Source organism: Phlebotomus papatasi, chromosome 3 (assembly GCF_024763615.1).
Source record: "Phlebotomus papatasi isolate M1 chromosome 3, Ppap_2.1, whole genome shotgun sequence".
NCBI lineage: Eukaryota > Metazoa > Arthropoda > Insecta > Diptera > Psychodidae > Phlebotomus > Phlebotomus papatasi.
The window spans coordinates 73,951,730-74,434,494 of record NC_077224.1 but is presented as its reverse complement, the minus strand read 5'-3'; the positions used below and the strand labels follow the sequence as shown (position 1 = coordinate 74,434,494).

The 482,765-nt window shown below is 33.4% G+C and overlaps 12 protein-coding genes across 24 annotated transcripts; 6 read left to right on the top strand and 6 right to left on the bottom strand.

Annotated features, from left to right (window-relative positions):
• Positions 1 to 1,275: 1,275 nt before the first annotated feature.
• LOC129807345 (probable dolichyl pyrophosphate Glc1Man9GlcNAc2 alpha-1,3-glucosyltransferase) lies at positions 1,276 to 8,518 on the bottom strand (the record flags this gene model as incomplete). The annotated part of the gene is given in 4 exon segments (XM_055856554.1): positions 1,276 to 1,649; positions 7,573 to 7,936; positions 7,996 to 8,268; positions 8,338 to 8,518. Coding segments are annotated over 4 exon segments (1,070 nt in total), but the record flags the coding sequence as incomplete, so codon positions are not given.
• Positions 8,519 to 12,591: 4,073 nt separating this feature from the next.
• Positions 12,592 to 39,131, top strand: LOC129807344 (protein son of sevenless). Its single transcript, XM_055856552.1, has 12 exons — positions 12,592 to 12,902; positions 12,965 to 13,038; positions 13,122 to 13,167; positions 13,257 to 13,397; positions 13,459 to 13,623; positions 18,901 to 19,101; positions 21,370 to 21,830; positions 21,894 to 22,021; positions 25,585 to 28,024; positions 34,840 to 35,364; positions 35,430 to 35,494; positions 38,440 to 39,131. Exons 1-12 carry the CDS (start codon positions 12,789 to 12,791, stop codon positions 38,487 to 38,489), a joined length of 4,410 nt encoding a protein of 1,469 aa, XP_055712527.1. The 5' UTR covers positions 12,592 to 12,788; the 3' UTR covers positions 38,490 to 39,131.
• Positions 39,132 to 42,804: 3,673 nt separating this feature from the next.
• LOC129807343 (epidermal growth factor-like protein) lies at positions 42,805 to 49,883 on the bottom strand. Its single transcript, XM_055856551.1, has 2 exons — positions 49,544 to 49,883; positions 42,805 to 43,500 (listed from the first exon to the last, which is right to left on the bottom strand). Exons 1-2 carry the CDS (start codon positions 49,837 to 49,839, stop codon positions 42,936 to 42,938), a joined length of 861 nt encoding a protein of 286 aa, XP_055712526.1. The 5' UTR covers positions 49,840 to 49,883; the 3' UTR covers positions 42,805 to 42,935.
• Positions 49,884 to 52,500: 2,617 nt separating this feature from the next.
• Positions 52,501 to 67,465, bottom strand: LOC129807342 (uncharacterized). Its single transcript, XM_055856550.1, has 4 exons — positions 66,916 to 67,465; positions 62,739 to 62,865; positions 55,872 to 56,092; positions 52,501 to 53,956 (listed from the first exon to the last, which is right to left on the bottom strand). The coding sequence occupies exons 1-4, from the start codon at positions 67,044 to 67,046 to the stop codon at positions 53,149 to 53,151; spliced, it is 1,287 nt and encodes a 428-aa protein (XP_055712525.1). The 5' UTR covers positions 67,047 to 67,465; the 3' UTR covers positions 52,501 to 53,148.
• Positions 67,466 to 75,250: 7,785 nt separating this feature from the next.
• LOC129806761 (angiotensin-converting enzyme) lies at positions 75,251 to 154,606 on the bottom strand. The gene is made up of 8 exons (XM_055855533.1): positions 154,301 to 154,606; positions 147,633 to 148,064; positions 147,303 to 147,461; positions 147,005 to 147,245; positions 146,357 to 146,941; positions 143,654 to 143,996; positions 78,006 to 78,146; positions 75,251 to 75,591 (listed from the first exon to the last, which is right to left on the bottom strand). The coding sequence occupies exons 1-8, from the start codon at positions 154,604 to 154,606 to the stop codon at positions 75,270 to 75,272; spliced, it is 2,529 nt and encodes an 842-aa protein (XP_055711508.1). The 3' UTR covers positions 75,251 to 75,269.
• On the top strand, positions 107,758 to 111,053 carry LOC129807341 (uncharacterized). Its single transcript, XM_055856549.1, has 3 exons — positions 107,758 to 108,044; positions 109,595 to 109,886; positions 109,950 to 111,053. Exons 1-3 carry the CDS (start codon positions 108,033 to 108,035, stop codon positions 110,747 to 110,749), a joined length of 1,104 nt encoding a protein of 367 aa, XP_055712524.1. The 5' UTR covers positions 107,758 to 108,032; the 3' UTR covers positions 110,750 to 111,053.
• On the top strand, positions 137,324 to 139,165 carry LOC129807340 (uncharacterized). Its single transcript, XM_055856547.1, has 2 exons — positions 137,324 to 137,389; positions 137,668 to 139,165. The coding sequence occupies exons 1-2, from the start codon at positions 137,378 to 137,380 to the stop codon at positions 138,886 to 138,888; spliced, it is 1,233 nt and encodes a 410-aa protein (XP_055712522.1). The 5' UTR covers positions 137,324 to 137,377; the 3' UTR covers positions 138,889 to 139,165.
• Positions 154,607 to 155,141: 535 nt separating the features above from the next.
• LOC129807338 (centaurin-gamma-1A) lies at positions 155,142 to 276,859 on the top strand. Of its 3 annotated transcripts, none has more exons than XM_055856543.1 (9): positions 155,142 to 155,981; positions 260,842 to 261,074; positions 271,922 to 272,063; positions 272,146 to 272,280; positions 272,357 to 272,811; positions 273,964 to 274,645; positions 274,713 to 274,955; positions 275,014 to 275,492; positions 275,685 to 276,859. In XM_055856543.1, the coding sequence occupies exons 1-9, from the start codon at positions 155,807 to 155,809 to the stop codon at positions 275,952 to 275,954; spliced, it is 2,814 nt and encodes a 937-aa protein (XP_055712518.1). In that variant the 5' UTR covers positions 155,142 to 155,806; the 3' UTR covers positions 275,955 to 276,859. The 3 variants fall into 3 exon arrangements, with proteins under 3 accessions (XP_055712518.1, XP_055712519.1, XP_055712520.1); XM_055856544.1 differs by lacking the exon at positions 155,142 to 155,981 and adding an exon at positions 238,381 to 239,127; XM_055856545.1 differs by lacking the exons at positions 155,142 to 155,981; positions 260,842 to 261,074 and adding an exon at positions 271,768 to 271,848.
• On the bottom strand, positions 250,725 to 251,954 carry LOC129807339 (uncharacterized). 2 transcript variants are annotated; one of them, XR_008752268.1, is made up of 3 exons: positions 251,046 to 251,521; positions 250,902 to 250,968; positions 250,725 to 250,839 (listed from the first exon to the last, which is right to left on the bottom strand). XR_008752268.1 is itself a non-coding variant. In XM_055856546.1 (2 exons), the coding sequence occupies exon 1, from the start codon at positions 251,952 to 251,954 to the stop codon at positions 251,244 to 251,246; it is 711 nt and encodes a 236-aa protein (XP_055712521.1). In that variant the 3' UTR covers positions 250,725 to 250,968; positions 251,046 to 251,243. The 2 variants fall into 2 exon arrangements, 1 of the variants encoding a protein (XP_055712521.1); XM_055856546.1 differs by having other exon boundaries at positions 250,725 to 250,968; positions 251,046 to 251,954.
• A 3,566-nt stretch (positions 276,860 to 280,425) lies between the features above and the next one.
• On the top strand, positions 280,426 to 387,920 carry LOC129807335 (disintegrin and metalloproteinase domain-containing protein 10). 10 transcript variants are annotated; one of them, XM_055856541.1, is made up of 13 exons: positions 280,426 to 280,602; positions 281,411 to 281,847; positions 318,564 to 318,584; positions 338,627 to 338,820; positions 363,524 to 363,785; positions 368,123 to 368,478; positions 368,547 to 368,717; positions 370,545 to 370,705; positions 370,775 to 371,009; positions 374,374 to 375,138; positions 381,468 to 381,749; positions 385,179 to 385,336; positions 387,310 to 387,920. In XM_055856541.1, the coding sequence occupies exons 2-13, from the start codon at positions 281,790 to 281,792 to the stop codon at positions 387,335 to 387,337; spliced, it is 2,691 nt and encodes an 896-aa protein (XP_055712516.1). In that variant the 5' UTR covers positions 280,426 to 280,602; positions 281,411 to 281,789; the 3' UTR covers positions 387,338 to 387,920. The 10 variants fall into 10 exon arrangements, with proteins under 10 accessions (XP_055712516.1, XP_055712508.1, XP_055712514.1 ...); XM_055856533.1 differs by having other exon boundaries at positions 385,179 to 385,377; XM_055856539.1 differs by having other exon boundaries at positions 281,406 to 281,847.
• LOC129807337 (uncharacterized) lies at positions 341,621 to 353,904 on the top strand. Its single transcript, XM_055856542.1, has 2 exons — positions 341,621 to 344,556; positions 352,067 to 353,904. Exons 1-2 carry the CDS (start codon positions 343,159 to 343,161, stop codon positions 352,067 to 352,069), a joined length of 1,401 nt encoding a protein of 466 aa, XP_055712517.1. The 5' UTR covers positions 341,621 to 343,158; the 3' UTR covers positions 352,070 to 353,904.
• Positions 387,921 to 418,101: 30,181 nt separating the features above from the next.
• LOC129807334 (beta-glucuronidase-like) lies at positions 418,102 to 424,768 on the bottom strand. The gene is made up of 5 exons (XM_055856530.1): positions 424,676 to 424,768; positions 422,214 to 422,618; positions 421,496 to 422,149; positions 418,439 to 419,117; positions 418,102 to 418,374 (listed from the first exon to the last, which is right to left on the bottom strand). Exons 2-5 carry the CDS (start codon positions 422,601 to 422,603, stop codon positions 418,154 to 418,156), a joined length of 1,944 nt encoding a protein of 647 aa, XP_055712505.1. The 5' UTR covers positions 422,604 to 422,618; positions 424,676 to 424,768; the 3' UTR covers positions 418,102 to 418,153.
• Between the last annotated feature and the right edge of the window lie 57,997 nt (positions 424,769 to 482,765).

Below are 482,765 nucleotides of genomic sequence, written 5' to 3'. Positions count from 1 at the left end.
AACAGTTGACTGGTAGAATTGAGCAGTAATTCATAATTTTCAGATTTAAATTATTGCATTTTCAGAGCATAAAAAATAGTGATATGAGAAATGGAATATTAGTTGTAAAAAACATTTCACAGAGATATGGTTTAAAATTATTTCTGATCAATTTCATTCGGTTTTGGCTAATCAACATTTGAAATTTTTTAACAATTTTTTTTACAATAATTGAAACACGGATATGACCTTTGGTTTCTTCTCCTTTACTTTCTCAAAAAACCGACGTTTCGGACGGGTTTTCTTCCTTCCTCAGGTATGAAAATGATTGAGAATGAACTTGTCACAAAGGATTTTGTTACACTTACTGCTTTTTGAACTTTTCTCACTGGACACTTTTCTCATTTGATTCTCACCAAAGACTCAAAAAAATCCAATGAGAAAAGTGTCCAGTGAGAAAAGTCCAAAAAGCACTAGGGTAAGTGTGCCAAATTCCGGCCAGCTTGTAATTTCGGCCACATTTTTTGTTCCTTGAATTTCAATAAATTTTTAGTTTTTGCGTACTCTAGAAATAATACAATGCGAAAAGTAACATAAAAAATGTCGATTAGTCGAACAAGATGATTTGAAAAAGACATTCGATGAATTCCGGAAGGGCAAGGAACTATGAAAATGAAAGTGGCCGAAATAGGCCACCAATGTTATGTCAACATTTTTATTACTTTTAGAATGTATTAAGAATGAATTTAGAGAGAATAAAGACGATAAACTGTCTACAAGTTTCGAAGGAACACTCCTTACAAAAAAGTAACAAATAAATTCAATTTGTATTAAAAATATTACATTTCAAACTTGAGACTTTGGCGCTTGCATGCAACTATGCAGAAATTTGGCACACTTACCCTAAGTGTAACAAAATCCTTTGTGACAAGTTCTTTCCCAGAGGAAGGAGGAAAACCTCTCCGAAACGTCGGTTTTTGAGAAAGTAAAGGAGAAGAAACCAAAGGTCATATCCGTGTTTCAATTATTGCGAAATCAACCTATTGGCCGAAAATCATCTAGCATTTTTTTTAATTAAAATTTTGTTCTCAAAAAAAGGAGGGAAAAGCCTAATTTTTGAGGTTACGTTTCATCTAACCTAACATTTCCAAAGAACTTCTTATAGAAGAGGAATTTTTTGTTCCATTAATCATGAAGGAATTAAAAACGTTCTGTTTTAAAGAGAAAAGTCGCTTTTACCACTTCATCTCAACTTCAATCGGACTCAGAAAAAAAAAAACGGGGAATATATCGCACCTGAGAGGAATTATTGCCATGAGAATTGCTTTTTCGTGCACATGCCATCCGAACATGAAGGACGTCGTTGCACATAGAACGACTCCCCTCACAAAATCCTCCCACTTAGCTGCCCCATTTCGCCCCAAGAACACCTTTATGGTGCAGGGGAGACTGAAGAGAGCCGTGAGAAGGAATGTGATCAGTGGGGAGATGGTCGGAAGTGCCACATGGCTGAATGTCTGAACAAGTCCACTGGATGTCGATGAACCTTCAGCTCTAATTCCCAAACTACTAGCCACCACTTTATCCGCTAAATTGTACATTGCCCAGAAATTTGGAGCCCAATACGCATGAGAGAGACCACGTTTGAAGGGAAATAGACGCGAGAGGACCTGATGGTACAAAAAAAGGCTCCCCAATTATTCTCAGCAGTTCAATTTTCTCCATTTTTCTGTTCATCCTGTTCAGCTGAGCAATTTCCCTCTACCATTTTCGACAGATTCCTTTTTTTTACATCCCATTCGGAAATATTTGCAATTATCTGTCTCTGGATGAATCCTTTTTTTTAAGGTCTACTGGGTCTACGAAATGTACTAAATATTGGTTTTTTTACATCAGCTTATTGGTTGGGCATTTTTTTTTTAAATTCTTTTTCACTTCAATTTATAGCAAAATTCTTTATAGTTTCATGGAAAAAAAAATTTGCATAATGCTTATCTTTCCAAGAGCTATTCATAATATTTGCAAATAGTTGTTGAACTGAATGGGCACAATGTGGTATTGATTGCATTGACGTCATCAAATCGACTCAAATTTTCTGATATTTCGAATGAATGCTTTATTAAATTACCGTTTGGAACTCGAAACATTGAAATTTAACATCGGAAAGGAGAAAAATATATCTTATTTTGATTATCAAAATGTTTCGGTTCTTTAAAAAAAATATGATTGATGTTCGAAAAGTTAAACTAAATTTCAAACTAAATTTTCACATAAAGTTGAGGAAATTAAAAGTGTTCTAAAGAAATGCCCAATTGTTCTTAACACAACATGAGGATGAAGAAATCCAAGAACGAATAATTAACAAGTCAAAGAACGCAGTTGAGGAAAGCGTGCTACCTTCGGACGACTCAAGCTTCGAAGATCTCAGCTTTGTATTTGACCCATTATAATAATCAAATTTTAATAGCTAGTCCAATGCCTCAAAATTCCCTGATAAGAACCATGAGTCAAATACATCAAGAATATTGAAAAGAAATGAGTCGTTTGAAGATTGAATCACTAACAAAGTTTTGCTTAATTCTAGCTGTCTAGCATTTGATATTTCGATGTGAAATGACTTTTGACTTCTTGATATTTCCGCAAGGCGGCTCATGTGATACACTGGTAAAAATAAAAAAATCAATTTGATCAAAGTTTGATCCTTTTGCAAAGGATGTTTCAAATTTCGAACTTTGAATGCACATTTGTCATAATAAAACATGTTAATTTGATCCATCTTTTGCAAGAGAATCAAATTTGGGTCAATTTGTTCCTTTTATTTTTATCAGTGAATCTTTGTTATAATTTCGAGTCCTTCATGACGTCTACACATTAAACAATTTTCGTCAGAAATTTTGCCTTTTTTGACGTTTCTGCCTACATCAATTCCGGTAGTTTTTTCGAAACTTTGGGAAAGCTATAGGAATATTCTGCATAATAGCGGGAAGAAGTTCATCAACCTCTCTTGGGAATAGCCCTTTGGAAAAAATCCCTAATTTTCTGGTCCACGGTAAAAACTTTTGGACACTGACCAAAATATTGAAACAAGTTTTCCTTGGAACAAATTTTTTTGGAATCGATTTGCACCTAGAAAAGATATTTTTTGTTCCAAAGAGTTTTCTTTATAGTTTTGTTATGAAATGCAGTTACAATTTTGATAGATTTTTCTTTTGGAACCGTTTTGATACAGTGGAATGTCTACAAATTTGAATAATAACAATAGCATTCCTACATCTGTAACATATTTGTTCCGAAAATCTTCGGTGTCCGTGGACGAGGTAATTTTTCGAACGAAATTGTTACTCATATGGGCTTTTTGTTCACATTGTCGGGAACAACTCCGTGTAAGTGATTTCGTCTTACAGTTAAGGCCTATACTTCGGTCGAGATAGATTTCGGTGGCGAAAGTTCATAAGGAACATCAAATAAAAATCAACTTAAGAGTGTTTTATACAGACGAGTGCATGACGAAATCATATGCGAGTGCTGGCAGCAGGAGGGGGAAGGGAATCTCGAATTAAAAAAGTGAAACCATATAGCACGAAAATTGCCACAGATTTTGCGTTCTCCTCGGTTCGTTGGTGACGGGTGACTCAGTGTGAGAGGAGGGATACGATTTTATATGTTATTAGACGAGCTATTTTTTGGAACAAATTCGTTACTAATATTGGGTATCTTTTTGAGTCTCGTAAAATGAACAAGATTGTGCCAAAAAGGCCAAAAATTATGGTGTCTGTGGACGAGCTAATTTTTGGAACAAATATGTGCCGAAATTATTTACTGTGTAGTTTTTTTGAGATTTTTCGAGGAAATGGGAAATTTCCTCGAAAAAGTGGGAAAAATTCAATGACCCTCTCGGCTATATCACTGGAAAAGATCTCACAGTTTTTCGGAAATATTACCCAAATTACTAGTAGAAATCTATGGGAAATGTTCGCCCCCAAAATGGGAACTTTATACCTAGAGATAGTACGTAACACTTCTTTGCAGTTTCGCATTGATGTCCTCCTAAAGAATTCACCAGGTACAAGAAAATAGAATAGAATATTTATTTAATATTTAATATTTATTTATTTAATGATTTTTCTCCCGGGGAGTGCGTAACATTTTTTAAATTTTCTTAGGAAATTTCGTACGCAACGATATGGATGGGAACATTTTTTTACTGCATTTTTTAAATCTCTCCTAGTTGTAGACTGTAGAGGCTTTTAGCGAAAATATAGCCAGAGTTTGATTCTTGGAATGTGTCTCAACTAAGAGATAAAATAGCTTTCTATGTGCACAAAATATCAAAGATATTCGAAAAATTGAATCTCTGATTATGAGAGGAATTATAATAAGGACAGAAATGTTATAAAGCGTTTTTGCTTTACTTTACCCAACAAGGTGAAGATAATACATTTTGAAACTCTCGAATCCCTTCAAAATACGAAAATTACATTACATATGAGCCACCTAGCGGAATAAAGAAGTCAATATATCATTCCTTTGACTTTTCAAACTGATCTTCGAATTTTCCAAACTTCCAAATATCGAAAAATTAATGAGAAAATGATAACAGTGCTAAAGCTGCGAATATATTTGAAAGATAACCTTGGATTTCTGTGTTTGAATTTGGTATTTATAGAAATATTAAAAACTTTTATAGCCATTAACATTACCCTCTCCTTGTAGGGATTAATTGTGCGGAATTTCTTTAAAAAATATAGAAAATCCTTTTAAAAGGAACTTATGATACCAGAAAGTTTATTATCTCGGAAATAAAGACAAATTTAAATTCCGAAATTTACGCCCCTTTCAAACTATTATAATCTGTAACTGCTTATGTAGATTTTACGAAACAGAAAACTTAAGGAGCTAAACTTTTAAGATGAATATTTTGGAAAATGATCAATAAAAAGGCCTTATAAATATCAGCCTTTTCCGATTTGATAAAGTCCTTGAAAGTTCGAAATTACTTAATAAAAAGAAAATAAAGGAAATAAACTTATAGACTAAAAGTTTTTGAAAATAGAAACTTAAATGCTGATTGTATTGGAAACTAGAAAATATAAAAGCCCTAAAATTTTAACATTTTCGAAAAGACGAAAACGTTTCCAATAACGCGAAAGAGCCCAGAAACACGAAAAGTGTATACAAAAAGATGAGAACGTTTATAAAAACACAAAAGAAATTTAATAAACGTGCAAAACCGTTTCACAGAAACACAAAATCACGTTTCTAAAATCACGAAAAAATCGAGAAACAAAGGAAGCGTTACAAAAAACACAACAACGTTTCTAGAACCACAAAAACGTTCTAAAATAAAGGTATTTCAAAAACGTAGAAATGATTCTAGAAATTCGATAACATTTATAAAAAAAATGCGCAAACAATTCTAAAAAGGCGGAAAGGTTGCATCGAGGGTTACAGAGAAAAACAAAAATGTTCAAAAAAAAAGGTTTCTATCTAGGAAAATATCACGAAAACGTTAAAAAAAAAACGCGAAAGAGAAAGATTATAAAAATACAGAAATATTTTTTAAAAACGTAGAAATTATTCTAGAAACGCAGAAACAGTTTTAGAAACACGAACACGTTTTTGGAAAACAAAAAAAAAATAAAAAACACAAAAACATTTCTAAAAAAAGCAGAAATACGAAAACATTTCGCAGAAACACAAAAACCATTTTAGAATCGTTGAAACATTTCTAGAACCACCGAAAGTAAAACACGAAACACAAAATCATTTTATAAAATAAATTTATAACTTATTTAGAGAATTAGAAAATTTTTGTAGAAATTCAGAAATATTTTTTAAAATGCAGAAATTATTCTATATAAATGGGTAATCATTTATAGAAACACGAACACGTTTCTAGATATACGGAAAAATTTCTAGAAATACAGAAATGTTTCCATTAAATGATTACAGAAATGCAGAAACGTTTTACCGAAACATGAACGCCTTTGCAGATGAACTTTTACAACAACCGAAACGCTTCTTAAAAATATATAAATGATTTTAAAATTGCAAAAATTTGTCTCTAATGGTATATACGTCTATAAGCAATTTTCGTAAAAAAACACCTTTTTAAAAAAATCTGACGTTTCTGCCTACAAGGAGGGGGAAATTTTCTTTATAACGACATTTTTTTAAAGAAATTTCTCCTAGTGTGTAGAGGCCTTAATGCATTGAAATATTCCTAAAAGAAAAAAACTAAAACTGTTTCAGAAAAAAAACGGAAATATTTTTAAAAATTCAGAAATGCTTCTAGAAATGTGAAATCATTACTAGAAACACGAAAATGTTTCTAGAAATATGGAAAAATTTCTAGAAATACAGGAATATTTCCGAAAATAATTCTAGAAATGCAAAAAACGTTTTACAAAAACATGAAAACGTTTTTCGAAACGCGGAATATTTTTTTAATGTCCGAAACGCTCCTAAAAATTGCAGAAATGATTCTAGAAATGTGACAAATGTCTATAGGCGCTCCTGGGCGGTCTACAATGGACTTCGCAGATTCTTCCAACACGAGATCAACAACATTATAACATAATTATGATTGCATTGTAACAAAATATCGCGATACGATTAATAATAATAACAAACGTCTATCAGAGAAATACAAAAAAGCTATTAGAAACGTGTACAAATTTCAACAGAATCACCGAAATGTATCCAATAAAACCGAGATTTTTGACAGAAACACAAAAACATTTCTAGAGAAAAGATAAAAAAGGGTTTCTAGACCTGCAGAAAAAATTCTAAACACGGAAATGTTTTGTAGAAACATGAAAAATAATTTCTAAAATCGTGAAATGTAAAATAAACTTCAGAAACAGGAATGAAAAAAAAACAAAATCTCATGTTTCGCATGATTCTAAAAACAGGAATCCACGTCATGATTTTTTCTTATGAGTCACCCCTCGAAAAGGGGTCTCAAACTAATTTATGCTAGGCCCTAATTCAGGTACCGCCTAAACTTCTTTATTGAATTCCAGAATAAATTTTCGCTCAATCAACCAGAAAAGTCTGTGAATGCCTCAAAAAACTCCACAAAAATTCTATCTCGGATTCATGAGCACACCCAAGTCGATCCGGAAGACTTCTTCCAAGCCTGAAAAGCTACTGAAATGTTTTAACCAACTAAAAGTTGCACCTTGTTCTGCTATTTCTTTCCCACCCAGAATAAAGAATTCACACGGTTCCCTCTGGATGCTTGAGGGAGTTGTTTTGTGAAATTGTCTCATTCACTTTTCACAAACAAGCCACGGAAGAAAGGTATCTCTGAGCGTATGCAAATAAGCTTTCCGCTTCAGTGAATTGAATTGAGTCGCGGAAGAGAAACAGGAAAATGCCATCAAATGCTCCAAATTTGGCTAAATTTTTCATGCATTTCTGGCCTATTTGTGTCAGAATAAATTGGAGTGGATTCAGGAGTTTTGGGTGCACGGGACTTTTGCCGTTGCAACTTAATTGGGTTTATTTGGAAATTGCTCTGCTGATATTGGTGAACGTTGGCTTCCGCGGATTACGTCACGGTTTGGGGTCAGCATGAATTGGACTCACCTGTGGAATTTGCTGGCGGAAGGGTCCAAAGGACAGCAGAGTCGTTCCCAGGACAATCATTCCGAGCTGAAAGAGATTTTTCAGAGGATTCTTACCCAGAAGACAATGGTGTTTTAATAGGAAAACAACATAAACGGGTGCCACGTAGATGAAAATGTGCTTCATGTTGAGGAGAATGGAGAAGAAGAGTGCTGACTGGAGGAATTTCTCCTGGATAATCGCTCCGATGCTGAGAAGCAGAAATCCAAAGAGAATCCCATTGTACTGAAAGTGGATGTGATCCACCATAAGCAGACCCGCATTGAAGAGCACCAAAATGGCCAGGAGATTCTTCTCTGACCACTTGGACATTCCCTGGAGGCATCTGTTAGAAATACCTAGTAAATACTCTCTAAATCATCCCCTATCAACAAAATACTCAACGATTTGACCCCCAGCAACAGCACAACGTCCGTGACAAGGACTGATAGTCTCTGGAAGAGGATCGTCCGCTCCGAGGAGTAATTGAGATTCCCAACAATCAGCATTTTCTCATCGAAAAACTTTGCCAAATGCGAGAGAATCCACTCGAAATACGCAAAAAAGGGCGGATAATCCAGTGTCCATTCACTAGTGTCCTCATAATACCATCTGCCCAGCGGAAGACTGTGAGTTATAGCCAGCCAGTTCCGGTGAACCTCAAAATCCGTCGACCGGCTGCACCAAGGCGCCCCAGAATATTCACAAATCATTGCATGCTCGGGGAAAACTCGAAAAATTACTTACTAAGCCGGAAGGAAGAGAAGCTTAATGCATGACACCAGACCGAACAGAGTCCACAGCATCTTTTTCACAATTCACTTGGAAAACTGGGACTAAATTTGAAGAGGAAAAATGAAAAATTTCAGGGAATCTTACTGCACTGAAAAAATGTAAACAAAAATGATGATGATGACGGTTGGACTGCTAGAATTCACTGACGGTCGTGTCAGCTGTTTAATTTACGCGTAATGTAATAATTTAATATTTTACTTCCTTTGCGGGACGAATAATTACAATAAATTTTTAAGAGTACAAAATTATAAATCTTGAACATATCTTTTTCAGTACGAAGCTGCACAACGTCCCAATACTTGTTTTCATGTGGTTTCTGTGTTATTAGGAAAATTCATTGTAATTCCACATGAAGACTTTAAAGATGATTCCTAACCTCACTTTTGCCTAAGAAAAAATTGCGCTTATTCTAGAATCATATTTATTGTGATAATTTGCTACTAAAATACTCTGAATTTCATTCTAAACAAGATGAATTAACTACTTCCTTGCAAATTCAATTGAGATTGTGCTTCATGTGGGTGGTTTTGGCACCTTGCGCATGATCTTGATAGGAGATTATCTAGCATTGATTAATCATCTCTTGTTCATGATTTATTTCTTATTTTATTTTATTATGAAAGACTCCAATCCAATGACGGTTGAGAAGGTGACAAACATAGGAAAATCCATGGATAGGCTTTGTCAGGTCTTTTGGCTTGTGATTCTCTGGTTAATCATCAAGTTTTGTGGTCAAAAACTTCGCTTTTGACCCTTCCTAAACGAATTCAGGCCATGCGACGTTTTCTTGAACATTTATTTAAAAAATCAAGAATTCTGATTAAAAATACTTTAGCTAAATTATATTTTGAATTGGAAGCTACTGCAATACGTTCAATACTAAGGGATTTACTTCATCTTTTTTTTTAATAAAATTCACGGGAATTTTGAAGAAATGATAACTAAAAATGGTAGAATTAGAATTAGGAACAGAATTGTGGATTCTAGATGAAGTTTACAATAAGAAACACCTTGAAAAAAAAGTAAAACATTCAGTTTTAAATCCATAAGGAATCTCTTTCGGGCCTCGCAGATACTCTAGCTTCAAACAGTTCAAATTTTTCCGAAAGAATTGTATACAGTTATGCAAATCTTTTGAGGAATAAAGGGACACGAATTTTGATTTTATGATTTGTTCTGTCCTAAAATGTATGCCGGAGGCATTTTAGAGTCAAAATTCCACTAAGTTAGAAAGATTTTTTGACCATTTTTGTGTGACAAATCATGCAAAAACGAAGGGAACTTCATACACAACAAATTTATAGAAGACAAAAAACTCATGCTATCACCGCTAATGACGCTGAACAAATAAAAAATGTGACTTCAATGCAGCTATCGATGATCCCACGAACTTTTCCATTCTACAAAGTTGTAGAGCGCTTAATTACGTTTTGACTTGCGCTGGCGGATTACCCAAATCGACCAATAAATGTCAAAGATATTGCCATTAGATAGAACTAAACACGTGTTCAGTTAACTATTCGTTAATTTTTCTCTCTCCCACTTTTTCCCATGCAACTTTACGGTGCAATTAACTGATATAAAAAAAAACAAATAATATTTAATAAATGTTCTTTTTCGAGCATTTTCCATCTGAAAACTTCCAAGGGAGCCAAGCATAGAAATCCAATGTTTGGTGATGCTGTAAGAGGAAATTGTGAGAAAAGTTTTGAGTAAAGCCAACAGTTTATTTTTTATTGTGTCAAGGAGCCCTAAGTAGGGAGATTTGGAGATTAATCGACACCAGGAAGTGATCAACAAGGAGAAGAAGTAAGAAGCTAAGAAGAGGACAACAAGAGTGAGTGAAAAGTGTAAGAGAATTTTTCTTTCCGGAATAATTTTAGTGAAGTGATTTTGCGCTCCTAAGATCATTCTCTTCCCCACAATTTGAGTAGAGCGGTAAACCCACACATTAAATTGGGTCCTGCTCACGGGAGCAGCCTTCCCAATATAACCCCCTAATAAGCCCTGCCACTGAACAACACGAAAGTTACATTTGTTTGAGCTTGCAATAGATATTCTTATTATCAACTGCTTTCTTTCTACTGTTTTATCTGAAATTAAAGGTAATTTTATGTTTTACAACTTAGCTTGACCTGATAAGTTCCTGCAACCATCGCTAGTGGTGCTTCAATGAAAATTTCTAAAGCAATACAAAGGCATGTACTACCATATTCATTGCGAGATTTTTCAAAAATCGCTATGATAGCGCTACGTGGTTTCAACTACTTTGCGAAGTCGCTAAAGTTGTAGAATAACAAGATACATTTCCAAGTCCTGTTAGTAATAGATGATGAAAATCAGTTCATAGACGCATTACTGGCAGTAATTTTGATCTAACATTTTTGAAGTGCCAGAATTATGCTTAAGATAGACAGGTTTTTATTAAAGTTTTAGATTGCTATAAAGCTTTTAATGTTCAGTTAAGAGCCTTTTTCATCAAAAGAGCAATAAAAATCAGTTCATTTTGAAACTGTGTATTTCATGGCTAAAACTAGAGTTGGTAAATTTCAAGAAATTTCATTAAGTTTCGCCTAAAGCAGGTAGCGACTGCTGTGAAATTTCTGAATTTTTACCATCTCTACTAGAAACTTGATAAATATAACTTTTCTAGCACTTTTGTTTTCTCAAATATTTATACAATTGCAAAATATTTGAATTTCTTGGAATTTTTAAATCAATTTGCTGATACTAATTAGATCGATAATTAAAGTATAGTCATTCGAGGAGAAATGGAACACCTCTTTTATATTCAATATTGCAGATACGTTTTGAATGCGAGACAAAGTCGAATCTCACTGGTTTATCATTTGAAGACTCTAAATTTAAGATATCAATATTAGAAATGACTAGATGAAAACAGTCACTTCGAAAAATAGGTTTTAAAAAAGTTTTATTTTGAGGCACTCAAAAAAAGAGAGGGTGAGATGGAACACCCCTAATTTTAGCAAAATATTTATAGTTTATTTTATTAATTTAGAATAGGAGGGAAGTGATTTTAGACATGAACATTATTTCATTGAATTTATTGGAGTTTATTTTATTTTTTCAGTATAAATGATTTATTTTGTGGAATATGTGGCTCATATACTTCGATGATAATTTCGCTGAGTGTATCAAGTCAGCCTTACCAGAAATTTAGGGAAAATAATTTCAAAGATTTACTTGAAAAGATTTTCAAGAACATTGACCAAAATTCACACCGGAAGTGTTGCCAAAACTATAAAGTTCCATCTCTCTCTGGTGGAAATCCAGTGGAATTTCGATGAAAATCCAGTGGAATTCCAGTTGAAATGCAGTGGAATTACAGTGGAAATAGAGTGGAATTCCAAAGGAAATTCAGTGGAACTCTTATGGAAATCGAGTGGAATTCCATTGGAATTATAGTGGAATTCCCTGATGGAGTTTGATGTTTAAGCAACATGTGGGCTCGATCTTACAACCTCAAGGACCTCAAGAGTGGAGCCAGAAATACTAGCCTCCAATACTTTTTGATTTAAATGAATTGAAACGTCGCGTCGTGAAAATTAAACATTAAAATTAAAGTTTAAAACTCAAGAGAGTTTTCTTTCGTTCCACAATCAGAGGGCTAATTTTTGAAATTCTCACTCGCACCCGCGAGCTCTTTAGTGGCCGAGAGAAGTTGACTCGCACACCCCGCAGATTCTTGAGTACGTGAAACGAGTAGTTGATGTTATAAAGAAGTCGTTACAGAAGGATTTGAATCTACGGGGTGTGCGAGTCAATTTCTCTCGGCTACTAAAGAGCTCGCGGGTGCGAGTGAGAGTTTCAAAAATTAGCCCTCAGGACTCTCAGTTTTTAGATTGTTTTATTTTTATACGTAATAATTTTCATAATTTTTCACTTGTAATTTCGTGTAAATAATAAATGTATCTATACGCAAGCTAGGTAAAATAAAAGCACTTGCTGATAGGCGCGCGCGCGAGGCGCGATTACAAATATTTTTCTCTTCTCTATCTTCCCATTGGCAGTTTCCAAGATTAAAGCAGGCCGCTATATAAGATAAATTTTTAATGAAAAGACAATTAGAATTAACTATATCATAAATAAACCACGAAACGGGTGTAATAAAATGATAATTTTCTAGCATTTTTTACCGCGGATAATCTTCCAACAGGGGCGCTGGCTGTTCCAACTGGAAATTGCCGCAGTGGCGCTGCAGTCGTGTGCGACGACGGTTCTGAGGAAAAATAGTGATGGAGGAAAAGTTTTTCTTTCCAATTTACGCGTGAATTTTCTCACTTTTCCACCATGTGAGCGTGGAAAAGGCTCCAAAAACCTCAAAACTCTGTCTCAAGTTGCATTGTCCAAGTGTGTGTTACGTGTTTTTTGCATTTTAGACCATGTTTTCCGCTCAACACGGCCTCCCATCCAATGACGGTAGTGATGATTACAATTTTGAAAAAGTGGAAAATGCCATGAAATGGAGAGGTGTTTTCGTGAATTCGCTCCGGAAGGTGAGTCTTTGGAATTCGTAAAAGTCCTTTGGGTAGAGATTAAGGTGAATTTGTTGCTGTAGGTGCTGGAACAGGTGCATCCAAATATGACAGCTCAGGATGATGCCTTGTTCTATGTGGAGAGTCTTTGTTTGAGGTGAGATTTGTTGCTATTTTTCACGCACTTTGACTACCAATTTCGCGCTAAATTCACACAATATACCTTGTTTATTGTCTCAGGCTGCTGGCCATGCTGTGTGCAAAGCCACCACCTCACACAATTCAGGTAAAATCAGTTTGAAAAAGTCCAAGGATTGACTTTTAAATGATGCATTTGCTAACCCCTTTCTGCCTTCCGGAAATTTTGTTTTGCAGGACATTGAGGAGCGAATTGGCAAGACATTCCCCACACCAATTGACAAATGGGCCCTCACGGAGGCCTTCGATACTCTGGACAAGTCCAAGAAGAAGAAATCTGTCCTTCCAGTGGACAAAGTTCACTCAATGCTGCAGAAAGTAAGTGCCTTCCGGAAGATTCCCGGACATTCCTTATTTCTTCCAATTTTCCTTTTCACAGGAGGTGCTTCAGTACAAGATCGACATTTCGGTCTGTGTCTTCCTGGTGGCCGTCCTTGAGTACATCTCAGCGGATATCCTGAAACTGGCCGGGAACTACGTGAAGAACATCAAACACATCGAGATATCCCGAGAGGATATTGAGGTTGCCATGTGCGCAGACAAGGTGAGTTCTCAATCCTTTCCAACCCTCAATGGGTGATCTTTTTTTTCAATCCGAGACACCAGTTAAAATTAGTAATAAATTCGCACTGGGAAGGAGCTTTCCGGAAAGGGTAAGCTACTTCCTGGTTCAACTTTCTGGGGCTCCAGAGGGGCTTTGCGGTAGTCTGACAAGTTGCTAAATCACAGATTAGTCACAATTCTAGCCACTCACAAGATGCTTCTTAACTGAAATCTCGAGGAATTCTCATTCTCTGTCTCATTTTTAGTTTTCAGCTTCATTTCACTGTTTAACAGCTACTGACCTAAAATAGTGGAGCACTTATTTTCTTTATTTTGCAAAAAAATACCATGATGCAAATACTGAAGCATAGAAAGAAATGTTTATAGATTTTAGGGCTTTTAAAATTAAATTTTAAATTCCTTATTTTTTTTACCAAGAAAAAAAATTCCGGAAACTTTAAAATTTACACTGAGAGAAATCCGAAAAAGTTAAAATAACATTCCGGAAATGTTAATTTTACCCTGCAGTGTTGATCCGAAATCGGTGTAAATATTACCCTTTTTGGATGTATTAGGGGTTAAAGTTAACCTTTTTTATGTTAATTTGACCCTTAAAAAGGTGTAAAATTAACATTAAAAAATGTTGATATATTTTTTACACCAAAAAAGTGTTAAAATTATGAGGAAAAAAAGTTAATCGCACTTCAGTTTTTTTCTCGGTGTAGAAATGATATTTTTTGAAAATTTAATTTAAAAAAAAATTGAGATGTATCTGTGTCTAAGCCTTATATTTTTTTCACGTGTTTTTTTCAAAAAGTTTTTATATTATGCTTGTTTTTTCAAAATTTTGAATTTTATGATTTTGAAAATATTAATTTATTTGGTCAATTAACTAATAATACGGGTTTCAGACCTAAAGCTCAGCCGTATGGCTTATCTGCTGTAATTTCTTTTCAATTACGATTTTTGGATAAAATTAACTTAGGATTGGATTATTAACGGTACTGTGTTATCACACTTGCCCATTAATATTTTAATATACTTCACATTAATTGTCGATAGTGAGAGTCCAAATGTGTAATTTGTGTGTTTGAATCATTTTATATTCAAAATTTGATCTATTTGTTGATAAAAAGGTAGTCTTGGCCCGTAAAATTTGATATAAATTGATTTATAGCATTAATGCGAAAAATTAATGCGATTTTTTCTTTAGTTTTTTAATGTAAAAAATATTTATGCTTTAGGTAAATTTAAACTTATTTTTGCAGGCCAAGTTCACTTCTTTATCAACAAATAGAAAAAAAACCCAAATATTAAGTGACTCAAAGACACAAATAACATTTTTGGACGCTCACAAGCGACAATTAATGTGAATCACATTAAAATTTTAATGTGCAAGTGTGATAACGCCGATAAATAGCCTATTAGGTTCAGAAACTGGGCTAACCTTTACTCAAAAGAACGCTTACGGCTAGGCATTCTAAAACCTTTTTGAAACAAGAACTATTCCGAATGTAAACTCCGGTTGATCTTTGAACTCTACAAGTTTAACGGCAAATGATCAACACAAAGAATGACACATTGCACGTCTAGGATCAACCTTTCGATTCCTGGAAACTTGCAAAGTGTAATTGCGATGCTTCCTTTTACGGAGAAGAACAACCTAACCTTCCCGCCTTTCTAATTTTCGTTTTGATTTTTTTGAAATCTCGAAAACCTAAAATTGGGAAAGCCAAAATACTAAACAGTTGAAGATCTCCATTCGGTCGAAATCCGGAAAACGAAAATTCCGAAACAAGACGAAATCCCAAATGCGCCAAAATTTCGAAGAGCTAATAAAATTCTGAATGATTCAAGATCTCGATTCGATCGATATCCTGAAAACCAAAACCCTGAATGGGCCAAAATCTTGAAGATACAAAACCCTGAATAGATCAAAATCCAGATTCGGACGAAATCGAGAAAATATGCCGATATTTCAAATGGATTAAAATGTCGAAGATCCGAAATTCTGAATGGAACAAAATCCTGAAAGGCTCAAGATCCCGGCCCGATCGAAATACCGAAAACGAAAACCCCGAATGGACCAAAATCCCAAATGGGCCAAAATCTCGTAGAGCTAAAATCCCGAAAGCCAAATTCCCAAAATCTCAAAAAACGAAAACCATGAATGGCAATAAATCCCAAAAGAGGCAGAAATGTCGAAGAACCACGATCTCGAAAGCCAAAATCCTGAATGGTTCAAAATCTATATTCGGTCAAAATCCAGAAAACCAAAATCTTGAATGGGCCGAACTGAAAACCAAAATCCTGAATGGGTCAAAATCCCGATTCAATTGAAATCTCGAAAACCAAAACCCCGAATTTCCCGAAATCCCAAATGTACCAAAATGTTGAAGAGCCACAATCTCCAAAAGCCAAAGTCTTGAATGGGTCAAGATCCTGATTCGGTCGAAATCCCCAAAACCAAAACCCTGAATGGGTGAAGATCTCGATTTTGTTCAAATTCCAAAAAACGAAAACCCTGAATGATCCGAAATCCCACATAGGCCAAAATCTTGGTTCGGTCGCAATCCTGAAAACTAAATTCCTGAATGGTCCGAAATCTTAAATGTACCAAAATTTCAAAGAGCTTAAATCCTGGATCAAGATAAAAAAAAATCGGTCGAAAGCCCAAACACCAAAATTTCGATTTGGTCGAAATGGTCCGACATCCCAAATTGGCCAAAATTTCGAAGAATCAAAATCTTGAATATGAACTCAATGGGTCAAGTAGTAGAGCACTCGCTCTATGATGCAAGTGTCCTGGGTTTGAATCCCTTTGGGACACCAGGAATTTTTATGGCGTTAAAGGTATTCGAATTTGCAGTGATCTTCACTGCACTTGATTCCATGGAGCATGGGACTGACAACTCTATCCCTGTATAAGAAAAAAATAATAATAAATAATAAACATTTATTCATGCCCCAAGCAAAGCATTTTACAATTAAGGGACTATACAAAGGGACTATAATGGATGTTCCGAACTCCCCTTGCGGGAAGGCCTAAGTTCCTCTATGGAATGTTGTGCTGCCATTATTATTAATCATAATACCTTGAATAGGTCAAAATCCAGATTCTAATCTCAGGTCAAAATCTCGAAGATCCTAAATTCTGAATGGATAAAAATCTTCAATAGTTCAAGATCCCGATTTGGTCGAAATACCGAAAACGAAAACTCCGAATAGGCCGAGATGCCAAATGGTCCAAAAATCTCAAGGATTCAAAATTCTGAATGAAACAAAGTCTTCGATGATTCAAGATCCCGATTCGGTTGAAATCCCGAAAATAAAAACTCTGTATAGGTCGTAATCCCAAATGGGCAAAAACCTCAAAGAGCTAAAATTCCAATAGCCAAAATCCTGAATGGGTCAAGATCCTCATTCGGTTGTAATCCCGAAAATGAAAATCCTGTATAGGTCACAATCCTAAATGAGCTAAAATCTCGAAAAGCCACAATCTCGAAAATTAAAATTCTGAATGGTTCAAGATCTCTATTCGGTTAAAAATCGAGAAAACCAAAATCTTGATTGAGCCGAAATACTCAAAATCAAAATCCTGAATGAGTCAAAATCCCGATTCAGGTGAAATCTCGAAATCCAAAACCCTGAATGGCTTGAAATCCCGAAAATTCCGAATCGCTCGAAATTCCGAAAACAAAAGCCTGGAATATGCCGAAATCCCAAATCCTAAAAGCCAAAATCCTGAATGTTTCAAGATCATGATTCCATCGAATTCCCGAAAATTAAAATCCGTAACGCTATAATTCCGAAAGACGAAATCGAGAACGCCAAAATCCGGAATAGGCCAAAATACCAAAAAGTCAAAACCCCAAATAGATTAAAGTCCCAAATGGTTGAAATCTCATAGGAATAATTTCCCGCTGCAATTTTTTAAACCATTCACCATTTTGGCTTTAAAGAGGTCAATGTAAATCTTAGATTTTCAGCATTCCGTTTTAGACTTACTAACTTTGAGTTTGAGTTTTCAAATTCTTTACGTTCAAATACGGTTTTACTGATAAAAATGACGGTTCTAATGGTTCCGCCGATTCCGGCACACCTTTTAGATCAGGAAAATTTTATGAAGTCGAAATTCGAATCCATGTCTTTCTCACACGTTTTGTATATGTCTATCTCATTCTTTCGTACTCTTCTTCTTTTTTGAAACGTCACAACGAATTCAATTTAGCTCAATCACAAATTTAAAGCCCTGAATTCTCTAAAAGAAAATTCTAAATTAATAATATTCCGCTCCAATATTTTTCGTCACGATCTGTATTCCTCATTTCTTGATGATTTTTGTTTTTATTTTCAAAAGAATGTAACGTAAAAAATAGTTTTAAAAAAAATCTAATTAAAAAAAAACTAGATCTGCTTATTTTAGTGCCTCACCAAACACATCTTTAAACTTTTAAAAGTTGATTTATTACTAATTTTAAGTTGGTTTATCAGATAAAAACAAAAGTAATATTATTTGTATACGATATATGTTGCAAAAATCATTATGTTTTTCATGCTGTCCTCTTATTTATCAAAAAAAAAAAAAATCAAAAAAAAAATATCACAAAAACCAAAAAATCAATCTCACAATCAAAAAACAAAGGTGGTAGGTGGAAAAACGATCTTATTTAATTAAACCAGAGAAAGAAACATTTTTTACTCCTCTTCTTGTTTTCTTAACATTTTCCTTTTGACCTAGTTTTTGTCTGAAAAATACCATTTAATCATTTAGCTGTGTGAGAAGGATACTTTTTTATCCCTTTGAGAGTCCGAGAGTGATATTAACATTTGATCTTAGAATTTGATCTTTTTATATTATTTCTTTTTTTTGTTTTCAAACAAATTAGTATTTTGACATTTGATTATTTTCTGGTCCTGAAATTTTGTGTTTCCTTATCAATTGGTTGCTGTCTGAATATTATTTTTTAAAACTAGCATGCACACGTAATTCCCTTCATTTATCGCTTCTCACATTCTTTGCTATTTATTTATTTTTTATTGCCGGAAAGAAGATGTGTCTGCTTTTGTCGTAACAATTTCTAGAACTCTCTCTTTCCAATTTTTTCCCATTGTACATACATTTTCTCTATCTGTCGATTGATTTTGTTCAAGATGCATTTGATCAATTGAGGCTATCTTGTGCAGAAATAATCACAGATTGGTGTTTTTTTATTTTAAATATTTGTGGGTGGTAAAATGAGAAATGTACGATTGATGGGCCCCTGTACCTTTGTAGGTGCTCATGGACATGTTCTATCAGGGCGATGGAACAGGCTCTGCAGCTCCTAGTCCTCTGCCGCCAACACCAAAAGTCACACGCACCTACGAAGAGGTTGTCAAGGAGTTGATTCACGACGAGAAACAATATCAGCGCGATCTGCACATGATTATTCGTGTTTTTCGCGAGGAACTAGTCAAAATCGTTAATGATTCCAAGGTAAGTCCTTTTCTGACATCAATTTAAGACTTTTAAAGCATAATTATCACAAAAAATGAATTTTATAAAGAAGGAAGAAGAAATTACGATTTTAGTACACATTAGTAATAAACGGATTTCAAATTGGTACGTTCTTATGGAAAATTTACCGTTTTACAACTTTCCCGAAGAACATTTTCGTCTATCTCGAAGCGAAATATGCCTTTCGAGCCATTTTCTAAAAATTGATTTCATGGAAGTTCTAAAAAGTGTTCTAAAACGGAAAACCTTCTGTCATTGTGATTGACTTTACTAGCGACTATTTTAAGTGAAAATAATTTTCTAAATTTCTAGCATTAAAACTTCTCATTAATCGTTTAGAAAATTCATAAAAGACGAAATTAAGACGAAGTAAGCTGAGTAAACGTCACTTTTAGTACAGAATCTTGTCATTTGTCTCCAGCCTGGTAATTTCTTATAAAAGAACTTCTGGATGGAAAATTCTTTGAAAAAAACTAAAACACTGCTTTCACTGCTTAGAATTTTTTCTCCGGAAATTCTTTTACCAAAAATGTTCAATTGGAGGAATAAACGACAAAATCCTGTACTAAAAATCACATTTATTTTGGTCACTTCATCGCCAGTTCACATTTCTTTTCTTTTTAAATCAGGGATGAGTTTTTCATGCTAAAAACTTTAAAATAGTCACTCATACACAAATTTTGGATAATAATTTGATCAAAATATTAATATTATACAGTACTAAAAATTTCAATATATATCTTTCTTTGATATTCTCGTTGGAATTCTTTAAAGTATTGGATATTTAACGATGATCTTGAAGACTAGATATTGAAAAAAATTAAACTTGGGTCTCTTTTATCTTAAAATGATATCAAATTTGAAAATTTTCAGTCTGAAATATTTTGTTTTAAGTCGCCATACTTTAATTTTGAAACACTAAAGCTTTGCTTTGAACTCAGATCTTAAATAATCTGATTTTGTACTTAACAAAGCATTTGAAAATGTTGTGGAAAATTCATAAGTTTAAAAAAAATAGATCAAACTTTTAGTACACGATCAATATTTTGGCTAAAACTCGCTCTAAACTACTAAAATTAGTACATTAAAATCTGGAAAATTAATAAGATATTAGGCTTTCAAGTGAAGAAAATTTTAAACTAAAATTGAGAAATCCGCAAATGGATTTAAACTTTTCTGACAGGACTTGCATTGTTCTAAAAAAAATTATACGGCTTTTGAAGTACTAAATTTTCTTCTGATAGTCTATTAATCAGAAAGAAAAGGTTACAATTTTTTTTTTAGATCAAGCCAAAGGGATAATCTCGGTTAAGTACTAAAAATAGGTTCTAAGTTTGTCAGGAGAAGTAAAATGCGAATAACATTCAAATTTTGAAAAAATGAAATAGAATGCTCAAGATGTTGCTTTATAATAAAGTTTTAGTACATAAATTAAAAGCCGAATCGAATCCTTTGTTTTGTTTTTCTTTCAAAATTATATGATCACGGAAACATCTAATTTGATTTTGACTCAAATGTGATTAGAACTAAAGATTTATTAATTTTTTGGTTTACACATTTTTAAATTATGCGGGGAATCAGTAAATTTTATCTGGGAAACATATGAGGTTATTTTAGTACTGAACACAAATAGATATAATTTTTTTTTAATTGCAAGTTTTTAGTACTTGCGAAGTACTAAAATAATCAGACGCATGACATTTTCGGTTTTAGATAGTTTCTTGGCGTGCCGAAAGCTCTTTCGAATTCATTGAGTGTTTTTAGTTATTGTAGGGTGATTAACAAAAAAAAAAACAAAAAATATAAATAGAGAATAAAAGTCAAGGTAATTTTAAGTAGTTAACCAAAAACTCCAAATTGTCAACGCAATTGTTTTTCAAGATATTACGTGTAATAGATCCGAAACAAGATAAAATTTTACACTAAAAGTATCTACATTTCTTTAAAACTAATGTCACTCTCTGAAAACTGAAGAGAATAACATTTTTAGTACTTACATAATTTCAACGAGACTGTGTCCCAATTAGAAATTTTAATATTAAAAATATAATTAAATTTCAACATTTGCTTTGTGTATAAATTCGTTGGAAACGCTACGCAGCGATGTGTCGTTATGGAAGCAAAGAATCCAAAAATTTTAGATTGAGTACTAAAATCAAAAATCATTGATCTAGTTGACCCGATCAATTGTTTCATTGTCAAAGTTAGATATCCTTCAACGGAGACATCTTTACTTTGAATTTCCAGGAATTAGAGGCAATATTTTCCAATATAATTGACATCTATGAAGTGACAGTGACACTTCTGGGTTCCCTTGAAGATGTCATTGAGATGTCGCAGGAGCACACGCCACCCTGTGTTGGCAGTTGCTTCGAAGAGTTAGCCGAAGCGGCTGAATTTGATGTTTATGCGAAATATGCCCGTGAAGTTACCTCTCCACAATCAAGGGAAGCTCTGGCCAATCTCCTGGCACGGCCAGAGTCCAATTCCCTGATTGCAGCTGGGCATGGATTTCGTGAAGCCGTTAAATTTTACCTGCCTAAATTGCTCTTGGGACCCATATGGCATGCATTTTTGTACCTAGACTACATAAAGATTCTGATGGAGAAGAGTCCGGCTCGTGATGACCAGGAGAGTTTTGAACAGGTTCAGGGATTGCTGAAGCCACTGCAGTGTCAACTTCAGTATATTGTTTCCACATTGCCTAAGTGAGTCTAAAGTTTAGGGAGAGAAAGTTGAAGGGGTATTTTCTTATTGGGATTTTTTAACAGGGAATCAATGGTAAGAATGCACAGCAGAGCAAGAAGACAAATTGCCATCGAGAAGACCAAGGAGCTTCAGAATACCGTTGAACACTGGGACAAGGATGTTGGACAGTGTTGCAATGAATTTATCAGAGGTAAGTCGATAAATATTTTTGTAGTAGTAGAATTGACAGAAAAGGACTTTCCTTCAAATTCACTGAAATCAAACAAAAATTATAACCCAGTAATTTATCAAAATTAATTAAAGGAGTGGAATATGGGAATTAACGTCAAAATTATGATCGCATATTAAATCAAAATGTGTGTAGTTGAAATGTAGGAATGTGACGAAATGTGCCAAATTGACAGATCAAGTATGACTGGCAACCCTAATTCTAGCAGTTAGTATTGCTTTTCGGTTACTTACTATCCCAACAACGAAAATATCGGCTTTCAAAAAACTGGCGACCTTTCACTTTTTCGAAGCATGGTGCGGGAATATCAAGGAGATGATCTTCCTCCGGATGTCCGGATGCGTCAGAGGGTGCAATCCTTTCAGGACAGGAAAACACAAAGTTCTTTACCAAAGCTTTCGGCGCTTCAACGCTCCTTCCTTAGTGGTCAAATTTGTGATTTTTCTCTGAAATTTTGTCCGCAAAGACTATCCACTACTCCAATTGAAGATTTACAGGGAAAAATGGGAAGTCGTCGCGGGTGCTCCTGCTTCTTCTTGGATATTGTTCCGATGCGAGCTTAGGAATTGTCTACCAAAAACTGCCATACCACTTGGCAAGATCCAGAAGAGATTATCCTTGATCTGTGGAAGGAAAGCTTTCCATCAGATTTTGTTAAAGTAAAGAAGACCACTCCTGTTGACTTCTCCTGTATTCTTCGGCAACGTTGGAAAGCTTGATGGCTCCTTTTTTAGATATGGAAATAGAACGGTGGATTGTCTGACCATAGTTATGTCTACTTCGTCCATTTGTATAAAATGTAACAGTCAACCATCCCGGACACTTTTCGCACTGTTCTAGTTGTATAACTAAAGTAGGAGCCATAAAGTTCCGAAATCACGAATTCGAGATCAGTGGATTCGAGCTCAAGGCAAGGGGATGTCCTCCTCGATCCTCTTCAATCTTACCCTGGAGTATGCAGTGAGGAAATCCGAGTATAATGAGAGGACATAAATTTACTATAAGTATTCGCAGACATTGGCCTATGCGGACGACATCAATATCATGGGCCGGTCCACACTCGAGGTTAAGGAGACTTTCGTCGAAGTGACCGCAGCAGCTTAGAGAATGAGACTCTACGTTAACGAAAGTTAAACGAAGTACATAGTCACTGGCGATACAACATCCAAATCCCGTCGGAATGTCTCTTTGGACGAGTGAAATTTTGAGGTTGCTAAGGACTTCAAATACCTCGGATCGGAAGTCGAGAGACTCGCGGCGGGGAGTAGAAGTTTCTTTGCACTCTCGTCGATATTTCGATCAAGGAACGTCTCGCGGTCAAGAAAAATCAAAATATACAGAACCATACTGAAGTTAGTCATAACGTATAGTCTGGAAACTACCGTTGACTCGCACAGAGAAGAGAAAACTGCTAACCTTTGAGAGACAGGTCCTACGACGAATCTACGGGCCTTTCCTTAAGGAAACTACAGGGGAATATCGAATAAGGTTGAACCACGAACTGGAGGAGCTTTATGAAGAGGTCGACATTGGCTCCGTTCAGTAATAACCTTTCCAAGAGACAAAGCCACTTCAAAGCCAAGCCAAACCTATTCGAAAATCTACCGGAAGCCTAAAGTGCAAGTTCATATACCCGCCGCTTTAGCGCTGATTGTTCTGCCATTTCGAATTTCGATATTTTTGACACTTCAATCGTCAACAATGTCAACAACAGTGTGCAAAAGTTTGCTGCAAAAAGTGAATTTTGTGTAGTTTTGTGGAATTTCAGGATGGAAGAATTTCTTAAATGCTATTTCATTCAATGAAATGTCTTTGATGAACTTGCTCACTTTTGTGTAACTCGTCGGTTTAAACGTTCGAACTTCCAACGGGTTTTTAAGTAAGTTCTCTCTGATATACCTTCGAATCGGTAAAGGAAAAACCTCAACCGGAGAGAGCTTTCAAATCGGGAAGGTTATTACTGAACGAGAGGATTGTTTGTTATTCCACGGTCGGGGCAGAGACTATGTCTCACACTCTCGTTTACTCCCCGGTGAGGATATTCCACCGGTGGTTGACCTGGGAGATAAGGCAGGATTTTCTGGTAGTGATGATGGAGGATGATTTGGGAATTGTCGGTTTGGACTTCTACCTTCTCTTTCTCCCGAGCTTCCTCAGTGCTTGCCTTAATCTTGGTGCAACTGGTGAGGCTAACTTGGCCTTGGGCTGACTAGTGAGAGATCAGATGAAGAAATGGCGGAACGATCTGCACTCGCTGACAGCCGCTGATCAAAGAGGCTGAGTTGGTATTTCTTATCATCAATTGCATTTCCTTACCCTCCAATTCCTTCTGAGGTTCCTGCACCCTTCTCGTCTCGACGCATAAACTCTTTCAGTCCATTTCGAAAACTAGTTGTACACGTAACAACCACGAAATGATAAAATGGCACAGCATAGCACCATTACAATTTTCTGAACATGATTTAATATGCGATAATACATTTGTACGTTAGTTAGTTAGTTTCTTCGTTAGTTCACGAAGAAATATGTCAAATCTGGGGTGATATGATAACTTTTTTTCGATAGTATCGACTGTCGATTCTGAAAAATTTAAATGATAGCTGTACTTTTTACAGCTAATACATATCGACGGCTCTATTCCATACTATGCTAAGTCGACTTAGTTTTATATTACTCCGAGAGATATGTTGTTCCTGAGACCGAGATCTACAACTTCTGAAAATTTGGTGGTCATCCGATGTTCGGGTAACGAGATATTTGAGACTTTTGAAAAAAAATTACACGGCAGCATAGGAAATCACCAACTTCAAATGGCTCTCATGAAAAGTTGTCATTCTGAGATAGCAGAGTATGGAATGGAATCGTCGATATATTTATTAGTAGTCACATTTTATCAAGAATGTCAAAATAAATGGCCTATCAATGCGTAAAAAATCATCATTCACTTAATATACGAGATACAGATTTATCGATACTATCGATTCGATACTATCGAAAAGTTATTATTCCACCCCTGGTATCATTTCGGTAATCTACTTTGGAAAGTTGATATCAAACGATAACCATTCTGAATAGACTGACAGATTAGATGGTTTTCCTCGTTTTCCCAATATGAGAATCTTCTAACGAACAAACAATTTGGTACAAATAATGGTCTGTCGATAAAAACATGATTTTGATAGATATCTTTAATAAATCGCTTTCCTTCACTTTGGCTCTCAGTTCCACTCTATAATCAAATTCAGCCTCAGCTCATAAATTAATGAATTAAAAGAGAGAAGAAAACTTATCGAAGATGTGGAAACGTTAAAAATAGATGAGTTTCTCTGTTAACAAGAAAACAATAAATTTCATGTAATATGGTGAGGAAATCTTCATCATTGATGTAGTATTGTTTTCGGTCAATATCAAATTAATTGGATTTTTTTGGAAATGTCCAAAGAGAAGTCCAGAGGCATTTATTGAGTAAATGCAATTGGATTTGAATTCCTGGTAGTCAGTGTGTGTTCTTTTGTCCGTTGCAGAGGACACTCTGGCGAAATTTGGGTCAGGGAAGAGGATAACAGAGAGGAAGGTGTATCTGTTTGATGGGCTTCTAGTCCTGTGCAAGGCTAATACGAGGCGTCAAACAGTGTCAGTGGGTGCTACGCAAAATTATGATTTTCGCATGAAAGAGAGGTTTTTCATGCGAAAAGTCGAAGTAATTGACAGAGCAGATACCGATGAGCTTAAGCATGCCTTTGAGATATCCCCAAGAGTTCAGCAGGCTGTTGTACTAATTGCTAAGAGTACACAGCACAAGAATGATTGGATGGCAGATCTCATAATGGTGAATACAAAACCGATGTTAGATCGGATTTTGGATAGTATTCTGCTGGATATTGAAAAGAAGCATCCACTTAAGTTACCTAGTCAGGATATTTATGAGTTTGCTGTGCCTGATAGTCCAAATAATATTGTGTTGGAGGAGAGGGAATCAACTGGGGTGCCACTGATAAAGGGGGCAACACTGTACAAGTTAATTGAGAGACTAACCTATCACATTTATGCTGATCTCAAATTTGTGAGAACTTTTCTCACCACCTATCGATCCTTTTGCTCACCACGTGAACTCCTAACCTTGCTCATTCAGAGATTCAACATTCCCGATCCCAGTATTGTGTATGAAAGTAGTTCCGGCACGAAGGAAAGTGAAGATACAGATAAATTGCACAAATGTTCCCAACGTGAAGATTGGAAGAGGTATAAGAAGGAATTTATGCAACCGGTGCAATTTCGTGTACTGAATGTTCTCAGGCACTGGGTTGATCACCATTTTTATGATTTTGAACGTGATGGTGAACTGCTAGAAAATCTTTTGGCATTCCTCACGACAGTCACTGATAAGTCAATGAGAAAATGGGTTGATCCATTCTTCAAAATTGTCCATCGGAAGAATGAACAGGAGGAAAATCACAAACAGATAACTTTTAGTCATAGTCCTCCGGCTATTGAGTACCATTTGCAGGTGCCGGAGAATGAATTTAATCTCCTAACACTGCATCCGCTTGAGCTAGCACGACAATTGACACTGCTAGAATTTGAATTGTACAAAAATGTCAAACCATCTGAACTTGTTGGATCGGTTTGGACGAAAAGAGATAAGGAACTGACAAGTCCAAATCTACTGAAAATCATCAAACACACCACAAACTTCACGCGTTGGCTGGAAAAGTCAATAATAGAATCGGAGAATTTTGAGGAGCGCGTTGCAATGGTGACACGTGCAATTGAGGTTATGATGGTGCTACTAGAATTAAATAATTTCAATGGCGTCCTTTCCGTTGTATCTGCCATGGGTAGTGCATCGGTCTATCGGCTCAAACTCACCTACCAGGCCATTCCGGAGAGGTACAAGAAGTGCCTGGAGGAATGTCGGGAGCTCAATAAAGACCATTTTCGGAAGTATCAGGAGAAATTGCGCTCAATCAATCCACCATGTGTCCCATTCTTTGGCATGTACTTGACCAATATTTTGCACATTGAAGAGGGCAATCCGGATCTATTGCCCAATACTGAACTCATAAATTTCTCCAAGAGGCGAAAAGTGGCTGAAATTACGGGAGAAATTCAGCAATATCAAAATCAGCCATATTGTTTGAAAACTGATCCAAAAATTCGACGTTTTCTCGAGACATTGGATCCGTTTGAGGGGAAAAATGACACTGACATCAGTAACTACCTCTACAATGAGAGTTTAAGAATTGAACCAAGGGGATACAAGCAAGCTCCAAAATTTCCAAGACGTTGGCCAGAATTGACACTCAAAAGTCCAGGAATTAAGCCAAGAAGGCACAATAATAGTGGAAGTTCCATTTCTCTGATCTCCCTTCCCGGATCTTTGCCATATTCCCAGAAGAGTCTAACTATGAGCAGTAGCGAGGGAGATTGGTCACCAACAAGTGGCATTTCACAAGTCTCCCAAGAATTTACAGTGTTTGCCAATGTTAACATTCAGGGTTCGCACCATAGTAGCCTAATGAATGTTTCCCATCCTTCAACATCCCTAAGTACCCTAGCTACATCATCAAGTATCGATCTAATGGATCAGGCAAGCATTGTCACAGCCTCCACGAGCCATGTGCCATCGACTCAGGGTGTACCTGAGTTGCCAAAGAGGTCTAACAGTATTATCTCAATGGCGAGTTGCAGCAATATCGTCATTGATACAGTCAAACCCGTTCTCAGTCCTCGGAGTTTCGACTCCACTGCCAATTCCAGTACTCTGCCATCGAGGAGTTCTCCGGTGGTGAGTCCAAAGGTTTTACAGGCTTTCCGGGAGGACGGGGATCTGCCGACACTGAGTCCGAGGGGAGAGAGATTGGGGACACTGCACAGGGAGCAGGAACAGAGGACACCATTCCAGGGAGCAACTACCACTACTACTGTGCGCAATTCTGTTCGAGGGAGTACTACAAACATCACGTGAGTACATTTTTAACAAATTTAATCCCAAATTGACAACTTTGCATTTTATTTGCAAAGTGCAAAGTTTATTTGCAAAGTGAAAACAAGGAGAATCCAATAGCGATTTATGATTGATTACCTTGCAAAAAAGTGGTTTGAATTGTAAAGTGTAAAGGAAAATAATTCTATGTCCTTGGAAAAAGAGATCCACTATGAAATTTTTATTCCACTTCTGATTTTTGTCGACTCGTTAATCTAGAAAATCATAAAACGAATTTTAGTGGATTAAAACCAAATTTTGAGGACCAAGTTCAGCTTTTTCACCCTGAATACGTCAAAATGAATACCCTGAATACGTCAAAATTTATATAATTGAAAACCCAAAATAACATATTTGAACGTATGATAGTTATAAAGCCTTAATCTTCAAAAGGACTGCAAAATACTTAGATTTGTACTTTTACCCTATGGAAATTAATTTTCCCATCAAAATTTCATAAACGTTGAATAAACATTGCGATCTGTCCCTCTGCCGAACGTCATTAGATTTAGAGGTGAAACAGTTCGAGATAGAGACTTAAGGTTTTCAAAAGCCATCCCAGGTATCAGTTCAATGGTTATTTATGGATTTGAAAGAATGTAGCCTGTAATATAGATACCAAAAGACATGGATATCTCCGATATCCCTAATCCCTGATATCTCTGAGCGTTTTGCTATATAAATGTACATGTAGTAAGATACTAAATGTGGTCGGGCTTTTGTCCTTAACTCTTTCGTCTCCTTTGGGACACTGGGTACCCATGGAAACAATATTTTTTTTAGACTATCTAGAATCGATAAAAATCCGATTCTTCTGAATAAGTACAAATTATAAGGATGTCCAAATCTAGGATATTTTTTGCAGGATCCTAATTAACTCAGCTTAGATATTTTTGGTCAAAAATCGTGAATTTTCGATTTTCTGCTTCCTTAAATTAGATGTAAAAAATAAGGTGGCTTAAATTAGGTGTAAAAGGTGAAAAATTTGACAAAAAAATACACAAGTGAATACACAATAACTCTATTTAAACGAGTATTTACATTTACAAATCAATAAATTCAAGATTTATAAAGAAATTCACAAGAAAATAAATTTTTAAGCGAAAAATTAAAGATGGCGAGCACTCAAAAAATTTCACAAAGTATTTTTCCTCGCGAAATAGAAGTAGGAAAGACACAACACAATAATATCAGGTTCGTAAAACACATCTAGGAACTTTTGCTAATATATTCCACTAGTTTATTTGGAAGAAAAAGGAAAACTTACTCCGAAAATTGCTGAAAACTCAAGAGCAACTGAAATGACGTGACACGGAGGAGCGCCTCTCGTGGTTTTCACTCACACTTTCTTTTTCCGTCAACAGTTCATCGAGAAAACCCGTTAAAGTTCGTCAAATTTAAATCAAAAAATCGATGCGATGACGATAAAATTTTCGATGACGGTTTGTTGGGGAATTTAAAAAAGGCAAAAAACAAACGAGCAGTAAAAAATTCTAAATGGGCAGTAAAAAATTAAAAATGAGCAGTAAAATATCTAATTATGGTCAGTAAAAAACTTAAATATTTACAAAAATGGGCCTAATTTATATAATTAACATTTAAAATAGTTCTACATAGAGGGAAAAGCCCTTTATTTTCCCTTTGCCAAAATTTGGACGATAATATCACTGTTTCAAATTTTTTTGTTACTGATCAATTTTAACTTTTTAGTGCTCATTTATTCAATGCCTTTAAAAAATAATCTCGAAATTACTTTTTCAAGTCGAAAAAATTAAAGATGGCGCGCAAAGGAATTTTTTCAATGTATTTTTTCTTGCTCAAATCGAGCAGAAAAAAGCATTTCACAACAGGAAATTCTTTGTAAAACACATTTACATAATTTCAATATTATTTTTCACTATTCTTTTTTAAAGAAAAATGAAAACTTACTGTGAAAATCGCAGAGACAAATATGATGCAAGGCACTCGATGCGAAGCACTTTTGACAAGTAACGCGGACCAGCGCCTCTCGCAGCCACTTCGCGACACTTCGTGTATTCCCGTCAACAGTCATCGAAAAAACCCGTTAACAGGCGCAAAAATAAAATCGAAAAATCAATGAGATTCCGATTACATTTTCGATGAGGATCGATGAGTTGATGGATAAATGTTATTTTGTCCCCACGCCAGCCGGATAACGAAGAGACATTTGTTTGGCATTATTTGAACTTTCCGCCATTTTGAATGAAGATTACATAACCTTATACTCTGTGAAGAAACAAATGAATTGAGAGCGTCAATCTTTTGAAACCGACTAAATCTTCTTGAATAATTAAGTCCTCGTGCCTTTTTTGTGCTTAAATCAATCACTTGACCCATTGAGTACCCTTCAGTTGAATCCCTTTGTTAAAGTTTATTTTGATGGATTTTTTAAGGTTTTCAAATTAATAAAGCTGTAGAAAATGTATTTTTAAACCGATTAATGCAAGTAAGAAATCGTTGGAAAGGCCTTGAAAATCATAATTAATTTTAATCGATTTTAATCAGTTCTCAACCGATTTTGATAAATAATTTTGATGTAAAATTCAATTGGTATTACCCTTAAACCTATTTTGGTTAATCCTTTGATTGAATTAAGTTCAAATCGGGTTTGAATCGTTCTAAATTTTTGCAGGTATAATGTTTTGTTTTTCTTTACTCAAATATCTTTCTTGAAATATTACCCTATTTGTTTTCAAATTCTTTCCTTATTACGTTCAAAAATCTCTTTGAAGCAGAAATTGTGTTGTATACTAATGTTTATTTTTTTCAATTACATTTGTGGATAAATCACACGTCTGTAAATCAACTTTATCCAATTAATAAAGTTGAATGTAATGAGCTCACGTATATAACAGCATTCATTTCAATGTCAGTGCTATATGTCTTGCAATTATTTACCGCATATTGTTTGACCTCGGAAGTTGCATTGAAAAAATTTATTGATCTCAAAAACTGATTTTTCATTCACATTTTTTAAATGTGAGACACATTCCATCGGAAATTACTTAACTAGAGAGAGAGAGAAATTGATGGTAATTTGTATGGGAAATGAATGGGTTTTATTATGTACATATTTGGAGAAAAACTAATCTCAATTTTCTTGAATCAAATATTTATTTAAAATAAGATGAAAGTGAGATAAGGAAAAATACCCAATACACAGATAGATGCTTATCAATCGAAAATAATTACTATTATTGAGAAATTGTTTCTCTGAACAAATTATGTATTATTTAAAAGGCGTTTTATAATATCGAAATGGATGATTACTTAACTAATGTGAATATTGAAAAATATTCAATTGGATGGAGATTGCAATTCATCAAAGACAAACTAGTTTTTTGAAAATATATAAAACAGTCGGAAATAATATTCGATAAAATTCAATCGTATGAATAAAGCAAGAAAATTATCTAATCAAACAATAACGTTAATGATGCACTTTCTCATATTCAACAATTGATGCTTTTCTTCTGCTTTTGCACTGTACAGGGCTTCAAAATTGTGATTATGCACTTGTATAAAATGTATTTAGGCATTTTATGCTTTGGTTCATTTGATTTTTATCTAATTAAATGAATTATTTATAAAACAACATTGGGAAAATTTGACTTGCAGAGTCAAGAAGATTCTTTTAAAATAGTTTTTGTTTTTTAAATTTTTTGATGGATTAACTAAGAATATTTCAAATATTATAATTCAAGTAAAATTGCTTAAGATTTAGCTCATTTAAAGGACATTTTCACCAAAGAAAAGCGCCTTACCTGGCTTGAATGGTCTTTTATTGAATCTTATGAGCTTTTCAGAAAGCTAAGTCATTAAATTTGATTAATTAAAAAACCTTGCACAATATCAAAAATTTCCAAAGAGATATCTGGGAAGACTTTTGATCATTTTTTTAAAGGAAAGTCAAATGGAAAGCTGTAATGTCGTCTTAGATAAACTTTCAGGGAAGCTCTCATGTTTTGCACATCTACCCAAAATAATCAAAATCGGTTTAACATTGACTTTGGCTAATTTTTGAAAAAAAAAATCTTTGGAAAAAAGAAGTTTTGAAGAAAAAAATTGTATTTTCCATTCAATTTTTGATACATTTCTTATCAGATTCTTCAAGAAAGAGATGGTAATACGCTCTAGTTTGCGGGATGCTCGAATTCACGAAATAGGGCTCTCCGTGACTTATATTTCCGCGCGATTTTTGACCATTAAAGTTTAATTTAAAATTTAATTTAATTTTTAAAATTTAAGCAAGTCGGTTAAGAAATAGGCCCCCCAAAGTAAGTTTAAATTAGATCTACGAAAATTCGATGGAGCCGTTATCGAGAAAAAAACCCGAAAACATGGTTTTGGAAGGGTTAGAGGCGATGAAAAAAAAAGAAGGAGAGACTCCCCTAGATAATATTGATTTATGGGAGGTCATCGATGACCCGAAGCCGATATCTCCTAACGTTTGGTCTCTCTAGATCGAAAAAATATGTACAACCAATAAACAAAAATTTTCGAACAAACATTATGGAATCATTGCTAATTGAGTCCGGTAAAATCGGGTTGGAAATTTCAAGACCTTTCAAAAAAAATTCAAATTTAACCAAATCGGTTAAAAAATAGGCCGTCCAAAGTTGTTAAACTTTGGATTTGAACTTAAGTAAGTTATAGTAAAAAAAGAGATGGCAAAGCGTCCCAGCTTTGCGGAATGCTCGAACTCATGTGATAAGAGCTCACCGTGAATTAGTTTTTTGCATGATCTTTTAGAATTACTGATCTACTAGAGATCAAATTGATTCATAAATCACAAAAGCATTTGAAAATCAAAAAATCGGTACTTAACCGATTCATTGCCGATGAAGACCAATGCAGCCGGGTTCGAAATTTCAATACCTTTCCAAAAAATCCAAATTTAACCAAATCGGTTGAAAAACGACCCTTCCAAAGTGGTTAAATTTTGACCTTCAATAATTCAAAATGGCGAATTTTCCGGTCATAGGTATGTTTGGGCGAAATGTTCGCCTGGACTAGCTCTAAAACATATCTGAAAATCATTGAAAAAGCTTAGGCCAATTTTGAGAAAAACCGAAAAACATGTTTTTATGGGTTGCGAGGAGAATAGGAGAAAAGGGGAAAAACGTCTAGAGATATTGTTTTTTATTGGGGGTCATCGAAGACCGAAAGTCGATATCTTTTACCGTTTGACCTATAGCTCGAGAACAAATTTAAGGTCGAGTAAAAAAAAATTCCCAAAAAAGTATTCAAAATCGGTACTTAACCGGTTCATTACCAATGGAGACCGATACATCCGGGTTCAGAATTACCTTTCCAAAAAATCTAAATTTAACCAAATCGGTTGAAAAACGAGCCTTCTAAAGTGGTTGACCTTTGACCTTCAATAATTCAAAATGGCGAATTTTCCGGTCATAGGTATGTTTGGGCGGAATATTCGCCTGAACTAGCTCTAAAACATATCTGAAAATCATTGAAAAAGCTTAGGCCAATTTTGAGAAAAACCGAAAAAACATGGTTTTGGAGGGGACAGAGGGGGGAAAAACGTCGAAAGATACAGTAGACTCTCACTCAATCGGCTCTTTTTCAATCGGGCGACAAATTTTGTTGACAATTTTCACGTTTAATTATGAAGCTAATTCGCTGTAGTTCTTCCTATTTTATCGTGATTCTTTATAATTGAGCGCTTTTTGTGGAATTTACAAAGGCTTTGACGCCCAAATCTATCGATAATCCGGATGACATTTCGGCCCATATTCCCGATTGAGAGAGAGTCTACTGTATTGTTTTTTTATTGAGGGTCATCGAAGACTGGAAGTCGATATCTCTTACCGTTTAAGCTCCAGAACAGTGAAAAGTTGAAAAAAAAACGATTATATAACTACTCTCTCTTTGAGTTCGAGCAGTAAAATAGGCCGTCAAAAGATGGTTAAACTTTGGCTTTGAATTTAACTAAGTTATAGTAAAAAATAAAATATCTTAATCATCAAAATCGTATTTGAAGATTTTTTCCAGTAAAGTCAAAGCAGCTCTTTTGATTCTAAGAATATTTCTTAAGAAAACGTTAAACCAAAATCATCAAAATCGATACAGACATTTTTGAAACAACAGAATTTTTTTCAGAAATTAGTCCCTAAAAGGATGTTTTCCAAAGGTTTTAGGGTAAGTGTGCAAAATTTCGGCATAGTTGCGTGCAAGCGCCGTAGTCTCGAGTTTAAAATGTGTTTTCATAATACAAATTTATTTTTAATTACTGCTTTTTGGCTTCTATAAGGCTTGGAACCTTATAGACAGTTTATCGTCCGTATTTTGTCTAAAATCATTCATAATACATTTTAAAATGAATAAAAATATAGACATAGCTTTGGTGGCATATTTCGGCCACATTCATTAACATAGTTCCTTGCCCTCTCGGAAGTCTTACAAAGTCTTTTTCACATTATTACGTTCGTCGAAGCGACATGTTTTGTTATTTTTTGCATTGTACAATGTCTAGAGTATGCAGAAACTAAAAATTCATAGATATTCTAGAAACAAAAAAAAGTGTCCGGAATTGCAAGCTGGCCGAAATTTGGTACACTTATCCAACTAAAAGATTATATTCGTTTTTTTCTAAGTGGATTAAATTGGATTTGTTGACTTGTTTGTTATTTTCCTATATTGAAAATGATAAAAGAAATTCCCTTTGCACTTGACAATTCAATTTTTTCAAAGTATCAAGTTAAAAAGCATTTTTGAGATGAGTTTTTGGTTATGTAAAATTTTAAAATTGCAGGACAAACCAAGAATCGGAAGGTGCCCAAAGTCAGTTACCGGGCAGCCCGAAGATTCACACGACAGAGCCCGAAGTGGGTCCTTTGCCCATTTCGCCGCACGTCAATGTCCCAAATACTCATACCTTCAATCACGTTCCGCCCCCTCTTCCTCCGCGAATCAAACGTCGCGAGCCACTCGATGGCGCCCAAAGTGCACAGCTCAAACAAGCCCCGGATGCACCTCAGTTGCCACCCAGGGATCTCAGTCCTCCGCCACTGCCGCCCAGGCACCATTTGGCCGCCAGGGCGCAGGAATCGGCGGCAGGAGTGTACAATAATTTTGAGCAGAATCAGGCCAGAGGAGGAGATTCCTCTTCTGGTGAATCCACGCCCAAGCACCATCTCATGCTGCCGCATACCAGCACCATCATGATGAGGCGCAATTCGGCGCTGGACAGGAGCCAGCGGCAAAGCACATCCTCCGGTGGTCTTCCGTCGCCGCCGGTTGTGGAGGTTGGCGGATCCATTGGGTTCAAGATTGTCAGGTGAGTTGGAAGATTCTTCATTTCAGGGTTTTAGCAATTTCGGAATGACTAACTTTTGTTTGCAGCTCCACTCTCTTACCTCAAGTGGTGATACCAAAATTACCTCCGAAGCCGAAACCACCAAATTCTGGTAAGTCTGAATTTGTTTAATTTTACAGGAATTTTGTAAAATTTGCAACAATTTTTGCGTTGAGTTAGATTTTCCTTCTGAAGAAGCCCCGCCCACAAACTTACCCCAAAAACGCCCCCTGCAGGAAATACATGATCATTTCAATTAAGTTGAATTTTATTGTCATTTTGTGTGGTTAATTTTTAAATTTCTGGATTTTTTCTTGATTAACGAGACTTTTATGAATGCAGACAAAATCATTTTCAGAGGCCACGCCCATTAACAATATTCCCCGCCTTCCGTACGATATAATGAATATTACATGGACGAATTCATTTTAACACTAAACCTACCAAGATCAGTAAAATTTACCGGTTTAAATTTGTTTTTACAATTAACACATTTTTAGAAAACGCTGCAATGTCACTATCAAACTTTATGCATTTATTAAAATAAGCATGTTATATATTTTTCAGTGTTTATATTTTCATTTTTTCTTCGCTTCCAAGAAAAATTTGTTGAACGGTCGGTAGGTTTAGTGTTAATCTACTTGATATCGCTTCCTAACTATCAAACCAAATAATCTAGTAGATTGACGAAAAGGCGTGGTAAAGGTGAGAATTTGTGACACCACGCCCATTTATGTCATTCAATCTTCGTAATCTAATGTATAATGTGAAATTGCTACACTTTTTTTTGTCTAAAAGACTGAATCTTGTGAGTTCTGTCGGTTCTATCTACAAATAAATTTAGGCCCCTCCCCTTTCTTAAGTTATGGCTAACTGAGGATAATATTTTAACATTTTCAGTATTAAATCAGTTTGTGGAGCATTTAGGGCGTGCAAATCACTTTAACTGTTTTAATTGGTTGTAAACAATAAACCAGTGGACAATAAACCACACCCCTTAAAGGAGTAACATCTACCAGAACGCCTGAAATTAACGGTTTTTGTGATTTTTGACTTTCCTAATCCATCAGTCAATATAAATTTTTTCAGGGTTTATTACAAATGATTTAAGGAGCACAAACATATTTTTTATTTCGATTTCGAAAACCGAGTGGCAGCACAGCAATGCACGGACTCAAAATCGATATTTTGAGGCGCTTCGCGGATAGCAGTGAAACTCAGTAATTTTGCAATATTTCTTAATAATCCTATGTGCTTTTATAGAGAATCTATCTAAACAGATAGGTACCCTGAAAATTTCAAGTCATTCAGATAAAAATTACTCAAGTTCTACTGCTTTCCGCGGAACGCCTAAAACCATCAAACCTCACTCCGCCATTTTGTATTCGAAATAGAAATGAAAAATATGCTTGTATTCTTCAAGATATAACGTAATAACCACTGAAAATTACATAATGAACGATACATTAGCAATGTTACAAAAAAATCACAGAGAACTTGTTAATTTTAGGCGTTCTGGTAGATGTTACCCCTTAAAGAGTTGTAATTGAAAACAAAACACAAAATATGAAAAAAAAAGGGGTGGCAAAGCGTCCCTGGCTTTGCGAAATGCTCAAACTCGTGACGTAGATGCTATACCGCAAAAGTACTTTTGAATGATTTACCTTTTATCGGTTTTTCAACCGAATTCAACCGATTCATAAATCTCTCAAAAGATCCCCCAAACTAGTTTTAAAAGTAATAGGATTGATTTTCAGATAAAATTTTTTATCGGTTATGAACCGGTTCACTACCGATTCAAAACTAATTGGAACCGATTCAGTTTTATAGGAAATTCCAAGACCTTTCCAACGACCCCAAACATGACCCCATTTGCTTAATAAATGCGCTCTCTAGTGTGTTTTTAACCTTTGACCTTGAAAAACCGTTATTAGGTATGATTCAACGGTATTTTCGTATAAGGACGAAATGTTAAACGAAATGTGTAAGAACGAAATGTGTAAGAACGAAATGTGTTACGCCATTTGATTAAACCTTAGGCCTTAAAATCATTGAATGTTCTAAGCTCTGTCTATAAATGATTTTAGGACACTCCCGTTTTTTTTTAATGAAATTATGCCTAATTGAAGTTAAAGTTTCATGATTTTCAATATTTAGTATTTGGTTATGGGACCATTGTAGCACGCTGAATATTCAATCTAATCACGTTTATTGCTTTAATCGTGGTGGTTGGGGTCTAAATAGTCACGCCTTGAAAAAGCCACGCTCAGAAAAAGGCACGCCCATTACAAACTTATAACCGGAAAAAACAATAAGTGAAAGAAAATTTTGGGTTGCCACGCCTTCTGAAATCCTAAACCAATTTGTGTACATTATCCTTAGCCAATGCAAACGAAAAAGAAAGATTCCTTATTGCGACTAAGGCTTATCGCGGCCAAATGCCCGGTAGCGACACAGATTTGTGCTCCCATCCGAACATTTCCAGGTTATGTTACCGACGGGCTGATAGTGTTTCCTGTTAGCTAATCTCCCGGGCAACAGAGCTATCCGCCAGTAGGCTTTGCTTGGAGATAGAAGCGGGAAATATAAACTCCTCGCGAACAGGGAAGAGAATGCCCTAGTCGGGCTCTATTTCGCTATTATGTGGAAAAATGGGCGTGGCTTCTAGGAACCGCCTAGCCTACAAGTAAGTTTACGGGACTTTGCTCAATAGAAGTGAAACCCTCTCTAAATTTAGACGCTCAGGACAAGAGTGGCCTCCTTTGAATTTCCCTTTTAAAATGTTCTACTCTTGCTTTGCCCGCTTTAATTGATCAAATCCACTGTAGAGGACCTAAGGAAACCAAGTTTGTGGGAGGAGCTTAAATATTTATTTTTTAATGTTTTCTTATCACATGTAAAAAACGTAAAAACTGTTTTAAAATGCATTTTAGGTGCTCTAAAGAAGCAGTTGTAAATTTTACAAATATCCTTTTTAATATTGTTTTTTTTTATTTATTTGTTTTTTTTTACAAATTATGACAATTTTCTCTTTGTATTTTCTGCAAATCCCATCAGCGGATCGTCAAACAATGTTTTCATATCCTGGAACAACAAATTTAGACTAAAATAACTCATATGTTGGTGTCCAGCATAAAAGAGAAAATTTTCACAATGTGTAATGATGTTGTTGAGTTGGAAGGGAGGGGGGGGGAAGCTGCTGAAAAACAAGTTAGAAGAAGAATCGTCCAGATTCTTGTCAATAACTTTCACAAGAAAGACCAATTCGAGGAGGATTGTTTCAGGGAAAATTCCAAAATTTTCTCACAATAATTCCTCCTTTGAAGAGTTAATTGTAGAAATTTTTAAGGGATTATTATGTGATTGATAGTGAAAAAAATAACAGTTTACAGAGAAGAGTTTGTAAAAAAAATAAGAATGATAAATAATAGAAATTCTATTATAGACAAAAGGGATGAGGATAGTAAAATGCATTTAAAAAGCGTTCAAGGAAACAAGAAAATAAAGTGTTTATCAGGGATTCATTTTTTTTGTTCGAGAGAAAAAAATCCCACGTGTTTTATGAGGTAAAAAAAGTAAAAAAAAAAAAAATAGATGAAAATTAATGATGTTGATTATAAAAAAAAGAGAGAATTTGATAATGCCAAGTATCTTTTAAAGAATACACCACAAAGTGAGATATTTGAAAGAATGTGCATTTTATTGTCAATGTATTTGTAGAGATATTAAAACAAAAGATTAAAAAAAAACATGAGTATAATTGTAAATTGTGCGAAGTGAAAATTCTTGCAGAAAAGAACATTCGCAGTAAAAAAAAGTAAATTTGTTGTAAAATGTATTATAGTTGAAAGAGACAAATATAAAGAAAAAAAAAACAATACAAACAGGAAAAAGGAAGGAGTTTTTTGCCCAAGATACAGGTTGTGAAATGGTTTGTGTCTTGGATAGCAACAGCTTGTCTGTGCTTTAATATTTAGGTTTCTCCTTTCAGCGACTATTTTTTCTCCATTTTCAATCCATTTCGTTGATTAAATTCATTTCAGGTTATGATTGAAATACTCTAAAATGTGTTCTAATTTGATGAATGGTTTGTGTCTTTGATTCGCATGTGTCCTTGCTAAAAGTCAATGAAACTTTCATCGTTCACTAATATCTTTCGTTCAATGTATCGGTGCGTATTCGTGGTAGAAAATAAATGAAATAAGGTAAAAATTTAGAATTTCGTGCAGAAATAAAAATCGGACAAAGTAATACTGAAAGTCGGTCACGTTCCTTAAAACTCGCTAAAAATCAATTAAATATTTTAATCTTCCATAAAAACGTTATTTATCCTGATATTGTAATCATTTGGAAAGTCTTAAAAGCAAGTATCATTATTTTAAATAAAAGATTGCAGGAAGATTGCAAAAAAAACAAAGTGTCTTATTTGAATTTGCGGCATAGGGTAATTTGCAAAAGAAGGACAATATCAAATGTCGGACACATCGAAAGTCGGACTGTGAAAAACCATTTTAACACACAAAGTGCTTTTAATGTTGAGCAGTTTTTATTGTTTAGCAGAAAGATCTATCTTTGAAAAACAGATAAGTAATCGTTATCAACCTTTGGGAATTAGGTATCAATCTATAATAATTTTGAAAAAGATCGACACTTACAATTGATTTGCAGAAATTGTAGATCGCCACAATCTTTCAGAAAGATCGACCGTCGCAAAAGAGGTAAGTGATCATTATGGATTTTTAGAATTTGCTTAGCCATCAATAACAATTTTTACGAAAGATCGGCACTCAGCGTTAATTTGTTGCAAGGGCCTCTCGACATTTTATTTTTGCATAGAGGCACTGAAGACTATTGACAATTTTTTTCCTAAAGAGAATTGACTTATCAGTGTGATATATTTCGAAATTGTGCATTAAAAGCTATCTAAACATATTTCATAATGTTCGCCGCAATAATACGAGAACTACGAGCAACTTTGTTTAGGTCGCTGTGCAATATCTGCAAAATTTTTGTTGTGATTTAAAATCGACACGACCTCTTAGTAAGATCTATATCAATCTCTGCTTAGAGATCAGTGATCATCATCGATTTTGGAAATTGTATTGCGATCGATATTAATTTTTATTAAAAAAAAAATGGGGTGGCAAAGCGTCCCAGGCTTTGTAAAGTGCTCGAACTCGTAACTTAGATGCTATCCCTCAAAAGTACTTCCGCATCATTTACCGTTTACCGGTTCTCAACCGATTTGTAAATCACTCGAAAGATCCCATAAAATAATTTTAAGAGTAATAAAATTGATTTTCGGACAAAAATTATTTATAGGTTCATAACCAGTTCACAACCGATTTGAACGGATTTCTAAATTACTCAAAACATTGCCTAAAATAACTTTGGACTAATACAATTGATTTTCGACTAAAAATTAGTTATCGGTTATGAACCGGTTCATTACCCGTTCAAAACCGATTGGAACCGGTTCAGTTTTGTTGGAAATTCCAAGACCTTTCCAACGATCCCAAATATTGCCTCATTCGCCTGATAAATGCGCTCTTTTTTAACCTTTGACCCTGAAAAACCGTTATTAGAGATGATTCAACGGTAAGGGAGGGGTGGGGGGAAATGAGGGGCATAATATTGATCCTTGAGTCGACTTATAAGGGGGCCCCCTAGGTCCCAAGTCGATATCTCTAACCGTTTGACCTCTAGAGCTGACGATAGACGAACAAACAGTGTGACGACATTTCTCAAGAAAAACGTCTAAAACCTAAGCATTTGTTGAGAAAGTGGTCTCCGGGGTCGAAGGTGGAAATTTTGGGATGGGGGAGGTGAAAAAATCGAGGGATTATGCCGCTGTCTCCGTGCAGTTCGAATGGTAATAGGCATTAAACGCTGATTTGTCGTACAGTAGACTCTCTCAATTGGGCATTTGGGGCAAAATGTCATCCGCATTATCGATAGATTTGGGCGTCAAAGCCTTTGTAAATTCCACAAAAAGCGCTCAATTATAAAGAATCACGATAAAATAGGAAGAACTACAGCGAATTAGCTTCATAATTAAACGTGAAAATTGTCAACAAAATTTTCGCCCGATTGAAAAAGAGCCGATTGAGCAAGAGTCTACTGTAATTGAAGATCGTCACTGTCTTATGGCCTCTACGCACTAAGAAATTTATGTCCATATTGAAGTGCTTTTCCTACACAGGCATAGGGAATTTGCTTCAATTTGGATATAAATTTCTCTAGTGTGTACAGGCCATTACACAAAAATCGCTTTTTGCAAAAAGGATCAGAGGTCGGTAGCAACTTATTTTTTAAAATTGAATAGCTATCGATAATTATTTCTACAAAAAAAATCGACGCTCAGCGTTGATTTGTAGTGATTAAAGATCAGCATAATTTTTCAGAAAGATCGATATCGATCTCTTCCTGGAGGTTATTGATGAAAAATCGGCGTTCAATGGAAATAATTTTCCAACAAGATCCATATCGTATTTTGCAAAGAAATCAGTGGTTGACATGAATTTTAGGAAAATAAATATCAATCGACATTAATATTTCCAAAGATCTGAATTTGACGTTAAGCTTTTTAGAAATATCGATCTCTGCAGATGATATCGAAGATTGGTTTCCATTTTTTGACAATTGATTAGCAATATTATATCAATTTTTTCGAAAAATAGGGAATTTGGGGTTGAAATGTGTATAGTGATTGAAGATCAGTACGATCTTTCAGAAAGTTTTGACTTTTGCAAAAAAGATCAGTGATTATTATCGATATCTAAAAATTTGAGCTCTATGAAAGATCGGCAATACAGTAGAGTCTCGCTATAGGCCATCGCTCTATAGTCCACAATTTATCGACCGTTGATTTTAAAACACTGATTTTAAGTTAGGTTATGTTTTTTAGTACGCGACATGCATAATTATTTTAATATTTTTGGCAAACTTTATTAAATAGTTGTGATAATTGTGATCCACAATGAAGAGAGCAAGGACAAGTACCACAATCGCAATGAAAGTGGAAGCCGTCGAGCAATTTCAATACTAAAAGTCGTTGATAATTTTGAAAAATGACATGGATTAGAGTGCGACCCAAGTGTCAAATCTGGAACCAAATATGGACTATAGCGAGACTCTACTGTAAATGTCTGTCTTTTTGAAAGTGATAACGATCTCCACTACATTTTAGAAATGTAGCAACGATCGACATCGATTTTTATAAAGGATCGTCAATCGAAATCAATATTTTTTAACAATCAACAGTTTGTCACCCAACTTCACCGTAAACTGCACATGTATCGATTTTTCGGTCTGAAAAATTAGGTTAGGTTGGCGTCTGTGATAGTATATTGTGTTTACCAGAAGCTAAAACATTTTTTATCCAAATGTGATTTTTTTTCCACTTGAAATTAAGAGTATCAATTTTTGAATTACGGGGAGTTTTTATTTATTTTGTTCATAGTGATTTGTGCCTTAGAAAAACAGTGTGTTTCAGAACAGTTCAATATTGGTGCATGTCGGTGCTAAATAGAATAGTTGCGTTGTGTGTTTCTCTAAACACGTCTGATGCAGGCTTGACTGCCCTTTATGCTGCGATCTTTGATGAATCCAGCATTGCAAATGCAGAAGTTCGGTCCGGAACAGACGCCATTGGGGCAGCCTGAGGGACAGTAGGGCATGCACATGTGCCCATTGGTTGGATGAGGTAGGTAGCCCGCGTGACAAGTGCATTTATTGTAGCCGGTACAGTAGCCATTCAAACAGGGCACGTCACATTGAACCCCTTCTATGCAGAACTTCCCTGTGGGATCAAGCACAAATCCCTTCTTGCACTTACAAGTGTTGTCCGGAAGGCAGTCGCCATTGCTGCATCCGATTGGACACACGGGAACGCACTTCCCATCCAGATCCACGCCATAATCGGGGTAGCAGGCACAAGTTCCTGGAGCTACGCACAATCCATTGACGCAGGGTTCGTGGCAAATGGGGTCACACAGGTTGAAGTTATGGGGATTGCGTTCGTAGCCCTGACAGCAGATTTTAATGCGACTCAGTGAGGGATTTGAGCCGTTGCCGATGGGAATATTGCCGCGTGGGTTGGCCACCAATGTGACGGTACTGTAAAAGAAAATAGGGAGTCAGATCACGTTTTTCTTGGCTCGATCACAGTTTCAGATAGCAGAAGGTGAGATGTGCGATCTTGACTTTTGACTCGCGATTTGTGCAAAATGGCTCATTTTACAAATGCTCACAGTGGAAGCATCAACCTTGATCTCTCACCGTTTAAAGAGGAAGGAATTTCTGGGGGCTCGTCAATTTAATGAATGAGGTGGTTATTACTTATTTACGACATCGTTAAATTTGTTTCAAATTTAAAACTACATATCTGTAAGAAGAGTTTGAATTTAAATATAAATTCAATTTCAATTGAATTTTGCGGGTAAATCAAAATTTTTCGAACGCATTAAGAGTTGCAAAAAGTTCAGAAACAGGAAAAATTTAATCATTATGAAGGTTGGGACCGTGTAAAGCATGAGTACTTTCCCCTATGCACTTGAGAAATTGATGTCCATGTTGAAGTAAATTCCTTTCTGGTTGCGTAGGGAAAACCGGGAAAACTGTCAAATATAGACATAAATTTCTCTAGCCTGTAGAGGCCATAAAAGTCATTCACTTTTTGTCAAGATAAAACATTTTGAAAAATGCTCGATAATGTCAAAATGCTTCGAACCGTTCGAACCTCTAAATTTTGACAAATATTTTTTACAATAATGTGGTTCCGCTTTGAGAGACTTTCTTATCATTCTCAAATAGATTCTGAAATATTCGAAGATCTATTTGAAAAGTCAAAAAGAGACATTCGTACTTCTTGATACTTTCGCAAAGTGGCTGAAGTACATCCTGTACGACTTTCGAAGTGCTCAAGTGTCAAAATGTGTTGTTCTTCACTTTGTTATGCGGAAAAACACAAAGCAACGACGTCTATTGTTTCTGTGTCATTATTTAATCAGTTCATAATCACTGGGTAACTCTTTTGCGAGCTTTTGAGTGCAATATTTCATGAATTTTCCACACCTTGTTCGAAAATTTCGTATGAAAATTCGAAATTTAATTTGAATTCTTCGAATATCAACGACTTTTCGTTCAAATAGAGTTACATTTACCTTTTATCCGAGACACTACTGGAGAATCAAAATCAAAATTTCTCGGAATTGAAAAAAATCGGAAATTCACTCCACTGTCATAGAAAAATAAAGGAAATACCTTGATAACCGGAAGTGCCGTGATATGTGCAAAACACTTTGGCGCGAATTTGTTAGCCTAAAGGCCTCTACACACTAGAGAAATTTATGTCCATATTGAAGCAAATTCCCTATGCTTGGTATAGGAAAACCTCTTCAATATGGACATAAATTTCTCTAGTGTGTAGAGGCCATAAGTGAAAACGATTCAGTAATTACAGTGGGACCTCGACAGAGTTAACTAATTATTTCCAGGCCTGTTGACTCCATTGGATTCGGTGACTCTATCGAAGTCCGAAAAAAAGAAAACAATTAATATGTGAAATTTTGATATAAAAAGGTATTATTTTATGTTTGTACTGGATAAGGATTTAAGATAAGAAAATGGTGTCTTAAAGATTTTTTTTTCACTTTTTTTTAGAAGAGCTTCGGTAGATATTAATTTGTTGAAAACTTTGATGGAATTAACGTTATTAATTAGAATTTACTGGAGATTGACTCTATCAGGGGTTGACTCTATCGAGGTCCCACTGTAATTTCAAATTTATCACGTGAAAAATATTTGCATACATTTACGAGCACGTTAAAAATTATTTTATAGACGTTTAAGGACGACTGGGTCATCTGTGACCCAAAAATGATTTTTTTCCTACTGCAATCTGAAGTTATGTTTTGATATAGAAAGTTAGGAAAAGTTACTTTTTTCTGACCCCCAATTTTTAACCCTTTCGTCCTTAAAAGGATATATTGTCTCCTAACAGTAGGCAATTCATATCAAATTCTATCAAACCATTTTCACTCAAAGCGGAACCAGGTAATTATTCTTTCGTTTAAATGGAGCATTTTGAAGTAAATCACATCAAAATGCCTCGAACATCTTAATTTTATAAGCAATTCTCAGAGAGATAATACATTTTCACTTCTAAAAAATCTAATTTGTACAATCAATATTAAATAACAGAGCCCCTTTTCAATATTAAGACCATAAAATCAATTAATAGAAAACCTATGAAGGATTTCTCATTCAGAGAATCAATAATGCATTCAGAATTCTCTCTTAAAACATCTCGATCTTAACCCCAGAAATCAAACAAAAATGATCGATAAGTCTTTACAAATCGTAACATGAGTTATGTAAAAGAAATAAATCATTGCGAAAGCTCTTAGCGTGTTCAAAAGCACAATAATACTATCTTTCAATTCGGCGCATTTTATCGTGCTTCATAATAATAATGGATATTATGGTCGAAAATGTAAGAGCTTGTTGACACCAAAGAAATTATTTCAGCGTGGTTTGTGGCCAATCGTCCGGCCAATAAAATAGATTGAAGACACGAGAGAAATCTCCGCAAAGAATCTTATCGATGATCTTCAGAGCAACAAAAATCGTATTGAGATTTTTTTTCTTTTAATTAATCGGCAGCAATTTATATCAATTAATACACAGCCTTATTAACGTACCCGATGATTATTTCTTTCGATGTTGGCAGAAAATGTTGAGCAAGATATTTTCATAAAAATATCATAAAGAAATGTCGCAATAGTTTGTCATGTGAAGAAAATTGCCTAAATCTTTCTCATTTATTCACTTTCGTTGGAAGTGTTTCATCGGAATGTACATGAAATTATTGAAAATTATGAAAACATTCAGCGAAAAATATGTCTACTAAAATTTTATGACCCAATTGTCAGTAAAATGTTCAACTTCTTGGCTTTTATCACGCAATTTCGAGGTCATAATTATGCTTTTTTCTTCACACTTCTTTTTGTCCGTTTGCATAAGGAAATATCATAAGTCTCAAGAGAGGGACTTTATCGCAATTTTTCTGTGTTTTGAGGGACTTTTGAAAGAGCTGGAGATTACTAAGAGTGACCAATTTATCGCTAACGGACGACATTGAGAAGGGAAATTTATTCAGAAGCGTGAAAATATTGCAAATGGTGAAAATTGTACGTCAATAACATGTAATTCATGTTTATGATTTACAAATGAGAAACGAATAGGGTAAGTGTGACAAATTCCGGCCAGCATGCAATTCCGGACACATTTTTTGTTCCTCAAATTTTCATGAATTTTCAGTTTTTGCATACTCTTCTAGATATTATACAATGCAAGAAATAACAAAAAATATCGCTTCGACGAGCAAGATAATCTGAAGAAGGCACTGGAAGAATTCCGGAAGGGCAAGGAACTATGAGAATGAAGGTGGCCGGAATAGGTCATTAATGCTATGTCTAAATTTTTATTCATTTTAAAATATATCAAGAATGATTTTAGAGAAAATAAAGATGATAAACTGTCTATAAGGTTCCAATCAATCAATTTATATTTAGAATATTACATTTCAAACTTGAGACATTGGCGCTTGTATGTAACTATGCCGAAATTTGGCACACTTACCCTACGTTTGCAATTCAAGTAATGTTTGATGTTTGATATCTGCATTATTTTGGCAAAGATTAAACATCTCGAGGGGTGACTGATATTGAGAAACCGTTGTTTATTTCCTGAGAAACGTTTCGCGAAACCCGACAAACCCATTAATATTTTCGCGAAACTCTGTAGAAATTGTTTCTAGAAACCTTGTAAATTGTTTCACGAAACCAAGAAGCTTAAAAATTTTTTTGCCAAAACCCACGAAAGACAAAATTACTTTCAAAAAGACCCAAAATCGTTTCTTGACTCCCGAGAAACAAAAAAAAAATGTAGTAAAACCCAAAAATTTAAAAATTGTTTCGTGTAACCGGAAAAATCCATTAGCTAAACTCGAGAAACTCATAAATGGTTTCTATAGAGCCGAAAAATATTTCAGATACAAAAGAAACTCAAAAATCATTTCAAGAAGCCGCAGAAACCTAAAAATTATTTCGTGAATCTTAAGAAACTCTAAAATAATTCCGCAAAACACGAGAAATTTAAAAGTAGTTTCGAGAAACCTGAAAATTGTTTCACGGAACTTGGAATCTCATAACTTCTTTCGCAAAACCAGAGAAACACAAAATTACTTTCGAGTGTTGGTACTAGCTTCTCCCCAATGGTTAAACCATCGTTGGCAGACCTGTGCTCGTTAAAAGTCGTGTAATACCGGAAATTTTATGTTGATAATTTAAATGGAAATTACAGATTGCTATACTGGTAACACTAATCCCGCTCATTCTTGCATAAATCTTGCATAAATACAAAGAAATTTAATGCAAATATCACTTCAAATGGAAAGTTCTTAAATTGCGCGCACAATTCAACTGTGAGAAAGAGATAGAAACACAAATAACTCACTTGACAAACATGTGGCGCCGCTGCGGTTGCGACAAAATATTTTCTTGTCTATTTTATCCTTATTAGCAAGTCGTGTCCCTTCTTGTAATATGTACTTTTGCATTCCTTATTAACCAAAATAGTGTTGTACAAAAGGGTTTTTCTCAAACCTATCTTGAATTTTGGGACAGCTCAAAAGAATATGAGTCTTCCAGCTCAAAATTTCATCCTAATGTTTTTGTTGTAATATCGACAATTATTCACAATTAACTCAAATAACTGAATTCAACTAAATTATTAAAACGATTTTCTTGTGAAAATGACTTAACTCTAAGGAATTAAACAATTTTCACATTAAAAAACCTCCAATTTTCTCTACGTGAATTTTCGCGGCATTTCGAAGAATGCCAATAGACACCATCTAATTCATTTCGGCTTTTCTTTTAGCTCAGGCCTGCTCGTTGGTATTTGAATTGATATCATAGATGTCTCTCGGAGCGGCACCGATTTCTCCTAAGAGCGTTCCTAATGTTAGGCTGTCACTTATGCTTTCGGGAGTGGTATCGTAGAGAAGATTAAGATTGAGAGTTAGTTCATGTTGGATTGTCATAGGGGATAAATTGTTAGGAGGAACGCTGGAGGATCTGGAGAGAAACCTGTAGTAGTCAAAGTCGCATGGGTGAGCATCCACGCGATTGTCTTAAGGGCTGCTTTTTACTTTTTACAGATTCCCTGACGGACCTAACACGCGAAAACCAATAATTGTTTCTTGACACCCAATAAACTCTAAAACTTCTTAATAAAACCCGAGATACTTAAAAAAATTTCGCAACAGAAAAATCTAAATATTTGTTTTGGAAAACTCGAGAAACTCATAAATGGTTCCGATAGTGCCAAAAAATTTTTCGCAATACAAAAGAAAATCAAAAACCGTTTTACAGACCCTGAGAATCTCAAAAGTTCTTTCGTGAAATATTAAAAGACTGAAAATTGTTTCGCGAAACTTGAGAAACATTTGTAAGAGGGTTGTACTCTGTAGTGGTTTTTTTTAAATAAATTGAAATTGAAATTATAGTAGAAACTGAAAAATAATAGTTTCGAGAAAGCCGAAAATTGTTACACGAAGCCCAAGGAACCTCCAAAATTATTTCCTTGCAAAAGAACAATCCCAAAAATTTGTCACGAAACCTGAGAAATCCAAAAATACTATCAAGGAAACCAAAAATTGTTTTGCGAAACACGAGAAACCAAACCATGGTTTCGCATAATTCAGGCAACCTAAACCTGAGAAACCCAAAAATACTTTTGGAAACTCCAAAAATTGTTTAGCAAGACCCTAAAAAACCTGAAATTGTGTCGAGAAACTCGAAAATCTTAAATTGTATTGCGAACTCCGATAAACCAGAAACCCTGGACAGTAAAAATTGGAATGAGTTACCCCTTAAAAGATCTGCAAACTTACTAATTTTAGCAAAAGATCCTATTGGATGCTTTTTATTAATAAAATTGTTTATTATTTTTATCCATTTCATGTTAAAATTTTAACAACTATAAATAAATTAATTTCGTTTTAATAAATCAGTAAAATCGAAATAAAGTTACGAATTTCGAATTTTTACAATATTCGATTATTTTTAAATATCATTTCTGATCAAATACTTACGGAACTTCCTCATAGCAAATCCCCCTGGACATTTCTTGGCGGGTTCTGTTGAACCATTGATTTCTGTTGGTAGTATTTTTCCAAACTTCAGTAACATTCTTCAGAGTATCCAGAGAAGGATATAAATTCATAGGATGCGTTGCATTGAAGCCCAGTGGAGGTCCTAAATAGGTTGTATTGGTAGAATTTGCCAAGAGATTGCCAGTTACTGGCCCCTGATGAGTCTTAACACCAAGTTGAGGATGGCACAAGACCATCGAAATAGCCAAAGAAATAACAAAGCAAAAGATCTTCATGTCTCTTCACTTCTTTTCGCACTGAATTCCACAAAAGAACTGACGCAGTGGAAGAAATTTGTGGCGGAAGAATAGCTAATCTCGTGCGGTTTCCTAATCTAGCCTTGAATTTTACATAATTTCGCATTTTTGTGATTTCCTCTCGGCTTTATCACAACACGATATGCCCTTTATTTGCATCAGAAGTGACACAGTTTTAGCTTCGCAGAAATTATCGAGAAAAAGATTTGTCTTGGGTTTTAAAGTTTATTTTTCATCTTAATACTAAGTATGGAGTTATTATGCCTTGTTCTTACTTAATGTTAAATGTCTTGGGGGATAGATTTATTTGTCTAAAGAGAAATGAAACGTTACATAAAAGACAACTGAGGTTAGCGGATTCACATCCTTATTAAAAACCATTAAAGAGCCAGTGGCTTTTGGCTTCGTACAAATTTTAATATATATTTTTCTGCTTTCTTTTCTCCAATTCAAGTCACTTAGAATTTAATGATCGCTGAGAAGTCCAAAAATCTTGAAATTTGTTCCACAATTTCAAATTTTGCAAAATTGTAAGAGGAAAGTACCCATGTTTTGCACGGTCCCGAGCTTTACAATGATTAAATTTTTCCTATGTTTCTGAATAAATACGACTCTGCAATATATTTTAAAAACATGAGCCTCACGTCTAGTTTTTAAAATACGGAAGAGATGAGTCACATTTATTGAAAAACATACGAAAAAGTCATTGTAAAGCTTGAAACCGTGTAAAACATGGGCACTTTCCCCTACAAGGATTTCAAATTTTATTTTTTTCAATTTTGAGCGGTATTTAAAAATGCAGGACCTTGTCAGATTATTATAACGGTCATGTTTTAAAATCTTGAATTGTACCTCTAATAGAATATCAAAATCCAGATCAAAATCAAGAAAATTTCATAATTTTGAGATCATAAAATGATGTAAAAGTAAAATTGAAATTCTCGATTTTTGAAAATTTAGAAAAAACTATGATTTTGCAAAAATTGTAATTTTAAAACAAATTTCTGTATCTGTTTTGACTTTCCAGAAAACATTAAATTTTAAGGGACGAAAATTTAAGTGAAGCGAAAACTAATGTTAAGAATTTTGCTAATAATTTGCTTGAGTTACAAGACATATCATATACATCTTAAGTGTTCAGTGAGCATTTATTAAAAATTAGATTTAGGAACCCTACTTTTTTTTAAGGCTTTTAACGAAATTGCTGCAAGTCTTAGGATGCTTGCAATATCGGACACTTCTTTTGTTTCCAAAATTCCCAAAGGAAACGCATTTTGGGTTACGAAAATTATTAAAATATTTCGAAAATTCGAAAAAAAACTGAAAAACATTCTTTTTTCAGAACAGTTTCAACTTTTTTTTTATTGGCCTTGGTGCCTGTCTTTGTCCAAAGGGGTTCCGGTCAAAATCCGAACGAAAAAATCCCGAAGGCCAAAATCCCGAACGCCAAAATCCCGAAAGCCAAAATCCCAAATTCTTAAAAGTGTCACAGCTACTCCCACGATTGTACTCGTGTTTGCTGGAGGCAAAAGGAAATCTTCTGTGTCTTAGGAAATTATTTTAAACATTTTCCTTCATATGATTTCACCCTTTTCAGGATTTTAAAAATTCGGGATTTTGGCTTTCGGGATTTTGGCTACCACCGATCCAAAGAAGTGTTTTTGGGACACTCAGCGTATAATTTCTAATTTTAAGGTTCTTAAAAAACTTTACGATCCATTACCATACCGTATACGGACGAATTTGCACTCAGGGTGTGACTTTGCACCTCTGCTTTACATAAGCTTTTCAATTCAATCACATGAGGATCATCTTTAGACCATCTTTAAGCGCTCTTACGGTATCTAGACCATCCTTAAGTCCTAGAATTAAAGAAAAGCTTACGAAAAGCAGGGTTGCAAAGTCCTCGCAGCTATGGTAGGTAGCGGAAAAATGGAAAGAGTAAGAGATACTCATCTTGACATCTTCAGGGAAATCCAAAAAGATTTTCGCGACATCTTGTAGATAGTATGGCCCATTCGACAATTGTTTATCCAGTTCACGGCCAAACTCATCAATCTTAAGCCTCCATTCCTATGACACATCTAACCCATCATCTATATGCGAATGCTCAAAGTCGTAGGGGATTTTGTTCGTGTCTATCCTCTCCGTAATTCAGTGAGTGAGCATCAGTCGCCGTGGACAGTTCACTCCGAGGAAGTTGAAAAATGGGTGGCACCCTCAGTTCCTCATTTTCCTTTTAGAAGTTATAATATTATTTAGATAAGCCCCATCAAGGCTTACAATCTTAAAAGAGGGCCAACGATTGATACAACAGTCATAGCCGAAATTCTTTCGTTTCTGAATGTTTTACTCTAATCCCCGGCGAGTGGCCTTCAAAGTTGAAGCCAATTTCTTACTTTCACATACAAATGCGTATGGGAATTTTTCTGCACTCGTGATCGTTATGCTAAATATTTAAAAAGTGAAAAGTTTTTCCGTATTATAAGATACCTTTCCGTATGGAGGGATAAATATATACTGAATTTTTGTTTAAAATTTTTTTTCCTTGGAGCACTATGAGCAGAGTCCGAGATCAATTTAAGAATTGGCTTCAAATTTCTCTATATAAAGGCCAACTTACCAGGCGCTTGGTTTTACTGATTGACCAGTTGGATTATTTTGTGTATATTCTTTAAAATGGCACAACAGCATCTAGTATATGGTTTTCCTTGTTTTAATTCAAAGGTTCAAGACTTATAAAGCATATTTAACAACCAAATTTATAAAAATTGGAATTGTTGAAATGTTCTTAGTGTCCTAGTTAAGTCGAAACCTGTACAAAACGGTTATGAACTGGGTAATTTTTTTAAAGTTAAATACATTCTATAAATTCTTTTATGCCATTATTTTGACTGGTTCTTACTTGATTAACGAATTGGTTTAATTCTATTGTGCCCTGATATGAAAACGTTTTGAGAATTTTACGATATGTTCAAACTTCTGAACATAATACGTATTGCACAGGTTCCTAATTGGACTCCCCTACTTTATACGTTTTATAATTATGTGAAACCTATTTTCAGGGCCACATTGAACGTTGATATCTCAGGCTCAAATATTTCACAATCAATGTCTTATCTCTTATCCGTTTCGTCTCTCTCTCCTTTATAATCGGTCTTTATTTCCGTTAATCTTTTCGGATAATCGTCTAACCTCAGTTTCAATCAATCATTCTCTTTCGAAATGGAAGATAGCTTTCCTATCTTCAGGGATTCTAAAAACACATTTTTGGGTTTTTTGGAAAATTTAAACATGAACAACGTCGCTTGTGAAGACTGGATACTTAATCTCATCGTAAAGATGCTCCCTTGTTGAATTAGTTGAAGATTGTGATGCTGAAGAAGGGTAACTGTAGGTCAGAGCAGCATCTTTGGGTAGTTCAGTTCGGGAGTCCTCGTAGTGAAGAATGGGGCTCTCTACAAATTGAACACTCTTCCGATGGGGTGAATTTTTGCTCTTTATGTCCACAAAAGGGATTTCTGGGAGGGGTTTGTTCACAATCTTGCCATCCAATTCGTCCTTTGCCTGAATGCTGACATTGCTGTCTGTACTGGACCTCCTTCCTGTATGTCCATCCAGTTTCCTCTTCCAATACAGTAAAACCACAAACAGAAGCAAGAGAATGACAGAGAGGAAGACACTCGTGGCCAGGAGAACAATTGTGCTGCTGTCGCTTCCATTTTCACTCGCAGGATCACTTGTATTTCTCACGAGTGTTCCATTGATATCCCAATTGCTTAGGACGACTATTTCCGACCCACTTCCCACCTCTACCAAGTGATCTCCTGTTGGGACAACATTCTGATGAGTGATGACCAATTCAGGAAGAGGTGTATGAAGTTCCAGGATGGATATGTCACTCTGGGTTGTTGTTGTTGTGTTCAGCTGCTGTTTCAGCTTCTCAATGTTATCCTCAAGATTCACCAGCGTCGTATTGAGTTCCTCAATTGATGCTGAAGTGTTCCTTGGGAAGATTTCTGTGACTGGGATGAGCTTCAGGGGAGTTGTTGGGTTTATTTTAGGAGTTGTGGTGTCCACTTGAGGAATTTCGCAACTGGAAAGGAAAGATAGTTACGTCATGGGGAGAAATTCAATAAAGCAAGATTCTGTAGTTCATTTATTTTTAAAATGCAAAGTAAAATTTATAAAGTAGGGTAAATGTCCTAATTCAAAACCATTTCCAGACACTTTAACTTTGACAGAAGATTCAACACATTAAGTTCAATTTTTTCTGAAGAAAATTACATAAATTTGCTCATTGACTCTTCTAGAATGTTACTGTTTAGTGAAAATTCTTTAAATATAATTTGAAAACTTCTTAAATACAAGAAAAACACACAAGTGCAAAATGCTTCTATTGGAAACAAATTAATCCAAATGGAGACAAGGGAAATTTTCTAATTGGAGACAAACAGCGTAAGTTAAACCGCGACGAAAGGCTTCCGAAACCTTGTTGAGTTGTTCCTGAGTGCAGGATTTGTTCTTATTCCTGGTCTTTCTCCTTTCCCATATAAAACAATAAGAAAATATCTCCAAAAAAAAATCATATTTCCTATTGAAGCATTTGCAGACACTTCAGAAAAACCCTTTTTGTTCACGAAATAGGTAATTTTTTCATTAGAAAACTTCACGTAGCATTAACAATAAACATTAGTACTTAATTTAACTAAAATTAGCCAGAAATATGACATAAATGTTAAACAGAACGAATAAACAACAGTCATTTTATTGTGTTTTTCATTGGAAAACATGGTCGATCGATGAAAAATTCAATGGTGAAAAGGTACACTTTTAATTTTTCTGAGAAATCAACAAATTAAAATTTGTGAATACGAATGGATTTTCGCTTTATTTGGAGCAAAATTAACTGAATAATGAAATTGTGGTATAGAAAATATATAAATATAGCAATTTAGTACTGTATTTATCATGAAAAGAATGACGTTTCCATTTGGAGTAGCGAAAAATTTCCGTTTGGAGCAGGTTTTGAATAAGCTTATTTACCCTACAAAGTACCCAGAGTCGTCTGGGTAGACTGGACTTAATGAAGAGTTTTCTAAGAACGAAAGAAAACATTGCGAAAATCAAACTTTGCATTTTCGACATTGCATCCAAAGAAACATTCAAAAGAAATATTCATGAGTGAAAATATTTGTTCTAGAAGAGATTACAAATTAAAAAAAAGAAAGCAAAAGCTTAATATTTAGATTTTTGTTAAATTTTATTAAAAAAAAATAATAAATTGATAAATTATTTAATAAATAAATAAAAAACTTATATAAAACAATTAAGTATTGAAAACTTGAAAAAAAACAAAAAATTCATATACTTTACTATTTTTCTTTTTATTCGTGCTTAAATTTAAACTCCTGAATTTGTTAACTTCTTTTGTTATTTTCATTTTTTTCTTTCACAATTGTAAAAGGATAGCCCTATTTTTGTTAATTAATATATTATTATTATTATTATTATTATTATTATTATTATTATTATATCAAATTTTGTTTAAAAGAAAAAACAAAGTAAATTTTGCAAACTGCAAAGTTTTGATGAAATTTCTCTTGCTCTACATTCTCTGCAGTTACATTATGCAGATGGTTTTTTGAAACGCAAAATAAAACGTATCGACAATAAAAGTTTTCGCATTAGACTTTGCAAAAAAATGCCTTCTAAATAAAAAAAAAAAACAGTGAATCTTTGTCCTTACCCAATTTCTTCTCTTTTACTGCATTTTGAAAATTAGAAATACATTTTAAAAATGTAAAACAAAATGCTCATAAAATTAAATTTTTCACTTTTGACTTTGCAAAAGCAATATTAACTTTACGATTTACATTTTATTATCATTTTCATTTTTGAATTAATATTCAATTTATTGCAATTTTTCAAAGTTTGCATACTACTTTCCAAATGCAAAGTGCAAAGTTAAAGTTAAATTTGCAAATTTGCCTTTCAACATAGATCCTTACCTATCTCCTAACCATCCATTTGGACATCGACACACCCCTTTCTTGCTGTCACAAAGGCCCCCATTCTGGCATCCAGGATTGCAGACACACATGTTGGGTTGATGGCAAAAGCCCCTCCGGCAACCCTCCGGACAGATGGGCTTGCAGATAATCTCATTGGCCTCGGTGACTTCTTCGAAGCCATCGCAGCAATGCTCCACGAGCCGCGTTTTCGTGACATTCTGCAAAATTTGGTGAGAAAATAGCCATTTCTAATTACATGAAGTCTTTCTTCGACCCACAAGACACGAAATGAGATGTTATGCAAAAGAGCCGTTTGCTTCCGTTACTATGAGAAGATTCATCGATTGCAACACATCTTCGGCAACTTCGTGACAATTTTAACTCGATTGGCCAATTGCTATCCACACATTTTATGCATCTTTCGCAGTTGGAAAATGCACGAGAGATGGTTTTTGTTCAATGATGCTAAAATACATTACAGACTGTGTTCAGTTTCATTTTAATAAAAATAACGTAATAAAATTTGAGGTTATGATCAGAAAATATACCAGATTTTTCGATTCCAGCGCCGCCATCGTTAATGATTCAAAGTTTGAATCTTCCACAAAGTTTTAGTGTTAAAATATGAAGAAAAACTGCATACATTAGGGAAAAGTATACACCCTTCGAACGTTCATGCCTTCGAATAATGTAAATTTTCTTTTATTTTTTCTAAGAGGTTTACACATTTCGACTAAATATTAGTTAGCTTTTTATCAATTGATATAATAATATCTAAGTTTTTTAGGAAAAATAAAAGAAATTCACATTATTCGAAGGCATGAACGTTCGACGGGTGAGTAGTTTCCCCTACTTTTCTATACTTCAAGCAGCTTTCAGCGTACTCGACATTTACAACAATTTTTCTCTATTATGTGTTGAAATTTGCAATTTTGGACAACGCGGAAGTCCGAACAAACCAATTTTGGACAACTCACTTAAAACTTTATAAAATCTATCAAATAATCTCCAAAGTATTCTGGAATTGAATAATTATTACATTAAAAATAATTATTAGATTTTCAAAGTCTGATCTTCCAAATTGGTTTGTCCGAAAAATCGCATTGTCCGATAGGGGAGGGTGGGGCAGTTTAACGACGGGGCAGTTTCAATTTTTGCATATTCTTCTTATCCTTTTGAAAGGAATGGGATAAAACCTTTATGTTATTGAAGAGATAAATGAGGCCCATGTTCATAAAAATAATTAATTTCGTGACGCTTCTCGTTTGAATTCTGTAATTGATTTTATAAAACTGCATCAAAATGAAACTTTTTATAATATTTTATTTTCAACAATTTCTGAATTATTGCTCTTATTTATCGAAGTAACATAATTGAATTAAATTATTAGTGGTTTAATGAATATTATAAGGCATTTAGCGTTGAATAAATTCTAAGACGGTTCTGACAATTTTCATTTGAGTTTCGAAAGTGCGTGAGGGGCAGTTTCATACAAGCACACGGAGAAGTTTCCAGTGCCTAACAATTTACTTTTTTAATCGAAATTAACTTAAAATGATCATTGAAAACGTTTTGTAACTGTTCTTGTCCATAAAGTTCGAGATTATGGGAAGTAGTATTTCCTAAAAGTTCATAAAAAAAAAATTTAAAAAAATCTTTCAGTGTTCTTTAAATGCTTAAAAATGATGAATTTAATTGTTATAATATCTTTTCAGAATGTTTTGAACAAGATATTGTAATTTTTTTTTAGTATTATAAAAATTCAAGACTTTAAAATACTATTATAAAACTGTTATACTAAAAATGACCTGTTCTAAGGCGATATAATGATCCAACAATGTATAGAATTAGCTTAGCACTACAAAAGACATTTCTTTCGTATAAACATTTAAAGAAAATTGCCAATTGTTGAGAAATAGGCTTGCAAATCTTTGGCGATATTTTATTTTCTCTGTATGATTAATTAGTGTTAAAATTCTGTTATAAAGTTCTTATTCGATTATATTTATATGTTTTAGAGTCTTAGAAGACTTCAAAATAGTAATTTTAATTAATTCTGGTATCGCAAGTTTTCTATAAACACGTTTTATCTTTCTCAAAAATTGCCTCATATTTATCTTGAAATTGCCCCGCAATGGGGGACTTTCACACATTCTGCCTTTCAAGTGAAATGAATTTCTCCACAATAGACTAATGAAATTAAAGGATTATTGTTATTATTTTTATTAACCCTAAACCCAACTGTAATTCACAGAATATACAAAGTTTTACTTCAGTTCTTTTTGCACAATGGTCTCAAAATCCATTTTGCAATTTAGGGGTGAAACTGCCCCACCCTCCCCTATTACAAACTCTACCTTATTAGATAAGAAATTAGCTAGAAAAATGAGCAAAAACTGATAGAATTGTATAAGCTAAATGTTAAAAGGAAAAATAAATCAAGCTAATAATTGTGATAATACCTATATTAAATTTAAGCCAGGTCTAAACACTCTACGTATGATCGGATGGATCAACAACTGTCCTAATTACTAATTTTGTTTGTGTCTACATTCATTTTTAAAGCATTATTCTTGGGAACAATTTTATCGTGCACACTCTTTATATGGAACAAGATTGATAAGCGCTCCTATTTTGTATTAAAATAAAGTTCATACAAATTATAACGTTGCGTTGGTTAAATTGATACTCAAGCACTTCGAAATTCTAAGAAGAAGGACTTCACGGAAATTATCAAGCAGTAACTATATCTTTCTTTTTGGCTTGAATCGGTTTTCAAATTTCACAAACTCCATTTGTAAATGGTCAGATTGGCTCTTTAATAAACAAGACATTTTTGGATAATTTACGTTCATGCAATTGATAATCGAATTGCTATTGGGAAAGGCTCTTTCTGTTCTCGTTTCGTGAATAGTTCTGCAATTTTAGCATGAATTTGCGCACGAAAATTTAGACGTCGGGTCCATTTTGATAATATTATCCTTAGTTTCTTTTCTTGATTTGAATTCTGCAGGGCAAATTCTTTTCTTAAATAGTTACACTAGGGTGGAATCACCAGTTCTCGCCAGTGCCCCAGTTCTCGCCACTTACATTGAAATCGCTATTTTTCGCAATTTATGAAATAAATAAGTCGCAATTTTTTTGTATTGTTTCTGCTTCTACGCATAGAATCGAAAAATAATAATTATTCGTTTTGGGTTCACGATTTTGATCACTTTTTAGAGCAATATTTTAAGCAAGTGTATCGAATCCAACATCTCTTACCAAATGTACTAAGTGTCGTCAAATTTTCATCAGGCCAAAAATACCTATTTGGGTAAATAATTTGTTTATTGAATATTTAATTGCACTTGTGGAATACATAAAATTTGTATTTAGTCAATTAATATTTCATTTTATATTATTTTTGTATAAAAATGAGGCATGGCGAGAAGTGGTAATATTCTGGAATTTATTTTACCACCTGTCGCCATATCTTTTCAATAGGCGACGCTAACTTCACTTCGTACATTCTCAGTTGTAAAATCTGCATTGTTTACTTTCTGCAAAAGCCCCATAATGTGATTTCTCAAATAAATGTGAAGAAAAATCATTTAAAGAGAGTAATAATAAAGTGATCACAAGGAAAGAGAAATGGTGAATGTATTCTTTTCATAGCATTGCCTAAAATAACCGAGTGTGGTTCTTTTCAAGTGGGTGGCGAGAAGTGGTTACAAATTTTACAAAACTGGCGAAAAGTGGTAAAAAGTGGCGACGAAATGGTTATTTTTGCATTATTAATAAAAATCAGTTTTTTAAGTAGTCCAGCGTTATGTTCTAGGATTATTGTTTTCACGTATCTAGAGCCAATACATCTAAGCAACTTTGTGTCAAATTTGACTTATCTTGTAACAAGGATTCAAAAGTTATGATTATATGAATTTATTTTTTTCCTAAACATGGCGATAGCCGGTTATTCCACCCTATATGGTGTTTGTAATGATTTAATGCAAAGAATTTGAATTTACTGGCTGTTACCATGATATCACACTAGGATTTTTTGTTTGAATTTGTAAATTCAATTTAATTTTCAGATGAATTGTTTCTATGCGTTATTTTGCATTAAAAATCATTTGAGTTGATAGATTATCACTTATTTATTGATATAAACTAATACTTGGCCCGCCAAAACATGTTTAAGCATGCTAAAATAGCATAAATGTGGTTGCTCAATTAAATTGGAATTCAGCAAAAAAAAATATTAAAATTGCTCATTAATTTCAATTTATATTGCAGTTAAACAAGTAGCCGTTTGTATCAAATTGTTCTTATTAAAGTTATTCACTCGTAATTAATTATTATTTGTGGCCAAAAAAAATAAGTACAGAGATTAGTGATAAACTTGTACGCGAGTGAAGCTTCAGTATCGGGAGTAATTTGCTGAGTTCCTCCAAAGCAATTCGAAGGAAATTGTTGTGTCAAGAAATCGCAGATGGGATGTTTTCATACAGATTTTCAAAAAAATTGTATGAGAATCTCTTCATGATTCCCTTGCCTGCAACCCTTTCATCTGGCTTTGGGGATTTTTTTGCATAACAGATAAGTGACTTATAAGACATTTTAAGGACTATCACACATTTTCCGTAGTCATTCACAATCAAAAATTTCGCGGCATTATTTAAAATTGAGCAAATTTCTTGCAAAATGTGTCTTGGCTGTGAGAATTTTCAAGTAAATTCTAGAAATCTTGTGATGCTCAATTGGCTCAATTGAATTTAAAATTAAATTATGAAAATCCTAGTGTGATAGCACCGTTATGATGTGTGTTTGATAGGGGCTTTCCGCAGTTTTTTAACAGATAATTTTCTTTTCTTTTTGAAAAGTTATATTAATCTAATATATTTCAAATTAAATAAAAAAATAAACAAAACAAGAACAACAATGATAAATCATACAGGGAGTTCCGACTTAAAGGAAAACGGACTGAAAGAATTTGATATTAATTGTCTACTTCAGGGCCAATTAAAAAATATTTTTGGAAAAATGCCCCTAAATGTATGTAAAATTTTGCACACGGTAGATTTGAAAGGCATTCTTGTGAACCGTTGATGTTGAAAATAGGTTGAAAAATTAGCGCAGAAACTTAATTGCATACATCACGACGTTTCTGTAACTTATTCCGAATATATCTCCTGAAGATATGCAATTTTACTGTATCACTAGAGTTATTCGCTGACTGTTTTTCGGTCCCGAGAAATTCTTTCAAAGCGGAACTCCTTGTATATATAATATTTATTGTATTTTAGTCATAAAAATTTTAGTTGGTTGATTCTGGGCTTTTTGCTCATAGGAGAAACTAGGGCACCATCAAACACGGGGTAGCACCAAACACAATTTTTTTTTTCTAAACTACTTGGACTACCTTAACCACTTCTTCAATGGACAAGCATCCCTAATGCTTATAAATTTCTATAAGTCTTGTCACCTGAAGTCGAATATACGGTTAAAAAATCGCAGTGTTTGGTGGTACCCCGTGTTTGGTGGTGCCCCAGTTTCCCCTAAATTAATCAATACTAAAGTGTTTTCATTAAAGCCCAAAATTATTTATTTGAACTATCAATTAGAACAGAAACTTTTATAGAGTAAATCTTTATTGATCGTTATTTCAGAGATCTTTTTCATAGACAACAAACCGACGACTCAGAATATAAGTCGAACAACTCCATTTTTTCCAAAAATCATTTTATTCGCTTTTTAGATGCTTATTTATACTCTCTACGTTCCCTGTGAATATTATACTTGAAAGTTAATTATTTTCAAATTTATAGAGATTTTAAATCTCAAAAATTCTATATTCTGCATGTAAAATCTCAGCTTCAAAGCGCTCTCCTATAAAATTTGCCTACTGCAAGTTATTCGTTTCTTATTTTGAGCGATCGAAACAATAAATTGCATGTCATTCTGTACAGGGATTGCTCCACCGGCCTACGCAGGAGAAGATATCTTTAAGACTCATTTGCTAAACTGTATTCAAGTTAATTAAATCCAGCTAGTTTCTCTAGGGTATTGACTATTTGAAAATATACAGCACAATTCCTATAAATTAATTTATTATCCCAAAATTTTATATCTTTGAAAGTCATACATGCGTTAAACTGCCCCACTTCTAACACAATAAAAACTCCTAAATTGTGAACAGAGTTACTTAATTTATTTACTGTTGTAACAATATGTATAATCCAGGTAATTTAATGTCAGTGGAGAAGCGTCTGATGGCCTTTCAACCAGTAGACTCTTAGTATTTAATAAGAGATATTTAAGAAGACAAGAATATAAATGTAAAGAAAAAAAAGACTATTGATCGTATTTCTAAATGGCTTTCACTTTTGTTCCGGAGACGCTGGGGCATTTAATAAATGGATTAGGCTCAGAGAGATTCCATTGAGTCTCGGCGATTGTGTAATTTACAGAGACGTCAGGAATGTTAGAGGTTGATCATTTAGCTATTGAAATCCAAAACTTTGCACAGTGATCTCAGACAATAATCCCAAGAACCCACAAAAATGACTCTCTTGTCTCGCTAAACACCCACATTTCTCGGCAAATTCTTCTCAATTGGACGCTAACTTTGCAAATTAACACCCTCATCAGTGCACGCAAACACCCAGAGAGGCTTTAAGCTGAAGAAACCACTCTGGGCTATTCAAAGAAAAGACATTAAATGTCGCGAGGGGATTCAAACGCGGGATGAAAGTAAAAGTTGCTCTGAAACGAGATCGTTACGCGAGAAATGGTGAAAAGATCCATCGAGTGTCGGATTGCAAAGGGGTTTTGAGAGCCAGAGGAGGAAGAGAAAATGTAGAACTTGATGATCACGAACAATACCTGCCACTTGATGATCTCCTTCATCTCTGTTCGGTAGTGCGCACATCTCGGTGGGAATTCCAGGCACCAGACGTGTGATCGGATTCGCACCGGCTGCGTCACTCTCCGTTCCTCAAGTTCTGTAATGCTGGGATGAAAGATAGTTAGGTTTTTAAATTAAAAAAAAATACAACAAAAAATTTAGGCGAAAGATGCTCAAGATATTTTGGTAATCAAATCTGAAACTATTAAATTTTGAAAAGTGATACTACTGGTAGGAGAAGTCTTTAAGACTTTGAACATATACACTGGCTTCGAACACTTCATATTTTTCCCATATTATTTTAATAAAATTACCTAACAATGACAGTTTAATAGGTAGTCTCAAAATATGAAGTATTCGAAGTTCGAAGCTACAGGGTGTGCGAAGCCTGGAAGCCTTCCCCTATATTTTTTCATATTACCTACCGTCGATGTTATTGATTAATCAACATTTGCACTACATAATGACCTTTCAAGGTCAATGATTAAAATATAAACCCAATTGATTTCTACCATTTGAAAAATTATAAGAAGAGAAGAAAGTTTTTGGGGTAACGATAGTCTCTTTCTTTAATCTGATTTTTAGTGTCTTGAACAATCTAAATTAATAATCGTAAAGGAAGGCTCTAATGGAGGTCTCCTATCATTTGGTTTTTCATGTGCTCCTTAATAAGCTTGACCTATGGAATGGTCCTTATTAGGTAATGTGAAGTATTGAATTGGTCACTTATCATGGATCAGATTCATTAAGCGTAGCATAGGAAGAATCTCAAATGATACGAAACTTTGGTCAGCCGGGCTTTCAAAATTCATAATTTTTCTCTTAAAGTGTTAATATATCGACCATTCTAAAATATCTGTTGAATATGGTGAAGCTTCATAGAGTTCAGCTTCTCACGCATTTCTTTTCTTTAATTAAATAAGGGGAAATTGGTGCAGTTGTAAACATGGGGTACTTGCAAGCACTGCGCTTTTTTTAATTAGATTTCAAACTTCAGAGGACGAGACCGATATGAATAGAGAGCCTTCAATATATGAATTTTTAGGAAACGTGTTTTGAAATATCTTTACTGAATTGAAAAATAATACCATATTCTATAGAGTCAATAATAATAATAATTCGTTGGCTAAATTTGTTCGTTAATAATAATAATTCGTTGGCTAATAGTCTTACGACTTAAACCGAGAGACGGCTTATTGGGAAACTTATGGAAATGTAATCAATGCAATAGGAAGATGATCTCCTTCCGATCTGAGATGCTGGTCCTTTAAGAGACCAAATAGCAATGTTTTCTTATGTTTTTAGTCTAATCATTATTTTGATTATAATTATGTTAAACCGTTCCTCATCTTTAACCGTAAGGGCCTTAACAGAACTCAGGATTAGCCGAGAGACGGCTTAGCGTTATTGTATTAGAAATAATAGTTAAACTTAAACTACATTTTCCACTAAGTAGTCTCTCGGCTTAAGTCGTAAGTGTGTCTAGGGCATAAGGGTGTCCAGCACATAAGGATAATTGATTGAAGATACCTACTTTGCATAAATTTCCTTACTTAATTCTTTACTGTCAAAAGGACCATGGGCAACAATATATGGGAGTTGGTCTGTGTGATGACTGGTGACCACAGATGGGACTAGGCGCATTTTATAGGTAATGAAATGATAAAGGATGAAAAACTGCCGAGACTCAGGACGATATTCGCTGGGAATCCTTGTGAAAACGCCTTTATCCTTTCGAAAATACTATTTTGACATCGAATTACTCAAGATCGGCTGAACCGATTACAATGAAATTCGGTACGGAGTCAGTGTACGACTTAAGCTACTTATCCATGGATACTACCCACTTCCCCCACTTGTCCTTCCAGTGGGCCCAATACAAAATGTGGACATTTTTCATTATAACTTTACTCTGAAAAGAAGTAGAAAGCTGAAACTTGGCATGAGATCAAAGTGTTTGAAAGGCTTTTTAACCATATATAGGCTCTTCCCTCCTCTATTCCTTCTTGTATCCCCCATACAAAAAAATGACTTTTTCTACTATAACTCCTCAGTGAAAAGAACTAGAAATCAGAAACTTTGTATAGGATCAAGGGTAATGGAAGGCTCTTTAACCGTGTATATATACGTTTCTCCCAGCCACTCCTTACAGTAGTCCCCATACAAAATTGGGACTTTTCCCACTAAAACTCCTCTCTGAGAAAAGGTAGAAAGCTGAACTTCGGCATGGGAAGAACGTTTATAAGAGGCTATTCAATCATATAAAATATTATTACGATTTCAAAAGAAAATAAATAAATAAATCGCAGTTACAAAAATAACTCGAAATATGTAGTGATTCTACAGAAATCGATGAATACAATGAGGTCGTATCACTCTCTATAAAGGAGAAGTAGGGCACCTTTGAATGTGAGGCACCTTTGAAATTGAGATTTTACACCTATTTTTAAATAAAATTGAACCTTATCGTGATATAACTTAGCTGCACAAACCGATTTAGAAGCTAAATTACATTTTGATATAGCTCAATTGCACTTAAACATAGGAGAAAAATCCCACTTTCAAACACTGTACTGAGAGAAATCCGAAAAAGTTAAAATAACATTCCGGAAGTATTAATTTTACCCTGCATTATTGATCCGAAATCGTTGTAAATATTATGCTTTATAGGTGTATTAGGGGTTAAAGTTACCCTTTTTCATGTTAATTTTACACTTAGAAAGGTGTAAAATTAACATTAAAAATGTTGACATGTTTTTACACCTAAAAAGTGTTGAAGTTATGAGGAAAAAAGTTAATCGCATCCCCTTTTTTCTCACTCAGTGTGAGAAAAAACGGGGGTGCGATTAACTTTTTTTCCTCATAACTTTAACAATTTTTAGGTGTAAAAATATATCAACATTTTTTAATGTTAATTTTATAATTTTTTAAGAGTAGAAATAACATGAAAAAGGGTAACTTTAACCCCTAATACACCTAAAAAGCATAATATTTACACCGATTTCGGATCAATACTGCAGGGTAAAATTAACATTTCCGGAATGTTATTTTAACTTTTTCGGATTTCTCTCAGTGAAGGTGTCCCACTTCCCCCTTATAATATAATAATAGCTTAGATTTTAAAACCTTCTGGGACTGGACTAAGCCTCTAGTCCAAAGACCGCTTAAGGGTAGTGAAACCCTTGAAATCTTGAAGTCTCAATATCACTTTAAATAAATTAGTTGTCTCTTTCAAAATTCAATGAGATTTACCCATAAACTAAAAATTGACGCTACCTTCACTGATCACTAATGTTTTTTGATAAAGGACAATGTAACATAAAGAGGCCTGAAAGAAGAACTATTTTTAAATTATCCTCTTAACCAGAAATTCTTGCAACTTTATTTCTCCTTGGCCTGGTTCTTATATTTTTGATAATTTGAAATAAATAATTGAATTTCATTTCATTTATGCGATGAAGGCGTGGTCAAAAGGCCTACACTTTTTAATTTATAATAGAATGAATTGATAGTTTATAAAGTTTTTAGAACACCGGATTATTACGTTATTCGAAAAATCGAATCTTAAAAAAAGAGTAAATTAATTAATCATTTTTTAAACTTAAATGTATTAATAAGCCGTTGAAAATAACATAAATGACGGCAATCAAATGGAATCACTTAATATTTAGAGCAAATTAATCTAAACAAGGTACATTGAATTGTTTCTTCTACCTCTGGAAATTCATTGCAAACGTAACTTGTTTGTTTAGATAATTAAGATATTTATGAATCAAGTTAAATTTCCGCTCCAAAGCGAGCATTATGGAGACTATTGTCATCTATTCAAATCTTGTTTTATTACATTCATTAAAATTTAGTATAATTAACGTTTTGAAAAGGCACATAAAGTTGTGCAAAATGCAGGATCTATCATTGAATTTTACGTAATTTCTAACTCGATTTTTTTAATTAAATTTCCCCAAAAAGAACTAAACTAAGCAATACATGAAAAAATATTTTCGTGTACGTAGACGTAGACATTTCTTCAAGTACCCTCACAATCGTGTAAAGTAAGTTTTGTCCATTTTTCCTTCTTCATTCGGGAGAATAGGTCCATTTGCGCAACTTATGTTAATCTTGAGCACCTTTTTTGGCGGGAAAATTAGCACTCACTTCTCTTCGCGATAGCACACATGATCGAGAACACTTCTGTGTGTTGTCGTGGAAATTCCCTCATCACCATTCGTCACAAAGTGTCCAAGGAGAGCGACAGCGATTGGCACAACGAGCCGATAGATCATCATTTGGAGCCACAAATGATTTGCAGAAATCAATTCACAGATGCACAAATCATGATGCTTTTTCGTTCGTCTTTCGAAACCTACTTCACACGCAGTATTTCTTCACATTGACATTATCCAATTATAGGGGATTATGGGCTGCATGAAACATAAATTTGTCAACTAGACACTTCCGGTCATCCAGAGAACGACATCACCCAGGGACTTTTTCACTGCCCCTACACTCTTGCACAAAATTTCTAAGTTGTTTTTATTTAGTTACTGCTTCGCAATAATTAAAGTTCGTTGCGTTACGACGTTATTTCAAAAGCACCTATTCCTGCTTTTCTTTTATTTATTTATTTTTATTTTTGTTTCTCAAAGAAAGTAATCCAAATATTATTACGATATGATCTTTCTTTGTTGAGATTCAGAATGCGACTGAGAAGAATTGTCTCGAGGAGATTGTTCTAAGTGGGCTGAAACATGGAGAAAAAGGGGGAAACTTTCAATTCCGTCCTTTGGAAGTGCAACACAAACGACGTGGTCATGAAATTGACGACCAGTCAAGTACCTTCCAACAAATTATACAATTTTATATAGAGTGTCGCACAACACAATCAAATTAATCCTATTGAATCATTCAGCTGAGTCTCATTCACGGCACTGAAAAATATATTCATCTTTTTTTACAACCATTTGTCTCTGGCCTCGTAGAGGTATCAGAACTTTTAAATGTGGGATGGTAAGATCTTGAAGATGCGACATCATTCAAATTTTATGTTATACCTTCAAAATTTGAGGTTAGGATAAAATTTTAACTAAAATGTAACGATTTGAGACGATTTTTGAATCTTTCTTTAAGCTTGTGCAAAATATTTGAATTCGAATGATTTTGGTGTCTCGGGATTTTGATTCATTTGACATTTTTGCTTTAGAGATATCGACCCATTCGGGTTTTTGTCTCTTCGGATATTTAGCTTTCAGGATTTTGGCTTTTAGGGATTTTGACTCATTTGGGATTTTAGTGCAATCAGGATTTTGGGGATTTTAACTTTTCGAAATTTTGGTTCATTCGAGATTTTATCCCTTTCAGGGTTTATACCCATTCGGGATTTCGGCTTTCAGGTTTTTGTCTTTTCGGAATTTTAACTTTTCGGGATTTTAGCTTTCGCGATTCTGGCTTTTAGGGATTTTGGGTTTAAAGATTTTGGTTTTTCGAGATCTTTGTTTTTCAAGACTTTAGCCCATTTGGGATTTTGTCCTTTTGGGAGTGTGGCTATTCGGGATTTTGACTTTTCTGAATTTTGGGCCATTCGGGATTTTGACTTACTCGGAGTTTTAGCTTTCGGCATTTTAGCCCATTCAGGATTTAGACCTACTCGGGATTTCGGCTTTCGGGATTCTGGCTTTTCGGAATTTTGACCTTTCAGGATTTTGGCGTTTAGGGATTTTGACCCATTCGGAATTTTGACCCATTCGGAGTTTGAGCTTTCGGGATTTTAGCCCATTCGGGATTTTGATTTTTCGAGATTTTTGTCCATTCGAGATTTTATCCCTTTCAGGGTTTATATACCCACTCGGGATTTCGTCTTTCGGGTTTTTGTCTCTTCGGAATTTTGACTTTTCGGTATTTTAGCTTGCGCGATTCTGGCTTTTCGGGATTTTGTCTTTCAATACTTTAGCTTTTCGATATCTTGACGTTTCGATATTTTGGGCCATTTGGGATTTTACCCTTTCGGGATTCTGGCTTTTCGGGATTTTAAATTTTCGGAATTTTGGCATTTAGGGATTTTGATCCATTCGGGATTTTAGACCTTAGGAATTTTGACCCACTCGGTATTTTAGCTTTCTGGATTTTAGCCCATTTGGGATTTCGACCCATTCTGGTTTTTGTCTCTTCTGGATTTGAACTTTTTGGGATCTCAAGTTTCGCGATTCTGGTTTTTCAGGATTTTTGCTTTCGAAATTTTGGATTTTCGAGATCTTGGCGTTCCGAGATTTTAGCCAACTTTGGATTTTAACCCATTAGGGATTTTGATTTTCGGTATTCCACCCATTCGGGTTTTTGTCGCTTCAGAAATTTGACTTTTCGAGATTTCGGCTTTTCGGATTTTGCCTTTTCCGGATTTTGGCTTTTCGAAATTTTGGTTTTTGCAAAATTTTGGTTTGTGGTATTTTCACCGAGATTCAAACCAGTGCCTTATTTAATAACTTCTTGTTGAAGCTGAGGCATTTCATCTTATTTTCCCTTTTTGCCACAAAGTGCCTACTTTTGTCCCTAATGTCTCATTTTCATGTATTTTTTAAGTAGCAGGATATTCTAGGGTCGAATGAACACCTGTTCGACATGGAACCCATATCGACACTTTTGTCAAAATGTTGAAATTTATTTAATGTATCTAATAAAATGTGAATATTATGACGTTATTCATTAATTTACGTTTTTCGATAAGGATAAGTGTTCAATTCCATATTCGAAATGGTACATTGTAGGGTCGATAGGTCGTGTCACGAGTTCTTAAAGTGTCAATAGGTGTTTCTTTCATCCTATATCTCTTTAAAATTGAGTCATTGAGTTAAGAATACAAAAACTTCTTATTAAGTACTTAACGTGTTTGTCAAGTGATTTTTAATCCAGAATTCGGAATTAGAGGGGACTGTCTTTAATTTTATAGGGAATATGAACGGAAAGACAAAATCACACTTGATTTTCCTAATTATATTCCCTTCACAAAAAAATTTAAAAGGTAAAAACATGAGAGTTTCGATGTTTATAAGTCCTCATCCTCAAACAAATAAAAAAAAAATCTTTTTCCAAACACATCAATGAGATAATTATTTGCAATAAATTGAATTATTTATGCTCTCTTTAACTTTTACTGTGTGTGTAGGGGAAAGTACTCTCCCTTCGACCGTTCGTGCCTTCGAATAATGTAAATTTTCTTTCATTTATTCTAAGAAACTTATACATTTCTATTGAATATTAGGTAGCTTATCATCAATTATTGGTAATTACGTGATAATTGTATGCAAGTCTCTCAAAAAAAAAAAAAATAAAAGAAAAATTACATTATTTGAAGGTATGAACGCTCAAAGAGAGAGTACTTTCCCCTACTTAAAATATGATATTGCAAAGTTATTCACCTATAAAACTTCTTACCTTATAATTGCTTCACAATTTTCTTTATCGTTGATTTTTTTTTTTAATTTTTCGGTTTTGAAATTTTCAAAATAAATTCTCCTAAATCAGAGAAATATTCTAGAGAGCTCTCATCAAGTGGACAGAATCCTCTCCAAATAAATCATCAGCAATTTGATGTGGGTGGGCAGAAGTGCTGACGATGACACCATCTCAATTGCTGCAAGCGAATATGTTTGGAAGTGCAATTCACTTCAACTGATCAATTAGGAGTCCCAGAAAAAGCAATTCGTTAATTGACATTCTAACTTGGTGATTGCATTGAAATTGATTCGGTTTCCATTTGCTTCTCGTCATTTTCACCTTCTCAAATTCACCTTCTAAATTAACAGATATTTTTTTATTTTTCTCTCTACATGTTCCTATACAATATTTTATGTTTTAAATTACATACAGAATATAAAATTAAATTAAATAGATATGGAAAAGTCACAGTGCATCGTTAGAGCTTTATATATTTGTATTTTTCTTTTTTTAACAACTGAAGCTGCGGATCGAAGGACAACAGGATTGCGACCTTACGTGACAATCAGGGGCGTCTAAAATTTTCTTCTATTTTTCATAAATGCATCGACAAGACAATAAAACCAAGCAGAATTCAATGAAGATTGGTAATTTATGCAAAAACAAAATAAAACTTTCAATGACTCAAAAGAGAGACACAGGTCATTTAAAAATCATCAGAAACTCCCACTATTGAAGTCTGATGCCATATAAATAAAAAGGAAATTTTTCTCACATTTTGCTCACTTTTTTTTGGGTAGAATTCAAGGGAATAATTCACTTTCTTATGCTAAATCTTTCACAGTTATTCACTAAATACTTCCCAAGAAAATTAGTTTGTTTTGATGATTCAGACAAAATTGCGAGAAGCTCGTGTTTTGCCGCCAAAACATGTTTTGTCTTAATTGAGGAAGAAAAAAATGGTAAATTTGGGAAATTATGCAGAGAATTTTAAACTGTAAAAGTTAAGTTAGAATTATTTATGAGTGAGAATTTTAAAAACTTGTTTAAATTTGCAAATTAGTTGTTGGAAACTTTATGAAGTTATTAATGCCTTCATTGGCATTTTTTTCGCAAGAGTTTATTTATATTTTCTTTTAACCAAATACTTATTTTGTGGAGTTTAACGGAGAATTTTGAGCAAATTCTTAGACAAATATATAAAATTAAAAAAAAAAATGAATATTAAGAAATAACAGTTTCTGCACAAATATTTCGCTAATTTTCTTTTAACTTCATTTCAATTTTAAAAAGCATCGTTATGATCTTTAAAGATCATCATGACAAGCAATAATAATTTTAAGAAAATTAAAAATATATTTATAAAATTTAGCAAATTGTTTTGTAAGTTTCACAACTCTGAAAAAAGAAAAATTTCATAAAACTTATTAAATGTTTGTAAAATTGACCGAATGTTTTTCCTGATTTTAATCATACTTCTTTCAATTATTTGTAAATGTTTTGATAAAGTTTGCAAATTCACTAAAAAATAGACAACGTTCTTAACATTAAAAAAAACAGTCCTGGACAGTTTTGTAAGCTTCATTTTAAAATATGTGTATTCGGAAAGAAAATTTTACCATGCAATTCGTCAGTTACATCTGTGTTTGTCGTAACTTCATTTTTGAGATTTTGCAATATAGGGTAAAGTGCCCATGGTTTGTACGGTCCCAAGCTTCATAATGATTAAATTTTCCCTATGTTTTTCAATAAATTTGACTCATCGTACCCATATTTTAAAAACTAGGGGAATGTATCCTGTTTTACTGCTCGCACTCATAAGAGCAGTTGTATAATCTCCTTTTTTTAACTTGTGACGCGGCTAGAGGCCAAACGGTAAGAGATATCGATTTCCGGTCTTCGACAACCCCTCATAAGTCAATATTATCTAGGACAGTCTTTTTTATTCCATTTATTTCGAACACGGTTCCTACGATTTCTTTCATTTTCGAATATGTTTTAGGGGTAATCAGGTCGTCCTTGGACACCTATGTTCGAAAACTATTTCGATATCGAATTTTCGAACAAGAAAGTTTAATCACTTAGGAGAGCCTATTTTTCAATTGATTTGTTAAAATTTGGATTTTTTGAAAGATATTGAAATTTTCAATGTGTGTGTTTCGTTCGGACTTAATCAGTTATGAATCGGTAATATAACCTAAATTATTTACCTTTCTCGGTTTTACTTTTTTATATGCTTGTTGCGATAAAATCATTCTTTATTTCTGCGAAGATACATCTCTATATTCTAGCTTTTGAATTATTTTCTAAATACTATAGATCATTTTCGGCCAGTAAACTGAGTATAAGGGACAGTAAATCACCGTATTAACCCTTGGCTCTTTTCACCTTTAAATTTCTCAAGCGAAACGTCGGCTTGACAAATTAAAAGGAGAAAAGAGCCAAAGGTCAATACCGTATTTTCTAAATATTTTTTAAGTTAATCTAAAGTTTTTTAGGGCCATTTTTATTATTTTGATGCAAAGGTGCAAAAAATTTATCTTAAAGCTTCGTAATTGCTTTGTGAAGCTAAATTATATCATGATAAGGTCCAGTTTAATTTAGAAATATGAGAAAAAATTTCAATTTCAAAACTGCCCAAATTAAAAGGTGTCCCAATTTCCCCTCTTGCATTTAGGGGTCATTAAAAAAAAATAAAACTTATCTGAAAATTCGTTTCCTAAAAGGTTTTCAAAAGGAAATTACGACAAATGCTGATTTAACTCACGAATTATAAAGAAACTTAAATCATTAGAAGCCTGCAATTTCTGCAGAAGCCTTATTTCCTCATATGCTTTTCAAATTTGTTAATTAGAAAATTTAAATTTATAATTTTTTTTAATTTCACGAAATATTTTTTAATTTAAATAAAAAGTGTTTTTTTGCAAAATGGAATTATTGTATTAAAAATGTCTATTATTGCAATGAAATCTAAAGAAAATTTAATTTATTAAACTCTCCAATTTTTTGTAAATGTAACAAATTTATTTAAATAAGTTTATTTTATTATTATGGTTCTATTTGATTTTAATTTTTTTTTGTATGAACTTTATAGCTAGTTATTGATAAGTTCCACTTCTTCTATACTTTTCAATTTTTAAAATTGATGAATTAAATAAAATTTGCAGAACTTTTTTAAATTGCAAAAATATTAATTTTTTCTGAGATGAAATTACTCTATTGCAAACTTTTACTTTTATTATTTCATTTAGTTTTTTGAAAATTGGTTTTATAGTGGTTTTAAATAGTAGAACTTCAAATTCACATTAACATTATTTAAATCAGAATTTGTAAATACAGTAGGTGTCAAAAGTTTGTTGCCTCACGTATGATTGGGAAACCAGGTGCAAAAAATGATAGAAAAAATTACTTTTTCGAATTTTTCTTTTTGCAAATTAATTGCCTGTAATCCGTAGATCTTATTTATATATTTAAAAAGAAAATAATTTTATTTCATATAAAAAATTATTGTTTTCCAAAAGTTGGTCATTTTTGAAAAATCAAAAGTTTATTATTAATTAAAACTTAAAATATTAAGTTTATAATTATTTAATTTTTTATATGAAATAAAATTAAAAAATTTTTCCGAAATACGTAAATAAGATATACGGATTACAGGCAAGTAATTTGCGAAAAGAAAAAAATTAAAAAGTAATTTTTTCTATCGTTTTTTGCACCAGTTTCTCGAACATACATGAGACAACAAACTTGTGACACCTACTGTATATTATATAAACTTGGCAATAAATTATCTACAAAAGTAGTTTTTCGAATACAAAAGTTCAAGAATTTGGAACTAAAATCACGGGAATTTAAACAATGATATTATTGCAAAATTAATTTTATGTATTAAAAACTGCATTTTCTAGGAAATAAAGAGTTATTAATGTTGAGAAGGTTCGTGAGACTTACTAACTCTTTGTTAGGCATTTATATTTTCAAGATTACGAAGCAAAACATCCTGCAACAAAAATTTATGTAAATATTCTAACAAACTTCTTAAAGTTCCTGGTTTTTTTTTAACCAATTCATGATTAATTCTTAAAATCGGAATAAATTCGTTTGATCAATCAACTATATGTCCTCAATTCTGAAATAAATCTTTAAGCTTTAAATCATTAAAAGGTCTTTAAATTGTAAAATTTCTTTTTGATTTCCTTTAAATTCAAAGTTGGTTTCTAAGATCTTTTAGAGCGCCAATACTGAAAGTTTTACGGTCAGCCGGCTATTTAGGGTAAAGTTGGACAAGTTGGACATGGCTTTTTCTTGATAAATACAGTACAAAATTTGTTTTTAAGCATAAGGAACTAAATTATAAAACTAAAGCATTAAAAATATAGAAATAAAAATGAAGTACTAAATTTATCTAGAAAAAAAAGCCCTGTCCAACTTGTACCACTTTACCCTATATATCTTTAATCTAAGAATAGAAAATCTTGAAATTTAATACTAAATATTTAACTTGATTTTTTGAACTTTCGCATTGCAGAACTAAATTGATTTATTAAGAAATATTTAATAAATTTAAAATTGGTATTATATATCGTTTTATTTTAATCTGATTTAGCTGATTGAGAAATCAATCAGATTAACCCATTTGCAAATATTAAAAGAATTTATTTTTGGAAGTTACGGTGAACACGAGCTAAAGAATTAGCATAAGATCACATCGACGAATAAATAATTTTTAATTAATTACACTTTCTGACTTCAAAAAATTATTTTCAATATCAATCGATCTTTTTTTGATGATGAAGAAGAGTTCCTTGAATTCTAAAAAAATGCAACCAAAATTTGATGAGTGTTTTTGCATGAATAATTCGCTGGTGATCTTTAGAATTATCGCTAAAATTGTGGAGATCGAAAGGTCACTGAATTAGTCGATATTTTCTGTTTCCTCCTTCTCTTGTGGATCAAACGGAGCATTTCTAATGGCGCTTTTAGTTTTGTGTCGTTGCTTCATTAATGCAGAATGTGCTAATCTCTGACTCTTCACGCGATCATGGTCACGGATGAAATGTGGAACAATCTTTGGCACAACTTCAAATGGTTAAAAGTAGCTGAATGCCAAGGATTCCCACGAGTGGCGTCAAAATGATCCCCAAGAGGGAGATTTTGAGATTAGTTGCGGAATTGTAGAAGCCTCCAATCACCTGAAGATTGGCTGTTTCGATGCTGTGTTTGCAGTAATCACCATCGTACATCCATCCCACAAATTCCTGATTTCTCAAATTCTCCTGCCTCAACCACTCTTCCAACGGCTTGAAGAATTCCCTCAGAGCCGATCCATCGAGGCGTCCTTCGCCAATTGTCTCCTGAAGGACTTCCCGCCACGGCTGAGAGGCTCCCTTGGACATCAAATCTCTATTGCGCGGCAAAATGTAATGAGATTTTAGTGAGTCTTCTTCTCACAACAATTGTGCAATGAGCACCTCAATAGTCTTTTGTTAGGCACCAGCTTCCGACATTTTTCTCATAAATTCCATCACCGACAAAAGCCTACAGAATAATTGAAATTACCCACCCAGAGATATTTAGATCTATTTACGAGGTGCTATGCTGTAACACAACACTAAATAACATCTTATTTCTGACCCAAAAAAAATACCAGCAACAACTCTAAATTACTTTATTTGCTCGACTTCTATTTAATTAGCAATTTCCTAATTTTCCCGCCTTACCACCTGTTCCCCCCAAGAGGCAGGTGTTGTGGAAAAAGGTGAGCTTTTGATTTAATTGAATAGTTCAAGACAGAGAATAATATTGTGCAAGGTACTTGACCAGAGTTGAAAGGAGTCCAGGAAGATTTTATAGATAAAGATTGCAAGACTACAGTGGAGGACAAAATTATACCAATGTTTCACATATTTCTATTAAGCACTTAATATCTCAAGATTTAATTAAGATATTGTCTGAAAACTTTCTTTCACTGAGAGCTCTATTGTAAAGCTAGATTGTGTCTTATTATGATTTTTTTTGGGAAAGGATTATTATGTTTTTAAAACCTTTAAAAAAAATATGCATTCGTACAATATTGTCACTACCCACAACTCCACAGTGACCAGGCACCAAATGAAGACCAATCTCATTGGTAAGTCAGACCGCTTTTAACATTTTCCGGTATTTGACTACCGCGAAGAGCGGGAGTTGTTTCCTGATATGGAAAGTAAGGCTGTTCTGCTGCCTGAGAATATGTTTATTTTCCTGCCAAAAACGCTAAAGTCAGTCAGGCACTAAACCCCAATTAGAATTGCTGTGACCTCAGCTTGGAATACAGTGGTATACCGGCCGAATGGCACAGACATTGATTGATTGATTTTGCTCCTTGGAAATTACAAGGGGCCAACTCACTTTTTGGCGATTTTGAGGTTTTAATGCATATGAGTCAATAAATTTCGTTATTAGAAAAGTTTTTCAAAATTTTACTCTTCATGATTGCTTGCGCGGTTTTGTTTGAAGTCAAGGGGCACAAAATAGACTTATCGTTCAAATTTTTGTGAAACAAGGGACTAACTCAAACAAGTTGATCCTGTGTCATTCTAATTTTATGAAAATTTGCGCATCATTATAATGAAAAAGAGCTAACTCATTAAAAAAACATATTTTGAAAGGTAAAAATATGTATGTTTCTATGTTTATAATAATGCTCATACAAATGCAAAAGAATTAAATTATTTTTATTAACATACTTAATTGAGATAATTATTTATACAAAGTTTAATCTTTCATACTATCTCCTGAAAAACGGCTCAGATTGAGTTGGCCCCTTGTAATTTCCAAGGAGCAATTTGTAATAAAAGAATTGATACACAGAAAAAATATTTTGAAAAACTATTCGTAAATGTTTCTAAATTTTTATGGGGGACTTACGAAATGCTTGTAAATCGTATAACCCACAAACAAGTTCGTAAAATTTTGTACATTTTTTCACAAACATTGTTCGTAACATAATCACTTGATGAGCATTTTTTGTACTTTTACAAAAATTTGTTCGTAAATGTTCGTAAAATGTTTCATAAACAAAAATTTACGAGCAAATGACAAAATTTTAAGAACATTTTTTGTCTGTTTACGAAATTTACGAACGAATGTTTGTAAAAGTACAAAAGATGTTCGTCGAGTAATCAAGTTACAAACAATATTTATTAAAAAAAATACAAATTTTTACGAACTTGTTTGTGGGTTATACGATTTACGAGCATTTCGCAAGTCTCCTATGGGAATTCACAAATATTTACGAACATTTTTACAAAACATTTTTTCTGTGTAGATGAAAATGCAGCTTAGTTCCAATTCATATGAATAATACTATACTAAATAATCTATTATTTATAATAATTTGAATATTTATTTAAATGTGTCCCTAAGTCCTTGAGTATTCAAAACCTTTTACTGCGTAAAACTGCCCCACCCTCCCTGTTGGACGGTGAAAGTAGTTTTTCAAAAAAACAAAATTCTAAATAAAATTTTCACGAAATTTCGGACAAAATTTGTGAGTTTTTTTCTATTAGAAAGAACCTGATTGCAATCTTTATCCTCAATCTACAATCTTTGCAACTCCCTTGCGAATAAGTGTTCTGCATCACTTAAAAAATTGCCACCTTCTTATGGTCCATTGTAAAGTAGCTGTAAATGTGCAAACTGTGAGAAATCCCTTGAGAAAATACTATCTTTCCCCTCAAGGTGCTCGTGCAGATAGTGTGCAAAAAACTTACGTCTAATTAGTCACCTTAAATGGATGGAGAAGAAAGACAAACAGAAAATGCTAATAAACTTACTTAAGGAGGTTTCCCGCCTCTGGATGGCGATAGATATCGCATTTGTGTAGAGGTTTCTCGGGATCACTGGGGTCAAATTGTCGCGAGGCGAGGCACATGGCCCGATGCAGCTGGAACTGCAAGATAATTCCCACGAAATATCTGTGAAGAAGAAAACCAGGGCAGGAAGACATTAACAGATGCAACAATTTGTACTGGCGATTGGATCATTTTTCGAATGCGGAAATAATGGCAAATAGTTGATCACCAGATTCAATTTTATTATATGGCTTTGCCTCAAACTAGTTCACTTTCGGTGTTACGCGGCCTTTTCCGCAATATCTTGGATGCCTTTGCCGCAACAAAGAGGCGGTTCTCTCTACTCAACTAATAGACTTCTTTAATTTCACCACAACAAGCTATTTTCAAGCAACATAGGTCTAGTATTGATAAGATTTTTGAATTAAAATCTACCAGTCCTTATTAATAGATGGCGCAATTCTTTATCTCACAGTGACAATAAATTGACAGATGTTATATTGACATAAGTGTATTTCTAATGTCATAATAGTTGTTCGTAAACACATAAAAATGCTCGTAAAATGTTGTCATTTGTTTGTAAAGTTTTGTTAAACAAACAAAAGTGTACGAACAAATGTTTGTAAAAGAACAATAAATGTTCGTCAAGTGATCGTGTAAAGATCAATATAATTTAGTGGATTATACGATTTACGAGCATTTAAATTTAAATTTTTATTAATAAATTTTTAAAATAAAAAAACTTATGTTGACATTCTTACACAAATAAAATGAATAAGGCTTAAATTATTACTCAGATTGATGTTAAAAATTTTTCTTTTTCCGATTGTTGTCAAATTTTTCAAACACTGACCAAAATATAGCAAACAATCAATTCTACCTCCAAAAAACGGATGACTAAGTAAGTATTCCTGTGAACCGTTAGTAGAAAAAGGGCAAAATCTTACAATTTATTGCATATACAAACCGCAAAATCATGCGATCCCACAAAAAAAAACCTTTTCCGCTCAGAAATAGCGAGATTTTTCCACCAAATATTGCGAAATTACCCTACTTTTTCGTAAAAATCGCAAAATAATGCGATTTTTGTACATAAATTGTAAAATCTTATGATTTTTGCATTTATTATATTACAAATCGCAAGATCCCGTGATTTGTGAACAAAAGTCACAGAATCGCGCGATTTAATACAGATATCACAAGATTATTCGATTTATCTACAAAATCAAAAAATCATCTAATTCTTACACAAAATAAAGCGATTGTTGTACAGAAATTGTAAAATCCCGCGGTTTTTGTATATATTACAGACCGTAAGATCCCACGATTTGTGCACAAAAAATATCAAATCGCGCGATTTTGTACAGAGATCGCGAAATTGTGCGATTTTCCACAAAATCGAAAAATCATCTCATTTTTATACAAAATATTGCAATTTTTGTACGAAAATTGTTGAATTGCGCGATCACAACACAAAAATTCACAGATTGTGCGCTTTTATCCAGAGACTTCAATATCGTACGACTTTTCCCATAGGAATTGAGAAAATACTAGCAAAAAATTCGCAAAAAGGCGAGATTTTTGTAGAAAAATCGTAAAATTATGCGATTTTTCGCAGAAATCGCAAAATCGCATATTTTTGTTTTGTAAACGTCGCGAAATCGACTAAAATTTAATGAGAAATCAAGACCTTGTCGATTTTGTGGAAAGATTGCAAAGACGTTCAGTATTTCGGTAAAAAAATCTCCAGATAACGCAATTAAATAATTTAAAGTTAAACTTAACCCATTCGCGCCAGTTTACGATCACAAACTAGACGATTTCTGATCATTTATTTCTCCGCAATTGCCATCTGACTTGCTGACGTAGTGGATTTTTAGTGACTTTAGTCTTCAACGACGGGGAAAAATTTGTGCGACAGAGGTGGAAAAACAGGTGTGCTTCACAGTCATGCGCAGATTTAGCTCTAAGTGATGCGTGGAAAGTATCACGTCGTACCGATTTTGATAATATTTTCCTTCATTCTCTTTTGTGATTTAAATTCCAAGTAACAAATTCTTTTCTTATGCAGTTACACTATATAAATAGGTAGAAAAAAAATTTTTTTTCACTATGTTATTCAATTACCCTGGAAGGGGCTAAGTCTAGCTGTGTTATCACACTTGCACATTAAAATTTTAATATGATTCACATTAATTGTCGCTGGTGAGAGTCCAAATGTGTAATTTGTGTGTTTGAATCATTTTATATTCAAAATTTGATCTATTTGTTGATAAAAAGGTAGACTTGGCCCGCAAAATTTGATATAAATTGATTTATAGCATTAATGCGATTTTCTCTTTAATTTTTTAATGTGAAAAATATTTATGCTTTAGGTAAATTTAATCTGACTTTTGCAGGCCAATTCCACTTCTTTATCAATAAATAGAAAAACCCCAAATATTAAGTGACTCAAAGACACAAATAACATATTTGGATGCTCACAAGCGACAATTAATGTGAATCACATTAAAATTTTAATGTGCAAGTGTGATAACGCCGTAAGATATGAACATTTTCTCTCCAGCCTTTCAGTCTTCGCACCTAATCTGGCTTCGAACAGTTCATATTTTATCCCGTATTTCTTTAATAAAATTTACCTATGCTTAAATATTATAACAACTAGTCTTAAGACACATATATCCTGTAAAAAATAAGTCAGTTTCATTACGAAAATATGGGAAAAATTTGAAGTGTTCGAAGTCAGAGTATGTGCGAACCCTGAAAGTCTTTCTCTATTGTATTTCTTCCTGCTTTCGACTACTGAATTTTAAAATAACTTTAATTTTAAACTGTCAAAACATTTTGACGTCTGTCAATTTTATCACAATGATTTTCCAATTTCGAGCATTTGGCGAAGTGCACCTTGTCACTTTCTTCATCTCATTGGATGTGCCTCCGTTCTCCTTGCACTATTTATTGCACTTGCAGTTGACTTTAGGAAAGTGATAAATGAGTGGTCGATTGGGGAATATTATTTAAAAGAGACTTGAAGTCTCTTTTAGATCACATACTGTTCCACCTTTCCCTTCCTTATTCTCATGGCTTTTATATGGCCATTGGACCCCATTGGCTCCAAATCAATATTGTCTGTCGGCTAAATCTGTTTATTTGAAATACTCTGCATACAACAAATACCTCGTGATGTAATCTCCTAGATCGCTGATTAAATGGCCGATTGTCTGATATACAATTCAAATTTTCTGCACCGTTTTTCCAAGAGAGAATTTTGACGGAAGTCGTGGGGCTAGTAAGATTACGTTTGAGCCACTTTGGAGGCTCTCTGGAGATTGCAACAACGCTAATAAAAAAAAAGACTTGGCAAGAAATTCAACAATGATATGGGAAATAAATTCCATGCCTTAGACAATTCAGACGAATTTAGAGCTGAAATGAGTGAAAGGTGTGAACTTCTTTAAAGAATTTCGGTTGAGTAAATCTTTTAAACTCTGCAATTGCAGCTGGATTTATTCGTGTTTCTCCAAGTGAAAATGTCAAGGCGCTCATTTTCTCAAAACGATCTTCTTCAATTGTACCCACCTTTGTCTTTCACGGGAAATCAAGTGGAGAATATTGTGCAAGAATGCGAGTCTTTTTTAATATTTTTTGGACATTTTCAGCATTTTATGTAAGATCAAGAGTGATCTCCTTTCTATCGCACTCACCAATCGAGATTGTGGCAATGCAAATAAGTGATCTTTCAAGAAGATTGCCTGTGAGAAATGCCACACTTTTTTTGTCTGCCAGCATTGGTTGTTATGTTATAATAATATGCTAAATTGCTTTTTTATCAGCCTCATTTAATGTAAATATTTAAAAGGAATTTTAATATCGATTGCAACATCGGGTTATTAGGTAGAATTTCGAAGAAAATTGCAGGTTTTAGTATATTAATAATTGCTATACATTCATTCAAGAAAAAATATTATTACAAAAATAAATAGGTTAATGGTTAAATGGGTAAGATTATATTTTTCTTAATTAGAATGATTTAATGTTTGATTTTTCTCATTAAAACAAACATTAAAATGTGTGAAACAAATGTGAAACATACACTATGAATAAAACGTTCAGAAACGGATTACGATATAAACGTTCATTATACCGATGTTCACAATCGGAATTTTCGAAGAGGAAATATATTCGAAGATCGGTTTCGCAATCCAAAGAAAAGACATTTTTAGTTTTCGTTAGTTTCTGATATTTTCTGTTTGAATTTCGAAGTGTGTGTCAGTACATTCTTCAAAGTAATAAGACTTTTATTGTCTTATTAGTAAATTGCTTCCACGAAAGTAAATTTCAAAAGCATTTTGCTACAGCTGGATTTTCAAAAATTCGAAGATCGGTTTCGAGTGCCAAAGACAATTTTTACTTCTCGTTTCGTCCGCGTGGTGACTTAAACACTTCTTGTTCGAATTTCGAAGAGTCTCGAGTGTCAGTCTTCTCTTTGTTGTGGATAAAAATAAAGGAATGATACTCATAATATTTTTGTTCTGAGTAATGCCCAACGCACAATAACTTTTGTTTAGTAAATATGTTTTTGACATTTCAAAGTGAGTGAGTGAGATCTAGATCTAGTCATCTCGCTCAGTCTTATGGGAAATTTTGAAAGCATGTTTACAAACAAAAGTTATTGTGCGCTGGTCATAATGGTGCTATTCCAATGAAAAAATAAACATGTTTTCTTTTAGCACTTTATTGTTCTCAAGTGCTACAGTATTATCGATATTTCTTTGTCTTAGTTCCTGTCAGGACTGTTTTCTCCGGTCCTCGACGTGTTCTAAAACCATCAAATAGTCGTGACAGGAACCAATACAAAGAAACGTCGATTATATACAATTATTTGAGAACAGTGAAGTGCTAAAAAACATGATCACTTTTCATAGGAATAGTACAATAATTTTTTAACAGCTTCTTAATATGATATTTCACATAATTTCCTATCTTAGTCCAAAAATTTATTTCGAAAATTCGAATTTGAGTTTGCATTCATCGAGCCTTAAAGCCTTGTTGTTCAAATTTACCTTTTTCCTTTATCCAAGACTTTATTGGAAAATCAAATTCCAGAGGTGATTACGAAGACTATAGTATTTTAAAATTTAATAACCTTGTCCGAATTTTAATTTTCAAAATTCGAAGTTTTGTTTGAATTTTTCGAATATAAACAACATTGTGTTGGAATAGAAACCTATTACGTTTTAGCCAAGACACTTTTTGGAGAATTATAGGGTAAAGTGATATAATTTGGAATTAGTGTTACAAGTTGGACAATTCGCCGGTACAAGTTGGACATGGCTTTTTCTTGATAAACACAGTACAAAATTTGTCTTAAGCACAAGGAACCAAATTATAAAACTAAAGCATTAAAAATATACAAATAAAAATGAAGTACTAAATTCATCAAGACAAAAAGCCCTGTGTAAATTGTACCATTGTCCAACTTGTACCACTTTACTTTACTTCGCCTGTTAGCAAATCGATTTCAGAATATTTTACGATTATCAGACTAACGTTAAACGTGTTTAGTTTTAAAAACGATTTTTTCAATTATTATTGTCTCAATATTTTAAGACCAAATCTAACAATTAAAATGATTATTTCAATGAAATGTAATTTAATACAGTAAAACATCGTAAGTTTAATACATTTCCATTTACCCCAATTATGTAAAAAAAAATAAAAATTAAAGTAAATTTCCTGATGAGAAAAAAAAAACTTCTAAATGAAACTCGGATCTCTTTAATTGTTTGCAATTTAATTGATTATCTCCTCTAAAATCGCGTTAAACACGTAATTTTATGCTTCATTTGCTCACATTTGCACCACTTAGCGCAAAATAAAAGTCAACAATTTATTCTTAAGCAGCGATGATGCCATCACGACTAAACAAAAAACATTTGAGCGAAAAAAAGATGAATGAATTACGTGACATAATTATTGTTTATACCACCTAATTTATATTGCTTTCACTGTTTTCTCACATAATCCCGGCAAGAGAGAAAAAAATGTTTACCGCCCAAGATATCATCCGGCTCAGATCATCTCATACAATGTTTCTACTATCAGCCCAGAAAAAAAAGAAGCCCTGAATCACTCTCGATCACTCGCAATCGTGAGAAAAAAATGGTCTGTGGTGGTAAATTAATCTAATATTGAAGTGTGGAGTAGCATAAAATTGCCAATTGTGCAATTTCACAGACATTTTTCACGCAGTGCTTTGTAGGGATGAGGTCTCAATTCTTGATTGATCACTCGAAGATCACGCATTTCTCTGGAGGTCCAGAAAAAGAGAAAGGTCGTCTACAGAAGGTACAACATCTCAAAGATGATTAACTTTGCTGGAAAAGATCATGTTACTTAATAATATTAAAACAGATTGTGAATAGCACCAAGTTGTATTCACAGATTTTTTTGGTGTGATCTTATTACTTAATTTGTGGTTTAATAGTATGTAGATCAGTGTACCGTCTCTCTCGTAGTGTGTCAATTTCGTGTTTTTGCTGCGATCTGTGTTGGGGGCATATTCGTATTTTTTTTTTGGAAAAATAGAGAAATTGTAGAGATTAAACCAGTGATACTTTAAAATGCATTTCTTCTATTTGTTTATGTTGTATTTTTTACACGTAAATGTGAGGAGTATGAAAGTCTTGAATGGATATTAAAATAGCATTACATATTATGGATGCATAATTTATTAACTCATTTCATTTGATTTTAAAAGTTTTTGAGTTTATGTTCAAAAAGACTTTTATGTTATGTTGTCAGAATCTGTTTTTCAATTTTTTACAGGTTTAAAGTGTTTAAGGGGGCTGTAATATTTAAGAAAAGTTTTGATATGATAAAATATATGAAAAAAAACAAGAGATAATAAAATAATATACCTTAGCGACCTTACTTTAGAGAAATAGTTTGTTATTTGTTTGTTACAATTTTGTCGAAAGAATGTTCTTCTATAGGGGGAAGTGGGGCTACTTTGAGCAGTTGTGGGGCTACATTGATATCTGATTTTTTCGCTTATTTCTAAATGAAGCTAGTCCTTACAAATATTTTATTTAGATCCACAATTGTTTTGTCCATCAAAATTATCATGGTCAAACCCAGTTTTCTTTAGATAGGGTGGAGTAAGTACTTTTGGCCACTTTAAGGCTTCATGTGCTTGTAATTTTTATAATCTTTATTTAAATAAAATGAAATTTTGTACAAAGGTACTTTAAAGCCGTTTCTTCCTAATAATCCAAGAGAATTCCCAAATTTTTTTGGATATTTTAGTGAAAAATTCATTTTATGCAACTATGCATGTTTCAATACTTTTGGCCACTTTGTAAGCATTTTTTGGCCATTATGTGTAAGCACTTTTGGTCACACTTGATTCCAATAGAATTTTAATAAACTGACAGAAGAAATAGCTCTCGAAAACTTTCACAAAGACACAGAACAAGTCCTATTCTTATTCAACACCAATTTTATGTGATTATTAGAGTATTTTAAACGACTTTTTGCACATTTTCTATTTGATATAAAATTCAGTCAAAAGTCACGATTGTTTTTACTGAAATCCGCGAGGTGTGCCACATGTAAAATGTATGGGAAAATGAGTGGCCAAAAGTACTTACACAGCCGAAAAAAGTAAGCTCTTCTAGCCACATCCGATTTTCATTTAAATTGTTAGAAAATCTTATTAGGGATGATATCACAATAAAATTTAGTTAATTGAGTAATAGACTTTCAATGAATAACAACAAATATTTCCATCAAAAATATGAAATAATGCAAAACAATTTCTCTTAACATTAACAAGTTTCTTAAGAATCCCATGTTTTTTTTAGTGATTGTTTACTTTGTCAAGAATTTCTTTCAATAACTTAGAATTAATCAAGTCGATACAAAATCAAATATGGTTTTCTGATTCGTTAGATTAGAGGTCACAAAATATGACCCATTTTTCTGTTCTAAATAAACTCACAATTGCCTTACAATGTGATTTTACTTTAGGTGGCCAAAAGTGCTTACATGGCCAAAAGGGCTGACTACCCTATATGTGAAAAAATCGTATAACAATGTAGCCCCACAGATCAAAGTAGCTCCACCTTCCCCGCCTTTATTTGGAAAAGTTTTCTCAATTAGACGGGTTATTGAATTTTGTTGAAAATTTGTCAAAAGACCTATTTTTTAAATAAAATATTTAAAAAAAAATATGTTGTCAAATTGAGAAAGAACAAATGTTTGACATACTTTTAGGAAGGTCTAGCTGGCTACCTAAATCTTTTCTTTCGGAGTACTTTGAAAGGCAAAGTTCATAATATGAAAAAGTTTTGCCAAAATCGAAATTTTGTTAGCACTAGCTTCTCTCTAACAGTTAAACCCTTCGTTGGTATTTGAATTGACATCATAGATGTCTCTCGGAGCAGTACCGATTTCTTCTAAGAGCGTTCCTAGTGTCAGCCTGTGAATGACCCCTTCAGGAGGGGTATCGTAGAAAGGATTAGCATTGAGAGTTAGTTCATGTTGGATTGTCACAAGGGATAGATAGTTAGAGGAAACGCTGAGGATTCTGGGGTAACTTCTGGCAGCCAAGTCGATTAACCACGCGATTGTGTTAAGGGCTCCTCCCTTACAGATTCCCTAACGGTCCTAACCTGATAAATGAATCTAGTTCTCTACCTAATTTTTGTGGGATCGATAGTGAAATCGGCGGACGACACAGATATAATCAGAGAAATAGTTTTTTTTTAATTTCCTTTAAAAAATATATTTTAGGGTTATTTTCAAAACATTTAAACGTTTCCTGGTCCTCTTGTGGAATTTTGACAAAACTTAGGTGTTGTTCAAATTTATAGTCTTTAATGAAAGTTACCCTTTATCTATGATATGTTCCAAATTAAGCCATTCAAGATACATATTCAAATCAATGTATCAAAACCCAGGTATATTAACATTACTGCAGTTAACTGTGTATAATGTTTTGATACGAAGAGAGTTTTAGAGACACCTGTTTCACCGCCGAGAAATACCATCTCGGCGGAAAATTGATCATCATAAGCGATTGGATAATATCAGATAATTCCATTACATAAAGATCAGCATATGCTGGAATATCGTAAAACGCATCGAATGACATCAAATTACCTTCAATCGGACGGCTGAACTAATATCATTCATTATGGCCATTCAGGTCTAAACACTCGATTGAAGCTCAATCATAATCTTGGTTTTTTCTTGTGGCTTCTCTTCTGCAATTGTTGCCGCCTTTTCTACATCACCCCCTGGTATTTTTTTTTTCTTTATGTAATTGGACACCTTGAAAATGTTCCCCTACAATCTCTCTCTACATCACTTATTAGTTTACCTTCAATTGAAAATTGCACAATCGGTCTCTTGGACTGTTTTCTACACCTCAACCGTAGAGAATTGGTCCCTCATCCGATCGTGCAAAAGAATTCTTTATCATAGCTTTTTGGTTACATATCGTCTTTCTTTCCGTGAGCTCTTTTTCCATCATCACATCACTCTTCTTAATACCATCTCTAGCTTATTAATTTGTTATGCTACCTCCCATGATGCAATATTCAATACACGTGTTTTACTTGCCTTCTTTCCTCTGTTGTTCTTTCCTTTTGACTCCAAAAAATTCTCCCATTGTACACCCTACCCCATCGAAAAAAAAAATAAAGAAGTGTAACAATATCAAAAGAGTCTGCAAAGTTTCCCACCTCTCAGATTACAGATAATTGCTCTTGCAGTATTATTTAATATTTTTGGGAAATATTGTTACATTTCGTTCCGTTTCATTACCATTCAATTGAATTTTTCTTTTGCACCAATTGAAATATGTGCACAACTCCCACAACTCTACAATTGCCATAGAATACCAAATGCATCAATCTCTTTCTTCAGCATGGCATTTTAGTGCTCCTTCAGTAACATTGTTGCAATTTTAGTCACTCTTCGGACTCACTTAGCGGCACCGTATAAATCAAGGGAGAAATTGCTGTTCATTCCCAGCGCTTTAGTTGACAGCTTGATAGCTCTAAAATGGTCTTAAACTGGTAGTTAGAAGGGCTTTTGTTTGATTTGGCGCATGTGCTTTTGAAAATATGACGCAAGCACCTCTATCGGTTGTCTAACAAACCCATCATAATCTGAAAAATTGTATTTTCGGGCATATAAAAATATTGTATCACTAATAGAATCAAATTTCGGCAACAAAAAAACCCAATTCAGAATATATAACTGTCCAGTTTAAGTAACTGACACAAAGTTAATTTCTTTCCTGACTAAAAATTGGTTCTCTTACTAACTCTTGGATTTTTTACCATTAAATGTTTTACTGGTTAAAAGTACAGTTATAGTTACATATAATACTCGATTAAGGATTTTTACTGACCAAAATTAAGTAATTTTTGAGAAAAATTTAGTTTTCAAATCAAAATTTGCGAACTGGATATTTATTACTATGCAAATTCGATTTTCTCACTGACCTAAACCACAGATATGTATATGTGCTACCTTACCTTTTATTAACTAAAATTTATTTTTACCGACCAAAATTTAGTTTTTGCTGACCAAAATTTATTTCTTTTTACTGGCTAAGTTTGTAGTTCAATAACAATTCGTCGGTTGCCTCAGCAACTGTGCTAACTGCATTTGCTTTGTGTCTGCATTCATTGCAAACGTCGCGCAGTGATGCGTTATTTACAACGAATGCTGACGCAAAGCAAATGCAGTTAGTTAGCACAGTTGCTGAGGCAACCGACGAATTGTTTTCTGACTAAAATTGATGTTTTTTACTGAGCACAATAAGTTCCATATAGAGACCAAAATTGGCTTTTTCCTAACCAAAGTTATTAACTTCACCAAACCTATTTTGTCGGCGGTCTAAATTCATTATTTATAGCTCTGGCATACATCTTAGATCAGAAAAATTTCATGTAATCGAAATTAACATTCTTTTTTTTCTCAAAAGTTTTGCATTTCACTATCTTATTCTTTCGTACTCTTCTTCTTCCTTTAAACATAATAACAAATTCAATTTAGCTCAATCGAATTTGGAGTGCGAAAGAATGAGATAGTCATACGCCAAACGTGTGAGAAAGAGAGGAATATGAATTTTGATTTCACGAAATTTTCCTGATCTAAAAGGTGTGCCAGAGCCATTGCTAACCAAATTTGTTATTTGATTTCCACTCCAATTTTTTCCTGACTAAAGATTGATTTTTGCTGACTGAAGTAAATTCTACAAAGACCAAAATTATTATTTTATATCTGATCAAATTCTATTCTTTAAGCCGCTGCCACAACTTTTAGATCGAGTGAATTTCGGTTTCTCACTAGATGAATTTAGAACGATCAAAATTCGGTGATTTGCAATTGTGCCAATTTGGATATGCGCGCCCTTTCTTGCAGAAGTGTTACTTCTTGGAGAAATTCGGGATTTCCACTCTTGAATACACATTTTCCTTCACTTCCCCTGTGTAGTTTATATCCATGTCTATAGTGTTTCTTCACTTTCTGCTTCTTCTGATCCATAACTTACAAAATGCAATGAGTTTCCGAGTTCATGCGTAAGCCCCGTAAGCCTATCAGACGTGCACTAGCAGTTTGCAGTTCCTGTCTTATTTTTCTCCCAGCTTTACGGTAAAATCCTTTTGGCCCTTTTGGTAATAGTTTTTGGTGGTTTTGCACTAAATATCTTACTTTTCTTGCACTAAAATACCGAAGAAATCTGGCCTTTCGGTAACCCACAAATATTCACACACCATTGTTTACATCCGCGGAATTGTCAGACGTGTCAAAAGCAATTCAGCGCTCGTGGTGCCATATGCGAATCTGCAGGTTTTAGTGAAAATGAACAGCCGAAATTCATTAACCTGATTTCTCACAACAAATTAAACTTGGATCTTAGTTCGAATAAGTGGGACAAAAATATATAATACATCTCAGAATGAATGGGATGGAAATTTCGATCACATGAAATTCTCTCGATCTAAAAGGTGTGGCAGCGGCATTACAGATCGAGTTAAATTTTTACTGACCACTCCAATATTTTTACCAATTTCTACAAATCAAAATTGGGTTTTTACTCGCTAAAATTAAATTCTAAATAGAGTAAAGATGAATTTTTATGCCTCCAGTACACCATTTAGATCGATAAAATTTCATGAAATCGAAATTTACATTCCTTTTCTCTCAAAAGATTTACATAAGTCTATCATACTCTTTCGGACTCAAAATTAGACTCTGAACTAAATTTAGTTGGATTTGATGTTCAAAAAAAGAAGAATATACTTTTAAGCAAGAGATGTGAATTTTGATTTTATGAAATTTTCCTGCCCTGAAAGGTGTGTTGGATACATTACTGACTAAAATAAATTTTATAGGGATCAAAATTATTTTTTTGTTTTACAAAATTCTATTTAGATCAAGTTCAATTTTTACTCATCACTCCCATATTTTTACTGATCTAAATGGATTTTTTACTGTCCAAAATTAAATTTTAAATACACTAAAATGCATTTTTCACCAACCGAATTCATTTCTTTATGGACCAAATTAATTATTTTACTAAACGAAAATGATAAAAACACAACTTTGCTCAACAAAATATATATTGTATTATATTAACTAAATTAGAATTTTTATTGACGTTCATATTTTGCTTTATATTTTGAAATCGATATAAAAAATGTTATATGTCTTAAAAAAAATTGAGTTAATAGCTCAAACGAAACAAATCGATTAAGAAACAATTAAAAATCTACTCAATAACAAAGAGTAAGTCAAATCGACGAAGGGATCCATAATCTCTAAATTTGTCATGCGTATTTCTTCATCGATGTTTCGTTAAATTTTTGATTGATCGAAAAATGCTTCTTGGGTTTTGAAATGTAATTGACGTAAGTTAGAATTAAAGTAATCTTTTTTTTACATTTCAGTATTATTGAGCAGAAAAAGAATAATTAAATTAATTAATGCATCAAATTGGGCCAGGAATCAATTTAGAAAAATAAAAGCATTGAATGAATATATAAAATGACTTATTTAAAATTTTTTTACAAGTATCTCAATTGCTATCTATCTAAATTAGACTCATTTTATTGCTCGAACTTTACAGAGAGAGAGTCATATAATGAATTCCACGATTTTGAGTTATATATGTCTCGACTTCTTACCGACTTAAAAGAAGCCATATTTCTTTTCGGTCCACATTTTTAGTTTGGCCGTTACCAGGCCTAAAGGCCGAATGGTTAGAGATAGCGTTTGGTGCTTTCAGATGACCCTCCCACAAGTCAATCCAAGGGTCATTCACTTGACCCTCAATTTTCCCCATCCTCAAAACCATGTCGTGCTATTTTTTAATTTTTAGATATGTTTTAGAGGTTAAATATTTAGATGGTCATTTTGTCCATAATTATATAAAAAACCGTTAAATATAAAAACCAAATAGAGTCGTGTTCGGTTCGTGGGAAAGGTCTTGGAATTTTTGACAATTTTGAGTGAGTTGCAATCGGTTACGAACCGGTAATACATTTATTTTGAACCGATAAGCAATTTTTGTCAGAGCCTTAATAGAGTCACTTCTATTATATTTTTACGATATTTTGAGTGATTTATAAATTAGTTCAAATCGGTTGTGACCCGATAAAAAGTAATGATCTTAAGTCCAGAGTTTGAAATTGGTGAAGATTTATAATACGATAAATTATCAACTGATATAATAATTTAAGACTTTAAAGAAGAAAGGTCGAAAAATGGGAGTTAAGAAATAATTTTTTCTCACACAAAAATTATTTTTCTTCTGAATCATATATTGGTAAAAACAGCGATTATTTAATAAAATTTAGGTGTTGAAGAACCTCTTAAGATGTTTAATAACTTCTAATCAATTTAAGACATTAGGTGATGATGAAAATAATTTGTTAATAACTTCTTAGTTAAGCTTTGATTAAGCTAATTATCGTCTGCAGATTTTGAGTAATTCAATTAACTTTGAAAATGTTCATACCACCACATTTTGACCCGGTTTTATGTCTTCCTTCTAAAACTACAACCACATGATCAATCATTAATCATTTGTTGCAATCCAACTCTTCTCTAATGCAGTTTGAATACTCTACTGACCCCTCGGAACTAAACTGCACACTGTGCATAAATGCGAGAAGATGAAAATTCTTGCAAGACCCGCATGACGGTCCAAAAGAAGAGATCTCTCACAAGATGAGACCATCATGAGAGGCATGTTAAGAGGCAATTTTCCATCTCTTTGCACATATGATGATCAATTAAATGGCGATAAATGAGAGAATTAACGTATGGAGAACCACTGGCGGTGACATCATCCAGTGGCTGCCAATTTCCTCAATGATGAATTCACAGTGCAAGTGTTACATAAAGCCGAAGAGGTTCTCCTAACCCATCTCCCCAAATGCAATCAATCACGCTTTGCAGAAGATCAAAATACCATGATTGTCGAAGGTGCATCGTGCAGCATAACAAGTAATGTCATCGTCATGTATACGAATTATATTGCAGTAACATTAACTATCCATGTTGAGTGCCATTTCCACTTTCATTTCTTTTCTATGCATCTCATAAAAACCATGCCATTTGTCGTCAAAACATCCATTTGCATAATTTTATATTCCCAATAATGCCATATTAATCGAGCAATTAGAGCGGCACGAAAGATGATGTGACCATCGGGAAATACCTATCAAGGATTTTCTTTTGCTCCAGCGCACTTGGAACGACCTTCTCTTGGGCAATATCTGCTACTAAATCATGCGACATGATCACACCTAAAAATTTTCTGAAAGTTTATGCTGAAGCACTTGCATATGGAGATTATCACACAATTTAATCCCTCAACGCTAGAGCCAATCAATGTCCATCATCTCATAAATGATCACTTAATAATCGCCTTCCGTAATTGATCTACATTTTTGATTGACTTTTTTCCCCCATGCAGATCACTCAAGCCTCAAGGGGAGAATCACTAAATGGTTTTATATGCCTTTGATCTCATTCAATTTGAAGGATTTTTTTTTACTAATTGAGGATTAGTACAAAATTATGTCTTGTTAGTCTTAACATTTTTTTCTATTTTCTTTTGTCCTCTTTAAGTCTTTCTTTAAAGATCATTTTACGAGATAGCTCTAAATGCGATCCTCTTAGGTTTGTTATGCAACTATGGGACTGATAAAATTTTCCCCAGTGGTGCGTACCCAAGCTATAATCCACTTTCGGGCTGTTGTAATCCCCCTAGTGTGTCTCGGCTAAAATATAAAATTTAGAATATTTTTTTTCATATATTTCCAAACGCTTATCCCTATCGAGGGTCATGGGCTTAGGGTACCCAGGTTAGTAGCCCATGCCTATCGATCCTCGCCCACTTCAGGCAGATGTTCACGGTGGATCCCAAGGCGTTCCCATACCAGATTCTGAATTTAATTCAGTCACCTTGTCCTAGGTCTTCCATGAGGTCTAAGTTCTTCTACAATGGTTTTCATAGCTATTCTGGAGGATCTTATTAGGGTTCTATTAAATTTCGAAACTTTATAAAATAAAAGGAAAAAATTGTGATGAAAATTTAATAGGGAAGAGAAGGTACGGTGCTCATCTTTCTCATAGAATTTATCACAGAGTGAGTTTTTGTGCTAAACTTGAAACTAATTTTTAAAAACTGCAGATTTTTCAACAATTGTATTTAAAATTCTGCGCTTTCCAATACTAATTCTGATTAGCATCACAGAGTAGATAGTCCAAAATATTTTCCGTTCTCAGTCGAACGGATTAAATTCGAAAGATTTCGAGCAAAAGTACCTTTATTTAAATAGACCTTTAATGTTAAAAAATATCCTTTTAATTCTGAGATAAATATTTAAGCGTAAATCTATAGATCATTCTTTAAAACGTATGTGATTATCTGTTAAAAATCTTTAATTTAGACATTAAATATTTAACTTAACACTTTAAAATTTCTTTACTTCATTATTAAGGAATAATTAATGAAAGTTAATGCCTTTTTTCAAAATTTTAACTAAGCACAGTGAGATGAAAATATTTTATAAAATAAAATATTTAATTCTATGTGGAAATTTATTGGTTTTCGCAGAGTTTTCTTGTATAATATTCTACGGATATCAGATTCTGGAAAATTATTGTAGTTTTTAGAACTAACCGTCCATCATTTGGATATTGTTTCTATTATAAATATATCCATTAACTGTCTTTATAATTTAAACAAAAATTATGGGTTAAATGGGGAAAAACAGATTTAAAAAAATAACATAAATTTTCAGAAAGAATTATTTTCCATACGATTATTTTTGTCAATTGATGGCTTACGTCATTGAAGGCCTAACATACCCAATAAACCTTTTTCGAAAAATTAAAAAGATATAGTAAATTAATCTTTATTAATTTTACTATATTACTTAAATTTTAATGAAAATCTTTGTCAATTTTATTCAATTACTTTTTTTATTTAAAAATATGATCGAGTTTATTACATTCACTTTAATTTTGTATTAAACAAGTATGATATATAAATTCAAAGTAAAAAGCCAATAATGTACGAAAATTGGTGTTATCTCCAAAGTTTTCAATTAAGTATCCAAAGAGAAATGTAATTCACTATCTCTTATTTTACGCGTATTAAGATTTTACTGCTTTTTAAATTTTAAGAAATGTTTTTGTTTTCTTAATTTTAAACTCTAATTATCCTAGTTTTATCTTATTGTCACTAATCGAATTTGATTTTTTTTTGACTAAATTTGAATTATCATTCTAGTTTTTTGTATTGATCATTTTATTGTGATTAATTTTCAAAAACTGAAAAATATGATTTGTATTATGATCTTTTCCGATGCCTCCGGTATATCTTTTAAATCGATAAAATTTCATGAAATCAAAATTCGAAAAAAAAATATGCCTATCTTGTTCTCTCGCGCTCAAAATCAGATTGAACTAAATTTAAATTAGTCTGATGTTTAAATGAAGAAGAAGAGTCCGATAGAGTGGGATGGACATATGCAAAATGTTTGGGAAGAAAAGACGTGTGAATTTCGATTACATGAAATTTTCCTGATCTAAAAGGTGTGCCAGAGCCATAAGTATCCCACAATTAATTTATTAGTTTAAAAATACTACTCAGATTATGTTTTAATAAAATATTTCAATGTTGTTACAAAATATTGGGTAACTTATTAAAAAACATATATAGAAAAAATTGCTTAAAACTATCAGAATTAAAAAAAAAAGTTTTTAAAAGATTTGCAAATTATCCTAAAAATCAAATGAAAAAATGTTCATTTTTGCAAAGTACGATATATGTAAATGTTTGTTTTTATTTATTAAAAAAAAAAACATAGATAGCGTCTTGCACTCATAAAACGCCTAGAGGATTAAAAGATAATGAAAAAGGATGATTAAATAGTTCAAATAAGAAGAATATAAAAATGTAATAAATAAATAAGATAAATACCAAAAAAAGCTACCGTCGTCGTTGCGGGTGACTTTGCACGTTTTTTCGCTGTTTTTCAACTTTGCCCTCTAAAAGTGGATAGTTAAAGTGAAGGGAGGGGGGTTTTTGAGTAAAATTATTTGTATTCAGTTGTTAATGAATAGATTTTGTGCCACTAGCATTAATTTTATAAAATTTTACTATGTTTAAAAAAATCAAGAAAAAAGGCTTACACTGGGGATAAGGTGCGGGTGACTTTGCACTTTTTAATAAATACTAAAAAATCAACAATTTCTGATAATAAACGACAATGAAGATCTTCACATCTAAGGGTAAGATGCACGAGATCTACAAGATGACATAATCGCCATCTTGATTTGACGTTTCTGTCCGCCATTTTGAATAACTGTCAAAATCTAAAACAGGTTCGATTGGGTTGAAATTTTAGTATGTTGTAGCTGATATCAAGACCTTTTCAGAACGTATCTATGTTCTGGTCTACGTCAAGTATTTACCTTGATACAGAAGCTCAAAGTTTAAAAATTTGAAATATTCATATTTTGGCAATCTTTATTTTCTAATCCTGAATTTTAAAACCTAAACGAAATGCCTCAGTAACCATTAGAAATGGTTGAGGCTTTTATTTTATATATTTTTTTACTCTTGCAAAATTAAAAAAAAAATAAATGAAAAGTGCATTTATTTATTTTTTCATTTTTGCAAAAGTTTTTCAGATCTTCAAATAATATGCTGTTATAAAGAAAAACAGTACTTTTCTTTTTGTTTGTTATTTAGATCTCATCGCCTAATGATAATACTGCCTTTTTTGTGATGGTTTCGATAAAAGAAGCTCTCCGTAGTTCTGTATTAATGAAATGTATTAATGAAAATGTCAAAATTTTGAACTTAGAGCCCCAGTACCCAGACAATCGCTTGACCTAGGTCGGATTTTATATATGTTCTGAAAAGGTCTTGACATCAGCCAGAACATACGAAAATTTCAGCTCAATCGGATAAGTTTTTTGTTTTGACAGTTATTCAAAATGGCGGACAGAATCGTCAAATCAAGATGGCGACCACACCATCTTGTAGATCTCGGTCATTTTATCTTAAGCTATAAAAAAATTGGATAATTTTTGGCCAAATACTTCTATAATAAAGCTTAAGAAAGTCCATTATATGCAATTTTATAATATAAATCATGCGTTCTTAGGAAGACTATAGTGAAAAAAAGGAATTTACTAAAAATAATGAATAAAATCGAAGTGGATTATTCTAGCCAGATAAATTTAGAATAGATTTGGGCAATTTACTTCTCTGAAATCGATTTTGAAATTGCATCTTCAGATAACTTTTTCGCGGAGTCGTTTTTTGACAAAATACCAATACTAGGATTTCATTGACTATTACTGAAACTACAAGAATCCTTTTGAGGATCATTGTACCTTACTTGGTGCTTAACATATCCCTATATACTTTGACATGGTAGACCGGATCGGCGAAGACTATCAATAAGTGCTAGAATTGTTCAAACTCTCACGAACAGCAGAGTGCAAAGTCACCCCCCGAGTGCAAAGTCACCCGCAACGACGGTACATATTTTTCCATTAAAAAAAAACATTGGAAAGCATTACTTTGATAAGCATGTAGCTTATTCTAAATTGTTTGATGTATTAAGGTGTTTACGAGGAAGAAATAAAAAAGTAATTAAATAATAAAAAAAAATATTAATATTAAACTTATGAACGTTTTCTACAAGAGAGCTTTTAGTTAAAGTAATAGAATTGATTTTTGGTAAATTTATATATGTTATTTTAAAAAGGTTTTGGAAAATAATTTTTAAAAAATCTAAATAATTTTGTATTTTTCTGTTTTTATGTACTATCAATAGTTATTTGTTTTTCTTTTAAAACTCACGAATTTAAAAGGGTGGACCAAACAGGTTTTGATTTAAAAAAATAATGTATAAATAATAAAATATGTATAGGAATATACAATATGTAATAAATAATAAATATATGTAATAGATATATAATATGTATAAAAAAATAATGTAATAAATGTGGCAACCCAATCAACAATAAGCATCGGATGCATGATCATCAAAGATCATAGGTTTTTTTTTCTTCTAAATTTGCCCAACATTCCTAATAAAATGCAACAGCTTTCTTGCAACTTGCCTTTTTGGATTTTCATTCAGCAGCAAAAAAAAGTGCCTCTTTCCTAACATCATGAGACTTAACCCACAGATTGTGTTATTTGCATATGGAGCAACAAGCAACTTTCTTATAAATGACTTTTCACGACACTTGTAATTATTTTTCATCGACATTAGCCAGTTTATGGAATAAAATGCGTATTTAACAATGTAATTTATGTGATGAAATGACACACATAAGAAATTCCTAATTGAAATCATCCAATTTTATGTAAGAAACACGAAATACACTAGCTTTTTGTAAACATGCAAACCTAGGCCATTATGAGCTTGTGACTCAATTTGCATTTTTGTAAAATAATCTTTAGAAAAAAAAATTATTGCCGTTTTCTTCCGATATATCACGATTTTTCTTTCATTCAATATGGAATTTCTCCAAGAGATGACAGAGGAGTGTTGAACAGGTGATAAGAATGGCCCATGATGACCCCATAAGTCCATTAGAGATGTAGGAAATTTGTTTGGTTCAGTGTAAAAAGGTGGTAATTAATGCATTTCTTGAGCGCTTTTCAATCTCCAATCAAATCAATTTTAACACTTTGACTGATCCATTATGCAATGGACCCGTTGGAGACTACTTTACATTTCTCGCGCTAAAATGGCATTTTTTCCATCATTTCACGGGGAGATTTTCTTGTGGTAGGAGAGCTACCTAAGTCTGGTGTGGACAATAAGAGACACTATCTCTGATCTTCATCACGTAACGTACAGATCACGCGCAAAGAGAAGTCAACTTGTTGCCATCGTATGGGAGGCTTTTGTTGCAAAAAGGTGTGCTTTATTGCGCGAATTACACATCCTATTATTCTCTTCCCCATAGCTCATACTAACTCTCCAGGAATTTCGGTGGCATTTTGAGATCGTGTCCAAAATCTGCCATCATCGCACCAGCTTCTATACCGAGACAGACTTAAGATTTTGACGATCATCTCGAAAAATGCTAAGTAATCACCACAAGTGGTATTACTGGCGCTTGTGAAATACTATCAGAAGTACAATGTAATATTCGTGACTGCAAAAGTTTAAAGAATGCGCGCATATCGGTAGATTTGCAAATTGTGCGATTATTCTAACAAACTTGCATTTGCTATTACTGGGAAAAGTTTCTTCAGTTTTGAAAATAATACTAATGAGATTGAGCAGATGATTCGAAAAGTCTAGGTTAATTTTCAGATTTATGATTATTTGTTTTTGAATTTAAAAGAAAATATAGTAAAGTGGGATAATTGGATCGTTTTCCGAAAAGTGCTACTTAAAATCTTGTTTTCGGACTGATAAAATTCTTTTTTACTTCTTCTAAATCCACAGAATTATTCACTGTTTCATTCAGAAACATAATATAAAAAAAATATCAAAAATATTAAAGAAAATTTATAAAATAATGTTAATACTGAAATAAATCAGCATGCACTAACTGGGTCGCCTTTTCTCTAATTCAATTTTAATTAAACCTTTGGATTTAAAATACCTTTTTCACAAGGAAAAAACAATAAATGTTCTCAATCAACCAACTGTCATTAGCAAAAATATTACTGCTAGAAATTTTTTAGTGTAGAACCCAACTGGCACAAGATTGAAATAAGTCGATTACACTCACTTTTAATGGATAAAAATATTATTTTTGTTTTCCCTCAAACTTGAATAGTTATATTATGTTACTGCAGTCACTATATTACGGAAATAAAAATAAAAATATTATTTTAAATCGATTAGTCATAAACGATCCAGATAGCGAAGACCCGGATTAGCACACTTGACTATAAATTTATTTAATTTTCTTATAAATTAGAGTCATAATTAAATGTCAGACCATAAAAGTATAAGACAAATTAATGTACAGAAAATTGTTTGTCCTCTTGTTTTTAAATAAATTAACTTGAATTATATTTAGAAAATATTTTTTAGACTTATGCAATAAATCCAAAAAAGGAATAAAACCATAAATTAAAAAAATTCACATTTTAATTATAATGACGTCTGATGCTAAGAACGAGATTCAAATATTTTGTTGGATAATGAGCTGGCGTGATAGATATTCTGTGGGGACACTTCCGGTAATCGCCAGTGGAAATTTATTCACCTCAAGAAGAAAAACAAATTTTCTGTCTTGCCCAGAGCTTTCGGTCCGGATGTGGACCTTCTTCAGTGGTCGACTAGACTATGTTTTTTGAATTCCTGAAGTTCGTTATTCTTTAAATATTGGAGGATCATCACCAGCAGTAATCACTTGGGAAGGTTTTACTAATAGATAATTAGTTTTCTTGCTACTTTTCTAAAATTTTCTTTCTGCAAATTTTAGAAAAGTAGCAAGAAAACTAATTATCTATTAGTAAAACCTTCCCAAGTGATTACTGCTGCTGATGATCCTCCAATATTTAAAGAATAACGAACTTCAGGAATTCAAAAAACATAGTCTAGTCGACCACTGAAGAAGGTCCACATCCGGACCGAAAGCTCTGGGCAAGACAGAAAATTTGTTTTTCTTCTTGAGGTGAATAAATTTCCACTGGCGATTACCGGAAGTGTCCCCACAGAATTTAAATATTTTTTTCCAGACTTAGGGGAGACTTTTTAATTATAAAAAAATAAAAGGTAGGGCACTTTTTAATTAGGACACTTTTTAAATAAACATTTTTAACTGCTCGAACTCCAAGAGAGAGCAGTTTTCACAATCGAGTTTTTCCCTATTTTTAAATTGAACTTGACTTTACCATTATTATAATTTATCCCAACGTATTTGTGAAGCTAATTTATATTTTTCAAAGTAAAGATGTCCTACTTCTCTCTTAAGACAAATATTGGTGCTGTAAAATAGAAGTCGAAAAGAACCTCTGTTGAAAGAAATTTTGAAAATAAATTAGCATCTTCCTGAAGTGTCGGAGGACCGACAGGCGTGGGCTGTTAAGCTTGATGTCATGGGTTCGCGACCCCAATAAGAATAAGCGGTTGAAAATGATGATGATGATGATAATGAATTAACACTTAACCTTTAGCAGAATTTTGACAAACATATTAAAAGGAAGTTAGGGTAAAATGATGTAATTTGGAACCATTTACAATTTGGGACATTTGAGATTTTTGTACAAATCAAATTTTTTATCATGGCATAAAAGTTGTTTAGAACAGACTCTTACTTCGTAAGCAAAAAAAAAACATAAAAAGTCACAATATGTTTCCTCAACCCTTTAAGGAACGAATAGGGCACCGATGTCCCAAAAACAAAAAAAAATTGACTATAGAAAGTTATTTTGTTCTCTAAATAGTCCGAAAAATTGCTTTTTATTTTTGGACTATATTTCCTTTATCTGGAAAAATAAAAATTAGTTTTCCTTGTGGCGGTTTTTATAAAATCTAAAATCATACGGCCTACACTCTTTTAGAAAAGTTTAGACGTGATTACTAATGAAAATTAGTTGTTCGGGCGATTATTATCAAATCTATTTAAAATAGTTCTTATATTCTTAAAATATTATACTCATAATAAATTTATTAGTAGTGAGAATATAAGACAATATTTACGTGGATAAGTTGCGGCAATTATTTCATAATGCTTTCATACAATTATATTTGCTTGTGTTAATTAAATGAAATCATTATCCCAACTAATATTGGTCACTAATTCCTTTTAGTTCTCACAACCAATGTAAATAGATGGGCCTATATTTTCATAAAGTTATGACTACTTTTCCAATAGTAAAGAGTGGTTTTTATTTTAGTAATGCGTTGAAGCTCTTTCGAATTTTAAGCAACTAATAAGAAATATGCATCACAATGAATGCTATATAGTAACCACAACTAATATGATATAGTTATTACAACCAATAAGATGGGTATCAACCTCATTTATTTAGTAATTGGAACTAATATGTTATAGTACCCATTACTATTTTGATTTAGTTGTGATAACTAAATGAAAAGGATACTTTAACTAACTGTGGTCAACTATTTCATTTAGTTACCCAAACTAAATATATAGTTGGGTCTATATTTACTATATTTTATAGTTCTAATAACTGCATATGAGCTTGTACGAACTATTTTTTTCTAAGAGTGTGGGTAGTCGTACAGCTCAAGTTAAGAAACTAAGAAACGGAATTATAATCAAAATATTGATTTGACTAAATTCCCATCAGTTTTCTACTAACTAAGCCATTTCTCAGCTTAAGCCGAGACACGGATTAGCCAGAAACTGATTGAAATATAATCTGTTCATTATTGTAATTATAATTACGTTAAGCCATCTCTCGGGTTAAATCGTAAGTCTGTCTAGGGCATTAGGGTTGGGAACATAATATGGTTTAGGGTAGTGTGTGGTAATTCGGGACACTTTTTAGCATTTTGAAATTTCAAACAGCTTAACGACTTCTCAAATAATTTTTTTCTTTGTTGATACAAGTATTTATGTTCCTTATGCTAGCCAGAATAAGATTCTTATTAAAAAATGTTGAAAAATGCATCAATTTTTATAATAAAAATAGCAAAAAATGTAAAGAAGTAAGAGTGGTATATTTCGGAACAGTTGGGTATTTCGAAACAGACAAAAATCGCTATTATGCAAATAAATTTCACCGAGCCTGATTATTTACCTTCAAGTAGAAGTTCTAAACTTCACTCTTTCATTAAAAAATTGTTTAAATTTCACTTTTAAAGTGACTTAAATAAAAAAAAAACTAAGCACTGTTTGTGTTGACGTCTGCAAAATTGACCACACCGAAGTCTTATAAAAAGTGAAATGTGACACTCAAAATTCACGCGTATTTCACGCTTTAAATTAAATAAAATTTCATAAGTTTTTTGTTTATCTGATACGTAAAGAGCTTAATATTTCATATAGAACTTAAAAATAATTAGAAAACAAATATTTATAGAATTTTTGATGTGTCGCAAAATACCCATATTATGTCTCGAAAAGCACCTTGTCCAGAAATACCACACGTTACCCTATGCACGAAAGATTGTTGTGAGAAGTCCCTCCTAACAGTCACTCTTCAGCAATTGCTTTGAAGTATATACATGAATACGGATTTTTTCATCTATAAAAATTATATCAGTTTATCAGAATTTTCGCATACATTTTGACAATTCTACAATAAAACATTTAGCTTTAATTACAGCTTTAAATAAAGCCTTATTATACTCTCCGGATTATTTTAAATATCATATGAAATATTCAGTCTGTTATGTCTTTCATGAAAACAGTAAGAATTTCTTATATTACTTCCGCTTATTAATCCGGTGTATTACGTTAACATATCTAACACATTGCTCAGTGCAGAGTGTGCAATGTGCTAGGCCTATAATCAGCCCGCCAAATGGGTACATTGTAAGAAGACCAATGGAAAATGAGTCCAGTCTTTACCTTTTGGCTGCTGCCGGTGAAAATGAAAGTGTGTGGTATAATTACAAATAAAATGTCGCACGATCATCATGAAATTCTCTCAAGTATTTTCTTGCAAAACGGACAAGAGTGTGACAAACCGGAAAACTCATGTTTGAGAAAAGATGACAAACGCACTGAGGAAATTGATAGATAGCGATCAAATATCGACTTCTATCTAAGCCATTTAATTGTGAATTATTGCATGGGAAAATTGCTTGGGAATCTAATAATGAAAAAAAGATCCAAGTCAAGTACAAATGCGGTGAAATAGTTTATGTATCCGTCCACATAAATCAAAAAGTGCGCCAAAAGCGATCTTTCAAGACTTAAGTGATCAGTGATTTAGCAAAAGACAGAGTACTTTTAATTATTTCTTGGTGTATTTTGAAATCACAAACATAAATAGCTTGGTTATTTTAGAGCACTGTGGCTTTTTTTTAAATTCTTTTTTTGAATCCAAAATTCAATGAGTTGACCTCAAAAAAATTGCCCCCAATTTGCATATTGATCAATAAGGCAAATACAGATGGAGAACTCATATATTCTCTCGTGCAGTCACGACGATTCACAGAATGGGATTTTTTTGTGGGAAAATAAGGCACATTTTTCTTAGGTTTATGGCTAACAGAAGAGGGATTAGGAGGTGGAATTAGCTAAAAAAAAAAAAACAAAGTAATACAAGCTCATTTTTCTGCAAAATGTACAAACTGTTTGACACACAAATGCACTAGATCATTGTTTCGCTAAGACTATCCCCCATTGTTGAGATTTTGAAGTACGCAGACAAAAAAAAGATCCAAAGGAATTGCAGTTAATTATTGCTCAAAGCCGAGAAGATTTTTGGTCTATTCACTGAAACTGCTGATCACTTTATGATCTTTCATGTTAGACAACACTGCGATCTTGCAAGAGATTTTCCAATTAGATTTTCTGAATATTTTGCAGAAGAATGCCATAGAAAGTGCGAGATGGCAAAAAACGAAGGCACTTCTTGATAGACATATTAATTGCCAATGAATGACAGAAGAGATGCAAGACTTTCTGCTAAAGATCGCGATCGTGTTTTTCCCCAGAAGATCACTCTTCCTATCTACAAAATGCATTTTCCACCCCAAGAAACAAGAAAACTCTCTTATGAAATTAGAAGTTTAAAACATTCTTTGTATGCTCTCTTAAAAAACTGTAGATTGGGTATTAGTTCGTCGTTGTTTATATCGACGGTTGTCGTACTTGCAGTTTTATTTATGTATTTATTTATTTATTTGTAAATTATGAATCTGACTTTTTTAAATCTTTGCTAAGACAACATATTTGAATAATTTCTAAAATAATTAAAAGCCGTAAACAGCAAAAATAGAGATACGACAGCAGTAGATTCAAACGCCAATATAAATATTAAATCTAAAGTGTCAAAAAATTCAGAGAAATACTATAAAATATTTTTAAAAAAATGCATTTTTCAAAAAGTGTTGGTTTTATGAATAAATCGAAATTGAATTGAAATTGAAAAGCTTTACCTTATTATATCTTGTTGATTGTTTAACTCTTTAAAGATGATTGAGACACCGAGCGGTGTTCCAAAAAACAAAATAAAAATTAATATAGAAGAAGGGGTAGATAACTGTGCCGCTCGCGGTTCACTAGAGTGCCGATCTGTCAATCTCGTCCATAAATAGTGTCGATTTCTAGCCAAATTGTGCCGATCTGTCGATTTTTAGTTCCAGATTGGTATTTTTTGCCGATCGCCGCTCACGATTCACTCTGCCAGCCACTTATTCACCCCTTGATATAGAAAGTAATTTTGTCCTTTAAATAGTTCAAAATAATATGAAAAATTAGTTTTTCATATTATTTACACCGCCGATGTCCCATTCATCCCTAAAGCTTTGAAGGGTTAACGTGTTTTTTAAATCATAAAATATCAAGTAAAGCAATTAAAATTTGGGAAACTACTAAAAATTAATTATAAAGCCTCTGTCATCACATTCCGTTTCCTTAAGAATTAGAATTAAACTGAATTTATTGCTTAATTTATATATATATATATATATATATATATATATATATATATATATATATATATATATATATATATATATATATATATATTAATATTTGGTCTTGTTATTTGCTCTCTTGGGTTGGACAGATCAGTATTTCATCAGCCTCTTTTGCTGAAAGAATTTGAACTGTATTTAAACTAAATGTTTTCCATTGTTAATAAAAATACCTATTCGTGCAATATAAAAAGAATTTTTAGAAGTCCTTTACATTTCTTATAAGAATAATAACTTTCTCTTTGTATAAACATAATGCAAAAAAGTTAATAATCTGTTAATAGGACTTCTTAAAGGATTACATTTATGCATAAAATACTGTTATTAAACCATTTATTTTCTTAAATGTCCATATAAGGTAAGGTACCCTCACTCGACCGGGTTCCTCGATTCCACTAGTGGCCATTATTCATAGAATAATTAACTTATTAATGTTAGATCATACGCAAAATATTATAGCAAATATAAATAAATTGAATAAATAAATCTACCGGTCGCGATGAGGAACCGGTCGAGCGAGGGCACTTTACCTAACATATTTTCGAAGATATGAATATGAACTATGAATCTATTTTATGTGCCTTTCTTTTAAACGATTTGCGCCATCAATCGAAAAAGAGAAAAATGTAGTAAAGAAATGGCTGAAAATTTATCAAATTCTTTATTTAACTACATAAAAATCTCGAGATCGCAGAAAGCTCCTTCTAATTTCCAAGGAGCGAAATAATACTACGGTATCAAAATTCAGTAACAATATCTTATTAACTCTTTGAGGGAAAGTGGGTTATCCACTAGTAAAGAAAAATTCAACTGTTTTATAAACCTAAGAAGAAACTACCAGGAAAAATATAAATTCAATTTTACAGACTAAATTTTATTTTTTTTATTACTTATATGTTTTTTGACTTTGGAAGAATACATTAAAAAATCTTTTACTGAACAAAATGTACTCGCCCTCCAAAGTTTGAAAATAAAAAAAAAATATATATGAAAAAAACATTTTTAACGTGTATACTTGGGATAGGGTCATTGAATACAAAAAGTCGATATTTCATACCGCTTGGCCTCTAGATAGACAAAAGGTAAGTGGAAAAATTAATGGATTTTCCTCAAAGCTTCAGAACTTACAACACTCTGCTAAAATATTCACATATTTGAGTATGAGCAAAAAAATCTAAATAAATAACAAGCATGATGAAGGAAATTAAAGGATGAAAGAAATTAGTAATTAATTTTTATGGTTCTTTTAGTAAGTCTGGTAATATTCTTATAGCAGTACCAAATTCATTACTGAGAAGAATTTGCTTTATTTTCAGCTTTACTGAGTGAGCGAATTTTTCTAGATGAGAAATCAAATGGTTCAGTTGCATTTTTTGTAGGGGAAGGCTTTAACCTTTTAACTGAACTGAAAATCAACAATAAAAACTAAACTGAGAAACATAATCAATGATAAATCTTACATTTACCCTTGGAAAGTCCAATAGAGTCTGACTCGGTTATTTTGTGCTTCTATGAACGATAGGGACAATAATAACCCAAAAATTTAAGTAATTTTTCTGACAATACCAATAAATAATATTTTTCGCTGTAATGAAAAATATTACGTATGAGTATTGTAATTTTTATTGCCAAAAGGGTTTTACTTAAAAAAAATAGGAAGTATAAAAAATAAATAAAATCATATGAATTTGAGAATTTAAAAATTCGCCATTTTTTAGCATAAATATTTACTACATAGCAAATTGCCAGAGACCTGCAAAAAATATTCTAGATTACATCAACCTTTTACTTTACAATTATGTACAGACATAAGAAAAAAATAACTTTAGGTAGTCGGGAAAAAGTATTTTCTTTATGGGACCCCGGTGTTCCAATCGTCCTTAAAGGGTTAAGGCTTCGCACAAACTTCTTTATAATTGTATCAAATAGTTTTTGAAAATCTTCTGTATTTTTTTATTTATTTATTTTTTCAGAGAAGCATACTGCTTCTGCATCTCTATAAGATATATTCACAGAATCCCAAGAATCCCCGATCCAGTGTTCCATTCTTGCTTAAGTAATACTGTGAAAAATTATGGAGGTTCAAAGATATAAGAAGGCATTTAAGAAAACCCGGTTTATTGCTATACTTTGACGTCTCAAAAAAGATCAAATGGAAAAGAAAATGCTTCTTGGGCTTATTGGGAGATCTCCTTAAAATCTCTGCAATTTTCTTGATTGTGAAGGTGAAGTCAAATTGACTAAAGTTCTTCCAGCAATTAAGTATGAGCACTAAAAGTCTCCCATATATAATTGAGTCATTGCCAAATAATGTTTTGACTATTTTTTAACCAACTGTCCATTCTTTTTTCTCTGCCAGGGAAAAAATGCAAGACAGAAGGTCAGACCGTGAGCAAGAGTGAAATCTCTTTTGTGGCCAAAAACAGCCACACAATGCACGAATTTCTTAGCTTGAACAAGCTTGATCAATATCCTGCTTTTTTTGGTCAATTGCGTTGAATGTCACGAGAACAAGGTCCTTCTGGATTTCCCTGCTGACTATGGGAGTGATCAAGTGAGATCTTCGAGTGATCCTCGGATCTTCGTACTCTTAACCAAATGTTATGTGGATGAAATGGAGCTCTGGAAAAGCCTCTGAAGACTTCTTTACGATAACTTCCCCCGCCGTCCAACTTCTTCTTCGGCGTCCACGGCGGGGGGACGCGATCGTGTCGAAGTCCGCGGATCCGCGAAATGAAAGTGAACTCATTGGTGGTATAAAAGCGGCTGGCACACAAATCTCAGCATCCAGTATATCGTCTGGAATCATCCAGTCGCATTTTCCATCATTGTTCTTGCACGTGAATATAGTACAATGAAAACAATAGTGAGTAGTTTTATTATCGATCACCAGTGATCCTCACCCGGAGCCCAAGGATTATAATCTCTGTGCTGTATCATAAGCCGCGTGTTATGAAAGATCACGATGTCAAGCCTTATTGATTACCATGTTAAAGACAAGTGTTACGATGTTTTCCGCATTTTGAAATATACGCATAAAATAAAATCAGACGATCTTCCTCAAATGATCAGTTTGATAGGCATATGAAGCAGTAAATCAAGAGGCTTATAGTATTAACTTAAGCAAATGAAAGTGAAATTATAACGAGTTTTGTGTCCAGAAAATGCAGAATAGACGCACGTAGAAATGGAAGAAAAATGAAAATGAGTCAAATTGGATAATATATTCAGCGCGCGCGATCATAAGAATTTTATACCACAACCGAATGAGAGTGAATTTGGCGATAGTGAATTAAAATTCATGAAGTTTGGTTCAATAGCAGCCCATCTACACTTCTATTAAATTCCGGTCATTGTTTCAATAAACATTTCTCACATATATTTTCTATAATTCACTTTTATTCCACCGTGCTCTCTTTGCCTTTCTTCCGCTCGATAACACGAAGAACATCACACGGTGCACTATACGTGACAATATTGACAACAAGTGAAATTTAACAGACTTGAGACCTGAATAAACCATTTGGATTTGGTGATAAAATCCCATGGAATGCCCATCACCCGGAATTTATTCCGAATAATCGACTTATTTTTTGCAAACCATCATAAGTTTGAAATCGTTGCAATGCTATCTAAAAGTGAACAATAATTCCGAATTTAACACATAAAATTTCTAAACTTTTATTTTTTTAAATTTTATTTTCCGACTTTTATTTATTTTTATAGAAATCTTGAAATTAAAAGTTGGAAATTATATTTTTTCTTTTAAAAAGTCTTTAAAAATATTTAGAAGCTTGTAATCAAAAGAAAATATTAAGATACCAATATTGAAAAAATAAAGATGGTATTTCAAATTAATTGCTGTTCAAATAAGAAAAAGAAATACTTTATTAATTTTGAATTTATTAAATTTTTTGGTTCATTTTTAATTTTGTTTGTAAAAGTTGTAGAGTCGAAATTCAAAAGAAAAATCGGACTATTTTTCGTTTTGCTTGGATCCAGTTAATTGCTAAATAAATCAGCTAAAATAAAACTTGGTTAACATTAAATTCAAACAAAATTATCTTTTTAAAAAATATATAATTAAAATATAAAAATTTGTCAAAAAATTTAAATTAACACACAAAAGCGGATGATTTTGGAAGAAATATACAAAAGAATTTATAAAAATGTAATAGATTTTTAAATACGAAAAATAATGGTTTAGAAGTTCTAAATTTGTTACACTAGTTCTTAATTTTTACTCTCTCCACTAATCATCCTTATTTCGATCTGATCTTATATTGAACCCTTATCTTTCGGAAGTCGTAAAAACAAGACGCAGTGTTCAATATTGGGCAATTTGATCATTTTATACACTAAAATTAAATTTTTGGAAATTCTTCTTTCTAAACTGGTACCACCCTTCCCTTGTAGTATTGTATTTGTGCCCTCCTCCTGGTGTCGACGGTTCGTGCCGGAGAGACAGAGGACAAGAAGGCGACAAAGAAAGCCGAGCCCCTTGAGAAGAAGCTCGATAAGCGTGGTCTTCTCAATCTTGGCTACGGTTATGGGATCAATGGTCTGGATCTGGGCTATCTCGGCAGTGGCCATGGATTAGGAGGTGCCTACCATGGTGGATTCTCCCATGGAGGATACTCTTCTTTCGATCACAGCGGCAGCGGCTATGGCGGATACGGCCATGGATTCCTTCTGGGAGGACACACAGGTAACCCATACCAAACTCTGCCCCTCATGGCCTAGGTTCTGAGCAAAAACCTTTGTATTTCAGATGTTACCAAGACCGTAACACTCTTGAAGGGTGTCCCAGTGCCTCATGTCGTTGAGAAGCACGTCCCAGTTGTTCATGAGAAGCATGTACCATACCCCGTTAAAGTGCCCGTGCCCCAGCCCTACGAAGTGGTCAAGCATGTGCCCGTTCATGTTAAGGAGTACGTGAAGGTGCCCGTTCATGTGCCCCAGCCCTACCCAGTTGAGAAGAAGGTTCCAGTTCCAGTTCATGTTCCCGTTGACCGTCCCTACCCCGTCAAGGTCCTGGTCCCTCAACCCTACCCCGTGGAGAAGCACGTCCCAGTTCCCGTAAAAGTTCCCGTACCCCAACCCTACGAAGTCGTCAAGCACGTCCCATACCCAGTTAAGGTAGAGGTTCCAGTGCCTCAGCCATACCCCGTTGAACGTAAGGTTGCTGTACCCGTCAAGGTTCCCGTCGACCGTCCCTACCCCGTTCACGTTCCCCAACCCTACCCAGTGCATGTGGAGAAACCCGTGCCTTATGTGGTTGAGAAACCAGCTCCCTATCCCGTCCACGTTCCCGTTGACAGGCCCGTTCCTGTTGTGCACGAAAAACCCTATCCCGTTCCCGTTAAGGTGCCCGTCAAAGTGCCCGTAGTCCACGAGAAGCACGTCCCTGTAGTCCATGAGAGACACGTTCCCGTTCCCGTCAAAGTTCCCGTCCATGTCCACACCGACGTCCACCATCATCATGATCTCCACCACGATGTCCATGACTTCCACGATGGCAGCTACACCAGCTTCAGTGGCCTTGGCGGAGAATACTCCTACCACCACTAAGGTGTCCAGGTTTCAACCAAAATTCCCCTTCTTAGTCCTTGCCTTCCCGTCAAAAATTGCCAAGAGGAAAGAGATTCTCTCACAAATTCTACTTTGCTGAAATTTAACCCCCACCTGGAAGTTCTCTTTCATCTCTGAGATCTCCCCCGTCAATCCTTAGCTACTGCATCCGATCCCAGCTTTCCCCGACTTGTGTATAATTTATATATTTGTGTACCTTTATAGTGTTTTTTACCATTAATTTGTGTATAAAAAAAAAGAGATGTATAAATAAAGAAGAATGAAAAAAAAAACAAATAACAAACATCTCGTGATCATTTCCCATTCACTTGGTATCCTGCCCCCTATACCTTTGGCTTTGGCAACCTCATTAAAATACAACGGATTGTTGCAAAATTCTAGTTCACATCCCATTTGAGACTCCAAGTGGAAGATTGCAAAAGTCTTTCGTACGCTCGTGAGATAGATTTCCTCCTCGAGAGTCTCAAGGTGCGCAATTAGTCGGTGTTTGTGCGAGAAGTCACCTCAAAAGTGGATCATTTGATGCCTTATGATCATGCATTTATAGCTTTGGCGGAGACAGGTGTATTATTTTGGTGTCTCCTATCCGCCAATGCAATTTATAAGGAGAGGAAGTGGCGTAATTTTTGAGTATGGAAAAACTTGAATATATTGGTTGTTTCACTATCGATTTGTCAATGGCTGGTTTTCCATCAGATTGAGCCAAACTGGATGATTTCCAGCGGAATCTAGAGCTACTGATCATTTTATCACACATTCCTGAGGAATGTGGCATTTTTACAAAGCACTTTCTTCCTCGCACCTCTTGGCCATGCAAGAATTTGCCAAGGGGTATAACACACGCAATTTCACTTTCGATTTTTATCGTCTTACTCAGGCAAAATAATACGAAATATTGTCGTATAATTCTAAGCCGTCACTGCCGAGGTTTAATTAAAAAGCAATCAGTGGATTTGTAAGTCCTTAAGCAGTGAAATCTGATGCAAAAGTTTTTATAGCACATTTTATGGTTACGTTTTCTTGTCGTTTTAATTATTTTTCACTGAAAGATAAACTAACTTGAACATGAGAGTGTTATTACAGACTTACAAAAATTAGGTTAAGATTACCAATCATTGCTATAAGAGATATATTATTTGAGATAAAGTATACTTTTATCACGGGAGACTCTACATGTTTTGCTATAATTTTTATAGTAAGGAATATAATTCTTAACTAAATTTTTGCAATTCTGAAATAAGACTCAAAATTAAATTCTTTTAGTATGTAATTATTTAAAAAAATATTAAAATAATTAAAATACTGATTAAAGTATAAACCATAAAATTTGCTATAACTTTAATTTTTAAGTGGAACCTTTCGTGTTTTTTTTTTGTCAAATTAAGAATTTGAACTTCTAATTAAAATAAATAAATTTTCTTTTTTGGGAATTTAAATTGATATCAATAATTATTTTCAAGAATACCTTCATTGGTAAAAATAAAAGGATCAAATTGATCCTTTTGCAAAGGATGGATCAAATTAACATGTTCTATGAAAATGTGCATTCAGAGTACGAAATTATAATAAATAATAATATAATAATAAATTTATTCAAGCTCTACATTTCCCCCTTTACCATGGGTCTGCCGCCGTCTTAGCGTTGTAGACCAGCCTCCGAAGCCAAACGGTAGAAATGCTTCTTCATTGGCAGTGTAATCTTTGAAAAAATTTCTTTTACAAATTTGACATGGCAAGTTTTATAGTTTTATGGCAGAAACCATCCTTTGAGAAATTTGATCCATCCTTTGCAAAAGGATCAAATTTGGATCAATTTAATCCAATTTGATCCTTTGATTTTTACCAGTGTTTGCTTGTTGTAATAATCTATAACAGAAGAGGATTTGGCAGTATTTTGGAAAAAAAATAGTAAAAATCACATTGAATAAGCGAATAATACTAAAAAGACAGCTCTATTTTTTATTATTAAAAATAGCGAAATATTCTTGAGAAAATAAAAGGAACTTAAGAATAAACTTTGCAACTTTAGTACGAATTGAAACGATTATTGATAATATTTTCGATTCAAATTTTGTACTTATCAATCTAATTGTTCAACTTCCTTTTCACAATTCACTTTAAAGAAAAGGTTTGCAAGTGAAATTATTTTTGCGTAACTCAATTATTTTATTGAATTCTGCTTCAAAGTATTAATGTCAACTGTGTGAAAGTTTATTTAAGAGAGTCCAAAAATTAATTAAAACTCAATAAATACTACTCAAATTTTTATCTATAATATTTCAAAAAGCCATATGGTCATTGAACTCTAAACAAATTAATAAGATTATTAATAAATAGTACAATCAGTGAAAAGAGTATGGAGAAAAGAAATAACCAGATTACATTACTGACCAAGAGAAAAATTTTAATAGCTCTGAAATGTATGTCTTTTCTGTAATTCTGTTCATTGAACTTGTTTCTCTTTGTGGATACGCATGGCTTGTGCTTGCGTAGAAAATTCTGTAACGTAGAATAATGCGTACTAAAGTATTTATACTGTTTTACATAAAATTATATCGTATAAATAAACCTAAATGAGTTTTTAAAATTGTGTTGGCTTTCAAATTGCAAAAATGTCACTATTTCGTAATATACCTTTTTTTATAATACCGAAAGTTACTTAAAATATTTCATATTCAGAAATATAGTATTTTACTTTAAGTTTTTTTTCTTTCTAATTTAAGAAAGAGATACTTTGACATCTCTAAGACAAGCCACTTTTATAGACTTATACTTATTGGAGAAATTTCTTAATAAATAAGCTACACCTGCTATCAAAGGTGGAAATAATTTAGTGAGACTTTAATAGGGGTGTATCCTACAATTTATTATTTGCTGGGAAGTCTCTTCCATTTAACAATCTGCTTTTGAATATTAGATTAGTAGCCTATTTGAGCGGTATTGCAGAGTCTTTACAAAACAGAAAATTTAAGTATTAAAAACTAAATAACTTCCTTATTAAATAAAATAACAGAATAATTATTTTAGTAATAACAATGCAATATTAATATTAATTTATCTAGCTACAACTCATATAAAAGGCGTGGTCTAGAATTATTTTTAGACTGAGTTTACTCGGGAACTCCCAAACAATATGACAATATGACATTTTAATCCGCTTTTAAAGGCTGATAAAAGCGATATAGACTTCACTATAATTTTTATAGAATTTATAGAGGAAATAAGGAAATAAAAAGATATGGTACTGAGTCCCAGCATTGCGGAGTGTTCGAACTCGTAACTTATTATATGCTATACCTCAAAAGCACTTTTGCATCATTTACCGTTTACCCATTCTTAACCGATTTGATCTGATTCATAAATCATGCGGAAGGTCCAACAAAATAGTTGCAAGATTAATAGAATTGATTTTCGGACAAAATTTACTTTCCGATTTATAAATCACTAATAGACTAAATAATTAAAGTAATATAATTGAGTTTCGGATAAAAGTTAGTTATTGGTTATGATGATTATGATGAGTTAGTTATTGGTAATTGGTTACCGATTGGTTGTCAAGAATTCCAAGACCTTTTCAACGAGCTCAAACATGATACCACTCGATTGTGAAATATGCTCTCTAAAGCCTTTTTAACCTTTAATCTCAAAAAACCGTTATTATGACGATATAACAGTATTTCGTACATGAAAAAAAATTTAAAAATGACAAAAAACGCATTGAAAAACATGATTTAGGTGACGAAAGGGAAAAATGGGAAGAAGAAGAAGAAACATCTGGGGATAATGGGGGGGGGGGCTCATCGAACACCGAAAGTCGATATCTCTGACTGTTCTTCCAGGCCGATGAAGTTAAGAAAATACAGATTATATAAATTCTCTCTCATTGAGTGCAAGCAAAATTATTTAAGTTGTTTTCTTGATATAATTTGAAAAACGTTCAATTCAGTGATTAATGTAGAAAATTGTCAAAACTACCCGATACAAAATAAATATATAAGATTTTGTTTAGGCTTAAAATATACTTCGTGGTAAAAAGTTTTATATTAAGGTTTGATAAAAAACCAAATGAGCAGTAGGGTGGAATCACCACTTTTCGCCAGTGTCCCACTTTTCGCCATTTATATTGAAATCGCAATTTTTCCATTATTTGTGAAATAAATTAGTCGTAAAAATATTTGTATCCCTTACTGCTGTTACTTGTAGAATCGAAAAACACTATTTTTTGGTTTTAAATTTAAATGTATGAGCATTTTTTAGAGGAATATTTTAAGCAAGTGCATCGAATACATTCGGCGAATACATAAAATTTGTATTTAGTCAGTTAATGTTTCATTTTATATTATTTTTATGTAAAAATTAGCCATGGCGAAAAGTGTTAATATTCTAAAATTGATTCACCACCTGTCGCCAGTGCGTTTTTAATAGACGACGCTAACTTCACTTCATAGACTCTGAGTTGTCAAATCTGCTTTGCTTATTTTATGCAAGAGTTTAATAATTTAATTTCTCAAATAAAAGTGAAGAAAAATGATTTAATGTGAGTAATTATATGGTGATCATGAGGAAAAAGAAATGCTGAATGTATTCTTTCCATGATGTTGCCCAAAATAATCGAGTTCAAACCTTTCCAAGTGGGTGGCGAGAAGTGGTTACAGAACTGGCGAAAAGTGGTAAAGAGTGACGAGGAAGTGGCAATTTTTGCATTGTTAATAAAAATCAGTTTTTTTAACTACTCCTGCATTAAATTGTAGAACTTTCGTTTTTACGAATCTAGAGCCAATATATCTAAGTAACTTTGTGTCAAATTTGAGATATCTGGTAATAAGGGGTCAAAAGTTATAACACAGTTAATTTCTCCTTTTCCTAAAAATGGCGATAAGTGGTTATTACACCCTAAAATTTTAAACTTTGGTCAGTAAGAACTTAAATATTTAAAAAAATGAGCCGAATTCAAATAATAAAGATCTGAAATACACAGAAAAAATATTTTGTAAAATAGTTTTTCAAGTATTTTGTATTTTATTGTATTTATTCAAGTATTTATTGTATTGTATTTATTGTTAGTTTTTAAAGTATTTTCAAGTAAAATGGAAAACTCCTTATTTTCCATGTTTGAAACTTGTATGAGTTTTTTTTTATTAAATTTTTATTGTTTATTTTTACTGTGACGTGACTTAAAGATTTTTGCATTGAATCAATTTAAAATGCTGCATTGGTGTTAACCCCTCAACAGTCCATCATGCAAAATCTATGCCAAAGAGAGACGTTCGCCTATTTAAGTATGAATACTTGTTGCAGCATAAATATGTGCAAATCCATTTTTTTTTCAACCATCGTCAACGCTATAATGAAATGGAGGTACAATAAAATGACTTGTTGTCTCTTAAGCTTGTCATAAGATGTTACAATATTTAACGTTATTAAGTTTTACAGCACAATCTCAGTGTCGTGAGTAAGAGTGGTTAAAGTCACACAATGTTGCACATTTTGCCCTCGTAAAAATTCCCATCTAGCAAATTTCTCATTAAACGATTTACTGTATAGGATTCTATGGGATCTGTATCGAATTTGTGGGTGGAATTTAGTGGGTGTTTTAAAGATCTGTAAAACCTCATAAAATCTCAGAATTGAGAAAATTTCAATGAACAAATAATAATTAGTGAATATTAAATGCAATATTGTACAATCTGAAAAGTCGCTCTTTTTGCATCATCCAGAGGTGAATAATTCATTATGGTATGAGTTTAGAAGCTCCTCCATAGGCGTCATCAAGGTATTTTCACGAAGAACATGACCATTAAAGCTCTGTGACTAGGTGAAGAAACAACCATCATTTTACAATTGTTATTTCCTTGCAATAATATGACTTTGATTAGCAATTTTCCCATCAAAAAATATTGTTTGAGAAAAACAGCCACCAAATGCCCAGACACAAATTGCGAAAATCAATTACAAGGTTCTTGTGCACAAAAGCAATTCAATGAGAAATCAATACGGTAATTGAGGCATCTCTCCTCCAAGACATCTTTTACTGCCCATAAGCACAGGTGGTGAGAAATACAATTGGAAGAAGTTATTCGATTGCCACAGAATTGATTTTATGGACACCTCTAAAACTTGCGCAATTTTTCTCCCATCTTCAAGATTCTGCAGAAGAAATCTCTGTGAGATGATCATTTACTTCTTATTGGTCTTTTGTGGTTTCTATTGTTATCCATTGCATTTTTATGACACGAAATTCATCTAAAATTATAAAATCCGTATTGATTACCTCTATCTAAAGATATTAATTAGACTTTTTGAAATTATTTTTTGATTTTGTAGATTCTCGACATGTTCAGATTATTTTAACCCTTTTATGGCCTCTACACACTATGAGAAATTTCTTTTTTAAAAAATGCCTTTTTAAAGAAAATTCCCCTATCCTTGAAGGCAGAAACGTCAGAATTTTTTAAAAAAGGCAATTTTTGACGAAAATTGCTCCTAGTGTGTAGGCACCATTAAGAACGCGAAGGTCAAAAATCGGAGGTCAGAAAAAATCACTTTTTCTGACTTTTTAGAACGAAGCATACCTTTAGACGGCTGGAGGAAAAATTTCATTTTTGGGTCACCGATGACCCAATCGTCTTTAAAGGGTTAAAGGATGAAATTACATGTGTTCAGAAAACTTTGTAATTTGATAATAGACTGCAATTTTATTATCAAATTAGACAAGGTACTATAAAAGATTCAAATTTTAAGTTATGAGTAGAAAATTCAATAAATATTTGAGCAATTATGCTCTACTTGCCACTCAGGAACGAGGTACATAGCGCCCTTGGTCTAATTTAATCAAAAACTAAAATTCTATTATTTTATTTGTTGAAATACTTGTGCATAATGTATGAAAGACAACGAAATGTAACAGCCCGGGTAACACAAGGTTGTATATTACGGGTATTACTAGTACAATGCAACAATTAAAGACATTTCGATTTAAAAATATACTTCAGTCGAGATGATTTACGTTTGGCAAAATTCATATGAAGCATCAAATAAAAATATGCCCAACAGTGTCTCATGAAGACATATGCAGTGCAAGTTTAATAACCGTTAGGGTAACTACTTAAAAAATGTTTTATTGAAAGACCTGTACTAAATACGTACTGAAAAATAATTTTCATTTTCTTAAACTACTTGATTAAGGACTTTCAGATAGGCCTTAATTAAGTACTTACTTAGTGCTAAAGCTAAGATATTATTATATTTTATTCGTTATACGCCAGAAAGCGCTAATGTTAACCTTATTTTTAAACATTTTATACATTTTAGGGTGAATAAAGTCTATGAATCAAGAATTTATTAAATTTTTAATAGGGGGGGGGGGCTGGGGCTGTATAGATATACAAGTTTTTAGATAGACAAAGCAATTGTGGATCTAAATTAAATTATGGTAAAGCTCAGTTTTCCTTAGAATTATGCGAAAACTCGTGCATCAATTTAGCCATACAGTTTATAATAGCCCCACCTTTCTCTAATCATTTTATGTGTTAGTTGGAATACAAGGATACACAGAAACGACTTTTAAAAGTAGATGTTAGGGTAAAGTGGTACAAATTGGACAGTCAGTGGTACAAGTTGGACAATCAATGGTACAATTTGGACAGGGCTTTTTGTCTTGATAAATTTAGTACTTCATTTTTATTTGTATATTTTTAATGCTTTAGTTTTATAATTTGGTTCCTTGTGCTTCAAAACAAATTTTGTACTGTATTTATCAAGAAAAAAGCCATGTCCAACTTGTACCGGTGAATTGTCCAACTTGTAACACTAATTCCAAATTATATCACTTTCCCCTACTGTAAATCAAAAATCAGTATTTAATTGTACGAGTTCGTCAATATATGCATCTTCTATTACGGATAGAAAGATTTTCCAATATTTCCTTTTCTGATCAAAAACAAATCAGAATAATTAATTCTCAAAAGGAATTTAATCTAAAAAAAGAACTTTAACTAAGCCAATTGGATATTGGCAGTGTCAAAGGAAGGTATGTTCTTTGCCAATTTTATCAAAATCATTTTATATCGATGATCTCACAAGCTTTATGTACAAGATCCAGCTGGAAATCGATATTAATAATTTTTTTCATATTTTGTATGTAAGAATATCTTTTAACTAATTTTTCACAAAATAAAAATGACAAACAACCAACCTTTTATCAACGATTGTCAAAATGTAATATAGTCATTCGAGGAGAGATGGACTACTTTTTTAAATTCAATGTTATCGGTATGCTTTTACTGAGAAATCAAAATGGATATCACATCACTGGTTTATCATTTGAAGACTCTAAATTCAAGATGTCAACATTAGATAAGTCTAGAACTAGATCATAACAATTACCTCGAAATCTTAGTTTGAAAAAAAGTTGAATTTTGGGGTATATACAAAAAAATTAGGGAGAGATGGACTAATTTAAATTTTAACAAAATATTTTGTTTTATCGGATCAATTAAAAGAAAAACAAATAGTTTTTATTAAGAAAAAACCCTTAAGAGAATATATAAATTTAATTTATTGTAAAAGTGTGATATTAAGGTAACTCAACATTCATTTTGCGCGAGAAGGTACAAAAATTTTGGAATCAAAACCACTCTTTGGAGCTTCCGGAAGATGTGTTAGTAATAAATTTTCACTGATATAAAAATCTACATAATCATACGTATATTTTTTATTCTCTTCAGATTTTTACAAAATAATTAACCCTCGAAAATTTGCTGAACTGCTGTTACTGAAGAAATGGTTCTAGGAATCTCAGGAATTATATCCTTCTCTATTCAATCAGTGCGTGGATTATTGTTCGATTGTGGTGCTTTAAAGTTGTCAAGGAAGGGCTGAAGCTTCGAAGAAAACTAACGAATCTGTGGTCATGTCCAACAACTCATGAATACCTGCTGGACAGATTCAACTTAATTACAATACATAAGAAATTTCTCTTATAACTTCCTGGACAGCAGTGCACCAAACATGACACCGAACATGGTAAATGTTTCCTCTGATGAGCCTTTTACGGTCGGTGCAAGGATAATTTTGTGATGGATTGAACATTATCAACATAATATAACTTTCCGCATTTGATTTGGCCTAGAATATTTCAAACAATTCCATACTTCATGGTTGGCCCAGAATGAATAAAATTTCACAATAACTATTATTTACTACTAAAAAAATTTAATAAGGAGGATTTAAGGGAATAGAAAAGGTATTTATTTACTAAAAAATGTAAAATTTTCACTAAATTTCACTTCGAAAGTACAAATCGACAGCTCCAGAGGTGTCGATAAATTAGTGGAGAGAATTATCGATACTAGCGACAAAAAATGCAAGTTATCATCTCGATTATCATTTCACCCCAGGGGATTTTCTTTAGAGTGTTGGAGGGCTTAAATAGACCAAGGGAGGTGCCGATTGCCGATCCTATGGAAAATGTGGGCTGGAGGTGAAGTGGTTCATCTTTCCCACTGTCCCATCTTTTCTCGAATGACTATATGGTTTGCAGTTCTCTACATCTAATTGGCAAATTACTATTAACCAAATATTTTGCAGAGAGTAAACAGATCTATCACTCAAGGTTCACTTGGAGACAAATCGCGCGATCACCGCGATCTTTGAGAGAGATCGCCGCGATCTGTTTCTCACGATTCACTCGCTGGCCATACTTATTCACCCCCTGACATTTTGTCAGTTCGGACAATGAAATTACAAAAATGGCGTTAAATATCAATATGATTAGCAAAAGAAGAGTATTCAACCAAACATTAAGAAAATAATAATTGATTTATGAGAAAAAGTTTCTGTAAGTCCATACCTCTTCAACTAACATTTACAACTTTTTTTAAAGAATGTAAAAATACAAACTGGTTTGTGGGAATTGATGTAATTTTGGCAAGAATTTATTGTACATTTACCAACTTTTTGATGTATTCTTATGAGGTCTATTTCATTTAAATTAATTAAATTTAGACCATTATATTTTTTAGTATCATATTGCCCATTGTAATGATTTATTCCCAAAATTATACTCAGCGAATTCGGAATTTGTAACCCTTTATATCAAATAGTGAATTTATATATTATAAAACTAAATAAATATTTACCTATGTACCCTATGTAAAATGTATAATTCGTTGCAGAATATTGGAGTTAATTTTGAACAATTTCTCTATCTCTTTCAAATACTTTTTTTTTTAAATCATATTCACCAAACACATTCCTCTACATGTCGGCGTTATTTTTTCTCCAAACACCTTCGCTGAAGGTGTCTGTAAAGAGGTTCCCACGAAAGGCAAAAAGCACAAAATCTACTCAATTCAGGTGTTTTTTTTTGTTCCAGAGAAAATTAAGAGAATTCTCTCAATTTTTGCACGAAAAAAAAGTATAACATAGAGAGACGGTTGAAAAGCTCGTGAGACAAGGTTGAGTTGCACAAAAGTTCGTTAGGTTTTTTTCCGTTTAGCTCAAATCCCAACTAATAGTCACAATAATTTTTCTGTAGCATTTTTTTACTATGTCATCTCGTGAACAACCACATAAATGAACCTCACGATTTATCGCTACAATTTCTTGTAGATCATTTTGCAATGGAAAATCCCAAATCGAGCTTTAAGACAACCTGATTAGATCTTAAGGCTTTTTTTTTCGCCTCCTGAAGCATTCAACCTCAATTGGAACGACAAAGTGCAATGGTAAAAGATAGTAGTAAAAAAGAGTAATGGATTTAATTGGAGAAGATGTGAAAAGTTTAATTGGGATTTTAGCACTTAAACCATCTCTTTGGAAGAAAAAGCTGATCATGTTGCGTAAAGGAGCAATTCCATCCGCAAATTATTGTCTCTTACCATGCATCACTTGCTCCAAATTCAACTTGGCGAATGTGTCTTCGTCAGAAGTGATTATTGAATAATCACCATAGGTCACTAGTGTACTGAAAAAAGCAAATATTGCGGTTGTCATCATCCATCAACATTTCTTCGGTGCCATAAAGTAATAATAGTTGCTCTATAGCATGCACAGAAGCAAGTTAAGAGAGCTAAATGTTATTAGAGACAAATTATGCAACTATTTTGGACTAATTTCCTAAAGTCGCTGAAACTCTATATAACATCTTGCAAGAAAGAAAAAAAATTGAGCCAATTTGACGTTACGAGATTTATAATCTTGTGTCTTGTTTCTAATTGCAAATTAACATTTATATCTCTTATCCTCCGCAAGAACAAACATTACCCCAATTTGCTTTAATTCTCTCTCTTTCTCCCAAAAATCCTTCAAAAGTGACCAAGTGATTAATTTGATATTATTTTTTACGCTATGTGAATTTCGTTGAAAAATAATACTACAGCAGTGGCAAAGGAAAATTCGCTGAGTGCTTGAGCCCTCAAAACATAATCCTTGATTGCAAAAAAAACAGCAAAACCTTGCATATGGATTCTGAAGGAGAAGGTTTCCCGCGAAATCTCAATGGCGATATCTCAGACCGTTTGGTCTCTATAACGTTAAAAGTTTCCCGATTGAACGAATATGCACGAATCTTTGAGAAAGGACCTCAATATTGACTTTGAGCATTAAGGTAAAACCTTCCTTGGTCAGTGACCATATGCAAGGAGGAGAATAAAATTTTTTAATCGTCCGATTTTATGTCATTTCCTAAGATGTTTTTGAAGTCCCAATTTATGTATGTTTGTTATACAATCGACAATAAATCATTGAGATTTCGACCTTGCCTCCAATTTGGAGTTTTTCTCTCAATTACGTTCTTACAGAGCACTGCACATGTCCATCGACTTCTTTGCGTCGTTTCACTTTTTCGCTTTTCAACTACTATGCTCATGTTACATTATGCAAGACACAATAAACATAGACAGAGTTGAAAGTTCGAAAATAGAATAGATAAAAGATTCATCATCTTAATTTTTTTTAATTAAATATTAGTTAGATTAGAAAGTTTGATGAAAAACATTCCCATTGGTTAAGAAAATTTTAAATGGTCAATAAATAGGGGAAACTGGGGCACAACCGAATATGGGATAGTACCGACCAATAATTTTTATTTCTAAACTACTTGGATTATCTCGAGCATTTCTGCAGTGGAAAAGCATCCCTATAGTACCTAAAAATTCCTAAAGATCTGTAGATCTGTTCGGCGGTACCCCAGTTTCCTCTATTTCATTTGGGTCTGTAAAATATTGCATTTTCTAAGAAATCACTTCAAATTCAACTTGTTCAAGAACTCCCTAAATTCTGAGAATACTGTATTATTAATCGCATCGAATATTAGTATTACAAAGTTCTCATTTTAAAATATCATATGTTATATCACGTGTTGGAAGAATATGCTGATCGTAGATCGCCCACGAGTGTGTTCCCTGCAATGTGGTTACTTCTTCTATGTTCCTGGAGTTTTTGGGCAGAGGCGGTGCATTTTTTATCATGTTATATCACAGTGAAAATGATTTTTTCTAGACATTCAGATCTTTGCACCGGGCGGGACTAGAACTCACAACTGTGAGTCAAGCCGAGGAATCTGTCCGCCCAAGAGTCAACGTTCTTGCCTATTGCACCACTGGTTCACCCTGTTGTATTAAAGATATTGAATTTTTATTACTCGAACACAAAGAAAAAGCAGTTAAATAATCCGCTTTCTGAAGGGTCTATGTCATTTGTCACCATATTAGAGATTAAACACCAGTTTAGTTATCATTAAAAGATATAAACTTATGTTTTCGCCTTGGGAAATTCTCCATTATGAATTATTAAACTTCAAAGGTCAATCACTTTGGAATTCTTGTTTCTAACCGATTTGGTTAAATGTGATTTTCTTAAAAAGGTCTTGAAATTTCCACTCCGGCTGCATCGGTCTTAATCGATAATGACTTTGTCAAGTAATTGTCACTGATAAAAATGAAAGGGTCGCTGTTTTGATATTTATTTAACTCCGGAATAAACGAATAAAAACAATAAAAAGTCATTTTTAGTGTTCGCTCAGATGAGAGAAATATCATATGAGTAATAAGTTTACAATAAAACGTAATCTATTATGATAATATGCATACAAAATTTCAAAATATACAAGTGAACCTTTCAAAGAATCTAATATTATCCATTTTTTTTTCTGAAAAGGATCATCAATTTGACCCTTTTATATTTACCAGTATACAAGGTCCAAAATGGACGCTAATAAAGAATTATATATTTACCAGTAGTGGTAATAGATTTATTATTCTGGATTAATCCATTTAATTTGTGCGTACACTTGTTACTAATGCCAAAAGCACTCTAACATGCACACTTCTTAACCAATTTTCTATTTCTGAATTAGATTCTAATTTTTGAATCAATTAAATCTGTGATAAACCGTTATACAGCATGCGGAAAAATAAATCACGGAGTAAATCTCGTAATTTTGAGTATTTTTCAAAGCTGTTACGCTTTGCCATCTCCTTTTTTATTAGGGGTCCATCTTTAAGATGATTGCCCGGACATCTCTTTTAAATGTTAAAGTTTTTTTTTAGGAATCTGAATTAGATATATCAATCAATATTAATATTTCACTAATTTTAAAATTGGACCGGACGAGGTTTTAGATCTTTGAATGTAGAAAAGTTTAAGACAAAATTATAATATGTGATAATTTCTACTTTATTATCTTTGAACATAGAGTACGAAATATGTATTTCATTTTGACATTAAATATTTAACTTAATTGTGTCAGAATTGCGGGAATATTTCTTCAACACTTATTCATTAAATTTTTTTAAATCTTTTGTTTTTCTATTAACCAAATTATCGCTCTCGACTGTATTGTCGGTGTTTAAGAGGTGATTTCGATGAAATTTTAAATATAATTATATCAAAGATCAAGGCATTTATAACAGTTGGTTGCCCAATCAGCAATTTTTTCTTAAAATGGTCTTGTAGAATTCCCTAAGTGAGGTACTATAGAACTAAAAATCTTTTTATTTACTTATAACGCTCTTGCTTCCATTACTGAGATTACTATAAATAAAGTGGCGCACTCTTAAGAATCTTAAGAGCTGCTATAGGAATTTCCATAGAAAATTTTCACTTCAAGTCTTTTAAAAGACCACTAAAAGACTTGTCTAATACTTGGTTCTATAAGGCAGCTGTTTTGCTTCTTGGATGCACCCGTCTCAACTCCAACTTAATGTACCACGACCCTGGCCATCTATATCCAAATGGACCAGACTGTATCTCTAGTGTTTATTAACCGATTTTAATGAACTTACTTTTTCTCTTGTTGGACTTTGTTCTCAAACTACTTAAAATAGAATAGGACCAATTATGACCGTATATGAATAACTGAGATTCTTTACAGGCGACTTCGAAATGCGTGCAAAGAACTCGAAATACTTAAAAATTTTGTTATTGAATTTTAAATTTGAGTATTGAATTTTGGAAGTAAAAAGTCGTATCGAGTTAATGTTATCTGTTTCTGCCTCCAAGAACAATTTGGTGACACGATTCTTTACCCCAAAATTCGATTCATAATCGAATTTTCAGGTATTTCGAGTTGCAAACACCCCCGAATTGCACGCATTTTGAAGTCGTCTGTAAAGAAGATCAACTACCATATGTTTATCTGGGATTATTACTTTTTTTCTTTTTTAAACACACTGATTTTTGTGGTTAGACTTTTTTTTAACATAGTTTTACCGTACACTCTTATAAATTAGAAAGATAATTAAAAACAACAACAGAATTTATGAGAAAGTAAACTGTATTTTGAATCAAATGCCTGTATTATTCTTACGAATTTTCGTGGTTACGCATTTGCTTTTCATTCTATGTGATTGTAATGTGTGCAATATTCAGAAAACAGCAGGAAAATATGCTTCTTAATCATCCACAACGCACAATTCTTTTAACATAACCTTATATTTAATATTTTGAATTCAACCGTCGCGTCATAGTTCGAATTTGAGAGATTCAGATTTGAGGTACTACTGTATTATGTCGAATTTTTAGGATTAAATTAAAAATTATCTACAACTAACTCTTTTTTCAGACTTGATTTTATCCATTTTCATTACATATTTATCTAAATCTTTAATCTATGAAAATTCTTCAGTTAAATATTTCAACTCTAACATTCCGTTTACCATTTTATCTGATCTCTCACTAAATCTATCTTGCAGATTTCTCTCTATTTTTCAAGTTTGTTTGTCCGAAAAAAAGATGACACAGGGAGGAAATGGCAATTAAAGCCACTTCCTGGGGTGGAAACTCCTTTTCTCTGTGCAGAAGCATTTCCCGAGCATCAAGTGAATAAACATAAATTGCACAACATTGAAAGCTACATTGTGGCTCTTGCAACTGACTCCATAAAATGCTAATTAACTGATATGAGTCCGAGGAAAGGGGAAAAATGGCTTTTATTGCTCAGGACGTTCTTCAGTGGAAAATGCGCGGCAAATTTTGTTGTGGTAAATTCCAACATTAAGATTTATTGGCAAGAGAAAGAGGTAACATTTCTCTTTGCACTGGATGAAAAATGTGTGACTTTTATTGCAATTGTCTTGCATCATAGTTGAAATGCATATTTTTCCAAATACAATATATCTGCAATTTATGGGGCACTTTTGGTGCCAAAAGAAAGCAAAAGTTCCCGTATATCGTACTAATACGGGATTTGATGATGTTAGAGGTGAGAAAGGTAGCTGAAAAGACGTGATGTAAATTTTCTTATAGTGATCTCTATCACAATTATTGCATGATTTCATGTTTTTTGCCAACGCATTTGGCGCCTAATACCGCTGTCACATATGTCCGATTGATGTGGTCTTAATTAAATAGAAATATTTATCACCTGTTGGCCGGCTTAGGAGCTCAAATAACACTCAGAAAAAAATATCAATATATCGTCAAATGTTTTTTAAACACTTTGTTTTGGTTGTTTTTCTCACTTAGGACAATTGAATTCAGTTAATAAATATTTTGCGTCAAAAAATGAAATGTGTGCCTGCGCAATTAAAATTTGTGCGTTTGCAATAGAAATTCCGTTGGTAAAAACACAAAAACTTAATTTAATGTGATTGTTATATTGCTACACTGCATTTCTATTTTTAACGACGAACAAACACATTAATCACTTAATTTATCATTTTCTGTTAATTTCCCAACATTAGGTGTTATTTAAAACTATTGTGAAATTAATGTGAAGCATTTGGGACATTAGAGAATTTCTGGTTTCCAACATTAAATGTGATAATATCTCGCACAGATAATGTCGATCAAAATTCCAATTTGAAGAAGCGGAAATTTATTTTAATTTTCTTCCCATAACTGCATAATTTAAATGTTTCCTAATATTTTTATGATCCTGAAGAAATAGGTGATCATTTAAATTTTATATAAGCTGCTAAAGAAGCAATTCCTACTTGATATCGTCTTTTAGAAATCTCAAAGTATGATATTATCTAATCATGTGCTAGTAAAGCCATTGTATATCATTTTTTATTACGTTCAAATTTTCTTTATAAGAGTAGGGTCCTAATACAGAGCTCAGATTTTTTTTTCAAATTTAACCAGCCCAGCCAAATCCCTAAAATAATATATTAAAATACAAATTCATCAAATTTAATAGATTGAAAAAAGAAGTTGGAAACGTTCCAGGCTTGGCGAAGTGATCGAACTCGTGGCTTAAATGCTATAGCTCAAACGTACTTTTGTATTATTTATTGTTTACCGGTTCTCAACCGATTTGAACCGATTTATAAAATAGTAGGTGAGATTATTAAGAATCTCACCTAATACTCAAATACCTTACGAATATTAAAATTGAATTTCGGAAATTTAGTTCTCGATTATAAACCGGTTGATTCCCGGTTGAGAACCGATTAAATCGGTTCAAGCTTATCAAGAATTCCAAGACCTTTCCAATGAACCTTTGGCATTGAAAAACCGTTATTAGGAATGATTCAACAGTATTTTCGTATATGGACAAGATCGCTGCCTCAGTAATCTCTAATATATATTCAAAAATAAAAAAGAGATGGCAAAGCGTCCCAGCCTTGTGAAATGCTCAAACTCACGAGATAGAGCTCACCGTGAATTAGTTTTTTTTGCATGATCTTTTGGTATTACTGATCTACTAGAGATCAAATTGATTCATAAATCACAAAAGTATTTGAAAATAAAAAATCGGTTATTAACCGGTTCATTACCGATGAAGACCGATGCAGCCGGGTTTGAAATTTCAATACCTTTCCAAAAAATCCAAATTTAACCAAATCGGTTAAAAAGTGAGCCTTCGAAAATGGTTGACCTTTGACCTTCAATAATTCAAAATGGCGAATTTTTCGGTCATCATAAGTATGCTAGGGCGAAATGTTCGCCTGGACTACCTCTAAAACATATTCGAAAATCATTGAAAAAGCTTGGGCCAATTTTGAGAATAACCGAAAAAACATGGTTTTGGAGGGGGTCATCGAAGACTGGAAGTCGATATCTCTTACCGTTTCAGCTCCAGAACAGTGAAAAGTTGAAAAAAAGACGATTATATAATTGCTCTCTCTTTGAGTTCGAGCAGTAAAAAAAATCAGACGATGAGTTTTCGAGAAATCTCATAAAAACATGATTTTGAAGGAGACGAGCTGGAGGGAGAATCTGTGGCATGTTAACGGTCCCAGGGGCGACTTATGGAGGGGGCGGCCCCCACTCGAAGACTCTATGTCAAACCTTCTGGCCTCTAGAGCTGTCGACAACCGGACGGACAGACGGAAAAACAGCGTGACGTCAGAAAAGTGTAAACTTCAGATTTTCAAAATTTTACTACAATTTGACCTCTTGGTGGGTATAAGGACTCGAAATATATATACAAAACTCACAATCAAGGAATTATATTTATTGCTTTCTCTATAGAGTTCGAACAGTAAAAATGATTTGTCACTACAATACAGATCCTTTATAGATTATACTCAGTGCTTTTCCACCATTCTATTTTGGAGGTTTGTCTGCAACGCTAAGACATTTGTACCTTCTCTACACATTCCCACGCTACCACACTATGCTTTTAAGACATTTGTACCTCAAAAGTCAATGGAATGTGGGGCAGTTTCATGCAAAGATGGGGTAATTTTAAAAACGGAAAAGTATCGTTCAATGCTAGAATGAATTGAAATGTTACTATTTTAAGACCTTGTAAGACTTCAACAAAGATTTTTAACCACATTTTAATTTTTCTACTTGTTTGTAGGATAATGCTCGCTATTTGCTCAATTTTGATATTTCTTATATGCGAATGGTAAGTCTTTTGCAATGCTAAACTCTGTCCAAACTCGAAACATTAAAATGATCATTATATACACAACGATAATCGTTGATTTGTTTTTGCCATGATTATTGTTGTACAAATTATATAAATATGTATTTTGGTGTTAATGAACCTTTTATGCAATATTCAGTAGTTGCTTTATGATTATTTTGCGTTTATTTAAGAACTAAAATTCACAATAAAAGCCTTATTTAGCAACAAATGGCAAAAATAACTCACTGCTTTAATTGATTTCATTTTATATTTTCTGCGAAGATTTAATAAAATCACGTTTGATTGTAGTGTAATACATAGTAATGTTTACAAATTACATAAAATTGTATATTATAGTAAAAGACTTTTAGATATTTTTTACTGTGTAGCTTTAGAATTCGTATTTTTAGTACTTTCTGTATTTTTATGAGTATCAAGGATATTTTAATAGAATTTCAAAATCTTTAATTCTTATAAAACTATAGAAAAAAAACAGATGATTGCGTACAAAACATTTGGAAAAGTTATTACAATTTTACAATTTCTAATCACTCGAAGAACACTGGAAAGATATTTTTATTCTTTTCTTATTTTCTTTAAATGTGCTCTAAGAATTTTTTTTTTGAAAATTAAATTTTTATCTTTACCCGCAAAATTCAACTCACAATCGAATTTTCACGCATTCCGAATTGCAAGCACCCAGAATTGCAAGCACCCTGAATTGCACGCAATTTCGAAGTCACCTGTAAAGAATCTCAGGTACCATAAGCTTATCTGAGCTTATTTTCTACTGCAAGCCAATCAGAAAAGGGAATAGGCCTAGAACATTTCCTACACACAAAAAAATATTTTGTGAAAATATTCGTAAATGTTTGTGAATTCCCATGGGGGAGTTACGAAATGCTCGTGAATCGTATAACTCACAAACAAGTTCGTAAAAGTTTGTACTTTTTCACACACATTGTTCGTAACATGATCATTTGACGAACATTTTTTGTACTTTTACAAACATTTGTTCGTAAATGTTCGGAAACACAAAAAAAATGTTCGTAAAATTTTGTCATTTGTTCGTAAATGTTCGTAAAATGTTCGACAGGAAAACAAACATTTACGAACAAATGACAAAATTGTACGAACTTTTTTTGTGTTTTGCGAACATTTACAAACAAATGTTTGTTAAAGTACAAAAAATGTTCGTCAAATGATCATGTTACGAACAGTGTTTGTGAAAAAGTACAAACTTTTACGAATATGTTTGTGGGTTATACGATTCACGAGCATTTCGTAACTCCCCCATAGGAATTCACAAATATTTACGAACATTTTTACAAAATATTTTTTTCCTGTGTAGAATTAAAATTTCATTTATATATACTTATTTTGACAACGCTTAATGTACACAGAAAAAAAAATCTTTAAATCATTCGAAAATGTTTGTGAATTTCCAATGGGGACTTACAAAATGTTCGTAAATCGTATAATCCACTAAAAAGTTTGTAACTGCTTGTACTTTTTTTGTCAAATATTGTTTGTGACATAATTACTAGATGAATATTTGTTGTTCTTTCACAAACATTTGTCCATACATTTTTGTTTGTCTGACAAAACTTTACGAACAAATGACAAAATTTTACGAAGATTTTTTGTATGTATTTACAAACAGTGGTGTATTTCGACCGTCGCGTCGACTTCAGGTGTTTACAAACATTTGCGAACCAATATATGTCAAATAACAGTAAGTGATCGTCTAGTGATTATATTACAAACAATATTTCACAAAAAAAAGTACAAACAATTACGAACTTTTAGTGGGTTATACGATTTACGAACATTTCGTAAATTCCCAGTAGTGGGAATATACAAACATTTACCAACAATTTTACGAAATATTTTTTCTCGGTAGAAAAGGGTGTGGATAAATTAAAATAACGAGCATGCACCAAATTCGCTTTAGGAGCTGTATCTTCTCAAAATTTAATCATTCCAAAATTAAAACTTTGTAAAGCAGAAGACAACGGCATGAAAGAGGTTTTTGTATACGAAATCTTACTCATGAACAATTAATAGCCGACATGGTCTGTTAATTTGTTATACACACACAGTAACACAACATTGTACAAAATTTATTACCAATTCATAATTTCACTGATTCTATTGGTTGTGTGATTCTTATGTTCATCAATCGTAATAAAGTGCCTGTGCGATAGAAAAAAATTCTGCATTTTGGTTTTATTTCGCTTATTTTTCGTGCACGTTTTTTTATGAATAACACCCATATAAAATTATGCAATTAGACCACCTCTCTTGCTCTTCCCCTTAGCAAAATATTGAATTAAAAAATACACTACTTCCGTTTCTTGGTTGGCATTCTTTCATAATTGGTGTCTTTTTTTGAAATGTATAGCCATTATTTTTGTGTGTCTCATCCACGTGAATTGTCATAAAGCTGTCATCATTTACTTCTTTTTTTTTTGGGATATTATCTCAAGATGAGCGTAACATTATGATGCGTGGCTTTTCTTTTTGTTCAAGATCATGTCATGTTATTTTGATGAAAAGCTCAGTTCTCTGAAGCTCTGGAGGCATTGGAGAAAGTGTTTTTAGGGAAGTAACATTGACGAAATGAGATTAATTCATAAATATATAAGTCCAAGCTCTTCAAGCATTCGATGCATAATAATCATCGAAAGAGAAACACATTAAATATTATTGGTAGTTTTTTTTTCCGGTGATGTTTTTGCCACGCATCAATTAATTTGCCAGCTTTTTTTTGTGCATCAAAGGGCACTGGATATAGAGGTAATTCTCTTACGCATTTCATTGAGGAAAAGATTTAAAAATTCTTTACGTATGAGCTTCATACCCGGCGCCACCATCCAAATGAACTATACATAGCACGATGGAATCGCATAAGAGATAAGTTTGGCCTCTTTTTCCGGCACCAAAGCAACTCACAAAAGTGCTGATGGATAGAAATATGATACAAAATTATAAATTCACTCATCTTGTAAGCGATTAAGAGAAACATAATTTCGTTATTCAACTGAGACGAAAGGGGATTAGGGTAAAAAAAAAACGCGAGATGTTGCATCACCAGAAATGAAACTCCTAAATTACATTATTGTTGTGTTGTTTACCATTTGGACTCCAATAACGTAAAAAATTGTTTCAATTTTTTTGCCCCTGTCCCTTAAACGTTTCTATTTCTTTTTTTCCAATATTTCCGTGAGAGCCTCACATGCTGGGTATTAGTAATAAAATGTCTTGCAGCACTTTGGAGAAGTACATGTATTGATTGATTGCTTCGAATGGGGAAAACTATAGGGTAAATTTGCCAATTTTAATTAATCGGTGTTTCCATCAGATTGTCATTGAAATATTTGTCCTTATCAGAGGATCAGAAGCAATTGTCTTTCTTCACGCTCAATCCCGCAAATTGTTGGTTGTACGGCAACAATTGTTGCACACTTTTTGTGCACCATGAAGAGGTGTACAATCTTACAAAATAATACCCTCCCCTCGCAAGGGGTTATTCATAAAATTGCAGATTTCTCTAAATCCTACTTACACTTTTATTGGCTTTGAAAAATATTTTAGATCAGGAAAAGATCGTGAAATCGAAATTCACATCCTGTAAGTGCCGGTGACTTTAACACCCTTCTTTTAGAATTTCTAGAACTTAAGAATGGTTTTTACCGATCCAATCTACCATGTCTGATTGGTGAAAACCGTTCTCAAACATTAGAATAAAAGAAAAGCTTAGAAACAAAAGGGGATCAGAGTCACAAGCACTTAGGGCCTTTAAAGACCTGAGGATTAACCGAGAGACCACTTAGCGTAATTATACTTGAAATAATGGTCAAACTACATTTCCATCATTTCCCACTAATAAGTCGTCTCTCCGCTTAAGTCGTAAGTATGTCTAGGGCGGTAATTTTTTCTATCAAAAGCTTTGCTTATGTTAAGCCTACTCTTCAGCCTTCTTCTTATATTCTTGACCACTACAACAAATTCAATTTAGGACAATCTAATTTTAAACACGAATGAATTTGATTGATCTATAATTCTATTCAGGACAGACATATTGTAAAATAATTTTTCAAAAAAGAGTATCATGGCTCCGGCACACATTTTAAGATCAGGAAAATTTCATAAAGTTGAAATTCGAATCCCTCTTTTTCTCACATGCTTTACATATATATCAATTTCATTCTTTCGTACTCTTCTTCGTCTTTCAAACGTCATTTCAAATTTAATTTAGCTCAATCGAATTTGGAATGCAAAAGAATAAGATAAATATATCCAAAGCTTGTTAGAAGGAAAGGATTGTGAATTTTGATTACATGTATTTATTCTGATCTAAAAGGTGTGGCGGAGACACTACAAATTAGGTTCAAGAATTCAGTGTATTTTCAGCATTGTATTTTTGGCTATGAATGAATAATTAGTCGCATTTATAAAATTCGATAAATATTAACTTTGGCACATAAAAAATCGTGAAATCATATAATGTAAATTTTGCAGTAAAAAAATAATTAAGAAGTAGGGAAAGGCTTTCAGGGTTTGCACATACTGTGCCTTCGAACACTTTATGTTTTTTCAATATTCTTTTAATTAATCTGATCATATACTTTAATAACTAGTCTTAAGTCACACATTTCTTAAAAAAAAATAGGTCAGATTAATTAAAGGAATTTGGGAAAGCTATGAAGTGCTCGAAGCTAGAGTGTGTGCGAAACCTGAAGTTCTTACCCTACTTCCCTTAACTATTAACATCCTCAAGGACGTATAGCCAGGATTATAGTAAGGGTTAAATTTGAAAGTATTTGAGGAGAATATTTTTAAACAAATTGTAAAAAACAAATTTTAACCGAATCTTAATAAATTTTGGCTTATTGAAGCAATAAGATCATTAATTAACCTTCAGGCTTTAGATAAACACTTAAGAACTGTTTTTTTTTAGGTATTTTTGCTCTTTGATCCATTTTTACACCGTTTTTGAGGATTTTGGATTTGAGTAGCTTTACGTGGTGAAAATTGGGTATAAATTTAATAAATTAATTATACCCTAAAGAACTATTCTTAGACCGCAAAAGATCTTTAGGCTTTAATAGAAAAAATCGGTATATAACCCTAATTTTATTTCGATTTTGATTGGTTTCAAGTGATTCGGATAGCTGATAAACTGTTTTCCCTTTTTTAAAGAATAAATATTAGCGATTTTTTTCTTAAGGAAGATAGATCAAAAGTAATTTCAATTTTCCTTCAAAACAAATTTTTCTACAAGTTTTCTCTGCTTAAAATTCACTATTAATTTTTTTTCCCAAAATAAAATCTTCAAAAACATAAAAATTGCCTTTCGTGGCGAAATAAGGTGAAAATATGAATTAACAATCGTGAAAAATGTTCTGTTTTCTCTGAGTTTGATAATCTAATTTAAATCCACCCTAGCATGATAAGCCTAACGTATTTCTTAAGGTAAAAGCTTGGTAAAGCCAACCAAGAAGAATTATATTTGAAGGAAATCCAGAGAAATTGATGAATTTCTCTGAATTGAAATCGGATAAAAAGCTTTCGGTATTCATTTTCAGGATGCTCGTTAATTTATTATCTTGATTTAAGGTAAAAGAATTAGTTTTGAATATTATTTTCAATATTTGGATCAATTGAACTCATAATTCTATAACAAAAAACCTGAATTCAGCTCATTTTCAACAAATCGAAACACTTGCTCACAGAGATGTTTCGAAAATATCGAAATACAAAATTTCGAAATACGAATTCCTTGGTTATCTGCCATATTCGTTAGATTTGATTTTAATGGACTTATTTATCCAAAGAGGTAAAGAATTTTTTTCAGTACCAACCACTTAAATCTAATAACAAGGGTGAACAATAACCGTTTGAAACCGAAAAAACGTCAAAATAAGTTTGTCCAGATAGTGTTTCAATCATTTAACGCATAATTTTCATTTGACGTTTGTTCGGTTTCAAATGGTTCTTGCTGACCTCTGCCTTAGAAGTATATTTTTAGAAATTCCGGAAACACTCTTCCGTAATGGTTTAGAACTATTGAAAGGTCATTACGTCACCACCTTTTAGGTTATTGAAGATTATTTAGTAGGAAAAAACGAATTAAATTATTTTTCAGGTCTTTTATGGCCTCTACACACTAGAGAAATGTATGTGCATATTGAAGCAAATTCGCTAGGTTCATGTAGGAAAAACTGTTCAATACAAATATAAATTAGTCTAGTGTGTAGATACCATTACGCGAATTTTTTAAACAACTTGTATAGGGTAAAGTGATATAATTTGGAATTAGTGTCATAAGTTGGACAATTCGCCGGTACAAGTGGGACATGGCTTTTTCTTGATAAATACAGTACTAAATTTGTTTTTTTAAGCACAAGGAACCAAATTATAAAACTAAAGCATTAAAAATGTACAAATAAAAATGAAGTACTAAATTTATCACGACAAAAAGCCCTATCCAAATTGTACCAATTGTCCAACTTGTATCACTTTACCCTACTGTTTTTTTTTTAATTTCATTTTTACAATTTGGTTCAAAATTTCAAGTTTTCGTTGCAAGATACTTTAGAACATGTCTGTACTAAAATGTTGTTTTCAGCCTAAAGCATTATTTTTTATCTTTTATTTAAAGGCAATTTCCAATGTAATATCTAAATATTAAATTGCAATAAATAAAATGTTTAATTTGAAATAAAACAATGTGCTTTTAGTTTTGGTTTATCTGCAAATTTAACGAGTTGCCTTGCAGCATAACATAGCTGGATATTGGGTGTAGATAAAATATGAAATTTTATTGCATTTGACGTTGTGAATTACGTAAAAAGATATTTAATAATTAAGAAAAGCACAAGCGGCAACAATAAAGTCTAATGTGGAGCTTTAATGAAGTTTTCAAGTGACGGTAACTCCATGATGGCAAATAATAGCAATTCTTGATGAGTGAATAAATCTCGAAAATTGTACCATCATGCTCCAAAAGAATTTCCCAATTCAGGAAAAAGTCTCTTTTCGACTATCGTAGCTTTTAGATTTGTTATGCAAAAAGAAGAAGAAAAAAAAACCCTCATAAGCCCAAAGGAATGCGGGGTGCATGAAAAAGGTCTTACACAGTTTTTTTCCTTCATATTCGCTTGTCTTCATTTCTTCAATACATAATTTTTCTTTTCTTTCACTTTGCCACTTTTGCTTGTCTCTCACACCATCAATTTTCTTTTGACTCCCACCCCCCGGCTTTAGGAATAAATATTTCTGCAAAATGATGTTTTCTGCACTCTTTTTTTCCCACCCATTGCAATTTTGATAAGAAAACTGCTTCTTCGATTAAATTGTTATATTATTATTTAATATGGAAAATTATGGAGCAATTGTACGATAATTTCTACATCTTTATAGTGCCGTTTAATTTTAATGGGAATATTTTTGCTTAATCAGCCGCATTATCATATAGAGAGCTATTAGACAAGAGGTGAATCATCTTCCGCTATTTTTGCACATTTATTTTTTTTATACATGAGGAAACATGGATAAATCTGTCTTCCATGCTATTGGACACATTAAATTGATAATGAGATTTTTTGGGAGGTGTTTTTCCTCCAGAAAGTCACGCAAAAAAATGCTCTCAAAAGCAGATCATGCTCAAACTTTCAAATTATAACAGTTTATTTTTTTGGAGATGGTGAGATAAAACCTAAACCGTGGCTGGAAAATTCAATATTTGAGGAAAATTCTTGCTGAAACTGAAGGAAAATTCTTGAAATTGGAAAAAAGTGTTCATCACTTTATTTGATGGTGCTTCCATCCAGCTTAAGAGGACATTCTAAAGGGGATTCTTGAAGGCCTAAATTTTTTTTTTCAATCAAGGAAAATGTATAGAATTAGTCAATCCACCAAGCTAATGGACTTTGCTACAATTGCGACAATTAAAGCCTATTGTGAAACAATGTTAAAGAAGCTTAACTCTTGCACATTTACAGCAAATCCATCTTTAGGGGAAATGTCCCAAGGAGTCTCCTGAGGAACTGAAGAATTTTCTTAGAAATAGGTCCAATTGTTCACTGAGATTATGGTCAAAGAAGTGGGAGAATGATTGATGTTGATCAGTCTAATATTTCGCGAAGAAAAGTGCTTGGTGAGAGAATTGGGGAAAGTGGTGTGTGTTGCTTGGAGTGGAACAGAGCCATATAAAAGCCGAAGACATCCACTGAAGCACCATCAGTGAACTTGCTGGTTTCACACACGGCACACAAAACGGATTAATTCTCTCTACCATGAGACTATTGGTGAGTTTCCTCCAGATCAACTCAAAAATACTAAGTTCTGTGGATTTAAACTACAAGTGTTGAGATCAAAAGTGTCTTACTTGAAATTCAACAGTGATAAACAAATTGGAAAGATTCTAGTGTTCAGTGTTTCATTTCACCTCAAATTCTGGGTTGAAAATGTATTAAATTGACCCAGGAAGTGATTTGAATTTTTAGTGATACGAGTTCGTCGCTTACGGATTATTGAAGTCTTTCGTTTTAATTGTGCATTTTTTCTTGTATTCCCCCCTCTACAGGGTATCGCCAGTCTCTGTGCCCTGATCCTCCTGGCTCATGCCGAGGATGCCAAGAAGGTGACGGAGACAGACAGCAAGCCAGCAGAGAGCGAGAAGAAGCAGGAGAAGCGCGGTCTGCATGGCTTTGGGTCTGGCTATGGAGGAGGATCCCATGATTTTGGTGGTGGATTCGAGAGTCACGGATTCGGTGATGGAGGACATGGAGGAGGACACGATTTCGGTGGCCATGATTTCGGTGGTCACGATTTCGGTGGTCACGAATCCCACCATCATCACGAGAAAACCATCACGGTGGTGAAGAAGGTTCCAGTTCCATACCCCGTCACCAAGCACGTCCCAGTACCAGTGGAGAAACATGTGCCAGTGCCAGTGAAGGTTCCTGTTCCCCATCCATACCCCGTTGAGAAGGTCGTACACTATCCCGTTAAGGAAATCGTCAAAGTGCCCTACAAGGTGCCCCAGCCCTACCCAGTGGAGAAGAAGGTCCCAGTGCCAGTTCATGTCCACGTTGAGCGTCCCGTACCCGTCAAGGTCTTCGTGCCACAGCCCTACCCTGTGGAGAAGAAGGTCCATGTTCCGGTGAAGGTGCCCGTCCCAGCCCCATACCCCGTTGAGAAGAAGGTCCCATACCCAGTGAAGGTGCCCGTTCACGTACCCAAGCCCTACCCAGTTGAGAAGATCGTCCATGTGCCCTACAAGGTGCCCGTTGACCGTCCAGTGCCCGTTCATGTGCCCAAGCCTGTGCCCGTGCACGTTGAGAAGCCTGTGCCCTACCCCGTTGTCAAGAAGGTCCCCGTGCCCGTTCATGTTCATGTCGACCGACCAGTTCCTGTGCACATTGAGAAGCCTGTGCCCGTTCATGTGAAGGTACCTGTGCCCCATCCCTACCCAGTGGAGAAGCACATCCCTGTGCCAGTTGAGAAGGTCGTGCCCTACCCTGTCAAGGTGCCCGTTGCGCATCCCGTTCCCGTGCACATTGACAAACACGTTCCTGTCTACCATGAGAAGCACGTGCCCTACCACGTAAAGGTCCATGTGCCCGTGCATCACGAGGAACATCATGAGGAACATGGCCATGGCCTTTCCTCCTCCCTGTCTGACCACTCCCTGGACTTTGGTGGTCACAGTGGAGAATCTGGCAGTGATCACGACTTCGAGGGTCTCTCCGGTGGCTATGAACACCATCAGGAGCACCATGACTTCGGGGGTCACCACCACTAGGGCTGTCAACCAATTGTGATTTTGTCTTCTCTTCCAAAAAACAAACCCTTTCTTATCTAGATCATCCCCCCCATACAACTCAGTACCTATTTAAACCATCATTGAGCCCCCATTCTTTCGAATTTCGCGTACGACTGTGCTGCAAAAGCGAAGAAAAAAGTCCTCTTTTTTTCGTGTAAAATAATTTTGTAAAACTGTTTTATTTTTGTATAGTTAATTATAAAAATAGTATTTTGTTTTTTGTAATAAAACAAGACACTGAAAATACCAAACAAAACCCTATCTCTACTAAGTGTTGCCTTTTCACTCTTTGTGAGGTCTTGACGATTAAATTGAGATTAATATTCAACGAGAGAGCTTTTAAAAGTGAGATTAGCCGGTGGTTTCGTAACCAAGCAGCGTCTGCAGGAACAAAAAGAGTGGTCTATCTCAAAAAGTGCAGCATATGTAGAGACAAACACTTCCTAGTTGCATGCGGAGGTCTTTTCGTGTCGGTGGAGTTTCTCTCTTTCTCGAAAAATTTTCACGTAATCATTTATTAAAGTGAGTGTAGTGCTTATGGCTTTTGTGATGGCAAATGGATCCATCTGCATCTTGCGCTCCAGTGATCACGATACCTAAGTTCATGTTCAGCCGATCGCAATTGCAGCAAATTGTGCAATCGTCATGCAATTAGCTGTTGAAACTGGGGTGTCGTCAATGGGACTCAATGAGAGTGAAGAATAGGGTTTGCATAACATGAAGAATAGCATTTTAAAATATTGAGTGTGAGAGTTTTTGGAAAAGTTCACTCGATCACTCTTTGATCACTTGTGATCACCGCAAAAAGTGAAAGAATGTGAGATAAATTATGGACTGAATTTACATTAAAGATCAACATAAAGTATTTTAATTCACATTTTTTGCTAGATAAAATATTTTTATAACTTTTACAACTCAGTTTATTTGCATTGTTAAAAAAAAAACTGAAGGCATTTGAGATTCTGAGAATTAGTACTGCTGATTTTTAGTACAAAGAACACTTAAATAATGTGCTTATCATAATTTTGGTTTTTATTTGTAAACCAGTACCTTACTTTCTTTACTTTTTATTTATTTACTATTTATAAAATAACATTTTGTATCTTAGAAAATTTATTTAGTACTCTTTATACTAAAAGTTTCAATTTAGAAACAGTGACTGGTATTTATTTCTATATTTACTTTTTTTGTTTTTCAATTTTGTAATCCATAGTTCAAAATTTTCTAATGAATTAATTTAGTACAGAAATGTACTAAATATGAACAACTTCTCGATGATGAAATATATGGCTGGTAGTTGATAAAAAATAGACCAGTTGTTGTGTATTATGTGATTTAGTACAAATATAATTTAGGTATTTAGTACCTGTACGAGATTTTTTCCGTTAAATTTCAAAATTGATTAATAAATTCAAAAAACGCCACCAAAAATCGCGCAGAGATTCAAAAATCAAGAAAGTTTTATTTTGAATCAATTTCCTACGTCATGTACTAAATGCTTATTTAGTACATTACGTATATGTAATATCACTATAATGCTCTTCAACATTTCCTTTCTTTTTTTTGTGAAAATCTATCACAAATTATATTTTCTTCCGCTAATAAGCACAGGCATGTACTAAAATCTCTCAATGTAATATCACTACTAACCTCTTGAATATTTCGCTTGTATTTTTACCATATTCTTTCTCTACAGATTCACATCTTTTTCACAAATTTATATAGTACAGACCTGTTCTAAATCCTTTTATGTAATATCGTCAGTTTTCATTCGGTAAATATTCTTTATTACATTCAAAATTGAATCTTCCTCCACGAATTAATTTATAGTTCACTTATTTATTATTAATATTATTTTAATGCACTGTTACCATAACTCCTCACTATATTTGCATATTATTTCCAAGCGAGTGCTTTTTTTAAAACTCATAATTTTTCATGGAATAAATTTAATTGATCATTGATCGGTGATCGTGAGACATTACAAAAAAAAACATTTCAAAATTATATCTCGCAGCTAATTAATTCTCTTCAAAGCAAATATGATTTTTTGTTAATCACTTTCATAAAATTATATTCTTTTCATTATTTCATAGCTCACAATTTTTTAACGTATAAAAAGAGATCATAGATTTCCGTCTCAAATATTGCACTTAAAAATTTCACGTAATACTTTTTCGATGGATTTACGGTGGATTTGCCACAAATTGATCATCATTAAGCTTATTTCCTCATCTATGATGGATGTTGCGAAAAAATTTCCCACTTATACCTCCTTCACAAAGTCATATTGCACAAGAAACCAATTGCTAGAGTGTTTTGCAAATTGTACAGGGCAAATGTGGACTATTTTTAGCTGATTTCTGGTCAGAAGAACAAGCCTTGACCGAAACACTGAAAAATCACATGGTGCTTTTGCAACGGCTGATCGAGGAAAAGCGACAAGATCACATTTTTGCAGACAAGTTTTTAGAAAGGTGTGTAACGATTGGAGAATATAATTATATAAAAACATGTGACAAACCCTTTTAAGTATTTTTTTTTATATAATTTGTTTTTTATTGCGGTCTCTTTATTAATTGATCTTGTAGATATTTATCGTGTTTTTAAAAGATCGCTGATAAATTCTTTGTCTTTGTAATCAAAGATCACGCACTAAAGCCCATAGAGGCCTTTCCTATGGTATTAAGGATGTTATTTAGATTATTTATTGTTCATAAATTTTTTTTTGAATTGCAGGCACAATAAAAAAGACCTTTTTCTTTAAAAGAAATGATCAATTACGATTTCGAAAATTGTCTGTCATTTGAATAAATCATTTAAAGAAAGTATAAAATATATTTTTAATTATTATCGATTTAAAGGAAAAATTTAATGCAATTTTGAAATAAAAGTAAATGACGAAATTAAAAAAAAAATAAAATAGACGTTGATTTTTGTGTACAAAATGTTTGAGAAGTGAGCCTTCGAAAATGATCTCCAAAATTTACGATTATTATAAAGAAAGCATCAAAACTTTGGAGCCCCTGAAGAAGTCATAAGGGAAAGTTTTCAAGCTTTGCACACACTCTGAATTCGAACATTTCATGTTTTTTCATATTTCTTTAATCAACCGAATTAAAAGCGGATCAAGCGAATTTCGAAGCTTCCGTGTTAAAAGATTTACGTGTCTAGAAGGACTTTAAAATCTCTTATCGACCACAAAGAGACCTGTTCAAGTTTCTTCCGAAACTTGTAAAATTTACCAAGTTTCAACATTATTTAAAATGCCTTAGACAATTTTAGTCTTCGAAAAATTTAGCTCACATGAGGAATAAAAACGTTTCCCTTAAAATTCGTAAACTAAGAAAATTAAATTAGCGCCTAAATGCATATTGTACATATTGTATTTAAATTTAAACATAATGAGTTTCATTTTAAGGCATTTTGATTTTCGTAAATCCTTCTTTAAAACACTTTTAAAGTATTTTAAAGCACATTTAATATTATTTTAAAATTATGTGCTGTTTTTTTTATTTCTTAAATAAACTAATGATAATTTCAAATTAAAAGAAATACGAATACCAGCCTGGTTTACGCCCCTGTTATACTTTTTAGATTTGCAAAATTTTATAAAATCAAAATTTCTATCACTATAATTATTTTTAACAACTTCAATCAATATGAACTAATTCTTTATTGAAAATTAGGATTAGAAATAATATTTATATTTCAAATTGTAAATTTCCTTGTGAAAATTAATAAATCTGAATAAGGTTAAGTAAAGCATGTACTGACCATGAAGGCTGGATCGTCCCCTCAAAATAAAATTAATTTTTAAAAATTATTTGTTGCTCTTTATAAACTGTTTTCTTCTAAAATGTCTTGCGTTAGTTACTGACATTGAACACATTTTGCAAAAGATAATTCCTTAAAAGTGATGAAAAAGCGGGTAACTCCCCCCCGTAACCGGTGGTTTCCGAATCGGTAATAAAGCGATTCATAACCGATAACTAATATTTATCCGAAATTCAATTATATTGCTCCTACGGTATTTTTGGCAATGTTTTAAGTTATTTATAAATCGGTTCAAATCAGTTTTTATCCGGTAATGAACCGTTAATGAACCGTTTAAACCAGTTATGAACCTATAAGTTATTTTTGTTCGAAAATCAATTATTTTACTTTTAAAACTTTTCGGTATGATCTTTTGAGTGATTTATGAACTGCTTTAAATCTGTTGAGAATCAGTAAACAGTAAACGGTGCCAAAGTATTTTTGAGGTATGGCGTTTAAGTCGCGAGTCCGAATACTTCGCAAAACCTGGAAGACTTTGCCATCCCTTTTTACCTTGCATTCAATTATTATAGTTTATAAACTCAAAATTAGTCAATTTTCAGGAAAGTCAGATTTTAAGGTAAAGGATATTGCAAATTTTTTCAAACGGGATACTTGCAAGATCTGATAAAGCTTGTTTTTCTCATCTTGTGTTTTAATCTCGTGTTATAAAGATTATTTTTTGATGAAGTACTTTGTATTAAGACTTTGCAAAATTTTCTATTTCGGATATGAAAGAGTAGAAATTTTTTTTATTCCTTTTGGTTAGTTTGGAGAGGGTATATGATTGTTTTAAGGACATTTATGCCTTTTTTAGGGAGTCACTGTCCTTGACACTAATTTTCTTAAAAAATTTTCTGAGTTAATTTTAATTTCAAAAGGGAAAAATCATTTTGAAATAAAGTTATTAGAATTAAAGATCACTTACCTGGAGTAGGGTATATTGGCTGGGACGTGGTACTTGGATCCTGGATCAAAATCAAGCTCCGATCTCAGGACTGGGGGCTTGATTCCACCGTATCTCTCTCTGAGCAGCCACCAGTGGCAGTTGTACTGCTCCTTGTTGATCTTCTTGCTGAAGATGTCGAAGCGCCAGGCCTCGAGGGCCAAGGCGAAGGGCAAGAAGACTACCTTGTCCATGGCCAGGGCAAAGAGGAAGTTGATATCATGCGCCGTATCATCGACGGATTTATGCACCAGACCCAGTGTTTGCAGGTGACGTGGTGTGGACACAGACAGTCCAATTGCATCTCCCACTGCCTCGTGGAAACCTTCAAAGAACACGCAAACAACTTTCACTCTCGGATGATGGGAAGTGCAGCGACCGGCACTGAATGCCGGCAACGCATTTTAATTGATACAAAACCCATTTCCACATTGAGCCCAATGGAATGGAGATCACTGGGAAAGTTCTTTTGTGCCATCACTCAATCAATCACTGATAGCTATTTGCAAAAGATCCAAAAAATCTTTAGAAAAAAAAATTGATTGATGTTTTATTTTCTTTCTCATATGATCGAGATCTTATTTAATTTTTGACGAGCTGCTTTTTTTAAAAAAATAAAATTAAAAATTGGTTTAATAAAAAAGTATTACACCAGCCTAAGTAGTGTTCATGTTGAAAATTACACCATTATTGCGTAATGTAACAAGTTTCAAGCATTTCCGTGGTAAATTGAATAATAATTTGGTGATGGAGAGATAACAGAAAAACTGTATTTCTCGCAAAATTGAGGCTGTAATAATTTTTTCTACAAAAGCTTGATCTCCTTGTTAAGAGTTTTTACTTTTACAGTGTTTATGTAGCAATAAAAGATTGAGGAATCCAAATTGCTTGATATCAGTGGAGATGATTTTCGTAATGCACAAAAGTTAGGTTAAAATAAGCAATATTGGGCCATCGTTTTCTTATGTGACCAAAGGGTTATTGACAATTTTACATTTGTGTCAAGAATAACCTAAAAATCTAGGGATTTATTAATAAGGGTGCAAATTTTTCAAGTGTGTGAGGTTAGAACAGGAACTTAAATTTGTTGAAATTTTATCCCAAGTCGTTTCATTTAGCTTGGTTCACAAATTTCAGTTACATTATAAAACAACGGCAATTTTAGCTGTGCTTAGATTTTTGAGGTTATGGCAGATGTAACCTCAAATTTCGAAATAACGTATTTCTCTTTGTCCAACAAGAGAATGAAGTCCATTGTTTGAAATTACTTAATCTAGATGTAAAAGGCACTTCTTCGTGACAGAAACAAACAGACAAAAAGAAAAACCGACGTGAAGTTTGGGGCTACCGAAATTAGTCTAGAAAAGAGATCTCTTAAGAATGTTAAAAAATTGATAAGTTCTCCTTGAGAGATCTCCTTTCTTAAAGTTTTTCACGTTATTTCATGCTCATTTCCTTTAATTTTGAACAGCACATTCATGTTCAGTTTTAGGTTATGCTTCTATTTTCACGTATATTTCTCATATTCGGAAACTAAATTCCCTGACAAATAAACCATTTTTTCCTTTCGAATATTGAACTAAATCTCGAAAATACCCTTAAATAAAAATATTTTTATCAGGAACAAAATGCATTTTTAGGTTATGATTTTTGCTATAATCTTCTTCTTGTTCTTCATTTCTTTGTTAAGCTGTCTAATTTGTAAAGTCTATAGGAATTTTCATTTGTGGCTATATGGACCCGAGTGAGTCCGACAGCCTTACATAAAATAGAAGAAGAAGAAGAAGAAGAATTTTCATTTGCAGAAAATTTGAAAGCTTTGTTTGATATTTTGTTTAAAAAGATAATTGAAAGATTTATGAAATCATGCCCTTCTACTTTGAATTTGTTTTATACAAAATCTAGAATATTTTTCTTATAATTTTCTTTTTAGTTGTGCAACTGACAGTGAATCATTACGTCAGTTTTTGAAAAAGTCAATTTTACAAGTATTTCTTGAATATTAATCTTGATAGTGGGCATTTTTGAGATTGTGAAGTTGCATATTTGTGCAAATGTATTGAAATATTTCATTTTTTTTCTACATAATTAAAAAATAAATAAATAAATAAATTGACAGGTGTTATACGTTCAGCCTTATTTCATTAAATTTTAGTACTTGATTTAGTACCAAAACTAGCTTTAAAGATCTCTAAATTAAATACATCTCTACCTCTGAAGTGAAGTGACGTTTCATAACCTCACTTTTCTCATAAAAAAAAACAATTTTAAATAATAAAAAAAGAAGTTTTATAAAAATTCAAAAACAGAATATAAAAGCTAGTTTTAAGGTATTAATTCTAAATTAAAAATTAAAACATTATGGTTATTCAAATTTTTTTTCGTTTTTGGAAATTTCCGGAATATTTTCCTTTATTTTTTAGAGTTTATCTTCTGCCGACGACTTTAAAACTTCATAGATTTCTTCAAGAATTGCAGATTTCCAAAATGATCATAACCTCATTTTCGTTTAAATTATTTGATGAACAATTCTCCGGTATTTTTATTGTGACATTTTTGGAGACAAATGAGAATAATTTTAAATTAGGAAACTAATTTTAAACGTTTTTCTGAAACATTTATGCAAAGTATTTGCTTATTTTTTAATTTTAAGTTCCTTAACCTAAAATTTTTAAAATCCCTCACCTGGATTTGCTCCATCCCTGAAGACTTTGGGCATGTTCCGGTAGTTATAGAAATATTGGATATGAGCCATTTCGTGATGGGCTGTGATTAGATCCTTATGTGTGACAGTAGTGCACATCTTTATCCTATAGTCCTGACCATTGCAAAAGTCCCATGCTGAAGGCTGACAAAGAACTGGCCTATCTGGCGGTTCCTCCAGCAAAGAATTAATCCAGAATTGTGGAGGAAGAGGAGTCATGTTGAGAGACACAAAGAACTCTTCAGCGAGCTGGAACATTACCAGCGGGGTATATCCTTGAGCATTCATTGCTGGGGTAACTTCTAGGAAACTCCTTCCTGGGTAGGGGATGATAATATCCAGGATATTAGACCAACTCTGTCCGTACATGTTCCCTAGAATGTGATCAGGGATTGGAGCATTTCTGTTGATCTTGTCTGGTCCGTAAAACTCCCTCAACTTCCTCCTTGTATAGGTGTGAATCATTTCGTAGAGGGGAAGAACCTCATTCCAGACCCGTTCCATCTCATCGCGGAAAGACAGAGATTCAAAGGGGAAGCTCCAGTACTCCTCACCATTCGTGAAATCTGCAGAATATTTATATATAAATAAATTATATTAAGATGGAATCTTTCTTAAGAGGAACTTACTATTGTATCTGGCAGCTTCATTTGTAAGGTCAACCATTTGCTCAAAGAGTTCTCTCATGATCCTCCCTGATTTCCGTCTCCACTCAATCCAGGTCCATGTGAGTTCATCCCAGTCTCTGCTCTTGGCCATGAGTTCTTTCAGATGCGGCTGGAGACGCAGGCCACACTGAAACGGCTGCTCATAAGCGCAAATTGATGCCCCGTTGTAAATTACCAGCATATCGTTGATCAAGCGGTTGTACTTAAAATTAAATAAACGGATTAACGATTGAAATTCAAACTTTAAAAATTATCTTACTCGGTCAAGTTGATCAGGAGGAAGAGCACTAGCTCCAATGATACTCATAAGATTAACCTGCCTCAGCAACCGATCATCAAAGACCCCAGTCCTATCCACAAACTTCATCCTATCCCAGACAACTCTTTGAAATTCTGAGTACCGCTGTTGGGCAGTCAGCTAAAGAGAAAAAAATAAAGAAAAGGAAAACATGAGAGACGCATTGTCTATTCTTGCACGCAGACACACAATGGATCACTTCCCAGCGAGCTGGGAGTGGATATGCAAACAATGAACTCTCAATTTGCAATTTTTCATGTCAATGTCATACGTGCGACAATCATTACTTACTGCCTCCAATTGCGTCGCCTCATTGACGTTCGTCTCGAAGTTCCACTGAGCAGCCACATTGAGGAAACACTCCTCTGAACTCTTCTGGTCCACTTCAGCCAGGTACCTGGCTAATTCTTCACTCCTCTGCTGATATCTCCGATCTTGATCATCGTACCTGTAGCGGTCGTCCCTGTAACGATCATCCCTGTACCGGTCATCTCGGTAGCGATCATCCCGGTAGCGATCGTCGTTGTAGGGATTGGATTTGTAGTAGCGATCATCGTCATTGCTGTAGGGATTTGATCCTGGATTTCTGCCTCGGTTGGCATAGTAACGATCATCGTCGTTGTTATAGGGGCCTGATCCAGGATACCCATCGTACTGGTTGCGATCGCGGTAGTAGCGATCATCATCATTGCTGTACTTTGTACGATCATCGTAGTTATAAGGCTAAAAACATTAAAAAAAAATAAGTTAGTTAGTTAACACTATTTTTAGTTTTAAAGATTTTGGATAAGTAAAAAAAACTAGGGAAAGGACACGTAAATAAATTAGAAAATTTGCAAAAACTACTTGGAAACAAAAATAAACACTATAATGAAAAAAGGCATTAATAAAATCTGCTGAATAGGACTTTAAATTCTTCTTTATATAAAAAAAGAATTATTAGGATATTCACCTCAATTAAAAATTATCAATTAAAAACTTAAAAGAAGAAAAATCAGGGTTTCAATTGAGTCGGTTAAAAACAAACTGATTTTTTTAATTATGTGATCGTGAAATAAATTAATATTAACCCATATCTTAAAATATAGAAGAATAAAATATTTGAAATTATTTTAGTTTCAATACCAGAATTGGTGGTAACGTGTATCAAGATTTTCTAAATGAATTGCCGTTGCTTCTCTTTATATTAGATGAGTTCATATATTCTGTCAGTAGAAGAGGTCGAAAGTTTGGAGTGGTATATCTCAGCTCCTGATGAACATAATTGGATGGGTGAACTATTGTTGGAAAGCTTGGTTCTTTAGCTTTTAGAATCTGGTATACTTAATCTGCTATGGATAAACCATGGTCATCCAGAACCATTTATGTCGAAGAAGACACTTTTTGCAACGTCTTTTTTGACCATTCACTGCTGGGACCAGGAGTGACCCATAATTCTCGCACTTGGACTGCTCGTTAGAGGAACTCAAAGGGTATAATTTGTAGAAGAAACTTTTTTTTTGGACATCTTACTTTTTTTTATTCATCGACTTTTGCAAGAATTTTGAAGTGTTAAACGCAAGGAAAAAGTTACTGAAATCCTAAAAGAGTGGTTTCTGGAGGGGAAGGATATAGACGTGGGGATGAAATTTATGTGATATTTGGATTCCTTGGATCAACTTATGGGGGAGTACTTAGAACAGTCCAAGTCGATATCTTCATTAGTTTGTCCAGAAAATGAGATAGAAGGATTTCTGTCATTTTTTTCTATGCGTGTAAAATGTTAAAATTCTTGTAAAAGTCGATGAATAAAAAAAAGTAAGATGTCAAAAAAAAAGTTTCTTCAACAAATTGTACCATTTGAGTTCCTCTAACGAACAGTCCATGTGCGAGAAAAGTGGGTCATTCCGGGTTCCAGAAGTAGATGGCCAAAAAAGACGTTGCAAAATGTGTTTTCTTCGACATAAATGGTTCTGGATGACCATGGTTTATTCATAGCAGATTAAGTATACCAGATTCTAAAAGTTTATGAACCAAGCTTTCCAACAATAGTTCACTCATCCAAATATGTTCATCAGGAGCTGAGATATACCACTCCAAACTTTCGACCTCTTCTACTGACAGAATATATGAACTCATCCAATATATTATATATTAAATTACAGTAGAGTCTCTCAAATCTGAATCTCTCAAATTCGAACGCCGTTTGGATTCAAAACGTCAATTGTGAGGTTATGTTAGAAAGTTCGTATTCTTGGTGAATGAAAATCATATTTATGTGCTTCTTCCTGAATGTTTACACACATTATAGTCGTGTAAAATGAAAAAGAAGTATGTTACCATTAAGACTTGCGAGAAAGTACGGGAATTTGATTCAAAGTACAATTTAATCTCACAAAAATTTCGTTAGTTTTAAAGAAATCGTTCGAATTTGGGAGGTGAGAAATGTCAAAAATACCCCCCGAGCGTTCGAATTTAGGAGACTCTACTGTATATGTATTAAATAAAAAAACCTACAATATAAAATGTTTTCATGATCCTTTTTTCTAGTAAATCACACCTTTAAATTTTTGAAAAATATTTTTAAGATATTTTCTTGCTTATCAGTAAACGATTATTATTATATTTTGTAATTTATTAATCAGGTTATTTATTAAACAGATTTGACAGAATATTTGTGAGGAAAGAACGAATGTGGCTAAATAACATTAGATCTTGAAAATGTTATTTAATTGATTAAAATTGTTAATTTAAAAAGTTTATGTTCTTTTATTAATAATTTAAAATCTTTCACTATAAATCTATGAATTTTAAAAAAAATGAATAGTGAATGCAGTGAATTTATTTTCAATTAAATTCCCATATCACTGAAGTCTCACTATAGTGTATTATTTGATTATAAAAAAAATAATTAAAAAGTAAGAAAACAAAAATTGTTTGTTATTGTTATTTATTTTTTAAAAGTAGAATTTTATAATTAAGCTTTCAACCATAAATGGTGATATTTCAAGTGTTTTTAGTTTTTTTTATAAATAATAATAAAATGTTTTTTATCATACTTTCATCATGAACAGATATAACGATTTTTATTAACGATTCACCATTTACCTGAACTTTGCGATATTTAATACAAACAGTAACTAGCCAAACCGTCTGGTTACGCTCTTGAATTTGATTTAGATTTAGGTTACAACATATATTTTAAGACCTTAGGAATTTTAATTGCAATAATCGTTAATAACTAATAAAGGTTAGTCGGTATTTAGAGTTTCATACAATTTCTGAGATAAAATCTCGAATTTTACAGTGAAAGATATGTAACACCCGTTACACCATTTAACGAAGATTGTAACAACAGTTTTTCTTTTTGTGAAGAGAATAATGCAAAACTTTCTTAAATTTTAATTTAATTTAAACCTTTTAGGAGGATTTTATTAGCTTATTAAATTTTGCATTTTGTAAGTTTAATAAGGGAGCAAATATAACGAGATATGACAAAACTACTTATTTTATTTAATATTTTAATTTTTTTATAAGCTTGTAGAATACTTTATGGATTCCTAGCATATACTTATAGAAAATTTACCATTCTATAGATTTTATGAGGCTTAATATCCTCTATCTTTAAGGGAATATTCTTTCAAACCATTTTTTAAAAGTTTATTCTATTCTTTTTTATGTGCTAAGGATCAGGAAAACATTTGGAAAATGCGATTTTTATTTTAAATTTTTTATGGAACTCTTTGCAAGTGAGATTCTATGCTCTGTGTATTTTAAATAGTCCTTCTCCCGAATTTATCACGAAAATTTGTCATATGACAGATTTATCACAAAAATTTGTCATATGATATTGTCATATTGTTAAAGAATTCCCCTACAAATTTGGGGTATTTTGTAGCATATTGATTCACCTTGAATCATTTTTTTTCTACCTCGAAGAGATATGTAATTCTCCAGCGATTTTCTGGCGAGGAAAGTCTCTTTACTGGTTTAGAATATGAGGAAAAGGCGAACTGGAGACAAAATATTAAAAGTAAACGATATTGCACTGCGAATTTTTCCATCTTGTAAGGGAAGAACACCAGCGATCGGCAGTGTTTCTCGGATCGTCAGGTTATTACCTTATTGTTGCACCAATTTAAATGAATTTTTAGAAATTATTAGCTACTTTTTACCATTTTAACTCTCACAAGAATGCAGTGCATTAGATCAGACTTAATTTATAAAACCAATTTTCCGTGAGGCACCTGATTAAATTTGTGACGATCCGAGGTACAGAGTACATAGTTGGGATTACATCTATTTTCTTATTAATTTATTGTATAAATTTAAAATTCAAATGCGCAGATATAATTAAATGGATCTCTAATATAACGATTAGCGTACACAAAAATACTATTTTAAGGCTTATATTTTCTACTAAATATCGAGCATGTCTCTTAACATTCCGATCTGGGGTAGTGGAAAGTCCCCATGCTTTGCACGATCCCAAGCTTTATATAATGACTGCATTTTTCCTATGTTTCTGAATCAATGCGACTCCACAATATATTTAAAAAAAAATAGGACACTTTCCCATAGTTTTTAAAATATAGGTGCTCTTAGTCACACTTATTGAAAAACATAGGGAATATTTAGTCATTATAAAGTTTGGGACCGTTCAAAGCATGGGTGCTTTCCCCTAGTCTTTCCTTACTCCGTTTATTTTCACAATAAATAGTTAAGTGATTTTCCGGCAGAAAGCCACCAGAAAATCCTAAAACGGACATCGGACTCGTATTCTGTGGCCCTATAAGGGCAAGAAATTTTGGAAAATAACTTTTCCGGAATTAATATATCACATAAGGGAAATATTTCAAAAGGAAAATTTATAATTTTATTTTATTTTGCATAAGGAATCTGTGCCAAATTTCAGACATATTCAATTCAAAGTCCTAAATTTTAAATGTAACTAAATTTTTATCACAGATATTTTGTCAAAACTACCTGGAATCTTTAAAAAAAATCGTTGTTTTGTCTGAAATTATTCTTAAAGTAATTAAGATTGAATGAAAATATTGATGCTGCATTGTTTGCTATTTCGGACACTAAGTTCCTCGAAGCCCCTATCCCTTCCGAAACTCTTTTCAGATTTTTTTTTAGAACATATCGTTAACATAAGTCATGCTTTTGTTGTTTGGTTATTTTTCAACCAATAGTAATTGAAAAACTAAACATTATGCAATTTTGAGAAACAAAAAAAGTGGCCGATATTACAAACTATCTGGAATTTGGCACTGGGGGAGGTCGGGTTATTTTGTGCAGTGAGGACACATTGATAGAGGTCAGTAAGGCACCTTTGAATTGAGACAATTTCAAATTCGACTTTTTTCTCCAATTTTTAAATTGATTGAAGACTTATCACAGTGTAATTTAGCTTCACAATTGGTTTTTGGATCTAAATTATATCATTATAAAGTTTAGGGACATTTAAAAATACACTGAGAAAAAACAGGGTTACGATTAACTTTTTTTGCTCATAACTTTAACACTTTTTAGGTGTAAAAATAGGGTGAAAGGAACGTCTATTGACACTTTAAGAACTCGTGTCAGCACCTATTGACACCCTACTCTGTACCATTTGGGATACGAAATTTGAACATTTCTGTTTATAGTAAAAGGTATATTATAGAAAAAACGTTATATTACTTAGATTTTACTAGATAAATTAATTAATTTTCAACATTTTGACAAAAGTGTGAATAGGGGTTCCCTGTCGAACAGACGTTCCTCCGACCCTATATCAACATTTTTTAATGTTAATTTTACACCTTTTTAAGGGTAAAATTAACATGCAAAAGGGTAAATTTAACCCCTAATACACCAAAAAAGCATATTATTTACACCGATTTCGGATCAATGCTGCACAGTAAAGTAAACATTTCGGGAATGTTATTTTAACTTTTTCGGATTTCTCTCAGTGTAGAAGAAAATCAGCTACAGTAGACTCTCATTCAATCGGCTCTTTTTCAATCGGGCGACAAATTTTGTTGACAATTTTCACGTTTAATTATGAAGCTAATTCACTCAAATTCGCTGTAGTTCTTCCTATTTTATCGTGATTCTTTATAATTGAGCGCTTTTTGTGGAATTTACAAAGGCTTTGACGCTGAATTCTATTGCTAAACCGGATGACATTTTGCCCCATATTCCCGATTGAGAGAGAGTCTACTGTAAAACCCAGTTTCAAAAATGCCCCAATTTAGAGTGACCTACTTCCCCCTATAGGCCCTATTTTCTCCTATGTTTAAATGGAACTGAGCCATATCATAATATAATTTAGCTTTTCAATCTGTTTGTGCACCTAAATTATGTCACGATAAGGCTCAATTTTATATAAAAATATGTGAAAAATCCTTAATTTCAGAGACGCCGTACTTTTAAAGGTACCCCACTTCCCCCTACGATGTTTTCGAATATTTATAAAGGAATCTAGGCCTTACAATTATTTTATTTTATTTCACAATTTTTTTGTAAAGTCTAGTTTTCTTTAAAAATGTACGAAAAAAATCCTATTAATGTAGCCCCATAGCTCAAGCTATGTAATACTTTCGCTATTACATGCGCCTTACTATTTGAGGTAAGAATTTCGAGCCTCGATCTCGTTTATCTTGGCAAAATAGGTTTTTTTAACTTCTTGAGTTGCCACAATATGCCCCTATAAATTTCAATCATTTAAATTTTTCAATTTTCCCAGAATTAAGGGGAACACTTCTTAATTATTTTTTTTAATATTAAAGAATTAATTCAAAGATCAGTGATTATGATCACTAGCACCTCTCGCTCATTAATGAAAATTCTTCAAGAGATCAACTCAGGTCATCAACTGCATAAATAAATTAATTAATTGCATAAAGATGGGATTGAATGAATAAAGATCAGAGTTACGGTAATTGTCCTTCGGAAAGAAACGGAGGATTGCGTGCAAAGTGATCAATTACCCGATCATTGTATCTATCGCGATCGCGGTAGTAAGCATCATCATTCTCGTAAGGTGGACCATATCTCTGACTGCGATCGCTGTCGTAGTCCCTTGAGGATCTGGGTTCCTCGTCGGGTTCCCCTGCGTAACTGTTGGGTAGCACTGTGGGCTGTTCTGGAGGAGGGACAGGAGGAGCTGTACTGGAACTAGGTGGCAAAGGAGGTAAATCCAATTGGGGTTTGGGCGTTGGTTCACCCAGAATGCTATTTAGGTCACAGATCAAAGCAAAGAAGAGCAATGTGTTAGCACTGATAAAACCACTCATTTTCACTTTCCATCCACGATCCACGGAAAACCACTAAAAAAAAAAAAACTGTCCAAGTCCAAAGAGAACACCGGGGTTCTATTCCTGTCCGTTTGTCACAAATCACCAGCAAATACTGACGACGAATTTCCCAGAAAGCTGAAGTTTTTCGCAGCATGAATGCGGGTAGCAATTGTTAATACCTTTGCCCACTGTCTCCATCTCACTCTTGCAGAATAAGTCACATTTAGAAAAGAAAAAAACTTATCATTTATTGTCTAAAAAATAATATACACAATTTTCAAACAAATACACACCCAATGCCTTGATTATTAGGGGAACCTTTTGGGAGAGAGAAACGCATGTGGTGGAAATTTCATTCTCAGATTCTCATTCATTTCATTTTCAATGTTTTCCCACAGAATTGCTGGAGTTTTTCCAACTCTTAGAATAAATATTGTGCAATTTTGTACGATGGAAGGTCACTTTTGGCACATTTGCAACTTGCACTCCTTCCACTTTTTTAAACAATTAACGAGATTATGTGACACAGGGAGTCATGAACGATCATCTTGGCTTTTGTTTAGTTTTGCTAAATTGTTTTGCAAACCAGCAGAAAATTGGGCAAATTTGTGAAATACTCATCCGAAATTTGCATAAATTTCTTGGTGAAAGTGGAACATTAATCAAAATCTGTTGAAATTGTGGTTAAAATGCTTTGATATCGTGCATAATGAATTGTTTAATTGTCGGTTAATAAAACGGTTAGTGGCACCTGTTTAAAAATTCAAATTCGCGCGGAAAAAGCGCAACTGAGCGACAAACTCATGCTTTCGTGTAGATGGCGGCGGTGCTAAAAGATTTTCATCGATGGGGAAATCAAATCCGAAGCCACCCGAAACCACCCGAAGGCATTGGGTCATTTTCCAAAAGTCCCCCGTGAGTGGCGCCACTAGTGACACGCCAAAGAAGAAGAAGATTCGCTAGTGCGAGGAGCAAATTCTACCACACAAACTAAAAAACTCCATTTGGTCTCGTTGTCTCCCGGGAAAGCGTGCCCCCGCGATGGCCTTCAGCTTCCGGTGCCTCCTAGTGTGAAGTGTTAGTTTTGGGGAAGTGTCCAGTGGCAGTGATAGCAAGTGACCCAGTTTTATCAGTGAAGTGTCCGGGAGATGGTGTGATTTCCTTGGTTGTTTTTGTGTTGTGGACTAGTGTTGAGAGATGAACTCCCGGCCGCACCTGCAGTCCTTCCTCACCAACTCCCTAGCCATTAGGCAGGAGATTCAGCGCTTCGAGAGTGTCCATCCCTCGATCTATGCCATCTATGACCTCATTGAACTCATCCAGGACCAGCAGATTGCCCAGCAGATTCGCGACCACGTCGTCTGCATCGAAGGTGAGTGCGACCTACTTTTCCAGGTAGCCCTTTGCTGCCTCTACATTCGCCTGGGCCCTCTTGGGCACGACTTTCTGGAGCACGATTCTGCCCAGAGAAAGAACATTTTGTGATGCACTTCTCTGGCGGAAGCTATTTGGGGCACGAGATTGAAGCTCAGAATAACACTAGAATCGCAATTACCGGATTAGGCGTATTTCGTTCAAGAGTTTGTTCCAATTCTTATTAGTTCTTACTAAATTAAGTGAAAAATACTCTAATAGGGTTCTAATTAAATTAGAAATTTTTAGTGATCCTATTAGAACACTTACAGTTTTATGATGTTTCTAATCAGGACGTTTTAAATTAAATTAAATATTCAAAACTCCAAAATTACCAACTCTCACAGAAAGTGTCCCAAAATATTTAGAACAATGTGAGATGAATGATAAGCTGTGTATTCAAAAATCCCCGGAGTTTTCCGTGACTATTGGAACAGGAAGAACTTTCCTCCACAAAAGTTTTGAATGGCATTTAAACTGACTTATCACTAGACTGTGATAAATCTGCATGACTTGCTGTTGGCATAAAATTCATAAAGAGAATGCCAAAAAAAACTTCTCTAGATAATGATTTTTTAGAGGGGTCACCGAAGACCGAAAGTTTATATCTCTTATGGTTTGCTCTCTAGGTCGATGATTGAAAAATCGAGTTATAAAACTTCTTTTTAAGTTCAATCTGTAAAACTTCGATGGAGTAATGCCGGCTTCAGACTGGAGGTTTAGCCCAGTTCCTGAAGGTCTCAAAAATCTAAATAATAAGCAATTTTATTGATTGTTCAAAATCTAAAGAATTATTTGCCCTTGTAATTCAATCCTAAACAACAATTTTCTAAAAAATCCTGCCTCATTAGAAATTAGAGGAGTTAAGTCAGATGGCTAAGTCTTAGGTCTGAAGCCCGTATAAGGTTATTGATATCTGGACATCTGGATATCTGGATGTCTTGGGTGCCTGTCGTGTCTTCTGGATATGGGGGAGGGGGGTCGGCCAGGTTTCGAGGACTCGTCAGATCTTCAGATCTTAAAAACCCCTTACACTATGTAGGATTAGAATGCCTTGAATTTGACAAGTTTCAAATGTCAAACTATTTACTGACAAAAAATTGTCAACAATTTGAATTTTTTTTTAATATTTTAGTATAATTTGTCAGTAAAACTATGATTTGGTGAGCAGAAAAATTACATTTCGATTTGATAAAAAAATAAATATATTCAAATGTTCTTGACAAAGAGTTACTTAAGAAATTACAGTCTCAGGTTATGATGGTTCAAAATTCTTTATGATCTCTTTTACGTTATTTTCTGACTATATTGAATAAAATTTAAAAAAAACTAATAAAAATATTACTAATATTTATTCCAAAATAGTCTAACGCTTAACTCACAATAAATTTTGATTTGTAAATATGTTTTTGACATTTCAGTGAGAGGGAATGAAATCTATATCCAGTCATCTCGCTCACTCTCATAAGATAGTTTCGAAAACATATTTACAAAACAAAAAATGTTGTGTGTTGGGCATAATAAAGCATTTTGTAGTAATTATATTATATAATATTTTATTGATCTACTTTTTGTATATTTACAAAATATTTGCATCGTAATGCCCAACGCACAATAAATTTTGTTTAGTAAACATGTTTTTGACATTTCAATGATAGTGAATGAGACCTAGATCTAGTCATATCGCTCATTCTCATAGAAAATTTTGAATACATATTTACAAACAAAAGTTTTTGTGCGTTGGGCATAAGTGTTCCAAATTATTGATTTGTTTATTTTGTAGTAAAGCAAAACACTTATTTGGACGAAAATTTATCATAATCTGTTTAGGTCATACAGCGAGTTTTGTAACCCTTTTGCCCTTGAAAATTCATCGGAAGGAATAGTTCAAAGTTATTGTTGTATAGGGAAGGTGTATGGCCAACAACAGTATTGGCAACAGATTCAGGTAGAGCTATTTTGAGCTTTAAGGCTTTTTGCATATTTCTAAGAGAAGCTACCCCTTACAATAATTTTATTTATTTCCACAATTGTCTTTACTACTGTTGTCTTTCTTGACAGAGCGCGCTAGGAAAAACGACCACAAACGGTTGGTAGGTTTTATAGCCCTACTGCCCAAAGTAACCTTACCTACCACTATAGACGTAAAGTCGTATATGATTCTATAGTACACTACAATAGAACATTTTAAAGATTTGTTCACAGATTGAAAGTAGTTCAGACTTGCCAAGGATTCTGAAACCTTTTAACAACTCCAAAATTGCGAAAATCTATTGAGAAATACGGCTTTTATAGTCTATTAAATCGGTGACCTTGACATTCTGTTATTAGGAATGGGTCAAAGATGTACATAGTTTTTAAACTCTTCGTTAACTGGTATGATTGAGAGTAGAAATGACAGATAAAAACCCATGCGTGAAGGGGAATTTATTTAAATTTCTCTAGCCTTTGACAGCTGTCATCCGAATATCAGAAGGCTGAGTGTTAACATTTCCATCTATAGTCCACCTTCACATTTAAAAAAAAAAATAAGATATCGCATGAAGCATTTTCTAAACAGGAGAAAGAGAGGGATGATTCCCAGAATTCTCCAGAATAAAAAACAAATGTCCTAAAAAACATTATACTGTAATACTTTTCGGCATCAAATGAGCTCAAAAGTTGAATACCTAATCTAATTTCATTAAAATTAATCGATAACCTAAAGTCTTTTTGTTTAATTAATTTTCTAATAAAAAATTGTTTTTTTTAAGTTTGAATCTTTGTATTTTTAAAATTTCAGAAATTAATTTCACTATAAAATCCTTAATTAAATTTATTGAACTTTTACTGAATCAAAGGCTTTTCACGAAAATAACAAGTAACACGTTATAATCTTATCAGAAAAATAATTTTGTGTTTTTGGTAGTTTAAAATGGATTATTGATAAGAGCAATCAGTTAATGCTTCCTTCTTATTAATGACTAAATAGAAAAAAAGTAATTTTCAGTTTTGAAATCGTAAACTAGATAGAACGACAGGAAGAGGTTTATGTTCTAAAGTCATTAAAGACTTGAAATTTATTGGTTCTTGTTCTTGGTTTCCGAATTGCAACTATTTTGCATATTAAACATTTAGAAATAAGTACTAATAAATCTCGAGGATAAACTCAATGCAAAATGTACAATGAGAATCGCATTAAAATGTTAGTGTGAAATCATATTTATGTTTTAATTCAATTTAAACAAATTTATGAGGAAAATTTGAAGAATGAATGCTTGAAGAAATTTACCGCTTTAAAAATAAAGTTGTCATTTGTTTTAGACAATTCGAGTCTGTTTTTTTTTTAAATTGATTTGCAAAGCTTTAAGACCTTTAAGATGTAGAGGCAGAACTAAAATTTTAGCACGTGTACTAAACTGTACTAAATGAGATCTCAAATGAGAAAAATGAATGCTACAATGCTTTAGAGCAGGGGTTTGCAAGAACCGTTTGAAACCGAATAGACGTCATAATAAGTTTGTTTAGTTAGCGGTTTGACCATTGACGTTCAAGTTTCATTTTTGACGTTTGTTCGGTTTCAAACGGTCCTTGCACACTTCTGCTTTATAGACAAAGATTCACATTTCACACTGATTTTTAGTTACTTATTTAGTTTATTGCAAGATAAGTAATTAACTGACAATTACGAAAATTCTTTCACAACCAATTGAGATCCTCGAGGCACTTTAGCATGGCATATGCAACTTTATCTAGTTTCTCGAAGGCACCAACAAGAAAAGCGAGGGAGTTCTCAGCGTGAAACGGGTGAAACGGGACAAAAAAATCTTTCTTAAACTTTAACCGAAAACCTAAACATACTCTCGGATGCCGTCTCACTTCTCTCGCACTTATGATTATCGCGTTAGCACAAAAAAATGATTGCGGCTCAACCATATTATGAGGTACAAGTAGTGGAGTGTTGAACATATTGGAGGAGTGTGATCTTGGGGAGATCTCTCTGTGAAGACATCGTGTCTGTTTGGCGATGACGCCTCTTTATGCCTCCTTAACCATCCGGCCTTAAAAATAGCAACACACGTCACTGTTGCTTGATGCAGCAATGAAACGAAAAAGGCGTCTTTAGGCCTTTCTCTCAGTTGTTTATTGTTTATGTCGGTTTTATTGGTGGACCAATTGAACAAAAAAAAAAAGAACATCAATGCATTTGTAAACAAAACACCATGGAAAAAAATTCATTGAGAAAATTGAAATTGGTTTAGTTTATTTATTTTTCACAGTCCAAATGGTTAAGAATGGGGGTGTTTAATGGGTTGTTTTTGGTCGTTGTGGAACCTTAAAAAATACGAGTTCTCGCTATCCTTCCTTTTTGTTGTGTCTTTTTTTATTGCTCGAACTTTGCAGTAACAGCAATGTAAATAATATCCTAGGGGTCAGAACTGGAGTTTCCTCAAAAGAAATTGTGTGATTTTGTAAATCTTATAACATTTGTTCGAATTTTTTTAGTGCAAATTCGAAATTCTGTTTGAATTTTTGGAACATCAACGATATTTTGTCTAAATATAAAACTATTGAGATTTTATCCGAGACACTTTTGAAGGATCTACATTCGGCTATAAGCTCGCCGAATCAATCTGGTTTTGCGTCTGTTATGAGATCTAGAAGTCAGTCGATTAGAGGTAGCAAATTAGGGTTTTCGACGAACCTCCCAATAAGAGATGACCCTGAAAAATAGGAATCAGAGTTAAACATTATTTTGAACTGAGCTTAATCATCCTTCAATCTGTTTAGATTGGCCCCGTTCAGTAATAAACTTTCGAAGAGACAAAGCCACTCTAAAGCCAAACCTATTCGAAAATCTACCGGAAACTTAAAGTGCAGGTTCATATACCCGCCGCTTTAGCGCTGATTGTTCTGCCATTTTGAATTTCGAAATTCTTGACACTTCAATCGTCAACAATGTCAACAACAGTGTGCAAAAATTTGCTGCAAAAGGTGAATTTTTGTGTTGTTTTGTGGAATTTCAGGATGGCAGAACGTTTTAATCGCAATTTTATTAAGATAAATATCTATTTCATAAATTAGCTCACTTTTGTGTAACTCGTCGGTTTAAACGTTCGAACTTCCAACGGGTTTTTAGGTAAGTTCTCTCTGACATAGCTTCGAAAGAAAGGGAAGGTTATTACTGAACGAGAGGATTACGTCTTTTCTTATAAGACGAGTGCGATCTTTTTATAGGGATGCTTCTTCAGCCCATTTTTTAAGAATAAGCCTTGGACGCGGTTAGCTTGAACCAGAGACCTCTACGACATTAATCGAATAGCCTATTCACTGATCTACCGATATTACCATTCGTATTTGTCAATGACCTTGAGTAATTCCTTTAAATATTTTTTCAAGGTTAAGTATTTGAGAAGCTCTTCTAGAGAGCGTATTTGTTCAATTTTGTACCGATTTCAACTAGTTGCAAAATATATTATCGGTGTTGATTATGGTTAATTTATTTCTTAGCCTGCATTATCAAACAATTGTGACGATGAGTTCGACCATTCTGCAAAGTCTCGATCACTTTGCCGTCCCTATTTCTCGGAAAGTTCTTTTTTTTTGTCCGTTGGACATGAGGTTATACGAATGAAAAGAGGTAGAGAAGACAAGTATAGGAGATAGTCCTTTTGTGTTAAGAAAAGCAAAAGAAATTGACAATAAATTTACAATCTAACACAGTCTCGCGCTTTTGAAGAAAAGAGACTTTTGGCTTTGAAAATGCAAAGTGTTGTATTGTTGAGGGTGTATAAAAGAGTACCATTGAGGGTGAAAACACAACATTAGTGAGAAGCATCAATTTTATTTCTGTTGTATACCTGGGGAAAATGTATTCAGGTGTATTTAATATTCCATTTGTATATAAATGGCAATGGGGATGGATTGCTCGTCGGCTGTTTTTAGAGTCAGAGCAGAGTTCCATGGAGCTTCTCCCGGAAAGGAGGGCAAGTTGAAGCTAAAAAGGACGCATTTGGGGTTGAAATACAGCATTTTATTGAGGGTGTGTCGAGTAAGTTTGATGAGGCTTCTTTCAATGGCATTCCGGTGATAAAAAAAAACTCAAAGATATAGGGAAGGGAAATATCAAAATAACAAATAAACCATTCTACAGTTTTATTCTTTACTTTCACCCATATGGAATTTAATTGTTATTCCTTGTTAAACTTTAAACAAACCTCCCTCTCACGATTTATTGTTGAAGTCTTGAAAGTGTAGATTTTATGAGATATCTTTGGTATTCTTTTTTTTTTGGTGCTGTTCGAAATGGGATTATTGATGTGATTTTCAGGGACAAGATGCAAGAATCTTGAACCAAAAAAAAATTTTAAAAATTGAATGACGACTTCTTATACGAGCTGTGTGTATTTTCGAATTTTATTCCTTTCTTCAGAACTTTAAATACACGCAGTAATTTTTGCGATAAGATAAATCGGTTGCATAAGTCTATAAATAAAATCAGTAGTTTGGGTATGTGTACAGGAAATGGAAAGTAAATTGATTTTTGAGAAGAAGTTGATATCAAAATAAGCGTTTCTTATGAACAAAGTTGTGATGAAGTCTTTAATCCAAAAGTTATCATTAGTCGTTCAAGTCGAAGCAAGGGATACATGCACAGTTAGTACATAGATGTAAAACTTGTCAAATTAATTGTGGCAGTAGTGGCAAAGCAGTATCAAAAAACGTGTCAAATTATGATGATTTAAGCGGGTTCTATATTCTTTCGGGTAAAAATTATTATTCTAAATAAGCCACGCCCACAAAATTTTCAGACCCCGCCTCCTTTTTAAATCAACTAATCATCAATTGAATCAATCAATTTAACTAATCAACCCCGTTATCGCAATCGTACTTGATGCCAAATAGGTCCTGTACACCGACAAATATACCACGCCCCCCGTAAGACTAATTATAATAAACTATTCCCAAAGTACGATTGTTGGAAGTACAGAAAATATGGAAAAGTCAGTAAGTGAGTTCCACCCACTTTCATTATTCAAACCACATAGATTTTATCTATGAGTATGATGAGTTTCGAGAACTATTGCTTGATACACTCATAATGGTTTTGGATATTTTTAAGTCAAGGGAAACTTATTGGGGGCGTGGCCTATTTTTTGGCAGGCGGAGGAACTATTGTATTTTTTCAATTGTAACACAATATTTTATGTCCGTTTCTTTTTCCATTATTATATAGAAATTTATTCAATCGACAGCAATCAGTAGTTCAGGAAAAATTTCTTTCTTTTTCATATTCATTCCGGAGACCTTTTTTGGAAGAAAAACTAGTTTGGAATATTCATCAGAGGAGTTATAAAATTTTGGAATGATATTTTATTTCAAGCCAGAAAATAATATTTTGTAAAATTGTTCGTAAATGTTTGTGAATTCCTATAGGGGATTTGCGAACCCATCGTAAATTATATAACCCACTAGAAAGTTCGTAAAAGTTTGTACATTGTCATAGTTTGCCAAGTGATCATGTTACAAACAATGTTTGTGAAAAATTACAAACTTTTACGAACTTTTCGGAATATTTTTTTTTACTGTCTATGTTTTTTTTTCTAGAAGTTGTGACAACACGTGGTCCTTTATCGGATAAAATCCCATATGTTTTAGAATTCTTATTAAATAATTTTGTATAGTTTTTTCGTAAACACAAACAACCTTGAGCAATTCTTTCTAAGAGTTTCTCAAGGTCAAAAGTAAGAGAGCTCCAGGGAGCGTATTTCTCAACTGACTGAGGCAAGTATGAATTCATTTGAAAGGTCTTGCAATTCTGGACAAGTCTATACCAATTTCAACAGTTATCATCTTTTGGAATTTAGATTTTTTTTATAAATTGAATATTTATCTAATAGCATTACTGTCATTTTAAAAAATATAAAATCAGATTTTATTCCTAATACTTCCTGTATTGATTATTATGTATTATTTTATTATCAAGAACACATCTGCCGCCTTGTTTTCAATTTACACTGAAATTATTTAACTCAGAATAAAAATTCCTTCAGCTGTCTCACGCTCAAACAATTTATACTGCTCTCTTCCACCAAGAACATTGTAAAAAGAAATGAAACATGATATTGTCACATCTGTTTGTATATAGAACATGGGGACTCTCATATAAAATAAAAATCACAAACATTAGGCATTTTCTTTTTATTGAAGAAGCTACTGTAAATCTTATAAAAAAAAAAAACATTTTAAAATTCCTTTCAATAAATGTTTTTTTCGATAGAGAAAAAAATTTGCGCGTTTTTGTTAAACAGATGAACCAAAGTTTATTTTTCTATCGCCAAACAAATTTCTCTGCAAAAAGAAAATCAATAAATTAATAGATAAAAGTGGCAAAAGAGTTGATACAAAATTCATTTAGATGTGCATAGATACACCTACACAGTTTGTGAATGTTTGTGGGTGAAAAGAGGTAGATTTCATCGTTAAAATATTAAATGTGAGTATAGATAAAATACTTTGCTATAGTCATAAAAGTGGCGAAGTTGTCACGTGTGATTTATATAGCAGCCTTTCCACCTTGCAAATTGTGCAAAAATTGATAAGACATACGTATATTCGCACTCTCTCTCCTACTTGTGTACTGATAAAGACGCATCGTCAGGTGGTGGATGACAAATTAAATTGGTGTTTAGTTTAAATATTTGCGGGTGCTTGTGAATTACTTTAAAATATTTTTCAAAAACAAACTTCCCACTGTATTATTTACTTCTTTGTGGATTTTCGAGGAGAATTTTCTGGGTGATATTGTAACAGTATCTGGGTAAATTTTTTCGCTTTCTACATGTGAGACAAGTCTGCAGAAAGTGAAATTCTATTATTCTCTGGCTAAGGGGACTATGCAGGAATAATTTTAAAATTTCACAGACTCTATCCAAAACACCATTATACAATTTCAATTTAATTTCACCTGATGTTTGTGTGGTTTTTTGTTTCTTTCCGCAGCTAATGGTATAGAGTGTCACATTGCAAAGTTGTAAGGAATGTAGATGAAAGATTATTAGTAGTTATTTGATATTCAAAAGTAGGGATGTTCCGTCTGACACAGGGTAAGGGGCTCAGCGGCAAAGCTTTAATTAACACCCAGTATCGGCATTACTTTAGGCCTTACCGCTAAGACTTGAACGAAACGATTTAATTAGGAATTCGAATTTTACAAGAACATAAATGGCGAAAGGGAACCTGTCTCTAACACTTCTTGTTTTTGATTCTAAATATTGTACAAACGGTAGAAATAACAACCACATCAGGAGAAAGTGCGCTACTTTCGAACGGTTCAAGCTTCCAACAATTCTTTTTTTGAAATATGTTTTTTTATGAATTAAACCCATTATAATATTATATTTAAATAGCTAGTCCAGTGCCTGAAATTTTCTGAAAAGAGCCATGAATCAAATCCATTAAGAACATAGAAAAAATTGAGTTGTCCGAAGCTTGAGTCGTCCGAAGATAGCACGCTTTTCGCTAATAGGTTTCGTTTAATAAGTAATAAACGATAAACATTTTAGAAAAGAAAATATTATTGTATAAATAATGCCCAAAGCACAATAATTTTTGTTTTGTAAACATGTTTTTGACTTTTCAATGAGAGCGAGTGAGATCTAGATCTAGTCATCTCGTTCACTCTCACGGAGAATTTTGAAAACATGTTTACAAACAAAAGTATAATGCCCAACGCACAATAATTTTTGTTTAGTAAACAAGTTTTTGACATTTCAATGAGAGTGAGTAAGACCTAGATCTAGTCATCTCGCTCTTTCTCACGGGAAATTTCGAAAATATATTTACAAACAAAAGTTATTGTACGCTGGTCATAATACCTCTAGAAAACATATACGAAAAAATAAATAAAAACACTTCTTTTAGGTTATGCGAATTTCACTGAAAATACAGAGAAAAAAAAACACTTTGCATCCTTTGCATCAATTTAGAAATTAAAAAAACTCTTGAAAAATATTTCAATTTATCAATGACAGCTGACAACACCATTTTCTTAGTTCCGATGCTCTTCACTACGAGCTCAAAACACTGTCCTTCACATATAATTTGGTATGGAGTATGTTCGAAGGAAACTCATTAAAAGTAAGGTGTGAAATATAGGGTTTAATTCAGGCCTTAATTAACAATTATCTGGTCAGACGGGGTGTTCGGTAAATTTCGTGTCGAATTAAAGACTATAATATGAACTATGTGAATTAATATGGCAACCTTAAAATGTTAAATTTCTCAATTTTTCTCATTAAACGCAGCTGTATTATATACCCAGTTCTCTGATGTTTGGGTTTGCGAAAACAATGACAGCTGTCAAACACTCGAAAAATTCAAAAAATCTACCTTCACGTATGGACTTTTATTTGCCATAGCATTCAATGGAAAATTGTGATTCTTTAATAAAAATAAATGTTATTTAAAAATGAATTTTTCTGAATTATAAAACGTAAGATTTCTTCATATAAACCATGTTTTAGAGACCATTTTTTCTTAGAGTCGTGTTCACAACGTACTAACAATTCAAAATTTATGAATGCCCTCGATGATTCTCTGCAAGATAAAATTTCTTATGCTATTTTTTTTTTAAATTAATGATTTACCTTTTAAATTGTCTTATCAGGCAACCCTAATATATTTTAGGGTCGTTAACCTATCTCTATTCAAGTAAGAACAGAATCACATTGACAGTAAAATGCTCACCGTATTTAGTTAATTTACGCATTTTAATTGAAATTCTTACTCAAATTTTCCATTACCGTATTACCTTATCTCATACTCGGTGGCACTAGGTGAAAATAATATAAGAAAAATGAAGAAATAAAACGAAAATGCGATAAACGGTGAGCAAAAACAACTGTACGATTAATTTCTCTTACAGTTTTTTTTACAGTGCGTCCTAATCTTTAAGTTTCAGATTTATAAACTATTTATAGTTTCAAGAGTCATAAAAGTGCAGTAATACTTCGTGTGATGTAGAGTTTTCTTATATACTACTTTTGAGGTTAGATTCACTGCTTCTATTTTTTTTTAAATATAAATATTAGCAGCGTACCTTAGAATTTATTTTTCACTGTGTAAACCAATTAAGATGGCTTTTGTTTTATATCAACACTGACTTATACACAATCCTTTTTATGCTATTTAATTTTGAGGTTAAGATTGCAACTTTCAATCTTTTTCATTTTAAGAACTTTTCATTGAATTTAGCCTATGACTTCCCGATTTTCTTCAATGTTATTTAATCTTTTTCTCCTTATGAAAACATTAAAAGAGACAATTACTCTGCGTATACTATATAAAATCCTCTTAAAAGTTATTTTAATTTTGAGGTTAGGTTTGAAAATTTGACTGATTTTTTTTAGGAAGGAATTTACATTGCGATTTTTCAATGTTGTACAAGATTGTAAGTTATTTTCTAGTTTCATTAAACATGTAAAAAACTAAATGACATTCAATTCACTTGAAAGTTCTCTTAATTTTGAGGTTATGTTTATTATATTCATTGTTGTTTTTTTTACGAATAGAAGTACCTAGTGAACTTTAACTGTCATTTTGCAACTTTGGACACAAATGCAAGCACTTTTCTGGCTTCCTAAAAGTGTTTTGCATCAGAAAGTGCTAGTGAACCTTGTTGTGTATAGCAAATTCATATTGTAGTCATGTATATTACTTTAATGAATTGTCCCGCATCCATTTGCATTTGTTGGAAAATCACGTTTATATAGAATTTTCCGACATTGTTTTCCACCAGATAATTTTATTTAGTTGGATATTTTGGGTTCGAAATGAAACCCTGGTGCTCATGAAAAAGGACATTTTGCTGACTGTGGGAGAAAGCAATAAAAAAAGACAAACGAAGCATGTGAAGTATTTCAAATTGAGCAACAGGATAAATTTATGATGTTGGTTCAACAAAAAAAAAACCAACAAGAGTAAAATGCAGAGCGACTAAGAAAGGATTCGTGCAGAAAAAAAGAGCTTTTCATGCCATTTTCATTTCATGGTGATACAAATGACGATTCACGAATGGGAATTAGACAATATTCCTGGGTGGAAAGCGCTGAAAAAGAAAGAGGATTGGGAAAAGTGGTGACAAACACTTGCTGACTTCATCGTCTTGCCAGAGGATAAAATGAGAAAGAATTTTTCATCTAAAGAGTGAAAAAGCAACTGAAGAGGCATCACTATAAAATTTTCCTCGCTTGGAAAGAGTTTTGCCGTATAACACGAGGAAAAATAAATTATTATCATTGTCTTGTGGTGCAACTTTATCGGTAGTCTTCCTGTTTTTTAGTGTCTTTGCCCAGGGATGGTAAGACGAAGTACTTTGTAAGTTGGTAGAATGACAAAAGAAATTGTGTGCAGTGAATGCATAAAATGAGGAAGTTCTTGCAAGTGTATTCTCGTCATTGAGAAATCCAATCAAGTTTGGAAATTGACTAAAGAATGAGGAATAGATGACAAAATGTAAAACTTAAAAGTGGTGTTGAAGAGAAACAAAGATTAATTTCCCATGCTTTACAAAATCTGCTTTCGTTAAATTGATTTTATACATTATGCAGAGATTATTTGTCAAAATTGAAAATTGACAGCTGTCACTTTGACGTCTTTGAAAATTTGCTGCTCTTGTCAGAAAATTATAAATTTCTTTGATCAATTTCATGATTTTCTGTATCTAATTTCTTAGTTAGTTTTGAGAGAAGAGTGTGATATTTAAATTCGACTGCTGTCACTCTGTCGCTGTTTTGCGTGTCTGCAAAAAATCTGTATTATCAGAAAATAGTAGTTATTTTATATGGAAATCTTACATCTAATTTTACATTGATCGCATCCTGTGTTAAAGGTTTCATTTACGATGAATTTGATTTGACAGTTGTCCTTCACATGTACCTTTATGGAATCCTGTGTTTATTAATTCTATTAATAGTGACACTAGAGGTTAATTTTAAAGGGTTCCAAAATGAATTTATTTCAATTTCCCTTTTTCTTTTGAAAACCGATATCGACTTCAACTTGACAGCTGTCACTTTGGCATCTGTTAAAATATGAAATGTCTAATTGCTGTTTTAGGTGGCTATATGGACCCGAGGGACCCGAGTGAGTCCGACAGCCTTACATAAAATAGAAGACGAAGAAGAATTGCTGTTTTCGAATACATTTTCCTTCTATAGATTTAATTTCTAGTTTTATATTTGCAGAACTGAGCATTAAAAAAATTTCTTTGTCAAACCAAACTGACAGCTACAGTGCTGTCTCTTTATATGCACACTCTCTATATGCACAGCTTTTGTGTCGGTTGCATTTAAAATCAATTTGTTTACATTTTGACAAAGAAATAAAGAAAATTATTTTCTTGGTAACTAATTTTTCTTGTTTTTAATTTTCTTAATTTTATTTTTTCTGTCTCATATTATATTTAAAATAACACGGGAAATTCTAGAACAATAAAAAATGATAATTTATTAAAAGAAAGAAAAAAACCGTTGGGAATTTCAAAAAAAGTTGTGCATATTCAGAGAGAGAACTGTCAAAAAAAGTACCCAAACTGTGCATATAGAGAGACAGTACTGTATCACTTTTGACTCTAAATCTCTAAAAAACCGCCTTTTGATGATCATCTCGACAAAAAAATAACATCGCTGCGAATTTTAATGCCTTCTGTTTCAATCTGTATTTAAATTTTCTTCTCTTTAATCTCTAATTAAAACAAATGTCTCAATTATCTCACAAAATTGACTTCAATGAGTTAATTGAAACTCCCCGAGGCAATATTTTGGCGGACTTTTGTGAAATTTGAGATAGAGAGAATTGTTCTAAAAATAGGTATGATTTCTTGGGCAAATATATCCAATGGGATGAGATTAATTTGATTAATAATTCCAACAAGGAAGTTGGAGTGAGATAAAATGAAAAATCTGGAAGAATTTGTTGAGAAAATTTCCAATTGGAAAATTTCAAGACTAAGTCAATTAGGTGAAAAAGGCAAGAAAGGCCAAAGGTTGTGGAGGATGGGGGTTAAGGAAAAATATAGGGGATATGCAGATTAAATGGTGGAAAATGAGATTTTCAACTTTTCCCGACGAGAGTTAAAGAGCAAAAGGAAAAGTTTGTTGGAAAATTGAAGATTATTATCGTTATATAAATAATTTCAATACGTCCAATGGGATGAGGTTGTATTGCAATGGATTTACATGCTCTCAACAACAGCAAATCATACAAGAGAGGAAAAAACAAAGAATATCTGACATTTTTCCCATACTTCAGCCATACATCACTTGAAGAGACCTACATTTTCCAGGAGGCTTGGCTGGAAAAACGAAGAGGTGCCAGTGAAGATAAATGGGGGAGAAATCAAGAAGGGATTGTGGAAAATTCAGGTCAGCAATTTTCCAATGTAATCTCCGCACCTTCCCTTTGGTGAAGCTCTTGAAATAATCTTCTTTAGCTTATGGAAAATGTGATTCTTTAATTTGAAAATCGGGTTAGTCATTTTCAATAAAATGGGCTTCAATTCCGACGAATCAGTTGCCATGTTGAGAACTAGCGGTAGAAGTTACAATGTATCTCTCAAATTCCCTCCGCTCAAAAGGTTGATCCTATAATCAGCTTTTGGATATTCAAGTGAAAGCTGACAGGTGACAGCTGTCAATCAAACGCTTTAGGAATTCGAAAAGCCTCCCTTTACATATGGATAGTACCTTTCCTTTACGGAAACTGTTCTGCTTCTAGAGCCCCAAAAATTTCATAGAAAGCCATGGAAAACCGCATTTATACTCAGGATTAAAAGTAGGGATGGACTGATCTGGTTAGTGTTCACTCGGCCGTTATATATGCTTAGAAGCTTCGTTCATTCATACAGTTGCACCTGAACTAAACCGTAAAGCAACAGATTCAACACATCTCCTTTTTCTGTTACTGAAACAATATCACGTACACCGTGTGCTCTTTAGGAAAAAGCATATGTATTGCCCTCCCGAAGTATAGACTTAAGTTTAAAACTACTTATTTAAGCTAATATCTTTGAAAAAATATGCCCCAGGCAGATGGGTAGGGATATAGCGAGACTTACGGTAAATGTCCTAATTCAAAACCATTTCCAGATGCTTTAACTTTGATAGAAGGTTCAACACATTAAGTTCAATTTTTTTCTGAAGAGAATTACATAAATTTGCTCCTTGACTCTTCTAGATGTTACTGTTTAGTGAAAATACTTTAAATATAATTTGAAAACTTCTTAAATACAAGAAAAATACGCGAGTGTAAAATGTTGCTATTGGAAACAAATTAATCCAAATGGAGACAAGGAAAATTTTCTAATTGGAGGCAAACAATGTATAAGTGAAACCGCGACAAAAGGCTTCCAAAACCTTGTTGAGTTGTTCTTGAGTGCAGGATTTATTCTTATTCCTGGTCTTTTCTCCTTTCCCGTCTAAAACAATAAGAAAATCTCTCTAAAAAAAATCATATTTTCGGGGTTTCCTAATGAAGCATTTGCAGACACTTCAGAAAAACCCTTTTTGTTCACGAAATAGGTAATTATTTCATTTGAAAACAACACGTATCGTTAACAATAAAGATTAGCACTGAATTTAACTAAAATTAGCCAGAAATATGACATAAATATTAAACAAAACGAATAAATAACAGTCACTTTTTTGTGGTTTTCATTGGAAAACATGGTCGATCGATGAAAAATTTGATGGTGAAAAGGTACACTGTTAATTTTCTGAGAAATTAACAAATTAAAATTTGTGAATATGAATGGATTTTCGCTTTATTTCGAGCAAAATTAACTAAGTAATGAAAATGTATTATAGAAAATATATAAATATAATAATTTAGTACTGTATTTATCATGAAAAGAATGACGTTTCCATTTCGAGTAGCGAAAAATTTCCATTTAGAGCAGGTTTTAAATTAGCTTAATTTACCCTATATTATTACCTGTAGATCAGTCGTATTGCAGATATGAACTCAATCGAAGATGGATAACCGAGCAATAATTTAACAATAGCTGTGATTATGAATGAATCAGAGCTAAAATTAAATGGCGAAGAATTTTCAATTTGCTATGAAAATGCTCTGTAAGATGTCTTGAGTCATATTTATGCTGGATGAAATGTAAATAAACACTCTTTTGAGAAGTTTTTTTTTCCTTCTTAATCTTACACTCTGCGCATATTAAGTCAAGTGTGAAGCCAAATTCTTTCAATTAAAGAATTTATTACTTCATTTTAGAGAGTTGAGGAGTCGTTGGAGAAAAATTCTATGACCATGAACATCAGTCGAAATATAAATATTTTCACAGAACATTCCCTTCATTCCGATTTATATTTTACACACAGCAACTAATATATTGGACGTTTGCACTGAGAAAATATTGAGACATGACAGTACAAAATTTGCTTATTTTCAAATAGCATTTACTGACATTTGCTGACTCACTAATGGAATTTTATCCCAACATATTAGGTGTTATCAAGGAGCCACCTTGTGCACTAAAATTGATGCATAATTATGGTAGTTGAGTTGTCATCAGAAATTGACACTTAATCAATCTTATTACAAATTTTAAATTAAATAGGTGTGGGAGTTGTAAGAAACTTTTTGACCACACTTTGTAAGATTGGAATGGAGGCGGAAATCTAATTTTGGTACTTGAGCAAATTGGCAGAATTATATTGGAAAAGTTTTCGCCCTTTAATTTGTCTCACCACTTTTCTCACTTTCCGCTGAAGCCTCTCAAGCATTTTCGGTTTTTTTTTTCCTACTATAAGAGACCTAAGAAAATATCAACGGTCTTATTTTCTGAGTGTCTCGTGAGAGGAAATTGAATTTTTCCCTATTTTCATGTTCGCTACACCATCACAATTTGTGAGATATATCAAGAGGCATTTTCTATATTACTCGTGCCCTATGTAACTTCTAAATAATTCAATGTGCACGTATGAAAAATAAGTTGGAGGAATCTTTTGTGATAGAATTGTAAGATACTTCTTTTAATGATCACTGTGAATTTTTCCATGTCTCTCTATGCTTTGGCACAAAATACACAAAACCAAGGAAGGGTGATTTTTTTTATTGTATTCACAAGTTGTGTTATTAATTGCATTAAATCTAAGGGGTATGTCATTTTGATAGGCTGTGTCATTTTGAAATTTTCAGAGTAACTCTAAAAAATATTGTTGATGTCCATTTACTTGACATTTGTACGTTTGACGTCTGTCTACTTGACGTTTCGTTATGTCATTTGTCTAGGGAAATGTAGGCATGATTCGCATACAGAGTGAACCTTCAAACGATGCAAATTTTCTCTTTGCTTGCAAGTAGCTGGTTTATTATTTTTTCGTGTCTGCTCATGAGGTTAATAATTATTTATATGGCTAAGACATGACGAATTAGCTTTTTCAAGACAAAGGGAAAATTTGCATTGTTTGTAGGTTCATTGTGTGCTAACCATGCCTACATTCCCGTATCTAACGTCATTAGCAGAAAACATAAACATAAAATCAAATAAGGTGAAGTGATCTCATTCGACCGGGTTCCTTGACTCGACCGGTTTGTCAATTTTTCAATATTTGATGGTTTGATGGTCAATTTCTATAAAATTGTCCTATTAATGTCATACGCTAAATATTATAGCAAATATAAATAAATTGAATAAGTAAATCTGCCGGTCGAGACGAGGAACAGGTCGAGCGAGGGCACTTTACCTTACACTGACAAGATTGATCATAGAGTAGTTAGCTGCTTTTTTAATTAATGGTGTAATAACTGTTTAACAATCCGACGCGATGTCCGGCTGACGAAATATTCATTTTTTTTCGAAAGAAATACGGCCTAAAAATTTTCATTCTGAAATTGTATAGTATGGAATGGAACCGTCGAATTCCGCATTCAATTTAATGACAAGAGTGTGTTGAAAAGGATTCTTCTTTTACAAGCTTTAGCTCGGACTTATTCAGATCAATAAAATTTAAAGCTGCGTAGAATTGACAGCTGTCAATTGCTGACAGATGTCACTTCTAATTAATGACAACAGTTTATTTTTGTAAAATCTTGACAATCAGCGAGGAATAATAGTCTAGGTACATTTACCTAGCTTTATAACGGCACCTTTACCTTTTTATGGAGCATAGTGACCACCTTAGGTATAAATACAACACTGGCAGCTTTGTCAAATTATACAGAAATATATTAAAAAATTCTCATTCTTAGTATATCTTCGATTCGATCACTAAATGGACTAACTCCATTTCATTTGTATCAACATCACATATAAATACTACGCAGCGATGCGTAGTTTGCAATTAATACATACAGATACAAAGTTGCTTATCCAATCGATGATTCTTAGCCCCTTAGTGTATGACAGTTTGGAAAAAACTCTTTACTGCCAAATTTTACAGTCTAAATACTCTTGGATCAGTCTGAGTCCTTTTGGGCCCTTAAAAGCTATAGTACTCATCAGGGATATTGTGCCAACACTATTATTTACTGGCCTTTCATACTGACTAACTTTAGGATTATAAAGGAAAGAGCATTGCTTGAAGGATTAGAACTTAAAATCCTGCATAGTTGTCAAAATTTACATATCGCGAGTTCTATTAATTGTTGTTGTATCTTAATTTCTTTTGTGGTAACATATGATGCACGATACAATGTTTGTATCATCGTTTGCACCGGATGCATTTGCAAAACAAATACATGTACAACAATAGGTGATGTAACCGGCGATATGCTAATTATGATTGAACTTGACATCTATAACAGGAAAATTTCAACTCTTTGACATCTGTCATTTACAATGACACCGACGGTGCTGCTATTTAAGTCAAACAGGGGTCCATCAAGCCTAATAAAAAGTGAAGCTATTTTTCAATTTTCCTTGTAAAAATTTTGCAAATATTGCACCGCGACTTAAACAAATTTGCTCGTAGTGCTTGTATTATTTCGGCGAACATTATTAAATATGTATTTTTAGATAGCTTTTAATGTACGATTTCGAAATATATCACACTGATAAGTCAATTCTCTTTAGGAAAAAACTTGCCAATAGTCTTCGGTGCCTCTATGAAAAAACGTATGGAAAATCGAAATGTCGAAAGGCCCCTGAAGTCAGATATGTATGTCGAAGTCAAAGTGAAAGAAAAAATGTTTTTCGTGTATTTAGACTGATTATTTTATCAAAATTTTGGAAAAATTAAGTTTCAGAAAAATCGTCACCGGCTGTATTTGATTTTCCTTTTTTGTCAAGGACCTTGAAGACAAACGGTAGGAGATATCGACTTTCAGTCTTGGATAACCCCCCCATAAGTGAATATTCTCTAGTTATTTCTTTTTTCTTTTTCATAACGATAATTTGTTTACTTGACAACTTTAGCAACTTATAATTTACTTTTAACTCAGAAATACCACATATCTGCTATGAATAGCCCATTGAATTAATCACACTCTCTATACAAAAACTCACGTTTAAATTGAAGGCAGACTTGGATTACTATAAAGTATACCTGATTCTATTTTATTGTTCACTACAACAAAAAAGAAGTGTGCGTGCAATTGAAGAAATGAGGAGATTAAGATGAAAACAAACGGCTTTTTTCACAATTGCTATTACACTCGTCAAAAGATTTTCGAGTAAGAGAGAAAGAGATATAGAGAGAGAGACATGATTTTTTTGTCTTGGGGTTTTTGAGGAGAGAATGTCAAGAACTTGATGAATTTTGCGTGCCTCATCTTCCTCATTTCTAATCACAAAATTCCTGGGGTGTGGGCGGAGGGATGTATAAAGAGTGCCGCAAAAAAAAATGAGATAAGAAAATGCGATGAGATTCCAGCACGTAGATTTTCTTTCTTGTCTCATCTCATGATGGGTTAATGAGAGGCTGACGGTGTGTTACATGGAAGAATTATAAGTGAAATATGCAAAAATTGCACTTTAAGAGAACAATAATACTGACTAATCAGTGGGAAAATTTTTGTTAAAGTATCATATATGGTGTAATTTGTATAATGGATTAATTAATTTTAAATTTACTCATCCCATTGCGTATTTATAATTTTATTATAATTAACATTCCCATTCAAAATATGCGCAGCATTGCGTTGATGACACATTTGTCATTCAACATCTCTTTTTTGGCATTGCCATGTGATTCTTGTGGGGCACCATTTATTTTGCAAATACATCACTTGCTGTATATGTAAAGCTCTTATAATGTTTATGAGCTATGTAAATGAGAAGTTGACTTATTTGTCATCATTCCATGTTTCCATTTATAACCAAGACTCACGATGCTTTCCTCTTTTGTACAACCAATGAAAGTGAAATTCCAAACACTCTTGTCTCTATTTATTTATTTTTTTTATTTTCCGTGAAGTGGTGATGGATATGGTAATACATAAATGGGAAATTTCTCCCACTTTCATCTTTCAATGACTATAATTTGCCATCATTCACCGGAATGCAGAAGGGATGAAAATTTTCAGAGAATAATTGTATGGATTTTGAAGGATTACCCAATTCCATACTCTTCACTTAACGCTCACATTAGCATATGAAATTTTCATTTAGTAGAATCATGCATTAATCCCATGCTCTATTTGGTTTTCTATGGTATGAAATATGAAAATGGCCTTTGACAGATTCTTCGGTTTTGAAGCAAGGGGCTGACAATAGCTCCTTTGGGTTTTCTTCGGAATTGAAAATGAAACTTTCACGATTTTCAACACGATTTTCAACATTCAACCTTGAAAAACTGTCTTAGGAATAATTCAAGGGCATATTTGTACATTGATGAATTATTAACCTAAATCTGATTACTCACCAAGATTAGTAAATTAGGATAGTTCAGCATCCCAGTTTTTAGAACTGCTCGAACTCGTAGCTGAACTTCGCGAGGGGACAAAAAATCGAAAGTATTACATTATGGCCTCTACACACTAGCGAAATTTATGTCCATATTGAAGCGAATTTCTTACGCTTGTGTAAAAAAGAACGTCAAAAACGGACTTATTTTTTGTGTAGAGAGGCTCCATAATTCCGGCTTCAGACTGGAGGTTTAGCCAAGTTCCCGACGGTCTCAAAAATCAAAATAACAAGCAATTTTATTGATTTTTCAAAATCTAATGGATCATTTGTCCTTAATATCCAATTCTAAACAACAATTTCTTAAAAAATCGTATCTGATATGGAATTAGAGGAGTTAAGCCAGATAGCTCAGCCTTAGGTCTGAAGCCCGTATAAGGCAAAGAACTGCGATCAGGATTTCATAAAAACGGTCAGTAAAAAAAATCACTTGAGCAGTAAATAAAATAGTTTAGTAATGGCTCCAGCACGCCTTTTAGTCCAAGATATCATGAAATCAAAATTCACTATCCCTGTCATTCCCAAATGTTTTGCGTATGTTTGTCTCGCCCTTTCGTTCTCAAAATTAGATTGAACTAAATTGAATTTGGTGTGTTGCTTTAAAGAAGAAGAATGCTAAAGAGTGCGGATAAACTTGTGCAAAAAGTTTGTGAATTAAAGGGACCTGAATTTTGATTTCATGAAATTTTCCTGGTCTAAAAGGTGTGCCGGAGCTATAAGCAAGAAAATCTTGTTTACTAGTAGAAATATTGGAATCGTAAGTCAAATTGTAATTTCAGTCAGCAAAATACTTAAATATGGATAGCGAAAAATAGATTTTGGTCAAAAATAATCTATTTTGATCAGTAGTAAAAAAAAATTAGTCAAAAAATATATCAATTTTGGTCAATAATAGCTCTGGAACTCCTTTTAAATCAGGAAAATTTCATGAAATAAACATTCACATAAATTTCATTTTTTTTAAATGTTGGGCATGTCCATTCCATTCTTACGGCGTTATCACACTTGCACATTAAAATTTTAATGTGATTCACATTAATTGTCGCTTGTGAGCGTCCAGATATGTTATTTGTGTATTTGAGTCACTTAATATTTGGGGTTTTTCTATTTATTGATAAAGAAGTGGACTTGGCCTGCAAAAATAAGTTTAAATTTACCTAAAGCATAAACATTTTTCACATTAAAAAATTAAAGAGAAAATCGCATTAATTTTTCGCATTAATGCTATAAATCAATTTATATCAAATTTTAGGGGCCAAGTCTACCTTTTTATCAACAAATAGATCAAATTTTGAATATAAAATGATTCAAACACACAAATTACACATTTGGACTCTCACCAGCGACAATTAATGTGAATCATATTAAAATTTTAATGTGCAAGTGTGATAACACAGTTATGCTCTCAAAATTGGGTTGAACTAAATTGAATTTTCTATGATAATCAAAAAAAGAATACGAGAGAGTGAGATATGAATTTGCAAAATGTTTGAGACAGAAAGATTAAAAAGCTCTAGAGATCGTATTTATCTAACGAATGGTATCATGTTTGGGCTCGTTGGAAAGGTTTTGGAATTCCTGACAAGCCTAACCTGTTTCCAATGGGTTGTGAACTGGATCGTAACCGATAACTAATTTTTATCCGATGTTCAATTATATTAGTCCTAGGGTGTATTTTAAGGAATAATTTGAGTGATTTATAAATCGGTTCAAATTTATTGTGAACCGGTAATGAACCGGTTAAGAAAATTTGTGTGAGAACTGTCAAAATTTCATTGTTTACTATTGCAATTTTTCTAAGATTTTAGACAGTTTTTGCATTTTTAACTGCCTAATTGTCTTCTGGAATCATTCATTGGATTCTTAAAATGTGCCTCAGTCGTGAAAAATGAGGAATAATTATGTAATAACAGAAAACAGAGGAAGCATCATGTAAATTAGAAAAATTGACGATGCAACTCTTGGCCATTTGCTGAAGAGAAGTAAGCAAGTCGGTAGCGCAGGCAGAAAACACGAGACCATCAACGCAAAGATTATGGGTTTATGTCTCAGACTCTCTCTTATTTTTTTTCCTTTTTTTATTCTTTTTTTTTCTTAGTTTAATACCGAGACATATCACAGATAATACAAATAAACCGAACAAAATTGCTCTACAATCAAAATTATAGACAGGAAGCCATTTTATAAAATTGACAATACACAACTTTGCCAATACACAACATTTCCAATACACAAAACTTACAACCATAGCGCTCGTGCAAAAATTACCAATCCTAGTGGTCGTAAATTTTTTTACTGTGTACATTAAATCTCTTTGTGGGGGATCTTTTGACTGTTTTATGAATCGGTTCTAAAATCGGTTGAGAAACGGTAAACAGTAAAGGATGTGAAAGTATACTTTTGAGATATAGCATCTAAGTCAAGAGTTTGAACACTTCGCAAACCCTGGTATGCTTTGACATCTTTGGCGCCGTTTTTAGTGACTATTTTCACTAAAATACTGCTCATACTCCAGCCTTAAATTAATTGAGATAAATTAAATTTAGAGCAGAATCACATTGACAGTAAAATGCTCACCGTCACCGTCAAAGCTCTCACCGTATTTCGTTGATTTACGCATTTTCATTGCAATTCTTACGCAAATTTTCCATTACGATATTACCTTGTCTCATACTCGGTGGCACTAGGTGAAAATAGTATAAGAAAATTGAATAAATAAAGAGAAAATGCGATAAACGGTAAGCAAAAAAAAAAACTGTAGGATTTTTTGCTACAGTTTTTCGTACAGTTTTTTTTGCTCACTATTTATCGCATTTTCGTTTTATTTCTTCAATTTTCTTATATTATTTTCACCTAGTGCCACCGAGTATGAGATAATGTAACACGGTAATTGAGAATTTGCGTAAGAATTGCAATGAAAATGCGTAAATTAACGAAATACGGTGAGGGCTTTGACGGTGACGGTGAGCATTTTACTGTCAATGTGATTCTGCCCTTACTCTTCCTTGCTTACTACTGTGATAATATTTGAACCATTCTAAAGCTCTTGTAATGTAAAATGACAACTGTCAAAGTGTCATAAATATTTTTTGAAGACCTTTTACTGGTTGGAGCTCAAAGAAAGAGAGCAGTATATTTTATCAAGATTTATCTTCTGTTTAAGATGATTTCCGACTTCTTGTATTTTCCTATCAGAAACCTAATAAACTTTTGTGCAAAAACTTTGAATGAAACTTTGACGGTTTTCCTCTCCCAGACCATGTGATGAAGAAGTTCTATTGTTGTATATTCAAGCCGGGTGAGTGAAGAGGCAAAGGACCGAATTAGTCATCCACGTGGAATAATAGGGAATTTATAGACTGTGTGTAATTTATATAATGGACACTAATTCACATTCATTATCGATATTTGAACTAGAAACTAATGCTTATGGCATCAGAATATATATGATAAATTGGATATGTTAAATGCGAATAAGGTCATGGAAATTCAAATTCTCATCATTCCCTCTCATCCAAATCCCAAAGTACAGGGGATACGGAGTGCATGATCACACATAATTACTTTGGGTTAAGGGGTGGAATTTACAGTGGTTGGAGAGTGAGTTGAAATTGATCTGGACAATTGCATTATAGATGATAATTTCCTATCCAACTTATCACTTGTCTACAGACATTTGAGCTTCAATATTAAATTCAAATTCGTGACGTGACATCTTGAAGAGTTGAGGTTTTTGAGGTTGAATCATCAATTGATGAGGTTTACGTCTATTTTATTATAAGAATAAATTTGTGGTCTTGCAGATTTATTTAAAGTCCATGTTGAGCATAGTAATTGTCACATATTCTAATCGTGTGAGGTCGAAGTTGAATATGTCATGCATTGAGATAGCAATAAATTTATCGACCCAATTTGATTGACACTCTCGTACTTCCCGCACAATGATTTTCAAACAACAATAAATCCTTTTGTCGACATCAACAGAATTAATTTGAACTCTTATCGCGTGAACATTAAACCCATTCGTGTCACTAACAATTTTTCCTGATTGGTGGTAAAATAGTATAGAAGAAAAAAAGGAAAATTTTCACGCAATTGAATATAATACAGTCCTGAGAGGGGTATTTTCCCAGATTGATTTTTTTTAATACAACATTTCGAGAATGATAAGGGACTAAAATGTGATTGATGTTAATTATACTTCAAAATATTCATGTTTGGGTTCACATGAAAATTTCATGAATTGTAAACGATATAGATTCCTCACTTGTCAATGAGATAATTTCAATTTGCAGGAATAATTAAAAAGTTTTCCCCATTTATAATTGAAAAAAGGAAAAGCTCAATTCAGTGTTGGACATTGAAAGGATTTACTTGTACAATTTTTCATTAAAAATTCTGCTGCCAAAACAAAAAAAAGAAATCCAAAAAAATTAAATGAATAATTTCATTATTTATATGACTATTAAGGGTGAAATTATGATGTTCATCCTGAATCTCATTTACATTTTCATGAAAGTTCAGTGCATCAAGTTGAAAACTTTCATACTTTCTTCATGCGAATTTTCATTGTGAATGGGATAATCTGAGAAATTTGTGGATGAAGACACGAAGGATCTGTCGAATAAATCCTTGAGTATAAATTTTGTGAATTAAAATAACATTTAATGTAATGATAAATTTTACTGTGACAACATAAATTGAATTAGAGGGAGCTGAGCACATGAAAGCAATTTATTGCAATGTAGAGTTGAAGACAAATTAGATTGAAAACAATTAAAAATATAGAAAGTGAAAAATCAAACGAACCTGCTTCTTGCTTTTTCAAGTATTTGGGTCCGTTTCTTAAAACATTCGTGTACCTTTTGTTTTGACAGCTGTCAACTTCATTTATGAGTTTGACAGTTTTACTGCGATTGACAGAACATGTCAATCCACACAGACTCAATATCAGATCGAGTGAAAGGCTTTCCTGACAGGAGTATTTCGAGTTTGAATTTTTGTTAGGAAATTGAACAACAATACATTTACTTAATAAAAATTTAAAAAAAATAACAAAAATGTAGTAATAACATAAGGAATTGAAACAGAGGACACTAAAAATGACAATTTTATTTAAAATTCTTTTACACGATTAAAGGTCTTCAGAATAGAAGATTGTCCCAGTTCCGGAAGATCTCAAAAGTCTAATTAGCATCTAGTAGATGATTTGCTCCTAATAATAAAATTCTAAATTAAATTTTTCCAAAAATTCTTGAATTATGAGAAATTAAAATAGTTTAGCAATACAGCTAAGTAAGCCTTAGGTCTGTAGCCCGTATTACTGTCATTTAAATTTAAAGAAACTTTTAAAGTTAGACTAGGTCCTAATGACACAAACTATTTAGAGTTGATGAAATTAGACTTATTGATATACATTTTTCTTTCGTTGACTAAAAATTAGATTGCTGAATTTGTAACACGCTTAGAGCGAAAACTGACTATCTTAAAACGGAAATACATGTACGATAGGCTTTTTTCATAGCAATTTAGTTGTCATTTCTTTTAAGTTGTAAAGTCTATTTTTAACTCACTTCAGTGAACACTGTGAGATCATAGCTTTTTAAAAGATCCGTGTCAGATCTGTGATACTTTTTCGAAATTTTTCACAAAATTGATTATTTATTTTGGTCTAAGTCGATTAAAATTTGTTTAAACAATAGAACGTTTCATTAATTTTGCGTTTTCTGAAACGCAAAATCAGTCTTCGAGTTTTCGAAAATACTTGATTCGGAATGGCTGCGATGTTATTATGTTATTTTGATTTTGAATTTGGATTTTGATCTAGACACAGTCCAAAACGGAAATATGTGATATGCAAACAACAGAAAGAGAACCACTATTTCGATTACCCCAATTTATATAATAATAATAATAATGCTGGCACAATATTCCATGAAAGAACAAGGCCTTCGCATTATTAGTTTTCTTGTACGGGATGAGGTTGTCAGTCCCATGCCCATGGAATCAAGTGCAGTGAAGCTCACTGGATGCAATCTGAACACCTTTAACGCCAGAATAATTCCTGGTGACCCAAAGGGGATTCGAACCCGGGACACTTGCATCATAGAGCGAGTGCTCTACTACTTGACCCATTGAGTGCCAGAACCCAATTTATACCAATCGAAATTTTAAAAAAAATCAGAATAAACTGAGCCACTCTCAACGAGCTGTTTTTGAATACCAAAAGGAGATCCTTATCAGGAACTCCTGTTCTTCTCATAATCTATGGGCAAATGGTTTCTGTAGTTGAGCGTGCCCGTCATCTCGGAGTTATCTTTAATTCTTGCCTTACGTGGTCTGATCGCATATCACATCAACATGAGAGAGTATTTTCTTTTTCAGCTGATTATATCAGGGAGGCCGCGTTACTTGGCTTCACTCTTGATTTCCGGAGCCTAGGCCAAGGTGCGGGGACTTCTGGTTCCATGAGCTCACTCGAACCGACAGATTCGCGGAAATATCTGAAGGGTAAACATTATAGTGATTTTATATTTTTTTTATTCATTCATTCATTTTTAACCGCTTATTATCGGGGCCGTGGGCCTAGGACACACAGGCTAGCAGCCCACGCCTGTCGATTTTTCGCCACTTCAAGAAGATATTCGAATTCCCTGTCCCGATATCGACACGGTCCACGATTAAATTGTGGATCTCTCGCTAACTAGACCAGTCCTTTGGTAATTATTCTAAGAAGACTCCATACGCTTTTTGCAGTAGCTTATGCCTGTTGATCCTCCGCTACTTCAGGAAGATGTTCACGGTCGATCCCAAGGCGTTCCCAGACAAGATCCTGAATTTGAATCAGGCATCTTGTCCTAGGTCTACCCCGAGGTCGGCGGCGCTTCTTCACAATGGCTTGCTTGGAGATCCTGGGGACTCCTTAACTCTTAGCTCCGCACGAATGGGTACGTTCCTCCCTCGATCTCGACGAGTGATTCTCTTAACCACTAGGAGGTACCTCATCTCGGCAGCTCGTACTCCTGAGCTTACTCTTTTATTTTATTTCTCGGGTAAAGTGTAGAACATTCGCTCTAGAATGCAAGGGTCTCTCCTTAGTTCGAATCTCCTTCAAGTCAAAGAATTTTTAAATTCATCCCATTAATCCAGTATATCTATCGGACTGTCAACTCTGTGGCAATATAGCGAATATTTAAGCTCACAGTGACTCGTGTTAGCTTTTGAAAAACTGATAATCGCATTACAGTATGGAAAATGTGGAATTTATACAAATATATCTCGGCTGGATGATTTTATTGGAAAATTTTGGGATAAATAATTCTAAAAATCCACTGATTATGGAAATAAGTGAATTAGTAAAATTCACGGGTATGATTTTATCAGAATAGAGAAAATTTTACTATATAAATCCCATGTTATTGGAAATGCAGAGGAGTGTGAGAAAATCGATTTGACCTTTAGTGTGGCAGTCTGAAGGTCTAAACCCGAAAAAAAAAGATATGTCTCTTAACTGAGCCTCTTTGGAGATGGGCTATAAGTTTCTTCCAGCATCGAGAATCATCTCGAGTGTTGGGTATTAAGGTCGCTTTCTGAGATAATCCAATAATTATGTGAGTTGTGGGGGCGTCGTTATGAGGCCAAGAAGGTGCTTTTGTGTAGGATTTTTGTGTGCTTTTTTTTTCTTCGTACGTCGCCTCAAAATTCACAATTTCTAGATATCATTTGCCATTCAATACGTTTTCTCTTGGGTTTGGTTATATGGGGTATAGGATCGGGAAAATTGGGGGTAATTCAAGAGTTTCTTGGGGATTACCAAGCAACTTCCAAAACACTTCAACTTAATGCGTGACTTGAAGGCGAACAATTGAGAAGCGAAGGAAAATCCAACCCATGGAGTTAGAACAAAAGCCAGGATAAATGAATTTTCCAATTTCTTTCGTCCAGTGGTTCTTACTGCAAGATTTCACTTAATCACTCCTGAATAATTGATGGATGAATATTTTGGATTTGGGGATGGTATTTTGGGGTGAGAGAATAGGCGGAATTGAGTTTTACAGGAAGAAGTTGTGTGTAAAAGTGAGTAAATCAAATATTGATGAATCTAATTAGACTTCTAGCTTTTGCTCGTAAATTTCCAAAGCACAAGTCACATGGAAGATTATTCACTTGTTCATTAATAATAAATGGTTGCTTCTGAGTTCTTGTGATTAAATTCATGTTGACAAATGCTCGGGTTTATTGTCACAAGGCAGATTTATGCCTGATGAAGTCACCGTTTTCACCTCACGCGATTTGCTATTTCATGCTATTTTGTCACTTTTTCTTTCTCATCTTGGGACTTAAAAGCTTTTACGATTTTATATAATTATAATTATGTTTTTTAATGAGCGGTAAAATCTTGCAGTGGAAATGTGTTTATGATGAAATTGTTGGAGTTTGACAGTTAAATGACACGAACATTACTACAACATTACCGTAAAAAAAAACAATGTATGTTTAGTAGATATTTCAACAGAAAATTTAATTAAAACTAAAACTATCAGTAAAATGAGTAAAGGATACTTTTTTACTGTAAACTAAGTGTTTTATTGAATACAGTAGTTTGATACAATTTAGAATCAGACCCCGGAGGCTTGGGAAGTTTATTCAATGTTCAGTTTGTCACAAAATACCCCAATAAGTAGCCAAAATCCCGAAGTGTTTCACTCACGATTGAGTTTAAATTTAAAAAGTTCGAATTCGAAGATAGGTTTCGAAGGCCAAATAAAAGGCATTTTTACTTCACGTAGGATTTTCAATACGGGATCCTGGCATCCAGATATCCCGAGATTTCGAGACTTTAGGATCACAATTAATCACGGAATCAAATACTGAGTAAAACGGGATCTCGGTATCCTGAAATTCATATATATTGTGATCCCGAAATTCTAGATCTCTCCCAAAATTTTCGGAGTTCCGGGATGACTCAGGAAACTACTATGGAATCCTATTTTGACGTGTCGTCTTTAACACAAAATGACTTTAATAACTGTCATGTTATTCCTTATTTTTGTAATTCGCTAAATGACTTCTTTTTGAATCCTGAGTATACGGACATCTGGCGGATCTGGCAGTAATCTTACTCTAAAATAATACTTGGGTACTTGAATCAGATTTGGAATTTCTAACGAACTTCGGATAATATTATATTATATAATTAACGGTATTATTGTTCGAACTCCACAGAGAAAGCGGTATATGTAATCCTTCGATTTTTGTCACCTCCCTAAACTTTCCACTCCCCGGGGACCACTTTTCTCAACAAATCTTCGCGTGTCAGACGATCTCTGAGAAATAATGTCACGCTGTTTGTTTTGTTTTTATGTCCGTCTGGCCGTTACCACGCCTAGAGCATAAACGGGACCATTAGCATGCCCCTCATTTTCGTCCAAACCCTCCCTTTTTGCGAACGAAGTTTTTTTTGGATTGCTCGAAAACACGTCGTGTGATTTTTTTTAAAAAATTTTTGGATATGTTTTAAAGCAGAGGCGTGCAAGAACCGTTGAAACTGAATATACGTCAAAAGAAACATGCACATCAGTGGTCAAAACGCTAACAGAACAAACTTATTTTGACGTTTATTCGGTTTCAACGGTTTTTGCATACCTCTGTTTTAAAGCTTGCCCTGACGGATATTTCTTCCTTATACGAAGATACCGTTGAACCATTCCTAATAACTGTTTTCAAGGTCAAAGGCTAAAAAGACTCTAGACTAGAGAGTGTATTTCTCAAATGAATGGTAGCCTGTTTGAGGTCGTTGGAAAGGTCTTAGAATTCCTGACAAGCCTGAACCGATTCCAATCGGTTCTGAATCGGTAATTTTGACCAATTTATAACAGATAACTAATTTTTATTCAAAATTCAAATACATTACTCCTAACGTATTTTGGACATTGTTTTGATTTATTTATAAATCGGCTCAAATCGGTTATGAATCGATAATGAATCGGTTATAAACCGATAAGTAATTTTTGTCTGAAAATCAATTCTATTGCTCTTAAAATTAATTTGTGAGATCTTTTGAATGATTCATAATTCGGGTTAAATCGGTTATGAACCAGTAAACCGTAAATGATGCGAAAATACTTTTGAGGTATAGCATCTATAAGTCATGAGTTCGAGCACTTCGCAAAGCTTTGAACACTTTATCACCTCTTTTAAATTTATTTTTAAATGTACGACTTTTTGAGGTAAATTTTTTTTAAATGACAGGACCGTAACCGCAAAACAGTGAATGTTTTTGAGAAAAAAGTGCCATATGCTAACAGATTCACACAACTTTTAGAATAAATTTGGCAAAGATAGGACAGTCGACAACAGTCGATGAAAATGTAAATCACAGTAAATGTCCGGTTTTTTATTGTGACAGGAAGGGTAAAAACCGCAGAATCTGAAATGGGATTTTTTGGATGAGGAGGATATTTGAGAATATGTATAGGGATCAAGAGGAGAAAGGGAAAACACTCTCACTGTCACATGTGGAATAATTCATGTTTTTTATCTCTACTACCACCTTTTTATCATTATTCACTTCCTCTTTTTATAATGTTTTTTTTTTCGTTTTCTGCCCTCGCTTTTTCTGGCGCATTTTTCCAACATTTTTCCATCTTGCATTTGTTGGGGCTTTTCAAAGTGTGTGTGCGCTCCCATTTTTTGTGATCTTGTTACAGGATGTTGTTGAACATTGGAGTAACAAATCCACTGGTTTTTGCTCAGCATTCTGCTGGATATTTTTTTTATATAAATTCTGGAGGGGTGGTTTTTTTCCTTTGCTATGGAAATGTGGCAAAAATTCTCCTTGTTATTAATTTGCATGAAGTACGTACTATCAAAGTGGCAAAAGAGAAAAGCTTTCATGCGGAAACTTGTCGTCTTTGAACGATATAATTAAACTATAGTAATTTAATAAATTGCAATAGAATCATCTCTTGGTCTTTGATGTCGCCACTGCTGTTGCAATATGGCTTTGGGAATATGCGGAAAATGATTCTTTTGACTTCACCACAAATTTTCTATCGAGAAAACTAAAGTTTTCGATGGAATCTGTTAAATTAGGTTTGCAAAATGTTTCTTAAGTCTATTGTTATGGTCTCACCCGGTATATTAAATCAATACTTCGAAATGAAATGGAAATCAATTGAAAACTGCGGCAAATTTATCCTTGGCCAGTGTAATTTTTCTGGTCAAATAGCGGAAAATGTGTGTTACACACTTCCACATACTTTTTTTTGTGATGTTGCGGAAGATTTTTCACACAGCAAATAGTCCCAAAATCACAATGAATTGTTTATGCGACGTGAATGACTATAAATTTTAAATACACCAATATATAAATCAGAAGAAGCGAATAAAAACTATTTGCAATAATTTAAATAGTGTGATTTAGTTTACGCTATTGATCTTGTAGGCGGTTTTTTTGTCTAAATTACATCATTATTGTTCTATTTTAGAAATTATTAGCGATATTAAAAATTTAAATAAACTATTCTTATTTCATAAGTAATCTTTAGCTGTAGAAGCTGTAAGTTTGTCGATTAAATTATTTTTCGACAGAATACTTTTTTCAGTAGAGGATATTGGGGCAGTGTTACACATCTCGTTCTTTTATGAATTCATTTTCAAGCATATATGAAATATATTTATTGTCCTAATATAAATATATTGAATATTCTGTTGTAAAAGTTTAATCATAATTTCTGTATATTAATTAATTATCTTAAAAATGCTTATTTTTTAAGATCATGTATGAAACTACCCCACCCTCTAATTCTAACATTACCTTGTCACTTTTGAAGTTACTCTTTGAGAGAGGTCTGAGATCTCCCGGGTGTAAATTGTTCTACTACTACTAAAACTTTGGGCATTGCATCAAAGTAAGTACTTATTAAATACTTAATAAGTACTTACTTTATTAGCCGGGTTTTTTTACTTAAGCAATTTAAACAATTTTCCATTTTGTTGACTGTCTTTCGGACAGTTCTCGAGTAGTTACTATGTCTACCGACTTCATACAGTCAAATTTAAATAATAAATACATTTTTATCTTAGTTGTGCTTAATATATAAAAACTGCATAACATTTCATAAAGGATCTAGGCCTCCCCACAAGGGCATTTCTGGACATCAAGCTCCATTTCAGTGCAATGAAGCTCACTGGATGCAATTCGAATACTTTTAACGTCACTAAAATTCCTGGTGACCTTAAGGAGATTTAAACCAGAACTAGAGACACTTGCATCATTAAGCGAGTACTCTAACACTTGACCTATATTGAGTGTCCTACTACAAACATTTGCGGTTGTTTTTTTTAACCAGTGATTAATTAAAATATAAGCACCATTTACATCGTCGGATTAAGTTAAGATTAATCTTTATTTGGCAATGCAATGTAAACGGCAAGTTGAATCTCGCTTGCTGAACTGATTTTAGGTCATTTCAAAACCTAGCCAAACCTATTCGAATATTTCCATTTAAGAATAAGTTCCATTTCGAATTTTCGCAATTCTCAACACATCAATTGGCAACAACGTCAACAACAGTATGCGAACGAAATTTCGTAAAATTATTAACTTTTGCGCAACTCTTTGGTTTCAATTTTCGAATTTCCAGTGAATTTTTTTGTAAGTTTTTTGTTATATACATTCGAATCGGTATAATATACCTCAATAATTATATAATAATAATGATAATGATGGCACAACGTTCCATAAACTCACTAAACCTCAACTAGATAGAGTTTTCAAATCGGGAACATAAGGAGTGTGTTCCAATTGTCCCAAAAATATTCGGATCGCTAGAAAAGTTATTCGAAGTAGTAGGGGAAACTGGGGCACCACCAAAAACGGGGTACCACTAAACACTGCGATTTTTTAATCGGATATTGGATATCAGAGGATAAGACCGATAGGAATTTATAGGCACTATAGGGATGCTTGTCCACTGAAAGAATGGTCGAGATAGTCCAAGTAGTTTAGAAATAAAAATTAGTGTTTGGTGGTACCCCGTGTTTGGTGGTGCCCCAGTTTCCCCTATGTGACATTTAATCTAACCTTATTTTGTTAGGTTTTTGTAGACATGTGATTTACTTTAGATTTTTCTTAATTATTTCTTATATTTTCAATACTTCTCGATTTTTTATCCCACAAACGCCTGAAGGATTATTTAAATAGGAACTTAAAGTTGAGAGAAAAATCGTAATCTGAGAAAAGTCTTATTCCTTCAAAAATATCCCAGTTAAAAGGAGGCGCTTTCAATAAGTCCAATAGACTGTCCAACATTTTCAACCGTGACAAAAATATAAAATATTGAGTTATTATTTTATGAATCAATTAGCTTAAATCCTAGGTTGTTTCAGGTTATCATTTTTCTGATAGCCTTGACCTTGCAGATTTTGTGGTTATAAATCAATTACCGCAAAAATTTCTCGTACAAAACAGATAATCACGTAAATTTATTTATAGAATTTTATAGCGACTTCCGCAAAAAGAAATGTAAACCAAAAAGAGAGATAGAATAATTGTAATGCGATTAACCCCTGAATTCGTGTGCCTGTCTCTGAATTCAGGGTAGTTCCAAAGAGGTTAGGCACATGGCAAAAAAAAATGGGTATAATTGTAATATGATGAGAATATTACCACGCGTCACGAGTTATTATAATAACATGATGTGGCTGTTGTCTCCGTTTCTTTTTTCACGTGTAGGTCTTCTTTGCGTGTTCTTTTCAGATTTGCCTACGTCCTCCCCTTTGGCACTCTTAGCGTACAATTTCTTGTCATTTTGTGATAACCTCGGAGACTTTTTTTTGCCCATTTTGCCATTTCTTCCTCTTCTTTTTTTTTATTTCTGCAAAGCCAAAACAATCTCGTGTGGCAAAACAGAATAATTTCCTGAGTCACAGAACGTATGATATCGAAGGGTATTTATATATATGCGAATAGATAGTCTGAAGTGATTTTCGATTTCCGGCACCGAAAGCTAATCTCGCACCGTCTGTTTTGAGCTGTATCAAGTGTAATTTATATGTTTAGTGCATTTCCATTCGATTTATTCACTACAAACCTCTCCCCTGAAAAAAAAAAAGTTGATTTTGAGGGGAGATGTGGAAAGTGTGAATGATTTTCCATTCTCACCGAGAGAGCCAATATTGATGGAATTTTGTCTCGAGCACCTCAATCGTGGTTGTCGAAAAAGCTTTACCACCCTCAAATACTGACGCTTGGTTACTTCCCTTTCGGATTTGATGTATTTCACCCTTTTCGTCTTGTTTTTCACATCATGGTAATGGGCACACTGAGGAGGGATTTCCCATGGGAGGGGTTTTTGTGGTTGATGAATGACGATTCAATCGAAGACGAATTACATTTGTCAGGATGGCTACAACTTTGCCAGACGGGCACGAAATTTGACTAATCTTTGACGTAGATGGCGCGAGGGGTTTTGATTTGCAGATAACGTCATCTTACTTGCAAAAGATCATTATTTTAAGGCTACTTTAACACTAAACCTACCAAAACCGGTGTAAAATTAACACATATTTAAACGGTACAATGTCGCGCTCGAACTTTATGAATTTTCTAAAATATGCATGTAATACAGTGGTGAAAAAAAGTATAATTCCACCCCTTAATCCTTAAAGAAACTCAACAAAAAAGAAATGTCAAAAAATCCATACGTAGACTGTAACGTCCTTTCATGCCAACATAAAAAATCGACATTTTGATTTTTTACTTTAAGTATTTTTAGAAATATAATAGAATTTTGTTTTTTAGGCTGGAAATAAGTCTAATTCTATTCAATAAATTGAGCGCTAGGGTATTTATTTTTGACCAAATTTACTTTAATGTCTTTTAATAATTTCTTTTTTAACTATAATTAATAAATTAATTTCCATTTTCTAAAGTTTGGCATTAATTTTTGCTGAAATATCCTAGGAAAAACGTTTAACGGACAAAAATAAAGAAAAAATTAAAGTTTTGTTGGCGATGGAACTTAAAAACTAAGAAAAATGACTAGGTTCTATCAGATAATTGGCAAATTTGTCAATATATCCAACATAAATTGCCTCTTAAAGTACCCCAAGAGTCAAAAATCTTCTGTTGTTAGAGGCCAAACGAGCTTTTTGCCTCTAACAGTGTTGCTTTTCAGTCGAAAAAATGACTTTTCCGCCTAGATTCGATTGTAAAACGATACTTTCTGTTTTGCTTGGTTATGTACTACTGCTTTTGTCCCAAAATGGCATTCGTAAGTGACATTGGGTCATCGTCGCATGAAAAATAAAAATTATTGCAAAAAAGGCTTTTAACAGTTTCAGCAACATGACATGTTTTACGCTATTTGAAAGTTTCAAATTTTTTTTTGTACAAAAATAAATGATAGATCTTGCTTTCGCTTGTTTTTAGTCTGAATAACTTCTTGAGTTTCAAAATCTCCAAAATGTATCTTCACTTTGTTGGGAGGAAAAATACAAAGCAACGACGTTTACTATCAACTACTACTACTACTACTATCACTACTACTATTATTTAATCAGTTCATAATCACTGAATAACTCTTTTGAAAGATTTGCTGTGTTACATTTCAAAATTTTTCCCACCTTGTACGAAAATTAAGTATAATGGCGCTGGCACACCTTTTCAATTGAGTGAAATTTAAACGATTGAAATTTAACTCTTACTCTTTCAAACTGAATTGAGATATAACTGTCTCTTTCTGTAAAATGAAAATTAAAATAGAAATTGAAAATGAAATTGAAATTTCAATTTTCATTTGACAGAAAGAGACAAACTTATCTTATTTCAGTTAGAAAGAGTAAGAAGTAAAATTTCAATCGATTGAATTTCACTAAACTGAAAAGGTGTGCCAGCTTCATAAAAATTCGAAATTGAATTTGAATTCTTTGTACATTAAATATTTGTGCAAATAGAGTTACATTTACCTTTTATCTAAGACGTTATTGGAGCATAAAACTCTACTTGTGTTTGCACAAAGTCGGTCTTTACTAGAGAAGCGAAGAAAATACTAAATGCTTTTATGGGGTTGTAACCAAAAAAAATGAACTAACATTATGTAAAAGGGACAGATAATCCTAACCGGCTTATGTAGGTGAGATTCTTAACGTGAGCTAACTCGGAGTGCATGCAAATTCGATTTAGAGCTGAAATTGTGAGTCGCCATTCAGTTATCTTGAATCAAATTCGTGAAATTATACAAATTTTGTATTTAAACCAAAATATCAAAGATTTGGATGGAGTGACAGAAAAGTGATATATGGGTGAAATGTAGACCAGAATGTACTCTATAATTTTCCTATAGAACATGATCTCATCGATTACTCAGAAGCCAAGATAAGCGAGGTTTTTTGTTTCTTAACTCGTTTTTTCATCCAGAGTTCCCCAAGTAGTCATTTGTTGAACTTCAACTATATCAAGGAATTGTTGTATTTTGTGGGACTTTCCATTTAAAACCCTATTTTAAGTGTCTTTGTGGAGTAGAGGCAGTCAAATTGGCATCTGAGTGATTTCAAAGCGTTATTATGGGAAAAATCAATTTTTTCACACTTAAACGGCAAAATCGAAGTGATAGCGTAGTCTGAGCGGAAAATGATGTATGGACGAAATGTAGAGACAAATGTTCTCTACAATTATGTCGAAGTAATCATCAAAATCGGTTCAGCGACAGTCGAGATAATTGAGGTTATGTGATATTGAAATTGGTTTTTCGACTGTGGCGCCCCTGGTGTTGGTCCCACGAAGTTCAAATATTCTAGAAAGTTGTAGCATTTGGTGAGATCTTTCGTTTAAGCCCTCATTTATCAAAATCGGTCACATAGAACCGGAGATATGATTTTTTGAATTTTGTGAACTTTGACCCCTCATATCTCCGGTTCTATTGAAACCACAGCGCGCATACGCACCATTTTGGAAACGTCCTAGACTGGACTACAACATACTAAAATTTCATTAACTTGCACAATGCCGTTTTTGAGAAAAGTGACTTTGAATTTCGATGAATTTTGACGCTATCATAGCGCCACCTGTGGTGACTTTTTGAACTTCCATCTGAAAGCGCTCATCGAGACGAAACCAAAAAGGTAAAATTTAGGTCGCTATGTTAATTAGAACCGGAGATAGAGGCCGGTCAATGTTCGAACTTTGACCCCTTATAGCTCGGGTCAGGGGTTATGGATCGACTTAAGGTTTTTTTGTTTGATAGGTATAATCAACGGCTACAACATACTAAAATTTCAGCCCGATGCACAATGGAATTTTTGAGTTATTTAACTTATAAGATTTAAAAATTTTCTTTTTAATAATAGCGCCCCTAGCGGTGGTTTTATGAACTTGCGATGTTAGAAGGGGAAGTGGCATTTCACGAGAGCTTTCCAAAAAGCCCTCACTTTTTAAATTCTGACAATTAGAACCGGAGTTATGGCCATTTTAAGAAATTTTTTTTGGACCCTTATAGCTCGGGTCAGGGGGGTCGGGGGACCTTAAGTTTGGTATTGATGGAAAGCTCTAAGGCCCAGCTATAACATACTAAAATTTGAGCCCGCTCGATGCCATAGGGGCGGAGCTATTGAGAAAACAAAAAAAGGGGGGTCTTCAAAATGGCGGAAGGAGGGGTGGGGGGTGGGGGGTCTATGCACCAAGTTGCAATTTTCACCCGATATATAACCTTTGCCGAAAACCGCAAGTCGATATCTTTTTTAGTTTAGGAGCTATTAAGCTCCAAAGAGCGGCCGGCCGGGAACGTAACTTAGCCACATATATATTCGTGATCAGGAAGTGCTGAAACACATTTTGGCCAAATTTGAGGTCGATCGGACGACATGAAATTTTGTTAGGATTATAGTAGGTGAGATTGTTAAGAATCTCACCTAATATGAGCATGCTGTTCCGGTACGACTTCAAAGCTACGGTGATCCAAATTTAGTTGCAGTTCAATTGGTTCACCCTTATAATTCAAAAGTAGATCTTGAAAAATTCGAAGATCTATTTGGAAAACCAAAGAAGAGATATTCTTACTTCTTGATACTTTCGCGAGGTGGCTGAATTACATCCTGTTCGAATTTCGAAATCTTGTTCGAAATGTTCAAGTGTCAAAATGTGTTGGTCTTCACTTTGTTGTGAGGAAAAACAGAAAGCAATGACGTTTGTTGTGTCTGTCTCATTATCTAATCATTCCGTAATCACTGAGAGTAATTTTTTTGCCAGATTTTTAGTGCAATATTTTATAAATTTTCCCCTCCTTTTTCGAAAACTTAGTATGAAAATTCGAAATTAAATTTGTATTCTTCGAACATCAACGACTTTTTGAGCAATTAGAGCTCAATTTACCTTTTATCCAAGACCCTATTGGAGAATCAAACTCTACTTGTGTTTGCACCCACCCCGTAATTTTGCTTCACAAACCAATTGAAAAACTAAATTAAATCATGATTAATACTCAGTTGAATTTTAAAATAGGATAAAAAAGTTCGATATTCAAAGGTGCCCCTGTCCAACTTCTCCGTATCATTCTTACAAAGAAACATTGATAAAACAAAAATAACATTTTAATTCACAATGGAGAAACAATAAACAAAATTTTGAATTTATCAATCGTCGAGTGTTTGACAGCTGTCAGCGTGTCGAAGTGGCAATTACTGGAGAGGGCTGTGGATACATTTATAAATACAGATAACTTCATTTTACTTGGATAAAATGAGGTAATTTGCTACCATTTACAATTTGAGACATTTGAAATTTTCTCATTGTTTTAGAGCAGAGGCGTGCAAGAACCGTTGAAACTGAATAAATGTCAAATGAAACATATACGTCAATGGTCAAAACGCTAATAGAATAAGCTTATTTTGACGTTTGTTCGGTTTCAACGGTTTTTGCTCACCGCTGTTTTGGAAGAAATGCTGTTCTTTTTCTTTTTACTCATCTTTTTCTTCTATTTCGCGGTCTTTGTTTTCTCTTTGCTTATTTGAAACTAAAAGAAAATCTCAAATGTCCCAAATTGTAAATGGTTCCAAATTACCTCACTTTGCCCTATACAATAGTTCGTGAAGTTTGTTGCAACTTAAATCAGAGGGTCTGCCAGAAAATCTGCCATTCGCGGTTCACTATTTCCTACTATCAGTGGATCAGTGCGATTAATCGGCGCCGATCAGCCGATTTGCTATTCACGGTTCTCTTGCTAATCGTACTTATTCACCATCTAGGTCTAAACTTATTTAAAATTTTGTATAGGGTAAAGTGATATAATTTGGAATTAGTGTTACAAGTTGGACAATTCGCCGGTACAAGTTGGATATGGCTTTTTTCTTGATAAATACAGTACAAAATTTGTTTTTAAGCACAAGGAACCAAATTATAAAACTAAAACATTAAAAATATACAAATAAAAGTGAAGTACTAAATTTATCAAGACAAAAAGCCCTATCCAAATTGTACCATTGCATTGTCCAACTTGTACCACTTTACCCTAATATTTTGTTTTGCTAAATTCTGTAGATTGTTATTTGTTTTCTTATGCTTAACGATGGGTTAACAAGATCCTCTCAATCTTACCAACTTTTCCAATTTTTCCATCTTACAACGAACTTTCAGAAAACTTTTTTGCAAATTCTATCACGGAGAAAAGTTTTCAATATAGCCACTTTTGTATTCAGTATAGTAGAATTTTTGCCAAAAAGGTCATCAAGTCAAGTGGTTGGGCATCCCTGATGGATGCCGATATGAATCTCTTTTGGGATGCATTGAAGGCTGTTTTTGTAGTGTGTGACAATAATGTACCATGAGATGAACAGAGAGAGAGAGAGAGAGAGTGAGAGGAGACAGGCAATTTCCCATGTCTTCATTTCACGTCCTTTTCGGCATTTGATATGGAAATGTCAAATAATTCTAACATTGATCTCCAGGGAGACATTCAATTTCATTTTTAATTAAAGCTTTTTCTATCATTCTGGAGATTTTTTTTTGTCGATTTTTTTCTGTGTCTGGAAATTGAAGAGAAATCAAGCTCTAAAGAGCTTTTAGTGTTAAAGCTTCACTTACAATTAAATTGGGGATAATTGAAAGTAATGACAAGATTGCTTTTAGTTGGTGAAAATATCATTTTCTCTTCTTGTCCGGGAAGGGACAATTACTTGATTGTAGGAGGTGTTATTCAATTTTTTTTTTTTAGAAGTTGATAAAAGAAAATTAATCTAATCCATCAATCTTAAACTTCAGATATTGCTACTGTACATGAGGATATTCTCGCCCCCAAAATTCGTCTTTTATTGATGAAATTTAACGAGATAAGGGGGCGTGAAACTCTCCACCCTTTTCACTCTACCAGTCTTTTATTGCCCTTTTTTTATGAATCATGCGAGAAAATTCACTTTTCCAAGTGGAAGCACATTTTATAAAGTTTTTATTTTTTTGTTGGTAGGGGGACTGGGGGAGATGACTAATTTCTTGGGGACATTTTAGATTGAACTGATCCTTGAAGTTCTTTTAGTTAATCAGTTGTCTTTTAAAATAAGAGAATTGATAAACTGGTTTATTAAAAGATTTTATGTAGCAAAGACATCTTTTTGGAGACTTTCTGTTTAATGTGTTGTCCACCAGATGTGCTACCGTCGCAATTTAAACTGAAAATAAGCGGAAAATTGGAGTATATAATAGCATTTTCTTTATTAGATTTTTCTGCTGAAGAGCAAGAAAAATTGTTGATTCAGTCTTTATTAAATTTAATAAAGGTAGTGTGATAATTTATCAAAATAAATTTCACTTGGTTTAAAAATTTAATTTCTGCACAAAATTGTCTCAATACTACCTTCCCTTAGGGCTAGAAAAAATAAATAAATAAAATGAACCACAGATGAGAAATGTTATGAGAAATTGATCAAAATATATCAATTTCTTGGTCTCACATGACATTGTCAGGAGAAATTGTAGCAAAAATAGCTCCAAGCAGGAAAAAAATCATAGAAGATTGTCATGTCATCCTCATCAATTTTGTAGAGAAAGAAAGTGGAAAAGATTTCATTGTTGCAAATCTTCATCATCCATCAGGAGTTTTGAGAAGTTTTCCCCTAAAACTCAGTTATTTTTTTTCTGTTTCATCTGGAGTAAAATAAAAAAAAGACTGAAAAGAGGAGCAAAACATGATGCACTCTGAATAAATTTTCAGTAATACGAAACGAAGTGGATGAAGAAATGAAAGAAACAATATTGAAATATTTCAAGGGAGGAAAAATAGAATTGAATTAAGTTGGAAAATATATCTCTTCAGCAAACAGAAATGATATCATAAGTAATAAGTAGGAAAATGATAAGAAGATACTCTTCTCTGGGAAAAATTGAAAAATATATTTTCCTTAAGAAGATTTTCCATTTTGTCTGCCAAACAGAAAAGTAGATGGGTATAAGCATCGACAAAAAAAAGAAAGAAAGGTTTAAAGTGTTCTACCTTCTTTCAAGCAAGTTCAAGAGTGATTTCCGGGAAAATTCGTGGTGAATTTTCAAGATGAATACACGTGGAAAATTGATTTATCGTCAAGAGATGCAATAAACATTGAAATGCACGTAACATACAGAATTCATATTGCTTAGAGATACGAAAATAATCTCTAAGATGGTGAAACATGCTTGAAGTTTTTATTTGATTTCTAATGCTATTTCATGGGTCAATTCACGAGAGAAAATCAATTTTCTCATTTTTAAGTATGCGAAAAAAAAACTTATTTTTTCGCAGCGAAATTACAAAGCCGCAAATCTGCGGTTTTTCTCTATAAATGCAAGTCACTGACTGAGAGTAATCAAAAGAATTTGGTATCGAATTGAAATAAAATTCGATCTGCGTTTAAAAATAGCAAAAACAAATTTAATTATTCAAACTCTATAATTAAAGTTGTGAAAATTGCAATTGAGAACTGTTGAAATTGGAAAGATATTGATGAGAATAGAGTGGTCCTGAATTTACTGTTCAATTAGGAAAATTATGCAAATTATAAAATTAAATTGCAAATAATATTCTAATAAAATATTGAATTTATTGTAATTGTTCCGCTATGTATTTGGTTAATTTTAATTTAAACTTATTTATATATTTTTGGAATAGAACATTTACTGTACCAAATTTCGGCATAGTTTCATGCAAGCACCAAAGTTTGCAATATTTTTAATGCAAATTGAATTCTGCTGTTACATATTTTTAATAAGTGTTGCTTGGAACCATTCTTGTCTCATTATTCTTAATATATTTTGAAATAATTAAAAATATAGACATAGCTTTGGGTAATATTTCGGTCACATTGATTCTCATAGTTCCTTGTCCTACCGCGGGATTCATCCAATGTCTTTTCCACATCATTTCGTTCGTCGAAGCGATATTTTTTGTTTTGCGTTGTGTAATCTTCAGAGGATAAAAAACATCAAAAATTCATAGAAATTTGAAAATTCATAGAAATTACCAGCTAAACGAAATTACAAGCTGGTCGAAATTGCAAGCTGTCCGAAATTTGGTACAGTCACCCTTTTTCCTATTAACTTAAAAATCTCAAAAATATTGTAAGGCATACAGAAAAAAATATTTTTTAAAATTGTTCGTAAATGTTTGTCAAATCCTATGGCAGACTTACGAATTGCTCGTGAATCGTATAACCCACAAACAAGTTCGTGAAATTTTGGACTTTTTCCTGGTCTTTCCTCCTTTCCTATCTAAAACAATAAGAAAATCTCTCCAAATCATATTTACGGGGTTTCCTATTGAAGCATTTGCAGACACTTCAGAAAAACCCTTTTTGTTCACGAAATAGGTAATTATTTCATTTGAAAACTTCACGTACAGTTAAAAATAAAGATTAGCACTTAATTTAACTAAAATTAACCAGAAATATGACATAAATGTTAAACAAAACGAATAAACAACAATTACCTCATTGTGTTTTTCATTGGAAAACATGGTCGATCGATGAAAAATTCGATGGTGAAAAGGTACATTGTTAACTTTTCTGAGAAATTAACAAATTGAAATTTGTGAATATGAATGGATTTTCGCTTTATTTGGAGCAAAATTAACTAAATAATGAATCTGTGGTATACAAAATATATAACTATAATAATTTAGCACTGTATTTATCATGAAAATAATGACGTTTCCATTTGGAATAGAGTAAAATTTCCATTTAGAGCAGGTTTTGAATTAGCTTAATTTACCCTAATCTCTCGATGCGACATCTGGACGTAGGAAGTATTTATTTTTCACCTGGGGTTACAGTTATAATCTTAAAAGCAAAAAATCTCTAAAACCTAAAATTCGGGATCGAAACCCCAAATAAGTCAAAATCCCGAAAAACCAAAATCCTGAGAACCAAACCCAAAAATCAAAATCTTAAATTCATCACGATTGTATTCACGCTTTGTTGGAGGCAAAGGGAAATTAGTCCACAGATCATCCTCCGTATAATTTCGTCATTTTCAGGATTTTGATCATTCGAGATTTTGTCTCTACGGGATTTTGGCTTTTCGGGATTTAGACAAAAAAAATAATGCAAATTAAAAATATTTAAAAACGAGAATGGTAACAGAAGCTTAAACCAAATAAATTAATGCCAATTTAAAGTGTTGTATTATTCTGAGCAAAAGCGTTTTCTGTCCTGGGTTAATTTTCTGAAAATTTTCATAAAAGAGTTTAGGATATTTTTACAACGGCTTGTCAGTCCATTAGTAAATTTGGTTTATTCATGACTATTCCTCACCAGTGCCAGTGCCTATTTTTCGATATCAGTTCCTTTGTGTTCGTGGTACAAATAAATGTTTCTAAAGCTTAATAGTGATTGATGCCTTATGAATAAGATATGCCCAATTATTCGTTGTATTAGGTGAGATTCTTAACAATCTCACCTACTATAATCCTAACAAAATTTCATGTCGTCCGATCGACCTCAAATTTGGCCAAAGTGTTTCGCCACTTCCTGATTCCGAATATATATGTGGCTAAGTTACGTTCCCGGCCAGCCGGCCGGCCGGCCGGCCGCTCTTTGGAGCTTAATAGCTCCTAAACTAAAACAGATATCGACTTGCGGTTTTCGGCAAAGGTTATATATCGGGTGAAAATTGCAACTTGGTGCATAGACCCCCCACCCCCCACCCCTCCTTCCGCCATTTTGAAGACCCCCCTTTTTTTGTTTTCTCAATAGCTCCGCCCCTATGGCATTCAGCGGACTCAAATTTTAGTATGTTATAGCTGGGCCTTAGAGCTTTCCATCAATACCAAACTTAAGGTCCCCCGACCCCCCTGACCCGAGCTATAAGGGTCCAAAAAAAATTTCTTAAAATGGTCATAACTCCGGTTCTAATTGTCAGAATTTAAAAAGTGAGGGCTTTTTGGAAAGCTCTCGTGAAATGCCACTTCCCCTTCTAACATCGCAAGTTCATAAAACCACCGCTAGGGGCGCTTTTTTTAAAAAGAAAATTTTTAAATCTTAAAAGTCAAATAACTCAAAAATTCCATTGTGCATCGGGCTGAAAATTTAGTATGTTGTAGCCGTTGATTATACCTATCAAACAAAAAAAACCTTAAGTCGATCCATAACCCCTGACCCGAGCTATAAGGGGTCAAAGTTCGAACATTGACCGGCCTCTATCTCCGGTTCTAATTAACATAGCGACCTAAATTTTACCTTTTTGGTTTCGTCTCGATGAGCACTTTCAGATGGAAGTTCAAAAAGTCACCACAGGTGGCGCTGTGATAGCGTCAAAATTCATCGAAATTCAAAGTCACTTTTCTCAAAAACGGCATTGTGCAAGTTAATGAAATTTTAGTATGTTGTAGTCCAGTCTAGGACGTTTCCAAAATGGTGCGTATGCGCGCTGTGGTTAAAACAGAACCGGAGATATGAGGGGTCAAAGTTCACGAAATTCAAAAAATCATATCTGCGGTTCTATGTGACTGATTTTGATGAGTGAGGGCTTAAACGAAAGATCTCACCAAATGCTACAACTTTCTAGAATATTTGAACTTCGTGGGACCAACACCAGGGGCGCCACAGTCGAAAAACCAATTTCAATATCACATAACCTCAATTATCTCGACTGTCGCTGAACCGATTTTGATGATTACTTCAACATAATTGTAGAGGACATTTGTCTCTACATTTCGTCCATACATCATTTTCCGCTCAGACTACGCTATCACTCCGATTTTGCCGTTTAAGTGTGAAAAAATTGATTTTTCCCATAATAACGCTTTGAAATCACTCAGATGCCAATTTGACTGCCTCTACTCCACCAAGACACTCAAAATAGGGTTTTAAATGGAAAGTCCCACAAAATACAACAATTCTTTGATATAGTTGAAGTTCAACAAATGACTACTTGGGGCACTCTGGATGAAAAAACGAGTTAAGAAACAAAAAACCTCGCTTATCTTGGCTTCTGAGTAATCGATGAGATCATGTTCTACGGCAAAATTATAGAGAACATTCTGGTCTACATTTCACCCATATAACACTTTTCTGTCAGTTCATCCAAATCCTTGACATTTTGGTTCAAATACAAAATTTGTATAATTTCACGAATTTGATTCAAGATAACTGAATGGCGACTCACAATTTCAGCTCTAAATCGAATTTGCATGCACTCCGAGTTAGCTCACGTTAAGAATCTCACCTACATAAGCCGGTTAGGATTATCTGTCCCTTTTTCAAAGTGCATGAATATCTTGTATTGCATTGGAATAGACTGTTCCAAAATTTTGGATAGCGCAAAGAAATTTTCGGATGACTTTCTATAGTTCTTTAACCTAACATTTATTAATATTTTTTTCATAGATTGTTTTAGAAAAGTAATGAAGCAGAAATAACCTGAAATTGAAATAAATGAAGCAGAAATAAATTTTAAACAAACTATCAGTTATTTTATAGTGATTACTCAATCTACAATAAGTTTAATTTGCTTAAATTTTAGGATAGCTCTAGTTTTAGCGTTTACTATTTTAATTATCTCTGAATTTACGAGCTTAAGCATTTCGCAAATTCTCTTCGACCATTGTTACTCAATTTATACTGGTTCATAAATCATCTAAAAACTATCTCAGTTACATTTTACATGTAAATTTAAATGGAATTTGCAATAAAGTGTTTAATTATCGGTACTTTACAAATATTGCTCCCTTTTAAATAAATTCACTCTTGATCAAATCGATTAAGTAACAAAAAGTCCTCTGATTCCTAGGAAATACAGTGATCTTCCAAATGTATTAGCAGTCGAATATTGCAATTTATCCTTTTTTCTTAGAGCCTAAATTCTATTTTATTAATGATATCGAAGAGAATAGAAGTATTAGATTGGAATGGAATTTTTGCTTTAACAATTACGTTATTCAAACGTTATGCCGTACGTTAAAGACATACGAACGTTGTAGGTAGACTTACGACTTAAGCCGAGAGACGGCTTAACGTAATTATAATCAAAAAGAGATGGCAAAGCGTCCCAGCTTTGCGGAATGCTGGAACTCACGAGATAGAGCTCACCGTGAAATAGTTTTTTTTTTGCATAATCTTTTGGTATCACTGATCTACTAGAGTTCAAATTCATTCATAAATCACAAGAGCATTTGAAAATCAAAAAATCGGTACTTAACCGATTCATCACCGATGAAGACTGGTGCAGCCGGGTTCTAAATTGCAATACTTTTCCAAAAAATCCAAATTTAACCAAATCGGTTGAAAAATAGACCCTCCAAAGTAGTTGACCTTTGACGTTCAATAATTCAAAATGTCAAATTTTCCGGTCATAAGTATGTTTGGGCGTAATGTTCGCTTGGACTAGCTCTAAAACATATCCGAAAATCACTGAAAAAGCTTGGGTCAATTTTGAGAAAAACAAGAAAATGTGGTTTTTGTTGGGTCTAGAGGGGGGGTAGGGGGGAAAAACCAACGTCGAGAGATTTTGTTTTTTTATTGGGGGTCATCGAAGACTGGAAGCCGATATCTCTTACCGTTTAATCTCCAGAACAGTGGCAAGTTGAAAAAAAGTCGATTATATAACTGCTCTCTCTCTTTGAGTTCGAGTAGTAATAATAATTTGACTAAATTCACATCAGTGCGTGTCCTGTTAACTAAGCCATCTTTCGGCTTAAGCCGAAAGATGAATTAGTCAGAAACTGATATAAATATAATTTGGTCAATATTTTGATCATAATTACATTATGCAGTCTCTCGACTTATGTCGTAAGTGTGCCTAGGGCATTAGAAACATTCGAATGCTGGATCATATTCGAAGGATGCGCGTTCGCAAACTTAACCACTTTTCCGGATATGATGAGCACTTGGAGTGAGAAAACATGTTTTTACATGTTGTTGTAAACACTGCGATTTTTAAAATTAGATATTAGACTTCAAAGGACGAGACCTATGAATTTATAGATATTATTGACATTGTTGTCCATTAAAGATGTATTCGACACAAGTTCAAGTGGTGTTGCCTAAAAATTAGTGTTTACAACTACCCCATGTTTCCTACTGCCCCAGTTTCCCCCATATAAAAATGGAAGAAATCATTGAAATAATTTTTGAAACAAACCAAAAAAAAATAGGTTGTAACATTGTCTTTGTAAAGAATCTCAGCCAATTTAATGTAAGGGGTCATCCAAGGAAGGAAGACGATACCTCTCACCATTTAGTCTGTTAACAGATCGACAATGCTTCAAACTTTTAATTTCTAACTTTTCTTGCATCTATGATTAATTTTTACGAAAAATATTTCCCAATGTGTAGAGGCCATTAGGAAACAGGGGATAAGTAGCCGAAGTAACTCAAAATCAATGGATTATATTTTGCTCTCTATAGTCTTCCAAGCAATAATATTCCTGGGACAGAAATTTCAAATCATCCTGTGAATTTTAAAAATTCTCTAGTTGAAAGCACTCTACTGTCTCACTTAATAGTGATGTCTATCTCTCAAAATGGATTTCTCTCGGATTTTCCAGTGAATACGGGAAAACCTGTTCATTCGGGGAAATGTGTAGCAAAGTGGCTGGAAGTTCATTTTCTAAAAATAATCCTCTCTGGTTTAGTGATATAATGGTGTTTTGATAGGGATGATCGATAATTTCAATTGGTATTCTCCTGGAGTGCAAATATTTGACCAAATGATTTAAATTCACTTTTGTAACACTATATGATGGATTTTTATCCCCCATGCTGGGTTTTATTTTTTTTTAGTCGTGTTCGGGGATTGTGGATTATCATGGATGAGATTTTCCAATGTTGTAAAGGTACAAGGGAGAGAGAGAGAAAGTGGATTTTCAGAGTCAATAGCCAGAACTCTATATATGAGGCAATTCAATTAATCGACAAAATATTTCCGAATGAATTTTTTCCTGGGGGTAATAGGAGGGACAAGGAGGGGCTCAGAAAAACAATCAGGGAATTGTGTTGTTTGTTCACGATTATTTCTGCCTCTTTCCCGCTTTTCTGAGCGGGGGAGCAGGGGGGTGTTCACATTTTCCCGGAGGAGTGGCAAATGGAATGGCATCTAAATGTCGCCAATTTTCGAAGACTTTTGGGGGATGTGGAAATTTTCCAAATGGAGTTTCTTTGGAATTTTTTTCCTTTTTTGGGGGAGTATGTTGTGATGGGTCAATAACCCCCAATTGAAGCATGTGTGTGCAATTTTTAGAAACATTCTGTGGCCATCCTTGCAAGAATTCCTGCCTCTAGGGGGTTTGAGAATGATGGTCAAATTGAGAGAAACTGGAGAAGATAAATAATGCTGCAAATTCACAAATAAATGTGGGTCATTTTCAGCTCAAACATATGGCATCAAACCACATAAAATATTTCTCAATGTCTTGCGACAGTTTCTTTTTTCTTGGTTGCAGAGCAAATGGTTTCTTTCGAGAAAAAGTTTTGTCTGGTGGTTTTGTCCAAGGAAAACCCATTGACCATCGGGAGATGTGTTTCTTTTCTGGTCAATAACAAGAGAATGTGAATAGAAGATAAATTTATTCTCTTCACACATTCTCAATAATTTATATCAATTGCTTTTCATCACGAAATGTGGTCGATTTAGTCTTCTTTTTGTCTTACAATATGAATACAGAATGTTAAGAATATACTTCTTGGGCAAAAACAGTTGGATAATAAAGCTTGTTTTTAGCAAAATTAGGACTGAAAGTTTCGGTAATAAAAAAGTTTTCATTGATGTTGAAATATACTAAGTAAATGTAGCTTTTATGCAATAATTTACGTGTAGCTTATGTAAAGTAGTAAAATATTTTCATTCTCTAATTTAAATAGAATGTGTCAAATTGACAGAAAAATTGAGAAATGCATAATTATTTAAATCTTACCAGGTTATTAAAGTCTGAACTTAGAAATTCTCTTTTTCGAAAATACGTGTTGTCCAAAATTCGAAATTCTGACCTATAGCAGATTTGTGGCTGAAATTCTTTCTGTGATACAAAGGGAAATCCTAATTTGTTTAATTGGGCTTAAACTAAGTTTAAGCAGATTTTGAGTCTTATATCACAAGTATTAAACGCTTAGAGGGTTACTGGGGCAGTTTCACACAGCTGAATTTTTTCAGGACTCATTTGATAACCGAATAATAATCATATTCAATCTGAATATGGTTCCCTAGTTTCTCTTGAGCATTTACTGTCTGAAAATATAGAGGGCAATTCCTTAAAATGATTTTTCGTCTCAAAAATCCTTATTTCCGAAAGTAATTCATGCGTGAAAATGCCCCAGCCTGTCCTCTTCATTTTTCTGCTCGTTCTTCCAACGGATTCTTTGACGTATAATCATTTAAAAAAAAGAACGGTAAGCGATATCAAATACGAGTTTTCACAAGGAGTTAATAAAAAGCACACATAGTGAACCGTTAGCGGCGATCGGAAAAATAGTGCCGATCTCAAGCTCCAAAATCAGCAGATCGGCACTATTTTACTAAGAAATCAACAGATCCGAACAATTTGGCCAGAAATCGAAACATCAGCATGAATCGGTAGATCGGCATAAGATCGGCAGATCAGAACAATTTTTGAAAGAAATTGACAGAACTCGATTAAACCGTGCGCGACACAGTTATTACGCTTTGGGTTTTCATTTAAAGTTATAACAACTTAAAACCTAAGGCTTTGCTTTATAGTTTAGCTTATCTAATTTTTCATCAAGAAAGATTTTCATCAAGCAAATAATCCATTAGATTTCGGAGAACAGTTGAAATTGCTTAAGGCCCAAAATTTCCAGATTTATGGGAACAGAGCTGAACCCCAAGTATGAAAACCGTGTTGGATATTAGGCATTAGGCAATGTCTGCGGCACGGATCAGGGTCGAAATATTAAAACTTGGAAAAAGGAAAACATGACCAATCCGTTTCGAGATACAGAAGTACAAAAAAAGATCGTAAGCTTGTCATAACTCTCTTTGTAATTATTCGATATTGATCGATAGCTTAAATGAAAGGTCTTGTGAAATAGTACTATTCCTTTGAACATTCCAATATCACACGATCATCGTTAAGAGCGCTATAATCGAAAAATCGATTTTAAATATTTCAATGTCAAATATTTTGGAAACTATGCAAAGCATTTAGCGAAGATAAAAAGAAGAAAACGTCCAACTCAGTTTCCAAAGGCCTCGAGATCTTAAATAGCAAGCAATTTTATAGATTGAAAGGAACACTTATTGAGACTTTAAGAACTCGTGTCAGGACTTACTGACACCCTATTTTGTACCATATGTAATACGAAATTCTAACACTTATCCTCCTTATCCTTATCAAAAAACGCTGATTAATAAAAAAAACGTTATATTACTTAGATTTTATTGGATGCATTCAATAAATTTCAACATTTTAACAAAAGTGTCAATAGGGGTTCCCTGTCGAAGAGGTGTTCCTTCGACCCTAGGTTTTTCAAAATCTAATGAATCATTTTCCTTTAATATTCAATCCTAAGTCAAAATTTTACCAAAAATCTTGATCGATAATTAAGTAGAGAAGTTAAGCCATATGGCTAAACCCTAGGTTTGAAGCCCGTATTAAGCGGTCTTCAGGTAAGACGAAAGGTTTAGTTTAGTTTCCCAATTTATTAAAATCCTAAACAGAAATTAATTTTATTGAGTTTTCAGAATATAATGGATGATTTACCTTTAATCTTAATTTTCCAAAAAAAATCGGGATTGATAAGAACTTAGAGAAGTTAATCCATTAAAGGTTATACTTTGAATCTGATGTTCGTATATTTTTAGTTCACAGACAAACTAAGATCGTTTATAACTGAAGTCAGAAAACATCGAGGGTTGAGCCCAAAGTTTTGTTAAAGAATTCTCAGGCTTTGGGCCTAAACAAACTTAGGTTGATCCTTGAAAAACAGTTTTAGCCTATAAAATTTAGATTAATTAAATAACTGAATTTCTCAAATTCAATTAAAAGAAATATAATTTATGTAATTTATTTTTCTTTTTCGTATCTCTAATTTATCTAAAGCTCTTTAAAGACTTAAGAATCTGTCTAGTATAATATTACAATATCGGCTGGTTGTCAAGCCTAAAGTACTTAACTTTTGCTGCTTATTATTTATCGTTTTGAGTCAAAGTTAATATATATTCCAGGTTTATATTTTTATGGATATAAAACTTGTAGGCTTTTACGTCCACATCGAGATCTTTCTCTAATACCTCTGAAAGAGATTTTCAAAATGATTCTAATCTAAGATTTATAAATAAAAATAATTTGAGACATTTACGGATATGACCGTAAATTTTACTGTAAGAAATCTAATATTTCTGAGATGTGTAAACTAAGATTTGAAACTCTTCTACAAATATTTTTGAAGTTATATTTTGATAGTGCTCTATGACTTGTCGTTCTTTTGCTAAACTTAAATTTTCTAATAGTAAACTTTGTTCTTAAATACTCAGAACATTGATGTTATCTTGTTTCACATTCTAAGAAAATTCCATTTCCTTCTAATTTCAGGTAAGAGGAAACAACTTTCAAACTTAAGAAGATGGAGTGTGTTGAGGAAAATTCGCCAGTTGGTATGTTTGAAAATTTGATTGTAGAATTTAACGTTGGAAGTGAAAGTATTTTCCAAGCAAATAAGATTTTGTTGTGAAGATTGACGAAAAGGTACACAAACCGGAAGGCATATAACTCAAAAAGTTCCATTTTATACATCTCATGAGATGATTACAAAGTGAAAAGTTCATTGCTCCTTGTTTTTCTCACCCACTGTGGATAATTTTGTGCACAAAATTTTCCCTTGTCACAAACACTCGGCAAATATTTGAGTTGTGGGTTAAGGGTTGGGTTTCTCTTGAACTTTTCCACGTTTTCTCTGTAATTTTAATCAGACTAATTTTTTTTTTCTTGAACTTCTCAAGTTTGCGACGAAAAGGGGCCAAAGAGAAAGTCAACGAATGTCTGGAGAAATGGGCAAAAGTTTTCAGGTCAGGGATGGGAGAGAGAGGAAAAAAAAAGAAATTAAAATAATAACCCTTTGGTGCATACAAAAAAACCCTTGTCAGAAAATTTAAATTTACAAGAGAAGAAAATTTGATGAAGAGAGTCAAATGCATTGAACAAAGTGTAATTTAAATTGCAGAGTAGCTTGGAAAGGAAAATTTCTCCCCCTTTTTTTCCTGCCACTTCATGTCGGAATAATTAGCCTATATCAATGTCCTGCCATCATTTTCTCCGCCAAGACATCTTTCTTACCTGTGTTTATCTTATTTGTTTTATATTGTTGTGATTCACTTTTAATTCACATTCAAACAACTCTTTCTCCAACATCAAAAAAAAATCGAGAAAGAGGAAGACAAGGGAAAGAATTATGAGGTAGAGGAAGTCGCTTGAAGGTAGAAAAACAAAGGAAATACTTATGTTTTTCTATGTAAATAAATGAGGAAATTGAAGAACCTCTAAAGACTTCTTTCTCAACTTTTTGGGTTGTTTACTGACGTCTTGTTGAATTTGCCAGAAGATCAAGATTCTGAAGACGCTCTTAAATTAATTGTTTTGGACTTTTATGGAGCATAATGGATAACAAATAATTACATTTATTTTGTAAATATATTTTTGAAACTGCCCATAAGAGTGAGCGAGATAGGTAGAACTAGTCACTCTTTCCCTTTTAACTGTCAAAAACTTTTTATAGTTATTGTATTGCCCAACAGCGAATCTATAGTTTATTATGCCCCGCGCACAATAATTTGCTTTTGTAAACATGTTTTCAATGATTTATGTAAGAGTGAGCGAGATGAATAGATCTAGATCTCACTCACTAACATTGAAATTTCAAAGACCTATGTTTACAAATAACAAAATTATGGCGTACACACAATCATTTTTGTTTTGTAAATCCGTTATCGAGAATATTTATAAGAGTAAGCGAGAAGGCTAGCACTAGATTTCACTCACTGTTATTGCGCATTGGGCATTATGCTTAACGCACAATATCATTTTTTTTTTTAAACATGTTCTGATATTTAAGTGAAAGAGAATTAGAAGATTTAGTCATCTCTCTCACTCTAGGTAATTAAAAACAAAAACATGTTTATAAACAAAAAAAGTTATTGTATATTGGACATTATGCCCAACACACAATAACTTTTGTTTAGTAAACATGTTGCTTGACGTTTCAACGAGAATGAGTGAGATCTAGATTTAGTCATCTCGCTCATTCTCATGGGAAATTTTGAAACATGTTTACAAACAAAAGTTATTGTGCGCTGGTCATTATTCTATATGCTAATCAGTTTCGTAAACATATAATACTTTACAAACAATAACTCAATTTCATAAAGAACCAAGAACTCCAAAAGTCACGATGATGACATATAGATGGCATCACTATTGACAAATGCATCTGATTATTAACCCTTTAGGAACGAAAAATTTCGGAAAATTTCTATTTTTGGGTCACCGGTAACCTTAATCCTTGAACATAATTTTAAAACAATTCCTTGTGTAGGTTTACCATTAGTAGGCTATTATGGGAAAAAAATATCGTCAGAGAAAAAGCTTGGCTTGATGAGTATTCAGATCCTTTTTCGACAAACTTTTGCGAATCCGACTATTCCTTCAAAAATAACGTGCCGGTGTATGTTAGTTTTTAGTTAACTCAAAATTTATAGTATCAGGACCATCAGGACCTTCTATAGAGTTTAATTAAAGCGTAAAAAAAGACAAAAAATTAAAATGAAGGATACTGAATGGCTTCAATCGATGTTCGTCAATGAATCCGCCGTCAATGATCCTATATTTTGGTTTTCGATGACCAAAACTTTACTTAAGGTCATTTACAGCTATCCTGTCCATTACTCATAGTCAAAACGGAAGCGAGGTATGACCATCTCACAGTTCAAAAATCAAATTGCCCAGAGTAATGTTCTGCAGATATCTACACTGAGAGAAATCCGAAAAAGTTAAAATAACATTCCGGAAATGTTAATTTTACCCTGCAGTATTGATCCGAAATCGGTGTAAATAATACCCTTTTTAGGTGTATTAGGGGTTAAAGTTATCCTTTTTTCATGTTAATTTTACCCATTTTACCCTTAAAAAGGTGTAAAATTAACATTAAAAAATGTTGATATATTTTTACACCTAAAAAGTGTTAATGTTATGAGGAAAAAATGTTAATCGCACCCTCTTTTTTTTCTCAGTGTAGGTAGTACGCTGCTGGTGACCATATACTTCGTCTTTCCTTCGGTAATGTTGAGTCCCATCTCTCAGAGGGTCAAAAGGTCCCATTTCACGTCTAAAGGGGGTGAATGCGTAACTTATAGCCTCTTGCTGTCAATTAAGATGTTCACCTCCAAGAAAGTTACGCGCCTGGTACACTTAGATGCTCGACGGAAAATTGGATAACCAACTGCAGTGGGAAGTCACAAAACTGAGGCTAAAGCGGTCTTCAGACTAGACGGTTTAGCCTAGTTCCCGAAGGTCTCAAAATCCTGAATAGCTTGCAATTGTATTGCTTTTTTTGAACCTAACGTCACTTATCTTTAATAATCCAATCCTAAATTAAATTTTTCCAAAAACTGGTGATTGATAAGAAATTAAAGCAGTTAAGCCATATGGCTAAGTCTTAGGTCTGAAGCCCGTAACAAACACGAGATCTATAGGGGTATTCTGTAACAGTATGAAAATGTCATGTGACAAATTTTTTGTAGTAAATTCAGGAGCAGGACAATATTAAAGCCCAATGAGCATCGAATGACCATTCCAAGGAAGTCCATGAAACTTATAGTAACTGATGTCTATCGGATTTAGGATTAGTTCTTCTTAATTTACCACACAAAAAATTTAAATTTGTCATATGACATTGTGATACTGTTACAGAATTCCCCTACTGGTTCCTTTAGAGAAGACCATGCGAGGGGATGGCAATCCCACCTTAGTACAATTGCTACGATTCCAACACTGAGCCTCCGATTGGACGCATTTTACCGCAGCAATCGAAGCATCGTAAAAAGAACTAAAGAAATGGAACATAGAATGTCTTGTACCTCAATTGAGTCTCGATATATGACAGTTTGGAATAAATATTTACTGCCAGATTTTACAAGCTGAATATTCTCAAGGATCAGTCTGAGTCTTTTTGCGCCAGGAAGAACGTTTAGGGTTTTAGGGAATCCCTAGGGGCCAAGGCGCCTATTCCTCGTGCTTATCTTAAGGACCTTGTCCTTATATTGTCCGATATCTAATTTAACAAATCTTTAGTTCTTTCCTGTCTCTGACCTTTTTAAAAGTTTTTTTTGGTATTTTTTTTAATGTTTTTTGAGAATCAATGATTAATCACCTTTATAAAGCGTACTTTTCAATCGATGAGGGTAAGTTTGAGTTTATTGGGAAGGCCTTGGAAGCCCCAAATAATGTATTCCAATTGCCACAGATTTTCAACCGATAAAATACCATTGATAAACCGATTCGCTTATTGACTTGTTTACCATAACAGTTCTTATACACTGGCATCGATAAAATATTTTAAATTAAACTTCAAAGCTTTTAATTATAAGTATATCTTCCATTGCAATCAGCCAATTTTCAAAGTTTTGTGGCCAAGTGGTAGATTGATTGCTTTTCTTTAACCGTATTAATAGAATGATCCATGTTCAAAGCCATTTTTCTTTCCATTCATGTTCATCAGGGAAATTTTATAGAAAAATTTTTATATTAAATTTCTCAGAGAAAAAGCCTTATAGATGAGAAAATTGAATGAGGTATACAATGCGGAAAAGCTTCTCTTGAAAGTTTTCTGAAGCGCTTTTCACATTGAATAAAATAACCCCTTAAGTGCTTTTCTTATCACAATAGCTTTAAGATGATTTTTAATTGTCTTCTGAGTGTATGTCTTCTTTTAATCAGCAATGTTATTACTCAAGCTTAGTACATACTATGGGAATTAGTGTGTAAATATTGTGGTGCAAGTGATCTTACTCGTCATCCCCCTTTCTATCATGAGAAAGATGATTTAATATTTTTCGAGGTGAACCAAATGGACAAAAAAAAGGAAGCCTAAGCTAAGAAAATCCCTGTTTTGCATCCAAGAGACATTAATTCACATTCATACATTGTGTTAAATGCTTTGGAAGGTTGACTTGAATGCGATGGAAATGCATAGGTTTTTTTTTTTAATTCTAAAGGCAACCCAATAAATACATTTATCTCATTGCGACAATTATTGCATAATATTTTATATAAATTTGACATGTCTAAGAATGGTTACGTAATTCCATCTAATCCCTAAGTCCTCGCGTGGAAATTTTCTTTTCAATGTCAGCAAAAGAGTGAGAAAGATGAGCCACTGGAAAGGCGACCAGAGAACTGAAAAAAAAGGGTGACAAAATTGTATAAACGATGTGGCAAAACATGTCACGCCTCTTTATATATTCCCTTAACACCCATTTTCATTTGACGAAGGAATTTTTATGATATTCATAGAATAAATTTTTTTCCGACATGCAATTTTTGGTCTATTTCTTAAACAGGGTGAATCAGAAAGATTTACCCAGCTAAACAAACAAAACAGAAATGTGAAAGAAATGGGAATTAATTTAATTTTCAGTATGGCATTTCAGTCGGCAAACGTGCAATTTTATGAGAAGTGAACATTGGAGAAACAACCACAAGAAAATCCCTCTAAATCCCCCACAGTTGTATTTAAAGAAAAATTCCCATAAATTCTTCAATAGAAATCAATAACATTGATTTTCATTGTAGTTGACGTGCAAAAGTCTTCCGGGAAGGTTTTTCACCCCAAAAAAAAGAAGGAAGCCCAAGTAAAATCAGACAAAAAATCGTCTCAGTCGTAATCGTAATGCCACTTGACAGTGAAAAATATTGTGAAATCAATTTTCTAATCTCTGAATTTATTGTTGATAAAATATTCTGACATATAATTTTGAAAGAGATGAGGAGGGAGAGATGTCAGTTGCAACTTCTTGCATGGCAATTAAAGAAGTTTTGAGTTTTTTTTTTTCTATTTGTTGGCGATTAGGACATTTTCACCTCGAGAGGTCAAATGAATTCAAAAAGGGGTAAACGGTAGCACAATAGATGTTCTCATAGACAAAATAGACTGTACTTCTTGGATAGGAGGTTGTGAAAGGGTTGGTATAGTGTCAACAAATCTTAAGAGAAGTGGTCATTTTCGATGGATTTTCATCATGATGTTTAATCTTTGTATGTACTGTTAAAAAATGCTCGAAAAATAGATTAACAGTGTAGTCTACACACTGTTTGCAAGCCCAGCTCAATTAAAATAGGTGCATTTCTCAGGAAAGTCTGTAATTAATTAATCAAAATTAATGAAATTTACACAGAAAGTGATTGCTTTTTTTCGGATCATGAGTTTCCCTTAGAGAAGAATAAACGGAAATGTCGACTTGCGACTTAAGATTTAGCCCAGTTTCTCATAATCTCAAAATTAAAAATAGCAACTTAAGTGATAATTTTTCGAAAAAAAATTTGATTGATAAGAAATTAGAGAAGTTAAGCCATATAGCTAAGCCTTATACGGGCTTCAGACCTAAGGCTTAGCCATATGGCTTAACTGCTCTAATTTCTTATTGTTTTCGGGCTTCTGTCCTGAAAGATTCCTCTGAAAGAACAAGGCTTATCGCGGCCAATTGCCCGGCAGCGACCCAGCTCGTTGCCCCTATCCGAACACTTCCCAGGCCATGTTACCGACTGACTGATAGTGTCGCCTGTTAGCCAATCCCCCACACGGCGGGCTATAGAACTATACCGCCAGTAAAAGGCCTTGCTTGGAGCGAGAGGCGGGAAATATAAATTTCCCGCGAACAGGGAAGGGAATCCACCAGCCGGACTCTATTTCGCTATCAGGTGGAAAATCTCGACTACATTATCAATCACGACTTTTTGGAAAAAAAATTAACTTAGGGTTAGATTATTAAAGATAAATGGTTTCTCAAAAACCAATACAATTCCCTGCAATTAAGGATTTTAAGATTTTCGGGAAGTGTGCTACACCTCAAGTCTGAAGACTACTTAGGTCTGAAGCCCGTAAAAGAGAAAACGACTGAAGACGTAAGCCTTAACTGACTTAGCGTGATAAAATATCCGAAATAATGAATAATCCTACATTTTCAAGAGCCTCCAACCTAGCTTCAACCAAGCTCTCGTTCGGCTTATTTACAAGTCTTTACAATCGCTGTGGATTTTGGAATGGAGAGTGTCCCTAGTCAATCTTGAAATCGGATAGGGTTGATACACAATGAAACACTTCTTATTCTTACTGTAATTGTAATTAAGAGCACTGTCTTAAACCATTGCATTGGCTAAGTCGTCTGAAGTCCTTATTAGACACCGCAAAAGATATTATAGAGATTCAAAGATACTTATAGGGATGCTGATCTACCGAAGGAATATTTCAAGAGTGTGCGAGATTTAAAACAAAAACTGTTTATGAAGCGTAATTCCTATGATTCTCAACTTAATAGACAAAATCGGATTTAATTGAAAAGTTTTTGAATTTTCAAAACCATTTTGGGATCGTTTTCGGTAAAAAAAAATGCTTCTTTTTAAGGCAATTGCCTGTACTATTCCAGGGTGAAATGGAAAAATTCCTTCAAAATATGATAATTCTGTGGGTGAAATTTGCTTCCAATGTGTAGGGGTCTTAAGTTTTAAGGCCGGTTTTAATTAATTTGTTTAAAACCCTAATTAAAACTGAATTTATTTGGTTTTATACATTGAGACCAAAACCAGGAATGGAATGATAACTTTTCGATACTATCGAATGCATCGAATCGATAGTATCGATAAATCTATATCTGTTAGATTAAGTGAATATCGACTTTTTACGCATTGTTGAAGCATTTAATGTGAAATTCCTAAAAGAATGTGACTGTTGGTAAATATCAATTTTAGCTGTCAGAGGTGCAATCATCGTTTAAATTTTTCAGAATCGACAGTCGATACTATCGAAAATAAGTTACCATGTCAAGAAATAATTATAAAACTAAAGAAATTACTTAGCGAAGTTTTACATTTCCATTCCGGGTTATTAATAATAAAGTCTCTAAATTTCAATTTAGAGATTTAAAGAAATTTGACACTTTTTATAATTAAATGCTAAAATAAAAGAAATCGAATTGACTTTTAAAGTTCGATTAAAAGATTTATATCACATTGAGGGGTGAATAGGATTTATGAATCCGAACATAGATCGGTTAGGCTTCTTTTTTTCAAACATATGATAAATTAATTCTCAGATTTTATTTAATGAAACACATGATATTTTATGTTTTTTTTTTACCTTTATCAGTCTATTGGAGCATGATAAAACATGCATCAAATTTATCAAATTAAACCTCTATCTCTCTATTTTAGTTTGGTTTAGCAAACACTTCAACCCATATTAAAAAAAAATCTCTATGAAAATTTAATTTCTCTGCGGCTGTTGTTCATGCGAATCATACAACATCAAAGTGAGAATTTGAAAAAAAAAGACTTGTTAAAAAAAAAGCATGTCCAATGAAAATACTGAATGAAATATCATGTAAAACATAAATGGTATTTGCTGCAAATGGTGAATAGTAATTTAAAAATGAAATTAGGTGGGTATGTCTGGGTTGAGTCGTATTTTATCGTACTTTATGAGCCATTGACTATCATATTAAATTAAGGGATGATTGTGTGGTTGGGTAGAGTCAAGAATATTCACAAGACTTGGTAAAAAGTGCAACTGCTTGTGTCTTTCTGCTCTTTGGTTTTTTTTTTGCTGAGACCCTTTTTTAGCCAGCGAGAAGGGACATTTTATAAGAAATTATGAGTTCTGGCTTGTCCTTAGTACGCTTGTTATTCCTGGTTTTGTTGTACCTTTTGAGGAGAAAGATGTGCAATATAGGAAAAAAAAAGTTTAATTTGAGGCATGTGATATGACAAAAAAAATGGAAAGGCAGAGTTTTTTTTTCCTTCGAGGTACAGATTTGACTGGAATGAAGTTGCCCCGTTTTAAATTAGTCTTCTTTCTTTTCCGGGACATTTATTGGAAGGGGTGAAGTAAAAGAGTGTGTCACGAGATTTTTCCTTCCTTAGTGAAACCATCGAAAATCTCTTTTCATCCATCGTGTGTTTTGTTGTATAAACGCAATGGAAAAATGTTACGTGTGAGTCAACAGTTTTCGGGAAGGAGAGCAAATAGTATTACATAGGAATTGTGTAAGGAAGGACAAAACAAACTAAATTGAATTTTTGCCCTTCTTCCTTTCTCACCTTACCAATGAACTTTGGATATATCAAAAAGTATGTTAGTATACGACATTTTTGGACTACAATGTTGAATATCAGAGTATACATAATGTAAGAGAGTATATGCCCCTTGTATCTCTACTCTCTGGTTGGCGAAAAATACATGATAGCGCAATGAAGATTGAATAGTTATCCCCCTTCATTTCATCTTTCAAATCTCCGTCATACCTGGCAAAGATTGTCCGACACTCCTCAAACTTCGTCGCTTCTGCATCAGAAATCCCGAAAAAAAAATTTCCTCACTCGTCTATGTTGAAAAATTTGCGCGATCCACATTGGAAATCACTGCAAAAGCATAACAAAAATACTCCGTTGAATCTTGACATGGAAGCCCTGCAAAAGATGATGGGGACGAGACACAATGGGATTGAGGAGGGAAGGATCGAGAGAAAAGATCTCAGAAAGCATGTGCCATCCAACGGATTTTCTATAGCTCTAATTCCGTTTCATTGAGGGGAATATTGCACCAAATTCACTGAGGCGAGAGCATCATTAAAATCATGTGTTCCTCCCATAAAATCCATTCTATTTCAGCAGGATTCCTGCGCTAAAAGAATTAAGGAAGTATCATTGCTAATTACAATAGACTACCTCTCAATCGGAGACATGGAGCAAAATATCATCCGAATTTTCGAGAGATTCGTGTGCCAAAGTCATTGTAAATTCCACAAAAAGCGCTAATTTACAAAGAATCACGATAAAACAAGAGGAACTACAACGAATTTGAGCAAATTTGCTTCAAAATCAAACGTGAAAATTTTTCACCCGATTGAAAAGGAGCCGATTGAGCGAGAGTCTACTATAAAATTTGTTCAAAATTAGTTCGATTAGTATAAAATTTCTTCTGATACGAGAATTTGTAAAATAGCGAAAGTCGATCGAAAGTCTCTGAGAATGTCAATCGACAGTCTCACAAAATTTCGACTGATATGTCGTCAACGACTAAAATGTAAACATTTATCTCATGACTACAAGGAGCGCTAAAAGATTTGGTACAGTTTTTAAAAACGGGTGGAGAAAAGTCGGTCAACGGTTGTGCGCACAGCTAGTAAAGATTCTATCAAACAAAGAACTCCGAAAAACTCGGTCGCCTAGCGATATCCATTTGAAACGGAACTGTCTTTCTATTGACCGATTCTGCCGTTCTGATCTGTATGGGTTCGATAATGAGGATATACCACTCAGAATTCAGTGTGCTTCCTGATGGGAGTAGCTCATAATGGATGATTACCTTTTAATCTCACCAAATGCCCCACAAAACCTTTCTTAGCCGTCAATCCAGTATTAGCCACCCCTTTAATCCGTTTTCGTGGTCCTAGTAGGTAATCCGTTTTTCGTCACTAGATATTAGTCATGTCAAAACCTACAATTCATTATAAAACCGCCTGTTAGTTAAATTGTGATAACAGTGGGCTGCCTCTACTTATCTATACATTTCTTACAGATACAAGTTTTGCATTCTCTTTTTTTGACATACGACAATTTTTCGTGGTAAATTCGGGAGAAAGGCATTATTAAAAGTCAATGAGCATTAAAAGGCCACCACAAGGACCCCTATAAACGTCTTAATATTTGATAAGAATCTCATTTGCGATTATTTTTTCGAATTTGCCACGTAGAAAATTTAAAAATTTGTCATATGACATTGCATTGTCATACTGTTGCAGAACTCCCCTACCGGTCTATTCGAACATCATCTCTGCTTTAAACTAGCCTGTGAATCCGTTTTCATTATTTTTTTTAACTAAACGTTTAGTGAGAGAGTGACTTAAAAAACCAATTTTTTAGGTAATGTTGTTTGCCTATTTATTTGTTAGCAGGCCTAGAGACAAAACGGTAAAAGATATTGATTTTAGGCTTCCGAACATCCCCATCTCTTTGACAAATTCGCTCTGGGATCTGCACTTATTTCTGCTCTTACGAGAGCTTGTCTTTAATTAGGAAAAAAAAATATAATTTTTTTCTGGAATTATTATTATTATTAATTGTGTCGAGATTACTTCGTTCGTGCATGCGTTCGTGAACTGCCCAGGAGCGCCACCTTTATAATTGGGATACTTTTTCCGTGCTCCCTTTACTTACTTTTGTTGTGGACCAGTGATAGTTTGACCAGATAATTCTAAAGCCTTGTTGCCAGTAGATTAATTGTTTTCTAAGCACTAGACGCGATTTGTCGTTTGAACCGAATATGCGGGACACATCTACGATTTACGCCGAAAGACGGCTAACGGAATCATAATCAAAATAATGATCAGACTACATTCCCATCACTTTGCCACTAAGCCGCTTCTCAGCTTAGCTGTAAGTCTGCCTAGGGCAGAAGACTTCTACTCCATAGATCCTATGCTCTATCTACTGATCCTATTAGGTCTCCTTTCTTAATTCCTCTCGTAATGGTAGAATTTGCCAGTCCATTACAATTATGCCGAAGTAATTAACAAAATCGGTTAAGCGGGAGTCAATATAATTGAGGCTATGTTTTACGAAAATTGAGTTTTCGACTTGGCGACCATAGCATTGATCCTACGAAGTGCAAATATTCTAGAAACTTGTGGGACTTTTTGAGAGCTCTCATTTGTGCTCTTACTCGTCAAATTCGGTCAAAAAGAACCGAAAATATGTCGGTTTGAATTTCGTGGATTTTTATCACTCATATAACCGGTTCCATTGCCACCAGAGCCACCTGTTATTTAGAATACTTCCTTCGAGCCCTTCTTACTAATTTTTGTTGCGAACAGTTGTAGTGCTTAACCAGATGAGCCTGGAATTATGTTACCAGTTGAACATATTTTTCAAAATACCGGGTGCGGTTAGACCAACACATTGTTTGAACTAGGGGTCTTGGCACCATAGATTGAATACCTATACTCTATCCTCTGATCTACTAATATGCGTTATTAGGGATTATCCTGGCGTATATTTCGTTTTGATATATCAATAACCTTGGATCAATCCTTACTAGTTTTCAAGGTCAACTGTTAAACAGCTCTAGATGACGTACTTCTCAATAGATTGACACAAATTTAGATTACTTTGAAATGTTTTTGAATGCTTAGAAAGCTTAGTATGTTTGTTAAAATTATATATCCAAACCAGACAATCTACATGTGGAAACCCGATGTGAACTAGTAAAATATGAAACAGAAATGGAAAAATGTTAATGACTAACCTTGGACTTTCTTGGGCTTTCCTTAGGGGTTAATAGTCAAGCCGAGTCAAGCTTTGTCGATTTGTAGTGAACTTATAAGAATTTAATATGAAGTTTCACTTAATATCACATAGACCAGATAGATTTAACTGTATGAACTTACATTTTGACTACCTAAGCTTAATTTAAATAGTAATCCGAATCTGTGACAGCTGTCAGAGTGTCGGATTACATTGAAGTGCTACTTCCGTCTACACTTTAAAGTTACTAAATCAAGCTTATTTAATTAGCTCCGTCACCAAAGTTTAGCTCACAGAACATTTGTTCTTAACTCAGTAGTAAAATTCTACATCTTATGCTCTCTCGGGATACTTCAAAGTGAAATCCTTGAGGTTTTCATAATGCTGCGTGTAAAGTTCTTCCCTTGCAGTTTCAAAATGTGGATTAGCAACACTGCTGCAAACACAAGAGATAAATATGTAAAGTTTACACCATACTCTAGCCAACAATGTTTGAATAAACAAGAAAAAGGTACACTCCATTTTACACGCGATTGCACATGGATAATGAAGAGATTTTCGTTTATATATATTGCAATGAAGATTAACAGTTGAGAATGGAACAAGAGGAAGTTTGGCGCATTAGTGAGAATTTCAAGTAAGATGAGTTACTTTAAAAGATGGCAACAATAGGGAAAGGTGATGAAGCGTCACTAAAAAAAGGAACACTCACAGATGGTTATTTATTTTATAGTCTACGGGATAAATATTGCAGGTTTTTTTTCCTTCAATGAATTATCCTTTTTGCCACCCCTTGAATTCTGGCCTTGATGGTCGATGTTCCTGGAAAGGACTGAAAGGAGAAATTGGATAAAAATGCAAAGAGAACCCAATTATCAGGGATCGTCTTTCTACAATATAAAATGTAAAAGTAAAATCTCGTGAAAATTCACTTTTAATCCGCTTTTCACCATGATTCTGCATGAATCCTCCACTCTTCTGTAATATTTTAATGTCCTCTGATCCCTCAGCCAATAATTTTTCTCAACTCCTGCTGAGCCTTTGTTGGCAATTATGACAGGCACTGTGTGTTCCTTCTTCCTCAAACTCTCCTCTCTGACTCATGATTTATAATTGTTGGTTTCAATTGAGCGACGAACAAGGGGCTGGATTTTTCTTCGAGGACTCTTACACAGATCCCTGGGCTGCAATTTTTACTATGACACCGTGAATTATGATATTAAGAAGTGGAAAAAGCAGTGACTGTGCATGGAAGCCTTATTGCAGAGGACTCGCTCGATGCAAAACTAATTAGACACCCCCTAATCTAACATGTCTCATGCCAACAACATGTGACGGGGTAGATTCATTTTAGACACTCCAATCGATAAAGTTTCACATTTTACGATCTGACGGGGGAAATTGAGGGGGAGATTGAGAGATATTGTAGATAAGAAATATGGATTTTATATGAGATTTGGTAAATCATGCTGAGAGATGATGTTCTCCATGAGAGATGTCATTTATCAACAAACAGATAGCAAAAGAAAAGAAAACAAAACATGATCTTAACAAATTTATTTTAAGATTTTAGTTTTTTACCCCTTAATGACAAATATGGGACACTGGTGTCCCAAAAATTAAAAAAAAAACCCAAATAAGCTTATGGTACTGAGATTCTTTACAGGTGACCTCAAAATGCGTGGAACTCGAGATACTTGTAACGTTACCCGGAATGCGTAAAAATTCGATTGTGAGTGGAATTTTGGGTGTAAAGAATCACATCGAGCAAATTTTTCTCCGCGGCCGAAACGAATAAAATTGGCTCGACGAAATTCTTCACTCCCAAAATTCAACTCACAATCGAATTTTCACGCATTCCGCGTTGCAAGTACCCCGAGTTGCACGCATTCCGAGGTCACCTGTAAAGAATCTCAGCACCATAAGCTTATCTGGGCTTATCACTAGTCATTTTCTATTTTAAATAGTCTGAATAGGGAAGGCCAACAAAAAATCATTGAAATCGGTTAATAAACATGTGATAGGGTCCGGTCCATTTGGATATTGTAAAGGTTGGGGTACAGTGCGTTGGAGTGGAGACGGCTGGTACCTATCATTAGAAATATCTTGATCTCAGATGCAATAAACACTAAAATTTCATCGAAATTACTTCATATACACCAAAAATCCAGCCCGGTCAAGACATTTTCGAATATAGTTCAAGTCAGAGAACATCGAGGCAGGAGTGTGGCCCACCGTTGGAAAGGTCTCGACTTTATAGCGTCCCCCAACTTCAGTTCTAAATCGAATTTGCATGCATTCCGAGTTAGCTCACGTTAAAAATATCACCTACAATAAGCTGATCTAGGTTTATTATTACCTTTTAAATAATGTAGTTGACTGAAAGTGGGCATATTAATTGAACAAGTCGCGTTAGAGACTTTTATATTCATCATCTTTATACCAAAATCAGGACAAATTAACAACCGTCTGATATTTGATTTGGCCGTCGATCGACTTCACCATCTACTTAACCATCCTCTATTTCGACCTCCCATCCCCCCCATTCATTTCCGGAGCCTCTTTTCTCAACATATCTTCGCGAATCAGACAATTTATGGGAAATGGTGTCACGTTATTTGGCCGATGCGTCTAGTCATCAGGCCTAGAGGCTAAACGGTTAGAGATAGCAACTTCGGATCTTCATTTCTCACATTGAATTTTGAAAGGTCTCATTCCAACGCCATATGGATTTTAGCTGAATCCAACCTCGTTAAATCGGGTCTAAACTCTGCATGTGCACGTTATGAGAAGTCACAGATTACGAATATCATGTTCGCTAGCAACCCCCTGGAAAGTTGGCCTTTTTATATGGAGCTATTTGAAGCCAATTCTTAAGTTGATCTCGGACTCAGCTCACAGTGCTCCAAGGAAAAAAAAATTATTTAACCAAAAATTTAGTATATTTATCACTCCATACGGAAAGGTATCTTATAATACGGAAAAACTTCTCACTTTTTAAATATTTAGCATAACGGTAGCGAGTGCAAAAAAAATCCCATATAAATTTAAATCGAAGTATGAGAAAGTGACTTCAAATTTCAGCCAACTTGCCAGGGGATTGTGCACTAGAAGCCGATTTTCGTAGCCGTCTCATATTCGTATATCGTATAATTACTTTCGGAGAGAGAACAGAGAGATATCGAAAAGTAAATTTTGCAAAAGGTTTAAGTCAATGGGTAGCTAAAAGTTGATGATATTCCAAATTTTGTTTTCTCAATAACTCAGCCCCTATGGCATGGATCAGGATCAAAATTTTGGTACGTTATAGATGGGCTTAAGAGTTTTCGATTAAACAAAACTTGATTCTAACTAACTATCGGAATTTGATCATCTTGGGTCATGTAAAAAGATCTCATTAAGTGCTACAACTCATCTGAACAACTCAACTTCATACGAATATGAAGATAAAATGAATCAACTCTGTCGCAAGGATATATCAAATCAACGTGGAAATTTATCAATTTCGAATGAAATGTAGAATTTTAGCTATCCTATAGACGAAGAGAATACTTTAAAATGCCACAGGAGATATAGTGAGAGAAAGACATCAAAATAGTAAATTGAATATTCAAGTGTATGTGATGGGAACCAAGCGAATTATCATTGATAAACCCCTCGAAGGGTTGATTTTCCACCCTCATTTTCATGTGCAGAAATTGTGAATGATGAGAGCAATAATGTGAGCCTGCACTGGCGCTGATTTCCATGATAGGGCGAGGGTTGCATCCCTGTGACTCCGTGGACCATGATAGAGTCGAGATGGGTTGTTTAGGGATTTAATTTCACGCGTGCAGCGACCATCGTCGTTAAAATTTCCAATGCAGGAAGAGAGAAAGTGAGAAGGAGGGAATTTCCCTGACGGAAAATTTCTTTAAGGGAGAGGGTGACTTTTTCATGCACCCTCAAACACGAAGGGTGATTATCTCATTGAATAACGCTATCGATTTTCCAGAGGCACTTGCAGCAGAGCACTTTTCTGGGGAGGTATTTACCAGAGAGATGACTCATTCTGCCTGTAGAAATCCATAAATATTCACTTGTATGTTTATATGCAAATCAAGTGGCTGAAATTTCATTCATAAAACTCACAATTCAACCACCCACACTTTGAACTATATTTTGAATTATTCAATGAGCAACTATTGAGGAGTTCTCACTAGAATTCCTCTGATTGGGATTTGAAAGTGATCTCACAGAGGAAGAGGAGGATCCGAATCATCTCTCAAAATATCCAATCTTATTCATGGAGACTTCTCAAGCATCTCTCTCTCTTTCTCTCTAATCTTCATTTGATACATTATAATCATGAAGCTGACAATTTGCTTGCATTGTTCATCTAATGAATGGAAAATGCATTTTATAAAGGAAAATGGGCGTATTTTTTCTTTCTGGAAATAACAGTCTTTCTAAGGATCGTTACTATCTTCAGCAAAATGCTGTCCATCGCTCATAATTTCTTCTGTATAACTGATAAACTGACTTAAAGTCGTTTTTTTTCTGCTCATTACACTGAGAAAAATGGGATGGTAAAAGAATGATTTAACACAATAGAAATTTTAATAAGAGATTAAACTTTTGGATTCACAGCCGGAATTTGATTCTCTAAAATGTCTAAAATAGTCTCAGTTAAACAATAAAAAGTTTTCCATTTACACAAAATATCGTTGATGGTCGAAAAATTCAAACTCAATTTCGAATTTTCGTACTAAAAATTCGTGGAAGGTTATAAAAATTTACGATATACTACTATGACAAGCTGTCAAAAAAGTTTCTCAATGATTATGAAGGAATTCGATAATTGAATAGAAATGAGTCTTATTTGATTTTCCCCGCAAAAAAAATTAAGATTTACACATGACACATGTCATTCTAGATATTTCGAAATTCGAACATTAAATAGCTCAGCCACCTCACGGGCAAAACGATATAAGTAAATATATAGTCGCAGCTCTTCCAGTATTCGCCAGAGAATTCGTTCTTTTTAAATCAAAAGACTTCGAATTTTTGCCAAAGCTTTCAACCCTTTGTGTAGGTCTTCATCAGTGGGTCAATTATAGATGTTTTTACAATTTGAAAAGCCGTCTTTCGTCTGCTTATACTACACTTTGCCACTTTAACGCATTTCTTGGGATTTTTGATCAATTTTAACTTTATTTTCTAAGTAATTTTAAATTGTATTCCTTATTGGTATTCTCTTCATCAAAGTATTTGTTAAACTGTAGTTTAACAAAGTGACAATTTTACTGTAATTAAATAGCAATTTATTAGGTGGTTGATAGTTCATAACTGGCTAAGATTTCATTATTCAAAACGTTATGGCAAGTATCTTATCTAATTCTTATTAAAATTTAATATCAAGATGGTAAATATGATTAAGATGTTTTAAAATTTTCCAAACATAAATGTCAGGAGTGAATAAGGGTAGTCAGTGTGTGGACTTTGCGTGGCAAAGCGCCTGACTGGTTCCAACTAATCAGCCTCTAACCTCTCTGATCAGCTGATCGACGCCCGTCACTTCCCTTGATCTGTTGATTGGAGCATGTTAGTCGTTTGTATCAGCTGATTGGCACTGAGCAGTCGTTCTAATCAGCTGATTGGCGTCGATTAGTCGTTCTGATCAGCTGAACGACGTCGATAAAGTATTCGAATCAGCTTATCGGCGCCGACCTGTCGTTCTAATCAGCTGATCGGTGTCGATCATGCGTTCTGATCATCTGATCGGCGTCGACCAATCGTTCTGATCAACAGATCGGCGTCGACCAGAGTTTCTGATCAACTGATCGGCATTGACCAGTCGTTCTGATCAACTGATCGGCGTCAATTTGACTTTCACTGAGGAAAAAAAGAGGCTACGATTAACTTTTTTTCGTCATAACTTTAACAGTTTTTAGGTGTAAAAATATATCAACATTTTTTAATGTTAATTTTACACCTTTTAAGGATAAAATCAACATGAAAAAAGGGTAACTTTAACCCATAATACACCTAAAAAGGGTAATATTTACACCGATTTCGGATCAATACTGCAGGGTAAAATTAACATTTCCGGAATGTTATTTTAACTTTTTCGGATTTCTCTCAGTGTTCTAATCAGCGTATCGGCGCCGGCATTCACCAGTCGTTCTGATCAGATAATCGGCGCTGATCGGTTCTTATCGGCTGATCGGCGTCGACCAGTCGTTGTAATTAGCCAATCAGCGTCGATCAGTCGTTTTAATCAGCTGATCGGCGTCGATCAGTCATTGTATTGAGCTGCTCGGTGTCTATCAGTAATTTTGATCAGCTCATCGACATATTCACTCTCCATGGGGAACTGATCAATGCCAATCAGACTCCATGATCGTAATCGATCCATAGTGGACTTGAGTGGTAGACTTCTTTACCCATTGACAATTGTTTGATAATTCTGCTATTTCTATATTTAAATCAAATATTTATTTTTTAAATTTAACTAAGGCAAGTTAGAAACAAATTAAATCTGTGAGACAATTTTACTATTCAGATCTTAACCTTTACTAATTGGTTTGTTTTGTACATTTAGCCAAAGTGTTTCCGCATTTACCAAAATTAACTTAGGTATACAACATATTTATTTGTAAATCTGAAAATGTTATAATAAAGTTTTTAAAATGAATTTTTCTAAGAAAACTATTACATCTTTTGTTTTCCATATTATATTTTCATTCCGAAAAATCCTTAATATATAACTTTAGGAGATACTTACAATTTATTTTTCTGTGTACTGCCCTCAATTTGTCCATAAGAAGTATTCCCCATGCAATTGCAATTATGAATAGTAATTGAATTTTTGTATTCACTTGGGCAAATTGTGAAATGTTTGCATGAGACAGACGTCACGAAAAATTGATGAAGCCCAAGTGAAAATTATTCATGCATCTGTTCTATAAATGCCCAGGGGATGATTAAATTAATTTTATGCAATTGTTTTAATGCCATATTTAACCTTCAAAATTAATTAGCCATTCAACTTTGTAACATTTAATTACTGAGAGAGCTTTTTATTAATTTTATTTTTTTTTTTACTATGGCATTCGAATTTTAGGAAAAGCTCTGCTAAAATATTGACAAATTTTTCACCACAATACCAACCACATAAAATTTATATTGTGCCTTTCGGCGGGGGTTATAGTGCATGATATGGTTGGATAGGAATTGCATGCACTCCAGTAAAATGTGCCATTTCACCCATCGAAAAAGTCACACTTTCTGCCAGACATAAAATGTCCGTTTACGAGTGAGATAAGAAGTTTAACAGTGGATGTAAAATGTCACGGAAAAAGTGAATGTAAAATTGCATCTGTCGTATTGTATTGGGACGGTGTTTAATATGTACGGGAAAATTTTTTCAATGCTATAAAGTAAAAAAGTCAGTGGAATTTTATTTCACTAATGTTTAGAATGTAGGTGATAGTATTTTGCAAAAAGAAAACTACATAAAAAGGGAAAATTTACCGCGTGACAGTTTTATAAACTATTTCTGTTGTGGTTGAATTGCAAGTGCAATTTGATTTATTTTAACAGTTTGCTTGAAAATTATAAATTGAATTTTCAATTGAAATGAAATTTTAAATAGATTTTTTCTTAAACTTTGTTTTGTATGAGTAATGTCAATGCATTTTTTCAAGTGATTCCAACTGCATAATGTCGTAGTAGATTCCCCAACGCTTATTCTCGAACGGGAGAAGGAGCCCGTGCAATCCTTCTTAGATTGTCTCAATCGGTTCGGTGGCATCCAATAATCCAAAACCAAGTATTGGATGCGTCTGTACGAAATAACTTGTTCCGCAATTCGGAACATTTAATATATGATCCTTATTCCGAATATAGATACCCATTAATTTCAACAAAAAGGTAATTTACAAAGTAGATATAATGTTTGAAAGTTGATAATCCTAAAACCCTAAACTAATAATAGTCACTATAGGGACTCTTGACGATCGAAGAAATGGTTGACGTAAGTGTAAGTAGTGTATTACATAAAATTACAACAAACCGTGTTTAGTACTGCTTCAGTCTCCCTTATATAACTATTAATATCTTGGAATTTCCGGTAAAACTGCACCGGTTTCAATCGGTTCTGAACCGGAGATAAATCTGTTCATAACCGATAACTAATTTTATCAAAAAATTACTTATAAAACTCCTAATAAGATATATTGGCACTGTTTTGAGTGATTTATAAATCGGGTCAAATCGGTTGTAAAGCAGTGATGAACTGGCTATGATCCAATAAGTAATTTTTGTCCGAAAATGAATACTCTTAGGGTAAGTGTACCAAATTCTGGCCAGCTTGCAATTTCGGCCACCTTTTTTGTTCCTCGAATTTCCATGAACTTTTAGATTTTACGTACTCTAGAGATTATACAATGCAAAAGGATAACAAAAAATGTAGCTTCGACAAACGAGATGACGTGAAAAAGGCATTGGAAGAATTCCCGAAGGGCAAGGAACTTTGAGAATGAAGGTGGCCGAAATAGGGTACTAAAGCTATGTCTATATTTTTATTGATTTTAAAATGTATTAAGAATGATTTTACAGTAAATAAAGACGGTAAACTCTTTACAAGGTTCCAAGAAACAGTCTTTAAGAAGAGAGAATTACAAAATCAATTTGTATTTAAAATATTACATTTCAAACTTGAGACTTTGACGCTTGCATGCAACTATGCCGAAATTTGGCACACTTACCCTACTCTTAAAACTATTTCTTGAGATCTTTTGAGTGATTTATGAATCGATTTAAATCGATTAAAAATCTGTAAACGATAAATGATGCAAAAGTACTTATGAGGTATAGCATCAAGATACGAGTTTGAGCAATTCGGAAAGCCTGGGACGCTTTGCCACCCCTTTTTTAAACAATGATGCGCCAAGTGAGCTTTCCTATTAAATAATGGTCCTTTTTATCTATATATGGATGAAACTCCATTATTCTGTTATTATAAGCCTTAAATCAATTATTTAAAAGTTTATTCAATACAATTGGAGTGAATAGCAATGAAATTTTAAGGAGCAAGTGTAATAACATTATTATAGGGGGCGTGGCCTATTTCATTACAGGTAGTACACTATGAACTATTCTTCATGTAAATAGTTGTTAGCTGAGTTGTTTTTTAGTAAATAAATTAGTTGGGTAAAGTGGTACAAGTTGGACAGGGCTTTTTTTTCTTAATAAATTAAGTCCTTAATTTTTATTTATATATTTTTAATGCTTTAGTTTTATAATTTGGTTCCTTGTCCTTAAAAACAAATTTTGTACTGTATTTATCAAGAAAAAAGCCATGTCCAACTTGTACCGGCGAATTGTCCAATTTGTAACACTATGTCTAACTTATATCACTTTACCCTACCAGTTGGCAAAAATACAACATTAAAAATAGGTTTTACCTTCTAATAAAATAGTTTATAAGGTTCTTTCCTAAACATAAATCACATATTTTTCTGAACTTACCTGTGATTTAGCATAAAGCGTACAAAGTATGTAATAATTTGTTCTAATTTATTTTTATAGTATTTTCCGCGGTAATATGTTACTCAATATACAAATCGAAAGTGCTTAAAAAGCTTTTTTTTATTTTTATGATATAAAAAAAATGTTTTTTTTCATTAATTAGTTTGCCTGCATCCATGTATTGCAAACATTCCATTTTTATATGATTTGCAATAGTTTTAATATTTGTAATAGCCCCATAATATAACTTTTGCGGCCAGTTGTAAATATTCTTCAAAATTTTGTTCTGCATTCTCATTTCCAAAACAAGATATATGTTATAAACCTACTAGACATTTTTATGTACTCAGGTGAAATATTTACTGAATGTTTTTCTCATAATGTAAATTCCATGAATTACGTACATTTTAACTTGAAATTCCATATTAAATAAACTTTGCACATATCTTCCATGAAGTTCCACTGAGAAAAAAAAGTACGAATACACAAGAGGTGATTGAAGAAGAATCTATTTGAACATTTTATCGTCTAAGATGTGTTTTTTATTTGGATTCTTCAGTTGAGTATTTTCTCCTTTTTCTTCACCAGTCAATGCAAATATTATTTAGCTGAATTGAAGGCCAAGCTTTGCAAAATGCAGGACTAGAGAGGGATATTTTGGGAAAGGGTTTTGCAAATTTACTTAATGAATTATCCTCTGAGCTAAAATGCCTCTCTTTAATTCAATTCGAAAATTCATTAGGGAGAGACCTTTGGGATATGGACATATTGGACTAAAGAGAGTTCATGCTGAGCTGGACATCATTAATGTTGATGGGATATTTCGAGGAGTAAATTCAGTGAGAGTTACAAATTGATTTCCCTGGATAGAAAATGAGGAATTCTGTAAAGGAGTGGGTGAACAATGAGGCTTTGCAAAAATTAACAAGGCAAAGGGACTTTTGTGCCAAATTAATCACCCTCAACACCCTTTTTTTCTAAACTCTGATTCCGAACAATCAATCATTCTCTGCAATTCTCTGCTTGACTTTATGGTGTGCAATTAATGGAAATAAAATCCCTCCTGCTGACTTTCTCCAACACGTGCTTGTCGACCAAAGTCTCCTATTTCATCGTGTTATTTGTCAAAAGTGGAAGAGGCATTTGTGAAATATGACTTAATCATTGATCTTTTTTTTTTGCACAATCGTTCCTTTGCAAATTTAAATGATAAATTCAGCAAATACTTTTTTTTTATGAATATTTGCGTCTCTTGAGGTGAACAATCTCTCTTGTTTTCTTACATGGGCAAATAATAATAAAAAAAACTGGCAAAGCATAAATATAAATTTACGCAATTTGTATGTTAAATAATTTTCACTATAAATCATACAAATAAAATATCCTATCATCCATTCAAGTGTGTCAAATTGATTAGTGATATTATCACTAGAAATTTACACTCTGCATTTTGTTCCAATTTCTTACTAGCACAATTTCCAATTCTTTTAAGAGTGTGAAAAATACCTTAAAAATTTCTCATGATTTATATGCCTCCAAAGATGCCGAAATTAGGGTGTTTTTCTTTCTTCAGATAGAATAATATTGATCACCCTTCGATTTAAATGGGAAAAAGTAAAGGGGTTTGTTGTTGCATGTGAAAGTGTGATTTTTATCTATTTGTTCACTCATGTGATACTTAATTGAATTTAAGATGCTGGTTGCGACAATAAAATTGCAATTCCTAAATAACCATTCCTTCAGTGTGAGCCTACAATTCCCCTGCATTGGCAATCGAGTATGAAATTGCAACTCTTTCTTTTGAGTTAATTTGTGATTTATGCTGTTGTTGGTGCTTTTTAGACTTGGGGTAGTTCAATTTGAGATCACATATTAAATACTTTAGGAAATAGTGTAATAGACGGGCTTCAGACCTAATATTGGCTTCAGACCGAATCCCGGCTTCAGACTGGAGGTTTAACCCAGTTCCCGAAGGTCTCAAAAATCTAAATAACGAGCAATTTTATTGATTTTTCAAAATCTAGTGAATCATTTGCCCTTATAATCCAATCCTAAACTACAATTTTCTAAAAAATCGTGCCTGATTAGGAATTAGACTAAGATATTAGATTAGACTTAGATTAAGTCTTAGGTCTGAAGCCCGTATAAGGCTTAGCTGTATGGCTTAACTTAACTCCTCTAATTCCTTATCAGGCACGATTTTTTAGAAAATTGTTGTTTAGAATTGGATATTATGGACCAATGATCCATTAGATTTTGAAAAATCAATAAAATTGCTTCTTATCTAGATTTTTAAGACCTTCGGGAACTGGGCTAAACCTCCAGTCTGAAGCTGGAATAATGCCAGCTTTAGACTGGAGGTTTAGCCCAGTTCCCGAACGTCTCAAAAATCTAAATAACAAGCCATTTTATTGATTTTTCAAAATCTAGTAATGAATCATTTGCCCTTAATATTCAATCCTGAACAACAATTTCCTAAAAAAATCATGCTTGATGATGAATTAGAGGAGTTAAGCCAGATGACTAAGTCTGAGGTCTGAAGCCCGTATAAGGCGTAACTGTATGGCTTAACTTCTTTGATCCGTTATGAGTCAATATTTGTTGGGTAAATATGACTTAGGATTGAACATTATGGGCAAATGATCCGGTTAATTCTAAAAAATCAATAAAATTGGTTGCTATTTTGAAATTTGAGACTTTCGGGGACTGGGCTAAACCTCAGGTCTGAAGACGGCATAAGATGAGGTAATTCGGAATCATGTCTATTTTGGAATTTTGCGATTTCTTTCACTGTTTCAAATGCTCAAAGAGAAAAAGAAAACCACGAAGAAGTACAAGACTTAATATTCGAGAGTACTTAAATATACTAAAATAAATACCAAATAAAGTTTTCTTTTGAAGATTGTATTTCAAAGATGTCAAAAATGATTGAAAAGTTTCTTTTAAAATTACTGGTACTAGATGGCGCCACTGCTCTACCCAGTTTCAGATCATTTACTTTGTAAAGCAAAGAAATAAAATTATCTACTATATTTCTCTATGAACGTTAGATAATCACAACGAACAGACTGGGCTTTTCTACATGATCATTGCTTTTTTACGTCTTCATTGCTTTTTTACACGTGAAAAAAATATTGAAAAAATTGCGGCACCAAATCAATTTTTGCGCCAATTTGATTTTTTTCCATTTTCTGAGACATTATTCTTTAAAAAGAAAATGATTTAGTAGTAAAATTTACCAAATCTAAACACCTCGAATTAAGAGTAAAAAGCAATTGACCGGTCAATTGCTCTTTGCTCTTTTCTAAAGGTACTTAATAATCGGAAAATTTTACTAATATAATATTTTCTTTTAAAGAATATTGTCTCATAAGGCGTAATAAATATCAAATTAGTCCAAAAATTGGTTTGGTACAGCAATTTTTTGATTATTTTTTCCACGTGTAAAAAAGCAATGAAGGTGTAAAAAAGCAATGACCATGTAGAAAAGCCCAGTCTGTTCGCTGTAAATATGGTTATTGAAACTTATATAGAAAACAGAAAATTTATGATAGAATTAACAAAGAATAAAAGTTTTTTTTAATAAATGTTTGAGTAGGGGAGACTGGGGTAAAAAGTTACAAATCGAAAATTTCAGAATTCAATATCTTCCAAGATAAATAAGACAGCGGCTTAAAACTTTTTCCACAGAGAGCCTCCATAGGCCTTTTCGATGTTGTATATTTCTTAAAATACAAACATTTCCTTACAGCAAATTTCAATTTTTACCTACTTATAATTAAAAATTTATGTACTGGTGATTATTTCCTAAATGATTTGGACTCTTTGAATACGAAGCCGCTATCTATTTTAGAATTTTACAAAAATTCTTTTCTCAAGAAATCTTTTTATCAAAAACCTGCACTTGGGGTAAAAAGTAACAAAAGGCATGGAGCAAAAAGTAAGAAAAACCGATGCAATTTCTGATGTCTCACGGCGAAAAGAAACGTTAATGCTATGTGTCGCGGCTTGTTGTTTGCATTGGTCAAACTATTTGCAGTCTATTGTGTGTTTTTTTTCTAAAATATTTATGTGTAGAAGCCATTAAGTCAGTGCAGAATATAGTAGTGTAGGTGATACCAACAGATGGCGCTAGGCTATCATAACATAACCTAAAAAATACAGGAAGGTTTTGAAAGAAAGGTGGATATCGGGAGAAAAAATATGCAAAATATGGTTCGTTTTTTTTATTTACTGTGTTTGTACAAAAACAACCGACTGGATTGAATTTCACGGCGGAGAAAAAAAAGAGAAAATATGAAATGGGATCCATTTCCTTATCTTTCATACAAGAACATGTGACTGTCAGGCGCTCGTTCTCTTGAATTACCAAAACTTGTGTTGTTCGTCATGCCATCATAAAACCACCACAATTGTACATTAAATGCGATCTCCCTTTTAATATCCATCAAGAGGCAAGAAAGATGGAATATACAGTTTCTTTTCTTGCTCCGAGGACTCCATTGATGGCTGGAGAGGAGTCAAGAAATGGGAAAAGTGATCCTTTTTTTGCCAGTTGAATGAGAATTCAAAGTCATTGTATATAAAAATTTTATATTGAATATATCCCATTTGGAAAAAAATATATATACTTCTTTGAGCACATTTTAATTTCTTTCCGCAATCAATGACGATATTGAGACGCATGACAAGATTGGAAGAAGAAAAAATATTGAATTTCTTTTATTGGTGCTTCGATGAGGGTTCCTCTTGAGAATCTTTGAGTATACGGTTAACCCTTTCTCGAGCACTCTTACTTTTTGGCTGATTGAGCATTTGGCCAAACATTTGCTTAATTTCTCTTTAATGAAAGTTCCATGAAACTATATTATTTGAACAATGTGAAGGTTGGGTTAAAAATTGTGCTACTTTAGAGGATTTACCAAATAAATCATTGATAGTCAAAAATGATAAATGCTTCAATGGAGGGTTAAGTATCTATGAAGGACCGGAAAATAAAAAAAAAGAGCTGTGACATGAATATTAATTGATTGTGTTATTTTGAGAGAAGAGAGAAGTTGATTAAACCCACTTGCACCTTGTTGCACGTCTAAAGAGCAAAGACATTGATGAAGCGTAAGAGACTGATCAAAACTTGCTTCCAGTTGCCACGCAAAGTTTTCCTCCCACGGCAATTCAATCAATGTGTCACCTCAAAATGGAACAGAAAAAAAATCACAAGAACTACAAATTAATTCTGCACTTTGGATATTTTTAAAAATAATAGTGCGAAGGTGGACAAACTTACAGCCCTTTTTCGGATTAGAAACATCCAGAAAAGCTTAAGTACTGAAGGTGGATTTGGTTGGTTTAAAAGTTATACAATGGCATAACTTTTTTTTTTCAATTCACAATTTAATAGTACAAAGTGGCTTGAAAAAGTTTTTCATTGAATTTACAAAACTTTATCCACCTGAACTGTGCTTTCGATGGAGCTTACACAATTGTGTGACTCGACACAAAATTCATGTATTAAAATTCATAAGATGTACAAATAGAAATTCATTTGAGTGTGGTGAAGTTGAACACTAAATACCCTTCAATGGATTATGCTTCTTTTTTCGGCTAATTCTATATCTTCCTGTATCATTCTATTTCAATTACATAGAATACTTCTTGGGAGTGAGGATGGAAGGTCTTAGGGTTTAGGCAGCTTTGAAAATTTCATGAAATTAACTTTTTTTAAATAAATTGTTTTAGAACCATCGTGTCATCTGATTGGTTAGAACTTGAAGACATTCAAAAGCCGTAACCAATGAGATAATACTATGGCACTCAAATAATTAAATAATTTAGAATCTTATTTTTTCACTAAATGTGGATATAATGCAAAATATTTTTTTTGCAACTAAATGTCTCCATTATGGTGTCTACACACTTTAGAAGCAATTTTTGTCAAAAATTTCCTTTTTTTTTAATCTGACGTTTTTGTCTAAAAGGACAGGGAAAATTTTTTTTAAAAGGCATTTTTTAAAGAAATTTCTTAGAAGCCATTAGAAACACAAAAAAATTGTCTTTGAAGCTATAATGTTTAAATCGAATTTACGAATTTGACGTTTGAATCATTTAACCGTTTCGAACGTTTAAACCTAGTCCCCGGCGAGTGGCCTTCAAAGTTGAAGCCAATTTCTTACTTTCACATACAAGTGCGTATGGGAATTTTTCTGCACTCGTGATCGTTATGCTAAATATTTAAAAAGTGAGAAGTTTTTCCATATTATAAGATACTTTTCCGTATGGAGGGATAAATATACTAAATTTTTGTTTAAATAATTTTTTTCCTTGGAGCACTGTGAGCTGAGTCCGAGATCAATTTAGGAATTGGCTTTAAATAGCTCCATATCAAAAGGCCAACTTGCCAGGCGCTTGGTTTAAACCGATGAGTTACACAAAAGTGAGCAAGTTCATGAAAGGAATATTTTTCTTAATAAAATTGGAATTCATACATTTAGCCATCCTGAAATTACACAAAACTACACAAAAATTCACTTTTTGCAGCAAACGTTTGCTCACTGAGGAAAAAACGGAGGTGCGATTAACTTTTCTTAATTTTACCCCTTTTTAAGGGGTATCTTTACCCTTTTTAAGGGTAAAATTAACATGAAAATAGTAATTTTAACCCCTAATGTGCCTACCTAATAATATTTAAGGGGTATTTTACCCTTTTGAAGGGTAAAATTAACATGAAAAAAGTAACTTTAACCCATAATACACCTTAATAGCATAATGTTTACACCGATTTCGGATTAATACTGCAGTAATGAATTTTTTACACGTGGAAAAAATTATCAAAAAATTGCGGCACCAAACCAATTTTTGCACTAATATAATATTTGTTACGCCTTATGAGACAATATTCTTCAAAAAGAAAATGATAATTAGTAAAATTTTCCTATTATAAGTACCTTGAGAAAAGAGCAAAGAGCAATTGACCGCGGTCGATTGCTTTTTGCTCTTGATTCGAGGTGTATAGATTTGGCAAACTTTACTAATAAATCATTTTATTTTTAAAGAATATTATCTCAGAGATTGGAAAAACATCAAATTCGTGCAAAAATTGGTTTGGTGTCGCAATTTTTTGAAAATTTTTTCCACGTGTAAAAAAGCAATGAAGGCGTAAAAAACAATGATCATGTAGAAAAGCCCAGTCTGTTTGCTATTGCTCTGTCTATAGAGTTCGACCAGTAAAACTTAACGAACATACTACAGTAGAATCCCGCTATAGGCCATCGCTCTATGGTCCACAATTTATCGACCGTTGATTTTAAAACACTGATTTTAAGTTAGGTTATGTTTTTTAGCACGTGACATGCAATGTTGTCATAATTATTTTAATATTTTTGCCAAACTTAATTGAGTAGTTGTGATAATTATGAACCATAATGAAGAGAGCGAGGACAAGTACCACAATCGCAAAGAAAGTGGAAGCCGTCGAGCAATTTCAAAATTAAAAGTCGTTGATAATTTTAAAAAATGACATGAACTAGTGCGATCCAAGTGTCACATCTGGAACCAAATATGGCCTATAGCGAGGCTCTACTGTAATAGAAAATAATGAGCATCACATTTGCTTTCACTCTTGAAACTTTCGCAAAGTTTCACGAAATTTTCCACAACATGGAATATGTTTGGCATTGGAGTGAAAAGCCGGGTTTTATGCCGCAATAGTACCTCTTGGGTGAAAATGCTGCCAAGACGACGAATATGAGTTTGGCCCTCGGTACTGAGCTTATGTGCATGCTCGCCAACATGGTATGATGAAGAGGACTAAAGGAAAGAGGCAGCAGGGAATAAAAAAAAAGAAGAATTCAAATGGAAGAGAGAGTGAGAGAGTTGTGGTGGCAACGACAATTGGCTTGGATTTTCTTGTAGCATGTTGGAAGGTTCTCTTTCCAATCGCGCGCGAAGTTTCTGAGTTGGGTTCCAACAGTCAGTCAGTGTCGAACCGCTTTCGATGGCGGTTGGTGTTGCTGATGGATTTTCTCTTTGGTACATTCTCGTGGGTGGAATTGAGACACTGTTCATTGGTGATTTATCTTTAATTAAATCGGGACTTTTAGGAAATTGGGACAGGTAAATAAACCCTCCCACGCGCAAAGTGTGTGCAAAAATCCGAAATGTGATTTAAAATCATCATCTCTGATTCACATAAAATGCGGAAAGAGCGAAAGTGTGTGCTGAAAAATTTGGTTTGAGCTCTCATGAGAAATTCCGTGGAGTGTGTGTGCAATTTCCTAAAAATACCAAATATTGTCATCATGTGCTAAAGAAAATTGTGCTAAGAACTCTGAAGCTTAGAGAGTGTCTCAAAGTCTCTTCTTTTTTTTTCCTATTATTCTTCACCAACAATCGACACTTTCTCGATGACTATCTTATCACGAAATTTATACGATGTTTGTGAGAGTTGAAAGAGTGTTAATCTCCTCGGCGACATGATAAAGTTTAACCAAAAGTGACTTGTTGAATATCTACATTATTTGTCTGTGTTTCGATACCAAGAACAGAGCTCAAGATGCTGGCTGTGAAGAATTTTTTTCTACCCGAAAGAAAAGCCCCAGAAGCTACACCGAGATTTTCCCGGATGCCAGAAACCTTTCTAAGGTCCATCCGGAGGAGATCTCTGAGGGTTAAGAGGACCAAGTCCCTGGTGGCGTCTGAACGTGAAAAACGAAAGTCTGGTATGATTTGCGTGTTTATTTTATGAATATTGCCTATTTATGTGGGAAATTTTTGAGTGGATTTATCATACAAATCTCTATGGCTGCATCTTAATTGAAATATGTTTGTATGATGATAACAATTGGCAGAGAAATCGAGAGTGAGAACGATAAATATTCCCACTGATTGTTTAGGACTTTCATAGCTTTAAAAACAGTGATGCTAATGTACATGAAGTTACGTCGCGTAAAAAAATTTAGAGTAAAAAATGTATTATCTTTTATTCATCATTTATAAGATTGAGACACTTCCTACTACTCATGCGATCATCGCCGTCTTAGTGTTGTTGACTAACCTCCAGGGCGAATTTCATAAATAGAAAATGAAGCTCTATCCATAATTGTCAAATTATTGTACAGGTTACTCTGAGTTATTCGGATTTTCAACGAAAATTTCAAGACCTTTTAAATAATTCCATATTTTATTCAATCGATTGAAAAACACGCTCACTAAAGCTGAACTTGAAATTAAAAATAATATGAAAGAATTAATGTTAATAAATGTTAAAAAAAACTACGTGCAAAATCGTACCGCTTAGCCGAGACAGAAACAAAAACCGTTTACAGTAGAGTCTCTCAAATTCAAACACTTCAAGATATGAATAGCATAAAAACGGAATTTATGTGAAATTGAATTGTACTTTATTTAAAATACATCTACCTTCTCACAAACCTTCTTTAGAACAACATTAGAAAACAGCTGAAAAAATATGATTCTCAATCATTCACAAAAAGTATTTTTTAACGTAGCCTCAAATTTTGCATTTTAAAGACAGATACCGCCTTTGCGTAGTTCGAATTGCGTAGTTCAAATTTAAGACTTTCAAATTTGAGATACTGTATTATGTTTTATATTTATTTATTTTTAATTTTATAACACTATTTTTAGTGTAGTAAGTGGTATTTACAGGCAAGCTAATTGATTGCGAAAAAGTTTGCGAATTACGATAAACAGAGGGTAAACAAATTTATCATTCACGGTTCACTTTTGGTGCCGATCAGCGTGATCCTGGATACTGATTACGCGATCAGCGCGCTTTTGGAGAGTAATCGCGCGATCGACGCGATCTTGGAGATAAATTGGCTCGATCTTCCGATCTGCCATTCACGGTTCACTGTCATACTTGTTCACCCCCTGACAATAAAAAATTATGAATAATGAGTTAATAAAAAAAGAACGCTTAATTAGAATATAGCCTCAAATATCTCAAAAGCTCTATTTACATTTAAACACAAAGTTTCTTTAAATGTATTTTTCAATTTTTAAAACTTAAAGGAAAGATTTGTTTTATTTTAACTATTATCCATTCTTTTTGTTATTTCAAGCCCTAGAGAATTGATTGGTTTCATTTATTGTGGCAAAGCATTTTCACTGAAAGATGAAAGCGAATAAACTTCCTTCATAATTATTGGTAAATTTTTCTTCCGCATGATGGCACTGTCTTCTCCCGAAAGAGGCGCTGCTACCAATTCTGTAATTCTCAAAGCTTGGGCAAAATTAAATAAAAATTCACGAATTTTATTTTACGAAAGTGTCATATTGAATTTAAAATACGCTTTTTTATAAAGAAATGCTCTTAGAATTTTTAAAATCTGTCGTAGTACCACTAGAGAAGCTGCAATCGGTGAAATTTATTAATATAACCTTAAAAAATCTACACAGCTTTCTCCGAAATCCGGCACTTTTTTTTCGGATGACAGCTGTCAAACAGTGGCTGTTAAAGTGTCATTTTCATTTTATCAAAGTTTTGTTCAGTCTGCCGAACATCGAAGAGATCTATGTGATTTCGAATTCGAAATTCGTAAAATGAGAACAGATGAACGAAAAATTGTAAAGAGATTTATTAATTTACACAAATGCATTATTTGTAAAAAAAAAAATCCGGTGTAATGTAACTCAATGGCACTCAATGGATCAAGTGGTAGAGCATTCGTTCTATGATGCAAGTGTCCCGGGTTCGAATCCCCTTTAGGTCACCAGGAATTTTTCTGACGTTAAAGATGTTCGAATTGCATCTATAGTGAGCTTCATCGCACTTGATTCCGCTGGGCATGGGACTGATAACCTTATCCCGTATAAGAAAGAATAATAATGCATGCCTAGAAATCCTCTTACGGGAAGGCCTAGTTCCTTCATGGAATGTTGTGCCAGTATTATTATTATTATTGTTTGTAAATAAATCCGGTGTAATGTAATAATTTAGTGTATTTTAGCATGACTGTTTCTTAAAGATAGGTCCCAAGCCTAAGTAAAGTCAATAAATTTAACAGAAAGGCTTCGGGTGAATAGCACAAGGTACATTGAATGAGCTTTGAGAGAAGATATTGATATTGAGATATGAAAACAATGAATGGGTTAAAATACAAGCCTAACAATGTTAAAGGTATAAAGCAATGGATTTAGTGTATGTTGTAAGTAAAGAGGAGCAATGACCCAAAATAGAGCCGCCGTGACCATTTCTGGTATTCCTATCTCTTCACTTCTCTCCTTCATACTTCCAAACCACATTGAAGATATAATACTCCCAAACACTCTGCCACAGATAACTTTTAGTACATGCTATATAAGACAAGTTGTATGCCCAAGCAATTGCCGGAAGTGTCTCATACACAAAGTTCACTCCTTAAATGTGTAACGATATATCGAATTGTAATTGACACTATTTGGGTGGATATATATTACAAAATTTACAATTCAACACAAATATTGTGTGAACTGTTAAGTAAACACCATTACCAAATATATTAAGATGCCCAAATATGCTCCAAATGGTAGCAAATTGAGCAAAAAGTCACACAATGGGGGGTTAATTGAGAAATTGTGCCACTGAAAGCACTTCCTTTCTATTCGAACAATAAATCGATTTGAAAATCTATGAGGAATAGTCCATAATCGATACAATTCAAATGTTGCATTGTGTGTTGTGAATTAATAAATTCAAATCCTGTCTAACAATTTTAAACCTGAACATTTGGGGTTTTAGAATGAGAAACACATGTGAAATATTCACATGAGGCTTTTTCGAGAACATCTCTGAAATTCGTGATATTTCCAACAGATTTTCGTGATGTTGCATCTGCATTTTGCTACAAAATCTCAGTAATTTTCTTCGGAAGCAGGGGTGAAAAAGCCTTTTGGATGCGTGCCAAAAGTTTCTGGTGCAATGAGCAGAATATAATGCAGCTTTATTGTGCATGTCCTTCGAAAATTTTTGCCATATCGAAAGAGGATATAAACAAGTGGAGTTTATGCCTCAGGAGATATTATGGGAGTTATTTGAAATGACATGGAAGTTGGGGAATATGGTTTAATTTCATGTCTGATATAAAATGCATAAGTTTTTCGATGTATTAATATTTATATGATATTTTTGATGAGTCTGGAAGAAATTTTAATTCTCAGGAGAAATTTTACAAATTTTTGTGTTGAGAAAAGTGTTTTTTCTACACGAAAGATTTCAATGTGATTTTAAAAAATCTCTGTGTCGTATTTTAAAATTTCGAACTTATCTGATGATCTGTCAAATTCAATACAATATTTCAGATTGAGTAAACGTTGAAAGAATTAGTCATAATGGAAAGCCATCTATTCAAACTTATCAATTTGTGATTTAAAAATATTTTTTTATAAATTACACATAAAAAAACCTTTGCAGACTAATCCTTCACCGGTGTCTCCTACAGGAAAATTAACGGAAGTTTTAAAGAAACTCAGAGAATATATTGCATTTTGTAAAAGAAACGTACTTTAAATTTATTCATGTCTTGCACAATGCTTTTAATTGCTTTTTTATTGAAAAATATTGTGAAAAGCTGTATAAAATACACTAGAAATTTGTTTTTGTGTCTTTTCTTATATAATTAATTTCAGTGGAATATCATTGAAAGTTTCTGTATTGTCTGAATGAACACAGTCATTGAGAAGAAAATGAATCGAAGATCGATATCAATAATCACGGTAAAATCATTTTTTTAACTTATAATTCTGAAAAGATTTCCTGTTCGAATTTCGAAATGTCACAAGTGCCAATAACGTCGAAAGTTCTAAAACATTTCGTATACAGTAGAGTCTCGCTATAGGCCACCCGTCAAATAATATCTGCAGATATCTTTAAGATTTCTGTAGAGAAAATCTACACCTCTACAGAATATCTGCAGATAATTCTGTAGATATTCTTACGAATTTTATTTGGGCTTGGGACAAAATTCGTCAGAATATTTCGGCAGATTTTCTGACGAATCTCTGACGAATTTCTGTAGATATTCTGCCAATTTTCTGTAGATTTTTTCTACATTCCAGACTTTCCAGACAAGGTCATAAGAGATGGAAAAATTTTTCACTGAAGTTTGCAAAATTCAATAGAGTTATTTTTTGTGATATCACAGTGTTTATATAAAATAAAGAATTCTGCGACGCCGTGTTACAAGTAGAGAAAAGTGAAGCGAAAACTTTAAGCAGAGTATCGACCTAAATTTCGTGTTTTTGTATCATTCCATGGGCGATTTTTAAAAAAATAGTATTTTTGCTCGCATCTTTTTACTTATTTAAAATGTTTAATTGGTAATGCTTGTTAAGCAGAGCATACCATTTTCTTTATAACTCCTACAGTTTCTACATAAATCAACAATATTTTTGTGAAGTAATGGACACTATGCCGATTTTCTCGGCAGAAATTCTACCGAAAATCTGTAGATTTTCTGCAGAAATTCTGCCGAAAATTACAAATTTTCTAGCAGAAATTCAGCAGAAAATCTACAGATTTTCTCTGAATACACTGGAATATACCGTTAAAATTCAAAAAACCTCAGAGTAAAATCGGCAGGTAGAATAATGATTTGACGGGCATATTTGGTTCCAGATTTGACACTTGGGTCGTACTATAGTTCATGTCATTTTTTATAATTATCAACGACTTTTAGTATTGAAATTGCTCGACGGCTTCCACTTTCTTCTCGATTGTGGTACTTGTCTTCGCTCTCTTCATTATGGTTCACAATTATCACAACTATTCAATTAAGTTTGCCAAAAATATTAAAATAAATTTGACAATATTGCATGTCGCATACTAAAAAACATAACCTAAATTAAAATCAGTGTTTTGAAATCAACGGTCGATAAATTGTGGACTATAGAGCGATGGCTTATAGCGGGGTTCTACTGTACAATATTTTAATACAAGGTTATATGCTAATTGATATTCTAATTTAAATTGTGGCTAAAAACAATGAATCCGTAAAATCCGAATATTTTTTTAAAAATAAAACATATGTTAAACCTATTTGTACATTTTCTCTGATCTCTATCGCAAAACCATCTACAATTGCGAGGTTAATTTTTTTTAAACATGTGGGATGATGCTTAACCAACATTATGATGAGATTTGAGTGATTCTTCTAAACATTTCCAGTTGTGTGAATGATGTTGTCAGCTTATGTCTCGGCTGTCGTGTTGTGGTTTTGATGTGAAAAAATCAGCTGACCGTCACTAATAATTTTTATGTTCCGCAACAAATGACTTCTTGCGTAACCAATGGTTATGGTTCGTAAAGAAAACCCATATGCGTGAGGGTGAGGGCTACATTTTTGGTTTTTTTCTGGAAATCTTTCTCGCAACACACTGTAATTTCTTTAACGAAGAATCACTGTCAATTAACACCCACTTTCTTAACAGTTTGAGACAAGGAAGAGGTTTTTTTTCAGATGTGTTGATGAGGAAAAAGTGAAATTTATATGATATGTTGTGGTATAAATATGTTGTTAACTTCTTTAGCACTCTCTAGTGAGACTTGTTTGGATGAAACAAAAATTGCAAATTGACTGTCTGCATCAGGAAATCGACGATGAGAAACAATATAATGGGTCTGGGAAGTTCTTTTCTTCCTCCTTTACTATTTTTCTACTTTTGCAAAATGATGATGTGAAGAGGTTATAAATTTATTGTTGCACGGTGAATTTGTGAAAAAGATTATTTTAAAGTCATATATGACGAACTTTTGTCTGGGTTTTGAGGCGAAAGTTGAAAGAGATGGCATAAGAAGCGGAAGATATGGTCGTTTAATAAATTTCTGCAAATGTACAGAGAGAGAAAAACCCTGTGCATAAATTTCAAAGAAGTTTCTTAGGGATGAAAGATTTAAGAGGCAGGCAGGACACACAAAAGGAATCCTCATGTTCAAAGTCCCATAAAAACTTGACAATCTTTCGTGTATCAATATCAAAAAATGTCAGAGAGGGATGGAGTCATGAAAGGTGACCAACGAGAGGTGGTCAACTTCTCGGAAATGTCCCATAAGAATCCCACCCTGAGTGATCCCTGTCTCAAAAATTCTCGAATCATATGAAGCCATGTTTTGCTAAAATGAGTGATATTCATGCAATTTTATGTACATAGAGAGGAGGACAAGACGCGATCCGAGAAACCAGTCTATGATGAAAGACATTGTGCGGATCTGCCTCTGGAGGAAGGCCAACAATGGACAATAACAATGTCGATATGCAAGAAGAGGGAAAAATTAGCAATATAGGCATGTTGTCGAGGGGCACATGCGGAAAAAAAAGACGATGAGACATTGGAATTGTGGAGAATGTCCAAGGGTCTCTTATGATCACCCATTGCCAAAGAATTAGGGCAAATAGCTCACATTGTCAAGAGACGGGGGTTTGATGGAAGTCCTACAGAGGTTGATGAATTCTCATTCGCGAGATTTTGAAGTTTCATTCATTTAGTGTTTGTCTACACTGTGAGAAATTTTCGTCAAAATTTAGCATTTTGAAGCTAAATCGTCAGTATTTTGAAGCAGTTTATCTCAAAATGTCAAATTTTATCGTGAAAATTAATAAAAAGTGTTTTCAAATTATACAACATCCTCAAGTGGCGGTTAGCAGAATTTGGGACTGCACTTTTCAATTAAGTTAGGGTAAGATGGGGTAATTTGTAATCATTTCTAATTTGGAACTTTGAGATTTCCTTACAGTTTTAGATGACAAAAGAAGAAAACAACGAAGTACTTTCGACTGTAAAGTCTTGTACTTCTTCGTGGCCTTCTTTTTCTCTTTGACCATCTGAAATAGTGAAAAGCTCTCAAAATTGTAAAATTGACATGATTCCAAATTACCCCATCTTACCCTACTACATTTTCGAAAACTGTATTTTGAAATAGGATCACAAGTTTCTAAGCAATTGACATTTAGAGATACTACTTTTTTACTTACTTACTTAACCGATGCTACAACCAATTACTAGACTTAGTTAGCCTGACTCAGGATTCAGCGGATTCAGGGTCCGTTTCCACTAGAACCTGCAACTCACCGCTGTTCTCCAAATCTGTACCTCTAATGATCTAGTATCCTGATCCATTTCGTCGGTCTATCGGAGATTGGATCGGTCTCAACTACCCGTAGTATAAAATCTACTACTAATGACTTCCCAGTCTAGGTTATTTTTTTTGTGAACTAGATCACCAGTCTACCGGAGCCTATTAAGCTGCACTTTTTCAATGACGGCTACTGCTCAATACGGCTCTTACACATCTTGATTGTACTGTACACGCTCCGGAAGCGTTTCTCATTAGGGGAAACTGGGGCACCACCAAACACGAGGTACTACCAAACACTGCGTTTTTTTTTAAATCAGATTTCAACTTCTAAGGACAACACCTATAGGAATTTATAGGCACTATAGGGATGCTTGTCTACTGAAGGAATGGTCGAGATAGTCCAAGTAGTTTAGAAATAAAAATTAGTGTTTGGTGGTACCCCGTGTTTGGTGGTGCCCCAGTTTCCCTTTATTTTTTTTCGACAATAAATTTTCAGGTTTTGAAAACACGATGCGATTTAGAGTTTAATTTGTCAAGAATCCACCTACGAAATTCTGAAAAACCAATGAACCTAATTGCTAGAATTTTGAGACCTTTGGAAATTGAACTAAACCTGAAGAACACCTTAAATCTTATTTGATGAGGTACGGTCCAATGTGGTATAACAAGTGGTGAACGGAAAAGACCTGTCTTGTCTCTTGCAATTTTTATTTTAAACTGAGTTAAAACTTAGTTAAACTGAGTTTTAAACTGGGTTTAAAATAAAAATTGCAAGAGACAAGAAAGGTCTTTTCCGTTCACCACTTGTTACTTTAAATCTTAGACTGTTTAGCTCGATATCGGTCTTGAATTCATCTTGTGAATCAATGAAAATAATAACAAGGCTAGGTAAAAAATGAATTTCAACTCGAACTTCAGAAGCATAGCCATTAAAAAGTCTAATTTGTTAGTTCTCCATAATGAACTACCTAAGTTTTCAATACGATTCAAGTAAACCATTTCATAAGATTAATATTAAAGAGAATTTATTGATTTCTTTTATTAACGATCATCAGCGCCTTGCCGTAAAATTCCGACCAACTTCAGGATGAAAATGATCAACAATTTGTACTCAAGTTGTATGTTTTGTGACCGTATGCATACTGGTCATTTATTAGGAAAGGGTATGCTCAAGAAGAGTGAGATTGAGGAATCCTATACTTTGTTTGACAGACAAACAGCATAACACGTGAATGAGTGTTAAATCAAAACACGGTGAGTGTTAATACAAGCTTTATGACTGTTTGAATCGAATCGTAGGTTTCAAAATGTAAACATTAAAAAGTCACTTATCAGTAGTACAGAGCAAAAACAGAGTATGAAGAGAATTGAAGGAAAGTAAATGTTTATGAATTATAAACACTTATCTTTACACTCATTTAAACATGAACCAATACTCGAGTATAGAAACAACTCCTGCCCGGTGTAACTGATATCCGGGTACGCAAAATATTACATTTTGAAAGTACATTTCTAATTTATTTGTATATTAACAAAGAAAGCTAAGGTATAGGTTTGTAAATTAATCATTATTAGCATTTTCTAAAACAATCACCATGGAATGAGAATGTCCAGAAAGATCACTTTGGCCAAGAATTAACATTGCTTATTTCACAAAGATCTGGTTAATTTGTTCTTGGGATTACACTATTTGTGATTTTCAAAAATATTCCCATTAAAATACAATATCTTTTAAAACTCATCTTTATTCATTTACCAACTAAATTTCATATACAAAACTACTAATTACCAAATTCAAATGAATTTTTTTTTGGAGAAGTTACCCTCCCCTGGGAATTCCTGCTTCTTTCCTTGTTCGATATCACACTGTGAGGCAAATATGAAACAATTTGGCACTCGAGGAATCTCATGCAAAAATGCAAATTGAGTTCACTCGTTCTTTTCTCTCTCAACATAATCCCTCAGCTCACTCCGCCCTGAGATCATCGCGAAGGAGATTTAAAGGACCCCGAAAATACAAGCTATATGTAGACAAGATATAACATAAGATATCCTTCCACGATTGCCCATTCAGTGTCCACAATAGCCGCAAATAAAATTGAAATTAATATTGTGTTGGCTTGAAAGATGTGTCCGAGAATTATGCAAGAAAATGTTTTCGAAAGGGGGCTAAACCATATCGAATTATAAAACTATAACATATTGTTCCGAAAAAAATAGATGAATGTGAACCAGATTTTCATTTATCACCTCCCAGGATTTTTTTTGCACTCACAGATCCCTTGTGGCTCTTGGGACATGAATATGGACACATTAACACGTTCTCCTGTACACAAATTTATGCAAATATTTCGCAATTTAACGCATCTTTGTGCAAAAGTGCGCCTTTTTTTCGGACAGGGAGGGTTTTATTTATTGCCCTGATTCCTCATGAATTTTTTTATGGGTGATCCCTCTAAAGGAATTTAAGAGCATTAGGATCATAAACTTTTAATTTATTGCTTTTAAAATTTTACGTCATTTTGACAGATGTCAAAATTTGAATTTGAAGTAACTGTAAGTCCAACAGATTCTATAAAACTCGTTTTCATTGCAGGAAATCGTCTGATTTGTACGAGAATAATCACTTTCTTGATATTAGTTTATGTGTTCAGTACTAAACCAATTTTGCTGTGTAATTTTCAGGGATTTTGTTTCCCAAAGTTGCCACTCTTGTTGAAATTACCTCACACACGAAAGGACAATTATGTTCACCTTCCCCAAGAGTACTTATTACTGTTCTACGGAGAAGTAAAAGAAAAAAAAAGAACAAAATTGCTTGGCGAGTGTGTGTTGCATCAATTATTGGCTTCAACCACCGTAGGAAAAGTCAAGCACGTGAAGTCCCTTAATTAATGCTCCTATGTTATACCTTTTTGCACAAACAGCACGTTCCACGGGGGAGGATGGTATTTATGGTGGTCAAACATAAATTCACTCTCAATGTCTTGAATAAAAATCACTGTGTTTTGTCCTTTCCGAAAAAAAAATATTGTCATTTGTACCATCAATTGCGAATGTTCTTTGTAACAAAATTACCAAAGGAAGGGCACAAATAGCACTGCAGAGTTCTAAGTTGTGATTGTTGTAGGTGTAAATCTCAATTAGAGGGGGTCACATTTCATGAACTTCCATGGAAGAATGAAACGTGTTTGTTGACGAGAAAATTTGTCATGAAGAATGGAAAAATACAAAGAATTGTGCGAGGGGAGAAGTCCAACTAATGCTCGATTTGAAGTTGTTATGCATTTGGTTTATTACACTTAGGGAAAATTGTTTTGAATTTATTTGAAAAGGATTGATACTTGAGAATGGATCAAATACTGTTATTGATATGTTTGGAATATCGATTTAGATTCTATAAGCACATGGGGTGTCAAGAATGCATAAACAGTTTTAAGTGTTTTATACAATGTGTTAAAGTAAGCTTGACGTAGGGGTTAATTTTAGCAGGATCAGGTGAAATTCTTTAGAAATTTCAGTTTATATTGAAATATTTTCCGACCCAGTGAACGTCGGAAGAGGAAAATTTAGGGAGATCCTGCTTCCGCGGATAAGCGAGAGTCTAATTCAGAAAATAAGGAATATTTGGGGACTTTCGTGCGTGCAGAAGTGGGATGTATAAAGAGATGATTGTTAGTTGAACAAGCAGGAAAACTGCAGCAAGCCTTTTCCTTCACTCTAACACGTATATATGATTTAAGCATATTATTATTATTATTAGAGTATTAAGGTAGTTCCAAAGCAGACCCAGGAACTGCGAATGGTCAGTTTATTGCACCCATCCTTTTTTATTTCGTATAGAGCTTTATCTTGTTATCCTTAACATAGGACAGTAAATATCCAGGTTGGGACCATTTTATAACAGAGACAGAGCAAACAGTGCCACACAGAAACATCTCCCGCTGTATCCCAAATCCTAAACAGTAGCACAGGATGTGAATATTGTCGTCTTCGTCCTCTGTCTGGATATTATCGACAAATCTCATCTGGGAGCCAAGAGCATAGGCCAACTAGCGTTCTTAACTGATCTATTGTTGACATTTAAGATCTCTTATCTCCATTTGCCATCTAGTTCCAGGATTAGCATAGCATACCGAAGACGAAGCCGTTTAACCCAGTGTACCTTGTGCTCATTGGCCGCCTTCCCTTTGAAAAAGTTTTTGATGCGTCCCCCAGAATAACCGTGAATAATAATGAAAATAGGAAGACGAACACTTCCTCCGGTTGCGTCAGGGTTGTTTATCTTCTCAGGACAAGAAAAACACGTAGATCTTTGCCAAAGCTTTCGACGCTAACAACGCGCCTTCCTCAGTGGCTAAAAGGAGGGAAATTTTATTCGAGACAATCAAACTACATTTCTTTGTTTTATCAACTCACTGAAAATCGTGAACAATGTCTCTGAAAATTGTCGTATTCTAACTCCTCCGCTCCTAATGAGGAAACACTAAACATAAAATATAATAAAATAACAATTAACATGCAAGATTTTCTACATTAAACTATAATTTTTCACTAAAATACCCAGGGAAACACAGGATTTAGCCGGGGTAGCACCTCTCCGGACATTGATCACAAGCCAACTGCTCTCTACTTGAATTGATCTTGTAACGTTTTTTCATTTCAATTGATTTTTCAATTGATGACCTTCTGTCTTGGTCAAAAACCGCCTCCCATGTTTCATGCAACCATCAAAGTGATCTCTCATTCTCAGGCATATGATCAACGCAGCAATCCTGCATATGCATTATGCACACCGGAAATTTCCGAGCGTTTGTTTACCAAGTGTGACAGATTCTGTTTTATGTGGAGGGACTCCAACATCATCCTTTTCCCATAGCATCTATGAAAGTCTACTATTTCAGTCTCCTCGAACTTAAAGGAATGCCCTGTCTCTGCCACATGAGCACAAAGTGATGTTGCATTAGTGTTTTTAATTGGAGGTTTAATGTCACTCTTGTGTCGTTGTAATCTTTTTTGCAGTTGCTGGCTGGTTGTCCCAATGTAATGCAGCCCACAATCATTGCAGGGAACAGAATACACCACATCTGACCTTTGGAGTTTTGGGATAGGGTCCTTAACCTTCGTGAAGAAATCCTTCAGTTTTTTAGCCGGTTGAAAGGCCACCCGGGCTCCAGTGGATCTCGTGATTTTCGTCCTCATCCTCTCCGAAACTCCCCTGATATATGTGAGGGTGTAAAATCTTTCCATCTGCAGGATTTGCGGGGGTGACGATCTACCTGACTGTGAAGGACGTTCCCTCAAAAGTCTCCCGATCACTCTCTCTGGGAAATCGTTCTTCCTGAGGATCCCCTTTAAAACATCATCTATATTTGTTTCCGGCCTGGTAGTGACTGATCGTGCCCTGTTGATGAGATTCCTACCTACGTTGATGATGGTGCTTTGGGGATGGGCACTGTGGTAATTGAGCATTCTTTGTGAGGCACTCGGCTTGCAGTACCACACCGTGCTCAGGGTATTCGTCTCATTCCTGTGAATCGTCATGTTAGCCACTGAGGAAGGCGCGTTGTTAGCGTCGAAAGCTTTGGCAAAGATCTACGTGTTTTTCTTGTCCTGAGAAGATAAACAACCCTGACGCAACCGGAGGAAGTGTTCGTCTTCCTATTTTCATTACCATTTCTCACGTCAGTACCTATACAATTAACCGTGAATAGGCAGACTAATGATTGTCCACGTTTCTTGATGCACTTTTCCACTCACCACTCAACTTATGTCTCACGGTGTTTTTTGATGAAGTATCGAGATTGTCTATTAAAACACTTACTTCAATCCAGAGGTTGTATTGCCCGTAGGGCTTCGTTTGTGCGTGAAGTTGTACAACCCATGGTTTACCTCATGGTCGGGGCTGTTTATTTACGAAGAATCGCTTATCCACAGCTAACCCTTGCGGGTCTTACACGACTCCTACCTGGACCGTTCAGAGATCTGCCACCTACTGACCCCCGTCCCGGTATCGTAGGCTAAGTCCCGGGATTTAACCCTAACTCTGAACCCTCTGAACTAACTCATGAGAGCACGTATAGAAATTACTCCGTTACGGGTATGCGTTGCTCGCATGAAGTATATCGGAAAATCAAAATTTCCCTTGGGCATGGCACACATTCCATTCTGAACAACGTAAAACATTCACAATGACCTTAATAGAGAATGCGAAATGGTAGGACTGAAACTCGTATAAGGGTAAAGTTTACACATGCTTTTTTTAAATTTAATACCTATCTAATTCTTATTATTAATCATATCGAGATTTATTTATTTGATATTACTTTATTTGATATTACAATGTAATCATTACAACGTACCTCGTGTTGGAAGAATCTGCTGATCGTAGATCGCCCAGGAATGCTTTCCCCGTAGTGAATGCTTCTTCCGTGCTCCTAAAGGTTTTTGGGCAGAGGCGGTGCATTTTATCACGTTTTGTCACAGTGAAAATGTCTTTTTTCTCCACATTCAGTTGCTTGCACTGGGCGGGACTCGAACTCACAGCTGCGAGAATCGAGTCAGAAATCTCACCGCCCAAGAGCTAACACCTGAGATCCCCACCTATCTAATAGGGTGTTACAAAAATCAATGCATTTTTGCAAAATTTGTGCTAAATTTTATCCCTGTTTACCACAATCTACACTTGTTAAATGTACAATTATTTCTGGCAGTACAAAAGGATAGATATATTCACATAGCCAATAAAATAGTCACAAAATTTAATATTTATTCACTTGATTTGTTTAGCAATTTAGCAATTCAAGTCACATAATATATAATTGATCATTATTGATTATTCCCAGAACTGTAGGAAGGGTGGGAAAGAAATTTGATTGTATCAATTGAATGTTATACGTGAGGTAAAACGCTAATCACTATCTATTTAAAAAAAAATGAGACACCTCGTGAAAAAACCCACTGAACAGTTCTTTTAAAACCGTTTTAACACCAAAAATAAAAATACAAAATGATGTCATTCAATTAATTGGCATTTAGAATGGGCATTTGCATAATGATCTTCTGGGTCAAGTAGAGTTAAATTGCAGAATTCTCACAAGTCTCTTGTGGACAATTTTTCTATGTTTTTGTTGTAAAGATTTCTTTCATGTCCTTTTTTCTCGCCTCATCAATCAAGTTGATGCATTTTGTGTTTGCGACACAAATTTGCATGTGATTTATCATTTTTCTGGGATGGAGAAAAGAGGCAAGAACTTGTGACACTCAAACTGGGTGACTTTTCCGTGCCGACAGGCGAGGAATTATACTCCAGAAAGGTTGATTAGCAAGAATAAGGAGTGTAGAACTCTCTCAGAGTGAAGTAATTAAGCCAGGAAACAAGCTCTATGGGCAAGTTTTTTGTCTGTCTCTCTGCGGGTTCCTTAAGTTCTTTCAGTACGCGATTTTCATTGACATGGTTTTTCAGAGGGGGTTGAGAAAAGGGTTTTTTGGGTGATTTATCATTTGACAGTGGAAACGAGATCCACAAATTGGTGGAAATTAAATATTACTCAATCTTCCAAGGGCCCTGTTAACATGGGTAATTTTTCTTTCAGTTCTTGGGACGTTCCTTCATCATTTGAATTCGTTTCTCATTAGGAAGCCTCAAACATGGAATTATTCATCTTTTCTTTTCTTTTTTTCTTTGGTGATGAGATAGATTGGGATGGAAATGTGTTGATGAAAACAGTTCTTTCTCACCTCAAGATCACGTTTTTTTTTCATCTTCATGATTAATTTGCGTCAAAATCAATTTCTTTCCAATCAAATTGAGTGTTGATTGAATCCAATTCCGCTGAAAATTTCAAAATCATTCACTTTTTTTTTAGATTGTTAGGAAATACATTCAGACATTCTTTCACGGACAAATTTGCGATGGAAATCTGCTTACATAGTACAAAATAATATATCACAGTACATGAGTTATTTCGACATAATCTAATTTTCCCTATGACATTTATTCTATAAATTGTCAGTTTTATCATTTTTCCCCTTTTCCCCTGGTTCTTTAGGATAAAATAAACCAATTGCCAAGAGGAAAATTTAATGATCTAGCACTTTTGGGGCAATTCACCGTGGTGCCACAATAAGATTAATATTAATTTTGCGAAAGAATGGAAAGAGAGGTGTATAGTTCGCTAAATTTTAATTGGAAAAATACTTGTGTTGTAAAAAGGGTTAACATTAATGGAGTAATACGATCGGCAAGATTATTGAAACATCTGAAAAGCAATTCGAGCCATTTTTCATAGGTGCCAACTGTTTTTCGAACAGATTTCGAGTAGTTTTCATGCCTGGCAACTTTGTACTCCAGCGTGAGCAGTTGGTAAGTGCGAGTGGAGACAATATCAAACACTTGCTGTCTTTTAATGGCATTCTAGCAGTTAATTTTATTCCGATAATAATGCTGGCACAACATTCCATGAAGGAAGAAGACCTTTTCGCAAGGGGATTTCTAGATATTCATTATTATTTTCTCTTGTACGGGTATCAGTCCCATGCCCGTGGAATCAAGTACAATGAAGCTCACTGGATGCAATCAGAATTCCGAACACCTTTAATGCCAGAAAAATTCCTGGTGACCTAAAGGGGATTCGAACCCGAGACACTTGCATTATAGAGCGAGTGATCTACCACTTGACCCCATTGTGTGCCCTCAGATATTAATATTTTTCTTAAATGAGACACAACAACAAACTTCTGTATTTGTATTTAAGCTGCTATTATAAACTGGAGATAGCAGATCTTTCTAGCAGTTTTCTTGTTCATAAAATAGAAACTGTAAAATTACTTGTGTTGCAGTTTCTACTTCAGAATTAAAAACAAAAGTCATGTCTTTCGCAGTTCTTCTAGCAAACATTATTGCAGTTTTTTTGGAAGTATTATAGGAAGTTTAATAGGATTTTCCTGTAAAGGAAGTGGACACCTTTCAAATACGACTATTCATCTTTTTTTTATATGGAACTGGATTTTATCATGATATAATTTAGCTTTATAAACCAATTCTAAAGCAAAATTACTTTATGATAAGCTTTAATTCTTTTTAAGCCAAACTTCATAGTTACCCCAATTCAAAGGTGCCCAGTGCTCCCCTCTCCCTAATATTTTGTTAAATATTATTAGGTTTATTGTTGATCTTAGACCCAGGGAAAACCAGACTGCTAGAACGATTAATGAATGATTTGTTACAGTTCTGTGCAGTGTTTTAACGATAAAATCCTTAATGTTTATAGAAAAAAATTTCAAGATTATTGCACTTTTTTTGCAATAAAATTAGATCAAAGTGCAATATATCGTTAGTAATGTAAACGCCAAAAATTTAAATTCCGTTTTAAAATGTAAAATTGCAAGGTTAATGTTAAATTTTTACACCAATTTATTCAATATAGAACTAGAGAAAACTTTAAATAAGTAAGCTACTTACTAAAACAACTGCTAGAAAATCGCATCAGCATAACTCTTCGACTTGTTTAAACTATTAGGGTTTCAGAATACTGATAAGGTTACTTATGCTGAAGATATTACATTTCTCAATTAAGTTTTTACGAAATTTTTAAGTAAAGCAATATTTAGGGTCGAAGGAACACCTCTTCGACAGGGTATTTCTATTGACACTTCTGTCAAAATGATGTTGTCAACATTTATTTAATGTATCTAGTAAAATGCAAGTAATATAATGTTGTTTTCTCTGTAACTTCTTATAAAAAGAGATGTTCAAATTTCATATCCTAAATCGGTACTGAAAATGTCAATAAGTATGGCATGATAAATTCTTAAAGTGTCAATAGGTGTTCCTTTCACCCTATTTTAATTTTTTTTCTAACAGTTCACATTCTTAATTGAAAGAAAATAATTGTTTTGCTGATGTTTGACAATTTATTTAGTAAAAACCTGCTATTTTACTGTTGGTTATTCACAAGTCGTCGTTTGGATCAACAACTGTCAAAACTTTCTTCACTGAGAAGAAAAAGGGGGTGCGATTAACTTTTTTTCCTCGTAACTTTAACACTTTTTAGGTGTAAAAATATATCAACATTTGTTAATGTTAATTTTGCACCTTTTTAAGTGTAAAATTAACGTAAAAAAGGGTTAATTTAATCACTAATACACCTAAAAAGGGTAATATTTACACCGATTTCGGATCAGTAATGCAGAGTAAAATTAACATTCCCGGAATGTTATTTTAACTTTTTCGGATTTCTCTCAAACCTAAATCAATAGCTAATTTAAACTGCTTACTTACGTACTAAGTTATTAGAATCGTTAATTTATAGGCCGTGTAAGCTATGAAAATTGCTAATTCAAGTGACTAAGTTTCCAGGGTATTTTCTTGATTGGTTCACATAATTTACGCTAATGTTTCTTTATTTTATTAAGATTTACTTCTATTTGCCCGTATTCTAGGCAATTTCGGTATTTGATCAATCATTGCCTCAGTTTTACTGGCCAGGTTTAAATCCTTGTAATAGCAAAAATAAAGATTTTTAAATTTCCCAGTAATTCTTTAGCACCAGCGAAGTTTATGATACTACCGGAAGAAGCGCTGTGCTCGTATATCTAATAAGAGTCTTAGTATTTTCTTGTGTATTGTTAAACATGGTATCACAAAAATTCCGTGCTGATATGTTAGCATTGTTGCGTAATTTTCACGGATGATTTCCCAAGTTTTTGGCGCCAAAATATGGAAAAAATTAATTAGACAGTCTTGAATGGTGGAAAATCCTTGGATTTGCCATCTGTGTCAATCTTGTTCTTGGGGCTTTAATCCACCAAATGGTGTTTAATGATGTTTACATTAAACTTGAAATTTGAGACAATAATCGTGCGTGATGAGGAAGAGTTACTGAACAACCCAGGAAAAAAAAGGGTGCGACAGGATGTTTGTGTCCTCGTCAGGGAATTTTTATTTGGGCGCAAGAGGAAAGAATAACGACTAGGTTGACAGACACAAACTCTGGTAGGAAAAAAAAAGAATTCTTTTCGAAGATCAAAGGTAGACAAAGAAGTTTGAAAATGGGTGACAATGAGACATGATATTGAATACAAACCTTGATTAACTGCAAGAAAATCGACAATTGCAAAACCCTAAACCCTCGGTTTTTTTTTGGGGAGGTTTTGAATATCAAATTGTGTGGTTGGGTAGCTTCACCTCGCTTGTTCACGAATTGCCATATGAACGCCTTTCAATTGACTCCGTGTATTTTGCACCTCTTCTTCTTGAGACAACTCCATATACCCTAAACCTTTTTGCCATATATAATTTACAAATTAATGGTGTCATATAATTTTTTTTTGATGTGCCAAAGATCTGCCTTGGAATGGAGGTTTGAAAAGGAGGCCACATGGAGAGATGAATAACTTTTGATTGACATGTTAAAAGACGTATAACGAGTTCGTCTTCCATGCTACAACCTTTTTGAAGCCCTTACATGGCAGAGACACAATAAATATTATGTGAAATATGAAATTGCAACTCAGTCTTGCATTGATTTATCATAAACTGAGCTGAAGGACAATGCTGATGAATGCTTCTAGATTGAGATAATGATAAGACTATTCTTTTCTTACTTACATTGGGGTCAGATTTACGGATTTGAGATGAAACCAAGATGAAACTTGGTGCAGAAATTTTCAGAATTGGATTTAATTAATAGGAAATTCATACGGAGAAATCCATGACTATATCAAGGGAAATGTTTCGGGAAACTCGCGAAACTTAAGAATTGCTCCCACAGTCTGTCATCCAAGTAACGGTAAAAACGGAGCGAAACTCAAGAAACCCAAGAAAATTCGCGAAACACCCTTTGATATTTACTACTTACTACAACAAAATGAGCCAACCTTCTCATTGAGATATGGAAGCGAATCACCCTTTCGGTTTAATCATAATTGAGTTTCACTCTCTCTTGGATAATCTGAAGACCAATAAGGGGCATCAACCTTGTTCTCAGAGGTCTCTAGATAAGCAGATTTACTGAATTTGAAGAATTCAAAGGATAAACTATAACAAGCTCTACAATGTTAAGTTATTTTTTTAATGAACTTATAGATAAGTTATGTCCTAGACATACTCACGACTTAAGCCGGGAGCCGGCACAGTGGGAAACTGATGGGAATGTAGTCTTATCATTTTTTTTAAATATATAATTGCGTTAACCTGTTTGTCGGCGTAAGCCGTAAGTCTGTCCACCACATTATACCCATACATACATCAATGTAGCCGGGAGTATTGAGATTCAGATTGGCTCCGTTCAGTAATAACCTTTGGAAAAGACAAAGCCACTCCAAAGCCAAGCCAAACCTATTCGAAAATCTACCGGAAGCCTAAAGTGCAAGGTCATATACCCGCCGCTTTAGCGCTGATTGTTCTGCCATTTCGAATTTCGATATTCTTGACACTTCAATCGTCAACAATGTCAGCAACACTGAGCAAACTTTTGCTGCAAAAAGTGAATTTTTGTGTAGTTTTGTGGAATTTAAGGATGGTAGAACGTCTTAATTACAATTTCATTCAAAGAAACGCACTTTTGATGAACTTGCTCACTTTTGTGTAAGTCGTCGGTTTAAACGTTCGAACTTCCAACGGGTTTTTAGGTAAGTTCTCTCTGATTTACCTTCGAATCGGTAGACCGGAGAGGGCTCTCAAATCGGGAAGGTTATTACTGAACGAGAGGATTATGGACCCTTAAGAACGGATAATTGGTACCACTAGATTCAGGACAACGTTTTTATCTTTTAATTTAATCTAACTAATATCTTCTTAATTTGTTTTTCGATCCTGTGTCCTAAAAATTTGTTATAATTGAAAATTTTGTGTTTCCGTCTTCGTCTATCGTAATTGAATTTTAGGGATTTTTAAGTAGATGATTTAAGATTCAGATTAAGATTTGCTTATGGGTCGGTTAGGGGAAGGTGGGGTCAGATTGTTGTACGACATTTTCGCCTATTTCACTAAACTCAGTGTGCGTTCTGATACACACTGTACCGCTTTATATCATGGTAGACTAGCCTCGATTTTATGGATCTGGGCAGTGAATGAGCATTTGTATCCAACTGAATTCTACATGTCGAAACTCCTTTTCGTAGTTATTTACTTACTTACTTAAAAGACGCTTCATCCCATTTTTAGTACCAACTTTTCTTTGTAGGCGGTTCATTATCAATGCATAGGAATTACTTTCCCATTCATTCACTGAGTTTGAGACTAATATGATAGCTGAAAAACCTGCAGCTGCCTAGGCTCGAATCTGAGACCTCACGGTTATAGAGACACTACGGTATCCACTGATTCACTGAGGCCCCTTTTTGTATATGACATGGTTGTAACTATCGTCGATGAATTTATAAAAACAAGTGATTTTTTTAAAATATTAAATACAAATATGACAAACACAGATGTTTGTTGTTTTTTAATAAAAAATTTTAGCAATTCGGTGGAGAATGCATTAGGATTACAAGAATAGACAACGTTTTAAATTGAAAAATATTACGATTTGACTTTTATTTTGAAAGTTTTTTTTTAATAGAAAATGGAGGTTTTTGTATGATTTGTTTAATTTTGACTTTATCAAAATGTTTTTATTTGGGTCAAGGTAAAAATCTCGAACGCCAAAATCCCGAAAGCCAAAATCCCGAACCCCAAAATCCCGAAAACTAAAATCCTGAATTCTTTAAGGACGATAAGATCAAAAATTGAGGGTCATAAAAAATCATTTTTCTGACTTTTTACAACAAAATACAGCTTTAGAAGGCCGTAGGAAAAATTTCATTTTTGGGTCACCGGTGATCCAATCGTTCTTAAAGGGTTAAAAGTGCCATTGCTACTCCCGCGATTGCACCCGATTACAGCAAAGGGGAATTTTCTTTGTCTTAGCAAATTATTATACCCTTCATATAATTTCATCCTATTCAGGATTTTGAACATCCGGGATTTTCGCTTTCGGGATTTTGGCGTTTGGGATTTTGGCGTTCCGGATTTTGGCTTTCGGAATTTTGGCTTTCAAGATTTTTACCGTGATCCAAATAAAAACATTTTGATAAAGTCAAAAGTAAACAGATTATACAAAAACCTCATTTTCTATAATGTTCATTTTTAACTTCTACAGGTTAGAAAAATCTTAGTAATTTGATTTTAAAGCTTTTCAAAGGCTATAACCGATAAATTTTACTATTAAAGACTGGTTTTCAATTGTCAATAATTTATTAGAAATCTGTGCATATTATCTTCAATCTATTTTTAAAATTTCTTTCTAACTCTATCTCTATCGATTGAAGAGGCTGAACAATTGCATTCAATTGGTGTTTCTCTTCATCTTTGCAGATTCCTTTGTCAATAGTCAGGAATGGACAATCTCCAGGTCCGTGCCGGACTTACGGCTGGGTATTGTGGGATCCCTGAGTTCGGGGAAATCCGCCCTGGTTCATCGTTACCTCACAGGATCCTATATGCAAGAGGAATCTCCGGAAGGTGGTCGTTTCAAGAAGGAAGTCTTCATCGACAATCAGAGCTATTTGTTGCTCATACGCGATGAAGGTGGACCCCCTGAAATGCAGGTAAGAAAAAAAAATGAAAAAAGCCCATTTTCCAGCCGACACTGCGTGACTCCCTTGCATGATTTCCTGGACGGGAAAACACGTCAGACTTTGGCGCCACGATGACGCCAACAATCGCGGCGTCGACGGGAAAAAGTGAGCTATTGCCCCCTCGGAAATTTACAACATTAGACTCCTGCCTGAATTTTATCAAGAGTTATTTATCCTCTCTCTAGATGGAATTACACTCATAATATATATAAAAAAAAGTTCCAAAAACACCTTCATATTCTATATTGCTCTTTTCAATTGTTTGAACTTTCCCGAAATGGAGCACAAACCGGGTAAATAACTCCCTCGCAGTTTTATTTATTCAACTCACAACAAAAGTCGGCAGATAGGGCAAAATATTAATTTTGAACAAGAGGGGTGAATTTGTTGATGATTTTTTAAGCAGTTTTCTGATTTATGAGGTTTTTATTTATACTTCTCTTTGGGCACATGGAATGAATTGTTGTTGAGCTACTTGCCGTTAGGGGCAGTTTATATAAATTTCTAGCAAAACTTTATTTTCGGGTTAGAAAATTCTGTTTGAGGTTTAGGGGAAGTGCTTATAATTTTGGACAGTCTGCATATAAGCATCGATATCCCAAGTTTGAAGTGCGATATTTTCAATACTAATTGACTTTTTTTGTTACTCTCTTTTCAGAAGGATTGTTTAGAAACTTGGCAAGCTATTTATCATCTCATTTTTACTAAAATTAGTTTTAATACGTTTAAAAATGAATTGATATGTAGAGGTGAATTTGACTCTTATTTTGGACAACTTGTTTATTAATTTGGCCAACTTGTCTGTAAATTTGGACAGATAATCCGCCTCAACAGGATGCCCATTGTTCTTCATTTTATGAACCAATCTTACCAAGTCCTCTTCCTGTTCATGTAAGGGAAACGTAGATTGTCACAGAAGCCCAGAAACTTCCCATATCATTCATTAAAGTGAGTTGACTTCGAAACTCCAAGTACGTGCAGATTCGCTCATTCCCTGACCTTTCCGGGAGCCTTTCAAGGCATTTCTCGCTACATTTCTTTCGTAGAGATGATGCTCCTTTGTTTCTCCAGGCATTTGTCCAACCTAATCATCACAAAAGCTAAAACTTCACGAAATTTCGTGAGAAAAACACCTGTCCAAAATAAGAATCATCACCTCACTGGTGAATGTCTTAAAAAATTTCCCATTTTTCACACGAAAAATATAATTCACAAGGCAAATCTCACTTCAGGTCAAATGTACAAATCATCAGTAACGTGAATCAACACAATATTCAATGAATATTCAATAATATCACTCAAAAACAGCGAACAAACTTTGTTAGTACTTCACCAAAACTAAATAAGACTGAAGTAAGCCACGAAGTTCTGTCATATTTCTCGTAAGCAATTGCTCACACTGAATTTTCAACAAAGCAATTTCAACTCAAATCATATTCAAAATTTAACGTATTTAGTGTCAAAATCTTCCAAAAAGAATAAATATTTAGATAGAATTCATTTTTCATCAAATATTGGAATAAAATTCCATCATTTTAATCAATTTATTTTTAGTGTCCAATTTTACCCTCAAAGTGTCCAAAATAAGAAACTGGACAAAATTATGAGCACTTACCCTACTCTCTTTTAGGTAGCTGTTAAATATAAATTCTAACCTAACTTTGCGAATTAACCGTTCAACTAATTTTAAGCAATTTAACTATTTGAAATAAAAAATCCAATATTAGTATGAGATCTTAAAGTTATGCATTTTCTGAAAGTTTTGAAGGGATTTTTAGGTTATGTACAAACAAACCTCAAGTAATTTTTTCTATAACAATTTTATTACGGAAAATTTTGTGTTTTAATGACAGGTTGTTTTACTAATGAAATTTTACTTTAACATTCTATATTAAAGTTTCATAATTTCTTTGAATGTTTGAACTAGGTAAATAATCCCAAAACCGTTATGTTTTATTAGAGCTCCAGTCGTTCTTTTTGAGGTTATGTCCGGAAATATAGATCAAGCACTTCTCTGTGAAATTTTCTTTTTAATAAGTCTTATTCCTCAATACTGATTTTCTTATTTAAGAAATTTAGTATTTAGTAATTCTTTTTATATGTTTTTTTCTGTTTTTAAGTATTCTATTTATTTTGAGGTTAGGTCCGAAAATTAAGTTTAAGTATTTCTCTGTGGAATTTATTTTTGAAAATCTCGTATCTTAATACCAAATTTTCTTATTTCAAAAAATATTTTTGATATTTCCTTATATATATAGTTCTTGCTTCTATATTTAATCTTTATTTTGAGGTTATGTCTGGAAATATAGTTTAAAAGTACTTCTCTGTTCAACTTTATTTACTGAAATTTCTAATAGTGAATTTTCTTATTCAAGTTATTTAATATTTAATATTCTTTTTAAGATTTCGTGTCTTGCACCTAATTCTATCTTTTTTAGAGGTTATATACATAAATTAAATCCAAGTTATTTTCTGTAGAATTTCTCATTAAAAAATTTGAGTTTTAATGAAATAGTTTTTTTTCCGAATTACGTATTCTACCTTTGTGCCATTTCTTCCCTTTGGCATCAAAGATAAAGGTATTCATGGGACATCATAAAAAGCTCCATAGAGCTCGTCGAAAAGCACCTTTCTTAATAAATGGAGATGTGAAAATGGTCGGAAAATAATAGGAAAAAGAAGGAACTGAGGAAAAAAATGTGCACAATAGATGGGGATTTGGCATAAATGTTCATCTGTGGACCATTTGTGAATCATGCTCATAAATATTGAATGGATTTGGTGAAGAGATGTTTAAGCAAAAAGAAAAAGACTTTCCCTCTGTTATACATTCGATATGACACAAAAAAAGCACGTGAATTCATGGATGAAAGAACAGAATTAACACACTAAGAATAATCTAAAAAAAAAAGAAAGAGAAAGTCACGTGAGAGAAGACGAAAATGAACAAAAATACCATCGATTTGTATAAAGAACGGAAAAAAGCTCAAGGAAAGTGTTAGTTTTTTATATGAAATTTTGAGAAAGGGGCAGAAAGTTGATGAGGATGAATTTATAGAAAAAAAAAGAGGGAAAGAAAAGCAGTAAATCCATCGAGTGTGAAAATGGCAATTTCCTCTGTGACTTTCATTAAAACCAAATTAAGATTTCCACTAATGGGAATTGGAATTTTCACAAGGGGAAAATATTTTTCATATCAAGTGCTAGGGGGTTAAAATAGAGTTTTTGGGGTGAAACTTTTAATGGATTTTCTGTATACAACCAGAGAAATTAATTAGTAATGATCCTATGGGATCTATGGGATAGTTCTATAAGTTTCTTTCTGTTATTATTCGATAAGTTGTAATTGATTGCCTTCAATATCAAAATTGCTATGTGAAATATTAATAGATTATTACATTTGAGGGTAAGTGTATGAAGTTTTGAGCATTCAGAGAAATTAAATTATACCTTTGGCTTTAAACAAGGTATTTATGAAAATAGAAATGAAGTAATCCATAAAAAATATTCTCTCATAATTTTTCTTAAGTCTTAAATATTATGCAATTGAGCGTGCAGCAGTTTGTTTTCGTTTTTGACAGCTATCATTATAAGTTGTATAACAGTTGTCAAAACAGTTACGTCACAACACTAAAGTTCCTTAACATTTTTAAGGACTAGAGGACCAAAAATTGGAGGTCACAAAAAACACCTTTTCTGACTTCTTAGAGCAAAACATACCTTTAGGAGGTCATAGGCAAAAAAAAATTTGGGCACCGGTGTCCCTATCGTCCTTAAAGGGTTAAACTTTGACAACTTGTGATTATTATTTTTCAGTATTTAACCTCATATTTCTGAAAAAGTAAAAGTTAACATTTAAAAGACGGAGTGAAAAATTATATATTAAACGAAAATGTCTTGAAATTTTAAAAAAATCGAAGTTCACGAAAATGAATTGGGGGGAACAATTAATGTTTAATCTAACCTCAAAGTTTGCATTTTGTTATGGCTCAGGGATCGTTATTGGGCTTACTTCGTTTTTCCTGATTTATCAATGACCTTCCGTCGGTTTTATGGCCCCTACAGACTAGAGAAATTTATGTCCATATTGATGCAAATTTACTACGCTTGTGTAGCTACAACTCTTCAATCCTGTCGTTCAGTAATAACCTTCCCGATTTGAGAACTCTCTTCGGTAGAGGTTTTTCCTTTATCGATTCGAATTTATATCAGAAAGAACTTACAAAAAAGAAAGAAAACCGTTGGAAGTTCGAACGTTTTAACAGACGAGTTATACAAAAGTGAGCAACTTCATCAAAAGGACATTTCTTTAAATAAAATTGCAATAAGACGTTCTGCCATCCTGAAATTCCACAAAACTACACAATCCTCTGGTTCAGTTATAGCCTTCTCGATTTGAGAGCTCTCTCCGGTTGAGTTTTTTCCTTTACCGATTCGAAGGTATATCAAAGAGAACACCTGAAAACCCGTTGGAAGTTCAAAAGTTCTGGAAAAGAACTTATTTTGATGAAATTGCGATTAGAACGTTTTGTCATCCTGAAATTCCATAAAACTACACAGAAATTCACTTTTTGCAGCAAACATTTGCACACTGTTGTTGACATTGTTGACAATTAAAGTGTCAAGAATATAGAAATTCGAAATGGCAGAACAATCAGCGCTAAAGCGGCGGGTATATGAACTTGCACTTTAGGCTTCCGGTAGATTTTCGAATAGGTTTGGCCTAGCTTTGGAGTGGCTTTGTCTCTTCGAAAAGGTTATTACTGAACGGAGCCATTGAGTCTTGGACAATTCAGAATGGCCTCCATTTAAACCCTAAAAAGCCACATGCCCTTATAATATCTAAAAGACCTTTTTGTAGTCCGATTGCATTACAATTTTCGGGTAATACATTCCGTTTGTTGAGAAACCACGTAATCTGGGCATCATCTTCAAATTGTCTCTCTCACTCGTAGGATTCGTAGGTATCGACTGCTATTGGTTAAAGCATTGTTTATATCCATAATAACCTATAAGGCTGTGCTGTTGTTTGCAGCGGGTAGTGAAACGCTACTGAGGCTGCCCGAGACCTTTCATGGCTGTGTCAGGTACGTTTGTGGCCTTGGCTCCAATGACATGATACCTTATTTTCGATACTATCGACTGTCGATTCTGAAAAATTTAAACGATAGCAAAACTTCCTGTAACTAATATATATATTTATAAACAGTCACATCCTTTTAAGAATGTCACAATGAATGGCCCAGCAATGCGTAAAAAGTCGACATTCACTTAATTTAACAGATATAGAATTATCGATACTATCGATTCGATATTGTCGAAAAGTTATAATTCCTCCCCAGATCTCCAAGTATCGTTACATCTCGGTGGATTGTGATCTTCAATCATTTATCCGACTGAGAGCGATCTCATTCCTTTTCCATCTTTTCATCTTTGTTTTCTTTAAATTACTTCCTAAAATATTGAAAAATTAATAAAAATATGGGCATGACTTTGGGTAGAATTTCGGCCACTTTGAGTGAAATACCGGCCACTTTTTTTCTGACCACCTTTTGTAACGCAACGGATAGAAAATTTCAAAACGTCAAACGGAACGAGTTTAATATTTAGTTTAATACGTTTATATGATCCACAAGCCCTGAGATCTTCCGTGTAATTTGTCCTGAAGACCTGAAGAGTAGCATTTCAAATTTACGCGCATATTGGCCGAAATTAGAAGCTGGCCGAAATTTGGCCCACTTCCCCTAATATATTTTCCTGCTATTTTCTTGTTTTATAACTGTTTCCCACATAATAAACTCTGCATTTTTTATTGTGTAGATAATGCTGTATATCGTATAAATTTTCCAAACTTATTTGAGGAACTACTTTCAAAATTTTCCTGTCATCTTTCTTAATTGAAAATGTCACTTTGCCTTTTTGTAAGCCTTTTTCTGAGTACGAGTTTTCTTTTAAATTTTCCTTCAGGCCTTTTTTAGAGCTTTCAACTTGAATTATCCCCTAAATGATATTCCGGAGGATAACATTTTGAATTTATGTCACTTTCTTTGATGCGGAAAAGCGGATTTTCCGTAAAATTTTCTCACAGTCAATCAGCCATTTAAAATTGTATGTCTATGACCTTAATGCCAGAAACCATAAAGATAAGCTTATCGGATGGATATTTTCAGGAAAAATCTCATACTAAAGCTTTAAAATGCCTCAAAGGAGGGTTGGCATTTTGAAAATGCATTTTAACACTCAATATTTTGGGGGATTATTGGGTGATTGACTGCTATACTGAACACCCTCAAGCATAAATCACAATAGCGTTCTTTTGAGGGTTTCGAGGGGTTGTGCCACATTAAATTCTTCCTCCCTTTTGGTATTTAAAAGGAGATTTTTGTAATGAGATTTTGTGGGGTATTTTTTTGTGCTCAAAGATTTGGTTAATATTTAAATTTTTCATTGTTTAATTACGTGCTAAAAACGTGCGAATTGCTTGTGTCTCTTCTCTGGCGTAACATTGGATAATTGTATTGCGAAAACAAAAAGATGAGCAAGTTCTTAAGGATAGGTTAAAGTGGAAAAGAAGAAGAAAAAAGTGTAAATTGTTCAAACAATCTTGAGAAGATACACCACTTTAGCAATTTTCAATCAGCAAAAGATACCGATGTTTTTTCAGAAAGAAAAAAAATCATCTTGAATTTGAAGACTTCTCATCTCAATGTTGAGTCACATTTCAGTTTGATTTTTCTCCTTGAATTTATCAATATTGGCTCTAAGTAAAAAAGAAATCTCAATCCTTTTTTGGCATACAAACTTCAATAATGCAAAATATGTAAATTTATGCTAGTGGAAGAATGTGTTGAATATACAAATTTCTTTTGAAACAATATGAAAGCAAAATCAATTCAAATTTTCATTCAAGTGCATTTCACCAGGAAGAACAGGAAGAATATTGAAGGCATGAAAATTCTCTGTTTCACAACAAGAGAATGCAATTATTTCTGAATTTTTTATGATTGAGGAGGATTGTTCTCGAAATAGGGAAACTCCTTTTGCATTTCAGAATCCTTCCGGAATATCTTCTCTGCCAGGAAGAGTAAAAAAAAAAGCAAAGTACAATTTTCCCTCATATTGAAATACCTATTTTTTCCAAAGGAACTGAAGGGAGAGAAAAACGAGAAAAGCAATTGAGAAAAAAAGAAGATAAGTCAGTTTCTCTGGCAAGGAATCTTGTGGTGACGATGTAAGGAATCAAATGCAATTTGCTACTTTTTAAATCTGTCCTACAATTGTAACATCAATACAAAAGGACGATAGAACAAGTTGGAAAAACATCGAAGAAGACGACAGTTTTTCTCTCGATATTTTCTTGATAAAATTTAAACCCTCTTTTAAGTGAATTGAATGTCGTTGTACAGGGAGAAAAAAGCCCACCACAGGCAATGTTTGAGTACACAAGAAGAAAAAAGAATACGAACAAGAGAGGAAATTTTCCATGCTTTTGCCTGCACAGTAGTGCATAAGGCTATTTAGAATTCCAATTGAGGTTGGGAAAATTTCAAAGTTTCAATGAAAATTTCGAAAAATTACGTTTGATGGGAAAAGCGAAAAGGGGTATGAAAAAGGAGAAATGAGAGACTTCTTGAACGGGATGGTAGATCCTCCCACCTCGCAACCTCAATTGAATTACTAGAGTAAAAAAATGAGATGTACACCTAAGCCAGATAGGTCACATTTCGAGACCGGGTGCAAGGAGATTATTCTACTTATACCCTTGAACAAATTGAGGTGAATCTTTAGAAACTATACTCTCCAGCTAATCAAAATGCAAAACAGTCAAATGAAATACTGCACTAACTTTAGTTCCAACTGTATATGCGTTGTTTACAAGAATTTTAAGCATTATAGCCTAAATGCGAAAATTTCTCTTCTCGTGGGAAAATTCAGAAAAACCACAAGCCCTGGTAATTTCCAAAAAATCTTTCACCATTTCTTTATTATCCCCTACAACTTCACGGAGAAATCATTCCATATGCTGATCAGGTAAAATAACTTTAGTTAGATTGTTATTACTAAAACATTGGCCTCAATTCTGAGACCAAAATCAAGATCAAACTGTCAAACTGTCAAATATTTTCAAAATCAGGATTTCGTATTCTAACGCGAAGCATTTAGGGAACTTATATCATAGCTAAGAACCAAGATTACAAGATTTTCCACACTTAACGAAATGTCACTTCTGACAAATATCTTCACTTCTCTTTTGAATTTGTTGAAATTTCGTCATATAAATCAGGAAAATTAATTATAGGACGTATTAAAGAATTAATGAGTGGCTACAAACGAAAGTACAGGAAGTGCAAACCAAACTTATGACCTGTGATAAACCAAGAAATGCTTATGCAAGATGTGATTGATTATTTTGCAGATGTTACGGTGATATACTTCGGTATGTACATCTAGAAATACGTACCATTTCGATTAAATTACAAGGTCAAATACTATATTTTTCAAAGTAATTCTCTTTTTGTTCCATCTCTTATAGAAATATTCCTCATCAATAGTAATTTCCACATGAAACTCCTCAAATTGTTATTATCTTGAAAATTCCAAGCACCTCCGAGAGGTTCTTGGAATTATTTCAAGAAAATAAGAAATTTGACGTCTTTAAATCTTGAAATATTGGTTCCAGAATTGCAAATCTTAATATTCACATGATTTGTGTCTTGGATTTCAAGATTCCAAGAAATTTGACAGATTTGACATCTTGATCTTGATTTTTTGATTTAAAAATATCAAAATCTTCAAATTTTCTTTATCTCGATCTTGTCTCAGAATTCAGGCCATTGTCTTGACCTGATCATGCTACCTCAATATGCCGCAAAGTTAATTTGCTATTCCCTAACTCTATATGACACGTAGGCTCATCTCAAGAGGGCTGCTTCTCCTCTTTTCCACCAATGGGTCTGAACCGATCTTTCTGGCGAATAGTGAGATTATCCATATCCATCGAATAACAGTAGCATTTAACAACCGCATAAAGTATATTTCCGCTCTAGGTCCCCGTGATCACATTATGTTGCCTTTCCAATGAGGATTGAAAGGAGACCATTTGTTTTTAGTACATGACTGTTCTCATGTAACTTCTGCCGACTTATCTTTGTGTTGGTCCTTGTCACGACTGTTTTCCTTAGTTCTCATCGTATTCCAAAACCACCAAACAGTCTGGACAGGAAGCAATATAAAAAAGTCGATTATACAGAAGCACATTAGAACAGTCATGTACTAAAAAAATGTTCATGAGGAAGATATCCTTTTCTTTTTTCTTTAACTGTTCTCAAGTGCCCCTGAATTATCAACTTTTCTTTGTATTGGTTCTTGCCACGACTGTTTGGTGGTTTGGCGAAGACTGAGGAAAACAGTTGAGATACCAAAACAAAGAAAAGCCGATTATGTGTAAGTACTTGAGAACAGTAAAGTGCTAAAAGAAAGACATGTTCATTTTTCACTGGAATAACACCATTACTCTGCATAGGGACGTGCTTGTACGATGTAACTTGCCATATTTTCTTCATATGCGTACCTGATATCGACAAGGTCCTTAGAGTACCCGACTTCCCTCATGATGAGGGGGATTAGGGGAAGATTCAGGGGTTCCTTGTGCCAAGAGCGGAGCAGGATGCATTTTATAAAACATTATATTTATCAAAAGAGTAACTCTATAGAACTTCCTTCCTGTTTGACCTCTAACTGAAAGGATATCTCAATAAAAAACAATTTTTCAAGAGATCTCTGAATTAAGGATTTGTGTAGAGTTAAGGCCTCTATACATTGGGAGCAATTTTCGTCAAAAATTGCATGTTTGACAAAATTTTGAAGTTTCCACGTACAGCACTGCAAGCAATTTCCTTCAAAATGTAATTTTTTTATGAAAATTGCTCCCAATGTGTAGAGGCCTTTAGGAAAAACTTTAAACGTTCTGTCACGTCAAAATCATAATTATTGTTTGTATAATATCTGTAGTTTGTTTTTCAAAGGACTATTTAATGGAAATATGAACATATCCCTCTTTAAATTTCAAAAAATTGAATTTTTCATTTCAAACGAACTCCTAACCGTAAAGAACAGAATTCTCACTTGAATTATTGAAAAGACTGCCTCCGGATTGAGTTGTACGAAGGGAAAATCCTAAGAAATAAAGGGAAAAAAAAGAGAAATATATTGAGGACAGTGTGAAGTCTCCTGTGTAGATTTTCACCCTCTCCCTTGCCCTTACCCTTGTTCATGAGGGTACGTGCATATATGGCAAAAAAGAACTTGTTGTCTTGTGGACAGAAAATCGCTTCATGTGCAATTTTCCACACTGCAAAAGTGCCGAAAGGGTTGAATTCGCGCAGGCGTTTTCTGCAATATTCGCGAGGGTTGAAAATCCGACAAAATGAGTTTCTGATGGCTTTTCCACCGGGAGAACATTTTCCTTTCTCACTTCAGTTTGCAGTGAGACACCGAAATATTGCAAGTGCACAAGAAACTGTTGCCGCCGGTTCAATGGATTTTTATCATATTCTTGTAGAATTTTGAATTTGACCTAAAACTCCAATCTTGATCGTGCTTATAAGTCTTTAATTGGGGGAGTTTCTCTGGCATCGTATAAACAATTAAGTCTCGAGGGCTATTTAAACTGCCATTTGGCTTTGATTTTTAATGCAGAAATTGCATTGTTGCGGTGAATAGAGAAATTGAGGAGAAAGAATATGTATAGTTGGAGAAAAAGTGTATATCGTGGCAAATGTCCATTAATTTTGATCTTTCTATGTTGGACCTTGCAGTTTGCAGCGTGGGTGGATGCTGTAATCTTTGTGTTTAGTTTGGAGAATGAGGCAAGTTTCAATGCTGTATACAACTACTTCACAAAGATGTCCCACTTCAGGAATAGCTCAGAAATTCCCATAATTCTCGTTGGGACACAAGGTAAGAGAAGAAAGAAAAAAAAGCTTTACTAATTATGGTTGAAGTGCAGTGATCAAGCTCAATGACCAAACCCAATTTACAGATGCAATCAGCGAGAGGAGTCCCCGTGTGATTGATGATGTTCGTGCCAGGAAGTTGGCGAGTGACTTAAAATGGTGTTCCTATTATGAAACTTGTGCAACATACGGTCTCAATGTTGAGCGTGTCTTTCACGATGGTAAATCTTTAATTCGTATATGCAATCACAATGTTCTCTTCTGACTTTTTTGATTGTAACTAACAATCGATTTCAGCTTGTCAAAAGATTGTACAGCACCGGTTGGGTGGACCTCAACCTCCACATACGATCACACCAACTAATTCAAGGCCCACGACGCCACAAGGTACTAGGCTGGGAGTGGCCAGCTACCATGGAGTTGGTAGTCCTACGAATGGCTTCACCACCTCCTCAGGCAGTCCAGCTAGCAATGCAACCCTGAGTTCTGCCTCTCCCAGTCACATTTCCGCCTCACATGGGAACCTTACCCTTCCTCATAGACATCATGCCCTCTCAGCATCAAGTCACCATATACCCATCCGCATCAGTGCGGATTTGGTGGCTCAGGGAGCTGTTCAGGACCATGCTAAGTGGGGAACCATCTCCCATGGGTCCTCACAGCAGGCCCTTGTAGCTATTGCTGCTGAGAATAACAACATCGCCAAATTTGCACCACAAGCTGTTACAAGGGATCTGGATAATTTCCATCAGGTAAGTTTAAGTCTCGGGCTTAGGACACTCGGGTTAGCAAACAACGCTTGTTGATCCTCCCCTTCTTCATCCCATCTTCGTAAAGATGTTCCAGGTTGATTTCCAGAGGATCCTAAGCAAGACTCCGAACTTGCTTCAACCACGTTGTCCTATACCTGTTTCTAGGTCGACGCCGTTCACGATTAAATTTGGGGCCACCGATCCTAATTTCAATTTTGCATTAATTCATTAATTTTCAACCGTTTATCCCTATTGGGGTCCCGGGACCAGGACACCCAGGCTAGTAGCCTACACCTGTTGATCCTTCGCCACTCAACGAAGATGTTCGCTTTCGATCCCAAAGCGTTCCAAGGCATGATCCTGAATTTGATTCAGCCACTTCGTCCTAGGTCTATCTCGACGTAGACGTCTCCTCATAATGGTTTACCATGGCTTTTCTGGGGAATCTTTCTTCATTTATGCGCAAAACATGGTAAAATCATCGAAGTTGTGATCTCTTAACTCGAAGAAGCAACTCTTCGACTGTGGTGGTTCCTTTAAGCATTCGGAGGTACCTGATCTCGGCAGCTCTCGGCTTGTACTCGCAATCTTAGTTTTTCGTTCCGGGTATTAAGCAGAACGACTAAGTTCGGTTTTCCCAACCACGCTTCTGCCAAGCTCCCTCATTACTACGAAGAAGCAACTAATCGACTCTTAACTCCTCACGAACTGATACGTTCCTCTCTTGATCTCGATGAGTGATTCCTTTAAACTTTCGGAGGTACCTGATCTCGGCAGCTCTCGGCTTGTATTCGCAATCCTACTTTTTCCTTCCGGTAATTAAGCAGAACGACTAAGTCCGGCCTTCTCCAACCACGCTTCTGCCAAGCTCCCGTATTACTACAGAAGTTTGACCGATCCGCGTGAGGAGTACATTCTATCATTACGCGTGAATAACACCCCGAGATATTTGAACTTCTGCACCTGTTTCAATGGAATTCAAATTTGGCTTCAAGCTTGCAACTTTATCATGATGGAACTGAATCTGGATCTATTGAAACGAACTCGGAAACATAGCTCGATAATTTCTAAAACTCAGTTTCTAGACCTCCTGTTCTAGGTCTAAGCCTTCAGGTCCTGTTCCTGTGTTTTTCAACTGACATTGCTTTTCAGGTTGGTGGTAATACGGTTGCCAGGGAAGTAACACCCAAAGAACTTCCAACACCTACATCAACACCTACAACCAGCAGAAAGAGCCGACGCCGCTCGAATCTCTTCATTCCGTCATCGAAGAAGAGTGACGAGAAGTTGAAGAATGGCGGTGAATTGGGTAGTGGTAGGGCTATTCCGCTGAAGCAGGGTTATTTGTACAAGCGGAGCAGCAAATCCCTCAATAAAGAATGGAAGAAGAAATATGTAACGCTATGTGACGATGGGCGATTGACCTATCATCCTTCCCTGCACGATTACATGGATGATGTGCATGGGAAAGAGATCCAGTTGCAGCTGGTCACCGTTAAGGTACCCGGACAGAAACCTCGAGGTTCCAAATCTATCATCACCAACAGTGCTCTGACGGCGATTAAAGCGCACGCCAATGGGCTGACGGAGGGTTTGGGTGGATTATCACTGGCCAAGGAGAAGAAGGAAAAGGTCCTGTTGACGGCATATGACACCCTTAAGGAGCCAGGGAAGAGCAATTCACAGACGAGTGGAGATGAGGGTATAGCGCTGAGTAATAGTAATTCGCAGACGTTTATCAATGAAACTGCCAAAGTGGAGGCTCAAACGCCAAATGTTAAGAAGAGACATCGGCGTATGAAGAGCAGCGGGGTTAAGAACAATGAATACGATGGTGAGTGAAAGTGGAGGAGGGAAGTTTGATAAGGGTTTTTTGAATGACAAGATTTCCTTTTCTGCAGATTCCGATGGCTTTGAATTCTACATTGTGTCACTGGGGAACAAGCAGTGGCACTTTGAGGCGGCCAATTCGGAGGAAAGGGATGAATGGGTGGCTGCCATTGAGCAGGAGATTTTCAAGACGCTTCAAGGGAATGAATCGACAAAGTCAAAGCAGCAGAATAGCAGTACGGACTTGGCGTCGATGCAATTGGTGAGGAGCAGAGTTCCCGGAAATAGCCACTGTGTTGATTGTGATGAGCCTAGTAAGTTTCCAAGTTGATTTTTTGTGGCAGTGTGGTCTAATTGACTTTTTCTTGACAGATCCTGAATGGGCTAGTCTCAATCTTGGTGTTGTGATGTGCATTGAATGCTCGGGAGTTCATCGGAATCTCGGTTCTCACATCAGCAAAGTGCGCTCTCTGGGACTGGATGAATGGCCACCTGGACATTTGAGTGTCATGTTGGCTATTGGCAATTCTCTGGCGAATTCGGTATGGGAGGCAAATGTACCGAGAGGAAGGGCGAAACCCGGGCCGGGATCCACGAGGGAGGAGAAGGAAGCTTGGATTCGAAGCAAGTATGAGGCTAAGGAATTCATTCAGACACCTCCACAAGCTGGCAATGTTGCTCAGCAACTCACTGAGGCTATTTTCCGGCCTGACATGAGGAGTATTATCCTTTTGTTGGCCCATGCGACTCCCGAACAGATTAACACTCCACTGAATGCCAGAGATCTCCGGACGCCGCTTCATGTGGCCTGTGGAGTTGGCAATCTGGCCATTACGCAATTGCTAATCTGGGTGAGTAGTCTGAAGATGTTTTTGGGGAATTTTGAGTAGTTTTTTCGGCTCGAAGGAACAAAAATGTATATTTGGATGTGTCAAATGTCAAACGGATGGGGAAACAATATGGCGATGTTGTGTCTATGAATTTTCGTTAAGTTGAGGGGAAAATTCGATGAATTTTAATATGGTCATCTTCTTCTTCTTCAGTACAATGCCAATATTAAGCAATTGGATCAAGATGGCAGGACTTGCTTAACTCATGCTCGGGAGGCTCTGTCTGTAGCCGCTACATCAATTAAAGCCAACAGCAGTGGTCTTCAGCATCACCATCAGTACTCCTTGGAAGCCACCTCAGCGCTGGTTGAGCTCTTGGTGGGCCTAGGTTGTCCGGATGCACAGATTCCAGTTGGAACACTGTCCCGGAGGCGTGAGACTTTTGGGCAGGCCTTCGAGAAGCTCCCATCGAGCGTCATCTAAGTCCCAATGTGGGACACTCCTTTGTGATCATCCTCCCCTCTTATTTTAAAAGATTGACATAGGGCTCCTGCTTCCGGACGGTAATGGAGATTCCTCTCGCAGAATTACTTAAAAGGTAGGATGTTCAGGCACTTTTATGAATCCTATCGTGAGTTCCGCTGAGCTTTTAATTTCTCTTAAAATTAAAAGGTTGATAAAATTCAGTTTGAAAATTCCTCAAAATAAGAGAACGTCAATAGATTTAGATTCCTTCAATTTCGATACTTAAAACCGAGGATATCCATTACTGAGCACTTTTTAGTCCCTCTTAAGAAGCATACGCCCCCAATCTCCCCCCAAAAAAAGAAATATATCGGGGAGTAACCAGTAAATATCAACCACTCTTAGATGTCTCAACGTGAAAGAAAAAGCAAGAATGTAAAATTAGCCGTAAAATTTAGAATATAGCATGCAGATATTCGATTAATCCGAGGAAGAAAAATGGTTATTTCCTCAAGAATTTCCCGGAGAAATTTAGCGTGACAACAAAGAAATTAAAAAAGAAATAATTAGAAACCATTGTGAAGAAAAGTATTGCTAGAAGTGTAACATGAAAATACTTATATCATTTTAGGACAAATTTTTTTTAGTGAAAAAAAAATAGTTGAAAGCCAATCAACAATATCGGTTTGTTTTTTGGAGAGAGCACTTGACGAGAAAATTGCAAGAATTCCGCTTAATTTCCACTTTCCACTTGTTTTTTCTCCCACGCAGAATTTATTGAAAATCACCCCCAAAAAAAAATATATGTATATAGATTGCAACTCGATAATTTATTCTATTGTGAATGTGCTGTAGTATTTATATATGACGGATGATGATAAGAAAGAAGATTCAGTGAATAAAAATGAGACAATTTAGAAGAATTTTGTTGTTTTTTTTTCATTCGTTTATATGGTAAAAGTAATCCGGATCTATTCAGGATTACGAGATTGAATTTTGACATTGACAATATAGCAAGATAGCAGCGCCACACCTTGTCAATTTGGGACAATTCGCCTACGCTATGGATTCATGTAAGTTTGACATACGGAGTCAGATGGAAGAGGAAAAAGAAGAAGGATATTTCCATCTAGAAGCATGTAAGTTAATTAAAGTAAGAACTAAGAAGGAAAACTTTCTTTCTGAACCCTTAATCCAATATACAGAGCATATAAAAACATATTTTAATATGACTGTAGCTCCCATTTTAATTGTCAGAATTTTATGATCGCTGTCTTGATTGAAACACTTCGCGAAACCCGAGAAATCAGAAACCCTTGTCAGGAAAAATGGGAACGAGTTGATTTAGATTGAATTTTAAAAACAATGAAATTTTCATGCAAATTTTAGCAAAGTGAAAAAAGAGTTATTACTATAACCTGAATCGATCTTAAATCTTATTAAGATCCCGTTTATATGAAGATTTTGGTTTTTACTGGACAAATATAATTATTTTACTGGCCAAATTATTTACTGCTCATTTGTTTTTCTTTTGTATTACTTGTTTTTCTTAGTTAATTCTTTCGCGTCATTAGGGTCATATATGACCCGGGGAAAAAACAATTTTTTTGACTATTTACATTAATTGAAATCTATTGGTTTGTGCACGACATCATAATAGAAGGATGTAAGATTCTTGGCTAATTTTCTCAAGACTCTAGATATTCAGAAAAAGAAAATATTTGAGATTAAAAATCACTAATTTCCAACTTTGTGAAATGACTTTTCTTTTTCAAAATTTTTTATATTAATTTTTTTTTCAGCCAAAAGTTCTTTAGAAACACAAAATAGAATATCCAAAGATTGCATATTGTAGAACAATGCATAACAGATTCGATGAAATTTATTAAAGTTCCCATTAGAGTAGCATAATTAATACTTGAGCCATCATCGTATCTGTGCTCGCTGGGATAGAAGCCGTCACTTAAGGTGTTGACGTCTTGAGGGGAGCTGTGCGCACGTCCTTTTCTATCAGTCAGTCTATCGTTGCCTTTTGGTGAGTGCAGTGGGTTTGCGCAGGGGTTCAGCTCTCCAATGGGTAACGATAATTCTCCCGCGAGTATCGGAATTTGCGTGGTGGCTCATCGCGATTTAATCTCTATTAATTATCCTTTCTTCAATATTGCATATTTTGATATAATAAACTACTCTCAATTTTCCAGAAAAACGCGTAGAATTTTCCGGGTCATATATGACCCTATTGTCCCCAAGGGTAACAGTGTTTTCGTCCCAAACCTATAGCGAAATGTAGTTGGGACATTGTTTTTCTTTGTGAAATGCAGGTGGGACATCTTGTTCCTGGACATTTCACCTTATATCTGATGAATTATAACATATTTTGCAATATTTTAGAGTATTCTGCAAGCGTCTTATATTGTGCAAATGTATTGTGTGTGAATAAATATGTGCATAAGTTTATTTTTGCCAAATACCACTCAAAATATTGTAACAGTGACTGTTCAAGGGAATACCAGGAAGATTCCTTGAACACCAGGAGTACAGTGTTCATCAAGACAATCCAGTTTGCCATGGTTTTGGACAAATTAATAACTTCAAGCAAAAAAAAACTCTTAAAAAGCCCGTGATATAGATTTTGGTATGTACACTTCCCTTGAGGACAACAGGGCCATATATGACCCGGCGGTTTTCCGAGTTTTCACGCAATTTGTTTTCCTCTCTGAACTATTATATTTGATCATAAAGCATTAGAAAAAACTCAATTTTACATGAATTCATCTGCTGAATAAAAGTGGGACGCGAAAGAGTTAAGAATTGCAATGAAAACGCATAAATTAACGAAATACGGTGAGGGTTTGACGGTGAGCATTTTACTGTCAATGTGATTCTGCCCTAATTCTGAATTTCTCCCCAATTATGGTGCGACTATTTTTGATATGGAGTAATATTTTTTGAAAAATTTAGTTTCTGTAATGTTTTCAATAATGTCCTGGACACACTTACGACAAAAGTCCAGAGACGACTAAGCTCATTCAAAGTCATGTCAGTTCCTGACACACTAAAAACGAGGCTTAATATTTTCTCACAAAACATAACTTTCGTGGGTTTTTTAGAGATATTTCTAGTGAAATTCACTAGTACTCCTTTGAAAATGAAACTACTTGTAATTTTACTTCACAATTCACGTATAACAACAAGAATTATTTACTAGAATCGCCTAAATTGGCTTAAGTCGCGAGTTAACTTCCACCTCAGAAATAATTGTAATTACAGTAGACTCTCTCAAATTCGGGCATTTGGGACCGAAATGTCAATCGAATCAGAGAAAAATTCGGGCAGCAAATTGTTTGAAATGCAACGATTTTTCGTTCATCTGCATACTCATATTGAGTTTACATGCTCATTTCTATTATAAGTTTCATGAAAACCTCTTAATAATGCAAAATCCCTCAATAATGCAAAATGACATCAAAACTAAGACAAATCATGCCAATTTTGAGTATATTTGCTTCATTTGATAATCATAATCGAACTTGAAAATTGACAACAAACATTTTTCGAATTTAACTGCCGCCCGAATTAAAAAGTAGCCCGATCTTAAAAGAGCCGAATTAGCGAGAGTCTACTGTAACAATAATTATTGCACGTGTACTGGGACATGATATTACAAATAGTTTCATTTTCAGAGGAATATTAGTGCATTTCAGTAGAAATATCTGCATAAAAACCCACAAAAGTTATGTTTTGTGGATACTAGTGAATGGAGTGAATGCTAATCCTCGTTTAGTGTATCAGGAACTGACTTGGCTATGAACTAGCTTTGTCGTCTAGCTGGACTTTAGTCGTAAGTGTGTCTAGGGAGTTTTTTTTTTGCTCTGAGCGCCTCATTATAAAGTATTAACGAATAACAAAAACATTCCCTGAAACCATTCCTTAATTCTGTTTTTTTTCCGCAAAGGTGCTACTTTTTTTGATATGGAGGGTGTAATATTTTTTTAAAAGAAAATTAGTTTCTGTATTTTTTCCGTTCAAATTTGTTGATGGTGGTCTGTTGCTTCATCGTAAGAAAAAATTGGACCCAGAAGGCCCATAACATTTCTCAAAATCAGCGAAAAAGATGGTCGTCAATTTGGCACCAAAAAAATTCTTCATGCTGTAGTATCTCTGATCCGAAACCTTTCAGGCAAAGCAAAGAAAAATTAAACTCTTATTGATTAACTCGATCAATTGGATTTTTCAATCAAATAATAAATGCATCCAGATTAAAATTAAAATTAGGAACAGTATATCGGATTATTTTTTGCGTATAAACTTGAATTTCTTTGTCTATTTAAATTTTAGGAACAGTTCTAGCAAAGACTCTCACCTTGCAATATTTTTTGGTGGATTTTCATCACAGATTTTTTTCGACGTAACGCTACTTTGTGGATCTGCCACACCTTGGACCGGGCGCTGGAGATTGCTGTGTTGTCATTTCTCTCGCTAACTTCAGTCAGCGACGAGACATTTGAGGAGGAAGGTTTGTGTTGTGAGTGCAAGTTTTTGTCACAAAAACTCATCAAAAAATCAATGTTTCACCCCAAAAATCACCCATTTAGCACCATCAGGCACTGCAGTTAGTGTTGGGGGATACATTGGTGGACGATTTATTGTGGAATTGTGCGGAAAAGTGAGTGAAAATTGTGAATTTCCCCAAAGTGAGAGAGAAATGTTTTCTTACAATCAATACATACGCAAAGAAGGCGCCCCCAAAAACGACATTTTGTTTCTCACACACACTCTCAGTATCCCAATTGCAAAATAATTGCAATCCCGGAGATAATTCTGGACAATCTGCTTCAGAGCTTCTCTTTAGCCACTTCCTGTTCTTTCTGTGAGTCTTTAGTTCAAATTCTTTTCTTTTCATTTCTTGGCATTTCTCTTTAAAGAATTCGTTTTTTTTGGGTTTGGGGGTTCTGGGGGGATTTCCTGGACAGAAAGTCCTTTTTTCTGGGAGGAAATTAAGCTAGAAGGTGGTTTTTGGGGGGCTGTTTCGGTTTCATCCCTTCAAATAAGCCCTCCTCCTTAATTTCTTGGCTCTTCGGACATTTCTGTGGTGCCCTGTGACATTTCCCTTCCCCCTCTCTAGGACATATCCACAGTATGTCCTCTAGCGTCTGTTTACAAACACAAACAGCTGATCCCACCTTATTTTGGCACTGTGACCAGGAGAAAAGTCATCCCTGTCCCTCTCGCGAGTTGCCAGGAGCAGCAACAGTGGCAGCGCAACAATTTCACGGGACTTTTCTCCCATGAAAAGTTGTTTTTCCGCCAGGATAAATTGGTGACATGCGCCATCAAAGCAAAATCCGTCTCTTCCAGCCAGACAAAGACCAGCCACAAAAGACTCCTTTTCCCCCCTCATGCCAATAATCTCTCTCTTTCAACTTAAGTGCCCCCTTTAGGCACTCAAATTGAATTTTCTGTCTCAAGACTAGCCCCGCAGAAAATGCACAAAAACTCTCCCTCGATGAAAAAATTACGATAAAAGTGTCCGGAGGTTATAAAAGTGCCAGCAAAAACCCAGGAAATCCGTACAAAAGACAAATGAAAAGACCCCCAGTTTAAGTGATGTGATAGTGAAAGAGAATATCTCCAAAAGCCTGGTGCTCCTGTGGCCCAAATAATTCCCGTGAAAAGACATTTCAAAAGCAAAAGTAAAAAAAAATTCCAGTGTAGCCCCAAAAGAAAAAATTGTTTGCTTTACATGAAATTTTCGTGGTCAGTTTGTTATTTAGTTGCCTATTTTAATTTTAACATCACACCAGAGACGCCAGTGGATTAGATCTGGACTTCCGAAGGGATTTTCAGTGGAAAATGTCACTAAAATGTGGATTAATACTGCTCCTGTTGATTGTTCCATTCATCGCAAGTGGTAAGATATTCATGAAAATTACTTAATCATTCTCATTTGGCTAACTTGTGGAGTGTGGGGACTTTTGGTGAGACTATAGAAGGGGAAAATTCAATTATTGCTACCCCTGTGTGCCACCGAGAAAACGCACAAGAAATCGCGTGTTGAGTGTAAGAACCCCAAATTTCGTCAAGTATTGGCATTTTTGGTGGCTACACCAGGGGAAACAATTAGATTTTTTGCAAAGAAAACAGTTTTTCATGCCTTGCAAATAGAATAGAATTTACGAAATGGGGTCATAGAGGTTATAAGTGCGACCTGAGAATTGATTTGAGCGCAAATAGTCAGCTGTTTTGTATTGAATTAGAATTTTATTACTCGGAATGGTGTAAATACTTTTTTATTTATAGAAATTATTTTAAAATTCGTATTAAAATATGGATTTCTAACTTTCAAATAATTATGAAATGTATTTTTGTTTTGAAGACGGGAAGTGTCTCGAATAAAGGGTAAATGGTGTTTTGTACGAGATAATTCCTGTTGGCTATGGGCGAATAAATGGTTTCAAAGAAACTTTAATAAAGTCATTGTCTTTGGATCTTTGAATCTTTAGATCCAAAGACAATGATAAAGTTTAATAGATATGAGGGAACCAGTAAGGGTAGTCTTCGTACAGATTGTGGATTCGAACACTTCATATTTTTCCCATATTCCTTTAATGAGTCTAACCAATTTATTTCGGGAAATCTATAACTTATGGTGTCTACACACTAGAAGCAATTTTCGTCAAAAATTGCCTTTTTTTAAAAAAAATTCTAACATTTTTTTTCTTCTTTTTTTTTAAATCTCTACTCTCTCTAATTTAAAAAAAAAATGCGTCTACACTCTAGTAGAAATTTCTTTAAAAAATGCCTTTTTAAAGAAAATTTCCCCTATCCTTGTAGGCAGAAACGTCAGAATTTTTTTTAAAAAAGGCAATTTTGGCGAAAATTGCTTCTAGTGTGTAGACACCGTGTGTAGAGGCCATTAAGGCTAAGTAGATTTAGTAAGGGAATGTGGGAAAAAAATGAAGTGTGCGAAGCCTAAAAGCTTTCCCCTATTACATTTTGCAAGCTAGTTGATTTTAAACTAGGGTAAAATGGAGTAATTCGTAATCATTTCCAAGTCAGAATTTTGTGATTTCCTCACTGTTTTGGGAGGGCAAAAGAAAAAAAAACACGAAGTGATTTTGAATATAGGGGTCTATACAGACTCAGGCTGATTAAAGACTTACGTAAAAAATGCAAAAGACTTCTATTTGATGATTTTAGACATGCATTACTATTTTTCTTCATTAAGAAAAATAATAATACTTCGTTAAAAATAAAAGAACAATTACAATGCATTTCAGTACATAAAGAAATATTTAGTAAATTAAAGTAAATAAAGAAAATCAGTGAAAAAAAGTGAAAAGTAACAAAAGAAAAATAGACGATCTAGTAAAAAACATGCTCGAAATTCTTCTGAATTCTCGTCAGAGTAACCAGCCTCGCGAGGAAAGGAGATACACAAAGAAACTCCCTTTATAATTAATGTGCAATAGAACATATCATAGGGTTTGCCTTAAACACAATTGATTCAATTCCCTTTTGTCAGAACATTTCAGACGATTTAAAAGGAATTCGAACGTAGAAAATTTTCGTTAGAGAGCGGGAACATTATCACTTCATAGATCATTACATTCCCTTTTTAAATATAATTTGAGTATTTCGTCCTCATTTGGTAAAAATGTAACGTTTAAACCGTTTAAACTTTAAAGTTCTCTCAAGACCTGTTAAAATGACAGCTTTGTAATTGACGACATATCTCTCATTTTTAAGGGTTTTAACGTGGGTTAAAAAGACTGAAAATAGCATATTTCCTTTAATTTTTTTCAACATAATAAATTTTAATTTAATTTAAGTTCTAAGCACATAAAAGTACATTTAAACTATACTTTTTGAAATTCCCATTGAAAAATATAAAAATATCAGCCATTGGGGCCTGTTTTTCAGAGATCTTTTTGAAAAAAAAAACTTACTTTGCGGTTGATAAATTTTCTCAGAGTATATTCATTTGATATCAAAAATCCAAATAATTTGTTAGGGGGAAATGGGGCATCTTTAAATTGGGGCACTTTTGAAATAGGACTTTGCCTCCTATTTTCAAATAGAACTGTCCCTTACCACAATATATTTTAGCTTCAATATTGATTTGTGGAGCTTCAATATATCATGGTAAGGTCAAGTTCCATATAAATATAACTGCTCTCTCTTTGAGTTCGAGTAGTAAAATAGGAGAAAAGGCCCTATTTCTAAAACAAACCAAAGTTTAAAGGTGCTGCACTTCCCCATAGCAGACAAGTTAAAGTTGAACTTGAACAGTACTGTTTTTTAATAAGTGAAATTTAGATTTCTGATAGAATTTTGTACAAAAAAAAAATAACAGGTTGTGATCCAGGCAAAAAATTCACCGTTCAAGTACGAATTTAACTCATCAGGTAGCAGGAAATATTTAGTTTTTTAACGTCAGACGAATATACTCTGTTAAATCTTGTTCACCGGAAAGTAAGTTTATTTTTTCAAAAATCGTCTACAAAAACAGTTTCCAACGGCTGACTTTTTAAAATTTGGAAATGAAAATTTTAGAAAATATAATTTAAATGTTGGGTAAGTGTGCCTAATTCCGGCCAGCTTGCAATTTCGGCCACCTTTTTTGTTCCTCGAATTTCCATGAACTTTTAGATTTTACGTACTCTAGAGATTATACAATGGAAAAGAATAACAAAAAATGTAGATTCGACAAACGAGATGACGTGAAAAATATATTGGAAGAATTCCCGAAGGGCAAGGACCTTTGAGAATGAAGGTTGCCGAAATAGGGCACCAAAGCTATGTCTATATTTTTATACATTTTAAAATGTATTAAGAATGATTTTAGAGTAAATAAAGACGGTAAACTCTTTGCAAGGTTCCAAGCAACACTCTTACAAAAGAAAGAATAAAAAAAAACAATTTATATTTAAAATATTACATTTCAAACTTGAGACTTTGACGCTTGCATGCAACTATGCCGAAATTTGGCACACTTACCCTATGCGACACTACGGTTTTTCTACGGACCCACGTAACCCCTTAAGTTAAAAGTGCGGACGCTTTGTTTATAGGGGTCTCTAAGTGCGCGTTTTTTAGTTCTATCCCTATAGCCCATGTCTCTGGGAATTCTTTCAGAGTATCGTGTAGTTGTCGAACGATTTCATGAGAGTTGAACGAAATATCGAACGAAACCTTTTGGATCTTACCGAGATGATAGATTTTTCCGTATTTGACACAAAATCGCAGTACTTTAATATCAGTAAACAAATAGGCAAAATATAATAACTCCTGTTAACACTAATAATCTTAATTAAATGCTAAAATATTGTTTATTATCGAAGAATATCATTGATGAGCTGAATTTCGAAATTTTTAATCTAATTTTTTAATATTGCAATAAACTACAGTAGCTTACAATAAAACTAAGTTTCTGTTTGTAACCTTAACTTTTTATTAATAATCTTTTAATGTTTAAAGATATGTCTTTACCATTGAAAATTTTATGTCGTTCTATTATTTTTTTAATTAAGAAATTAATATTAATTTAATATTTTTACTTTTTATATACAGTAACGAGGGTTTTGCATATTTTTATTTACAAAACTTCTATCAAAAACGTTTGTTTTTTGTAAAACATTAAAATTTTTGCAAAAATTAAAAAAAAATGTCTATCAAAATCATCTTGAAATTTGAATGTGTAAAAGAGCAAAAAAGTAGTTCTTTTATTTCTTATTTTCTTTAAAATAAACCTCATTTTCATAATGTTTTGTTTTTATTTTCAAGAAAAATCACAAAATTCAGCCTCAATTCTATCAATTTCTATGTCCAACATCATATTTTCCGAAAAAAACATAAAATCTGTTTCTTTTTCAAGATAATCCTACAAGACCCTCAAAAGCAAGAAAATAAACATTTTGAGGGAATATTTCTTTTATTTACCCATATGTTGGCGTTTCCTTTCAAAAAGGGATTATTTTAGTGAGGAAATCTTGAGGTTTTACATTAAACAAACCTTCCCAAAATGGGATCGAATGACTAACTGAGGACTATGGTGAAAATTCTAATTGATTAAGATGATGAAGAAGGGGGTTGCTTGAATTAATGACGAAAAGGAGATTCATTAAATATTGCTGATAATATTAGCACTCCCTTACCCTCCCTATATTGTTATTCAATGGTTATTTGTTGGTGCTAGAGATTATAAATAGGTAAAATGCCTAATCAGTAAAGTGGCTTTTCCGGAAAAATCTCTCTTGCCAACAAAGAAATCATGACAAAGTGGTTGAAGTTTTCTGTGGAGGATTTTAGGGACTTTTTAGGTCAACACAACCAAATTTTGTTTGTCCTCCTTTCTGCCTTTTTTTTTGTAAGATTGGATGATGTCAATTGGGAAGAAACATGTCACGTAAACTTGATTAAATTTAGGATGAGAAGTTGAGAATCTGTATTCTATTGAGATAACCAATGGTATTGCTTCCCAGAAGGCTTCCCTCCGATTTATCCAAAATTGGCAATGAAGTTGAACAAACTGTCTGAAATACTTTAAATTTTGTCAATATTTGCAGTATTGTTGGTGTTTTTAGTAATTTATTTTTATATGGAAATTAATAATAAATATTTGTATTTATAAAGATTTATTTAGGTGATAAAACTTATAAGGGAGGAGCACAGTTATATTCCTAAAGTTAAAAGCGTGTAAAATATTGAAAAACAGTTCACTATGATGCTAGACATTTTCGAATCTCGAATGTTTGTTCTACATTATGTTAGACAAATGTTTGCTTATCTTCGAAAAGTTAGAAATAATCAAATATAAACAGATGGAAATTTTATGCGCCGAAAAGTAGGCTAAAATACAATGGTGTTCAGGCTTTGTGGGGATTTTTATTTCGAAATGGAGATTTCGAATCATAATCCCCTCGTTTAGATGCTGCCTAAAGCCCAAAATAGACACAGGAATCGGCTTAGAGATGAGCCCAAAAAAGAGGATTGGTGTCGATACACTCACGGATCAGCCCATAATTTGAAAGATCAGGCTGATCTTCTAAATTCGTGAGGTCTAGTGAAATTACGGGGATTAGGCGATATCAGCGCCAGGGCTGAAAATAAAAAGCTTCACTTTGGGTGTTTTTGGGTGCTTTTCGAATTGTCAATTGGGTGAAAAAACATGGACAGTAATGGTAGGCAATGCCGCAAATCTTAAAATGCATTAAAATTGGAGTAATGAGAAGGTCAGAGCGTTCCTTTCTGTACGAAAAATCCATTGATATTGCACTTAAGACGTCTTTCAACAATCAAAGTCTGCACATTTAATAGAAATTTACACAAAAATGCTAATCCCTGATCCTAAATGCTCAGTGTATGATAGTTTGGGCTGATCCTTTACCGCCAATTTTTTCGAGCTGAGTATTCTCGAGGATCAGCCTGTGTCTAATTTTGGCATAAGGGTCCAAAATAGACTTAGGTTGATCCTCGAGAATATTTAGCCTGTAAAATCTGGCAGTAAAGGATTAGGTAAAAGAAATTTATGCAAGGGGCTTCTAATCGATGATCCTAAGCCCTCAGTGTATGACAGTTTGGAATAAACCTTTACTGTCAAATTTTACAGGCTAAAAATTGTCAAGGATCAGCCCGAGTCTATTTGAGCCCTTATGCCCTAGACACACTTACGACTTAAGCCGAGAGACGACTTAGTGGAAAATGATGGAAATGTAGTTTGACCTTTATTTCTAATATAATTACGCTAATCCTCAGGTATGTCAAAGCCCTAATGCCGAAAGGCCCTAATGCAGTTATTTTCGAAATAAAATTATCAACCTGAGCTATATAAGTTGAAATCTATTCGACTTTTTTTTCTTCGAAAATATGTAATTATCGTACTAAAAATTTATTTATTTATTTAATTTATTTTAAAAAAAATGAAACTAGTATAGATCATACGTTTTTTCTACGTACAAGACACAATGCGTACTTTTCTTCCTTTTACTTAGTTTATTTATGTTTACTATGGCTGATTAGTGGGTTATTTCGAAAATCAAAGTTTTTCGAAAATATTTCGAACAAGGGTTTTCAGAATTTGAGTTGGCAAAAGGTTCTTATTATCGAAAATATGGTAATACTCAAATTGTGTAAGTTTAAAAAAGAAACTATTTACACTGACATTTTCTTTATTTAGAATGTATTAATTGAAGAGTCAGATAATTTAATATTCACTTCCACTCTTTTGTCTCATATTGGAAAATTTACTGTTTTGCAAAGAAAAAGCTTGATTTTTTTTGTCAACAATTTTTGATGTGAAATTTACCGATTTTATGTGTCGAGGTGAGGAAAAACGAGATTCTCAAAGACAAATTGGTGGAAATGAAGAGCTTCCCTTTGAAAAGAAGTCTTGCTGTTTATGAAATAATGTGCAAAAGAGGCAATTTTTATTTTGAGATTTCTATCCGCAGAAAAATCACTGAACAATGAAGGTTAAAAATTGCTAAATCTTCTCTTAAATTTTCAATGCGTGTCTTCTTTTGTATGCCATTATTACTAATGGGAAATACTGGAGAATTGTGGGATGTTTCTATTTCCCCTACGTTTTTTTTTTTTAATTCCACGCAAGAACTTTTCAACAACTCGCAAAGTGAAATGAATTTTTATTTCCTAATTGCTTAAGTGTGTAACCTATTTTGCGCATTTTTTTCCACCCTCAGAAACAACCCCCTTATGGCAGAAAAAGTGTAATTGACACGAAAACCCTCTGCGAATTGTTTTTATGGTAGGAATTTTTCTAATCCACTTAATGTGTGTTAAAACAGAGAAAAAATAAAAACACACCGCGAAGTCTTCTATACTTTGTTCTGTTTTTGGGGGAGTGAGTGGAATAGAAGGACAAAGATTTAAAATCCTAATGAATTTGACAATAGAGATTTGTTTGTGTATCTAATTTAATTAAAAAGGATTTTAATAGCTTCACGGAGGATTATTTTGATGAGGGGGAAAAAGAACAAAAATTAAAAGACGAATTTTATTGAATAGTTTAATGCCTTTTTCATGGAATCACGGAAAAAAAGAATCATGGACAATTTTTAATTACCTAATTCGTCAGTAAAAAAAATAAATTGTTTGACATTCAGAAAATTACCCAATTCATCACTAATTTGCTAATGATTTTAAAACTTAAACAATACATTCGGTATATTGTTTGAAATGTATATAAAATTTCAAAAAAAAACACACAATTTTAACCCATTTCCCGTGTTAAACTCAGTTCTTTGTATTATATATTTTTAGTCAGAATTACCACATTGATGAAAGAGAGATTTGCACATTTAGTTCACAAAAAAAAGAAGTTTGTTAAATTCTGTGGAAATTGATTGCGAAAAAAATCAATTTTTTACATTTTTGCACGATGAAAAAGTGAGCGAAATCCACAAAGTAAAACAGTAAAAAAGTGGTGTAATTAAAAAGAGATGCCAAAGCGGAAAAGACTTGGCATAGTGTCCGATGATTTGCCCTGAAATTGATTTTAACGTTGGATTTCCAAGATAGAACAGTTTGCAAAGTCTATTTATTTTGCCTTTGGTTCAAAATTGAGTAATGGTGCTATTCCAATGAAGAATGAACATATTTTTAGCACTTTACTGTTCTCAAGTGCTTCTGCATTATCGACTTTTCTTTGTATTGGTTTTTATCATGATTGTTTTGGTGTATTTAGAATACGGCGAGGACTGGGAAAAACAGTTGAGACAGGAATCACTATAAAGAAAAGTCGATAATGCAGAAGCACTTGAGAACAGTTTAGTGCCAAAAACATGTTCATTTTTTATAGGAATAGCACCATAAATCGTGTCTAATGGCATCGCCACAACTTTAGATCGCGAACAATTCCACGAAATCAAAATTCTCGTTGCTTTTTCTGAAGAATCGTACATAGCCCTATATAGGCTTTGTACGACCAGTTTTTTTTCTTTTGAACATCATGGCTCCGGCACACCTTTTACATCAAGATAATTTCATAAAATCAAAATTCACTATCCCTTTTATACTCAAATGTTTCGCATAAGTTTCTCTTACCCTATCGCTCTTAAAATTAGGTCGAACTAAATTGAATTTGATGTGATGCTTAAAACAAGAAGAAGAGTGAGAAAGAATGGGATGGACTTATGCAAAAAGTTTGGGAATGAAAGGCGTCTGAATTTCAATTTTATGAAATTTTCTAAGTCTAAAAGGTGTGCCGGAGCCACCACAAAACAAATTCAATTTAGTTCAATTGGAATTTGAGTCTAATTGAGGATTTCATACTCATTGAATCAACACCTAAATTCGAAATTTAAATTTGTATGCGAATTTGGTTCGATATCATTTCGATTTAAGGAAATCTACCAAAATCTTTAGATATCATGTATAAAAACAAAGGGCAAATTCTTGTATGAAAGAAACTCGAAAAATAAAACGAAAAATTTACAACTGTTTGAACAAATTTTAAAATGAAAAAAAAAAAATGTATTCTTAGTACATAGATTTTTTAATGTGTAATATTATGGATTAATAGTTAAGTCAGATTTAGGGTATAAAGTAAAAGGCAGTTGTGGAAATTCAGCAATATAAATAATTTAGTCAGCAACCAAAATTTCTTATTAGCAAATCTAATTTCACCAAATCGAATAGACCAAATAGACATATTCAAAAGGGTTCGAGTAAGAAAAGGATGTGAATTTTGATTTTACGATTTTTCCCTGATCTAAAAGGTGTGAAGGAGGCGTAAAACATTAAATTATTTGATTTAAAAAACATTAAATTTTATTGAATTTTTACAATATAATTTTTTATATATATTGTGATTTTAGTTCAAAATGGTCTTTTAACTAACTCTAACTTTATTTGAATATTCTGACTTCTCATGGCCTCAAATATATTATCTAAAAGTGTATTGCTTGAAAGGAAAATACAATTTTATTTCCACTGAAAGTCGTTGATATTCGAAAATTCAAATTAGTTTTCGAATATTTAATCTAGTATGGGGATTACTTTGATCTTCTTCACAATAAAGGGAAGACTTACATTTTTGACACTCTTCTTATTGTCAGCTTCGAAAAAAAAACGAAGATCGATTTCGAGAGCCAAACAACAGACTTTTTATTTCTCGTTTCGTTTTCGTAGTCGCTGAAGTACAGTAGAGTTTCTCAAATTTGAACATTTGTAAGGTATAATTCACATTGAAGTGCACCTTCCCTAAATTAAGAAAGATAACTTTAGAGAATATATCAATGTAATTTATTGTGAAATAAATGAAATTCGTCGCGGAAATTAATATAATACAATAATATTGAGGAAACACTAGAAAGAAATGGTTCTATTTCAGACTCTACCCAAAACTCTCTTCGCATAACCTCAAATTTTACATTTTGAATTCAACCGTCGCGTCGTTCAAATTTGAGGAACTCTACTATACTCCTATTCGAATTTCGAAATGTCTGTACGTCTGGACTCTGGACTGGAGTGTCAAAATGTATCTATTTTTGCTTTGTAGTGGGGAAAATTTATGCAACAAGGCTCATTTCATCATAATTCCTTTCATAATTAATGTGAAATACTTTAAACAGCTTCCTAGTGTGATATTTGATAAATTTCCCTACCTTGTACGAAAATGTAGTTTGAAAATTCGAAATTGTGTTTAAATTCTTCGAACATCAACAGTTTTTCGAAAAATTATAATCTTTCCGTACAGAAGTAGATCTTGAAAAATTCGAAAATCTATTTGAAGATCCAAAAAAGAGACTTTCTTACTTCTTAATACTTTCGCAAGGTGGCGAAAGCTATATCCTGTTCGAATTTCGAAGTGCTCAAGTGTCAAAATGTGACGGTCTTCACATTGTTGTGAGGAAAAAAACTGAACAACGACGTTTACTGTTCTCGCCCCAGTATTTAATTACTCCATAATCACTGAGTAACTCTTTTGCCAGCTTTTTAGTGTGATATTTGATAAAATTTCCCCAACTTGTTCGAAAATTTAGTATGAAAATTCGAAATTGAATTTGAATTCTTCGAACTTCAACGACTTTTTGTGCAAATAGAGTTCCATTTACCTTTCATCCAAGACACTATTGGAGAATCAAAATCTACTTGTGATCGGGCTCAATTTCTTTTACCTTCTATCCAAGACTCTATTGGAGAATCAAACTCTTTAGATGTGAATGAGAAAACTCTAAGCATTTCGAACAAGAAGTCGCATGAGACACCTTCCGGAATTAACAAGAAGTCGAAATGTCTTTTATAATTGCCTTTCGAAAGTAATTTTCGATTTTTTGCTTTTGGAGAAACTCCAGCTGTATTCATCCGTTTTTATTTACGTACATTTTACTTTTTTTTGAGAGTTCGAGCAATGAAAAGCAAAAATTGTCGAATTATTGCTACAATTTGGCCTACATTTTAGGTCTTTGCTTTTAAATGCACTCTTGCTGAAAAGTTTTCTCTCTTTCGCTCTCAGTTGTGAGGGAAAAAGAATTCATATAGTATATTTTGACTCACTTATGTATAATACTCATGCAGAGTACATAATTACAAAAGCATATACATAATATGGAAATAAGGCACATGAAAATACTTTAACACTGAAAACTGTTTGACATATGAAGACTGCTGGTGCTGAGTTTAATGACCCAGAAAAAAAGACGAAGAAAAGCAAATCTGTTAACTCTTCACACTCATCAGGGAGACACTCTTGTAGGCTTCCAAAAATATCCATGAAAATGGTTCTTATAGAAAAGAACTGCATAGTTTTGTAAAATTTTTTTCTTAAAAATTTATGCACCATAATAACGGTTTACTGTTTCAAATCTTCTTAAAGGAATTTACTGTTTTATTCTTTCAATAAAAAAAAAATTGTCGCATGAAATGTAAAAACAAAAAATTACACTAAAGATAACGTGAAATAAATGTGTATTGTTTTACGCAGAAAAATGTGTAGAAATAGAGAGAAAAAATACTGCGGAAAATTCACAAGATAATCCCCTTCAATGATCAATAAAACAAAAAGTAGTTGTGATAATGTCTTATGTTATACAATCACTTTACTATAATCATGTGTCTCTTTTGCTTGAGAAGACTTCACGTGCAATTTCAATGGGACTTGGGAATTGGCAAGTGAGAAAAAAAAAACGAAGTAATAGAGAGTAAAAAAAATCGTATATACATAAAAAAAATTGTAACAGGCATAAACAGTTTAACAGTGCAATTTCATGCTTCTATGATAAAAATGCGTCAAAACAAACGAAAATAGAGAGATGTTGTATGAAAATTTATGGTAATTTTTCAAACACGAAATTGCGCAATTTGAACTACTTTATTCAGTCAAGTGTGTCAGGTTTGTGTTGGTGCTTTGAGACATTCAAAAGCACTTGAGTGGCAAAAAGAAGGCAAAATTTGATTAATGATTCACTACTTATTGATAAAAATTAGTTCAAGTTCTTTTGAAATAAATAAATGTAGGCATTTGGCAATTTTTATTTTTAAAAACGCAAAGCGTCCCAGGCTTTGCGAAGTGCTGGAATTTAGATACTATAGGGCAAAGTAATCTTCCTTCGAACGTTCATGACTTCGAATAATGTGAATTTTCTTTTATATTTCCCTAGAGACTTACAAATTTCTATTAAATATTAGTCAGCTTATCATCAATTATTGATAATTACGGGAAACTGGGGCACCACCAAGCACGGGGTAGCACCAAACACTGCGATTTTTAATCAGATTTTCGACTTCTGAGGACAAGACCTATAGAAATTTATAGGCATTTTAGGGATGCTTGTCGACTGAAGAAATGCTCCAGATAGACCAAGTAGGGTGGAGTAACCACTTATCGCCACTTTTAGAAAAATCTGAAATTAATTGGATTATAACTTTTGACCCCTTATTACAAAATATCTCAAATTTGACACAAAGTTACTGAGATGTATTGACTCCAGATTCGTCAAAAAAAGTAGTACTCCAATATAACGCTGGACTACTTAAAAAACTTATTTTTGTTAACAATGCAAAAATAACCACTTTGTCGCCACTTTTTACCACTTATCGCCAGTTTTGTAACCACTTCTCGCCACCCTTTTAAAAACGTCCAAACTCGATTATTTTGGGCAATATTATGCATAGAATACACTCAGCATTTCTTTTTCCTCATGACCACCTTATTATTACTCACTTTAAATTAATTTTCTTCGGTTTTATTCAGGAAATAAAATTATTAGACTTGCAGAAAGTAAACAAAGCAGACTTGACAACTGAATCTACTGTGAAGTTACCGTCGACTATTAAAAAGCTATGGCGACAAGTGGTAAAATCAATTCAAAACATTACCACTTTCCGCCATGCCTCATTTTCACATAAAAATAATATTGAATAAAATATTAATAAACTAAATAAAATTTTTAAGTATTCTACGAATGTAATTAAATAATCAACAGACAGATTATTTATCCAAAAATGTAAATTTTGTTCGATTAAAATTTGATGGCATTTGTTATATTTGGTAAGAAATATTGGATTCGATGTACTTGATTAAAATATTGCTCTAAAAAATGCTACAAATTTTAAATCCAGAACGAACAATTGTTATTTTTCGACTCTATACGTAGCAGCAATGAAAATGCAAATAACTTTACGACTCATTTATTTCATAAATCGCGAAAAATAGCGATTTCAATATAGGTGGCGAGAAGTGGTGATTCCACCCTAGTTTAGAAATAAAAATTAGTTTTTGGTGGTACCCCGTGTTTGGTGGTGTCCCAGTTTCCGCTACGCGATAATTATGTGTAAATCTCTTAGGAAAAATAAAAGAAATTCATATGATTTGAAGGCTTGAATGTTCTAAGGGAGAGTACTTTCCCCTACCTCAAAAATACATTCGCATCATTGAGCGTTTACTGGTCCTCAATCGATTTGAACAAATTTATTATAAATCACTCAAAGCATTGCCTAATATAGCTCAGGAATATTATAATTGAATATCGAATGAAAATTAGTTATCGGTTATAAACCGATTGGAATCGGTTCAGGTTTGTCAAGAATTCCAAGACATTTTCGATTAACTAAAAGTTGAGCTTCAAGCTTTAATCTTGAAAAACCATGATTACTGGTTAATTATTACCATGATTAAAATATGACTCTTTTGGGGGTAACACACTATTGGATTCGTACTGTAATTCTAATGTTTGTAAAAAGAAGAATATACAATTATAAAAGTAAAATTTAGAATTCTACTTAAAGTCCATAGGTCAAGGCTGTCGTTTCGTCTGTATGAAGTATACACACTTAATAATATATTTTTAATTTTAGAAGGTCAAAGTTAAACCACTAGTTTTCTATTTTGTAAACTAAAAGCTAAAAAGTTTTCGTGCGAAAAGTTTCAAAAGGTTTCATTTTAACCAGTTAGTTAACATAGTATTTTTATAGTACTATAAAACATTTGATATTTCCGCTGAGCGAAATTTATTGTATTTCACTTCGAGGGTTTAAAAAATGAACTTCATTATAGGGCTGTTTATCATCGAATTCAAATTAGGCAATAAAATACGATATAAATATTAAAAGTTTAACGATATACTTAGAACAAGAATTGTAGGTGGTTTATTCCGATTCTCCGTTGCAAAAGTATAGGTTTCAGTGAGTTTGGTATTCAAAACATCAACAGATTTTATCAGTATTTCAAGCATTAGCCCAATAAATTTTTTATAGATATTTTGCTATAAAATAAAACACAATATAAAATGTAAATTTTATTAGAAAATGCAATTAAAACATGGTAAATCCAAACAATAAAAAGGAAAATTCATCTTTCGATATAGATAATTTAGGCTTTTTGGAGTAATATCATTATTGTCCTTTAAAAAATATTGAAACACTGAAAATGTTAGAAAGAATGAAATTTAAAAATTATGTAAGAGATGCTTCTGCAGCTTAGTACGGAAAATGTCCGAGTTTCAAGATGTTTTACTAAATGCCACGTAAGCCGTATGAATTATACCACTACTATGTCAAAAAAAAATCTTTTTCTTATTAGGTCCCTAATTCCACCTGACCAAACTCCTGAAAATTCTTAAATTTTTCTCTATAGAGGAAAATTAAAATTTAGCGACGTTTTTTTTTTTGGAAACTACTGCAGTTTGGTCAGCTTCGTACAAAATTTTCTCACCTATGTACGTCTAATTTTCACCGTAAACACTACACCGGGCACAAATATTTGCACATCAGTCTGTAGATTGAGCTTTCATGTTCTTGCTTTAAGCATTTGTAGGCGATATCATGCGTTTTAAGTCAATATAATACCATTTTTCTAACTCAAGTTTTTGTGACACTTGGAAAACCATTTTTTCATTGCATTCTGTCTGTTTTTAGGTGTGTTGAGGGTCGGCCTGAGTTTCTTTGGGCCATAAGCCTAAGCCAAGCTCTAATAAAGTTTGTAAATGTGAAGCTTTTAATATTGAAAAATTCAACAAGTTTATTATTTATCTATAAAACTTGTTTCTAAAAATTCACCTAGCAATTTAAATAAATAACTTTCTCAGGAAAATCTCTGCTTTAGCTTTAATAAAGTCAACAAGCTTGGGATCTGGAAGTGCAGTAGCGTTAAAAACATTTTAATATCTCTGTTTCATGATTTTCATTGCTGTAAGATTAGAGAAATTATCTCTTTTGAGTGCTAATAAGCTTGAGAATGTTTTATTTTTGCTAATCTGACCACACTTTGCAACACAGCAAAAAAAATACCTTGAAATTTGCACAGAAACCATTTATAAAACATCACTTATATTATTTAATTAAACCGAGAAATAAATTTACGTAAACATAGTGAATTATTAATCTAGTCATAATAGTCTTGATAAGTCGTCACGGAGAAACTTGTACAATTTAATAAAAACAGATTTAACAAAGTAGGGAAAGTTATACAAAGTGTGGGGGGAGAGATGAAATGTGAGTGCAAAAGTAAAGGAATGAATCAATATTTGATGTTCAATTTGGCTCTTTATCATTTGATATGGCAGCAAAGTTACAAATCGCGAAACTTTAAGTAGGGGAATGGGGTGAAAAGTTGATGATATAGAGATGAAAACGTCGCCAAGTTGAGTTTTTAAGGTTTTTAGCTAAGGTCATATTGAAGATTTTGAAAAAACAAAACAGTGGGGTGTTAAATATGTTTTGGGAATTCTGGCTTTTTTGGTTGTTTTTGCAAGTATATTAAATTGCTTTTGTGCTGATATTCTAAATAAGCCAAAATGTTTGAGAGTGAAGAAGCAAACAAACAATAGTCATAAATTTCGTGACAGACTTAAGAACAAGATTGTCTCTGCCATGAGGGAATAACGTCATGTGAAAATAACTTATTGTTAAATTCTATAAATTCAAGATGTGGTATAAACTTGTATTTTGTACTTGTGATTTGTTTTTCTTCTTGTTCTCTATTTTGAGCCAAAATTTCACAATGAATCTCTTATTTTTTTTTGTTTGTGTTTCTGGAGGAGAATGTGTCTTTCAAGATTTTTCGAGAATGACTCAACTTTAAGAAGCATATAAACTCGTATAAACTTGATGACGACATTAGGATGGATAATAAAAGAGCGAAAATTAGCTAAAGTAATTTACATTGCGCTAATTTTATAATGTGAAAGGAAACCTCTTTCGTATTTGCTTTACAAAGTTTTCTCGATGGAATGTAATTTTGGAGCTTTGGCTGAGCTTTACTGTGTCAAATGTCATGAAAGTCCTAAATTTTTGGTCCAAATTAATTCCAACAATTGCTACTCATTCTCTCAGGAATTTTCAATATATTTGTATAGTTACTCTCTCGTCAATCTTCTTGCGAAATCTATTGACACAGGAAAAAGATTTTTTTGGTAATTCGGAATTGTATTAAGGTAGTGGAGCCCCTTAATGACACCCCATGAATGGCGATTCACTAATGACCTTTCGAAGAGAAAAAGCCATTTCAAAGCAAAGCCAAAAATATTCGAAAATCTACAGGAAGCCTAAGTGCAAGTTCACATATGCGCCGCTTTAGCGCTGATAGTTCTGCCATTTCGAATTTTCGGAATTGTTAACCCTTCAATTGCCAACACTGTCAATAACAGTACGTGTACGATTGCTGCAAAAAGTGATTTTTTGTGTAGTTATGTGGAATTTCAGGATGACCGAATCTTTGAACAGCAATTTCGTTAAAATAAATATTCCTTTTAAAAATAAAATCACGGTTTTGACCACTGAAGGAGGTACACTATCGCACCGAAAGCTCTGGCGAAAATTTTTTTTTGATCTCTGAAAGGAGGTCATCTCTCTATTGCATTATCCCAAAAATGTGCTTTTTCGAAAGCAATGAATGCATGAAATTACCTCAATCTCTTCTACGTATATCAGTTTTCCTGTGTGTGCTCTATCTGAAAATATTTTTTGGCCACGCCCCCTTCATTTTTATTGAAATAAGATTTTGATTTTTATTGTTATTTAAAAACGGGTTGCTCTTCTATCCAGTCAAACTAACATTCCAATTAAATCAAAAGTAGGATCATGAGACTTCTTTAAAAATAAACCCCGCCCCTAATATAAGAAAAAAAAAAACGGAAAATATAATCCAGCGTCAAAGCATAAATTAATAAACTATTTTCATATTACTTCTTTACAACTTCTTGATTTGTTACATAATCGGTTTATTAACACAGGTTCAATAAGGGGTGTGTCTTCTTTGTTAAGGGGCAAGGTCAGTTTAATTTGTAGGAGACGTTTACGAGTATATCAAGATTGCTACTTTGTCCTCGTATTAAACATTAATAATAATTATATATTGCGTCTTTTGTCGGGATCTTGGTTTGTGTTTGATTTTGCACATTCTTGACTAAATCACGTATCTTAATGAATCATTGCTTTTATATACACGTATTATATACAATATTAAAGTCACTTGAGGATATTAATACAAAGTTGCACGATTTCTGGTTGGCATTGGATCTTTATTTTTTTTCTGTTTTTCCCTCCAAAGTGCTTTTTTTTGCAGTGTTTTGTCTGTCGTTTTTGAATCATGTTGCAGGAAAAAAAGTAAAATACAAGAGAGTTCAATGGAATTCTCACTTGTTCCATGCTCGTTGACGACGTCAAGGTTAATAAAATCGAGCATGAATGTGAAGCACACACACTGAATAAATCAGAAAGTATATATATAACTTCCTAACTTTTTAATTGGAATTGAAATTAAAACTTATTATATTGTGAACAAAATAATTCTCGTCTGATACAAAAATTTGATAAGTCTTTATGGATTTAACTGCTCTCTTGTTATATAATTTTTCATGCAGAAAACTCTAAAAAGAGAAGAAAAAATGAATGGTTTTTGCTAGATTATTTCGTGATTAAAAAGCAATATGACTTTCTTCAATTGATGTCAGTTTAGTAAGCAATCGGTGACCTTTTCGAACATTGAGATGCTCTGGAAGTATGATGTTGAAAAAGAAAGTTGCCCTCTTTCAAACATCTTACTCTCGCAATTTCATCTTTTTCTCTCGTACTTTACTTACTTGATAGTCGTCTCAAAAGTCAGTTTGTGATTCCTCGTTTTCTTTAGAAAAAAAAAACACTATTCACGTCTGTATTTCGTTGATATGAATTCTGTTTTGTTACTACAAGTTCACTCATGCTTGGAATGTTAAATTTGGTCGTCAGTGACAGAAGTCCTTTTCAAATTTCTTACAGTGAGGTGCTAAAAGGTTTTCTGTATGGGTTCTATTTATAGAATAATTTCTGCATCTGAAAGAAAATTGTATGCTCGAATATGACATGAGATTTATGTCTTAGTAAATGCTATACTTTCAGTGATTTAATAACAAAAGGATTTTCCATTGAACTTTAAAAGCAAACAAAAAATAGATCTAGGGTACAATAGGATTAGGTTGAGATTTGAACATTTTTGATAGTTTGGTATGGGCAAAGAGAAAAGAAAAATAAAACAACAGAGATAAATAAAATAAAAAAAACCTTTTTCGTAGTCTGTTTATTTTATCTATTTTAACCATCTAAAACTGAGGAAGCTACAGTTAGGAAAAAATAGTTTTAATTTTTGGGATTAGGGGTGGAAAGTCACCTCCTGAGTGCAAAATCGCCTATATCTACGGTACACCAAATCGAATAATGGTGATTCCAATGAAAAATATACTTTTTTTAGTACTTTACTATTCTCAAATGCTTCTGCACATAGACTTTTCTTTGTGTTGGTTGCTGTCTCGACTGTTTAGTGATTTTAGAACACGGCGAGGACTGTGGAAAACAATCGAGACAGCAACCAACACTTATGAATTCGAATATTTCTTTTTCATTTCTTTGTTTTGAATAAAAGAATTTATCATTATTATCCCTTCAAGACATTTCCTGGATTGAAGTGTGTTTTTTGGATGTCCTAGGTTGGCTAGGTCATATCCTAGATACTGGTTTTTTGTTTTATAGATGAATTAACTTTGTCATCTCTGAAATATTCAATTACTTCATATTTTCACGTGAAACTAAAACAAATATTTTGATGATATCTCGCGTAATTGGATGCCACTGTCAGGAAAAAAATCGATAGATGGCGTTGACTGCTGTTAGCGCATATTCTTAAGCTCTAGCACTTCAATACGCCGGAAGAAAGTTTCTTAAAAAAGCTTTTTTTCTGAAAGAAATAACATACCACGCTCATTATCATGGGACGAAATATTACAATTCCACCAAAAACATGATTTTTGATGAAAGATAGGGGAATGTAGAAAGGGTTCGCACGTGTGAGCTTTCGAACGATGCGAGTTTTTTCTTTGTTTGCAAAGAGTTGGTTCCGCATTTCTTAGCCATAAGTTAAGTATTTATGAACCATATCATCATTGTAAAAATAGGCAGCCAAGCTCTTTTTTCCTAGGTGCTAGGATCACAAATAGAAAATTGGCCCAAAATATGTAATTTTGATGGCGCACATTTCATTTGATTTCTCATAGTTAAACTCATATCTAAAAAAGGATCACTTACACAGTGGATATAGAGTATACTTGAGATGATATTTACGTAATAACTTTTCGCATCGGAGGAAAATTATTTCCACGGTGGTGGAAAATTAGCAACTACTACACTGTGTGTGGTTTCAAACACTGAATGTGTGAGTGTTCGCACATCCATCAGGCAACTCTAGCTTGAAAATCATAATCTCTATGATGTTCCAGCGATTCCAGCAGACCAGATGATTAAATTTTTAGGGTTGCCACATTTGAAATTTTGACAATTTAGTCAATTTTTCGATATTCATTTGGAAGAAAAAAAAACAGTGCTCCAGAAAATGTGAAAAAGTGTTTTAAAGATTTTTTAGTGCAGTGAGTTTCCGCGGGATCACGAGGATACAGTATAACAATCGAAAAGTAATTTTTAATTGTGGATAAAATTTATTTCGAGAAAAAAAGCAATGACGAACCCCAACCCCCATCGTGTGAATGCTGCCTCCGGGGGCAAGAACCGCACAAATCGTCCTATTTTTTTTTTTTTTCATTTTTCTATCCAGGAAAAACCAATAATACTGTAATAATGAACTATAGGCATGCAGAGAACCCTAAAAGATTAGAGAACTTTGGTGTAGTAAAATCAAATAAATGTTGCCCATTTTACAGTTTAGTCAGAAAAAATTCTTGAATATGAAGCACGAAAAAATGTACGAAGGCTGCCTACATCAACCTAATTTCTATGTGAAAAGAGGCTTCTAAGTCGAAAAGTCCAACTAAACTGATTAAAACTTATAGAATATTTTTTAACCTCTTTTTATGGAGTTGTCAATTTCCGCACAAATTTATAAATAAATTTTACCATGTGTATAGGACATTAAAGACATAATGTAAAATCAATTTTTGTTAGATATTCAATTTTTTCTCATTTTGAAAACCTACCCAATGTGCTCTACTGACCTACGGCTTATGCCGAGAGACGACTTATGACTAACGCACAATAACTAATAATAACATAACAAAATAAAAACATTTTGATAATGCCAAAATCAAACAAGTCATACATTTTTGATAAAAAAAAGCTTTCAAAATAAAAGTCAAATCATGATGTTTTTTAATTCGAAATGATGTCTATTCCTAAAATCTTAATGACCCGCGCACAATAACTTTTGTTTGTAAATATGTTTTCAAAATTTCCCATGAGAATGAGCGAGATGTCTAGATCTAGCTCTCACTCACTCTCATTGAAAGATCAAAAACATGTTTACTAAACAAAAGTTATTGTGCATTGGGCATTAACATATAATTATAATCAAAATATTGATTAGACTACGTTTGCCTCAGTTTCCCACTAAAATTTGACCTATTTGTTATAAAAAGGTAGACTTGGCTCGTAAAATTTGATATAAATTGATTTATAGCATTAATGCGAAAAATTAATGCGATTTTCTCTTTAATTTTTTAATGTGAAAAATATTTATGCTTTAGGTAAAATTAAACTTATTTTTGCAGGCCAAGTCCACTTCTTTAGCAATAAATAGAAAAACCCCAAATAGTAAGTGACTCAAAGACACAAATAACATATTTGGACGCTTACAAGCGACAATTAATGTGAATCACATTAAAATTTTAATGTACAAGTGTGATAACGCCGTAAAACTGAATTCTTAAAGCTTTCCAGTATAGAGTTACTTATATATTCTGATGTAGCTATCTTTGTAAGTAAAGGAACGTTCTCATAAGGAATGGGTTCTGGGTTTTCAAGAAGTCGATTATAACTATTAAAAAAATATGTCCGTAATTTCACTTCTGTGATAGTTATTCATTTTTCCTTGGAAAATCTACAATATGGTTTGAACTATTTCTGCAAGTGTAATTCAATATGAATATGAATCCTTTCGCTACATATATATGTTTTCAAGGAAATATGAGAGAAAGTATGTTACACATTTTCTTTTTGAAACTGTCGATTATTCTGAGAAGGGTCACCTTCATCAGTTTTCAAATGTAGAGAAAGAAAAATGCTCTAAGGAAAATTGAAATTGATTTCTGTGGAGCTGTTTCATTGCTTAATAGGGAAAATTGTATCCATACAAGTTAAGTGTTGTGTAGTAAAACATATAAAAAGAGGACTTATACAAAAGACGAAGTAAATAATAACCCCATAAAATGTTTGTGTGGATGGAAAAGCTGTAAAATCTTTCTTGTTTTCACTCCCACTTGAATTTTATTTGTCGCGTCATACTGGAGCTAAAATTGCTGTGATATATTATAATAATTTTTTTTTATCATGTTTTTCATATAAATTATTTAGCGTTATATGGTTTGTCGCAAGTACCAGGCACTCTATAATGAAGATGTGGGGGGTCAATAGCAGCAATGATAATTTCTTTTATTGTTGTATGCGGTCTTTTTTTAGGCACTGTGCTGTCGCGTTATTTACTGGGGGAATATGGGGAGTCATCGTTGGTTTGAAAATTGACGTGCAAGTGTCATTGAACGCTCAAACATGAAGAAAAAATATGGTTATTGCAACATTAAAATATATGATTCATCGCGAGAATGATTTAAATTTTAACTTGGAAAAAAACGATATACCGTAAATTTGGCGGATTTTTTTTATCCATTTATAAAAGTTCACGAACTGAAACAGATATCATTAAAATTATTTGTTTTTTTTTTGCACAAGGTCCGTTATTGAATTTTAGTGCAATTTTCGCGGAAAATGAGATAAATAATAAAATTGTTAGTCACGCTTATTATATAGGCATGTTTATCAATTCCAAGCTCTTAATATTTATTTGCAAATAAACTAGATTTATGAATCTGTAATAAACATTCATCCTTTTCTCAATTTTTATTCTTTTTTTGTATTAGAATTAAAGATAGAGTGTTATATTGTTAAAGTTTTCTTCCTAAAGCGAGTTTATGGATAGGGTTTTACTGGGTCCCGGACAAAATCCCTAAAGCCAAAATCCCGAATGAGTTAAAGTCCCTTTGACTGGTAAAAATAAAAGGATCAAATTGATCCAAGTTTGATTCTTTTGCAAAGGATGGATCAAATTAATATGTTCTATTATGATAAATGTGCATTCAAAATTTCAAATTTGATTTATCCTTTGCAAAAGGATCAAATTTGGATCAATTTTATCCTTTTATTTTTACTAGTGCCCCAATAATGGATAAAAATCCCGAAAAGCCGAAATCGCGAAAGCATAAATCCTGATAGCCAAAATTCTGAAAGCTATAATCCCGAGAAAAATGCATTAAAAATTGACAAAATTTGAACTTTACTGGACATTTTTACCAAAATATTGCTTAATCTGCTGCACTCTTTTTTTTAAATTCAATAGGTTTTATGTACATAAATTTGATAAACACGGATTAAGAGTATTTTATTCTGTATCATTAGAATTATTAATTAAGATTCTGTTTCTAGCGTTTCTGGACTAATGGAATTGATTGTGAAACACTAAAACTTTAATAATTTATCAGAAATTTTACTATGAAATCCTACACTGAGAAAAAAAGCGGGTGCGATTAACTTTTTTTCTTCGTAACTTTAACATTTTTTAAGTGTAAAAATATATTAACATTTTTTAATGTTAATTTTACACCTTTTTAATGGTAAAAGTAACATGAAAAAGGATAACTTTAACCCATAATACACCTAAAAAGCGTAATATTTACACTGATTTCGGATCAATACTGCAGGGTAAAATTAACATTTCCGAAATGTTATTTTAACTTTTTCGGATTTCTCTCAGTGTATGGACAATTTAAGCTATTTTTTAATGAAATTTCATCATTCTATTCACTATAATAATTTTCCCTATATATTTAAATGCACGATCTTTGACGCAATTGATCGACAATTATGTGTTCAGTGAATTTGAAAGAAAAATTGAAATTCAATTGGAAACGACGTTATTGAATGTTTTACGGCCATCAATTCATTTGGAAAAAAAAGAAAAACTTTCCCAAACTCCAATTTTTTTTTCTCTACCATCATCAACCATGTCGTCTATTTTAGCCAATACTTTGCATTACGTATTCACTTGAAATTGAAGCATAAAATTCCGTAATTGGTATTCTATATATGTGGATTTTTATGGGTTTTTCCTCTGTTGAGTGGAAAATAAAAAGAGATCCATATAGTATAGAGTATACACCATGAAAAGTACCACAAATGGCGAGAAGAAAAGTGTGGTCATAAAGGGGGTATGAGTCAATTGAATTTCTGGTCATTTGAGGTTTTTTTATTGTATAACTTAGACATGTTGAAGGAAAAAAAATCATAAAAATATGTGTGGAATTTTACGATAAAAATTGATTAATAGTCGTTTCTATAGAATTTTTCTTCAATATATTGCGTTCTATTCAATTTTACTTCTCTAACCTTTGACCTGAGATCAGAGAATCACACTCAATATTTGAAGAGAAAAGGATGAGAAAGCGTTCTGGTTTCGCAGAGTGCATGAGCTTGTGACTTTTATATTTCTTTAGAAGTTGTTTAACAGTCTTACTATTGAGAGGAATCATGTAAAAAATTGTACTAAGAGTCATCTTTGCAAGAACTTTACTTAAATCGATTTATGGTCTATTCATTTGGCAATCGTTAGCCTACAAATTTGGTACTGTTCCTGACGATCTCACAATTTTAAAAAGCAATCATTTTTATTGGTTTTTTAGATTCTAATAGAGAAGAATCGGCGGCATGTTTGAGACACTTTTTTTTATATTTTGACTTTAAGGTAATATTTCCCAAATTTAGCAAAATATTTTAAAACCTTGTATTGATTTTATTAAAATGACTCGATTAGTGTATTTGTCACATTCACTTAAATATTCAAAGAACAATCTATCGCGTCTCAACATGCAGGTTATCCACAAATTATTTGCCCTTTTATAATTCAATCCTTATAAGCCATATGGCTAAGGCCGTATTATTTATTGATACCGGTTCAGGCTTCTGTAAAATTTAAGACCTTTCAAACGGGTCCCGGTAAAAATCCCGAAAGCCAAAATCCCGAATGCCAAAATCCCGAAAGCCAAAATCCCGAAAGCCAAAATCCCGAAAGCCAAAATCCCGAAAGCCAAAATCCCGAATGCCAAAATCCCGAAAGCCAAAATCCCGAAAGCCAAAATCCCGAAAGCCAAAATCCAGAATGGTAAAATCCCGAAAGCCAAAATCCCGAATTCTTAAAAGTGTCATAGCTACTCCCACGATTGCACTCACGCTTGCTGGAGGCAAAGGGAAATCCTCTGTGTCTTGGAAAATTATTCTTAATATTTTCCCCCATATAATTTGATCCCTTTCAGGATTTGGAACATTCGGGATTTTGGCTGCCACCGCTTTCAAACATATGCAAACTTGCCCAAATCATTTGAGAATTATGCTCTTTAGAGTTAATAAACTTTTGACCTTGAAAACTTGTTATTGGGAACGATTTAAGGGCATTTTCTAGTATACACGAAAAGACACTATAGACCATCTCTGAAACACATCTGAAACGGTGAAACCGTTTTCGAAATAAACTAAAATTGAAAAAAAGGAAAGGGAAAAGAAGAAGCCGAAATCGGGACCATGTCAATGAAATGATAATAAAGCTAAGGACTGAAAACCCAGTCTTAAAATCGCTGTTTCGTAACTGTATAGCCGTTAACTCTGCTCACAGTCAGGTACACAGAAAAAAAATATTTAGTAAAATTATTCCTAAATATTTGTTAATTCCTACCGGTGACTTATACCGGCTTCAGACTGGAGGTTTAGTCCAGTTCCCGAAGGTCTCAAAAATCTAAATAACAAGCAATTTTATTGGTTTTTCAAAATCAAATGGAATATTTTCCATCAATATCTAATCCTAAACAACAATTTCCTAAAAAAATCGTACCTGATAAGGAATTAGAGGACTTAAACCAGATGGCTAAGCCTTAGGTCTGAAGCCCGTATTACGAAATGCTTTTAAATCATATAACCCACTAAAGAGTTCGTAAAAGTTTGTACTTTTTACAAAAACTCGTAACTTGATCAGCTGACGAGCATGTTTTATTCTTTTACAAACATTTGTACGTACAATTTTCTATGATGAAAAACTTCCTTAAGCAAATGACAAAACTTTGAAAAAATTTGCGAACAAATGTTTGTGAAAAAAAAATGCTCGTCAAGTGTTCAATATTTGTGAAAAATTACAAAGTTTTACGTACTTATTTATAGGTTATACGATTTACGAGTATTTCGTCCCAAATGAAATTCGCAAATATTAACGAACAATTTGACGTTTAATTTTTTCTGTGTATAGGAACGGTTAAGCATAATTTATTTCGGACATCAATTTATTCGCAGAAATCTGTAAAAAAAAAGAATCGGAGCTTTTGGTGAAAATCTCTAGGATTAAAAAAAAATCGAGGGATTATAATATATTGCTCTCTCTGTGGAATTCGAGCAATGAAAAAGAATCCTTACCTTTTTTTGTCGTTTTCAATTTACACACTCAAATTGACCCATTTTGAGTACTGGTGATACACTCGTTTTTCCGTCTTCAATTTTCCAACATCACTGGATTTTCCTCGCTTTTTAGCTTTTTGGGTTAAAGGTTGAATTGGTTCACCCTTCAAGTATACTTATATGGAATTCCCCAATCGAAAATCTCTCGTCATATTTCCTATATAGCCCAAAAGTGGATGCCTCTGTTGCACGCAAATTAATGATTTCAATTAGAGTTTGGAGGAAAAGAGAAATTTGTGACATTATATCGTGTAATAGGGGAGAAGGTATGAGAGTGGATGTGTTCTGTACACCAGATGGGTGACCATTGACTGCAATCCTCTCAAGTACTTTGTCATTAAATAACAACTCACATTTGTTAACCATTCCATACATTTGCTGAGTTTTAGTTTGTGAAAAAAGCTGTACACAAGTTTTAGGGAGAATTCCATAATTTGGAATTGTTTTTCGTGGCTCGAATCAATAAAATTACATTATGTTCCACAAATTTGTTTCAGGAATTAGAAGTTTTGCTGATTTTTTAATATTTGTGAATTAAGTTATGTGACTTTTAGCTGAGACGCAGACCTACCTGAAATCTAGTAGAGCACTAAGGGCCTTGACAGACATAAGGATTAGCCGAGAGACGGCTTAGCGTAATTATATTAGAAATAATACGTTTCCATCATTTTCCACTAAGTCGTCTTTCGGCTTAAGTCGTAAGTGTGTCTAGGACTTAAGCCATGTTATCAAGCTTAACAATTGGTTTGTAGCGCTAAATTATATCATTGAATAAGCCAAATTCATTTGAAAATAAAAGAGAAAAATCCTATTTTAAAGGTGTCCCACTTCCCTATCTGTACCAATTCTATAAAATCTTCAATAAGGTAAAGTACCCTTTATTCGACCGGTTCCTCTATTCGACCGGTAGATTTATTTATTCAATTTAATTATATTTGCTATAATATTTTGTGTATGATCTAACATTAATAGGTCAATTATTCTTTAAATAATACGAATCAGTGACAAATTCATAGAAATTGATGAAATTCACCATCAAATATTCAAAAATTGACCCACCGGTCGAATAGAGGAACCCGGTCGAGTAAGGGTACTTTACCTTAATTCATTTAAGTGCTCTTTCTCTGAAAGATTATTATTGTTAATCTCTGACTATAAAGTATTTAAAATAAGTTCCACAGTAAGGACACTCGATCTGGAACCAAAACTGCTGTGGAACATTCAAAAACGAGTAATCCTCAATCAGCGGGTTACGACTTAAGCCGAGAGACGACTTAGTGGAAAATAATGTAAATGTAGTTTAATCATTATTTCTAATATAATTACGCTAAGCCATCACTCGGCTAATCCTCATGTCTGTCAAGGCCCTTATTTTTTCAGACTTGGACCTCTAATTGAAAGTATCTCACCCGTAGTTTCTGCCGTGCTTCCGGATTTTTTTTGGCAAAGACGATGCATTTTTGTTACGCGTTGCACGCGAAAATGTGCCTTATACGGGCTTCAGACCTAAAGCTTAGCCATATGGCTTAATTCATCTAATTCCTTGTCATGCAATATTTTTGAGGAAATTTTTGTTTAGGATTGGATATTAAATTATCCATTAGATCCTGAAAAATTAGGAAAATTGTTTCTTATTTACATTTTTGAGACCTTAGAGAACTGGGCTAAACCTCCATTCTGAACCCGGCATTAGATACATTCAGTTCTTGACACCGGGCGAGACTCGAACTCAGAGCTGCAGGATTTGAGGGATCTTTACACCAAAAAAACTAATACCCTTGCCAACTGCACCGTGAGATCCCCGTCCGTAGACTAAGGGAGTCGTACTCTCTAACAAGTTTTGTTTCGTTTCTAATTCGTACAGGACTTCATTATCAGTGACGCAAACCTCTGTCTAAATTTTAGGAAATGCGTCATTGCATGTGGAACTTAAAGAAACGCTTGTGGAATTCTTGACCTTGTCTTTTTTATAAAGGTGTTTAGTTTTTACGTTAATTTATAAGCTTTACCTTAGTTCTAAGGGAAGGCTTTCACGCTTCGCACATACTCTGCTTCGAACACTTTATATTTTTCCCATATTTATTTAGTGAATCTGACCTAGTTGCAATATATTTTAATAAGTAGTCTTAAGTCTTCTGAAAAAAATAGGTTAGATTCCTTAACCCATTCAGTCAATGTACCAGAAATACTTGAGATAGAATGTTCATATTTTGGGATTAGTTTCCTACAGATTAGTAGATGAATTTTTTGAAAAGAAAATTTTTTTATCTCATATGGGGGCGCGGGGAGCCTCTGTCAAACACACGTCTTAACGGTCACTGAATTTAAATTCTGTGCATTAATTCATTACAAACTCTATTGTTTTAGATAGAGTAACTATCCAAGAACACCAATTGGCAACTAGAATTCAAATCAGGAAAGAGGAAAGAGGCCAATTTTAACAAATTCGACGGGATGTCGTATTTTCCGTCCGCCATTTTGAGCAAAAATTTTGCATGACCTTCCACGAAGCAAGAAAATAATAACAAAATGTATTTTCATCCCTGTCGGACTATTTTTGTCAAGTAACTGAATAACTAACGTTACTAAAAATCCATTCCCGACAGCAATTCAGATAAAAATTTCCCAGAAATAAATCATCAAAAATCACTCAATTTGCGTATGATGTATAATACAATGGTAAGGAATGGGTTAAAGGAATATGGAAGAAAAATATGAAGCGTTTTTGAAGCCGGAATGTGTGCGATGCTTGAAAGCCCTCCCCTACCTCTACCCTGTTTAATTATTATATTTCCTTGATTTTTGGATATCTCGAATACTTCCCCTTACTTCATCTAGAAACGCATTTTATAAAAGTAGCAATGAAAAGAAATTTTCAGATGTAAATCCTGAGTTAAGACACAGTCCTTAATCTTTGGTTCCTATGGCGATGCTTTTGCTGTCTTAAGTCAAATATCTTGAAATTAATACTGCCAAATTGTTCTATTGTTCTTTTAATTTATAATAAAACACAATCAATGAATTAATTACAGAGGTTAACGACACACTGCTAGAGCTTGAAATAAACATAATAGCGTATATCTTTTATCTTTTTTTTGTGCGAATGATTAAACACAGCATAATAATCAGAGTTATTTGAATTAATGAATAAAATTGCATTTGATTTTATGGTGATCTCATGAATTAATTACATTTTAATTTTTTTTGAAACACCCCTAGTGCTTTTTACAGAGATCAATTAGTTCACTAAAATATCTTTTTTGAAGGAAATTCGATATTATATTGTTTGAATATAGATATGTAACCGATATACAAAGAGAATCGTTGATATTGACTGCTTTGCAGTTGATTTAATAGTGTTGTACTGCAAATTTCATGGTTCATTAGTCACTCGTAACTCGCAACTAAAGAGATTTATAATTTTTCCCTAAAATATTCTGGGGTATATTTAGTTATAATGGAAAATTATGGGCTCGAAATGGTATGTGGTGAAATATTCAGAGCATCATGCAAATTTATTGCATATTGCAATGGATGTGAATAGTCTGTTGCCCAAAAAAATACTAGTGTTTTAAGTGGAATGTTTATGTGGGGTTACGTTGTGAAAGTATGCTTGTGAGGTTACGTACGATATTTAAAATAAAAGAGACAGAGACGATATTTAAAATAAAAGAGATTAATTCCCTGAATTCTCTGTACTAACTCACCCGCCTAAACATTTATATTTATAACAATTTGGTGGTTTGAATATTAATAACGGGGATGATGTTTATCGTTCCGTTTGTTTCTTACGAGATCGAAAGAGCAAACGGTAAGAGACAGCGATTTGAGGTTTCCCGGAGAATTTTCTTTACTTACGCTGGGAATTCGAATCAATTTTTATTCCATATTATGCCCAACGCACAATAACTTTTGTTTGTAAACATGTTTTCAAAATTTTCTATGAGAGAGAACGAGATGACTAGATCTAGATCTCACTCAGTCTCATTGAAATGCCAAAAACATGTTTACTAAACAAAAGTTATTTTGCGTTGGGCATTAAGCTGTCTTTGTCCTGATTTGGATTTTAAATCTCATGAGTGCGAGCATTTTGCAAAGTTCTATTTTCTTGAATTCCTATTTACTTTAATTAGTATAATTTTCTTTGAAGTTCCCGTAAAGGTAAATTCTCAAGCTTTCAACATTTCATCCCAGTACATTTCGCTTTCATGCTATACCATTAAACAAATGTTACACATTAGAATTTAGTTAAAGATTGCTTCATTTCAAAAGTAACTTGTATCTCTTCTACTGAGATTGCGTGCATTATCGCAGTGAATTAGGTGAATAATGTTGTATGTGAGACTCATGTGAAAACACATCGTTTGTAAGAAGTTAGACAAAAAGCAATAAATATATTTATTTCTCATCCATTAATAAATAATTACGTACTTGTGAATGCGCATTATAGATACTTCCCTCTTTGTGGTCTATAAAAAAAAATATAACCTTGACTTACATTTTCCCCAACCAAAAAATAATCGTGTTAATTCTTACTCACCTCTTCATCTTTTATAGTGATTTCCAACGATTATTTTCAGTATATTTCCTCTTCAGCGGAGGATTAAATGCCCATAACGTAGTGCGAGAAGTTTATATTATAGATATTACATCGTACAAACATTTTTATATCTAGATGTAGAGCACTCATTTACCCATTTTCAGAGCAATTTGAAGTAGTCATTTACACGATGAGAAGAATTTCTAGTTTGTTGTTTTTATTTCTCAAAAAATGCTAATTTTCGTACTTTTCCTAAAGCGTTAAGGGATATTATATCTGGTTAAGTGATTTAGGAAAAATAAATATAAGGGAAACTGGGACATCACCGTGCACGGGGTAACATCGAACAATGCGATCTTTTAGACATAAGACTTCAGAGGACGATGATGATAGTCCACTGGGGATGCTAGTCCACTGAAGAAATGGTCGTCATAGTATAAGTAAATAGTAAAAGTAAGTAGTAAAAATCAGTGTTAGGTGCAACCCCATGTTCGATGGTGCCCCAGTTTCCTCTACCTAAAGATAATTCTACGAGAATAATAAAAAGGGGTGGTAAAGCGACCTTGGTTTTTACAAAATGCTCTAACTCGCGACTTGAATGCTATACTTCAAAAGTACTTCGAATAATTTACCATTTACCGATTAACAAACGATTTGAACTGATTCATAAATCACTCAAAAGATACTTAAAAATAGCTGAGTTACAGTAAAATTAATTTTTGGATAAAATGACTTATTGGTTCATTACCGGTTTATTACCACTTCGTAACCGATTGCAACTAGTTCAGGTCTGTCAGGAATTCCAAGGCCTTTCCAACGAACTCAAACATGACCTCACTCGGTTGGGAAAACGCTCTCTAGAACCTTTTTAACCATTGACCTTGAAAAACCGTTGTTAGGAATTATTCAATGGTATTTGTGTATATGGATGAAATGTCCACCTAGGTAACTGTGATGTATAATTCTATATCTTTATTCAGAGACTGGTTACAATTGACTGATAAGTTCACAAAGATCATGGGGCTTTATACCCGACCAGACAATGGCCATCACTTACGGTACACCCGTACACCACAGTAACCTATAAAACATTACCCAGAAATATACATAAAACCGCACAACAAGTTTGCGAGCAATCAAAAAAAAACATGTGGGGAAAAAGAGGAGCATGTTATGGCTCCAGAGTTGGCTAATGGAAGGGCGATCCCCGAAGGTCCCAATCTCAAGTCTCCATCTCTGACCATTTGTGGTCTAAGTGTGGTTATGGCCGGGCGGATGGACAGATAGACAAACAGCGTGACGTCAAAAAACTCTACTTCTTCTTCTTCTTCTTCTATTTTATGTAAGGCTGTCGGACTCATTCGGGTCCGTATAGCCCGTCAAAAAAACTCGATGCTTCAGATATACTTCTGTCAAATTTCTTGCAGAAAATGTCAAATCTCCAAATTATTAAATTCTAACTAAAAAATATAGTTTTGAGAACAGTTTTCCCTTGTTTTAAAACTGTAAATTGTTTTCGTCAAAAATCTGTGAAATTTTGACAGTAGTCGTATGTTTAAATTTAGCAGATTACTCAAAATACTGTTTTATATTGCAATGTTATTTACTTTCCATTTCTTCCCGGTTATGAACTAAATAGTTAACGATTTATTTTTCTAAATGAGAAATTTCCTGCACGAAAGTAAATCTTATCAGTTAGTGAATAAATACTGCTACTTTGAGTTAAATTTGCGGTGACATGAATAGCTATTTTCGTGATAAAATGGATTGATTAGCTAAGTGATTCATTAGTCATTTCATTTGCATACAAATTGATAATATCGTCTAGTTTGCACAGTTTGTCCGTGAATAAAAAAAAAACGGCAATAACAGTGAAAATGGAATTCATTCACACATTAGTATGAAATTATTCAATGAATTTGTGCATTTGATTGAAGTCACTAATACCTCACTGAATTAATTTATTGTTTGTGGAAAAATTGATGAAATACACTCAGATAAAAACGATTTTTTATATTTAATTTGTTAACTTTTTCGTTATACGAAAATATTTGAAAACATTGTTTTTTGTAAATTGAAAATTATTTGAAGATTACGTTCTTAACGCTAGAAATATCAAAATTGTTTTTTTCCAGTAGGGGAAAACTTTCAGGCTTCGCACACACTCTGGCTTCTAACACTTCATATTAGGTGAGATTCTTAACAATCTCACCTACTATAATCCTAACAAAATTTCATGTCGTCCGATCGACCTCAAATTTGGCCAAAATGTGTTTCAGCACTTCCTGATCACGAATATATATGTGGCTAATTTACGTTCCCGGCCGGCCGCTCTTTGGAGCTTAATAGCTCCTAAACTAAAAAATATATCGACTTGCGGTTTTCGGCAAAGGTTATATATCGGGTGAAAATTGCAACTTGGTGCATTGACCCCCCACCCCCCACCCCTCCTTCCGCCATTTTGAAGACCCCCCTTTTTTTGTTTTCTCAATAGCTCCGCCCCTATGGCATCGAGCGGGCTCAAATTTTAGTATGTTATAGCTGGGCCTTAGAGCTTTCCATCAATACCAAACTTAAGGTCCCCCGACCCCCCAGACCCGAGCTATAAGGGTCCAAAAAAATTTCTTAAAATGGCCATAACTCCGGTTCTAATTGTCAGAATTTAAAAAGTGAGGGCTTTTTGGAAAGCTCTCGTGAAATGCTACTTCCCCTTCTAACATCACAAGTTCATAAAACCACCGCTAGGGGCGCTATTATTAAAAAGAAAATTTTTAAATCTTATAAGTTGAATAACTCAAAAATTCCATTGTGCATCGGGCTGAAATTCTAGTATGTTGTAGCCGTTGATTATACCTATCAAACAAAAAAAACCTTAAGTCGATCTAAGACCCCTGACCCGAGCTATAAGGGGTCAAAGTTCGAACATTGACCGGCCTCTATCTCCGGTTCTAATTAACATAGCGACCTAAATTTTACCTTTTTGGTTTCGTCTCGATGAGCACTTTCAGATGGAAGTTCAAAAAGTCACCACAGGTGGCGCTGTGATAGCGTCAAAATTCATCGAAATTCAAAGTCACTTTTCTCAAAAACGGCATTGTGCAAGTTAATGAAATTTTAGTATGTTGTAGTCCAGTCTAGGACGTTTCCAAAATGGTGCGTATGCGCGCTGTGGTTTCAATAGAACCGGAGATATGAGGGGTCAAAGTTCACAAAATTCAAAAAATCATATCTCCGGTTCTATGTGACCGATTTTGATGAATGAGGGCTTAAACGAAAGATCTCAACAAATGCTACAATTTTCTAGAACATTTGAACTTTGTGGGACCAACACCAGGGGCGCCACAGTCGAAAAACCAATTTCAATATCACATAACCTCAATTATCTCGACTGTCGCTGAACCGATTTTGATGATTACTTCGACATAATTGTAGAGGACATTTGTCTCTACATTTCGTCTATACATCATTTTCCGCTCAGACTACGCTATCACTTTGATTTTGCCGTTTAAGTGTGAAAAAATTGATTTTTCCCATAATAACGCTTTGAAATCACTCAGATGCCAATTTGACTGCCTCTACTCCACCAAGACACTTAAAATAGGGTTTTAAATGGAAAGTCCCACAAAATACAACAATTCTTTGATATAGTTGAAGTTCAACAAATGAACACTTGGGGAACTCTGGATGAAAAAACAAGTTAAGAAACAAAAAACCTCGCTTATCTTGGCTTCTGAGTAATCGATGAGATCATGTTCTATAGGAAAATTATAGAGAACATTCTGGTCTACATTTCATCCATATATCACTTTTCTGTCAGTTCATCCAAATCCTTGATATTTTGGTTTAAATACAAAATTTGTATAATTTCACGAATTTGATTCAAGATAACTGAATGGCGACTCACAATTTCAGCTCTAAATCAAATTTGCATGCACTCCGAGTTAACTTACGTTAAGAATCTCACCTACATAAGCCGGTTAGGATTATCTGTCCCTTTTGTTCCTTATTCCTTTAATGAATCTGACCTATGGCAATATAGTCTTGACACTAAACCTATCAAGATCGGTGAAATTCACCAGTTTAAAAATTTTTAAAAATTAACACATATTTAAAGTGTACAATGTCGCTATAAAACTTTATGAATTTCTTAAAATATGCATGTAATATATTTTTCATTGTTTCAATTTAATTTTTTCCTCTTCAATTTTATCTGTAAAGGACAATAAAAAAAATTGTTGAGGATCTTACATACCACGGTCTGTCATTTGACCAAGCGCGCTAGGAAAAACGGTGAATAGGACTAGTGTTGTCATACATTTCCTAAAAAAGTGGAGAAAAATACAATGTTAAGATGGCGCCACAAGTAGTTGTCAAAACTTTAGAAGGGATCAGAATCATGGAACTGCAAAATTAGAATTCGTATTTCAAATTTCCTAAGTCATAATAACTTTCGATATCCCTGTGTGTATTTTTTACTGAGGAAAACTGGGAAAATTCAATAAAAATCCCTTAGTATTTCATGAAGATAGCGCGATCAATAGCTGTCAAAATTTTCAAAAAATTCAAATTACCGGTGCTTTCTAAAGTTAGATTATTAATTGACAACTCAGAATTCCTAATTCAGCTGGCTATAATGTCTAAGTCTATTGCATCTGTAAAGGACAATACGGGTTATAGAAAGTCTAATACTTTAAGTTGGATTATTAATTTATTGAAAAATTCCCTTGAAGAAAGGCACTTATAGATTAAGAGGCTGCAATTCAATTAAATTTCTTGTTAATTTATGCATAAGATCCTTCTGGAAAATTCCCAATTTTCCCCCAAAAATTTACTTGAATGACATTTTCTGATGCCACGCCAGGATATTGTGATGTAAACCAAAGGAGGGAATTTTAAATTGATTTATAATTACATTTAATAGTAACCAATTGAATTCCGGGCACCTGTGGTGGTGTTGTATTGCATTATTTATAAACACAGGAAGAGGGTGGTAAACAATGTGTAGGGTAGAAAATTATGGGACAATAGGGTATAATAATGTAAAGGTATAGAGCATTAGTGTGGAGAGAATATTTGAGTGAGGTTAAAGACCTTTTTGGTTCTTGAATAATCTTCATTTCAAAATATAATCACGTTTTATTGAAGGTGAATCCACTGGAGTTAGAGTACATTTCTCCGTGTCACACAAAGACACTACTTGTTATCAATTTCTATTACAAGAATTGTAATTTTGTGGATATATACAATGATGATTCAATTTCTATACATCATCAATTTTCCTTAGAATTATTGAATGATTGTATGGTGAAAATTGGAGATGATGATTGAAGTAACACAATTAATCACTCAATTATTTCAAAGATTATTCAAATGGGATTTAATATCATTTGGATTTGCTCAAAGGATGATGATGATTTAAATCTCTAGAGTTCACAATTAAATTTCTAGCAAATTAGTAACTGAATTGTGGTTGGGTGTCTAAATACACAACTTGAACTGGATTTTGTTGTGAAACCAAATTTTAATCATTGTGGATTTTCTTGTCATCAAGAGGAAGTACTGTGCAAATGTTGAGAGATTAATCACATTCACATTTTGTTTGGATTGCCAGAAAATTGGTCACACTGTAATTGCATGAAATTTTTCAAATGTACTGCGTCAAGTGTGTTTAATGCCATTTTCAATGTTTGTTTGCAATTTGAGTACCATTTGTGGACTTTACTCGATATATCACGAAAAAAAAACTGTAATTATTGGAATATTTTTTTGGAGAGTTGTTTTTTCTGATTTTTATTTACATTTCATACCCTTTGTTTACTAATTTGCTACAATTCTTTCATAAATCATTGCTATAGTATTGCTACAATTTAATTAATCCCAAAAATTGCCCTGATTAACTACTTAAGTATTAGGGGAAACTGGAGCACCACCAAACACGGGGTAACACCAAACACTAATTTTTATTTCTAAACTACTAGGACTATCTCGACCATTTCTTCAATGGAGAAGCATCCCTATAGTGCCTATAAATTCCTATAGGCCTTGTCCACAGAAGTCGAATATCTCATTAAAAAATCGCAGTGTTAAGTGTTACCCCGTGTCTGATGGTGCCCCAGTATCCCCTACTTACTAAGGACTCATTTTATGAACTTGAACAAAGCTCTTTTTTATTAGCATAGAAAAGGCCTTTAATTACAGCATTGCGCTAGCAACAGCTTACTAAAAATAGAAATTACAAATAGTATTTATTATAAAATGAAACTTTGGACTGAAAAATTAACTTTTTAGTAGGATAAATTGTTTATGTTAATTTACTTCAAAGTGGATGATTTTGCTTTTTCGTTATTTTTTTCTAGAATTTAATTAAATATATTTTAAGTGGTTTTTATTTTGTGCTATTCCCGAGATTTTATCAAAAAATTGTTAAATTTGAAAAATTCTTTATGTGATTTTCGAGATACAACGCTCATTTTATTTAATATAGCCCACAAATTGAATATTCAATGATAAAATCACAGATCTCATAAGCTAAAAAAGCTTGTCTCTGTTATAAGTTTCAATCCTACTGACCCAATACTGACTCTTTCTTCTTTCTGTCTTTGCAGGCTCCGGAAGAGAAATTGGAGGTAAGATTACAATTATTTTCTATTGAATAGCATTTTGTGTACAATATCAATTTTACTTAAAAAGACTCTAAGCATATCAATAATATGACGTTCTTTTTCACAAGAAATCTTTTTAACACAGAATTCTTTTAAATGGAAATATCTCTGTCAATAGCTTTTGACTTGGATGATATTCAAAAGTTTATCTCTTTATTCAAAAAAAAGAGGAAGACGGTTTTGCGACATTTTTCTGCTGACAAAAAATAAGAAAAAATCTACCTCTTGAGAAATGGGATGGTTCATTTATTGAATATAAATACATATCAGACATTTTTATCTATACTTACCTCATTTTAATAATATGGCTTGAGGTAAGGGTGTTTTTTTTGTAGTGAATAATAGAGAAGATGGGAAACATCATTGCTTTGAATATTTAATGATTTCATTGCTCGATCTCTGCAGGGAGAAAAATATGTATAATCCATTGGCTCTTCGACACTTATAAATTTTCATCCTTCTATTCAACTGAATAATTTTATAAAGAATTCTAGAACGGATTTTAAAATTCTGAAAAATGTTTTTCTTTTTAGTTTGGGCAGTGTCTTGCAAGTTTTCAATTCAAAATAAAATTCTAGCTTCATTGCTAATACGTTACAGTATAGCTTATTCTTCCATCGTAATACGGGCTTCAGACTGAAGACTTAGCCATATGGCTTAACTGCTCTAAATTCTTATCAATCAAGATATTTTGGAAAAAAAATAACTTAGAATTGGATTATTAAGGGCAAGTGACCTATAAGATTATGAAAATGCAATAAAATTGATTGCTATTTAGGGTTTTGAGACCTTCGGGAACGGGGCTAAACCTCTAATCTGAAGATCGTTTAAGCAGTCTTCAGACTAGGGGTTTAGCCCAGTTCCCGAAGGTCTCAAAATCCTAAATAGCAATCAATTTTATTGCCTTTTCAGAATTAAGGTCATTTGTCTTGACTTAATCTAAGCCTAAGTTCAATTCAAGAAATCTTGATTGTTGAAAAATTTGAGCACTTAAGCCATATGGCTAAGTCTTAGGTCTGAAGCTCGTATTATGAAGTTAAGCCCAAGACATATGTGTTTATACCCTAGACAGATTTACGGCTTAAGTCGAGAGACGGTGTAGTGAGAAACAGACAGGAATGTAGTCTTCTTTTGATTGTAATTTTGGCCTAAGCAGTAGGTTTGACCTGTACATTAAGGTTTAAGTTCAATGTTGGCTTATATGAGCTTCAGATCTAAGTTTTAGCAATCTGATTTTAGAACTTTTAAACTCTTACCAGACAAGATTTTTGGGTAAATTTTGATTTAGGGTTAGTTATTAAAGTCGAATGATCCAATTAAACAGATTTCGAAAAATCACATCATGATCTAATAATTTTATGACTTTTCGAAATATGTTTTACGTAAGAACTTAAGATTTTTGCACGCTATCCACAGGTGTATAACGTCCATAAGTGTAGACTCCACCCTATTAGAGAAAAAATTGATAGAAATGTTATAATTCAATTATTTTATAATTACTTATGATAAACCATTTCTCAAACAATCTTCAACTTAGAACAAGGAATTCCGGTTTAAGTGACGACTGACTGAAAAAATTTGATATGAATTGTCTACTAAATAAAGCTAATAATACAAAATCATGCTTGAAATACCCCTAAATATATGCAAATTATTTTTGCCTAAAAACAGGTCGAAAATCGGCCCGGAAAATTTTTGCATACATCACGGCATCTCCGTAACTTATTTCAAAGATATCTCCTGCAGGTATGAGATTTTTCTTTGTCTTAGTAATGCATTCGCGGGCTTTTTTGATCTTTTTAATCTCTTTGCTTAATGAGATTATGCAAATACAGTCCATCTTGGTTGATTTGTTTAATATAATTCATCGTAATTTGAATTGCCAGAAATTTTAAATATGTGTGACTTCTGACATGAGCTGAAATGGAAATGTCACAGACAGCTACAGAATCACATTTTCGAATGAACTCTCCTGAGATTCGAACGCAATTTGTCATATGGCATTGCAAGAGTGTTACAGAATTCTCCTATACTGGAAACGGGGCAATAACTTGATTTTAACAATTTCTTTATCTTCACCAAAAATTTATTTTTAGAATATTACGCTTTAATTTTACTTAGTTTAGATAAGCCAGTAACTTTCAAATATTCCTTACGTTTTCAAAGGCAGGACCCAGAACGCTCTACGAAGCTTATTAATAAACCGACTACGATGAGTTTGGATTCTTTTGAAAAGCCTTAATTTCTAGGGAAGTTTCAAGCGATTACAAAAACTTCTTAACCCTTTAACGACGAGACACTTTTTACGGGCTGAAAATCAACAATAAAAATTAAACTGGGAAACATAATCAATGATAAGTCTTACATCTAACTTTGGAAAGTCCAACAGAGTCTGATTCGGTGTATTTTATGGTTCTATGAACGATAGGGACAAAAATAGCCCAAAAATTTAAGTAATTTTTCTGACAATACCAATGAATAATATTTTTCGCTTTAATGAAAAATATTACGTATGAGTATTTCAGTTTTTATTGCCAAAAGGGTTTTTCCTAAATAAATTGAAAGTATAAAAAATAAATAAAATCAATTATGAATTTGAGAATTTAAAAATTTGCCATTTTTGAGCTTAAATATTTACTGCATAGCAAATAGCTAGAGACTTGCATAAAATATTCTAGATTCCTTCCACCTTCTACTTTACAATTATATACAGACATAAGAAAGAAATAACTTTAGGTAGTCAGGAAAAATTATTTTCTTTATGGGACACCGGTGTCCCAATCGTCCTTAAAGGGTTAAAACCCTAAAGGTTTTTTAATTGGTTTTTCTATCGAAAATTATACATTACTTTTGAAACGATTTATAAGTCTATTCGGTGGGTTGTGAACCGAAAAACTTAAAAACATCACTGATGAAGTGGAAAACTTTGCAAAATGCTCGTTGGAATGATACTTTGTCCCATATGTTGGATCGCTAAATTCATTTAATTTATTTAAATAATTGTAATAGAAATTTTAATAGCAAATTTTCTAAGTTATGAGTTTGTGTATTCTGCAAAGTTTTTCACTTTTAGTCACCTCTTTTTTGTGAGAAACATTTCATTGTACGTGAAGACAAACGAATGGAAATATATATCCTTCATGCGTTAACATAAATACATTCTTATCTCATGGGGTATATCACAGTGAGAGTGGAGAAGGACAAATGCGAATATCCTTCAGCATTTTGTGATATAAATGATCCTACAAAGAACGTTTCTTTTTTTTTGCCCCTAATTCACTCTCTTTCCATCGGAAACGAACATGGCTGTATTACTGTATCTTTTTCATCAAAACACTTCTTTTGTCTTATTTATCATAAATTTCATTCCCATTTACATGGATATTAATGTTTTTCTTGGTGTGGAAGGGAAAATGTTAAATACTTCTTTATCCCTTTTTTATTTAAACATTAAAAATAGCTCTTCAGCCTGGATATTGCACAATTTTCTTATAGAGAATTCTATCTAAAGATTGAACAATTGAATGATTTAATTATTTCATGAATTCCCAATAAGGTATCATCTAAATATGACATTCTCAATAAGCTGTATTTATTTTGAAAGTTTTACTTTAAAATTACTCTTTCAGCCCTATGGTTTCTTGACAAATAAAACCTTTTCGATATTCTTTGAAGTACGCAAACTCTTTTTTACAATCCCCAAACATTATTATTATTTATGTACTTTATATTTCCAATATCACAACTTTTCTATCATAAATACAGCATTCAAGGGGTGAAACATATTTCGAATGGAGAATGGTAAACTTTTCAAATTTACTCCCTCAATGTTTTTATATTGTCGATGAATCAATCGGAAACCTCTCTTTGAGCAGTTTTTTTTTCATCAACAAGAGGACAAAAATAAACCGAGGGTGGTTTGTTTTTGTTGAATGTGGAAAATAACAATTGATTATTATTTATTGAATTACGTTACCATCATCATTATTTAGGGGTTGATGTAAACACTCAAATGTTCATTGTTGGGTCTCCATGAAGTATTTTCATAAAATATTTATGTTTTTATGATATTTTTAGAGCTAGAAAGTAATATTGGACGACATTCTAACTTGTTGATACTCGTTAGGGTATAGGATTATATAAGAAAAGATATTGGGAGTGTAATAGTGTAAACGGAATTAGGATAGATGTTGCGCAGTTCACTAACTAAGATAGTGTGAGTTGAAGTTTCTAATTTTCTCATTAGGAATAAAAAGGAGTTGGAGAGTTTAGTTTTTACTCTCGCTACTTTGTTTTTACTCTGAAAAATAATTTTTTTTAAATATATATAATTTTTTAAGAGTGTACACTATTGATGACGTACTGTAAATTAAAAATACTGTTTTTGCATTTGGAGTCTTAGAAAGGATATCTTAGGAAAATAGTAATGTCTAAAAAATATCAATTTATGCGGAACTTAAAAGGGGGTCACCAATTAACCAGAGTTCATATCTGTAACTGTTTGGTCTATAAGTGTCTGTATAATTGTCAAAAAACTCTTAAATTGATTCTTGATTCTTTAAATGTTAAGCTTAACAAAATATGTCATATTATGACTCCCAAGAGTGCAGGATAGGGACTTGGAATATAAAAAAAGATCAGAGGTATAGGGGATACTGGGGCATCACTGAAAACAGGGTAGCACCGAACACTGTGATTATTTAATTAGATATTAGACAATTAGGCTTCAGAGGATGAGACCTGTGAAGAAGATAGTCCACTGAAAAAATGGTTGTCATAGTCTAAGTAGTTTAGAAATAAAAATCATAATTCGGTATACTACCCTGTACGGTGGTGCCTCTGTTTTTCCTACATATCGTAGCTTAGATCATAAGTTCTCGTGACTTCCTCATTAACTATGTCAACGATTTTTGTAATAATAAAGAAGTACACAGATTACAGAAAAATTACTGATTTAGGTAAAAAATAAATTACTAAAAGTTCTGATCCAAGCAACAACAATTTATTTAGGGAACAGTGAGGTAGTTTCAGGCATGTATGACATTTGAAAATATAAAGTTTTAAGAAAATAAAATAAGTAAATCTGTAAACATATAATTAGAGTAGCTGTAGGGGAATTCTGTAAAAGCATGACAATGTCATATGACAAACTTAAATTTTTATAAGGTAAGATCGGGAAAATAATTCGAAAATGAAATTCATGTAAATTTAATAGCTTCATAGAACTCTTTGCAAATACCATTCAATACTCACCGGCCTTTAATATCGTCCTGCTCCAGAATTTACTATATACGAAAATTTGTCATATGACATTGTCATAATGTTATAAAATTCGCTTCTTGTACATAGTTATATGGAATACACTCCTCACTACTGAGATAAAGAAAGCTAAACGTTAAACCTTTCAGAACAATGTTAGAGTGGAATCACCACTTCTCGCCACTTATATTGAAATCGCTACTTTTCACGATTTATGAAATAAATGAACGGCAAAGCTATTTGTATTTTCGTTGCTGCTACGTATAGAGTCGAAAAATAATAATTAGGGTAAGTGTGCCAAATTTCGGCATAGTTTGCGGCATGCAAGCGCCAAAGTTTCAAGTTTGAATTGTAATATCTTTATTAGAAATTGATTTTTTCTAAAATTTTTTTTTTTTAATGAGTGTGCTTAGAACCTTGTTGACAGTTTGTCGTTTTTATTTACTCTAAAATCATTCTTAATATATTTTAAAATGAATAAAAATATAGACATAGCTTTGGTGCCCTATTTCGGCCACCTTCATTCTCATGTTCCTTGCCCTTCGGGAATTCTTCCAATGTCCTTTTCACGTCTTCTCGTTTGTCAAAGCTACATTTTTTGTTATTCTTTTGCATTGTATAATCTCTAGAGTATGTAAAAACTAAAAATTCATAGAAAGTCGAAGAACAAAAAAGGTGGCGGAAATTGCAAGCTGGCCGGAATTTGGCACACTTACCCTATTCGTTTTGGATTTAAGATTTTGAGCAGTTCATCGAATCCAATATTTCTTACCAAATATAACAAGTGCCATCAAATTTTCATTTAACAAAATTTACGTTTTTGGATAAATAATCTTTTAATTACATTCCTAGAATACATAAAATTTGTATTTAATTAATTAATATTTTATTTAATATTATTTTTATTTAAAAATGTGGCATGGTGGAAAGTGGTAATGTTTTGAATTGATTTTACCACCTATCGCCATTGCTTTTCAATAGGCGACGCTAACTTCACAGTAGATTCTCAGTTGTCAAATCTGCTTTGTTTACTTTCTGCAACAGTCTAATAATTTGATTTTCCAAATAAAAGCGAGGAAAATGCATTTAAAATGAGTAATAATAAGGTGATCAAGAGGAAAAAGAAATGCTGAATGTATTCTTTGCATAATATTGCCCAAAATAATCGAGTTTGGACTTTCTCAAGAGGGTGGCGAGAAGTGGTTACAAAACTGGCGAAAAGTGGTAAAAAGTGGTGACGAAGTGGTTACTTTTGCATTGTTAATAAAAACCAGTTTTTTTTTAGTAGTCTAGCGTTAAATTGGAGTACTATTTTTTGACAAATCAAGAGCAAATAAATCTCAGTGACTGTGTCAAATTTTCGTTATCTTATAATCAGGGTACAAAAGTCATAATCTAATTAATTTCACATTTTCCTAAAAATGACGATAGGCGGTTACTCCACCCTAAAACAAAGTCCTATGAGAACAAGTGTGTGTCGGGGGTATGGAGTCGCTCAGGAAAAAGTATATATTATCCAAAGCTTTCAGTTCGGATTCTAAACCTTTTTCAGTCTGTTCCCCGACGGTCATCTGTTCTCATAAGATTTAATAATTTTTAGGCAATATCTAAGCATGTAATTCAGCTCTACAAAACAATTGTGTAACTAAATAAAAGAATTGTAGGGCTTAGCTTCCTATAGAAATATTCGGAAAAATCGTTTATCAATGTAGTTCTACTGCTTAAAGTAGCCCCACCTTCCCCTAGATCTTATTTAACGTTCTTGCAGACTACATTAAATTTTACAGAAGGTCCAATATCTTTTCTTTCATTTTATTTTCAATAAGATAATTGCAAATGTCACACGGTTTGTGTCCATTTTTACTATAACTTAAAAATAGAGCAGTGAAAAAGTGAAAATAAAGAATTTCATCTATAAAGAATCTGAAATTGTACTTTCATTTCTAATTTTTTCTAATCTGTTGAACAACAAATATAAGACCTAAGATAGAATGTTGTTATAAATATTAGTTCATATCTGAGCCAAACTCACTCAAGTTTGGCTGGGAAATAGCAACTAAGTGTCCATTTGAATTATCAACTTTTGTGCACTTCTTTCACGCTCTTTTGGATCAAGTTTGAGTTTAATTCTGTTTAATCTTACAGTGCTCATTCACTGTGAAAGATCTTTAATTTCATTTTTTTTTTGTTCTCTTTTTTCTTTATTTTTTTTCTGATTCATTAAGTCCTAAAGAAGGAAAGAAATTTTAAAGGTGTTCCATATGTGTTCCACTTAAAGTGAATTTGTAGCCCGAGTTGTGCCCCTGTAATAAGAATACGGGACATATGTTCTGTATGTATCTGATGGTGGGAATTGCAAATTGGTTTTACCAGAGGATTTATTTGAAATAAATGTTACCATCACAACAACTACCAATTAGCCATAGCATCCGATGTTATGCAGCAATAATAATCAGACAACTTCTGTAGCCATGATCAAAAATTAACTTCAAATTGTGTTCCATGTCCCATAGTTCGATATATTGCAATGTTATCAAAATTTTATTGATTATTTTATAATTGAAGTGCTCAAGTGCTCGTTAAATCCTTAGGAAATTCAGGAGAGGTTGTGCGTGATAAATGATAAAAGACAAACAGTGAAAGAAAAGTCAATTGATTTGGCTAGATTCGAAAAAAAGGAAAATAATCACAAGATGAATAAACTCTTTCACCCCAAGTTTCCTTTGTATACTTTTTTATTATGGAGGTCAACAAATTTTCACAGCAGGTTCATTGACTATGAAAAGCTTATTCATTCTCTCGCTCTCTCTTTCTCTCTCTCTTCGCAAGAAAATCTTCAATTGAACTCTACCCTCGAGAGCTTTTTATCTAAATAAATCAATAAATCTTTTCCATGGACTTTAACGGTGTTTCCTGTAAATATTTTCCCCGGATGTTTTAGCGGTTTTTCTTCCTTTTTTTCCTCCTTGCTATTTTTGTTTCTACATTTTTAGGTATCTTCATGGAAAATACGTGAGAATACTAAAAGAAAAGAAAACTCAAACTCACTGAATCGATGTCCAAATGAAAATTCAGGAGGTAACAAATGTAAATTGATGAATTGGTGAAAATATCTGAAGATTCCATGAAGGACGAATTTATTCCGTCTGGCTTTTGTAGCGATCCCTCAATGTTAATCCTAAATATTTATTTTGCTTATATAATAGTTCTATCTTTTAAGTCTGCAAGAGCATAGATCAAAAGCAGGATGGTATCTTCTCAATTACATTTCAAAGTTGAAAATACCTTTAAAGTGGTCACTGAAAATTTTCCTGGAATTTCTCATGGACCTTTTTCCATGAGGAAAAGCATTTTCCAAAATTCCATTGGGGAATAGAATGAATCTAGATAGAAGATTCCTCCATAAAATACGTAATCTTAATTGAAACATACCCTCGAAAATGTATTTCTTAGACTTTGTGTGGAATTTTATTTTTCATTTTATGAAGGCGCGTCAAATTGCCGTCAATGCTACAATTTTCATTGGATAATATAACAATGGAAGGTTTTTACTAGCACTTCAATGTAATCATTTTGAAAAAGAAATAGTCACGTGTTACTATTGATTTATATCTCAAAGAACAGACACATACAACTGGTAGTGTTGTTTTTTATTTTGTCGCTACTTCTTTGGTAATTAAAAGTATAAAATGAAGAATTAAATGTTGGTTGATGGACACCTGTTTCATGTGTACTTCATGTGAATGAACTGGCCACTTCTTGCTGAAGGAATTTTCTTCAGTTGCTCTTGAACAGCTTGAGATACTTAGTGAATATGAGCAGATGCATCTGCTTACTTTTTCTTGTTGTTTTTTTTTTCTTCTCTTTTTCTTAGTGAATTGCTGGTTTGTTCAGCAATTTCCTTCTTAATATACCAAATTTTATTACACTATTAGGGTGGTTCAGAGTTTAAAATCCATAAGTGTTTTAGTTTTAAGATCAGTGTAAAATAAATTAGATTTAATGTTTTGAACGCATTTTTACACAGCAAACTGTACCTACATTTTAAGGTTTAATTAAAAGAATTTCATAAAAAATTAGTGTTTTAAAAGAAAATTTTTCACAATTAGTAAATCTTAAAATGTGGATGCAGTTTCGTAGAACTAACTAAGATTTAATTTCAATTAAGCCAGTATCGAAGCCCTATCCTGTCTCTCGTCCGCCTCTGATCAGTTAACCCTTTAAGGACGATTGGAACACAGGTGTCCCATAAAGAAAATAATTTTTCCTGACTACCTAAATTTATTTTTTTCTAATGTCTGTACATAATTGTAAAGTAAACGGTTGAAGGAATCTAGAATATTTTTTGCAAGTCTTTAGCTATTTGATATCGCTCCATATTTAAGCTCAAAAATGGCGAATTTTTAAATTCTCAAATTCATAATTGATTTTATTTATTTTTTATACTTACAATTTTTTAAGCAAAACCCTTTTGGCAATATAAACTACAGTACTCATACGTAATATTTTTCATTAAAGCGAAAAATATTATTCATTGCTATTGCCAGAAAAATTACTTAAATTTTTGGGTTATTTTTGTCCCTATCTGTCATAGAACCACAAAATACACCGAATCAGACTCTGTTGGACTTTCCAAAGTTAGATGTAAGACTTATCATTGATTATGTTTCTCAGTTTAATTTTTATTGTTGATTTTCAGTCCGCAAAAAGTGTCTCGTCGTTAAAGGGTTAAGCGTGGATTATAGCCCGAATTAACCACTGTCTTTCATTCCTTACTTTTAAGCTGCTCTCATAGAAAATGTCCTTTACTAAATATGTGTAAAAGACACTGTTTTTCACTCGTAAAGGCGAGTACTGAAACTATGAAAATAGTGTTGCCAGCCGTGTTGCTGACAGAATAAAATAGTTTGCAAGAGATAAATTAGGGTAAGTGTACCAAATTCCGTACAGGTTGTAATTCCGGCCACCTTTTTTGTTCCTCGAATTTCCATGAATTTTTAGTTTTTGCATACTCTAAAAATTATACAATGCAAAAAATGTAGCTTCTGATAAACGAGATGATGTGAAAAAGACATTGGAAGAATTCCCGAAGGGCAAGAAAATATGAGAAAGAAGGTGGCCGAAATAGGCCACCAAAGCTATATCTGTATTTTTATTCATTTTATAATGTATTAAGAATGATGTTAGAGAAAATAAATATGATAAACTGTCTACAAGGTTCTAAACAATACTCCTTAAAAAGAAGTAACAAAAAAATAAATTTGTATTAAAAATATTACATTTCAAACTTGAAATTTTGGCGCTTACATGCAACTATGTCGAAATTTGGCTCACTTACCCTATGCGACACTACGGTTTTTATTTTATTTATTTCTCCTTGATATTTTTTTAGGAGGATAGTTTTTACATGATATATTTTTGCTTTTTTGAAGTTTTAATTCGTAAACACTGGCTAAACAAAACATATTACTATGGTTGTGACTTCTACCGTTTGTACTACTGGCTGAAAAAATGCAACAAGATTCAGATCTCATTCAAAATACTTGTGACAGCGGGTTCATATTTTGCAATTATAGCTCATTATATTGGTTACGAAAGAACACATTGGGAGTAAGTTTCATCAAAAATTGCTTTTTTAAGGAAATTGCTTGCAGTGCTGTAGGTAAAAACGTCAAATTTATGCCTAAAATGCAATTTTTGACGAAAATTTCTCCCAATTTGATGACGCTATATTTTACAGAATAAGTTGGGAGCAGTTGGAACCTTTATGTAATTAAACTTTTCATTTTTCGAAACATATCTGGATGCAAGATTTCTTGTAGCATTTTAAAATGCTTTAATGGACCCCTAAAAAAATTACTTCATCGTTAGTTATCGTATTGAACGAATTTTGCATCATATTTGCAAACAAATGGTCCGTGAGATGCGTAGGGTGGTGGCATTACTTATTGCCTGTCTTTACTTAGAGCCACGTCGCAATTTTTGTTGGAAAATGATTCAGAAAACCAAAAAAATATGTTATGTGCTATTAAAACACAACAAATATTTTTAATTTTGAGGTTTTTCGAAATCATTTTGTGACATTGTAAAGTGTTTTACAAAGTGGCCATAAGTAAAGACAGAAGCCACAAGTAATGCCGCCACCCTATATCGCAAACAAACATTAAACGAAAATAAGAAAAAGTCCTACATATGAAGCCTTAAAAATCCTAAAAACGACAAGATTTTATCGATTCTCAAAAAACAGTTATACCAGATAGAGCGAAGAAGTAACTTGGCTTACACATTTAAGGTCAGATCCAGAATATCGTTTTTCTTTTTATGAGAAAAATTTTTCAATTGCCCACAAAATGATTGTATCTACCGCCTGAAAACGAATGACCACGAATGACCACCAGAATTTAAAGACTACCGTATTTGAAGGCCTGCACTTCCTTGAAGGCAAATTATCGATTTCCACTGGGATTTTGGACCGCACCGTTAATGTGAATTCCAATATGTATTTGGAAATTGTCCCTGAACGACCCCTGAAATGCTATACATACTAAAATTTCAGTAAACGATTCTAGAAGTTCGAACAATATTCGGAACCGTCGCGGAAATCATGAACCAAACAAGATTCGGGTAGAAAACAACGTTTAGTTTTTTTCAATTTTGGAGCACAATAAACTTAACGGATCTCGGATGCAAAACCGCTTAACTTTTCCAAAAAGGCATTTTTTTGGTCAGGGATACGACTAAAAAACCCTTCGTCGTAAATGGCAGGGCATTTGGAAGGCTGACAGATTTAAGACCATAGTTAAGTCAAAATAAGATCGTATTTAACAAAACGGATAATATTCCAAAATTTTGATGTATTTGTTACCATTTTGTCCTTATTTCAAAAGAGTTAAACGAAAAATTAGGATACTACATCGTCTTAGTTGTTGCATTTTTTTCAGCCACCCTCATATATTTTGAATGAAAAACAGAAGGTTCCAGCAGGGGCTCATCAAGCCCAATAAAAAGTAAAGATATTTTTTTCACTTTTTCTTGTAAAAATTTTGCAGACATTGCACCGTGACTTAAACAAATTTGCTCATAGTTCTTGTATTATTTCGGCGAACATTGTGAAATATGTATTTTTAGATGGCTTTTAATGCACTATTTCGAAATATATCAGACTGATAAGTCAATTCTCTTTAGGACAAAACTTGACGTTAGTCTCCAGTGCCTCTATGGAAAAATGAAATGTCGAGTCGAGAGGCCCCTGGTGCCAGAAACAATTTCTTTCGTGCGCCATTGATGTATACGTGGATAAATCCAGTCCTTAATTAAACCGTATCGTTCGAGTTTTAGCGTTAAGGCCTAGAATAATGGCGACAAATAGGTGTTAATCATGGGCTTAGGTCTGGGTCCCCTTACTCTGTATCAGACGGGATATGCAAATGTGGACATGAATTATATAGTTGTAGCTTTTTCTATAACCGTAAAATTTCAACTTATTTTGAATACTGTCCTGGATTTGGAAAGATAAAGGATTCTATTGATTGGAAACAGCAAAAAATACTTTTTAAAACGTATTTCTAAGACTTAAAATGTATGTAAATTCAAATAATTTTAAAGAGACTCAAAAGCTTTTAGATGTTGATAAGATTTAAAAATAAGTTTTCATTTAGATATAATGTAGCACTATATGTTCTTAGTTGCCCATTTTTTTGTACACAAAGAGATATCTTGATTAGAAAAAGCATTGATTTTCTGCGAGTAATTAACCCCCTAAAAGTACCTTATTACTTCCCTGTTCAGAAAAACTTGACGATGAAAAGCTCTGTATCTGATCTAGATGAAAAGAGAATGGATGGTTCGATGGATTCTTTGTTCTCATCATCATTATTTTCGTCCCATGATGACTAAAAGGCTGTCCCTTTCTCTTCTTGTGCACTAGAAGAGTTTGAATTACATGCCCCATTAATTACATTAAAATATCTCACTGTGAACGTTGGTGAGCAGCGAGAATTTGAGGAAATGTTCTCCCATCGTGTTGAGTGCACATCCTGCCTTTTTTTATCACAATTATCCCTTTTTGGCTTTATATTGGGGTCATTTGGAGGTGAAATGGAAGATTCAACTTAGCCAATGGATGAAGGTGTACTTGTGCTTTAGATCAACTCCCAGCATTTGAGCTTACAGATTTACTCTCGAAAACATTTTCCTCCTTGCAAATCCACCCCTATAGAATACTTTGTTCTCTCCACTCTACTTTGTGGATTGTAATATTGAAAATGGAGTTAGGGGGTAGAACCATGTTATTTCTCTTTCAATTGAGGGGTGTATTTTGTTGTGTATATGTATCTCATGAAAAAGGGGGATAGAATTTACAGCATGAATTCGATTAGATTTGAAGTATGTCAGAACAATTTAATACTGGTGGTGTAAGAACTTCAAAATACCGCACCCTCTTAAATTTGTTCAATTGACTAGTACCACATACAATTTAAGTATATATCCGTGTAGAGAAAGAAAGGGGGTTAGAAAATTGACACCCATTGAATGATCTGAGAATTGTCACACATTTTTCCTTTGCAAAAGAAAATGAAAAGAAGAAAAAAAAAGTGAAAACTCCCTCTTCAAGTATATCCAATTCAATATTGCAACAAATCAACCCTCTTTTCAAGCATCATTTTGGGTCTGTAATGTGAAGTTTTCCGTGGGAAATGGTGCTGGGAAATTCGTCAAGTTCTTTTGGGTAGATCTCCCTTGAAGCTAGTAGGACTCTCTTGGTCTATTTGCATAGCTGGGAAAATTTCGCTTTTCACCTGCTTTGAGACTTTGTGCTTTCTTTCTGTGTACATTCCCATGTTGATACTGTGGTGAATTCTATCCACATTCTTGTATCTTCACTGCGTGTTCTTTTTATCCAGGAAGTTCTTTGCTTAATAACAGTTTAGTGATGTGGAATATGATCATATTTAGTATAAAATTGCATAAAAATCGAAATTATTAGAGGAAGCCTAAACAGGCTAGTTGGTTATTCAATTGAATAATAAATTTGAACACATGGTGAATTTTGTCAGAAGAAAGCTTAATTGAGCCCAAACAGAAGTAGATTTTGATTCTCCAATAGTGTCTTGGATAAAAGGTAAATGGAACTCTATTTGCGCAAAAAGTCGTTGAAATTCGAAGAATTCAAATTCAATTTCGAATTTTCATACTAAATTTTCGAACAAGATGAGGAAAATTTATCAAATATCACACCTAAAAGCTGCTAAAAGATTTAATAAGTGATTATGAAGTGATTAAATAATGGGGCAAGAACAGTAAGTATCGTTGTTCTATTTTTTTCCTCAGAACATGTGAAGACACATTTTGACAGTTGAACACTTCGAAATTCGCACAGAATGTCACTTCCGCTATCTTGCGAAATTATCAAGAAGTAAGAAAGTCTCTTTTTTGAATCTTCAAATATATTTTCGAATTTTTCAAGATCTACTTCTGTACGGAAAGATTATATCTTTAATGACTCCTGCACATATTTTAGATCAGACAAATTTCGTGAAGTCTAAATTCGAATCCCTTTCTTTATCATGCGCTTTCTATATGTCTATCTCATTCTTTCGCACTCTTCTTCTTCTTCTTTTAAGCATCACAACAAATTCAATTTATCTCAATCGAATTTGGAGTGCGAAAGAATCAGATAGACATATGCAAAATGTGTAAGAAAGAAAGGGTTGTAAATTTTGATTTTACGAAATTTTCCTGATCTAAATGTTGTGATGAAGTCACAACAATTCAATTTTGGGCAGTAAAAATTGATATTTTCCAGTCAAAATCAATATTCGTTACTAATGGCTCGAGCACACCTTTTAGATCAGGAAAATTTAATGAAGTCAAAATTCACATCCCTTACTTTCTTAAAAGTGTTGCATGTGTTTATCCCACTCTTTCGCACTCGTATTTTGACCATCACGCTTAATTAAATTTGGCATTGTACAATTGAGCAGTAAAAAGATAAAATTGAGCAGTAATGGCTCCGGCACACCTTTCAGATCAGGATAATTTCACGAAGCCGAAATTCGCATCCCTTTCATTCTCACATGTTTTGTATATGTCTATCTCATTCTCTCGCACTCTTCTTCTTCTTTTAAACATCACTCCAAATTCAATTTAGCTCAATGAAATTTGGTATGTGAAAGAATGAGGCAAAACATGTGAGAAAGAAAGGGTTTCGAATTTCGACTTCGTGAAATTTTTCTGATCTAAAAGCTGTGCCGGAGACATAACTTACAAATCTGAAACAGTGATATTATCGTACAAATTTTAGCAAAGGAAAAATAAAGGGCCTTTTCATTCTATCTGCAACAATTTTAGGTGCTATATATATAAATTAGACCCATTTTTGTAAAGATTTTCTACTGACCATAATTAAATATTTTACTGTTCATTTTAAATTTATTACTGCCCATTTCTTTATTTTTTTACTGGTCATTTGTTTTTTGCCATTAAATTTAGGTCAGTCCAATTTTGAGTCCGAAAGAGTGGGATGGACTTTTGCAAAACTTTTGAGAAAGAAAGGGACACAAAATTTGATTTCATGATATTTTACTAACCGAAATTGATTTTCTACTAGGTTTTAATTTTTATGAACTCTGGCACGCCTTTTAGAACAGGAAAATTTCATGAAATCAAAATTCACATTCCTTTCTTTCTCAAAGGTTTTTGTTATGTCTATCTCACTCTTTTGCATTTTTCTTCTTTTTTATTAACATTACAATAAATTCAATTTAGTTCAAATTAATTTTGAGTGTGACAGAATAGGATAAGACATATTATGCAAAACATTCTATAGTGAAAGTGATAGTGGTAGTTTTGATTTCATTAAATTCTTCTAATTTAAAGGTGTGCCAAAACCATTACCTACTTAAGTAGACTTTTCTACTGACTAAATTAGACTTCCTTATGCTTCTGGCACACCTTTTAGACCAGTAAAATTAAATTTTTTCTAAACTAAATTTGTCGCGAAGTTCAAAAGAAGAAGAAGAATCCGAAAGAGACAGATAGCTCTATGCAAAGCGTTTGAGTTAAAAAGGGGTGTGAATTTTGATTTCATGATTTTTTCCTTGTCTAAAAGGTTGCAGGATCACTTACTGACCAAATTAAATTGATACTGCTTGTTTTAAATTGACCTGTCTTTCGATCGTTTTGCTGATCAAAACTATTTTTTACTGACCAAAATTGAAATTTTTCTAATCATTAACCAAAATATTTCCAATTTTGCTACAGACAAAAATAAATTACAAACTGTATCTAAAATTTTCTAACAGACTGTAGATAAATATATGATTTTCAAGTACAAAAATGATGAGGAAGACGACATGGAGACGTGATATTCCTTTACTTTGTACAAAATTCATGTTAAACATGTTGATATTTTTCATATGTACATTATATAACAGAAGGCTCAGAAGATTTTCTCATACAAACTTACCATCCTCTCACTTTGCTTCATAGGGAAAAATGTTGTTTTTTTTTTTTTGCAACCTCCAACATCGAAGGCTGAATGACGAAGTGGGGACAGGGGGTTGTATGATGGGATGAAAGATAAAATTTCCACGAAAAGCAGACTCTTTTGGGGATGAAATGAATGAAGCGCAAGGGAAAAGTTAAAGTGGATTTGTGTGAATATGAGATGGGATGGTGAGACAAAAGACAGACAAGAGGTTGATGATGTCCTTTGTTAGAGGCACACAAAAATTTCTCTATTATAAAGTTGCCTCTTTAAAAAATTTTTTAAAACATTTTTAATAGTCCTCAAGAACATCATAAGCATTTGGCTCATTATATGAGTGAATATAATCCACAAAGTGTGCATAAAAAGATGGTATTATGCTTGTGGATTTAGAATGCCCTTTTTTAATATAATATTAAATGAATTAAAATTCTCCTCGCCCGGAAAAAAGTAGTGGAATAATTGTAACAATTAGCAGTACCATTAAGACACAAAAACAGCTGAAAGTGACAACAATCAAGTGCATCTGGACACAAAGTCATTGTGTTAGAAGATGAGTTTATGTGGTTTATGTAATGCTCATCATCGTTATCCACAGCATAATCACAATTGTGAAGATAGAAATGCCATTGAACTGTAAAATTGTCTGGTTTTCGTCTGAATGGTGATGATTTCATGTTTGAGTTAGTTTAAATGGTTTAAATGTATTATTATAAATTTTATTATAAATATTTATAAAACTGAATGTTAAAACAAACTGCTAGAATTTTATACAATTTGTCATTGATTATTTTTGATCAAAATTATAATTCGGATTTGCTAAAAAGTAATTCAAAATCATGATATCTTCCTTACATTAGTGATTTTTATTTATTTTTTAACTGCAACAAACTACTAGAAACTATTTTAAAATTAATTTGAATGTTTTCTTAAATACAAACCAATAGATATTAAAACTGTCAAAAATTAAATTAATCTCCGATCTTTTTGTTATTCTGTAAGGTATTAAAAAATTCTGTAACTGCTAGAATGTTTTAAAAATATTAATGATTTTTTTATTATTAATTATTTTCTTGTTTTTAAATATAAAATAGGAACTACAAATACATAGAGATCTTAGATCTGTTTCGGTTTTAACTTTATTTAAGCTTTTCTTTATTTCTAGAGCTTAAAGATGGTTTTAGACATAGTAGATCGGATTGGAGAAGATCATCTTAAGTTCTAGAAATAAGGACAAGCTTTACGATTGGACATGGTAGATCGGATCGGTAAAGACTATCCTTAAGTTTTCCGATGTTTAAAAATGTCTGCAGCAAACTGCTATAAATTGTTGAAGTAACAAGAGCAGGTTCTTAAATATAAATTAATATGAATTAGTTAAGTATTGCGTTGAGGTCTTTGATTTGTTTTCTTCTTAATTTTGTAAGTTTTAAAAAAATTTCTTCAAGAAACTACTAGAAAATGTCATTGGAATTCTGATGAAAGAGAAAATCTTGTTAAATACGAAAAATAATAGTAAAACGAACTGCTAAAGATTACATTAAGATCTTGTATCTATTTTTATCTTTATTTTTCCTAAGGGAAGAGGGATAGCTTTGAATTGGAACACCTTTAAAATAGTGTTTTCTGTTTTTAAATATTTAAATGAAACTAGACCTTACGATGATATAATTTTAGCTCCATAAACCAATTATGGTGTTAACTTATTTTGTAAAACCTATTAAAAGCTTGCAAGAAACTGCTAGAACTTTGTAGAAACTACCCCACAATTATTTCTTGATTAAGTTAAACATATTAACAAACAGAATAAATAACTCCTAACACAAAAAAATGTTCTAATGTTTATTATAACGCTCAGAGGTCCATGGACCGGTAAAGAGCATCATATTTATGTCATAAAACTTATGGTAAGCCTTATGACGTACAAAGTGTTGCCCAATTTCTAAACTTTCTCTTGACATACTTTCATTAGTTTTTATTTAGTTTTTGAACAACTACAAGAATGACGTAGCATAAGTGCTAGAAAGGCTGGCGTGAATTAATGCGTAATTCTGCTTGGTTTTAATAATTTAATTTCTTAAAAATATTGTAGAAATCGAATTAAACAGGCAGGCAGGTAGGGACTTAACTAGAAAACTACTAGAATCCTATTAGAATTATTTCGTTTAGTGAGTAGAAAAACCAAAAAAAATGAACTGAAATCTTTTATAAATTTATTACATTTGACAAAAATTCTTGTTAGCTTGTATTTTTCTAGTAGTATAATAGTGTGTTATACATAATAAAATAAATCAACAAGAATTAAGGCAATAGTCGCAATAGTAGTTAAATTGCCAGACATTGATCATTATACTATGCAAATAACTGAAATAAATATTACGAGATTATCAGATAACTTTCTTATTAAGGATACGAAAGAGAAGTTTGAGGGAAGTCTCAAGGGTTCTTAAGAATGATGAAGGAGAAAGAAAAAATTCAGATAACGAAAATAATTGTCGCATTGCATCCTTTCTTTCCTGTTCCTTTTTTTTATGCGTTTGTAAGTCTTGAAAATCGAAAGCTTTCGCAGAAAATACTCAATAAATCTTCTCAATAAATAGCCAGTCTGTGTTGAATGTTCTATGGAAAATTCTCACATGAATATTTTATAGTTGGTCGGCAAAAAACTACTATAGAGGAGAGAAATAATAAGAAAAAAAGGATAAAAATCTTTCAGCATTATTATACCAATTTTTTTAAGTTGTTCATCTTTTGTCAAGTTCTTTTGGCAACGTTCACTCGTTTTCGATATACTTGAATGAAAAATCAGCTATAAAAAGGCTAGAAGGAGGTGTGAATGGTTCAAAAGGAAAATGTGAAAATTGTTATAGAGACGAAAATCCTGTTCTATTTTTCCAATTTTCAAGTAAATGCTTATTTTTTGACTTTTTGAAAGCTTTTCACTGCCAATCGGAAATGTGTTTAGACATATGGAAAAATGTCTTGTAGCATTTGGTTGTTTTGGAGTCAAATTCTCTGCATATAGATTTTTTTTTTTGAGAAAAAATGAATGTGAACAAAGAGAAAGAGACGAGGGTATCAATAGAAATATTGATAAGAAATATCAATAAAATTCTATGCCAAGGCAAATGTCTGTTCTTTGCTGAAATAAAAAAAGAGGAAACTTTTCTTCAAATAAAGCTGGGGTTAAAATTTAGTTCTCTAATCACGCATGAATTTTATTGACATTTTTTCTTGTTCTATCTCTTCTTTTTTGCAGGAAGACGCCTTAATGAATACATATCGCACTATGAGACACTGAGTTATGATACAAAGCATGTTCATGCGAGTCACAATCGTGCAAAACGATCTGTCACCAAAGATCCCTACGTGTATCTGAGATTTGACGCCCACGGGGAAAATTTTCACATAAGACTCAAGAGAGATGTGACCACTTTTAGTGATAATTTAGTGGTAAGTTACTCATCTTTTCCTCTTTGCCTATTTTTCTCCTCAGTACTTCTTAGAAATGTTAATTTATGGATACGAGTGATTCTGGCAGATGGACACACTGATAAAGAATTATTGGTATTCTGCTCAAGAATTTATCCAATTCTTGGTAGATTTTATTTCAAATGCAGTCAGATTGGGAGATTAAATTTTTAATAGAAATATTAGGTGAGATTCTTAACAATCTCACCTACTATAATCCTAACAAAATTTCATGTCCTCCGATCGCGCTCAAACTTGGCCAAAATGTGTTTCGCCACTTCCTGATCACGAATATATGGGGGGCTAAGTTACGTTCCCGGCCGGCCGGCCGGCCGGCCGTCCGGCCGGCCGTCCGGCCGCTCTTTGGAGCTTAATAGCTCCTAAACTAAAAAAGATATCGACTTGCGGTTTTCGGCAAAGGTTAAATATCGTATGAAAATTGCAACATGGTGCATTGACCCCCCACCCCCCACCCCTCCTTCCGCCATTTTGAAGACCCCCCTTTTTTTGTTTTCTCAATAGCTCCGCCCCTATGGCATTCAGCGGACTCAAATTTTAGTATGTTATAGCTGGGCCTTAGAGCTTTCCATCAATACCAAACTTAAGGTCCCCCGACCCCCCTGACCCGAGCTATAAGGGTCCAAAAAAAATTTCTTAAAATGACCATAACTCCGGTTCTGATTGTCAGAATTTAAAAAATGAGGGCTTTTTGAAAAGCTCTCGTGAAATGCCACTTCCCCTTCTAACAACGCAAGTTCATAAAACCACCGCTAGGGGCGCTATTATTAGAAAGAAAATTTTTAAATCTTAAAAGTTAAATAACTCAAAAATTCCTTATGCAATCGGGCTAAAATTTTAGTATGTTGTAGCCGTTGATTATACCTATCAAACAAAAAAAACCTTAAGTCGATCCATAACCCCTGACCCGAGCTATAAGGGGTCAAAGTTCGAACATTGACCGGCCTCTATCTCCGGTTCTAATTAACATAGCGACCTAAATTTTACCTTTTTGGTTTCGTCTCGATGAGCACTTTCAAATGGAAGTTCAAAAAGTCACCATAGGTGGCGCTGTGATAGCGTCAAAATTCATCGAAATTCAAAGACATTTTTCTCAAAAACGGCATTGTGCAAGTTAATGAAATTTTAGTATGTTGTAGTCCAGTCTAGGACGTTTCCAAAATGGTGCGTAAGTGCGCTGTGGTTTCAATAGAACCGGAGATATGAGGGGTCAAAGTTCACGAAATTCAAAAAATCATATCTCCGGTTCTATGTGACCGATTTTGATGAATGAGGGCTTAAACGAAAGATCTCACCAAATACTACAACTTTCTAAAATATTTGGACTTCGTGGGACCAACACCAGGGGCGCCACAGTCGAAAAACCAATTTCAATATCACATAACCTCAATTATCTCGACTGTCGCTGAACTGATTTTGATGATTATTTCGACATAATTGTAGGGGACATTTGTCTCTACATTTCGCCCATACATCATTTTCCGCTCAGACTGCGCTATCACTCCGATTTTGCCGTTTAAGTGTGAAAAAATTGATTTTTCCCATAATAACGCTTTGAAATCACTCAGATGCCAATTTGACTGCCTCTACTCCACCAAGACACTTAAAATAGGGTTTTAAATGGAAAGTCCCACAAAATACAACAATTCTTTGAAATAGTTGAAGTTCAACAAATGACTACTTGGGGAACTCTGGATGAAAAAACGAGTTAAGAAACAAAAAACCTCGCTTATCTTGGCTTCTGAGTAATCGATGAGTTCAAGTTCTACGGCAAAATTATAGAGAACATTTTGGTCTACATTTCACCCATATATCACTTTTCAGTCAGTTCATCCAAATCCTTGATATTTTGGTTTAAATATAAAATTTGTAGAATTTTTGTAGTAGAAAATTTGTAGTCACCTCACAAGCTTCTTTGAGATAAAAAGAAATTCATCTAACCTTCGTCAATTCAGCAATTCCCATTGTCATCTTCTTAATTTTATTTTAGAGTCTTATTCCATAGAAGCATTAAAAACTTTAAAGATATTCTTGACAAGAACTGATATTACACCACTGCCTGGTTGAAGGTGTGAATATCTGAACATCATTTATCTAATAAATACTTAGAAAGCGAGATAATAAAAATAAAAACATTGGAATATTTGCTGAAATTATTAAAAACGAAAAAAAAACTTCATCTATGGGCGATTGATTGTCAACTTAATGTCAATTAAATCGATTTATAGCTAACTTCATCTACCCAGTGGTCAATCCACAACTGTCTTTGTCATGCCTGACAAATTGTAAGGCATAGTCCACACTAATTTGTAATGCATTTGTAAGATATGCAAGTAATAGATGACATTTGGATTGACAGTAGAGAAAGATGAGCCGACGGTGGATGATACTCGTATTTTTTTTTAGGACATGAATGTCCTTCCGTTGAGCGTCGGTGTATTGGGTGCAATCCAAAATAAAAACACACAATGTACCAGAGTGAAGAAGACACGATAGGTGTCGAAAGCTCTGGTACATTGTGTGTTTTTATTTTGGATTGCACCCAATACACCGACGCTCATCGGAAGGACATTCATGTCCTAAAAAAAAAAAAAAAAAAATTGGACTGACAAGTTGGCTGTCGTCGGGTGTGACATTGACATTTTGACATCCCCATGTGTTGTGAGAACTTAAAATGTATATCAATATTAACTTTATTTATTTATTGACTACATTTAAGGTTTACAAAAATGCAAATTGGGTAGTTATACATATACTTTACATGTATGCATTCAAGGAGGTGACATTAGCTTTTAAAACTGTGACCAGTTTTAGCACAAATTTTTTCCTGTTTTCGTACACATTTCACGAGATATCTTCAAAACTATGTAGGTTGCCAATTTGGGGATTTCGGTTGCCTCTTAATTATTAAACTAGCTTTTATTTTGTATTAGTATTTTTTGTTAATTCATTCTACAATGACAGAAAACAGCTAATGAACTCAAATGTTTTTTCGGCGCGCTAGAAACATGTGGGAAACATAGGAAATGTCATGACCCTGTATGCATTTCTGATGACGAACAAGTGTAAGGTTTATGTACAAATTTCCTATAAGAGACAGTGATAGGGTAAGCATTCATGTCATGCATCAGTCAAGCATACTGTAATGTGTGGATGACCACTGGGTATGGGCGAATGATTGTCAACTAGTTATCAAATTGTAGCAAACTTCATTCATTCATAAGCGTCACGTCATTGTTGAAATCGAGTAGCCACGTCTGGCAAAACAAAAATTAAAAACTGTGAAAATTAAAGAACCTCAAGTGTTTAATTTTATTGAGTAGTGCAAAGTGCTTGTGAAAGTACGTCGATTTATATCTTCCAAAGGTAAATATTTACTTATTACGTTACACTATGCAATATAATATCCCCATAGCAAAATTCAAACAATGAATGAACAAGTGTCCAAATTGCAATAATCCGCGGAATTTGACGCTAAAATTTGATTGTATTAGATGATAAGGGAAGTGTACCAGCGATCGGCAGTGTTCCTCGGATCGTCAGGTTAATACCACATTGTTGCTCCAAATTAAATGATTTTTTAAAAATTATTAGCTACTTTTTACCATTTAACTCTCACAAGAATACAGTGCAGTAACTTAAATTTAATTTATAAAACCAATTTTCCCTGAGACACTTGGTTAAATTTCTGACGATCCGAGGTACAGAGTGCAAGTTTGCAATTACACATATTTTTTATTAATTTAATGTAAAAATTTAAAATTCAAAAGCACAGATATAGTTAAAGGGATCACTAATGTATCAATTAGCAAGCATAAAAATACCAAATAATGTTTTGTGGATTATATTCTTAACTAAATATGGAGCATGTCTCTTAACATTCCGCTCCGAGGTACTCTTCCCTTACTAATAAATGTTTTAAACTAGAAATGAAAACTCTCTAATGATTTTATTAACCTTTGTTTCAGATAAAGCATTGCTGAAGAAGATAGAGATATTTCCGCTCCCTGGCTTGTTCCAGGAGGCGAAGTCGCCCCGGTTGAAACCAAAAATTATGGTTTACAATCGGGAGAAAAGGCTCCGGCCAAACCAAATGTTCACAATTATGTGGAGACATTAAATGGAGGTGCACAAAAAAAAGGTGGAAAAGGTAAAAAAATACCACAAAATTCTCATTTTTTCGCATCAATAGGAATAGAATACCCTATAATTTTTATTACTGGAAATTTTACTCAGGACAATACAAAATTATTTAATGAAATTTCGAATAATAAACAATGTTGTGCCAATGCAGTTGTAAGTATGATTTGGGCATTCGAAACAAAATTAAATAGTTGGTCAAATCATACATTAGACAATATACTTATTGAGGGTAATAAAATTTATTTAGAATTAATGAAAAATGAAACATGTGATTACTTAAATATTGAAAAAATGCCTAAAAATCTAACAGTATTTAATAAAAAATTTGTTTTGAATACTATTCTAAACAAAAATGAACTTCAGGGAGAGATTCTAGGAAAATCGGAAAACCAATCTTTGTTGTTTGCTTTATTATTTTTTTTCAAAAATTATGACTATGGAGTTATTACTTGTAATGATATATGTATTTCAATTTTTAAAATTGAGAAATTATATTACTTTTTTGATAGTCATGGAAGAGGTAAATTTGGTCAATTTGTTACAAGAAATGGAAAATCGGTTTTATGTGGCTATGAAGATCCCAATAAATTATGTAATATTTTGATATATAATTTTTGTTATGGGAACTTTGAGTATAAGGAAGAATTTTGTTTTATAATTACGCCTTGTTCGGTGATTTCAGTTTTTTCAAGTAGTTCTAAAACAAATATCTTGCCTTATACATCAACAAATCACAATTCAAGTTTACAAAACAGAATTTGTATGGATACCCAAAATACAGAAATTATATCTCAAAACAATTACGAAATAAAAAATTCAAATGAAATTTCAGATAAAAAAAAGAAAACTTGCAAAAAAAATTCAAAAAAACAGTTAAAAATTGCAAAAAAAAGCGCATACCTCCAGAAGAGAGACAATGAAAGACGAAAACAGCAACATTCAAAAGAAAGAAAAGAAAATTTAAAAAAAAAGGAAATGGAAAACAAAAGGAGGAAATTAATGCTTAAAGAGGAACGGGAAAGAGATTCAAATAAAAAAAAACTGGAAACTGAAAGGAGAAAAAAAATGCATAAAGAGGAACGGGAAAGAGATTCAAATAAAAAAAAACTGGAAAACGAGAGGAGAAAATTAATGCATAAAGAGGAACGGGAAAGAGATCCAAAGAAAAAAAAACTGGAAAATGAAAGGAGGAAATTAATGCTTAAAGAGGAACGGGAAAGAGATTCAAATAAAAAAAAACTGGAAAACGAGAGGAGAAAATTAATGCATAAAGAGGAACGGGAAAGAGATCCAAAGAAAAAAAAACTGGAAAACGAAAAGAGAAAATTAATGCATAAGGAGGAACGGGAAAGAGATCCAAAGAAAAAAAAACTGGAAAACGAAAAGAGAAAATTAATGCATAAGGAGGAACGGGAGAGAAATCCTAAGAAAAAAAGGAAAGAAAACGACATTCGAAAAAGAAAACATCAGCTGGAACGAGAAAAGAACCCCAAAAAGAGAGCATTAGAGAATGCTGATAGGAGGAAAAGACATCAAACTGAACGAAGGAATCCAAAAGTAAGTAAGCTTGAAAATATTCTCAGAAAAATTAGGTATGAAAAAGCATTGCATGCCACCGTAAACAAAATTCCTAAATCTTTTACTTTAATGATTAACAAGCAATTTAAAAACAAAAAAGTTAGGTGTATATCAGTGAGACTACAGTCATTTAAAAGAATACGTAGAACAAAGCGAAGGGATATATACAAAAATAGGAAAACATTCAAAGGAATTAAGAAAAAATATAATGCTAAAGATAAGAATAATTCATATGAATATCAAGTACTTAATTTCAGAGACAAACTAAAAAATAAACTTAAAAAAAATATTAAAGACACGAATAGGTCAAAAAATAATACTATTTTAGATTTTCTTAAGGCAAAAAAAGATGTACCAGAATATATTTGTGGATGTTGCGAAGGCTTGTTCTTCGAACGTTCAGTTAAGAAATTAAACATTGAAAAATGTAAATATTCCGATAAAAATTATCTTAATAATATTTTACTTATATCTGAATATTGTTGTACAACTTGTCTAAATTCCTTAAATAAAAACAAATTACCACCTTTAGCAATAGTAAATGGTCTCTCATTTCCAGAAATTCCAGAATGCATTAGCAAATTAACTGACCTTGAGGAAAGAATGGTTGCACCATTTATAAATTTTATGGAAATACGCGAATTAAAAAAATATGTATTAAATCCTCAGAAAGGTTTGAAAGGCAGCGTAGTACATATCCCCGTTGAAGTGAATAATATGACAAGTGTTTTACCGAGAACATTTGACAACATGTCAACAGTTCAAGTAAAATTAAAAAGACACATTGATCACAAGTCACATTATATGTTTGAAACTGTAAGACCAGCCGTTGTAATAGAGGCTTTACAATATTTGGAGCATACACCATTATATAAACTATTTAAAATTAAAATTGACAAAAATTATATCAATTATATGAAAAATACTGAAGAAATTGAATTCATCGTTGACCAAGATGATAATGACAAAATTAAATCAGTATATAGTTTGGAAACACAAATTGACAAACATCTTTATAATCATGTCAAAGATATATATAGCATAGATACACAATTAGATATCAACATTGAAAAAAATATTCCAGTTGCCAATTATGATATCAAACATCATGAAATTGATACACAAACCCAAGAGATAAAAGGTAGCGAAATTGACCAAAAAATTCAATCCATTTATAGTAAGGATACACAGGTTGATATTCAATTTAAAAATCATATCAACAGTATTACTGATATGCCATTAGAAAATAAAATACAAAATGAAATTTATAATATAGTTGATACGGATACAAAACTTCATAACGATGAAGGAGATCCCCAGAATAATGAAATTATATGCTCAAACAGTATAGATTCACAACTACAAATTCAAACTAAAAATAATAATGTTTCAAACAAGTATGCTAAAATGATTCCAATTCAGCCAAGTGATCCTAAAATCGAAAAAATATGTTTATCTGAACAATATAGTAATGAATATAACGGTATTTTTAAAGAAATTCTTGATCCTTCGGAATATCTTCAAGATATACATATAAATTTATTTATGGAAATGGCGAATAAAAATTTTCCAAATTTCATGCAGAGCGTTTTACTTATGCTTTCAGAAGATTTATTAGAACACGTTATTCAAATTGATGAATCAAGTAGATGTGTTCAAATAGTCTTTTTGGAACCAAAAGGACTTTCAGAGATTGGTCATTGGATAACCACTTTGTACGATGAGGGTAATATATATGTGTATGATTCTCTAGGTTGGAATAGACTGGACGAAAAATCTACAAGATTTTTATCAAAATTATACCCAGAAGCAATGAAAGCTGGTCGTATAACATTTCCAAAAACTAATCAGCAAATCGACGGTACCTCTTGCGGAATTCACGCTATAGCAAACAGTATAACTCTTTTAAATAATATAAATCCTAGTAATATAATTTATGAAAATACAAAACTACGCAGACACTTGTACAATATATTTAATAGTGGTAGAATAACTATGTTTCCAACGACAGTATCTAATAAACATAATAGCAACGAAGAAATTATTTATATGGATTTAAGTAATATTGAAAATAGTATTTATGATGACTCAAACGAAATTTCAATCAAAAATAATGAAAATTTGAAAGTAATTTTAAATCCTATGGAGTATATTAATGATTTTCACGTGGATCAATTTAATTATATTGCAAACAGACAATTTAACAATAATATAATGCAAAGTACTTTATATATGCGAACTGCAAATGGCGTTAATCGTGTAAAGAATATATCGGAAAATAATAGAAACATACAATTACTTTTTTTGAAACCACAAAAAGGTTTAAAAATTGGTCACTGGGTTACAACATTACATGAGGGAGGTAAAATTTATGTGTATGACTCTTTGCATCTCAACCATCTTGATGAGGATTGCATTAGCTTTTTAACAAAAATTTACCCAAAAACAATGGAAGCAGGTCATGTAAACATTAGTTTTGAGAAAACTGACCAGCAAATTGATAAAATCTCATGTGGCTTACATGCTATAGCTAATAGTGTAAGTCTTTTACAAAATATAAATCCCAGTAATATCGTTTATAATAAAAATGAAATGCGTAAACATTTATACAATATATTCACAACTGGAATAATTACTATGTTTCCTTTAATACAAAATAGCAATTATTGCACCAACTCAAATATTTGGGAAGACGAAGAATACAAAACTATGCAAAATTCTCAAAGTGACTCACGTAATGATTTTGTCTTAAATAAACTCGAAGACATTTTTGACGAAGAAAATAACGTACAAAATGAAGATGTTATGCTGTTAAATCTAAATCAAATTGAAGCTGAACAAACAAAAATTCAAATATTTGCGCCTGGGCAAGGAAAACGTCCTGTGTATGCTCACTCTCAAAAATATTTAGAGGAACTCTCATTTCCTAAAATTTACTGTGGTCATAAAATTGAAAATGAAAGTCTTTCATATGCGCAACGTGTAAAATCTGAATTAAGACGAAGAGATAGGAGATGTAGTACACCCATAAAAGTTCTGTACATGGCCAATCAAAAATTACAACGATCAATTTATAGTATTGCAAACACTTGTTTAAGAAAATCTAAAAATGTAAATAATTTAACTGCAGCTGATGTTGTTAGTGATGCAAAACTGAGTAAATTGATAGAACATGATGACGGTTATAGATTTATGAAAACAAATCAACTCACTCCCGCATACTGGGCAGAAAAACAAAATCTCTTAATGACGATGTTTAGACAATTAGGAAGGCCGGCAATATTTTTAACATTGACTTGTTCAGAAATATATTGGCCAGAATTAATTCAAGAACTTGCTAAAAATGAAGGCAAGAACCTATCAATTGAAGAAAGTATGTTATTAGATAAAGGAACCAAAACACGCCTTGTGCAAAATGATCCAGTCACTTGTGTCAGATATTTTGAGAATAGGGTTAACAATTTAATGAAAATGCTAAGAATTGACCCAATCACTAATCCTGGAAAATGTGGTCCTTTTAGACATTACTTTGTAATTGACTCTTTCCAAAGAACAGAATTTCAAATGAGAGGTAGTCCCCATCAACACATTCTTTTATGGCTCAACAATTTTCCCATATTAAACGAAGACGATCCTACATCTTTCGAAAAAGTTATTGAAATTATTGATAGCTTCATTACATGTCAATATAAAGACCCAGATGAATATCCATATATCAAAAAACAAATGCATGTTCATTCAAGCACGTGTTATAAAGGAAAGAAGGAAAAATGTCGATTTAATTTCCCAATGCCACCGCTAGACAAAACCGAAATTCTAAGACCAGTTGCAAATGAGGATAAGAGTCCAACAATGTCTATCAAAATGGAGAACTATTACATTAAGATTATGAACTTAACAAAATATTTTTCTAAAAAATATGTTGATATGACTTTTGATGAAATTTTGCAAAAATTAGAAATGACCAGAGAAGAATATATAATGGCACTGAGGTATCATATCAAACGCACGAAAATGTTTCTCAAACGCAGTAGCTTGGAAGTAAATATCAACGCATATAATGTGGACATTATGAATTGCTTAGAATCCAATATGGATATACAATTTGTTGCTGAGGTTTACGCACTTGCGAAATATGTTGTAGATTACATAAGTAAATCAGAAGCGGGAGTGTCTAAAATTCTAAAAGATATCATGCAAGAAATGAGTGTAAAAGGTGATTTCACATTACATCAGAAAATGCGTAAATATTGTAATGGTTTTCTGAATAGTAAATTAGTAACAGCACCGGAAGCAGCATATTACGGTTTGCAACTACCGCTATCACAATGCAGCAGAGGAAATATTTATATTAATACCCGTCCTATTAATGAACGTGTCAGAATGTTGAAAACTAAGAAACAACTTCAAAAACTGCCGATTGATTCAACGGACATATTTGCGGAAAATATTATGGTAAAGTATAGTAACCGCAAGGAAGAATGGGAAAGGCTAACTTTGATTGAATTTGCAGCAGACTATTATACAAAAAATACTACAAATGATGACGATGATGTTAATGATGATGATGGCATTAACGATGGCGAAAAAGATCACGAGTTATCAAAAAGGAAGAGATCAAAAATTGTACGTTATAGCAGATACAAGGAAGAACAAGACCCAGACAATTTCTATCGTGAGCATCTTATGCTTTTCCTACCGTGGCGCAATGAAGAAGATGAAGTAGAAAATTGTAACCACGTACAAAAGTACTTGAATAATATACATGATATAAATAAGGTTAAAAATAAATTTACATTTTTAACTGAAGACGTTGAAGACGCTATACATCGAGCAATTAAAGAACTTCAAGTAGATGATGAGGACAGGAGGGATAACGAAAATTCAAATCAAAATGATCCAGTTGATAGGGAACAAGAAGTAGATATATTTTCAGACATAGAGGACAACATTGAAAATAATAATTCTAAGAAATATACTTGTCCAGTAAGAATTACAAAAGATGAAATTTGTGAAAATATGAAAACATTAAACGAAAAACAACGAGAAATAGTAATGTACATTTATCAGAGCTTGAAGACTGAAAAAAATTTGCCACTTAGAATATTCATATCTGGTTCAGCTGGAGTAGGAAAATCACGTGTCATAAGTTGCATATATCAATTAGTCACACATTATTATGATAATTTACCTGGCAGTAATCCTGAATCCATAAAAGTTTTGCTTTGTGCACCATCAGGAATGGCAGCATTTTTGATAAGTGGAATGACCATACATTCAGCGTTTTGTCTCCCAATCATGCAGCATACAAAATCAGATCGCCTCTCAGATGATATTGCGAATACAATTCGAGCTAAATTATTGGATGTCAAGTTAATTATAATAGACGAAATATCCATGGTGGGAGCAAATGCATTTGCCAAGATTGATGCAAGAATGAATCAGATCTTTGGTGAAAACAAAAGTTTTGCTGGAAAATCCGTAATAGTGGTCGGAGATTTAAACCAACTACCACCTGTAAAAGATAGACACATTTTCCGTTCACCAACATCAAGTGAACTAGCACCAATATTAGATGACAATCCGCTATGGGAGGAATTCAAATACTATGAATTAACGGAAATAATGCGACAAAGAGATGATTTATCATTCACTATAGCACTTAATAACTTAGTTAAAGGAAAAATGACTGAAATTGACATCAATTTAATAAAGTCAAGGACTGTTAATAACGGTGATCACATTCCTATAAATGCTATGAGACTCTATGCATATAACAAAAATGTTGAAAATTACAATGAAGAAAGGATTACAAACAGTTCTGGTGAATTTTATAGTGTCATTGCAGAAGATCGAATTATTGATAAAGTTTCAGAAAAGCAACATATTGATATAATGAATCAAGTTCAATCTAAAAATGTCAGAGATACAGGTGGATGTCCATATGAATTGAAATTAAAACTAGGAATTAGATACATGATTACTAATAATATAGACATAGAAGATGGACTTGTAAACGGGGCTACTGGCACTCTCCGCCATTTAACATATGATGAAACAAATACTGTAACAATCGCTTGGTTAGAATTTCCAGAAGAAAGAGTAGGACGAAAATTAAGGAACGAAGCACGACATCGAAAATATAACCGGGAAAAAAAATTAGAAAATAATCTAACACCAATAGAAAAAACAAAAATTCTATTTTATCTCAGTGCAAGAAACCCCAGGCAAATATCGAGGAAACAATTTCCGTTGCGACCAGCAGAGTCTGCTACAATACATAAAGTTCAAGGCCAAACCTATACTTCACTTTGTCTGGACTTCACGAAAGGCGAATTTCTTAGTAGGAAACTATTATATGTTGCTATAAGTAGAGTTACATCACTATCTGGATTATATATCATTGGTCAATTTAAACCACCAAAACCACCAGCAGTTTTAGATCAAGTTGATTTAGAAATTGATAAGTTAAAAACTCAAAAATATCTTAAATTACCCATGAATGAATTATTCGAAAACAACAAGCACAATATAAAAATTTGTTATCACAATATTTTGTCACTAAATAAACATTTTGTAGATATAGATGCAGATGTATGGTACAAAAATTATGACGTAATCATACTTTCAGAAACAAAGACAAAGAAGGAAAACAATAATATTCCCTGTATAAATAACTATAGTATATTGTACAGGAAAGATAATGAATTTGAGAATATAGGAGGACTACTATCTTATGTTAAAAATAAACATAATTTTGAAATTAGAGTAAGTTTTGAAGAAAGCCAATATGATATTCACAATAAATTTAGTATTAATCTATTTGTTATTGAAATAAACAACAAAATATCTGTTATTACTGGTTATAAATCACCACAGGTTCCATTTGAAAAATTTAAAATAACATTTGAAAAAATATACTCTCAAATATCAAATGATCACAGTGTAATACTCATGGGAGATTTTAATTTTAATGTTCTTCAAGGCTTTGAACAAACTCAATTTCTGAAATTCTTAAAAGCTTACAATATGAATAACGAACTAAACCCTGCAGAAATAACTACGAAACATGGAAATCAGTTAGATATAATATTTAGTAAAACAAAATACGATATTAAAGCAGGAATATATGAATCATATTTTTCGGACCATAAGCCAATATACTTTTTTGCCGAGGTTAAAACCCATGAATAGACATCGTTTACTGGTTTATGGGTTTGAATTTCTTTTGAATAAAAAAAAATTATTATTATTATTTAAATCTAGAGAAGATTAATGACGTCTACAACTGATAACACGTCTATAACTTTTAAAATGCTTTTTTTTTAATTACACGTTTCTGCCTACAACGGTAAAAAAAAATTCTTAAAAAAAGCTTTTTTTTTACAAGTATTGCTCCCAAGTGTATAAAAGAGGCTATAACTCAGTGTACTTTATTAACATTTACTGTTTCTTGAGTAGTATTATTTATTCCATTCATTCATTTCAGTGATTTTCAACACTTAATACCGGATGAGATCTTGGACTTAGGAAACTTAGAGATATCTTCCACACATCTTGATCTTTTGGTACTTCAGGAAAGTATTCGGATCCAATTTCAAACAAGATTAGGATATTTCTACAGCTACCTTCTCCAAGGTCCGCCTAAAAAGGCTGACAACCCATTATAATGACTTGCAAGTCTCGATAATCTTTACATAAGCGCTTACATGACTATATCAACGCAGCTGTGATTTTCAACACCGAAGAAATAATTTGACAAAAACATTTAATCTAAATAACATTATTGTATGTTAGTTTGTTAGCTAAATCGAAATAGCTTTAAATTATATTTAGGACTAAAGACGACAAACGTAATGTATATATCTTGGCAAAAACAGAATTGGAATAAATCTAAATTTCATATTTAAAAATGTTACTGAGATAATTATGTTTTCACTTTTATTGTGTTCTTGTTTGAGTACAAAAATCAGGGAAGATGAATCGAGAGGGAGTTAATTGTCCTAAATTTGTGAATCTTAGTGCCTATCTGTTTTTTATCTGTTGAAAAGAATAGTTGACGATATGATTATGCTGATATCTGAGATGATATGGGATTGCTGCATCACATTAGTAGAACAGCATCGTTAAAGCATCTATCAAAGCATCGTCGAGAACCCGCATAATATTCAAAGTGGGTTCAGGAATAGATGAAATTTTTGGTCGCTTGGAAAATTACAATGTTGGCAATTTCCAATTTCACAGCTGACATGTAATTAGATAGAGCCTTCAATGTTATACTAACAATTGTCATAGAAAAATTTGACTCAGCTTGCGTTAATGGATGTTAAGATCAGAGTAATTAAGTTGGGATGTGGTACAGAAATTATTTGACAGATCTTTCCTACAAGAGTTTTCCAACGGTCATGGTGTGGAGTGGATCTTTTGGAGAAATTAACAATAGAAACGAAATTTCTGGATTAACAATTTTGCGCTTATTGCTCTACAGGGCTGAAAGCTCTAAATTTTGCAATAGCTTGCCTAATTAGCTTCAGTGTTGGTTAAATGAATATTTTTCAATTTTTTAATTTAAAAAAAAATGTTTGGAGTATTCTATTTTTTTTTAATGAACAAACACAAAAATTAGGAAAACAGAATCTATACGAAGATTCCTCAACTTATGAATCTTGCTACTAATTTCATTTTTTAAGATAATAATAATAGATAAAAAAATCTTTTCAAAAAAATCATCTATTAATCTGTATGAATCTAATTTCAAAATATGAATATTCTATCTGAAGTATTTCTGGTACATTGACTGAATGGGTTAATATTATTTGAAATTTAAAATTATATTTGTGAAGTTGCCTACAAATTGATCGTAAACCAACTTCACTTTGAAATTGGTTTATTGTCAATCTGTAGCCAACTTTACTTACAAGATTGTAGACGTCAAATTAAGAACTTGAATTTTGCGTGAAGTTCCCATAAATAAACCACGGATCGACAACACCGCTGAAAAACATGGAGGATATGGAGAAAGAGTTTTTCCAAAAGTTGGAAGCTCTTAAGGAGCTCCACTCAAGGATCTCAGAAAGAGCCACGGTTCTTAGGCTGGAAGTATCAGAATTTCTGGAAGAAATTGAAAAGGCTTCACTGTCGGAGTTTGGTAATAAAAATAGTGAGATGATCAAGAAGCTCACCTTATATTACAAAACACAAATCAATTCTAATTAATTTTAATTTCTTTGCAGGAAAACTTTCAATAAAAAAAGACATGCTGAAGAAAATTCAAAAACTGACGACAATTAATTAATTCAAAAATTATTTAAAACAGATTTGAAATAAAAAAAAAAACTTTAAAAACTATTTTAATGCACGATTTTCCTCTAAGAAATTTGTCCGGAGGTGGTATTATACATCATACGTATTCATGGTATTTATTGGTATTTATTGGTATTTATTTATCATGGTATTTAGGTGGTATTATACATCATACGCAAATTGAATAATTTCAGATGATTTATTCTTGGGCAATGGATATCCGAATTTCTGTCGGGAATGGATTTTTAGTTACTTTAGTCCTTCAATTACTTGGAAAAAATAGTCAGACAGAGATTCAAAGGGACAGATAATCCTAACCGGCTTATGTAGGTGAGATTCTTAACGTAAGCTAACTCGGAGTGCATGCAAATTCGATTTAGAGCTGAAGTAGGGAGACGCCATTCAGTTATCTTGAATAAAATTCGTGAAATTATACAAATTTTGTATTTAAACCAAAATATCAAGGATTTGGATGAACTGACAGAAAAGTGTTATATGGGTGAAATGTAGACCAGAATGTTCTCTATAATTTTTCCATAGAACATGATCTCATCGATTACTCAGAAGCCAAGATAATCGAGGTTTTTTGTTTCTTAACTCGTTTTTTATCCATCAGAGTGCCCCAAGTAGTCATTTGTTGAACTTCAACTATATCAAAGAATTGTTGTATTCTGTGGGATTTTCCATTTAAAACCCTATTTTAAGTGTCTTGGTGGAGTAGAGGCAGTCAAATTGGCATCTGAGTGATTTCAAAGCGTTATTATGGGAAAAATCAATTTTTTCACACTTAAACGGCAAAATCGGAGTGATAGCGTAGTCTGACCGGAAAATGATGTATGGACGAAATGTAGAGACAAATGTGCTCTACAATTATGTCGAAGCAATCATCAAAATCGGTTCAGCGACAGTCGAGATAATTGAGGTTATGTGATATTGAAATTCGTTTTTTGACTGTGGCGCCCCTGGTGTTGGTCCCACGAAGTTCAAATGTTCTAGAAAGTTGTAGTATTTGGTGAGATCTTTCGTTTAAGCCCTCATTCATCAAAATCGGTCACATAGAACCGGAGATATGATTTTTTAAATTTTGTGAACTTTGACCCCTCATATCTCCGGTTCTATTGAAACCACAGCGCGCATACGCACCAGTTTGGAAACGTCCTAGACTGGACTACAACATACTAAAATTTCATTAACTTGCACAATGCCGTTTTTGAGAAAAGTGACTTTGAATTTCGATGAATTTTGACGCTATCACAGCGCCACCTGTAGTGACTTTTTGAACTTCCATCTGAAAGTGCTCATCGAGACGAAACCAAAAAGGTAAAATTTAGGTCGATATGTTAATTAGAACCGGAGATAGAGGCCGGTCAATGTTCGAACTTTGACCCCTTATAGCTCGGGTCAGGGGTTATGGATCGACTTAAGGTTTTTTTTGTTTGATAGGTATAATCAACGGCTACAACATACTAAATTTTCAGCCCGATTGCATAAGGAATTTTTGAGTTATTTAACTTTTAAGATTTAAAAATTTTCTTTTTAATAATAGCGCCCCTAGCGGTGGTTTTATGAACTTGCGATGTTAGAAGAGGAAGTGGCATTTCACGAGAGCTTTCCAAAAAGCCCTCATTTTTTAAATTCTGACAATTAGAACCGGAGTTATGGCCATTTTAAGAAATTTTTTTTGGACCCTTATAGCTCGGGTCAGGGGGGTCGGGGGACCTTAAGTTTGGTATTGATGGAAAGCTCTAAGGCCCAGCCATAACATACTAAAATTTGAGCCCGCTCGATGCCATAGGGCCGGAGCTATTGAGAAAACAAAAAAAGGGGGGTCTTCAAAATGGCGGAAGGAGGGGTGGGGGGTGGGGGGTCAATGCACCATGTTGCAATTTTCATACGATATTTAACCTTTGCCGAAAACCGCAAGTCGATATCTTTTTTAGTTTAGGAGCTATTAAGCTCCAAAGAGCGGCCGGACGGCCGGACGGCCGGCCGGCCGGCCGGCCGGGAACGTAACTTAGCCCCCCATATATTCGTGATCAGGAAGTGGCGAAACACATTTTGGCCAAGTTTGAGCGCGATCGGAGGACATGAAATTTTGTTAGGATTATAGTAGGTGAGATTGTTAAGAATCTCACCTAATACGTTTTGTTGTTCTTTTCTCGCTTCGTGGAAAGTCATGCAAAATTTTTGCACAAAATGAGGAATGGAAAATTTGACATGCCGTCGAATTTGTTAAAATTGGCCTTCATCCTCTTTCCCGATTTGAATTCTGGTTGCCAATTTGTGTTCTTGGATGGTTACTCTATCTAAATCAATCAAGTTTGTATTTAATTAATGCACAGAATTTAAATTCAGTGCATGTTTGACAAGGGCTTCCCGGGCCCCCATAAAAAAAATGCTTACTTTTCAAAAAAATCATCGTAAGAAAATAATTCCAAAAAATGAACATTCTATTTCAAGTATTTCTGGCACATTGACTGAATGGGTTTAAGAGACTTTAGCTTTACCGTGGATTCGGCTGAGAATAACTACTCCACTTTCCCGGAGGATGAGGAGCAGTTTCTGACGAAGGAATTCAGCTGTGCCTGTAAAGTATGCTGCATGCGAGCATCCAGCCGAATTGATCAAATCTCAGCTCATTCATGAGATCCTTTATTGCAAATAGCATCTGCAGTTCCTTGTCATACATCCAGTAAACTCCTTATGCATGAGACGTACACTCATAAGAGCTGTCAGAGACTTTAGCTTTACCGTGGATTCGACTGAGAATAACTACTCCACTTTCCGGAGGATGAGGAGCAGTTTCTGATGAAGGAATTCAGCTGTGCCTGTAAAGTATGCTGCATGCGAGCATCCAGCCGAATTGATCAAATCTTAGCTCATTCATGAGATCCTTTATTGCAAATAGCATCTGCAGTTCCTTGTCATACATCCAGTAAACTCCTTATGCATGAGACGTACACTCATAAGAGTTGTCAGAGACTTTAGCTTTACCGTGGATTCGACTGAGAATAACTACTCCACTTTCCGGAGGATGAGGAGCAGTTTCTGACGAAGGAATTCAGCTGTGCCTGTAAAGTATGCTGCATGCGAGCATCCAGCCGAATTGATCAAATCGCAGGTCATTCATGAGATCCTTTATTGCCAATAGCATCTGCAGTTCCTTGTCATACATCCAGTAAACTCCTTATGCATGAGACGTACACTCATAAGAGCTGTAAGAGACTTTAGCTTTACCGTGGATTCGACTGAGAATAACTACTCCACTTTCCCGGAGGATGAGGAGCAGTTTCTGACGAAGGAATTCAGCTGTGCCTGTAAAGTATGCTGCATGCGAGCATCCAGCCGAATTGATCAAATCGCAGGTCATTCATGAGATCCTTTATTGCCAATAGCATCTGCAGTTCCTTGTCATACATCCAGTAAACTCCTTATGCATGAGACGTACACTCATAAGAGCTGTAAGAGACTTTAGCTTTACCGTGGATTCGACTGAGAATAACTACTCCACTTTCCCGGAGGATGAGGAGCAGTTTCTGACGAAGGAATTCAGCTGTGCCTGTAAAGTATGCTGCATGCGAGCATCCAGCCGAATTGATCAAATCTTAGCTCATTCATGAGATCCTTTATTGCAAATAGCATCTGCAGTTCCTTGTCATACATCCAGTAAACTCCTTATGCATGAGACGTACACTCATAAGAGTTGTCAGAGACTTTAGCTTTACCGTGGATTCGACTGAGAATAACTACTCCACTTTCCCGGAGGATGAGGAGCAGTTTCTGACGAAGGAATTCAGCTGTGCCTGTAAAGTATGCTGCATGCGAGCATCCAGCCGAATTGATCAAATCGCAGGTCATTCATGAGATCCTTTATTGCCAATAGCATCTGCAGTTCCTTGTCATACATCCAGTAAACTCCTTATGCATGAGACGTACACTCATAAGAGCTGTCAGAGACTTTAGCTTTACCGTGGATTCGACTGAGAATAACTACTCCACTTTCCGGAGGATGAGGAGCAGTTTCTGATGAAGGAATTCAGCTGTGCCTGTAAAGTATGCTGCATGCGAGCATCCAGCCGAATTGATCAAATCTTAGCTCATTCATGAGATCCTTTATTGCAAATAGCATCTGCAGTTCCTTGTCATACATCCAGTAAACTCCTTATGCATGAGACGTACACTCATAAGAGTTGTCAGAGACTTTAGCTTTACCGTGGATTCGACTGAGAATAACTACTCCACTTTCCGGAGGATGAGGAGCAGTTTCTGACGAAGGAATTCAGCTGTGCCTGTAAAGTATGCTGCATGCGAGCATCCAGCCGAATTGATCAAATCGCAGGTCATTCATGAGATCCTTTATTGCCAATAGCATCTGCAGTTCCTTGTCATACATCCAGTAAACTCCTTATGCATGAGACGTACACTCATAAGAGCTGTAAGAGACTTTAGCTTTACCGTGGATTCGACTGAGAATAACTACTCCACTTTCCCGGAGGATGAGGAGCAGTTTCTGACGAAGGAATTCAGCTGTGCCTGTAAAGTATGCTGCATGCGAGCATCCAGCCGAATTGATCAAATCTTAGCTCATTCATGAGATCCTTTATTGCAAATAGCATCTGCAGTTCCTTGTCATACATCCAGTAAACTCCTTATGCATGAGACGTACACTCATAAGAGTTGTCAGAGACTTTAGCTTTACCGTGGATTCGACTGAGAATAACTACTCCACTTTCCCGGAGGATGAGGAGCAGTTTCTGACGAAGGAATTCAGCTGTGCCTGTAAAGTATGCTGCATGCGAGCATCCAGCCGAATTGATCAAATCGCAGGTCATTCATGAGATCCTTTATTGCCAATAGCATCTGCAGTTCCTTGTCATACATCCAGTAAACTCCTTATGCATGAGACGTACACTCATAAGAGTTGTCAGAGACTTTAGCTTTACCGTGGATTCGACTGAGAATAACTACTCCACTTTCCCGGAGGATGAGGAGCAGTTTCTGACGAAGGAATTCAGCTGTGCCTGTAAAGTATGCTGCATGCGAGCATCCAGCCGAATTGATCAAATCGCAGGTCATTCATGAGATCCTTTATTGCCAATAGCATCTGCAGTTCCTTGTCATACATCCAGTAAACTCCTTATGCATGAGACGTACACTCATAAGAGCTGTCAGAGACTTTAGCTTTACCGTGGATTCGACTGAGAATAACTACTCCACTTTCCCGGAGGATGAGGAGCAGTTTCTGACGAAGGAATTCAGCTGTGCCTGTAAAGTATGCTGCATGCGAGCATCCAGCCGAATTGATCAAATCTTAGCTCATTCATGAGATCCTTTATTGCAAATAGCATCTGCAGTTCCTTGTCATACATCCAGTAAACTCCTTATGCATGAGACGTACACTCATAAGAGTTGTCAGAGACTTTAGCTTTACCGTGGATTCGACTGAGAATAACTACTCCACTTTCCCGGAGGATGAGGAGCAGTTTCTGACGAAGGAATTCAGCTATGCCTAAGGACTCGAGTGGAAGAACAATAAATAAATAAATAAAAATAAATTCTTGGATATTTTTATTCTTTTTATTCTAGTCCTTTAGGATTAGTTTTCCATAAAAATGAAGGATCCCCCTATACTTCGCCTCCATGGCTGCCACTTCTGGAAAAAGATTAATAATTAAAAAAAATAATCAAATTTTAAGACTCTTTTCTCCTCACCTTCAGGAGCTCTTTCCACTTTTGCCTTCTTTATGATCTCCCTTTGTAGTAACTGCAACCGTTGATACTTGATGGAGTAGGCTTTAATTTCTCTCTCCATTTCTGCATATTTTTTTTGGATTTCTTTGTGGGTTTTCCAGAACTCGTTTTGGTTGTCGTTCTTATCCATGTCGCCGATGTCGCCTCTCTTGTAGCTGCAGCAGAATTGAGTATTTATTCCACAAAATCGACCACTCACCCTATAAAAAAATGTCTGAAAAATAATCAAACTTTTTCGTCTAAATTCGTTTAAATTTAGACGAATAAATTTGACTATTTCAGAGACATTATTTTACAGGGTGAGTGGTAGATTTTGTGGAATAAATTCTCAATTGTGCTGCAGCTACGAGAGAGGTGACATGGATAAGAACGACAACCAAAACGAGTTCTGGAAAACCCACAAAGAAATCCAAAAAAAAAAACGCAGAAATGAAGAGAGAAATTAAAGCCTACTTCATCATGTACCAACGGTTGCAGTTACTACAAAGGGAGATCATGAAGAAGGCAAAAGTGGAAAGAGCTCCTGAAGGTGAGGAGAAAAGAGTCTTAAAATTTGATTTTTTTATTAATCTTTTTCCAGGTGTTGCAGCCATGGAGGCGAATAGTTAGTGAAGTTGGTAGGCAGCCGCAGCCAAGCATAATTTGAGGAGAAAGAAATCGATTTGAATTGAAAATAAATTTTTTCAGTTCTTTAATTTTTATTCCCAGAAATAAATTAAGAAATTGACTTCTTTAATTTCTGTATTTTTCTTTTCGTCTCCTTTTTCAGCTTTTTTTTAGCTGTAAGGGAAAAAAATTAACCATTATTACGTTATTTGAAGTGCAGTAGACTCTCAAATTAAGTTCTTTTAAATTCGGGCAGCAGTTACATGTGAGAAAGCTTATTGACATTAATATGTTTTTGATTGTGATTGTCGAATGAAGAAGTAAAGCTCAAATTTGCTGTGATTTTTCTTGATTATGTGGTGATTTTTCATTATTGAGTGTTGTTCGTGGAATTCATAATAGTTAAAAATGTTTAAATATAATATGAAGATGAATAAAAAAAAGCGTTGCATTTCAAATAGCTTCACGTCCGAATTTCTCTATATTCCGTATGACATTTCGGCCTATTGCCCGAATTTGACAGTCTACTGTATTTTTTACTTACATATCTCGGAGAGATATTGATTTTCATCAATCTTACTCAGGAATTCCAGTAAGTCAAGCCGGAGTGCTGTCGCCTTTTCGGCCAAATTCTGATGCAGAATTTTCAATTCCTCAAGCGTCTCGCGAATCTCATCCTCGATGCATCTCTCCATTTTCTCCAAACGATATTGAAACTTGTTCACTCACGCACGACGTTTACAAGACAAAAAGTAAAGTTACCCCATAGCAAACGGATGCGGAAATGACATTGGAAATTTATCGTAAAATTCCCCTATCATTCCATGGAATTTGACGCAAAATTTCTGCAGTCTTATATGGAATTTTTCCTAGGAAATTCCATTGGAATTGTTGCATACCATGGAAATTCGAACATTCAATGGAATGCAGCGTCATTTTCCATGGAACATTTGTATAGATTTTGATTTAAATAAAAAGTTTGGTGTTTTTCAGAAATTTGATTCCAAACTGCTATATAATATCTGTCATCTTTAGTTTCAAATCAAATTTGCAAGCACTTCGAGTTAGCTCACGTTAAGAATCTCACCTACATAAGCCGGTTAGGATTATCTGTCCCTTTCATTAATAACAATTGTACTAAAATATTAAGTGATCATGTACTAAAATAACTAGTGTAGTAGCGGTGGATGGAGTAGTCTCATGTAAGATAATAAATTTATTTCTTGAAATTTGGCTTCAGATCTTCACGTGGTAAAGACCCAAGTGAAACAAATAGCAATTAGTTTGCACACAGTTGTATATTTATTTAGAAAAAGAGGCAGTGGCAGAATGTTAATCTGTATGAAACTGATCCACTCTGGCAGTTAAACGGCTTCAAAGAGATACTTCATGATTCTTAAAAGCGAAATTAGATAAATGAACACAAAGTCGTGAAAAATTAAAAAAAAAGAAATAGCTCTCTAATTTTTCTTATCGGATTACTAAAATTTAGTACAAGTGTAAGTCTATATTTTTCATAAAGTATTTGGAAGTGACACACTTAAACTCTTATTACTCATTCCTATTTGTTTATTTTTCTTGATTTGTCACTTTGTCATTTATAAAACATAAACTTCCTTTACGATTTTTAAGTTTAGTACAAAGTATGTACTAAATATTTGAATGTATATCTAATGTACTGAAACACGTTAGAGATAGCAAAAACATTTTAAAGTTGAATTTAGACTCAAACAAAGTACTATCCCGCTTCATCAAATGCATGTTTTTTTTCTCTCCTGTACTAAAATTACTAATACTAAACTAAACTAATAAATACTGCTGGGAAATTCAGTACAATAGAAATTAAGGCATTATTTTTATCTCAACATGGTGGCAATTTTACGGGCAATACAAAGTACTAATATGTGATATTTAGAAATCTGAGTTTTAGTACAAAGATCTTTGGATGACTGATCCCAAAAAAAATTGAGGAGAAAAAAATTTTCTTCTGCGATGAAGTTCCTCACATCGAATGATCATCGAATTGTTCCTCTGTGGTAAAACTACATCAGTTCCTTAGTATACAGTAGACTCTCTTTCAATCGGGCATATGAGGCAGAATGTGATCCAAATTATTGAGAGATTCGAGTCTCTCAATAATTTTCGTCTGATTGAAAAAGAGCTGATTGGGTCATAGTCTACTGTATGACTTTTAGTACATGCAACTAAAAAATTATAAGTACATAAATAATTTGAGGTTTTTTTCGAAATTAAGTTTTCAATTTATCTCCGCCTCCTGTTTTGTTTTATTTTTCTTTTCACTCTCCAGTTGTAAACTGTATATCTTAATTACAACCACTTTGTTAGCACACGCATGTACTAAACATGTTTTTTAATCTCTAGCATTTCTCTAGTCAAGAAAGAAACGAACTTACTTAGTTATATCTTTTATCTCTGTTTAAAAGAACGGTTTCACATCTCTTGTCTTTGATCTTTGTGTAGTTTTCATTACGTTTGCAATTTAGTACAAACAAAGGAAAAAGTTTAAATCTTTGGTGTTACGTTTTTCTTTTTTTTATTCTCATTCATTCGTGAAAAATATTTCTTTTCACTTTTTTATATTTATCACTTGCGTGTACTAAATGTTTAAATCCGTCTCTAACATTTCCTTAAAAAACAACGTTAAATATTGTTCAATATTTGTCTTATTTATTCTCTTCTGGATATTATATTCGTCTATTAAAAATTGGTAGAAAAATTTTCGTTTTATGAAGAATATTTTTGTGAATCTATTACAATATCAAAAAAATCATAGTGTATTAGTATTTATGGTTCTTATTTATCTTGATTGGTAAAATTAGAACACAATATGTGCTAAATTTTTAAATACAACTCCGAAATTATTTCAAATGTTTCAAATCAAATAGCATAATTGTAGTTTTTTTTCTCTTGAAAATTAACTATGAAACATCCATAAAGACATTATTGATGAAGACTTCATATTTAGTACAACGTTGTACTAAACGTTATAAGTACGAAAAAATTGTTAAACGAAACCAAGCTAATTTCATTACATTGCATTATTCCTTAAATGGGACAATTTGTCAAATCCAGAACAATTTTAGCAGAGTTTTTTTTTTAGTACATAAATACCATTTCATTAAAAACAAACAATACGAGAAGCAAAATTACATTTAAGCGAAGTTCAGCATTTAGTTTAATTCTTGTATTGCAAATGCTTAATTGTACAAGCTTAACACTCTTGCCTAAAATATCTCATGGGTGTTTATTGACATAAATTTTGCAGATTGACGGTTCAGATGGTCCAGTTGCAGTAGATACATCGCACATTTATCAGGGTGAATTGCTAAATGTACCAAAGAGTCATGTCTTTGGCTCAGTAATTGATGGTGTTTTCGAAGGCCGAATATTAACTGGACGTCAATCGTATTATGTGGAAAATGCCAAACACTATTTTCCCAACAGCACTCATAGAGACGAGTCTGGATTTCATTCTGTGATTTATAAAGAGAGCCATGTTTCAGATCCATATGATGATATAAGACAAGGTAAGACATTTTCCATATCTCTATCTCAGTCAGGGAATTTTCATCGATATCTGTGAGAGGATTTTTTTTTAGTCTGCACAGAATATTCTATGCATAATTCAATTGGGGATTCCAATCGTAGAGATTTTTATACCCTACAATAATCCACATTGGAAAAAATATCCCTGAGAGAAATCGGGGAAAAATGTCTGAAAATGCTTAAGGTTGCACATTGGAAAATATTCATGAAGATTGAGGAGGGACTTCTTTTTGGGGGCACCAAAAAAATTGATTTATGAAATGCGAAATTCTTGTCTGCCCTAAATCACATTCTTGAGACTTCTCAGCATTTTTTTTTGTTCCATTATAACACCATTTGAGCAAGGAAATCTGTGCAGCAGACAATGAAGTTTTCACTTAAGACAGGAAAATTGTGATTTTTGACTCTTGATGCTTGGCTTAGGAAATTTTCCGGCTTAAGATTATTCTACTACGGGAATCATCAGAAATGCAAAAGAGGAATTTCAATTTTGCTACAAAAATAAGAAGGAACATTTTTAGTGAGATTTAGAGTACAATTTTTCAGGTTCTAGAGAATTATGTAGTAGAGAATGTCTAAGAGTCTAAGAGATTCAGATTCTTGATCCAGATTCTTAATCCACATCATATTAATTCTTGACATTATTGTATCAAAAGTGCATTTATTGCACTTTCCAAGTCAGAATTGGCCCACTAAAATCACCCAAAACAGTTTTCAATCTGTTTCTTTTATTAAAATTAATTTGTTACTCATTAATTTTAATGAGACACTTTAATTACGTCATTTACGTTTATTTAAAGCTATTTTTTTGTGGGACAAGTTAGATTTTTCACTAAAATCTTTTAATTTTAGTTAATTAAAATTAAAAAAAAAGGTTGACAAAGCGTTCCATGATTTGCGAAATGCTCGAACTCGTGACGTCGTGACTTAGACGGTATATCTCAAAAGTATTTTCGCATCTTTTATCATTTACCATTTATCGATTTACAAATCAAAAAATACACCTTAGGACTAATATATTAATTGAATTTCGCATAAAAATTGGTTATTGGTTATGAACCGTTTCATTACCGGTTCAAAACTGATTGGAACCAATTCAGTTTTATCGGAAATTCCAAGACCTTTCTAACGAGCCAAAATATGAGCCAATTTGATTGATAAATGCGCTCCCTAGAGCCTTTTTAACCTCTGACCTTGAAAAACTTTATTTTAGAGTAAGGACAAAATATCCGTCTAAATAACCTTTAAAACCTTTAAATCATATCCAAAACTGAAACAATAGCATGACGCGTTTTCGAGTAATCCCAAAAAAACAAGGTTTGTGGGGGAATGTGGGGCATTTTAATGGTCCCAAGGTCGACTTATGGAGGCCCCCCTAAGGTCCTAGATGGACAAACGCACAAATGGAGAAACAGCTTGATTTTGAAAACAAGCCATAAGTTTTTTAAATGATTCCGGTGAACTCACGAGGAACATGGGGAACTCACGGGGATCTCCACGAGGGACCTAGAGAATCCATACATTTTTCAGGGGACCCTGAGAACTCTTATATTTTTTTTAGGAAACGCATACATTTCTTCAGGTAACTCGCAGAGAACCCAGAGAACAAATCAGAAATGTTTTAGGAATCCTGATGAACTCACAGAGACCTCGGAGAATCCATACGTTTTTTTAAGGAACTCACGAATATCCACATAGGGAACCCAGAGAATCCATACACTTTTTAGGGAACACAGGAAAACCTTAGCGATTCGCATACATTTTTTCAGAGAATCCGGACAATCCATACGTTTGTATAGATTCCGGGAATTCACGAAGAATCCAGGGAACCCACAAGAAACCCGGGAAGTTATACATTTTTCAGGGAACCCGGGGAAATCGTAAAGACCGGTATATATTTATTTCTTCAGGGAACTCACAAGGAAACTGGTAAACCTATACATTCTCTAGAGAAACTTAGGGACCCATGCACTTTTTAGAAACCTCTTAGGAATTCATGAAGTACCCGGGAAACCCAGAATTTTTTTATGAAACTCACGGAGACCTCACGAGAAACCCAGAAGAACCAAGAACCATACATCTTTCAGTGAACCCATGAATTTTCGAGGAATCCCTGGGACTCTGCGAAGAACCCTGAGAGCCCATGCATTTTCCAGGGAACATAAGGGACACGAGGCACTCTATTGCTTATGAGTTACCTCTTGTGTTGAGCGAAAAATATTAATATTTTCATTCTCTAACATCTTCTGAACATACCAAGGACCAATGTTAAAATTACAGGACGATTTTTGAAAATTTAATCCTGATAATGTACATTTTTCTTGAATTGTAAAATAATCATTTTAGTATTTACTTTTTCAAGAAGTGTGAAAAACAGTCACTTAATTTCATTGTAGTCCCTTTGATGTTTAGAAAAGTTGTAGTAGGTGAGGTTATGAGTCTTTTCCGATTTTGGAATTCTAATCCTGACACGTTTGATAACATTTATCAAAGACAGGCAGTTTTTTTATTGCCCGAACCCCACGGAGAGTTTTTCACCTCTCAAAATTTCCACCTTCCACTCTCCGGAAACCAATTTTCTCAACAAATCTTCGCGTTTCAGACGATTTCTGAGAAATGTCGTCACACTGTTTGTCCGTCGGTTCACCCGGCTGTGACCAGATCTAGAGGCCAAACCATAAGAGATAGCGACTTGGAACTTTCAGGGGACCCTCCAATAAGTCGACCCAAGGATCGTTAACATGTCTCTCATCTTTCCCCGAACCATGTTTTTTTGGGATTGCTCGAAAACACGTTGTATGATTGTTTTTTTTTCATTTTTTGAATATGTTTAACCCATTTCTTACCATGGTATTACACATCATACGCAATTTGAGTGATTTTATATGATGGATTTTTAGTAACTAGTCATTGAACTTGGAAAAAATAGTCCGACAGAGATGAAAATGCATTTTGTTGTTCTTTTCTCGCTTCGCAAAAAGTCATGCAATATTTTTGCTCAAAATGGCGGACGGAAAATTAGACATCCCGTCGAATTTGTTTAAATTGGTCTTCATTCTCTTTCATGATATGAATTCTGATTGCCAATGTATTTTCTCGGATAGTTACTTCTCCTAAGTCAATCGAGTTTTTTATTGAATTAATGTAAAGAATTTAAATTCGGTGACCGTTAAGACGTATGTTTGAGAGCGGCCCTTCGCCCCTCCACGATAGATAAAATTTTTTTCCTTTCAAAAAAAGTCATCTATTAACCTGTAAGAAACTAATTCCAAAATATGAATATTCTTAAGAGATTGCATTGGCGAACGTTTCGTCTTTATACAACAAAACCGTTGAATCAAACTTAATAAGGGTTTTTCAAGGTCAAAAGTTAAAAAGGCTCTAGAGAGCGTATTTCTCCATCGAATGGGGTCAGTTTAGGCTCTTTGGAAAGGTCTTGAAATTCCCAATAAAACTGAACCGGTTCCAATCGGTTCTGAATCGGTAATAAAGCGATTCATAACCGATAACTAATTTTATTGAAAATTCAATTATATTGCTCTTGACGTGTATTTTGGGCAATGTTTTGAGTAATTTATAAATCGGTTCTTGGTTCAAAACCGGTAATGAACCGGTCATGAACTGATAAGTAATTTTCGTCCGAAAATTAATTCTATTATTCTTAAAACTTTTGAGTGATTCATGAATCGGTTTAAATCGATTGACAACCGGTAAACAGTAAATAATTTGAAAGAACTTTTGAGGTATGGCATCTAAGTCATGAGTTCGAGCACTTCGCAAAGCCTGGGATGCTTTGCCAACCCTTTTTGTGTTTCTAATGATAAATTTTTAAACGTTATGACATTATTAATAATAAATATTTTGCAATATACTCTCAGAGGCTCCTGATTCTAGAAATGATAGGTATACGAGCAAAATCGAATTCACAGTACACTTTGAAAAAAAATCCTAATAGCATTTTATTCCTAAGTGCAAAAGTTGACACTTAAATAGCTTAATTTATTCCATTAAAAGCTTGATAAGTTTTTTTTTTAATGAGTTAATTGAGTAGAAAATTGATAAAATAATTTTCTAAAAGAATCCTTAATCTTGAATAAATTCATCTTTTAGTTGAAAAGTTAGTTTCATCAATGATTTATGGGCAAGTTTTCTCTCTCAATAAACCTCTCAACTCAAATTATTCAGATGAGAATGATATTGAGATGAAAAGTGCTCTCAGTGACTTTTTCGTCCATTAATTATGTGTCTGTCCTGGTGAAAAAGCTAGAAGTTACTTCTGAGGGATGATTAATTGTGTGTCCCTTGTGGATTGACCTAGGTCACGGAGGTGGCTGCGGCATCACCGACGAAATATCTAGCTGGATGGATAGTATACAGAATGCTGCTGTTGACGATGAAACGCCAGCAGTGCCTTCTGCCAAAATTCCTGCCGTGGAAAAGCCAAGGGAGTCAGCTCAGGAGGAAGATTCCTACTGGCCACCACATCGGAAATACTCCAAGGAGGCTAATTGGCGAGCTGAATCCAATACGGAGGATGAGAAGAGTCACCATGAGGAGGCCCACGAGAGAGTGAGAAGGGCAACGAGACCGAGAGAAGAGAATCGCAACACTTGCTCACTGTACATTCAGACAGATCCTCTGATTTGGCGCCATATCCGTGAGGGAATTGCTGATGTAAGGTCTTTGGGTTAATTGTCGTGTCTGTCATTGATGATAATTGTGTGCAATTTTCTTATCTCTAGCGTGCGGTTAATCCCAAAATCAAGCATGATCGGAGTAGAAGACAGGAGATTGATGAGAAGACGCGCGAAGAGATTCTCTCGTTGATTGCTCATCATGTCACAGCTGTAAATTACATTTATCGAAATACAAAGTTCGATGGACGAGTTGAGCATCGGAATATTCGGTTTGAGGTGAGTTAGATACTAAAAAAAAATGTTGAATTTTTTACATTGAAAAATTTATCGCTGAAAAAATTAAAAATTTCACAAAAGTTTCCGAAATTTCAATAAGATTCGTAATATTATATTTCTTGAATATTTCCGAAATTTCACGAAAAATTATCTAGCGGAAAATTACTTATGACTCAGAAACTTGTGATTGATAATCTTTTACTGAGGACCAGGATCAATTTTATTAAAATTATTCTTTCGTTATATCCTAAATTTCATTTAAAAGTTCGCAGAATTTTGTAATTTCAAAATTTTCTTTTAGTCACTCAGAAAAATAATCAAGTGAAATTTACTCGAATCGATGTTGAATTACCTTTTTTTCGTTGTGATTTTCGATTAATTATATTTTAGAATGAAATTTACTTCTATTAAGGTGTGATATTCAGACACAGAGAAATCCGAAAAAATTAAAATAACATTCCGGAAATGTTAATTTGCCCTGCATTATTGACCCAAAATCAGTGTAAATATTACCCTTTTTTGGGTGTATTAGGGGTTAAAGGTACCAGTCTTCGTGTTAATTTTACCCTTAAAAAGGTGTAAAATTAACATTAAAAAATGTTGATATATTTTTACACTTAAAAAGTGTTAAATTTCTGAGGAAAAAATGTTAATCGCACCCTCTTTTTTTCTCAATGGAAGAATTATTTCAACTTTTTTGTCCTAAAACTTACATGACAAAAGAGTCTAAATAACTCTTTTTAAGCCTGAAAATAACTCGTTTTAAGAGTTAAAATAACTGTCTTCAAGAGTTAAAAAAAAATCTTTTTCAGAGTTGAAATAAATTTTTTAAATTCCAAAATGAATAGGGTAAGTGTGCCAAATTCCGGCCAGCCTGCAATTTCGGCCACCTTTTTTGTTTCTCGAATTTCCATTAACTTTTTGATTTTACGTACTCTAGAGATTATATAATGCAAAAGAATAACAAAAAATGTCGCTTCGACGAACAAGATGATCTGACAAAGGCATTGGAAGAATTCCAGAAGGGCAAGGAACTATGAAAATTAAGGTGGCCGTAATAGACCATCAAAGCTATGCCTACATTTTTATTCGTTTTAGAATGTATTAAGAATGATTTTAGAGAAAATAAGGACGATAAACTGTCTACAAGGTTCCAAGCAATACTCCTTAAAAAGAAATAACAAAAAGTTCAATGTGTATTAAAAATTATTACTTTTGAAACTTGAGACTTTGGCGCTTGCATGCACATATGCCGAAATTTGGCACACTTACCCTAAGTCTGAAATTTTTGTTTCGGTAGAAATGATACTGAAAGCGTAAATCCACAAATATGTCGCTGAAATTAAAGATTCATTGAAAATTTCCAAATTTTCCTTAAAATTACCAAAATTTCAGCAAAGTTTCGATAATTTCATGTAGAATTAATAACAATTTATTAAAAAAACATTTCGTTTTTATAAACTTTTATTTACAAAAAAGCCAAATTTCAGTGGAATTTTACACTAATTCTAAAATTTCGGCTGTTTTAGGAATGAAAACAAAAACATCAATTCGCAAATAAATCGCTGAAATTCAAAGTTTCATAAGAAATTTCCAAAATTTCATTGATTTTTTTTAATTTGTGAATATTTCGCAAATTTCATAATTATTCATACAAGGATCTGAAGGACTTCTAAATTTCTGTTATAAATTTTTAGGTTAAAACATAACCTTAATGAAAAATTTCAAGTAAAAACAGCTACCTGGAAATTTCACTGAAATTCACAAATACATTCCAACTTTAAGGAATGTTAAATAAAATATTCCTTTAAATTTTACTCATGATAGGTTCAGAGAATTAAGATTGATGATGATTCAGCGTGCAGTGAATCATACAATGGGGAATCCAATCCATTCTGCATGGAGAACATTGATGTGTCCAACTTCCTCAATATTCATTCCTTGGGCAATCACGAAGACTTCTGCCTGGCTTATGTCTTCACTTACAGGCAAGATAACCTTTTTGATTTCTTCTCCCTAACCTCAAAAATTACCTAATGTCATTTTTTGCAAATTAGGGACTTTACTGGGGGCACTTTGGGTCTGGCTTGGGTGGCATCTGCTTCAGGGGCTTCCGGAGGTATTTGCGAAAAGTATAAAACGTACACGGAGACAGTCGGAGGCCTCTATCAGAGCACCAAAAGGTCCCTCAATACTGGAATCATCACATTTGTTAACTACAACAGCCGAGTGCCACCGAAAGTGTCCCAATTGACGCTTGCCCACGAAATTGGACACAATTTTGGATCACCTGTAAGTATTTTTGGTTAAATTTGATATTTTTGGTATTGACCGGAACCTTTTGAAACATAAAAGATTCGGGAGTCTATCACTAGCGGCGTTTTGTAGTTGCAGGAATTTTTAAAATTTGAATTTAAACTGACAATATTTGAACATTTTCTAAAACCTATTTTCAAAAAATTTAAAATTTTCAATAAATTTTTGCTTTTATCTAAAACGACATTATGTTAGGAAACATAACCTCAAAATATAATTTATCTATCTTTTAAATTAAATTATGAATATCTCGGGTACAAATTATCAGTTTAGTAACTTGATTTAGTAGTTTACAGTGTATTAGTTTATTGAAACAAAGATCTTTAGCACTTAATATCCCGAAACTGTGTTCGTGGAGTACATAACCTCAATTAAAAAAGGATAGAACTTTAAATGAAAATTTATAGAAGTTTTCCTTTAGTCAAAACAGAATTTTTTAAGCATGTCAACTTCTATTTCTTTTCTTGTCTAAGCAATTTGAGAATAATTTGATTAATTTCGTTTTAGTCAACATAACCTCAAATTCATCAGAATACTTTATTCTAATTTTTAGTTATCTAACTTTGTATAAAAAATTAGCAAAGAAATAAAAAGTTTTACTCAATTAAATTTCTCTAGGCCAATGTTTATAACGGTAACTGAAATTGACTTGAGTTTTCTAAACATAACCTTAAATGAGTTAAGAGACCTTTTTGAATTTGGAGTTCTTTAATTTTGAATTCGTGAAATGAAAATGAAACGATGGTCCTAGGCATCCTAATTTCTTTTAACTAATGTCTGAACCGCTAGCTTCTGAATAATTTGAGTTTCATATAGACATAACCTCAAATCAATTAAGATAGTCTTCATTAATGAGAATGACAATTGAGGTTAAAATGAAAATTTTTAGCACAGGATTGAACGTTTTTTGCATCAAGAGTTCTTTCAATTAAGCTCTATGCAGGTGATATTAGAATAACATGACTTTTTTAACATAACCTCAAATTATTTACGATATTCTTTTTTGTTTTGGGTGACGTGACCTTCAGATCTTGAACTAACATTTTGTAAAAAGAAGTTTCGAATCATTGTAACCTCGTGTGATCATTCTCTTCGTGTGTGATTTTTCCAATAACTTCATTTGAAAGAAACATAACCTGAAATTTGTTATTTTATGTGTGTTCCATTAGAGTTATTTGATATTAAGATCAAAATTTTCTGAAAGAAAATACGTTTTTATTACGCGAATATTTCAGTAAATCACTGTTCAGTTGATTTCAGAGGGTTTTTCTAGACATAACCTCAAAATTCTTTAAATATCTTTGCTAATGGAGAGTTACTTTTGAAAATAATTATTTTTGAAAAATTATGTATATCAGTTTCAAAACACATTGAAATAGTTGACTTTATCTATTTTTTTAAGAAAAACTTAAATTTGATTGACATAACCTAATATTCATGTTTCATGAAATAATTTTATCAATATATCCTTTCGATTTGAGTCATTTAGCGTCAATAAAATCAAAATTTTTTAAAGCAAAGCAAAGTTGAGGACAAATTGACTTCCTAAACCAATATCTTCACATAGGATATGATAAAAAAAACATATTTTTACAGACATAACCTCAAAATAACTTAAGATGCTTATTCATTTTGAGTTATATGACGTTAAAATACAAATTCTTAAGAAGGAAAAGAAGGTTATTAAAATCACAATTTCATAATGTACAACTGTTCTGTTAATTTTAAAATAACTTAAATATTTCTAAACATAACCTCAAATAAATGAGATATTTCAGTTTCATTTAAACTATTTGTCTCTAAAATGCAGTTTTCAGAAAAGTAATAAAATTTATAGGCATCAGATTTTGGCTGCGACTTTTTGGTCAGTAAAAAATAAAATTTGGTCAGTAAAAAACTTTAAAAAATCGGTAAAAAATTAAATTTGGCCAGTAAAAAGTTAAATTTGGTTAGTAAAAAATCAAATGCGGTCAGTAAAAAATAAAATACGGTCAGTAAAAAATAAAATATGGTCAGTAAAAAATAAAAAATCTGGTCAGTAAAAAATCAAATTTTATCAGCGTATATTTTGGTCAGTAAAAATTAAAATTTGGTTAGTATAAAATTAAAGTCAGTAAAAAATCAAATTCGTTCGGATAAAGTCAAATTTGGTCAATAAAAAGTCAAATTTGGTCATCAAAAATAAAATTTGGTCAGTGAAAAATCAAAATTGATCAGTAAGAAATTAAATTTGATCGGTAAAATATAAAAAATGGTCAGTAAAAATAAAGAACCTGGTCAGTAAAAAATCAAACTTTCGGTGCTTCGGGAAGTTATCTGTATCGCCTGTTGAGGCAAAAGGAAATTTTCCGTGCTTTGGGAAGTAATTTGTATCGCCTGTAGGCAAAAGGAAATTTTCTGTGTTTTGGGAAAATATCAGTAGCACCAGTTGAGGCAAAGGGAAATTTTCTGTGCTTTGGAAAGTTATCAGTAGCACCTGTTTAATTTTTGTACAAAATCTAGGAAAGACGAAATATGAAATACGAAATGGTAAAATACGAAATGTACTAAAATACGAAGTTTCCGCAATACGAAATGTGCAATACTTTTTATCCGGATATGATTGATTTCCTTTTAGTATTTTATTGACTGAAATATTATTCACTGATCATATTTAATTTTCCACTGATTAAATTTCACATTTTACTGATTTAAAAAAAAATACTGACCAAATTTGACTCTTTACCGACCAAATTTGACTTTTTCCCGACCGAATTTGATTTTTTACTGACCAAATTTTTATTTTATACTGACCAAATTTTATTTATTTCTGACCAAATTTTATTTTTTACTGACAAAATTTTATTTTTTACTGATCAAATTTGACTTTTCACCGACCTGATTTTATTTTTTACTGACCTAATTTAATTCTTTTCCGATTTTTTAAAAAGTTTTTTACTGACCATATTTAATTTTTTACTGACCAAATTTGAATTTTTTATTGACCAAATTTGTCTTTTTACTGTTTTTTTTTAAAGTTTTTACTGACCATATTGTATTTTTCACTGACCGAATTTGATTTTTTACTGACCAATATTTTATTTTTTACTGACCAATTTGAATTTTTTACTGACCACAAAAGTGTTGCCTCAGATTTTCCTCTAATTCAATGCCTGCACCAGTGAATGCACTATAATGTCGTTTACAAAAGCATAACCTCAATAAAAGTTCGACTTTAATGTTCCGAGTCCGATTTACGCCAGTGATACCACATTTGACGGACATAACCTCAATTGTACGAAAAATTACAAATTTTAGATTTAAATGAGGTTAGTTTACTGATGCTTAACCTTTCCAACAGCACGATTATCCACAAGAGTGCCGCCCTGGTGGTTTGCATGGGAACTACATAATGTTCGCCAGCGCCACGAGTGGTGATCGTCCGAACAACAGCAAATTCTCAACTTGCTCCATTCGCAACATTTCCAATGTTCTCGATGCCATTGAAGACACCAAGAAGCGCAATTGCTTCCTGGCCAGCGAAGGAGCTTTCTGTGGCAATAAAATTGTGGAGAGTGGCGAAGAATGTGACTGTGGCTTCAATGATGAAGAATGTCAGGACAGATGCTGCTACCCTCGGCAAATTGGTGAACGTGATCTCAGTCTCAATGCCACAGCCAGAGGATGCACCAGGCGAGCCAGAACACAGTGTAGTCCTAGCCAAGGACCGTGCTGTCAGAGTGAGACTTGTAGCTTCATGCCGGCACATCTGGGTGTCAAGTGCAAGGAAGAGACTGAATGTTCCTGGAGTTCAATGTGCAATGGAACCACTCCCGAGTGCCCAGAACCGAAACCCAGGGACGACAAGACCAAATGCAACAATGGAACGCAGCTGTGCATCGCCGGAGAATGCTCAGGCTCCATTTGTCTGCTGTGGAATATGACTGAGTGCTTCCTCACTTCCTCCATCATTCCCAACATCGACAAGAGGAAACTGTGTGAGCTGGCGTGTCAGAATGGCAATGATACTGGCACCTGCCGCAGCACCAGTGAATTCGCTCAACTCTTTGGGCTCCCAGATGGTGGGATCAATCTGCGTCCAGGATCCCCATGTGATAATTTTCAGGTTAGTGAAATATTCTGTCTTGCAAGGCTTGCTTCGATACAAATTACAAAATATTTTGTAAAATCCACAAATATTTGTAATTACAGCATTTCATGTTAGTTCTGTATACAAATTAATTTCCTGATCAAAAGTAAAATTTTAATTTTAAAATAATATTTTTGTGACTCCAAATTCTTTCCTAATGAACAAATTTACTATGAAGTTTTCTAAGCTCGGCCCAAAAATAATTTTAACGCCACTTTTTGAAAACTTCATACCCTAGAATTTTACAGATTTTCTAGGCGTACATTTTGTTCTTATAGGAAAATACCGTTGAATCAGTCTTAATTCTGTTTTTTCAAGGTCAAAGGTTAAAAGGCTCTAGAGAGCATATTTCTCAACAGAATGTGATCAGTGTGGGCTCGTTGGAAAGGTCTTGGAGTACCTGACAAACCTGAGCCGATTTCAATCGGTTGTGAATCGGTTATGAACCGAAAATCAATTCTATTCTTCCTAAAACTACTTTGGGGATCGTTTGAGTGATTTACGAATCGGTTTAAACCGGTTGATAAAACCGGTCAACGGTAAATGATGCGAACCGATAACTAATTTGTAAATAATCTATAAATCGGTTCAAATCGGTTGTTAACCGGTTATGAACCAATGATTTATGAATCGGTTGAAATCGATTGAGAACCGATAAACGGTTATTGATTCAAAAGTAATTTTGAGGTATAGTATCCAAGTCACGAATTCGAGCACTTCGCAAAACCTGGGACGCTTTCCTACCCCTTTTACTGTTCGAACTCAAAGAGCGAGCAGTTAATCCACTTTTTTTTTCAACTTGTGACACGACTGGAGGCCAAACGGTAAGAGATATCGACTCCCGGTTTTTGACGACCCCTCCATAAGTCAACATTATCTAGGATAGCCTTTTTTCTTTTTCTCCCCACCGCCCCCCCCCCCTCCTCCCTAAGACCATGTTTTTTTTGGTTTATTTCGAAAACGGGTCCTACGATTTCTTCGATTTTCGAATATGTTTCAGACCGGATATGTTTTTACCTATGTTCGCAAATCATTTCCATATCGAATTTTCGAACATCATAGTTTAACCACTCGAGGGCCTAGTTTTCAACCGATTTGTTTAAATTTGAATTTTTTTGAAAGATCTTGAATTTTTCAACCCAACTGCATCGGACTTAACTCTTTCGTCTCCTTTGGGACCCTGGGGTACCCATGGAAAAAAATTTTTTTAGACTATTTAGAATAGATAAAAATCCGATTCTTGCGGATGATTACAAACAATAAGGATGTCCAAATCTAGGATATTTTTTGCAGGATCCCAATTAACTCCTGAGTTTAGATATTTTTGATCAAAAATCGTGAATTTTCGATTTTCTGCTTCCTTGCAGATATTGTGACTTTTTTGATATTTCTAGACCAGAATAAGGAAAAACCTCTCGGGGTCAATAAGTATGATAACTAACAATTACAGATTGCATAAATTCGAAAAACAATTTTTTCTTAAATTTTCAAAAAACTTGTTCAAACTTTATGGGTACTCTCGTCCCCAAAAATCTAGAGGTCAAAAGTAAGGTTATCGCGCCAATGCCCGCCATTTGCTTTTTGACACTAACCTTGTAAGAAAATTCTTTAAGAGATTGCTTTCAGGGAAGTTTTTCCTATTCTTCCTGATTTTGGTGAATTCTGATTGTCCAGGAAGTGTTTTTTTTTTGGCTCTTGAGAAAGATTAATGAGAGAAAGATTAAGTATCTGTTGGCAAGCAGAACTTTGGTGTCTTCTTGACCACTTCCTGGACATACCACAAGATATTGGTCAATAATTCTTCTTGTTTTAGTGATCAACATTGTAAAGGAGTCATTTGACACTCAAAAATAATTCACAAAACTGATATTATTGGCTTTTGGAAAATTGAAGTTTGTCTCCTTTTCGTTCTTTTGGGGACGAGAGTACCCATGAATTTTCCAATTTCCCAAAGGCGGAAAAAAATCTTTCTCTACAAAAGTATCATATTTGACCACTAAGACTTACAATAAAGTGAGTTTTACTGAAATACATGGGCCGGTATAACACTCGTAATTGATGTATCTTTTTCAACAAAAAAAAAAATCGAAATTATTTTTTATTTGCTCAAAAGCTTGTGATACCGCTACAGGCCAAACGGTAAGAGATATCAACTTCCAGTCTTCAACGACCCTCCATCATAAGTCAACATTATTTAGGATAGTCTTTTTCTTTTTCCCCACCCTTTCCTACCCCTCCAAAACCATGTTTCTTTGTTTTTTTTTGGAAAGAGTCAATAGTTTCTTCAGAATAGACTGAAGTGAAGCATTGAGAAAAAATTAATTAGAAAATCACAATCATGCAGATAAATTCTGTAAGGCATTCTAAGAGAATATGTGATCCCCTACAATTTGCTGATTTGTACGTATTTTTCAAGTTCAGATTCTGTCGAGTTGTTTAAATTAGTCAAAAATGGGTAATTAAAAGGAAATCTCAGAATGCTGAAAATATTGTTAAATAACTAATTCAGCCACTTTAAGTATTCAGCAAAGTCTTTTTCACTTGGGTTTACATTAATATTAATTCATATTAAAAGGAAATGCAATCTTTTATTGCTTAGTCAATTTTGTTATCAATTTCTTCAATTACTTAATATGTTTTAAAAATTTGAAACGATAATTGCATTATGGTTTCACGCAACTAACATCCAGTTGCAACGTAGTTGTATGCAATTGGTTTCAGAGAACTTAAAACCAATTTACTAGCATGCCTTTTTTGGTAAATGCAAAATATTTTCTCTTATTCTTTATCAGTAGTTATTGACCATTACAAATATTTCAATAGTACAAAATAAAATCATCAAAAATGCATTTTAATAAAATATTTTCCAAACATTTTAACAACCATCAATATTTTATATTTTCCTCTAAAATGGAATTCTATTGAGTTTGAGATTATTGGGGTAACCAAAAAAAAAATGTAATAAAATGCTTTCGTAAATGTAATTGACATAAAAAAATGGGAAATGTGCATAAAAAAATTCATTTAATTCGTGCTTCGAGCAGTCTATTGTTGATATTTTAAATTGCATCAATGTTCTCTTTAATTGAAAAAGAAAAATACATTAAGAACTTTTGTTATTTTTTTTTTGCTCACAACAAATGATCCAGGAACGAATTAATCAACGCTCTCTGGGATAAAAATTGATTTGTTATTGTTAATTCGGTTCAAAATAAATTTTATCAAAAAGGATATTTTAATTGACCTGAAAAAAAAACTGTTCCTCTTTTTGTGACTTTTACACGTGAATGAGTTTAAATTTAATTTATTTCATGGTGTATTATAAATGCGTAATATCCAGAAAAAAACATATACATGAAATTAATTTTTCACCGGAAGAGAGGCAAATAAATTGTGAGCAGAAAAAGAGCCCTCTATTCGATTTATGAATATGAAATTTTATTTAGAAATATTTAAGTTTTTCGTGCAAAAGGTTGGGCATGTTAAACAGTTTAAAAAAGTTTTCCCAGAGGGTTTGGGGAAAGGAAAACTTCCTGTGAGAGAATTTTCTTAGGGGAGCAATGGGAGGGGCGATGGCAGAGAAGGGGGCACATCATAAAGAAAAAAAAATCTCTTTGAAACTTTTCATTGAACTTTGTGTAATGGCCTTCGTTTGTGGGGTGTATGTGTTAAAAATGTTTTAAAACTTCTAAATAGTCTCGAGTGTATTTTTTGTTGTTTTTTTTTCCTTCACGTGAAAGTATAAAATCATTCTTCAAATTGCACAACAATAATTTTCCCTCCAAAAGAAAAATAAGGAAGACGAAAAGGAGAACCAAGAAGGGAGAGAAAGTCTCTTTTTCCTTTGTTTTCTTCAGCGAAATTGCTCAACTTCGTAGACCTACCATTAAGTTATAAATTAATTAGCTGCCCCATGGTAGCCAAAAAAGGAGATTGAAGGAAGTTTAAAAAAAAGGCGGCAGAGAGACAAAGTTTAGTCTTAACTGGTGAACAAAAGAAGCCACAAACTTGGAAATCACTCCCTGTGTTGGCTGATTAATTGTTTGGGTTTATTTATTTGAAACACTTTTCTTAATTCAACAGCAATTGCTGTCTTGACATGAATTTTTTCCTTCAGAATGGCCTCAGAAGTGCTTAAAATTTATTTACGTTTTTATTTAGTGCACCAAAAAAATTATAAAATGGAAATCTAGTTAGAATATTTAGAAGTTCACTCTGAGCCATTTTTTAACATTTATCGGTTAATAACCGATTCAAAACCGATTGGGACCGATTCAAGATTGTCAAGAATTCCAAGACCTTTCCAATGATACTAGATTTACCCAATTCGGTTGAGAAATACGCTCCCTAGAGCCTTTTCACCCTTTGACCTTGAAAAATCATTATTGGGAATGATTCAACGGTTTTTTCATAAAATACACAAAATAGAAAACAAAATGAATAGATAGACTATATTTTCACCAATCCTCGAGAAACATGGTATCATCGATGGAAGCAGTTAGGGAAAATTAAGATCATGTTAACGTTCCGTAGGTCGACTTACGGTGGGTTCTCTGTAGATACTAAATCACTATCTCTAACCGTTTGACCTTTAGGTCTATCTTCGGTCAAACGGTCATCCGGCCAGATAGCGTGACCTCTAAAAAAACTGCAACCCCCTCAATAAATGCAAAATGAAAAAGACAGATCATTCTCCTGAACATTTTTTTTAGTACATGAATGTTCACATGTGCTTCTGCATTGGTTCTACTTTTCTTTTGCATTGGTTCCTATCAAGAGTTTTTTGTGTCCTTGGGCACAAGGAGAATTAAGGAAAATAGTCATGATAGGAACCAATACAAAGAAAATCCGATTATGCAAAATCACGTTAGAACAGTCTTGTACGAAAAAAAATGTTTTGGAGACAGACTTCCCCATCATCATGGAATATCATCTTAACTTCTTTAGTTGATAATTCTGCAAAGCTATTGCCAGATTTCAAAATACACAATCTGTAAAGGGATTTTCAATTGGTTTGTCTTGAGATTCATCTTGATGCTAAATCAGATATATGTATTTTGGCTAAAGTGGATATAAAGAAAGAAATCTTAAACAAGATAGAATAGAAGAGAATTCTATTCTAAATGTTAATATCTTACATTAACTTAAAAAGCCAAAAAGTTACTATTTCTTGATGAGAAGTTCAAAAATTGTACCCCTTCTCAAAATAGTCCTAAAATAGGGTTCTGTTGTACTAAAATAATATTTTTCTAATTTCACTTTTCAAGACAACGCATTTCGCTACTAAAGTAATTGAATTCGAGATATTAAAATTAAGAGAAAAACATTTTAGTACATTTTTAGTACAGTTACGTAACCTAAAAGAAATTGCGTTCTTTGGATATTTTTTGAGTTTTAGGTGAAAAGTTTTATGTGAAGATCGGACACAGAGGCAACAGTTCAACTTCATAATGTATTTGTGTACTAAATCTTCCTTTCATTGTTCGACTTTTAGTAAATTAGCCTCAAAGTGTTTTTTTTTTGTACAGATATTTCAGTTAGTATATTTTTCAGTTAGTTTTAGTTTAGTTTTTCAGTTAGTTTGTGTACTAAAGCTTCCTTTCATTATTCGACTTTTAGTAAAATAGCCTTAGAGTGTTTTTTTTATTACAGATATTTCAGTTAGTATGTTTCAGTTTCAGTTAGTTTAGAACAGAGATTTCAGTTAGTATTCTTCATGAACACAATATTAAACAATATTAAATGAGTTTTTTGTTCGATTTCGATTACGTACGTTTTTAATTTTCAATTTGTAAAATTACTTTTTTAGTACAAGTCAAAAGAGATCAATCAGTAAATTCATGTGATTTGAGGTGTTCTTTTTTCACAATCGTATATGAAATAACTTCAAATTAATACCATTTTTCAATATTCAAATTCTCTTTTTAGCTTAATACAAAAAAATCACTTTTAGTACAAGTCGGATGACATTCCTGACATGCAAATCCTTGTGCTTTCTTTTAGTTTCTTTCCCCTAAAATAAAAAAAAAAACTTAAATCAATCATAAAACTGCTTATTCGAGGTGGCGTGACAGTACTAAAAATGTACTAAAATTCTTAATTTCTCAAATTTCATTGATAAACCATTTTTATGCAAATTTAGCATTGAAATATTATAAAATCAGAAAAATGGATGAAATGCAACAATTTTTTTTAAAGATGTTGTTATTGAAAGAACTATTTGTAATTCAACTCACATAAAAATCCCTTCCCTCGTAAGCTTTAAAAGCTCTCAACAACTTTTTTTCTCTTGTAACAAATCGCAGGGATACTGCGACGTGTTCTTGCGATGTCGAGCCGTGGATGCAGAAGGTCCACTGGTAAGACTGAAAAATCTGCTCTTCAACAAAGAAACTCTCTTCACGGTGGCACAGTGGATCACAGACAATTGGTACGCTGTCATTCTCATCGGAATTGGGTTCATTATCTTTATGGGAGTGTTTATTAAGTGCTGTGCCGTCCATACGCCCAGCTCTAATCCCAAAAAGCCTCCAGCCAGGAGAATCAGTGATACACTACGAGGGCCAATGAATACCCTAAGGCGAATGGTAAGTTCAAAGAAAATCTTCAATCTATCACAGATTTTCCCGCATTTCAGCTAAAACAAAGCTTAAAGTTTTGGTAACTTTGAATCAATATTACAAATTGACTTTCCCAGCAATACGAAGATTAATAAGGCACAAGTTTGTTGGAGATGAGAACCAAGACTTTGGAGCTTTTGGAACTTTGATTCAATGAGTTTGAGATTTGGTAATTGATACAATTTGTCTTGTACTCTGGTCTTTTCAGAGCATCAATTAATCAGTTTAATCGTTTACTCAACTTGGTCAAAGGGATATCAATTACCAAAAGTTTAAAGTTTCCAACATTCAGCAGGTTAATTTTAATGGAACTTTCGGCAATTTGCACAAGGCAAAAGCTTACTGAAGGCTTACAAAATTCAAATAAGCAAAGAAAAATAATTCCAAGACACCAACCAAATTATGAAATTTACTCCAAAAATTACTTAAACAATTTTAAAAATTACTGCTAAATAAATTTATATAGGCTATTATTGCAAATTATTTCAAAATTATTTTTATATAAATTATACAAAGAATTGTGGAAAATATTAGCATTCGGCCTTCATCAATATTTAGTACTAAAAAAAATTAATTAAAAAAAATAGCTCAAGACACTGAGTTTTATTAAAATTCAGGTTAAACCAAGGTATACACCATTGAAAAGAATTACCATGGCTACAGTATTATTATTGTTTTCTCTCAAAACGAGATATGGAAAATTCTAGAGAAAATTCAAAGATAATGATAAATTTGGAAGAAAAATTGTATTTTCAGTAGAGTTAATATTAGTAACAATTACGCTGCACTAGTGTTCTAAAAATTCGTTATTTTTATGGTGCGGAGAGGCGATTATTTTTATGATGGGTTTGTACTAAAAAATTAGTACAAACCATCTAATTTTTGTATTTTCTCCAAATTAAAGGAAGAAATGAGGTTATAATCTCGTTTCTTCTTTCATTAAGTGTACTGCAAAATTATTAATTTTTACAGAGACCCCAGTAAAATTTAGTACTGAAATTTACGTTAAGCCGAGACACATACCATAAAAGCTTATAGATCTAAATTGGATTAGAATCCGAGACACTTGCATCATAGAATGAGTACTTTTTCACTTACCCATAAAAGCAGAAACATTATTTTTAGTACATGAGTGCACTCATGTGTTTCTGTATAATCAACTTTACTTTGTGTAGGTTCCTGTCACGACTGTTTTCTCCAGTTTTCGTGATGTTTCAAAATCTGTAAACAGTTGTGACAGGAACTAACACCGAGGAGAGTCGATTATGCAGAAAAACACGAGAATAGCCATGTACTAAAGAAAAACGTTCAGAAGAAAAATATCCATTTTCTTTGAGCCAGCAGTCTCACAAATAAATCTCTATGAGAACACTCAGAAATTTAAGCTTAACCTATGAAATCCTTGACTTAATGACAAAGCGATAAAAGACAAGATTTGAGTTTATAGGTGTTTGCAAATTGTAAAATGAATTGAGAAATAAAAGTGTTCTTTCCCGCCGTAGCCACTGAGGAAGGCTTGGAGTCTGAGCCGAAAGCTTTGGGGAAAATCTAAATTTTCTAAGCTGACCCTTCTTTCTTTGACGTTCACCAATTCCCATTTTCATATTTAATTGAAACACTTCAAAATTATTTTTAAATTACATTAATCAATAGATCATTTGATAGGTTTCTAAGGGCGGAAACCTTGTACTGTCCGCAAAGCTTCAAGAAAACTTAGTGAAGAGGGAATACTACTTCCTCTTCACTAAAAGTATCCACTTTAAAAAGTGGCACTCCTGGGGCAGTCTGTTGTAATGGATATTTTTTTCAATACATTATTGAACGTATTGAAATACAATTAAATGAATAAAATTGTGCTTTTTGCGGATAATTCGTTTGTGTCTCGGCTATAAGTTTCCTTCATTTGACAGTTAATAAACACAGAATCAGCTTATTTAAAGGAACATGTTACAGAGCTGTAGTTGCCGAAATCCACTCGAAAAAAGGTTTGTATATTGGCTAGCCCAAAAGGCGCATGACCCAAGAATTGTGGATGCCTTGGCTAATGAATAGGCCTTTCGGTTATTTTTTTCATGCAAAAAAAAAACACAAATGCAAAGAATTTTTTTATTATTTCTTTCTTAATTTTCTTTTAATTCAATCTCTTTTTCATTTTATAATTTGTTTAGAAATCACTTTATCTGTGATCACAGCGACACCCAAAAAAAATCTTTCAACTGAAAGAATACTCTAATAAATTCTTATACACAAAATTACATTAGAATTAATCTTTTGATTAAAACATAATTTTTTTAATTTAATTCAAGCGTGTTTTCATGTTTATTTGTTTTAAAATTACTACTTTATCGCTGATCCCAACGACACCCAAAGAATTATGTCACTGATCACAGCGACTTAACCGAAAAAAGGTTGTTGTCTTGGCTATCTGTCGCTGATCACAGCCACGCGCCCGAAAAAAATTATTTGAACTGAAAAAAATATTGTAATGCGATCTTCTATACAAAATTGCTCTAAAATTTATTCATTTGATTTAAAATATCATTGTCTAATTAATTTCTTTCAAATTCAAGTACGTTTGCGTTTTTATTTCATGAAAATTCACTTTCCCATTAATCTCAGTGACACCCGAAAAATTTCGGGCGCTGATCTCAGCGACTCACCCGAAAAAGTTTCTTGTCTTGGCTATCTGTCGCTGATCACAGCGACGCGCCCGAAAAAAATATTCTAATGCTGTTCTCCACAAGGAATTACATTAAAATTAATTCTTTTGATTGAAAATATTATTTACTATTTAATTTCTTTCCAATCCAAGTGAGTTTGCATTTTTATTTGATGAAAAAGACACAAACCTTTTTTCGGATGGATTTCGGCAAACTTTAGCTACTTGTTTCGGGTACATCTAAGAAATCTCTCTTAGTTTTGTGTTTAAGATTGAATCTCAGATTCCTCGCTCGAATATCCTTCTGCGTGTCTCGGCTTAAATACAGATCTGCTAAGATTTTTTTTCTAAATTTTGAAACTGCACAATTATTTAGCAAAACGTTTCATGAATAAAAATGTAGGTTTTTTATTCAAAGTTCTTTTCGGTTGATGCCTTGGATGATAAAGTAAAAGTGTCTTGTATTAGTACTGACAATATATGTGGTCCGAGAATGTAAACAATCAAATTAAATTTGGCTTTTAATAAAAAATTAAATCTTGTCCTCAAAGATCAATTGGAAATAGAACTCTGTGACGTGCAGAAATCTTTTGTATTTTCAAGACGTCTTTGACTACAACAAGAAATTGGAACAATTGAAGTCATTTGGCGTAAACGGTCCAAATGGTACAAAAAGATGAAATGTGTGTTCCGGTTTCCGGGACATTTGAGAAAATATCATTCTATTTCGCTTACAGCGCCACCATCAGCGAAGCGGAGGACCCAGAAGTATACCACCGCCACATCACGATCGCTCCAGAGGGCGCTCAGGTGGCAGAAGTGGCGTTCAGCCGGCACCTCGACGACCACCGTCGGGAAGTCGAGCAGCCAGCGGATCCAGGGCTCCGGCTCATGGGTACGGTGAGGGGAGGGGACAGCAGTACTATCCGCCGAAAGGTGTGTTCTACAAGCCAGTGCGCTCGTGAGGGCACCTCTGAGAACATTTAGCGTGTCTTTTTGTTTAGACTCTCTCAGACGTTATCCCGTTTCCACTCTCTTTGTTTCTTCCAATTCCATGATGCAGTCTCTTACTTCTTTTTTTTTTAATTTTGTTTTTGGCCTTAATGCTTTTGTCTTTTTTTTAGCTAATTAATTATGTTTCACTGCTAATCAGCTTTTGTCTTGTTTTTCATCATTTTTTTTTTGCACTGTGTCATGTTTGATGTAGAAATGTCCTTCTGTTGTAACTGTAGTTCCAAACACATTGACAATCAAAAGTTCACGTCAAAGTAACACTTCTGTCAAAGCGCTTAACTTTTACCTTTTAGTTCAACGAAAATAACTTAGTCAAGGAAAAATCACAAAATGGCTGACTTAACCAAAAGACAATCAATAATATCTTAGATTCTGGAAGTTAATTTGAAGAAGAAGAAGATTTTCGGAATTCCGAAAATCTTCTGTGCAATCAATTTGCACTTCAAAATTTAAATGTGTTATGCCAAAAATAGACATAGGCTGATCCTGGAGAATACTCAGCTCGAAAAATTTGGCGGTAAAGGATCAGCCTAAACTATCATACACTGAGGATTTAGGATCAAGGAATAGCGTTTTCAGTGTAAATTTCTATTAAATCTCCACACTTTGATTGCTGAAGGACTTTTTAAGTGCATTATCAATGGATTTTTCGTACATGAAAGAGCACTCTGACCTTCCCATTACTCCAATCTTAATGTATTTTAAGATTTTGCAACATTACGTACCATTACTGTCCATGTTTTTTCACCCAATTGACATTTCGAAAAGCACCCAAAAACACCCAAAGTGAAGCTTTTTATTTTCAGCACTGGCGCTGATGTCGCCTAATCCGATTCACCGATTCATCCGATGATCGTAATTTCGCTAAACCTAATGAATTTAGAAGATCAGCCTGATCCTCCAAATTATGGGCTGATCCATGAGTGTATCGAAACCAATCCTCATTTTTCGGGCTGATCCCTAAGCCGATCCCTGTGTCTATTTTGGGCTTTACTCGCATGAATAATACAGGAATTATTTTTCCTGGGGTGATACGATCTCCTGAATAGATCGTAGAAGTTTAGCACAGTGTGCAGTGTACTAAATTGTACTAATTTAGTACTTGTACTAACTTAGTACTATTACTAATTTAGTACTTGTACTAATTTAGTACTAAATTGTACCGTTTGTATCAATTTGGTAAAAATTTGAAGTACAGAAGCTTTTTGGCAGCAAACTTTGAACATTTCAATGTGTTTTGGGCTTTTGTTTAATTTGTATGTATTTTGTTTTGTCTTTCATTTGAAGATTGACATAAGAACTATTACTCTTATTCCTCTCTAAAAGCAATTTTACTCGCTCTTTTATGCAGATGACATTATAAAGACAAAGCTCTCAATTTAAGTGCAAATCAATTAAGTTACTTTTTTTTACGTGAAGATTTCTGTTGGATTTTTCTCTCTTTATTTTTCTTTATTCCATGGCACAGACATAATATTTTTATTTTCAAGAGGGGAGCATTTATTTGAACAACATTTTTACACACAGAAATTTGGTTTTTATTTCGTTTTTATTCTAGTTATTTTTTATAGAGAACACGAAGAAAAATGCCTCAGGCTTAGAGAACATATTTTTCCGTATTGAATTTTCATTTTGTTTCTAATTTTTTCATTTTGTGATAGTTTTTTTTTCTAAATTCTGTTTCGATGGATTTTTTTTTAATTTTTTGTCTTTCAATTAGAAAATTGTTGCGTATTTTTTTTAATTAAATTAGATTAGTATGAAAATGAAAAAAAAAGACAAACAAAAAAATTGTGGGATTTATTTGGCGACTGAAAATGGTTTAACTTTAAAATGTTATAATTAAATTTACAGCCACCGCTCCACCAGCACCGAATTATAGTCGCGCCAATCATCCGGAAGTATATTCGGAGGCATTTCCGCCTGATCCGCGACATGCATATGAAATGCCAATTCGTCACCCAAACAGTAAAGTCTGACAGACGACAAAGACACCATTCAGCTTTATTTCACCAGGAGACTATCTGTATTTGCTATGCTCGTCTCATTTTGTCCGTGGGTGAAAAAATTTAGTTTTATAGATATTTCATTGTTAGTTCGGAGATGAAAAAGGGGGAGCAATGATGGTTTGAAATTGCTTTATTATCATTTTCTTTTTTTAAAATTTTAGCATGGCAGAGGTTATCTTCATTTGAAAGATATTCTGCTGAGAGATCTCATGTACACAGGGAAAAAAAGTTTGCAGAAAACTTTTACAAAATGGTTTTGTGTCAAAATCATTTTGTCTTAACTTGGCCTGAGCAATTCATACAGAGAATTTTGACCCTTAATGTCCATTTGATGTTTTTCTTTTAGTTCAATAGCGAAACCATAGCTCAATACGTTCACTATTCTTAAATTTCTACAATCTAATTAGTAAAAAATAGGCCATGCCCCTTTAGAATGATTTAACCTAAAAGAACAAATTGTGGTTAGAATTTTGATAAAAATTTTGAACGAATAATTTACTTGGGGAGCAAATAACAAAATTAATAGCGAAATCCTTGCAAACTACGTCCAATTACTTGGACTTCTACAAACCGTACCGTTGACAAAATAGGCCACGCCCCTTTAGAATGATTTACCCAAAACAATTTGTGGTTAAAATTTTGATAAAAATTGCGAATGAATAATTTACTTGGGAAGTAAATAACAAAATTAATAGCGAAAACCTTGCAAACTACATCGATTTACTTGGACTTCTACCAACCGTACCGTTGACAAAATAGGCCACGCCCCTTTAGAATGATTTAACCAAAAAAAATGTGGCTAGAATTTTGATAAAAAATTGTGAATGAATAATTTATTTGGGAAGTAAATAACAAAATTAATAGCGAAATCCTTGCAAACTACGCCCATTTACTTGGACTTCTACAAACCGTACCGCTGACAAAATAGGCCACGCCCTCATCAGTAAATAAAAATTGAATAGCGGAAACATATCAAACTACGTAAACCAACTTTGACATCTACAAACTCTACTGTTAAATAGTTGACCACGCCTCTTTAAAAGGATTAATATAAAAAAGAAATATTTGTGGTCAGACCTTTGGGAAAATAATTAGTAGAAAAGATTATTTGTTCAGTAAATACAAATTCAAAAGCGAAAATCTTGCCAACTACATGAACTACATTATTTACTAAGCTTTTACAATTTGTTTCAATAAAAAATAGACCACGCCCCTTTAAAACTACTAAAACAAAAAAATATTTGTGGTGAGAATTTTTGAAAAAATAGTTGGTAAAAAAATCATTTGATCTGTAAATAAAAATTTAAAACCGGAAACCTATCGAACTGTGTAAACTGACTTGGGCTTCTTCAAGCTCTACTGTTAAAAAAAATTGACCACGCCTCTTTAAAATGTTCATCATCGCTGACACACCTTTTCAATTTAGTGAAATTCAATCGATTGAAATTTTACCTCTCTTACTCTTTCAAATTGAAATCAGATATAACTGTCTCTTTCTATCAAATGGAAATTAAAATTTTATTTTCAATTTCAATTTGAATTTTAAATTTCATTTGGCAAGAGAGAGAGAGAGGTAAAATTTCAATCGATTGAATTTCACTCAATTGAAAAGGTGTGCCAGCGCCATTAATATACATTTTTAATTGATGATGAAACGAGGAACAAAAGAAGTGGTTAATTTTTATTAGATGGGGTGCTTTTAGGCCCCTCCTCCCATCCTTCCATCCATAAGGTAATAAGGATAGACGGCTCATCATAGTATTCCGCTATTGATGAATGAGGAACAAAAGATAACTAATTTACTTTATTATATTATCAGAATGGGGCGTGGCCTTGTCAAATTTGTAGGCGGGGCTTACTTAGGAGCCTTACAAAATCAAAATTATCAAAATCAGTTTAATAAAAAACTTCCATTAGTAACTTTTGTTTAGTAAACAAATGCTTGACTTTGGAATGAGAGAGTTAAATCTATTTTTGATTATCACACTCGCTTTCAGAAATTTTCAAAAACAAAAAATAATAAACCGGAATTACTTTTCTCATTTGCAAAAAAATTAGAAAACCTAAGGTTTGCAATTTGAAAAATTAAAAGTTGGAACTATATAACATATTTTTCATATCGAAAATTTATCAAAATCTAAAACATATTTTTTAAATTATAAATTTTACAAGATTACTCGGATTTCAAACTTCAAATACTTAGCAAATTTATGTCACTTATGAGCTCTACATGCTAAAGAAATTTATGAGAAAAATTCTTCACTATCAACATAAATTTCTCTAGTATGTAGACCATTAACCCATTCCTTACCATGGTATTACACATCATACGCAAATTTTATGATTTTAGATGATTTATTTCTGGGCAATTGTTATCCGAATTGTTGTCGGGAATGGATTTTTAGTACCTTTTGTCTTTCAATTACTTGGGAAAAATAGTCCGACAGAGATGAGAATACATTTTATTATTGTTTTCTTGCTTCGCGGAAGGTCATTCAAAATTTTTGCTCAAAATGGCGGATGGAAAATTCGACATCCCGTCGAATTTGTTAAAATTGGTCTCTTTTCTCTTTCCTAATTTGAATTCTAGTTGCCAATTTGTTTTCCTGGATAGTTACTCTACCTAAAGCAATAGAGTTTGTAATGAATTAATGTACAGAATTTAAATTCAATGACTGTTAAGACGTGTGTTTGACAGCGGCTCCCCGCGCCACCATAATAAGATTTAAAAAATTTTCTTTAAAAAAATCCTTTTTAATCTGTGGCCTCTACACACTATGAGAAATTTCTTTAAAAAATACCTATATATATGCAGAAACGTCCGAATTTTTAAAAAAAAGGCAATTTTTGACGAAAATTGCTTCTAGTGTGTAGACACCATGGAAACTAATTCCAAAATATGAACAATATACCTCAAGTATTTCTAGTACATTGACTGAATGGGGTAATGACATAAGTTTGACAGCTGTCAAATTACATACGGAAGTTTGACATCAAGGCAAGTCTTTTGTCAATGTTTTGTGAACCTTTTGTCTTTTTCTTTAATTTATAATTTTTATTTTTTTTTTCGATTTAGGAAACTCTTCATTAATATGTTTCTAATATATTTGATTTTTTTTTCAAAATTGTCAAACACCTGTCAAATTTTATTCAGGGTACTTGGCATTAAACTTTCACAGCTCACTTCATGGATATTCAGGTAAAAAAAATCAAAATATTGAGTATGTCAAATATTTTGTAAGGATTTCTGCAAACCTTTTTTTCTCTCTGTATACAAATTTCCTTGCTCGTGCCTGAAGAGCAGAGGAGTCCTTTTAAGTTCCAGGGAAAAATGAAAGAAAAACACATTATATTTTTTTGCTGTTAACTCACTTCTTATAACATCTCTGTTGGTAGTTTTGTCTCTATAAAAGCATAATTCTATGCATTTATCTCCTGTCTTTTCCATCACTTGAGTGATAATGGGTTTCAGCATAAATTCACGGCGAGAACTTTCCAAAAATTCAAAAGTTTAAAATTTAATTAAATAGATGTTTGTGGGTATAAGAAAATGCAGTTGTTCTCGTATCCAATAAAAAAAAGAAAAAAGAAAAACCCAAAACCAACTATACACTGTGAATTTATGCTAAGAAAAATCCCATGTAAAAATTTTAAGTGTCTTTCAGAAGAAATAAACTATATACAAGAAAAGTTTTCTTCAACAACTTTAACAAGAAGTGCATAACTCAATTGCATTTTAATTCAGAACTTCTCAAAATAGAATGGAGTTGCGCCTGTATATATCAACTTTTCCTCCCATTTTTCAAACAAAACGAAAGGAAGAAAAAAAACCTCCTCCACCGTCCTTTCACTGCATTTAATTGCATTTCCCACCAAAGTGGTTCAATTGACGGTAAATGGAATCCTTTCCCTTATTTTCGCAAGATAGGAAGCAAAAGAAAAGAGGTGAGAAAGCCCTTTGTGTGCGAGCGATAAGTTTTAATGATAATTTCAATGGAGCTTCTTTTATATCTGTGGGTGGTGTGTGTGCAACATGAATGTGCATTTAACTGCCAAAGTCATTAAAAATAAAAACTGCCAAAATTCACTAAAAAAAAAGAACAACAACTTGTTAATATGAGAATTTTATTGAGAATATAATATTTAAAGAAAAAAAATTCCATTTAATTGATAAGGAGATTGTGAAAAAAAACGTGAAAATCTTGTACGAAATGATCTGGTTTCACATTAAAAACATTAAAAAAAAGCACTCGAAAAAATAAAAAGTCTAAGAGATATTCCATATATTTTAGTAGATAAAAATGACTGTATATGCAATTTTATTCTCTGAATTACAGAAAGTAAAAAAAGGAAAATATAGAGAATCTTCTCGAAGCAATTTCTCAAATGACTTGGTCACATTGATGGATTGGATTTAAATATTTATCGGTTAAATAACGAATTTCTGGTTTGAAAAGTATTTCGAAATGTTGGAAAACTTTCACTTTAAATAGTTTGGTAACGTCACCATTTTTCCACAAATTTACGTATTTTTATTGTGATTATAAAATCAGCATAATGGAAAAAGTCGGCAATTGCCTACATTCATAGCTGGAGTTCAACAAAATTCGAAGATCGGTTTCGAAAGCCAAAGAAAATACACTTTTACTTCTCGTTCCTTCCGCGTGGTGGCTGAATAATAACATTCCGGATTTCAAGGTGCAGAAGACTCAAATTCGAGTTTGGAACCGAAATATCACTCGAATTAGAAATTCGGGCGACAAACTTTTTGAAATGCAACGAAATGCATTGTAAATTCTCTCAAAAAGCCTCTATAATAAAAATCACAGCATAACTAAATAAAACCATGGAAAAATTGAACATATTTATTTATTAGATAATCACAAACATGAAGAATGTCAACAAACTTTTTTCAAATTTAACTGTCGCTCGAATTAAACAGTAGCCCAATCTTATAAGAACCGAATTCGTAAGAGTCTACTGTATATAAGATCGAACTTACCTAAAAACCCGTTTTTATCTTTTAAATCGACTTCAATTTAAATCGACAAATTGCACTAAAGTGAATCTTTCCTTTCACAAGTAGAGCTTGATGAATTCGAAAATCTAAACTGGCCTCTGATATTCGAGTGATTGAGATCGAAAATTACGGATTAAAACCCATGAGGGAAAATAGATTTTTGATTTTTTTCTCATATTTGACAGCTGTCACCCGAATATTGGAGAGCTCTGTGTATTGAAAAAGTTAAAAGGGACATTCTTGCTAATTCTTGATAATTCCGCAAGATGGCTAAGTTTCCTGTTCGAATTTCGAAGTGCCCCAGTATCAAAATTATATCGCTCTTCACTTTTTTTGTGAGGAAAGAAATAAAGCACTGAAGAAGATCCATAACCAGGACCGAAAGCTCTGGACAAGATAGATAAATGGTGTTTTTGTGAAGTAACTTGAATTTTACTGGCCATCACCGGAAAGTCCCCTATCTATAAGTATCATATCAGTCCTTCATCTAAATTGAAACAAAGTAATGACGCTTACTTTTCCTGTCCCATTTATCACTCTTATACGGGCTTCAGACCTGAGACTTAGCCATATGGCTTAACTGGTCTAATTTTTAAACAATCAAGATTTTTTGAAAAATTTGACTACGTATTGGATTAATAAGGACAAATGACCTATTGGATTCTGAAAGAGCAATAAAATTGGTTGCTATTTAGGATTTTGAGGCCGTCGGGAACTGCGCTAAACCTCTAGTCTGAAGACCGCTTTAAGTCGCTGAGCAACTCTTTTGCCAAAAATTTTCCCACCTGTCTTTTTCGCAAATTTAGTTAAAAAATTCGAAACTCAGTTTGAATTCTTCGAAAACAATGACTTTCTGTGCGAATAGAGTTCCATCGGAGAATGCAAATGAAGAATGGAACATCTCTAGTGTATGAATTCAATAATTCCATGAAGACGATATGTATCTTAATGAAATTGAAAACGTGTTACATATGCTTATTGAAGTTGCTGACGATGAAGCGTCAAGAATACCGAAAATTCGAAATCGAACAGCAGCCAGCGCTAAAGTGGCGAATATGTGAACTGTTAATTCCGACCGATTTTCGAATAGGTTTGGCTCTGAAGTTGACTTTGTCTCTTCAAAAGATTATTACTTAATGGTTCTGTCCAATAATAACCCTTCGAAGCGACGAAACCACTCCAAAGCCAAGCCAAACCTATTCGAAAATCTACAGGAAGTCTAAAGTGCAATTTCACGTACTCGCCACTTTAGCGCTGATTGTTGTGTCATTTCGAATTTCAATATTCTTGACACTTCAATTGTTAACAATGTCAACAACAGTGTGGTAACGTTTGCTCGAAAAGGTCAATTTTTGTGTAGTTTTGTGAAAAATCAGGATGGCAAAACGTTTTAATTCTTATAATTGCAGACTCATTAAAATTAATAAGTATACTTTTCATGAACTTGCTCACTTTTGTGTAACTCCCCAGCGAGCACACTTAGCTGAAAAAAGTAGCGTTTTCAGCATATTTTTGCTGAATCGACTAGCAAAAATTTGCTGACTGATCAGCAGTTGTCGAACAAAAAGTGTTAACCAAATACATGGTAATGGCACTGAATCGCCAATTTTGTTTCAAGGTTAGCAGAATTCAGCTGAAAATACATATGTTTTAAGCTGAATTGCAATCGGTTAGCATTTGGTGCTCGCTGGGTCGTCGGTTTAAAATTTCGAACTTCCAACGGATTTTTAGGCAAGTTCTCTCTGATTATACTTTAGAATCGGTACAGAAACAAACCTCAGCCGGAGAGATTTCTCAAATCGGGAAAGTTATCACTGAACGAAAGGTATAAATTTTTTGGTAATTTCCGACGATTAATTCAATAGGTGTGGAAACCGGTGAGCGTCGGGTAAGAAGAAGCAAAGAAAATTCTCAAATTCTTCCCAAAGCTTTCGGCTCGGACTCCAAGCCTTCCTCAGTGGTCAAATTTTTAGTCTTTTCTTGCTATGTCAAACGGTCTTTTTTGTTCACAGGGCATGGGATTTGGGGCACTGCACTTAATTTTCTACTTATTTTTAATATTAAGAAAGACACACAAAAAGAGAGAAAATTTGCTAAAATATTAAAAATAAGTAGAAAATTAAGTGCAGTGCCCCAAATCCCATGCCCTGTGAACAAAAAAGACCGTTTGACATAGCAAGAAAAGACTAAAAATTTGACCACTGAGGAAGGCTTGGAGTCCGAGCCGAAAGCTTTGCGAAGAATTTGAGAATTTTCTTTGCTTCTTCTTACCCGAAAGGTATAAAGGCAATGCTTCCTGTTCGAATTCCAAAGTATCCTTGAGTGTCAGTAATTATTTTTATATGAGAAAAAATAAAGTAACGGTGCTCATAATATCCTTGTTCCATTATAACTTCCCTCAAAATCCTAAATATTACTTTTATTCTCTGGGCTCTGCGATATTGACAAGGAAATGCGTATTGCAGGGATGCTCAAGAACCGTTTAAAACCGAATAAGCGTCAAAATAAGTTTGTTCAGGTAGCGTTTTGCCCATTGACGTACAAGTTTCATTTGACGTTTGTTCGGTTTCAAACGGTTCTTGCACACCTCTGGCGTATTGTACAATTTTTCTACACTTAACCTCAAAAAATGAAGGAAATTTCCTTATATTTTTTTTACATCTGTTAAAGAAATGACAGTATGAAATTTTCTTGAATAGGCAAATGATCGGATAAAAAAGTGACGTGCTGCTGAGATTAACATAATCTCGAAGGGGTTATTTGAACAGAAATTTTGCTAGCTTGAAATAAAATATGTTGATACATTCTCGTTAGATTTTCGACTGCATTTTATACAGAAATTAATTTCCTTGGTTACATTTTTACATAACCAAAACTGTTTAGAAAAATTGAGGGTAGTAGAAATCCAGAATTTAGAATTTCTATCAATATTTTTTTAAAGAAATACTGTAATATATAACAATTATATTTTTATTTTAACTTGTGTAAGTTATGCCCAACGCACACTAACTTTTGTTTTGTAAACACGTTTTTGCCATTTTAATGAGAGTGAGTGAGATCTAAATCTAGTCATCTCGCTCACTCTTATAGGCAGTTCCGAAAACATGTTTACAAAACAAAAGTTATTGTGCGTTAGGAATTATGGCCAGTGTACAATAAGTTTTTGTTTGTAAAATATTTTCAAATTTTTATATGAGAGTGAAAGAGAGAACACTTGATGTTGATTTCATAGACACTCACTGAAGTTCCGATAACAAGTTTACAAAGGAAAAGTGATTGTGCGTTGGGCATTATATTCATTCCAAAATCAATATGCAAAAATAATTATTCTTAAGAGAAAATATTGAAATTGAAAAATCATTCAAAGTGGGTTAATTGACAGCAACTTGACAGCTGTCAATCTAAATCATAAAAGTCACATTTGTCATTTGGAGAATTGATTTTCGATTTCTGCCAATTGGTTGTACAGGGTTTCCAACAATTCGCTTTAATAATTCCATTTTGTCTTCAATTTAAATCCAATACATCTTTGATGTGATCATGTCAAAAAAAAACTTGACAGTTCTTTATTACAAAAAAGTAAAATCTCACTGAAATATTTACTTGTGTCCTTTTAAGGTGAAATTAAAAAAGCTAAAGAATGCCAATGAGAAACACTCATGAATCCCATTTTATTCTCAATTACAGATTTTAAAAAAGGCAAAAAAAGAAAACCATATTTACTCTTTTCTTGAGATTTAATATTTTTCTATATAATTTTCTATTTTTCTAAAAAATCCAACCAAATTCTTCTGAAATTTTTAATTTTAAGTAGAAAAAAAAACAATGAACTTTGAAAGAAAAGGGATTTTTTATAGAAATTATTTTTTAAATAAATAATTTTTTGTTAGACAAGATTAGATTTAATTTTTGATACGTTTATTTTTAAAGAACGCTAGGAATTATTTTTGTTTTTAAAGGTAAAAACAAAAAAAAACCGGATTTGAAATTAGAAAATGTACAAGTCTGAATGAATGTCTCATTCCCCCATCTCTTTCTATGATTTATAATATTTTTTTTTTTGGTTAAAAATTTCTATTATACTTTGTAATAAGAATTTATTGTGGAATATAAGTATAATGTAAGGAAGTATATTTACAATTAAAAAATAATAAATTAATCGAACAAATTGATTTTTTTAACAAGTTATATTGATAAAAAATATCGTAATTAAAATAACCGATGATGCAAAAGATTAAATGTGACAATGTTACTCTTGAATGAAATTCTTTTAAGAAAAATTCTCTCCAATTTATGAATTTTTGCAAGTTAAAATAAGGAATTTATTTCTCAAATTTCTTCCATTGAGAAATATTTATCAAATGAAAAATGAGATAGGAGTTGTAAAAAAAAGAGATTAACAAGTGAATGCTAAATGATTAGAAAGATAATTTTTCTTTATAAAAAAAAAGAATTACCAAGTATATAAAAAAAAACAGTGGTTGTAAATAGAATGAAGAAAATTTTCAATGGAATTTGCAGTGATTTTGGGATTAGGATGACGAGTGGTTCTAGAGACAAATAATAGGCAAAGAAATCTCATTGAATTTCTTGATGAAGAGAGAAAAAAGAAATATTTTACGATATTAAAAAAAAATAAAAGAAAAATATATATATAGCATTCTTAGAATTCTAAAAAGAGAAAAGTCTGTAAATAAGATTTATTTTAGAATCTTTCTGTAATGCGACAAACTTTAAAATGAAAAAAAATCTTTCTCAAAACTCTTTAGAAAGGTGAACAGAATAAGGTGTAAAAAAAGAGGAAAAAGTTACTTGAAATGCTGAGAAAAAAAATGACCAATAATTGTTTCACGTGTTTGTAAAAAGAATGTATAAAGGAGGGGAGATCATTTAGTGGGATGATTTAACATAGAAATTCGTCGAAATTTAGGAGAAAAATTTTGATGTGTGCTACAAAAAAGCCCCCGGCGAAACTTCCATGGAAAATCCCAAGACATTTCTTCAGTTTGAGGTAGATCATTTTAGTGGTGCCACAATCGAATCGGGTAACACTTTTTCTGACACCGTGTGCCGCGCCAGTTTGACATTAATGTTCAGTTTAACAGAAATGGAGCTACCATACTTCTCATGAGATCTCCTAATCACCAATTTCATTCCACTGATCCTCGGTCGGTGTTGCGTGGTGCCCTTCTGTATACAGAAAAAAAGTATTTTGTAAAAATGTTCGTAAATGTTTGTGAATTCCTATGAGGGAGTTACAAAATGCTCGTGAATCGTATAACCCACAAATAAGTTCGTAAAAGTTTGTACTTTTTCACAAACATTGTTCGTAAAATGATCACCTAACGAGCATTTTTTGTACTTTTACAAACATTTTTTCGTAAATGTTCGTAAAATTGTGTCATTTGTTCGTAAATGTTCGTAAAATGTTCGACAGCAAAACAAACGTTTACAAACAAATGACAAAATTTTACAAACATTTTTTGTGTGTTTACGAACATTTACGAACAAATGTTTGTAAAAGTACAAAAAATGCTCGTCAAGACATCTTTTGTACTTTTATAAACATTTGTTCGCAAATGTTCGTAAACACACAAAAAATGTTCGTAAAATTTTGTAATTTGTTCGTAAATGTTTGTTTTGCTGTCGAACATTTTACAAACATTTACGAACAAATGACACAATTTTACGAACATTTTTTGTATGTTTACGAACATTTACGAACAAATGTTTGTAAAAGTACAAAAAATGTTCGTCAAATGATCATGTTACGAACAATGTTTTGTGAAAAAAGAATAAACTTTTACGAATATGTTTGTGTATATTTTTACAAAATATTTTTTTCTATGTAGACATAGTACGCAACATCACATTTATATGTTACATAAAGTTCACAAAGCAGATATTCTTTGATCGTCGACAGACCCTCCCTATTCATTGAAATGATACTTGAGCGCCGGTCCTGAAAAGAACGCTTTTTGCTGAGTGCTGTCATGACTGCTAGGTAAAAAGTTACGGGTTTTCACTTGTATTTTGGTTGAGGTGTTCATATGTTCTTTTCGATACTTAATTTTTCCCTCGTGATGGATCAGTCAGTCCTTAGGAACTGTCCGGGAGCGCCAATTTAGTTCCGAAAAAGTACTATATGCACGTGGAGGTTCCTTTCCTTGCTCCCGTTGCGAAGAATAAAAGGTGTTACAGAAGTAAAACCGGTAGGTTTCTACGGTCAAGAGCTTGGACCTAGAAAAGATCAATTACAAGGGTTGAAACTGATCAAGAAAGCCTCTTCATCATGTTACTGCTAATCAATCATTTATTCAATTGGTCCCTAATAGTTACAGGAGCCGTTAGAGCCACTGGTAATCTAATGGTCCAAATGGCCTGGTTACTAAACTAGAGAAAAACTTTGAGCTGAAAATAATCTAATTCAGTCCATACAGCCAAACATTACTGACATGCAAATTCCCAAAATCCTGCAGAAATCTCAATGGATACGAAAGTATTCATAAAAACGCTTTGGAACAGAATCCTAATGGTTCCCATTCCTACCATTCCGATCATATCGTAACGTGCTTTTCAGACCAAGGGTTTAATCTAGTTCCCCAAACCCATAAGTTTCTCGACGATTGGAGTGATTTTTCAAAATATCATCGTACTATCGCTTGTTCAGTAATTAGAACATGTCTGACTGAAGATCATATAACATTTAGTTTTCAGCTTTGGAAAGTCTTGCAACTGTTTTTAACAGCGGAAGATCCTTTGCGCGATCTTCGCTGACCTCTACGCAGGCCTACGGCAAGACCATAAAATTCTCTTTACAAAATTTTCAATTATGACATTTTTCGTATAAGTTCGTTGCAGATAAGAATTTGCGAAATTTACTAACTTACTAATTTACTTAATGTCTCGCTGTAAAGTTCATAAAGAAAAACACCAGAAGGGTCTCAATTACATAGCACAAACGTTGACCGATAGAAATTTACGGTAGATGGAGTTCTCTGTCCGCAATAGGCAGAAAAACGTAAATTATCGTAATTGATCGTATATTGTTGTTCTACTTTAAATTTTTGTTGGTCTTTGATGCCTGGTTGGGAGTTTCCTTAGACACTGCTTGATACTTATCCATTGCTAGTGGAAGAGATAACCTTCCGATTCTGATAGCACATGTAAGGAAAGACTGAACCTATCTTGATTTTCATAATCTTATTCTCTGCGTTTCGAGGCTGGATGTCTTATTATTTATCAAATATCGACGATATCGGATATGGCAGGGAATATCATGATATTTAACAGCATAGGATCACTTGCGTGACCTCCGATGACCTCACACAGCTCTCTCCGTTATCCGGCTAACGGGAGGACAAAATGACATTTGGGTTTTTTGAATCTGGTCAATGTTTTTTCTATTTTGCACCGTGTGAATTTATTTTCTGCCGAAAAACAACAGAATTTTCTTTGTGGTACGCTTATACTTCATTCTGTACCAAAATTAAGTATATCAAAGGCTTTGATAAAGTGAAAATAACATTTAAATTCATGATGGCCAAGCTGCAGTAAGGAAAAAAGTTTGAATTCATCAACCGTCAGTGTTTGACAGCTGTCAGCCGGATATCGGAGGGAGCTGTGCATAAATAGTATTGCCCGATCTAAATATGTTGAGAGTATCCCGTCAAATAATTTCGTCAGATATCTTTCAGATTTCTGCAGAAAATATCTACACTTCTGCTGAAAATTTGCCGAGAAATCGGTAGATATTCCTACGAATTTTATTTGGGCTTGGGACAAAATTCGTCAGAAATTTTTGCAGATTTTCTAACGAATCCTGGTGCACACTCTGACGAATTTCTGTAGATATTTTGCCGACTTTCTGCAGATTTTTCTACATTCCAGACTTTCCAGACAGCTGTGTCAGAAATGATGGAATATTTTTCATTGAATTTTGTTTGCAAAAAAATGCAGAGAAAATTGCAATGATTCAATTTTTGATAAAAATTGCTCAAGGAATTTTCACCAATTGCTCTCAATGATGAGGTATCCGAGATTTTTCTATGCTCACAATCATATTGAATTATGGGTGAATTTTTCAATCTAATTTTCCACCTCGGTACATAGTTATTATTGGTAAAATCACAGTGTTTATATGAAATAAAGAATTCTGCGACGCCGTGCTATAAGTAGAGAATAGTGAAGTGAAAACTTTAAGCAGAGTGTCGACCTAAATTTCGTATTTTTGTATCATTTCATGGGCGATTTTTAAGAAATTAGTATTTTTGTCTTGAATCTTTTTACTCATCTAAAATGTTTAATCGGTAATGCTTGTTAAGCAGAGCATATCATTTTCTTTGTAACTGCTGCAGTTTCTTGATAAATCAACAATATTTTTGTTGAGAAAATGGAGACTATGCAGATTTTTATGCAGAAATTCTGCTGAGAATCTGCAGAATTTCGGAACAATTTCTGTCGAAAATCTACAGATTTTCAGGCAGAAATTCTGCCGAAAATCTACAGTTTTTCTCTGAATGTACTAGAATATACCGTTACAATTCAAAAAGCCTCCTAGTAAAATCGGCAGGTAGAGCAATGATTTGACGGGATAATATAATTTGACGCTAGCTACCACTTTTCAGACTTTAAACGTCACAATTGTGACATATACCGTTTGAAGGTTAGCTCCATCTATCGGGACTTATTGACTCATCTGTTATTAATTTGAATAAATTTTAATCATGCTGTGTTTCCTATTGAATTGACTTTTCTGCAAAATATATTTTAAAATGTGAAATATAATAGAATTTTAATAAAAAAAACTCAATAGAAATTCCTTATGGAAGTTTAACAAATATTGGAATTTTTATCCATTAAAATTCCATGGAAGTGTCTTAGCTAAAAGGGCGTGAAGTCTTTCAATTTTATTCCGTTAAAGCTTCATAAATATTTCTGACTTTATTTTAATTTAATTGGAAGAAAATATAATTTTTCTGACGGATTTTCGTTAAAAAATTCCCACTTTTTGCGTTGAAAATGAAAAAAAAAATAATAAGTGACGATTGAGAGACAGATCAAAGAAACGTTTTTTCTGCTGATATTTTTGATTATACAACAAGAAAAGAGAAACAGAAGGAGAGAGTATTTAGATTTAGTGAATGAGAAATTAATTAGATAATAAAATGAATTAAATGTGTTAATTGTGATTGAGGACCGTGGAATGGATCAAGAAGAAAGCTGGAGAAGAAGAATTCTGTAAAAACAAAAAGAAGTGATTGAGAAATAAACAATTTTTAAAGAAAACTTATTGCTTTTTAGTTGCAAGGGACTCACTTGCAATTATTGTTTGGTTGCAGCAACTTCAATGCAATTTGCTTCTACAACTTTTTCTGTCCTCGTGATTTTCCCTTTCCCTGTGTCAATGAAGTCTTTTACAGCTCCGCTTTTCGCACCTTCCGCCGCCAATTTTCCCTAGCAAATCATTTTTATGACTCTTTCCGCGCCATTCGTAGCGACCAATTGCCTGAAAATTGCCCCATTCGAGTCCTTTTAATTGAATTTAGAGTCTCATCCTCCCAAATGGTAATTTAATCGTTACACAATTACTTTCAAGTGAAATTCTTGCAAATTCTTTTCTCAATGGCTCAATTAAACGAAAGGTAAACAGGAAAATTGCCAGCACGTGGCTCTCCTTAACCATGTGAAAAATGCAGAGAAAATTGCAATGATTCAATTTTTGATAAAAATTGCTCAAGGAATTTTCACCAATTGCTCTCAATGATGAGGTATCCGAGATTTTTCTATGCTCACAATCATATTGAATTATGGGTGAATTTTTCAATCTAATTTTCCACCTCGGTACATACGTTTATGGAAAAGCGGGTTAAATGATTTGATATGAAGAGACAAGGGGTGGAAAACTAAGAAAATTGCGTTCGATAAATTCATTTTGTACACCAACAAATAGGGTAAATTAAGCTAATTCAAAACCTGCTCCAAATGGAAATTTTCCTCTGTTCCAAATGGAAACGTCATTGATTTCACGATAAATACAGTACTAAATTATTATATTTATATATTTTCTATACCACAGTTTCATTATTTAGTTAATTTTGCTCCAAGTAAAGCGAAAATCCATTCATATACACAAATTTTAAAATATTTTTACAAAAATATTTTCAACAGCATTGAGTTGCACATTTTTTGCCTTTTCCTTGAAGATCTTGTGAATTCAGACGCGGATGAATATTCTCTGGAACCGGAAGTTGTTTCAGTGGTGCAGTATTCTTTATGAAAACAGCCAGCTTCATCAACATCTTGCTCCAAAAATATTAATTTCATACTAAATTAAGACGACATTGTCTTCCTCACTGCGGTTCTTCGAATAGAAAATATGAATCATTTTACAGCAGACTTTCGCTTATTCATGGGACTCCTCGTCCGGGTGACATAAAATATCCGTGAGACGGTTGAATTTTCAAAATTTTGTTGACAAATGGTTCACGTTTTTAGAGGTTTTGTTAAAGCAAATGTGCTCTAAACTACGGTGTTTCTTTCTCACTGTTCAAGATGAACATGCACCTTCATACAAATTATTTTCAAATTAGGATTTCTTAATCTTTAAGGGATAATAATGGGTTTTAATTCATATCGAACTACTTTTGAATAGTTAAATCGCCAGGATATTCATCATAAGTCCTTACATCCTATAAAGGATACGAATAATTCAACACAAAAGTTGGACAGTTTTGGCTTCACCAAGACTTTACAAGATTTTAGTTTTGGTTAAATCGAGTCATTTCACGAAGTATACAAAACAAGCCTCACTTTAACGGCAAATTGAAGAAACTGGGATGCTAAACGATCCTAAACTTTTACCATCCTATTTTCTATATCCTTAACTCTATCTGATATCAATTTGCTACCATTCTAATAAGTAGTTTCTATGATATTAGAGATTGAAAATTGTCAAATTCTTATTGAAATTAGGTCATTATGCTTAGTGTTAATGACACTCGTTCATTCACTTCTTGATCAGCATTTTTTCATCAGCAAAATAAAGAATGTGCAATTTTGCAATGACGCATTATGGGTTCACGGAGTTTACCTTAGTAATTAAGTGGGGTAAAAATGATTTTGTATAAATAGGGTTAATTTTTGTTAAATAAATCAGAGGGCTAATTTTTGAAATTCTCACTCGCACCCGCGAGCTCTTTAGTGGCCGAGAGAAGTTGACTCGCACACCCCGCAGATTCTTGAGTACGTGAAACGAGTAGTTTATGTTATAAAGAAGTCGTTACAGAAGGATTTGAATCTACGGGGTGTGCGAGTCAATTTCTCTCGGCCACTAAAGAGCTCGCGGGTGCGAGTGAGAGTTTCAAAAATTAGCCCTCAGATTGCGATAGAGATTCCTGAGTTTCACTTCTAGCAGCACGAGAGTGCTTGTTCCAGAGAAATCGCATCTCCCTTTTGGCCCAACACCAGCGGCATCCTATTGCCTAAGGATTACCAGCGGCCAATTGGCTCCGTACTGCCAGGAAACAGCGGCTTCTCTTCAAGAAGCCTTAAGACCTAGGGCAGGCTTTGAGAATATTTCTGGAGGAATTTTTCCCTAGAGGCATTCATTTGCCGGACTGCAAGGTTGGAAATTTATTTCTAACCTTGGTTAAACTCTCTTGAGGTACCCCCGGGGGTAGCCTACACAAGGGGGCATTACTGCCTTAAGCCCGGTGGCTCGAAAGAGCCGTTACTAGAGGCCGTGAAAACAGCCGAGAGTCAGTCCAAACAGTGGAAGAATTCCCCAGAAAGTTCTCACCAGAGCAAGGGAATAATCTGACGAGATTCGGATTATTTTCTTTCTCTAGCTTCGGCTTTTCAGCTGTTTGGAGCCGAAACACTCACTATGACTTTTTAGGAACGTATGCATATCCAGTAGAGGAATTCTGTAACGATATGACAAATTTTCGTGATAAATTCGGGAACAGGACAACATTAACTCTTTCGCGTCCATAGGGTAATGTCATGACTCGGGGAAAAAAGTTTTTTCTGGGTATTTACATTAATTGAAATCTATCTGTTCGTGCACGACATCATAATAGAAGGATGTAAGATTCTTGGCTCATTTTCTCAAGACTCCAGTTAGATTTCAATTAATGTAAATAGCCAAAAAGAAACTTTTTTCCCCGGGTCATATATGACCCTATGGACGCGAAAGAGTTAAGGGCCAGTGAGTACCGAATGGTTATTACAACACTGAGAGAAATCCGAAAAAGTTAAAATAACATTCCGGAAATGTTAATTATACCCTGCATTATTGATCCGAAATCGGTGTAAATATTACCCTTTTTAAGTGTATTAAATTAACCCTTTTTCATGTTAATTTTACCATTAAAAAGGTGTAAAATTATCATTAAAAAATGTTGATATATTTTTACACCTAAAAAGTGTTAAAGTAACGAGGAAAAAAAGTTAATCGCACCCTCTTTTTCTCAGTGAAGGATCTATATGAAGCTCTTAGTATAACTGATATGAATCTGATTTTCAATTAATTTTTCTGAATTTTCCATATAAATATTATAAAATTTATCATATGACATTGTCATACTGTTACAGAATTCTCCTACGGAGAGAATGTCGCATCGGTCAGGTGAGGACTCATTCCTCATGACCTCATGAGTAAAGAAAAAAGTCGTTTGATTTCAAACGATTTGATGCTTATCTATCTCTTAATACGTGTGACATTTCGATCACGCTCTCACGGATAAACGAGAGTCTACTGTATCTTGCTTTATCACAAAAACCTTCAAATTGGTTTAGGAGTAATATAATTTAATTTCGAATAGAAATTAGTTATCAGTTCATAATCAGGCTTATCAGAAATTCCAAGACCTTTCCAACGAGCTTAAACATGATACCATTCGGTTGAGAAATACGCTGTCTAGGATTAAACCTTTGACTTTTAAAAATCGTTATTAGGAATTATTCAATGAGATTTTCGTGTAAAGACGAGATGTCCGCATAGGTAATATCTCGAAAAGGTAATATCTACAAAAACATGATTTTGGTGGGTAAGGTGAAAATGAGAGGCATGTTAACAGTTCAAGTAGAGGAATTCTGTAACAATATGACAATGTCATGTGACAAATTTTCGTGGTTAACTCTTTCACGTCACACTTTTATTCAGCAGATGAATTCATGTAAAATTAAGTTTTTCCTAATGCTTCATGATCTAATATAATAGTTCGGAGAGGAAAAAAATTTCTCTCCCCGGGAAAAACCCCGGGTCATATATGACCCTATTGTCCTCAAGGGAAGTGTACATACCATTTTCAAAATCTATATCACGGGCTTTTTAAGAGTTTTTTTTTGCTTGAAGTTATTAATTTGGTCAAAACCATGGCAAACTGGATTGTCTAGATGAACACTGTACTCCTGGGTGTTCAAGGTATCTTCCTGGTAATCCCTTGAACAGTCACTGTCACAATATTTTGAGTGGTATTTGGTAAAAATAAACTTATCCACATATTTATTCACACACAATACAATTGCACAATATGAGACGCTTGCAGAATACTCTAAAATATTGCAAAATATGTTATAATTCATGAGATATAAGATGAAATGTCCAGGAGCAAGATGTCCCATCTGCATTTCACAAAGAAAAACAATGTCCCAACTACATTTCGCTATAGGTTTGGGACGAAAACACTGTTACCCTTGGGGACCATAGGGTCATATATGACCCGGAAAATTCTACACGCTTTTCTGAAAAATTGAGAGTAGTTTATTATATCAAAATATGCAATATACAATCTTTGGATATTCTATTTTGTGTTTCTAAAGAACTTTTTGCTGAAAAAAATAAATTAATATAAAAAATTTTGAAAAAGAAAAGTCATTTCACAAAGTTCGAAATTAGTGATTTTTGATCTCAAATATTTTCTTTTCCTGAATATCTGGAGTCTTGAGAAAATTAGCCAAGAATCTTACATCCTTGTATTATGATGTCGTGCACAAACCGATAGATTTCAATTAATGTAAATAGTCAAAAAAAAAATTGTTTTTTCCCCGGGTCATATATGACCCTAATGACGCGAAAGAGTGAGACTCGAGGGCAGTAGAACATTAAAAACCAGTGAGTATCCAATGGGTATTACAAGCAGCTCTATTAACTTCTCAATCATTGAGGCACATTCTCGAACCTTTTCACCGAATTTACCAAATAAAAAATGGCATTGAATAAATGAGCAGTAAAAAGTTAAAATTGATCAGTAACAAAAAATTTTGAAACAGTGATATTATCGTCCAAATTTTGGCAAAGGGAAAATAAAGGGATTTTCACTCTATATTCAACTATTTTAAATGTTAAATATATAAAATAGACCGATTTTTGTAAAGATTTAAGTTTTTTGCTGACCATAATCAGATATTTTACTGCTCATTTTTAATTTTTTACTGCCCATTTTGAATTTTTTACTGCTCTTTTGTTTTTTGCCATAAAAAATTCAAAATTTGTCATCTGACATTGTCATACTGTTACAGAATTCCCCTACAGGTTTTACTTAAGGAAACAGGGTCTTCCGAAACTCCCAGATCGCCATCTCTAACGCTTTAGGCACTATGCGTGGTAAGGACCGGACGTACGGCTGGATAAGCAGCTAAAATCTTGTCCTTTAATTTCATCCTAATCCTTAGCAAGTCCATAACAAAAAACTATAACGTGGACGTATTGAATGGACTTCAGATTTAAATTTAAAGTTCTCTCAAATAAAGTTCCATCACCCTTTATCAAAGAAATAGACAAAAAGGTTAAGTAATTCAAAAAACTACTTTTATAGAAAGCTCAACAGAGTCCATTCATTTTTAACAGACCAGCTCACATCAAAAAACATCTTCCTCAATGTTCAAAAAGAGTAAGATCTATTGAAATGAACCATTTCAAATGTTTCCTTTGATATTAGAACAGAATATAAATCAAAAGAAGATTGCAAAGCGTCCCAGTTCTGTTGATTTCTCGAATTCATGAGATAAAGCACTTCGTGAATTATCATTTCGCATGGAATTTTAGCATTCTACTATCGATTTCAATTGGTTCATACGGTTCATAGATCATCTCATCAGAGAACTACTCCAAGATTGAAATGAAATTAGTTAGGGACACATTTTAAAAGGCAATGATCTTTGATTTTTAAATAATCGTAATATTCTGTGAAATATTTTTTGGAGGACCTTGGTACATTTATAGACAAAATGTTAACCTGGATCATCTCCAAATCATATTCAAATATGTGAGAAATCCTAAGAACTTAATCGAAATAAATCAAAGAACCACAGCTTTGGATGAAAGAAAACGTCTTTAGAGAATATAGGGGAAAGTGTCCATGCTTTGCACGCTCCCAAGCTTTTAAAAATGACTTTTTCATGTTTTTTAATAATGTGACTCAAATTTAAAACCCATATTTTAAAAACTAGGGAAAATTGTCCTATTTTTAAAATATGTGTATTGAGGAGTCACATTTATTCAGAAACAGGAAAAAATTAGTCACTATGAAGCTTGGGACCGTGCAAAGCATGGGCACTTTCCCCTACAATGCCCGGCGAAAGTGGTCCAATATTTTGCAATTCTACTAAATATTTCATGGTCCAATTCCTAAAACTTTCAACTTTTTTGCTAAAGATGCTTTGCAATCTGTTTTTTTTTTCTTGAAAGCTCTATTTAAAAGCTATACTAAATCTGCAGTATAAGGATATTTTGAGAAAAGCACAAATATTTTTTAGAGCCTTTATATTAAAAAAAGAACTAGGTACCGAGACCGTCCTAATGGCATTTTTTCTAAATTTTACTGTGCGCATAATTTAAGTAAATCAGGGTATACTATAATGGCTTTCGTGTTACAAAAGTCCGAATATAGAATATAGAAAATGTCCACATATAGAATAAAAAATAATAAAAAAATGTATTATGGTTCAGAAAAAGGCTTCTACAACATGACGTAGGCTATATAAATAGTAATTCGACTTGGTGGCAGCCAAAATCCCAAATGTTCAAAATCCTGAAAGGGATGAAACTATATGGAGGAAAATATTTAGAGGACACAGAGGATTTTCCTTTGCTTCCAACCAACGCGGGTGTGTAAATAATCTCGTGAGAGTAGCTATGATAGTTTTAAGAATTCGGGATTCTGGCCTATTTGGGATTTTGGCTTTCGGGATTTTGGCGTTCGGGATTTTAGCTTTTGGGATTTTGGTTCTCGGAATATTGCCCGGGACCCCTTTTCAGTTTATCGGACAATAATTAAACGTTTTTATACCCCTAACGGTCGTTTTTGGTGTAAAGTATCAGGATTGGATGAAGACTAAGCTTAAGAAATCTTATAAAAGTTTCGACTTCTTTCTCATTCATATATAGGCGCTTAAGTCTAATAGTTCAAGATTCATCATGGTTCATATCTCTTACCGTTCGACCGGTAAGCTATAAAAATGAAAACTTTTAGTCCTAACAAAGATAAAAAAGTGATTTGTTATTTTAAAACAATTTGTCTTGCTAGGGGAATCGCCAATAATGACGAAAACCCCTTAATAAAATGAAATGAAATGAAGTAAAACAATTTGCTATTTTAATTTTTATATTTTTACGTTCATAGCGGGAAGTAGGGCACCTTTGAAATTGGGATTTTTCACCTACTTTTAAATAAAATTGAGCCTTATTGTGATACTCCCTCCGTTCCGAAATAAGTCGTACGTTTGGCGAAAAATTAGGGATTAAGGAATGGTTTCAGAGAATGTTTTTGTTATTTGCAAATATCTTGCGTATGAACTATCCTCCATGTTCAGGGATAATATGGGTATCCTATCACGATGGTAAGTTGAGGAACCGATATGTTGAAGTTGTCCATTTTTCGCGTTTTTTTCAAAAAACTCCGGTAGATAGTTAATTACTAATAATTGGACTGTGATTAACATTACAGGCTAAAATTTGTTCTAAATTTTTAGTATGTACAAGTAGAACTCAACAGTTATTACCGATATGACATTTTTTATTGCTCAAATTTTGCAGAACGAGCAATAAAAAACACATCCTTTTTTATGTGTTAGAATATCTGGATTCAAAATGGTGAGAGATAGGGACTTGGAACCTTCAGCGGACCCCCTATAAGTTGACCCTGGGACCATTTATATCATTTATATGTTTCTCTAAAACATATCCAGAATTGAAAGAAAGAAATCGCACGACGTGTTTTGGAGAAATCCCAAAAACCATGATTTTGGATGGGAAGGGGAGGGGTGGGGGGCAAAATAAAGGACATATTAATGGTCCCAGGGTCAATTTATGGGGGGTCCCCCGAAGGTCCCAAGTCTGTATCTCTCACCATTCTGCACCCATTTTAGATTGAAAATAAAACGCCAAAAATAATACATTTTTAAGACATTCGTTCTTCAACTTACCATGAAGACTGGATCCCGATTTCAGTACTGGACATTAGCAATAGTTCTTTACAAGAGATAATTGTTGGTACACAAAACATTTACCAACAAACTTTCCCTTAATCCTAATTTTTCCCAAACGTATGACTTATTTCGGAACAAGAATTTTTTTCAAACGTACGACTTATTTCGGAACGGACGGAGTATAATTTAGCTGGACAAACAGATTGAGAAAATAAATTACATCATGATATGGCTCAATTACATTTAAAAATAGAAGAAAAATCCCAATTTCAATGGTGCCCCACTTCTCCCTACATATAGGAAGGTCTATTAATATGCTCCTCTGAGCGATGCTCCCCCCTTGAACCTAGTCATGCCGCCCCATATGATAAAAATTTCTGCACAGAAAAAAAATCGTAAAATTGTTCGTAAACGTTAGTGCATTCCCACTGGAGTCTTATGTAACGCTCGTCAAGCGCATAACCCACTAAACTGTTCGTAAAAGTGTGTACTTTTTTACAAAATTTGCTAGTTACATGATCTCATGATGAGCATTTTTCTTTACTTACAAATATTTTTGTTCGCAAATTTTTGTTTGTCTGGCAAAACTTTACGAACAAATAACACAATTTTTAAGAAATATTTTTTTCTATACTGAAATGGAGGAAACGGTCACCGAACACTGTAAGTCGATATCTCTCACCGTTTGACCGGCAAGCCAAAAATTGAAAATTTTCTGACTTAACAAATTATAAAAAAAAACAGTTTTTTTTACATCGTTTACTTAGGGGAAACTGGGGCACCACCAAACAGGGCTACCACCAAACACTGCGATTTTTCAAATAGGTGTAATATTTTAGAGAATGAGACTTATATGAAATCATAGATACTATAGGGATGCTTGTCCAGCAAAAGAATGGGCCACCTAGTTCAAGTAGTTTAGAAATTAGAATCTTTTTTCGTTAAATTGTGAGATTTTGATAATTTTTGTCATTTATATATCTGCCTGGAAAATGAAACTGGAATAAGTTACATAAAATTTCACTACACCAGTACTTTTATACATGTTTTGGGATAATATATATGTATTTATTAAAGAAATTAAAGTTCATATTTTTTTTTTGAAAGAATAGAAAATCAAACACAAAACAGAGTTTGGGGCACCACCAAAGAGGCAAATTTCTCACAATTGTAGATGTCGCGAGCGTAGCTTGAATGGCAAAATTTTTCCTATTGTCTTTCTTACTCTTCCTCTCCCTCTTTTGTCGATTTCTGAAATTTATGTCCATTCATGAAATTTTCACTCAAAATTCAGGAGAAATGGATGAAAATGAACCTAATTTTGCCTTAAATGAGTTTTTAATCAAGAATTGTCGGATGATTATTCGATTTTATCAGAAACAAATCTGCAGTGCGTGCAAAATTTGAACTTTAAGTAAAATGTTCGCCACGATTTAGTGGCGCTGCTTACCAATAGGAAGTCGATTGTTGTCAAAATGATGAAAAACTAATGGAAAAATGTGTTCGTTGTGCATTGCTTTAGTTTTCCGCTTTTTTTAGTCATTTATACTAAATATTGCAGTGTTTTTTGAGAATTATTCACATTTTTAATTCCTTCTTTATAATTAATAGTTGTGATGAATGCCCAAAATAACTTCAATGTGTGAGAAAAAGAGTTGTTTACTGGTGCCCCAGAAAGTGTTTGGTGGTACCCCAGTTTCCCCTATATGTTCATTAATATACTTCTATCAGTAATACGCCCATCCCATCTCTTGAATTTGTTTAGGCTGTTTCGTTTGACGGAAATCTTTGTCATTTCGGTGCAATTTTTAAGCTAATCAAAAAGAAATTGTGGCGAACAAAAAAGATGGTCAAAAAAGTGTAAAGTTTAATTCGTAGATTTTGGCCATTTTGGCCATGGCAAGAATCCATCGTGTTGTGGTCTAACAAGAGCAAACGCGACATTCAACGCGCAGAAAGCTTTCTCATGCCTAAATCTCGATTCTTTATGAGATAAACACGTTTTCTCGACATATTCATAGCCATTGCCATATTTCACATCAGAGAAGCACCAGCACCAGTGGTTGCAGTTTCTGAATATCCTGAACCTTCATCGTCTTCCAAATTGGCACGGTCACATTCAAATACAGCTTCCTCAATTTTATTAGTTTTTTTGCAAGATTCCTATAAAGTCTTGTAAAAATTGAAAAGTGGTTTAAAAGATTGGGGGTGTGGTCTATTTTCTTCATGGGCGTGGTCTTTAGAATCTGTTTACTTTTCAAATATAATATTAAATTAAATACTATCGACTGTAATTCGTCAAAGGTTGAGTGGTTGAGCTTAACAATTAGCTGAAATTCTACCTATTTTTAAATAAAATATAAATTTAAATTCGCAATGCTATTTTTATCCCATCAATTTATAACTTAACTACCCCATCAGTATGATGTAAATGTAAACTAATTGCAAAGTGCAAAAAGTTGTAAATTTTCCACATTTTCCGTCACATCATTGGATTATTCAAATAGCATTTAATTTTTTTCAATCAATCATTAATTAATGCTATTTATTGTGCCCTCAAAATGTCCCACAAAAACCAACACCCCCAACAGATTTGTCATAAAATGGAAAATGTACTGGAAAACAGAGAAAAATGCTCTTCATCAAATTCCTATTCTAGAGTCCCTTTTCCCGGGGTAGAAGGTTACCCCCCCAAAAAAAAAAGATACTTTTGGGAAAGATTTTTGTGTTTGAAAAAAATGAGTCTGTCAATTGGTGGCTTGAGAGTCATTGAGAAGGTTTATTGGATGGGATAAAGTCTGTGAATATCATCGATATATTTACCACGTGGGAAGTACATTTTGAACATATTTATTTCGTCAAGAGATTGAGGTATTGGAAGAATTTCACATAACATATTTTGTATCTCAATTTATTTGCACATAACTTAAATTTTTTTTGCACTCAACTTTTGTAAACACCAAGAAAGTTTTTTTCTCCACATTCCCTTAAAACAAGAATTTCACCATGAAGAGGGTAGAAAAATAATGAATTTCGGTGGTTTTCTGGCCAATCAATAAAACTGCCTGAAAATAAACAAGTGTATTTGATGTAGGAATTGAAAATAAAAAAATCGTGAATTAAAATGGGGGGCAATCAAAAAAAGAAAAAACAAACTTTTTTCTGATCCATTTCGTCTACTGAATGGTTTATTGGTATTTTTTCAGCTGGAGATTTTTTACAATCCCAGCTTTTGTAGTTAAAGCTAAAATCCGAGGTCGTTAGATCGACCTCAAACATTGAAGAAACACGGAAGAATTTCTGAAGGAAATACATACTGAAAAATCCTTAAATCTGTCTACACATTAGACAAATTATTGAAATAATAGCATTTCAAAGTGACATTGAAAAGAAACTTCAATATTGGAGCGAATATTGAAACCAATATTTCAATAATTGCCTACACATTGAACAAATTGACTTCAATATTAAAACTTCAATATTAAAAACACCAGTCTAGTCAGGGATTCACAAATCTTCTGGGATTTTCTTCCGTATTTTGTCAAGAACACACAAAGATAACCAAGTTGGTTAGAAGATTTCTCCAGCGTCCTCCAGAAATCCCAGATCTTCTGGGATTTTCTTGTATATTATGTGAAATACACTTGAGATACATGCTGTGGTCAGAGGATTCCTGGAGCTTCCTCCAGGAAATCCCAGATCTTCTGGGATTTTCTTGTATATTATGTGAAAAACACTTCAGATTGGAAACAAAAGCCAAATAGAATTAATAACTTGAATTCTCACAGACTTTCAGGATCATGCTTCGTATCATACCGTAGGAGAGTTTACCATCGCGAGCAAAAGGACCGGATGGCCACAACCACAATCCTTCGTTCCCTCTGTAGGATTCCAAGTCGTATCATAAAATTATACTTATATGAAGTGCTTTGGGCATAATGAACAAGAAAATCCCAGAATATCTGGGATTCTGGAGGAAGCTCCAGGATTCCTCTGACAACAGAAAGTATCTGATTGGTTTTTGACATAATATACAAGAAGATCTGGGATTTGCTGGAGGAAGCTCCAGGAATCCTCTGACCACAGAATATATCTGAAGTGGTTTGGGCATAACGAACAAGAAAATTCCAGAAGTTCTGAGATTTCTGGAGGAAGCATGTGATTTGTGCTAACCAAGTTGGGTTCTTGAGGAGATTGAACAACATATATAACCAAATTCCAAGAATCTGGGATTTTCTGGAGGAAGCAGGAGAGATGTGTCTTAATTTGGATTTTGATCTTGAATGTGTTTTCATTCATGATACAAGGAAAATTCAGCAGTTCTGTGATGTTCTGAAGGACGAAGATTCCTGACCATTAAGAAATATTGAAGGAAATATCAAATCAATTTGATATTTAGAATTTCTTTGAAATTTTATTTCAATGTGACTTTGAAATTTTTTATTGACATAATTTGTCCTAGTTTGTAGCCATTCAAAATAATGAAATAAAATATTGAATAAAATATTCCATATTGAAACAAATATTTCAATATTTGCCTACACACTGGACAATTTTCTTCAGTATTGAAATATTTGTGTCAATAAATCTTTGCAATGTAGAGGCAATCCTTGTCAATATTTGACATTGAAAAGAAATATTTCAATAAATTATGTCTAATTTATAGCCAGCTTAAGGAGGAAGCTTGGGGGGAAGCCTGAATCAAAAGGCCGAAAATTGACCGGTTTTCGCGGTTATTTTTTATGGCCTCTACACACTATAAGAAATTTCTTTAAAAAATGGCTTTTTAAATAAAATTTCGCCTATCCTTGTAGGCAGAAAGTCAGAATTTTTAAGAAAAGGTAATTTTTGACGAAAATTGCTTCTAATGTGTAGACACCATTAGATTAAAAAGAACAAGTTCTGAAATTGTCAAAGGAAGGCAGGGGGTTGACGGTGATGCAGTTAGTAAAACTGCTGTCGTACCGCAACAAGCACTGGGACCAACATTATGGTGCTATTCCAATGAAAAAAATGAGCAGGTTGTTTTTAGTACATTACTGTTCTCAAGTACTTAAAAAGACCATGATGACTGTTCCCACATGTTATTTCAAAGAAAATATCTACTACTGAGTAGAAATTATTAATATTGTCCACCAAATTTTCAATACTGAGCACTCACGGAAAAACTCGTGGAAAACCTAGGAAACCACACGGGCCAGGCCTAATTTGTCAACTTCCGACGATCCAACTCCATCATGCCACAAAGACTGACATAACAGGTCACGCCACACTGACTGAATGTCAGATGGCATTGTGATCGGGTGAAAGCTTGCTCCGTGGTGGGAATATTCGAATTCGAATTTCGGTTGGACAATCGACAACATTAATTCAATATTTTCATTCTCACAGTGTTTTGCACATTTCCTTTATCATGAAAGACAAAATGACAGGTTCTTCGCTCCACACAAAAACTTCATATTTTTTGTAATTCTCGTCATGCTACAAAATCATCAAATAGTCGTGATAGGAACCAACACAAAGAAAAGTCAATTTGTTCTTTTGCATTAATGCCAAAGTTTATAAAAACGATCGTATTGATTGATAAGTTTTTCAATAAAAATGAAATAAAATGTGCAGACGACAGACGAGGACTGGGGAAAATATTAAATTTTTGTATGAAGAGAAGAACCTATCATCTTGTATTAATGATAAAGGAAATGCGCTGCAAAATACGTTAAGAATGAAAATATAATTATATTGATGTTGTCGATTTCCCAACCGAAATCCGAATTCGAATATTCCCGCGATTGAGCAAGCTTTCGTCTATCACAATGCCATCTGACATTAATTTAAATAACATGTGGGAACAGTCATGATCTTTTTAGTACTTGAGAACAGTAATGTGCTAAAAAAACATGTTAATTTTTTCATTGTAATAGCACCATTAGGCGCAAAAGGAATCCCAAATGCGGTCATCCGCATGGTTACTGATTCTAATAACTTACTTAGGTAGCGTTACATTACTTTAAATACGTAACGAGCACAAAAAACAACGTTTTCAGCATATTTTTGCTGAATTTAACAGCTAAAGTATGTAGACCGCTTGAATAAAAAATGCTAACTAAATAAGTGGAACTGGCACTGAATTAAAATTGGTTAGCATTTGATGCTCACTGGGTACTTTAAGCTTCGTAGGTTGGCAGAATTCAACTGAAAACATATATACACAGTGGGTGTCAAAAGTTTGTTGCCTCATGTATGTTCGGGAAACCAGGTGCAAAAAATTACTTTTTAAAATTTTTCTTTTTGCAAATTTGTAGCCTGTTACCCGTAGATCTTATTTATATATTTCGAAAAAATTATTGCATTTTATTTCATATAAAAAATTATTGTTTTACAAAAGTTGTTCATTTTTGAAAAATCAAAAGTTTGTTGCCTCATTTGAAAAGTTACTCAAAAGGGTCAAAAACATGCAACTAACTTTAAATAAACGGACCATATTTTGAGTTTATGTCATTTGAGAGGCCAATGGTGCGTTTGGACATTTCTAAAGTTGTATATGATAAATACATGTGTTTAAAAGTGATAATAAATAACAAGAAATAATCTGTTTTTTGATAATTCATAAATTAGGTTAAAATGGCATGTTAGACGGAGTTAAAAGGTGGGAAATCATTGAGAGATACTGCCGAAATGAATCTGCGTCGTTAATTGCCAAATTTTATAGAAAATCACTAAAGGTTATACATAAAATATTCAAATATTATATTAATGAGGTACGAGTACATCTGAAAAACGCTACTGGCAAACCTAGGGTATCGACTCAGAGGGGTGATAACAGCATTGTAAGGATCTCTGATAGTGACCCAATGATGTCTGCTTCATAAATTAAAAGATAGTTGGTTACTGAAGGAACACAGGTCCCTACAGTTACAAAAACGAGCTCATATTGAAAGAAAATGGTAAGAATGTTTGGGTGGCTCTCAATATTCCATTGGTAAGCAAGACCAATCTGAACAAAAAATTGTAAATTTACTTGAAACATGTTAAAAAAGTAAAACTACAATATTTTATCCAGATTAAACTAGCTAACCAATGGAATATTGAGAGCCACCCAACATTCTTACCATTTTCTTTCAATATGAGCTCGTTTCTATAACTGTAGGGACCTGTGTTCCTTCAGTAACCAACTGTCTTTCAATTTATGAAGCAGACATCATTGGGTCACTATCAGAGATACTTAAAATGCTGTTATCACCCCTCTGAATCGATACCCTAGGTCTGCCAGTGGCGTTTTTCAGATGTACTCGTACCTCATTACTATAATATTTGTATATTTTATGTCTAACCTTTCGTAATTTTCTATTAAATTTGGCAATTAACGACGCAGATTCATTCCGACAGTATCTCTGGACGATTTTCCACCTTTTAACTTTTTGTAATTTGCCATTTTTAACCTAAATTATAAATTATTAAAAAACAGATTATTTCTTGTTTTCTATAATCACTTTTATATACATATATTTACCATTGACAACTTTAAAAATGCACAAACTCAAATGACATAAACCCAAAATGTAACCGGTTTACGTTAAGTTGGTTGCATGTTTTGATCATTTCAAACTAGTTTTTTAAATGAGGCAACAAACTTTTAATTTTTCAAAAATGACCAACTTTTGGAAAACAATTATTTTTGATATGAAATAAAATTAATTATTTTTTTTGAAAAATATAAATAATATCTACGGATTACAGGGAACTCATCTGCAAAAAGCAAAATTTGTAAAAGTAATTTTTTCTATCGTTTTTTTCAGTTGATTTCTCAAACATGCATTAGGCAACAAACTATTGACACCCACTGTATTTTCAGCAAAACTCTGCTAACTTTGAAACACTTGTGTGGCAGTGCCATTTCCATATATTTAGTTAGCACTATTTGTTTGAGAACCGCTGACCGAACAGTATATTTTTGTTGACCGATTCTGCAAAAATATGCTGAAAACGCTGCCTTTGTCAGCTATAACTGTGCTCGCCGGGAAGTTCTTTGAAATTTGAACATACATTAAAATTAGTTGCTATTCAGGAATTTGAGACCTTTGGAAATTGAGCTAAACCTCCAGTTATTCCAGGAAATTGAGATAAAACCTCGAAGACATATATCTGTGAGAGTTGATTGAAATACTTCAGAACGTTCAAAAACCATTTTGATTTTTTATCAAATATAATGTTAATAACATTCTTTACAAGGTAAGTTTTAAGCTTGACAGAAGAATGTAGTGTCAGTAATATAAGGATAAAGATCATCAGGTAGAGTTGCGTTGTCCAGTTTCTTTCCCAGTTCAAAATAGCGTCTTCTAAGATGATGAGCAGCGGCTTTTGGTTGACGATTTCGGGTAAAAACTCCCTTTTTATTTCCACCAACTCTCGTAACCATTTGCTCTGTTTTAAAGTCAGCAAAGTTCCAGACAAACTCTCCTGGAATGTAAATTACATCAAAAGTAAAATTAACTTTTAATAAAAATAAGATATATCTTCTAACCAATGAAAAAATCATGTTGAGAATAAAGAATGTCGAAAGCTTCGAAATATCGTGAAAATAGAGCTACTTGGTATTCCTCTGACCACACAAATTCTGGAATGATGTGAAGTCCCTCAATAGTATCAGCTCCGTATTCACTCATAATAACAGGCTTCCCGTATTTGCTATTCCATTCTATCATTTCATTTACTATACGGTTGGTGATTGTGTCCAATTGCCCAGGACTTTCGTACCAACCGCGGTACCGATTGACTGAAATTATATCCAAATGCTGGCCCGTTTGATCCCTTGATGGAGAGACAGCTATGGACATTGTAATAGGTCTTGTGGGATCTAAGGTTCGAGTAAAGTCAGCCAAACGTTGGAAATAGCTATTGGCTCCATTAGCGGATGTTCGAGCTTCATTGGCAATTGACCACATGACAACGCATGGATGATTCCTATCACGAACAAAAAGTTCTTCAATGGCATTTTTATGCTGTTCCAAAAGGTGTTCACTGTAGTTTTCTGTGTTAACGCTGGAACATTCATCAATGATCATAATTCCGGCTTCATCAGCAAAGTCCATAGCTTCTTCCGAGTATGGATAGTGAGATGTCCTATAACAATTGGCACCTATCCAGCGCAGAAGATCGTAGTCTTTTGTCAGAAGGGCTAGGTCGAGGCCCTTACCTCTCATCTGTTGTGCCGTAAACAATGATAAGTTTAGATAAGTTGGTGGCAACTAAAATTATTTACAAGCAATCTGCTCTGAAAAGGGGCGGCAAAGGGTCCCAGACTTTACAAAAAGCTCGAATTCGTGACTTAAATGCTATACATCAAAAGTACTTTCGCATATTTACCGTTTACTAGTTCTCAATCGATTTAAACTGATGCATAAATAACTCAAAAGATCCCCCAAAATAGTTGTGAGAGTGACAGAATTGATTTTCGGACAAAAATTATTTATCGGTGCATAACCGGTTCATTACCGGTTCGCAAACTGATTTGAAGTTCGCCCTTCCTTTTCTTCGGTTATAAGACAATTAAGGGTATCTTCTAGGGGTTGGAAGGTTCTGCCCTAATCACAATCTAACAATAGTCTGTTCAAGTTTAACTCTTATGGCTGAAGTCGAACCAAGAGGATAGATGGTAGTGTAAAATTTATCTTGTTGAAGTCTGAAGTTAGCTCAGGATCATAAATCTGGCAACAGAATTTTAAAATGACCAGCTCCATTGCCTTGTCGATTGCAAAGGTCAGCATTTCGTAAGGACTACATATTGACACTGTAGATGTGCCTCGACGAAAGAAATTACCGTATTTCGTTCTGTTCGTAATATGGTATTCACCGATTCGATTTACTAGATCCGATCGGTGGAAATCATCCATAAGTGCTAGAATTATAGAAAAGGTCACAAACAGAAGGGGAGGGGGCAAAACCAGCACCTACGGTACCCCTGCAGAATGGTATCGTATAAAGGCTAATAGATGTTAGTGCTGTTCCTCGATTACGGTTATAAAGTATATCATTAGGAAGAGATATGGTGGGCTCTCTAGAGCAGAGGTGTGCAAGAAACCGTTGAAACCGAATTAACGTCAAAATAAGTTTGTTATAGTAGCGTTTTGACCATTGACGTACATGTTTCATTTGACGTTAATTCGGTTTCAACGGTTTCTTGCACACCTCTGCTCTAGAGGCTATGATACCCATTCGTTGCGATTCATATTTGATTTTTAAAATGAAGATAAGAAGCTTGGAATCAACCCATGCCCAAATGTAGTGGAGCCAAATATCCATTGCTCCATCCAAGTATATCGTACCATCCCAGTCCTTATAAGGTTTAGAAAAAAAATTCCTAAAGGTCCTAAGGATACTCTAAACCTAGAACCAGTATTACGGTCACTTTATCTTTAATCTACTTTATTTCAACTCGGGAGGCAAAATTATATTCCCACTCTAATTATTCGGGAAGGATCCCGTTGGATTGTCGGTGTGTGTGTGCAAATTCTGTGCTGTCCAGCTCCCAATCTTTTTCCCTTCCTATCACTTTGTGATTAGTCCCCAAAAAGTGTGCATGTTCTTTAAAAGTGACATAGGTGGTCTGTGTAAGAAGTGAAAACTCTTCTCTGATCCCCCTCGTGGGAGTTGATTTCCTTTAAGTGATCAAGAGATCTTCAATCTCTTGTCCTGAGTGAGTGTTTGGTGCCATTCCTCTTCCTTGGAAGGAAGACAAAGGAGCGAAATCTCTACATATCGAAGATACTGCTATCTTGTGGTATAAAGAAGGCAACTTTTCTATTTCGGATGAGCTACAGTTGGAAGGATGCTAGTCCCATTGCCCACAAATGAGAGGTCTCCACGATAAGGAATATGAACTCCTACCAAGAACACCTGCGGACAAAGAACCATATCCTTCCAGAAGAAGTGTATTTTTCAGAGGACGGTAAAACATGAGGATCTACTCTCCATCTCATGACATCCGCCGAGGGAACAATATCGGAGAAGTTTACTTTGTTAAATGTTCATTGTTAATTGTTAAACTTTGCGACCTTCAGTCAATTTCTTAAGTCCGAATCGCGGTCATTATTTCCTTAACATGACTAAAATCTTCAATATTCATTTTAAAGTAAAATTTCTAAATTTTCTGATTGGCTAAATAAATTAAAGTATTTTCTTTCCTTCTGACCATGTAAATTCTTTTCTTTTTACTTAAATAAAGTTCTGAAAGTTAAGAGTTATACCAGGCCTAGTCATTTAAACCGATGACTGAATTACTATAAGAACAAAATTTAGGTTATACCCATACGGTGTAAGGAAAGTTAGAAGGATAATCATATCGATAACTCCTGGGTACCTACTGCCAATTGCTAAGGATCAAAAATCGGTATCCGTTACCTTTCTTTCTCAGAAACAATTATACAACGGGGTAGTATATAAACGATAAGGACAAACGGCTACTAAATTAAACAGAACATTTAACAGATATGCATAATCATGGATATCATATTCGCCAATCAAAGATCTTAAACTAAAACCGTTTTCATTATGTTTCAAATTGGAAAATCAAATTACTTACATCAGAATCTTCATGCCGCCCGAATCCGCGGAAGTAGATGGGTTTCTCATTGATCAGGAAGGATGTGGCATCCCATCTAAGGGATCTAAATCCAAATTTTAGATGGTAAACATCAATATTCCGTGTTGATTCCGTTGATAAGAATACTTCCATTTTGTAGAGGTATCCTGGCTGGGTGTGCATCAAATACGGCCACCAAAGTTGAACATCAGGGACTTCGAGCGTGCTTTGCTCGTTTGCTGGTGCAGTATTAACAGCCACAATATTGTCATCTGCATTGTAAATTTGCACCAGAACTACAGGATTATCGTTAGTACTAGTTGTGACTTCATAACGAAGAATCCCGGTATTCCCATTGAAGTTTGTTGTTAAAATAACATCCTCAATACGAGTTCTTGGTGTGCAGTACAAGTGAACCGATCTATGAATACCGGCGTAGTTGAAAAAGTCAAAGGTGTATCTCTGATCGATTCTAGAACCAGAATCTGTGGTCACAGATACAAGGCTTCCCTGAGGAATTGTCGTTTGTGTTAAAACGTTGTTAACAAGAACTGTTACTCGATTTTCTTCGCCAAAATTGCAAAAATTCGTGATTTCAGTTTCGAAAGGTAAATGTCCTATTTCATGTTGAACAGCTTCGTTTCCATTAATCCACTAAATAAAATATCTAAATATTAGTTTTTTTTATTTATAAGTAAATGTGTGAATGATTCCTTACCACTAAAGCTCTGTAGTGAACACTAGAAAAGCGAATCCAGACAGATTTGTCAGCCCATGATAGTGGGACATAGAATTTTCTGTCATACCAAACACCTCCAACATGGTCTCTCAAGGAAGAGTTAGTTGTAATGTCGTTGTAGCTAGAAGGCACAGGCATTTGAATTGTTGGTCCTTTATTGCTGAGATCATCATTGAACCATTCTTCTTCTATCCCCTGTTCTGGATCATAACTTTCAGACAATCTAAAGCGCCAGATTCCATCTAAACACTTAACTTCTCTTGTCGGAGAATCCCTTGGATAGAGTCCTTGTACAAAATCCGGTAGATGTTTTATAGCCAAAATCATAAGAGTCAGGATAATTTTTCTTGATAATCCAACAACGGTCATGGTTCAGAATTAAACCTAATTGAGGAGAACAAAAAAATTGGAATTTTGGGACACAAGATTGAACACTTCATCGTCGATAACTAATGCATCTGTGTTCATGCCCTCTTTGTTATATAGGAGTGAAAGTCTTCTGGTTCCATAGTCGAAAAATTCTGATAGAATCCGATTAAAATCCGATTAAATCCAAATAAAACGGAATCACAGAATCCACTTTCCATGCAACTATTGGTATCAGTAGAGTCACTAAAAGTCACCTACGTTAACTACGGTGCATCAGTCATCAACGGTTGAGTGTTGGTCAATTGAAATACTAAAATTATTGTGAGTCAGATCAAAAGTTCACCTACAAAAAAGTCGTAAAATTGTTCGTAAATGTTTGTGAATTCCCACTGAGGCTTACGAAATACTCGTAAACCGTATAACATAGAAAGAAGGTCGTAAAAATTTGTACATTTTCACAAACTTTGTTCGTAACATGATAACTTCACGAACATTTTTTGTCATATTACAAACGTTTGTTTGTCTGGCTAAAAGTTACAAACAAATGACAAATTTTCATGAACATTTTTTGTGTGTTTCCAAACGGTAACGAACAAATGTTTGTAAAAGAACAAGAATGCTCAAATGATGACGTTACGCACAATTTTTGTGAAAAAAGTTACAAACTTTTACAAACGTTTTTGTGTGGTATACGATTTAGGAGCATTTTGCAGGTTCTCAGTAGGAATTCACGAACATTTACGAAGAAATTTACGAAATATTCCTTTTTTGCGTAAAATGCTTTTAAATTGTTGCATAAAGTTGTTGTATAATGACTTTGTGTTAAAAATTCGTAAATAACAAAATATTTAAAATATTTTCGTGTAAAGCGCCCTTTTGATGGAAAAATTGTTGATCACAGACTTTAATACATTATAAAAAAAAATCGAATATGTTGTGAGAGGTTGTTTAGGTGACCGTTTCGTGTATGTTCGAAAATATCTTTGAATCATTCTCGATAACGATTTTTCAAATTCAGAAGTTGGAAAGGTTCTATGAAGCGTATTATTCAACTGATTGGGAAAAGTTTAAATGAATTTGAAAGATATTGAAATCTTTCAAAAGTCTGAACCAGTTTGATGGATATAGACCATTTTCGTAAATTTTGTAAATGCTCAAAGCTCAAACTTGTGAATAAGTTGTTTTTCTTCATGATTTGGCTTGGTGAACAGTTTTGTTCATCAAAACGAATAATTTAAAACTACTTTTAAGAGGTTTTGGTATAAAGTCACGACGTCACGAGCTCAATCATTCCGAAAAACTGTGTCATTTCTCTAAATTGTCATAATTTGTGTTGTCAACCATGATTTTGAGATCCACACGAGTGCATCTGTAATTCAGAACAGCCTCGAAAATCTCGTAAAAAAACTCGAGAACACTCGAGAACACGAGAACCTTGGTAAACCAGGGATCCTGGTTTATCAAGAAATTCTAGAAATCTGCGGAAATTGTGAAAATATCGGCTAAGCCTCGTAAGTATTTTAGCATCTTCCCGGTACAAAAATTTCACTTTAAATCGACAACTCACTTTTACGTACATGTTTTACACAGGTCCCGGTCAAAATCCCGAAAGCCAAAATCCCGAAAGCCAAAATTCCGAAATTCAAAATCCCGAATGGGTCAAAATCCCGAAAGCCAAAAATCCCGAATTCTTAAAAGTATCATAGCTACTCCCACGATTGCACCTGCGCTTCCTGGAGGCAAAGGGATATCTTCTGTGTCTTGGGAAATGATTCTAAACACTTTCCTCTATATAATTTAATCCCTTTCAGGATTTTGAACATTCGGGATTTTGGCTGCCACCGGTTTTACACAATTATTACACATTTTAAGTAGAATTATATGATAATTAAAGTGTTTTGAAAATGTGTTCAGCTTTATGTGTAAGCCCAAGATTATTTTGTTATTGGTTTCAGTCATTCAGGATTGGGTGTCACTCGTTCTGACTGAAACCAATATCATGATGTACAAAGAATTACATAATTATGTAAATTTATATATAAAATTTAGTAAAATAAAGTATCTTATTTAACCTTCGTTAAAAGTCGACAAATTAAGTTTTAGGTTTTGCACTTAGAAAATTGCAATAAAAACTGACTTTGCCAATCTTTAGTTTAGTGTATGGTAGGGTAGTACAGTAGCAATAATAATTTCATAAATAAGAGTCGTGATCTCTTTTTGCAATACTGATGAAATTATCTATAAATTTAATCACGACTATAACCTCTTGTTGTCACGGTGATACCTCTTCCAATAAGCTTTTACAATTATTACTGCTCGAACTCAAAAAGAAAACAGTTAAACGCTTTTTTCAACTTGTCACCGTGCTGGAGCTTAAACGATAAAAGGTATCAACCCAATGATCATTTCTATACCAATTTTCGATTTTGAAATGCTTTTACGATTTAGGAATCAATTTAATTTCTAGTAGATCATTTAGCATCAAAAGATCATGCGGAAAACTAACCCACGGATAACTCTATCTCGTGAGTTCGAGCATTCCGCAAAGCTGGGACGCTTTGCCATCTCTTTAGTATAATATTATTCCGTAATTCTGATTACAAAATCCAACTAAATTTTATCAAATGATTTAATTTAATTTCAGCTTGTTTACTATATTATATTTGGTGCCTAACTTTTATAAATTTCACATATTGCTAGGCAAATTTTGCAAATGAGCATCATAATGATCTAACTTGTTTATCAAATATTTCATATTTATCAAATTTAACTAAAATTAATTAATATGTGGTACGAAATAATTTCAGTTGTGACAGGTTCATTTCTCTATCATTATGAATTCAGTGCTTAGAGGTGTAAATTAGGCAATGTGTTTCACATATGAATTAAATCACATAGGGAAGAATGGGATAGAGTTGCATATGCAGGCATTTCAAAAATTTGAAGTAATCTTTTAATATCTGATAATCATGCAGTATATTTTGGAATAGTTAGCGTCCAAGAGAAACTAAATAAAGTTTGAATACATATAATCCTTGTTCATTTGGTAAACGTCAGGTGTGTGATACAGCCCCAACATCCCTAACAAAGAGGTGCCAATTAAGACAGACAGTATGATTTATTTGTCTAAAATGAATTGGGATTGCTTAAAATCCAGCTTTTGTGCCTCGAGTTGAAATGTAAACTAATGAAAAACTCATCCTTGGGGGTACTATACTTCTGGGAATAAGTTTTTGATATTCATCAAGTCCCGAATTTAGTTGAAAATTGATTTTTCTAAGAGTCTTGTCTGACCGTTGTTAAATCGATATGGTCAAGAGAGTACGATAAAGCACATAGACATGCGGCTTTCCTGAGACAATAATGAAGTAAAAAAAATCTTTAAAAGGCCAAGCTTTTTATTCTAATTGTCTTTTCAAACCGAATTTGCATTTCCAATTCGAATAGCGAGCACTAAGGCATTGCCAGCAAGAATCTCAACTAGCACAATCTTATCAGAGCTCTAATGAATTTTCTCTCATTTATCCACGCAGAATGAGAATAGTATTTGTGTATTATATTATACTTTGCAGAAATGTAGGTGGGATAATTAATTCTTGGCCAATTTGTCATCATACTGGAGAATTCTCGTCTATTGTAGCCATTTAATCCAATCGTCCAATTGATGAATATACCGACAATTGCGGGAGAATTTATCAATTGAGTTTTCTCCCAAGTATTCTATTGGGGGGAGAAATATATGATGGCAAAGTTTTGGATTCAGAACCCTCAAATAACAGGGCAAGAATTGGGATAATTTTGGGGTATTCCACTTTTGGAGAGAAAGATATGAGAGCATCACCTGCAAAATTTTAGGTCATTCGAGAACACGGACCAGACTATACACAACTTTGTGTGTATCTCGTGACTTAATAAAATGATGATAAAATACACAAAACATGAAATAAATAATATTTTATCAATGTAATAGTTAGATGTAATAAATAAAATAGTTGCAGATTTTTTTGATTAGGATATTTGGGTTTATCTAATGGAAAATGCAACAACGTTATTAAATTTTGTAACAGTTTGAAAATTAATGCAGTAAAATATTATTGTATTGTATTTATTATTTGCATAGGGCATTGTGTAAATGAGCAGTAAAAAGTTAAAATTGAGCAGTAACAAACAAATTCCAAACAGTGATATTTACTGTCCAAATTTGGGCAAAGGGAAAATAAAGACTTTTCATTCTATCTGCAACAATTTTAAATGTTAAATATATAAATTAGACCCATTTTTGTAAAGATTTAAGTTTTTACTGACCATACACTGAGAGAAATCCGAAAAAGTTAAAATAACATTCCGGAAATGTTAATTTTACTCTGCAGTATTTATCCGAAATCGGTATAAATATTTCCCTTTTTAAGTTATTATGCGTTAAAGTTACCCTTTTTTCATCTTGATTTTACGCTCAAAAGGTGTAAAATTAACATTAAAAAATGTTGATATATTTTTGCACCCGAAAAGTGCTAAAGTTATGACGAAAAAAGTTAATCGTAGCCCCTTTTTTTCTCGGTGTAATTATTTTACTGCTCATTTTAAATTTTTTACTTCCCATTTTGATTTTTTTACCGCTCGTTTGTTTTTTGACTTTGCATATTTAGTAATTGAAAATAGAGCCGAAGGAACACCTCTTCGACAGGTAATCCCTATTGACACTTTTGTCGAATAGTTTAAATTTATTTAATGCATTCAATAAAAGTATAAGTATTATAACGTTTTTTCAATAATCTGCGTTTTTCGATAAAGACAATTGTTCGAATTTTGTATTCCAAATAATACAGAGTAGGATGTCAATAAGTCCTGACACGAGTTCTTAAAGTGGCAATAGGTATGTTCCTTTCACCCTATCTCACGTTTAATCTGCCTTACCTTGCAGATATTGCCGTCTTGACGTTGGTGATCAATATTTAGGATAAACATGATCGAGAACTCCTTATCGAATTTTATGCTGTCGTGTTTATAGAGCAAGATTTATAAAGCCGGACAATTAAAATACGTATTTGTGTGCTGAAGCAGGAGTTTATAGTACAATTTTCAGTGCTGTTCCAATTTTCTAAATGTTACGCTAATGTTACAATAGTTTTCTTCCTTTTTTATTTAGAATTTTGTCCATGAGCGCCTTATTGATAAGAATTAGGGTCTACCTAAAATATTTTTTAGGCCCTGTGCAACAAAATATTGCTACAACCAGTGAGAAAGAATAGATTGTTGCACTGAGAAAAAAAGGGTGCGATTAACTTTTTTTCTCGTAACTTTAACACTTTTAGTTGTAAAAATATATCAACATTTTTTAATGCTAATTTAACACCTTTTTAAGTGTAAAATTAACATAAAGAAGGGTGACTTTAACCCATAATACACCTAAAAAGCATAATATAAACACCGAATTCGGATCAATAATGCTCGGTAAAATTAACATTTCCGGAATGTTATTTTAACTTTTTCGGATTTCTCTCAGTGTAATATTCTTAAGAGATTGTTAAGAATCTCTTAATAGGCCGACCGATTCTAGACATGTTGCTTATAAGACCCAAATACTTAATTTATAAATGTAATTTTAGGAGAGATTATAAACAATCTTACCTACCGTAGATCCGGATTATTTTACCTTTACCCCTGGCTATTCCTAAACTCTTCTTTATGCTAGCACTGAATTGATGCTCTTCACCAATTGAACATGCTAGATAGAATCAATGGAGACTGTCCTATTGAGTACTAGTTTACGAAAACCAGTGGGCAAAGTCACCCGTATTTACGGATCATAGATCCTAATAAAATTTCATGTCCTCCGATCGTGTCAAGCTTTTCGAAAATGTGTTTTATCACTCCCTGATCATGAATAAATAGTTAGCTAAAGCATGCTGTAACTGGAGCATTAGACATTTGGCACATTTTTTCTCAAAATGCCTCTAGTTTCGGTTCTAATTTTTGGAATTTGATAACTTTGGTCAGTTTAGAAAAGTCTTGGAAAGCTCTACTTCTCCCTCTAACATCAAAAGTTCATAAAACTGACCCTAATACCGCTAGTATTTAATAGAAATTTTTTTTTCAATTTTCGAATTTGAATAAGTCAAGCCCTATGGAATTAATTGGTGAAATTTTTAATTATTATGTTACAGATGTACTTTGAACCGCTGAAGCAAATAAAACTTTAGTTCCTTTGACCCCTTTGAAGACCTTTATAAGAGGTATAAATTCAAAATTTACCGTCCTGTATCTTCATAAGAATTAACGCTAGGGGCACCATGGACGAAAAACAAATTTTCATAACACATAACCTCAACCTCAATTATCTTGACTCTTGCTTTTCCCGATCACATCACGTTCTTTGGCAATATTATATACAATTAGAGAAAAACGGGGGTGCGACTAACTTTTTTTCCTCATAATTTTAACACTTTTTAGGTGTAAAAATATATCAACATTTTTTAATGTTAATTTTACACCATTTTGAGGGTAAAATTTACATGTAAAAGGGTAAATTTAACCCCTAATACACCTTAAAAGCATAATATTTACACCGATTTCGGATCAATACTGAAGGGTAAAATAAACATTTCCGGAATGTTATTTTAACTTTTTCGGATTTCTCTCAGTGTATATTTCGTCATTCTGTCAGATCATCCAAATCTAAAAGTTTAATTTAAATACAAAATTTGCATTTAGGGAAAAGTGCCCATGCTTTGTACGATCCCAAGCTTCGGAATGACTAAATTTGTCCTATGTTTCTGAATAAATGTGATTTTACAAAGTTTGGGATCGTACGAAGCATGGGCACTTTTTCCGACTTCCGGCATTTGATTCGAATTAAGAATCCCACCTACAATAAGTTAATCTAGGCTTAACACTAGCAATTTTAATTACCTTAAGTGTGATACGTGTAAAAAATGTAGCATGATGGAAAGTATTTTAAATTTCACAGTTCATGACACGTACATATTTACCAAGTTTTCGTGATGTAAATGTTTTTTGTATGTGTCCATTTTCCAGAAGGAAAATCCCATCATGTGGATAAAAAACTGCGTTTTCGTGTTTATGCCCAAAAAGAAATGGAATTCCAGGGCAAGGTGAAATCTTTCCTAAACCAAAACTTGACATTTGAAAGCACTAGTCGTTGGTAATTGGGGTAGGTGTGAATTAATTAAATTAACGTAATTGAATTAATCCTCCAGTAAGTGAGCTCATCTCACGATGACGTTGAATTGCCAATGGAAGTTGCCATGAAAGGCAAAAGCTCACGTCAAGGGAGCTTTTTGATGAGTGTGTTAAAGACGCAAAAGGGACCTTTTGTGTGTCTTCTGAGTTAGATCCTTCCGGGGCAGAAATCTCTCTTTCTCCCATTTTCAGCCCTCATGATAGGCCATCATTATTGAATTTTCCATTTCCCACGCAACACCAAAGCTCAAATGTTTGTCCCAGGGGGACATTTTTGTGCCACACAGTCATAAAAATTCAAACCGAAATTGTGAAAGAGATTCCAGTGCTAAAGTATTTTTCTTCCTCGGATTGAGAGCAACAAATAGTAAAGAAATTGTTATACTTTTATCCTTTTCGTCTCCAGCTCCCGATGGACAGCAAAGAATTCAGGGTAGAAATTGCGATGACTCTCAGGTGAATACCATTTGACAAGCATTTTCCAGTAGAATGGATAAAAAGGAACAACCCCGGAAGACAGCGACAGTGGTCATATCCTGAGAAAAATCCAACTCACGGATTTCTATCTCTCTGGAGATGCTTTTCCTATGGATGGGGTGGGGGATGTCAGAGATTCCACGTCAGTAGCACAATCAGGAAGAGTCAGAGAAAAAGGACTTGACCCTTGAAGAGAACTTAGCGATGTTACAGTATGAGAGAGATACAGGGAGGAGTTTAAATTCACACCCTGGGAGTTAATTTAGCACAAACTGAAAACATTGCCCGGGGGTTTATAAATTTTCTCTCAAAATTATTTGCTGGCCAAAGGAATTAATTCTTATACAACTCTGACCCATTTCTGTTGCTTACATTTCCTCAGTATCTTTCTTGATTTTATAGGACTTTTTTCGTGAATAGATTGCATTTAGTGCATTTTGAATATTACTGCAAATATTTGCACAACTACTCAAGTTGCATTGTGTGATTAGCACGAACGGCATTAGGTTATAAAAACGTTTTTAATGTTTTTATTGCTATTATCTATAGAATACCTGGGGAGACCAATTGTGGTAACTCGACGGCAGACGCAACCTAAGCACATTTTTGGGAAATAAATTTAAAAAAAATAATACTAATAATAATAATAATACTGTAAAGTGCGCTAATCTGGGCGCTTCGCTATGTCGATCGTTATGACTACGCTAATTAGATAAAATCCACTTAAAATAATATTTTTATTTTTATTTCCGTTATATAGTCACTACAGTAACATAATATAACCATTCAAGTTTGAGAAAAAGCAAAAATAAAATTTTTATCTATTAAATAAGTAAGTGTAATCGACTCATTTCAATCTTGTGCCAGCAGCGTTCTGTAAGAAAAACTTTCTTGCAGAGATATTTTCGCTAATGACAGCTGGATGATTTAAAATATTTATTGTTTTTTTCCTTGTGAAAAAAGTAAATCCAAAGATTTACAGTAGAACCCCGATACAGGCCATCGCTTTATAGTCCAAAATTTATCGACCGTTTATTTCAAAACACTGATTTTAAATTAGGTTATGTTTTTTAGTACGCGACATGAAATGTTGTCATAATTATTTTAATATTTTTGGGAAAATTTATTGAGTAGTTGTGATAATTGTGATCCATAATGAAGAGAGCGAGGACAAGTACCACAATCGCAGAGAAAGTGGAAGCCGTCGAGCAATTTTTATACTAAAAGTCGTTGATAATTTAAAAAAAAATGACATGGACTATAGTGCGACCCAAGTGTCAAATCTGTAACCAAATATGGACTATATCGAGGCTCTACCGCTCTACTGTAATTAAAAGTGAAGTGCAATCATTCCCCCACAAGGTGAGTAAATCGATTTTCATTAAATAATAATATTTTATAAAGAAATAAGTTAATTTGTGGCTGTTTACATTTTGCTCTAAAACGGGTGCTTTGCAAATCAATATTTCTTTTCGGGAATCGCATTATTCAGCACTACTTTACTGAACAATACTGCAGGGTAAAACTAACATTTCCGGAATGTTATTTTAACTTTTTCGGATTTCTCTCAGTGCACTGAGAAAAAACGGGGGTGCGATTAACATTTTTTCCTCATAACTTTAACACTTTCTAGGTATAAAAATATATCAACATTTTTAATGTTAATTTTACACCTTTTTAAGGGTAAAATTAACATGAAAAATGATACCTTTAACACCTAATATACGAAAAAGGGTAATATTTACACCGATTTTGGATCAATAATGCGGGGTAATATTAACATTTCCGGAATGTTATTTTGACTTTTTCGGATTTCTCTCACTCAGTGACAACCCTCTTCATGGTGTCTGCTACTGACCGACTTGTTCCTTCAATGGTTGTTCATAAAACAGATATTACACCAAAGATTGCCGTTCACCTTAAATGAATAATGAAATAATGAAATAAAAATTTTAAAAATGTGATACAAAATTATTCTCTCGTTTTAATATGCTTGTAAATTGAGTGATCCAACTAAAAGACCATTTGACCCAATTAGCGAAAAGGCGATCCACTTAGTGAACGCTAATTTATTTTAGTACCGTCGTTGCGGGTGACTTTGCACGTTTTTTCGCTGTTTTTCAACTTTACCCTCTAAAAGTGGATAGTTAAAGTGAAAGGAGGGGGGTGAATGGGTAAAATTATTTGTATTCAGTTGTTAATGAATGGATTTTGTGTCACTAACATTAATTTTATAAAATTTTACTATGTTTAAAAAAATCAAGAAAAAAGGCTTGCACTTGGGATAAGGTGCGGGTGACTTTGCACTTTTTAATAAATACTAAAAAATGAACAAATTCTGATAATAAACGACAAATAATATCTTCACATCTAAGGGTAAGATGCACGAGATCTACAAGATGACGTAGTCGTCATCTTGATTTGACGTCTCTGTTCGCCATTTTGAATAACTGTCAAACCCTCAAGACCTTTTCAAAACGTATCTATGTTCCAGTCTACGTCAAGTATTTCTCTAGATACAGAGGCTCAAAGTTTAAAATTTTGTAAAACTCATATTTTGGCGGTCTTTATTTTTTAATCTTCAATATTTGAAACCTAAACGAAATGCCCCAGTAATCATTAAAAATGGGTGAGGCTTTTATTTTATATATTTATTTACTCTAACATAATTAAAGAAAAATAAACGAGAAGTGCATTTAATTAATTTTTTATTTTTTATCTTTGCGAAAAAAGTTTTAAGATTCTCAAATAATGCGCTGTTATAAACCAACACATTACTTTTCTTTTTGTTTGTTTGTTAGATCTCATCGCCTAACGATAGAGCTGTCTTTTTTGTGATGGTTTTGATAAAAGAAGCTCCCCGTAGTTCTGTATTCATGAAAATGTCAAAATTTTGAACTTGGAGCCCCTATTATCCAGACCATCCAGACAATCACTTGACCTAGATCGGATTTTATATATGTTCTGAAAAGGCCTTGACATCAGCTACAACATACTAAAATTTCAGCTCAATCGGATGAGATTTTTGTTTTGACAGTTATTCAAAATGGCGGACAGAAACGTCAAATCAAGATGGCATCTACACCATCTTGTAGATATCGGTCATTTTATCTTAAGTTCCCACAAAATTGGATAATTTTTAGCCAAATACTTCTATAATAAAGCTTTAGAAAGACCATTATATGCCATTTTATAACATAAATCATGCGTTCTTAGGAAGATAATAGGGAAAAAAATATTTTTCATAAAAATAATGAACAAAATCGAAGTGGATTATTCTAGCCAGATAAATTTAGATTGGATTTGGGCAATTTACTACTCTGAAATCGATTTTGGAATTGCACCTTCAGATAACTTTTTCACGGAGCCGTTTTTTGACAAAATACCTATATTAGCATTTCATTGACTATTACTGAAACTACAAGAATCCTTTTGAGGATCATTGTATCTTACTTGGTACTTAACATATCCCTATATACTTTGACATGGTAGACCGGATCGGCGAAGACTATCAACAAGTGCTAGAATTGTTCAAAGTCTCACGAACAGCAGAGTGCAAAGTCACCCCCCGAGTGCAAAGTCACCCGCAACGACGGTATTCTTATTATTTTATAATTTTTTAAAAATATTTTTGATAATTTTTTATATTATGTTTCTGAATGAAACAGTGAAAAATTCTATGGATTTAGAAGAAGTAAAAAAGAATTTCATCAGTCCAAAAACAAGCGTTTAAGTAGCGCTCTATAGGAAACGATCCGGTTACTGCACCTTACCATTATACCTAAAATTGTACTAGTTTGACAGAAAGTAAAAAGGCCGAAGAATTAACGTCATAGTGACAACTTATTATAATCAGCAGCGAATAAAATTTGGTAAGTAAAAAAATAAAAGAGGACAGTTAAGAATTTTAAAAGCAATATTTAGGAATGTGGAAAAAAGTGTTCTAAGCTAGAGTATGTGCGAAACCTAAAAGCATTTCCCTATGAATTTTCAAATTTTATTCTGAGATGGAGATCTTTCCAACGACAGACTGCACTGGCTTTACAATATCCCTGACGATCAAAAATGGTAATCGATTTCAATGAAGTTCATTGGATATTTAAGCAACACTTAATTAGAATTCAACCAACAAGACAAGAAATATTTTCACATAATACGGAATGCTTTCTTCAAGGATATAATTGGATTATATTAAAATGTCATAAAGCTCAAATTATTTTATTTGCAAACCCCCTGACTTTATCAAAAGTCTGTAACAGAAGCAGAACTGGAAATGCAATCTAGATCCATAATTGAGCGTGTGATGGTGAAAATGACCTAATTATTGACTTCTACTATTCCTTTATCGTTTCAAATTGTGTGAATCCTCTATAAATTATAATTTCAGATGAAAAACGCCTTATGTGCTTTTTTATCGAATGTACGTGAAAATGTTTTCTGTGTTGTTCGAAAATTTATGTTAAATTTCGGTGTTTCAACAGACTGTATTAGGATATTTTTTTCACTGGACTAGCTATTGTTAATTTTTTTTTGCAATTCTAAAATGATGCGCCGACATTGGATGAAAAACATAAACTTTCAATTATTTCGTTCAATGTGACATATTTGATGAGTTAACCATCCCGAAGCAATAAAAATCATCAAAATTCGTCCAATTTTTGTTCGATAGATACACAAAAAACAACATGTCTCAATTTAAAGGCTCTACAGCAGCTAGTAAAAAATACTGGTAAATTAACAGTGAGTGTTCAAATATTTGAGTATAGTCTCCCAAATACGACATTTATTCCAAATAAATGTCCTATAGTGAGAATTTGCTGGAATTGTACACTGCTTTCCATTTTGAGGGACGATGAAAATGTATTTACAAAAAATTGCACATATTTCAAATAAAAATACAAATTTATAGCCATTGGGAGAAAAATTCGGTTATTCGTATTTTTTTATTCCATTTTTCACTGGCTGTAATAGCATTTTGATTTTCTTAGTAAGCTCCTTTAGTGAGCTGTATGAGTTACGACTAAATAATTTTTTTATTTCTTTTTATTTTGAAATATTGAATAATAATACTAGAACAACGTTTTAGTAAGGCACAATTAATAGTTAATTTATGTATATAAGGTTTAAGGATCGCCTTACCAATGGAAAATAAAGGAATTATTTAAAACTTTAAATATCAAATTCAAGGACTTTTGCAATGAGCCCAAACATTTTCCATTAAGTAAAAAAAATACTATCTCTAGGGCCTTTTTAACCTTTCTTTGACCTTGAAAAACCAATATTAGGAATAATTCAACGTTACTTTCGTATAAGGACGATATGTACGTCTGGACAACCTCTAAAACATATCCAAAAATGAAAAAAATCGCACTCAATTAGTCCAGTAGTAGAGTACTCGCTCTATGATGTAAGTGTCCCAAGTTCGAGTCCCCTTTAGGTTACCAGTATTTGTTCTGGCGTTAAAGGTGTTCCGATTGCATCCAGTGAACTTCACTTGTCTTTTTCATATATTTTCTTCACCTAATCCACCTTATCCGTTGCTGCCAAATTTTACCGGCCAAATGTTATCGAGGATCAATCTGAGACTATTTGGATCCTTGCCCTGTCCCAGACGAGACTTTCTGAGACGGAAAATTTCCGTGAGACTAACTGAAATTACTCCTCATTACTATTCATTACATATTAGTGCTAGGTACCTTAATTTTATTACGAAGGCACTGAAAACGATTCCAATTATCTGATTTTGATAGGTAGTTAGCAATAATAAGTAAGTTTAAGTTAGTTGCAATTTAATGAAATTAATTAAAAATACAAAAGCTACGAAGTTAAGAGATTTTGTCAATATGGAACTAAGTTTATATGCTTTAGTTATAAAAAAGTTATAGCCCATCTCAATTAACAGGGTAGCAAAATTGTGAGAGATGAAATTGTCTCACCCTTAAGCTATCGCACTGCCTTCAAAATAACTTTCTTATGACATATCTCCATTTTTTTCACAATTTCAATCAAAAATTCCCAATCTGTACACCATTTTCAACAGTACTACATATCTTTCCCTTGTTGCAGTATCGTAAAAAAGTCCAGAATATCCAGTTGCATTTTATATTTTCATAAAATTTACTGAGAGCATCTCTTCATTTAATATTAAATGAAGGAATAGAATTTTTCCCATAACACTATTTCCGAGTAAAATTCTTGGTGCTAAAAAATCAATTCAATGGCAAAGCTTTCAGTCGCATGAAAAATTTATCTTACTCAATTTATAGCTCAATTACTTTAATTTTAAATTAATCCGGAAACTAAAAGCTGTCACGAGGTAAAACGACGCTACATTTAAAAAAAAAATAAAGCAATGTTTTTCTCTGAGATTAAAGTGTATTCTTGGTTGACAAATTTTCAAGATCTTTCTATAAATTCTCTTAAGTCTCCCGGTTTCTCTAAAGAATCTTCATGGTCATCCAATGGAGACAAAGCTGTTAGTAGATGTCATCTTTCCACCATTTCTTTTCCGTCTCTATCAAAATCCCATCTAATCATTTTCGATGCAGAAAAATCCGGAGAACGTGAAGCGAAAGCATCTACAAGAGCTCAGTGTTTAGTCGTTCATGAAGCATTATTTGTTCAAGGAATATAAAGCGATAGAAAAGATTGGTATTTATAAGGGGATAGTCACTAAGATTTCTATGGAAGCACTACCCTTGAAATACGATTATGTGTCCTTTGATCGTTTTTACAAGATAACTTAGTCAGAATATTGTAGTCTTGGCCAAATTTTATTATTTTGAATTATATTTTTTTGAATTGCTCTTTTTTTGTTAATCTTTATTGCTTAATATTTGATGTTTAAGTAAATTTAATAAAACTATAAATAGATATTCCAGTAGGGGAATTCTCTAACAATATGACAATGCCATATGAGAAACTGTCATGGTAAAATTGGAAGCAGGATAACATTAAATCCCAATGAAGATAGGACGGCCATTGCAATTAGTTCTATGAAGCTCTTAGGAACTGACATGAATTGGTCGAAATTTACCTTATTAAAATAGAAATTTGTCATATGACATTTCCACACTGTTACACACTTCCCCCACAAGTGACATATAAAAATGTCAGGGTGACAGATGTCAAAAATAATAGATGAATTTCATCACTCTATATGTTTCTAACTATAGATGGCACCACTATTGACAAATCCATATGATTTTTACAAAGTACTATAACCTTCAAACGACATATCGTCGGTTGAGGCTACCTCTGTCGTATCTGCATTTCTTTTGTGTCAGCATTTCACGCAAGAGGGGACGTCTGTATTGTAGCTTGCACCAAATGCAGATATAAAACAAATCCAGATACGACAGAGGTAGACGCAACCGACGATATGTCACAATTACATGACAATCTAATTTAACTTTTTATTTAACAGAGATTGCAGTGAATTAATTTTTGGTATTTCCAAAGAATTGACCAAAACCATTTTTGAGTTTGATTTACCATTTGAATACGAAAAATAACGTTTCAACAAAGAATTAGCTTGGTAATTATTTAGATTCAGCTTCTTCAATAACAATCTTTAAGCATTGACTGGAAAACCCTAAAAAAAGAACTTAATTGAAATTAAAATAATGTTGTGCCGGGTCTTTAGGGGGCAAGATTCGGCCTAAAAGAAGGGATATTGAGCGACAGCAAGCATTGTTTTAAATTGGTCATATACTTCGGGAGAACGCCACAAATGCCTATAATAGACCTTGTTTGAGTAAACGTTTATCTGTCTCTTTGGAGTATCTCGACTCCCGTTCCCCAAAGCAATCTTGTGGTGAACTTAAAACACGAGAAGTAAGTGAGTATAGGCATCTCTCTCTTCCTCACTGGTATATTAGGGCATCCTGAAGCGCAGCCTAGTGCCTGACGCTCTCTATTGCTCCCAGTGAAAACCCCTGTTTTGCCACATTATCGACTCACTTTGTCCCTGTCCCTATTTCCAGTGTCAGGGCCACGACAAGTGCGCGGGAAACCTTTATTTCCCAAGAACCCCGTCCGTTATCGCGCCCCTGACGCGTTTCGGATTCAGGCCGGGATCGCTGGGCGATTGACGGCCCTCCGAGAAGTCCGCGAGACCCTACGGATTAACGTATCCGCGTTGCCAAGAGGCCAACACCTCCGGGAAGTACGGCGCCGCGTGGAAGTAGTCCTCCGGAACGTCAACCCCCGAGCGGCGTTTAGTTCCGATCTGGCCACTTTACTTACGTGCTCGAATCCGGGAGTCCGCAGTGCCACGGCAGAGGCTTTGGACGCCGTCCTGGCCACTATTCCCCCCTCTGCAGGTGTCCCGCTGTCCGGGGAACCCTCACGCCAAAACCCTCCAAGCCAGGGCACCACCACAGGTGGCTCGTCCCAACCAGCTTCCAGAACACGTCGAGCGGGTCGAGCGATTCAGCGCCGAAGACTGCGCGCCCTATTCCTGTTGGGCCAAGCCGAGTCTGGGCCAACCTCTGAGTTCGGCTGCGCTAGGTTCCGTCCTCTGGTGCATGTGGGATTGAGATCCCTAACCTCTGGCCAACCATCTCGTCCCTCCGGAAGCACCTCAGTGTGTGCGACCCCAGCTGGTGACTGCCTGCACATTCTGTTGACAGAAGAGGATAGGCAGTGGGCTGATCAGGAGATTCAGTAGGATCTTACCACAGTTAAAGGCCGGCCGCACCTCCAATTGTTGTGTGGCAAATACCACAGAGCACCAGACCACCAAATACCCCTTCTGTGAAGGGAGCTCCCCCTTTGCAATATTTGCTGTCTGTCAGTTAAACTGATTATTGTTTTTGTTTGGCCCTTTTAAGAACACTTGTCCCCCTTCAGCATCACACAAGAATTAAATAAAGTCACTTTGCACCCTCTAAACGAAAGTTGTGCCCCCTTGCGGAATTGTGAATAAAAGACACACTTTCTGACAACTCAGTGTTTACATTTCTGCTGTCAGTGGGAAATTGAGTCTGGAGGTTGAGAGTCCGAGAAGAAAGAGCTGCTGCTGCTGTCCGGTAAGACGATCCCATCCACAACAATAATTATAAACTTTATATGAATTTTAAACTTAATAAGTTAGAATTTAGGGTTATATTGTGAAATTTCTTTGAATTTCTTTTAAAAAAATCGAAGAATCTGTGGTTCGTAATAATTGCATCGAATATATATTTTTATCAAACTTTGCTTTTTCTTTAAATATTTTGCATGGATATTTTATGATACTTGCTTTCACTGACAAGTGTTTGACAGATGTCATGGTAGTATGACATCCCGACTAATATTATTAAGTACTTAATAAGAAATTATCAAGTACTTAACTCAATGGCTTCATTATAAGGAGTTGTAGAACATCCACATATTAAAAAAAATTGAAAATGAGTCTAGCATCAGCGCTTTGTGGCAAATAGCAAAACCAATATGGCATGACTCAGCCTTTACACTAGGTAAGTACTTAATTAAGAACTTTTAAATAAGGACTTTTTATGCAGTTACCATTCCAGAATGAAACATATATTTGTAATTCCACATATTTTTGTATTGGCCTGTCGGAGCACGCACTTTTTCGTTAACTGCAAATGCTACCGGACGTAGGGTAAGTGTGCCAAATTTCGGCATAGTTGCATGCAAGCGTCAAAGTCTCAAGTTTGAAATGTAATATTTTAAATACAAATTGATTTTTTTATTCTTTCTTCTTAAAAAGTGTTGCTTAGAACCTTGTAAAGAGTTTGCCGTCTTTATTTACTCTAAAATCATTCTTAATACATTTTAAAATGAATAAAAATATAGACATAGCTTTAGTGCCCTATTTCGGCCACCTTCATTCTCATAGTTCCTTGCCCTTCAGGAATTTTTCCAATGCATTTTTCACGTCATCTCGTTTGTCGAAGCTACATTTTTTGTTATTCTTTTTCATTGTATAATCTCTAGAGTATGTAAAAACTAAAAATTCATGGAAATTCGAGGAACAAAAAAGGTGGCCGAAATTGCAAGCTGGCCGGAATTTGGCACACTTACCCTAGTTGTTATTATCCTGAAATCCCATGTTGTTAGCCGGGATACGTCATTCGGTGATCAAGAAATTTTAAATGAAAACACTGTTAGGGATTTATGTTACTGCTATTAATTCCCAAGAAACATTCTATGTTGTCTTGCACAAATAGAACCAAAATTCTTATAATTTGCTTATAGCGCTCTTGGTTCTGTCTCAGTAACTATTAAAAGTAAATTGACTCACGCTGAAGAGACTTAAGCCTAGACTTATAAAGAGCCTTTATAAGCGTATTAAAAAACTTGTCAAAGCCTTGGTCCCATAAAACTGGCTATATTTTGCTTCTTGGGTTATTTGACAATTGGCATTCATATTAATAATTCTAATTTAAGACTAAGTTTTCATTTTTTTATAGACACAGTATTTAGTTTATAGTTTATTTAGTATATAGTTTATTATACAAAAAAAACTATAGTTATTTTCATATAACAAATCTTGCTTTCAATCTAATTATTCTTGATAAAGTATTCTATAAAATTTTATAGTGATTGTCAAAATAATTCACTGTTGACAGGACTTTGACAGCTGTCATAAAAAGTACATGAATTGTTATATTTTTTTAAAAATTAAATAATGAATTACTTGTGAAAGAGATAAGTAACACTATATTTATTATTTGTCAACCTTTTGGAGCTGGCTAAAAATTTCATTTCAAATGGATTTCTGATTTCCTAAGAAATGGAGAATTTGCCCCAAAACGAAAAGTATTAAGTTAAGCAGCAATAATACCCAGACATCCCCAAGTATAGAGACATGCTCAAGATAGAAGTTGTTGTGTAAGATAATTCAAAATAAATAACAATCAGCAGAGTAGAAAGTTTCGCGAGAACATCAGAATATTTTAAATATAAAGAAAAAAATATACGAGACCGCAAGGAATAAACATTTATTTTTATTTTACATTTTCTAAGGAGTTGGTTGGATTGTTTTGATGAGGGATTTACATAAGTCGGGAAGAGGATTTTTCTGACACACTGAAATCATCCCCAAGGCACGTTCTATTTATGTTTGCAGCAGAAAAATCTTTATCTTCCATTTTAAGTCAGCAATAAATTGTGGAAAAAAATATTTACCAGTGTACAATTATGAAAATTAATTAGAAAATTAAATTATTTGGAGAATAGCATACCCCAAATAATTCTACCAATACATAGGAGTAATTATCGTAAATTTGGCTCAAATGGCAAAATCCCTCAAATCAATTTTCATGGAGTGTAATATTCTGGGGCGCATGTTAAATTTTCATTTACAAGAGAAATTTATTTATTTAAATAAATTGTGGACAAGAGTACGCGGAGGAGCGAGAAAATCCACAATTGCAATTTCACGAACCCCTTCTGTTACCCAAAAATTACAAACATTCCCAAGATTCTAACATTCAGAATTTTCTAGATTGCAAAGAGAAGAACTTTAGGGTTATTGAGAGTAATTCCTACAATAAAATTCAATATCTTCGTCTAGAAAATTCTCTAAATATCTCTAAAATTCCACGACAATATCTAATTGTCTCAGAGCAAGCTGCAAAAATAGAATAAATTGTGAATTTTTGCATTAATTGAAGAAAGAAGAATTTATATTACAATTGATATAGGTATCTATTTAAGTTTACAAATAACCATGAAGCTTTTGTTCCTGGATCTGACACAGCGTGACTTTTAATTTGTATCACGGATTTCACATCAAAATTCTATATAAACAAAACTTTTTGTGTAAAGACAAATAAATGGCATCCTAATAATACTTTAGAGTTGTTTTTCAGTTGAAATTCCAGAGAGATTTTAAAACTATCAAATATCTTCATCCTTCTCCGAGAAAAGTCAACAGTAATGTCTAGAGCAATTCCCCCGGAAAAGCTCCCAAAAGTGCAGAAATTTGATCTTAAGCTGGAAAAAGTGTCCAATTTCAGCAATGTGACAAGTTCTAATTGAAATGCCTTCAGAAAAAAGCGACATATTGAGAAGGTTCTTCCACAAATAAGAAAGTTTTATTGAGATTTTTTTTTATTACTGCTATTGATATCAGATAATTAATGGTTAATAAAGATAGTAAAGGTAAGGCTAGAGAAAAATTGTAAAATTGTATTTTTTTAATTATAAATTGATTCTCTTTAATTCTCTCTCATTCTCTTTTCCTGAAGGTGTTATCAAGCATTATTTTGTATTTCAAGTGACTACAACGCCTTTTTATTCAGAGAAAGTCAAAGGCTTTTAATTGATCAAAATTTATCTAAAAAAAACATAAAGTTTATAAGCCTAACTGAGCTATAATTGCATATAACATAAATATGTAAGAAGTCATGGAAAATTTGCCTTTTTTCATTCCTTTTCTGTTAACATAACTTTGTAAAAAAAACCGACGGCGACGTTGAACTAATTATATCGATTGGCATCCGGAAATCGCCGGAAAATCCATCAACTTTTTCCAGAGCTTTCGGCTCAGTGTCCAAGCCTTATCAGTGGTGGATCAAATTGCATATAACATTAATATGTAAGAAGCCATGGAAAATTTGCCTTTTTTCATTTCTTTTCAGTTATCATAACTTTGTAAAAAAACGGACGTTAAACTAATTGTATCGATTGGGATCCGGAAATCGTCGGAAAACCCATCAGCTTTTTCTAAAGCTTTCGGCTCAGTGTCCAAGCTTTATCAGTGGTCGGTCAAGTCCTTAGGTTCTTCTCTGAGATTCATTCAATTTGGTCAGGATTATTTGGACCGTGCACAGAGAAAGAATAGTGCCATTTTTCTAACAATTTAACAATTTTAACTATTCCAGGCTAGTCCCCAGCGAGTGGCCTTCAAAGTTGAAGCCAATTTCTTACTTTCACATACAAATGCGTATGGGAATTTTTCTGCACTCGTGATCGTTATGCTAAATATTTAAAAAGTGAGAAGTTTTTCCGTATTATAAGATACCTTTCCGTATGGAGGGATAAATATACTAAATTTTTGTTTAAATAATTTTTTTCCTTGGAGCACTGTGAGCTGAGTCCGAGATCAATTTAGGAATTGGCTTCAAATAGCTCTATATAAAAAGGCCAACTTGCCAGGCGCTTGATTTCAGGCAATAACAAATTTACAATTTTTCTTCTATTCTTGGGATACACGTGATGCCCGAGAGCCAGTCTTTGTGCTAAGTTTTTTCTCTTCCTATACCCAGTCCAAATAATTCTGACTAAATTGAAAGAATCACACAGAAGAACTTAAAGACTTGATCACTGTTGAGGGCTCTGAGACTGAGTCGAAAGCTCTGGATAAGTTGATGGATTTTCCCTAAGTGATTTTCATTTTCCGACAATTTCTGGATCCCCATCGATATAAGTAATCGCAACACATTTTCAGATATATTTTACTGTTCGAACATAAAGAGAGGGTAGTTATATGATCTGTTTTTTTTTTGAACTTTTCACCGCCCTGGAGCTTAAACGGTAAAAGATATTAACTTCCGGTCTTCGATGACCCCCAATATATTATAACCAGAAGTTGTTTCCTCTTTCTCCTCACTCACCTTCATCTCCTCCAAAACCATGTTTTTGGTTTACTTCGAAAATAGATAGATAGATAAATAGATTTGTCTTATTTTCTGATGTTATAGAGATAGCATAGGCGAACATTTTGTCCAAACATACCTATGATCGAAAAATTCGTCATTTTATAGGGCTCATTTTTTACCGATTTGGTTAAGTTTGGATTTTTTGGAAATTTTTCAAATTTTGGATCCGGCTGTATCGGTTTTTATCGGTAACGATTTGGTAAAGAAATTGTAATTTATTTGTATTTCTCGAATATCATTTTTATTTGAGCGTAGGCATGTTGGTAATGTTAAAAACATTCTAACTTTTTTTTAACCAATTTTCAAGTTCAAAATAGATTTAAGTGAGTAATATTAATTACATTTTTGAGCAGCAAACTATGACCGATTGAAATCGATATTTATTCAATTTCAAATGAATTTCATTACATTGAACTTGAATTTCACTAAACTGAGAAGGTATGCGAAGACCATTAAATTGAAATTTGATGTATATGCCTCGACCACTACTGTTGTATCAAGAAAATTTTATAAAATTAAAATTTGCATATCCTTTCCTAAATGTATTTAATCTTTATATACCGCTTTATTTTTGTCGATGATCACAATATAAGTGACGTAGTGATTAAACCAAATTCAATTCAGATTTGGATGTGTAACATTTGGTGTACTTTTGCAAAAATTTTAAGAAAGACAAGGATGGAAATTTTGATATTCGCAAAGTTTGTCAAAGATATATATTGAACATCAATTTTCGTCAATAAAAAATTATATTTAGTCTATCTTCAGTCTTTTACACCTAAATCTAAATTCAATTTATCTTGATGATCGTGGTGACTATCATGTGATCATCAAAAAGGAGTGGGATGGAAATAAAAGAATACTATTGAGAAAAAAAATTATAAATAAATTCAAATTTTTAAATAAAAATATCTTTTGAAATTCGGTTCGGTACAAATCGTTTTTCTAATAATTAATATTATGGGCACGTTTTTACGCGAAATTAAAATTATCCTCTCTAGTTTATCATTTGAAGAATTTAGATTTAAAATATAAGCATTAGACAGTCTATATTAAAGCAATCAATTTGAAAAATTAGTTTTAAAAAAGTTGCATTTTTGATAATTCGAGCCACACAAATATTTTCTTTTATTGTATCAGTTTAGCACAAAAAGCTGTAATTTTCAGACAAAAATACGACTCATTTCGTTGCATTTCCAGAGTTTTTCCAAAAGTTTTTCCAATGAAACAGATTTTTTTTAAGAATCTGGTGTTCTTCCACATCGATGGAGAGATATCATTGCGACTTTGAGGAGCCCTGTTTTCAACTATCTTGGCAATCCATGTAGTTCTCTTTCTATCCTTCCGCTTTAAGTTTAGCATCTTTGATTGAAATAGTCTCTTGCATAAGTTCTGAGCAAAGATAGGAAGTCACTATTACGTGATAAATTCTATTCTTTAAGAGAAGAATAAACAGAGTGTATAGTCAAAGTTGTTAAAAAACTTTCCCGACCCCATCTCAAAAATGGTTTCAATTTTTTTACCTTCAAATACAAACGTTCTTTTGGAGATTTAAACACTTTTGACCATGAAAAGAACCAAAAAAAATTAAGATTTTCTGGTAAAATTTGGAAGATAGAACCTGTAACTTAGGAGTTTTTATGAATACGAAGGTTTTATGAAGACATAAATAGTCAGAACGATAACGATGATAGCGATCGAGCGTAGAGAAAAGAAGACGAAGTGATCCATCTCTCCCGGAATATATATTCTTTAATTCTGCCAATATAGGGGAGACTGGGGTAGAATTAGCCAGCAAATGAAACTTTTCATCGCGTATAATTTGTACAAAAAAATGTTTGTATCAGGCTGAAAAATATTTCAATGAATAGGAAGAGATGTGTTTACTTCGAATAAGTAGTGGTTTCCTCAATATTACTTTTCCAAATCAGACTATAACATCCCACTCTGTCTAATACCATGCTGGCTAACTCTACCCCGGTCTCCCCTACTAAAAAACATAAGACAATATATTTCAGAATGAGTATACCAAATATTAATTAAAATCAAAAAATAAAATCATGACAGAAAAATTTAAGGCATGTTTGAACTCATGAGCTTGATCAACATACTGTAAAGCTTAAATGTTTCTGTTTTTTTTTCAATTCTCTGTAATTTAAATTTAATTATTAAATTTAATGTATTAAATTATTCTGATATTCCTGATAAATTAATATTAAATTAAGATAATTAAAATCTGTTTTACATAAAAATATATTTTTAATTTTTTATTAATGGCAACGCTAAAATGCAAATGAAACACAATAAAAATGAGAGAATCAGAAAAACAGTGAGTGAGAAAATTGCAGGTACAAAATGGAACGTCTCCGGGTCTTTCATCTGTAAAATGATTTGGAATATTGTAGATCTCACAGATGAGTTTGATGCTGTTCAGAACTTGTTCCTTTCCGATGGGATACCAACCATCCGCACATCCCCAGGATCCATTTGATAAGTTCTTTTTCCTGTTCTTTTGATAGCGTTGTTGGCCTGCCATTGGTGCACTCCTCCGGGTATTTGCCGGTCAATTTGTTGTGCAGTGCTGTTCTTGGGACATTAAATGTTTTGGATGCATATGCTATGGTAGAACCATCTCGTACACACTGCAAGACATTCCTAAGACCTTCCTTAGAGTAGGGTTTGTCATGGGTGCTTTCTTTTTTTTTTCCTTCGGTATCTGAAACAGAAAAAGAGCCCTGAACAATGCGATTTCTGAACCAAAACTTTGATATTCACAACATCCGACTTGGGTCGAAATGTAAACATTCATAAATTCATTTATTTCTGTATGAATTATTAATATATAATTAATATACTCTTACTCACCTTGTAGATCAATAACTAAGTTTCACTTTTATTAATAATTTTGATTGAAAATAATATTTCATAATAAAGAAAATCCACTAAACTTTTCCAGCGACGAGATGTCTACAGCAAAATTTTCTCGGAAATGAAATTTTTAGTACACAACCCAGCTGACACGAGTTTGAAAAATACTTGTTTCACCCACCTGTTAAACCGATAAAAATATATTTTTTGGTTTTTCTTAAAGTAGAATAGTCATATTATATTACTGCAGTGATTAATTATGGAAATAAAAATATAAATTATATTTTAAGTGGATTTATCGGAGTTGAATCGGTCGCGGCATCCGAGTTTTGCAATCGTCGCAGTTACAGGGCGTGACAGTATATTATTTTAATCTAAGACCTCAATTTATGTTATGCAGTTTAATAACCTTAACAAAGTTTATACAGCAATGTTACATTAACATATTTTTTGTCCGTTTTTTGTTTGTTATTTAAAAATTATTTAATTTGCAAAATATTCCTTAAACTTGTTAGTTGAATTGTATGTTTCATTGTATTTCGTTTGAGTGTTTTTCGGGAATATATCTAAATTTTTCGTCAAAATAACAATTTTTGACGGAATTTGCGTTCTTTTAGGTTTAGTTTTAAATATTATTTGACATTATTTTACAATTTAGTAGGGGCAGTATGGGGTCATTTTTGCTAAAAAAAAGAGCAATTTAGGAAAATTATTTTCAGTAGTATAAGCCTTTATCCTTGATTGTGTTTCTCGTCTTATTAAATCTACAATGTGCTGATTTAATGCACCAAAAATTGATTCCTTACTTTGCTGAAGTTTATAAGTTTAAATAAATAAATGTCTATCGAAGAATCTCATCTCCCATAAGGTAGCTTAAGCTTGTCAGTGTAGTTCTTTAATAAGAATTTACAAGATTCACATGATAGACTTCTCCCTTTCTATTTTCGTGCTGATGCAAGTGTGAAAAATGACAAAGAGAATAGATGAAAAATTGAAACTCAATCGAGTTTTGACGAACTTTCTCTGAAAATGAAGAAAAGAAGCTATTTGTAAATTTGCATGTTCAATTTTTCCCATATGAAATATTGAATACTGTCATACAGAATTATCATGTTTAACAATCAATTTTTCTTCAAGAAGAAAATGAAGGAATTTTCCACTGTTTGCCCACCGATAAAAGTGTCAGGGCAGCTTTCATCCATGAGGAAAAGAGAGAGAGTTTTTTTCCCATATCGATCTTAGATGGGGAGAGAAAGTTTAAACTGATTTTTCTTCCTTTAACACTTTGGCGATTCTTGGGCTGTAATTATTCATGGAGGGAGCACTTTTGAAGGAAGAAAAAAAGTTTCTCTCCCACAGGATTATTTACACTGGTCAAGTAATTTTAGCCAACAATGGAGAAAAAATCAGAATAATTTAATTGCATGGAAAAGTTGTTTCTTAAAAAAACAGCGTCCCCCACAGAGAAAATTAGTGCTATCTCTACAAAACACTCTGTTGGTTGATTTTCCTGATTTTCCGCTAAAGTTACTTAACTGAGAATTTAAGTATAACTCTTTACTTTTCAACTTCATGAAGTTTACTGTCTCATTGATAAAATATTAATTGAAATTTGACGTTGAAACTCTGTAAACAGACATTACATTAGCGCTTCAAAGTGAATTTTCCATTGGGATAGCATTCTGGCGGAATGGGATTTCCTTTTGCACCTAAATTTTAATTTATATACTCTCGACGAGGTGAAGAATGTGCAAATTGGTAGAGATACTGAGGAATGTGGTATTATGAGATTCTCCAGACTTCTTTTTCCGTCATCAGCATATCCTATTTTGAATTTTACAACCATTGTATGATTAATATCCGGGCCTGTTTTGGATTTTGAGGTTGATGTCGTACAGCAAAATGCGCCTTTTCAGAAGGTAAAATGCAAATTAATTAAGAAGTATAATTAAAATTCATTGAATTGGATTTTTCAATATTCAAACAGTATCAAATTACATTTTATTTTGTCTTTGAATTCTTTTTTTGTCAAAAAACGTGCTCATAATTTTTCTTGGCACTTTGTTCCGTATTGGCTTATCAAGATTTTATTTTTCTGACTTCATTGCTAAGCTCTTCATTAATTATTCCTCATGAAACTGCAGATTAAATTTTCGAACAGCCAAGAACTCTACTGGATACACTTATCAAAAATATTACTATACCTTCATAAATTAAATTCTAGTAGTATTGTATCATATTATCCTTAAAATATGTATTCACATAATCACATATATTTTAACTAATTTACATATAATTTAAAAACGAATAAATACAATATAGTAAAGGTATTTTAACTTTTCAGCAAAATATAAAATATGCTACAGATAATAAAAAATATGAAAATAACAGAAGATATGAATATTTTTTTAACAAATTATTTTCCAAAACATTGTGTATGGGAGACTGGGGCAAAAAATCACAAAACGAAAATTTCAAAATTCAATATCTTCCAAGATAAATAAGATAGCGCCTTAAAATTTTTTCCATAGATAGATAGCATCCATAGGTCTTCTTCAATGTCGTAAGTTTGTTAGAAATTGAACAAGGAAATTATAAAATAAAAAAAAATATATCGAAATTTTTTACCCTATTTTTGAAATATTTTCCGTGCAGAAGATATCAATTATTAGCTACTTTTTTTAAATTTGATGCACTAGTGAATATTTCCCAAATTGTCTGGATATTCTTTGAATACGAATCCGCTATCTATTTTGGAATTGTACAAAGATTCTTTTCTCCAGAAATCATTTTATTAAAAAACGAACACTCGGGGTAAAAAGTAACAAAAGCTGTGGAGCAAAAAGTAACAAAAACCGAAACAATTTCTGATGTTCCACGGTGAAAAGAAACGTCAATGCTAAGTGTCGCCGGTTGTTGTTTGCATTGGTCAAACGATTTGCAGTCTTTTGTGCGTTTTTTTGTAAAATAGCTTAAAATGCGCTTTTCTGGCTCAGATAGAGAAAATGGTGTCTTACAAAGGTGTTGGTGAATAAATTTCCTATGAAAATATGTAATCTAGGTATTTTACTTAAATTTACGGAATCTCGTAATAAAGCGAATCAAAATGTGATAGTATCTCATGCCTGATTTTATTTGCCCCAGCATTTTTGAGAATGATCACAAAATTACCTTTTAGAAAGCGGCTCGATAAATATATTTCCTTACAAAATAGAAGAAAATGACTTTCACAGAGTTGTAGAGCGGTAAATTTCCTCTAAAACTGTGCTAATTAGAAATTTTGGAGGTGCTTGGGTAGCTTGAAAAAAAAACCGTTTTCTGACTTTTTGCCCCAGTCTCCCCTACTGCTGAATGTTTCTAGAATAATTTGAATCTGTTAAACCAGAATCCGTTGTCCGTTTTAGGATTCTCTAATAAGTTTTCTCCTCTCAGTTTCGTTCAGCAGAAAGGATCATCCGTGGTTGAGATGCGTGGCCTAATCGCTTCTACACACTAGAGAAATTTATGTCCATATTGAAGCAAATTCCCTACACTTGTGTAGGAAAAACTCTTCAATATGGACATAAATGTCTCTAGTGTGTAGAGGCCTTTAGGCAAGTTTTTGTCAAAATTGTTAATTTGACTCCAATTATGATCTCTATACATTAAAAAAAAATTCCGTCAATATTTGTGATATGAGAAATAAATTGTTTACGACCGTACTGGGTAAACTGCCATTTTTTTCCAATAAAGCCAAATAAGTACATACATTTTTCTGGTATGTAGAGGTCATAATGTGTCCGATTTACTTTAAAATGGTGTATTTAGACGAGAATTTTCTCAATGGCTCTTAAGGGGTCATGTGGGCCACGAAATTTAAAAAGCAGCATATTTTGTCTATTTTTTTTTCAGAATAATAAATAAAATTATTTCAAAATTAAGCATATAAAAGTAAAATGTTTCATATAATATAATATTTTCTAAAAGTTTATTTAACAATTTTAAAAATTCAGAGCAGGTTCATCTGAAGTCAAAAAAAATCTGTTAGCATATGAGTTACACATTTCTGTTAACAATTTATTCTACAAGACGAAACGTTGCTTCTTCTCGTAAAATATGTTTTTTTCTTTGTTTCTTAGGCCGGCTTCAGACCTAACGTTTAGCCCAGTTCTCGATGGTCTCAAATTTTTCGGGCCTCTCATCAACATATCCTGATTTGTGCCATGCATATTTGAAACTGCATTTAAATCTTTCTGCAGACAATTGATTAAAAATGCGTGAGTGTTTTTTAAATTCTCTATCTCTTGTGCATAGATTTATGGATGTATTTTGCAAGACACATTGCTTAGGCAAGTGATTTAAAAAAGCAAATAAAAATAACGCTATGTATATCTAGGACCAATAAGACCGTATATGGATGAATTCTTAATTTCTATTCCTTAAAAAAAAATTAAAACAAGCAGACGCGTTGAAGAACTTTTAAGACACTTACTTTAGTTAAACATTCATATTAGGAGTATATTACAGTGCAAAGCAAATATAGATACACTAAGGAAAAATTACAGTCAATGAAAAAAAATCCGACAAAAAAAAACAGATAAAAAAATAATAGAAGAAAAAAAAACAATAAGGCGGCACAAAGCAAGAATCGAACTCGAGACCTTTGCGTTGTAAACACCGTCTGCTAGCCCACTGCACCACGACTGCTCCTGCTGGCTCTAGAACTTTCTTTATCATTAACATTTTATGGAATCCTTTGATTGCTTTTTTTGCAAAGGAAAAAAAAATTAGCACTTTTTGAGTATGACACGATCCTTATGATCCCTATCCGCGTCTATGTTCTCAATATGAAGCCAATCTGAATTTGATGACTCGATGACCTCCCTTGTTATATGTATCAACTGGATATTTCATTCAATTAAGAAAGCTTGTTATAAATCTCATAAAGCTTGTCAATATCCAGCATTTTAGAGAATGTTCAAAAAATCAACTTTTCGAAAATAGTACGATTTCCATCGGGGCCGCAGAAAATTTTTCAGTAAAACTGTTATGCCTTAAATTTTCTATAAGAATGTACTGATTAATTGTTTCATGTTTTTTGTTTTATTGCATGTTGTAATTTTGTAAAAGATGTCTTATGAGTTTAATATTAGTGTACTATGGAGTTTATTTATATCGCATTTTATAAAAAATTGCTTGATATTAGCCATAAAATAATATGGATAAACTACCAAATGGAATAAGTATATAGTTATGGACATTTTTACTGAGAAAGTTACAGCATTTCAATATTTCTTCGATATTCTCTAGAGCTTTTAACTAATTGAAAATGATTTGAATCGAAAAGCATATAAAAGCATATAAAAAGAACGATGCAATTTAGCTCCTGCTGAAATGCATCTTTTAGTGCATTTTAAAGGCATTTTGGGGATGTGAAATTAAACAATGCAATGGTGTGGATTACTAGTCATAAAATGCACTTATAAAAGTTTATACTTGAAATACCTCGTGGAAATTGGTTTAAAAGTGGTATTTGAGGAATATTCTTGATGGGTATAGTGAAACAAATAGCGGCTATGAATCATAATAATGAAAGAAATAATTTAATTTAACTTCAAGTTCTTTTTGAAGCCAACTTTTTTAATATAATTCTCTTAAAATCACTTCCCATAAACTTTTCCTAACATCACGAAATGGTTTTTAACTTCTTCAGTGTAGGTTGTTTGCCTTTTTTTTGAAAAACCATAAGCACATATGGAGGAATATGAACAATTTTAAATGTCCATAGTTACAAAGAAGCTTCATGTGGCCAAAATTGAATTTTCTTTTCTGTCTGTTCCATATGATTTAATTTAATTTAAGAATATTTTTTGTGTGTATTTAGGAAAAATCAAAATAAGGCCAAATCCACTGAAAGTCCACTGGAGAAAGGGTGAAAATGCAAGTTTATTGATTTTTCAAATTGGGGAAAAGTTGAATTTTCTCTGTCTTCCACTTCCTCAGATTCACTGTAATTCACTTAAAGGAAGTCATACGAGTTTCCTTTCTAAATTGAACTTGCAACGATTTTTCCACCCATGAAAAGTCTTTTCACGTTGACACAATAAAGAGACATTTTGGGATAAAATCCTGTAAAAAAAATATCTATCAGCAGAATAAACATCAAAGGCAAAGTCAATATTCGGGAAGACGAAGGAAAGACATGAATTGAGGAGTAGCTTTTATGTGCCTTTAGAAACCTCCAACGTAGATGAGAAAATTTCAAGGAAATCAATTAAGGAGAGCCTCCTAATGAATTCTCCCACGTGTTATTCCATTCTCAGAGGAATCTGAATTATCCATGAGATAGCTTCTATTTTATCATTTTCTATATTGCATTATTCTGCAAATGCTAATGAGGATGATACGAGATTGTTTCGTGACTTCCCGGATTCAACCACCAAAATTTGCAGTTTTGGAATTATTTCCAATTGAGCTGAACAAGTGTTTGAAGAAAACTTATTGTATAATAATAAACTCATTGAGAAACTTTGACAAACATTTACAGAGGCCTCCAAAATTTTGTTCCCTCCCTAAATTTTAAAAAATTACATTAAAGAAATATCAATAATTTTGAAAGTTTTTTTTTAAATTTATATTTCAATTTTACGAATTTTACATTTCAAGTTTATATTTGATTATTTGAAAAACTTTTTTAACATAAATACTATTATATTTCAAGTATAGGGGAATGTTGGCATGGTTCGCACAGAGTGAACCTTCAAACAACGCAAATTTTCTCTTTGTTTGCAAACAGCTAGTTTGTCATTTCTTAGCCATAAGATAGATCATTCTTAAGCGATCATTATTATTCATGAAACGAGATGAGAAATGGTAGGTCAGCTCTTTGCAAACAAAGAGAAAATTCGCATCGTGTGAAGGTTAACTCCGTGCGAACCATGCCTACATTCTCCTATAAGTTTGCCGTGCCATAGATGTGAGTAACTTTGCCTATATAAGAAAATTTAACGAATGAACTTAGAACCTCAGTCTAAGAGCTGTTTAAGGAAGTCAATTCTAGAAGCCTGGCCACTCTTTATCAAAAATGGACTAAGCTGAACTTGTTCCCTTCAAGCCGTTTTTCTACTGTTTTACTTGAAAATATCAATATCAAATTATCAAAAATTATCAAAGATACAAAAAAATTATGGATGCTGAACTTATGGATGCTTCCCAAAAAAACCATGCGACCTCAGGATAGACCCAGGAGAAGGTGCCTAAAGCAAATTGAGGATCTTGCCTTTTAAATCGTCTTTCGTTAGATCGCGAACATCTTCTGGAAGTGGCGCAAGCGTAAGTTGATAAGAGGGTGTCCTAAGCCTGCGACAACAATAAGTACGAGAGGTTGGAAATGAATGAATAATAAATATATTTTTTTTAATAATAATGCCAGTCATTAATTTTTTATTTCTGTAGGGGAACTGTACAAAAATTCAACCAGTTTATAATACCGGACACTTCTTATTTTCAAATTTACATAAATTTTTACTTTTATTTTTTTTTTAATTTCTTGAGGCTATTCAATTTCAAAGAAGCAAAAGAGCTTCGCTTTTACAGTAACGATCCTGTAGAAAAATTGTTGGAAGACCTTCGGGAGGGCAAGAAATTTCGAGAAACTTTGTGTTTGATATAGCACGCAAAACAAAATTTTACTGAAAATAATTTAAGTTAAAACAAGTATGATAACTTAATGTTCCAAACAACAATCCTCAAAAGTAAGTAAAAATCAGTTTATATTGAAATATACTTTTAAAACTTAGGATTGTGGGGCTTATACGCAACCTGTCCGAAATTTGGCACAGTTCCCCTATATAAAATAATTTAGTATTTACCGCAGATGTAACTGAATTAACACTCTGATATTCCTAAGCACTTAACGATAGTTTTCATCTTTCAAAAATGGTAGATAGGATTAATAAAAACCATTATTAATTATTATTATTACATTATTATTATTGCTCATTCAGAGAGCAAAATAACTGATAGTATTTTTTTCATTTCATTCTGCAATATTGGACAAGGAAACAAACTTTTGAAACCCACTGTATTTCTCTCATTGATTTTCAATGGTTTCAATATTTATTCGTAAAATGGAACAATTGTATTAAATAAAGGAAATACTAGCGTAATATTTAGAATAAAATTTTTCAGAGAGCTTTCTACTTTACAGTTTTAAGATTTTTCGATAAGGTAGCAGTTCTGTGATTAAAAAATAATTGAAATTTATACAAAGTTCCACTCATGGGTACTAAAAAGTTAATAAAATAATAAGTTCTTATGATGTTTTCTTCTAAACAGAAGTTGCAGTGAACTACAATACAGTGTTAGATGCTTATGGCTTTCGAGCTTTAGCACACTGAACAGGAATCAAGAATCTTGTACTCTGTGAAAAATAGCTTTGATTTTGTTAGAAATAAAATAAATAATAAATTTGTATTGCTAATACTAAAATTAAGGATCAAGTCGTGAGAATGTATTAGACTTTGCTCTTGTATTTACGAAAAGATTCCTCAATCTCTTAATGTCTGTTAATTTTAATTTAGTTAAATAAGCTAAAAGCTAAAACCTTAGAATTTAAATTTCTAAGCACTAATTCTTGCAAACTTCATGTACCAAGTTTATAGTGCGACTTTTCACCTTTACAGCGGGTATAAGAAAAACAAATTATGCTCAATAAAATCACAGAAATAACGAATATAAATATCTTTTAAAATACTATTATTAAAAGATTATGAAAAATAATGGTAAGCGTTGAAGTAAGTTTAAAAAACTATGAGAATTAAGTAAGAAAAAAAAAGATATTTCAGCATTGAAGCTCTAAAATCGAACAGGATAGTAAAGTAGAGTACATGCAATAGGAGTGGTAAAAGTGTCACAGTTTTGGGAAATGGTTGATTTTGTGACTGAAATGTTATACACAAAAATCTACACAGTATCACTTTTTTTAAATAAACTGAATGCTCTCAAACTCCATCTAGAACAATTATAAAAATAAAGTTGTCATTTTTATAGCAGGCTTGAAAGTTTTAATAGGACTCAATTTCATTTCGGATTCAAAAACACTTTAATTAATCACATAATTAAAAAGAATTCTGAAAAAATAACACTAACAGAGAGTTTTGAAGTTTCTACCTTGAAAATGAATGAGAAGGAATTATTAAAGGTCATCCATATCGCAAAACATGATTTTTTTTATATTTAAAAGACCAATTTATAATTCCCAAAAAGGATAGTCGTTAAGAATGGAAAAGGATAAACGTGTACTTTAGAAAACTTATAGAAGAAAAGCCTTTTGGGCTTCGAACCCGAACACTTTATATTTTTCAAACACTTTATATTTTTCCCATTTTCCTTTGATGTCTGCTGACCTTTTTTTTCAGAAATTTAAAACTGTGACTTAAAAAGCGTGACTTAAATTTAGCTATTAAAATATATTGCCCCTAGGTAGGTTAAATTCGTAAAAGGAATATGTGAAAAATATGAAATATTTGAAGCCAGAATATGTGCGAAGCTTCAAAATCCCTAAAATAAAAATGTGTAATATTAATTTGGTGTAACGTTAAACTGAGTGATTTGGAGAAAATAATGGTGTTATTCCAATGAAAAATGAACATATTTATAGCAGTTTACTGTTCTGAAGTGCTTCTGCATTATCGACTTTCCATTGTGTTGAATCCTGTCACGACTTCTATCTAGTCGTTGCAGTGCTTTTCAGTATTCGTTGTGTTTCAAAACCACCAGTTTTGACAAGAACCAACACAAATAAGAAAAGTCGATTATGTGGAAGCATTTGAGAACAGTGAAATGCTAAAAACATCTTCATTTTTCATCGGAATAGCACCATTAGTGTTATTAAAATGAAAAGTGAAAACATATTTTAGCACTTTAGTGTTCTGAAGTGCTTCTACGTAATTGATTGTTTTTATTTGTGTTGGTTCCTGTCAACACGATTTGGTTATTATTATTAATCGTATCGAGACACTTTTATTTCTATAATTTAATTTTTAAAACATGTTCGTGTTGGAAGAATCTGCTGATCGTAGATTGTAGATGCTTATTTCAGGTTTCTGGAGTATTGGGACAGAGGCGGTGCATTTTCATTACGTTTTATCACAGTGAAAATGTCTTTTTCTAAAAATTCAGATCTTTGCACCGGGCGGGACTCGAACTCACAACACTGTGCTGTGAGTCAATCCAGGGATCGAACCGCCCAAGAGCCAACGGTCTGGCCTATTGCGCCACCGAGATCCCCAAGTGATTTTGAAACATGACGAAGACTGGAGAAAAAAGCCAAGACAAATACCAACACAAAAATAAGTCGATAATGGAGAAGTACTTAAGAACAGTAAGATGCTAAAAAACCATGTTCATTTTTCATTCACTGAGAAAAAAGAGATGGCAAAGCGTCCCAGCTTTGCGGAATGCTCGAACTCACGAGACAGAGCTCACTGTGAATTAGCTTTTTGCGTAATCTTTTGGAATCACTGATCTACTAGAGATTAAATTGATTCATAAATCAATCACAAAAGCATTTAAAAACCAAAAAATCGGTACTTAACCGATTCATTACCGATGAAAACCGATGCAGCCGGATTCTAAATTGCAATACTTTTCTAAAAAATCAAATTTTAAGCAAAAAGAAAAATGAGCCTTCCAAAGTAGTTGACCTTTGACCTTCAATAATTCAAAATGGCGAATTTTTCGGTCATAAGTATGTTTGGGCGAAATGTTCACCTGGACTAGCTCTAAAACATATCCGAAAATCATTGAAAAAGCTTGGGCCAATTTTGAGAAAAATCGAAAAATATTTGTCTTAGGGAATATTACTAAAAAGGGGATGTAAAATTATTCTAAAATCGGTTATTAACCGGTTCATTACCGATGAAGACCGATGCAGACGGGTTCGAAATTACAATATCTTTCCAAAAAACCCAAATTTAACCAAATCGGTTATATAATCGGTTAACCAATGGGCCCTCCAAAGTAGTTGACCTTTAACCTTCAATAATACAAAATGTCGAATTTTCCGGTCATAAGTATGTTTTGGGCGAAATGTTCACCTGGACTAGCTCTAAAACATATCCGAAAATCATTGAAAAAGCTTGGGCCAATTTTGAGAAAAATCGAAAAACATTTTTCATAGAGAATATTACCAAAAAGGGGATGTAAAATTATTCTAAAATCGGTTATTAACCGGTTCATTACCGATGAAGACCGATGCAGACGGGTTCGAAATTACAATATCTTTCCAAAAAACCCAAATTTAACCAAATCGGTTATATAATCGGTTAACCAAGGGGCCCTCCAAAGTAGTTGACCTTTAACCTTCAATAATACAAAATGTCGAATTTTCCGGTCATAAGTATGTTTTGGGCGAAATGTTCACCTGGACTAGCTCTAAAACATATCCGAAAATCATTGAAAAAGCTTGGGCCAATTTTGAGAAAAATCGAAAAACATTTTTCATAGAGAATATTACCAAAAAGGGGATGTAAAATTATTCTAAAATCGGTTATTAACCGGTTCATTACCGATGAAGACCGATGCAGACGGGTTCGAAATTACAATATCTTTCCAAAAAACCCAAATTTAACCAAATCGGTTATATAATCGGTTAACCAATGGGCCCTCCAAAGTAGTTGACCTTTAACCTTCAATAATACAAAATGTCGAATTTTCCGGTCATAAGTATGTTTTGGGCGAAATGTTCACCTGGACTAGCTCTAAAACATATCCGAAAATCATTGAAAAAGCTTGGGCCAATTTTGAGAAAAATTGAAAAACATTTTTCTTAGAGAATATTACTAAAAAGGGGATGTAAAATTATTCTAAAATCGGTTATTAACCGGTTCATTACCGATGAAGACCGATGCAGACGGGTTCGAAATTACAATATCTTTCCAAAAAACCCAAATTTAACCAAATCGGTTATATAATCGGTTAACCAATGGGCCCTCCAAAGTAGTTGACCTTTAACCTTCAATAATACAAAATGGCGAATTTTCCGGTCATAAGTATGTTTGGGCGAAATGTTCACCTGGACTAGCTCTAAAACATATCCGAAAATCGAAATCCGAAAAAAATCCAAATTTAACCAAATCGGTTGAAAAACGGATCCTCCAAAGTGATTGAACTTTGACCTTCAATAATTCAAAATGGCAAATTTTCCGGTCATAGATATGTTTGGACGAAATGTTCGCCAGGACTAGCTCTAATATATATCCAAAAATCATTGAAAAAGCTTGGGCCAATTTTTTGCAAAATTGGAAAAACCTCATTTTTGACTTATTTTTGAGGGATAGGGAACGTATGAAAGGGGAGGGGGAAAAATAAAGAGGTTGGGCACGAGATAATGTCATTTGAGGAAAGGTCACCGAAGACCGGAAGTCGATATCTCTTACCGTTTAAGCTCCAGAACAGTGCAAAGTTGAAAAAAAAGTCGATTATATAACTGCTCTCTCTTTGAGTTCGAGCAGTAAAAAGAGGGTGCAATTAACTTTTTTTCCTCATAACTTTAACACTTTCTAGGTGTGAAAATATATCAACATTTTTTTAATGTTAATTTTTCACCTTTTTAAGTGTACAATTAACATGAAAAGGGTAACTTTAACCCCCAATACACTTAAAAAGGGTAATATTTACACCGATTTGGATCAATACTGCAGGGTAAAATTAACATTTCCGCAATGTTATTTTAACTTTTTCGGATTTCTCTCAGTCAGTGTTGGAATAGCACCATAATGTCTTTTAGCGAATCCGAGAAACTCGTGAGCCCAGAGAATTCCTCACAAACCGGGAAAGATGTTTAATGAACGGTAAAGATAACTATTCCAGGAATTCTTGGTAATGCAGAACATTCTTCGGGGACTCATTGGCTCAGTTGGTAAGAGTGCTGGGCTCTTTGGCGCAGAGAGTCCCTGATTCGATCAAGTGAGATCGAATCGCGCCCGGTGCAAGCTTGGAAAAATGAGTGTCTGGATGGAGACAGCTTTGAATGTGGTAGTACCAGTAAAAACACACAGCAATAATAATCATCATGAAGCACCGCCAGATAGTCTATTCTTTGTGCAGCCATCTCTGCCGTTCATTAGCTCCCAACCGGTTGAGCTCTTCTTCAGTTGCTCTGAATAATTTCATTGAGCATCTACGGTCCTGCTCGGACGGAGTGTTGATCAGCCGTCCAACCCCACCATAGGACTTGTCGATTATTCATCGCTTCACTCACAGCGATACATTTGTAATTCATGCACATCTAATGCGTTACTTTGTATAGAGGACTATCAGTCCTATTAATAAATAAAGATTATTATTATTATTATTATTATTATTCTTAAAATTATCGAGAATTTCATAAACGTTTAGGAGCTGGCTGGGAGCCCCTGTAGGGGGTATAGAAATGCAAGATTAGATTGATGTTGTCAACCATCAAGTGGATTAGCAATTGTCAAGTGTGTTATACGCTCTCCATGACAATACATAAAATAAATTTCTACCAATAGCAATAACATATTTATTATGAGGAGATATGTCATTACTTAGCAATTATATAATTTTTAATTGTATTGACTCATTTTAATTAGGGCAAGACCCTTGAATTCAAATTAACCCGAATTACAGACATTACATACGTGCCATTTTCTCATTCAAAAGTGCAAAAATGGTGCACAAAATGTAGCTCTGTTCGCCTTTCTCCACTCTTGAGAGGGAATGTTTTGGGTTGCGGTGTGGCTTTGTGAGAAAACTCCCACTCTGTTGATTAGAAAATATTATTATTGAATTGTCAGATGGAAAATGAATTTATTGGCCATTTTTTTGCTGTTGCCGAAGAAGGGAGAATCGATTTTTGCTGGGGTATTTTGTTCATTAGTAAAAGTTGATTGGAAAATCATGAATCTCCATTAACTTTATCGGGTATCTCATAAGCAATTTTGCCCTAAAAACACACAAAGATTCCATGTCAGAGATTTTCTCATGAGAAATTTATCATCTATGTTGATCAATTAATCGGAAGAATTTACCACAAGCATCAATCTCATTTTGGAAAAAAAGAGGAAGAGATTCAATGAGCTATTTGGGACAAGAATGATGCATTGACGGGAGCTCTGCCAAGGGAATTCTCCTCCTTTTTGGCTGCACTGTTTCGTCTGTAGACTAATCTTGAATCACTGCAGTAGTGGTTTTGCATATAATAAAGTCTAAAAACAGATGCTACCTTACAATCCACCTGCTGTCCATTTTACCACACTCAGAAATTTTCTGAGTAGGTGGCTTTCTAAAGATTCTAAAGTAGTTCAGGCAGGATGACTATGGTGTTGAAATCTCTAGGAAAATTTAATTTTCCACAGAGAAGTCTCGAGGACATTGCCTTGCATGAGGAAATGCTTTAGTTTTGAGAATTTACAGGGAAAATGAATAGATGAAGCTGTTAAAATCATTCTCTCTCATTTTATATGACAATCCATTCAGAAATCCTTCTCCTTGTAGCTAGAACTTTCACTCCAATTAAAGGAGACAATATATAGATTTTTTTTGCTAAATATTTTCAGAAACTATGAAAACCGTGTGATTTCCTTAGGAAAAGGTTCAATAACTTTTTTAAGACGCACCGATCAGGGATTAAACAGATCTATCACCCACGGTTCACTATATAGACCTCTACTAGAGAATTTTAAGTCCATATTGAAGCAAATTCGTTACGCTCTTGTAGGAAAAACACTTCAATTTGGACATAAATTTCTTTAGTGTGTAGAGGCCATATGGCTGCCGATCAGTCAATTATAGAGAACTATGATCGGTGCCGATCAGCAAATTATAGAGACTAATTAATGCCGATCAGCGAATCCTGGAAATTAATCGGCACCGACTAACCGACCATTTAGATTGATAAGCCCTTATCAGCCGATATACCACTCACGGATTTTTCTCTGATCACACCTATTCATCCCCTACGCAATCTTCTTTACAGTCGTTTATTAAAATATCCAAATATTTCCTCCTTGATTCTATCTGCATTTCCTTGACATTTTCTCCAGCAAATATTCACAGTGAAGATTAATTAAATTGCTGACAAAGCAAATATCTCTTGAAACATTTCCCTTTCCTTTTTTTTTACTAAAACAGAAAGAAAAATGACGCACGACACTTAATTTAAAATGTAACTCTTAATTCACACCTTATCGCATCGATCTACCCCTTTTTAGCACCCAACCCTCATTGAAAAATCGCTATAGTGGAGGATATTGCAGAGTGTGTCTTTTCCATTAGGTAGACGCAATTTTCATTCAACACTTTTGGAGGGTTTCCATCTGATGGGCTCTTTAAGAGTTTTGACGGCACTTTTAGTCATTCTGCATGTCAGAACTATCGTGAGAGAATGTTCAAAGATATGACAAATTCTAATAACAACCCTCCTCAAGATGTTTGGAAACTCTGAAAAGGGATTTTATGTGCCTTTAGGACGTCAATTTCTCAAAAGGAAAATTAAATAACAAGGCAAAATGTGTGCAAATGATCATGTTTTCATCTCAGTCTGAGAAAACAATCTTTAGGGGGATGTCGAGCATAGATTAACAATCAAAATGTAGTTAAATTACTTTGTTTAATTATTTCCTTAAAAATTAATTATAAATTGCTTTTATATACTTTTTATGAACTAACTTTTGTCAATGTTACCTGGAATATTCATTAATTATTTTCCAATTTATAATTTTATTTAGTTTAATTTTATTACACTATCTACTTTTTTTTCAGATAATCATGGATTCAGCAAGTATGGTCAGCTACTGAACCATCAAGGATAGAACGGCCGATTTGCGCAGATTAGTCACGGTAATCAGCTAATTGGAATAATTAATCTCCATGATCGGCTGTGCGGCAGCCATAATTAACAGACATAATTTAACAGACTTAGGGGAGACCGGGGAGATTTGGGACAGGGGTAATGTGGGACAAGGCGATTTTTTTAAATTAATTTTTGAAATAAATGGGATTTAACCATTACTCAATCGTAAACAATATAAGAAAAATAAGATGTATCTTGACTAAAAAAATGGATATCCTCAGTTTTATTGTTTTAATTCTATGAACACTTTCTTAAAAATTAATAAAAATTGTATTTTTGATTTCTCAGTTTTGCTCTTTATATTTTATATCAGCGACATATAATCAAAACTTTTTTATCTCATTAGCTAGTAGTATAATCTGGGAACATATTTTTATAAAAGTTTCAGAGATTATACGCTCTTGTTTTTTCCTTAGAGGTTTTAAATACCAAACTACTCGCGGGGATGTTTGGGACACCTGAACGGGGATGACTGGGACGTTGATTTTCGACAAGATTGTAGGTGGCGTGCAATTTTTTATTGTCAAAATGGAGAGTAATGCCCAGTTTCTACTGGAAATATCCCTCTTGGGAAAAACTTTACCAGTGGAGCAGATGTCCCCAACTACAGAGACAATTAAACCATCAATGTCTTGGGAATCAATAATTTACTCTCCAGAGGATATTTAACCTTTGCTCAATCCCGTTAAAAACTATTTCCTCCAAAATTCTCGAGCAATATCCTTTACAATTCTCACAAATTCTCCAGATAGGGCAATACGAGAGCTTTATCAGAGAAATGAGGATAAAATAGGTAACATGCAGTTGTCGTAAAATCCAACAGGAATCCATCAATGAGTTCAAAACTAAAAGTTGCAAGAAAATCTACTCGCGTGAGGAATTTCATGATCATGATTGCAATACTTACAATTAAAAAAGCAAAGAAAGGTAGATGGAAAATAAGAAGAAAATACTTTAAATAATTGATTGACAATAAATGACTACCGTACAAATTAAATTGATATTAATTTCTAAGTATGAAAAAAAGATTAAATATTTTTATTTCTATTAGAAATATATTTTATCTAGTACTTAAAATTAATTAACATGCTCCAATAATGCAAATTATGCGAGATAAATGCGTCCCATACTGCCCCAAATCGGGGAAGTTTGGGACAAAGCGTCAAGTTAAATGTTTTATCTTCTCCAAAAAAAATCAGTTGCTTTTGAAGTTCTATCGGGTACTTTTTACAAAGTCAATACCCATAAGTATCCTATAGACCGCATAAAATTGTAATACACTATTGTGATTTTTTGGGATACACCTCTCAAAGTCAAAATATGAAAAAATGTCCCAAAGCTACCCGGTCTCCCCTATTCAAAATAAATTTGTAAGCGTTCGAAGAAATTATTTGGCTTCTTGAAAAGATCTTTCATGAAGACAATGTTTCAGAAGAGCAGAAGAAGTTTGCGGATAATTACGATAGTGTTTCACTTCCCAGTGTTGAGTTATGAAGGAAAGCATAAGCTGTTGTCATATACCGCTTAGCCTCAAGATATAGCGACAAACGAACGAATAAATGTCGCAAGAATGAATTAAGAAGGAATTACTTGAGGAAAGTGCTTTATTCTCCATAAAATTAAAAAAGAGTTTCTTCACTTGAATTTTTTCTCCCTTTCTTATGTTGAATTTTTTCTTTTCTTTTTCCTGAAATGTATGATACAAAGAGGGTCCAATTGGAAATGACTCACAAAAAGATGGAAAAGTCCATTAGGACTATAGAGTAACGGTCCTGGCATAGGATCACTTAATGTAAATAAGCTATAGTTTTGAATAAATCAGTACAACTTCTGTTCCAAGTCTGAGCCAAAATCTTGTCGTGTTACCACTTGAATGCGACATTTCCAAGCAAAGTTTATTTAAAATTATGAGTATAGGAATAAAGTGAAGATGTTTTCGAGAGAAAAGAAATTACTTGTGAAATAAATTTTGTTAATTCAAAGGATAAATTGATATTTAAATTTCGTGGCTTCAGCACACCTTTTTGACCAGGAAAATTTCGTGAAATCAAAATTAACAGCATTGTCTTTCTCAAATATTTTGTATATGTTTTTTTTTCGGTGCGGGGAAGAACCCGAAAACCGTAATCCCACACGCCAAAATCCCGAAAACCAAAATCTCGAATAGTAAAAATCGAAAATAGAATATTTTCCCAAAACACAGAAAATTTCTCTATTCCTCTAAAAAGAGCGGGTGCAATCGTGGGTGTAGTTATGTCACTTTTTTTATGAATTTGGGATTTTGGTTTTCGGATTTTTATTTTTCAAAATTATAACTATAGGAATATGGGTTTTCAAAATTTTGGCGCGTTCTCGGATTTGGTTGCGGGGTTTTGGCATTTGGTATTTTGGTTTTCTGGATTTTAAGTTATCGAAATTTTGGCTTTTAGGATTTTGGTTGTCAAAATTTTGACGCGGTCGGGAGGCTCTCGAGATGTTGGCTTTTGAGATTTTGGTTTTCAGGATTTTTATTTTTAGAATTTTGGTTTTTGGGATTTGGATTTCAAAGTTTTAGCGCATTCAGGATTTTCGATTTCGAAATTTTGAATTTCGGGATTTTTACTCTTCGGAATTTCGGCTTTTTAGTATTTTGGTTTTCAAAGTTTAGGCACGTTCGGGATTTGACTTTCGAGATTTTCGCTTTCGAGATTTTGGTTTTCTGTTTTTTTTTAATTTTCGGAATATTGGCTTTTAGTGGCGTTCTAAATTTTGGATTTTCGGGATTTTGGCGCATTCGGGATTTAGGATTTCATGATTTTCTCTTTTGGTATATTGACCGGGACTCAAATTGACTGAAATTGAATATTCTACTGTTTAAAATTTCTCTCAAAAAAATAATTCCTGGGGAGTTGAAAATCTTAAATATTACCATGAGCCTAATTTGTACAATTTATCCAATTTACACTAAATACGACTGAGAAAATACGATTAATAAAAACAAATAATGAATTATTAATTTTGTGCAACCGTTAATTTTTGCTAAGAATTCCGTGATGAATATAGTACAGATAGTTAATAAATTAATAACGTTATGGACACTAAAAACTTAAAAATAGCCAGTCAATTTTATTATGCTCAGTCACTTTAATTCGTTTCAGAGATGGTTTGTAACTCCTCTTGTCTGTGCCAAGAATATTTTTACTACGCTTCTACATAAAAATTTATTATTTCTGTTTTAAATTTAGTAGGTAACCAAATTTTTATTGCTATTGATCATTTTTATCAAAAGACTGCAAATTGGGCAAATTGTCTTTCTTGCGGTTCCGTTTAATTGGATTTGATATCTAGTCTCGTTGGATAGAGTTAAAGTCTTGGAAATCCTTGTGGAAATCTCACAAATTTAATATTTTATAAATTGTAAATGCAATACCATGAAATAAAAGTCTTTTCATAGTGAATTACCATGAAGAAGAAATGCAGCAAAATCTCCATAAAATATTACAAAGACGAGTTCCGTGGATGTTGGTGTGGAAAAACATGTCGCTTCATTTAATGGAAATTCCACATAAACCATCCATGTCACTTTCATAGACCCCTTCGCAACTTGCGTTTTACACTCAAGGAAACTTCCTTATCACATCACTTGCATTTCCCTGCAAAAAGACATGCAGCTCATTCAAATGCGATAACAAGAGAATCATTCAGTTTTTCTCATCTTAAGCTCTTGTTCTCATATCCTTTTTCTTCTCTTTCACTTTTCAAAGGAATAAAATGTGCCGGGGGAAATGTGGAAAATCGGAAAATCTCAAAACTGATTTTCTTGAGGTTTCCGATAGTGGTTTAGGGGTCTCCATTAAATTAAGGTTTCTAATACAAAATCAATTTTCAGAAGCACTCACAGTCTTTTATGTTGTGGGACATTTTGCTCTAATTCTGCTAAATTTAATTAATTTGACGCACAGAGCATGTGTAACTTCAATTAATTAAGTGATGGGCTACATTTTGCTATTTTCATTAATTATAATGTCGCGCTTGTTTTTCTCACACTCTTTGCATTACCGCAGCATTTCCTATGTAAAAAGAATTCTACTTTTTCTTTGGTATGATACTTTCCTTGAGAATTTTCCGCGGGAGTTGAGTTATATGTATGTGAAATAAAAAGGGGTGGCAAAATGTCTCAGCTTTGCGAAATGCTCGAACTTGTTTTTAAAGTACTTTTACGTGCTCTACCGATGAAATTGCTTTTCATATTCTTTGAATACGTAAACAAATTCGAGCAATACCTAAAGTAGAATCAAATGCCACTTTTTATCTGTTTATTGCTGCCTAATTATGTTGCACCATGTCGAAAAACTTTTCACTATTATTAAGGAATTTAATTTGGGGCGAAAATTTATTCTCCTGTTCAAAACCAGTTGGAATGGATCCTAATTTTTTCCAGAACTCAAAGACCTTTCAAATAAATTAAAGTTTGTTCTAATCGGTTAAGGAACACACAGTGTGAAGTATCATTTACTTCTTTAAATTAGAAAAAAAAACTTATAAAGAACATTTCAAAATAGTATCAGCGGCATATTTTAGTCAATTGTATATCCAAATCCATATAATCTCCAAAACATTTAATTTAAGAAAAAAGAAAAGAAAAACTGACGAACTTACAGTAGACTCTCTCAAATTCGGACATTTCGGACCAAAATGTCACCCGAATTAGAGATAAATTCGGGCGACAAAATTTTTGAAATGCAACGATTTTTCATTCATCTGCATGCTCAATTGAGTTTACATCGTAATTTAAAATTTGTAAATTTCATAAAAACCCTTAATAATGCAAAATTATATCAAAGCTAAGATAAATTATGGCAAATTTGAACAGATTTGCTTTATTTGATAAACATAATCAAACTTGAAAAATGTCAACAAACTTTTTTTTTTATTTAACTGCTACCCGAATTAAAAAGTAGCCCGATCTTAAAAGAGCCACAGCGAGAATCTACTGTATCAATCTCTCTGGTTCATAACGTCACTCTCTGCAATGTATTAGAGGAACTGTGCCCAATTTTTTATAGTTTGCAATATCGGACATTTCTTTTGTATTTTAACTTTCCCTAAATTTTATTTCTGAATAGCGAAAGGAATTTAAGAAATGCAAGGGACTTCGACAAACTTGGTGTCCGATATAACACACAAAGGAATACAAATTTCTTTTATCAATTCAAAAAGAATGATTCTAGGGATTCTAGAGATAACAAGAACGATAAATTACTTTTTCAAGAAGTAAACAAGATGTTAAATCGTTTTGCAATATTGCATTTCACACTTTGGACTTTGTTATGTATATACGACATGTCCGAAATTAGGCACAGTTTCCCTCGATAATTGATTCTTATTTCATTAGTTCACCCACGTAAATCGGAAAATGAAGTAGGATAAAAATTAAAAATGGGAATTTTGAGAATGAGTTATAGGGAAGGGGGGGGATTTCATCTTTGTCATAACGAAGTGAATGATAAGTGGCAACATTTTCAGCAAAATCGGAATTCAAAAAATCAAGGGAAATGCACCAGCTATCAATTATGCTCCTCTGATCGCTAAGTTATCCTTCACATTGTTGTCCCAGATTAAAATAAATTTTCAAAAATATTTCTTACTTTCTACCCATTAACTATTTCAAAAATGCATTGTTGTTACATCATATTTAATGATCATTTTTAACGTATTTCATGATTGCAAATAAGGAGAGGTAGGGCTATCTTGAGCTATCAGACTACATTGATATCTGATTTTTTTGCATTATTTCTAAAAGAAACTAAGCCTTATAATTATTATTTTATTTAGTTCTATAAATGTTTTATAGAACTATACTAAGGTAGAGCCAGCCCTTTTGGCCACCTAAAGTAAAATTACATTGTAAAGCAATTATGAGTTTACTTAGAACAGGAAAATGGGTCTAATTTCGTGACCTCTAATCTAACGAATCAGAAAACCATATTTGATTTTGTATTGACTTGATTATTTCTAAGTTATTGAAAGAAATTCTCGACATGGTAAACAATCACTAAAAAAAACATGGGATTCTTAAGAAACTTGTTAATGTTAAGAGAAATTGTTTTACATTATTTCATATTTTTGATGAAAATATTTGATGTTATTCAATGAAAGTCCATTTCTTAATTAACTAAATTTTATTGTGATATTATCCTTAATAAGATTTTCTAACAAATGAAATAAAAATAAGATGTGGCTAAAAGAGCTTACATTTTTCGGCTGTGTAAGTACTTTTGGCCATTCATTTTCCCATACATTTTACACGTGGCGCACCTTGAGGATTTTAGTAAAAACAATCGTGACTTTTGACTGATTTTTACATCAAACAGAAAATGTGCAAAAAGTCGTTTAAAATACTCTAATAATAACATACAAAATTGGTATTAAATAAGAATAGGACTTGTGCTGTGTATTTGTGAAAGTTTTCGAAATCTACTTCTTCTGTTATTTTATTAAAATTCTATTGGAAACAAGTGGCCAAAAGTGCTTACACACAATGGCCAAAAGTGCTTACAAAGTGCCCAAAAGTACTGAAACATGCACAGTTGCATAAAATGCATTTTTCACTAAAATATCCAAAAAAAAATTGGGAATTCTCTTGGATTATTAGGAAGAAACGACTTTAAGGTATCTTTGTACAAAATTTGATTTTATTTAAATAAAGATTATGTAAAAAACAAGCACATGAAACCTTTAAGTGGTCAAAAGTACTTATTCCACCCTACATTGCATTAAAGCCTAAATTCTCTTAAGACGTCTGCACATTAGGCCGGCTTTAGACCTAAGGTTTAGTCCAGTTCCCGATTGTCTCTAAATTCGAAATAGCAACCAATTTTATTGGTTTTTCAAAAATTAATGAATCACTTGCTCATGTTGACCAATCTTAAGTGATAATTTTCCAAAAAATCTTGATTGATAAGAAATTTTAGAAGTTAAGCCGTATGGCTAAGTTTTAGGTCTGAAGCCCGTATTAGGAGCCGATGACAGCCAAAATCCTGAAAGCCAAAATCTCGAATGTTCACAATCCTGAAAGGGATGAAATTATATGGAGGAAAATGTTTGGAATAATTTCCTAAGACACAGAAGATTTCCCTTTTCTTCCAGCAAGCGCGGGTACAATCGTGAGAGTAGCTGTGACACTTTTAAGTATTCGGGATTTTGGCTTTCGGAATCTTGGCCAATTCAGGATTTTGGCTTTTCAGGATTTTGGCGTTCGAGATTTTGACTGGGATCCATTGGGAGCAATTTACGTCAAAAATTACATTTTTTCTCACTGTTTCAGATAGACAAAGAGAAAAGAAAGATCATGAAATTTATGAAAAAAAAAGAAGAAAAGGAACAGTCAGGAAGAGATTAAGCATGATCTGCGAGTGAGCTGTGAGTGGTAAATTGGCTTCTCCACTTTCTCATTCTCATTCTTTCCACTAAGTCGTCTCTCGGTTTAAGTCGTAAGTGTGTCTAGGGCATAAGAGTTTGCAATTGAGCTTGCTGAAAACCCACATTTTAGGCGAATATGTGTGGACTGGAAGGTTATAGTTCTATACAGTAGTAGCTTAATCTTTATGCTTAAGGTTTTGGACCGGAAAATTCGTAACAGACTGAAATAGGCCCCTGTTGGTTTTTAGCAGCCGTGCCCGGACTTCTGTTGAGATGATGTCGACTGTGATTGATGTCCCAAGGTAGAGACGAAGGAGTTAACAACTCCAAAGTTGTAGTCCCTCACCGGAAACCTTGTTCGACCGATACTCTTCGTAGATGTTGCCGCAGTTACTCTGCCGAGACCACCATTTATTTTGTATAGTATCAAAGTCACGAGGTCGAGCATTCCACAAAGCAGAGATACCTTACCATCGTTCTCCTTTTTTGCTTTCAATAAAATGAATTTCTAATGATTGCACAAGCAAATTATTTATAGTGCATTATAAATATTATGTTAATTACGGTCAGTATTTCAATAATTGCATGAAATCCAAATTATAGAATTTCATCACTACGAAATAAATAAATTTAATTAACTTAAGCATATTTCTGGTTTTATCAAAAACTTTCTATTTGCTATGGGGTGGTTCATATGGGATTCTAAATAAATCTCATTTATTTCATTCTGACAACGTTCCATCTCGTTCGATCGGACTGAAACTTCGGTAAAGCGTTTTTCCGAACTTCCTAATCATTGTAAATTTTATTTTAAAGCCTATACAAATGGGATGTATTCACAATTATTATAGTAAGGCCATGTAACTCCGACGATTGCAAAACTCGGATGCCGCGCCCGATTTAACTCCGATACATCCACTTAAAATATAATTTATATTTTTATTTCTGTAATTAATTACTGAAGTATCATATTATAACTATTCTACTTTAAGAAAAACCAAAAATTATATTTTTATCGGTTTAATAAGTGGGTAAAAGAAATATTTTTTAAGCTCGGGTCAGCTGGGTTGTGTACTAAAAATTTAATTTCTGAGAAAATTTTGCTGTTGACAGCTCGTCGCTGGAAAAAGTTTAGTGTTTTTTCTATATAATAAAACATTATTTGCAATCAAAATTATTAATAAAAGTTAGTGTAGTTATTGATCTACAAGGTGAGTAAGAGTTTATTGATAATATAAATAATTCATACAGAAATAAGTGATTTTTGTGAATGTTTACATTTCGATGCATGTCGGATGCGGTGAAAGTCAATGTTTTGGTTCAGAATTTGCATTGTTCAGGACTCTTTTTCTGTTTCAGATGCCAAAGGGAACAAAAGAAAAGACCTATAAGGACAAGCCCGACTCTAAGGAAGGTATTAGGAATGCCTTGCAGTGTGTACGAGATGGTTCTACCATAGCATATGCATCCAAAACATTTAATGTCCCAAGAACAACACTGCACAACAAATTGACCGGCAAATACCCAGAGGAGTGCCCCAATGGCAGGCCAACAATTCTTTCAAAAGAACAGGAAAAAGAACTTGTCAAATGGATCCTGGGATGTGCGGATGGCTGGCATCCCATCGGGAAGGAACAAGTTCTGGACAGCGTTAAACTCATCTGTGAGGTCTACAAAATTCCAAACCATTTTACAGCTGGAAGACCCGGAGACGTTTAGTTCAGGAATTTTCTTAAGCGTCATCCAGAGCTCAGCATGCGCAAGCCAAAATCCTTCTCATTGGAAAGAGCTACTGTTACTGCTGAAGACCTCACGGAATGGTTTCAGAATTGTCTTAAATATTTCACAGAACACAACCTTCTGAGCATTTCACCAGACCGTGTTTTTAATTGCGACGAAAGTGCCTTCTTTTTGACACCGGAAGATGGAAATGTCCTGTCCAGGAGAGGTTCACGTGTAGTTCCATCTCTTAAAAATTCAGGACCGAAGCAATGTATCACAGTACTCCTCAGGGTGTCAGCTACTGGCGAACTTGCTCCTCCAATGGCTGTTCATAAAACTGACATTACTCCAAAAATTGCCATTCACAACGCAGAAGGATGGAAAATGGGAACGTCACCACAGAGTGGCTGGATGGATGGGCCACTTTTCTATGCTGGTCTTTATTTCCCGAAAATTGTTTTCCAACATTCAGAGGAGTCCATTATCAATAACCAGCACGATCAGGCCACCGACAATAATCCTTCAAATGATCCAGTCATCCCTGGAAACCAACTCTCTGCAACTTCTGAGACTCAACCGATCTTCGACACACTAAAACAATGCTATTTCTGGCCAGGAGAAATTCCAAAACGTCGTCAGAAGAAGAGGGTCAAAGCCAGCAATGTGAAACACCAGTATATTGTATCTTCCGAGGAAATTATCGCGGAACAGGAGGAAAAATTCAGGCAGGATTTACAAAAAAAGAAAGAAATTGCTGAACGGAAGTTGACCAGAGAGAGGAACAAAAAAATAAGGGCAGAAGAAAAGGAGATAAAACTAAAGGAGAAACACATGGTAAAGGAAAAGGCTCAAATGTCAATTGAAGCTGAAAATAAAAAACGTGGAAGGAAGTCAGCCAAGAAAACCGAGGAAAAATAAAAGAATTGAGTGCAATCTTAAAATAAATAAAAATATATATAATTAAATAATAAATTAATGAAATGAATTGATGGAATAAAACTCTAAAAAATGTTTTTGAAATAATATCTTCTCATTTTTATGCATTAAACTTTTCCTTAAAATGAGCATCCGAGTTTCATCGAATTCAACGGAGTTACAAAAAAGCATCGCAGTAACATTCTTGCGCATATATTAATATTATCGTAATTTTATTAATTTTCATCAATATTATTGCTAAAATTCTATTTCTATTATGATTCTAAATTAAACAAAGAATAATTCTATTGATTTGGAATGGCGAAAAAAATATTTCATCAGTCCAAAAACAAGCATTAAAGTCGCACTCAATGAAAAGTATCCGGATTACCTCTCTTTACTATATGTAAAAAATCTTATTTGGTCCTTCGAACTCAGCAGAATAAATTTACACAGGATTAATGGGAATCAACTATTACCATTAAGAATCTCACTTGCAACAAAAAATATCAGGACTATTATAGAATATATACCCAAAATTTTTCTACATCAACCATATAACTGTGGTATATTGTATATTTTTGGCGCAAATATTTGTTGAGTGTTTTAACATAATTATTAAAATAAAATTTCATTTGGAAGTCAACTACATCATTGCATTGTAGAGATTTCAGCTGTGGCTAAGAGAGCATTTCCATTATTAATGCTGTCATTGTATTTATGTAGCTTAAATTCAAAATTGAGTTTTGAATTAGAGTAGAAATGTGACTAAAAATGTTTGAAAGTTAAATAACTATGCTTATTAGTTACATTTGAACTTTGTCTTGGAAATCCACGAGTTTGAGCACAAAGAAAATGTTGAATTGAAACACGAAAATGAGACAGAATCTCAGACCAGGATACAATAGTATTCAGTTTAATAGAAAAAAAAAGAAAATGCCCAGAATTATTTTTTCTGTGAGAACAGTTTCATGAAGAAGGATAGAAAAAAATAAATTCCAAGGATTAAGAGGGAAATTGTGAGAAAGGAAAGGAAGTTAAAAATATTTCACTAAATACACTCGAAGTCTCTGTGAAAGCAATGCTTGAAAAAACTAATTCGAATTTAAAGTGTTTTGGTGGAAAAATCGTAAATCACTTTGATGGAAGAGAAGGAATGGGAGAAAAAAGCGGGAAAAATTTTGTCGATGCAAAAGAATTCACAAGAAGGGTTTTCACATGAAATTGGAGAAAGAAACGCCTTTTTCTGAAGTGTCCTTCTCTCCATTATTAAAATGTCGATTGGAATCCCTTGTCAATCGTCACACATCCTCATCGTCCAATTTTCAATATCACTGAAGGAGTGGTAAATAAATATTTCCTCACAAGAAAAGTGTTATAGGATGTATCGATGACAAATCTAAATATTTCGATAGAAATGAAGAATGAAGTGTTGAAGATTATTTATATCTCAATAATATCACTGATGTTTGTAGTAATATGAGACGCTTTATGTAGCTGAAGATAATCCACTCAGCAAAAGATTTAGATCACAGATTATCTATCTAATAAATCATTTCAGCACAAGAGGCTAGACGTAATTACAGACAACACAGTATTAAAATTGTCAAAATGACACAAAATAAAAAGGCATTTGAATGCTAAAGGCCTCCCAAGGGGACAAAATGCATGGCATATGACAGAATAAATAATTCTTTATCACACAATATTCAACAAATTGAGTTGACTCATTATGTCTGCTATATGTTGAAAAAATCATATTTACATATTATCATGCTGATTCAGGCTATTTTTCCCCATAACTTCAAATGAACAAAAAAATTATCACAATCTAGCGCACGTGAGCATATTTTTATTCTTTTTTTATTGGCGTTTATATCAGCAATTGTTCTAACCGAAATTTTTGAATATAAAATATTTAATTTTTTAAATGTTTTTTTTTCAGATTTTATAAATTTAAAGAGCTAGATTTTATAATTGAAAGAGCCAAACAGTTAAATTGAAAGGAAGGGACCTAGGGGTAAAATTATTTGTGTTCAGTTACTTATGAATGGCTTTTAGGGTAAGGGCTCTGTTCAGTAGATGAACATAAATGATTAAAATAAACAAATATGTAAACATAAATAAATATTGTTATTAGATTAGAATAGAAATATTGTAATGTTATTGAAGCAAATAAAGCATTTATTGATATATGGTATTAAGAATAACCGTTGGGTTAGTTTAAACACGTTAGCATAAATCCCGGCAATATTACCAATTTCCCCATAATTTTCCCAATAATTCCAATTTCCCCTCAATATCAAAAATGTTAAGCTAAGCATAAAATTTTGTATAAAAGACGAATAATTTTGGCAATAAAATAGTTCATCATTGACCAAGAAACCTTGTGTATTACAGGCTCATAATTAATTAGGGTAAAGGCTCAAAATTTTGGACAGTCTGCTTATAAGCATCAATGTTCCAAGTTTGAAGTGCGATATTTTCAATACTAATTGATTTTTTTGTTACTCTCTTTTTAGAAGGGTTGTTTAGAAACTTGGCAAGCTCTTTATTGTCTTTGTTTTTATAAAAATTAGTTTTAATACGTTTAAAAATGAATTTATCTGTAGAGGTGCATTTGACTAAAATTTTGGACATCTTGGTTGTTAATTTGGACAACTAGGCTGTAAATTTGGACAGCTAATCCGCCTCAATAGTATGCCCATTTTTCTCTATTTCAAGAACCAATCTTACCAAGTCCTCTTCCTGTTCATGTAAGGGAACCGTAGAATGTCACAAGAAGCCCGGAAACTTTCCATATCATACATTAAAATGAGTTGACTTCGATACTCCAAGCACGCGGGGATTCGCGCATTCCCTGGCCTTTCCGGGAGCATTTCAAGGCTTTTCTCACTACATCTATTTCGTAGAGATGATGCTCCTTTGTTTCCCCAGGCATTTGTCCAACCTAGTCATCACAAAAGCTAAAATTTCATGAAATTTCCGATAAAATAAATTATGAGTAATTATTAAGTGTTATTATAAGTAATAATATTATTATTGTTGAGTAAAAGATAAATTATGGTATTTTATTTTAATTAATAAATAAATAAAATTTAATTAATAAATAACAATTTCTACAAGAAGCTTAAACTATGTTAAAGTACAATTAATTGTACGTGTTATTAATTAAATAACAATCGTAGAAACTGATTTAACAGTTTTTAATAGTTGACTTGAAATTCTAACGAGTTGCTAGCTGTCTAATTGAATAAATCCAGGATAAATTAATCCAATAAACTGTCTGTATACTTATGTTCCCCATTATATATTTAATAAAATTTGGAACTTAGAACACTTGCTGATATAACCGTCCGATTTTTTTTATTATTTGTTATTCAATGAAAAAAATTAATTTGCGAATTTCTACTGATGATAGAATAATTTAAAATGTAACACATTCATATTTTTTGTTCATATTCATATTCTGGCGGAAAATGTTTTTTCTAAAAGAGTTCTTTCTGATTTAAATCTGCTGCAAATGAATGTTATTATTTTATTAAAATTAAGTCGATAAAATAGTAATTTTGATCAATACACAGAAAAAAATATTTTGTAAAATTGTTCGTAAATGTTTGTGAATTCCTATGGGGGAATTACAAAATGCTCGTGAATCATATAACCCACAAACAAGTTCGTACAATTTTGTACTTTTTTCACAAACATTGTTCGTAAAATGATCATTTGTCGAACATTTTTTGTACTTTTACAAATATTTGTTCGTAAATGTTCGCAAACACACAGAAAAATGTTCGTAAAATTTTGTCATTTGTTCGTAAATTATTGCCAGGCAAACAAAAAATTACGAACAAATGACAAAATTTTACGAACATTTTTCTGTGTGTTTACGAACATTTACGAACAAATATTTGTAAAAGTACAAAAAATGTTCGTCAAATGATCATTTTACGAACAATGTTTGTGAAAAAAGTACAAAATTTTACGAACTTGTTTGTGGGTTATACGATTCACGAGCATTTCGTAAGTCCTCCATAGGATTTCACAAACATTTACGAACAATTCTACAAAATATTTTTTTCTGTGTATAATGAAAAAGATAAATAGAAACTTAACCAATGCAACACTTAAAACCCTATTAAAGTGAATCGTAACGAATTAACAATTTTTTTCATCCACAGGAAATAAGTTACAATTGATTGCATAAAAACTGATTTTTTATTTGAAGTATAAATCTTGCTTCTATTGAATAAAGTATAAATTTTCACTGAAAAGTGTGCAGAGGTAAATTTCGCATCAGTATCTAATGTACAGAAATATAAAACAAGAACCAGTTTAAAGGATGGTTTAGCTTATGATAACCGAGATTGTTTTTTGTCAGCCTCGAATTTGATTAATTTCGTTGGAAAGTGCATTTTAGAATCAAAGAATCACACAGAGCAAAAAAATCCGGAAGGACGAAATGATAAAATATAATTCAATGCTTTTACTAATGTTTTATTTGAAGTAATTTAATTACCCAAGAAGCGAAATGGCTGCCTTATAGAACCAAGTATTAGACAAGTCTTTTAGAGCACTTTTAAAAGACTTAAAGTGCGAATTTTGTGTTGAAATTCCTATAGAAGCTTTTAAGATCCTTAAGAGTGCGCCACATTACTTATAATAATCTCAGTGATGGAATCAAGAGCGTTATAAGCAAATAAAAAGATTTTTGGTGCTAAAGTGTCTTATTTAGGGAAATCTACAAAACTATATTAAGAAAAAATTGCTTTTTGGATAGGTCTTTTACTTTTGAAATTTGATATTTTACTGATTAATTTGTCTTTTATTTTACTGCTGATCTGTTACTGATATATAAAGACTGAAGACTGAGACAAAAGATACAGTCTGAGAAAAAGCATTTCCACCTTCTGGCTTTGGAGGCTGATCATTAATGCTGGAACGATGGCGGCGGACGCATGATATGAAGGGCCTAATGCAAAGACACAATGTTGGTTATAAAATACAAATATCAAATTATATTCAACATTTAACTTTCCTGCAAACCCGTAAGCTTATACTTCTCACAGTATTTCCTCCAAAAAACGGTTATAAAACTGAAAAATCGATTACCGCATGGGGTTGGACAACCAATAAAATTGATATTAGTAATTAACTACTGTTAAAATATGCTTCTTAAGAGTTTAAACCAGATCAAATGAAGTCGACTTACCCCTCGTATTATATACAAATATGAGATTGTAGGGATTTTCAGCGAAAAATAAATTCGAAAATAGAAAAAAAAACTTGTAACCATTTACGTATATTTTGCTGTGAAAGCAGATTTTTAAACAAAATCGAAGGATTAAAAGCACTTAACGCTTTTAAATTAAGCTTTTGGAGAGAGAGAGCACTAGCTCAATTATAACGAAGAGAAAATGTAATGAGAAAATGGGTATTTTTCAGATTAGTTTCGTTACTGGAATATTCTTTTCAGAGCTTTTATACGTTTAGAATGCTTCCCAAGAGGGAATCTTGCATTTTACTGCTCGAATTCCTAGAAAAAGCGGTATATAGAATCCCTCGATTTTTTCAACCCCTAAACCATTCATCTTCCACCCATAGGGAACCGCTTTTCTCAATACAACTTCGCATTTCAGATGATTTCTGAGAAATGACATGACTCTGATGTCCGAATATCAGCAACTCTGGAGGCCAAACGGTTTGGGATAGAAATTGAAGACTTTCAGAAGACCTCTCATAAATCACATAAATCATGAAAATATATTAGTCTGACATTTCTTCCGTATGCAAAAATACGAAAAATACGGTTAAGTCATTCCTAATAATGATTTTTCAAAGTCAAAGGTTATAAAACCTCTAGAGGGCCTATTTTCCAACCGAATGGTATCATATTTTGGCTCATTGGAAAGGTCTTGGAATTCTTAACAATTTTAAACCGATTCCAATCGATTTTAAGCCGGTATGAACCGATTTTGAATTTTTATCCGAAATCAATTGCATTACATCTAATTTGAGCGATCTTTTGAATATTACATAAAAGTTCTTTTAAGATATAGCATCCAAGTCACGATTTCGAGCATATCACAATGAATAGGACGCTTTGTCACCCATTTTATGTATGCATTTTAATATTATTTGTTCAATGATAATAAAAAAAGTGAATTTGACGACAGAATAAAAGGAAGTTATCTTCTTAATGGAAGAAAAGTTCTGATAGTTAGATTTTTAGCTGTGGATATCATTTTCTTTTTTTTTATAAATGAAAAAGGTCAAAAGATATTGAGAGATGAGAATGAGGAAAAATGCAAATACCAAGCATGAAAATTCAAATTTCTCTTTTTTCCCGCCCACATTAAAACATTTTCATTATTCACATTCTCTCGCTGGGATGTTTTGTGTGAAGAACAATGTTTGATGTAAAGCTAATGTCCACAAAGGATGTTGTTTTAAAAACGAGCTTAATCAAAATATTGTGACTAAAATGTGTGGTAATTTTAATTATATTGAAGGTTGAGAACGCGCTGATGAAGAGGACCTGATTTTGTAACACGGGGTTAATTACTTCGTTTTGAGTGCAGCGAACAATGCAATAATTCAAGAAAAATGACAAAGTTTAGATCCAGTGAAAATTGTCATGTTTCTTTCATTACTGTTATATATTGAAATTAGTAATAAAAAATCAAAAGATGGTGAAGCATCCGAGTTTCGCAGAACTGCCAATTTTCATTTTATCGATACTTGCAAATAAAATTGGGAAAACTTGAAGAGATTGGGCGATTTACAATCTTATTTATATTTTAAAAGTGTTTGCTTCATATATACTGTCCAATATTTAATTTTGGTTTTATAAATTTAATTCAGATGAAAAAATAATTTAAGCTAACTTTTAAATTACATTTAAATTGCTCATTAACGGTGTCACCAGGTCTTGTAATTTACTGCGAAACAGTATTTCTCAACTTTTTTAATCTTATTTATTTTAAATATGCTTTCTTAAATAAAAGAATTTAATGCTTGAGAATATTCCATATTTTCAAGCATCTAATTTTACATATTTTCCAAGCTTTACAAAGTATACTATTGATAAATTTGACCGAAAATGGAGATAAATCGATCGTGTCATACTTTTAATAAAATAGGAATTAGACAATTACGCAGTAAAAAATAAATTTGATTAGTTTCGAAAGAAATAATAATTGCAAAATTATCATGTAAGATTTTGTAAAGGAATATAAATAAATAAATATTTAATATAAAGGCCTCTACACACTAGGAGCAATTTCTTTAAAAAATGCATTTTTAAAGAAAATTTCCCTATCCTTGTAGGCAGAAACGTCAGATTTTTTTTTAAAAAGGCATTTATTGACAAAAATTGCTTTTAATCTGTAGACATCATTACTCCTTAATTATTGGAAGAGTATAAAATTACATGAGAGTTACGATAATGAGAAATCCATATTTTAGGAGTATTCATTAAGTAGAATGGGCAAAACGGTTCATGGTTCAACCCTTTGCCATGAATAAGACCTTTACCATCAAATAGGTAATGGCAAAGGTTAGAAAAGAACTTTTCAGTGCTGTAGTGACTTTAGAAGTATGTAGCAAATAAATATAATTAATTTTCCTTTAATAACGGTTATCATAAGATGTTGGTATAAAAACACGAATTGTAGAATAAATTAAGGAAGACTTTCCTAAAACAAACGATATTTCTATATCATCCTTTTAAGAAAGAATTATGCCCAACGCACAATAACTTTGGTTAATAAACATATTTTTTCCATTTCAATGAGAGTGAGTGAGTTCTAAATCTAGTCATCTCGCTCACTCCAATAGGATATTTTAAAAACATGTTTACAAACAAAAGTTATTGTGCTTTGGGCACAGCATACAATAATTTTTGTTTTGTAAATATGTTTTTGACATTTCAGTGAGAGTGAATGAAACGTAGATCTAGTCATCTCGCTCTCTCTCACAGTAAATTATGAAAACATGTTTACAAAATATAAGTTAATGTGCGCTGGGCATTATGCTCAAGGCACAATAACTTTTGTTTTGTAAACATGTTTTTGATATTTCAATGAGAGTAAATTAAATCTAGATCTTGTCATCTCGCTTACTCTCATAGGAAACTTTGAAAACATGTTAACAAACAAAAGTTATTGTGCGTTGGTCATTACATAGGGATAGATTTGCCATAAAGAAATATTCATCTTGAAAAAAAAAGAAACAGTTACAGTCTTTGAAGATGATATATGGTCAAAAAAGGTATCGTTATCAAGAAACTTTGATTTAGACCGGTTGTATATCAAATTGCTGGTCTTGACCTGACTCAGGAACTCAGGATCCATCGCCACTCTAGTCTGTTATGCGCCGATGCTCTCCAATTCCGCACCCCTAATGAGCTGGCATCCTGGTCCACGTCATTGGTGCATCGGAGGCTGGGTCAGCCTCGTTTCCTCGAAGCATAGAGTCCGCTCCTAAAGACTTTCCAGGCTAGGTCGTCATTATCCTTGAAACTAGGTGATCAGCCCGCCGTAGTCTATTGATGCATATTTGCTTGACGACAGTTACCTCTCGATAGCGCTCATACACCTAATGTTTGTATAGGCTTCGGAATCATCCCTCCTCGCTTACAGGGCCAAAAATCTGTCCTAAAATCTCCCTCTCAAACGCGGACAAGAATTCGAAAATTTATTTGCTGTAAACTAACGCTTTCAGACGAATATGTGAAGATTGGTGGGAGCATAGTCCTACAGTTGTTTCAATTCAATTCAATTTATTTAAAACCATTAGGACAAACTGTCCTCTGTACATAAAATGGCCCTAGACATAAAGTTAGGACGAGGCGTTAATGGAGGCCACATGACTCAGGATAATCCCCCTCTTTCGCTCCCTGGGCAGAGCATTCCAAAGAATAACACCCTCCACAAAAATGGAGTTGCGAAAATTACGACTCCCTGAACCAGGCACACGGAGACACGAAGACCTTGAAGATGATCCAGCCACCACAAGCTCTGCGAGGTACCGCGGCCTACCAGTTGAAAGAATCCTGGAGATGAAATCCACCACACGGGTATCGAGATAACCGGGCAGTGGAAGACCGAGTACGGAGTCAACATATACGGAGATGTGATCATATTTGCGAAGTCCGAAGACATAACGCACACATGAATTGAAAGCCAGTCTCAGACGATCCTGGACCTCACAATGTGCTCTGAAGAACAGTGCACACCCATAGGTGAAAAATGGAACAATTAGCGCTCTAACTAAAAGCAATCTGGTTTCCCTTGGAGTAAGAGATTGATATCGTCGCAATGTACGCAGCGTAAGAAAAACCTTGCGACAAATCTCAGCTACGTGATCGGACCAAGTAAGTGTATCGTTAAAGATAACACCGAGGTTTTTCACTCTGGAGGAGAGAGGAATTACTTCGTCCGAGAGGAAAAGTGGAAAAGGGGTAGGGTTTCTACCCTTCGAATGCACTAACAGTGCCTGAGACTTCTTAGCATTCAGCAGAAGACCATTATTGTGAGCCCAAAGAGAGATCCTCTCCAGATCATCATTCACCGCTTCGAACACGTGGGACGAATTCGACGGATCCCCGGAACAATAAATTTGCAGATCATCTGCGTACAAATGATAAGCGCAATACCTAAGTACTTGCGGGAGATCATTTATGAAAAGCGAGAAGAGGATGGGTCCTAAAATAGTGCCCTAAGGAACACCATGAGTAAGGTCCAAAGGAGATGAGACCGATTCGCCAGCTCTTACAATCTGTGATCTGGAAACAAGGTAGGACTTTATAAGGCGGATAGACACCGTAGAAAATCCAAAAAGACTCTGAAGTTTGTTGCAAAGCAAAGAGTGCGAAATGCTGTCAAAAGCTTTAGAGAAGTTATGTTGTTTCTTGAGTCTTCATCTGCAAATCGTTCTTTGGGACCAACAGCTTATTAGACTCTTAATAAGAAAAGAAAACAAATTTTATAAGATAATTCTGCTGATTTTTTAACACTAAATCTACCGACCGTTTTTGGTCGTTTTTCAGTCAAATGACAAAACCGCGGTAGGGTAGGATACTCAACAAATTTGTCTTGGAAC

Bases quoted from the DNA above. Each gene is read 5' to 3' on its own strand.
- LOC129807344 (XM_055856552.1), top strand. From the start codon at position 12,789: ATGTTTTCCGCTCAACACGGCCTCCCATCCAATGACGGTAGTGATGAT. The intron at 12,903-12,964 runs GTGAGTCTTTGG...TTGTTGCTGTAG, and splicing joins TCGTGAATTCGCTCCGGAAG to GTGCTGGAACAGGTGCATCC. The intron at 22,022-25,584 runs GTAAGTCGATAA...TGTCCGTTGCAG, and splicing joins TTGCAATGAATTTATCAGAG to AGGACACTCTGGCGAAATTT.
- LOC129807343 (XM_055856551.1), bottom strand. From the start codon at position 49,839: ATGAAGATCTTTTGCTTTGTTATTTCTTTGGCTATTTCGATGGTCTTG. The intron at 43,501-49,543 runs GTAAGTATTTGA...TTTCTTTTACAG, and splicing joins ATTTGCTATGAGGAAGTTCC to TACCGTCACATTGGTGGCCA.
- LOC129807342 (XM_055856550.1), bottom strand. From the start codon at position 67,046: ATGATGATCTATCGGCTCGTTGTGCCAATCGCTGTCGCTCTCCTTGGA. The intron at 62,866-66,915 runs GTGAGTGCTAAT...CTTTCATCCCAG, and splicing joins GTGTGCTATCGCGAAGAGAA to CATTACAGAACTTGAGGAAC. The intron at 53,957-55,871 runs GTAAGGATCTAT...TTTCCTTTCCAG, and splicing joins AATGGATGGTTAGGAGATAG to TTGCGAAATTCCTCAAGTGG.
- LOC129807341 (XM_055856549.1), top strand. The intron at 109,887-109,949 runs GTAACCCATACC...TTTGTATTTCAG, and splicing joins CCTTCTGGGAGGACACACAG to ATGTTACCAAGACCGTAACA.
- LOC129806761 (XM_055855533.1), bottom strand. From the start codon at position 154,606: ATGAGTGGTTTTATCAGTGCTAACACATTGCTCTTCTTTGCTTTGATC. The intron at 147,246-147,302 runs GTAAGATAATTT...TTTAATTTTAAG, and splicing joins CTCCTGATCAACTTGACCGA to TACAACCGCTTGATCAACGA. The intron at 78,147-143,653 runs GTAAGTGATCTT...TCTTCTTCACAG, and splicing joins GCCAATATACCCTACTCCAG to ATATTTCGTGGGAATTATCT.
- LOC129807338 (XM_055856543.1), top strand. From the start codon at position 155,807: ATGAACTCCCGGCCGCACCTGCAGTCCTTCCTCACCAACTCCCTAGCC. The intron at 155,982-260,841 runs GTGAGTGCGACC...TCATCTTTGCAG, and splicing joins CCACGTCGTCTGCATCGAAG to ATTCCTTTGTCAATAGTCAG. The intron at 274,956-275,013 runs GTAAGTTTCCAA...TTTTCTTGACAG, and splicing joins TGTTGATTGTGATGAGCCTA to ATCCTGAATGGGCTAGTCTC.
- LOC129807339 (XM_055856546.1), bottom strand. From the start codon at position 251,954: ATGCTCAATTACCACAGTGCCCATCCCCAAAGCACCATCATCAACGTA.
- LOC129807335 (XM_055856533.1), top strand. From the start codon at position 281,790: ATGTCACTAAAATGTGGATTAATACTGCTCCTGTTGATTGTTCCATTC. The intron at 363,786-368,122 runs GTAAGACATTTT...GGATTGACCTAG, and splicing joins ATATGATGATATAAGACAAG to GTCACGGAGGTGGCTGCGGC. The intron at 375,139-381,467 runs GTTAGTGAAATA...AACAAATCGCAG, and splicing joins CCCCATGTGATAATTTTCAG to GGATACTGCGACGTGTTCTT.
- LOC129807337 (XM_055856542.1), top strand. From the start codon at position 343,159: ATGATTTGGGCATTCGAAACAAAATTAAATAGTTGGTCAAATCATACA.
- LOC129807334 (XM_055856530.1), bottom strand. From the start codon at position 422,603: ATGACCGTTGTTGGATTATCAAGAAAAATTATCCTGACTCTTATGATT. The intron at 422,150-422,213 runs GTAAGGAATCAT...TATTTTATTTAG, and splicing joins TTCACTACAGAGCTTTAGTG to TGGATTAATGGAAACGAAGC. The intron at 418,375-418,438 runs GTTAGAAGATAT...TTTACATTCCAG, and splicing joins TCAACATGATTTTTTCATTG to GAGAGTTTGTCTGGAACTTT.